The sequence below is a fragment of the Echiichthys vipera genome, assembly GCF_963691815.1.
Source record: "Echiichthys vipera genome assembly, chromosome: 16".
NCBI lineage: Eukaryota > Metazoa > Chordata > Actinopteri > Perciformes > Trachinidae > Echiichthys > Echiichthys vipera.
In genome coordinates, this window is record NC_139841.1 from 1,911,604 (window position 1) to 2,447,165 (window position 535,562).

The 535,562-nt window shown below is 42.3% G+C and overlaps 6 protein-coding genes across 11 annotated transcripts; 2 read left to right on the plus strand and 4 right to left on the minus strand.

Moving 5' to 3' along the window:
* Window positions 1–38,996: 38,996 nt before the first annotated feature.
* Window positions 38,997–39,644, minus strand: macir (macrophage immunometabolism regulator; the record flags this gene model as incomplete). Its single annotated transcript, XM_083929722.1, has 1 exon — window positions 38,997–39,644. The coding sequence occupies one exon, from the start codon at window positions 39,642–39,644 to the stop codon at window positions 38,997–38,999; it is 648 nt and encodes a 215-aa protein (XP_083785848.1).
* Window positions 39,645–71,385: 31,741 nt separating this feature from the next.
* pomk (protein O-mannose kinase) lies at window positions 71,386–78,826 on the minus strand. The gene is made up of 3 exons (XM_083929989.1): window positions 78,574–78,826; window positions 75,105–75,386; window positions 71,386–72,180 (listed from the first exon to the last, which is right to left on the minus strand). The coding sequence occupies exons 1-3, from the start codon at window positions 78,718–78,720 to the stop codon at window positions 71,410–71,412; spliced, it is 1,200 nt and encodes a 399-aa protein (XP_083786115.1). The 5' UTR covers window positions 78,721–78,826; the 3' UTR covers window positions 71,386–71,409.
* A 25,525-nt stretch (window positions 78,827–104,351) lies between these two features.
* pam (peptidylglycine alpha-amidating monooxygenase) lies at window positions 104,352–177,553 on the plus strand. Of its 4 annotated transcripts, none has more exons than XM_083929626.1 (26): window positions 104,352–104,438; window positions 106,837–106,974; window positions 117,418–117,535; window positions 119,975–120,032; window positions 121,093–121,180; window positions 121,985–122,076; window positions 123,188–123,271; window positions 126,361–126,409; window positions 126,664–126,731; window positions 128,604–128,684; window positions 128,772–128,848; window positions 130,209–130,312; window positions 132,073–132,266; window positions 135,491–135,550; window positions 145,761–146,036; window positions 157,972–158,101; window positions 159,304–159,420; window positions 160,066–160,138; window positions 161,995–162,205; window positions 163,076–163,276; window positions 163,839–163,957; window positions 166,350–166,446; window positions 166,661–166,711; window positions 170,917–171,165; window positions 173,088–173,147; window positions 174,834–177,553. In XM_083929626.1, the coding sequence occupies exons 2-26, from the start codon at window positions 106,883–106,885 to the stop codon at window positions 175,010–175,012; spliced, it is 2,928 nt and encodes a 975-aa protein (XP_083785752.1). In that variant the 5' UTR covers window positions 104,352–104,438; window positions 106,837–106,882; the 3' UTR covers window positions 175,013–177,553. The 4 variants fall into 4 exon arrangements, with proteins under 4 accessions (XP_083785752.1, XP_083785753.1, XP_083785754.1 ...); XM_083929627.1 differs by having other exon boundaries at window positions 163,842–163,957; XM_083929628.1 differs by lacking the exon at window positions 145,761–146,036.
* Window positions 177,554–190,644: 13,091 nt separating this feature from the next.
* LOC310958610 (ras-specific guanine nucleotide-releasing factor RalGPS1) lies at window positions 190,645–470,146 on the minus strand. Its single transcript, XM_083929621.1, has 20 exons — window positions 470,026–470,146; window positions 434,671–434,810; window positions 431,431–431,535; window positions 429,872–429,922; window positions 426,567–426,650; window positions 415,091–415,180; window positions 404,238–404,330; window positions 376,262–376,388; window positions 299,752–299,889; window positions 282,962–283,055; window positions 277,695–277,762; window positions 235,492–235,618; window positions 225,995–226,146; window positions 225,070–225,118; window positions 223,398–223,478; window positions 211,705–211,810; window positions 211,483–211,575; window positions 204,557–204,662; window positions 204,371–204,462; window positions 190,645–192,584 (listed from the first exon to the last, which is right to left on the minus strand). Exons 2-20 carry the CDS (start codon window positions 434,725–434,727, stop codon window positions 192,555–192,557), a joined length of 1,743 nt encoding a protein of 580 aa, XP_083785747.1. The 5' UTR covers window positions 434,728–434,810; window positions 470,026–470,146; the 3' UTR covers window positions 190,645–192,554.
* LOC310958611 (angiopoietin-related protein 2-like) lies at window positions 256,440–369,590 on the plus strand. Of its 3 annotated transcripts, none has more exons than XM_083929624.1 (5): window positions 256,440–256,471; window positions 352,760–353,677; window positions 361,448–361,641; window positions 364,151–364,421; window positions 369,051–369,590. In XM_083929624.1, the coding sequence occupies exons 2-5, from the start codon at window positions 352,792–352,794 to the stop codon at window positions 369,248–369,250; spliced, it is 1,551 nt and encodes a 516-aa protein (XP_083785750.1). In that variant the 5' UTR covers window positions 256,440–256,471; window positions 352,760–352,791; the 3' UTR covers window positions 369,251–369,590. The 3 variants fall into 3 exon arrangements, with proteins under 3 accessions (XP_083785750.1, XP_083785748.1, XP_083785749.1); XM_083929622.1 differs by lacking the exon at window positions 256,440–256,471 and adding an exon at window positions 333,578–333,961; XM_083929623.1 differs by lacking the exon at window positions 256,440–256,471 and adding an exon at window positions 333,578–333,819.
* Window positions 470,147–512,056: 41,910 nt separating the features above from the next.
* fbxw2 (F-box and WD repeat domain containing 2) lies at window positions 512,057–528,078 on the minus strand. Its single transcript, XM_083929725.1, has 8 exons — window positions 527,829–528,078; window positions 525,645–525,937; window positions 521,969–522,191; window positions 518,348–518,542; window positions 516,708–516,841; window positions 516,475–516,561; window positions 516,192–516,361; window positions 512,057–512,985 (listed from the first exon to the last, which is right to left on the minus strand). The coding sequence occupies exons 2-8, from the start codon at window positions 525,909–525,911 to the stop codon at window positions 512,697–512,699; spliced, it is 1,365 nt and encodes a 454-aa protein (XP_083785851.1). The 5' UTR covers window positions 525,912–525,937; window positions 527,829–528,078; the 3' UTR covers window positions 512,057–512,696.
* Between the last annotated feature and the right edge of the window lie 7,484 nt (window positions 528,079–535,562).

Here is a 535,562-nt window from a genome sequence, read left to right on the forward strand (position 1 = left end):
ATATTTCTGTTATCTTTGTATTAATTTCCCTATTTATTTACTCTCCTATTTATTTTTTAGATGTATTTAGTATTGGCAAGTCTGTGCTGTCCTCTGTTGGACAACTCTGAAAGTGAAACTAAAACTAGATGATTCAAGGAATCCATTGGTACCATCCATTTCATGCATGGAATGGGGCCAAAGTTAGCATAGGCTTAATTTTGGCCAGGGAAATACTTGTATGGCCATTTTCAAAGGAGTGCCTTCACCTCTGACCTCCAGGTATCTGAATGAAAATTCCATTGAGGTAATATGTGGCCGCTGGGAAAGTTATAAGGCACACCCTCTCACTCTTGCTTCTTTATCCAAGTCAGAATTAAGGACCAATCCAACCCGGGCCGCTGCGGTACTCATTTTAACAATGCGCGTACACAGATCATTTTCTGTGCTCCGTTAGAAAAAAATAGCACTACACCACTGGATAAATGTGTCTACTCTCCACTTCCCCTGCTTTTAAAAATGATCCATGTTGTTGTGGCGAGTACTACCTGTCACATTCGGTTTAGAGTTATATCCAATCAGCAACCAGGCTTTTTCAGGGGAGAAAAAAGACCCTGCTCTTCAGCAGGTCCAACAAAAAGCTCGGTCAAACAGCCTTTAGGGGTGACTCACATTCAAAATAGGGGCGTTTCGGTGAGGGGGGCCCACCTTATTAATAAGACATTCAACTGTAATGGAAACGCCAATTATGTGAATAGTAGAGCTGCGTTGATAAGCCGATTAATTGATTGAATTGAAACTATTGCAGTAATAAAAAAAATCATTTTAGAATTTTTTTAGCAGCTTTGAGTGATTCTTCCACTAATAACAATGTAAGCGGTTTGATCCCCTTCTCCTCCTGTTCATATGTTAAAGTGTCCTTGGTAGCTGCATCAATATGTTTGCATGTGTGAATGAGAGGCAAATTGTAAAGCATTTTGGATGAAAGCCCTATATCAATGTATAAACATTAAAGTACAGTACATTTTTGATATGACCACAATTGTCCTCATTTGTAGCACAGCCTTTGAATAAACAAGCCTCACACTGACATCACCAGTGGCTCATGGGCTTAAGCGTAATAAGCTGCTTTACGTTGAGAATAGAAACAATAAGTGGAGCAGTCTGAGACGCACATGCAGACAATGCATCTGTGGCGTGGAAAAGCAGCAGCTGCTCTGTCTCTCCGTCTGTTCTTCATACCTGACACTTTAAGGTTTGATAGCACCTATCGGGACACCAAAAGGTAAATCAGCTTTAGTTGGGTTTCTAAAGGCATTTGCAAAATATGATCCACTTCATTAATATGATAACATGTATTTGCAATATCATCAGTCATGTTAGTTTGGATGACAGTAGTTCAGCTTTGAGCAGAATGTGTTTGAAACAACAAAATTAGACATTTGGAATTTATAGCTTTAAGTATCTTTAATATTTTATTTTGAGTATTGCTGTAGAAAAATGTTGCATGTCAGATCATCATGTCTATAAATATCTTTGATAATGCATTGATATTTAAACATTTTGGGGAAATATGTGTTCTGTGTTTTCCTGAGAACATTCCATGTCAGTATATGGGAATGAGAGAAATAATATTAGGCCATCATTGACACAGTAATCATCATTTGTAGTGATAGTCTTATAGGTGTTGTTGTCATTGTTGTTGACCTAACTGGGGTGTACTCACTTCCATGTAAAATTGTGGACATTGTCTTCTCCCATATTAACTATAAAATCCCAGGAATCCCTGCCTTTCAGCAAGAGTAGAAAATATGTATCACAAAACAAGCTGGCAAATGTGTTGAAGCTGGCATTTCAAATATCAAGGCAAAGCTTATAAAAGGTAAAAAGAAAACAAAATGCACCTTTATTTGACTTGTCTTGCAGTTAATGTGAGGCTGTGGTGGATTTAAGAATGAGCAAGAGGGGGAGGAGGAGGAACAGCAAGAGGAGGAAGAGCTCCAGCAGCAGTAAACGTGAGTTGGAGCTTTGGGTGAAGTGAGGTTAAGCTTGTGCTTAGCTGAGTCACATTTTTTCCACACCTGCATGCAGTCTGCCAATATTTGGACTACTTAGTGCAGCAGAGGACTACTAAACATATGCAGTCTGCAGCAACCTGAGAAAATACCACCAACAGTTCAGCATTTTTCAAATTGACTGCACCCATTCAGAACCCAATAAGTCCCCAAAACAACACAAATATTGTAATAGTGGAGTTTTACTATAAATGCATGCATTAATCATTAATAAAACATAAAAACATGGGAAATCATCTACAGACCTTTTTCAACAAAAAAACCCAAAGTTTATTTATTTTTCATTAATGGTTAACTTATATCAATCAATAACATTATGTTTTAAAACACTGCATATTCATTAATAGATACAAATGTGCCTTGTGCTCACCTTGCTGAAAAAGGGTATGAGGCTCTACTGCAGTCTACTTAAGGTGGAACACTGACTGGCTGATGGACATCCTATCAAATAAGTCAGTTATAATAGACATTCTAGAAAAGTCATGCCTGTTGGATTGGTTGGGGGATCTCAACCGGTTAATGTAATACAATTAGAATAAGTATTCTCAAATAATTAATGTTGATTACATGTCACCTTATGACACTTATGCCTGCCACAGCCCAGCCAGAAATGTATCGGGCCCACCCTCACTTTTTTCAACACTAGTGGATGATGTTGGCCCAAGACCGCTTCCTTCTAAGCATGGCCACAGTCAGAACAGACCTGAATATATGAAAGGCAAAAATCTTATTTGGAGATGACTTACTCAAAGTGATGCTTGGAGCTCCAAAATACTTCTAGCAGTAGGATAACAATCTCTTCTTTTTTTTGATTGGCTAGCTGCTGGTTAGTTGCAGTTCGACTGAACTCCAGAGGAGACACGCTTGATTCCTGCCAGTTCCATAGTGAGAGCAGCCGACTGCACTGCAGCATATTATAAACTGTTTTTCTGCGTGAAAAAATACAATGTGTGATGGGAGTGCGTGAACAAAGACCGAAAAGAGTGACTGTCATGCTCAATGCGTGACACTCATCAATTGGTTTGCTTCACAGATCCATCTGAGAAGGGGTCATTACGAACCGATTAGGAAAGGGCAGGCATTTTAAAAACAAACCAGGCAGGTGATTGGAAAAACCATCTGTCAATCAAACTCTCATCGAAGTCAATGAGGAGAAGAAGGAAAACGTCTTCTCCATCGAGAAAACCCTTCAGTTCCGTTTTCTTTCAGAAAAACTCTCCAGTTCTGAAAAAAAACTGATGCTATTGCAACTAAGCTAACCTCTTTTGTAGTCAATCATACGGCCACCTTAAATCAAACTACAACTATTCTGTATTTCTCTGGAAGAACGTGCCGCTGTATACATTGTAGCAGCCAATAGCGGCTGTCATTGCGGATTTGCCAGGGCTGTCTGTTTTTCGGCGCAGCTAGAGGGTTCAACTGCGTATTCGTCAGTTTACCCATCTCTATATTCCACAGCACTCAAAGAAAGACTTCCAGTTCAAGACTGGCTAATGATAAATACTTATGTCAAATTAATTGATTAGACCAAAATAGTCCCTGTATCATTCATCACTAGACACACCCGGCAACAAACCTGGCAACCCGACTGCTGTAATAATTTTTTGTTGTTGCGACTACGATCTTAAGACACTAGATGGTGGTTTTCTGCTCAGTCTCCATATTTAACCTTTAATGGTGCAGTGTGATCTATAAAATCCAATCAAAAAATATTTTCATAATTTTACATTACATACAATTTTTTTAACATATTTAACATACAGTTTGTTGTTGTTTACTTTCAGAAAGTGTCTCACCATACATCTTTCAAAAGCAGAACAAAAGCAACAGTGTCAGCTACAAAGATGACATTGTTGAAAAGGGAGAGTCAGACTCTCTTCGAAAGGAAAATGTTCTGTCAGCATCTGATGATGAGGAAAAATACAACAATGCTCCACCAAAGGAGAAGAGATTTAAACAAGATTATCATGTGAATTCATTTCAAAACCAAAGGAGTATATATTCCAAAACATCAGAGGATAAAGAGAAAGGAGTGAGGATAGTGACATCAGTGTCTGTTAATGACATGGAAGATTCATCCCCAAAGATCATCTTCCAGCAGTCGCATGAACCTTTATCTGAAAATGGAACCCACTCATCGACACCAGTTACCAACATCATGAACATCAACTGCACTGGCTCAAATGTGAAACTTGAAATTCAAGAATTTTTTCATCTGAATACTTCTGGCATCAAAACCACGGTTCTTTTTGTGAATGAGGAGGGCTGCGCTGAGACAAATTTTAAGAGCAAGTGTGAGAAGACATGGATACCAAACAATGGTTCGTCTGAGCAGCCATCACAAAATGTGACTCATCACAATGTCAATCCAAAGACAAATTACAGATTGACATTTGGCAGCATGAGTGAACAAACAGAGGCTCATAGCGATTCAAAACCTGTCAACTTTATGTTGGAAAATCCATCATGCACACCACCACTATTAAATCCCGAATCTCAAGGAAAGAGGAAACACTTTCACAAAAGCATCACTAGCAGCGAGTTCTGGAACATCCCTCTGCCCCAAGAGTTTGCTGACTTAACATATAAGACTCTAGAGGATCTAACACATGACCTGGCTTCCTGTAGGATTGATTCTTGTAAGCCTGCTGATAAAAAGGCACCTAACATTGCCTATAATAAAGAATCTGTATGCCCATTTTCTTTAGAAGCAGAGGAAAGAGCAGATCTGGCCTCTTCGTTTGATCAATTATCAGAATCGGTCAACTATGAGCCCATGCTCATGAGAGCCTCGTTGTCTACCAACAGATCCAGCTTCACCAAAGATTTCATCAACAGTCAAAAGAGAAAATCCTGGATTAGAAACAACAGCATTGCCACTGTGGAACACAGAGAATGTTTGCTGCCAAAGAAAAGACGCCAAACATTTCCTGGGATGTCAGAGGGTCTAGGATTAATGCAAGAAGATCTTCTGTTGTCCTACACGGAATCATTTTCTTCTTTGATCTTGTGCTCACTTCCTCTCCAAACTGAGGGGCTGGGAAGTATTCACCAGAGCACTGCAGGTGGAAATAATAGTTCCTCACAAACTAAGGGGGGTTCTAAACCTGTGTCAAAAATCCAACACAGCCATTATGTAAAACAATTATTATTTAGTCCATTCTATATGACCAGCTCTGAGGATAATACTGATGAAGTGTTCTCTGTCAATGAACAGTGTAGAAGACAAAGCAGCATCACATGCCATCATACAGAGATCCGACAACAGGACGTAGACTTAAAACAAGGCATTTGTAAGGACATGGAAAGTCTGGACACTGAGGACTGTGAGTATAAAGTTGATCAAACTGAAGTAGCAGACAGTGGATTTGACCAAGAAATATGGGAAATGGAATTTCACAGCCCAGAGCCTCTTACAGACAAGCTCAGTCGAAGAGCCCTCACCATACAAGTCATCCCTCCATCCTGCAGCGGCTCAGAGGAACAAATTCTCAAGAGCCATGTGACAGCACTTCACAAGGATAAAGTGGAAAATGAAAGACAAAATGAATCAGTCTCAGTTGTACCCAGACATAGTATATCCTCAGTCATGACAATAACGGTTGGTGCACTTGAGCAAAGATTGATGCACTCAGGATCCTCACTGGGTGGTTGTATGGAGAAACATCTGGGAAATGCTTTGGATGACCCCTGCATGTCCCCTTTGCAGGATGTGAACATCCATTCATCAAATACCAATATGTTTACAGGTGAGAATGAACCTATATCATATTTTGAAAAAACAGGAAATGCTAGCCCTTCTCTGTCACCAATGATTGAACAGAAAAATGATCTGCAATTGGACACAGCAAGAAGGGGCACAGAGGATTCAAACAACCCTGCAGTCACTGTGTCATGTCATACCAAAGATTCTACACAAGCAGAAATCAATGCAAAACAGCAGCTCAATAAAACGGACAAGGCAGATAAACAGGTCATATTCATATGTAAGTTACAGTACAGTAATATTTGTGAGATGGTAATGGCTGATATTATATTATATTATTGATTTTTATACAAAACTCACCTATTGTGACTTCTTATCATCATTTCCAGCTCCCTTAAAGGCAAAAGAGCATCTGAAACCTGTGGTTCATAAAGACCCAGACAGCAGTGTTTCTGATCACTGGGCCAAGAGGAGAAAGCTCTTCAAGGAGAGCAAGCAGTGGAGTTCAGCTGGAGGAAGCTCCATTACCAGTGACATCACAGAGGAATCAGGTAACTTCAGGACTGAGATTGGAACATAGACTGTAAAAAATTATGGCTGTAGCTTCCGGGTCTGAAAGGTAAAGCCAATGTGGAAGTGCAAATGACCTGCATTATTTCTAATGTCTTGCTGTGCCTCTATGTCTCTCCATAATGTTGTTTTAATGGCTAACCAAGCTAGCCATCTAGCACTATTATCAGCTGGTAACCCTGGGGAAACTGGTGATCTTCAACAGCTGTGTCACTGCAGTACATGCAGATGAGCAGTGTGAGCACCAGGAGCTCCGATAAAAGTTTACCTCGTTAGCGTTTAGTGCAGCGCCATTGAAATAACAGCAAGTGCTCCGCCTCCTCCATTGTTCCTCCCCTTGTTCAAATATGGTAATTTTTTTCCAAGATGGTAATGACCAAATGCCAATCTCCTTGCGACAAAGGTAGTTGACAAAACATTGGATGACGTCACAGTGGCTATGTCTATAATGTTTTATAGTCTATGGCTTGAACATATCTCCTAGAGCAGAGAACAACAACTACACACACACAGGCACACACACACAGAGACACACACCTTGGACAGCGCCGCTGCACTCAATCCTTGTCTCTTCTCAGTCCTGACAATTGTGCCATTAAAATGTATAAAGCTGGCTGTTTGCAGGTCAGGTCAGGTTCAGGTGGCTGATTAATGCATATTTTCGCAGGTTGGCTCTCATAACAGTCAGGTGGGTGTGGGCATTACAAAACGGACCTGTGTATCAGTACAACACTTATACTTTACCACTTTAAATAATTGCAATCAGACACATAGAAAGGGCAAATTGCACTCATCTGCAAAACTTTATGAGCGCATTTGTGCTGTAATATCATTGGTGTAGTGTAGTTCAATGGGTCACCAATAAGCAGTGTAAAATGCATAACAATGCTACCAATCCTCTGGCTGAGGTAACGTTGAGTATGACTTCTGTGACAACAAATTTCTCGTAAATGTTTTGCGCTGAAAAAATTGGGATCCACTTAAGTTAAAGCAGTTACTTTCGTAAATCGAACACTGAGATGGTTCAGACAGGGGTCGCAAGTGATGCGCAATTCATGGTGCTGTCAGGGGCCACAATCCTTTGTGGATTTGCCCCCTTGATACTGCAGATGGAACTCACCTGTTACCTTCTGGTAGTCTTTTTCTTAGCTTCCAATGTCTCACTCATGTTGCTCTGTGATTATTGATAAATATGGTCAATTTCCCTTTTATTTGATTTGGGGATTTTATAGGATTGTTGTGAACATATTAGGCCCTGTTTACATGACGACACTCAAAATATGAAAGCAGCAAAATATTTTATCAGCTATGCCTTTCATTTAGATGGCAACAGCGTTTTGGGGGCTTAAAAATGCAAAAAAGTGAAACCACCCTCCAGAGTGGAAATCTTAAAAAGGCTCCACCGTTGTGTTTCCATGTAAAAACGCAAAAGTGGGCTCTGATGTGCTCATGCTGGCTCACGTCGTGTACGTGTTTACGTAACATTTATGTGCAAGGTACAGGTAAACAACAATAAACGTGGGACTGTTTCCATCAGTGGGATATTAAAGTGTCCTGGGTGGAGCCGAGGCGGTGGGAGGCTGCAGACCGTGCTGCAGATCCCTGTCACACTGTACGGCGTCCTGCTTCTCCGCTGTTAGGGAGAGAAGGAGAAGGACATTTCTACAGATGCACCAGCTCTGGGTGCTGTTGTGTGGCAGTGCTTCACAGCTCCACCTAGACACCAGTGGTCCGTTTCACAAAGCAGGTTTAGTGAAAACACTGAGTCTGTTAACACTGAAATGAGGGAAACTCTGAGTTTTCCGTTTCACAAAGGGAGGTAACTCAAACCAGAGAAAGAGGGGCAACCCTAGCCTGTTTCATAGAGAGAGGTAACTTAACCTCTCGTTCAGTTACCATGGTAACATCCTCTATGAACCTAACCTGGTTGGGACCAGGTTTTTCTCAGCAAACCTTGAGGTTCTCTCTGTCTCCGCCCTCTTTCAGCAACAGACAGTATTTGATTTCCTCATTCATTCAGTCAGCAGGCGAGTTTTGACCTTTTGATAATGATCCCGTGGATGAATGTGCAGCATTACTGCGCAGAGAATTAAATATTTGTCGGGAGATGATTATCAGGCCGCGCATAGATGTTCTTGCATTTTCAGACAATTCTCTTTTTGAGCGGTACGGTTTCACGTCACAGTCCATCATTTACATACAAAACCTCATCCGTCCTTACATTTCCATCATTACCATACGAAGTCATGCTCTCACATCCCAGCAGATATTGTGTGTTGCGCTGCGTTTTTTTTGCAAATGGGAGTTTTTCTTTTTACGTATAAAACAGCCACTTACGGTAATATTTACTTTACAATGTAAGACATGCTCAAAATGACGTACCCCCATGAGATTGTGCCGAGGTTTTACCTGTTTAAACAATGTTTTTATGTTTTAATCTTAAGCTACTAAGTGCGCTTGTCCCCTGCGGGAATAAACCTAAATGAAATGAATTAATAGGCTACCACTCAAGCCATCCCTGTGATATTATTGTGATTGCAAAGGACTACATTTAAACTTACACATTGACCCGAGCAGCAATGTTCTCCCACGCCGTCTCCCTCTCTTTTGCTGCAGCAGCGGTGTTACACTTTCCGTGAAAAACATGCTCAAACTCACCATATAAGCGCATTAATATTTCCAATTCCAGTGGTAGCATAGCAGTCCTCTTCCCCGTTGCCATTGTGACTCGTCGAATCAGGGCTCCATTGATGCTGTCTTTTTATACTTGTGTTGCACGCGCTTAACTCCAGGTCAAACTATTCCGAGTTGATCAAACTATCTCAAATCCGCTGTTCTGGAAACGAAAATTTAGAGTTTCCTATCTCAGATTAGATCAACTCAGAGTTCAGGGTTAGACTCAGAGTTTGTCGAACCTGCTTCGGGAAACGGACCCCAGACTTGCACAATACATCAAATTTCACAAACTTTTGTGTCACAGTATGTCCTGTAGCAAATCAACAATTGATCAGAATCATTATGTCATTATGCACATTATGTACTGCACTGCATTATGTATTGGTGTTCACACTCCTATGTTTTTTTCTAGTAACAGAGGAAGCTCCCTCGGTAGACATTACAGTTCAAGACAATGAAGACAGGGGCTTTTATACTGAGACCTTCCACTCTTCAGCATGGATTTACAAAGGAGATGATGTTGACTTAGGGGCCATTCCTCCCAGCCTCAACACCAGAACTCGAGCGGTCTCAAGTAAGCCGGAGATTATGATTTTACAATCTTTAAACTTCATTCAGTTTATGGTCACAATGAAAATAAATTTGATGTTAAATCACAGTTGGAAGTTCTTAAATGTAAAATGAACACCCGCTTTAAAACGTGGTTCAAACACCATGCAGTGGTAATACTGTACACTGAACTAAGCAAATGAATACATACGCATCTTCCCCTGATTAAATTTTCTCCTCCTTTTTAGTTCGTGAGAGGACTGTGAAGATTAGCAAAGGAACAGGAGAGTATCCGTGGGGCTTTCGAATACAGTTTTCTAAGCCCATTGTGGTTACAGAGGTCGACACAAGTAAGTTAATTCTTAGCTTGCTGACTCATCTTGGGGTTGTAGTCTCCAAACTGAGTTGTTGACATTCCGGTATTTACATTAGTTAAAGGTTGAATATGGAGAATGAGCAGAACACCGCCATCTAGTGTCTCAAGATCATAGTCGCAACAACAACAAATAACTCTAGCAGTCTTGTTGCCTGGTTGGTCAGACCCAGCCCAGTATCCTACAGGAGACCGGAGTCTGTTTGAGCCTGTTTGAACCCATCCCCTCTGGTAAATCACACCATGAAAACAAGTATTGCAGAGGAGTTTGACTAACAGTTACTGTTAGCATTAGCCGTTAGCGTTAGCCGTTCCAGCTAAGTAAAGATGAAAGTGATGTTAGCGATCAAGGAGAAACGTAGCCATTTGGGCGTGCGTTTTAATGGCGTTTCTTTCCTTTCTCTCAGTCAATTGAGTGAATGTTTGGCCTAAATTGACTCTGGTTTTTGCCTGTCTCCGGTCACTCAGCTGCTGGGACAAATAACGCCCCCTTCACTGAGGCTCCAAAGCAGCTGAAGGATTGGCAAACTCCATTTCACCCAGTGCTAGCCTATAGTAGCTACACCCATTGCACTCCATTGTTCACACTGTGTTGCATTGTTCTCAAGCATTCTCCATGGCAGTAAATACAACAATGCAGTAACTGTGACTTCCTGTAACATGGCTAACACATGTAAATTGACACACATGTTTTGAACTGTGGGAAACAGAGACACAGAGAGAACCTCACACAGAGGCCTCAGCTTGCCATTTGGTTTTTGACTTGGTCTTTGTGTTTTTCCTGTGAGTTGAATTTTTTATTTTTGTTGTTTCAGATGGGGCTGCTGAGGAAGCAGGGCTGATAGTAGGAGACACTGTCCTAGCTGTCAATGGAACTGATGTCACCAGCATTCCTCATTCTGAGGCTGCTGATTTGGCCAGGCAAGGTAAGCTGTATGTCTGATAATAGCTGCACACTTAATGTGCGTAAAAGTCTTTCAAAACACTCTTTTAATAATCTCCCGGTTCACTAACTACGTTGTTGGTGCTTTGTTTTCCGTGTAGGGACTCTTCTCATGCTACTGCAGAGGTTTGGTGTTATTTTGAGCAGTATTAGTGGTTAAAAAATATGTTTTAATGCCTTCACAATACTGCCCAGAGCTAATAAGTGTTAGCCACAGCCGGCTGTTAGCGATTCTCCGGGATATCTACATTAATAGTTCATTCACGAAAAAAAGTGTCTCGATGGCTTATTTGATGACTGAATTTGCCGAAAAAGTCCCTGGGAGGATTGTACGCTGGAATTTCACTTTATATTTAAAATACTATAGAGCTCTACTGACCGTACTTTCAGTAAGAGGCAGTTGGGTCTGATAAATAATTGGTATCAAATGAAACCAGACAACCTTTAGAATCCATCATTACCAACCATGTCATGCTTGCTTGTCAGGAAGTGGGCTAAATAATTTTGATTTGGGAAAAACTCCCTTGACCTCTGACTCTGAGTACAAATGTGTTAATTTGTTCTATTCTATGGAGTATTGTAATATTTCTGCATACTGGGGTTCATAAACAGTGTTGAATGTCATAAATTGGGTCTGACTGTAAAGCTGAGACTCTTGCAGATTCACTGAGTCCAGTTGTCTTCATGTGTGATGATGAGGTGAGAGCATTTTTTTGTCAAAAAAAAAAAAAAAATCTAAAAAAAGAGCTGTTGTGTCCTCTAGGATAATGACATCCTTGTGAAACTTTACAACCACAAACTAGAGGCCTGGAGCATTCAGGGGATGGATGGCTTTCTTATAAAGACTGACGATGAGCAGGTTTCTGAGCAGTTTACACAATACTAGTGCCCGCCATCCAAATGCCGAAAAATGCAATTCTTACAGAAATCTCCAAATGTCAAAATATTTAGATTCACAGCATAGATTTTCTATGGTGTTCCTTAAAGTCTGGGTGTCTCAATGTGAGATATTGGAGGGATTTTTTATCAATTCTCAAGTGGTAACAAATTGTTAAAATTTGCACCAAATCTGTGAAACAAATGTTATCAACTCAAAATGTGCTGTAATGACTTATGAGACATAAAAGACAACATATGCATCCATCATGATTTTCTGTGTCTTTGTACATTGTAAACATTCAACATTTGAATAGGCACCTAAACAAGACACAATGTTTATTGCACATTTAAGACTAAAAGGGCTTGACACAGTACTGAGTTGCATCTCAAATGAATCTTCAGATTCCAGTTTTTAGATACAGTACAACACTACTACCCCCTGAAGATTCCATGTCCTCTCTTAAAAATGGCATGAATGGGTCTATGGCATAGACTGCATAAAAAATGGACGTAGCCTCTCCGTCAAGGTCTGCCTCATTTCCTCTCTTTCCAAAAAAGGGTATTGATGTGACGTTGGGGAGAAGGAGATCCGTCCATCTGGCTGACGTATACTGGATTAGCCACATTAGCACAACCATTTTTCCTCAAATTAGAATTAGAAAAAAATGTTTGATTATAGAATCCAAATACTTAAATTGAGGTTAATTCAAATGTAATGGTGTTGGTATTGTAGGTCCAGATGTTCTAACATTGACCATTGGGTCAGACATTGCTCGTGGTCCTAACACACCAAGACCAGCATGTCGTGGTTATCTTCACAAGCGTACCCAGTCCGGTCTGATTAAAGGCTGGAGGAAGAGGTGGTTTGTACTCACACATGACTGCTGCCTTCAATACTACAGACACAAACGGGTGAGCACTCACTATCATTATTTATTAATGTTTCTGAAAACAACTGTACACACAGTATTTGAACAAGAAGCATCCTTTTGTCATTACTTCATGTCCACCCATGTTCATTACAGGATGAAGGCAAGAGGCAGGCTTTGTCAGCAGTAAAACTGGAAGGGGCTGAGGTGGGACAAGATAATTCCCTGGGTAAACCATTTGTGTTCAAGTGTCGCCCTCAGTCCGGTAACCGGGTGTACTTCTTCTGTGCCACTTCCAACCAGGAGATGAAAAGGTAGAGAATTCTCTAAACCACAGATAGTTTCAAGTTGTTCCCATAGACTGTATAAATGAATGGACGGAGCTACTCATAGATTTGCGAACTTCCGAAAAGAAACCGCCATCTTTAAACTTTGCAACCGTGGACAGGAAAGGGAAGAGCTTGAGGGATGAGGGTGCATTGATTGGATCCTGAATTGGACCTCACAAGGGGTCCATGTCCACTTCTATCAGCAACCTGACGTGTCTGAGCCGCTGCTGCTGCTAACAACATTAGCTTGGATAATCAGAGGTAAGCTGTACAGCTAACTCAACCTTCATTACTGTAGTAGTAAGTTACACTGTGTAAGCGGTCACTGTCATTACTTGACAGCAGATGACGTGAATAATGGAATGACAACGGCATTATATTACATTATAATATTACCTACGGTTTGATAGTAATGTGCTGTTTGTTCAAGACTCAGGATATGAGCAGATGGAGCTGAGCTAATTTAACTAGTTTACACCACAGAATACTGCATTATGTCAGTGTGTTAAGAATTAACGTTTGTACACTTTTTTTTACAAGTCCTTTCAACTGCATTATTAACATCGTTGACATTAAAAATATTTAACTAATAAGCCATTGATACATATCTTTTCTGTTTCAGGAATAAAAACAGCGTGACAGTCACCATGGCATGTAAACCCGCTCTATGTGAATAATAAGTTACTGTAAAACAGTATAGCAGACATTTTTTTATTATTAAGGCTTTACCTCTACAGCCTACAATATGATCCATTTCTCACCATTACAATGTTTTCTGTCCATCCAGCCAGTGTGTGGCAACTGGCTTATTGTAGCCACGGAGCAAGTTAGAAGTTGATCATTTTCACTGTTCACTTGAATGCAACCGGATGTGTTCTGCAACCCATGTATCGCTCCCTGCCGGCTACTGGCTAGAATACAGGCTTAAGGCACCCCCACGTTGGTTTCCTTTTTCCATTTATTTATACAGTCTATGGTTGTTCCTTGTATCTGTTCTCATGTGTATTTTCAATTTGCACAAAAACCTAAATAGAAATGTTGAAATGAAAAAAAAACATTGACACCTGTAATTATTGCAAGAAGGTTTTTATGCTTGACTAAAGATGGGATAAATGCTGGCATCCATAAATATTTCTTTGTTCTTTTTGTTAGATCATGTCAGATCATGTTTCAGCTAAACTTTGTGGTTTTAGGTGGCTGGGAGCTATGGAGAAAGCTATTCTTCCCATCACACAGGTAACTAAATCTGTCATAAATCAAAAGGGCCTTGGTATAGCAAATTTTCAAAATAAAAATACATGTTCACATACATATTAATCACAGAGGGGGATTAGAATGAATGTGTCAGGCTGTTGCTCTCACTGACTTATCACCTAGTATATTTAGCGCTCAGGCTAATCTCCTCAATTACCTCTCATGTTTCAGAACCACGTGTGGATCGATGTCACTAGACACAACTCTAATATGCCCCCACTGGCTGTGAAAAACCCAGAGTGTCTTGGATTGCTTCATAAAATGGACAAAAACAAGGACATTTGGGTGCAGCACTACTGCATTCTGAAGGATGGTTGCCTTTCCTTGTACAGCGGTATCCGCGCAACTCATGCACACGGTATGGATATATGCTGTCGTGCAACATGGTAGCAATTTTTTGTGGGTGTGTAGGATCTAAAAGAAGACAACATCTTCATCTCATGGCCTTTTTCGACACTTGCAGTAGCATGATAAGAGTCCCTACACAGAAAACGAAGGACATACAACGTAGTTAGTGAACCCAGAGTTTATTAAAAGAGTGTTTTAAAGGCTTACCTACTGGCCCCTGTACCAGCTCCTCTCATAGTAAAGTCCATTCAAGTGGATTACCAAAGTCAATCCCAAAGGAAGGAGCTCATTGATGATTGATGATTGTACCAGGGCCAGTGGGTAAGTCTTTAAAACACTATTTTAATAAACTCTGGGTTCACTAACTACGTTGTTGGTGCTTTGTTTTCTGCGTAGGGACTCTTCTCATGCTACCGCAGAGGTTTGTTGTTATTTTGAGCAGTATTAGTGGTTAAAAAAGATGTTTTAATGGCTTCACTTTACTGCCCTGAGCTAATCACTGTTTGCGACGTCCGGCTGTTAGCGACTATAAGCGACTAATTTATACATGAAAAACTTGTCTCGATGGCTTATTTGATGTATGTAAGCGTCGAAAAAGACCATGGGATGATTTTATGCCGGAATTACACTTTAAGGGCATTCATGTTCTAACATTATACGGTATAATGGCAATTCTAAGATGACAACCAGTCTCCCTCCCATCTTGACAGGGTGGCATGGGAGGATAGTACGCAGGAATCCCCATATATAATTGGCCTTAACAAAACAAACATAAAAATACTTTAAAACTATTTGTTTGTTTAATCATGCCCTAACACACTAAGCATTCTTAATGCAAACAGGATCAAGCCCAATTTATATGGAAGAAGAATAAAAACACAGCCTACCATGTGGTCCAGGGCGATCTGCAGTTACCCTCTTCTTCCCTGTCACTCCCTGTCTCTGTCCGAGGCCTGCCGCTCTCCATACGCAGAGTACGCAGAGTATGCAGAGTACGCAGAGTACGCAGAGTACTCAGAGCGTGTAGGGCCCCAAAAAATTAAGGTTAATAAAAAAGTGATCATAAATATTACATTTCAAAAATATATAAATTATTTATGAAGAGGAACACTTGATTTTTAATTCAGGCAAATCAGATGCTTTTACCTAATATATAAAAATAGCCCCCCCCCCCCCCCCCCCCAGCTTCTCTGAAATGGTACAGCCCTCAAAGTTTGTGTCTCTAGTCTTTTCTCATAGGTGTTTTCCTCTGTGTAGCTTTTTGCTTGGACTTGAACTAGCCATCGTTAGCCTGCTTTATTAATCTGTAAAGGTTGAGGCATAAATAGTAATGGAAGTAAGAGACAACATGAATCAGGTGCTGAAAAACAGAAGAAGAGAAAACAGAGAGAGGACACCGATGCATCCCTTGTTGGTAAGTCCATGTTTAATTGTTTTGCTAACGTAGCTCGTAGCTAATGTCAGCAAGCTAGGCTAGGTTACCTAGCAATTGGATTTGATGTAGCTCTAAGCCAAAAAATATAATCTAGATTTTTACAATGCACGTGGCACGTTACAAAGCTGACAGTTGTCAACATGTCAGATATTCGGCGCCTTATCTGAAGTCAACTAAATTCTAGTTAGCAGTCTGTGCACAGTGCACTGCTTCAGGCCAAAGCTTTCTGCATTTCAATTTTAATTTTATTTACAGTGCCAAATCATAACAAAAATGATCTCAAGACACTTTACATATAGAGTACATAAAGACCACACTCTGTGACTTATTTATGATAAGTGAGCAAAGTTTAGACGGGCAGATTAATTTACCAAGATGTAAGAATAATGAGAATTATTTCAGAACTTTTAATTAAGGCATATGCATGAAATATACCCATTACTTAAAATAGGCATGCATGCTGTTAGCAGAATGCTGGAAAGATAAACACACAGTTTAGTCGGTTGGACTATAATGCCACCATTGTTTTGTTTTTATGTGTATGATTAGAGAACATCTATATTTAAAGTATTTGTCCATGTTCCTCTAAATGAATATTATAGTTTCCTCTAATTATCCTACCATTGGGAAATACACAGGCTACTAGATAGATATGACATAAAGTGCTTTACAGATAAACAGAAAACTTAAGCTGATGCATATGATAATAATTTAAGTCACTTGTGTTTTGGTATTTTAATTTAGCTTTTGCATATCACAATATCTTTATTTCAAAACTATTCACAGGGTCAATGCTAAAATATGTTTAAGGAGCACCACCATATCAGGAAAAAGATTCAGATGTTGAGCAACCGTAAACAAGCAGCCAACAACCACAGCATCCTGAACAACTCCAGCAACCGTCCACAAGCAGCCAACAACCACAGCATCCTGAACAACTCCAGCAACCTTCCACAAGCAGCCAACAACCACAGCATCCTGAACAACTCCAGCAACCGTCCACAAGCAGCCAACAACCACGGCATCCTGAGCAACTCCAGCAACCGTCCACAAGCAGCCAACAACCACAGCATCCTGAACAACTCCAGCAACCGTCCACAAGCAGCCAACAACCACGGCATCCTGAGCAACTCCAGCAACCGTCCACAAGCAGCCAACAACCACAGCATCCTGAACAACTCCAGCGACCGTCCACAAGCAGCCAACAACGACATCATCCTGAACAACTCCAGCAACCGTCCACAAGCAGTCAACAACCACAGCATCCTGAACAACTTTAGCAACCGTCCACAAGCAGCCAACAACCACAGCATCCTGAACAACTCCAGCAACCATCCACAAGCAGCCAACAACTACAGCATCCTGAACAACTCCAGCAACCGTCCACAAGCAGCCAACAACCACAGCATCCTGAACAACTCCAGCGACCGTCCACAAGCAGCCAACAACGACATCATCCTGAACAACTCCAGCAACTGTCCACAAGCAGCCAACAACCACAGCATCCTGAGCAACTCCAGCAACCAACCACAAGCAGCCAATAACCACAGCATCCTGAACAACTTTAGCAACCGTCCACAAGCAGCCAACAACTACAGCATCCTAAACAACTCCAGCAACCGTCCACAATCAGCCAACAACCACAGCATCCTGAGCAACTCCAGCGACCGTCCACAAGCAGCCAACAACCACAGCATCCTGAGCAACTCCAGCAACCGTCCACAAGCAGCCAACAACCACAGCATCCTGAACAACTCCAGCAGCCGTCCAAAAGCAGCCAACAACCACAACATCCTGAACAACTCCACCAACCGTCCACAAGCAGCCAACAAACACAGCATCCTGAACAACCGCAGCAACCGTCCATCGTGTCTGAAGGCTCCAGTTCAGCACAATGCTGTGATGAACCATCCTCAAGTTCAGCTACACAGCAACATTCTATCATGACAAATTGTTTTATATATTACTTAAGTTATATATTTTCATTATGTTTAGTTCATGTACATTTTTTAAATATTTAATAAATAGCAAAGGTTTGAGTGGATTTGTATTTATGCTTAGGGCCCCCAAAAGCTTAGCGGCGGCCCTGCTCTGTCCCTCTTTCTGAATATGCAGCCTCCTCTTCATCCTCGCGTTCAATTCTTCTTTTTCCTCTTCTCCTTCATTCATTTTCTTCATCTATACTGGAGCTTGTGAGACAAGTGTCATACTGTACTATTCAAGAGAGGCCCATTACATAAAGAGACATGAAGTCTCTATACATCAGTTGGACCCCATGGGACCTTGTTTCAGAAAATATGTGTATGTTTGTGAACAAGGAGAGTCAAATTATATTTGGATCCTGTTTGAACTGTTTCATGAATCGCATGTTTTAAGATTTAAAAGATAATTTTGCAATTCAGGAAATTCATACTATGTTGTAGGTTTGTCGTAGCACCATTTAGTTTAGTGTAAAAAAAACACTCAGTGAACTACATCTTTTGTCTCTCTTACCTTCTTCAGTCTCTTCCACAGTTTTTTAACTGTAGTGGGTTTCACAGCCATTATTTTGTCACCAAGGATTTTCCAGAGATTCTCTATGGGGTTTAGATCTGGACTCTGACACTTCCTTCTCCAAATGTAACTGACTTCCTTAAACACTTTGGGTTAAGTCTTTCCCCAATGTTTATGTGAACCTCCTTCAACATAAAATACCTCCACTGCAACTGTCTCCCAATCAGCTGCAATTTTCATGAAGACAATGTCCCATGACACACTGTAAAACAGGTGAAGCAGTTCCTTGAAGCTAAGAATATTGAAAAATGAAATGGCCAGAGTCCAGATCTAAACCCCATGGAGAATCTCTGGAAAATCTTTGGCAACAAAGTAATGTCTAAGAAACCCACTCCAGCTACTGAACTGTGGAAGAGACTGAAGAAGAATGGACCGAGATCAAACCAGAGCAGTGTGAGAAACTAGTGGTGTCCTGCACATACACACACACACATACACCGTATTAGGGATGGGCATGATTACTCAACGATCGATTAATTGATTTTTAAGAATTTTGTCGATGACATTAATTTTTCATCAATAAAACTAATGCAGGTTCTGTTGCGTAGTGCGGGTCATGAGGAATTAAATGAATTTCACTATGTGGAAGCAATTAAACATTTTACAGGGGGGGGGCAATGTTTGAAAAAAAAAAAACACTGAGAGGATCTCGGCCCTGTTGAGTTTTCGTGTATTTCAAAAGTAATCATGAGTAGGAGGTCACGGCGAAGTGTGGCGTGGGATCATTTTGATTTAAACAATGACTTAGTTCACTGCAAACACTGCTAACTGAGTATAAGTACAACACGGCCACAACTCAAATGATGTACCACTTGAAAAACACGAGCTGTTAAAAGAATTTAGCACAACTGAAAAAGTCGCTCTAACAACAGACTGTTGGGCCGCGTAAACAGCGGAGAGCTACATCACCATCACCTGCCACTACATCAGCGATGACTGGCAAATGAACTCAGCAGTCCTGCTCACTGACAGCCTGCCAGGACGGCATACAGCTGACAACCTCGCTGAGAAAATTAATGAAGCTGTAGACTTGAAGACCGAGTTATTGCATGTGTTCATGACAACGCGGCCAATATTGTTGCTGCAGTCACACCAGAGTGAACTAGATTTCCGTTGCCTGCTTTGCACACACACTCCAGTTGGCCATAAACAATGGATTTGCACTGTATCTACATCGGGTAATATCAGCGGCCAGAAAACTTAACGTTAGCCACTTCAATCACAGCAACGCAGCAACCAATGCATTGCAAAAGAAACAGGAGCAAATGGACCTCGCAACCCACCGACTTATCCAGTCAAAACACGGTGGAACTCTGTGTGCGAGATGTTTGATCGGCTGGTGGAGCAGCGGTGGGCTGTTGCTGCTGTGCTCTCGGACCGAACCGTGACTAAGCTTCAAGATGCCAGGATCCTGGAGTTGAAGGATGAGTACTGCCAGATGATGGAGGACACACAGCCTGTGCTGTCAGCACTCAAATGTGCCACCATGGTTATATCTGCAGGGAAAGACATCTCCATCTCGAACACTTCCCGTTACCTTCGGCCTCATCAATATCCAACTCATGCGCAGTAAAGAAGACGGGCCCACCGAATTCAAGCAAAAGTGAGGTCCTGATGAGTTTGTGTCATCCGCCCCCATGATCTCGTCAATGCTGGACCCTCGTCACAAGCACCTGAACTTACTTACCTCAACACAGAAAATGGCTGCTAATGTAAAACTGATTTAGCTGGGAAAGGCAGTGGAGATCGGTAGGGGGGCAATCCAAGAGGCTGGGGGAGACAGGAAACCTGCATTGTCCGACACGGACGAGGGGAACGCAATCACTGGAGTCGCGGCCTCTCAGTCCCAAGTCTCTGCTATGACACAACTCCTTGGGGAGCACTATACCACTCAATGCGAGTCTGGCATCGAAGCAGAACTTCAGAACTTTCTGAGGGAGGACCCCCCAGGATTGCACCCCTACAAGCTGGTGGAAAGTAAATGGAATAATGCTCCCCTGGCTTGCCAAGTTAGCACGGAGGTATCTGTGCATCACAACAACGTCGGTCCCCTCAGAGCGAGTGTTTACGGCGGCTGGACTGACAGTCACCAGGCTGCGGTCACGTCTGACTCCAGAGCATGTTAACATGCTCATCTGCCAGGACGGCAATCAGCTGACAACCTCGCTGAGAAAATGAATGAAGCTGTAGAGCAATGGAGACTTGAAGACCGAGTTATTGCATGCGTTCATGACAACGCGGCCAAACAAAAATCAGCAAAAATCAGTAGACTGGTACTGAAGTTGTATGTGAGTTACTGGTTCTTTTTTTTCTGGAGCTTTGTTAATAAGCCTAATTCATTGTAACAATCACTTTCTCGACTGTGTGCCTTGGTTCATTTTTGAGTTACATTTGGCAAAACCTGTCCGAACTAAGTAGGCTATGATATATTTGTTTGTTTAAGTTATAACATGATTATTTGTTTATATTAATATTAGTATAATTATTTATATTATTATTATCATTATTATTAGTATTTTTATTATTATTATTATTATTATTTGGGGGGAAACGAGGGTCAGTTTTTTTTATGAGCACTGGCAGGCTGCGCTGCTTTAGAGCACAGTAGCGCATATCAAGTGTAACCATTGAATGCATCATGAACTTCCACATGAGTTGTTCATCTAATAATAAAGATCTAAATTTGGAAAAACACGCTGTGTTTTGTATTTTCATTGGATTTTGAATATAGCATAAAATATAGTTAATTTTAATGAAAATATATTAATGATTAATCCAAAATCAATTGTTAATTCTCACAACGATCGACTAAGACAATTTAATCAAATGCCCATCCCTACACCGTATACGTGTCTATTGCGTGACTTCGGGGTGAGTAATCTTTCTAATTACGTCCTTTCACAGTCTTGTACTTCAACAGTTGTATGAAAAACTGTGGCATTCTTGATTTGCAAAATTATCCTTTAAACTGACAAACATATGTATAATTCATGGCACAATTCAAACATGATTAAAAAAATAAAAAGCCTCTCCCTGTTGACTACTGTACGTATTTTTTCCAAAATAATACACATACAAGGTCCAGTGTCACTCTACTGCCTGAAATGCAATGTTTCTATTGCTCGTGTCCAGATAGATGTATCTCTGTTTGCACATGCAAGACAGTTTCAGCCAATCTCTACGAGCAACATCACACATGGTACCAACTACTTGGTAACATAATGGAGTGCTGCAGGGATGACGTATTTTTGAAGGTCTGATTCCCTTAACTAAAAGCAAATGGGATTTTCCATTGGAATTTGGATTACTGCAGAAAATAAAATATGTAGCAAACAAAAGTTAGGTGTTCCCTATAAACCAAAATACATGCCGTGTATTTACTTACATATTTTACGTTAAAATCTCTTCAGCCTGTGTAAACCACATACCTAATGTCAAAAAACTCTGAACAAAGAGTTCTATATTAATTATCACTGTGTCTTCATTTGTGTCTTCAGGTGGGATCTACCTTCAGGGCTACATGGTGCGAGAGCAGACCTATGGATCCAAGAAATCCACCATTGAGCTGAAACCTCCATCTGAAGAGTTCAAGACCTTCTACCTCTGTGCTGAAAACCCTAATGAGAATAAACGGTGAGGGGATGACCCTGATCATTGGGGAATTTTTCTACAGTAAAACCTTAGTTTTTAAGAACTTGTTAGACTTTGATATATGTGGTCATGTGTTTTGACTCATTGCCCCCATACAGCAGAGTATACACATCCAGAGAGGAAGAGAGAATTAGCATTATGGCTACACAGTTGCATACATGTTACAGTGAGGTATTAAGAGACTTGAGAATACTGTCAATCTCAGAGGTTTGACATTTCATATTGTTGAATAAAGATATCCATCTTCAGGCTTCAAGGGAAAGTAACCTTTTCCATCATGTAAATCTCCATTGTCACATCTATCAAGTTGTTGCCAGTTGTTGCCAGTAATATATATTTATGAAATATTGATCAATACCTTTTGCTTCTGGTGAGATGTAGAATAAATGTATGGATTTGAAATCTAGTGGTACGTGGGTGTTAAAAATGGCCTGCATTGTTATATATACACACACCAGTAAATAGTTTGGCATTCTCACAAAGGATGATAGTGATTTCATTTGAAAAAAAATATTTTTTAATATTGTTTTTACTTATTTTTTTATTTTTTTGAAATGATAGTGATTTAATAATAATAATAGATCTGTTTTATGTAGCACTTTTCTCAGTACTCAACAACACTTTACAGAAAATACACCTACAAAAATACACAATCAAAAAGAAAGCATGTTAAACAACACTAGAACAAAAGAGCAACACAATAGAATACAGAGGGTGGAAGATGGTGGATTTTAGTAGTAAGGTGCTCCTGAGAAGATAAGATTTAAGCTGACTCTTGAATGATGGGAGTGTTTCTGAGTTCCAGAGGGTAGGGGCGGTGAAGGTTCTGTCCCCCAGAATGCAATACTTGGTTTTGGTGATGGGGCTGAGAAGGTTGGCGTCAGCAGAGCAGAGGTGGAGAGTGGAGGAGATCAGTCAGATAAGAGGGTGCTAGGTTGCAGGAATTGCAACCACAATTCCTCCAGCACTGGGAGTTACCGCCGTCACAGTGAGCCTTCATATGTGGAGCTATAAGAAAAAATCAACTACATTTTTTGAGTAAATATCTTTCAATGCATGACATTTTGTGCATTTCCATTGAAGGACGCATTTATTTTGCTATTCTTTGTCTGTTATTGTCAGGTCTGCCTCATTCTACTACCTGCCCTTTTTATATCTTGTTGAGTAAGGTTTCAGATTGTGGAGACTCGTGTACTCTTGGGTGATCACAATCAAAGTTTCAAGTAGAAAAAATAGGTAGTTTTCTCCACTGTTAAACAAATTGCTGGGTCATTTCTGACCCTTAAGACAACACAAGGGTTGATTCAGAGATTCAAATTATCTGAGAATTATAGCTGCAGTCAACACTGTACCTGCTATAAGTTCGCTGGTTGTGAAAAGGTGTAACCCAGTGAGTGAGGGAACAACCAGTTGAAGATATTCAGAATAGATGTCATGATGATGGCATGTTGATGTGTCTGATGTTCTTTACAGGTGGATCACAGCGATCAAAGCTTCAATAAAGATGTGGCTGCCTTTACATCAGGCCCTTCAGGACTACATGAATCGTCCATCAGAAGAGACCAGAATGTGAGACACTAAATACTTCTGTGGACCACTGGATGAAGCTCCTGTCTGCACTTGTCTGCACTGTGCTGCCACTTTGTTATGGAGGATAATTCCACTCTGCTAAATATTAAGTATTAAGCCACAGTTAGTAGTGCCCTCAGTCCATACCAACTAAAACCAAAAAACAGTATTTTATATTTTAAACTTTGTTTCTCTTTGCTGTTTCTCTGCATTGTTCCCTCCCTTTGGTCATACCATTATTAATTTAAGCTCATGTATCTATGACCTAATGATCCTTAGAAAAACTAGTTTGCCATTGTGTCTTCTTTTCCATTTGTTTTCTTTAACAAATGATCCTTCAGGCTTTCTGCATCCCTATCTCTGTCTGCAGCACCTAGCATTTTACCTAAGCTGGCAGAAGGTTATGGACTGTTTGGGACATCTGGATTGTGCCATTAGGCTTTCCGGCCCAATGAACATCTTGAAGATGCTGATGACACCAGCCAATCCATTTATTGCCCTCTAACCAGGTCATGGTTGGTCTTTTTGCATGTCAACGCGCTTCATACATACTGTGTTGGTAATTTTTTTAAGTCATTGGAGAGGTTTCAGTTTGTGAGATGAAATACTGGCAAATCTATGATTTTATACTCATTCTGAATTACCGTGTTTTGTTTTTATTGCTACACTGCAAACTTTTAGAATATAAATGTGCTCTCATACTTTTGATACTGCTGTCACTCACTGCATACCAGGTAGTAATGCACCAATGTGTTAGCCAAATACATTCTGTAATCAAATCCTTTTGAGTCTTTTTCTGCTACTTACATGTAATTATTCATTGCCCAAAACTGCAACAGAGCTTGTGAAAGAAATTCTCTGGAGTCCTCAGTGTTTCTCAAATCATGTCTTTACTATATTCTGTATGCATCACAGGAGAGAATTTCCTCAAAATTAGTCTCAAATCATCTCTCCCTCTATCCAAGTTACTTCAACATTTATACAGTTACATCAAAGCCCCTTACAAACACAAAGACATCAAAGTAATAAAAATACATTACCCAATGTTTATGACCCCAGTGGATGTTATCAGTGTTTTACAACCACCAAATGTCACCATTTGCAACCCCCATGTGACTTCTTCACCACAATCCCCCAGCACTTATTCACAGCTTGACTGTTATGTTAATCAACCTACAGGAACCAAGGATTTAGACTAAAAAACACTTACAAAGAAAGAAAAAATCCTGGAAATAACCTGGTAACAACTAATTTGTTCTATGACTACACACTGCAAACATTATTATAGGTTAACTCCTAACTCTCCGAATATAATAAGGGGGGACTATAAAAACAATGAAAAACATTAAAACAAAAACAATTCTATTCACACCATTTCTTCATCTGAGCCAGTATATAGGTTTCTTTGTTTTTATTTGCCTCATTCGACGCCATGGACGCCATTTTCTTCTCTCTTCCATGTCCTTCTGGTGTCAGAGGTTACCAGCACTTAACATACCGTTGGAAAACAAGTCTTTACCACTGTCTCATTTCTTTTCTTCCTTAGCACCATCATCTGCAATGGCGTTGTCCTGTGAAAACTAAGTTGTTACACTCAGTGTGAACTCTTTTAACTGTAAACAGGTAAAAGTGTTGGAGACAAAAGGTTAAGGACGAGTGGTCTGGGAACAAAAGGTTTTCCTGTAGGAGTGAGAATGCCACAGTTGTTCCCAGAGTGTGAAAGTAATGGACAATATTAAAGCCTATTGTGACTCACTGACACTGTATCATCTGTTGCGCCTAGAAAGAAAACCACAGATTAATACAAATAACTCTGTTGCCTTATCAGACAAGTTATTTGGCAGTTTAGTTCAAAGGCAAACACAGAAAGAGCAGTTAGATGGATTCCTCTCAGAACCATCTATAAAGAAAAACAGAATCAAACAATGCATTCCATGGTTTTGATCCACCCCAAGAATGGTTCTCCATCTTCAGCTATAGGATCAAAAGCTCAAAAATTAAGACAGTACAGCGCTTCAGGCTAACATAAAACATTAGTGTGACAATGACTATCATGCAGAACGTGCACACTTCGAAAATACAATAGGGTCAGCTGTTAATTTGTTAGTATTTGTTAATCGACGTAAAACGGCTGACGTACAACTATCATGCAAAAATTAAAAAGATTAGTTCGTTGAAACAATCAGAGCCCGATCAGGTAGGTCAGTTTAAGTCGGTAGAGGTTGTTGCCTCAGCAGTCACAGTCTAAAAAGTCAGTCATTGGCCAAGTTTCTTTATACAGGGTTTGGGAGATCTCCACAAAAACATAAAATAATCCATAAGTGGCGATAGAATCTAATCTATTTAAAAAAAACAAAAAAAAATCATTCCAGTTTCTCTGGATGCAGTCAGGACCCACTTATTATCATTATTATTAATATTATCCTTATTATTATTGTTATATCTAATGCTTCAGTTTGCAAAAACAAGACGTATGTTTTTGAAAACTTCACCATCACTATGGCAGTTTTTAAACCAGGTTTTCCAGAAAACTGTACCATCAAATTCATGCATCAATATTGCATTTTCTAAAATCAATCACCAGAAACTCCAACCTGTGACATCTATGATGCCTCTTCAGGTAAATTGGGAGGTATATTTGAGACATTCCACAATGGCATGCTTGTTTTATAAGAAAGAATCAGTGTTGCTTTCAACAACTTGATTTTTTTCTTATGTGAGCTAATAAAGATTTTGTCTGATCATAGTAATCAAAACCTTAACTTTCTGTGTCTAATGATCAACTCTCACTGCAAAACCCTAACCTCCCCTATTGACACCAATACTTGTTCTTAATAAATGTTCCTATATGTATATGCATGTGTATGTATGTGTTGAACATTAACATTCTGTTCATTCTAACTTCTAACTCATCTAGTGTGGATGTTTTTATCGTTAATTTCTAATTTGTGATTTTGAAATGCTCTGACCTTCCTCCGTTGTCTGTATGGCCTGTTCATGGGGGAACCATGAAAACCCCAGGCAGAAACACGCAACCAGGACTTCTCTGGATCTTGTCCCAGTCTCCTTCTTTCTCTCCTTCTGATGTTGTCTTGATGAGGCCATCTTTGTCCAGGATTCTGTGCCCCATTCTGCTGGTATAGTGAACCAAATGGCTGGTCGAATGTTGGCCCATCAGAGTTCACACCACTCCAGCTGCCACCTCCTTGCAATCTTTTAGTTCCTCTGGCTGCCATGTCCTGAACACAAGCTCTTCATTGTTCAATTCAACTGAAACATCTGGTGGACATCCTCTTTATTTCCTTTTCTTCAGGCCAGTAGTCAAAAAAGAAGTTGCTGTTTCGAGAGACACATCAGACACTGACACATCAGATGCAGGTTCAGTCTCCCCTCCCCCTCATTGACTTTCTGGGCTGTTGGAACATGCATAGGGGCTTGTTGGAGGGGATGACGGCCTGGAGACAGCATGAGGAGGCCCTGTCTTTTATCCCTAATCTCTGCTCCTCATTTTTTCATTCACTTCTTCTCTTTCTGTCACACATTTCTTTAATTTCTTGTCTTCCTATAACTGTTTTTGCCTTCCTCCGTCCTTCTTTTTTCATTCTTTATCCCAACAATCCATCTTTCCCTACTTTCTGTCCCTTTCTCTCTCATCACTTTACCCTCTTCACTATATATGTACCTAAATATGTGCCTAATAAAAGACGGGGAAAAAATAAAAAACTCCCTTAGTCTAATGCCAAAATGGAACTTCTCAACCACATTTACCCATTTATCTGCTATGAATTTAGCAGGACCTGTAAAAATTTTAACTTTCCCATTTTGTTTCCCATTTTTCTATTGACCCACTGGGATGTGCTTTTACTTTCAATGGGCTTATTGTTCACTCAGACAGATTTCACACATGCTGATCTTTCCATACGAACATGGTTAGATCTTATCACACATACACTAACTTTGGATAACCTTTCAGCCAGTGGTTTGTACGACACCTTCGAATCTCTACACTCATGGAAATTATATTTGCATTTCAAAAATTTCTACTCCTTTAAATAATTGATTCAGAAATCATTCATTTTCTCCCTAAATGCTTATGTATTTTCCAAAACACCTCTCTCATTTGTTAGGTTGCACCAACCTCTCACAACACATTATATTCATATAAGTGCATATATATATACATATATACACTCAACAAAAATATAAACCCAACACTTTTGTTTTTGCTCCCATTTTTCATGAGATGGACTTAGAGATCTAAAATTCATACCAGATACACAATATTACCATTTCTCTCAAACATTGTTCACAAATCTGTCTAAATGTGTGATAGTGAGCACTTCTGCTTTGCTGAGATAATCCCTCCCACCTCACAGGTGTGCCACATCCAGATGCTGATCTGACATCATGATTAGTGCACAGGTGTGCCTTAGACTGTCCACAATAAAAGGCCACCCTGAAATGTACAGTACATTTTTTTGCTTTATTGGGGGTCTCGGGACTCAGAACCAGTCAGTATCTGGTGTGACCAACATTTGCCTCATGCAGTGCAACACATCTCCTTCGCATAGAGTTTATCAGATTGTCAATTGTGGCCTGTGGAATATTGGTCCACTCCTCTTCAATGGCTGTGCGAAGTTGCTGGATATTAGTGGGAACTGGTACACACTGTCGTATACGCCGGTCAAGAGCATCCCAAATATGCTCAATGGGTGACATGTCCGGTGAGTACGCTGGCCATGCAAGAACTGGGACATTTTCAGCTTCCAAGAATTGTGTACAGATCCTTGCAACATGGGGCTGTGCATTATCTTTCTGAAACATGAGGTGATGTTCATGGATGTATGGCACAACAATGGGCCTCAGGATCTCATCATGGTATCTCTGTGCATTCAGAATGCCATCAATAAAATGCACCTGTGTTCTTCGTCCATAACAGATGCCTGCCCATACCATAACCCCACCAGCACCATGGGCCACTCGATCCACAACATTGACATCAGCAAAGCGCTCACCCACACGACGCCACACAAGCTGTCTTGCCATCTGCCCTGAACAATGTAAACCGAGATTCATCCGTGAAGAGAACACCTCTCCAACGTGCCAGACGGCAACGAATGTGAGCATTTGCCCACTCAAGTCTGTTACGGCGACGAGCTGGAGTCAGGTCAAGACCCCGATGAGGACGACGGGCATGCAGTTGAGCTTCCCTGAGACGGTTTCTGACAGTTTGTGCAGAAATTGTTTGGTTATGCAAACCAATTGTTTCAACAGCTTTCTCAGTGGCTGGTTTCAGACGATCTTGGAGGTGAACCTGCTGGATGTGGAGGTCCTGGGCTGGTGTGGTTACACGTATTCTGGGGTGGTGAGGCCGGTTGGATGTATTGCCATATTCTCTGAAACGCCTTTGGAGACGGCTTATGGTGGAGAAATGAACATTCAATGCAAGAGCAACAGATCTGGTTGACATTCCTGCTGTCAGCATGCCAATTGCACGCTCCCTCAATGCTTGTGGCATCTGTGGCATTTTGCTGTGAGACAAAACTGCACATTTCAGGGTGGCCTTTTATTGTGGACAGTCTAAGGCACACCTCTGCACTAATCATGATGTCCGATCAGCATCTGGATGTGGCACACCTGTGAGGTGGGATGGATTATCTCAGCAAAGCAGAAGTGCTCACACATTTAGACAGATTTGTGAACAATGTTTGAGAGAAATGGTAATATTGTGTATCTGGAATGAATTTTAGATCTTTAAGTCCATCTCATGAAAAATGGGAGCAAAAACAAAAGTGTTGCGTTTACATTTTTGTTGAGTTTATAAATACATATAAATATGTATATATATATATATATATATATCCCATAAGAACCCGGACCCATTTCTCCTTAAAGGAAAAATATGGGGGATATAACACAGACCAAGTGGACCACAAAGAACACATTTCTGAAGTTTTTTTTCAAATACTACCCCTAATGTCAAAGATCTGTGATGTGACAAATATGTCACAGTGGGCGTTTATGGTAAATGTATTCCTTAATTGAAAATTAATCAACATGACAGTTTTTCTACTTAGTAACATGCATTTGCATTTTTATTTGCATTTCCACAACATGGAAACATTCTGTTTAACAACAAATCATTTTGAAGACTGTTTTTCGTCACAAAATGCGCATTCTGAATAGAACCGCATAACATATCTCATAAAGGCAATCACATAACATTGCCTCATTGAAGCACCTCTCAACAAGCTACTGTATCCGTAGAAACCTGAACAACAGACTTATGTACTTGGGAACACAAACATAGTGCAACAGACAAAAACATGCTGAAGGGAAACAAAAACTTTGTATTATCAGCACCATGTTTGAACCATTAGGCATCTTCTGCAGTTTAGCCTAATGGTAAGATTTGAAACAATTTCAATCAGTAACTCAAACATGTCAGGTGTTATGAACTTTCTGAAATACTCCAGGGGAGAAAGAGGATTGTCTGGAGCGATGACACTTGGTCCTTTGAATGTGCACTCAGGGACATCAAAAGATTTCTTTCTCCAAGAAAACTGTTTTTTTCCATCAACAGTTGTGTTTGGTTGTGGCACTTCATCTACATCACTTGATTCACTAGAGTCTGAATCGCCACACTCATCCCTCTCCATTTCTTTTTTTGTTGGGAGTGTAATCAGGGTCCTCATCCGAGCTATCGTCGTCACAGCCTTCAAATTCACTGTCATCTCCCATGATGATCTCAAGTGCATTCTCAACAGTGTAGTGCTTATTATCAGTCATACTACAAATCAATTAAACAATTAGCCTTCTACATTCAAATCGGACCAGCATAGGACAGTGAATTGTGTTTGTTTCATTTACTGATATGCAAAAATAGTTTTGTAATATATTTGATCAATAACATAATAATTTATCATTATTTTTTAATTATATATGTTCAACTGTACTTTGAATTGCACAAAATAACATATATTAATTCAAAATAATTTAAACAGTGTAGCTAAATTGAGCGGCTTATTAGCATTCTTGTTATTGTGACAAATATGTCACATCAAAATTTCCAAGAATATTTTAAGGATAACACCCGATGTGACGTATATGTCACAGCGATATTTTCGTAACTTGTTCTACATTAATTTGTTCATGAAATATGGTCAAACTAAGTTAAATGTAATACAGGACACCTTATTAACGCATAACAATTGTTCAATTGGTTTTAACTCACCTTTAGTTACAAAAAAAAAGATTTTTAAAATGAGCTAGGTCCTTCACTTGCATGCACATGTCAAAATGCAATTTTTGGGAAGTCACTTCCTGTCACAGTCACATGACTGTCACATTACCAGCACACCAGGACGTTGAGAATATGTCACTTAGGGACTTAATGAGTAAAAGTCAACAAAAAAGCTGTATAAGGAAGATTTTAGGACATTCAAAGTGTGTGTTACAAGGGTGTCACCATGGGTCACCATGGGATGTATATATATATATATATATATATATATATATATATATATATTTTTTTTTTTTTTTTTTTTTTTTTAATGAAACTAGTCTACAAAAATAAAATTACACAGAAAATATGAAGATGCTCACGACCTCCAAAACGGACTCATCGGACCTTGATATTCAACCCTACAGGAATCGTAGAATATCAGACAGCAGACCACATAGGTTCTCGAACTGTCTACCTAGGTTACCACACCTTCTTCAGAGCCTCAAAATCACACAGAATATGAAACCAGTCTTCAAATCATCTCTCCCTCTATCCAAGTCACTTCAACATTTATATAGTTACATCAAAGCACCTTACAAACACAAAGACATCAAAGTAATAAAAATACACTACCCAATGTTTATGACCCCAGTGGATGTTATCAGTGTTCTACGACCACCAAATGTCACCATTTGCAACCCCCATATACTGAAATATTTATTCATTCATTCAAAATATATTATTGTATTGTTAAATTTTAATATATAATAGCATATAATAATATAATAGGTTTATTGAATTTCTTGTTGAATTTTTGATTCTGAATTTGTGAACATTGCAAAACAATGGTGAAAATAAGTTTCTGAATTTTTTTGAGAGTTTGAGAGCACAGTTGCTCAGTCGCTAGAGCGAGGGCCCCATGCACAGAGGCTGAAAGTTCTTGCTGCAGTGGCCCGGGTTCAACTACAACCTGCGACGCTTTTAATAAAGGCAAAAGAGCCAATACATAATTTCAATGCATAAATATTCAGTGCTAGAAATTCAATGACTTTTTAATTTCAAAAAGCCAATGACACAGATATACTTCCATACTCCTCCTTCTCTTTTCAATGGAATCCAGTTGAAATCATATGACTAGGTATCGTTATACACGTTACATTGACTGAGTTAATTGGCTTGATGTCAATTTAGACTTCTCAGGGAATCTGATGTGGTTAGTTTGTATGAATTATTTATTTACTGAATTACCAGAAAACATGCTATATTGATATAATTTGTTAACGGGACATGAAATGATGTGGTCTTGCTGCTATTTTTTCAGATATGTTATCATGTAAAAATATCTCATTTGGTTTCTATTCAGCTCTTATCTAAAATTACTGTTGAATATGACTCTATCCTCATTTCTGTGGATTTTAATATTAATATTGATAATGCTACTGATTGTTTTGCCAACCAGTTAACCGACACATTATCAGCTTTTGGACTTACCCAACACATTACTGATCCGACACATAATCAAGGTCATACTTTTGACCTGGTTATCTCTAAAGGCATTGACTTAACCCCTAAGTGCATACTAGACGTTGGCTTTTTAGATCAATTTTGTATTTTTTTTTAATGTTGCTCTGCTGACCGAATATGTACCTGGTTTAAGGCTAGTCAAAAGACGGGGCATTTGCGCAGAGACATCTGACAGGTTTATTGCTAGATATACAAACTCTGTTAGGGGTAGTAGTTCACAGTCTGGTTTTAATTTGTCCTCTCTGTCCTTATGTGACAATTTGGTCAATAATTCAGTGCCACGAATTATGGTTGCACCTATGAAAACTAAATAATTTCTGGTAAAATAAAAGCTCCTTGGAGGAATATGGAAAGAGTGAGGGCACTAAAAAGAACCTGCCGCAAATATGAACGCAAATGGCGTAAGACCAAATTACAGGTTGATTATGGCATCTATAAGGTCCTGCTTAGTAAATATAACAAAGAAATTAAAATAGCTAGACAACATTATTTCTCTCAAATTATTACTGAAAACTTAAATAACTCCAAAGTGCTGTTCAGTACTATCGACAAACTGGTTAATCCGCTTAGATCAATTCTTGTTCAGTTCCACTCTTCAGTGAAATATAATGAATTTGCCACATACTTTAACGATAAAATTTCCAATATTAGAAATACAATCGTGGCTTCCCCTACTGATGGGTGTGACCAATTTCTCTGCACCCAGCACAGCATTACCAGCACTCTTTCCAGCTTCACGCTGATTCAGTCCATTGAGCTTCAAGATGTGGTGCAGCAGCTCAGTTCTGCAACATGCTCTACTGATCTGATGCCTACAAAATTGTTAAAAAATGTTTTTAGCTGTTTGATAGAGGTTGTCCTTGATATTGTTAACGCCTCCCTACATTCAGGAATCTCCCCCTCATGTCTCAAACATGCTATTGTAACACCTCTGTTAAAAAAGGGTAATCTTGATCCACTTGTATTCAAAAATTACAGAATAATATCAAACCTTCCATTTTGGGAGAATATTCTTGAAAAGGTTGTTCAGTGACAATTATGACAAAACTGGTTTTCAGGGCCTTAAAGTTAAAGTCTTAAGTCTAGTTTATATACCCTGCATCAATTATTTCAAATAATCTACATATTTCACCATTATAATATTAAGAAGAAGAATAGGAACAGAAAAGCTTTACATACTGCACAGCAATGATTAGCCCTTGTGGCCTTATAGCTTCAACTATTCAGGGCTGTAACCCCCCTCAGGAAGAAATCAACCACAAGCTCCCTTCTGATCTCCTCAGAAATCTGTTTGAAATAAGCTTTAATCATCTAACAGTCATTGGTTAACATCAAGCGTACATTTTCCGTTTGGCTTAAGGATTCAATATAACTGCATACAAGTGACCTTAAAAACATACAGTGAAATGGCTCATACACCTCTTGAGTTTTAAATCCAAGTTTCAAAATGTCTGAAAATATCATTCGAATGTTTTGTTTTTTTAATTATTCTCTGCCTTGCTTGACAGTAGAAGGTTGATTTTATTTATATTAGCAGCTGTTTAACATTTACATAGTATGTATTTGATATATAAATCCCCACAATAATCTGTTTATATGTAGAATTAGTTAGACCTGTTTGGTATCAAGAAATGTTGCAGACATATGTATATGACCACTAAAGTTTGCTGCTTAATCTTCACTCTCCATCAGTAGTACCATGACACCCATGCTGATTTACATCAACAGTAGCCTTTACAGCAAGTTTTTTACAGCTGCACCCATGACACTGTTAAGCAAATAGCAAATTGTACTTTATGCAATTATGTTAAAAAAAAAAAAACAGGACAAATAAGATAAACAGAAGAACATTTCCACCCAACATGAATACTAAGTCAAAATTCCAATTCCAGCACATGTTGTAGAACTGCACTTTGACTGTTCGTCCAAATAAAGCACAAATTTGAACCAAATTTCAAAAAAGAAATCAGCAGAAGAAAATGTGAAATAATTTCTGTTTGCATCCTTACGCAAATATGTGGGCACGTCAAGATAAAAAGCTGGTTGTACTGATTCTCCAGTCAGGTGCCATTAAACCAATGCAGTGGAAGTGCGGGGGGTAAACCTGACTCCCAGGTATTCAAAAAACTCCCATTTAGATCTGACATTGAGATGAATGTCCCACAGTACCAAACCCATTTCACTCATTCATTTTCTACAACTGAACGTTTTGAAAGATGTCATTATCAAGTAAAAAATCAGTACAGAAGAGTCATATGTTACACATTCATAAAATAAACTGAATTTTCTATAGCTTCAGTGTAATAGAAAACAAAGAAAACACAAATTATTTTCAAATCAGCACAAGAAACTGCAATACTGGTCTATAGGTTCTTTCCAAAAAACTGTATGTGTTCACACAAGCCATTGATAGCAACCAAAGGCCAAAGCATGGTTGCCAATATCTCAGAGTTGTTGCCATTGGTAACCTGGCAACTCTTGCTTTCGAGCCCTGGATTGGGAGAGGTTGCAAAGCAAATACAGTGAAATACTAGAACGGTACCAGGAGCATTATCCATCACTGGCGAAGCCATGGCCAAGAGAAAGCAGCAGCCACATAGTCAGGATGTAATCACAGTCAGGTCTGTCAGCCTACCTAACTGATAAGACTGACTGAATGCCTCTATATCTGCCTGTCCACACTGGAGTTTTCATACTAAAACATCTCTGTTTTAGGGGCTCAGAGTATTGATGATGGCAGGCATAAAGATTGGAAAATATATGCCTTTTTTAAACTAAGATAGTAGTGGGGATGTAACATAGGGAGCTGACAATGGAACTGAAAAGTCACTGGTTGTCCACCTGGGGGATGTTTGTTGTATGTCAGGAAAAATTAGTTTTTGATATATTTAAAAAAACAACAACGAAAAATTGCTTAAGCACACATATGAAGAAGGACTGACAGCTCTTGAAAATGTACATATGGCATTAGAGGATTGTATAAAGATGGACTTTAATAAACAGATCTTCACCTATCCCTAAACAGGTGAGTGAGTATCTTTTTTTTTTTTTTTTTTTTTTAACATCTGCCAATCTTCTGGTAAATAAGAAGTTTAAAGACACACTGATATTAACTGACAGCAATAAAACTAATTAGCAACATAATAAAAGTATTAGTTATGTTTTTGAGAGGATGCACCTTCCTAGTATTTGTTTGTGGTGCTAAAGCAAAGTTCCTCAAGTTCCAACGTTGAACAGCCAAAGGTAAAAAGGTAGCACACACACAGATCTTCCGGACAAAGTTCTCAATTTCCCTCATTTATTGTAGCCAAACAAACATGCTAACGTTTGGGCCAAGTGGCCGCCATCAGAGTCCCCCTCTCCTATCATTACTACGAGCACAGATTAAAAGAAACAACCGTGTACATACTTTTCAACCCAGCACACAAATCACACTTGGCTTCACATGAAAGGAAACTTCAGTTGTGGAAAAATGCACTCATTGCAATGATACCCTTAAAGGTTTAATATGGAGAATGAGCAGAACACCGCCATCTAGTGTCTCAAGATCGTAGTCGCAACAACAAAAAGTAATTCCAGCAGTCGGGTTGCCAGGTTGGTCAGACCCGGCCCAGTATCCTACAGGAGACCGGAGTCTGTTTGAGTCTGTTTGAACCCATCCCCTCTGGCAAATCACACCATAAAAACAAGGATTAGAGGAGCTTGACTGACAGTTAGCGTTAGCCGTTAGCATTAGCCATTCCAGCTAAGTAAAGACAAAAGTGATGTTAGCGATCAAGGAGAAACGTAGCCATTTGGGCGTGCGTTTTAATGCCGTTGAACTCCTTTATTTCAGTCTATGGAGTGAATGCTTGGCCTATATTGACTCTGGTTTTTGCCCGTCTCCGGTCACTCAGCTGCTGGGACAAATAACGCCCCCTTCACTGCAGGATTTGCAAACTCCATTTCACCCAGTGCCAGCCTACAGTAGCTGAACCCAACAACAGACAACCCTGGCAACCAGCAATGCCTAACGCTATTGGCTGCTACCATGGAAACAGAACGGGACAGAAAGTCATTGTCAAACCCGTCAAAAATTTAAAATATTCATTCAGAATAAATTCATTTTTATTTTTATGGAAAAGCAATGCTTTCATTCTGTACCCCTAAAAACACCCCATGGGTGTATTATTATTATTTATTTTTAAATATAGCTTTTAATAAAGATTCTACATATTCAACCTATAATGTGAAGCTATTCACCAGTCCACACACTGGAAGAAGTTTCCTATCAAACTATTCATAAACTGCAACACAACATCAGCCCCTGTGGGCAAGCATATGGTAGAGACAGTGATGAGCTGGAAGTGAGGGAGCAAGGTTGGCTGACAGCATTTTAGCAATCTGTAAACTCCGGCAGGCACATCGCGCAGGAACACAATGCAAGTGTGCCTTCTCCATAGTGGAAGCTCGGCCGGAAAGATCTACAGATATTGCTGATATCAAAGCAGTTGAGCAAAGTTTTTTTTTTAAATCCCAACAATTATATTTTGGCTGTACAGTTTGTGTCCTACGTTCATTGTGTGTGTGTGTGGGGGGGATCATTAATTTCTTTTGTGTGGTGTTGATATGAAGAGTGACCACATGGTCTGTTTATCTTTTCTCACTGTGCCCTTCTGAAATTCTGGTGTAAAATCCTCCTAGGCTCTATTTCAGCAAATACACTCATCAAATAAGCCTTCAAGACTTTTTTCTTTTAGAAAACAAAGCATCAACAATGTAGTTATTGAACCCAGAGTTTGTTAACAGAGTGTTTTAAAGACTTACCTACTGGCCCCTGTACCAGCTCCTCTCATAGTAAAGTCCATTCAAGTGGATTACCAAAGTCAATCCAAAAGCCCATTGGTGCTTCATTCCAACAAAACTTTGTGGTTTGCGGCAGTTTGGTGAAATCTAAGTTAATAATAGATGTATGGTGATGTATAGATGAGGGTGGGGGCGTGTGTTGCTGCAAGATGCTCCAGGCAGAGGTAGCATCAGACATAACATTAGTCTCGGTGTGGGGGCATTTTTTGGTGTGTCTGTGGGTACTGTGAGCCCATGGGCACCAAAGAAGAAAGTTTATGATGCCAACAGAGTGACATTTATCTCAGTGGCCTGGAATTATTGAATAATGCAACAAGCTGTGTGACTGTTATGGAGGATTCCCTATCCCTCATCAACCGCACCGTACTGGACACTCTTTTTCCATGTCCCCAGATTAAATTGGAAGAGGCGACTGATTACTAAATAAATCATCAATGGGTTACTTTCTTTTGGATTGACTTTGGTAATCCACTTGAATAGACTTTACTATGAGAGGAGCTGGTACAGGGGCCAGTAGGTAATTCTTTAAAACACTCTTTTAATAAACTCTGGGCTCACTAACTACGTTGTTGGTGCTTTGTTTTCTGTGTAAGGACTCTTCTCATGCTGCTGCAGAGGTTTGCTGTTATTTTGAGCAGTATTAGTGGTTAAAAAAAGACGTTTTAATGCCTCCACTATACTGCCCTGAGCTAATCACTGTTAGCCACGTCCGGCTGCTAGCGACTCTCCTGAATTTCACCGTTAATAGTTGTTGCATGAAAAAATTGTCTCAATGGTTTATTTGATGAGTGTATTTGCCGAAAAAGAAGAAGAATTTCACTTCAAGATGGTTCTGTATATAAAATAACAGATTATGACGGACAATAAGAAAGTCTAGCGCACCCTCTGGTCACCACAGACACCAAATACCACAACTCCAGTATACTGAGAAATACACAGCGATTTCCCTTGCTTTGATAGGCTTAACCAGCATTTTGTGAACTCATTTAGCAAGGGCTTATATGTAATGATGTACATTTTTATGCACACGTTCAGCAGTTCACCTGTCAACCCCTAATTACAAAAGACATGACTTCAATTTTCCTCCACGCTCTGATAATGGCCACTATGCTCAAATGTTAGCATGTTTGTGTGACATGGCCACAATGAAAGTATTATTTTGCTAACCTGACAGTTATAAGCAGTGCCACAATTCAAAAAAATAACAATTTTACTCTACTTAACACAACTCCTCACATATACTGTAAGCATTAAAACTATTACTGGACTGATAGCAATGGTGCATTCTGACACAGTAGGGATATGTGCTTCCATCAGCTGTAAACTGATATATCAGTGCATTTCTGACCAGTACAAACACACAGCACTGTCAATAAATAGGTTCACCAGTTATTGCTAAGATTATATAATTCACATTTTTTTAACCTCAACAACCTCATTACAATGTGAGGAGTGATTGAAGGATTTTCTTCACAACGTTATGTGTACCGTAGAAGGTAAAACCCAGTTAATAATATAACAAGATTATCAGACTGCCTTCTTAAAAAGCAGTTTGTAATCTGAGTAGAAAGAAACCAAGCTGGAAAAAGCACCTAAATCCCCAAAAGGCTGAAAGACGCTTACAAAGGGCCTTCCACTGTGCTTTCATGTCTTGTTTCTGGTAAACATGCGCTCCCCTCGCAGGGTAAGATGCTGCAGTTGGTACTGTAACACCTCAGTGTCTGATGACTCTTTGATGCTTATTTTGTCCAGATTAAGGTAGTCCAGAGACTTGGACTGGGCCCTCTTCCCTTTAAGCAGACAGAGGGGTAGTGGAGAATGCAGACCCTTCCCAGGCTCCCCATGTCCCAGGGACCTGAGGAAGGTGTCACTGGAGCTGGGCATACGCCTCCGTCTCCGCCCGTTGGCAGCAGGAATATCGTAGGGTTGGTAGTAGCGACCTTTGCCTTTGCAGATTCGTGAAGATCGGTGAATGCCCAAGTCCACAGACTTTGGGACAGTGCTCTGGATGGAGCTGGACACGGCTTCTGATACAGAACTCTTCTCTGGAGTGCCTTCTGACCACTTGTGGGCCAGCTTGAGCAGCTCCTCACCAGTGGTGAAGCCCACCAGATAGTTGGAGTCCATGTGGAGGATCTGGTATCCTGCAACAGTACCTCTGATGGGGGAACATGGGGTGCTGGCACAGCGAGGTCTCTCTGCTTCTGGTTTCAACGCGGCTTTGATTTCAGTTGCAGGAAGAATGGATACACTTGACACTCCATTGATATCCATTTCCATCCTTACAGACATATCCTGACTGATGAGAGAAGGAGAAAAGAAAACATCGAGTGAGTCACTCTTCTGTCTGTGACAAATACAGACAGACACATACATCTTAAAGGGATAGTTGAGCTTTTCTAAAGTGTGGTTGTATGAGGTTCTTCTCCGTAGTCAGTGTGTTACCTACAGAAGATGACTGTTAGCACGCCACCGGTTTGGAGAACTGATCCAGAAACTACTGAGGACAGGGACAGCAACTAAACATATTTAAGACACCTAAAATAATCCATTTCAGTTTAAGTTTATATCATACCCAGAATATTTCTACTGTTTTATCTTGCTGTCGGACAGACTTTCCTCAGAAGTTTCTCTCTGTCTCTCTTCAGTGTCCCTCTGCAGAAATTCTTCTCTGTAAACTCTGGCTTATAAAGGGACTCTCCACAGTGAACGGCATTTTGTCGTTGCTGTTATAATCCCCCTTTTTTATTTTCTTGTATTTGTTTATTCCATAAACAATGTTAAGTCTGACTCAAATTGCTGGTCTGGTGTAACACAGTTCACGGTTTAGTTGCACTTGTGCGTGGGAATACATTGAGAAAATATAGTTCCAAAGAAGAGGGCTGTCTGAAAGCAAGGTAAAGCTGTGAATATATTCTAAATATTCTGCCCTGAGCTAATCACTGTTAGCCACGTCCGGCTGTTAGCGACTCTTCTGGATTTCACCGTTAATAGTTGTTAATAGTTGTCTCAATGGTTTATTTGATGAGTGTATTTGCCGAAAAAGACCCTGCCATGATTTTACGGCAGAATTTCACTTCAAGGTGGTTCTGTATATTAAATAACAGATTATGATGGACAATAAGAAAGTCTAACGCACCCTCTGGTCACCACAGACACCAAACACCACAACTCCAGTATACTGAGAAATACACAGCGCTTTCCCTTGCTTTGATAGGCTTAACCAGCCTTTTGTAACACAGTACATTGTTTAGTTGCACTTGTGCGTGGTAATACATTGAGAAAATATAGTTCCAAAGAAGAGGGCTGTCTGACAACAAGGTAAAGCTGTTAATATATTCTAAATATAGAGTACACTTAAACTGATTAGATTTTTTAGGTGGCCTTTTTTAGGGTGACTGAAGTTTGTTTTGCTGCAGTTGCTGCCCCCGTCCACAGCAGCTTCTGCGTCAGTACTCCTGTCTGCTTCTCCAAACTGCTGGCATGCTTCACATGATAAGCGTTTTGCGCTGGGCTCACCGCGAGGTTTGGCGCAGAGACCCAGTAAATGGCTGAATCAACGTATTATAACAACCGTTCTCATAAACTGCCTATTCAGAAACCTGCTGTGACTGCGTATAAACCTCCATCATTACGTTTTCTTCCCAGATCGTGATACGACTTTTATGTAACGTTATATAGTTTGGGAAACTCGGACACCATGGTTTTTCTTCAATCTTTTTAGCCAGCTTGATGCTGCTCTCTGGTTGCCTAGGAAACATATACGTCACAAAGCTTCTTTCTCATTGGTTGCACTTTTGTAAGGTCAGCTGCAACAAGGTCAAAGTTCAACTGATTTGAACTTTAAGCGCAGCAACAGAGAGGCCAAATCTTCCATAGAAAATTTGTAGTTCTCCAAACCGGTGGCGTGCTAACAGTCATCTACCGTAGGTAACACACTGACTGTTGAGAAGAACCTCATCCAACCACACTTCAGAAAAGCTCAACTATCCCTTTAAAGAGATATTGAGCTAATTTAAATCCAGCTCTGTATCATGGCAGTCAGGGCAGTGTGTGCAGATGAATGGTGTTTAACTTCCCTCCATGGCTGCAGCACTCAAAGCTTGAAGCAATGGAGGTCTGCCAAAAGTCTGTAGAGATCAGCTGGATGATGCCATCACGATCTACTGAAATCCAAAATCATAGCTGGTTCCAAGTTGTGATGATTACTGCAGACCTCTGCTAAGCTCGACTGCACTTTCTGCCACATAGGGAAGCCAAACACCATTCATCTGCACACACTGCCATGATACAGAGCTGATTTCAAATGGCAAAGTATCCCTTTACTCCCCAACTCAAAGACACTTACTTTGGATTGATTGGTAATAAACTATATACAAATTATAATGGTCTTTTTATGAGTGTTTTGACTGTTGTGGAATTCACAACTCTACTGGTAATGGTAAAAAAAAATGCAGTTTACGGCACTGATGAACTTGGAATATCTCAGCATGTCAGTCGGTCTGTCAAATGGATTCACTAAACAAAAATATGCTCTTCAGACCCCACTTTAGTCAGCAGTTCATATATAGATAAAGCTGATTTAATAACCAATACTGGATTAACTCTTTTTTTAATCTCTGAAACATCCTCTGAGACAAAGTAATGTCTAAAAAACCCACTACAGTTAGTGAACTGTGGAAGAGACTGAAGAAGAATGGGCCAAGATCAAACCAGAGCAGTGTGAGAAACTAGTGATGTCCTGTGGGCGCAGATGTGCTGAAGTCATTCAAAGCTGTGGCCTCTACACTTCTTATTCATTTTTGAATCCTATAGAAGAAAACATTGTTGAAATCTTCTCTTCTGACACAGTGGTACTGTTCTCTGTTTTCTCACGAACAACACTTCCGTGTTGGATGGACAACTAGGGGTGTAAAATATTGGCTACAGTATGGATTTTGAATCTACTGTGTAACCAGTAGAGCAGCTCAGATGTAACCTGTAAAACAGATTCTTAAAACGAATAAAAAAAAATAAAAATTGTGGTTAGAGCAATTGATTGTACTCATCTGCGTCTGAGGGCACCATCCATGAATGATTACGCATTCATCAATCGCCAAAACTACCACTTGATAAATGTACAGGTGATTTGTGATGCCAAGCTGATGCTTTTAGACGTGGCGGTCAGGTGGCCAGGGGGAACACACGACAAATGTGACAAAGTTATTCCTGGCTGTAGTGGCTGATGTTGACTGCTGTCCTCTCTCTTATCTCAGCGCAACTGTCTCAGCATGTCAAATACCGCCGCGCTGGGAGACTTGCTCCACGCACTTCCTGTAAGCGGAGTGTTACGGCTGCGCGTTGCCGCTTTATATTCATCGCTCCTCTCCACGCCTGTTGTTGTTCTTGCAGTCATTTCAGTGTGGTTAAATCTGTGGTAAAAAAAAGGTTAAATCACCACCACAATGTCTCTTTCTACTTTGAAAAAACTCCCAAAAATCTTTAGTCAATCATGTCAGGAAAGATGTCTAAAATATAGGATCACTATGAAAAGAACAAGGATGACCCCAAGGTCACCAGACAACTTTGCAAGAAAGATTTTGCCCGTCACTCGTCCACGACGAACATGACCTTCAACCTTAAACATGTAAGTGAGCCTAGCCTACCTACCTGCCCATGGCGGCCCATTCCGACAGTGTCCTTGCTGTTTTTTTCTGATACATTCAGAATTAGAATCTGCAATAATTTGCCGGTGTCATAAACAGGCTGCATACTTGTAAAATAATGGTTATTAATTATGTTCGCTGAGGCTATACTTGGTGGCGATTAGTCGACTAATCACTCTAAATGACGACCACAGGTCGACCAAGACAATCCTTGGTCAAGGGCAGCCCTATTTTAGACCATACTGTACAACCCTACAGACAACAAAAACTGTTGAGAAACACAGCTACAACTAGATAAGTTGACCCAGATGTGAACTGCAACTACCAGTGAGTGATGGCACAGGGTGTAACAAAACCTCGAGAACAGACAACACAAATAGAAAGCCTGATGAAGAAACTGAAAAAGAAGACAGGGAGAAAAAGAAAAGAGTATTCAACCAGTTGAAGGTAATTAGAGAGTGGCTAGTACTGTGTCAATTGATTTACCGTATATAGATTAAACTAAGGTTGTCAATAGATTAAAATATTTCAATGCTCTATGTTTTATCAATTGTATGTATTTGAATTGTATTAGGCTGCAGTGTTTATTGTTATAGATGAATGATGTTGTTAATAAATGCTGCATTTAAACAGCATTTCTCTTGCTGGGCCTTTTTCAGTAGTTATCTCTTTAATTAATCTTCTACATCCCTGCACCACTTTTAATGATATGAATGAAAAGCTACCCTTTATATGGGTTATTTTTTTTCTTAAAATATATATACAAAATTGTGGCTAGTGAGAATGCTGAGTGGCTAGTGAAAACCACTAGCCACAGTGGCTGGTGAGCAAAAAAGTTAATGCCAAGCCCTGGTTGTCGGTGGAATTCTTTCCCATTCTTGAATGATGTACGACTTCAGTTGTTCAACAGTCCGGGGTCTGTTGCATTTCATAGCACCACACATTTTCAATGGGAGACAGGTCTGGACTGCAGCAGACCAGTCTAGTACCTGCACTCTTTTATTACCAAGCCATGCGGTTGAGACACGTGCAGAATGTGGCTTGGCATTGTCTTGCTGAAATAAGTAGGGACGTCCCTGAAAAAGACATTGCTTGGATGGCAGGACACAGCTTGCCTTCTCTCTCATGTGTCTCAGCTAGCTCTGAGGGTGCACTAGGAGAAGAGCTCTTTGATCCCCTCACAGACCATAACCTTCATCGGTGTGGATCTGGACACCGTTACCATGAAGGCCCGGCCCACGCTTCGAGGCATGGGCAATTTCCTCCATCTTTCCTTTTTCCAAGGGGGCAGGGTGCTGCCCTACAGCCAGTTCCTATGCCTGTAGGGCAAATTGATGGCTGCCTCGACTGTTATTCCCTTGGACTTGCTGTCACTACATCCACTGCAGAGGATAAACAGCTTCCACTTGGACGCCAAGTGGCACAGACACAGGAGGCTCAGGGTGTCACAGCAGTGCCTTTGTGCCCCATTGCCGTGGAGGGAAGAGTCGTACTCAACGAGAGGTGTGCTCATGGGCTCTGTTCCATTTCGTCACAAGCTCCTCACAACGGATGCCTGCCTCTCCAGACAATACAGGGGCAATGGTCTGCTCAGGACTGCACGGAGCATGTCAATGTGCTAGAGCTACGGGCTTTGCACCTAGCACTCTCTGCCATATCTGAGGGGCAAGCATTGTCCGATCGGACAACACTGCGGTGGTTTTTCATATAAACCATCAAGGGGGCACCATGTCCGCATGGTTACTGCAGGTGTCACAGGCTCTTCTAACATGGACAGCCCCTCGTCTGACCAGCCTACGAGCGGCATATTTACCGGCAGATCGGAATCAGGTCGTGGACTTCCTCTCCAGTCGCAGGCCTCCACCAGGAGAGTGGCGGCTTCATCCAGAGGTGGGGCACAACATTTGGGGTCTCTTCGGCAGAGGTGGACCTCTTTGCCTCGGTCGAGTCAGCCCTCTGCCCACTCTGGAATGGAGACAACCAGCCCTCTGGGGCAGGAGGCTCTGGCCCATGAATAGCCGGACAGTCTTCTCTATGCCTTTCCACCACTTCCCCTGATCTTCCAAACGCTTCTCAGGGTGCTTCGTCAGGGCCACAGGTTTCTCCTTGTGGCCCAATTCTGGCCTGCCAGGACCTGTTTTCCCCTGCTCATCAAAATTCCTTGCAGGACACCCTGGCGCCTTCCAGAGAGGACATGCCTCTTGACGCAGCTGGGAGGTCGGATTTGGCATCTGAACCCTTGCCACCTTCAGCTGTGGGTTTGGCCCCTGCTGAGCGATTGCATAGAGCCTGTCAGGAGAACTATTTGGGTGCCAGAGCACCCTCTACCCGTCTGCAGTATCAGAACAGGTGGAAACTATTTTCAGTTGAGAATGTTGATCCAGTGCACTTCTCTGTGCCTACGATTCTTAAGTTTTTGCAATCTCTCCCAGATGATGATCGGTCTCCTTCTACACTGAGGGTGTATGTGGCTGCTATTTCATCGCAGCATGCCAGAATCCACAATGACACAGTGGGAAGCCACAGGCTGGTGTCCCTCTTCTTGAAAGGGGCACTGAGATTACGCCCTCTTAGCGCCCCTAGAGCTCCTGCATGGGACCTGCCCCTGGTGTTGGACGCCTTATGCTTGCCACCTTTTGAACCGTTGGCATAGGCAGAGCTGAGGTCGTTGTCTGCCAAAACTGCCTTCCTACTGACCATCATTGGGCGTGGTTTCTCCACTCCTTCCAACTCATCCGTATCCGGGATTCCTTGTGACTCTGTTAGTATGAGTCATCCAGTGTTAAGCACTGCCTCTGGCGGTCAGTAAGGGTGAAATAGAACGAAAGTTATGAATTGAACTACGGTTCTATGAATTCTGAATGACAGCCAGAGATCCAGCTCACTCAGAATCTTGTGAACCGAGAGAAGATTCTGTAGGAAGTGATCTTGTGGATGACACCGGAAATTATACCCGAGCCGGGGGTCATCGGAGGTCATATGTGACTTTGTTGAGATTAATACTCGACCTGCGCACGCGCAACACAGAAGATATTCATTGTTAAGCACTGCCTCTGGAGGATTCATTGAACCCTAGTTACATTCGCAACGAAAAATCGAAGGGAGGATCGAAAAATGGACAATGTATGGTCAGGTTAAAACAACTTTCTCTTGTTTGGAGATCGGGCTGAATTTGGAGCCAAGCCACCATCCCCCTCCCCACTCTTGACACCCTCCCCTGGACACTCCACCCCCCCCCCCCTCCCTGGACACCTTAACCCCCCCCCCCCCCCCCCCACTCCAGACACCCTCCCTGGACACCTCACCCCCCTCTCCACCCCGGACATCCCTCCCATAACCCATCCTCCTCCCCTCTCCAGACACCCTCCCTGGACACCATCATCCCCCCTTCCCACCCCTGACACCTTCCCACGACACCTCACCCCCTGGACAGCCCCCCCCGGGACACCCCCTGGACACTTACCGGACACGTGAACTGTGAACTACTATGTTACTCCGGTCTGTTGCACTACTCCACTTACTTATTTATTCTGCTATTATGTTCACACCGGACTTATTCTGCTATTATGTTCTTACTGGTCTACTTGATTCTGTTAGTTATGTTAATTTATGGTATTAATGCACTACTCCACTTTATTCTGTCTATCAGGTCTTATATTGTATCCATCATAGCACTATGGTCACTTTATTTTTCAGTATTCATCTGGTTACACAGAGCTAGCATATACTTAGACTGCTGTTTTCCTGCCATGCACCACTATCACTTTATTATTTATTATCTGCACATAGCTTATAGTTATATATTATATTTATACTCTATTACTGCACTATAGTTCTGTTTACGTCTGCTCATTACACATATGTATCATGTCTGACCTCATCTGAACCCGATCACTGTCCACTTATATCTTTTCTGCACTACAGTTCTGTTTATACCTGTTTCAACAGTCTACTGCATGTTCACATCATATACACCCGTTCACATGTCTGCTTACATCTGATACACGCATGTCTTTCTACATCTCACGCCAACGATGTCCTCCGTATCTAACCTGTACTAACACACTAACATCCTGACACTTATTCTACCTGTACTAACGCACTAACATCCTGACACTTATTCTTCTCTTACACTTTATTCTTGTTGTTAGGTTAAAATGTTTTGTATAGTTGCGGTGTCGTTATTTGCTGCTCTGTGTGCCCTGAATTGCCCCCCGGGGACAAATAAAGTTTTTTGAATTGAATGGAATTGAGAACCACCCATATGGTGCAGTTAAAACACAAACGCTGAGTATCGTTTGGTCTCACATGTCTTATGATGGTGTTAACCACGTTTGAAGCCGATCGTGTTTAATCTCTAGGAGGAGTTTGTTAAAGTATAAATCATGTGACTTCTTGTCGCCAGCAGAAGGGGGCTATTACAGTGAGTTAAGATGTGGGTGTGTTAAGGACGGGACTCTTATGAATCATGAGGAGTTTGAAAGTGATTGAAGAATGTATTGGGAAGTTACAACAACTTCCTGTTTTCATGGCAAGAGGCGTAACTTTGGCCCCTTACATCATCCACACAGTAAAGTTAAAACGCTAACGAAGAGTATTGTTTGATCAGACATGTGTTTACGTGGTCCTGACTGGGGGCATAAGCCTGTGAATGTTCTCATTTGTCCAGGTCATCGTTATCGCCAAAGCAATTTTAGTTAAAAGCAACTGGACTTTTTAAGAAATAACCAAGTCCAGTTGCTTTTGACTAAAATTGCTTTGGGGATATGGTACTGACTGATTTTGAAGTCGATCGTGTTAAATCTAAAGTATTACGTGCAAAAGTGGAAAAATGTCGATGAAATTTAAAATGGCCGACTTTCTGTTGAGTTTAGGATATTGCTGCAAGAGGCTTTTTTGTACGTCTTGAAGAGTTCTATATGCCTACCGGTGTTCAAAAATTTACGCCAATCTGAGAGTTAGGGCTGAAATACGTATTTATTTGTGAAGTTTGGCGAGTTTTTAAATATGAGAAAGCCCCCAAAAAGGCGATTTATTCGGACAAAAAAGAAAATTCCTTCAGTTTCAATAGGGCCTTCACTGGCCCGACGTTCGTCGGTTAATTTATTACCTAATAATTAATAGTCAATGATAAATACATTTTTTTTTCTTTGCACACCACACTAAAGAAGCAATGTTCTGGTTATTGTGGACAAACCACAGACATCAATGACAACATTTGTCTTTGGAAAAACTTATAGGGGAGAGTGGTATTGGTTGGAACGGGGGGACAGTAGGGACTAGTGATGCACAGATTGCAGCTATGTGTGTGGGCACCGCGGTTAATCTATTGATCGGGTGGGCGGCTTCATAAAAAAATAACATTCTGATTAACAGCTGATGGGTTGCAGTTGAGTCGAATAATACATCAATAAGAAAATTATTAGTTACATTCTATAAATGTAGCAGACAGCAGAGCTACAGAGCTGCTATCCACAGCTGCAGCACACAGCTGCAATTTTTCTCAGGCAAATGGGTCAATGTCCCCATTAAGAGCAAAACTCCATCCTTGCTTGTGAACAACTGAGCCTTTCAGGGATGCTCCTTTTATACCCAATCATGACACTCACCTGGAATGTTCCAAACAGGTAACAGTAACAACTCGTCTCGCTTCTCATTGGTTTTATTTCTCTTGTGTTGCGTCTGTGCGTCAGTACTATGGGCCAGGCGGGAACTCGTGCAATGACCAACGTTCAGCACTGAACGTTGGTCATATATATATATATATACACACCTGGAAACTTTTGCACAGTACTGTGTACTGTATATATGACTTGATAACTTCCGAATCAAACTTAAAGCAGACTGACTTGATAACTTCCGAATCAAACTTAAAGCAGACTGACTTGATAACTTCAGAATCAAACTTAAAGCACACTGACTTGATAACTTCAGAATCAAACTTAAAGCGGACTGACTTGATAACTTCAGAATCAAACTTAAAGCACACTGACTTGATAACTTCAGAATCAAACTTAAAGCAGACTGACTTGATAACTTCAGAATCAAACTTAAAGCACACTGACTTGATAACTTCAGAAATAAACTAAAAGCAGACTGACTTGATAACTTTAAAATCAAACTTAAAGCAGACTGACTTGATAATTTTAAAATCAAACTTAAAGCAGACTGACTTGATAACTTCAGAATCAAACTTAAAGCAGACTGACTTGATAACTTCAGAATCAAACTTAAAGCAGACTGACTTGATAACTTCAGAATCAAACTTAAAGCACACTGACTTGATAACTTCAGAAATAAACATGAAGCAGACTGACATGATAACTTTAAAATCAAACTTAAAGCAGACTGACTTGATAACTTCAGAAATAAACTTAAAGCAGACTGACTTGATAACTTTAAAATCAAACTTAAAGCAGACTGACTTGATAATTTTAAAATCAAACTTAAAGCAGACTGACTTGATAACTTAAGAATCAAACTTAAAGCAGACTGACTTGATAACTTCAGAATCAAACTTAAAGCAGACTGACTTGATAACTTCAGAATCAAACTTAAAGCACACTGACTTGATAACTTCAGAATCAAACTTAAAGCAGACTAACTTGATAACTTCAGAATCAAACTTAAAGCAGACTGACTTGATAACTTTAAAATCAAACTTAAAGCAGACTGACTTGCCGGTGTCACGGTTCAACAAGTGACTATGTTAACTATAGACTTTGAGCTGAGTGCCTCTGTGGTTGCCATAGTGACAGATGATGAAAACAGGAATATGTTTTAAGAGAGATACTCTACATAAACTGTATAAAAAGGAGATACTCTGAGATATATTTTACTATAACAGGATGACAGGTTTGTGGCTGGTGGTGCACCGGGTTCATTTCTTGACTTTCATTTATTAGAGATTAATTAGACTATTAATTAGAGAAAGATATTATCAGGAAGAGCAACTCGCTCTCTTCCTGTTTACTGTAACAACAAACAACGCTCAAAAATCCGATGACACATCTACTCAAACAAAACTATAAAGACTGATTAGGAAGGTGACGTTATTTTTAACATTGTAATGAAAAACTAAACATAGAGGCATTCACGAGGACAGCTGCACATTCTCTTCCTGTTTTTAACATCTGCCGTCACTACGGCAACTGCAGACGCTTTCAGCTGAAAGTGGCCAGTTAACGCGTCACTGGTTAAACCCAAACACTGGTCAGGGGAGAAAACGTCCGTTGGAGCAGTGATGCTTCTAGTGTGCACAGTTTCAGGAGACCTGCACTCGATCAGTAGTTGAATACATTAGCATGGAGCAGATCCCTGTTTATTTTCACTACGTCAGACAACTTTTTAAAAGTGTTGTGATTGATGTTGTTTGTATTGTTCTAATCTTTATTTCTAAAATTCCTTCATTTTCTCCCGTAGTATGGAGTATTTTCCTGGGTTATCGGTATCAACTTTAAAATGTTTGTATCGTGACAACCCTTGAAGGCGGGTGTGTCGGTTACACACAGCACTTCCATACGGGAGACGCGTTTCAATGCTTCGCTTCCAATGTGAGATGATTGGATTTTAACTTTTAACTTTCTTCCTATCGTTCCTCAGTATTTTAACAAAAACCACGTACATTTAATAAAATATATTATGCATGTATAGTGGCGATTGTCCTAAGACTGCAAGGGAAGCTCAGCTTCCCCTAAAATGTCACCAAAAAGTGGTGAAATATCTACTGCTGTGTGTACATTTCATTGACTAAATACGCGCTAGAAAGCCTACATCTTTTGTTCAGAATCAGCTTCTTGTCACAGGTAACCAGAGCAACTTCCTTCTCATTCATCCACACAGCTCCACAGCGCTTTACACAGTCGAACGTTCAGCTTCTTCAATGGGGAAGCGTAGAGCGGGTTGTTCCACTGCAGCCAAACTAGACACTCATTGGATAAATGCTGGGTTTTGTCCCGCCCATCGGACGCTCAGCGTCTCTGGGGGTCTATGGGACAGTGGCCGGCTGGCCCAGACACTCAGCTTCTGCGTGATGATTGGATGAGCCGTCTGAGGCGGAATCCTTGTTTGATTGACAGCTAAATGAGCGAATCAGCAATCTTGAATAATAAATATCCAGCGGGGCATTTTCCATTTTTTTCATTCCATTGTTCTGAGCTGATCCGGAGACTTTACCGATCCACAGAGACTTTGTCTTTGTTAAAAACGGCTAGCGTTGTGTTTGGCGACTCTGTTCTGTCACTCTGCGGTTTCTTTTCCCAACGAGCAGTAGCAGCTGCGGAGCTTCTCCCCCCGTCACGATCACTCACACTGACAGGCAGTCACACTTCACAGTAGCCTGGCGCAGCAGCTCCAGCTGGGCCAAGGCCGTTTAAGCAGCCTAGCTCTGTTGCCATTCAGAGGACACTGGTCAAGTCCCTGGAAAAGACGCCTAGTTGGTACGACAAGGTCACAGATAATTTTCTTGAAAAGGAACGAAGGGTAGAATTTACATATAAATAAACAAACACATTTATGATATAGGCCGGAAAAATTAGCTTTCCCTCCCTGAAAGACCAGCAGCCACCACTGATGTATACATATATTTACTTCACATTCTTCTATGTAGCACATAATGTTGGTATGCCAGTGCAGCAACATAATTATAGCTGACTATCAGTACTTTATTTCAACGTGCTTTATTCATTCTGTCCAAATATACATCAACCTGGTCTATAGCACCTGCTTTTGATGTAGTCAGCTGTTATCAGCCTTATTATTATAGGGTAGGAGGTTCCTGCTACACCTCCCAGCAGCTTCAGAAGGCTGTTATCTATTCACGTTCAGTGCCAGGATTGAAGCCGCTTACAGCCATGTTGATGGCTGATCCAGCTTAACATTACAATAGATGATAAACAGCCTACTGAGGCAGGTAGAATAGGGCTATTATGGTCTCACTACCGCATTTACAGTATATATATATATATATATATATATATATATATATATATATATATAAACAATTGCAGTGGGTGTTATATATAGTGATATGTATACATATATACAGTATATATGCAATTTTCCAATTAAGTATTTCTATATTATGTTCTATTCCATTCAATCGTCTGACCACGGGTGAATCGACTGGCCTAAGTTTATCATTTTTAACTTTGGACTGGGTCAATGTGGCCTACCCAATGTCAAAATGTCAAAATCAATCAACCATTTGGTATTAAGGAGCTCACATCTAAAGTCAGTGGAGTTTGCTGTAAGTACAACATGGTGAGTAGCTCAATTAAACAGTGTCAGTAACTTCAAAATAATAATCAAAGACACAACAATACAGATTCAATGAAATAAAGACAGAGCGTTCATCTGATGAGCAACATTGTCACTGTAGGTCATACTAATTATATGTGGCACCTGTCAGTAACAGCATAATAATAATAAATGATTATCAAATATGATAAACGGCATCATGGCTGACAGTTGTAGTCAGTGGTCTATCTCACTACCTGTCTTTCTATCTTAGTGATGCCATTGTACTGTGGTAATACCTTTATTGTGAAGAGTACATCATAAACATAGCCAATCAGAAGCAAGGGGGTACTGAAAAGCCACCCACTAATGAAAAGGAAACATTGGCTGGTAAATTTGTTTGTCAGTGATACCTGTGAAGCACGAAATCGAGCTGAATTCTTATTTTGTTTTATCTCTGCCAAAACTGAAACAACCAAAATCGAGCTGAATTTCTGTTTTTGGTTTTTTTTTTGGCCAAATTGAAAGAACGACGACATTTCTGGTTTCTGCCTCTGTCAATTGTTCCTGGAATACCACTGTGTTTAACGGTGTGAAAGAGGCTTCAAAGGATAAGATGGCTGTTGCAACAAACGACAGGCCGGGTTCATCCTGTCCTGCTGCACGGGGAGCTCGGTAATATGGCACCGGGACGCCTTCAAACCACATTTTCATTCCTGGAACTCCCATGATTAAATGCGACGCACCGATCATTTAAAACGACACTTACTACACTGGACAACATCAAGCCTTGGGCGCGTTTGACTGCTGTTAATACGGATGGATGGATGGACGTCCTTAATTCCTCCTCGCTCTTTAATCGTAATCCACTATGTTTCATTGTCCTGAGCCATGACGCAGCGGACGGAATAAAAGCCAAATCAAATACAAACCTGTTTGACTGAGGAGGATGCGATGTTCAACCTTCTCTCTTCTCTGTGTGCGATCTCACTGTGTTCCGTCAACAGCGGCACAAGGAGCACTTCCGGTCTATGGGGGGGGGGGGCTGTCTTTGTGATAAAGGTGTAGGATGACGTTAAAGGGTGAATATGAAAATACTTTGTCAAAATAAACCACGGAGAAAAGGCTGATCCTGTTTGTTGATCTTTATTGAAGAAATCCATTTCCATAACACAAGTGAAGAATGATACAGGGACTATTTTGGTCGAATCAATTCATTTGACATCAGTATTTAACATTAGCCAGTCTTGAACTGGAAGTCTTTATTTGAGTGCTGTGGAATCCATTAGCTACCTCTCAACTCAAAAGGATTCTTGTTTCTGAAGCCTGATGGGCGGGAGCAGAGCAGCAGCTTCCACAACAGAGACAGCTGTCAGGCAGTGGTGTGGTGAGAATGAATATAGAGATGGGTAAACTGACAAATACGCATTTGAACCCCCCTTGTTTCCATTAGCTTACTGTAACTAACTTATGCTAAAATTAGTTTACTAGGGTTCACTCTCCATTACACCACTGACCATGTTTATATGGTAAGTGCGCTACTATATAATAATAATAATGATAATTCATTATTATTATCCTAACAACACCCTTAATATACACACACACCTTAATATATATATATATATATATATATATATATATATATATATATATATATATATATATATATATATATATATATATATATGTAACATAGTTAAAAAGGTTCATGTTAAATAAATCCCGCTAAATGGGACACTGCAATCTACAGTTCTAAACCTGCCATTACGACAAGCTTGAGTGAGATGGAGGAATTGGGGATAATCTGCAAATCTCAGAGTGAATATTAATCTCCCCTTGTCCTGGTTGTCAAGCCAAATGGTGACCTTCACATCTGCAATGACTTCAGGTGGTTGAACATGAGCACATCCATTGCCTCATCAGACTGGCGCCCTGTCTGCGCTTGGTGGCAATGTGTTTTTCTCCACATTAGACCTCACGTCAGGTTTCTACAACATCAAGCTGTTTGAGCATGACAAAAAATTCACAGCGTTCTCCTCCCCGTTTGGTGTCCATGAATATAACAGGATGCCTCAGGGCCTGACAAACAGCCCTGCTTCTTTAAGGCGCATGATGATGTCCATTTTGGGCAATGAGAACTTCACAAGCTTGTTATGTTACCTGGATGACTTGATGGTCTATGCTCCATCCGAACAGGTTGCACCTGAGCGTCTACAGATGGTTTTCTCACACCTTGCTGCGAACAACTTGAAGCTCTCACCTAAAAAGTGTCACTTCCTGCGCCGATCTGAAGTTTCTGGGACACATCATATGTGAAGATGTTGTTAAGACAGACCCCAGCAAAGTGCAGACAATGAATGATGTGCAGGAAGCTGACCTGATGGAGTCTGATGGAAAAACGCCAGGTGCTAAGAAAATCAGATCTTTCCATACCTAATATGGTCCTCTACTACCACCATTTAATAGGAGGATGTTCTTCTAAAGCTAAGCCACTGTTTAATCTTGTAACTGAGCCTGCCGCACCACACAAAAGAGGGAGAGCCCCTAAACCGAGACTCAAGAGAGGCCACTTTAGACTGTTTCCACCTGACTGGACTGACAAGTGCAAAGAAGCATTCAGAGCTTTGAAAAATGAGCTCGTGCACAGTGTGACATTAGCCCATCCAGATTTTGACGCACCGTTCATCCTCTCTGTTGACGCCTCCTTTGATGGATTAGGAGCCGTCCTCTCCCAGCTGCGGAAAGATTGCTAGACCGGTGGCATTTGCCAGCAAGACGCTCTCACACTCCCAACTTAATTATCCAGCACATCGGCTGGAATTTCTTGCTCTTAAGTGGGCAGTCTGTGACAAGTTTAGCCAGCCGTCACGGTTTGGACGGATAATAATCCATTGACATACATCTTGACTAAGCCCAAGCTAGATACATGTCAACAAAGATGGGTTTCAAAGATGGCTGCATACAGTTTCAGCCTGAACTATATCCCTGGCACAAAGAATGTGGTTGCTGACGCCCTAAGCAGAGAGCCGTTTGTCCAATCATGCATGAGCCACCGCCTTGTGATCGAGCCTTACACCTCTTTACTGAATAAAGTAAGTGGGATGGAGGATAAGACGGTACAAGATGCATTCAGGTGTACTGCTAACTGCCAGTTGGTTACTGATCAGTCCGAGGGGGAAGCTATTGTCGCCCTGCCTCCTTTCCAGGGGTCCCTCTCGTCACAGGATCTCTCGGCTGTGTTGGATGCACACGACTCCAGTGGTATCAGCCAGATGAGAGCCGAGGGTCAGGATATTCCCCAGCTTGCTCGTGTCAACCCGACTGCTTCACTGCTGAGAGGTGAACTGGTTAATCTGCAGGAGCAGGATGACGTCTTGGGCAGAGCTCTCTTTTACATCCAGTGTCACAGGAGGTCCACTAGACGTGAGCGTGCTGATGAGTCTCGTGGTGTAATGAAACTGTTGAGACACTGGCCCAAACTCTCCATTAAAGACGGCATGTTGTACATGCTCGGCGCTGTGTCGAGCGGCAGACAGCTACAGTTGCTCTCTCTCCTTTTCCTTTTTTTCCTGTACGACGTCGTGCTAACCTGAGCCAACTATGTTTGTGAACTTTCTTACATGTTTTTTGTCCGTTTGTCTCATTCTTGGGACTATTTTTGCAGACCGTGTCTCCGTCTGGATGCAACAATGTGGCGGCTCCATTGTTTACACCCGTGAACAGCTGTTGTCGCTAACACCAACGTCGCTGATGCGGGAGAGGCCTGAAATCCCCACAGAACTGAGGAGAAAGTACAGGGGATGTAAGGCTGGACGTAAACACTGGGAAAAGAAGAGGAGATATAAACCATCTCTCCCCTCCATCACCATGGGGAACGTGAGGACGCTGGCTAATAAGATGGACGAGCTGGCAGGCCTGGTGAGGACTCAGTGGATGTATCGTGTAAGCAGTGTGCTGTGTTTTACGGAGACGTGGCTCCACGAGGACATCCCAGACTCTAAGGTAACTGTGGACGGCTTCCAGACTGTTCGGGCGGACAGGAGTCACCGTGAGAGTGGCAAGAGTAAAAGTGGGGGACTTGCTATTCTTATTAACAACAAGTAGTGTCATCCTGGACACGTTACTGTAAAAGAGTGTGTGTGCAGCCCGGACATTGAGCTGCTTGCCTTGAGTCTGCGGCCATACTATCTGCCGAGGGAGTTTTCACACGTGATCGTCCTGGTTGTTTACATTCCTCCGACTGCAAACGGGGCGTGCGCGAGTGACGTCATCCACACCATCGTCGCGGGCCTTCAGACACGGCACCCAGACGCATTCATTGCAATATCTGGGGACATCAACCACATCACTCTGGCTGCAACACTGCCCACTTTCAAGCAGTTTGTGGACTGTCCCACCAGGGAAAACAAGACACTGGACCTGCTGTATGCTAATGTTAAGGACACTTACAGCTCCACTGCCCTTCCTCCTCTTGGAAGATCGGACCACAACCTCATCCACCTGCAGCCCCTGTAAAAGCCCCAAATCCAGCGGCTTCCTGTTACCACCAGGACTGTGAGGAGATGGTCACAGGAGACCGATGAAGCTTTACAGGGCTGCTTCGGACTTACAGACTGGGATTTGCTCTGTGATTCACACGGAGAGGACTTTGATGATCTCCCGGACTGCATAACAGGGTATATCAATTTCTGTGTGGACAGCATTGTTCCTACAGTGACTGTACACTGTTTCCCCAATAACAAGCCGTGGGTCACCAGAGACATCAAGGTCCTGCTGAATGAGAAGCAGAGGGCCTTCAGAGATGGGGACAGAGAGCAGATGAGGCAGGTCCAGAGGGAGCTGAAGGAGAGGATTCAACAGGGCAAAGACACTTACAGGAGGAAGCTGGAGCACAAACTCCAGCAGAACAATTTAAAGGACGTGTGGAGCGGCATGAGGAGCATGACTAGCTACAAACCATCTGGTAGCCAGACAGTTGGTGGTGGTACTGAACGTGCCAATGAGCTGAATCTGTTCTTCAACAGATTTGATGAAAGGGTTCTGGACCACCCCCCGACGGCTCCTCCACAACCATCCACCTCCAAACCTCCAGCCCTGATGACACCCCCCCTCCCTCAATTCCTTCCTGACTTTGCTCTACCTGTCCCCTCCCCCCCGCCATCACCTTTCTCCACCCCCACCAATGCACACAGCAGACAGACCTTCACTGCAGAGCAGGTGAGGAAGGAGCTGTGCAGACTCCGCCCAGGCAAGGCAGCAGGTCCCGACGGTGTCAGCCCGAGGGTCCTCAAAGCATGTGCGACCCAGCTGAGTGGAGTCCTGCAGTACATCTTCAACCTCAGCCTGAGTCTTGAGAAGGTCCCTGTGCTGTGGAAGACATCCTGCCTGGTACCAGTACCGAAGAAGGTGCGTCCCAGCACCTCTGAAGACTATAGACCGGTGGCGCTGACGTCGCAACTGATGAAGTCCCCGTAGAGGCTGGTCCTGTCACTTCTTCGGCCCCTGGTCAGCTCTTCACTGGACCCGCTACAGTTTGCCTACCATCCGAGACTAGGTGTGGAGGACGCTATCATCTTCCTGCTCCACCTTGCCTGCGCCCACCTGGACAGACCGGGAACCACAGTGAGAATCTTGTTCATGAACTTCTCCAGTGCCTTCAATACCATCCGGCCTGCTCTGCTGGGACGTATTCTGACGGCGATGCAGATGGATCCTCCCCTGGTTTCCTGGATTACGGATTACTTAACGGCAGCACTGGAGCTCCACAGGGAACTGTTCTTTCCCCCTTTCTGTCCACCTTGTACACCTCAGACTTTCAGCTCCTCTCTGAGTCCTGCCACCTGCAGAAGTTTGCTGACGATTCTGCAATTGTTGGCTATGTTAGTGAGGGGAAGGAGGAGGAGTACAGGGGCGTTGTGGACTCCTTCGTTGACTGGTGTGCAGCTAATCCCCTGATTCTAAACGCCACCAAGACTAAGGAGCTAGTGGTGGATTTCCACGGGAGTAAATCTGCCCCCACACCCATCTCCATCAACTGTGCAGACTGTGGATGTTGTCCAGGATTACAAATACCTTGGAGTATACCTGGATAACAAACTGGACTGGTCCAAGAACACTGAGGCTGTTTACAAGAAGGGCCAGAGTCGTCTCTATTTCCTGAGGAGGCTCCGGTCATTCAACATATGTAACACCATGCTGAGAATGTTCTACCAGTCGGTGGTAGCCAGTGCCATCTTCTTTGCTGTTGTGTGCTGGGGCAGCAGTCTGAGTGCAGCAGACGCCAAGAGAATCAGTAAGATCATCAGGAAGGCTGGCTCCGTCCTGGGGGTCAAACTGGACTCTTTGGTGGCGGTTTCTGAGAGGAGGATGCTGTCTAAACTGCACAGCATCCTGGACAACAACTCTCACCCTCTCCACCAGCTGCTGACCTCCAGGAGAAGCACCTTCAGCCACAGACTCATTCTCCCCCGGTGGCTGGCATCCAGAAGTCGCATACTACCATCCCATGGGGAATGGGGTTGTCGAGCGATACAACAGGACTCTTGGAAACATGATAAGAGCCCTCCCTCCCCATTCCAAAGCCAGATGGCCGCAAATGCTTCAGATGCTGACGTTCTGTTACAATTGCACTGAGCATGAGACAACAGGATTTGCACCTTTCTTTCCCATGTTTGGGAGGATTCCTCGTCTGCCCGTTGATGTTGTGTTCCAGCATGCCCTCCCCAACAGTGCTGTAGTCGAACACAATGAGTTTGTCTCCCGTCTAAGACATGATCTGTCTGAAGCTGCACACATTGCCCGGCAGAACAGTCGTACAGAACAGTCTCGCCAAACAAAGAACTACAACCGCAAAGCGAAAGGTTCTCCACTCAGCTTGGTGACAAAGTTTTGCTTGCAAATCGTGGTGAAAGGGGCATGAGGAAAATTGCTGACAAATGGGACTCAACACTATGTGTCGTCTGTGAAACCTGAAATCAAGACAAAGTGGCCCAGTGGTTCCTGATGACATGCTGGACAATGAGACAAAGACAATTAACTGGCTCCTGCGAATGGATGGGGCGAGTGATGGATATGCTGCAGGCAGCCATTGTGAATGCCCCTTCCTCGCACGCTGAAGTGCCTGTGGTCCCACATGCTGCTTGTGACGTTGTGGATACACCTGATCATTTAGTACTTCCAACGCAGTTGTCCCCCCTTGAGCCCCCGGCTGAAGATATTATGTCCCTGACTGCACCCTCCCAGTCCTCAGCAGCGGATGCTCAGCGAGTCCAACCCCCTGTATGTGCAACTGACACACAGCCAAGTGCACCCACACAGGACCAAGCAGTTTGCAAATAGCCACTTCTACTTTACACTAGGGCAGGTGGGCTCATAAAACCTCCAGCTAGACTGGTTTGTGAGATTAATGAACAGTGTTTACCAGTGTCAACAATTGACTCTCTGTTTTCTTTTGTGAGAAACATGTTTTCAGGATATATTGCTAAATGTTGTGAGTTTTTACACTGAGTATCTTGGAGTTATCTCTAATATAGGGCAATGTTTACAATATGAAAGGTGGACACATCTTTTGTCTCATCTCATCTCATCTTCAGCCACTTATCCGGGGTCGGGTCGTGGGGGTAGCAGACCCCAAACTTCCCTTTTCCGGGCCACATTAACCAGCTCTAACTGGGGGATCGGCCAACCCCTTTGCTGACTTATTCCCAAGTGGAAGGTTTCTGACCGACTTGAACAGAATTATGCTCTTAGTAATGCACGACTAGTTCTGAGAGGTGTATTGTGTGTTTTTCAATGATTGTGTCTCAATTTAGCAGGATTTAAGAGGGGTGTATGTAACATAGTTAAAAAGCTTAATGTTAAATAAATCCCGCTAAATGGGAGAACACTGCCATCTACAGTTCTAAACCTGCCCGTAGTAGCAAAGAATTATAGGTAATCCTCAAAGCAACGGAGGATTACATCGAGGTAACGTGTCTTAGAATGTCTGTGGACAAAAACAATGTTAACTTATTTCTCAAGTACTTAAAAGCTAAGCTCACTATATTTGGTGGGATATAAGTTATGTGTCATTAAGTTTGTCACGTTTTTATTAAGTCAACTGGCTGTTTTTATGTGTTTTATTGTTAGATTTTCCTCCAGTGTCGCTATCTAAAAATAACATGCACGGTCTTTCCAAACAGAGCATGCTCTGTTTGTCCACGACAGATGATTGAACGCCACCATTATCCTTTGTTATATACGCAGGTACGTTTGTGTTAAAGAGATTGCAGTTATGTTGTGGTTTAATTACGATGGTATGTAAGTATTATATTTTTATTTTTATTCATAATTTAATAGGCAGACCGTTCTTATTGTGTATATTGTATTTACATAAGTTTAAATCTATACGATCACTGTATACTGTATACTTTGATTCATTTTGTAAGCATGAAAAATGTAAAACAAATTGTAACGAATGGGTAATCCTCAAAGCAACGGAGGATAACATCGAGAGCATGCACTGTTTGTCCACGACAGATGATTGAACGGCACCATTATCCTTTGTTATATACGCAGAGCGAATAACCGGCTGTTACCCAAACCTGATCAGCTCTGAGGTTCATTTGGCCAGAAGACACCCCACAGAGAGGTCACATATATATATATATATATAGTCAAGGTTGTCTGTTGTTGGGTGCAGCTAGGATAAAAATAATGAATTATCATTATTATTATTATTATTATTATTATTATTATTATTAAAATTATTATTATATAGTAGCACACTTACCATATAAACATGGTCAGTGGTGTAATGGAGAGTGAACCCTAGTTAACTAATTTTAGCATAAGTTAGTTACAGTAAGCTAATGAAGGGAAACAAGGGGGTTCAAATGCGTATTTGTCCGTTTACCCATCTCTATATTCATTCTCACCACATCACTGCCTGACAGCTGTCTCTGTTGTGGAAGCTGCTGCTCTGCTCCCACCCATCAGGCTTCAGAAACAAGAATCCTTGAGTTGAGAGGTAGCTAATGGATTCCACAGCACTCAAATAAAGACTTCCAGTTCAAGACTGGCTAATGTTAAATACTGATGTCAAATGAATTGATTCGACCAAAATAGTCCCTGTATCATTCTTCACTTGTCTTGTGGAAATGGATTTCTTCAATAAAGATCAACAAACAGGATCAGCCTTTTTCTCTTGACCATGCATCAATTTAGCGTAATGGTGAAACAAATAGTCCGGCAAACAGGGCTTGTCATTAGGCCCATACCAAACTTTTTGTTTTACCACACTGCCAGCTTGCTTCCACGCCTGTTTCTCTTTTGGTGTGGCTCTGTTCTGCAGCTCTTGTAAGTCTGCCGAGGGTGTAACAGCGGGGCTGGAAGTGATAGCAGGCTGTGTTATGAGCAGTTTTTTAGCTGCGACCTTGGCTGCAGCATCAGCACGGAAAAGTGTTTTCCCCGCTTGCGATATAATGTGTCCCAGAAAGGTGCCCTGATTACACGTAAACTGCAACTTGGCTACGCTGACCTTGTGGCCGTTGTCGCGAGATGCGTCAGCAAGGCCAGCGTGTCCGCGACGCAGGCTTCCCCTGTAGGAAAGCAAATCATTAAATCATCCACATATTTAATTCAATTCAATTTTATTTATAGTGCCAAATCATAACAAAAGTTATCTCAGGACACTTTACAAACTAGGTAAAGACCACACTCTATGACTTATTTATGATAAAGATAGACCCAACAATTCCCCTGTACGGTGGCAACGAAAACCTTCACTATTACTATACTATAATATATACTGTGGTACATAACCTGCTGATAAAGACATGTTAACATATCTAATACAGGAGTGCTAACTATAGGTAACACTTCTTTAAGTAACCTAGTTGGAATAGAGTCTCGGAGACAAGTAGAGGGCTTTGATGCTGAAATAGTAAATGTTAATTTGATGAGGTCGACTGTAGAAAAGCAGTCCAAGAATATATCAAGTCGTACAGTTGGTTCCTGGGTTCCTGGGTTTGAAGAAAAATTGGTGCCAAGCGAGTTGATTTTGTCTGTAATAGTTATAATTTGTCATTAAAGAAGGTCATGAAGTCGTTACTACTGAGGGTTATAGGAATACATGACTCAATAGAGCTGTGGCTCTCTGTCAGCCTGGCTACAGTGCTGAAAAGAAATCTAGGATTGTTCTTATTCTCCTCTATTAAAGATGAGTAATAGGCTGCTCTGGCATCATGGAGGGCCTTCCTATATGTTTTTAGACTTTCATGCCAAGCTAAGCAAGATTCCTCCAATTAAGTAGAGCGCCATTTACTTTCTAATTTTCGCGATACATGTTTTAATTCACGGGTTTGTCAGTTATACCCCGGAGCTAACTTCCTCTGTTTCATTATCTTCTTTTTTAACGGAGCAACAGAGTCAAGTGTTGTTCGTAGTGAGCCTGCAACACTGTCAACAAGGTGATCAATTTCAGAGAAACTAACATTAGTGCAGGAATCTTGAATATTAGGATAAGGCATTAAATTAAATGCAGATGGAAATCGATTCCTTAAATTTAGTTATAGCACTATCAGATAAACATCTAGTGTAAAAACTTTTGCCCAGAGGTGAGTAGTCCTGTAATACGAATTCAAAAGTTATTAGATAATGGTCTTATAAAATAGTATTCTGTGGAAAGACTATTAAGTAATTGATTTCCACACCATAAGCCAAAACAAGGGTGTGATTAAAACAGTGAGTAGGTTTATGTACACTCTGACTAAAACCAATCGAATCTAATAGACAGATAAACGCAATACTAAGACTATTATTATCAACGTCCACGTGAATATCAAAATCTCTTACAATGATTACTTTATCAGATTTAAGGACTAAATTTGACAGAATTCAGATAGAAATTCAGAGTACCGACCAGGAGCACGGTACACTATAATAAGTATAATTGGCTGCACAGTTTTCCAGGTTGTGTGAAAGACAAAGAACAATACTTTCAAATTAATTATAATTTAGTTTAGGTTCAGGGTTTATTAATAGGCCTGAGTCATAAATAGCTGCAACGCCTCCTCCTTGACCACTGCCTCGAGGAATATGAGTATTAATATGCCAGCAAGGCGCTGTTTTGTGGCAGACTTAAGGACTGTAAATTGTCACGCAGAGCGGCGTTGAAGATGGTTGGAGATTCAGACAGCCCCTGACACAGTCGGGTAAACGTGTATGCTTTACTTTCAAATGGGAATACAGACCAATACTGGCTGTCGGGGTGTATGGGGACGCTGAAGAAAGCATTATCCAAATCTATAACAGAAAACCACTTACTTTCAGGTGGAACTTGTGAAAGAATTGTATGAGGATTTGGTACTGTAGGGGCACGTGCATGGATTGCCGCATTTACCGTCTGCAAGTCAAAATCAAATCAAATCAACCTTTATTTATATGCCGCTTTTCATACAGAAAAGCATCGCAAAGTGCCTTACAGAGATATACAGTAAAAGAGAAACATCAAATAAAATCAGGAGAAGAAAGTTAAAAGAACCCAACCCTCCCACAGTCATGCACAGAGACATACACAAATGTATATACGTTCATTCAAACATTCCCATAAACACACACAGCCACAGTGACACACAGACACACAGACACACACACTCACACCTACGCAAACACTAGCTGTCATTACAGAGAAATGACTGGGCAGCGAGACCTGAGGTACAGAGGAGTCTAGAGGAAGCTACCTTTGGGGGGCCAACCACACCGGGAGAGGTCCCAGTCCAAGGTCACAGGGAGCACCGCCACAGAGACCACCCCGCACCAAAGTGCAGAGCCCTCTAGCTGCCCTTGCCGGAACTGTCCACGGGACAGCGACCCCCGCGACCAGACCAGAGACAACTCCCAAACTGGCAGGCCCCCTGAGGAAACACTGAAGATTAAAAACTGTTGCCTAAAACAGTAAAGGGTTCAAATATGGAGGCTAAAAACACGAGGGACTAAAACATAAAAGCATAAAACATAAAAGCATAAAAGCATAGAGGCTAAAACATGAAATAGAAAATAAAAGCATAAGAGCATACGACATGAGGCCATAAAAATAAATAAAAGCATGAAGGCTAAAACACAGAGATTAAAACAGTAAAAACGGGATAAAAAGTGCTCTGATTAGCACTGCCTAAAAGAAATCAATTGACTAAAAGCCTGGTTAAAAAGATGGGTCTTAAGCCTCTTTTTAAAAACCTCAGCAGTCTCCGCGACCCTGAGGCTCTCCGGCAGGCTGTTCCACAGTCGGGGCCCATAATAACTGAAAGCCGCCTCCCCGTGCATTTTTGAACTTACCTGTGGAATGGTTAAAAGGCCGGTGCCGGAGGACCTCAGGGTCCGCATCGGCCGATAAGGTAAAAGCAAATCAGATAGGTAAGAGGGCCCAAGACCGTTAAGACACTTAAAAACTAGTAGAAGAACTTTAAAATCAATCCTGAAACGCACAGGGAGCCAATGCAGCGACTTTAAAACTGGTGTTATGTGCTCCCTCCCTCTGGTCCTTGTCAGCACTCGTGCAGCTGAGTTTTGTAATAATTGTAGATTCTAAATGCTCTTTTTGGGAAGGCCAGAGAGCAGGGCATTACAGTAGTCTATACGACAAGAGATAAAAGCATGCATCAGCACCTCCGTGCTGGCCTGAGAGAGAGACGGGCGGACTCTGGCTATGTTCTTAAGATGGTAAAAACCTATTTTTGTTATATTTTTGATGTGTGGAATAAAACTGAGCTCAGAGTCAAAAATCACACCCAGATTTTTTACAGATTGTGATAGTTTAAATTTCTGTAACTTTGGTAAAAGTTTCTCTTTCTGGCCCTCAGGACCAATGAGTAAAATCTCTGTTTTGTCCTGCCATCCATGTCTTGATATCTAAAATGCAGTTAAAAAGGACATCAATAGGTCCTGTGTCATCGGGAAACACGGCGATATACAGTTGCGTATCGTCAGCATAACTATGAAAGCTGATGCCGTGCCTCCTGATGACATCCCCAAGGGGAAGCATGTAAAGATTAAAAAGAGTTGGACCTAAAATTGACCCTTGGGGAACACCACACTTTTGTGGGTTTCTGAGGAACATGTATCCATACTTACAAAGAAGTGTCGATCTGTGAGGTAAGAAATGAACCACTTAAGAACAGTACCAGAGAGGCCGACCAGGCTCTTCAGTCTATCTAATAAAATGTGATGGTCTACTGTACCGAAGGCGGCGGTTAGATCCAGTAGTACCAAGACTGTGAGTTCATTGTTATCCAAGTTGCACCTGATGTCGTTTAAAATCTTTGAAAGGGCTGTCTCTGTACTGTGGTTCGCCCTGAAACCAGACTGACACTTCTCAAAAATGTTGTTTGCAATTAAAAAGTAATTTACTTGATTGAAAACAAGTTTTTCCAAAATTTTACTTAAAAACGGTAAGTTGGATACAGGCCGATAATTATTAAAGATGTTGGGATCTAAATTGCTCTTCTTCAGAAGGGGCTTTACCACCGCCTTTTTAAAGGAGGCGGGGAAGACCCCCATCTGAAGAGAGCAATTCACCATGTATAAAAGCTGATCCTCCAAGAATCCACAAATTGTTTTGAAAAACGGTGTGGGAATTGGATCTAATAGGCCGGTTGTGGACTTTACTTGGGATAGGACTCGACCAAGTGTCCCCACATCAACCAGGGCAAAACTCTCCAGTGTTTCCTCGGGTAAAATCAATGATCCAGGTGTGTCAACATTGGAAATCTGTTGGGGTAAAAGACTCGATCTGATGTCATTGATTTTATTTCTGAAGTGGTCTGCAAAGTCCTCACAAAGGGCGTCAGTTGGTATTTTGGAGGATCTATTAAAATTTTTGCTTGTTAAAAGGTCAATTGTGGAGAAGAGGAATTTGTGGTTGTTTTTATGTTCGTTGATTAGTTTATGGAAATGGGAGATTCTTGACTGTTTGATTGCGTTTGTCATGTTCTGTGTTTGTCAGTGCTCTCCTCTCTTCCATTCTAAGTGAGTTTGTCTCCCTCTGTCTGTGTTTCCCTGCATGTGTCTCTCCCTTGTCTGTTTGTAGGTCCGGGAGGCGTTTCCCCAAAGCTGCAGCCTGTTATGATGATTACACCACCACCTTAAAAGCCTGAAGCTGACAGGCATGCAGCACCGGACCGTCGTCGACCCTTCATTGGTAACACTATTCCCCCCGGACTGGCATCCCCTTTCTCGTTGTGGTTTTCATGCTCCCGAAGTAAGTTGATTAATCGTGTTTTGTTTTCTGTTTTTCTCCGTAGTTTCCCGTGTTCCCGTTATTAAACGTTTCTTTTGTAAATTTACCTTTTGTCCGTGTCTGCATTGGGTCCACCTTTCGTGCTATCCCCGTACCGTTCCTGACAGCGTTATTGTATGTTTTGAGATGTTCACGTAAAATTTCATAGTGAACTGTCAGTTTTGTTTTTCTCCATCTCCTCTCAGCACTCCTGCAGTCTCTCTTTAGTTTTTTAGTTTCTGCATTTCTCCAGGGGGTGTCGGCCTTGTCATATTTCTTTTTATTGAGAGTGGAGCCACCAAGTCCAGCGTTGATTTTATTTTATGGTAAAAAGTCCTGGACAAACCTCCACTCTTCTGGCGTACCTGGAGGCCCGATCTTTTCACCGGACATAGGCCCTCCACAGCCTCTTTCCGTAATGGATACTGTCGCTGGCAGGGCCTGTAGGAAGATTTTGGGGTGATTACAACAAGTTCAGCATATTTTATCAAGCCTACATCCTGCCGGAGTTGCGCCCACACTCGCGGTGGCACTCGTTTCAGTTCTGGTATGTCAGTGACATTATTGATCATTATCTTTCCGTGTGGTGCAGTGTGTGTATATATATATATATATATATATATATGTGTGTTGTTTATTTTTCGACAGTAACTTTCCCTTATTAGAAGAAGAAGAATTCCTTTATTATTATTCGATTTTATTCACTTTATTATTATTATTATTCATGTTACACACACCCGAAATGCACAAACAGGACCTATATACATGCAATTAATGGAGAGATGTTAGAGCGAGGGGGCTGCCAGTGACCAGCGCCCTGAGCAGTTGGGGGTTCGGTGCCTTGCTCAACAGCACACAAAACAAAGCCTTTACTCACAACTCGCTTTCAACTGCTGTCAACACACACACACTCACACACAGATGATGTAGCGGGGGAAAGAGAAAAAGAGACGCAGAAGGGAACAACACACACATAGACTTACAACAAACGCTCTAACATACTGTCCGGAGTCCTATCTTACATTGTTCATGAGCTAACCAAAAATGTTGCTGTAATTTAACTCGAACTGTGAGACAACGTTTTCACAAACCATTGCTACTAATCAGACTTAAACTGAAAAGACGGCAGCTGATCAAACTGCTGGCCGGCCCTTGCACATACTCTCACTGTACGTCAACAACAAGTGGACTCGAACCACTTGCAGAGGAGGGACTCGAACCCTCGTCTTCTAGGACCCTACTGTACGTCAACAACAGGTGGACTCGAACCACTTGCAGAGGAGGGACTCGAATCCTCGTCCTCTAGACGTCAACAACAACCAAAAGAAACTCACCGATTATGGAAGAGATCTTCCACCGAGTTCAGTAGGCACCAGCAGTGAGAGGACAAGCCGGCTGTTGTTAGGCCCCCACTTCTCAGCTGAATTTGTGGTGAGGTTGAGGAAGGAGCTTCACTCCACTGTGCACAGGTTTCACCGTCAGTCCTGTCCAGTCCGTGCCTCTCACTCCGGGTGCCCACCCAGGGATGCCAAATTGTTGTGGAAATGGATTTCTTCAATAAAGAGCAACAAACAGGATCAGCTTTTTCTTTGTGGTTTATTTTGACAAAGTATTTTTCTCTCGGACAAAAATATGTTCACCCCTACTTCCTCACAAAGCTCAGAGTCTAGCAGGAATGGCCCCGAGCCCACTGGTGCTCAGCCTTTTTGAGGAATAGATAGAAAGAGCTACACCTAGGTGACGTCTTTAGACCAAACAAAACATGCCTCAGACATTCCAATTCTGAACATTCTGAACTTCTCTCATCACAAGGGCTCTAACACAGGGTCCACATAGGCCATAAATACAGTCATGAGTCATCTGCAAGAGACATGATGTATAGAAGCACAAATATGCCATTATACCATCATGAGGCAGTTATTTTCGTTATCCATTAAGCACAAACAAGCTATGTACTAGTCATATGATAAGGTTAAACAGAGGAGACACTAAACTGCATCTGACCTGACAAAACTATGATTATGAATTACAAATATCCACAAATATTTTCCTATTTAATTTTCCCTTTTATTTGTTTATTTTTATTTATTTATTTATTGATTCATGTCTGTATCATTTCCTTTATACTATCTTTATGCATTTGTTCTGTAGACCAGCTCCTGACTGTAGCATGCAGTTATCCTCAGTGGTGTAGTGGTGTTGATAGGCTATCGTCTCCTATATATTTAAATTGCGTTTTGAGGTGGGTATACTGTGAACTGCCAGAAAAAGAGGTGATATATTCTCACTGGCTATACTATATATACCTGTGCATATGCTTCCCTGCGCCATTGGTTAGCCTGCTTGTGTGGGCACACAGCCAATAGGAGAAAAGCTAAGCTAAGCTTTAATATTAAATTAAATAGGAAAGTTAATAAATAAATAGGGGAGTTAGTATACAGGTAAATAAAGAAGCATATCAATTGATGCAAATTTGATCAATTAATTATTGCCTACTTTAATGTTTGGTATATTTAATGTAATATTAATTCATTTATGCAGTTATTTATTTATTTCTGTATTTATTTTTGCTTTGAGGTTCAGTCCTCAGCATATCACCACCATTATAGCCTACTCCTGCTTATGGAAGTCATCAGTAAAAGAAAAATTATTTGAAAATTTGGCATAAAGTGTGCATATAAGCAACAGTAGCACTGTGACTTTCCAGGTTCCTCCACCACCTCCCTGTGCACTGCAATCTTAATAAGGTCAACCTTTCTGAATGATTTGTAAATGCGACTACTATAATGTCATATCTGGTGTTGCAGCTAAACTACCATGCTTGGTAGCTTTGACAATATCCTCCATCAATAAACCTTGGCCTGGTTAGAGTAACGTTTACATCATTAGATAGTGCCCATTTACAGTTAATGAGTTGGGTCAGAATTGAATACTTCAATGAGTTGCATCCGTCTCCAGAGAACTCCTCACACATTGGACCGTAAAGACCTGACACTGTGATGCTGAAGTATTGCAGATATTGTAGCCTACAATTGCACTGTATACTGAGTTGCTTTCTGTTGGCTTTCAAAGTCCGCTAGCTGTTGTGGGACTCATACTAAGGCCCGCTCGTTGGTTTAAACTTGCTGCTTTTGTGAGGCCATTTGGATCCAATTGAACATACAGTAGATCGATTACATTATGTTACATATGCACCATTGGAATTAAAGCAATTATCCTCACTGGAATAGTTACCTTTAGGTAACCAAGGTACAAGCACAGACTGCTTCACACTTAAGTCTCCGGGCAGGCTGTTCATTATTACAGATGTCTGTAGTCTACAGTAGGCTTGATAGTAGAGGATGATTGCAGAGGGGGGCTATCATTATTAGGCCCAACCATACAGTACATTCAAAATGACTGAATGAGTGTTTTTTTTTTCATTTTTCTTGAACATAAGCTGACATAAACCATACGGGCTACCTTAAATCAAACTGCAACTATTCTGTATTGCTCAGAAACAAAAGAGCGCTATTCCCCTGCATCACTGATCATCTGACAATGGAAACCCAGTGTCAGGAGTGTCGTAAATCCCTCTGGGGCCTTTTTTTGGTAATGGAAACACGGCGAGTGAGAGGACTTTTGAGAGGGCGTGGCCTGAAACTTTCCCAGCGGCCACATTTTACCCCAATGGAAATGTGCCTAATGTCTAAGACCTCTTTTGTGCCCTCTTTTTGTTCAGAGCGAAAGTGAACTGGCCAATCAGTGTCATGTGAGGAGCTACATAATGGGGGGGGGGGGGGGGGGGGTTGTCGATGACAGGAGAAGCAACTGCTCGTTCATCAATACAATGGCAACTCCTAAAGAGGTTAGCTTAGATGCTTCAATAGCATCAGTTTGATCAGAACTGGAGAGATTTTCTTTATTGAGAAGAGAACACTGAAAGCTTTTCTTGATGGAAAATATGTTTTCTTCCTTCTCCTGATTGACTTCAGCGAGTTTGATAGACAGATGGTTCATCCAATCACCTGCCAGGTATGTTGTGAAAGCACCTGCCCTTTCCCAATCTGTTTCCAATGACACCTTCGTAGATGGTTCTGTGAAAAGATCATCTGAAAGTCAGGTTAGAGTCATGTTGCACTGGTAGGCAAAATGTCTACACAAAGATATCATTTCAACACATTTGAACTATGGGCTCTGCACTGCCAACAAGAAGCTTCCAGGACATCTTAATGGGAGCAGTAAAAGCTAAGGTCGGTAACTTTCTATAAAAATGTTGATTTGTGCCGTGGTCATACAGTTAATTAACTCAAAGTGGTGTTATTGTGAAATATAACGTAAGTTGCTCTAACTAGGGCAACCTTATGACCACAATGTAAATGTCAAGTAGCTGAGTCAATCAGTGATGGAGGTAGATAATTACCAGCGCTCTTCTTGAGGTAAAGGTTTGTGAAGGTTGGAGAAAAGGTTCACTTATAATGAAAGCTCCCGTTCAATCGCGTGAATACTGGAGGGATACGCCACCGCAGCAATGGCAGCTTGTTCACTTCCGGTACTTCGCCTGATTCCTCTATATTAGCCTAGTGTCACATGGTTTGCTTTGTACTTTAACTGCAAACTGTTGTGTGTGTATGAGTTGTGTTAGTATGACTAAGTATGTAGCTTGTAATGTGCTGGTGGTTGTCTAATTGCCATCCAGAACTACTTTTGCACTTAACATTTTTAAGTCGTAAAGATGTATAAAAACAGTTACGGTGAAAGTGTCCGATTAGAAATAAATAAATGTAGCCAAGTAACACTAAACTTAAAAAAAAAAGCCCAGCTCTACAGTTGGTTCCAAACGCAGTGGCATTTATTATACCACACAACATTGTACGACTGTAGCTTGAACTTGTATTATATGTTCATGGTTTTATTGTGAGTCAGACATAAAGGCATTCTACAGCATGTCTCTAAAGCCAGCATTGTCTTGCACCATGCTGCTGTATACTGATTTGTACACCTTCAAAACATCCAGTGCTGAAGGGCGCAGCTTGGGGTCTTCCTTCTTACACTCCTCATGGATCTGAAAAAGATGGAAGTGGACTACATCCCCTCCGGGTACCCTTCCCATCATGAACCATGTCACATCTGGGATCTTCCAGATGTCTGTCCTCTCATTATACCCAGGCATGAGATTGTCTGAGAACGGCATCCCTTGGTTTCTGAATGGCCACAGCTGCTCTGGGGCGACAAAGTCCCCTGTGAGCTCCTGGTGACCACATTTCACCAACAAGCCTCTGGATGGGTCCACCTCAGGCAGTGCATCAAGATCGTTCACCACCAGGTGAAAGTCAGTGGTCAGCAGGAACTGTGAGAGAGTTTTTTCCAGGCTGTTTGAATCACACATAACCCGCCGCCCAGCTGGGCTGTTATGGAGAAAATGGAGGATAAAGACATATTCTGTAGCCAGCCTCAGCCGGACCTGCCACGTGTTGTGTTGCTGGTGCTGCTCTTGTGCAAGAACACCATCCAAGTTCATCAGTGGGCCAAGCGGGTGGTGCTCTGTCACCAGGGTGTGGTCTTCAAGGCAAAATCCCACTAACTGCACCACCTGGGGGCCCTGCAGGGCCTGTAACATGGACAAACCATGGAGAAAATCATCTAGGTAATCCAGAGAGGATAGTTTGGACAGAGCCACCTTCAGACCCCTCCACTCTGCCAGATAGACCTGGGGAAGGGAAAGAAAAGTAGAGGCCGAGGTCAGTAAGTCAGGAGGTAAAACTTCACACAGGCAATCCTGATCACGACAATGAAATGCTTGGACTCCCTTCCCAAACTGTACAAACTTGCTGTAAATTGCTCATTTCAATTTGTAGAATGCCACCCGTATATTTGAATCCATTCATGACATTAGCATAATCAAAGCTCCCCAGTAGCTATACCAAGTGACCTGTGGGGACCTTCAGTAGAAAGTCGAAACAGAATTATTTCTTTAGGTGTCACACAATGTCAACCATAAAGTAGAATTATCACCTGTGTAACAATAATATGTAAACAGAGGCTGGAAAGTAAACTCCAACAACTTCAGTGTGTATTGTAAGTCTGAGCTCTTGTTTTCTGGATAACAACCCGTCGGCTTTCAGTCCAGTGGCACATTTTTCGGACTATTAGTTTTTTAGAGAGACCTGTCGGAGAGACAGCCTAAACCAGAACACTATTGTTTAGTTTTGTGGCATTCATTTATTTTACTGATTTACCTGAACACAGCTTAACAATAACATAACTTTACTTGTTTTATAGGTTGCTGGCAACTCTATTCCAGTATGGCTGTTTTAAGAAACAAGAGTCTGTTTATCTGCTGTGTAGGATTCATGGGTGACGTTTACACTGAGGTGGCATGTTATGTGCAAGTCTTGGGGAAGTACTGCGGGGCTTATTGATGCAGTAGTGGAAAGCCAAATGCTTCTGTTCTGCCATCTTGCGGCCCAGACTACACAATCCGTAGTGGAAAGACGGCTGATGATTCTTTATGATAGACTTAGACCCATGTGCAGAAGTGGTCATTTAGAACCACTGCTGCTTCAACAACTTAGACTTGGTTGGATGACCCTATGACATAATACTAGTTTGAAGCATACACCAGCCTTTATTATGTTCCTCTAAAATAGTGAATGTGCAAGTTCTCGTAAATCATATAGCACTTACAGGGTTTTTTCTGCAATCTAAATTTGGAGGCAGCCACCTCGCTGAAATAGTCTGCCACCGCACTGGAATCTTGAATGAAAATCCCTCTCGCCATTGGTTCTCCCTCATTAAAAATGTATTAAAAATATTTTTGCCCAAGTTTTAAATTCCATATGAATATTTTTGGGAAATTACTTTGACACACGTAGGCTATTACGTGTATTTTGGATTTTAATTTAATTATTTTGAGGCCTAATCAACAAAGGTTCACAGAGGTTACATTGTCAATGTCAGGCAGGCTCGTGGTCGCCAAGTAAAGAGGTTTCCGGCTCGTTTCATCAGCCCACATCCATGGCAGCAGCAGACTAGTTTATTACAGTCTAATGAAAGAACGAGGGGGAAATATGGCACAGAAACGCATTTCTGATTTCCTGCACGGCATTGTGATAATGAAACATTCTCACGTTCTGTGGCACCGGCTGGGTACTTGACTCCAGCTCCAAATGCTTGGGCCAAGCATCGCCAAGCAGCTTAGTGGTCTCACCAAAGACAGAGGGCCTAAGTGTCACAGTCCAAGATGTAGCATCAAGTTTGACAAAGCTCCAGCCACAAACAAGAGCCATGTTTTCAGAGACAAAAAAACTGATTATTCAGTTCATCGTCCCCTCATGAGAGACTTTATCTCCATGACCCCAGATCGACCTCGACATTTGTTCACCTGTTACCATGGTGCCCTGCCTGTAGCTAAAAGTAAGTGCATGGTGCCGCTGCGCAATTTCGTCCTGTATCTTTTTATGCAGTTTAACATCACACTATAGTATTTTTGCAAGGTGGTGGGGATTGAGATGGAGAGTGTTATTTAGTGCATGTGTTCTTTGCGTAATGGATGTGGGGAACTGTTGTCCCGTGTGACATAAACGTAGATGCTGCAGTGACTCAGATTCACGCCAGCTGAACAAATCTATTGCATTGTTATAGAGTTATTGTGCAGTTTAATTGATAAAAACAGATGATGTCTGTGTGTTACAGACCCTGGCTGTGTGCACTGAAGTGTATATGACAATAAAGTAGTGAATCTCAATCAATTTTTTTAATGTATTGTTTTGTATGTTAATGTATTTTTAATTGGCCTATAGGCTCATAGTTTGTTTTTTTTATCCACAAAAAACCCAAACAAACCATTTTTTCACAGCACCCCCTGTTCAAAATGACTTCCAGCGGTCCTGCCCGTATGTGACGATTGACTGAACAAAACGTGTACGTTTCATAAACGTGAGTCACAGATCTTATTTTCTGACATGGAAGAAAGGCATCCGATTGTGCAAACCAGCGCAATGCTAAACTTCCGGGTTTTGCCGTCAGCACTGCACACTCACTGCTCACAAATAATAAGGGTGGAAATAATAATAATAATGTAAACAGTGAGTGATAGTTTGTAGGGAACTGTTTTGGTTCTTGGGCTGTGGGTGACAGTTTTATGAATGTGAAAGGTCAGGTGGACCTGGTTTTGTGCAGATAACGTTAGTTCAGTATTCAGTGGCTGGGCAATTCATGCACGTGTTACTTGATGAGCGTGCACGTTTTGGCTCTCGTGCACACGCATGTACTGCAAAATTTTCGCTCCCCTGTCCCCTTAGCCCAAATTTTGGCCAGAAAGAACACTGACTGAATTTGTTTGTACGAAGTTCCTGCATGAGGCCAAATAACAGGTAAATGTTTTAAAAAAGTTATTTTCCCCACCCAACCTGAGCTGCTTCAAGTTTTGAAAAGAGTTGTGTGTGTTGGTTGTCTGGCTCATTTACTAGGGCTGGAGTTGGAAGCTCCACTTTGCTATCATTAGTCTCTGTTTGATAGCTTCCGTGGTGCAACAAGTTATTCAATCCAAAAATTTGCCTTTCTGGAAGAGAGTACAAAATAACTTGTGTATGGACATTGAATACAATCTGGATGCTGCACCGGACCATCTACCTTCTTAACGACTCCTTGGCCAATCAGCTTCAGCTTGCGTACTTCGGCATTAATCTGTGAGCACTGGAGCCAGGGAGTGCATTGTTTCATGGTTGCCATTTTAAAGTGTCGAGGCACACAGCCTACATGAGAAGACACCAGCTGCTCATCAGTCTGATACAAAGAGTCCAGATACAGGTAGATCAGGGCGTTACTGAGAAGCAAAGCAGCAAGGCACACCGCCACCACTGGAACACCATGGGAGATCGAACTGCTACTGCTCCGACCCATGGTGCCCTGCATCTGAAATGGACAACAAAGAGGGGAGAGAATAATATACACTGGAGATCAAAATAAGACAGCAAAGTATTAAAACTTGATTTATTCTAAAATACTGTTATTTTTTATTGTTCAGAATTTGATAGAATATCTGCTGTGGTTATACCACTGCTGTACTAGTATGTATTTTTAAATAACCAAGGCACACCTTTATTTTGTGTGTGTGTGTGTGGGGGGGGGGCAGTGAGCCAAATTACAGAACAGTAAGCAAGGTGTCAGAAGAGAAGGTTTCAACAATGTTTTCTTCGGGCTATAGGATTCAAAAATGAATAGGAAGTGCAGATCTCTCTCTAATTTAGATCTCTGTATCAGATCAACTGTATTTGGGTCTTTCGGGAAACATTATGTTCAGCGTAGGACTAGGAAAGACTGAGCCCAAAGTGTGTAAAGAAGTCAGTTAAAATTGGAGGAGGTAGTGTCAGATTCCAGATCTAAACCCCATAGAGAATCTCTGGAAAATCTAAGATGCCCACTACAGTTACTGAACTGTGAAAGAGACTGAAGAAGAATAGACCCAGATCAAACCAGAGCAGTTTTAGTATTAATAATTTGTTCTCTAATTTTGATCTCCAGTCTTAAGCGTTTCATTTCAAAGTAGAATGGGAGGCAGAGCCTTCAGCTACCAAGCTCCTCTCCTGTGGAACCAACTCCCAAGTGTTGTTCAGGAGGCAGACACTGTCCCCATATTTGAGAGTAAACTTAAAACTTTCCTCTTTGATAAAGTTTACAGCTAGGGCTTACGAGCCCTTAACTATGTTGTTATCGCCATTCAATTTCTCTTCGAGCCTGCATGTATGGCCTAAGCTGATTTTGTTCTGCTTAATGATGCTGCTATAGGCCTAGTCTGCCGGGGGATAATACTTTCCTGATACTCTGAGCTTCTCTCCTCTCTGTCTGTATCATTCATGTCTAATCAATGCATGTTACTAATTCAACTTCTTCCCCGGAGTTGTTTGTGCTTTGTCGTGTTGCAGGTCTCTGCGGATCGTGGTGGTGCTTGCTGCCGTGGTCCTGCATGGCGCTTCCTGCTACTATTATCACTATATTTTCAGAAAGTAAAAAAAAAGTCAGACAATTCCAAAATAACTTTCTATTGAAGTAAATCTGTGCCATCAGAGTTTGAAAAAAGCCTCTGAATTTCTAGAACTAAATATTTATGCATTGAAAATATGTATCTGAATGTTTGACTGAATTAAACTCTTTATTTTTCAATGCTCAAAAAGAAGAAATTCAAGGTTATAAAATTCCACTTTAAGAAATTCAAGGGGAAAAAAAGTATGATTGATGTAAAAAAAATTCAATAAAACAAATTAAGGTGCAAAATACATTGTATACAATTCAATGTTATAAGTTCAAAGTTAAGAAATTCAACAGGCCCAATTCAGCTGAAATTCCCTAATTATTCTCTTCCTTGGTCAACACTGAATTTTCAGCTCAATTTGGTCGGTTGAATCTTTTTAATGTTGAAATTTTTTTGTAATTTTTTTTTCCTCAATTACAAAAATAATTTTTTTATCTAAAGTTTTGTTAAATCTTTCAACGTATCCTCGTTCAGACTGAGCCTGACTATTAATATAGAACATATGAAGTCATTTTACTTTATGGTTTTATAATAAATTCAATTAGAATTACCTCACAGTATCAAAACGCGTCTTGGCAGATGGATAATTTCCTGATTTTGTAAATCAATTAAAATTCTTACTTAAAAGGTTTGCTAATACTTTTCATGAGGCATGAATTTGGGGAATTAAGAGCTGCCAGAAAACAAGTATCACCAAGTCAACAGTGACCAACTCCAACAATGGAGGACATATGATGTTGACCTGGAATAGAGAACTACACAAAGTTAGAGATAAGCCATGCAAATCAACATATTGTACTAGATGAAGACTTCGTACTAACACACAGAATTGTTGAAATACACAAAGTTGCGGTTCCACAAAGATGGAGGGTGTTTAGGGAATCGAAAATGTTGCAGTGACGCTCAACGATAAGGATCGTCTACAGCATGGGTGTCAAAGTCAAGGCCAGCGGGCCAGATCGTGCCCGCAAACGAATTATCTTGGCCCCCGGGATGATATTTGATTAGTATTATAACCGGCCCGCATGCCACAGCCGCCTGATGGTGTTTTTCACGCACCAAAACTACATTACCCACAATGCAACGGTAGCCCGCGAACTCACTGCACCGCCTCTGCCTCATTATTCATCAGCATTCAGGGCAGTGTCAACTTTCAGCAACCCCCCTCCCCAATAATGGCTAAACGGAAGGTGGACGATGAGAACTGGGTGTTTCAAGCTACGTGGGAGGCAGAGCACATGTTCACGGAGGTAAAAGGCAAAGCTGTGTGTCTTTATCTTGATATTAAGGAACACATTTTATTTTTGACGGACATTTTATTTTTTTCTGTTTGCCTGTTGAAAATGTTTTCCTTGAAATAACTAAAGTCATAAGAAAATCATGCTTTATTCATTTCATGTACAGGACATGTTTTTTCTCTTTGAAGGAAGTTTGTTTTTGTCTGTGAGCCTGTTGAAAAATGTTTTCATTTGAAATAACTGACAGAGCCATACAAAAATATTGGATTGTTCATTTAATTATTAAATAAAATACGGTACACTGTTAGGTCTTGGTTCAATAGGTTATATGCAGTCATTTTAATATGTTTAATAAACATTGAACCAGTCCGGCCCTCGTCTTGTAAAAAAATTGTTTTTTTGGCCCTATTTGACTTTGACATGCCTGGTCTACAGCAACTTCAAATGCAGAATTATGCTAAAAAAAAAAACCTGTCAAATTCCCCTCAGTTGTCACCTTTAATTTCATTTAAAAATATACAAGAATACAAGTAAACCTCAAAATGTTTAATAGATACAGTAAGAAGGCCTAATACGTTCTATAATAATAGTCAGGATCACTCTGAACATGAAAGATTTAACAAACCTTAAGGAAGAATTCTGCCAGTATGCACTTGATAATGGGAGGGGTTTTGAGGTGACACTTTTTTCTAAAAACACAGTAAAAAGGCTAATGATATTTGCCATAATAAATGTCAGGATAACCCACAACAAGAATATATTGGAAATGGTAGCAAACTGCACCCCGTACAACTGCGATCACGTCCATTTAGACCTCTTCGGGCACCCGTACCGTAACTGCACGAATAGAAGCGCACCAGATTCCAAGCGGCGGCTGTCTTGACGGGGGCTTTTCAATCGGCGGCTGTCGTGACCGCAGCTTGCGTCCAGCCAAAGTAGAACAATAACGTAAAGAAACGATAACTAAGCTATTCAACATAAATAAAGCGTTGTTTACTAACGTACCTGTCGCAACATGGGTTCACATTGTATGTGTAATTATTCAATAGAACGAGTAACGTTAACAATACACGATACTGTGTTTGGGTCTGATTCATGAACGAGTCCTAGCAGCAAACACTTCCTTCCTGCTTCTCTTCCTTTGGTCTTTAAGGCGGGTTACAATACTCATGAGGTGTAGATCACCACCTGCTGGACCGGATGATGGAGCATGAGATATTGTTCCTGGATTACTTCACATTATTGAATAAACTTAGAAATTATAGTATTAATAATAATGATGAAAAAACTAAACAAGCATGCAAAACTGAAGTGTGTGTGTGTGTGTGTGTGTGTGTGTGTGTGTGTGTGTGTGTGTGTGTGTGTGTGTGTGTGTGTGTGTGTGTGTGTGTGTGTGTGTGTGTGTGTGTGTGTGTGTGTGTGTGTGTGTGTGTGTGTGTGTGTGTGTGTGTGTGTGTGTGTGTGTGTGTGTGTGTGTGTGTGTGTGTGTGTGTGTGAGAGACATAGTATCTCAAAATTAGAGAAGTGTATTGCATTATCTTGAGAAATATCTATATTAACTGCCCTGATCCGAGCCGATCCCAGCGGACATCAGGCACACACAGACACAGGGGGAACATGCAAACTCCACACAGAAGGGCCTCAACCTAGGCTATTGCATGATTAACTTATTTTATTTCATTCAAAATAATGTATAAAATCTGCTACCATGCAAGATCAACACAATAATTAACAAAAACAGCATGGTCTGGCTGGAAGTCAGCTGGCCTGATCACCTCCTTGCCGATCAGCATCTCCAATCACTACTTGCAAGAATTCAAAGAAACACACAAGAGATGAGAAGCAGGAGGATTAACTACACAAACACAATCAAATACACACAACAAAAAACAATATACTGGAGGTCAAAATTAGAGAACAAGTTATTGATACTTGCTTTATTCTGAAATACTGGCATTCTTTATTGTTCATAATTTGATAGAATATCAGCAGGCTTCCCCAACACCTTTCCTAGGGGATGGAGTCTGTCCACTATTGGGGCGTTCTGCAGAGAAAGTTGCCGTTTAATGTCTTCTTTTAGGGTTTCTTCAAGAACAGAAAGTTGGTCTGACATTTTTTTCTAGGTTCTGCTCTTACTGTGTCTCTCCACTCTTCTAGGCTGAGTGTGACCATGGCTTGTCTTGGTTATAGCACAGAGATACATGAGGCACAGACAGACTCCATCTTCAACTCTGCTTCTAGTGCTCTCGCTTCACTACACACCTTATTGAAGGATGAAGAATAAATAATCATGTGTTAGCGTGTGTATTAGTAATGATTAATGAGAGTGTGATAATCAATGATTGAAGTATAGTAATCATGTGTTAGCGTGTGTATTAGTAATGATTAATGAGTGTGATAATAAGACGCAATAAGTAGAATCATTTAAGAATGTGATAGTGTGTGCCTCTGCTATTATTTGACCAGGCTCAAGCTTTTCTGCTCTGTCTGCACAAATACTTTTGGCAGTCAGTCAAGGTCACAAAGACAATGAACTAGCCATGTTGCAAATATGCACCTGGCAACTAGGTTGAGATTAGGGATATTGCTGTACGTGCTGTGCTACCTTCACAGATAAAGAAGAAGATTCCTGCTATACAGAGGATACTCCGACACGCAGGGCGGAAGATGGAGGCTGGAGCAGCTGCTACTTCTGAAATACACATATGCACGCACAAGCGGACACATAACCACGCCTTTGTAACAAGTTTATATGCTGGAGCAGATAGAATAGAGATCAGAACTTCTTGCCTCTGATCACGGGTACTGTGTTGTACACAGATGCTCTAGATAGAGAATAGAACATTTCTCCAGACGTCTGTATCATCCGATGTCCTCTTGCTTATAAACGCCTGCTGGCGCACTAAACTACCAATGACTCTGCTGACTCCAGGAAGCCTCATGTAGAATTTGAATTACGCAATATATACTCTGTGAGGTCCTTCTGATTTGACTAACGTATTGTGTGTAAAATTCCTACAAGGACCATGTGGGATAGTGTTCAGAGGCAGAGAATGAAAGCAGAGACAGATTGCTCCTTCTGTTGGTGACATTTAAATAACTGGGCCCATAGCTGAGCTACTGGGGTTACACATCCATAGTCTCCTGCAGAACGGCTGTACTTGTTAAAAAAAATTCTTGATTCAGAAGCTGTGTCTGTTTTTGCTTCAACCTCAAGTGCCCCATATAGAAAGTGGATTTTCTGTTCCTCCTTTAACCCTTGTGCCCTCACAGCAAATTTGAAATCGTAAATTTAACATTTTCCGAGTTAAAATGAACACTAACCCAGTGTTTATATGGGAACCACTGTAAAAGTGTTAAATAAACACTATGACAGTGTTATTTAAAAAAACTCTTATAGTGTTAATTACTCAAATTATAAACACTGACAGTGTTATTTAAAAAACTCTTATAGTGTTAATTACTCAAATTATAAAAACTATTACAGTGTTATTTAAAAAACTCTTATAGTGTTAATTATTCAAATTATAAAAACTATGACAGTGCTATTTAAAAAAACTCTTATAGTGTTAATTACTCAAATTATAAAAACTATGACAGTGTTATTTAAAAAAACTTTTAGCGTTAATTACTCAAATTATAAACACTATGAAAGTGTTAATAAACTAACTCTTATGGTGTAAATTATTAACATTTTAATAAATGAAAATTACACTGACTGGTGTCATTTAATAGCGATTATCACACACACACACACACACACACACAAGTCTAGCCCTCCCATCATACATTTACAGTAAATACTCCAAATATAGTTACTGTTATGAAAATTATTTTTATTTTGCCCTTAACATGCTTTTAGACAAACAAAGCACAAAAAGACCGCAGTGACCTTGTGCAACAATGTAAATCATACCAAAATCATGAGGATGCTCGTTACTGCTGCTTACCTTAGACAATGCAGCATTCTTGTACGACATAGAAAAATGAGTCCCTACCATATGACACTTGGACATCAAAGGGATTAAAGTCTTGTAATTCCTGAGGTCTAACAGTTGAAACATTACGCACTTGATCAACAACACGAAAAGCATGAAAATGTTCTACAAATGTTGTCTCAATTTCTGACACCAAAAAATAAACTTAATTTCTCAGAAAGATGCCAACAATCTTGCTGAACAGTGGCATTTCATGAACAAAATCTGTGCAAATGACAAGACCTGTGTGATATTCAGCACCATTATGGTTAACCCCCCTCACTTAATAAATCAATCTGAAAGTATTCTGAAATTTAATCACCATTTTCAACATCAGTCAGTATTTTTGTTTTGACAGGCCCAGACTCAATACCTTTGGCAGACAGCGACTTCCAGTGATAGGCTACAGCTATTTGGTGTTTTTTGGCAAGAGACTTTGTTATGTTTTTGAAGGTTTTAATGCTAGACTTAAAGAATTTGTGTAAATAAAGGACCAATTTTGTGTTTACACTCAGGATAATGGATCATGAAGTGATGCTTTGGGATTCAATTATTTTGAGGATACTACAAATCTTTTAATAACCGATGATGGTCTTCAATGAGATGTTTTAAAATACTGTCATTCCCTCTGTAATACATGGGGAAAATACAATGTTAATGATATGCAACAATATTATCAACAGATGCCAGTGTCCGTCACCTTCTGGGACATCACCAAAAATTAGTGGGAGGTTCCGAATGAGGCATAATGTTTGACTAGCATTAAGCCTGAAACTGTTGCCAGTGACAAACATGTTAATGTGCGCAGGACGATTCTTTTTATCCATAAGCCATAGTTGAATCCATATAGACGTTGAAGGTTTTATTTCATTGGAAATAAAATTACGATTCAAATATTCAAACTGCAACTTAACTTCATACATCATGCATTATGTCAAACAAAAATGTATCTGATGTCTGAAGTAGGCCAAGGTATTGAGCATGCTGTTATGTTTAATCCCAAAGCATGAATTTTCTCTTGGGTTTTCCATTAGATAACTATAATGGTCCTCATTTGTCAATTTGGTGCAAGTCACACATGTTTGAGCTGATGCTTTGTCAGTAAGACACATCCTGCAGTAGTAGTTTGCAGAAAAAGATTAAACAAAACCAAGAATTGAGTTCAGACCTAAATTGTCACCAGTTACTTGTGAAATGGTACCATAGAGAGGCTGTTGATGACATTTTCGTTCCCTTTTTCTCTAAGACTTTTACATTGTCTACAATGGATATTTTTTTGCATCTTGGGAATGAAACAAAGAAATGAGATGAATATTCATCAAACATGAATTCAGGCATGGTGGTAAATTGCGGACTGTAAAATATAAACATCCAAGCTTATGGATGCCATGTTTTGATCCGAGGGGATTTGATGTTTCAAATTCATCATAATAAACCTGTAATTGCACAGCATTTTTTGATTTTGTATTCCCCATCACAGAAATCTTGGTATAAATCACTTTGAGCAGCCGATTTATTAATTTCACGACAGACTTGCTCATTATTAAAAATAAAATCTAATATTTTTAAAAGGGGAACATAAATAAAAGTGTCATTTACTGGTACCTGCTCGTATTTTCCAGATACTTTGTCATTTTGTGTCCTCAATTCACTTCACCATCTTTAACACAGAGAAGATAATTAGATAAAATATTGTAAGACAAAGCTAAATCATATAAGAATAATATGAGATAATCCTTTATTAGCCCCACAGTGGGGACAGTTACAGGGTTACAGCAGCAAAAGAGGATAGTGCAAATAACAAAAGCATGAATAACAGATGCACAGCCAAATCTGTAGTGATTTCAGTGATAATAATAATTTTGAGTATGTGGGTGTTGATTTTGGTGTTGTTTTAACACTTGTAGTGATAAAAAAAAGCTCTGCCTGCGTTGTTATGTTGTTTGCACCTGGGCCTGAGTTACATTCACTGCTGGCGAAGTTGATCACAACATCCGGTTTGGACATGCGAACAGATTTCCCAGCAGGCCATGCTCTTTTGTAAATGTTGAGAATAAAAAAAAAGAAGTAATTGTGATTATGATTTTTTTTTAATTCACGGCCAAAGTATCATTACTGACACCAAATAAATAAACATTAAAGATAATGTAGAAAATATATGAGTTGGGTGGGATTACATGTAACCATGACTGTGATGTATGAGAAAGTGGATAAAAAACAGTCAGCTGTCAATTAGTTTGTGAAGAGCTTTACACAGGCCATCAAATGATGATGAATGATTACCAAAAAAAGTAACCTTGTCCTGTATAATTAGGAAAGAGGATGCCAAGTTAAGGTTCTCTGGGGATGTCAGTGGACTTGTGTGTTGTACCGGAAGCACAATGTTACCTATGTTAGAGTTAACTAACTAATTAACTCAGTAAAAGTGTTAAAATGAACACTGTGGGAGTTGAATTTTGCTGAGTGCAAAATACAATGATAGGCTATATACACAGTATAAAACAAATTAACAGTTAAATATAGCTAACAAGAACAGTAAAAAAGTGAAGTGACAAGCAAACACAAAAAGTGATAAATAGACAGACTGGTCAACCCTGTGTGTGTGTGTGTGTGTGTCTACTGAAGGTCATGTATTGGAAGGTCACTCATTCACTCACTCATCTTCAACTGTTTATCCGGTACCGGGTCACGGGGGCAGCGGCTCTAACTGTGGGATCCTGAGGCGTTCCCAGGCCAGTGTGGAGATATAATCTCTCCACCTAGTCCTGGGTCTTCCTCGAGGCCTTCGTCCAGCTCAACGTGCCTGGAACACCTCCCTAGGGAAGCGCCCAGGGGCATCCTTACCAGATGCCCGAAACCCCTCAACTGGCTCCTTTCCACGCAAAGGAGCAGCGGCTCTACTCCGAGTTCCTCACGTATGGCTGAACTTCTCACCCTATCTCTAAGGGAGACTCCAGCCACCCTCCTGAGAAAACCCATTTTGCCCGCTTGTACCCGCAACCTCGTTCTTTCGGTGGAGGAAGACCCAGCTTTCATGACCATAGGTGAGGGTAGGAACGAAGATTGACCGGTAGATCGAGAGCTTTGCCTTCCAGCTCAGCTCTCTTTTTGTCACAACGGTGCGGGAGAGTGACTGCAATACCGCTCCCGCTGCTCCGATTCTCCGACCAAACTCACGCTCCATCGTCCCCTCCCTCGTGAACAAGATCCTGAGGTACTTGAACTCCTTCACTTGGGGTAAGGACTCATTCCCGGAGTAAGCAATCCAACGGTTTCCTGCTGAGAGCCATGGCCTCAGATTTAGAGGTGCTGATCCTCATCCCAGCCGTTTCACACTCGACTGCGAATGATCCAGTGAGTGATGAAGGTCACTGACTGACAATGCCATCAAGACCACTTCTTCTGCAAAAAGCAGAGGTGAGATTCTCAGCCCACCGAACTGCAACCCACCATGACTACGCCTCGATATCCTGTCCATGAAAACTGGTGACAAAGCGCACCCCTGGTGGAGGCCAACCTTACTGCCGAGTATCCAGACACAGCTCTCGCTTTGAGTGTATAGAGATTGGCATGGCCCTCAGAAGTGACCCTTTCACCCTATACTCCCGCAGCATCTCCCTCAGTATCTCCCGGGGGACCCGGTCATATGCCTTCTCCAGATCCACAAAGCACATGTAGACCAGATGGGCATACTCCCAGGCCCCCTCCAGGATCCTTGCGAGAGAGAAGAGGTGGTCAGTTGTTCCACGTCCAGAACGGAATTCATGACGGCACACACTCTCTGATCCCCCTTTTGAACAAGGGAACCACCAGCCCGGTCTGCCACTCCCTTGGCACTGTCCCAGATTTCCACGCAATGTTGAAGAGACGTGTCAACTAGCCCCTCCAAACCCAATTAAGCATTTCTGGACGGATCTCATCAATCCCTGGGGCTTTGCCACTGTTGAGTTGTTTGACTACCTCAGTGACTTCCACCAGAGATATTGACGATGATCCCCCATCAGCCTCCACCTCTGCCTCTGCAGAAGAAGGTGTGTTAGTCGGATTAAGGAGTTCCTCAAAGTGCTCCTTCCACTGCCAGATTACCTCATCAGCTGAGGTCACCAGCATCCCGTCCTTACTGTAAACAGCTTGAACGGTTCCATTTCTCCCTCCTGAGGTGTTGAATGGTTTTCCAGAAGAACCTTGGTGCCTCCCGAAAGTCCTTCTCCATGACTTCTCCGAACTTCTCCCACACCCGCTGCTTTGCCTCTGACACGGTAGAGGCTGCAGCCCTTCCAGCCCCTCGCTTGAGCCCTTCCGGCCTGTCGGTACCTTGCAACCACCTCTGCAGCTTCAGCAATGAATGCTTTGAACATTCCCCATTCCGGTTCAATGCCCCCAACCTCCACTGGGATGCCGGAAAAGCTCCGCCGGAGGTGTGAATTGAAGATTTTTTGGACAGGGGCTTCCTCCAGATGTTCCCAGTCCACTCGCACTACCCGGGTGGGCTTTACCGGTCTGTCCAGAATATTTCCCCATTCTCTGACCCAACTCATCCCCAGATGGTGATCAGTTGACAGCTCTTCCCCTCTCTTCACTCAAGTGTCCAAAACATACGGCCTCAGATCAGATGAAACGATCACAAAATCGATCATCGACCTTTGGCTCTGGTACCTCATACACTTATGAGCATCCTTATGTTCGGACATGGTGTTTGTTATAGATAATCCATGACTAGCACAGAAATCTAATAACAGACACCGCTCGGATTTAGATCAGGGAGGGTTCCTCCCAATTATGCCTCTCCAGGTGTCTCCATCATTGCTTGCCCACGTGGGCATTGAAGTCTCCCAGCAGAACTATCATCCCCATGCAGGACTCCATTCAGGGTCTCTAAGATGGCCGAATACATATGCACAAACAACATTTAGAGTTTTCCCCCGTACCACCCGCAGGTGTAAGGAGGCAACCCTCTCATCCACCGGGGTGAACTCCAACACCGCGGTGCTCAGCCAGGGGTTTGTGAGTTTCCCCACACCTGCCCGGCTTCTCAAACCCTGGGCAACTCCACAGAAGAATAGGGTCCAGCCCCTATCCAGGCGTACGGTTCAAGAACTGAGACTGTGCGTGGAGGTAAGCCCCACCAGATCTAACTGGTAGCGCTCCACCTCCCGCACAAGCTCCAGCTCCTTCCCCCACAGAGAGGTGACATTTCATCTCCCCAGAGCCAGCCTCTCCCCGGTTCTTGTCTGTCAAGGCCCCTCACCTTCACTGCCACCCGTGAAGCAGCGCACCCGACCCCAGCAGTTCGTCCTGTGAGTGGTGGGCCCACAGGACGGAGAGGGTGGAGGTTCCACGTCACTTTTTCGGGCTGTGCCCGGCTGGGCTCTGTGGCAAACCCGGCCACCAGGCGCCTGACCGGGCTTCCTCTTGGCAGGGTCTCTCTTCCTCTCTCTTGTTTGTCCATGGAGTCTTTCTGAACCACTCTTAGTCCGGCCCCTCGCTTGAGACCACCCTGCCATGGGAGACCCTACCAGGAGCACCAGGCTCCAGACAACGCAGCCCTCAGGTTCACAGGGACAGACAAACCTCTCCACCACAATAAGGTGGTGGTTCCTGGAGAGGATGAAATAAATTATAAGTTTTGAAAACAAAACAAATATCCCACATTAGAGGTAGGAAATGTTTTACTTGTATTTTGCCTATGTGTGTGTGTGTGTGTGTGTGTGTGTGTGTGTGTGTGTGATGACGTGCTTCCGTAAATAATCCTCAAACAAACAACTTCTTTCCTGTGTAATTTACATTAGCCCATGTGTATCTATATGTGATCATGCTGCTACCTTTTGCTGATGACCAGTGCTGGGTTTTGTCTGTTATATAGCATGCATATCTGATGACAATCTTTCTGTCTGAATTTTTATGAAGTCCAATTACAACTTTAATTTGTCTGAAATGTTTTGGTCAAACTGGGCCCCTTTTATTCCACTCTTAAGACTGCCAGAAAGCACATCTTTATTTTGCTCCATCTGGGATGTCAGGATGCCGATCTCTGTGTCGGAAAAATTTCTTTTCTTACCAGTGTTTCTTCTCTCCATGTTTGACCTCAGTGGGCGAGGCCTCCGAACCAGGAATATTTAAGGGCGTAACATGTTAATGACGATCGAATTCAGCCGCCGCATTTATCAAGGCCCGCTCATTCGTACGCTGAGATTGGTCAGATATGAATGTTTCATAAATCACACGTGTGTCCTGTCGTACAACCAATTCTGCGCTCAGATCAGCGGACGTTTTCACGCAAGATTGATAAATGAGGGCCCAGGTGTTTAGATCTTTTCCAAACTTCACATGTTTGATAAGACACCCGCCCTTAACACGTATGTAGAACAATTTTGAATCATTATCATAGCGCCCCCTACTGGCAACATTTTATATATTTTTATGTTCTTCTCCTAGCCGGTTGAGCACATCCACCTCAAATCCTGTCAGCACATACTTAAGACCTTCATGATGCTTGATCATGTAGCTTTTTGGCTTTTCATCAAATTCTGTTGTCGTGGCAACCATCCTTCGTGAAACAGGAAGTGCATACAGTCCCACAGCCCTCCCCCCTCTCGGAAGATCTGACCACAACCTGGTTCTGCTGACCCCTAAGTATATTCCCCTTGTTCAGCGGCAGCCTGTCCACACTAGGAGCGTGAGGAGGTGGACTCAGGAGGCTGCTGACGCTCTACAGGACTGCTTTGAGTCGACAGACTGGGATGCACTTGTTGAGCCACATGGAGAGGATCTGGACAGCATGACCGACTGCATCACAGAATACATCAGGTTCTGTGAACACACCACCATGCCAACCCGGACTGGCTGGCTCTGTGATTGGCTGCAAACAGGACACTCTGGAGGCTGTGGTGGAGAGGAGGACACTGAAAAAACTATTATCCATCATGGATAATCCTCTCCACCCTCTTCAACTCACACTGGTCAGACAGCGGAGCACCTTCTCACAAAGACTGCTTCAGCTTCGCTGTCGTAGCAGCCGATTCAGGAAATCTTTCCTGCCACAATCCATCACTTTTTATAATAACTCTCTCACCTCTGCCTGACAGAAAACTCTGTTCTCTCTACTGTTATCGTTATTGTTATAGTATATTTTGCATATTTTGTTGTATATATTATTATTGTTTATTGTTTATAGCACACTGTGCACTGTGTATATACACTATGTATATATTGGATCTATTTATGTTATGTACAAAGTTTTTATTTGCTGACCCACTACTGCTGTTACAAAATAATTTCCCAGTCTGGGATCATTAAAGTAATTCTATTCTATTCTATTATAACTTCAACATACATTGTCCAATATGCCCCAAATTTCTTATGATTCATAACGACCAGCCACCTCCCCAACATGCACCGGGTGCGAGGGCCCATTCATCGCTGCTTGCAGCTTTAATTTCAATATAACATTGAAAATTTATGGAGTGCTTCCTTGTAATATTTCCCAAGGAAAGCATATGTAAGGTGAATAGAACTGGTCCAAGGACAGAACCCTGTGGAACTCCATGACTGACTTTAGTGTGCATGGAGGATTTCAGTCATTAACATATACAAACTATATGATAAATCCGACTTAAACCAGTTTATTGCAGTTCCTTGAATGCCAATTAGATGCTCCAGTCTCTGTAGCAGGATGCAATGGTCAATAGAGTCGAAGGCAGCACTAAGATCTAGTAAAACAAGTGCAGAGACAAGTCCTTTGTCATAAACTATTAGAAGGCCATTAGTCATTTTTACCAGTGCTGTCTCAGTGCTATGATTTGCTCTAAATCCTGACTGGAAGTCCTCAAAACACTTATTATTATGTAAAAAGTCACACAGCTGATTGGCGGCTAATTTCTTGAGGATCTTAGAGAGAAAAGGAAGGTAAGATATAAGTCTATAGTTGGCCTCTGGATCAAGACTGAGCTTTTTAAGAAGAGGTTTAATTACAGCTACTTTAAAAGACTTGGTCCATAACCTGCTGATAATGACATATTAATCATATCAAATACAGGAGTGCTAACTAAAGGTAACACTTCTTTAAGTAACCTAGTTGGAAGGCTTTGATGCTGAAATAGTAGAGGTTAATTTGTAAAGGTCAAAAGCAGTTACATCAGGTCGTACATTTGTTGCTAAGGTTCCTGGGTTTGAAGAGCTTGTTGCCAAGCGAGTTGATTTGGTCTCTAATAGTTATAATTTTATCATTTGAGAAGGTCATGAAGTCGTTACTACCGAGGGTTATAGGAATAGTGAGTAACGGTCGCTTTTTTTTATCTTGAAACGCTGTTAGCATGGTAGCGTATTTCAGGCAGCTTTGGCCTACTGACTTTGAACACAACATTTCCTCCTTTCCTCAAGTGTGGGTACAGATCTATAGTTATATTTTGGATAAAAATGTTGCTTCTGGTTTCCTTAATAACCCCAAGAAAGAAGGAAATGTTACTTTTTGATACATCTGCTTTTATTTCTTGCAAAGTTTCCTCTTCATAATAGTCTTTTTTTTTTTAATAAAACCCCTTGTTTTTTATGTTTTTTCAAAAAGAAATGGGACTTTACTTTAAGCTAATCACCAAATCAGCAAATGGAAAGGCTGTCAAATAAGACTTCTGTGATATGTTATTAAAACCATAGACTTTTGTAATATGCATAACCATGTTGTTACCCCTGGCACATGCTATCATGTGTACTATTTGTATCTATCAAGTGGATAGCAAACATAAAAGAAGCATCAATAAGAAACAATAAATCGTAGAAAAATATGAACACAGGGGAATATAAAATATAAGAATAACAGGAAACACTATGGACAATATTTTTAAATGTTTTAAATTTACACACAGGGGAAAGTATTAGGATTTTTTAATTGAGATTGAATTCACCTGAGCAAAGTATTTCACACTTACCCCTTTGAGACCAAGAGGTTTTGAGGACCGGTTCAGAGCCGTTGCCCAATCTTGAACCGGTTCTTCCTGTTTCCTGCAGCCAAAGAACTGTCTCTCGGCCAGAAAAAACCCAAATCCAGAGCAGCACCAACTCTTTGCCGGTCTGGAACCGGACCCCACTTCTTGCATGCTTTAAAAAAGTGTTGTGATTTTCAAATTTGTGAATTCCCAGGGAGTACTTCTCGGTAAGCATTCACAGACGCTGCAAGGAATTCTGGATAATCTCAGTCAGTTGACTGCCTGCGTAGCTCGGTTGGAGTCTAGACAGGTGGGACCTTTCCTTGAGGCTTCCGTGAATGCTGAGTCACCCGCTTCTACCGTGAGTACTCTCCTCCCTCATGAGCCCTATGTTCCGGCACCAGAGCGCTATTGTGGAACATTGGATGAATGCAGGATTTTTCTTTTCCAATGCTCTCTGGTGTTCGGTCAGCAACCCCGCACTTATGCTAACGATAGCACCAAAGTAGCCTATGTGTTGGGTCTGTTGTCTGGTAGGGCTCGAGTCTGGGGAGCTGCGTTTTGGAACAATCCCCTGACTCGGCAGGCTACGTTTCAACAGTTCTCCAGTGGGATTATGTCTGTGTTCAATCATCCCGTCTCTAACGGTGATTACAGCAATCGGTTGCTGGATTTACGTCAGGGTTCCGCTTGTGCGGCGGACTACTCCGTTGAGTTTCGCACGTTAGCGGCAGAATTGGGATGGGATGATTGGGCTCCTCAGAGCATTTTCTTTAAGGGACTGAATGAGGAGGTTAAAGATAGTTTAGTGGGTAGAGCTGAGACTGCTAACCTCCAGGAGCTCATTGGACTCGCTATTAAAATTGACAACCGTCTGCGTGAGAGACGCCGTGAGAGACGCCGTGAGAGACGCCGTGAGAGACGCCGCGAGAGACGCCGCGAGAGACGCCGCGAGAGACGGTCAGTGTTTCCCATGACTCCTGGTCCCCCTATTAGTTTCCCCGAGCAGATCCCTGGTGTACCCGTGAGTAGTCGGGTTCCTCTGTCCTTCGCTCCAGACCAGGAGAAACCCATGCAGCTAGGTCGTAGCCACTTGACTCCCGCTGAACAGGAGCGGCGCTTTCGAGACCGACTATGTATTTATTGTGGAGCTCCAAATCATCAGATAGCTAATTGTCGGAAGCGGTTAAACTGTCAGACTCACCAGTCACAGGCGGGGTCCTGGTGAGTCGTTCAGTGGTCCCAAATAGTCCCAGACGCATTAATCTGGATGTTGTTTTGTCTTGTGAGGGCAGGGAATTTTCCCTTCAGGCACTTATTGACTCAGGGGCTGACACAAATATAATAGATTTTGAGTTTGTTACCGCTAACGCCATCCCCGTGAACCAACTGGAGACTCCCTTAAATGTTAACAGTCTCAGTGGGAGTGAACTCGCTCAGATCTCCGCTGAGACCTTACCTTTAACTATGTCACTGGCTGGTAATCACTCTGAGTCAATAGCTTTTCACATTATGCCTTCCACCAATGCTCCAGTAGTTCTTGGTCTTCCCTGGCTTATCACTCACAACCCGGTCATTGACTGGTTAATAGGTAGGGTTGTGAGTTGGAGTAGAAGTTTTCATTCATCCTGTCTCCGCTCAGCTCCTCCTAGATGTCCTGGTGTTCCCAGTTCCTCTGTACCTGATCCACCTGACCTGTCTTCTGTGCCCCCCGTGTATCATGACCTCGCCGAGGTATTTAGCAAGACTAAGGCGCTATCCTTACCTCCTCACTGTCCTTACGATTGCCCCATTGAGTTGTTGCCCGGGTCTACGTTTCCCACTAGTCGTCTCTATAACCTGTGAGGCCCCGAACGAGAGTCAATGGAGACTTATATAAATTACTTGCTCAAGTCAGGGATCATTCACCCCTCATCTTCCCCACTGGGTGCTGGGTTTTTCTTTGTGGCCAAGAAAGATTAATCCCTGCGTCCCTGCATAGATTCCCGGGGACTTAATAATATCACAATCAAAAATAAGTACCCTCTCCCTTTGATCAATTCTGCATTCGAGCCGTTGCATGGCGCAACCGTCTTCTCTAAGCTCGATCTCCGCAACGCATATCATATCGTGAGGGTGAGGGAGGGGGACGAGTGAAAGAAAGCCTTCAACATGCCACTCGGACATTTTGAGTATCTGGTCATGCCTTTCGGATTAACTAATTCCCCAGCTGTGTTTCAGGCTCTAGTCAATGACTTGCTTCGGGATATGCTCAATCGCTCCGTTTTTGTTTATCTAGACGACATCCTGATTTTCTCTAAGGACTTGAATGAACATGTGGTGCACGTTCGTCAGGTTCTTCAGCGTCTTCAGGAGAATCGGTTATATAGTGGAGAGTGGACAGGTTACGGCTGACCCTGCCAAAGTCACTGCTGTGACTTAATGGCCGACACCCACCTCCAGGAAGCAACTTCAGAGATTTTGTGTTTCGCTAAATTCTACCGCCGATTTATTCGTAACTACAGCCAGGTAGTTACTCCAATGACCAGGTTGACATCCCCCTTTTACTCCGTTCGACTGGTCTCCTGCCGCCAACAGTGCCTCCACGTCGTAAGTTTAATAATCGTGTTTGTTTTCTGTTTTCTCCATAGTTTCCCGTGTTCCCGTTTCCGGTCCGTCTCCTTGATCTTCCGTCGCCTCCTCGTTCCTGTTGTTTTCCGTGATCGTCTTGTTTGTTATAGTATCTGTTTTCTCTGTAGTGTTTTGCGTTTGTTTGTTTATATTATTAAACGTTTAGTTTGTACTTTTACTTTGTGTCCGTGTCTGCATTGGGTCCACCATTTTTGTGTTATACCTGAACAGTTCATGACACATCTCCTCTTCAGTTTGCTTATTTGACAGAGAAACACAGTTTAAGTTAAGTATTTAAAAAAATGTTTATCCACAGTTATGCACAATAATTAAACACAGTTCCTTTCAGAAAATCAAAGAACTATTAACAACTCGGAGAGCAAACATACATGTCTGGTGTAACGGCAGTCTGTTACTTAGCTAACATAGCCTCCAACAAAGGCTAACATTAACATCTACATTAAGTGTAAATAAGAATCAAAACATGTTAGATAATTACAGTTCTTCTCAAACGAAATCTCCATCCGTTGTATTCAAGACGAGCAGCACAAATGTGTTGTAGTCCACCGTGTTTGTTGTTGTCCTTGAAGTGGGCGTTCGCATTTCTTGGGAAACCTCAGGCGTACACAGTGACATGATGACGTGTCTCTCTACCCTGTGGAAAACCAAACAGGTGAACCAGCACCAGCCCAGCACTAGAACCAAGTCTTGGTTGGTTGAAAAGGGGTAACTGTAAAGTAAACATTATAGTGCAGTTATTGTCAGTTTTGGTGTACGTGGATGAAAGAAGGAGCTGCGATGACGCGCCTTCACACACTTTGGGTGAAGCAGCCCGTCACTGGAATTGTGTCTGTCTCTGTCTTTGTGTCTGTCTTTGTCTCTCTCTGTCCATCTGTCCATCTTTTCTCTCTTTCTCTCTCCCTTTCTTCCTCCCCAACCGGTACAGACAGACGTCCATCCTCCACAGAGCTGGGTCTGTCTGACGTTCCTGTCTGTTATATCTATCTGTCTGTGTTTCCCTGCATGTGTCTCCCCTCTCTGTGTTTGTCTGTTGTAAGCTGGAGGCGTGGTTTTCCGGGCAGGCTGATCCAGGTGGAATTAATTGTGACTAATCACCTTCCTTCCAGTATATTAAGCCGGTCCTGAGACTCATTCGGCGCCAGATTGTTTCATCAGCAGAGCGGTAGCGAGTTGGCCAAGTGATACTTGGCTCCTCATGTATTTAGTTATTTCTACTATTCTCCATGAACCTGTGCGAAATTGTTCCTATGCTTCCTTGCTTCAGTCACCCATTATCTTGTCGACCTGTCCGCCTGCCTGCCTACCACCCGCTTGTGCTCTCCCTGTGGCCATCTCGCAATTTTTTGCAACCTGAAAGACGCCATTGACATCTGGAATTCAGAACATTCACTGACACTGGACACACGCTCAGGAGAGCACTACACCACTCATTAAGCTCTCACTCCTTTTTCCTTCGTGCACCGTGTACTTTTGTGTATAGTATCTCACTGATTAAACTCTTAAACCTGATTCTGTGTTTCGTGTCTGCATTTGGGTCCCAGTTCTGTGTTTTCCAGTTACTGTTCATGACAGGTACACTATAACAAGTATAATTGGCTGCACGGTTTTCCAGGTTGGATGTGTAAGACAAAGAATAAGACTTTCAAATGAATTATAATTTAGTTTAAGTTTGGGGTTGATTAATAGGTGGTCATAAATAGCTGCAACGCTTCCTCCTCGACCACACCCTCCAGGAATATGAGTATTAATATGGGTGGGAGGAGTGGATTCATTTAGACTAACATATTCTTAGTGGTCGTCAGTTATTAGACTTCTGTGCTAGTCACAGATTGTCTATAACTAACACCATGTTCGAACATAAGGATGCTCATAAGTGTACGTGGTACCAGAGCACCCTAGGCCAAAGGTCGATGATCGATTTTGTGATCGTATCATCTGATCTGAGGCCGTATGTTTTGGACACTAGAGTTTGATCTGGTGATGAGTTGGGTCAGAGGATGGGGGAAGATTCTGGACAGACCAGGTGAGCCCAAACAAGTAGTGCAGGTGAACTGGGATCGTCTGGAGGAGGCCCCTGTCCGAGAGATCTTCAACTCACACCTCCGGCGGAGCTTTTCTGGCATCTGGTTCTGGTTGGGGGCATTGAGCCGGAGTGGGCAATGTTCAAAGCTTCCATTGTTGAAGCTGCAGCGGTGAGCTGTTGCCTCAAGGTCTTAGGTGCCTCAAGGGGCGGTATCCCTCGAACACCGTGGTGGACATCAGTGGTCAGGGAAGCTGTCCGACTGAAAAAGGAGACTTTTCAGGGCGGCACCAAGGTGCTTCTTGAAAACCATTCGACATCTCCGGAGGGAGAAACGGGGAACCGTCCAAGCTTCGACTTAGACTTGTACTTATATAGCGCCTTTCTAGTCTTCTGACTACTCAAGGTGCTTCACAGTGTTTGTCACATTCACTTATTCACACAGACATTCACACAGATGGCAGTGGACCTCTACATACCATCTAATCTAACCATTCACACCACATTTACACACCCATGCGCAGCACGGGAGCAATTCGGGGTTCAGTGTCTTGCCCAAGGACACTTCGACATGTGGACCGGGGGAGGTGGGGATTAAACCGCCGATCTCTCGAATGGAAGACGACCCACTCTACCAATGAGCCACAGTCGCTCTGTTTACAGTAAGGACCGGATGCTGGTGACCTCAGCCGATGAGGTAATCGGGCGGTGGAAGGAGCAGTTTGAGGAACTCCTTAATCCGACTAACACGCCCTCTTTTGTAGAGGCAGGGCCGGAGGCTGATGGGGAATCAATATGTCAATATCTCTGGCGGAAGTTACTGAGGTAGTCAAACAACTCCACAGTGGCAACACCCCAGGGATTGATGAGATTCGTCCAGAAATGCTGAAAGCTTTGGGTTAGGATGGGCTTGGTTGACACGTCTCTTCAACATTGCGTCGAAGTCTAGGACAGTGCCAAGGGAGTGGCACACTGGGATGGTGGTTCCTCTGTTTAAAAAGGGGGACCAGAGTGTGTGTGCCAATTACAGGGGTAACACACTACTCAGTCTCCCTGGTAAAGTCTACTCCAAGGTGCTGGAAAGGAGGGTTCGTCCTATAGTCGAACCTCAGATTTAAAAAGAACAATGCAAATTCCGTCCTTGACGTGGAATAATGGACCAGCTCTTCAGTCTCGCAAGGATCCTGGAGGGGGCCTGGGAGTATGCCCATCCAGTCTACATGTGTTTTTTGGATCTGGAGAAGGCATATGACTGGGTCCCTCGGGAGATACTGTGAGAGGTGCTGCGGGAGTATGGGGTGAGGGGTTCACTTCTGTTGACCATTCAATCTCTGTACACCCAAAGCGAGAGTTGTGTCCGGATCCTCGGCAGTAAGTCAGATTCGTTCCCGATGGGGGTTGGCCTCCTCCAGGGGTGCGCTTTGTCACCAATCCTGTTCGTGATTTTCATGGACAGCTGAGTGTGAAACGGCTGGGATGAGGATCAGCACCTCTAAATCTGAGGTAATGGCTCTCAGCAGGAAACCGGTGAATTGCTTACTCCAGGTAGGGAATGAGTTACCCCAAGTGAAGGAGTTCAAGTGTCTCTGGATCATGTTCACGAGTGAGAGGACGATGGAGCGTGAGTTTGGCCGGAGATTCGGAGCAGCGGTGGCGGTGTTGCAGTCGCTCTACCACACCGTTGTGACGAAAAGAGAGCTGAGCGGGAGGCAAAGCTCTCGATCTACCAGTCAATCTTTGTTCCTACCCTCACCTATGGTCATGAAAGCTGGGTCATGACCGAAAGAACGAGGTCACGGATACAAGCGGCCGAAATGGGTTTTCTCAGGAGGGTGGCTGGAGTCTCCCTTAGAGATAGGGTGAGAAGTTCAGCCATCCGTGAGGAACTCGGAGTAGAGCCGCTGCTCCTTTGCGATGAAAGGAGCCAGTTGAGGTTGTTTGGGCATCCAGTTAGGATGCCCCCTGGGAGCCTCCCTAGGGACGTGTTCCAGGCACGTCGAGCTGGGAGGAGGCCTCGGAAAGATTGTATAGGATACTGAGCTGGAAATGGCTCCACAGGGAACGCAGAGAGGTGTGTAAGACTGCAACTCTGCTTTCTGTGCGTCTGTGGTAAGGGCAGCACAGAGAGGTGTATTAAACTGTGACTCTGCATCCTGATCCCAACACTGGGTTGTTGTCAGGAGGTGGTGGTGGTGCAGGACCGGACAGTCAGGTCAATGTTGACGGATAAAAGTCTTGACCCCTCCTGGTTAGAGTGCAGGCCGTCATGTTTAAAACGCCTGGGTCTGTTAAAAAAGCCGCAAAGTTGTCCACAAATAGAATACTTTTCCGAAGGCAGTATCCTTTAAGCAACAGGTGCAGGCGGCTGTACATGACGTCACCAAAACACGGCGGGGGAAAGTGGGCCGGGAATAATTGCTTCTCTGTGTCTAGCGGGCGGTTCACCATGGACCTGAAGGCCTGCAGGAAGAGCATGGAGGCCAAACTGTGCTGTGAATACATCTGGAGGGCGGTAGACTCATTTTCCCTGACGCAGGCTCCAGGGTGGCGGAAGGTCTGGCTCCTGAGTCGGCGAGAGCCACGACCAGCTGGATGGACAGATCACGGAGACGAGCTGAGGTCCAGCATAATTCCAGAAATGTTTTTGTTGCAGCAGACAGATCTTAAAGAATTTGTAAGGAATACAATAAAGTAAATAAAGTAATAACTATTCTATAGATTGGATTCAAATTTAAAAAATCATGAAATGGTAGCCTGAGTATAGTGGCAACCAGGATGCAGAATTAAAAGAATGTCTTTAAAGAATTAAAGAGGAAATAGTCCTAACGGAAGAAGTAGATAATGTATTGACTTTCACAGTATGCAAAAGCTATTGAAATTTGAGGTAAAGTTTAAGGGTGGGAATCTCTAGGCACCTCACCATTCGATTACAAATTCAGATGGCTGCGATGTGATTTAAAACGATTAGCAATGAATCATTTTTTGCATCACATATCATCCGTTGTTTGGCGAATGTGTGTCTCTAACACGTCTGTACCGATGCCCTCTGAAGTAACAATAATGCAATGCCAAGCCACAAGATAATGTTGCGCTGCTAGTGTTGTGACATTAGTCAACACTTCACCATAATAAAACCTAAATGTATGAACATCTGCCTCACTGTCACCTTCTGCATTTCCGCGTTCCACCTTTTGCATTCCCTAAACAATACTTTATAAATTAACATTAAGAAAATAGATTTTAGACATTTGTTGAACATTTCAGAATCTTACATGTCGTGATTCATCTAAGAATCAATTTCCCCCCCACTGCCAGTAAAGTTGTCAAGGCCCTTTCTATTTTTCCTCTTTCATAGTGAACAAGAACCGTTTTTCAATTAGACAGAAACAGACAGGATGTATAAATAATGAAAAGAAATCGCCATACATAATACCAAACAAATGTGCAATGTGGAAAGTAACTAACTACATTTAGTCAAGTACTGTACTTAAGTACAATTTACAGGTACTTGTACTTTACTTGAGTAATTCTGTTTTTATATACTTTATACTTCAACTCCACTACATTTCAGAGGAAATATTGTGCTGTTTACTCCACTACATTTATTTGTTAATTTACAGAATAAGATTATTAATACAAAATATTATCAACAAATGAAACAGCATATATTGATATACATTAAGCTACATGGCAGAATATAAAGTAATTGAAATTGTAACAGAGTATTTCTACAGGTAGTGGTATTAGTACTTTTACTACTTTCACTTAAAGATTGAATATGGAGAATGAGCAGAACTCCACCATCTAGTGCCTCAAGATCGTAGTCGCAACAACAAAAAATAATTCCAGCAGTCCAGCAGGGTTGCCAGGTTCGTTGCCAAGTGTGTCAAGCAATGTCAAGTGATGAATCATACAGGGTAACGACTAATTACGACTAAAGTTACCGTAAAGTTGGTTTACCAGAACGTGACAGAAAGTCATTGTCAAATCCATCAAAAATGTTTTAAAATATCAATTCAGACTAAATATATATATATTTTAATGGAAAATCAGTACTTTCATTCTGTACCCCTCAAACTGCCACATGGGTGGGTTTTTTTATTTTTTAATATAGCTATTAAATCTTTAAGTAATAGCTCAGAGTACTTCTTCAACTGCAAATGTATGAAACCTTAAATTACTGTATTGTATTTAGTTCAATGTTTTGTTAGACATTAAATGAAACACAATATATAAATTAAATAATAGCTTAATTCGTTCCTCTATATAAATATTTTGATATAATGTCTTTTATTTTGAGACACTAGCAGTGGCTTTGTAATGAAACCTAATAAAATGATTATCATTAAAATAGTACAATAAGAATTGTAAAGTGTTAACATGTAGCGTACGTAATTTTTATAGGGGAGAATTTATTATTATATATATTATTATATTATAATATATTTAGTATATTATTATATTATTATACGAGCAGCGGGACCTGGATACCTATAGATCACTGGGACTAGACACTTATTGTGGATAGCAAACTACTGCAATAATTAAATATTTTGCGACCTTAGTACTGCTCAACCTTGGCCTTCCCCCAGCAAAAGCCTGCAGTGAGACAGAGCCAAAGCTAATTAGCAGCAAGATATCACAAACTTCTCCACAAGATTGCAGTACTGGAAATCAGAATCCACAGGTTAGAAGTGAATGTGGAAGTGAGTGGACAATGTAGGAACGATACAACTTTATCATGGCCCCAAAACAGTGAACAAGAAAATGCTAACACACGGCTAGTTAGCACTATGAAGAAACAGGAGGACTTTTTGCAAGGTAATAAATCCACAAGTTATCGCTGGAACTCTCTTGGTCTTAAACCCAAGAGTAAATCCTCTCCCTGGGGAATAAGTGGGAGACTAATAAGCAGAGCCCAGAGCATTGAGATTTGTGATGCGACCGGCTGGCCTTCACTACCATCCCGTCATAGCGCCCCATCAACCCCTGCTCCTAGCAGGACAGGGCCCCGGACAGCAGCCAAGGGGAGGAATAACACCAAACCTCCTCAACAACAATGTGTACAACTGGAGAACTGATTTGCTCCACTGCTGCAGGATCCTGGATCCCCATCTGACGACCTGGATCATTTTTCATCTGCTCATAACGAGGTAAGAGCGAAAAGAAACTCAGAAAGGTCACAGAGAAAGCTAATGCCTAGGCCTGAAACTCTGATTGTGGGTGACTCTGCCTTGAAAGATATGAGAAACTTTGGCAGTAAGAACGCCAAAGTTCCTTGTTTTCCTAAGGACATGGTATCTAACATGAATGAAAAAATCTTGGACATCATAGAGGAGCACCAAACGGTGAAACTTATTATATTGCACATAGGGTCAAATGATGTTGTGAAACAGCAGTCTGAAGTACCGAAGCAAGACTTTATTGATCTGCTAAACACAGTCAGCTGTCTGACCATTGCAGTGTCCATCAGTGGGCCTTTGCCGCCCGTTGGCATGTGCCGTCCACTATTGACAATTTCAACTTTTCTTTGGGACCGCAGACACCTTTTTAAAGCAGATGGATTATACCTAAACAGGGATTTGAATAAAGCTTTTCATGTCAAACTTATTTTTATCTCCTACGTCACTCATCTGTTCCCTCTGCTAAGGACACAAAACAGGAGGAATCAAAACATGAGGACGCCAAAACAAAGCCTCAGCATGAAGAGAGCTTTGTCCGAAAAAGATATTTAAACAGTTTACTGAAGTGAAGGCAGACAGGCAAACAGTAAAAAAAACACAGTGGCAGGGGCTTGGTCAAGGCAGGCAGAAGTTCGGTACCAGGGAGACGACAACACAGGCAGCAGGAACCATATAACCAGGCGAGCAGTCAGAAACAGACAAACCAGGAAAGCAGAGACTGAAATCTTGGTCAGGGACAGAAGGCTGAGGGAATTACCAGGAGGCAGACGAAGCAGAGGCAGACGAAGCAGAGGCATCCGTGGCAGGCAAGGTCAGTACCGAGAAGTCAGGCAGGAAAACGCTGTAGAGTCTCTCAATGCAGAGAACAATCTGGCAGAGGGGAGAGTGTGGAGCTGGTGAATATATGAGGTGGGCGTGGCAGGTAGGCTGAGTGGAATGGAAATGTACTGGGAGCAGATGGCTGAAGTGTGACAGAACCCCCCATCCAGGGACGGTTCTGACATCCCAAACAACAAATACAGGAAACCAGGGGGAACTGGAAGGTGGGCTAGAATTCTTAGGAGTCCTCAGCCTGGGAGGAGACTGGCTCCTCGAACAGGTCAGGTGCAGTGGAAGGCCCAGCAGCAAGTGTTCAGCTGACGGGCCCTGCCAACGCTGCCAGCGGAAGGCTGCTCCGGATATCGCCGGTGGAAGGTATTGGATGAGACGCCAGTCCAAAATGTGTTGAGCAGGAACCCAGGATCATTCCTCTTGACCATAGCACTCCAAGTCGACGAGGTACTGGCAGCCTCTTCCACTTCAGAGCGGATGATGCGGTGCACTGTGTAGGCAAGTCCACCATCAATGAAGCGAGGGTGGGGTGGGGGTGAAGCAGCAGGCACCAACGGACTCGCTGACCGGCTTGAGCCTGGACACATGGAACGTCAGGTGCACCCGCATAGACCGAGGGAGCGTGGCTGCTGGGGCTTGAACTGGTAAGTGGGCTGCTGTGGCTTGGACGGGTAGGTGGGCTGCTAGGGCTTGAACGGGTAAGCGTAAGCGTAAGCTTGACGAGGAACACTTTGCGACCATGTGGCTCACTAGGACTTGCTCATTCACTAGCGAGCCATGTCCTTTAAACAGGAGTAATTAAACAGAAATAAAATGGCCAGCTTGACCACAGTACATATAAAGGTTCCCTTTACGACGGCACTCTCGCTCTTCAAGGGCAAGTTTGGTGCAGCCCAACTGCATGGGCTCAGGCTCTACACAATTGTCCGTATCAGGTGATGAGGAGCTGGGGGCAGATGAGGAACCTGGCCAGCGGGCTGAGTTGAAACGACAGGGGCCATTCTGTCTCCTGTCCCTTCTCTGTCCCTTCTCTGTGTTGTTCGGTTGTGTAAGGAGTTGTCCTGATTGAGCCGCTTTCTTACATTGGCCAGAGCCCCCATGGTTGGAATACAGGTGCGAAGGTCCAGCCGGATGGCCAGCTCAATCAGTTCCTCAAATGTGGAAGAAAGGATAGGAAACCAGTTCATCTTCAATGTAGTCTGCTAGACCGCACTGGAAAGTGTTGCGCAGAGCTGCAGTGTTCCAGTCGCTCTAATGGGCCCTGGTCTGTAAGTCGATGGAGTAGTCGGCCAGTAGATATTGATCAATTGATCACAAATCCAGAAGTTGGCAAATGTGGTCTGGTTTGAGATTTGTTCGGTTGTGTAAGGAGTTGTCCTGATTGAGCCGCTTTCTTACTGTGGCCAGAGCCCCCATGGTGGGAATAAAGGTGAACAAGGAAGTCACGTCGTAGTATACCATGGTTTCTTCTGGATCTATTTTTAAGTCTCTGATTTTGTTCACAAAGTCTATGGAGTTTTGGATGTGGTGTGGCCCACCAGTGGTGCCAGGATAATGGCTATGTGCTTGGCAATGTTGTAAGTGACAGAGTTTATGCTGCTGACAATGGGCCTGAGCGGGGCCCCTTCTTTATATATTTTTGGGAGTCCATATAAGCAGGGGGTTGAGATAGAGCCCTAAAGCCACATTAAAACAATTACAATGTCAGCCTCCTATCACCTAAAGAATATATCAAGGATTAAAGGAGTTATGTGTCAGCAGAACCTAGAAAAACTTGTCCATGCATTTATCTTCAGCAGGCTCGACTACTGAGTCTTTACAGGTCTCCCTAAGAAATCCATTAGACAGCTGTTGTTAATTCAGAACGCTGCTGCTCGAGTCCTCAGTAAGACAAAAAAAAAGTAGATCATATCACATCAGTCCTCAGATCTTTACACTTCCTGTCTGTCAAATAATTTATTTCAAAATACTTCTGTTGGTTTATAAAGCACTGAATGGTTTAGGACCAAAATACATTTCAGATTTTCTGCTCAGCTACAAACCATCCAGACCTCTCAGATCCTCTGGGACAGGTCTGCTCTGTGTCCCCAGAGTCAGGACTAAAGATGGGACAGGTCTGCTCTGTGTCCCCAGAGTCAGGACTCAACATGGGACAGGTCTGCTCTGTGTCCCCAGAATCAGAACTAAACATGGGACAGGTCTGCTCTGTGTCCCCAGAGTCAGGACTAAACATGGAGAGGCAGCGTTCAGTTTTTATGCTCCACAAATCTGGAACAAACTTCCAGAAAACTGCAGGTCTGCTGCAACGCTTAGTTTTTTTTAAAATCAAGACTGAAGACATTTCTGTTTGCTGCTGCTTTTCAGTAAACTGCACTGTAACTTCTGTAACTGTAACCATCTTTTATGTTTTAAAAATGATCTTTTATGCGTTTTAAATCTTTTATATGTTTTAAATTAACTTTATATGTTTTAAATGTATATGTTTTATGTGTTATTTCTCCCAATGCTTTTAATGTTTTATGAGAAGCGGTTTGTATTTCCTTGTTGTTGAATTGTGCTATTCAAATAAACTTGCCTTGCCTTCCTTTGGAGACCGATTTAATGGAATTCCATTGCTAGGAAACAGCCTTGGTCCTTGTTAACTTCCTCATTCACATTCACATTCACGCTCACTTCTTCTTGAGTTTCTTTTCGCTCTGCCACAGCTGTTTGGTATGTTTTCACCATAATCATTATCTTAAGATACCAGATCATTATTTTGAGAGTCTGTCATTATAATGACTTACAGGATCTTTTTTTTTTTTTTATCACATTGGTGGAAATGGGCTTCCATGATTTTGAGGTATTGAGTCACTATTTATGGATACTAAGTCATTATTTAAACATATTAATTCATTGTTTTGCAACATTATTATATAACAATACTAGGGCAAGTCATTATTATTCGGGACCTGCACCCATGATAGGTTATTATTTCGAGATGTAGCCTAATTACAAAAAGCGGAAATGGGCTTCCATGGATGAAGCTTTTATTCTGAAAAGGTGGTAGTGTGGTTGGTGCAGATTCTTACCAGCGAGAAACAGGTTATCCCTTCAACACAGGCGATAGAAAGACTTCGAGCAGCAGCGAACAGGTACCATTTTGATCTACACAGCATCTCTTTGAAATGTCCCGTCGAGCTTAGCTCAAGGTACACCCTAGACACCATTAATGAAAGCTCCGATTCTATGTTTAACCTGTCAAAACACAAAGCAACGCACTAGGTAATGATAGCTAACGTTAGCTCGTGTAACGTTACAATACATTTATTATCTACTAACGGAGCTAACCAAGTTACAGCGGATCTTCTCCTCACAGTTTTCTCGCTTAGACAGGGGGTCTGGTGTGTTTACACGGAACGTTAGCCCCAGTAGCATCGCGCTAGTTAAAGATGGCTATTTCCTTTTGACGCTTCCTGTTCAGATTAGGCGTGACAGCTGTGTATCCGTAATTATGACTTTGCGTCATGGAAAACAAAAACAAGCATTCATTTTGTACTTATTGATTCAATATATACGTTATGTGTTTGTGTCTTATTGTATTTCCAGCTAAAAGTAACATGTCTTTTTCTGAGCCAGTATTAGTGCTATTTTTGACCATTTGTTGATTCAAAAATGAAACCAACAGCCGTGTACCATAATGCTGGAATAATAAGACAATTATAGATAAGGTTTAAGTTGGCTGTAGACGTACATACACGTGAAAATGCGTTTTCTGGTGCAATACGTGCTAGGGTCTATGAGTGGGATGAGCCCTGTTTCCATAGTTTCCTCAGTAGAGTGTGATGTCAGCACAGCACTGCCCCTTCACACTGCTGCTCCTTCCTTCAATGTTAACAGCGATGAGTCACCAGGCAACATGAATAGCTCAGGGAGGTTTCCTTCGCCATGAAGCATCCTGTGGGTCTGGGCAGTACGCTTATATGATACTGTACATACTATGGCACCATGAGCATCTGTCAGCCATCAGAGACTGTGCTTACCATTTATACAGTGGTTGCTATCATCCCCAAAAGCCTGATATGACTGTCTCTATGACAGTATTTTATTTTTGCATTAAAGTTTGAACATGGGGATTGAGAAGAACACCGCCATCTTGTGTCTCAAGATTGTGGTCGCAACAACAACAAAAAAATTACAGCAGTCGGGTTGCCAGGTTTGTTGTCGAGTGTGTCAAGCAATTAGACAGGAGACCGGAGTCTGTTTGAGCCAGTTTGAACCCATAAAAATCACACCATAAAAACAAGTATTGCAGAGGAGTTTGACTGACAGTTAGCGTTAGCCATTAGCATTAGCCGTTCCAGCTAAGTAAAGATGAAAGTGATGTTAGCGATCAAGAGAAAAGTAGCCATTTGCGTGTGCATTTTAATGGCGTTTCTCTCCTTTCTCTCAGTCCATGGAGTGAATACTTGGCCTATATTGACTCTGGTTTTTGCCCGTCTCAGCTCACTGAGCTGCTGGGACAAATAACACCCCCTTCACTGAGGCTCTGAAGCAGCTGCAGGATTGGCAAACTGCATTTCACCCAGTGCCAGCCTACAGTAGCTGCACCTGAAAAACAAACAACCCTGGCAACCAGCAACGCCCAACGCTTTTGGCTGCTACCATGGAAACCGAACGGGACAGAAAGTCATTGTCAAACCTGTCAAAATGTTTAAAATATTAATTCAGACTAAATATATTATTTTAAGGAAAAGCAATACTTTAATTCAGTACCCCTCAAAACGCTCAGCTCAGTCTGTGTGTCACCTGCTGCCTCACTCGCTGCGCTGGGCTGAGAAATAAAGTCAATGAATCGGTTAAACACTGTTGATTTCTTCCCATAGAGTTGACATGAAAACTATTTTGTTTTGGTATATTTTGGGTGTCACACTTTTCAAATTTTGACCATTTGGTCGCAGTCTGGAGCCCTGATATGCGTAATTTATGGGGAAGATGGGTGGGTTGCAGCCCAGTATGGTATCATAATTATTGATAATGAATGTTAAGTAATATAAACACTAAAGTGGTAGATTTCCTCAATTTAGCAGTAAAAAAATAGGTTGTCTGTGCCGCCTCTGAGATGTGGTTATCCCCATTTCAGACCTGTTTCCCCCCAGTCTCCCAGTGTGTGTATGAAGCATTCATGGTGGGATGAAAACTGCACAAGAGAAAAAGAAAGCCCAACCACAAATTTAAGTCGTAATGTATAAGTAACCCACCCACTACAGTTACTGAACTGTGGAAAAAACTGATCAACAAGATCAAATGCATTGACAGCTGTGTTACTGGGTCCCATGTCTGTGCTTGGCTTGTTGTCACATCACCTTGGCATTCAGTTAAAACATGCTTTTTTCAGGCGGTTGTTCCAGACTTTTGACCATTCTAGCTACTGGGACAACCCAAGTGTAGATTGCATTCTGACATGGTCAAGGAGTGATCAGTGAGAAACATATGTGACAGGCACAGTCTTATGCAGTTAACCCACCCAGTCTTTTCCCTCTTTTCCCACAGGATAGTGCTGACGGTCTCTGTTTCACATTTCCAACCCACAGGCGTTATGGGAGTCCCTGTGTTCTGTGTAGTGGTGCTAGCATTCTTCTGTCATAGTCACAGCCTGGAATTACAAAACCCTCTCTACAGGTTCAAAAGGTAAGAAAGAAATCTCTTTTTTGTTTGGGATAGAATGGTTTGGAGGTGTTAAATGTATTTTTGCAAAGTTTAAGCTGTTAATCTGCTAAGAAATACAAATGTTCTTACATCTTATTCCATTCTCTTGTTTAAAGCCCAGTTCAAAGCAAAAGATTTGCAACAAGACGAGTTGAAACTTGCAACTACTTGCAACGTGCAGGTTTGCAACGTTCTTAAACCTGCCAGATCAGTGAGACGTCCTTTTAAAGCTCCAGCTGAACTTTTCATTTATTTTTCAAGTCTACCAATTTAACAGTGCTTCTCTTAGGACTGACTCGCACATTACTCAATTTTTATCTGGGAAAGAGTACTACGAAGTTATGAGCGCCGCAAACCCTAATCCCTAACCGTCAGTAAGAACCGCAACAACTCGAGCAGCTAGCATTTCAGCTAAGCTAGCTAGCATGGCCGCTGCTGCTCTGGAGCTGCCGGACACCGGGGACAGTAGCGCCGACTGCGGAGGCCACCCCGACCCAGTCACCAAGAACAACCTTGAGGCTTTATTCAGCAAACAACGTGATAGCTTCAAAGCAGACATGACTATCCTGATTCAACGATCAACTGAATCCCTGAAGCAGTCAGTCGATTCCGCCTATTGCACCCTGTGCGTCTCCAGGTCTCGTTCCGTAATGAGAACTTATACTTTGACTCTCCACAAAAAGCCCAGGATTTCTACAACGAGCACATTGCTCCCACCAGCCAATGATCTTATTGAGGACGCCAGCTATACCTAGTCCCAGTGCATGGTAAAGTTTGGATGTTTATAAATAATCAGATTCAGAACAGATGTGCCAGAATGACATTGTACATGAATTTACAGTATATCCAAGCTATTACTCATCTGAATAATGTGGTGTGGCACTGGCACATATGTATGTATGTCAGTCAGTTCTCTCTTTGCAATGTATATATTTCTCTTCTCCTTTCCCCTCCCTAAAGGTATTATTGCACTACCCCTTTTATTGTAAGTTAACATTTTTATTTTTATTTTATTACTAGTTTTGTAATTTTTCCTGTTTGATATGGACATGATGGAATTGCTGGGGGCTATTTAGGTTATTCCTTTGTAACTTGATTGCTTATATGGGTGTACTGCCACCCCCCAACTATATCCTTTTTTGCACCTATTGAACATTGTAGACACATATGCAGATACAGGAGTCCTACGTGTATCTGCTCGGCAAGTGTTTAGGTCACATATTTATGTCACACGGAAGAAACAGGGATTACGGAGTCCCACTGCTAGTTCTCGTTCTTAGAACAAACTTAGGGAGGTTTCGGTGTGTTTGTTTGTTCCCTGTTTTGATGGACTTTGTGTTGGGGAACTGGGGTGGTAGATCTTACAGATTTCCTTTTATTTCTATTTTTGGCTATGCGATTTTAACACTACGTCCCTCTGCAAAGCAGTGTTTCTTCCTACCATGTACTTACAAGTTTGATAATGGCTAACACTACAAAAAAGGGTTATCTTGTCTGAGATGTGTTTCTTGGAATGTTTAGGGATCAACGGACCAGTAAAAGGGGTAGAGTATTCTCCCACTTAAAGCATCTTAAGACAGAAATTGCTTTCTTACAGGAGACGCATTTGATCTCTAATGACCACCATAGGTTAAGGGCTTCATGGGTTGGCCAAAGCTTCCACTCTAACTTTAGCAGCAAAGCAAGGGGCACAGTGATTTTGATACATAAGAAAATACGGTTTTGCCCAACCAATGTTATAGCTGACCACCAAGGCCGGTTTGTTATAGTCTCAGGCTCCTTTGTTAATGTACCTGTTGTTCTTGTTAATCGCTATGCACCTAATTGGGACGATGAGGCATCTATTAGGAAAGTAATCTCACTTCTACCAGACTTAACTTCTCACCACTTAATTTTAGGGGGCAATTGTACGATAAACCTTTTGTTAGAAAAATCCTACCCACAACAGGATTCTCCTTCTAAAATGGCCAAAGCAATTTTATTGTTAATGGATCAAATAGGAGGTGTGGATCCATGACGCTTACTCTATCCTGCTAAAAAACAATTTTCATTTTACTCTCATGTCCATAAATCATTCTCGAGAATTGATTACTTTTACATTGACAATTATTTTCTCCCTGCTGTCATTAACAATATATTATATTCGACAATAGTGGTATCCGACCATGCTCTATTACTACTCTATCTTTCGTTTACACTTTTACAAAAGACACGTCCTCCGTGGAGGCCGAATTGCACATTGCTTAACGATGATGACTTTTGCCAAACGATCTCCAAAGCAATTGACGACTGTCTTATTACCAGCAAGTCTAATCTCATATCCTCATCTCTACTGTGGGAGACATTAAAGGTGGTAGTCCGAGGAGATATTATATCTTACTCTGCAAGACTAAATAAACTTAAAGAACAAAAACAGGAACAACTCATGGAAAGCATAACAGAATTGGACAGAAAACTGTCGATTTCTAAATTGGACAAGGTGAGACAAAACCTTCAAATGGACTATAACTTGCTGTCGACAATAGAAGCTGAAAAATTACTCTTACTCTTACTCTTTACGAGCATGGTGAGAAGGCAGGAGGCCATCTGTCACGCCAAATTGAACGGTAACCCCATCTGTCATAAATGAAACCTTTAAAACATTTTACTCTGAGCTATACCGACGAAACAAACCTGATGAGTTTCCTGGATAACCTAAATTTTCCACCCATATCCTCTACTCAGAAGAGCGGAATGGATAGACCCTTAGAATTTTGTGAAATAGCAGACTCAATCTGAGTAATGCAAAGTGGCATGGCCCTTGGCCCACACGGCTAACCTATAGAGTTTATCAAAAAAATTTGCTGATAAATGAATCCCTCTCCTTTTAGACATGTTCAATGACTCTCTGGACCGGGGAGCTCGGCCTCAAACTCTCACGAGGCATCAATAACCATATTATTAAAGCCGGGTAAAGAAGATGCAGGTTGTAGTTCTTACCGTCTCATCGCCCTTTTAAATGCTGATTACAAGATCTTAGCTAAGGCACTGGCCTTCCGACTTGAATCGATTATGCCAAGCGTCATTTCATCCGACCAAACTGGGTTTATGAAGAACTGACAGTCTTTCTCCAACATCTGCCACCTCCTCGACATTCTTTTTTCGCCAGCATCCGGAGAGGTGGTGGTCTCCCTGGATGCGGAGAAAGCTTTCCATAGGGTTGAATGGAGTTATTTATTGGAGGTCTTTAAAGAGGCTCTACATTGGGCCATCACGATTGAGATTAAGGGAATCCAAAAAGTCGCACTCAGAGTTACCTCAGCCACAGAACGTGAACACGTTTTTCTAGTCCAGGTTCACGAGAAGTGAGAGGAGGGAACGTAAACAGCCCTACACACAGCATCTGAGCTGAACAGACCAGCGTAGCAAAAAAAGAATGCTCTACTAGGGCTGTACGGTATGGTCTAAAATTTATATCACGGTAGAATTTGAAGCATAGATGGTAACGCTATTAAATCATGGTATATTTAAGTACAAGTTTGAGGTTTGAGTTACTAGTTACTTTACCAATTTAGATTTTTTTCTTCACACTGATATACGCTCGTTGCAGAGTAAACACACAGGCTTCACAGTGACATTTAGAAAAAAATACTTCTCTGTCCTTTTGCTGTTGAATTGCCAGTATTCTGTGCCAACCTTTCGTTTTTTTTAAAGCAAAAAGAAACATTGTGGTGATGATTTAACCGTGGATTTGACCAGACTGGAACAATTGCAAGAACAACAACAACAGGTGGGCAGTGATGCAGAAGCACACTACGAAGAGCATAGCAGGAGAGCGTGGAGCGTGTGGCTGCGCGCCTAAGGGAAGCGCTTGAGCAAGCGCTTGAGCAGGCCTCCCAGCGCGGCGGTATTTGACAATCTGAGGGCCTACTCACACTGTCCTTTTGGCCGCGGCCAAAACCGTTTTTTCAGCTAAAGCCTAGTACCTTTAAGCAGTGTGAGTGGACCCGCTCCGCGCTCATCTGCGGCCAGCGGACCGTCCACGGCCTGCTTGAAAGATGTGGGCTTTAGCGGAGCCGTTTTTCACATGTACGAGCACGAGCGTGCGCACGTGTACGAGCACGAGCACGAGCCCTGCGGCAGTAGCGTTATGTCCGCCTGTTCGGACATGTAAATAGAAGGACGGACCATGCGCGGACATTTAACAACAACAACAATGGCGGTGAAAGGTTCACGTTGGTGTGGTGCGGAGGTGGAGTGTTTACTGCAGATTTGGTCGGATGAAAATATTCAAAAACAGTCGACAAGACGCACAAAAACTCAGAGGTCTGTGGAAAGATTTGTAAACAAAGCCACACACACGCGATCAATGCTTGTGACGTGTTACGGCGTGATGGCGTATGGACAGCAAGAAGCATTGGCCGGCCCTGGCAGTGTGAGTACAAACGGGGCTGGGGCGCGGGGGGGAGAGGGAGGGGGGACAAGTACCCTAAAGTCCGGGTCTCGGTCCGGGAGGACAGTGTGAGTACACTCTGAGACAGTTTCACTGAGATGTGAGAGAGGACAGCAGTCAACACTGCAGCATGGTACAGACAATGCAAATAAATGTTTGACCACTGCCTCGAAGAATATGAGTATTAATATGACTGGGAGGAGTGGATTCATTTATAACATATTCTTCATGACCCAGCCAGGTTTCAGTCAGACAAAGTAAATCAATATGGTTATCTGATATCAGATCATTTACTAAAACAGCTTTAGATGACAGAGATCTGATATCAGATCATTTACTAAAACAGCTTTAGATGACAGAGATCTGATGTTTAAAATACTTTTTTTTCTGATTTTGTTGCACTATCGCAGATTTTGTGTTGATTTGTATCAAGTTTTTCGATATAGCTCCTCTTCTGTTCATTTTTGATCTGGTTAATTTAGATGATCACGGGGCAGACAGCGTTTGTATACTATACTGAGCTGGAAAATGCTCCACAGGGAGCGCAGAGAGGTGTATAAGACTGTGACTCTGCATCCTGATCCCAACACTGGGTTGGCATGGTTTTAGACCGCTAACAACGCAAGTCAAGTTGGCAGGGATCCAGAGAAAATTCCGACATAATTTTTGCATATGCACACACCGACTCCACATTCATTTTAGTGACCTCCGATTGACGTAATCAGGTGTCATTACCGCCGACGTGAATAACAATCTTAGCATATTTACGTTTATCCTTAGCCAGCAATGTCGCCCGCTCTGGCCCCTGGGACGCATTTTACTATGGTCCCTGGTGTGGCTAAATTCACGTTTCTCAGACTGGAGCTGCCAATAACCAGTGTTGTTTTCTCAGCAGGTGTGTCACTGAATGGAGAAAACTTGATTGAAACGTGAACGGGCGGATGGTTAACCATGGGCTACGGTTTAGAACTATGCTTTCCTCTCACAATCACCCAGGAGCACCCTGGCTGCTTTGGGATTGCTGGGGGAGGGCTGGCAGAAGCTAACGCTACACTATGTAGCTTCGCACCGGCTAGAGTTATAGGTGGCCGGCTAGCTACTGTAGCAAAAGACTGAGCTTCCATGGTGCGGAGCTGTGCCTCTAACTCACTGAGCCTCGCCTCCAGTGCTACAAATACACTACACTTATTAAATTTACTATTATCACTAAAGGAGGCAGAGGAGTAGCTAAAAATACGACACTTAGAGCAAGAGAGAGCAAGAGAGAGAGCGGGGGAAGCCATCACAAGCCGTGAAGCTAACTGCTAAGCTAAAGTGGCTAACAGCGTGTAGCGTTTAACATTATGGAATTAGAAGGAGAGCTGGGAGTGCTTCAGTTCAACTAGTGGATGTTTAAATGTTAAGCGGTAGTGAGCCGCTGTGATGAATTTTATAGCAAAAACAGCTGAATTTAGTGAGAGTAGCAAACAGTGAAACAGTGAGTGACCAACACACAAGCACCAGAAATTATGAATTAGAGATAGATATTATCAGGAAGAGTAACCCTCTCTCTTCCTGTTACCGTAACAACAAGCAACAAACAAAACGACACATTCACTTAAACAAAACTATAAAGACTGATCAGATAGGTAACGTTATGTTATAGGTAATGTTATGGTTAACATGAAAAACTAAACATAGAGGCATTCACGAGGACAGCTAACGTTACCCAGTCTCTTTCTGTTTATCCGTCACTACGGCAACCTCGTTATTGATCTTGTTTTATGAATGTACTAAAAGTAGATTTAGTACATTGACTAAATTAATTAAAAAATAAATAAAAAGCAGATTTAGTACACTGACTAAATTAATTTAAAAATAAATAAAAAAAAGTAGATTTAGTACATTGACCAAATTAATTTCAAATAAAAAGTAGATTAGACTTTTGATAATTTCACGTTTCAGGACCCCTAAAATCACTACAAAATTAATATTCATCTAGTTTGACGGATACACCACTGAAAAATGACGACATATGCGACCAGACAGACTGTAAAAGACCAGGGGGTGAAGGCTAGCACCGCAGATGAGGCAGGTGGTGACATTAGCATGGCAACTATTGCTAACCTCTGGGAAGAGCACCGTACAGCCCTATTTGCCGAGTTCAAAGCCCTCTCTGTCGATCTAAAAGCCCTCTCCATCGATCTTAAAGCCTCCTTTTCAACGCTTGAAGCAAAGCTTCACATCCAGTGTTCGAGCATGCTCAGAAAATAGGCTCCATCAAGACGATCATCTGCTAACACTGTAGGCCTCCTGTGCCACACTACAGAGAGCAACGCTAAGCTGCTGGCTAAAGTCAGCAACCTGGAGTCCAGCAGCCGGTGCAATAATCTCCGTGTGATTGGCCTAGCTGAAGCAGTGGACGTGCTGCTGCTGACGCCAACAGCCTTCTTCACGGAACTGCTCATGGAGGTTTTTGGCGAAGGCTTTCTGGAATCACTGCCAGAATGTGACAGGGCTCACCTCACGCTAGCCAAGAAGACGAAGTCAGGGCAGAGACCACGACCAGTGATTATCAGGCTGCACAGATACCAGGTGAAGGAGGAAACCATACACGAAGCTCACGCAAGGAGAAGCAAGCTGCAGTACAGAGGCTCTGGTTCAGAGGACTACGCACTGAAGGTCGTGGAACAGCGCCAGATGCACTGAGAGGTGATGTCAGAGCTTTACAACCTGGGCTTCAGACCCGAGTTGCAGTTCCCTGGGAGGCTGGTCATTGTGATGAAGGACGGAAGGAGGAAGGGGCTCGCTTCGGTCACCGAGGGTAAAGGTTTCATAACATCCACCAGAAGACCTGATAACTGCGAAAGGCTGTTGATTTCATCACAGACGAGCAGCTGTCATGTTATCTGGATGGCTGTGAGTTGATGTGGTGCTAACTGCTGTATAGCTGTGCTTGAGCCAGCCCCAGACTGGCCAGAGTTTATTTTTAGACTGCAGCACTTACAGCTAAAGTCCTGACGGACTGCTGATATTCTGTCTGTTAAAGACTTTTGAACAGAAATCGCTAAATGGACATTTTAACACATTGGACTTTTGACACACTGGACATTTTTACACACCGTGGACATTGACACACTGTTAACTCGAGATCCAGTGTTTTCTGATATTTTTTGAATTTCCGTACTATGTGAATTCAGATTATCTTTAATTGGCCTTAATGCCAGGTACTGGAAGCTGTCAGCATGCGGATTTCAGTTTGATATTATATATTTTCTTCACAGCTTTTTGGATGTTTATCACCCACCGCCATAGGGTTATCTGAAGTACTGTATTGAAGTACTCGTTCGGTCGAAGTGTTTTTACTGCATCCTGGCACTGGCTGATGTGCAGAGGCAACCTGCACTAGTATAGTGTATGCATTCTGGCCCAGGGTGGACGGCGGGGCCTTATATAGGCAGGCATTCTATTTATCTTGTTTGATGTGGAGAAATGCCTTCATGGCCTGCCTGCACTATCTTGTGCATCTTGGCTCCCTCTACTGGCTGATTTAGTTTATTTTACACGTCTTTCACTGTCTATCCAGAATTACTTTTTATTATTATTGTTATTGTCATGTGACTTAAGGGGTCAAAAACTGTTAGTTAAGGGACGAGACCTCGGAAGCTGGGAGCTGGAGTACTCAGAAGGAGTTTTCTTCTATGGGTGTAGCCCTCAGATTGGTCACAATGTTCTTGTCTCGTTTCCTTTATGTTGTTTTGTTGGGTTTTATGTGTGATTGGGTTCCATTTTATTTTGTTCTGTTTTAACCTTCCTCCCCTCTCTCTTCCTCCACTGCTACAGAATACTTTGAGTCATGCAGTGACTTTCTAACTCATTATTATTGTTTCTATGGCTAATGCTGTAAAGACAGGTACTGGAGTGCATCTAGTTTCCTGCAATACTAAGGGAATAAACAACGCGATCAAAATCGATAAGGTCCTGACACAGTTACAGCACCTTAAGGGGGATGTGATGTTTCTGCAGGAAACACATCTCAAATCAGCTGACACCCCTTCAAGAAAGCCTTCGACCGGGTGTAGTGGGGCTTTCTATTTTTAATTTTGGAGAAATTTGGCTTTTGATTCTTATTTTATTTCTTGGGTTAAGCTTCTGTATGTAACCCCCGCTGCATCTGTGAACACTAACAGTGTCTGTTCAGCATCGATGGTTACCGCCCCTTGAGGCACCTAAGACCTTGAGGCCACAGCTCACCGCTGAAGCTTCAGCAATGGAAGCTTTGAACATTGCCCACTCTGGTTCAATGCCCCCAACCTCCACAGGGATGCCAGAAAAGTGTGAGGTGTGAGTTGAAGATCTCTTGGACAGGGGCCTCCTCCAGACGTTTCCAGTTCACCCGCACTACTCGTTTGGGCTTACCTGGTCTGTCCAGAATCTTCCCCCGTCCTCTGACCTAACTCCTCACCAGATGGTGATCAGTTGACAGCTCTGCCCCTCTCTTCACTCGAGTGTCCAAAACATGCGGCCTCAGATCAGATGATACGATCACAAAATCGATCATCAACCTTTGGCCTAGGGTGCTCTGGTACCACGTACACTTATGAGCATCCTTATGTTCGAACACAGGGTTAGTTATAGACAATCCGTGACTAGCACAGAAGTGTTGTGCTAGTTGTTGGGCTAGCTGTTTTAGGGGGGTGAGAAGAAATGTGTCTCCTCACCCCCCCCCATTTTATACCCTTTGACCTGCCTTGATGTCGCTATTTATGTTTAAATGGCACCTCCTGTACTAATCCTGCAGTGTCTCCTTGCAGACTCACTTGTGTCGCGACCTCCTCTGACTGTCTTACGGTCTGTTTTGTGTGCGTCAGCGTCAGGTCCGCCGTCAACTGCAGCCTGCGGGAGAGCTCTTTAGCCATTATCCCGAGGACAATGCAACAATGCAAAAATACCCATTCGTGGATAATATTCCTTCTCAGAAAAAAGCAATCTTTAAATTTGTTAAACTTCGCCATAACGATGACAAAGTCATTGCGGTTCTCCTGACTCCTCCATGACTTGAAAAAGTTTTCTGCCTCGTGGCTATGGCATAAATCAGGCAGCTGCCCTGGACTTGTCCCTCATCCTTGTGAAGTTTTGCTGCAATTCTGTATCGCTTGAACCGTTGCTTCCACAATGTAAAGTTTTCCGTTGGTTTAAACTTGGCCATTTCTTTTCATCTTGCTGTCTGTCTTCTTAATTTATCTCTTGGTTGTTCGTTGAACTACTTCTGACACCATGTAAAATGATCGAGGGTCGGCTTGATCCATTTATATTTAATGGCAGCGCAAACATGTAAACAAACCAACTTAAGAAAAGCGTCTTCCGTAACCAAGGCAACAATACATTACTGCTCTGCATTACAAGGTCACAGTTGCTGTGGGAATATTAGTTCCATTATATACAGTATACTGTAAATGACAATTGTGATCTCAATATTGATCAAATGAATCATAATTATGAATTTTCTATAATGGAGAAGCCGTAGTGTGAGCTCATTATGCTGTCACTTCCTGGGACTGTCATCCACACTCATTCTGTGAGTGAAGAATGGCTTAGTAGGCATGGATTTCAAACTGACTGTATTTTTGTGTATATGAGTTATTGTGTAGTGTAGCTAGGCAGTACTGTTACTGTGTCCCAAATCACGCACTGCAGGCGAGCACTTATGACGATCGTATTTGTTCTTCTGTTTATTTTTCCAAAAACCTTTCCAACAACTCTTCTGAGTCAGTGCACCGCCAAAAATCCTTGTGATCCTCTTTTTACATTTATAAAGTGAATGTAGTTGTTGCTGCGCCGTTGCGCTGTTGTTCCGATTGAGGATGTTGAGTGTCCATCGAGCCTCACTCAGTGGATTGGCCGTTTTAGAGTGTGCGACTTTCGACGTGAACAAACTTCCACTCTCAAAAAAGACAGTTTTAGGGTGTCCTACGCAGGAAGTAAAGCACATTTTTCCTTTGTTCCTTGTTAAGGTCACAGGAGAAGGTCTGGGCAGATCCCAGTGACTGTGTGTCTACGACTAAGCAGGGCTTAACAGACTCTCACAACTTCTCTGTCGACATCCGGATGCCTGGTGTTGTCCCAACTGTGGTGAGTCTGCTTCTTTGAAACTTATTTAGGAGTCGGTTGACTTTATCATCATCACCATCATCATTAGAGCCGAAACAATAAATCAATGTGAAGTTGAAATTGTCTTGATCATTTATTAATCCTTCAAAGTATTTTGAAACAAAAATACCAAACAGACACTGGTCCCAGCCTCTCACATGTGACTGTTTGCTGGTTTTCTTCTATGAAAGTAAATAGATCGATAGATGGATAGATAGATAGATATACTTTATTGATCCCAAGCTGGGAAATTACAATTTAGCAGTAGCAGCATTAGACACAGTAACATAACACAGACGCATCAAAGCAGTGATATAAAATGCAATGTAAAAAGATACATAGGAAATGTATAAAAAATGTATAAATAAGTGGTCTAATTAGTGCAAAGTAAGTTGCAGTGAACAGATTATGGAGAGGAGAGTGTTGTACAGGAGAACGCTGGGGGGAGGGTTGAGATGTCTGCCTGTCTTTCCCCTTTATCCCTGTGATGTGCTTCATTCCTGCCCACACATCCCTCACACTGTTCTGTTGGAGTTTGACCTCCAGCTTTCTCCTGTAGTTGTCCTTGCACGTCCTCAGCATCTCTCTGAGTTCGTGCTGCACTCTCCTCTGCTCCTCTGTCTCCTGACCTGAAAGCCCTCTTCTTGTTCAGGAGTGCCTTCAGGTCACTGGTAATCCAGGGCTTGTTAGTGGAGAAGCAGTGAACGGTCCAGGCTGGCCTGGTGGTATCCTTGCAGAATCTAGTATAATCTGTAGCGCAGATGGTCATTTTGTCAATGTCCTCTCCATGTGGCTCACAGAGTACATCACAGTCTGTTGACTCGAAGCAGTCCTGCAGTGCCTCAGCGATCTCCTGTGTCCACCTCATCACTGTCCTGGTGTGCACAGACTGCCTTCTCACAAGAGGGACATATATATTAGGGTCATCATGACCAGGTTGTGGTCTGACCTGCCGAGGGGGGGGAGGGCTGTGGCATCATATGCGTCCATAGCATTAGCATATAATAAATCCAATGTTTTATTGTCTGTGGTGGGACAGTAAACATACTGATGGAAATTATTTAAGGTTTTGTTTAGTGAGGCATGATTAAAATCACCTGTGATAACCATGCACGCATCCGGATGTTCAGTCTGCAGTTTTGCTGTGGCAGAGCTGATAACTTCAAAGGCCACCGCTGCATCAGTTGACGGGGGGATGTAGACAGCGATAAAAATGGCGTATGTGAACTCCCTCGGCATATAATACGAACACATTCCCACGGCCAGCAGTTCAATGTCCGGGGTACAGAGAGGTTCCTTCACACAGGGATTGCGCCACTTCTCACTCACATAAAGTGCAAGCCGACCATCCTGCTTCTTCTTCCGACATTTGGAACAATCTCTGTCTCTACGTAGCAAACAGTAACCGGGAACCTCGACGCTGCAGTCTGATGATGATGATGAGTATGTGCGAGTGCAGCCAAGTTTCACTGAAGCAAAATAAGCTACACTCGCGGTACTCCCTCTGGGTCTTCACCAGCGCTGAAAGTTCGTCCATCTTATTGCCCAAAGACCTCACTTTTCCCATTCTAATTGCTGGGACCGCTGGCTTATGTCTTCTTCTTTTCTCCCTCTGTTTGTTTTCAGCCCTGCGTCTCCTCTTTAGCTCCTGTGGGACCACAGGTCTTCTCCGGGTAGCAGCACAGGCTTACACAGCACAAGCAGCTGTTCACGCGTGTAAACAATGCCCCCACTACTACCGGCAAGGTTCCCTGTTACAAAAAGTAAAAAAAGTAACAGAAGAACGCGGAGAACAGTAACAAAACTTAGTCCAGCTGTTGTCTCAACCTTTATGTACAGAATGTGATTAATTCGACAAAACAAACGAAAAGACTGAAACCAACAAATAACCAAGTTAAAAAAAAACACGACAGTAGACAAGCTGCTACAAGCTGCCGCCTGAGGCAGCGCCAAGTGAATATCTCTGGATTTGGGACTGTTGGTTGGACAAAACAAGATCTGAAGATGTCACCTAATGTGCTGGACATTACTCACTATTTATATATACTATATAGCTCTTTTTAGACCAAACAGTTAATTGATTAACTGAGAACAAATGCAGCAAATTTACATCTACATTTCAACCACAGGAAATAGGAAATATCCAAAGTGTCAAATATATAAAAACTGACAATGTGTCTAGCAGCATCAGACAATGTTTCATTCATAAATACGTTCTGTTGGGATGATATGTACTGATGGCCCAGGAACGATCCTGGCAGAGTTTGCATGACATGCATAAACTGTAAACATAATTGTATTTTTGTTAAAACATCAGTAGCTTTTTACTCTGAACATCAGTCTAAAATGAATGTATCAAAGTTATGGCTGATCTTTATTCTTCAGTAATGAATATGATCATTCTGTTCTTTTATGTTTCAGTCAGACACTTACCTCTGCACAGCATTTTCTGTGCCAACCAGTCGAGATGCATATATTGGTGAGTATGTCATCTTTGAAATATTTTTAGTTGACAGACAACATACAGTTTGTAGCCCTGCTGTCAAAGCCAACATTACTGGTAACTACGCAGAAGAGATGATATGGTTCGGCTGCACGCTGCTGTAATAGCAGTAATAGTGGAAGTAGTAGCAGTAATAGTAGAAGTAGTAGTAGTAGTAGCAGTAATAGTAGCAGTAGTAGTTACAGTAGTAGAAGCACTAGCAGTAGCACTAGTAGAAGCACTAGTAGTAGCACTGATATTAGAAATAATTGTAGCATTAATAGTAGAAATTATAGAGGTAGTAGTAGCAGTAAAAGCAGAAGTAGTAGTTGTAGTAATAAATTAGCTTGTTTGTCTTGATATATTAATTTATGATTCCTTTGTTGTATACAGATGTTTTTTAATCACATATGTTCAAACATATTGATTAAAGTTTGGGCTGGTCACACATTTAAAAATCAATGTGATGTAAATTCAAAATATGGATTTTTTTTATTAAGCATGTTTGATGATGCTGATGATGAGGATGTGGTGTCTAAACATTAGTCTGTTTGCACACTGAAGGCCTGTAAAATGTGTTTGGTCCCCTGTGGACTTTGCTTTCATTGATCTGAGAGACACTCAGCAGATCCAGAGCTTGTGTCTGAATTAGTTCAGCAAATCTAGTTGAGACAGAAATGGTCACAGAGAATTGAGTCTTCATACACAAACCACACATCTTCTGCCGCAGGCTAAAAACGCATCTCTTGCGACTGCACCTTGGCTAAGAAGATGATCAAGAGAATAAAGTTAAAAAATAACAAATAAATTAATAATTAAAATTAACAGCACTTATATGTAGCACTATATAGATTGGCATATTTTTCAAGCTACCGGACTTACTTAATAACTTGCTCTTCTGGTTTGTACCCTAATTGTTGAATGCACTTATTGTAAGTCGCTTTGGTCAAAAGTGTCAGCTAAATAAAATGTAATAATAATGTAGTGTAATGTTGGGTAACTAACTCAAGCATTTAATAACATGAAATATTTTAACCACAGTACTTTTCTTCCTCAGTGGACTTCATACCTCGTGCCAGTATGGACACAGTTCATCACATGATTCTGTTTGGCTGCCAGACTCCTGTGTCCACCAGCAGCTACTGGTAATATACACTTTTAGCACAGGCACAGAGGCTGTTTAATCACCATGAATAGTCAGCACTATTACTACATCCTGTTGTAGCAACTAGTAGGACTGTTCAGCAGTGCTAGGATGTAGCATTGTTTTTTTATTGTGTCAGTGGTGCACCTAACACCAGCAGGATGTATTACATCTAACTACATCAAAGCTGGTTAAAATAACTTCCGGTAAAACATGTTTGATTATAAGCTTTTTTAGTCAATTACAAGTAAAAATTCATTGGGTTAATAGAGTTCAACCCGCTGCTGTCCCTTTCTCTCAAACTAAAAATATAATAACGTGGTGAAAAGGAGCCCTTTCTTCTCTTTGTTAGTATAATCTGGACTGCTGGTCATCTATTTATGCCTCTACTTGTCCGTCCATGCATCCTCAAACATTCCAACAGTTAATTTATCTTCATTGTTCTCAGTCATTCTTGCAAATTTCTTTTTATCTTTCACTATGATGAGTCTGATGGTAGCGCTGAATATTCCTTTTAATAAAAAAAAGGTGCAGTGAACACGCCAAGCCCACTGGCTTCATTGACATCTTTGAAAAAACAGGAACTGGCCTATTTTTCTTAGAAAACCCACACCCACAACACACAGGTACAGCATCAAAACAGTTCAAGGTAAAGGCAGACGGCTAAACGACTCAAGAACTTAGACAAGAAACAAAAACAAACAAACACACACAGATTGGACCCTTAGGCTGACTGCTTCTGGCCAGCGGGCCATATTTATGACCCTGCTCTAAGTTGTATTCATTGTGTTGCTTCTATCTCAAGGGATTGTGGCAGTGTACAGGGCACGTGTGAGGATGAAGCATCCATTATGTATGCCTGGGCTCGGAATGCACCACCTACTAAATTACCCAAAGGTATGTCTCAATGATTACTACAAGTCACATTTTCTGTATTCACTGACCTCAAGTTGTATCTAGCCATGTGCTGAGATACTGAGTAGTACTGAGACATTTTACACTATAAATAAATAAACTTGTTAAGCCTTTTTATTATGTGGTGCTGACATTAATGAAAAGCATTTCTGACACTCTTTCACCTCTTCAACATTTGTTGCCACCAGTGTGTAAAAGCGCACATTTGTTTGAGCCGTCAGAGCCGGGTGTTTTACCCTGATCAGATATGGCTTCCGATATAGACTAATTAAATCAATCGGATATCGGATGAATGAGGCTGATCCAGCATCTGATCCAGTAATTTGTTTTTTATTAATATCATTACCTTATTTATTTTTGCTGCTAATGTACATTTTGTTATTTGTCAATATATAATAAGTGCGTTTATATCTGTGTTAATTTGTTACCTTTTTTTTAACAAGGCTAAATGTTTATGTCAAGCCATATGCCTTCACTCACATGGCAAGGTATACAGTTCAGTCATTCAACAGTAGGATCAGATCGGTATTGGGTATCGGCCGATACGCTCAGCCCAGGTTTCGGTATTGGATTGGATCAGAAAAAACTTGATCGGTGCAATTCTAGTGTTTTCATTTGCTATGTTTCTGGCACTTTCTGCTTTTGCTCTTCATAATCCACATCCCTCACAGCCTACAGTTTATATAGGGACTATTTCTTTACTAGAAAATATTTTTACTGAAAAAACATGAGGTGAAGACAGATCCTGTACTTGTACCGATGGGGACAGTGGGTCATCCTCTATTCGATAGATCGGTGGTTCGATTCCCCAGCTCCTCTGATCCACACGTCGAAGTGTCCTTGGGCAAGACACTGATGTCCACTGCCATCAGTGTGAATGGGTGACTGTGACAAGTGGTGTGAAAGCGCCTTGAGTAGTCAGAAGACTAGAAAGGCGCTATATAAGTACAAGTCCATTTACTATTTACCAAGTCCCTCCTGATTGGTCAAGTATGGTTTTTATGTACAGTTTTTCTACCTTATGTCCGTTGTTTACATCTCCACGTCTCTCATGTCTTTCTCTAACCTCTGTTCTTATCTGTTGTCTCATCAGATGTTGGGTTTAAAGTCGGAAGAAACTCAAGAATTACCCACTTTGTGCTGCAGATCCACTATGGAGATGTCGTTGCTTTCAGAGGTGAGTGCACACACAAATTTGATCATGCCTCCGCGTCAGTTATAGCTGTGGCCAGAGGCAGAATTCTGGTCCAGAATGAACTTTCCGTCTAGCGCCATCACATGGTCCACATTTGTAGGTTTGAGTAACATGTCTCATCATATATTGGTTGGATTCACATGAAGGTTTGTACTCACCTGGTGTGCCCGCTTCAGGATGAATTGTATTAACTTAGGTAATCCTCTGACTTTTTATCGAGCACCACCTTCAGGCCACATTTTTGGTTGCAAAAAAACACAAACTTAACGTTAACTATAATAATCGCTATAGTAATGTGAATACGAATAACAAGCTATGGCAGTTAATATGCCAGAGGGATATGAATAGTATAAACTATTGCAATTAAGAAAAATGAATAATAATGGTAAATATAATCTAATGATACGAGTAGTAATTATAACAGATGGCAATACTAGTAATATGATTGATAATGTCTTTATGGCTGTGAATATAACAATTTTTAAAACTAATGATAGAATATATGAGTAATAGTAATAATAGCAGCAGGAAGCGTCATGCAGGACCAAGGCAGCAGGCACCACCACGAGACCTGTGAGACGACAAAGCACAAACCACTCCGGGGAAGAAGTTGAATTAGTAACATGCATTGATGAGACATGAATGATACAGACAGAGAGGAGAGAAGCTCAGAGTATCAGCAACAGGATTATCCCCCGGCGGACAAGTCCTATTGCAGCATTATTAAGGGCTCATAAGCCCTCACTACAAGCTTTATCAAAAAGGAAAGTTTCAAGTTTACTTTTGAATATGGGGACATGTCTGCCTCCCGAAAAAACACTTGGGAGTTTGTTCCACAGGAGAGGAGCTTGGTAGCTGAAGGTTCTGCCTTCCATTCTACTTTTGGAGACTCTAGGAACGACAGGTAGCCCTGCATTCTCAGAGCGCAGCGATCTAGTCGGGTAATACAGTACTATGAGCTCTTTAAGATATGACGGAGCCTGACCAATAAGAGCTTTGTAGGCAAGGAGAAGGACTTTAAATTCTATTCTAGATTTTATAGGTAGCCAGTGCAAAGATGCTAATACAGGAGAAATATGTTCTCTTCCATTTTTATTTTAGTCGGTATACAAGCTTCAACATTTTGGACCAATTGGAGACTCTTAACTCTTAACATTCTCTTAGACTTATTGGACCAGCCTGATTATAAGGAGTTGCAATAGTCCAGCCTAAAAGTAACAAATGCATGGACTAGTTTTCTAGCTTTCTCAAAAATGACACCAAGATAACTTACTGCGGCGCTGGAGGACAACACAACACCATCCAGAGTAACAATATCTTTAGATATTGAGTGTCGGAGTCCTTCGGGGCCAAGTACAATAACTTCAGTTTTATCTGAGTTTAACATGAGGAAATTGCAGGTCATCCAGGTTTTTATTTCAATATAACATTGAAAATTTATGGAGTGCTTCCTTATAATATTACCTAAGGGAAGCATATATAAGGTGAATAGAATCGGTCCAAGGACAGAACCCTGTGGGACTCTGTGACTAACTTTAGCTCTATCTGATAAATAAGACTTAAACCAGCTTAATGCAGTTCCTTTAATGCTAATTAGAGGCTCCAGTCTCTGTAACAGGATGCGATGGTCAATATTGTCGAAGGCCGCACTAAGATCTAGTAAAACAAGTACAGAGACAAGTCCTTTGTCTGAAGCTATTAGAAGGTCACTAGTAATTTTTACCAGTGCTGTCTCAGTGCTATGATACGATCTAAATCCTGACTGGAAGTCCTCAAATAACTCATTATTATGTAAAAAGTCACACAGCTGATTGGCGACAAATTTCTTGAGGATCTTAGAGACAAAGAGGAGGTTAAATATAGGTCTATAGTTGTCTATATAGACTGGGCTTTTTAAGAAGAGGTTTAATTACAGCTACTTTAAAAGACTGTGGTACATAACCTGCTGATAAAGACATATTAATCATATCTAAAACAGGAATACTAACTAAAGGTAAAACTTCTTTAAGTAATCTAGTTCGAATAGAGTCTAGGAGACAAGTAGAAGGCTTTGATGCCGAAATAGTAGAGGTTAATTTGCTAAGGTCAACTGTAGAAAAGCAGTCCAAGTATACATCAGGTCGTACAATTGTTTCTAAGGTTCCTGAGTTTGAAGAAAAATTGGTGCCAAGCGAGTTGATTTTGTCTCTAACAGTTGTAATTTTTTCTCATTTGAGAAGGTCATGAAGTCGTTACTACTGAGGGTTATAGGAATACATTGCTCAATAGAGCTGTGGCTCTCTGTCAGCCTGGCTACAGGGCTGAAAAGAAATCTAGGATTGTTCTTATTCTCCTCTATTAAAGATGAGTAGTAGGCTGCTCTGGCAATACGGAGGGCCTTCTTATATGTTTTTTGACTTTCTTGCCAAACTAATTACTTCCTTAAATTTAGTTATAGCACTATCAGATAAACATCTAGTGTAGAAACTTTTGCCATGAGGTGAGTAGTCCTGTAATATAAATTCAAAAGTTATTAAATAATGGCCTTATAAAATGGAAAGACTGTTAATCACACCATAAGCCAAAACAAGGTCGAGGATGTGATTAAAACAGTGAGTAGGTTTATGTACACTCTGACTAAAACCAATCGAATCTAATAGAGAGATAAACGCAATACTAAGGCTATTGTTATCAACGTCCACGTGAATATTAAAATCTCCTACAATGATTACTTTATCAGATTTAAGGACCACATTTGACAGAAACTCTGAGAATTCAGGCAGAAATTCAGAGTACGGACCAGCATTGGTACACTATAACAAGTATAATTGGCTGCACAGTTTTCCAGGTTGATTGTGAAAGACTAAGACTGGTTCTGTGGCATAAACCATGTTACATACTCCTGGTGAATTATCTTGTAGTGGGTGACACCCTGTTGCGGGTCAGTCAGGGAGTGTGAAAACCACGACTTCAAGACTCCAGATTACAACACACTAAACTAAGCATCACTATTGACCTTTATGAATGTTTGAGTTTGAATTGAAATAGTTTATGAGTGAAAAAAATTGAATCTAATGTTTTTTGTCCTACAGACAACCATAGAGACTGTTCAGGACTTACCTTAAGAATGACATTTAAACCGTGAGTATTAACTTAAAAACATGAACCTTTTTGTTGATTGCTGATATAACAAGTAAAGGGAACTGTGAAAAGCAGTGCTTTTATGAAAAAAGAGTGTCCTTGTTCTTAGAGTGACTTTGTGTGTTTCCTTTTAGACCATCAGAAATAATGTAAATGTAGACTTGACTAGAAGGAATAGAAGGAACTGTCAGGGGGAAAGTGATGAAAATGTGTCCCCTACCCTCGAACTTTGAATTTTTGTGCCCTCCTTAAAGGCAGCCATTCATTGCTGGCATATACCTGCTCATGTCTGTGGATACAGCTATCCTTCCAGGAAAAAGAGGTATGTTTGCTGTATTTTCTCCTAGATGTAAATTTGTCAAGCTCAAACATATTTAATTAATCCCATAGGTTAGTTTGGAAGACATGGTCAAGCCATCATTTCTGCGTTGTTTGTTTTTTTCTCTGACAAGGCAAGAGGGAGAGCTGCTGTGTAATTTCTGGTTTTAATCAGCATTGCATTGCAGCTAAAATAAGCTAAATTACTTTTGAGTATTTTGCCAGGCTAGAAAGTAATCCAGAATGGAACTGCCTATCAGAAACAAGTACAGCTAAGGTGATAGAATATGATAATGATAATAATTATGGTGGTAAATATGATAAATGATATGAATATTGGTAATGACAGCTGTGAGACAATGAGAAACACGACTGTTAATGTTTTTATGGCTATGAATATAACAGATGATGATGAATCCATGATGGATTGATGAACAGCAGAGTAAACAGGTCTATGTAAAGTGTACAACAGCCTGATATATGGTAGGGTTGAGTTATGGAAAACAGTGTTTGCCTGTATCAATATTTTAGAATATTAAGCAAGATTCATTATGTCATATTAACATAATATGGTACATTATGATCTATAGTGAGGAGAATGAAACATAGTATAAGGAGCAATGGAGCAGTAATATAGTATAGTGAGCGTGCGTGCGTGTCGTGATCCGCGTATTCTGACAGATCGCAGCATATTGTAGGTCTGATTTAGCCCCCCAATGTGCCAGCCTGGACCCTACATATGTTGGCGGCCCGATTTCCATGTAATTAGAGTTTTGCGGCTTGCCGGCACATTAGGCGGAGGTGTCGATGATGTGAACTGCAAACCACAGGAACGAGACGGCAAGTCATCACCTGGTGGTCACATCAACCGCCAGGATTAGCCTGTGGCAGAGAAAGACAGAAAAGAGGAAAAAGTTCAACATGACCAGGAGCGCAACTTTGTGCTTCACGTCACGTCATATGTCAAGGCTACGTCTATCTCAGAAAGCCGGCTTTTGGGAAAAGAGGAATGTTATCCTTGGTTTTACATAGACGGGACATCAAATAGCCGTCAATGTGACGGCTTTTCTGTATAAAAACACCTACAGTCTGAGGTTCATACAGCTGTTGTAAGGTCTAATGGCAGCATCCTCTCCTCGCTAGTATGTGCTTTATTTAGGCAATGTTCTTGTCCAGCAGTTAGATTTAATTAAAATACCAATGCCTTATTGTACTTAGGGATAGGAAGCAAGTACCAGTTCCAGTTGAGAACCGGTAACATATTGGAATCGAAACTGGAATTGCATGCCTCTAAGCTTATCAGTTCCTTTTATCAATGCCACCATGTTTTTAACAGTTCATTGCTTAACAAGGATGTCAAACTCCTGCATCTATGCTGGTGTCGGAGTCATGGTTGAGAGGAAGAAATCGTCCTGAGAATGCCATTATGATAACATTAGCTCCCCTCAGGCAGGCTTATCAGATTTTTTCTTTGAAAAACCTGAATAAAAAAGAAAGCTGTGCAAACATTCTCTCATTTCATCTACACTGTGTTCACACATAAAATCCCATTGATTACCATTGGTAGTGGAAGATGTTTAATTAAAGCAGTTACATTTATTTTGTATTGGTACATTACCCAGCCCTAACAGCCCCTGTACGAATTGGTGTACAGCACTCCACTTTTAAATGTTGCTGCTATGTAGATGTCCACTGCCATCAGTGTGAATGTTTGTGTGAATGGGTAAATGTGACAAGTAGTGTGAAAGCGCCCTTGAGTAGTCAGAAGACTAGAAAGGCGTTTATAAGTTCAAATTAATTTACCATTTAACAAGAGGGGCTGACATGGGGTGGTACAATGATCGCAAATTAATATCACTCGATTTTTCTTTGTTAGTTACAAATGCAGACATCGCCTGTGATTACACTTCATATCCCATCTACCCGTTTGCCTTCAGGACCCACACACATCACCTCGGTGAGTCACATCAGAGAATTAAGCAGTCCGTTTCAGAGCACCATTTATCAGTAGCAGTGGTAACCTGGAGGTGTGTTATTGTCACAGGTAAAGTGGTCAGTGGCTACAGGATCCGAGACGGGAGGTGGAGCCTGATTGGGAGACAGTCCCCTCAGCTACCACAGGTATGTTCTCACATCAGAAGGCAAATAAAATGCCTTTTCCCAGTTCATTTTTGGATTATTTATTAGTCGAGCATATGGTATATTTAGAACTGTAGTTTCACTTTCACAGCACTGTGTTAGACTGTCGGACTTACGGCAAAGCCGTAACTAGCCGATCATTTTTAATTCAACTGAAACACTGCAGCCTGTGTCGGAGTCACACACGGAGTGTGTGTTTGGTGCTTCTGGTGTGTGTAGACTGGTCTGTGTGTGTGTGTGTTACAGTTGTTTTCCGGTGATTTAATGAAGAGAGAAACACAGTTTATGGCCGAGCTAATAACGCACAGAGCGACTCCTTTCAGATTCATGCTGTGGCTCACAGCTCACTTCATCTTCACACACCCCTCAGCCTGTAAAGTGCATGATTCATTACACTGCGAGATAAATCATAGAACAAATTATAAAATGATAGACATTTTTCTATTGTGATACGATACCAGTGGTGGTTGCTGGTCTTTCAAGGAGGGGAAGCAAATTTTTTCGGCCTACATCATAAATGTGTTTGTTTATTTATATGTAAATTCTAACCCTCGTTCCTTTTCAAGAAAATTATCTGTGACCGTGTCGTACCAACTAGGCGTCTTTTCCAGGACCTGGACCAGTGTCCTCAGCTGCCGCTGCTTGTTGGGGAAAGAAACCGCAGAGTGACAGAACAGAGTCGCCAAACACAATGCTAGTTGTTTTTAACAAAGACAAAGTTGCTGGGGATCTTAAAGTCTCCAGATCAGTTCAGAACAACGGAATGTAAAACTTGCAAAATGCGCCGCTGGATGTTTTTTTTTTCAAGATCGCTGATTCGCTCATTTAGCTGTCAATCAAAAAAAAGATTCCGTCTCAGACAGCTCATCCAATCATCATGCAAAAGCCGAGCTTCTGGGCCAGCCCACTGTCCCATAGACCCCCAGAGACGCTGAACGTCCGATGGGCGGGACAAAGCCCAGCACTTATCCAATGACCCTCTAGTTTGGCTGCAGTGGAACAACCCGCTCTACGCTTCCCCATTGAAGTCAGAAGAAGCTGAGCGTCCGACTGTGTAAAGAGCTGTTGTGCTGTGGGGGTGAATGAGAAGGAAGTTGCTCCGGTTACCTGTGATAAGGAGCTGATTCTGATCAAAAGATGAAGGCTTTCTAGCGCGTATTTAGTCAATGAAATGTTCACACTTCAGTACATATTTTACCACTTTTTTTTTTTTTTTTGTGATATTTTAGAGGAAGCTGTACTTCCCTTGCAGTCTTAGAGCAATCACCACTGTACGATACGTATCGTCATATTGCACAGCCCTAATCCTGACTGTTTGCTCTTGTATGTGTTTTCTCTCCAGGCTTTCTATCCTGCTAATGAGGAGCTGAATGTGAAGTATGGTGACACTATTGCAGCCAGATGTGTGTTTACTGGGGAGGGCAGAACCTCTAAAACGTATATCGGGTGAGTTCTCTTACTGTATATAACCCAATGCACCTAAAACATTATATACCACATTGTAGCTTGCTATAACTCAAAAGTACTTTTTTTAGTTTAGGTTTAGTTTCTTTAACCACTTGAATAATATATGAGCTGGGCTGTCTGATTGCTCATGCAGTGTTACAGCTTTGTAAATATTGTATTTACTGTGTGCACTTAAGGAGAAGAAAGCATTATAACCAGGCTTTCATACCAAAAGCAATGATGTGAGGTTGTTCCTTGAGTGCTAATGAGATGATGAAATAAGATCCAGTAAGGCCAGTATGAGCAATGTATTTATGAGTCTTAAGACTTATCACTATCACATTGCACAGAGGTTAATAATGCTATAGAGAAGACAATGTCTGCTTGCACATAATTGTTTGGCCACCACAGTTAATGCTGGATGACATTACTGTATCATTGCAGTGGTCTTATTGAGATGAATAAGGGTCATATGTAATACACACAGCCTTATGCTTAGAGATCTTCACAGCCTGAGCTGCTTTTTAAAGTGTAATTTCAGTGTAAAATCACCTCACGGTCTTTTTCGGCAAATATACTCATCAAATAAGCCATTGAGACAATTTCTTTGTGTATAAACTATTAACGGAGAAATCCCGGACAGTCGCTAACAGCCTAGTGCGACTAACACTAATTAGCTCTGGGAAACATGGTTATGGTATTAAGACGGCTTTTTAACCAATAATACTGCTCAAAATAACACCAACCCTCTGCAGTAGCATGATCAGAGTACCTAGAAAACAAAGCACCAATGGGCTCCTTCTTTTGGATTGACTTTGGTAATTGACTTGAATGGACTTTACTATGAGAGGAGCTGGTACAGGGGCCAGTAGGTAAGTTTTTCAAAACACTCTTTTAATAAACTCCGAGTTCACTAACTACGATGTTGGTGCTCATCAGTGTTAGCCTCATTCAGCTGTTAGCAACCCTACCAAATTTCTCCATTAATAGTTGTTACACAAAAAAAATCACGGGTACAAGCGGCCGAAATGGGTTTTCTCAGGAGGGTGGCTGGAGTCTCTCTTATAGATACGGTGAGATGTTCAGCCATCCTTGAGGAACTCGGAGTAGAGCCGCTGCTCCTTTGCGTTGAATGGAGCCAGTTGAGGTGGTTCAGGCATCTAGTAAGGATGCCCCCTGTGCGCTTCCCTGGGGAGGTGTTCCAGGCACGTTCAGCTGGGAGGAGACCTCGGGGAAGACCCAGGACTAGGTGGAGAGATTATATCTCCACACTGGCCTGGGAACGCCTCGGGATCCCTCGCGACCCGACCCCGGATAAGCGGTTCAAGATGAGATGAGCTTAGATGACACAAAAAAAATTGTCTTGATGGCTTGTGTATGAGTGAGTGAATTTCCCTTTTAAGACTGATACTGATAAAGACCGTTGGTGAAACAGTCTGATGAAGAGATATTGGCCAATATCCTGTTTACATCAACACATAACATTAGCAAACGTTTTGATGAGCATCCCTTTTAAAGGGATTGTTAAAGGATTGTGACCAAGGTATGTACTGAGCATGATAGTTAACAGTTAAAAGATAAACTTGTCAGTTCTCAGTTGTCAGTGACTATTGCTAGTTTATCAACAGGGCTCTAAAGATGAAACTGTTCAGCAGTTACAGTATGATTATATATTGGGCAAGTGTTAATAATACAGATATAGTACTGAAAAGCTGTATTCATCCCTAGATACTTATACATAGATTCTGTTTTGTCTGCAGCGGTACCTCTGATGATGAAATGTGCAACTTTTACATAATGTACTACATGGACAGCAAACAAGCCATCCCCTACATGAACTGCATGGAGTCTGGCTCCAAAGAGCTGTTTCAACATATTCCAGCTGAGGCAAATGTTCCCATCGCTGTCAGTCCAGGTCATATGCACTCTATGATGCATATGGGGCACTCAGCAGGTACAAAGGCATTCAATATTGTTTATGTTGCATACCCAGGGTTTTTTCTGGCCAGAATTTGGGCTGAGGCGGGTAGGGGAGCAAAAAATTTGCGCATACGCGTTCACGAGAGCTGAAACGTGCACGCTCGTCAAGAAACAGGTGCAGCCACTGAATACTGAACTAACGTTATGTGCACAAAACAACGTCCACCTGACCTTTGTCATTCATACAACTCTGTCACCCACAGCCCAAGAACTAAAACAGTTACTGTTCTGTTTACATTATTATTGTAGCTTCCCTCAGTGATCAGATGGTGAGTCTTTATCCAGTTTTTTGCAGCGTTATTTCTGACTGAACACAGGCTACCGTGAGCTGTAGCCAATGCTAAAACAGAACAACCTTAAAACCCTCTTTACACACTAGCTCCTAGCTCATTACCGTCCCACAACCGCTATTTCCACGGCCAATCCCCTTCTTCTCTCAACCAACTACAGGTTTACAGCAGCTCAAAACCAAAATGTAACTTCACTGACCTATGGGACATCTCAGTGATTCACTTGACCAGACACTCAAATTTTAACATTAAAATCAATAGTCACTACAGTCATTATTCTGGGGTCGTGGAGATAAACTCTCTCATGAGGGGACGGTGAACTGAATAATACGTTTTTCTGTCTCTGAACACACAGCTGTTGTTTGTGGCTGGAGCTTTAGGATACGGTAAGATAAGATATTCCTTTATTAGTCCCACAGATAAAGTAGATAGCACACATGGAAGAAGCATCAATAAGAAAGATTACATTGTAGAAAAAATATAGAAAAAATATGAACAATTTAAACACAGGGAATTATACAAATATAAGAATAACAGGAACAATATATACAGAAATTTTAAGTATTTTAAATTTAGAAATTTACACTAAGGCACAGAGGAAAAATAAGAGTATTGCACATTATGATTGAAATTGTCATTATTTATTATTATTGTTTTGGTGTGTGTCATCTACTTGGAGCAGTGCTGATTGTATAGTCTGACAGCTGCAGGAAGAAAAGACCTGCGATAACGCTCCGTCACACACTTTTGGTTAGCCCGTGCGTTGCGCTCCAGCCTATCTACCAGAAGTGCAGGCTGTATGGTGTTGAAAGCACTGGAGAAATCAAAAAACATGATTTTCACAGTGCTCCCAGGCTTGGAGGAAGATGATGGCGTCGTCTACCCCGAAGCAGGTCCATCGATGACCCCCCCCCCCCCCACCAGCCTGGGAGTTTGGTTTCTTGTGGCCAGAGATGGTTTAAAGGCCTCTCCAAACTCTGTTGATGTTGATCTGCTGCAGCTGATCCTCCGTCTTCCTCTTACCCTTTCTGATCTTCTGCCTTAGCTTCTTCTGCACAGCCCTCAGCTTAACCTTATTTCCTGACTTAAAGGCCCTCTTTTCCTCCTTCAGGAGAGCCTTGATATCAGGATTAATCCAGGGTTTGTTGTTAGAAAAGCACCATCCTGGTGGGTACGGTGTTTTCCAAACAGAAGTTGACGGACCATCTCTTCACTGTGCGGGCCACAAGTCCAGTATTTTACTCTCTCTGGTGCAGCATGTAACATACTGGGTGAAAGTTGGCAGAATGTAGGATGGAGAGCCATGATTAAAGTCCCCAGAGATAAGAAGGGGGGCCTGTGGGTGTTCTGTCTGCAGCCTGCTTGTGACAGAGTGGAGGACATCACAGGCTGCATCAGCGTTGGCAGAGGGGGGGATGCTATCACGATAACGTGCAAAAATTCTCGTGACAGTTCGATGTCCTTACAGCAGAGTTGCTCCTTAATAGTGATGTGCCCAGAGTTACACCATCTATCATTCACAAACACTGCCAGCCCTCCGTCTTTCCTCTTACCGCTCTCCCTCGTCCTGTCCGCCTGCAGCAGCTTGAAGCCATGTCCATGTGGGGTTGGTGTAGTCAGTCATGTCTCTGTGAACACCATGATCCTGGCCTCCCGGTATTCCCTCCGGGTCAACGCCGCTTACTCATCCATCTTATTGGGGAGAGATCTCACATTCCCCATGATGATGGACGGGGAGAGGTGTCTGTATCTCCCCCTCCTGGTGCGGCGCAAAGCCCCAGCACTGCTCCCCCTTCTCCTCTTCTTCAGTTCACCAGGAACATCGGGTCTCTCGTGTGGCAGCACCACTGTGTTGCGGAGTGTCAACAACTGATCTCTACTGTAAACAATAAGGCCATGACTGCAATTGCGGTGCCCGGACACGGATGTGAAAAATGCAGAAAACAGAAGAAATGCCAAAGTAAATACGACGATTTTGGTCTCCATGGTGCACTGGCACATTCAAAAACCCAAACACCTAAAAAGCAGAAAAAAAGAGCTCAAACGTGAGTGAGAGCTGCTGTAAGAGGCTGCCACTAGCGCGGCGCCATCTTAGAAAACCTGTCAAATATGATGCCCACTGCAGCTGCTTACCTTTGCCGTGGTTGCGGTACTAATGTTCTTCTTCACTGGTGGTGGTTTTCCCAAAAAATCAGAAATGCGTTTCTGTGCCATAATTCCCCCTCGTTCTGTTATTAGACTATGTAAATTAACTAGTCTGCTGCTGCCATAGATGTGTGCTGATGGAACAAGCAGGAAACCTCTTTACTTGGCGACCACGAGCCTGCGTGACGTCGACAATGGAACTTCCGCAAACCTGTGTTGATTAGGCCTCAAAATAATTAAATTAAAATCCAAAATACATGTAATAGCCTAAGTGTTTCAAAATAATTTCCCAAAATATTCATACGTAATTTATAAATTATGCAAAAATATTTTCAAGACATTTTTAATGAGGGAGAACCAATGGCGAGAGGGATTCTCAATCAAGATTCCAGTGTGGCGGCAGACAATTTCAGCGAGCTGGCCGCCTCCAAATTTATAATGCAGGAAAAACCCTAATACCGATAACCATAGATATAGATGTAAAAAATAGCAGATGTAGCCACCATGGCAGCACCAATTGGTTTATGGACTATGGTTTTTAAGCCAGGAGTTTGATTAAGCATTTTATTTTTTTTATTTTTCTGTTGCATAGAAAGTCAACGTATGCTAATGTAAGGTTCACACTCACTTTTCACACTTTTCTCCATGTATGCCTGCTTACAAATGTATGTAAACATAAATTGAAATGATCTAGATTTAGCTTGCATCATTCACATTTTTCAAAAAGTAACAGGCTGACTACGCTTTGTCCCCCCCAACAAAGATCATCAAGATAACAGACTGCAGATGGATACAAACAAAGCGGAGCAGGTTCTGGATCAGGGTGAGTTCAAGGACAATGAACTGCAGCACTGTGTTATTACAACTACACTAGGTTGCTTTTTAAACTGGTTTGCTCAGACTGAACTGAATTTTACCTCAAGGTGTCACACTCTACTTAGCAGCCTGTCCCGAATGGAACATAATGAGACGAAGGGAACCCATGAATGAGAGTGTAGCGACTCTAGTCCTTGTTGGTGGTACTGCACCTCTAACGCTGAAAGCTCCGAAGTGCGTCCAGTGGCAAGCTGCAATGCAGTGGAAAGCTGTGGCGGCCACTCAGCGAGATGGGCAAACGTTGGAGCATCCAGATAAAACCCGCAGCCAATCAGTAACAGAGTCCTACTGCCCAGCAGGCCACCTGTTTAACCCTCTGAGGTCGACGCGTGAAGCCGGCGCGTCATAGTGATTTTTCACTGTTTATATCAATATCTTAGCGATTATACAGCGTACAAACGTGATCTATATATTGCCGGAGACGGCAGACTCTCCTCTTCCGCATTATTTTTTACTGCAAGCTCATAGGTCACTCACATGGCCAATTAGAGGACAGGAAAGACCACTTGTGACTGGGATCATTTGCTTCACAGTGTGCGGTTGGTGGACCGTGGTGTCCGTTATCATTTTCTTTGAAACTAACCAATAGACACTCAGAAAATCCCTAAAGACCCACCCACTACCGTCAACAAGTTAGTCTGATCCTTTTACTGAATCCTGACACTGGCAGCAGATCAAAACAGTGGAAAACACAAGCGCCGTTCTGGAACTGATTTGGCCACGACAAGGATTACGGTGCTTCTGGGCCAGAGGGTTGATTCCTCCGACAGAGAGGAACAATAGAGATCCATTTGAAGATGGGTAAGTGTTTTTACTTCACAAAAATGATGCATAATTGTGACCAGATTGGCCAAAGTGGGATTCTGTGCACAATGCATAAATTGGTCTGTGTATCAATAGTCATGAACTTTGTTTGACAAAACTGACTGTCCATTAGTAAAGTATTACTCTGTAATAGTTATTTAGTTTTGTATTATTAATTAGCGAGCTTTGGTGTCAAACTTATCCAGTAAAGGGCCGCTCTGGCTGCAGGTTTTCATTCCAACCAAGCAAGAACACACCGGACTCGACTTATTCAATCACCTGAATTGTCTTCACAAAGTTGATTTGTTGGATCATTCTTGGTTGGAATGAAAACCTGCAGCCACAGCAGCCCTTTACTGGTGTAGTTTGACACCCCTGGTCTAGATGAATGGATATGTTTTGGCCACTAGTTCAGCACACTGTTCTGTGCAGATGAAACTGTTTTTCATAGAACTGCATTTCTTTATTTGTATGGGATTTTTATACTGAATGTAATAGTGAAATCCTTTTCTATCTGCCACCAGGAACACATCATCCCGTGTTCCTGGTCTGGTGCCTGCACCACCGCCATCACCACCAGCACATGGCACAGCTGAATATATGAAGCATAAAAAACATGCACATTATGGAATTATTGTAAATTGTGTATGTAATAAATATTTGGTTTTGGAAGAAAAACAGTTGTATTGCTATTTTTTGCACTCATCCTATGAAGCTAGATATGTAGAATGAAGTCCCATTTCATCTCATGGTGAAAATAGAGTGAGAGACAACACTTTTTCTCAAGCAATATTGACAAAATTCCATTTCAGACATTCATTTTACACGTCTCCACTAGTTTGTTCATATATTACACTACTTTTGTGAACCTAAGACTTTGGTAAACTAATTTCAAGCACCAAAACAGTTCGTCCACATGAGTAAAGGTATGTTTTCATAGAGATAAGAACATTTTGAAAAAGCGGAATTCAATTTTCATCATTTTGGCCAAATAATGTCTTCACACATTGCTCTAGGACAATTTGGGCCCCATTATACATAAAGCTGAGTTTGTTCCCATTCCCATGGAATCCCCATTGTATTATTCAGTCCAACAGTATATTGCCCTCTTGGTCCTAATTCAGAATAGAAGATTTCTGGGACACAGAATGAATTCCCTCCACTGAGTCCATTATTTTCTTGTATACCTCAAAGGACATTATAACTGTTACAAAACGGATGGAGGCATTGCTTAATTCACTTTTATACAAATAACTGAGGGAAACTGAGGGTTATGGAAGACTGTATCTGGTCATCCTAACTAGTTAGTTATCCATTTAGCAGACAAAAGGTAAAATCATATATCTGCTCTGACAGTCTGAAAAAACATGTCCTGTGTTCCCCTTTTCGGAAAAAAGAACAAACAAAAGAGGGAATGTATATACAGTGTTTTGATATGTTTTGATTTTCATGATGGTGCTCTCTAGTTTAGCATTAGATCAACAGAATACTGTTAGGTATTTATCTATATAGATGTAGACTTTATCCTGATACAGCCAATCAAATCTGGCATAAAGCAGAAAAATAAGTGTTGTGTCATAGACAGAGTATATAGTCACTGTCAGACACTGAACCAGACAGCAGCTGCTACACACCATAGAGCCACGGACTCAACAACAGTCTCCTCTAACTTACACACTCTTTGTCTTGTCCTGCACCAGATGTGAATGTCCACCTCTAATGTAATTTCTTCGAACCAAGCTGGCTACCATGTACGCCAGATACTGCTAATGCTGCGGCCAGATTTATCTTCTAAGTCGTTTCTTTTGGGGATGGTGGAGCAGTGTTCATCCAGCCCTTTAGATGTCCCTCCAACCAGAGCGTTCTCAGATGCAGACCCCAAGGGGAGTGGGAGAAGAACATTCCCAGAAGCAGCAGAAGTCTGTTGCCTGGTAGGAAGCATTTTAGAAACATTTTATCAATGTTATAATCATGACTCCTGAGCACACCAGACAATTTACACCCTCCTGAGAAAACCCATTTGGGCAGCTTGTACCCGCGACCTTGTTCTTTCGGTCATGACCCAGCTTTCATGACCATAGGTGAGGGTAGGAACGAAGATCGACCGGTAGATCGAGAGCTTTGCCTTCCGGCTCAGCTCTCTTTTTGTCACTACAGTGCGGTAGAGCGACTGCAACACCGCCCCCGCTGCTCCGATTCTCCCGGCAAACTCACGCTCCATTGTCCCCTCACTCGTGAACATGAACCCTCCAGGATCCTTGCGAGAGTGAAGAGCTGGTCCGTTGTTCCATGTCCAGGATGGAATCCAAACGGCTAAATCAACGTTTGTAATAAAACAAGCGTTAGTTCGTAAACTGCCTATTCACAAACCTTGTGTGACTGCTTATAAACCTCCAGTCATTATTTTTAGTTCCCAGATCGTGATACGACTTTAATGTAACGTTAAATAGTTCAGGAAACTCAGACACAATAAGTTTTTCCTCCATCTTTCTAAACGGCTTGATGGCGCTCTCTGGTTGCCTAGAAAAGGTAAATGTCACACTCAAAGCTTCTTTCTCATTGGTTGCACTTTTTAAAGGTCAGCAGCAACAAGGTCAAAGTTTAACTGATTTGAACGTTGAGAGAAGCAACAGAGAGGCAAATATGAGCGATGCGCACCGCTATCTTGGGCGCTACCGCCTCCTCCACAGGAAATTAATGGAACGTTAGAGGATGAGGATGCTCTAATGTTAGTGGTAAATTGCATTTCTCTTTTGTTCGTATAATTCATTTTGGCCTTGACTATAACACTTCTCTAGAGACGGCCTTCTTCTCAAATAGATCACCTGTGTAAAATATTTTTTTCTTTTTGTTGATAACTGATTTTAGCTCTTAAGTTACCCAAGGTTTATTATTTGGAAAGGTAATAATCTTTTTGGTTGGGATTACAGAGTCCAGAGGATGAAACTGTTTCAGAGAGTTCATCAACCTTGTCACAAGTGTCAAAAAATCAGTCCCAGTCGGTGCAGTCAAAACATGCTTGGAGAGCTGAGACGCTGTCATCTGACCAGGCTTTTACATCCTTCTCTCTACAGTTGCTGTGTCTGAAGGATGCTATGTACATTGGCATTAAGTATGTTTCTTTATGTTCTGTCTCTATCTGGACTATACATAAAGGACGATTAAAGCAGTCTTGCTTAATTGAACTTTATTGCCTGAGTGCAGTCATCATCTCATTAACTCCCCCCTTAGTAACGTTAGTCTGAACTTGCCCGCGAGCGCGGTGTAACCTGTAAATCAGTCCCCTGTACAGTACCTAAATAAACAATCCTATTGTTACGTCTTTCTTTTTCTTTTTTCCGGTAAGTCTCTTTCCCTGAACTTTGTATCATATGTGTTCTGCTCATTTACACAGATCTAACAACATAAACACCAATAAATCAATAGTTCCTGACATCAGTTTTCACAAGGTGCATCAAAACAACACATTTTCATTCCTTTTTTTTTTGTTCTTCACAGTCCATTCTCTAATCACTGAGTATAATCCGTCAGGTAGTGGGGTCTGACAACTTGTCGACCTGACCTGGTGTCCATGTCTGGGATCTCTGCTGGGCCATCTGGCTGTGTGGACGCCTGATCCACTTTTGGTATGGAATGCGTTTGTGTCGGCGTAAGTGTGGTGAAATTGCGCCTGAGATGGCGACCTGTCTCGTTGGTCTCCAGCCCTTGTGTGTTTCACAGGGCTGTGCTCTCACACTGTCCCCTCTTTTCAGTGTGTCCATGTCTTTTGCTTTGCGGTTGTAGTACTTGTCTCTGTCTGTTGCATTTCTGTCCCTGTTCGCTGTTTGTTACCTCTGGCGTCAACAGAGTGTCCTTTGTGGGAAGCAGGGTCCTGGTCCTCCTGCTTAGGAGTCTCTGTGCCGGACTTGTGTTAAGGCCCTGACTCGGTGTGATGCGATGATCCAGCATGCCAAGTACGAATCCTGTCTTGCTGCTGCAACCTTTAGCATCAGGCGCTTGGCCGTCTTTACCGCTGACTCCGACTTTCCATTACTCTGCAGGTATCCTGGCGACAATGTCCTTTGTTTAAAACCCCACTTCTGGCTGAAGTGCTAAAACTCTTGTGATGCAGGGGTGTGTCAGACCCGGGTCTGTTATCCGAGATAACAATGTCAGGAATCCCCTGTCGGGCAAAGTGGGTCTTGAGTTTTTTTATCACAGGGTTGATCTTAGTGTTGGGTAGATAATCAATCCAAAAGTTTGAATAATAATCTACTGTTATCACATAGTCTTTATTGTGAAAGGAGAAAAGGTCCATTCCTAGGAGTCTGGTGGCCATGTTATGTGGGTGTAGTGTCCCTTTGTTGTTTTGAGTCCTGACACATGTCACATTTGGAGATGAAGGTTTTGATCCCCTCGTTCATTCCAAGCCAGTATACACACTCCCTCGCTCGCCTCAGATATCCTTCTACTCCTTGGAACACTATGCCACCAGGGAAAATTAGTTCATCGTGGAAAATGTGATAGTGCCTGATGTCACTTGGTAGGTCCTTTTTTCTCTTGGGCCACCCTGACAGTATTCTGTTTGCCAGACTCTGTAATTTTGTTTTTTGTCATCTTCCCTGATGGCAGACAGCCTCTCTGCTGAAATGGGCAGGTAGCTGACCATGTCCACAGTCTCTATATCTGTCTAACCCTTTGTGCTCTCTTGTAAGTATGCTCTACTCAGTGGGCCTGCAAGTAGCATATCCTTGCCTGGAACGTAGGTCACACTAATATTGTACTGCTGCAGCCTGAGCAGCATTCTCTGCAGTCTCTTAGGTACACCAAGTAATGGCTTGCTGTGTATATTCTCTAGAGGCTTGGGGTCGCTTTGTACTGTGACCTCTCTACCATAAGTATACTGATGGAACTTTTCCATCCCAAACACTATATACCAAACACGCTAAGCATTCTTTCTCTATTTGGGCATAGCCCTTTTCAGTTGTTGTGAGTGCCCTACTACTAAATGCTACCGGGTTACCTTTCTGTGTCAGGGCCGCCCCCAGTACAGTGTCTTTTGCATCACACTGAAGTGTCAACTCTTCTAACTTGTTGTACTACTGTAGTACTGGTGCTTTAGCGATCTTGTCTTTCAGTCTTTGAAACCCCCCTTCATTGATGTCTGTCCATTCCCACATGTTTTTCCTTGCGTGTGAGCTCTCTGCACCTCGTTAGAAAGCATTACTTTCTCATCGTGGTCCTTTTCTGCCTCCACTTGTGTTGCTCCTTCCCCCGTGATTAACACATCATCTGCTATGATGCAGACTCCTGGGAGGCCCTTTAGGGCCTGCTTCAGCATATATACAGTCACATCAAAGCACCTTACAAACACAAGAACATCAAAGTAACAATAACAACAAACACACTACCCAATGTTCATGACTATTGTAGATGTTATCAATGTTTTACGACCACCAAATGTCACCATTTGCAACCTCCATGTGACTCCTCTCCGCAATCCCCCCAGCACTCATTCACAGCTCGACTGTTATGTTAATGAACATACAGAAACCAAGGATTTACATCATAGACTAAGAACACAAAGAGAGAAGGAAAAACATGGTGATTTCTCACAACACTGCTCCACCATCCCCACCATCCCCAAAAGAGACCACTTCGAAGATAAATCTGACCTCAGCATATTGCAGTATCTGGCGTACATAGTAGCCAGCTTGGTTCGAAGAAATTACAGTGTCCAAAGCCAAAGTTCCAGGGGGTTTTAGCCCTTCCATAGGTTTTTTTTTTCTTCCCAGGGGTCTGTAAGGCTAATGTTAGCCTGCTGCTAGCTAGTTTCAATTTCACTTTCTAGTTAATTCTGTCAATTTTCGATGAGCATTCCGCTGCCAGAATGTTTCTTTACGTTCTGTCTCTATCTGGACTATACATAAAGGACGATTAAAGCAGTCTTGCTTACTGGAACTTTATTGCCTGAGTGCAGTCATCATCTCATAAACTCTCCCCTTAGTAACGTTAGTCTGAACTGGCCTGCGAGCGTGGTGTAACCTGTAAATCAGTCTCGCTCTCCCATGCAACCGCAGGGCCTGAGGCATGTCGGGGCTGCGGCCTAAAGCGAGAAGGGAGAAAAAAACAGGAAGGAGGCAAAAAATGCTATGTTTCGTTCGGCCACTAGGCGGTGCTAAGCAGTCAATGTAAAATATGGCACTTCGTGTTTACACAAGGGGGCAACATGAGCCAAATATACAGAGGCATTGAGGTACTCATCCTTAGCCTGTATCTTAATTTTCCTGATGATACGAGTTCATTAAAGACATAAAAAAGTCAAACCTATTTTCTTGGTGAGGAATTGTGTCACCACACAGAGGCCATTACTCGTAGCTTTACAGCATTCATACAGTAGATGACCTGTAGCAAATTTGAAGTCGATCGGGCGAAATCTGTGGGAGGAGCTCGTTTTTATCAGAACAAATTAAAAACAAAATGGTCAACTTCCTGTTGGGTTGAGGTCATGATGGCTAGAGGCTATTTTGCATATGTGAGTACATATGTGTACCAATTTCCGTGTGCGTGGGACAAAGTTTCCCAAATTCCCTAAGGGGATTTTGAAAGTTTGAAGGGGGCGCTGTTTCGCCATTTTGCTTCAACCATGTGCGAGCAACCAAAAAAAAGTTGGACCACTTTTCCAGTTTGGGAAAGGGGCGAAATTGGGGAATAAACAGTGAGGAATAATAATAATAATAATAATGAACAGCACGATTTCAATAGGGCTATGCTGGTGTGAAGTCTGTGTGAGGTGACATTATACCGCACATTCTTCTTATAAAACAGAGGTGCCCGATGTCTTTCCTATGATGGGCCAAAAATAAATCTGGGTGGAAGGCCGTGGGCCAAAAATGTTTATCTTATGTGAAATTGTCCTAAAATATAATTTATTGTAATTTATAGAAAATTACCACTTCTAAATCTAAAATAATCATCTGAATGAATGAAAATACTACTCTTTAATCGGCTTATCAGTAATTTATTGACAGGGGGAAAGTATCCAGGAGTAAATCAAATTCAATTATGGTATTCTAACCCCTTAAAATTGATTTACAAATATACAAAAGGCTTCAAGACTGAATACATTCCAAACACTTATTAATATTATGCTTGATAATTAGTTACATTATATATGTTTTATGATCATTTCATAAGTATGAATCTCACCTGCTGAGAGATGTCTGCTGAGCAGGAGCAGCTTTTGCTTGAAGGCTCTGACGTGATCGAACAGCTGGCTGATGATTTGTTCCTTCCCTTGGAGCTTAAGATTCAGCTCATTCAGCATCTCTGTGACATCTACCAGGAGAGTCAGGTCTGAAGTCCATCCCTTATCTGTGGGCACTTGGACGTTAGCTTCCTCTCTCTCTTGAAACCTCCTGATCTCGTCACGCAGCTCAAAAAAACAGCAGATAACTTTTCCTCTGCTCAGCCATCTCCCCTCCTGGTGGTACAGCACATCACCGTATTGGGCATCCATCTCATCCAGCAGAGCTTTGAACTGGCGGTGAGAGAGCGCTTTGGAGCGTATATTGTTGACAATAGTGACATGACATCACATTCTTAAGCCCGATTATTTTGGCACACAGCTGTTCTTGATGTAAGATACAATGGTAAAACCTTTCCCTTGCACTCATGGACCTTCTCTGATACCAGCATAGCGAGGCCGGGTTTCTTCCCTACCATTACTGGGGCTCCATCAGTTGTAATGCCGACCAGATTCTCCCACTTCAGATTGTTCTTTTCCACAACTCTCTCTACTACCAAAAAGACATCCGACCCCTTTGTCGTGCCTGGAAGTGCCTCGAGGCTAGCCAGCTCCTGCGAGACTTCAAAATCTTCACTGATTCCACGCAAAAACACCAATAATTGAGCGGAATCTGATATATCGGTGCTTTCGTCGCAAGCAATGGAAAAAGCAGAAAACCCTCTTGCTTTGAGCACAATTTGCTCACGGACATCTTGCGCCATGTCCTCGATGCGGCGGGTAACGGTGTTCCGTGAAAGGCTGATTTGGTTGAAAGCGCGCACCTGATTGGGACACCTGCAGACAGCCTGCGCTGCTATAGTGATACACTGTTTAACAAAGTCTCCGCATGAAAAAGCTTGCTCACGCTTAGCAATCAACTCTGATATTTGGTAGCTTGACCGTGTTGCATGTGCTTGTGCCGATGACAGCTGCAAAAGCGTGCATTGCTGAGCTTTCAGTTTTGCTTTCAATTTTGCTAGCAGGTCAATTGCCTTTTCTATCACTCCCTGCCGCTGTACTTCGAAAAATTAGGGAATGTTTCATTTCATAGTGACGACGGGGATTATATTCCTTCAAAACGGCCACTTTCTGTTTGCAATTGAGACAAACTGCTGTCGAATTAATTAATAAATAGTCATCTTGCCAATTTTCTTTAAACTGTATGTGTGCCACTGCCTCGACCGCTCCATCTTGACCTCTTGACCTCTTGACCCTCTGACTCGTGAGTTGTCATGGCACATAAGTAGTTGTTTCCTGACAGGAACTCTACAGAGTGCCCCCAATTTCTGTGGTCAGATAGGGAACAGCAGCTGGCCATGAAAGACAGCCTTAGCAACGAAAATAAATCTGCTCGGCTGGAATGTTAACATTCTAGCTGGTTCAAACTAATGACGGGCCAAAACAAAGGGCCCTAAAATGGGCGGCCTCGCTATAAAAATACCAGTTTATGTGTGGAAAAAGGTGTATGCAAGGTAATGCCATGAACATGGAGCCCATTTTCACCTGGCACTATGTGTGATGACAATTTTTATTTATTTATTTATTCTTTATTGAAACACTTTCACCTTTCTACTTCCGTTACCATCTTAAATCCATACACACACACACACACACACACACACACACACACACACACACACACACACACACACACAATAATTTAAATAAGTTAAATATGACATTTAAAATACTGATATGTCGCCTTCTCTGAAGTCCTAGATGTCCCTATGGGTTCCCCTCTGGGTTGTAGGGACAGTAGCTTGTCAGCAATAAATTGCACATTGACATGTCCTTCCTGTCAGTTTTCTCACTGTTGTTTTCCTATTGTGCAGCTAAGTCTTCACTGTTCCAACACAGTCTTCACACATCTCTACACTTAGCCCAATTTTCTGCCAGGCAGTGTTTACCAAAACACTTTTACACTATAGGCTATTGAGTGGACAATAAATATGTATTGTATTTTATCTTTTCGTTATGATTGTCCCAGGTATTTCACCAGCCTTCTTTACAACAGCGCTCAAGTAGCCTTCAGTCACCTTGTCCTTTATTTCCCCTCTTTCCTGTCCTTCTCTGTCTGTCTGTGCAGGTGACCTCTATTCTCTCATGTCCAAGCTGCTAGGCCAGAGCAAGGACGTAGTTCACATTCATAAGTACAACCCCAGCGAGATGCAGAAAGCCCAGGCAGAACTGGTGGCTCAGATTGATAGCTTAATGCAAAAGAAAGACATGGGCTCTTCCAGTGCCACACTAGCCTTCCAAACCAGGGAAGATCCTGTTTTGGTGAGGGACAGAGTCCACAAATTCCATCAGCTTGAGGCCACGGCCAAGCCGTCAAGAAGCAAGCTGCTAGCTGAAGGACAAGGTGGGTCCTGGATGCTATTTTGTATTTGTTATTGATGCTGAAAACATCCCTCTTTTTTTCTTTGTGTGGTCCACATTCGCAGTACATGTTTGGATAAAATATAAGATTACTTAAACCAATGAAAAAAAGTAAACCTTATTGTTAAATCAGGGCTGTTTGAAAGCCTTTTACTTCCATGAGTAATATGTCATTTAGGAGCCTCTACCTATACCTCCTCACTAGAGAGAATGACGTTCTTTAGTTAAGTTTCGTTTTTGTCATTGCCTGCTGAGAGTAAGCGCTGGAAAGCAGTGCGCATCATCTTCTGCCTATAATTCCTGTGCCTTTTTTTCCACCGTGTTTCTCCTTTGAGTGATACTGCGGGTATTGAGTTCTTGACAGAAAGTAAGTGTTTGCTGCTTTGTTATACCTTTCTTGTGAGTTTAATAACGCCCCTGTATGTGCCAGTTCGATGTTTAATATTTGCTAGCGCAGCATGAAGCTAATTTGATGTAGCTCTTTCTCAGCTGCTTTGTAGTTGACAGATGGCTCTTCACGTGAGAGAGGAATGTCCATCACGTGTTTATGCTGACAGTAGGTAGTGTATTAAATGACCTGCGAGTGGAGCTGTGGCGCTCGTTTCTGCCTAATATAAACTGTGTAGCATACAGCCATGTTGTTATGAGTAAAGAGTATGTCATTTAGGTTACCATTTTCCATTAGATGGATAATTGGAAGTATTTGTTAATGCTGAGATGCATTGTTAAAGTTGATTGTGTACTATACTGTATAGTGAATTGTTTATAATTTGTATACAGCCTTTCAATATTTTTGTAATATTTATTTATGACTTATGGTGATTATTTTGTTCTAGACTGATGACAATACGGAGTACTGGAGAATTGGCAGTCTAAGGAGAAATTACATCTCCTCTTCATTCCTGTGTCCTGATCGAAACACCATTCTTGTTTGCTGTTAATCCCATACGAGTAAGCGCTACTTCGTCACCTCCAAAACATTGGTCTTTCGAGTCGGATAACAGAATTCAAGATGGAGTTGGATAGAGAAATAAATCCTACTGTGAGAGGACCATGCTGTTGCCAGGAGCTGCCAAGTCTCTCGGCATGAAGGGCCTCCCTGAAGATCTTCCACTACGCACAGTCCGTCAAGATATCCAGGTGCTGCATGGGCACACAGTGTCTTTCCGCATTTCGCCTGCTGCCGACCCCCAGACCAGCTATAACATCGACGGTTGATCGCCTTCAGGCAAAGTTTAGACACCTACGCGGCCTCCCGATACCTGCCCTAAAGAAAGCCAAACCTTTACTCCTCATCGGTTCTGATCAGCCCTATCTTATAACGCCAGTTGAGCCAGTAAGGCTTGGGCCCCCAGGAGGCCCCGCTGCATTCCGCACCCAGCTTTGGTGGACTCTCCAAGGTCCCATCAAGGGCATGGGGCGGCCAGCCCACTCCGTGCAGTGTCTGTTTACCTCATCCCCTCTACTGATGGACGAGTTATACCAGCATGTCCAAAGATTGTGGCAAGCAGATACTGTCCCCTCTCGACATGACAAAGAGGTAACCCGGTCAAAGCAGGACCAGCACGCTGTAGCACTGCTTGAAGCCAGGACTGTCCGTAAAGAGGTGGATGGGATCTTCAGGTATGCTACACCCCTGCTGCAGCATCAAGACATGCCCCTGCTACACGCGCCCAAGGAGTCAATCATGCCTATGCTGCGTAGTACGGAGAGGCTTCTCTGAAAGAGGGCCAAGCAAGCGGACGATTACCAGACTGAGATCCAGAAGCTTATAACCTCAGGTGGTGTGCAGGTGACTCAGAAGACCTTCCCTAACGAATGCTGGTACATTCCCCACCACCTCGTTAGCCACAATGGGAAGAATCGCCTTGTGTCCAACTGCTCCCATCAGTACCTCGGCTAGACTCTGAACCAGTACCTTCTACCTGGCCCTACCCTTGGTGCCTCCATGCTGGGAGTCTTGGTTAGGTTCCATGAACAGCAGTAAGTGGAGACATCAAGGGGATGTTCCATCAGGTACACCTGCTCCCTGATGATCGTTCCCTGTTACGGTTCCTGTGGCGTGACCTGAAGGTGGATGAGGCTCCAAGAATATTCGAGTGGCAAGTCCTGCCCTTCGGTACAACATGTATCCCAAGTTGCGCTGCGTACGCCCTGCAACGCCACGTTATGGATCACGGTGAGCAAGACGACAACCTAAGATTCTCAGTAGAGAAATGCTTCTATGTGGATAACTGCATGCAGAGTGTGCACACACCGGCTGAATCAAGATTGCTTGTTGATCAGCTCAGAGAACTCCTTCTGTCAGCTGGCTTCAAGCTGCGCCAGTGGGCATGCAACGATCCAAGTGTACTGAGTTACCTTCCCAATGAAGCCAGGTCAGAGAGCCTGGACCTATGGCCTGCCGCAGATAAGTCCAAACCCTTTGAGTCAACCCTTGGCCTCAGCTGGAACTTGGCGACCGACTCCATGAGCTACAAACACCGACCGGTCCCGTATGAGGTTCCAACCCTGAGGAACATCTACAGAGTTGTAGCAACTCAATACGATCCCTTGGGTTACCTGCTACCTTACTCCACCTGAGCAAAGCTCCTCATTCCGTAGCTTTGGGACAAGCAGCGTGGATGGGATGACCCCAATCTACAATCAGATCTCCTGCAAGCCTGGTCTGAATGGGAAGCTGAGCTGCAGTCCCTACCTCGCCTTACTTTCCCACGTGCCTACCTACCACTAGATGCCCAATGTGGGCATGCTACTCATGAAATGCACATTTTTGCGGACGCCTCCGAACTACCCTACGGAGCCGTAGATTACCTGAGGACCAAGGACGATGGAGGCCAGATATATCTTTCCTTCATCCTTGCCCGTTCACGAGTCGCCCCAAAGCGCCTACATTCCATCCCAAGGCTGGAGCTTTGAGCAGCGCTTATGGCAGCACAGCTGGTTCATGTCCTCCAGAAGGAACTGACCTTGACGTTGGATCGGATCATATTGTGGTCTGACTCCCCAACCGTGTTAACTTGGCTCCACTCCCAGTCTTACCACTGCAAGGTTTTTGTGGGAGCTAGGGTCGCAGAGATCCAGGAGTTGACAGAGAAGTGCACCTGGCGTTACGTAGACTCTGTGAATAATCCAGCGGATGATGTGACTAGAGGGAAGACCTTAGAAGCCCTTATAGTCCCTAATCGATGGTCCCAAGGACCTCCCTTCCTGCTCCAAAGCCCGGAGACCTGGCCAGTGAGACCCCACCGAGAATCATCAGGGGATGAAGCAGAGCTCCGGAAAGCCACCTTCTGTGGGGTAACAGTCACCTCACCTGCATCTACCAACCTGGAGGATAAAGGATAAAGGATAAACACCTGGCAGGAGCTCCTGGACGCTACTGCTGCAGGACTCCATGCGCAGACTCCCTCCAGTTCACCGCCCAGTGCTAATGAATATTACCAAGCAGAGATGTTGGTTCTTCGTCGTGCCCAACAACAGTCTTTTCCTGAAGACTACAGGCTCCTGGAAGCTGGGAAGTCTGTCTTATCAGGAAGTCGCCTACTCAATTTAGCACTCTATATAGAATGGGCGGTCTTCTCAGGCGATTGGACGGTAAAGATGACTCACCACTTCACCCTGTGGTTCTGGATGCCTCTCACCCAACTACCCGCTTGCTCATCCAGAAGTACGACGTTGACCTGCACCATCCTGGTCCTGAGCGGGTCTTTGCTGAGATGCGGAGGTCATACTGGATACTTCGCGGATGGGAGGCTATTCGTAGATACCAGCGTAGACGTGCCGACTGCCAGCGCTGGAGAGCCCGGCCTTCCATTCCTAAAATGGCCGATCTTCCCACTGCCCGACTCAGACTACACACACCAGCCTTTCACTCTACTGGTGTTGATTGTTTTAGACCCATGTTGGTGAAGGTGGGCAGACGGCATGAGAAACGCTGGGAGATTATCTCTAAGTGTTTAACTAACCGAGCTGTACACCTAGAGCTCCTGAACAGTATGGATACCGATGCTTACTTGATCGCCCTGAGGCGGTTTATTTCCAGAAGACGCACCCCTGCGGAGTTGTGGTCTGACCAAAGCACCAACTTTAAAGGAGGTGAAAGAGAACTAAAAGAGGCCTATGCAAGCATGGCACCGATCCTGCAAGATCGACTCACCCGGATTAAGTTCCAAATCAACCCTCCAGCATCCCCACACTTTGGCGGAGTTTGGGAGAGAGAAGTCCGCTCTGTCAAGGCTATACTTTATGCTGGTGTGGGGGCTCAACCTGTTCAAGAAGAAGTCCTACTCACCTTGCTCCTAGAGGTTGAGGCCATCCTCAATTCGAAACCCTTGGGTTATGTGTCTGCTGACATTGCGGACATTGACCCTGTGACACCCAACAGTCTGCTCATAGGGCGGCCTGATGGATCGCTTCCCCAAGTGGTCTACCCAGAGTCAGAAATCCTTAGCTGTAGACGTTGGAAGCACTCCCAGATTCTCCCTGACCAATTCTGGTCCAGATTCATCAGGGTATACCTCTCTAGCTTGCAGACCAGACAGAAATGGCACTCTTCGCCTCCTGAGCTTTTGGATAAGGCCGTTATCCTGCTGGTCGATCCACAGCTGCCGCGAGCCCTGTGGCCCATTGGACGTGTCATTAAGGTTCACCGCAGCAACAATGGGTGCATCAGATCAGCCGATGTGAACATTAAGGGACAGGTGTATACACGACCGGTAGCTCGGTTGGTGATGTTACCGGCGCTCCCGTCTGGGGAGGTCGATTCCCCGCTGGACTCCAGGCCCCCTGAACCTGACTGTTAAGCCTTTCTGTGGGTGCAAACGTGCCTTACACATTTGGGGGCAGCTGTTTGAAAGGCTTTTACTTCCATGAGTAAAATGTAATTTAGGAGCCTCTACCTATACCTCCTCACCAGAGAGAATGACGTTCTTTAGTTAAGTTTCGTTTTTGTCATTGCCTGCTGAGAGTAAGCGCTGGAAAGCAGTGTGCATCATCTTCTGCCCATAATTCCTGTGCCTTTTTTTCCACCATGTTTCTCCTGTGAGTGATACTGCGGGTATTGAGTTCTTGACAGAAAGTAAGTGTTTGCTGCTTTGTTATACCTTTCTTGTGAGTTTAATAACGCCCCTGTATGTGCCAGTTCGATTAATATTTGCTAGCGCAGCATAAAGCTAATTTGACGTAGCTCTTTCTCAGCTGCTGTGTAGTTGACTGATGGCTCTTTACCCGAGAGAGGAATGTCCTTCACGTGTTTATGTTGACATTAGGTAGTGTATTATATGACATGCGAGTGGAGCCGTCGCGCTCGTTTCTGCCTAATATAAACTGTGTAGCATACAGCCATGTTGTTATGAGTAAAGACTGTATGTAATTTAGGTTACCATTTTCCATTAGATAGATAATTGGAAGTATTTGTTAATGCTGAGATGCATTGTTTAAGTTGATTGTATACTATACTGTATAGTGAATTGTTTATAATTTGTATACAGCCTTTCAATATTTTTGTAATATTTATTCATGACTTATGGTGATTATTTTGTTCTAGACTGATGATAATATGGAGTATTGGAGAATTGGAAATAAATATGGCTGGAGCAGTCTAAGAAGAAATTACATCTCCTTCTCTTCATTCCTGTGTCCTGATCAACACACCATTCTTGTTTACTGTTAATCCCATACGAGTTAGCGCTACTTCGTTACCGCCAAAACAAGGGCTTTACTGTGAGAAAAGTTTCTCCATGTTTCTTTTTATCCCTGGCTGTTGCATTGTGTGTTTCCTCCTTACTTCTCTCTCCTCCATCCCTTCCTTTGCTGTTTTTTCTGATCCAGTCAGATACCTGGGCTGAGCGTGTCGGCCAATACCCAATACAATCTGATCCTAATGTTGAATGGATGCCGTGTTAGTGAAGGCATCAGGCTTGACATAAACATTTAGCCTTGTTATAAAAAGATAACAAATTAACACAGATATAAATGTACTTAATATTATTTATTAACAAGTAAGTGTTTATCAACACCCCTCGCAACTTTCGCGTTGCAGTTATTGCATGTTGCAGTCGGACTTGTTGGCGTGTAAAGTTTGAAATGTTTCCAAATGGCAGACTTCGCTTGGTCCCGCACTTGCTCCATGTTGCCCTATGTTTGCTCATCACTAGCTGCTGTGCGTGCTCTGCTTGATGACGTAACCAATGTTGCAAATAGAATTGAAGTGACTAGAACACTGTAACTGTATTGCTGTGTATGATATTAATAAAAAAGAAATGACTGGATTGGAATGCTGGACCGGCCTTAATCATCTGATATCCGATCCAGCTGATTAGTCAATATCAGAGCCGATATCTGATGCTGGTATCGGATCAGCGTATCTCTACTCCAGGGGTGGGGAATGTGACGGTGAGACAGCACCAGTGAAATATTGACAGTGGTGGAGGAAGTTTTCAATCACTGTTCAAATAAGCAGACAAAAATGTACTTTAGTAAAAGTTGAAGTACCACATTAACTCTTCTACTTGAGCATACTTAAGTATTAAAAGTAAAAGTACTCTCTAATACAACAGCCTATAATATTGAGGCAAGTGTGACCATTGTATATGTACAGTATACAGTATTTTGTAAGGGCAAAAATAATACAGATAGTGCCATTTTAAATGAGAATGCTGCAGATGATAATATTGATATCATGGCAAACAATCTCAGATCAGTTATTTGAAAGGTTATTGTTTGACAGCTCACATTTTGACTTAGGATTCTGTGCCTCAGAATTAGTTTTTTTCCAGGGGTAACCTGGAGGGTGAAATGCTATTAAGCAAAATAACACCAAAGACCAATTATACCTTTAGAATTTTTTAAAGGCAGTATCTTGTGTTTTCAAAGGACAAAAAGGCACCGGAATCTCCATGAATCATCAATAATCAATCACACGGTGAAGTAGTCACTTTTATTCAGTGGTGTAGAAGAACACAGCGCAGAAAATGATCTTTGCACGGGCTTGTGAAATGAGTGCTGCAGCGGTTGGATTCTGACTGCATGCTCCCTTGCTCTCCCATTTTCTCTCTCTTACACACACACACACACACACCGTACTGAACTATTTCTGAATAGAGATACGCTATATACGTCAACACACACTTTTACAGTGCCATGTCAAACTGCAACTATTCTGTAATTCTCACTTTGAGGAAGAATGGACCTCCGCTGTATCACTGATCATCTGACCATGGAAACCCATTCAGTGATACGTCACCTCTAGAGTCTCATAAATCCCTCTGGGGCCTTTTTTTAAATGGAAAAACGGCAAGTGAGAGGACATTTTAGAGGGCATGCCCTGAAACTTTCCCAGCGACCACATTTTACCCTAATGGAAACACGCCTATCGTGGCGCCTGTATCCAGAATATTTTGGCTTCACTTGTTTATGGTGGGACGAAGTGGAGACATGTCCACCTTTATATACAGTCAATGGTCATAGGTCTCTCTCCTTTCCCCATTTCCAGTCTGCTTCTATACTGTCATCCGTCTAATAGAGTGAAAAATTCCCCCAAATAGTCTTCAAATAAATATACAGTGCCTATAGAAACTCATGACACCCTTTTGAAATAGTCACTTTTTTTGTTTTACAGCCTCAAATGATAATACATAAAAAATATATTTTCCAGCCTGATTTACACATTTTGCCGTACAACATTCAAGTGATTTTTTTTTCCAAAATTACTGAAAATTTATAGAAAATGAAAAACTAGAATAGCAGTACGGTAAAGGTAATTAGTCCCCAGATATTATACTTTATGGAGGCAACGTTTGCTTTAATTACAGCCATCAGTCTGTTTGGATATGTCTCTACCAGCTTTGTGCACCTAGATTGGGGAATTTTTCTCCATTCTTCCTTTCAGAACCGTTTGAGTTCAGTCAGATGTTGTGGTGAGTGTCGATGGACTGCACTCTTCATGTCCATCCACAGATGGACTCAGGTTTCAGGTCCGGGCTCTGACTAGGCCACTCTAGGACATTTACCTTCATGTCTTTTAGCCACTGTGTTGTTTTTATGGAGGTGTGTTTGGGGTCGTTGTCATGCTGGAAGGTGAACCACCTGCACATTTTCAAGTGTCTAACAGAGGGCTGCCGGTTTTCCTCAAGAATTTGGGTTTAGTTGGCAGCATCCATTTTTCCTTCAATCCTGACTAATTCTCAGAGGCTTCTTTCTTTCCACCCATGTAGAACTTGTGAAATTGTTGTCACATGCACAGATCGACCAACCTCTGCCATTAGGACTTGTAACTTCTTCAAAATCACCATGGGCCTCTTGGTAGCTTCCCTCATCAATCTTTTCCTGGCTTGGTCATCCAGTTTGGAGGGGCGGCCCGATCTAGGCGAGGTCTGGGTGGTGCCATATACCTTCCACTTCCGGACAATACTCTGAATGGTAGAGTTAAAGCCTTTGAAATCTTTTTAGATCCTTCTCCTGATTTGTGCCCATCCACAACTTTATCCCAGAGCTCTTTTAAAAGCATCTTTCCAACCATGGTGAATTCTTTGTGTTACCATAAACTACTAGGAGTGGAAACCTCAAGGAACAGCTGATTTTATTCTGAAGTCAAATCAAAGGAACATCTCATCTCATCTCATCTCATCTTCATCCGCTTATCCGGGGTCGGGTCGCGGGGGCAGCAGCTTTAGCAGGGGACCCCAAACTTCCCTTTCCCGGGCCACATTAACCAGCTCTAACTGGGGGATCCCGAGGCGTTCCCAGGCCAGTGTGGAGATATAATCTCTCCACCTAGTCCTGGGTCTTCCCCGAGGCCTCCTCCCAGCTGGACGTGCCTGGAACACCTCCCTAGGGAGGCGCCCAGGGGGCATCCTTACTAGATGCCCGAAACCACCTCAACTGGCTCCTTTCAACGCTAAGGAGCAGCGGCTCTACTCGAGTTCCTCACGGATGGCTGAACTTCTCACCCTATCTCTAAGGGAGACTCTAGCCACCCTCCTGAGAAAACCCATTTCGGCCGCTTGTACTCGCGACCTCGTTCTTTCGGTCATGACCCAACTTTCACGACCATAGGTGAGGGTAGGAACGAAGATTGACCGGTAGATCGAGAGCTTTGCCTTCCGGCTCAGCTCTCTTTTCGTCACAACGGTGCGGTAGAGCGACTGCAACACCGCCCCCGCTGCTCCGATTCTCCGGCCAAACTCACGCTCCATCGTCCTCTCACTCGTGAACATGATCCCGAGGTACTTGAACTCCTTCACTTGGGGTAAGGACTCATTCCCTACCTGGAGTAAGCAATCCACCGGTTTCCTGCTAAGAGCCATGGCCTCAGATTTAGAGATGCTGATCCTCATCCCAGCCGTGTCACACTCGGCTGCGAACCGATCCAGTGAGTGCTGAAGGTCACTGACCGACGATGCCATCAGGACCACATCATCTGCGAAAAGCAGAGACGAGATCCTCAGCCCACCGAACCAACCCCTCCCCACCACGACTACGCCTTGAAATCCTGTCCATGAAAATCACGAACAGGATTGGTGACAAAGCGCACCCCTGGCGGAGGCCAACAGAAGTGACCCCCTCACCCCATACTCCAGCAGCACCTCCCACAGTATCTCCCTAGGAACCCGGTCATATGCCTTCTCCAGATCCACAAAACACATGTAGACTGGATGAGCATACTCCCAGGCCCCCTCCAGGATCCTTGCGAGAATGAAGAGCTGGTCCGTTGTTCCACGTCCAGGACGGAATCCACATTGTTCCTCTTCAATCTGAGGTTCGACTATAGGACGAACCCTCCTTTCCAGCACCTTGGAGTAGACTTTACCAGGGAGGCTGAGTAGTGTGATACCCCTGTAATTGGCACACACCCTCTGGTCCCCCTTTTTAAAAAGGAACCACCACCCCGGTCTGCCACTCCCTTGGCACTGTCCCAGACTTCCACGCAATGTTGAAGAGGCGTGTCAACCAAGACAGCCCCTCCCAACCCAAAGTTTTCAGCATTTCTGGATGAATCTCATCCCCTCACCTTCACTGCCACCCGTGCAGCAGCGCACCCGACCCAAGTGGTTCCTCCTGCGAGTGGTGGACCCACAGGATGGAGAGGAGGGAGGTGCCACGTCACTTTTTAGGGCTGTGCCCGGCCGGGCTCCGTGGCAAACTCGGCCACCAGGCGCTCGCCGGCGAGCCCTCCGTCTGGGCCTGGCTCCAGACGGGGGCCCCGGGCTTCCTCCGGGCAGGGTCTCTCTTCCTCTTTGTTGTTTGTCCATTGAGTCTTTGTGAACCATTCTTAGTCCGGCCCCTCGCCTGAGACCACTTTGCCATGGGAGACCCTACCAGGAGCATTAAGCTCCAGACAACACAGCCCTCAGGTTCACAGGGACACACAAACCTCTCCACCACGATAAGGTGATGGTTCCCGGAGAGGATCAAAGGAACAGCTGATTTTATTCTGAGGTAAGCAAAACCACCACAGTTGATGTCAGGTGGAGGCCAATTAACTTGGTGTGTGATCTGGAAGGTCACAAACTGGGCTTACACATTTGATGAGGTGATGAAGGAACTTGTGTTTGAGGATTAACTCTCTGTTAAGGCGGAAGTATATAAGAGCTGCTTGTTGTATGGTGGAACAGTTTGGGAAAGCCCTTCTCCCAGCACCTTTCAGATGTCAGAATTGGGAGGATGTCCACAGTTACTGTGATCGTAAATCAGACATTAAAGTGTAATTCCTGCGTAAAATCATCCCACGGTCTTATAAACACTTGCATACATCGAATAAGCCATCTAAATAGTTTTTTGTGTGTAAACTATAAACGGAGAAATCCAGTAGAGTCGCTAACAGCCGGACGTGGCTAACACAGATTAGCTCGGGGCAGTACGGTGAAGTTAGTAAAACCTTTTTTAACCACTAATACTGCTCAAAATAACACCAAACCTCTGCAGCAGCATGAGAAGAGTCCCTACACAGAAAATAAAGCACCAACAACGTAGTTAGTGAACCCAGAGTTTATCAAAAGAGTGTTTTGAAGACTTACCTACTGGCCCCGGTACCGGCTGCTCTCATAGTAAAGTCCATTCAAGTTGATTAGCAAATGCAATCCAGTCCTTGTGTGTTGGGTATCATACTGTCATATATCATACTGTCTGTGATCTGGCTGCCTGCTCTGATACCTGGCTCCCTGGAGCTCTGAGCACTTCTGATGCCTGTAAAAAAGGAGGTGGTGTTGGCGGGACGGAGCTCCCCTGGACTGCTGATGGACAATAACCTTATATTTTTATAAACCTTATGTCTTCATAAAACAATTATAATAATGTAGGATATTACTACAAACAGCATTCCTGTTCTTATTTCACAACATCTGCTGTTGCTTTTTGGAAGCTGGCGAACCTGAGTGGCTGTAAAATGGTGGATAAACACATTTAATATCCTATAACTTCAGAAGTAAAATTCCCCCGTTATGTTGAATGTGTATTGTTTCACCAGCAGTAACGCAACACAACTCCTATACAAGTGAAAGTGAACATAAACAGTAAAATGAAGCCGATTTGTGAAAGTACCCACACAGACGCAGGAGAGAAACTAAACTTCAGACCACAGAGATTCAGTTAGAACTTACAGAAGGGCTGAAGGCTGCTCTACTGTCACAGACATGAGTTGAGTTTAGTCGCTTCTCTCACCAGTTCATGTCATAGATGTCATAGATATGGATTCATGTTAAGTGTGTGTGTGTGTGTGTGTGTGTGTGTGTGTGTGTGTGTGTGTGTGTGTGTGTGTGTGTGTGTGTGTGTGTGTGTGTGTGTGTGTGTGTGTGTGTGTGTGTGTGTGTGTGTGTGTGTGTGTGTGTGTGTGTGTGTGTGTGTGTGTGTGTGTGTGTGTGTGTGTGTGTGTGTGTGTGTGTGTGTGTGTGTGTGTGTGTGTGTGTGTGTGTGTGTAGACCACCATTTGGAACAAGTCTCAGCGTGGCCTCAGAGTTCTCTCCAGCTGGGCCAGGTGTCAGGACTTGCCCTTGACTCAGATTCCAACTTGGTGATTTTCCACCGCGGTGACCACCACTGGGGGGCAGAGTAAGTTGCTCTCACATGATATTTCACATTTTCTGTTGATGCATTGCTTCTGTCAATCCTTGAAACTGGAAAAAAATCCATCAATGTATACAGGTATAAGTAATGTAATTAGTTTATCTGGAAATTCACCACCCCCCACCACCTCTCTCAGCTTTCCATCATCATACACTCATCACACATTTTGCCGAGGGGCTGAAATTACCTAAATAATAAGATCTCATTGTTGCACTGTCAGAGCAACTAGACAGATGAAAACGCCCCCCCCCCCCACGGGGATAGTTGAGCCAAGGTGCTGCGAATAAACATATTTAAGACGCCTAAAAGACTCCATTCCAGTTTAAGTTTATACTATACCCAAAGTATTTCTACCGTTTTATCTTGCAGTCAGACAGACTTTCTTTAGAAGTTTCTCTCTGTCTCTCTTCAGTGTCCCTCTGCAGAAATTCTTCTCTGTAAACTCTGTCTCATAAAGGGACTCTCCACAGTGAACAGCATTTTGTTGTTGCTGTTATAATCACCCTTTTTTATTTTCTTATATTTGTTTATTCCATAAACCGTGTACATCTGACTCAAATAGCTAGTCTGGTGTAACAGTACACAGTTTAGTTGAAGTTGTGCATGGGAATACATTGAGAAAATATAGTTCCAAAGAAGAGGGCTGTCTTACAGCAAGGTGAAGCTGTGAATATATTCTAAATATAGAGTACACTTAAACTGATTGGCTTTTTAGGTGGCTTTTTTGAAGGTGACTTAAGTATGTTTTGCTGCAGTTGCTGCCCCCGTCCACAGCAGCTTCTGTGTCAGTTCCCCTGTCTGCTTCTCCAAACTGCTGGCGTGCTAAAAGTCATCTACTGTAGGTAACACACTGACTATGGAGAAGAATCTTATACAACCAAACTTCAGAAAAGCTCAACTATCCCTTTCAGAACTTAGTTATTACTATATATTATACCTATATACATATATATACTATAGATAAATAAATATAAATATTCTTACAGTCCTGTTGGCCCTGTTTGCCTCATTCAGTTTATCTTAAGCCCCTACTGACAGCCAGCTAACAGTGAGCGGGTTGCACATGTGCTGACGTGGAGGACAGCTGGGGGATTTGAGGAAAAGCAAAACAAAAGGAGATCAAATGAATGTGAAATAACCACTCCACGCCCCCTCTCTGGACCTATAATAAGTTGTTTGTTTTTCAGCTCTTTTAACAGCCAGGCTAGATACCAGCAGAGGTCCCTGGGTCCTATTCAGCAGTCCACTATTTTGGTCGTGGACCCAGACAAAGGCAACATCCTGAAGGCTTCTGGCAGAGACATGTAAGTTCTAATGTTCTTTAGTTTCTGTATTATGAAGGTGAGTACACAGTATGAATAGAGACAGCCAGGTATTTATTATAGTGTTGGTTATCAGCCGGGTCAAAACTATCAGAGATGCACCACAATTTCAGTTTTGTTATTGATTTTTCATCAATTGCCAATTTCAATTTTTTTCCCTAAGAACTGTAATTGACAGCATACATACATATTTTTTAACTTTTCTGTAATGGTACCCAGGTTACACTAGGTTACAGGACCTTGTCTCAGTCTTTCAAAAATAAAAAAGTGCTCAGGTTACTGGTCAAATCCAATCCAGATGATGAAGTGAATCGCAGTTTATCCCACTTTATCTAACAAAAGAAAACAGGTGCTGAAACAGATCTTATAACAACACTTCTATACTGACAGGCTTTTATAGAGACAACTATTTTCTATCTAAAACAATGTACTTTTTGGCTGTTTATTTCTATAAAACTATTTATAAATTAATCTGTATCTATTTAAAAGAATGTAAGATTTTTGTTTAACATCCGTTCTCCTGCCACACCTACTGACTGTGCACTGCGTGATGGTCTGATTCCAGTCACCGTTGGATTGATCGGTGCATCTCTGCTCTTGTGATGATTCCTATTTGTGATATTGCAGGTTTTATTTGCCTCATGGAATAACTACTGACAAGGAGAATAACTACTGGGTGACAGATGTGGCTCTTCATCAGGTAAACTGCAGGTGGTAGTCTCGCCCAACTGAGTATGTTTAATAACCAGCTCTATAAAATCAGCCTTAGGCAGTTAGTCCTTTATGATTATTGATGAGTTTTATCTATAATAAAATATGTAGCTTCCTTAAAGTTACAGTCGGCAACATTTGTTTGATCATATTCAATGAAGCCGACACTCTGCTCCGATAGAACGACATAAACCATAGGAAAAAATGGTTTATGCATGTTACAATATCACAGGGAAACGCCTCAAGCTAGGCATACGCTAATTGACATTAGCAGTTGCTATCTATGAGTAAGTTAGCCAGCCTACCTCCATGTAGCGTGTGCTCCATGCTGTTTATCGATGAGAGAAGACACGGGCACATTCACAGGAATCTGGCGCACTGACGAGCACTCGATGGGAGGGAGTGGAGGAGCTCGGTTGTAGAGGGGGAGGGGCGTGAGAGTTGACATTTGAAATTTGACTGAGTCAACTCGATCTGCCAGGCGTGTCTACCGCAGCATTGAAAATATTAACTGATAAAAATAAGTAACCAATGAATTTCAAGAACAAAATATATTTACAGTTTAGCATATATAGTCATTTTCGGCAATTACACCAAAATCAGTCTTCCAAATGTGTCCGTTTTACATGAAAAATAATCCCAGGTACTCCCTGGTGTCTGCACCATAATATTACTGTGAAAACTGGTTAATGTGATAGTCTTCAATAATTCATAATGATGATCTGTCAATGGTGATTTAATCATAGAAACATTATTTATTTACACTTGTAAATTATTTGTAAACAATTGTTATACACCATTAAAGGAGACCTCCTATGCTTTTCCTTATATTCTGTCATATATTCAGCTCTGGAAAAAATTAAGAGACCACTGAAAATGTGTCTAAAACCAGCATCTTTACATGTAGGACAACCATTCCAATCCAGTGTGTGTTGCATTCCAACACAAGCACCCCTGATTCTACTTAATGAGGTACTGATTAGGTCATCACCTGAACCAAATACGAGAATTATACCAAAATAAATGAGGAAAAGTAAAAAAAACTTCTGTGGTCATCACTATCCTCTTGAAATAGGAGCAGCTGGATGGCAAAAACAGTGTTAGTAGTACCTCAAAAGTATTTGGAATCTAAACATTACCATTGACCATGCCAAAAGAAAAAATAAATGTTTTGAGTGATGAAATTAGGATTAGACCATATAGCACTGGAGCAAGGTCATCTTCTCTGACAAGTCCAATTTTCAGATTTCATCAAACAAAGCTGAGCTGCTTTAGTTTCTCCATGTGTGGCACAAAGTCACCCACAGCAATGTGAAGACCGGTGGAGAGCATGCCAGACACATGAAAGCTGTGATTAATAATAAATGTATTCCATCAAATGTTGATTTCTGAACTCTTCCTAAGTAAAAACATTTGTGTTGTTTATAAATGATTATGAGATAGCTTTCTTTGCATTATTTGAGATCTGAAAACACTATATTCTGCAAATAAATGCTCTAAATGACAATTTGGGAGAAATCTAAATGAGTCAGTAAATTATAGAATACAACAAAACTGTTCAATTTACTCAAACACATAACTATAAATAGTAACATCAGAGAAACTGATAATTTTGCAGTAGTCTCTCAATTTATTCCAGAGCTGTATGTATATATACTGTTACAATGTCTGAAGTTCATATAAAATGTGGCTAAAGCTTCAGATAATGAGGTAAACAGATTTAAAAGTAATCCCTGTGAGCAGAAACCTCAGATTTCCGATGGTTTTCTACTCTCGGCTCAACATGATGTCAGCCCGTGCCACATTTCTTTATATGGTCACAATCCCCTCCTGTACACTCCTCAGGTGTTAAAAGTGAGCAGTGACGGCAGAGACAGAATATTGCTGGCACTTGGAGAGGCTTTCATCCAAGGAAGTGACAACAACCACTTCTGCAAGCCAACTGATGTGGCTGTGGACACTGAGACTGGACACATCTTTGTGTCTGATGGCTACTGCAATGCCAGGATAATCAAGTTCTCTGCTGATGGCCAATACCTGTCTGAGTGGGGTGCAGGTAGGAATCTATCACACACACACACACACACACACACACACACACACACACACACACACACACACACACACACACACACACACACACACACACACACACACACACACACACACACACACACACACACTCTAAGCCCCCACCACAGCGACTACCTGGTTGAGCTAATCAGGAAGCTCCACAAACTGCAGTTCTCTAAGTGTCCACTAGGGGCATGTTTCATAACAGAGCAGTTACTCAGTGAGCCCCATGTTAAACAGGCTGTATTCACAGCATCATTAGACCTTTTTAAGGCCTGGGACAAAATAACATTCTAGTCTGTATGTTTAGGTGATATCTCCATCACAACACTGAGGGGGGGTGAATTTTTTTGTCCCAGGCTAGTTCCTATTTTATTGGAGTAAAGTTTATGAATGATTAGGGCCGTGGCCTCTTGAGTGACAGCCAGCTGCTGACCCTCACTTCTCCTCTGAGGTATACATCAGCCAGATGGACGTATCTCCCTCCCCCCAACATCACAAACATGTCCTTTTTTGGTGAGAGGAAATGAGGAGGAGGAGTCAAAGTCTGACAAGATGGCGACTCCCGTAGGCAAGGACGATTGGATCAAGTTGAGACAACGGACCCCGACGGAGACGCTACATCCACTTTGTCTATGACACACACATGTTAATCCAAGCCCAAATAACCTGAGGTAGCTAAAACACCATTGCAAGAGATACCATAAGTTCCAAAAGGGGTTCTTTGGTTGCAGTTTTCTTCACTTTATTAATAATGTGATCATTCACTAGGTTCACACATCACTGACACCAATGCACCAGTGGATACCATTTGCATGTGTTTAGCCATCCTAACTTATTTTTCTGACCAAAGGCTCTTCAGACCGCAGGCACGTAGCGTTCCGGATCCCCCACAGCCTGGTGTTTGTTCCTGAAAGACAGGAATTGTGCGTGGCTGACAGGGAGAACGGACGTATCCAGTGCTTCATAGCCCAGACTGGAGAGTTTGTCAAGGAAATAAAGAAAGAGGAATTTGGTGGGGAGGTGTTTGCCATCACCTTCAGCCCTGCTGGAAGTGAGTACTGACTGAGCTGCCTAGGGACATCCATCATGTCATAACCATGTTTTACTGATGCTTTTACAGTATAATGCCAAACTAGCTATACAATTGTTGTGTTTTATCGTCCCAATGGGAAAATCTTGCATTCATTTCCTTTTCAGGCTCTTTTCAGTCCTAAGGTAAAATGAAAGGATCACTCAATTAACTTTCATGGTGGTTTTCATGGTACTCTCTGTGTGTAAAGTTGTACAATATCTATAACACTGAAGATGTCACACTGACGTCAAAGCCTGTGTTACAAACTGGAGGTGTAACACAGGTGGAGAGGGTCTGAAAAAAGATGCTAATGAACTGTGAATGTATGTTTTTTTTCATTGTGTGTGTGTGTGTGTGTGTGTGTGTGTGTGTGTGTGTGTGTGTGTGTGTGTGTGTGTGTGTGTGTGTGTGTGTGTGTGTGTGTGTGTGTGTGTGTGTGTGTGTGTGTGTGTGTGTGTGTGTGTGTGTGTGTGTGTGTGTGTGTGTGTGTGTGTGTGTGTGTGTGTGTGTGTGTGTGTGTGTGTGTGTGTGTGTGTGCAAGAAGATGGCTTGATTTTTGCAGTAAATGGGGAATCTCCATACGACTCAGCTCCCCTCAGAGGTTTTGTAATAGATTATTCAACTATGGACATTTTGGATACCTTCAACCCAGAGAAAAAGGTAAAAAAAAACACACACACACAGGTGCGCTAAATTAAGTGAAGAAGAACGTTATTTTAAGTCTTATTTTGATGCAGAGATTTGTACGTCAGCAGGAATGTAGCACAACATGGAAGTGAAAGCAGAGCTCTGTTTATCTAAATGTGAAAGTGCAATAACAGTATTTTGTCCTAAAATCCATAAATAATCGTGATCTCAATATTGATCAAAACAATTGTGATTTTTTGGCGATGATCGATCAGTCCTAGGGAGAAGTTGGGCACACCATGGACAGGTCGCCAGGCTATAGCAGAACACACAGGAAATGTATCATACCCCCAAGCACTGCCATCTTTGATAGGTGTCCTTGCAATATCTAAGCAGTGTAAGAAGATAGTGCTGTCAGCACCGTAACACAAACACCTGAGCCCCGCAGCTTCTTTAACATCAGGCTACAAGTTATAATCAGAGTGACGCACCTGACGGACCAGAAGCCCCGTAGCTCCCGAGCCGAGTGAAAGCAGAAACTTACTCAACCAAAATAGATTTCATGTCGGGGGGGGGGGTTATACTTTACCTCCGTGAATACCGTGCAGCTAATACAAGTACAATATTGTTCAGAATTTGATAGAATATCCTCTGTGTCTATACCACTGCTGTACTAGAATGTTTTTTTAAATAACCAAGGCACTTTAACAAAACCTTTGTTTTGTTAAAAAAAACAGTGGTCAAAATTAGAGAACAGTAACCAATGTGTCAGAAGAGAAGATTTCCACAATGTTTTCTTCTATAGGATTCAAAAATGAACAGGAAGTGTCGTGGCCACAGCTTTGAATGACTTCAGCACATCTGCGCCCACAGGACATCACTAGATTTTCACACTGCTCTGGTTTGATCTTGATCCATTCTGACTCAGTCTCTTCCACAGTTCACTAACTGTAGTGGGTTTCTTAGACATTACTTTGTTACCAAGGATTTTCCAGAGATTCTCTATGGGGTTTAGATCTGGACTCCGGGCTGGCCATTTCATTGTTTCAATATTCATAGCTTCAAGGAACTGCTTCACCTGTTTTGCAGTGTGACAGGGGGCATTGTGTGCATGAAAATTGCAGCTTATTGGGAGACAATTGCAGTGTAGGCAGTGCATGTTTCTGAAGGAGGTTCACATAAACATTTGCATTCACCCTGCCATGTAGTTGTACAAGAGGCCCACCTCATGCTGCAGAAAACATCCCCAAACCATGACACTTCCTCCTCCCAATTGAACTGACTTCTTGAACTGAAGACCAGCTTCAGCTGCATATTGAATTGATTCCCCATTGAGAGTCTTCTCATAATCCGGTCCTCTCGTGCACTTGTTTTACGTGGACGGACGGCCTTTTTGAGGGACTTAAATGAATCTGTGTCCTTCATCTGGACAACCTGCTGTCTCAGGGTTTCAAACACCTTAGAGCAGCTCGCCATCTTACGAAGTAACCAGGAGAGCTGCAGATAAATAGGGCATGTCCAACAATGAAGTCAGTGTTCACCAGGTGCAGATTAACACCAATAACTGGGAGGGATCTGAAAGTGTTCTCTAATTTTGATGACTGTTTTTGTTGAAGTGCCTTGTTTATTAAAAAACATGCTAGTACAGCAGTGGTACAGTCCCAGTGGATATTCTATCAAATTATTATGGACAATAAAAAATAACAGTATTTTCGAATGAATCAAGAAATAATACTTAGATCTCTAATTTGATCTCCACTGTATAAGCAATGTTCGTTTGTCTAATAAAAATCCACAACACTATGAAAGTAGTTGGCGGGAAATGTTTTAATGTCCGGCTATTCAGCTGACAGCTGCTGCTTATGGAAAACTCTGTCTTCAATAGTCTGCTCCTCCCCAACCCCACTGAAACAGATGTTTTCTTTCTGGATGCACTGCTCCACTTTATTCCCTCGGTATCTGCTTTCCAGGATCTTGTTGGTAGGAGTCATGCAGGTATTACATATCATTTCTATCAGTCAGAAATAATGAAACAGAATGAGTTTTACAGATAATATAAAGGTTCTATGAGTTTTGGGTACAATCATCTTGAGAAGATTCTGCAGAGACGTTCACTGGGTGCTCTTTATTGGATCACTTGCATCATCCAGGTCACAAGTATCTTTGTTGTGGTCATCGAGATTTCATTGAACATTGTATAAAATTGTGTAAATATTTCTATACTGTATGATTAAGAGATTCCTAATGCAAACAGTAGTGGAATTTCAGCTAGCTTAGCTGAGGTTTGCAAGTTTACCTCCAGTCTGAACTTAATGCCTACCCACTGAACCAAACACACATACTGTACCCAGACCATGGAGATTTTGTGATGTGATGATTCATTTTTGTTTTCTAGATTTTCTCATTGAGCTTTCTTTCTTTGCAGGAGTTTAAAATGCCTCATGACATAGTAGAAACCGGTGATGGCAGCGTCTTTGTTGGGGATGCAGGCAGTGACTCTGTGTTCAAGTTCACCACTGAGAGTAAGCTCTGCTTCATTCATTCATTCACTCTTTGAGGATCTAAACTATGTAGTGTATATATATATATATATATATATATATATATATATATATATATATATAGTGGATGGCGTTGCACATGAACTCTCTCTGTAATTTATTTCAGCGGTGTTATGAACCTGTATCCACCACTGCATTTTAAATACCTAGATTTCTTTTCATCTTAATTTTCCAGAGTTACATCGTTCCGTCAAGAAAGCTGGAATCGAGGTTCAAGAACTTGAAGGTGAGTATTGTCTTGTTTTGTAGTTTGTAGTAATAACAGTACTTGTTGCTGCTGAGGATCCTGTCTGTTGCTGCTGATATTGCCTGTCAAAGAAAACACACACAGCCATTGTGTTTTGTGTGTTTAGCTAAATGCTAAAGAGGGAAATTGTTGATTTTCAACCCACCGACACAATCCAGTGGACTATTCCCAGTGGGTGAGCGGGGACCTCCGGGAGCTGGTGCCATTCGTCTGCATTTACTGTCCATGCTGCAGTGACACAGTGCTGGTTGAAAATCTGCAGTTTCCCTTAAGTCAGCAGTTAATGCTAACGTTGGCTTTGTTAGCAAGGTGCAAATGAATGCTGAACAAGACATTTAGGATACCAAAATGTTCCGATGAAGTAAAAAAACATACTGTGAGAAGGTCAAAGTCCTGAGAATTGAACACAAACACCCAAATACAAGTTCATGGCTATTTTGATCTACATAGAGGCGTGGATATGTCGCAGGCATCACAACCTGTCAATCACAAGGTAGCCACGTCCTAAAGAATCCCCTGCTTAATGGTCTATTTGACTCTAAATGGGACCATAATTTACCAAATGAACATCATGCTATTAAGACTTGAAACTAGAGATTGAGACCACAAACTCATTAGGAAAATGTTTACTGACGTAATAAATCAAGTGATGTGTAATGCAGTTTTACTCATTTACTTCTATACAATCAGACGTCTTTTTGGAGCCAGTGAGGTTGCCCCCTTTTGGACATAAGAGAGAATGCAGCTTTAAGGCACTCATGCATTAGCTTCACTTTTCAGACCTAGAATCTACATCCATCTTTATTACAGTCTATGGCATCAACAGCCAGAATAAGGCATTCAGTCCCAAATTAGCATACCCTGGCTTATATAACCTGGCCACTGTTTCTGTCTGTAATATGATGAGTCCTGTGAGTTCTATGGGCGTCCAATTTTGCTTATTTGTGCTGCACTTATGCAGACTTGGACCAGTGCAAACCATGTTCCAACATTTTGGTATTTTCCTGACGATCGCTTTACCCATCCCTCTGTTTTTTCTTTCCGTGCTCAGATGGGAGGAGAGGTGCAAATAGGTGGGAGGTTGTTCTGCATAGCTGGTGGTTGACAGGAAATGGGAGAGAGAGGGGGGGGGGGGGGGTGACATGCAGTAAAGGGCCGCAGGTTGGAATCGAACCTGGGCCGCTGCAGTGAGGACTTCCAGCCTCTGTATATGGGGAGTCTGCTCTAACCACTGAGTTACCAGGCACCCCAAATAGGTCCGAGGTTCATTCAAGTTAGGTAGTGCAAAGCTAGTTGTTGGTAGTTGTAGAATAGACATCTAGATAAGAATGAATGAGTCAGTGGACGGACAGAGAAAGATCAAGGTTACATCCAGGGCACACATTAGTCAAATCTACAGGGTCAGCATGTGTTGATTCTGAAATTATCTGACTTCCGGCAATGGCTAGAAGCAGTATTTAAAAGACATGGGTTGACAGCAGTCTATAAATGTGACACAGCAGCATTTATACTTTGAAGATGACATCCAGTGCTTATTTCTGTCACTCCAGTGTTATCATGGAAGTCAGATGTCAAAAGCTTTGATTTGATTTGAAGCATTCTTACATTTGATCCTAAAAATTTAAGGAACCCTATTATGATTCTGTTTGAGTGTAAATACACAGCACTTAACAAGACGCTGCCCTCATGACAAAACTCTATGGTGGACACACAATGCCACCAGTCGGACCTCTTAGTGCACTGTGGACAATTTAGTTCATCTAGATATAGCGTTCAGTTTAAGCGTCCCGTTTCCACCAGTTTTTTTACTCTTGGCACAAGGTGATGTCAGTCCGTGCCACATTTCCTGGTCATCTGTTCCAGGCACGCTACTGCAGTGTATATGTATACACTGCTACATGTAGCTACGTGCTTACACCAGAGAGGTGTAAACTTGGTTGCTGGTGTCAGTCCCCAGCTGACCATACAGTACAGAGATGGCGACAGCGGTGCAGACATGCAGAAACCTGGAAACACTGACTCAAAGCAGACTGGGCTTTTTCAGGAGGGGTCATGGAGGAGACAGTTGCTACAGCAGAGCGTCTCAGACAGAGGGTGAACATTAAAGCATGTTAACATGTTCTATTAGAAACATGTAGGAGATTAAGCCTACTTTTGTTATGGCTAGAATATAGTAGTCGCTGAATTAATTATGAATTAACACGACTCGTTTAAATTTAGGATTTATTTTACCTCGAAGTAAGGGCACCACACCATATTAAGACAGGATGTTTATTAAACTTTGGTGAAGGTTTAATACCTGTTAGTTATTTAAAGTAATTGATTGTTAAATTTTATCAGTCTCGTCTTGAACGCGTTAATTCGTACCACAGCCTTATCAGTGACTAACACTTTCTGCACAGAACGGAAGACTCTCACAACGACGTAAAGTTATAAACATTTATTTGACTACATAACAAGGAGAATACAGGACAGTGCAACATTGAATAGACAAGTGAAAAAAGGGTTAAATGTGGATATAAGAAGCTTGAGACTCTAGGGGGGCTTGTTTATAATATCACTGGCGGATACAAAAACTTGCTCTAATTAGCCGGCCAACAGAACTCGGATCAGAATCTAACTGTCCCCAACGTTTAACCAAGAGTTGCATTAAAAGGCCAACCTTACTTTGCCGTTGATATTACAGTTGCCCTGGCGTCTTACAGTACCGATGCAGATTCCGTGAGTCCGCGTCCCGGTGTTTGGCGGACCTCAGCTCGGTTTGTAGACTGGGTCAGCTGTGCGGTTGGCTCAGCGGGTCTCGTCGGGTCCCGTCGTGGCCTGGATTTGGTGCTTCAGGTGGCTTGCCTCTGGAGGTGATATGTGGGTTGACAAATGTTCTGACCGGTTCTGTGGGGCTGGAGTCGCGATTTCGATGCAATTTGCCGGCCGGACAAAAAGGCAAAGACAGCACGAGGGGTTTAACTATACTAATGACTAAGATTAAAAATAACGTGTCGTAGAAAACTTAAAAAGTCAAGCGATAAAAATAGATTAATAAACGAAAATACTTAAGTGCGAAAACAACGTCTCTTGCTAACTTTGGGTTAACAAAGTTAGACAAAAGAACAAAGGGAACGAAGAGGGGAGAAGAGATAAGTGCAGGAGGTGAAGTAACAGAGGGGGGTCAGAGGTGCAGAGATGCAGGAGAAAGTTGCAGAGAGAGGAGACAAGAGAGAGGACAAGAGAGAGTTTTGGACACCTCTGTTTGTTCCTTTATCTCACAGTTGAACGAAGAGGTGGGGTCTGGTTTAACCCATCCCTTTGGCTCTGAGCGAATCAACTGCTTTTATGCCGGAATTCTAATTCTGAGATTAAACTATCTTCGGTTGATTTTCCATTATTACGCTTTCTGATATCCAATTTAACCAAAATCTTTAGGCAGACAGTTTTAACAGATACAGATACTACACATCATCACACTCTCCTGGATATAGTGACAGGCCTATTATTTAAACACAAATTATTTCAGAAATTAGACAGAGACTTTGCACTTCTGAAACCACATAAACATAATCACAACAAGATACAAATAATGCATATATTGTTACACACTTGCAAGAATGTCTTTGAACAGCCAGTTGCAATGAAACATCAAACTTTAACTGTTTTTCCAAACATCTACACAAAGTTCAGTTGCTTAGATTTTATTAATGAAAGTCCATCTGCCTCCCAGAGACAGCTCCTCCAGATCGATGTGCGGTCAGATTTGACGTTGATTTAGGTTAAAAGGGTGTCCTGAGACCTGGAGTTCTGGGTTTTATTACCCCAGGAGGGTCCGAGGTTGTAAACCCCACCTTATCTCTTATCGAAACAAGCATACAAAAGTCTTATCTACCGTTGTCTTCCTGCGACGCTGAGCAGACAACCAGACACAAAAACTCCTTAAACAGCACTTCCTCATGGAGGTCCTACAAACACAAAACAGTATGAACCTGAAAATGATCAGAATAGGTCACCTTTAAGATGAGCTTTTTTTACACAGAGAGTAAAAAGAAATCATGTGGTCACTGTGATAAAACAAGCACACCCAATGAGTTTTTCTCCCAGTTTGGGCACACCTGTTGTGTGGTTGATTATGTGTGGTAAAAATAAGAAATCATGGAGTGGACACCTTGTCAATAACAACACTTGTTTTTTTGTAGAAATGGAGACGTTTGTTCAAACTAAGGTGAGGCCGGAGCACAACATGTCAAAGACAGTAGCCATCCAAGAGAAGCAAACTGTGGCTCAACAACCTCAGCCACAAGAAGAGACAGAAGAGAAGAAGAAGAAGAGCACAGTAAAGCCAAACAGAGAGCAGGGTATTCTCCCAGCCATTATCACCACACTACTGCTCATCCCTCTGCTGCTGGTCATCTCCATTGGAGTCTTCATCTGCTGGAGGAAAAACAGTATGTATGACAATAAGGCCACTTATTAGATAGACCTTGTTTACCCTATCTTAATGCAATACTCACATGCCCACATGTCCATTGAAAGGGATATTGGGTCTTCCTGCCCATACTGGACGCAAAAGACATTCCTACCATCTCATATCAGTGTTTTGTTCCTAACTTTGCTGCCATTACAGCACCACTGGGTGTGGTCTGTACCAATCTGATATTAAGATCGTATATCAGTTCCGATATTGACAAATTAGCTGGATCAGGTATCAGATTATTGGCCAGATCCAAGGACCGATCCATTAAATCGTTGTATGGAGGTATTTCACCTAGTTCAGTGAACTGAGATACAGAAATAAAAATACAAATGTACAAATTATAATGTGTTCTAAACACTGAAACAATAACCTGTGCTACAATTGTCGTGTTTTTCCACATGAACCAACAACAGTTTTAATTAATTTTCACCAGTGGAAATGTTATATATTTAACTCAAATATAGCGGCTTACTTTTACAGTCCTTCAGGCGCAGCTGAAAAATTAATAGCAAAGGTAAAGCCACAGCTTTGCCATAATATCAACAACTACGGCAGGTCTGAGTAGACAAACTGCACCGTCAAAACTTTGCCAACTCTCTTAAAGGGGCAGCACGCTGTTACTTAAGTGACTTTATTCTCATGTTCAGCGGTTACATTTAATTCAAATTTTTAGAAGTTTAAGCACAATTGTTTATTTAAAAAAAAAAAAAAGAATAAATGATGATTCAGTACATTTGTATCAACGTGTTAATATGTTACATTTTGTTTTACAAAGTTAGGGAAGTAATCATTAAGTCAAGCCTGATGCCTTTAGTCTCTTTCACATTTATTAATTCAACAGGTATCAGTATCAGGCATCGACTGATATGCAAAGCCCAGGCATCGGTATCGAGAAAATGTTGAATTGGTGCATACCTAGTCTGAATGTCAGTAGGCTTCAGTTCCAATCAAAGACATTTCGTTCAGCACCGCATGATTAAAAGCCCAAGATTTTAGCTTGCCATTTGCTCCAATTTGACTTTGAAACTGTCTTCCTTCAGTCTGATGAGAATGGTTGTAAAAGAGTGTGGTTTATTAAGAACACAACACCTCAGCTTCACTGCCAAAGTACAGCCAAATGCTGTAGTGTTCAGATTGACACACATTTTAAGAATTATTTTCTGAAAAATGCTCAAAACGGCACAATTCCATTTTATTTACAGTGCCAATTCATAACTAAAGTTATCTCAGGACACTTCATATATAAGGTAGGTAAATTCAATTAAATTAAATTTTATTTATAGTGCCAAATCATAACAGAAGTTATCTCAGGACACTTTACAAACTAGGTAAAGACCACACAGTAGTAAAGACTACACTCAATTACTTATTTTGATTTAGAGAGACCCAACATTTCCCCCATTGAGTAGCAACAGCTATCTTGTGCACACAGTGGCAACGAAAACCTTCCCTTTAACAGACAGCAACGTCAAACAGACCCAGCTCTATGGAAGACGGACATCTGTCTTAACTGGTTGGGGAGGAAGAAAAGAGAGAAAGAGACGGACAGATGGAAAGAGAGAGACAAAGACAGACAGATGGACAGACAAAGACAGACAGATGGACAGACAGAGACAAAGACAGACAGAGCGACAGACAGACAGAAACAAAGAGAAAAAGAGAGACACAGACAGAGACAAAGAGAGACACAGACAGATGGACAGACTAAGACAGACAGATGGACAGACAGAGACAAAGACAGACACACAGACAGATGGGCAGACAGAGACAAAGACAGACACAGACAGATAGACAGACAAAGACAGGCACACACTGCTCTGCTCTGTATCTGTCTTTTGTATTATTATTTGGTCAGCATTCACCTAAATACTGTTGAATATTGTTTGTTTGCAGACCGATGTGAGGTGAAAACTGAACCCAGCTCTGTGGGAGGGATCTTGGGAAAAATAAGAGGTAAATCACATGACATTGCAAACAAGACAATGTTGACAGTGTGCTGGATACTTGGTGTGCATCCAGATGCTTATATCATATAGCAAATATTAGCATCAGCAGTAGCTGTATTATTGAGATGTGTGGGTGTGGGTGGGTGGATGTCTGTATGTGAGAGATAGAGAATACAAATACAAAGATATGCGCACACACACCCGCACCTACACCTACACACGCACACACAACCACACACACACACACACACACACACTCACACACTCCCACTCTCACACTCTCACACTCTCATACACACACACACACACACACACACAAACACACACACTCACACTCACACTCACACACACACACACACACACACACACACAGACTGGCTGTTATGGTGATCAGGGAATCTTGAGGAAACGGAGGGTGGAAGGGCAGACAACACATTAGGTCGTTTTCACATACGAACTCCGAACATTGTCAGGAGAACCTGGAGTTTTTGTTTGCCGGCTTTGTGCAAATCACCCTTCTTCTTTCAGAGGTTTGTTTTCTTCCAGTGTAGGCTGCAGCATGATAGAAACATCAACAAGCTTCCTCGCTTTGCCATGAAGTCACAGCAGTAAGCTGTATTCACACGTGGGTATACAGCATGGGTAGTCAGGGGGGCAGTCGATTGACACTCCTGTCACTTACAGGTCCAAAGTCAAATGTGTAAGTCAGCAAAAAAGCCAACCAGCAATAGGAGCGCCACCTCACTCCCTGCAACTGGTAGACTAACTTTAGCATTTCTGGAGCTGGCGGATTAGCTAGATTGTTGCTGTCCGCTCTCATCTTGGCGAAGTAGCAGAGGCGTGAGATAAATGTTCGACTGGTTGACTAAAATGTTTTTATACAGTCTATGCTCGATAACCGCTTCTCAAAAATTGTTTTTACTCGACACTCGCTTCAAAGCCTCGACACAGGACACGTCACTAGTTTGGGGTACAGTTGTGTCTTTTGTTTTACAAATGAAATCTAGGGTCCATTCATTCCTAAATTTGATATGAAGGACGTTATCTCACTTATACCATGGACACGATGAAGACCATTGATTTATCTTTTTATGCATATTGCTATAAATGTGAAGCTTTTTCAAACAACAACTCTTCACTCACTTCCCTGGAAACATCTGAGGATTTGACTAATTCCTGCAACAATCATTGTTGATATAAGGTTCTTATACAATGGAAATGTAGCTCCAGTAAAAAGGATGAAAGAACCTTAGATAATTTCTGTCTGCTCAGCTCATTGAACCCTAGAAATTGAATTTCCCCGTGTGGGATAAAAATAAAGTAATTCTTCTTCTTCAATTCTTCTTCTTCTATGAGCCAGAAAGCTAACATTATGCTAGCAAGATTCAAAGTCAATAAAACTGCATACAGTTGACTAAAATGTTTTTATACAGTCTATGCTCGATACCCGCTTCTCAAAAATTGTTTTTACTCGACACTCGCTTCAAAGCCTCAATACAGGACACGTCACTAGTTTGGGGTACAGTTGTGTCTTTTGTTTTACAAATGAAATCTACCACAGACTCTTGGCCAGTTTGAATATTGTAGCCATAAGACCAATGACTCATTTGTGTTTGTGATAAGTGCAGATATGTTATTACATGTCATATCATGTTAGTAAGATGTTCCTCTTTGGTGTTCTCCCCGTTGCCAGGTAAAGCTGTGGGCAGTCTGAACCTGGGGAACTTCTTTGCATCCCATAAGGGTTACAGTCATCAGGGCTTCGACCAGCTGAGTACTGAAGGGAGCGACCGGGAGAGGAACGATGAGGACAGCAGCGACTCAGAGAATGAAGAGTACTCCGCTCTGCCGCCTCCTCACTCCTCCTCTTAGACGCTCTGGGGCCAGCCACCAAACATCTTCTTTTTTGGCTATCCAAGATGTACGTTATTCATCATGTGTGTAACTGCTGTGTTAGCTGCCAATCTTATTGTTTATATATTTAAAAAAATACTGTATATAAAAATAATTTAGAATTTATTTAATCTTCATTTAATTTACCCGTGGTCACTATGAAAGATCAATTTTCACAAATCAAACTATTATTAGCACAGTCCCTTCGACAAATGTTAGAAATATCTGGTGTCAGATTCAGCCTTAAAACAGGACCACATCTGCCAATGGACTGTAAGGACTACTTTTTATTCCTGCAGTTTGGAAACAGGTAAAACTAAACTGAACCATTGCTGGATTTTTATTTTAACTTGTTTTTCATGGTGTGAGATTTCAATACTGAAGTTTAACAGCACTGATACTGTAAAGTATACGGTATAGACCGTTTAGTTGAACTGAAAAAGTGCATCCTACCTTCCATAAATCTTTTCCATGTAGTAAAGCTGCACACAGAGCATAAGCACCATTTCACTTGTCATTTTGTGCCTTTTTCACATCTGTATTTTGCCTTTCTTCAGCACCTGCCAGTGTACCATGAGATGAAAACAACTGCTGCTATTAGGGCTTGTACTGTATTGATTTTTCTTCCATTTAAGTGAATGGAAAATGGATATTTACGTGTGCGTGTGATGCCAATCAAAGCCAAGTCTCAAGCACTGGAACTCCATCAAACTCGCTAACTTCAGAAAACATAAAGAAACATTTTTATATTTGCAGGTTTTAACTCCTTACTTACAAAAGGTATATACTTTTTTTTGCTCTCCATTGTTGCATGTATGCTGTACTCTCAAAACTTCCTTGAGGTGTGAAATCCAAGCACAGAACATGTCTGTGTAGAGTTAAAACAGTCCACACTGTATCACCTAAGTGTAGGGCTGCAACTAACATTTATTTTCATCGTTTAGTTATCAATTGGCAAATCTTGATTACTTGATCAATCATCCCCTCTATAAAATGTCAGAAAATATTTAAAACTGAGCTGACTCAGACTGTCTGAAGTAGTGGTGCTGGATACACGGCTGTGTTTTTATTCTTAGGTCCCTATTCTTTACCCTTCTGTGTATCTGTTTTTGTACGTCATGTACTTAAAGTTGTACTCCGTAAGGTTTTCATCTAGTTAACTGTCATTTAAGTTCCTTTCGATCACAGAGTGAGTTAAAACAATGGTGATTGATCACTTATGAAATAATTTGTTACTGATTATTCCAATATCTGTGTCTGTGGAGACATTCCCTCTCTAGATGGAAATAATCCCCCATGTTAGTCACTCTGCTGACAGACGTTGGTCTGTCGGCCCAGATCGTCACCAACGGTTATGCTGCATTCACTTGTAATCGGAAATCGTGAACTTCCAACTTCTGAGTCAGGCTTGTAGTAAGGGCAGAAGTGTAATAGGAACGTGTGTGTGTGTGTGGATTAAAAAGGGGAACATATAGGGGACGGACTGAAAGTAGAGAGGTGAATGTGTTTCAATAAAGTTTACAAAAGAGCAAAAAAAAAAAAATACAATTTTCAACACACATAGTGACTGTGAACGTGACAAGATGGAGGCTCTGAAAGTACAAGCTTACCTGCAGTTACATCTTACTGCCAAAGAGGCCGCTGGAAACAACATATCTCAATTCTTATGTACAACTTTACTGAACCTGAGGGAAATGAAACCAGAAATACAACTACAACAGCAGATATAAGAATCTGTAACCACGAAGATTAATTGATTTAAAAATGCTTGATTGCAGATTAATTCCCTTTAAATCAAAATTGAATTGACTAATCTCTCCATATATATATATATATATATATATATATATATATATTTTTTTTTTTTTTTTATTGTATGGAAAACCAATTGATACAACTTGTAGTGAACAGGCTTAAACATGCAGAGCAGCTTGTATGGTTCTGCATCTTTAGTTTAATGTGAACCATTGTGCACAGGTAGAACAGCTGTTGAAAATCCCATTACACTGTTACACACTGGATTCGCTTCTCAACAACTAGTCCATTGCTTGAGATTTGACTTTAAATTCAAAATTATTTATTGATCATGTTTGATTTGATCAATTACTAATTTATAGGAATGAATGGAAAACTGAGAATATAGGAAACCTGTTCACTCAAACCTACAGCACAAGTCCCATGTCATCAATCACAGTTATTCAGTGAAAGCTGAATCAAGAACATTGAGTAGCACTTATATTGCAACAATGAAGCTTTTCACAGCATACTCCTCATGAAAATACACAGATGACACACAAAGATGGTGGGATGAAGAATGTTGTCCAATCAGAATATTCAGTGTCTTTCTGTATTCTCAGATTTCAGTTAATTTGCTCAATCTTTGATTCCCTGCTCCCTGACTCTCATCTACTATGTTTCTATCCATATGCTCAGTTTGTCATACACTTTGAATGATTCCCTTCATGGCATGCCATATAAATTGCATTTTGTGGAACATATGTTGCTATCTGATATTTATTTTGACAGTGGATTTGCTGCAAGAGTACTATTTTTAGTAAATGTTATTTGTGTAATAAAGTATCTGCAAAGCATCACAGTTTCATGGATGTTGTGGGATCAGACCAGTTAGGCAGGTGGTTGAATGGCTAATGTCATCACTATTGAGTAGCTCTACATCTTTATTCTTCATACAATTATTTTTCACGTCATCAGCCAAATGGAACAACATGAACGTCTTTCAGGAGAGACCATTTAGGTGTTTTTCGGACTCGAGGGACCTTTTCATAGTTCTAAGAAAACCCCTTTGATTCTGTCCGCACATCAAGAACCAGGAACAATTGTAGTTCTTAGAACCTTTATTTTAGCTCCTACACAAAGACAAAAAAATAATGGATGTAGCCACCGTGATGTCACCCATGGTTTGTGGACTACCATTTTGAAGCCAGGGGTTTGTCATTTTGCATTCGCCATCTTGGTAATTTGGAGACATATTTGGACAAGAGGGAGCGCTAAGCCGCTGTTGATTTAAGGGGCACACATCATACGATGGACTTTTGCCAGCAGCTGAGCACAGAGTTCCTGTTGGCATTAATCTACGTGTGCTGCAGTCTGTGCTGGTTGAAAATCAGCAGTTGTTCTTACGGCCAGGCCAGATTGCACGTCAGCAGGGCGTGTGCATTGCCGAACCTGTGGCTTTTTTATGTCAGCACCCATGTTAACAGGTTAGAGCAGCCACACTGCCCACCTGAGCAGCTCGAGAAAGAGGTCTCGCCTTTTTTTGACTGCAACATGTGAGCGGTTTGCAGCAAAGAGAATGGTCTTTTGACAGTCATATCAACATAATAGCTCTTTCAATACAGTTTCGATGTGTATAAAATATGCCAAAGACATGGACAAAATGTAGATATGTTTCAGTTTTATTTCTGTGGACAGAATCTCAACCTTCTTTGTCTGAAACAAATTCAACATTTATATTTAATCAGCCTGCTTTCACGGTAAATCAGAGTTTGTGACCAGTTATTGACACTGGGTCAGAGAATCCTTCGCTCTGATTAGTTGTCGGTTGGATGCAGTGGATCTAGCCGATTCAAGATTCAAGAAGCTTTATTTATCCCGAGGGAAATTATTGTGCAACAGTTTCAATACAAAGGTGGGAAAGGATCAGAGTAACAATAAGCTAACAATCAAATCAAAATAAAGCTAACGTAAAATAAATCAAACAATTAACAAGTGTGACAGAGTGCAACAGACATTGTGGTTAAGCGTAGGTATATACAATATACAACAATACGCACTGTGCAGTTTAGCAGCAGATTGAAATAAAATAAGTACAAACTAAATAAGTGAGAAGGAGCGATAAGTGTTAACAGTGTTAAAAATGTAGCAGCATTTCCTACAGAACTAAGTTACAGTATGGCACAGTGAAGTGTAGCAGCCTTTCTTACTGAAGTAAGTTAGTCAGTTACAGTAAAGTACAGTGTAGCAGCATTTCCTACAGAACTAGGTTACAGGAAAGAACAGTAAAGTGTAGCAGCAGTAAGTTACAGTACCACAAAGATAAAGTGATGTAGTGGTGATATAAAGTGACAGTGTAAAGTGTAGCAGAATTTCTTACTGAAGTACGTGACAGAACAACTGAATAAAGTGGTGCAGTGATGATATCAAGTGACAAAGTGACATTTTCTCAGGATACAGTGTCTCCACTGTTCCTTACCTGACCGGGGGGAGATGAATTTTAAAGTTTGATGGCCACTGGAAGAAAAGACTTCCTCAGGCGTTCAGTATTACACCGGGGGAGAATGAGTCTGTGGCTGAAGGTGCTTCTGCTGGAGGTCAGCAGCTGGTGGAGAGGGTGAGAGTTGTTGTCCAGGATGCTGTGCAGTTTGGACAGCATCCGCATCTCAGACACCACCACCAAAGAGTCCAGTTTGACCCCCAGGACGGAGCCAGCCTTCCTGATCTTACTGATTCTCTTTGCGTCTGCTGCCCTCAGTCTGCTACCCCAGCACACAACAGCAAAGAAGATGGCACTGGCTACCCCACCGACTGGTAGAACATCCTCAGCATAATGTGGATGTGAAACTAAGAGCACAACAGAGAGAAGTAGAGATACAATGCTATTTCACATTTTCTGCCTCATTATGCTATCAGGATACAGTGACAGTTTCAGCAAATATGAACATTGTTTTTACAGAAAGTAACTAACTTCAGCTTTAAGCCCCCTTCCCAACCATCTGCCATGATATGGTTAGTACCAGTGGATTCCTTGGGTTGTAGTCATGGTAGTGTAGTTTCAGATGTAGTTCAAGCCTTAAAGCTGAGCCTCTACAGCAGGGGTGGAGAACCCATGCTCGTTGAGGGCCACTGTCCTGCATGTTTTACGTTTCTTTCTGCTCTAACACACCTGAGTCCGACAATTATTAAACCCCTGACAAGCTTCAGCTGCTTTATACCGAGCAGAGAATTAGAATCAGGTGTGTTAGAGCAGAGAGAAACCTAAAAGTGCAGGACAGTGGCCTTCCAGGAGCACCCCTGCTCTACAGCCTCATTGACAAAAAGTCAGTGGGACAGCCCGTAGGCAGGTTAATAAATATTATTTTGGAAAGACTAAGACTGATGAAAACTCAAGCTAGGGGTTTAACTGTTTCATTTCAAAATGAAAACAATCTCCGTCCACATAAGCAATTTAGAAATAATCTCCATTCATATTTACACACCTGAAAACGCATATAACATGACAGGTAGCAGACTGTCTAATGTTACTGTGTGGTTGTCTACAGCCACATGTTGAAAGTTCATGTTCAAGTTCAGAGGAAGAACAGGACATTTTACCCCAATATTGGACAGTTTTAACAGTAGTTCCTCTGATTGGATGGTCAATGGGCAACGCACTGATTGGCTACTCAGCTCAAGTGTAAAAACAGGGTCAAAATGCATCTAACTGTGGCTTACACAGACGGGAAATGTACGATGTCTGTGTCAGACTTTGTGAAACCTATGGTCTATGGTCTGTTTACAAGGACAGCAGTCCAGACTACAGAAGCAACACAAAGTCAATATATTTCTGTCCATACAATTTTATTCCCAACTCAATGTCTGAAGTTGAAAATAGAGCAACATACAGCAATGGCATGGCAAGCAATAACTTAACAAAAATAATCACAGACTGATCATTACAACCCAGTGCTCAATGTCTTCCCAGTTACAATACTAGAAATGTTTCACACAAAAATACATGCAATGTCCTACAGAACACATTGTGTTTTTCCTAAAAACAGAAACATATTCAGATCTGACGTATATAATATTAAAACAACTGAAAGAAAGGAGGATAGTTACACTTTAAATACTTGATGAAAACAAACTGGAATGTGATATGATGAAATCATGTACACACACACGCAGACACACACACACACACACACACACACACACACACACACACACACACACACACACACACACACACACACACACACACACATGTGTGGATCAAATGTATTTAGATGATCAGTAGTAGAACAACCTCTCCGGGAACCATCACCTTATTGTGGTGGAGAGGTTTGTTTGTCCCTGTGAACCTTAGGGCTGTGTTGTCTGGAGCCTAGTGCTCCTGGTAGGGTCTCCCATGGCAGAGTGGTCTCTGGGCCCAGACGGAGGGCTCACCGGCGAGCGCCTGGTGGCCGGGTTTGCCACTCACACCTCTGGCGGAGCTTTGCTGGCATCCCTGTGGAGGATGGGGGCATTGAACCGGCGTGGGCAATGTTCAAAGCTTCCATTGCTGAAGCTGCAGCGGTGAGCCGTGGCCTCAAGGTCTTAGGTGCCTCAAGTGGCGGTAACCCTTGAACACTGTGGTGGACACCAGTGGTCAGGGAAGCTGTCCGACTGAAGAAGGAGGCCTTCTGGGATATGTTATCCCAGAAGACTCCGGAGGCAGTTGCAAGGTACCGACAGGCCAGAAGGGCTGAAGCCTCTGCTGTGTCAGAGGCAAAGTAGCGGGGGTGGGAGGAGTTTGGAGAAGTCATGGAGAAGGACTTTCGGGTGGCAACAAGGTGCTTCTGGAAAACCATTCGACATCTCAGGAGGGGAACCGTCCAAGCTGTTTACAGTAAGGACGGGACGCTGGTGACCTCAGCTGATGAGGTAATCACTTTGAGGAACTCCTTAATCCGACTAACACACCCTCTTTTGTAGAGGCAGAGCTGGAGGCTGATGGGGAATCAGTTGTCAATATCTCAAACAACTCCACAGTGGCAAAGCCCCAGGGATTGATGAGATTCATCCAGAAATGCTGAAAGCTTTGGGTTTGGAGGTGCTGTCTTGGTTTGAAACGTCTCTTCAACATTGAGTGAAAGTCTGGGACAGTGCCAAGGGAGTGGCAGACCGGGGTGGTGGTTCCCCTATTTAAAAAGGGGGACCAGAGGGTGTGTGCCAATTACAGGGGTATCACACTACTCAGCCTCCCTGGTAAAGTCTACTCCAAGGTGCTGGAAAGGAGGGTTCTCTCTATAGTCGAACCTCAGATTGAAGAGGAACAATGCAGATTCCATCCTGGACATGGACAATATACCAACTCTCCACTCACGCAAGGAACCTGGAGGGGGCCTGGGAGTATGCCCATCCAGTCAACATGTGCTTTGTGGATCTGGAGAAGGCATATGACCGGGTCCCTCGGGAGATACTGTGAGAGGTGCTGCGGGAGTATGGGGTGAGGGGGTCACTTCTGTGGGCCATCCGATCTCTGTACACCCAAAGTGAGAGCTGTGTCTGGATCCTCGGCAGTAAGTCGGATTCGTTCCCGAAAATCCTTTTCGTGATTTTCATGGACAGGATATCATCGTGGTGGGGAGGGGTTGCAGTTCGGTGGGCTAAGGATCTCGTCTCTGCTTTTTGCAGATGATGTGGCCCTGATGGCATCGTCGGTCATTGATCTTCAGCACTCACTGGATCGATTCGCAGCCGAGTGTGAAACGGCTGGGATGAGAATCAGCACCTCTAAATCTGAGGCCATGGCTCTCGGCAGGAAACCGATGGATTGCTTACTCCAGGTAGGGAATGAGTCCTTACCCCAAGTGAAGGAGTTCAAGTACCTCGGGATCATGTTCACAAGTGAAGGGATGATGGAGCATGAGTTTGGCCGGAGAATCGGAGCAGCCGGGGCGGTGTTGCAGTTGCTCTACCGCAGCGCTGTGACGAGAGCTGAACCGGAAGGCAAAGTTCGATCTACCAGTCAATCTTCGTTCCTACCCTCACTTATGGTCATGAAAGCTGGGTCATGACCGAAAGAACGAGGTTGCGGATACAAGCGGCTGAAATGGGTTTTCTCAGGAGGGTGACTGCAGTCTCCCTTAGAGATAGGGTGAGAAGTTCAGCCATCCGTGAGGAACTCGGAGTAGAGCCGCTGCTCCTTTGCGTTGAAAGGAGCCAGTTGAGGTGGTTCGTGCATCTAGTAAGGATGCCCCCTGGGCGCCTCCCTAGGGAGGTGTTCCAGGCACGTCCAGCTGGGAGGAGGCCTCGGGGAAGACCCAGGACCATGTGGAGAGATTATATCTCCACACTGGCCTGGGAACGCCTCTGGATCCCCCAGTTAGAGCTGGTTAAGGTGGCCCGGGAAAGGGAAGTTTGGGGTCCCCTGCTAAAGCTTCTGCCCCCGCGACCGGATAAGCGGTTGAAGATGAGATGAGATGAGAAGTAGAACAAAAATACTGTGTTCATCGTGTAATCTTTTGTTTTGAAGTTAACATTTGTTTGAGAAATGTTGCTAACTAAAGCTCACTGGTACATGCTGACATGTTGGATGTTTGTAATTATTTGTGAAAAAGAATCATAGAAAAAATAGCCTTTTTAAATCTGCTAAATTTCACTTAAACTACTTGAGCAGAGCCTTTTTGATTAGTTACTCAAAGATCCATCAGCACGGGCTAAAAAAACATGACATTTACTAGAACTGGATAGAGATCAGCTTTTAAAAAAGTGGCGCCACATACTTGGCATTAAATTCACAAATCCAGTCAAAACATTACAAGTGACATGGCAGAAAACTTCTTCACTTTGACATTTTGGAGGATGTGTTTCTTTGCCTTCTGTCATACAGTACATAACAGCTGTTCATGAAGCCTTTGTGCATGCATGATGGCTACCACCTACATCCTGAATACCTTTAGTATAAGTTAACACACGTCAACAAGCAAGAGGCCATTAAACACGTGAACTACCATATGAATAAAGCCTCACTTTATTGTTAATGCTCACTCTCATCATGTTATTTTTGCTATGTGCAAAATCAGAAGTTCTCAAGTACATATTCTGGTGTTGGTTCCACCACAGGGTGTGGTAATATGAAAATAATAAATACTAATTAATTTAGATGATATAAATGTGTCAACTGTCTGAAATTTTGCTGTACCGTTTAATCTCTTTTGCCCTAGAAAATCTTCAGGAGCAAAGGCCTTTGTGGTCACTGTGTTACAATACAGCACGTCACTGAGTAGGATGGCTTTAGGACAATATTGGATTTTTACATGATTATTGGATGTCTTGGTATGAAATCTGCTACATTAACCATACACAGCCATTCCTGTGTGGTTATTCATCAATTCATTTTGAAGAAAATGTAATGTAAAATGTACTATGTATCATGATATCATTCGATTGTTGTGGTACACAAAGACATACACAATATTACCCAGCCCTACTCCATGTAAATGCACAAAAATGTTGGTATTTAAAAAAACAGGTAAATCACACACTTCTGAGGTCTTCCCCAAAGTCGGGTGTGATGTTGGGTGTTAAGCCTTAAAGTGTAATTTTGGCGTAAAATCATCCCATGGTCTTTTTTGGCAAAATTGAGAAAACTGTCTCGATGGCTTGCGGGACAGTTTTTTTTCATTTAAGAACTATTAATTGTGCTTTGTTTTCTGTGTAGGGACTCTTCTCATGCTACTGCAGTTTGGTGTTATTTTGAGAAGTATTAGTGGTTAAAAAAGATGTTTGAATGCCTTTTCCGTACTGCCCCGAGCTAATCACTGTTAGCGACTCTACTGAATTTCTCTGTTAATAGTTTATACATGAAAAAACTGTCTCGATGGTTTATTTGATGAATGTAAGGTTCAAAAAAGACCATGGGATGATTTTACACCGGCATTACACTTTTAGCTGGAGGAAATTGCTAGCCTTGCTTCAGTTTTGGTACTTTTACCAAAACAGTACTTTTTCCAATAGCTTACTTTAGAAATACAATAATCTTTTTAATTTTTCAAAGAGTTCTCAAATGTCAAATAAGATAAGGCATCTGCACATGCCCCTTGCTAAATAAAGTACTTTTCTGATCAGAGAACAAGGAAACATGTTTACAAATGTAAGCAGACATTCAATGGCAGCTTTTGGTGCTCAGCAGTCATCTAGACTAAGTGCTTCCAACACTGTTTAGAAAAAAAGTGTTGAGGTTTGATACCCATTCCTCCACACAGCATCCAGAAGTTCTGTCCTCATAGTGGGGTGCCAGGTTTGATACTGATAACTCTAAGACAGAGCTAGGCTAGCAGTTCTCCCTTGCATCCAGACTTTGCACAGTAGCTTGGCTAACACATCCTGGACATACAGCGCAGTAGGAAGGAAAGATTCTGGACAGTGACAATGCTCTGGTTCGTTTACATTATCTTGTACATTAAAGATAATGTAAATGAAGTGGGGGAATAAACACATTTCACCTGATGAAAATCCTATTTTTGCGCCCCCTCTCTTTTTTAGTTCCAGGTTGATTTTCTAACTACAATATAATCTCTTTTAAGAGTGTTGTCTTACTGTACAGCTAACAAAATGCAGATGTTTCATTTATTAGACAATTTATTAGATTATTAGTGAGATTCTTTTCCAACTTTGGCATATTAGAAAGTGATTGGCTTTCAAAGCTTTGATGTTTGAACTAAACTGCCTGGGATATGTTTGAATGTCAGTCATCTGCTCCTTCAGGAGAGGGATGTGAAAAAAGCTCTCTAGTGACAAACTTTGCTCAGATACAAGTGACTATAGTCAGTGTGAGACATTTTAGAGGACAGAAAGAAAAGAGGAACAGAAGAAGAAAAACACCTTTTTGAGTGGAGGGCGACATTAAGTTTACATCCCACCTCAGGCCTGTGTTAGTGAGGTGTTCCAGCACCTAGCTGAGCAGATTAGTATCATGGAGCACAACATCCAGACTCCCTGCTCATTGTTCTTGGTGAATTTAACTTTAAAGGGGCCTTCACATGGTAAGCTTTTTTTTACGCAGGGGCTCCGCAGATATCCAGTAAACAGCTAAATCAACGTAAGCATTAAAACAACCGTTCGTACACTGCCTATTTACAAACCTGGTGTGATGCTTATAAACCTCCAGTCATTACGTTTTCTTCCCAGATCATGATACGACTTTTATGTAACGTTAAATAATTCAGGAAACTCTGGGTTAATGGCGCTCTCTGGTTGCCTAGGAAACGTAAACGTCACAGGCAAAACTTCTTTCTAATTGGTTGCGCTTTTGAACTTTGAGCGCAGTGGCAGAGAGGCAAATCAGAGCGGTGCATGCCGCTACATTGGGCGCTACCGCCTCCTTCATAGGAAATGAATGGAACCATCGGCACAGAGCATTTTTACTGCGTATCATGTGTAGGGGCCTTAACACTGTATTCTCCATCTTCTCTTGACTAACAGGCAGGAACTAAAATCTGCTCAGCATGTGATCAGGACTGTAGATGGACCACAAGGCAGGTGGAGTTACAGAACTGCTAACCTCTAAACTCAGGCAACTTAGTCTGGCCAAGGTGGGGACAGATTCCTGTAAACCTTGTCACACACTGAAAACACTGGCAGACTACCTGAATGTGTTTCACTGTGGGTTTGATAAATACATACCTTAACACCCCTCATCTGCTCCGACTCAGACATCAAACAAACAATTGTACGGGGATCTGCATCAGGACCTGTGACAGACAGAAGATCAGGAAGGTCCAGACAGATGGTCTCCCTCCTGCCTGAAAGTCTGTGCTGACAAGTTATCTCTAATCTGCACGTCCCGTCCTGCTTCAAATACTTCATAATCATTCAAGTCCCAAAGAAACCACTATCACAGGATAAAGTGGCTACAGACTCTTTGACCTGACATCTGCAGTCATGAAACCCTTCTCATAAGTCCTCTGCTCCAAACTCCACCTTTCAGTAGACCATACACTTCCTGACAGATCGGAAGAGCTGGTCCTCTGGTGCAGTTAGAACAACCTGGAGCAGAATGCCCCTAGAACTGTGGAGATGACGGTGGAGTTTAAGAGGAGCCCCTCACCACCATACTGGACAACACTGCTGCTGTGGAAACCCTCAGGTTTCTGGGATCCACAATCTCCCATGACCTAAAGTGGATGTTTATCATCAAAACCATCAGGGAAACGACACAGCAGAGAATCAGTGGCGATGGCTCTTAGTCTGTAAATACAAACTAGAAAGCCTTTATCTTTTGTTCAAAATCAGCTACTTATCACAGGTAACCGGCCCAACTTCCTTCTCATTCATCCCCACAGCTCCACAGCGCTTTACACAGTCGAACGCTCAGCTTCTACTGACTTCAATGGGGAAGCGTAGAGCGGGTTGTTCCACTGCAGCCAAACTAGACGGTCATTGGATAAATGCTGGGCTTTGTTCCGCCCATTGGATGCTCAGCGTCTCTGGGGGTCTATAGTACAGTGGGCTGGCCCGGATGCTTGGCTTCTGCATGATGATTGGATGAGCTGTCTGAGGCGGAATCCTTTTTCGATTGACAGTTAAATGAGCGAATCAGCTCATGAAAGGTTGGCGGCCCCCACTGCAGAGTCTGTACTTCCAGTGCCAGTTTCAATAGGTTCAACCTGCCGATCCAGTTCTACTCTGCAGTAATGCAGTCTGCTCTCCCCATGTCAATCGCTGTCTGCTTTGTCAGTTTCTGTCTACAGGCCAGTAACAGTTAATCACAGTGTCAATAACTCCAACATTAATAATAAAACATCCTCTAAGCTATGAATATTTACAGTGTGATGTCCATGGTTATATATATATATATATATATATATATATATATATATATATATATATATATATATATATATATATATATGATGTTTACGTTAACACGTTTTTTTGCGGGACAAAAGGCCCCCCCACTTGCTTGAAATCACTCTTTTGCTCAAAAACATCCGAATGAGAACCAGGGGTTTCCTGTCCTTTCTTATTCTGCTAACGCTCTGAGCCATTCAGGAGATCTTCTCATATTGGCTAGGAGATACTCCAAGTTATCTAGAGACTTGAAGACGCTGTACTTTTTGTAATAAACATTTTTATATACTACAAGAACAGTGTCTGCAGACTTTTCTTACATCTTCATATCATCATCTGCACCAAGATGCCACAACAGTTTAAAATACACACTGTGCTTTAACATGTACAGTACATACTGTCCATAGCCACATGCATATTGTACATCACCACCCACTTAATTTATACAAAGTAATCTATTACATTCTCCATTCAATATATATTTGACTTTCATTTGCACTATTTGTAGCTGGGCTTTGCCTCTCAGGTTACATACAGGAGTTCCACATCTTATACTTTTTATTCTTCCTTTTAGTATGTACTGCAGATGCCCTTAGTACATACTTCTGCGTGCAGTATGCATACTGGTGGGATATACTTCTTCATAACATTGCACCTCGAACTTTGACCCTCTAGCTCTTGTATGCTGTGCAAAGGATTGTGGGTCAGAATAGTCAGAAAAGCGAGCTGGCTTACACAGTTTGAAATCTGACCATATGTAGTAAAACATCCTGGTATTTTTGCCATACTACAGGTAACAAACAATGTATTGGGGCATACAAAATTATTTTATGGCATACTAACTAGTATGGTACAGTAGTATGGGTATTGGAACACACGGCTTATTGGTGGAGGTCGTTGGGGTTTTATGCAGCCTGAAGCAACGCCTGCAGATAGTGATCATTTCGTCAGAATTTCCACGCGTTGTTTTTTGTTTTAAACATCCCACTTCTGAAATGAAACCTGCACCCTTTGATGCATCAACCTAAAATTAAAAGTGAAAGCCCGGAGTTTAACCTCATGGTCGCAGTTTCAGTACAACAAAAAAAAATCACTAATACCTTTTGTCTGCATATTCTGTATGTCTATACTGGACATGCACAGACAGAATTAATACAGAGTTTTACATCTGACTCTGGTCAACATTAAAAAAGCATATGCTATCACCTCAACATGTTCAACTGTTTCTTTAATTTTACTTATTAACTGAAGTGTTACCCTTCAAGCAGCACGTGAAATAAAAACTCTAATTTACTGTACAGCAGAGTGACATAAAAGCAAAAATGTTTCTTAAAATACATTGATCGATGCAGAACACCTTGTTCAGCAATAATACAAATAATACCATACATAAACAAAAACAGACTCAGTCGTTCACAGGCAGCATTAAAAGAGGAAATTTTATGCTCTATTAATGAGGAACGCCTAATATTCCCTAATGGAGGATAAAGGATAACTATAGCCATATTCGTACTGTTACAAGACAATGAAAAGGGCTCTGGTCTTTAGGGCCATCCAATGTGTTAATAAGTTATCACTAGGCAGCCACTGGAAAACCAATTGGTCAGTTAGCAAACCCTTGAAACTTGCTTCAGTTGTGAAATCCATTACAAATATACTTCAATGCCAACCTGCAATTAGCTAATGTTTACCAGTATATATATATATAAGTCTTAACCTGACTCTCGCCAGATGAATTTCGTTCCGCCTTGACTCCGCCTAGCTCCACTCAACCATCTGGGATCGTTCCGTAGGATCACTTCAAATGCTGAAACAGCAGCATGATTTGCAGAGTGATTAACTGTAATGTGAAGAATATGCCTTGTATTAAATGGGCTTAAACAGGCATTATTATTAAACAGCGCGGTCCTCCAACGGCAGGGGCACTCCAAGCTGACAGTTAGCAACGAGCACTGTGCTAGTCTTTGCAGTGTGTCCCACACAGTTGGCACTAGTTGGCCCTCGTCGGCAATTTTTTTCAGCCAATTCATCCATCATCTTCAACAGCAGCAATGACAAATCACCCTGATTGGCAGTTCAGTTATCTGGCAAACTAGCATCTTGAATCAGTCCTGTCACTCTTTCAGTTTCCCTTTTTGAATGATAAATACAGACTACCGCAGCCTGCTGGTGATGAGAGTTATTTGCTCTAACGCAGGCGCAGAACATATTTGCCAACAGGCTGCCAGCTGAAAATTCTCCAAATGTGTTCAAGTGCCAATTTTTGGGTGAGACACAAGCGACGTGAGGCAATGCAACAGTCTGCCTTCACCATCTCTTGTTCTTTGATGTCGGGTTATTGTGTCTCTGCATTAAAGATTAAGAAAACCTTTATGACTGCATTCATCTGCAGACGGACAATGACCAATACATGAAGGAAGTCTGAAAAACCACACAAAGAACATTAAATTAATGACATTCAACGTGATTACACTTGATCAGTGGATGCTTTACAGTTTTTCTATTTTTTTGCCACCATTGTGACTGATAATATAAACAAATGACAGTTACTATGATTTACAACAGGGACACATATGGCATCTATTAGTAAATATTTAACTTCATTTCAGATTTTCAGAGTTCTCCTCTTTCAGGATAAATCTTGTTTATCACAACTTGGATCTTTTTTTTCATAGCTTTGGCCTGGTAACATCAGGCAACTTGGAAAACACTTGATTCAGAGATGAGACTAAATGTGAGTTAATTGTCCCTCATTCCATAAGAAACCTGTGTGCACACAACTGTGGTACGTAAGATGGGTCAAAGCTGAAGAAGGTAGTGGGTCTGTAACAAACAGTTTGGGTAATAATTTTACCAAGTTTGTCTAATCTGGATGTTTTTATCATCTGACCCGTCACTATGGAACAAGATCCCGAGATATTTTAACTTCCTGTCTTCCCAGATGTCAGTAATTTAACCGATATAAAGATAGGAATGATGGCCAAGTCTAAGAAAATAAAGTCAAATCAATGCAACAGGCAACCTTCAGGCTGTAAAAGTAAACCAATGATGGCGTACTTAAAGCTGCATTGTCTCTAATGTCCAGCAGGGGAAGACTCCACTGGCTCCATGAAGAAGTCTGATTGTATAGAAGTCAATGAGAAAGTGAGCCTAAATTTCAATTCAACATTTTCCTAATGAGTTTGTGGTCTCCGTCTCTAGTTTTAAGTCTTCCTTAACACAGCATGATGTTCATTTAGTAAATTATGGTTCCATTTAGAGTCAAATAGAACATAAATCAGGGGATGCAGGGCTACCTTGTGATTGACAGGTTGGTTGTTTTCGGGTGTTGTCCGTGTTTTCGACTTATAACTTTCACACAAGTTTTCACATTTTGCCCACCAAAAATGTCGAAAAGTGTCTTTAAGGAGTTAGCGGTTCATTTTGTTGTGTTAGCTGGTAACTAAGCACTTAGCTTAGCACTCCTCCGCACTTTACTTCACAGCGTCACCACCACCACCCAAAAAAAACTACACCAAACTCGAGGCTTTAAAACCAATGTCATGGTGGCTAAGTCCACTTCTTTTCTCTTCTGTCTATGAATCCAAGTTGTAATAAAGCAGAATTATCCATGAAATTCAAACTAACATTTTGCTTTTGAAGCAGGTTAATTCACAGTACGAATGCTGATGGAGTCTTCCCTTATTTCAGTATCCTTCAGTTCGAGACCCAGAGTGTCTTCCCACCAACAGTCTCTCTGAGGAGCAGCTTCCTGCAGTAGGTGGTGAATTAAAGATAGTGATTGTACCATTTCACTTTGATGGCCAGCTGTCAAAAAATAAACTCTTTTACAAATAAATACAGTATTTACACACATGATTGTTGAAAGCTTGGTACTTCATTGTAAATTGCTTTAAATTCACTCCACCAGCTGTTTTTGCATACTGGCGTAGACAACAGCTGGCTGTTCTCTGCATTACTGATTGTAATTATCACCTTTTTCAGTACCATTTCCACGGTGTTTGACAAATTTTTAATTTGTTGTGTAGAAAATATGAATTGTTGCTATTTGTAAACCTTGTTATGTACATCAGCAAACACCTTTTACAGAAGGACTACCAGCTGAGGTAGTGAGGGGTGACCAAGTGAGCTGATCCTGCGGCTGCTTCTTCAATTCACCAACAGTTCAGGCTCTTCAAGCCAACTTCACAGCTCCATATTGTTTTTGCACAACTACGAATTCTCTTTTTTTGGAACAAAATCAGCCCAACTGTATGTCAGGGCTAAAGATGATGAAGACTCATCCTTTGTCCTTTTTTTCTGCAGTGCTGCTCTTTAATAGTAATAATAAGATCTTCAAACAGGGTCATGTTTTTCATGCTCTTGACTCAAGACCTTCACATGTAGATCCAAGTTCACCAGTTGGGATGTGCGTTGACGTTGTTGCCTACTCATACTCTGGTATGATGCTGAAATGCAGAAAAACATTGCTATAGCAGTTTCAAAAGTTTAACCACTTAAACAACAGGGTTGTCTGTTTCACCTTTCTATGTTAAAAGGACATATAACACTGGTCAAGATCAGCATCAGTCAACTAACACTGTTGTCCACAGATCGTTTCACCCAAAAAGAAACCCAACATGGGCCAAAAAACAATGTGCTTGCTCACTTGTTTTAGCAGCTTAACAAATGACAGTGAACAAGGAAGCTTAGAGAAAGTAACAGGTGACAGCCTCAGCAAAGTCTTCCATGTCTTCTCTGGATTTTTCCAGAGTTGATTACATTTAGTCCTGGTGAAGAAGAAAGCAGGTGTGCTGGCGTATGCATCCACATCCAGTGTTAAAGAGTTTCTTCTACAGTGTCAGATGCTTCTTGACTCTCCCATTGCAGTAGATACCATCAAATTCCACTGGTTTCCATTATTTAGTCTATACTTCCCAAAAAAATGGGTTTGGCACGTTAATGTTCAGCTGGGTAAGGTCTGCTCTCATTCAAATGACATGAGGTTTGCTGGTATCTGTTGAAATAATAGAAAAGATATTTAGCACACAAATAAGAAACAGGGAAAGCTGCTCACTCTGTCAAGACAGATTGATTTTGGCCACCTGGGGGCAGTTCAAAACACTAAAAATTCCCCACTGATACTGCCCAAAAAATGAAGGGAACACTTAATGGTCACAGTATAACACCAAATGAGTTAAACTTCAGGGATATCAATCCGTCCATGTAGGAATCACAAGTGACTGTAAGCCTGTGAATGTTCTCATTCGTCCAGGTCATCGTTATCCTCAAAGCAATTTCAGTCAAAAACAACTGGACTGGTTGTTTGTCTAGGAAGACGTTTCACCTCTCATCCAAGAGGCTTCATCAGTTCATGTACGCATCTGACCAGGCTGAGACTCAAACCAGACCACATTTGCCAACTTCTGGATTTGTGCCTGAATACCACATATTTCCAGTTTAATGGCATTTTTTACAGACAGAAACACGGCTGTGCCATGGGTTCACCAGCATCCCCTATTGTGGCAAATCTGTACATGGAGGAGGTAGAGGGCAAGGCTTTGAACTCCTTTAAAGGAGTAACCCCAAGCCATTGGTTCAGATATGTGGACGACACATGGGTTAAGATCAAATCCAAAGAGGTGCAAACTTTTACTGAACATATCAACTCAGTGGACAGAAACATCAAGTTCACCAGAGAGGAAGTTAAGGACAACAGCTTGCCCTTCTTGGACTGTGACGTCCATATGGAGAATGACAGGAGCCTCCACATAGGGGTATACAGAAAACCCACTCACACGGATCAATATCTACTTTTTGACTCTCACCACCCTTTGGAACACAAGCTTGGCGTTATCAGAACACTGCAGCATAGAGCTGATAACGTACCCACTAGCTCACAAGCTCAAGGGGAAGAACGCAAGCACCTGAGAGGCGCCCTCACAACTTGTGGCTACCCCAGCTGGACCTTTGTTAAAACGGCAGCTGCCTCCAGAAAGAAAACCAAAGTGGTTGAGAAAGAAAAAGATAACAGGAGAAACAACATAGTCATCCCATATGTGGCTGGGGTATCTGAGAAACTCAGGAGGATTTTCAACAAACACTGCATCCCTGTGTATTTCAAACCCGGTAACACACTCAGACAGAGACTAGTACATCCGAAGGACAGAACACCACACCACCACAAAAGCAACCTGGTTTATGCTGTCCAATGCAACGAGGAATGCAAAGATCTTTACATTGGAGAAACAAAACAACCACTGCATAAACGCATGGCCCAACACAGGAGAGCTAACTCCTCAGGCCTGGACTCGGCTGTCCACTTACACCTCAAGGAGAAAGCCCACTCCTTTGATGACAGCAATGTCCAAATCTTGGACAGAGAGGACAGATGGTTTGAAAGAGGAGTAAAAGAAGCCATCTATGTAAAAGTGGAGAAACCATCGCTAAACAGAGGAGGGGGTCTGAGACACCACTTATCTCCAATTTACAATGCCGCCCTTTCATCCCTTCCCAGGAGATTCAACAATCTAACCTCAAAGGACAACTGTTCACACATGGCCCGGGTGACCCCAACGACTGTCGTTCAGACTCAATAGAGCACTAACGAAGTCGAAACCAACTGCCCACCAACGACTGTCACACTAACAACGGGTGTGGGCACTTGGAGCACAAAGGGTGTCAGTGACATCATCGGCCTTGTGAGAGGTTAAATACCTGGATCTCCACACCAGTTAGTTGGACCAGTCCCAGCCTGGTCAAATGCGTACATGAACTGATGAAGCCTCTTGGATGAGAGGTGAAACGTCTTCCTAGACAAACAACCAGTCCAGTTGTTTTTGACTGAAATTGCTTTGAGGATACACAAGTGACTGTGAATTAGTTTCACTTGCTTTGGTGTAGATGAAAGAGACAACAGGTGCAATGGAGAGACAAAAGAAGACACCCCCCAAAAGGGAATGGTTTTAATGTGGTGGCCACAGACACATGCTCTCTCCTCATTCTTCCTGACTAAGGCCTAGTCCACAGGTACATGGGTATTTTTGAAACCGAACTTTTATGGAAAAAAAAAAATTTTGCCCAGCCTCAAGTGGCCACAGTATGTAGGCAGTCTCTGGATGATGAAGGCATTGATGCCATTGACTGGCCCACTCATTCCTCTGAGCTAAATCCAATTCAGAATCTATGGGATGTTTTGTATCTCCGCATCGTGGATCTGACTTTCCAGGAGCTTAGTGATCCAGGTCTGGGAGGAGATCCCCCAGGACACCATCTGACTCATCAGGAGCCCAGACGCTGTCAGGAGTACATACAGACAGGCAGGGGCCAAACACGCTACTGAGTCACATTATTCAATTCAATTCAATTTCATTTATAGTGTCAAATCATAACAAAAGTTATCTCAGGACACTTTACAGAGTAGGTAAAGACCACACTGACTTATTTATGATTTACATAGACCCAACAATTCCTCCGGAGAGTACGGTGTCAACGCAAACCTTCCCTATAACAGGCAGGAACGTCGGACAGATCCAGCTCTGTGGAGGACGGCCATCTGTCTTGACCGGTTGGGGAGGAAGAAAAGGAGAGAGAAAGATAAAAAAGACGCACGGATGGACAGAGAGAGACAATGACAGACACAAAGACAGAGACAGACAGACAGACTTCCAGAGATGGAAGCAACCAAAGCATAACAGTAACTACAATAATAACTATAGTAATGTGAATATGACTTATATGTTATGGCAGTTAATACAGCAGAAAAGTGGAAACAAGCACAGCTAAGGTGAAAAATGATAGTAATTATGGTGGCAAACATGATCAATGATGAGTAGTGGCAATAGCAGCTACGATACAGCGAGACATACCACTGATGGTGTTTTTTATAGCTACAAATGTTATAATTTATAAACTAATGATAGTTTATATGAGTAACAGTGATAATAGCAGCAGGAGGCATCATGTAGGACCACGGCAGCAGGCACCACCACGATCAGCAGAGACCTGCGAGACGACAAAGCACAAACAACTCCGGGGAAGAAGTTGAATTAATAACATGCATTGATGATACAAACAGAGAGGAGAGAAGCTCAGAGTATCAGGAAAAGTATTGTCCCCCGGCAGACTAGGCCTATTGCAGCATATTTAATCAGAACAAAATCATGCATCAAGAATAACAACATTGTTAAGGGATTGTAAGCCCTAGCTGTAAGCATTATCAAAAAGCAAAGTTTTAAGTTTACTCTTAAATATGGGGACAGGGTCTGCCTCTCGAATAACACTTTGGAGTTTGTTCCACAGGAGAGGAGCTTGGTAGCTGAAGACTCTGCCTCCCATTCTACTTTTGGGGACTCTAGGAACGACAAGTAGCCCTGCATTCTCAGAGCGCAGTGACCTAGTCGGGTAATACGGTACTATGAGCTCTTTAAGACAAGACAGAGCCTGACCAATAAGAGCTTTGTAGGTAAGAAGAAGGATTTTAAATTCTATTCTAGAGTTTACAGGTAGCCAGTGCAAAGAAGCTAAAACAGGAGAAATAAGTTCTCCTCGATTTGTTTTAGTTAGTACTCGAGTTGCAGCATTTTGGACCAACTGGAGACTTATTGGAGCAGCCTGATAATAAGGAGTTGCAGTAGTCCAGACTAGAAGTAACAAATGCATGGACTAGTTTTTCTGCATCTTTCTGAGACACAATGTTCCTAATTTTTGCAATATTACGAAGGTGAAAATATGCAGTCCTTGTCGTTAATTTTATGTGAGAATCAAAGGACATATCCTGATCAAAAATAACATCAGAAAATTGCACGTCATCCAGCTTTTTATTTCCTTAATGCACATTTGAAGTTCAGCTAACTGATCGCTTTCTTCTGGTTTGATCGACAAATACAATTGTGTATCATCAGCATAACAATGAAAATGTATGGAGTGCTTCCTTATAATATTTCCTAAGGGAAGCATATATAAGGTGAATAGAATCGGTCCAAGGACAGAACCCTGTGGTACTCTGTGACCAACTTTAGTGTGCATGGAGGATTTGTCATTAACATGTACAAACTGATATCTATCTGATAAATAAGACTTGAAACAGCTCAGTGCGGTTCCTTTAATGCCAATTAGATGCTCCAGTCTCTGTAGCAGGATGCGATGGTAAATAGTGTCGAAGGCCGCACTAAGATCTAGTAAAACAAGCACAGAGACAAGTCCTTTGTCTGAAGCTTTTAGAAGGTCATTAGTAATTTTTAACAGTGCTGTCTCAGTGCTATGATTCGCTCTAAATCCTGACTGGAAGTCCTCAAATATCTCGTTATTATGTAAAAAGTCACACAGCTGATAGGCAACTAATTTCTCAAGGATCTTAGAGAGAAAAAGAAGGTTAGATATAGGTCTATAGTTGACTAGTACCTCAGGATCAAGACTGGGCTTTTTTAAGAAGGGGTTTAATAACAGCTACTTTAAAAGACTGTTGTACATAACCTGCTGATAAAGACACGTTAATCATATCTAATACAGGAGTGCTAACTAAAGGTAACACTTCTTTAAGTAACCTAGTAGGAAGGCTTTGATGCTGAAATAGTAGAGGTTAATTTGTTAAGGTCAAAAGCCATTCAAGTATACATCAGGTTGTACAGTTGTTTCTAAGGTTCCTGGGTTTGAAGAAAAATTGGTGCCAAGCGAGTTTATTTTGTCTCTAATAGTTATAATTTTGTCATTAAAGAAGGTCATGAAGTTGTTACTACTGAGGGTTATAGGAATACATGGCTCAATAGAGCTGTGGCTCTCTGTCAGCCTGGCTACAGTGCTGAAAAGAAATCTAGGATTGTTCTTATTTTCCTCTATTAAAGATGAGTGATAGGCTGCTCTGGCATTACGGTGGGCCTTCCTATATGTTTTTAGACTTTCTTGCGAAACTAAGTGAGTTTCCTCCAATTTAGTAGAGCGCCATTTACTTTCTAATTTTCGCGATAATTGTTTTAATTCACGGGTTTGTGAGTTATACCACAGAGCTAACTTCCTTTGTTTCATTATCTTCTTTTTCAAAGGAGAAACAGAGTCGAGTGTTGTTCGTAGTGAGCCTGCAACATTTTCAGCAAGGGGATCAATTTCAGAGAAATATACGTTAGTGCAGGAATCTTGAATATTAGGATAAGGCATTAAATTAAATGCAGATGGAATCGCTTCCTTAAATTTAATTACAGCACTATCAGATAAACATCTAGTGTAGAAACTTTTACCCAGAGGTCAGTAGTCCTGTAATATGAATTCAAAAGTTATTAAATAATGGTCTGATAAAATAGGATTCTGTGGAAAGACTATTTAGTCATTCATTTCCACACCATAAGCCAAAACAAGGGTGTGATTAAAACAGTGAGTAGGTTTATGTACAATCTAACTAAAACCAATCGAATCTAATAGACAGATAAACGCAATACTAAGACTATTATTATCAACGTCCACATGGATATTAAAATCTCATACAATGATTACTTTATCAGATTGAAGGACTAAATTTGACAGAAACTCTGAGAATTCAGATACAAATTCAGAGTACAGACCAGGAGCACGCTACACTATAAGAAGTTTAATTGGCTGCACAGTTTTCCAGGTTGAATGTGAAAGACAAAGAACAAGACTTTCAAATGAATTATAATTTAGTTTAGGTTTAGGGTTTATTAATAGGCCTGAGTCATAAATAGCTGCAACACCTCCCCCTCGGCCACTGCCTCGAGGAATATGAGTATCAATATGACTGGGAGTAGTGGATTAGCTTCACTGCACTGGCTACCTGTAAAATCTAGAATAGAATTTAAAATCCTTCTCCTTACGTACCAAGCTCTTATTGGTCAGGCTCCGTCGTATCTTAAAGAGGTCATAGTACCGTATCACCCAACTAGATCTCTGCGCTCTGAGAATGCAGGGCTACTCGTCGTTCCTAGAGTCTCCAAAAGTGGAAATGGAGGCAGAGCCTTCAGCTACCAAGCTCCTCTCCTGTGGAACAAACTCCCAAATGTTATTCGGGAGGCAGACACTGTCCCCATATTTAAGAGTAAACTTAAAACTTTCCTTTTTGACAAAGCTTACAGCTAGGACTTAGGATAAGATTTTCTTCTGCTTAATTATGCTGCTATAGGCCTAGTCTACCGGGGGATAATACTTTTCCTGATACTCTGAGCTTCTCTCCTCTCTGTCTGTACCATTCATGTCTCATCAATGCATGTTAGTAATTCAGCTTCTTCCCCGTAGTTGTTTGTGCTTTGTCGTCTCGCAGGTCTCTGCTGATCGTGGTGGTGCCTGCTGCCGTTGGTCCTACATGACGCTTCCTGCTGCTATTATAACTGTTACTCATATATACTATCACTAGTTTTATAAACTATAAAATTTGTAGCCATAAAAACACCACCAGTGGTATGTCTCGCTGTATCGTAGCTGCTATTGCCACTACTCATCATTGATCATGTTTGCCACCATAATTATTATCATTGTCATATTCTTTCACCTTAGCTGTGCTTGTTTCTACTATTCTGTTGTATTAACTGTCTTAACATATACGTCATATTCACATTACTATAGATATTATTATAGTTACTGTTTGCTTGCTTCCATCTCTGGAAGTGTGTCTGTCTGTCTCTCCCTGTCCATCTGTGTGTCTTTTCTCTCTTTCTCTCTCCTTTTCTTCCTCCCCAACCGGTCAAGACAGTTGGCCGTCCTCCACAGAGCTGGGTCTGTCCGACGTTCCTGCCTGTTAAAGGGAAGGTTTTCGTTGCCATCGTACTCTACAGAGGAATTGTTGGGTCTATGTAAATCATAAATAAGTCATTGAGTGTGGTCTTTACCTACTCTGTAAAGTGTCCTGAGATAACTTTTGTTATGATTCGACACTATAAATATAATTGAATTGAATTGAATTGAATTGGATTCATTTAGGCTAACATATTCTTCAGGACACAGCCAGGTTTCAGTCAGACAGAGTAAATCAATATGGTTATCTGATATGAGATCATTTACTAATACAGCTTTAGATGACAGAGATCTGATGTTTAAAAGTCCACATTTTATTTCATGATTTTGTTGCATAATCACAGATTTTGTGTTGATTTGTATCAAGTTTTTCTGTATAGCTCCTCGATTATGAGTTTGATCAGCCTAAGATTCAAAAGTTTACTTTGAAAAAAAAAAACACATTCAGAGGTGGTTCAGGCTGCATGTGTTCACATTGTGAGAATGGGTGTGATGCATGTGTCCACATTAAAGGGATACTTCACCCATTTGCATTAAGCTTTGTATGGTTAGAAACCAAGTCATATTTTTTAATGGTCCTGCATCATTCCCCTGAGATGGGAGAGAGCTGTATCTATGAGTGCACTGCTAAAACTACAAGCACTAGTTCCTAATTTATTAAACTGGCCTATAGGGGGTGAAACCCACTCACACTTCAGATCTATCACAGATCTGTGGGTGGGACTTTACTTGGTGGGTGGGCGGGAACCTGCAGAAACTCTGTGCGCCCATGTGTGCGCTTTGTAGAAAGTAAACAAACATGGCGGAAGGTAATCAGTCTGATATGGAAGAAGGGGAGTTTGAAGACCTGATGCTCCAATCGGATGTTCTTGGCTTCCTATATGAGCTGCAATATAGCGAGGAGCAGCTGGAGCTGATGGAGGAACATCTTATGTGTTGTAAAGCATCCTAGTTTCGCCATGCATATGGACAGAGGCGTTCTCGACACATTTTTCAGAATAAGGTGAACTGGAAACATCAGCCAAGGCCAGCAGGCAAAAACGCACGTCTGATTGTAAAGGGAGTGTTTTGATTTTCTGGGTGATAGACTCACATTTTCTTTGAGTGTTACTTGGTTTGAAATACACAGGGATGCAGTGTTTGATGAAGATCCTCTTGAGTTTCTCTGATACCCCAGCCACATACAGGATGACTATGTTGTTTTGTTTTGTTTTTCTTTCTTAACCACTTTAGTTTTCTTTCTGGAAGCAGCTACTGTTTTCAAAAAGGTCCAGCTGGGGTAACCACAAGTTGTGAGGGTGCCTCTCAGGTGCTTGCGTTCTTCCCCTTGGGCCTGTGAGCTGGGGCCTGTTTCACAAAGCAGGTTTAGTGAGAACTCTGAGTCTGTTAACCCTGAAATGAGGGAAAGTCTGAGTTTTCTGTTTCACAAAGGGAGGTAACTCAAACCAGAGAGAGAGGGGTAACTCTAGCCTGTTTCACAAAGAGAGGTAACTTAACCTCTTGGTCAGTTACCATGGTAACATGCTCTCTGAAACTAACCTGGTCGGGACCAGGTTTTTCTCAGAAAACCTTGAGTTTCTCTCTGTCTCCGCCCTCTTTCAGCCACACACGGTGTTTGATTTCCTCATTCATTCAGTCAGCGGGTGAGTTTTGGCGTTTCTGTCGTCAGTTTTTTCAGAAAATCATTGCAAAAATCATTCAGTAGGCCTACATTAGAAGTTATATTAGGTGGTGACTATTTCACTACCATGGCATGTCCTTTTGATAATGATCCCGTGGATGAAGGTGCAGAATTACTGCACAGAGAATAAAATATTCATCGGGAGATGATTATCAAACTATTGATTATAGATGTTCGTTCATTTCCAGGCAATTTCTTTTTGAGCGGTACCGTTTCATATCACAGCAGATATTGAGTGTTGCGCTGCGTTTTTTAGCAAATGGGAGTTTTTTATACAACACATAAAAGAGCCACTTACGGTAATATTTACTTTACAATGTAAAACATGCGTCACCATGAGATTGTGCCGATGTTTTACCTGTTTGAACAATGTTTTTATTTTTCATCTTAAGCTGCTGCCAAGTGCGCTTCTCCCCCGCGGGGTTGCACTTAAATGAAATAAACTAATAGGCTCCCACTCAAGCAGTTTCCCCTGTGAAATTACTGTGATTGCAACAGGACTACATTTAAACTTATGCACTAACCCGAGCAGCAATGTTCTCCCGCACCGTCTCCCTCTCTTTTGCTGCTGCAGCGGTGTAAACCTGCTCAAACTCACCGTATGAGCGTATTAATATTTCCAATTCCATGATGCCATGATGACTCGTCGAATCAGGGCTCCATGGATGCTGTCTTTTTTTAGTTGTGGTGCACGCGCTTAACTCCAGGTCAAACTACTCTGAGTTCAATTCAATTCAATTCAATTTTATTTATAGTGTCAAATCATAACAAAAGTTATCTCAGGACACTTTACAGAGTAGGTAAAGACCACACTCAATGACTTATTTATGATTTACATAGACCCAACAATTCCTCTGTAGAGTACAGTGGCAACGAAAACCTTCCCTATAACAGGCAGGAACGTCAGACAGACCCAGCTCTGTGGAGGACGGCCATCTGTCTTGACCGGTTGGGGAGGAAGAAAAGGAGAGAGAAAGAGAGAAAAGACACACAGATGGACAGAGAGAGACAGACAGACACACTTCCAGAGATGCAAGCAAAGCCTAACAGTAACTATAATATTTATAGTAATGTGAATATAACGTATATGTTAAGGCAGTTAATACAACAGAATAGTAGAAACCAGCACAGCTAAGGTGACAGAATATGAGTTGATCAACCTAACGCAAATCTGCTGTTCTGGAACTGAAAACTCAGAGTTTCCTATCTCAGAGTAGATCAACTCAGAGTTCAGGGTTAGACTCAGAGTTTTTTGAACCTGCTTTGTGAAACGGACCCCTGGTGGGTATGTTATCAGCTCTGTGTTGCAGGATTCTGATAACTTCAAGCTTGTGTTGGTGGGAGTCAAACAGTAGATATTGATCCGTGTGAGTGGGTTTTCTGTATACCCCAATGTTATTCTCCATATGGACGTTACAGTCTAAGAAAGGCAAACTGTTGTCGTTGACTTCTTCTCTGGTGACCTTAATGTTTCTGTCCACTGAGTTTATATGTTCGGCAAAAGTTTGCACCTCTTTGGATTTGATTTTAACCTATGTGTCGTCCCCATATCTGAACCAATGGCTCTGTGTTATTCCTTTGGAGGAGTTCAAAGCCTTGTCCTCTACCTCCTCCATGTATAGATTTGCCACGCTAGGGGATAATGGTGAACCCATGGCATAGCCGTGTTATTGTCTCTGAGTAAGTCGCTAAATTGGTCACTAGTCGATTCTTTATAAATAAAGTTGCTGAGAAAATCTGAAAACGTGATACTTGCTTTCACATCAGAGTCTCAAAACACACCACAAAAGTCTCCAATTACCACAGAAACAATCGCTACATTTGTCTCTAGTAGCTTTTGAAAAAAAGTCGGAAAGAGGATTTGGAAAGTTTCCATATTTAGCGAGAAAGTCACTGGTGTTTGTAAACAGTGTCTCCCTGTCTCTTCTTATCCAGTGTTGGTGTATTTCTGTGGCAGAGTTACAGCGTCACATACAGGCCTGGCATGTGAACTACAGCGCTTTGAATCGGTTTCACAGGTTTTGTGTGGACGCAGATATTTCGTGAGCCGAGGCCGTGTGGACGGAAAACTTTTTAAGAACAACGGAGAATAGTAGAGTAAAAAGTATGAAGGTTTCATGTGCAGAGTGACTGAAAATTGCAAGATCTAAAAAAACATGCGATTATGTTTCCTTTTGGTTTAGATCAAATCTTCTGTGTGTAACTTTTTACATGTATTAATCGTTTTTTATTGCTAATGGGCAAGGTTGTAACATGACTTAAACAATGAGACCTTCCATGATGTCCTCGGTTGTCTATAACAGCTTATGGGCTGACTTCTATGTGAAGGACTTGAAAGGAATGTTCCAGGAAAATCCAAAAGATGTGATGTTTTTTGCGCTCCTGAGTCCCTCACCTCTCTTGAGCTCACCTACAGCCAGCAGTGTGCAACATTAGTTAACAAGCTCAGAAAGCTTAGAGGCCGCTAACGTCAACAAAGGACTGACACCCACGATAGCATAGCCCACAAATGCTGTGTTTCTGTTCTTGCAAAAGCAGATGGACCGATGATTGGCGGGTGTCCTGGCAGGCAGGAGTCGCCGGAGTAATGGTGATGGTAGAAAAAAATCCTAAGCCTGAACTTCTTTCCCTGGGAGGCCCCTAAGCCAAGATATATGCCAGGATCAACATAATTGACAAGCGGGATCCACAGGTATGCTTCCCTGGGAGAAAATGTTGATAAATCCCTTAAATATTAGATTCTGGTGAATTTTGTAGAAATAAATGGACAAGTGTTGGCAAGAAGGCAAGCTAAGGTTAGCCAGCTAGCTGTAACTTAGCTACGTTGCATTGATCTGGCGTTTATTGCTTCATAACGTAACTGTTATTTAATTACCCAGTATTCTCCAGTATAGTCATGTAACTGTTTATTTTGTTATTAAATTACATAACGCCGTTATATGTAACTAGTTACTCCACACTGCTGGCTTGCCTTCTGCAAATTACATCATCAGCTGACGCTATGAAGCAATAAACGCCAGATCAATGCAACGTAGCAAAGTTAAAGCTAGCTGGATAACCTTAGCTTGCTTGCTTGCTAACACTAGCTTTCCGTAATCTAAGCTAAGTTTTGGCCAGCCGGCTATGGGTGGCATCAACCTGCCGTCAGTTGCTTTGTGGCATTGGCTGATGACTGCTGTTCACTAACAGCCACCGGTGTCACTAATAACAAGCATTTTCTGAAAGTTACACAGAGAACCTTTAAATTCAGCTTTGTTGTCATTGCAGAGGGTAAGTACCCGCACACTGAAATAATGTTGAGCACCTAACCAAAGCTTCAAAGATGTACACTGAAGATTCTTGTCTGACTCCTGGCCCAAACAGATTAGAGTGTGTGCTGAACATACCTTAGGTCTACTGCACCTACAAGCCTCTTCCAGATTTTTGTGCCAGATGATGGCTGAAAACCTGGATCCTGTCTGGAACTTGTAAACATTGCCTGTGAAGTGAAACAAATGGCTTTGTGTGATTATCTGAATTTAAATGAGGAACAAAGAAAGCAGCAGGAGCTCCGTTGGTGGTGAGAAGCTGACCTTTGTCTGGATCATTGAGCTGGAAGATGTTGGGCCTGGCTGGGTCATCTGGCAGCACCACCATCCATCCAGTCACACACACCTTCTTACAGGGGCTGGACTTATACTTTGACACACACAGGATTACAGTGGCTCAGATTCACAGCAAAAATGTCAGAATGAATGGCTTTGTACTGGATCCTATGGACATAAAAGCCATAGCTACAGCATATATGATGTGCATCTCTCATTAGGACTATGGCTGCTATGGAGATACTATAAGGAGACAATAGCATTTGGGCAAACTTTGAGGGCCAGCTACAGAAAAACTGTATGGAGATCAGAAAATGTACATTTTTCCAACTTGGTCCACTGATGTTCTGTATCACATTTCTTAACAAAAAAAGACAAAAAAGGGAGTTTGCAAAACAACCCATTTAGACACAACTCAAAATGGCGTGAAAATCTGCCCTAAAGCATGTGCTTTGCTATCCATTTGAGAGGCGGCGTGGCCTGAAACTTTCAGAGCGTACAGATTTTACCCTAATGGAAACACACCTAATGATACCAACGGAGCTCGTCACTGGGAGCTCTGTGACCTCATCAGTCAGAGTTGCGGGTTACTCGCCCTCCAAAGGCTGAGACGAGCAGGAGTTTTCCAGGAAAGCAATAGGGTCCACCGTTCAGCCATAGGAGAGGAAAAGTCAGCGACCCGCCGACACTACTATTTGCAGTCATACCCAGCGTGGTAACCATCAATCGGTAAGTTTAATTGTTGGTACAGAAGGACACAAGTAACAGACAAGATTCAGGACTATTCTGTTTACTGACAACGTACTGTGGGAGAGTGTTCCCACTCCCCTCTCACTGTAGAATTATACATGGTTTCATGTCCTGTTTTCCCAATTAGCAGAGTGCTCTCGCTCATGGGGAGTGTACCTATGTTCCCTGGGTCCTATGTTCCATGGTCTGTTATTTTTACCAATAAGTGGTATAGGCCTATGTAGACCCAGTCCATTCCTTCAGCTCCTTGCCAGATTGTTTATTGTCTTACCTAGCTCTCCACCATTCTGTTGTTTCCTGATTCTGTTCCTACCTGTTGTTTGACCTAGTGTTTGACCAGCCCATTGGATTTTCGGACTTCCCCTTTTGCCTGCCGCTACTGGATTTGTTTGCTTCGCTGTCTGATTCCTTGGTTTGACCCCTGCTTCTCATTAAACTGTTTTTGCACTTGAACTGTTTTTACTTGTCGTGCTATTGAGTTCTGGCTTGCCATTTACTGCTGACAGTACAATCTGGCCAAAATCGAACCCAGCCGACAGTAGAAAAGCACCAGCCAACTTTGCAAATCATGAGGCTTTCTGAGTCTGCAGCCTCCCTGTCCTGAGCCTGCTCCAGCCCCAAACCCATTCCTGGAAACCCGTCTGGCCCTTGGGGGATCACAAAGCCACGGTAAGACCTCCAGGCCTTGTGTACAGAGGTCCAGTCTTTTAGGGCCATGTTGCGTCTGTATCTCTCCCATCTAATGCTTGCCCTGTCACCTTTCCGGCAGCAGGCTGCATTAAAGGGGTCTTCCACCAGCCTCAGTGATGCTTCATTGCACACTCCTGCTGTTGTCTAAAGATAACTTAAGTTCTTCAGTGTCTTGCTATTCCACACATAAGCATAAAAATTAGTATATATTATCTGCCGAGGGAGTTCAGTCACGTGATCACTGTCTTCGGTTACATCCCTCCCAGAGCCGACGCAGCCACTGCCTGTGACAAGATCGACTCAGCAGAAACAGCCCCCTGAGGCATTTATGATTATCTCTGGGGACTTTAATCATGCAACTTTGGATTCTACTTTGGCTATTTTTCACCAGGTTGTAGACTGTCCCACCAGAAACAACAGGACAATTCATCTCCTGTATGCTAATGTAAGGGATGCATACAGAGCGACTCCCCTCCCCCCACTGGGGTAGTCTGATCACAACCTGGTTCACCTACAGCCACAGTATACCCCCCTGGTCCAAAAACATCAGGAGGTGGTCCCCGGAGATAGAAAGTGCCCTGAGAAACTGTTACAACACCACAGTCTTGGATGTGCTGATCAACCCGCATGGCGAGGACATAGAGGGGATAACACATTGTCTGACGGAGTACCTGAACTTCGGTGCAGGCGTGGTGTCCCCTGTCAAGACTGTCCGCTGTCACCCTAATAACAACGCAGGAAGTTAAGGCTGTCCTCAGCAAGAAGAAGGCTGCCTTCAGGGACAGGAAGGCCATGAAGGCAGCACAGCAGGAGGTGAAATACTGTGAGAGACAAGCTACAGACATCTATAGGAGAAAGGTGGAGCAGAAGTGGAGGGAGAACAACATGAGGGAGGTCTGGGAAGATGTGATGACCATCACAGGTCACAACACAAAGACCAGAGCTACAGGGAGAGGGTGAACGAGCTGAATGACTTCTTCAACCGATTTAATCAGTACTTATCCCCCCCATCCCCACCCTCACTGCAGCCATCTCTCCTTCCTACCTCTACACCCCCCCCCCCCCCCCCGTCACCACAAGACCCCCCCCCCCCTCCTCAACACAATCTCCGCCTCACATCACCACAGACCAGGTCAGAGAACAGCTGAGGAAGGCAGCAGGCCCGGATAAATCGTGTCCAAGACTACTGAAGACCTAGGGGAACCAGTACAACGGATCTTTAACCTTAGCCTGCAGCTACGGAGAGTGCCTACCCTCTGGAAGACATCCTGCATTGTTCCAGTTCCCAAGAAGAACAGGCCCAACAAGCTGAATGACTTCCGATCAGTGGCACACCTGATGAAGACTTTGGCTCTTCCTCAGCCTCCTCAGACCCCAGGTACAACACGTTCAGTTTGCAGACCAGCCAGATGTTGATGTGGAGGATGCCATCCTTTACATGCTACACTCCATCTGGATAAGGGAAGCAGCAAGGCGAGGATTCTCTTCTTGGACTTCTCCAGTGCCCTTAATACCATCCAGCCCCCTAAACTTCAGGACAAACTGAAAAGGATGGGAGTGGACCCCTATCTGGTGGACTGGGTCAGAGACTACCTCACTGAAAGGTAACAGTATGTCAGGCTGAAGGACACCACGTCTGACACTGTGGTCGGCAGCACTGGAGCCTCTAAGGGCACAGTGCTGGCCCCTCTTCTCTTCACCCTGTACACCTCAGACTTCTGCTACAACTCGGAGCTGTGTCACATACAGAACAGCGCCGATGACACAGCCACAGTGGGATGTATCAGGGGTGACAGAGAGGAGAAGTATCAGAGTCTGGTGGGACTTTGCTCTCTGGTGCCACACTAACCACCTACAGCTCAACATGTCCAAGACGAAGGAGCTGGTCATTGATTTTGGGAGGTCCAGACCAAGACCAAGACCAGTCCTGCTAGACGGAGCTGAGGTGGAGGCTGTGGACAAATACCTCGGGCTGTGGCTGGACAATAAACTGGACTGGACAAAACACACCAGCCACCTGTACAGAGAGACACAAAGCAGGTTGTACTTCCTGAGGTGACTGCGTTCCTTCAACATCTGAAGCAAACTGCTGTGGATGTTTTACCAGTCTTTGGTCACCAGTGTCCTCTTCTACACTGTGGTGTGCTGGGGCGGGCAGCATATCCAAGAAGGACACCTCCAGATTGGATAAACTGATCAGATGGGCCGGCTCTGTGGTCGGCATGAAACTGGACTCGCTGGTGATGGTGGCAGAGAGGACACTAAACAAACTGCTGGACATTATGGACAATGCCAGCCAACCCCTGCACACCGTCATCAACAACCAGAGGAGTCTGTTCAGTGGAAGGCTGCGCCTGCCCAATTGTAGGACCAACAGGCTCAAAAACTCCTTTGTCCCTCAGGCCATCACACTGTACAACTCCTCATTCGAGGGGAGGAGGAAATAAAGAGGACAGAAGGGAAGAAGTGGGAGCCACTCACTGTGCAATTAATAATCTACTCTTACACACCTGGACACTTATCTTCTTTTCTTTGTGCAATAACTTTATCCACCACTTAAGTGCAATAATTTAATCTTACTGCTCATTTCTGTCATATACAGTCATACATATTTTATCTTATACATTTCCTCTACATTTAACTTATCTGATTAAATTTTCTGTGAATTTTATTTTACCTGTATTCTGACATCTACCTCAGATATGTTTAACCAAGAGTTTATTGTTTACTGTTTATTGTTTTTTTTATACTTTCTGTATGTATTTAGTTAAGAGTTTGTTGGTTATCCTATACTGTATTTTTTTTTATACCCCCCTTGTGTTTTTGTAAGCTTCTGGAAATTCTATTTCCTTGCAGGAGTCATTCCAAAGGGATCAATAAAGGGAAGTCTTATTATAGTCTAAGTCTAGCGCTGCTTAATTTTATGTTCCTGTTGTGCCTCACTACAGGCAGTTTCTTCTTTTTGCCTTCCAAGGCAGATCCAGGGTGCTCCCCAGTTGGACTCCCCACAAGTATTTGTTAGGTGTGTCGTTACAGCCCTCTCACGCCTGCAGTTGCAGGACATAAGAATTTGAATTGGCTAAGGAACCCACTACTGAACTGTGAAAGAGACTGAAGAAGAATGGACCAAGATCAAACCAGAGTAATGTGAGAAACGAGTGATGTCCTGTGGCAGCAGATGTGCTGAAGTCATTCAAAACAAGGGCCTCTACACTTACTATTTTTTTTATCTCTAATTTTGATCAGTTTTATTCACAAAATAAAGGTTTTTGTTGAAGTGCCTCAAGGACCTGCTTAACCTGTTTTGCAGTGTGAAAGGAGGCATTGTCTTGCATGAAAAATTGCAGCTGATTGGGAGAAAAATACAGTGAAGGTATTGCATGTTGCTGAAGGAGGTTAACATAAACATTTGCATTCACCCTGCTATGTAACTGTTCAAGAGGCCCAACACCTGCTGCAGAAAACATCCCCCAAACCATGACACTTCCTCCTCCAAATTTAACTGACTTCTTCACACACTTTGGGTTCAGTCTTTCCCCAGTCCTACGTCAAACATAATGTTTCCCATCAGACACAAATATATTGAACGTACTCTACAGTTCTCCTCTGTCCACACAACATGCTCCTCAGAAAAGGCAAGTCTAGCCTTTTTATTATTTCTGCTGATGAGAAATTGACAAATTGTCTTAAGCGACGAGACATTGATGTTTACAATACATTAACTTAATTATAACATAATATAATAACATCATTTTAACAGCCTTCCTTGAAAGTCAAGTTAATTTTCTTCAATTGTATTTTGTGAGTCACTTAAGGATCCCTTTACTATAGAACAGTTCAATACCTTGTCATTTTAGTAAACAAACTAAACGTCATGTTATTTATCTTATTTGCGTGACAGCATGTAAATTCTCTCTCTACATGGTTGCATTTTTACAATTCTCCAGAGATTCACTTGTTCAAAGATCGTTTGTAAAATTGTTAGAGAAGAGGCTCCACTCCTAATGGGGGAAAAACAAAAGGGTTCACTCCTACAAAAAACAACTAAAACAGAAAACAGAAATTCTTTATTTTGTTGTGCTTGAAACCGAAAAGTGATTTTTGATTTAACTTCGGACTGTTTCTGTTGGGGAACATTATTTGGACCTTTTGGACAATTATTTAAAATACATTTTCTGATGCTGAGTGTAGCTCAAACACTGAGTTTGCATTGTGGCTCTGCTAATCTCACCACCTGCCTCGTCTGCCGCGCTACCCTTCGCCCCCTGTTCTTTTACAGTCTGTCTGGTCGCATACAACGCCATATTTTGGTGGTGTATCCGTCAAATGTTTCTAACTTTCGGGGTCCTGAACGTGAAATTATCAAAAGTTGCGGGAGCAAGACTTGTCTCGTGTCTACTCCATCTCAGCCAAACCGGAAGTCGAAGATGAATACATTTAATCCAGATATTCCAGACATATGACTGTGAAATGTCAAACTCATAAAGGCACCCTCTTCCATTGCATCTGGGAATGTGAGAACATGCAATCATTTTGGAAGGAAGTAATACATATAATTAGCCAAATAATTTCCAAACCCATTCCTTTCTCTAAATCCCTAAATTCTGTATTTTAGGCCTCTATCCTTAAAATCACATGAAATAAAATTGATTAATCTCTGCCTTGTCCATTCAAAGCGTCTCATTGCCATGTATTGGAAAAAATATATCATGTCCCCCTATTAATCATTGGCTTAAGGTATTATCATCATGTCTGGCTTTAGAGAAGCTTACTTATAGTATTAAACATAGATTTTGAAGTCTATAACATCTGGGGCCTTTTTTTTTACATTTTCTTAAAAGCGCAGATCGGCAGTGTGCCCTTGACCCTTGGATCTTATTGCTCTATACTAACTATGACATTGTCTGTGCTGTTGCTCTGATGTCTGTTTTGTTGTTTTTGTTGTTGTAATGGCATTGTACTGTATGTCTTATTTAATGGCTCTCTCTATCCTTATTTTTTCTTATTTTCCATTTGCTTATTTAGTTTTCCTGTTTTTTGGGTTATTTTGTTTTGTTTTTTTGGACCTTGATGGATGAGATCCTTGGTGGGCGGGGTATTTTAAGTTTGTGTTGTGTGTTCATGTCTGTATAACTTAATCAAAATGTCAATAAACATATGTTTAAAAAAGAATGCAACACAGACCTAACTTAACATCTTAAATGACGCATGAATCTAAATACAACAGAAAACTTATCTAGAGAATCTGTTCATAAAATAGCTCCTCCCCACGAGTCTCCTAAAGAGAAATGGATGCATGTTAAAAAAAGGTATGGATGTTTATGTTTATAAAGATTGAAGCAGAATATTTAGTTAGATAAAACATTATAACACCTATCAGTTGTCAATTAATGTCGACTTTTGTGAAAACACTGCACAGCAGATTTTAATACTATCAGCCTTGCCTTACGGGGTTTGAAAATCATTAAACTCACATGTTTCCTCTCAGAGGCCCTCAGCGCTTTCGCCCCAAAAAATGTCAGTGTTGATCCAGACAGAGTGATCCAAAATCTGGTCCACGATGACAACTGCAACACAGCAAATAAATGGGTACACTGAAAACTTTTCACTCTCATCAGCTTTCCAATTTTCTGTCATGTTCAACCATATCTGAGAAAAAATAGAGTTGCTTAAACCTCAGTCAACGATCACTGTACCTTGGGCTTCCGTCCCTCCTTTAGCAAGGTTTTCCTTCGCAGGGGTCCTTCAATAGTCACACTGCCAGCCTCACTGCATCCATAGCAGGAGTTGGCAGCAGAGGAGCTAAGGGTGTTTGAAAGTGTCAAAGAGATGCAGGAAGGGATCCAAACACAGGACATAATGAGCAACTTAAACAGTTTTCGGCCCAGTATTCAGTTCAAATGCTAAAAGTTTGATGCTCTGTGAGGACAGTGATGGTTATGCAGCATGCAGGTTTTAGTTTCAATGAAACTGATGTCACTGATTGGTATAGAACATGAACTGGTCCTTTAATTCAATTCAATTTTATAGTGCCAAATCATAACAAAAGTTATCTATGCAATATTAGCAGAGTGGAGTGAATACAAAAAACAGTGACTATAAAGTGTGATCACACAACAGTGTATGACAATGACTTCAAAAAGTCTTCTCATTGGTTTGGTTCCCAAAGTTAGTTTTTCTTATAGTGAGATAAAAAAAGTCAACATTAAGGCACACCTCGTCTGCAATGATTGCCACTGAATTAAAGTCTGATCTGAAAGTCACCTGCTGTCAGCTTAAACCATGCTCACATTAGAGCAGGAACACAGCCTTTGTCCCCTTAATTGCTCTGTGATGATGCATGTGGAGAACTGTTTGGAGCTGTGTTGCACAGAGAGATCAAGTGGACCCTTTGTCGACCTTTGTCAACATTACGCCTCAAGGCTGTGAATTCATAATCTATGCAATTAAAAATCATTATAGTATTAGGACCAAACAAAAAGGTATTTTCTAGTTGAAATTCCAATTCAATTCAATTAAATTTTATTTATAGTGCCAAATCATAACAAAAGTTATCTCAAGACACTTTACATATAGAGTAGGTCAAGACCACACTCTATGACTTATTCATGATATACATTGACCCCGGCCTACGGATTCAACTAGGGATGTGAACGATTAGACAACTAGTCATTTAAATGTTGCTACCCTCACCACCAGAAATAATACTTGGTTAAACTTATGATTATTCATTAATGTACAGTACACATCTCTAAAATCTAGAACAGAATTTAAAATCCTTCTCCTAACCTACAAAGCTCTTATTGGTCAGGCTCCGTCGTATCTTAAAGAGTACCGTATTACCCGACTAGATCTCTGCGCTCTGAGAATGCAGGGCTACTTGTCGTTCCTAGAGACTCCAAAAGTAGAGTGGATGGCAGAGCCTTCTGCTACGAAGCTCCTCTCCTGTGGAACCAACTCCCAAGTGATGTTCGGGAGGTAGACACTGTCCCCATATTTAGGAGTAGGGCTTACGAGCCCTTAGCTATGTTGTTATTGCCATTCAATTTCTCTTAGAGCCTGCTGATTTTTTTCTGCTTAATGATGTTGCTTTAGGCCTAGTCTGCCGGGGGGATAATACTGTTCCTGATACTCTTAGCTTCTATCCTCTCTACCTGTATCATTCATTTCTCATGCATGTTACTAATTCAACTTCTTCCCCGGAATTGTTTGTGCTTTGTCATCTCGCATGTCTCTGCTGATTGTGGTGGTGCCTGCTGCCGTGGTCCTGCATGACACTTCCTGCTGCTATTATTACTATTACTCATATACAGTATACTATCATTAGTTTTTATGAATTATAAAATTTGTAGCCATAAAAACATATTCAGTAATATATCCCACTGTATCACAGCTGTTATTACTACTAGTCTTCATTGATCATATTTACAACCATAATTATTATTATTATCATTGTTAGCTGTGCTTGTTTCTACTATTCAACTATATTAACTGCCATAACATATAAGTCATTAGACTAAGACTTCTCTTTATTGATCTTTTGGGATGACTCCCGCAAGGAAATTTAATTTCCAGAAGCTTACAAAAGACACAAGGGAGGTACAAAAAAAAAAAAAAATACAGTTTAAGATAACCAATAAGCCCTTAGCTAAATAAATACAGAAAGTACAAAAAACAATAAACAGTAAGCAATAAACTCTTAGTCATTTATATATGAGGAAGATGTAAGAATACAGGTCAAATAAAATTCACAGAAAATTAAATCAGATAAGTTAAATGTAGAGGAAATGTATAAGATAAAATATGTATGACTGTATGACAGAAATGAGCAGCAAGATTAAATGATTGCACTTAAGTGGTGGATAAAGTTATTGCACAACAAATAATAAGAAGATAATGTCCAGGTATGTAAGAGTAGATCATTAATTGCCCAGTGAGTGGCTCCCACTTCTTCCCTTCTGTCCACTTTATTTCCTCCTCCCCTCGAGTGAGGAGTTGTAGAGTGTGATGGCCTGAGGGACAAAGGAGTTTTTGAGCCTGTTGGTCCTGCACTTGGGCAGGAGCAGCCTTCCACTGAACAGGCTCTTCTGGTTTCTGATGATGGTGTGCAAAGGGTGGCTGGCACCATCCATAATGTCCAGCAGTTTGTCCAGTGTCCTCTCTGCCACCGTCACCAGCGAGTCTAGTTTCATGCCGACCACAGAGCTGCCCCGCCTGATCAGTTTATCCAGTCTGGAGGTGTCCTTCTTGGATATGCTTCCCCCCATCACACCACAGTGTAGAAGAGGACACTGGTGACCACAAACTGTAGTACAACCTGCTTTGTGTCTTTCTGTACAGCTGACTTGTGTGTGTGTGTCCAGTCCAGTTTATTGTCCAGCCCGAGGTATTTGTATGAGTTCCCCTTCTCCACCTCAGCTCCCTCTAGCAGGACGGGTCATGGTCTGGACGTCACAAACTTTATGAGCAGCTCATGCTTCTTGGAGGTGTTGAGCTGTAGGTGGTTAGTGTGGCACCAGAGAGCAAAGTCCCCCACCAGACTCTGATACTCCTCCTCTCTGTCACCCCTGATACATCCCAGGATGTATCCCTCAGCTTCTGCTCCACCTTTCTCCTGTAGGTGTCCTTAGCTTCCCTCACACAGTGTTTCCCCTCCTGCTGTGCTGCCTTCATGGCCTCCCTGTCCCTGCTCCTGAAGGCAGCCTTTTTCTTGTTGAGGAATTGTTGGGTCTAAGTTAATCATAAATAAGTCATAGAGTGTGGTCTATACCTACTCTGAAAAGTGTCCTGGGATAACTTTTGTTATGATGGCACTGTAAATAAAATTGAATTGAATTATTAACAAAGGACAACAATAAGACATTGCAGCTTTTAATCTGTCTAATCCAAAGAAGAAGCTGTTGCTGTGGAGAGCCGCTGCTGCACCGCTCTGATCTGAATATATCAGCCACTCCTTACCATGGGTGTATTAAGAGAACGGCATACAGCGGAGCCCCGCTCATTTCTATGAAAGCTGCTCAGTGGCGCATGAACCCCAAAATATTAAATTTCCGTATCTAAAAATACCTGGATGATCGGCACTACTTCCTGTTGGGTACATAGAGCAGATGCATGAGAGACTTCTCCCTGTCAAGCCGGCTACTTCTGATTAAGCACTATGCTAACTTGAATGGGGATTTAATGATTTAATCATGCAGCTCTTTTAGATGTTGTTGTTGATGTTATTGGACTCAATGAATACAATTATGACATTAACACAAGTCATTCCGCAGGGGTTGTGATGCTCAAAAACAGATTTACAGACATCTCTTTCCCCATGTTAGTCAATGGGAAAATGTCTTTTTGGGCCCAATGGCATCACATGACATACCCGAATTCCACTGTTTGACAACTATGTCAAATTGACTTCAAAGTCAGGTACATTTCCTGGGGTCCTGACTCACGCCTATTCCACAACGTTCCCTTGGGCCCCGCCTGCCACAACCTCTTCTTTCAGACTGGGTTCAGTTGTTAGTCTGGTTCTCTCCTGATGCAACACACTAAAACTAACTTAGTTGCTAGCTGGCTAACACATATAATGCCACAGACTATAGCTAGTGATCTAGTGTGCTATAAATCAATGAAGTAGGCTTAAGCCAGCTAGCTGGTTAATATAACTGCTTTGGTCAAACTACTTTATCTGTTTGGATACATTTTTTTTCTTCAAAATCTTTTAATTGAATTCTGCAAGAATATAGAATAAAGTATGACAGTTGTACAGTGCGTCTGCTTTAGGGTAAAAAAAACACAGACAAAAACAGAAAAGGCCAAACATGAATCCCACTATCCCATTCACCATCCCACATCAGACACGGTCACAATAACCAACCAAGTAACCAAATGACATGTAAAATAAGTAGATAGGTAAAGTAAAAAAACAAAAAATTAAAAAAAAAACAAAATTAAAACAAACAGCAAAAAGAAATCATGGAATTCAAGAAAGAGAAAGACAACAAAAGTAAATAAATAAATAAAGAAGTGTGTGTGTGTGTGTGTGTGTGTGTGTGTGGGGGGGGGGGGTAGGAAATGTCCTCAGCATAGTCAGGAATAACAGTAAGACTATTACTGATAAGAGCCACCAGTGGGTCCCAAGTTTTGTGGAATGCTATCATAGATCCCCTATGTGAAAACCCTGACTTCTCTAACCGTAGACATTGTAAAATTTCACGTATCCAACTGTCATGAGTCAGTGGAGAAAAATTTTTCCATTTAAGGAGAGGGGATTTGGTTCCAAATTAGTTTTAAGGTTTGAAATATATTAGACGAAAATTCAAAAAGCTTCGGGCACGTCAAGAACATGTGTGCGCGATCAGCTGGGGACTGCTTACAGCGGTTACAAGCGACACTGTGACTAGGGTGTATCTTAGCCAATTTAGCGTTGGTGAAATGGGCTCTATGAAGCACCTTCCAATGTAATAGGCAGTGCCTGGCACAAATCGAGGATGAGTGGACCAGTTTTAAAATGTCCCTCTACTGGAACTCAGTAATGTCTACTCCCAAATCCTTTACCCATGCATTTTTAGGTGGTACAGTGGGGACTGGGCTCAGAAGAACAATCTCATTATAAATGACAGATATCAGTCCTTTGTGTTGTACTTTGAGAGACAGGAATAGGTCCATCTCAGCTTCAGGGGGGCGGTTCGGAAAATGTAGGAATTGCTTTTGAAGGTACCGAAAAAAGTGGCTATTAGGCTGGCTGTATTTGTCCGACATACAGTAAATGCAAAGGACGCAAAAAGACCCTTGTCATACAGGTCATTAACCGTTTTGAGGCCTTTATCTGACCAGATGCGGAATGTAGGGTCGGTGCAGGAAGGGAAAAACGCATAGTTATTCAAAACTGGGGCAAGGATCGAAGTCCTTTGCAAGCCGTACTGCTTCCTGAATTGGATCCAAATTTTAATTGTATTGCGACAACCGGATTGTGAGACCTTATGGGTGGCTATGGGGAGCTGTGAGCAAATTGTAGAATGCAGAGAGCAGGAGGAAGATGTTATCTCAGTATGAGGCCAGGGTGGGCAGACATCTGTGACTCCACCACGGCCAATATAAAAGTTTATTTATGTTGCAGGCCCAGAAGTAGTGGGGGAAATTAGGAATTGCTAGTCCCCCTTCAGGTTTAGGGGGTTGAAGAATATTCTGCCAAGGAACTCAATGAGATTAAAACGGCCTGCAAGGGACAGGGGGAGACCTGCCCATCTAGACAAGTCTAATGCTGGAAATTCTTTTGAAAACGGTCACTGGAGGAGCTGTTGATAAACACCCCCAAATACTTGAACCCCTTATCAGCTGTTTTAAAGGGGAATATGGATTGCAGGCATAATCTCGCCAAGTTGTTGACAAAAAATACCTCACTCTTCTGAATATTCAATTTAGACCCGGATAGGTTCCCAAACTGGGGGTAGGGAGGATATGGAGTTTCAAATAAATAAGAGAAGGTCATTGGCATAAAAGGAGAGTTTGTGGACTAGTGATGCCTTCAAAATCATTCTGGTTTCTAAACCAGATGGCTAATGACTCGATGGCTATGTTGAACAACAAGGGTGAGAGCGGACAGCCCTGCCACGTTTGAGAGGGAAATATGCTGAGTGGACACTTTTAGTGTTTAAAGATGCAGAGCGGGTTAAATACAGAAGCTTACCCCAAGAAATTAAATTAGAATCAAAGCCAAATTTCTCCAAAATTAAGTTCCATCCAGTTTTAACTGTTCCTCTGCAATTTCCTCCAGCCTTTCCCATTCAGCCCTTCTCATTTGAGAAAGATAGGATATCACTTGTCCCCTAATAGTAGCTTTAAGCGCTTCCCACAGAGTGCATCTTTGAACTTACTATCCGACAGTAAGTGTGAACTGAACCTCCATGGTAAACGTGGAATTGTATCCCGTGGAAAACTAATGTCAACTGTGGTAGGAGCATGGTCAGAAGTGACTATTGGGTGATATTCACATGCATTCATGCAGTCAAGGAGATTGTTCTTGAGTAAAAAGAAATCTATTCGAGAAATTGTGTGTACATGGGGAAAAAAAAGGAGAAAGCTTTCCCATGGGGATTTCTAAACCTCCAGGGATTAGAAATTACCAACTGTGATGTGTATCATTTTAATGTGTGCTGATTTGGATATTGTAATCTGTATGGGAGAAGATCTGTCGAGAGTCACATCCTGCTCCAGGTTGAAGTCCCCACCCATGATAATGCGGTGACTGTTAGCATTTGGGATATTTGCAAATAGCCTTGTAAGAAACTGTTCATCGTCCCAGGTGGGTGCATAATCCCGAAACCAAGACCACTCGTGTGTTCTGGAGTTGCCCAAGACTATGACATAGGGCCATACTGTCACTTAGTTCTGTAGGACATGCTGCTACATTTTTAACATTTTTAACACTTATAACTTATCGCTCCTTCTCACTTATCTAGTTTGTACTTATTTTATTTCAATCTGCTGCTAAACTGCACGCTGCGTATTGTTGTATATTGTATATACCTACGCTTAACCACGACGTCTGTTGCACTCTGTCACACTTGGTTCATTGCTTGATTTATCTGACGTAAGCTTTATTTTGATTTGATTTATGTTTATGCTTATTGTTACTCTGATCCTTTTCCGCCTTTGTATCGAAACTGTTGCACAATAATTTCCCTCGGGATAAATAAAGCTTCTTGAATCTTGAATCTTGAATCTTGAATCATTATCTAGGATTACATCTATCGGGTCAAACAAGAACCTTTTAAGAATGATGATAGCCGCCCCTCTAAATCTATCAGTTATCTGGAATGGAATAAGTGACTCATCCACGTCCACTCAATACGTGGGGTGTCAGCTTATTTGAGATATGTTTCCTGCAGGAACGTCACATCCCCTTTAAGGGCTGTAACTGTGTCAGGACCTTACCAACCTTACAGTTTTTGAGCACGTTGTTCAGTCCCTTAGTATTCCAGGAAATCAGATGCACTCTAGTACCTGTCTTTACAGCATTAGCCATAGGAACAATAATAAGTGAGAATGACACTGCATTCGCCCAGGCAAGGCAGCAGGTCCGGACGGTGTCAGCCCGAGGGTCCTCAAAACATGTGCGATCCAGCTGTGTGGAGTCCTGCAGTACATCTATAACCTCAGCCTGAGTCTCGAGAAGGTCCCTGTGCTGTGGAAGACATCCTGCCTGGTACCAGTACCAAAGAAGTTGCGTCCCAGCACCTCCGAAGACTACAGACCGGTGGCGCTGACGTCACACCTGATGAAGCCCCTTGAGAGGCTGGTCCTTTCACTTCTTCGGCCCCTGGTCAGCTCATCACTGGACCCTCTACAGTTTGCCTACCAGCCGAGACTAGGTGTGGAGGACGCTATTATCTTTCTGCTCAACCGTGCCTGCGCCCACCTGGACAGAGCGGGGACTACAGTGAGAATCTTGTACATGGACTTCTCCAGTGCGTTCAACACCATCCGGCCTGCTCTGCTGGGACGGAAGCTGACGGCGATGCAGGTGGACCCTCCCCTGGTTTCCTGGATTACGGATTACTTGACTGGTCGACCACAGTATGTCAGACTGCAGGACGGAGTGTCTGACACTGTGGTCAGCAGCACTGGAGCTCCACAGTGAACTGTTCTTTCCCCATTTCTGTTCACCCTGTACACCTCAGACTTTCAGTTCCTCTCTGAGTCCTGCCACCTGCAGAAGTTTGCTGACGATTCTGCAATTGTTGGCTGTGTCAGTGAGGGGAAGGAGGAGGAGTACAGGGGCGTTGTGGACTCCTTTGTCGACTGGTGTGCAGCTAATCACCTGATTCTAAACGCCACCAAGACTAAGGAGCTAGTGGTGGATTTCCGCAGGAGTAAATCTGCCCCCACACCCATCTCCATCAACGGCGTGACTGTGGATGTTGTCCAGGATTACAAATATCTTGGAGTATACCTGGACAACAAACTGTACTGGTCCAAGAACACTGAGGCTGTTTACAAGAAGGGCCAGAGTCGTCTCTATTTCCTGAGGAGGCTCCGGTCATTCAATGTTTGTAACACCATGCTGAGGATGTTCTATCAGTCAGTGGTAGCCAGTGCCATCTTCTTTGCTGTTGTGTGCTGGGGCAGCAGACTGAGGGCAGCAGACGCAAAGAGGATCAGTAAGATCATCAGGAAGGCTGGCTCCGTCCTGGGGGTCACACTGGACTCTTTGGTGGCGGTGTCTGAGAGGCGGATGCTGTCTAAACTGCACAGCATCATGGACAACAACTCTCACCCTCTCCACCAGCTGCTGACCTCCAGTAGAAGCACATTCAGCCACAGACTCATTCTCCCCCTGTGTAATACTGAACGCCGGAGGAAGTCTTTTCTTCTGGCGGCCATCAAACTTCATAATTCATCTCCCCATGGTCAGGTAAGGAACAGTGGAGACACTGTATCCTGAAAATGTCACTTGTCACTTTATACCATCACTGCACCACTTTATTCAGTTGTACTTTATTCAGTTGTACTGTCACTTACTTCAGTAAGTAATGCTGCTATACGACACTGTCAATTTATACCACCACTACATCACTTATTTGTAGTACTGTAACTTACTGCTGCTACACTCTACACTGTCTCTTTATATCACCACTACATCACTTATTTGTGGTACTGTAACTTACTGCTGCTACACTTTACACTGTCTCTTTACAGTATATCACCACTACATCACTTATTTATTTATTAATGGTACTGTAACTATCTGCTGATACACTTACTGTGCTTTAGGACATGCTGCTACATTTCACTGTGGTTTACTGTAACTTACTTCAGTATGTAATGCTGCTACACTCCACTGTTCCATACTGTCACTTAGTTCTGTAGGAAATGCTGCTACAGAACTAAGTGACATTTTTAACACTTATAACTTATCGCTCCTTCTCACTTATTAGTTTGTACTTATTTCATTTCAATCTGCTGCTAAACTGCACAGCGCGTATTGTTGTATATTGTATATACCTACGCTTAACCACGATGTCTTTTGCACTCTGTCACACTTAGTTCATTGCTTGATTTATCTGATGTTAGCTTTGTTTTGATTTGATTCTTGTTTATGCTTATTGTTACTCTGACCCTTTTCCACCTTTGTATTGAAACTGTTGCAAAATAATTTCCCTCGGGATAAATAAAGCTTCTTGAATCTTGAATGACCCTAAAGTATTCTGAAGTAGTGGAGGAAGAGAGTGGAGAGGAAGGGTAAAGCAGAACAAACAAACAAAACCATAATAAAAAAAGGGGGGCCCAGACACACATAAAACAGAGCAAAACAACATAAAAGGAAATTGAAATGAAAACAATTGTGACCAATCTGAGGGCTACTCCCATAGAAAAAAACCTTCCTGAGCTCTCCAGCTCATAGCTAACAGTTAAACTGAGCTTCTTGGGTCTCCTCCTTTAACTCACAGTGTTTGACCACTTGAGTCACATGAGGATAATAGTAAAAAAAAAGTTAAAAAATTACTAATAATATTAGTATACAGAACAGACAATAAATTAATTTAGCCAACAGAGGGCGCCAAGATGCCATAGGGCAGGCAGGCCATGAGGGTATTTCTCTACACCAGATAAGATGAATAGAATGCCTGCCTGTATGGAGCCCCTCTGTCCACCCTAGGTAAGAATGCATATGTTGTATCGATACAGGTCACCTCTGTATATCAGTCTATGACAAGTATCACGCTTCAGTAAAGCTCTTAGACCAAACAATGAACAAGAATACTTCAGATAACCATATGGCGGTGGGTGATAAACATCCAAAACGAAATAAAATAAAAATATATAATAACAAACTGAAATCCACATGTGAATGAGCTTCCAGTGCTTAGCACGGAGGCCGATTAAAGATAATTTAAATTCACATGACAGTGTGAGCAGACACAGAAAGAAAAATGAAAAAAAAACCTGAATTCAAAAAATATCCGAAAACACAGTGTGTTAAACTGTCCGTTTAGCGATTTCTGTTCAAACTCTTTAATAGACAGAATATCAGCAGCCAGTCTTGACTGTAACTACCAACGGTGCAGTCTAATAATAAACTCCAGCCAGTCCAGGGATGTTAAAGCACAGCTACATAGTCAGCAACACACAAGCTCACAGTTATCCAGACAACACGACAGTGGTTCGTCTGCGGGGAAATCAACAACCCTCCGCGGTTTTCAGGTCTCCTCCGTGTGGGTGGCTGTTATGAAGGCTTTCGCCTTGGTGAACGAAGAGAGCCTTTTCCTCCCTCCGCCCTCCATCGTGATGACCAGCCTGGCAGGGAACCGCAGCGCGGGTCTGAAGCCCAGTTTGTAAAGCTCTGTCATCACCTCTCTGTATTGTTGATGCTTCGCCACCACCTCCGGTGTGTAGTCCTCATAGATGCTTATGGGGCAGCCTCTGTATTGCAGCTTGCCTCTCCTGGCGCCAGCCTTGCGTATGATTTTCTCTTTCACCTGGTAACTGTGCAGCCTGATAATGACTGCCCGTGGTTTCTGCGCTGGCTTTGGCTTCTCGGATAGCCCTTTAAGGCATAGCACTGTCACTTTCCGGCGGGGATTCCGGCAAGCCCTCGCCGAATACCTCCATGAGCAGCTCCACAAAGAAGGCTGTTTGCCGCGGATTCTCCACTGCTTCAGGTAGTCCGACCACTCTGATGTTCTGGCGACGGCTACCGAACTCCAGTTCGCTGACTTTAGCCAGCTGCTTAACGTTGCTCTCTGTTAGCTTGGCACAGGAGTCCTCCAGCGTTAGCATACGCTCATCTTGTAGATTTGCATTTACCTTGAGGGAGCCTATTTTCTGAGCGTGGTTTGAAACTGTGGCGTGGATGTGGTCCAGCTTTGCTTCGAGCATTGAAATGGAGGCTTTGAGGTCGACGGAGAGGGCTTTGAACTCGCCGGAGAGGGCTGCACGGTGCTCTGCCCAGAGGTGAGCATTAGCCGCAATGCTAAACTCGCCGGTTAGTAATGGCCGCCATATTAATCTCACCACCTGCCTTCTCTGCTGGGCTAGCCTTCGCCCCCTGGTCTTTTACAGTCTGTCTTGTCGAATGTGACAGTATATTTCGGTGGTGTATTCGTCAAACAAGACAAATATTACTATTGTTGTGACTTTTGGGGTCTTGATACGTGAAATTATCAAAAATTAAAGGACTCCCTGTTTAGATTTTTAAATAACTCAGCCAAAGTGATATAGCAAGTGTGTGTAGAGCCCACAGCCAAATTTAATTTGAAAGTTAAGTTAAAATTACACCTATTTCCACCAGCATGCAGTGAAGGTATGAGATATTTTAGACTTCCATCACCTAATAAATATGAGTTCATCCTTATTTAAAGTGATATTGACCTCGTACTCTCCCACTTCACTGTACCTGTAAACATAGCTGCGGCTCCGGGGGGAGTTGCGAAGCGGGACCCTCCAGTTGGGGCCCAGTGTTGCGTACATGCGGCCCCTGTTTGTCAAACATTTTCACAGTCAGTCTTGGGCCCATGGGATTTACCTTTTGTGTGTTCAGTGGATCCATAGACTGTATACATGAAGTGGAACTTTAATGAAGTGAAAACACACTATGGGGGGTTCTACCTGTCAATCACAAGGTAGCCATGCCTTAAAGCACACCCCGCTTTATGGACTACCATCATTTAAAAAATGAAAGAAGAAAGAAAGAACGCAGGTTTAAGGCCAGCTACGTCCATCTCTGTTATACAGTCTATGTGTGAATCTCACGCCACCAGAAATAAAAGGGTAAACTAAAGCCAATTCAAACTATTCACAGTACTGAGGCCCTGTTTACACGACAACGCTCGCGGGTGAAAACAAAAAAATATTTTATCAAATGTGCCTTTCATTTAGACGGTGCAAGAGTTTTTGGGGCTTAGAAACGTAAAAAAGTGAAACCACCCTCCAGAGTGGAAATCTTAATAACGCTCCACCCTTGTGTTTCTGTGTAAACAGGTAACAACACAAAAGGGGGCTCTGATCTGCTCATGCTGGCTTACGCCATACAGTGTACGGCGTCCCGCTTCTCCGCTGTTAGGGAGAGAAGGAGAAGGAAGTTTCTACGCATACACCAGATGTGGGTGGTGTTTTGTGACAGTGCTTCACAGCACCACCTAGCGACCTGATGTGCCAACTACATCGAATTTCACACAATTTTGCGCCACCTTATGCACAGAGATTTCCACCCAAAGACGCTTGTCAAAACGTTTGCGTTTCCTTTCTAGATCGTCTTCATCTAAACAGGGCCTTGGATACAAACATGATCATATGGTGGTTTTTAATCTGCCACCAGATATAAATAAAAAAAGATTCTATGTTCTTGCTGGGACAAACTTAAATGATTAACTTGACATAGGATTTTAGCAACATTTAAATGCATTGATATTATATGCATAATGAATATGCAGCAGGTACAGATACAAACTGGTGACAGAAGTATATATCGCAGATTAAGTCAAAGCTTAAAAGATCAACATGGTGATATTTTATGTTTCTTCTTGTCAACAGATGTGTAGAGCCAATCTCACATACACTGTCCTGCTGCCAACAATACTCACTAGAGCACCAAATGTGGATAATACACTGCTGAAAATATTACCCAACAAATGCAGTATTTCGTCCTTTGATAAAAAACTACAGTGAGCAGCTTCTTTAGGGGATTACTGATGTATTGTCAGGTTTTTGAATATTTACATTTTAAGATGTATGGACCAATGGGATTGAAGTTGAGAGTCACATACAGAGTAGAGGCAAAAACCTGTTTGATGTTAATTCTTTTCATTAATTATTCAATATAATATAAAATATATCTATAAAATATAGAATATTTCATCCGCATTCAACAGAACCTGACTGTAGGCTCATGAACACTTAGAGGTGGTGACATTGTTTAAATTGGAGTGTGGAAGCAATACTTTCTGTCCTGAGTGTCTTATTTAAATAGTTGAATAAATCACATTAATGCTAGGCATACCTTATTTGTCAATTCAAAGTGATGAAAACCTTTACAGATTAAATGGTTGTATGTGATGATTGGCTCTCACCTCTCCATTCCAGGTGACAGCTCCTCCTCAAAAGAGCTTTCACTGCTTCCTATAAGAAAAACACAGGACAGGTTTATTTTTGGTCTCAAGTTTATGAAAAAAAACTCTAAATTTAGTTAATTTAGAATAAGCAGTGAGTGTGGAAGAAATTGTTTTTATTGTAATATTAGTGCATCGCAAAAAAGCAAGCAAAAACCCATTCAAGAAGTTGGGGGAGCTTCACAGGGACTGAGGCTAGAGTCAGTGCATCAAGATCCACCACCCACACACGTGTCCAGGGAGTGGGCTACACGTGTGGTATTCCCAGTGTCAAAAAAAATAATCTGGAAAAAATCTCCCACTCTAGTAGCGTGTTCTGTTAGCCTATCTCCCGGGCAGTGGTGCTCATGTGGCTAATTCAGTATGCATCAGCCAGATGGACTTATCTCTCTTCCCCCAACGTCACATCAATGCCCTTTTTTGGAAAGAGGAAATGAGGAGGAGTCAAAGTCTGACAAGATGGCGACTCCCATGGGCGAATATGATTGGATCAAGTTTAGAGAACGGACCTCGACGGAAAGGATTCCTTTTCTTTTTATGTCGCTATGGTACCGACCAGATCTCATGAAATATTTTGAGATACTGGATTTTTGAATTCTGAGATGCACCTGATCTCTTTAACTCCAAAGATCAGAAGGGAAAGTATGGTTGAGTATCTGTGAACTCCTTAAAAGGCAAGATCCAATGACAGGTTACTGTCATAAAGAGAAGCATGCACTTCAATCAGAATATACAAATACAACATGATAGTAAAATTATAATAAAACAATTTGATATTACCTTTTCTTTTTCTTGTTAATGGAGATATGGCATTATTGTATTGGCCATGAAGTGAATGTTGCTCAATGTTCTAGAAAAATAACTATATCATACAGTATATACATACCTAATGACAGGCCATTGGACACAGACGTACTGTGTGGATCATTTCTGACTGGACTCTGAGACTCTAAGAAGCTGTCGTCCAGCAGGTGTCGTGCTTTCTCTATGGGGAACGTGGCACTCCTGCTCTCTGACATGCCATACTGACACATCATACTGTGGACAGAGATAACCATTTCACAACAAGGAATACATGATGCTGCTTTCCAACCTGAGTCTTGTTTCTTTTCTAATCACAAACTCCTGAACTCCTGGGTGAAGTCCTGTTTGTTCGATTCATCCATCCACTACAACCTCCTCCCTACGTATATTTAGTCACTCTTTTTACCTTGTCATCTCACAGTGCTACGGTTTAGCAGGTAAAAGCCAGGCCTTTTTAAAAGTCTAAAAGGGCCACAGGATAAAATCATTTAATCCCCATCTAAGTTAGCCAGAGTGCTGAACAGGAAGTAGTCGGCTGAAGTTCCTAGTGCACCTGCTCTATATACCCTTGCATTATCGCCAAGGCTGCGTTCCCCTCTGGGGGAAAGAAATGCATTGTCACATATGAAGAGACCCATTGTATGACATATGAGACTATAAGTACTTTTTATTCCGTTTTAACTGCATGTATTGGCACTGATTGTATTAGTGTATGGTAGTGAGTGAATAGAATGTAAGCATTTATTTATTATTTACATATTTTTATATTGCAGCTTGATCCTAGAGTGCACCTGAATTTCGTTGTATGTTTTTGTACAATGAAAAAAATGTATCTATCTATCTATCTATCTATCTATCTATCTATCTATCTATCTATCTATCTATCTATCTATCTATCTATCTATCTATTTACTGTATCTATGAGTATTCACTGTCAGTGTGGTAAAAAACAAAAGGATGCTGGTGACAGTTACTTAATACTCAGGACAGCTAGCTTGGATGGGTTAAGACCAAGGGGACATGAAAGTAATCAACCTTTTTTATTATTAATATTTGTCAAAATTATGAATCAAACACATCAAGCTGCACTGACATCTATAGGATCTTCTGTGTTCTATCTCCCAGAAGGGGGTGTGGCTTTGGCAATGACACCATACCAGTCTGCTCTATGGGCCCAACAGTGCGGAAGCAGTGCTGATCATTTGGGTGTTTTAGATGTGACAGTGGCTTCATGCCCCTCTGAGCAACTGTCACAAGAATGAATAGAGGCTGTATCCAGTTGTCTTTCTACATCAAAGGGTGCATCTCATAAGGCGTATTTCCATTAGGGTAAAATGTGTCTGCTCGGAAAGTTTCAGGCCACGCTCTCTCAAAAGTCCCCTCACTCGTGTTTCCATTACAAAAAAAGGCCCCAGAGGAATTTACGAGACTCTGGAGGAGATGTATCACTCTGAATGGGTTATGATCGCCAGTGATAAGCTGATCAGTTGATCAGTGATACAGCGAGCGCCGCTCTTTCTCCCAGTGAGAAATACAGAATAGTTGCAGTTTGATTTAGGTGGATACGATTCACAATGTCAACTTATGTACACTCATCATCATCAGTCACTCAGGCTGTCACCCCTCTTTCAGTATGGTGTGTGTGTGTGTGTGTGCGGCGTGTGTGTGTGTGTGCGTGTGTGTGTGTGTTTGTGTGTGTCTGTGTATGTGTTTGTGTGTAAATAGGAGAGAGAGAGAGCGAGCATGCAGTAAAGGACCACAGGTAAGAATCCAACCCGGCCGCTGAAGCACTCGCTGTGTTGTCGTGGCATCTATATTACCACACGTCACATCCCGCTGAGAGCTACATCCAATCAATAACCCAGGCACTCTCTCGGGGGAGAAAAACAGCCATACTCTGAAGCAGGTTAAAAAAACTTGAGTGACTCACATGCAAAATAGGGGCGTTTTGGCGAGAATGACCCGCCTCATTCTGGGTACTCGAGCCTAATGGAAACGCATCTATTCAAACACAAAATGATACCTTCAGTGTAGGTATCAGGCGCTGAGGGACGCTGACCAAGCTGCTGTATTTGACGAGTTGTGGGTTAGGACAGGTTCATAAAAAAGGATTCTAATCAGTATTGCTTAGCTGTGTTTTGTTGCTTTGTGTTGCCTGCATGGTGTCATATACCGAATAGTGGATATTGTTGCTGTATTATTGTACCAACACTTTGTTGCTTACTGTTGCACTATGATAATCAATCACTATTTTTTAGGCACTGAGCTGTACTCTCATTGTGCTTGTAAGCTGTTTGTTTATAGAAATAAAATACAGAGATGAAATTTTTACTTTTACTGCTACAGTGTGGTTCAGTGTAATCCTGGCAGTGCATACTTTTTTTCAAAGTTTTTTTATTAAATTTTGCAGTACACAAGAAAAAAGCATTACAGACCGACAGTTTGTCTACTTTAACGTGAAACAGAGACAAAAACACACACAAAAAAAAACAACACGAATCCAGCCATCCCTCCCAACAACCCATGTCAGACACAATCACAATAACCAACCAAGCAACCATACATCGTAGAACGTAAACTAGATAGGTAAAATAAAAAATCTAAGACTTAAAGCAAAAATAAAACAAGGAAACCAAAAAAAAAAAAAACAAGAAAAAGGACAGGGGTGGGGGGTGTCTCTCCATACAGGCACTAAGAAGTGTCTTCAGTATCATCAGGAGTAACAGTAAGACTATTACTAATAAGAGCCAGCAGTGGGTCCCAACTTTTATGGAATGCCGTCAAAGATCCCCTGTGTGAAAACGTTAATTTCTCTAACCGTAGACAATGTAAAATATCTCGTATCCACCTACTATGAGTTGGTGGAGAAACATGTTTCCATTTAGGAAGAATGGTATGTCTGGTGAGCAGGGTGGTAAAGGCCACGACAGGTTGTATAGTAATGGGCAGATTTTTTGACAAAGGAAGCTCAAAAAGAGCAGTCAGGGGATTTGGTTCCAAATTTGCGTTAAGAGCCTTTTTTGAGGGTTTGGAATATATGAGACCAAAATTCAGCAAGCTTCGGGCTTGTCCAGAACATGTATGCGTGGTCAGCTGGGGATAACAAACATCAGTGTGACTAGGGTATATCTTAGCCAGTTTAGGGTTTTGTGAAATGGGCTCTATGAAGCAAGTTCCATTGTAATAGGCCGTGCCTGGCACAAATCGAGGATGAGTGGACCAGTTTTAGAATGTCCCTCCACTGGGCCTCAGTAATGTCTACCCCCAAATCCTTTTCCCATGCACTTTTAGATGGTACAGTGGGGACTGGGCTCAGAAGAGCAATCTTATATCTTGTGTTTGTATCTTAAAACGCCTTTGTCATACAGGTCATTAAGCGTTTTGAGGCCCTTATCTGACCACATGCAGAATGTAGGGTCCATCTCGACTAATCTGACTGGCATTTATCTAATAGTGGCTGGAATTTATTTTGGAAAAGGTCCCCGAAGGAGCTGGTGATAAACACCCCCAAATATTTCCCCTTGACAAATTGTTGACAAAAAAGAACTCATTTCTGAATATTTAACTTATACCCCGATAGTTGCCCAAGCTGATCCAGGATTTATAAAAATGGGAGGAGGTAGGATGTGGGGTTTGAGGATTTGTGGACTAGACCAAAACGAGTCATGCCAAACTCATTCTGGTTTCTAAGCCAGATGGCTAATCGCTCGACGGCTATGTTGAAAAACAAGGGTGGGAGCGGACCCACGTTTGAGAAGGAAATATGCTGAAGGACACCGTTCAGAAGCTTAACAGAAGAAATAAAATTAGAATCAACGCTAAATTTCTCCAAATAGACAAATAGAAAGCCCCACTCTACCCGGTTGAAGTCTTTCTCTGCATCCAGCGCCATTCCGACCTTGGGAGCATCCTATCCCAGCGAGAATATGACTGGCTCCAGTGAGAATATGATGTCTAGCAGCCTTTCGGGCTGACCAGGATTGCATCGAGAGCGGTAAGCTGAAAGGAAGGGGGCTTGCCATTCTAGTAAACAGCAGATGGTGTAATCCCGGTCATATCACCATTACAGAATAGCTCTGGAGCCCGGATGTTGAACTGCTGTCCGTTGGACTCCGTCCATACAATCTGCCTTGAGAGATCCCGCATGTCATCACTGTGGTCTGTACATCCCTCCCTCTGCAAATCCGACATCAGCCTGCAGCATCATACACAACACCATCTCCAGACTCCAGACTCAACACCCCAGTGCCCTCATCATCACGTCAGGAGACTTTAACCACGTCACTTTGGATAGAGTTCTGACGACCTTTCAACAGTACGTGAGCTGTCCTACCAGAGAGGTGAGGACTCTGGGCCTGATGTATGCTAACATTAAGGATGCATAGATCTCCTCTTCCCTCCCCCCTCTGGGCAGGTCAGGTCATAACCTGGTTCACCTCAAACCCTGCTATGTGCCTCTGGTGAAAAGGAAGCCTACGACCACAAGGACTGTGAGGAGGTGGTCTGGGGATGCTTATTAGACACTGCAGGGCTGCTTTGAAGTGACTGACTGGCCTGCACTTTGTGAGCAGCACTGGGAGGACATCAATGGGCTCACTGAGTGCATCACAGACTACATACATTTTGGCGTGGCCTGCAATGTCCTCGCTCGGACTGTAACCTGCTATGCCAACAACAAACCATGGATCACCAAGGACATCCTGAAGGAAAAGAAGAGAGCATTCAGAGATGGCAACCGTGAAGAGGTGAGGAGAGTGCAGGGGGTACTGAAACTAAAGATAAGGGAGGCTAAAGTCAATTATAGAAGAAAGCTGGAGAACAAACCCCAGCGAAACAACATGAGGGATGTGTGGAGTGGCATGAGCACCATCACCGGATTCCAGAAGACTGGTAGCACAGGGTTGGAGGACCCTGTGGACCAGGCCAATGAACTGAACCCATTTTTCAATAGGTTTGATACTGCGGCCCATCCCCCACATGACTCTGCTGCTGCCTGCCCCTCAACTAATGCCACTTTACCTCCCCCTACTCCTCCTCCTTACAGACCCCTTGTCTGCCCCTCACCACCTCACTTCACACCTACCTATTCCACCCCTCCCCCCTGCTCTACATCATGTCCTCCACAACCTGATGACCTCAGACCTCCCCCAACGGACACCTCTACAGTGTCCTTCATGCCTGACCTGGTGAGAAGACAGCTGACGAGACTACACTCTGGCAAAGCTGCAGCCCCCGAAGGTGTGTTTCCCAGGGTGCTTAAAGAACGTGTCTTCAGCCGGAGCTTGCACCTCCAGAGAGTCCCTGTGCTGTGGAAGACGTCCTGCCTTGTGCTTGTGCCAAAGATGCCGCATCCCAGTGGCCCTCAGGAATACAGACCGGTGGCCCTGACTTCCGACATCATGAAGAGCATGGAGAGACTCATCCTGGAGCAGCTAAGGCCTATGTTCAGGCCCTTCACTGATCCTCTACAGTTTGCCTACCAGCACAGCCTGGGAGTTGAAGACTGCATCACCTACCTGCTGAACAGAGTCTACAGTCATCTGGACAAGCCTGCAAGTACTGTGAGAGACATGTTCTTTGACTTCTCCAGTGCATTCAACACCATCCGGCCGGCTCTACTGGGTGAGAAGATGTCTGTGATGCAGGTGGAGACCCCATTGTGTCCTGGATTGTGGATTACCTGATGGGCAGACCACAGTGTGTGCGCCTACAGAACTGTGTGTCAGACATGGCGGTCAGCAACACTGGAGCCCCACAGGGCCGGTGATGTCATTGGGAAGGAGCTGGACTACCTGATGACCGTAGCGAGAGGAGTATGTTGTCCAGGCTCCGGTCTATCCTGGACAATGTCTCCCACCCTCTCCACGACACTGGCCCAGCAGAGGAGCATCTTCAGCAGAAGACTCCTCGCACCCAGATGCGCCACAGAGCGTCACCTCCTCTCTGTAATTCAGACTCAACCACAGACACTCTTTGATCTTGCATATATTTCATTACTGTTTTTGTTTTTTATTTCTGTACATTTCTAATATATGTTTAGTCTGTATAATATTTGTTGTTTGTATGTCTGGAGTTTTGTAAAAAAAAGAATTTCCCCCTGGGATAATTAAAGTATTTCTGATTCTGATTCTGATCCTGATGAGGTAGGATCCCTGTCTTTCTTCAGGAGCAATGAAATAGACTCCTCACACAGGGTCACTGGCAGTCTGCCTTCAGTAAAGGAGTCACTGAACACTCACAAGGATAGGAGCTAATAACATCAAGTATGCCTTATAAAACTCGACTGTAAAACCATCGGGACCAGGAGTTTTCCTGTTTTGCATAGACATGTTCGCTAAATGCACCTCCAACAGTGAAATGAGTCTAACAAGTTCCATGCACAAAAAAGCTTTGTTTGGATTGTTGCAGCTGTCTCTCCATTTCGCCTGGGGGTGGAGAGGTGGAGTAGGTTCCATCGAGTTTTACCAGTTCCTCTGCAATTTCCACCAGCCTCGCATGTTCAGCCCTTCTCATTTGAGAAATATAGGATATCACTTGTCCTGGAATAGTAGCTTTAAGCGCTTCCCACAGAGTGCCGCTGCTTAAATCAGGGGTGTTAATAAACTCTATGTTAGAGCGGATTTGAGTCACAACAAAATCTTTAAACTTGCTATCCGACAGTAAGTGTGAACTGAACCTCAATGGTGAACCTGGAGCATGGTCAGCAGTGACTATTGGGTGGTATTCATATGCATGCACACAGTCGAGGAGGTTGTGATGGAGTAAAAAGAAATTAATTTGGGAGAATGTGTGGAAAAAAAGAGAAAGCTTTACCATGGGATTTCTAAACCTCCAAGGATCGGAAATTCCCAACTGATTCCATATGTTTTTACTGTGTGCTTATTTGGATAGTGTAACCCGTGTAGGAGAAGATCGGTCAAGATACACATCCTGCACCAGGTTGAAGACTCCACCCATGATAATTCAGTGACTGTCAGCGTTTGCAAATTTTTGCAAATATCCTTGTGAAAAACTGTTTATCGTCCCAGGGGGGCGCATAGACCAAAGCTAAGACCACCGGTGTGTTCTGAAGTGTGCCTGAAACTATGACATAACGGCCGTCAGTATCTAGGATTACGTTTGTCGGCTCAAACAGGAACCTTTTATGAATGATGATAGCTGCCCCTCTAACTCTATATGTAAATTTGGAATGGAATAAGTGGCTCATCTACACTTCCTGCAGAAACATCACATCCCCCTTAAGGTGCTGTAACTGTGTCAGGACCTTACCGATTTTGATCGTGTTGTCCATTTCCTTAGTATTCCAGGAAATGAGACGCACTCCAGTACCTGTCGTTACAGCATTAGCCATAAGAATAATAATAATAGGTTAAAATGACACTGCATGACCTTAAAGTAATCTGTAGTAGTCAAGGAAGAGAGAGGGGGGGAGGGAGGGTAAAACAGAACAAACAAAAACAAAACAAAGAAAAAGTCCAAACAAACATAAAACAGAACAAAACAACATAAACAAGACAATGACATTGTGACCTATCTGAGGGCTACTCGTATATAAAAAACACCTTCTGAGCTCTCCAGCTTGCAACTAACAGCTAAACTTAGCTTCCAGGATCTCCTCCCTTAATTAACAGGGTTTGACCCCTTAAGTCACCACAAGAAAGAAAAAATAAATAAATAATAATAATATATATATTTCAGATTAGACTGATAAAAAAAGGTGAAGTAAATTCAATTCAATTAAATACCGCAGAGGGCGCCAAGATGCCGTAGGGCAGGCAGGCCATGAGGGTATTTTTCTACATCAGACAAGATGAATAGAATGCTGTATGAAGCCCCACCGTCCACCCTGCGAATGCACAAGCTGTATCGATACAGGTCACCTCTGTACATCAGTCTATGATTGTATCAGGCTTCAGTAAAGCCCTTTGACCAAACAGAGAACAAGAATACGTCAGATAACCCTGTGGCGGCGGGTGATAAAAAGAAAAGAAAAAAGAGCTGTGAAGAAAGTATATAGTAACGAGCTGAAATCCACATGCAGACAAGCTTCCAATGCTTAGCATGGAGTCGAATTAAAAATAATCTGAATTCACATAATAGTGTACAAAAAGAAAGATCAAATAAGGGGAATTCAAAAAATATCAGAAAACACCTGATCTAGAGTCTACATGTCCATGATTTGTTTTCTGTTCAAAACTCTTTAACAGACAGAATATCAGCAGTATGTCAGGACTTTAACTATTGGTGCTGCAGCCTAAAAATAAACTCTGGCCAGTCCGGGGCTTGCTAAAGCAAAGCTATACAGTTAGCACCACATCAACTCACGGTTATCCAGACAATGTGACAGTGGCCCGTCTGCGATGAAATCAACACCCTTCCGCGGTCATTAGGTATCTTCTGTGCGGGTGGAATTTATGAAGGTTTTTGCCTAACAAAGCAAGCCTCTACCTCCCTCCGTCCTTCATCGTGATGACAAGTCTGGCGGGGAACAGCAGCGCAGGTCTGAAGCCCAGGTTATAAAGCTCCGACATCACCTCTCTGTATTTTTGGCGCTCCGTAACCACCTCCAGTGCTTAACCCTCAGATATGGCGATGGGGGAGCCTCTGTACTGCAGCTTAACTCTCCTAGCACGGGCTTCGCATATGATTTTCTCCTTCACCTGGTATCTGTGCAGCCTGATAATGACATGCTGCTCTCTCTGCCCTGGCTTCAGCTTCTCAGATAATGTGCGGTGAGCCCTGTCACATTCCGGCGGAGATTCCAGGAACCCTTTGCCGAAAACCTCCATGAGCAGCTCCACGAAGAAGGCTGTCGGCTGCGGGCCCTTAACTGATTTAGGTACGCAAATCACACAGAGATTATGGCACCGGCTGCGGGATTCCAGGTTGCTGACTTTAGCCAGTAGCTTAGCGCTGCTCTCTGTTAGCGTGGCACAGGAGGCCTCCAGCGTTAGCAGACGCTCATCTTGTAGATTCGCATTTACCTCGGGGGAGCCTATCTTCTGAGCGTGGTCCTGCTTTGCTTCAAGCGTTGAAGGCTTTGAGATCAACAGAGAGGGCTTTGAACTCTGCGGATAGGGCTGTACGGTGCTCTGCCCAGAGGTGAGCATTAGCCGCAATGCTAAACTCGCCGCCTGCATCGTCTGCGGTGCTAGCCTTCACCCCTTGGTCTTTTGAAGTATGTCTGGTTGCATACATCAGCATATTTTGGTGGTGTATCTGTCTAACAAGATGAAATATAACTATTGTAGTGACTTTAGGGGTCCTGAAACATGAAATTATCGAAAGTTGCGGGCGTGAGACTGGACGCGTGTCTACTCCATCTGCGTGTCTACGCCAAACCGGAAGTCCCCCTGGCAGTGCATACTTGTAAAATTTAGAAATGTTGGACGATATCATTACCATCAGTGACTAAATATTTACAAGTATGAAATACATTAATACAATTTCAATACAGTAACATCAGTGTTTGTTCCACATCTTATTTTTAGACATGGTTTTAGAATGATATTATTGATAGTTATTTGTTGCATAAATCATATTCTCTATATATGTTTGGGAAAGGCCTGTCATACTTACTTGTTTCCCAGACTGTGGCTCTTCCTGTGGTGAGAGGGAGGAGGGGTGGGGATATGAACCCCCACAGAGGCGTCAGGGCAGGTAGGCCGTCGGTTATACCTCAGAGAGGCAGATACCTCAGACAGACCTGAAAGACAGAAAACAGGCTGTCGGTTATACCTCAGAGAGGCAGATACCTCAGACAGACCTGAATGACAGAAAACAGGCCATCACTGCTTGTATGTGTAATTACATGATTACATGATTGATCATGGTGTTGATTGAAGAAACCCTCAGAATCATCTCTAGATTTTGACAAGGTGGCAGGTAAAGGTTTCTCTTTATTGTCAAGTGTGTAATTTTAAAGGCAGAGTGTATTCACACACACAAACATATGTTAGAACCAGGTGTTAATAGTGAAGAATGACCAAGACATTTTTGAAGAATGACCCAGACATTTTTAGGCAAACCAAAATGTAACAGTTAACTTTCATGCAGTGAAAACTATGAAAAGTATGAAGAAAAAAGAAATTACAGAATTGGGGAAGGCGGTAATATTTAGAGAAAAACAATGGCAAATATACAAGAAAAGAGAAGCAGATTTAAAAGAAAAAAAAGTGGCAAATTTACAGCAGATACAGTATGTAGATACTGTATGTAGATATATGGTCTGATGAAATCATATTGTGAGGAGACTGGGTGTTCCAACCTCGTTGGGCTGTTATCTATACCAGTGGTCCACATGACTACTTAATATTTATAATCACGACCAATGGCATCATTTAGCCTACATGAACATTAATAAGCCATATGTGGAGCCAACTGAGGGCGCACTCACACTGTCCATTTGTACCGTGCCTAAGCACGCTTCACGGCTGAAGTCTAGTTCGTTTTTCCAGTGTGAGTACAACTGTACCACGTGCCCAGGCACGGCACGCTTGTGAGAGGAGGGCTTTTGTAGAGCACGGAGTAAAGCAGAGTAGCAGACAGAGACGTCATGCAGCAGCGTGGGGATACTGAAGTAATGTAGTTCCTTGAAAACAAAACAATATTTTTCCGACTTATTTTCTAGCAAATCCGGTATTTTTTTCATATAGAAAATATTACCCCCCTCCCCCAGGTCTGTATTTATTATTTTTTTCATACTTGGCCCTAGTACGACGTCATAGACAACAACCAAAAACATGTTCACAGTTATTTTCATGTAGTCACACACTGCCATGGATACACATTGATATGCCTCTATCCTGATTAAAACTAAAACATGTTTGACACAGAGCCCCTCTTCAAGACATGGCCACAAAATAATGGGATAATACAGGATCTGCATTAGTTGATATTGTCTGTTAGAGGTACAATATCAAAAGGAGGAGGTCTGAGACACCACTTATCTCCAATTTACAATGCTGCCCTTTGATCCCTTCCCAGGAGATTCAACAATCTAACCTCAAAGGACAACTGTTCACAAATGGCCTCCAGTGACTCCAACGACTATCACTAAGACCCAATAGAGCACTGTTACTCCAACAATGGTCGTTGGCACTTGGAGCACAAAGGGTTCCAGTGACATCATCGGCCTTGTGAAAGGTTGCAATAATCAAATTAAATGGTAAATGGACTTATATAGCGCCTTTCTAGTCTTCTGATTACCCCAAGACAAACTGAACGGCAGTGAACCTGGGGCCTCTGGGGAATACAGTAGATTAAAATAAGTCTGTGTATATCAGCTCTTCTTTAAAAATGCTTTCCATCAGATCCACTAGATAGAGCTAGTGAGGAACAGATTAAAACTACATGATTTATATCAGGAACCAAAGCCTTCATCAACTAGTGACTCTGTCTACATGTTCTTTGGTGTGATAGGTCTGCCCCCACAATCATAGACGGATTATCATGACTACAGGCCCTGGACACAAACTCACCAAGGCCCCCTGCCAACACATGCAAACAGTGCGCATGCACGCAAAGGCGCTGTGACGCCAGCAAATGTAATAATGTCAGCAAACGTAATAAACCACAGACACCCACTAATAATACTGACCATGCATGCAAAATGCAGCTGCTGACCCTCCGCTCCGCTGTCACACAACGGAGCGGTTGTGTTGTTGCCACAACAACAATATTGCTAAAGCACGAAGAAAAGAAAAACAGTACCATTATACTTGCTGTGTGTTTGTTTTTGTGAAACAATAATAATAATAACTTTGAATATTATCACAATTAAGTTATCAGTCTGTGATGTAAATAACAAAATACAAACAATAAAGGCTTCTAAACATTTTCTAAAAGTGTCTCTATTTTAATTGAGAATCGTTTTTATATAAATTACACAAAAGGTAAAGAAAATATGAGATGTTTTACATATTTCGGCCAAAAGCGGTCACTTCACTTCGGTTTCATTGTTACATTTTTCATGCGGTTTGCTGCTTTCATTGTCTCTCTTGTCTCTAAATTTGTTAGCTGTGCCTCTTTGTGAATTTACTTGTAAGTCAATTATTATATAGCTGTATTATATCGCCTGGTTGGCACCATGGGCATAAAAAACGGAGTGAAATAGCGAGTGGGCACCTTTAGTGGGCCGAAGGCAACACCAGAAACTGTGATGTGCTATAACAACACCAAGTACGACGAGGACAACCCGGACAAGATGCGAAAGGGGTAGGCAACTCTGTCAAAGGCGGTACGGAAGACGGCCGGCCAGTGGCTGTCTTTTATAACATCCTCCTCGACCTGGCTGGGATAAATGCCCACATCTTATTCAAGGAGCACCAGCAGCAGGAGAGCCCGGGGAAAGCGGTTGGCACAAAATGGGCAGCACAGAAGCAACCACCACAGCAGCAGCAGCAGACACGGACATGGAGGCAGTACCGGTCTAAAGAGCTGCAAACAAAACCGAACCTCAGACACTTGAAATGCCTCAAGCCCGTGGGTCATTGAATCATCACAAATTACTGATTTAATCTTATAATTTCTAAAACTTTCAAATGATTTTATTATCATAGTACATTTTCAAAACAACATTAATGCCAATATATGTATTTTTTTTAATTTTACCGAAAAAAACAACAACCAAAAAACCTCTGAATGCCCAGGGCCCCTATTGGCTCTGGGGACCTGGGCACACGCCCACTTTGCCCATGCGGTTATCCGTCTATGCCCACAATACTATTACAATCCAGCCGACACCTCTGCTTTGTGGCAAAACTGTGTTGGACTGCTGAATTGATGCAGTGGTATCATGTGCAATAAGTGCCGGTGGAACCTCTGAGTCACTTCTCTGTTGTGCTTACTGGAAACCCACTTGGGCCATTCAACTGGCTAGACGTGACCAGTGACCAAGGGGGGCAGTCTGTGTTCATTATGCTCAGCTTGGAATACTTCTGACTTGTATAAAGTTATTTTGTGGTTCTACAAGAGCACTCATGCAGAGAAGGAGGTGCTACATTAGGAAAAGAGAACATACAGACAGCTATAAGGGATTGTGCCCATTTGAGATTTTGGTGAGGAAGCATATATAAGCATATATCCCAGTGGGATTTCATAGTACAAATTAGAATCTTTCCTACAAACAAGAGGAAAAAGTTTTCTCATCTGCAATTTTACATAATGTGGTATGGTTAAAATGACAGGGATCCATGTAACATGGCAGGATAATGTGATCCATGTGGGAGAGAGGCTGTCTTAATGTGCCTAAATTACTCCAGTATTAGCTCGTAAAGACACATGCTGGTTTTGGCCGCTGCAGCTTGCTTTCTGGAGAGCTGCACACTCAGCAGAATAGAAACCTATTCTGAATACTCTGTTATTCTCCTTTTCCAAACACAAATTCAAAAAAACCCATTGGGTAACAATTTGATGTACTATGCGTTACTTATGCATCATATTCTGCTTTGAAAAACATATCGCAAGTAAAAGCTGTAAACACAATCAAATACTTAACACTGAAATTCAGAGAGACATTTACTGTGATTTCTAACCATGAGACCAAAAGATAAAAAAAAACATTCTGTGGTGAAAGTGTAAAATTTTAACTCTTTAGAAAACGTTTTGCTAAAGATAATCTTATTAAAGAATAAGACCCCATCAGAATATCTATCCCAGTCCAGTTTTAGCTTCAACAGTGGCTCCAGTTCACATCTAACAAAATACCTGGAATCAAGTTCCAAGGCTAACTAATCTTTTGTTATCCCTCACAAAGAGTGATACTACCTGACAAGAAGTCTCCAAAAGTAGAATGGGAGGCAGAGCCTTCAGCTACCAAGCTCTTCTCCTGTGGAACCAACTCCTAAGGGTTGTTCAGGAGGCAGACGCCGTCCCTTTATTTAAAAGTAAACTTAAAACTTTCCTCTTTGATAAAGCTTATAATTAGGGCTTACTAGCCCTTAATGATGCTGCTATAGGCCTAGTCTGCCGGGGGATGATCCTCTTCCTGATACTCTGAGCTTCTGTCCTCTCTACCTGTATCATCCATGATCATTCAATGCATGTTACCAATTCAACTTAAGTTATAAGCATCCCCGGAGTTATTTGGGCTTTGTCGCCTCGCAGGTCTCTGCTGATTGTGTTGGTGCCTGCCATTATATCTTCTATACATATCATTAGACTATATTAATTGCTGTAACTTATTAGTCATATAGATTATAGATATTTTTACAGCTAATGTTGATTATGTGGTTGCTTGCATCCCTCGTTCTGTTCTGTCTGTCTTTGTGTCTGTCTTTGTCTCTCTCTGTCCATCTGACTGTCTCTTCTCTCTTTCTCTCATCTTTTCTTCCTCCCAAACCGGTCAAGACATGTCTGTCCTCCATAGAGCTGGGTCTGTCCAACGTTCCTGCCTGTTAAAGACAAGGTTTTCGTCGTCACTGTGTGCACAAGATTGATTGGTTGAATTAAATGTAACTGAATTTAATGTAATGTAATTGAATTGAAAGAATAGTGTGCAAAACATTCAGGTAGTTGGCAGGCTTTTCTTTGTAAGTGACTGACCAGCAGCAGAATGCATTGTCTGTAGCTAATGTTAATTCTGTCAATAACTTGCCTGGTTAAAGCTGAAGTTGGTGAGTTTCTATGAAAACTATGTTTATTTTCATATTTGCTGAAACTGTCACTACGTATATCCTGACAGCACAATGAGATAGAAGATCTGTGAAAAGTCCTGTATCTCTTACTCCATCCTCTGTTCTAGTCTACTCCTAGGCAGTGCTGATCAAATATGAATCAAAATCATGTTACTGTATGTTAAAGAAATGTATAAAATATTATCAGAAATGTTCTTTTCATGCATATAATACTAAGTGTTCTTGTAGAGTGTTTGTTGCAAAGTATGTGCCTGCATGTCTAACCAATTATATTTGACCCATCTGGGGAAAGTTTGATAACGTGTTCCCTCCCTAGAAGAGAACTGTGGGAGCAAAAGCAGCTGTGACCTTGTAGAAACTCTTGTGTGGAAAATAGTATCTGTACGTAACTGGTTAGTTATTATTCATGAGTGACTTATGATTATTCATGCAAACTTCAAATAAAAGGACACGGGGAAGAATGGAGAGTCGGAGAGAATTTGCAGAGGGACAAGCCAGGCAGTGCTTGTTGACCTCCTCTCTCCCCGTGTCAGATACGTTAAAGGTGTCTCTTGTTTCTGATCTGATGAAGCCTCCAATGTGTTGTCCTGTCTGACAACTGAAAGAATTGACATGCGTTGTTTTTGTCAAGGCAACTGAAATATTTTGACATGTGTTGTTTTTGTCAAGGCAACTGAAATATTTTGACATGTGTTGTTTTTGTCAAGGCAACTGAAATATTTTGACATTTTTGGTCCTTCGAGCCGGATCTCAACACTGCAGAAAAAAGGGTGACTGACGGGTAGTCTGCAAAGACTGTGCACAGCAAAGTCTGGTGGAAAAACCTGCCGCTGGACAAAGACCACTTTTCAACGTGGCCAGACGGACCCCCTCATCCATCCTTTTGACGCAGCAGACGAGATCCGAGCCAGTGGAGGGGAGACATTCATCACGAAAAGGTCAGAGATTTAAAGAGAGTAGGGAGCATTACGGCTCCACAGAAAGACGTCTTTAAAAGTGTGTCTGATTGCAGATCTGCAAAGAGTGTATGTGTGTGCGTGAATAATTGTTGTATGAAAAGGAATTTGGTCTGTTCGTCAGTATTTGGGCCCGGTGTAAACAGAAAGCCTATTTGCTTGCTGTAATAGATTAAATTGCATTAAGGACATTAGGTGAAGGGACTAGGGATCTAAAACGCAGATTTATTCCTGGGATAGAACCCCCAGACTGTGGCCGCAAGGAACAATAAGTTCTTTGTAGAAGCTTGACACAGTGGGAATTATCTGTGGTCCTTGAGAAATTTCCCTGAGTCCTGGATCACTCAGTAATGTGATGCAATTGAATAAAACATTTCATGTTGTAGTAAGATGCAAGTAAAATAAAAAGTAAAAGACAGATACTTGTAAGTGTAGAGAAAGCTAAAGCAAAAGAGGTGCTGGTTTATATGATGGAGGATGAAGAGACAGGGCCAGTGACAGGAAGACAGGAGAGACATAAGGATGAGAAAAGTGAAGAAAAAGGAGCTGCTGCTAAGCCAAAGGTCGTAGTGCAGGGATTATGTAAAGTACATTCTTTCAGGACAGGAAGAGTTGATTTACTACCAAAAAGGGGTAGAGGAGGTTTCAGATAGAGCGAAACAGACAGGGACAGGGGAAGTGCTATTAAACTAACTGCTAAACTGCTCTTTATGCATAGTATAAAACAAGAGGTCGTTTTGTATGTGAACGGTAAACTTATTACCTTTTTATGTGACATAGGTGCCTGCAGGACTACCTGCAGATAACTAATAGATAAATAAATAGATAAATAGATAGAAATACCATTAAAGCAGTGCACAGACGCACAGTACGGAGGACAGAAGCTGCCAAACAAATAATAAATAAATGAATAAGTTGCTTTTTAGTTTAAGAAAACATTTAATTTGACTTCACTTTGTCCGTTTGTGGCTGTAGATTTCTCCTTAGTTCATCAAAAGTTAACTTTAGATAAAACATAAAATTATAAAAAATAAGCTTAATTTTATGGGGACATATATTATAAATAATACAAAATAGTACTTACAAATATTTTGACATTTTTATATACTTAATATACAAACATATCCCTCGATTAAATTTAAGATCAATCTAGACAACAGCCTTGGTCCTCGTTAACTTCCTGTCAGCTGATGTTATTCACATTCACTGCAACAGGAATCAAACTGGGTCTAAAGGTATTCTGGATGTATAATGTTTGGGGATTTGGTTTTAATTCAAAATGCTATTTAGGTAATCATCAAATACATGCAGAAAACCTGACATACAAATTTTGATTCTGGTCGTTTTCTGGATGTTTAAATTCACTTAATACTAACAGTGTTAGTAAAATTTGAGGGCAACAGGGGGGTTAACGCCAGTAAAGAATGGGGGAAGTTTCATGGTGATCTCAGCCTGGTTTCTACATTTGATTCATAAAAACATGCAGAAAACAAAACTAACAGTATTTTCTGATTTATGGTTAAAAGAGATTTCTGTAAATATATCTCTGTATTATAAATATGTAAAAAATTAAACAAGAACGTTGAACCTGGTTTTATCAAATGTTCAGGTTTCTGTTCTGGAAATGTAAAAAAATAATACTTCATATTTCATGCCTTAATGCCTTCTTTTAAACATAAAGTTTCAAAGAACTTGTAATACAATAAATATTTTAATAATATAATACATTGTACCCTTTTCATCCCTTTATAAAGACTCGACCTCTTTCTGTACAGTAGACATAACAAATGATGCATTTTATTTAATGCAGGGTTGACGCACACCACATGTTTCTTTGACTAAATCCTCAAAGCAAACATGGAAAGATTTGGATAATGAAGCAAGACGAGTAAAAGCAGCTCACAGCTGGACAAATGCAATCGATCCTAAAGTTCAATACAATAAGGATACGCAATATTATCGTCAAAAACTACAGTGGGTGGTCACAACCACTCCAAACGTCCAGTTGGACGAGTCAAACACATGAGAAGCAAATCTGTTATCCCTTACAACAGAAGAAGAACAAAGTCTGGCTTCATTACCCAAAGAATTATGGTCTGAAGGTCCATCTGATGTAGGACTAATGAACGGCGTCCCACCAGTGGTAATTAAAGGAAAAACAGAATATAGGCCGAAAGTTAAACAATATCCCTTAAAACCTGATGCAGAAGAAGGCATTGAGCCTGTAATTGAAGATCTAAAGAAAGCAGGAATTATAATTCCGTGCCCAGATTCACCCTGTAATACACCTATTTTTCCTGTCCGAAAAGCCGCGCCATCAATTTCTTGGCGCATGATAAAGGACTTAAGAGCAATTAATGCTGCAGTACAACAAAGGGCACCAAATGTCCCCAATCCACACACATTGCTTAATTCTATGGATCCTAATGCAAAGTATTTCTCGGTCATAGACTTAAGCAATGCGTTCTGGTCGATTCCAATACATAAAGATAGCCAACATTGGTTCGCATTTACGTTTAAAAATAAACGATATACATTCACAAGACTAGCACAAGGCTATTGTGAAAGTCCCACAATTTTTGCTGAAGCAACTGCCAATTGTCTAGCAGACTTCAACCCCCCTAGAGGGAGCCAAATCCTCTCATATGTAGATGATATCATAATAAACTCCACAACAAAAGAGGAAGAAAGGTTATCTTTACTCAAATTTCTTGCTAAAACTGGCAACAAAGTAAGTAAAAGTAAATTACAATTGTGGAAAGAAGAAGTAAAATACCTAGGTCACACGTTGACCCAAAATGGCAAAACAGTAAATCAAGAAAGAAAAACAGCCATTTTGTCTGCACCAAGACCAATAACAAAAAGACACATGATGTCCTTCTTAGGACTTTGCAACTACTGCCGAGCGTGGGTAATGGATTACGCAGAAGTAACAAGACCTCTGCTTGATCTCATTTACTCTACACCTATGGCACTAACAGATAAAATAAGTTGGACAGAAACGGCAGAAAAAGCATTTTGTAACATAAAACAAATGCTGGCAGGTACGACGGTACTTGCCTTACCAAACTATGATAAACACTTTATCCAAACTGTAGGCTGTAAAAATGTATTTATGACGTCAGTGTTATTACAAATACATGGGCAAAAACACAAACCCTTAGCCTACTATTCAACACAACTGGACCCAGTGGCTAGAGCATCCCCGCCCTGTGTTCAGGCTGTGATCGCAGCACCAATGGCTGTACAGGCCTCTGCGGAAGTAGTATTATTTCATCTTATAACACTACAAGTGCCACATGCAGTAGCAGCCCTGTTATTACAAACAAAAATGACCTTTTTATCACCTGCCAGACATCTGTCATGCATGACTACACTTTTGTCGCAACCACATCTTAATATAGAAAGAAGCACAACATTAAATCCAGCCACGCTGATACCATTATCAACAGATGGCACTAAACATGATTTTCTGCATGAAACACAGTTAGTGTACAAACAACGTCCTGATTTATTAGACACACCTTTGACACATGGCCATATAGTATTTGTTGATGGTTCTGCACGTAAGAATGCACAAGGACAAAATTGTGTAGGCTACGCTGTAACAACTATAGATAAATGCCTAAAAACAGGAAAATTACCATCTAATTTATCGGCACAGGCCGCTGAAATAGTAGCATTAACTGAAGCATGTAAATTATTTCAAAATAAGGATGTAACAATTCACACAGATAGCCAATTTGCATATGGCGCAGTACATCTATTCTGCCAACAGTGGAAACTTAGAGGTTTTAAAACGTCAACAGGGAAACCAATAACACATGACAAGTTACTACAAGAACTTTTAAAAGCTATGAAGTTACCTAAATCTATTGCAGTGTGCAAGTGTGATGCCCACACAAGAAGAAAAGATATGGTTTCAATCGGCAATGCAATGGCAGACAAAGAAGCTAAATTAGCCGCACATCCTGTCTTGCATGTTTCAACTTCTCAAAATACACCAGTGACGTGTGACATATTACGACAAAGACAACAACAAGCACCACAAATGGAGAAATCAATGTGGCAGAAAAAAGGAGCTACAAAAATAAATGATATTTATATTGGACCCGATGGTAAACCCTGGTTACCTCGATCGCTGTTCAAATGGGCTTCAATAATGAGCCATGGGCGTTGCCATGCCTCAAACGGGGGGATGACAGACTTAGTGAACAGCTACTATACTACTTATGGGTTTAATACATAATAAAAAAAAAATTTGTAATCAATGTTAACATGCATTAAACATAACTCTCAATGACAACAACGTCCAAAACGAGGTGCATTTCCAAAACCAGAATATCCTTTTGAAGAAATACATATGGATTTCATAAAACTAAACAAAAGCAAAGGTGTAGAATACTGTTTAGTTCTAATAGATGCCTTTTCCAAATGGGTAGAAATGTTTCCATGTGCTAACCCTGATGCAATCACAGTAGCAAAAGCTATATGTAAAAGAATTGTCCCAACCTTTGGGATACCAAAAAGAATACGATCAGATAATGGCTCATGGGCTCACAGCCCATAGTGCTTATCACCCGGCCTCAGCTGGACTTGTTTAGAGGTTCAATGGCACAATCAAAAATAAGCTAACCAAATGCATGAACGAAACTGGAAGACCATGGCCTGAATGTGTTGATTTAGTACAACTAAGTTTACACATTATGCCTACAGGCGGATGTAAATTGACTCCTTTTGAAACACTGTATGGTAGACCATATTATTTACCTGACTTACATTTAAAAATAAAAGACGAGCCTGACTCTGAGAAAACATTGGCAGACTATATGAGACAAACACTGAGCCATAGAAAATGTAAAGAAACCAATAATCTGCCTGATTTTCCTATATGCCCCCAGGAGGACAAAACTGTGACGCCTGGTGACCACGTGTTCGTGAAAGTGATAAAGCGGAAGTGCTGTCCAGTCCAAGGTGGGAGGGGCCATTCCAAGTTATTCTCTCCACACCCACTGCTGTGAAGATCGCTGAGAGGTCCAGCTGGATACATCTCTCACATTGCAAAGTGAGGACACTTAGTGATCTCGTTCCCACCGCTGAGTAGGGGAAGTCTGACTACAAAGGGGTTTGGAAACGCCTAGGTCCATTCGTCTCAACGTCAGTGAAGAAATCAACGATCCTCTCAGGTTAGTGGAACGAGAGCATAAGTGTGAAACCATGTCAAAATACCAGAAAAGATGGCTGGCCTCCTGGACTGCAGGTGCAACGATGGACGCACTAATGATCTTTGCTGCCTTCGTCCCGTGGATGTGGACAACACTTCAAGACCCGAAGGATGAAGAAATGGTTCCAGTGGTAAAAACTGTGATTGATGACTGTGATGATTCATTTCTTCTCCGTAACATAACTGGTATGACGAGGTCTGTAAATCTCAGATTACGTAGGAAATGTTATCAAGACAGCGAGCAGGGTCATGGTAAGACTTTGATATACTGTAATGATTACATCATTCTCACAGCAGAAGGTACTTGGTCACTTCAGGTTCTCAATAAATCATTGACGACATGCAAACACTTGTTCCGTAATCATAACATATGGACACCTATTGTTGAGCCATGCACACTCCGCATACGACATCCTAGAGGTGATTATTATCGTAACCTTATTGGCAGGGAAGGGCATGGCTTACTGGAGTGGCCTGGTGTGAGATTCTGCTGAAGTTTCTGACACCCATAACTGTGATTCTCCTCCTATGCTGTGTATTCATCACGTGCATCGTGCCTTGTCTCCAATCCCTGATGTCCAAGATGATAAGCAGAACCACGGCCGAGGCTCTGTTATATCAGCAGGAGAGCCTGGCCCTAATAACTGCACATGCACATAACGATGGATCCACCACAGTAGACACACACTTATACTGTGATGGCTGTGAGGAGTGTGCACTGGCTGACATAAAATACATTGTCTAAACTGATTACCTCTGAGTGTAAAGAAATGTTGTTTTCGAACCTGACGACTGTACTGAAAGCTCTGCCAAGAGAATGGTATGTGTCTGATATGAGAAAGAATAATAACAATTCTGATAAACAGGAGGGAAATGTTAAAGAAATGTATAAAATATTATCAGAAATGTTCTTTTCATGCATATAATACTAAGTGTTCTTGTAGAGTGTTTGTTGCAAAGTATGTGCCTGCATGTCTAACCAATTATATTTGACCCATCTGGGGAAAGTTTGATAACGTGTTCCCTCCCTAGAAGAGAACTGTGGGAGCAAAAGCAGCTGTGACCTTGTAGAAACTCTTGTGTGGAAAATAGTATCTGTACGTAACTGGTTAGTTATTATTCATGAGTGACTTATGATTATTCATGCAAACTTCAAATAAAAGGACACGGGGAAGAATGGAGAGTCGGAGAGAATTTGCAGAGGGACAAGCCAGGCAGTGCTTGTTGACCTCCTCTCTCCCCGTGTCAGATACGTTAAAGGTGTCTCTTGTTTCTGATCTGATGAAGCCTCCAATGTGTTGTCCTGTCTGACAACTGAAAGAATTGACATGCGTTGTTTTTGTCAAGGCAACTGAAATATTTTGACATGTGTTGTTTTTGTCAAGGCAACTGAAATATTTTGACACTGTATTTCCTATTTCTCATGGTTTCAGAAACATATTTGAGCTCTGATTAGCTGTTGTCGGTCAGGCGCAGTGGAATCTAGCAGTTGCTATTAGGAGCAGACAAAACAGAAGATGGAGGTGGAGACACATGACTTTTTCCACGGACAGTCTGTCTCATTGTGCTAGTTAGGATATAATGAAAGTTATAGATATTTGTTTTACTGTCTTCAGATTTAATGTGTTTGCTTGAAGCTGGTGGCTGTATTCAACCAAAAATGATTTTTTTCTCTATATTTACTTTCTTTTGCTAGCAGCATGCCATAAGGATGTGGGCAGCTGTGACATCACCATGTCTATAAAAGACAACAGCTGCCTTTAGCCCCTTTCACGCAGCCTGTTCAATGCAGGTCTGTTGGGCCTTTATTACAGCCCGTCATCTATGTGATAAGTACAAAGACGAAATGGGGCGACAGATTTGTTGTACCTCTGAGCCAGAGGTAGTCACAGTCACAACAGCGCCAAGCTGATGTGTATGTGAATGTGAAAGCCGGCAGGGTGGAATGACACACAGTTGTGATGCACGAGTTGACCCGGGCAAGTCAGGACAAGAGACACAGCAGCGTTCAGAGCAGCCAAGTTATTAACTTACAAAAACATTGTGTATGTCCACTGTCTCTTCCCCTGTCTCTTTTTCTTTCTCTCACTCCCTCTCTCAAACACGCAAGTGCTGTGGCACTGCAGTCCGTCTCTGGCCTATAATGGATAACTTTATCCATTATAAAGTAGCTTGTCGGTCGGGTTTGCTTCGAGCAATTGATTAATGAGGCAGATCGGCTCACACACAATAGAAGCCAACACATCTTTTGCCTCCAAAAGGCCCTTGAGGCAAATTTGTGATATTGGGCTGTAGAAATAAAGTGACTTAAAGTTGTACGGCATAAGATTTGAAATACCATCATTCTAGCGGCCTCTGTGGCAGTAAGATGTAACTGCAGGTGAGCCTCTTCTTTCAGAGGCTCCATCTTGTCACGTTCACGGTCACTACGTGTGTTGACTATATATTTTTATTTTTATTTTTTTGCTCTTTTGTAAACTTCATTGAAACACATTCACCTTTCTACTTCCAGGCCGTCTCTTATATGTTCCCCTCATAAATCCATACACACACACATGTTCCTATTTCACTTCTGCCCTCACTACAAGCCTGACTCAAGTTCCCAATTTCCAATTACAAGTGAACACAGCATAACGGTTGGTGGCTGTCAGCAGTGTCACTAACATGGTGGTTTATTTCCATCTAGAGAGGGAATGTCTCCACAGACAAAGATATTGGAATACTCAGCAAAAGAGGCAACAAGTGCTTTCATTAGTGGGTCACATGATCAATCACCATTGTTTTAACTCACTCTGTGATAGATAGGAACTTAAAAGATAATTAAATAGATGAAAACCTTATGAAGTACAACTTTAACTTGACGTGAGTTAGATTGTGGTTTGTGTTCTGATATAAGGAGCATTACCATTGGAATGAGTTAATATTCTCTGGATGCTCACAGCTAAAGTCACATGCATGTACAACACCAGCATCAGAGGGTTTGCCCTGTTTACACATGACCTGTAAACCCTGTGAACGCATCTTGTCACATGGAATTTCTCTTGTTTTTTTCTTTGCACGTATTCTGCTCCACTATGTCATCTTACACTCACTTGTACATGGAGAGAGTGAGTCAACTGAATTCTTCTGTTCGGCAGTGTTTGAAGAGCAAGACACTATTCTGAATAAGCCAACAAGCCAATGGACACAGCCAGAACAGCCTTATTCTGCCATGTTATGTAACTCCAGCATGAGGAGGAAAACTCTTGGTACCTACAGATGAGACGATCATGTATTCAAGTACTGTACTTCAGTACTATTCTGAGGCTCTCGGACAGTGTTTCCTTTGTTTGCCAATGTTATACTTTTTCTCTGCTACATTTCAGAGGCAAATATTACTCCCCATAAGTTTATAAAAAAGACGATGCCTAGGGGGTACTTCCAGTGTGCCCTGGAGGTAGGATGTGTCTCAGAGAAAGCAATTAACCTATTTTCTGCACAGTTCCGCCTACGTTTTACTGCTTATGATTCATTGGAAAACTTTAAGACTTAGGTTGCGAAGCGCATCCCCAAAGTAATTTCAGTCAAAAGCAACTGGACTTGGTTATTTGTCTAGTAGGACGTTTCACCTCTCATCCAAGAAGCTTCATCAGTTCATGTACGCACCGAAACATTACGCAGATCTCAGGGGGCAGGGAGCAGGGGGGGGTATGTTGCTGGAAGACACAATGGCCTGTGTTTGGATCTTTCCCAGCTGCAAAAAAAAAATGAAAGCTTACAACCCAGAAACTTTTCATAGGCTGCCATTGTGGTACGATGACCGTGCCCTGATAAACCAGTGGCTTATTGTTTTGAATCTGGACACCGACACGCCGATTGATATGCTGAGGCAGAGTGATTACCTGTGTCGGCAGCAAACTACAACGTTTACGTATTTTGCTGGAATAAGTCATCAATGGGCTCCTTCCTTTTGGATTGCATTTGGTAATCGACTTGAATGGAGCAGCTACAGGGGCCAGTAGGTAAGTCTTTCGACACACTTTTAATACACTCCATGTTCACATACTACATTGTTGGTGCTTTGGTTAATGTGTCAGGACTCTTCTCATGCTACTGCAAAGGTTTGGTGTTATTTGGAGCAGTATTAGTGGTTAAAAAAGACGTTTTTAATACGCTCAACTCGCCGCCCTGAGCTTTTCCGTGTTAGCCGTGGCAGGCTGTTATCGACTCTCTGGAAAATCTACGTTAATAGTTGTTACATGAAAGAAATTGTCTTGATGGCTTATTTGATGGCCCAATTTGCCTATATAGACCCTGGGATGATTTTACACCGGAATATAATTTTGAGTGAACGTTTTTCTCATTTTCATTCATGAAACACTCTGATCATAATTGTTTGTTACACGATAGGCTGGTATGTCACAATGAAAAAAAGTCTTCATTCGAAAAAAAAATTGTGATGATAAATGATAAAAAACTGATTTAAATCTCAATCAGAATTTTAAAATAGTCATCTAGTCTTGTTTTAGTAAGCTACGCAGAATTTCTAAGATGTGGTCCTTTCTGTCTCCTAAGAACCTTGAAATTGCTTCATTACACAGGCTACCTGTGTGTTTTAGCATTCATTTTAAGATTTTTACTATCACTCTTTGTCCATACGAACATGGGTATTTTTGAAAGCGCGTGTTTCTCTGCACAGTTTGGCCTTTCATCCACACGTAACCACAGTTGCGGGCTCCTGAAACCAGAGTTTTCTGTAACCAGAGTCCTGGGTGAACTTTTTTTTAAAAGTCCGGTTTCAGCAGTCATGTGTGGACAGGAAAACCGAGGAAAACCACAATTTCTTGTCTACATTGTTTGACGTTACGCTTTGCGACGGTAAACAGTCAGTTGTATCCATGGAGACTTGTGGAGCATTCTAGATGTGACCAGCTGACGGAGCGGATAATGCGGTTTCATGTGGACAGAGATATTCATTATCACACCGGTGGTATGGACGGGATTTTGGAACATGTGCTTCCTTCCTAAATGATTCACTGTGTATTGTAGTGACTGCAGTGACTCTTGGCACAGAGAAATGCTTTTGTAATCAACATGCACTGAAATTGAGACCTTTCCTTCCTTTACTGCACCATCTCCTCCATCACCTAATGACTCACTCTACAAAGTGGTAAAGGGTTACTATGGTTACCATTACAAACAAATCCCACCATGTGGCTGGCTAGGCTGTGAGAATATGGAAAAAGATCAATGTGTTTATTCCATGAGGACACTGCTGTGGAATGCCTAACATGCTGTTGCTGTTTGACTGCAATAACAGCATTGTTAATTTCCTCTACATGATTTTAAGCTCAAGTACAGAATTAACTGGCCTAACCGCTTATGAATCCTACTAGTTCATTTATCCATAACAAAAGTTGTAAATAAAGCCAATTATTTGTTAAAATGTATTCTGAAGCCACAGCATGTCAAACTTCTAAAACAAAAATATTTTTCATTTTCATTTCCCATCAATCATTTTAACTACCAGGTATATTAGAAATTAAATAGTCTACTGTATAATATGTGCACAATTGTTTGGGAAATGACCAGGAGTAACACTGTAAGTTTGGGCAAAGTGGCACGTAATTGTAAGGGAGTTACGCTCTAAGACACAGTCTAGTTATACTGTAAAATGCAGGGAAATTAGTGGGGAAAGTCAGTGAGAGTGACACAGTACTTGTGTCAAATAAGGGGCAACCTCACCGAAAGTGAGTAGTAGGTATGACTATATACAAACTGAGGAGGTATACATGAAAACTGATTCTCGGTGCTCCTTTCGACTTGGTCGACCCCAACATATTACTAGACCGGCTGGAGAACTGAGTTGGACTGGTTTGAATCCTACCTAAAGAACAGGGACTACTTTCAGTAATTACACATCGGTCAAATATGAAAGATAAAGTTCCATTCTAGGGCCACCTTGGGCCTCTTCTCACATCTACATGCTTCCACTGGCTCAGATCATTGAAAATAACAAAATAAGTTACCATAAGTTTGCAGACAACACAAAATCGTACATAACCATATCACCAGGGGACTATGCTACCATACAAACACTGAGTAAGTGCTTGAAAAAATTAACAATTGGATGAGCCGTTTCACACTCGGCTGCGAACCGATCCAGTGAGTGCTGAAGGTCACTGACCGACGCTGCCATCAGGACCACATCATCTGCAAAAAGCAGAGACGAGATCCTCAGCCCACCGAACTGCAGCCCCTCCTCACCACGACTACGCCTCGATATCCTGTCCATGAAAATCATGAACAGGATTGGTGACAAAGCGCACCCCTGGCGGAGGTTTTCCAGAAGCACCTTGGTGCCGCCCGAAAGTCCTTCTCCATGGCTTCTCCGAACTCCTCCCACACCCGCTGCTTTGCCTCTGACACAGCAGAGGCTGCAGCCCTTCCGGCCTGTCGGTACCTTGCAACTGCCTCCTGAGTCTTCTGGGATAGCATATCCCGGAAGGCCTCCTTCTTCAGTCGGACAGCTTCCCTGACCACCGGTGTCCACTACGGTGTTCCAGGGTTACCGCCCCTTGAGGCACCTAAGACCTTGAGGCCACAGCTCACCGCTGCAGCTTCAGCAATGGAAGCTTTGAACATTGCCCACTCCGGTTCAATGCCCCCAACCTCCACAGGGATGCCGGAAAAGCTCCGCCGGAGGTGTGAGTTATAGATCTCTCGGACAGGGGCCTCCTCCAGACGTACCCAGTTCACCCGCACTACTTGTTTGGGTTTACCTGGTCTGTCCAGAATCTTCCCCCATCCTCTGATACAACTCATCACCAGATGGTGATCAGTTGACAGCTCTGCCCCTCTCTTCACCCGAGTGTCCAAAACATACGGCCTCAGATCAGATGATACGATCACAAAATCGATCATCGACCTTTGGCCTAGGGTGCTCTGGTACCATGTACACTTATGAGCATCCTTTTGTTCGAACATGGTGTTAGTTATAGACAATCCGTGACTAGCATAGAAGTCTAATAACTGACGACCACTCGGATTTAGATCAGGGAGGCCGTTCCTCCCAATCAAGCCTCTCCATGTGTCTCTATCATTGCCCACATGGGCGTTGAAGTCTCCCAGCAGAACTATGGAGTCCCCTACCGGAGACCCATGCAGGACTCCATTCAGGGTCTCCAAGAAGGCCGAATACTCTGAACTGCTTTTCGGTGCATATGCACAAACAACAGTCAGAGTTTTCTCCCCTACCACCCACAGCCGTAAGGAGGCGACCCTCTCGTCCACCGGGGTGAACTCCAACACCGCGCCTCACACCCTGGGCAACTCCAGATAAGAATAGTGTCCAACCCCTATCCAGGAGTACGGTTCCAGAACCGAGACCGTGTGTGGAGGTAAGCCCCACCAGATCTAACTGGTAGCGCTCCACCTCCCGCACAAGCTCCGGCTCCTTCCCCGACAGAGAGGTGACATTCCATGTCCCAAGATCCAGCTTCTGCTGCCCGTGTCTGGTCTGTCGAGGCCCCTGACCTTCACTGCCACCCGTGCAGCAGCGCACCCGACCCAAGTGGTTCCTCCTGGGAGAGGAGGGAGGTGCTACGTCACTTTTTCGGGCTGTACTATTTAATTAAATTAGAAGACAAAAGACAAAACTGAGGTAGTTGTTTTGGGGGCCAAAGAGGAACGATTAAAAATCAACACTCGCTTCAATCAGCAATGTAAAAACCTCAAAGCCAGAAATATTGGTGTAGTCACGGACTGAATCTGAATCTGGCAGATCGAGTTGACTCGAATGTTTGAATGAATGTTTTGAATGTTTACAATTCTTAGGCCCCTCCCCCTTTACCACCAAGCTCCTCCATTCCCTCCCATCGGAATAGGACTTTAATTATTAAGACAAATATCAAGGGTTATATGATTTGGACAACAACAGAAATCGCAGCGATTGTAACAGTGTAAATCAGACAGCTACCGCTGATTTAGAACGCTGTTGGTCGTGTCCTCAGAACGAGAAAGTGGACCACATCTATCCAGTTCTGTGGTCTTTACGCTGGCTTCTTGTCTGTCAAAGAATTGATTTCAAAATACTACTGTTTGTTCTGAACTTCTGTGACTTTATGAGCCATTCAGACCTCTCTTGTGGTTTGGTTCAGCTAAGGCAAGGCAAGGCATCTTTATTTATATAGCACATTTCATACCAAGGCAACTCAATGTGTTTTACATAAAGACAATACATTTTTTAAAAACAGCATAAAAACAAAAAGCACAGTTAATCGCAGGAGCAAAGAAGAATAAAAGGCAAAATAATAGAAAATAGATACTGTTTAAAGTGATTAAAAAGAGCTCAGCTATAAGCACTTGAAAAGAGAAATGGTTTTAACCTGGATTTAAAAGTGCTCACACTTAGGGCTGATTTCAGATCTGCTGGTAGTTTGTTCCAGTTGTGTGCAGCATAACAGCTAAATGCTGCTTCACCATGTCTAGTTTGAACACTGTGCTTCATTATCTGACCTGAGTCAGTAGATCTCAGAGCTCTACTGGGTTTTTACTCTACTAACATGTCATTCATGTATTCTGGACCAAAACCATTCAGTGATGTGTAAACCAGTAGCAGAACTTTAAAATCTATTCTGTAGCTGACTGGGAGCCAATGTAAAAAACAGTGACATAATGACTCTATTGGACTGCAGTCATCTGCAGACAGTGAGAGATATATCTGTCATCTGCATAACTATGATGGTTGAGATTAGAATTCTGCAGAATTTGACCCAAAGTCAGCATATATACGTTGAACAGAAGGAGTCGGAGGACTGACCCCTGAGGAACTCCACATGTCATAGCCACTCGTTCAGGTTGATAACTACCAATGGTCACAAAATAACTCCGCTCCTCCAAGTAGGACCTGAACCATTTCAGGACTGTCCCGCTGAGTCCTGCCCAGGTTTCCAACCGGTTCAGCAGTATATTGTGATCCACAGTGTCAAAGGCATCACTGAGATCCAAAAGGACCAGAACTGACACCTTGCCTGAGTCAGTGGTCAACCTTACAGTGTTCCCCATACAAAGACTAATGTGTGGCGCTGCGCCACACAATCAACACTGAGCACCACAGATTGATTCTGGGTTTTTTGTTATTTTTCAAACCTTTTGAAATATTTTTCCGTTTATTCATGTCCGCATAGCACTCTTCCTCCCTGTCATTTATGTACACACACACAGAGAGAGGCGCACCTCAATGCAGCCTGCGTGCTGACGGTCTGCAGTGTGTGTGTGCACACATTTTCGCTCAAACTTCTGGTTGGTGCTGAAATCTGAGCTAGGGATGTAACGATGCATCTTGAGACAGTTAAAATCAATTAAAATGTGTGATGATTCAACTAGGTTGAGATGAAAAATGAATAGCATCGCGCTATCTACTTTTGACTTTGTTGACATCGGTGCAAAGATGGCTGCGAACGCAGCAGGTCGCTTCTGTCTTTTTAATTGGAGGTTCTAACTCAGTTTTGTCTTTTGGAAGTGAAAGAAGTTGTGTATCTTTATCCATTGATTTCCTGTCCTACGCGCTGTCAGTGACACAGTCTGGCAGCGGTGCGGAGCAAGTTTTTAGGTAGATCATTTCAACAATAGCTCAGTACTCTATGGAGGCTCGTCTGTGTGTGTGCATGTGAAGAGAGATAGAGGATGAACTCAGAGCAGACAGCTGGAGCTGCTGATGGTTGGAGCAGAGGAGATTTTAGCAGTTAAGTTGTTACGTTTAGGTAAGTTTTTCATATTTCCTGACGTTGGTTTGTTTCTGTAAATAGCGCCTCTGCTAACAGAATGGTATTCATCATGTGTACGGGAGAACACAGGTCAAGCCTTAGTTGCTATGTTGTTTAATTCAATTATTGCTTTTGTTATTTATGGTATGATGATTCAGAGGAGGTGGGGGGGGGCTTGGTGACTTTTTGTCGAGGATTCTTTACTCCGAAGTGGTGGAGGGGGGGGGGGGTGTAATGTTAATGGAGGAACACCTGGCGTGGTGTTAGTTGGATTCCAATATTGACAAGGCTCTTCATCCTCTTTGGGAAATCCAGAAATGGGGAGTCAAGACTAAACGGAGAGAGTTGGGGGCTGGGCTCTTGGGGGATGAAAGTTGGGAGTCGCCTGTTGGGGCTTGGGGGATAATCCACTTGTTGGGGTGAAGATGGTGAGGTTGCAGGTTAATTTCTGAGTCTGCTGTCCTCCATGGTCAATCCTTATCTCAGCGCCCTCACCAGATCACCCTCTTATCTTTTGTTTTGGAGTTTCTTGTCTGTTGTTGAATAAAAAATGTTGGAACTTAGCAGCTGTACACCACACTTGTTAAGGCTAAAAATCCATCTGCCTTAAAGAGGTGCCTGCATTCACAAAAGATGTTGCAATTTTCAATAAAGTTCATCGGTTGAGCAGTACACGTGTCTTTGAGCCATCTGTTTAGCATCATCAGCCTGCTGAATCTCTCATCTCCTCGCCGAATTGTTGGTAGAGGTCCACTGAAAAACCCTTCATTATTTAAAACAGTGAACTTTGTTTATCAGATCAATGACACATTCCTGTGTGATTGCAGTGCAGGCCACTCACTGTCATGATCTCTCCGGGTGCTGGGTTCTGCCCGATAACCGTTTTCCCATATTTGAGGGAGGCTATTTGTAGTGCTTTGGCTTTGCACCAAGAGAGTTCCAGGGACTGTGTGATTTACTGCCATTTACACCTGGCTCCTGCCGAGTCTTGGTGGTGCTAGTTAGCTTTCTGTTAGCCTGTTCCTTTTCAGTGTTTTGCGTTAACAGGAGAGTGGTTTCATTCCCATATTGTTCATTTATCTCCACGTTCACTTCGAGCCGAAGCATTGTTGTTTCCAGTACTGCTGTAGGAACTCTAGGTTAACTGGATCAAAGGTGTGACTATCAAATGAAATATTTATAAAGAAAATTAATAACTTTAATTTATTAAAATCCGCACATGGAGAACCAATTAATTGTAGGGCCTTGACTCACGTTCAGATTGAGTTTGTGTAGATACTTCCTTCTCCTTCTCTCCCTAACAGTGGAGAAGCAGGACGCCGTACTGTGTGACAGGGATCTGCAGCATGGTCTGCAGCCTCCCACCGCCTCGGCTCCACCCAGGACACTTGAATGTCCCACTGATGGAAACAGTCCCACAAGTTTGTTGTTGTTTACCTGTACTCTGCACATGGATGTTACGTAAACATGACGTGAGCCAGCGTAAGCAGATCAGAGCCAGCATTTGAGTTTTTACATGGAAACACAACGGTAGAGCGTTATTAACATTTCCTCTCTGGAGGGTGGTTTCACTTTTTTTCGTTTTTAAGCCGGCTGGCGGCTGTGGCTTGGTGGAAGAGTTGGTTGTCCTCTGTTCGAGAGATTGGTGGTTCGATCCCCATCTCCCCCTGGTCCACATGTCGAAGTGTCCTTGGGCAAGACACTGAACCCCGAATTGCTCCCCGTGCTGCGCATGGGTGTGTAAATGTGGTGTGAATGGTTAGATCAGATTAGATGGTATGTAGATGTCCACTGCCATCAGTGTGAATGTCTGTGTGAATGGGTGAATGTGACAGACACTGTGAAGCGCCTTGAGTAGTCAGATGACTAGAAAGGCGCTATATAAGTACAAGTCCATTTACCATTTACCAAGCCCTAAAAACTTCATCAGCGTCTAAACAAAAGGCACATCTGATTAAATATTTTGTCGTTTTCACCCGCAAGCATTGTCATGTGAACAGGCCAAGATGCCTTGTAACTCTTTCCTTGTTGACCTGTTGAAGGATTTCGACACTTTTGATCACCTCACACTCAGATATTGTCATGGACTCAAACACTTTGAGGTAGTTTAGCAATTACCTTTCAACCAGACAGGAATGTACAACAGTGAAAGTGCAGTAGGCCATATTATATCTTTCTTCCAGAGACTAAGGGGTCAACTTTAGGTCTTGTATTATTCACTGTTTATATTAATAACATTGGCATGTCTAACAATATATGTAATTTACTTATATTACACTATTTTATACAAAAAGCAGGGCTGAGTACGGGGGGCTGAGGATCTCGTCTCTGCTTTTTCCGGTCAACGATTAATAATCTACAATTCTCTTTGAATATCCTATTATGTGGACTCAACAACCTTAAACTTGTTTCAAAAGCAGATGAAACAAAATTTGAAGTTCTCTAGAGCCAAGGAAATTGACATTAATCACTCTCAGGGAATGTCTAAATGCAGTTCAAGACTGACTGTCAAATAGTTTACAAATCTCAATCAGAATTTTAAAAGTCGTTAAGTCTTGTTTAATAATGTCTGTAGCCCGAGATCCTCCAGAGTCCCTGTTAGAGATTCCAAGATCTAAACAAAAATCCAAGGATGAGCGGGCCTTGTGACCCCGATGCTCTGGAATGAGTTGCAAGAGACAACTTCGTCCTCCTTTATATCTCTTCTTAGAACATACATTTAAAAAAAACATGCTTTTACTCAAATAACTATCCTACTGTTTATGTATTGTTTAATTGATATTATTTGTATTATGCTTTTATTTTATTGTCATTTTTTGAGATTCTATTTTTACTATAAGATTTTCCTTTTAGCATTTGAATATCAGATATTCAATGCAATCTATTCAAGCTGTCAGAACTTTAATTCAAGTGATCCTTTCTCCTTTTGTTGTTGTTGCTTTAATGAGTGAAACATTGAGAGTTTATACCTGGTTGCGACTGCTGTGCATTTCGTCCTGAGTAAGAATCAGAGCCTGAGATAGAGTCACAGCATGCTACCAGCCCTGTGTAATTTATGTAACCACGTTTTCAGCCTCAGATCACTTTAAGTGAGTTTCAAGCAGTTTATTTTTTCCCTAGCACATAGCTGAAACCCTGGCTACCCTGAACTCATCAGCAGGTTAAGTTTCAGTGAGTGCAAGAAAGAAATAGACTTGCTACCCAGTGACAGGTGTGATGCACATACCACATCCAAAGGCCCATTTTTTAAGATGCTTGCTTTTGAAGAGGTGGAATAGGCTCCATCAAGATTTAACAGTTCTTCTGCAATTTCCACCAGTCTAGCACGTTCAGCCCTTCTCATTTGAGAAATATGTGTATGAGTGCCGCTGTTGACATCAGTGGTGTCATTTAAATCTAGGTAAGAGCGTATCTGAGCTGCAACAAAATCTTCAAACTTACTATCCGACAATAAGTGTGAGCTGAACCTCCATGGTGAACGTGGAATTGTATCTTATGGAAAACTAATGTCAACTGTGGTAGGAGTGTGGTAAGAAGTGACTATCGGGTGATATTCACATGCATTTACGCAGTCAAGGAGATTATTATCGAGTAAAAAGAAATCAATTCGGGAGTATGTGTGGTGTGCATGGGAAAAAAAGGAGAAAGCTTTCCCATGGGGGTTTCTAAACCTCCAAGGATCTGAAATTCTGTGATGTATATTTTTTTACTGTGTGTGCTGATTTGGATAGTGTAATTTGTGTAGGAGAAGTTCTGTCGAGGGTCACATCCTGCACCGAACTGAAGTCCCCACCCATGATAATGCGGTGACTATCAGCGTTTGGGATTTTTGCAAATAGCCTTGTGAAAAACTGTTTATTGTCCCAGGTGGGCGCATAGACCAAAGCTAAGACCACAGGTGTGTTCTGAAGTGTGCCTGAAACTATGACATAATGACCGTCAGTATCTAGCATATTTCTGTTCCAAACTCTTTAAAAGGCATGAATATCAGCAGTGCGTTAGGACTTTAACTATAAGTGCTGAGATCCAAAAATATACTCCGGCCAGTCCGGTGCTGGTTAAAACACAGCTTACACTGCTAACTAGCATGCATTGCATCAACTCACGGTTATCCAGTTAGCGTGATAGTGGCTATAACAATAACAATAGCCTCCCACGGTTATTAGGTCTCCGGGTGGATGTTATGAAACCTTTAGCCTCTGTACTGTAGCTTGCCTCTCCTGGCTTCTAGTATGATTTTCTCCTTCACCTGGTACTTGTGCAGCCTGATAATGAAGTGCCATTCTCTACCCTGGCTTCAGGTTCTCGGATAGCGTGCAGTGAGCACTGTCACATTCTGGCAGTGATTCCAGGAATCGTTCGACGAAAACCTCCATGAGCAGCTCCGTGAAGAAGGCTGTTGGCCCCAGCCTCTCCACTGATTTAGGTAGAACTCGGTCGATGGGGCTGTACGGTGCTCCTTCCAGAGGTTAGCAATAGCCACCATGCTAATCTTGCCACCTGTCTCGTCTGCGGAGCTAGCCTTCGCCCCCTGGTCTTTTACAGTCTGTCTGGTCGCATACGTCGACATCTTTTCGGTGGTGTATCCGTCAAACAAGCAAATATTTCTATTTGTTGTGACTTTTGGGGTACTGAAACCGTCTGCTCCATCTCAGCCAAACCAGAAGTCCTGCTTTTGATTTTCAACATGCAAACCAGCCTTGCAATTTAGAGCAATGTAGCCCTAGAAAAGGAGGTAAAGAGTGCAAAATGGCTCTCTCCTCTGTGAAGTCCAGATAGCTAGTAAGAAAGCCCTGTGCTACTTAGAAGACCTGCACTCAGAGTCTGATCCCTTCTCACAGAGAAATTGTTAGGCCTTAGATCAGATCATCTTGCCTCACCACCACCATTGTGCTTCAGCCAATATGATTCTGGTTTCTCCAAGTCACACTCTTCCCTGTGTGCCACTGACTATTCTCTGTAAACCCTAGAGATAGTTGTGTGTGAAAATCCCAGTAGATCAGCAGTTTCTGAAATACTCAGACCAGCCTGTCTGGCACCAACAACCATACCATGTTCAAAGTCACTTCAATCACCTTTCGTCCCCATTCTGATGCTCGGTTTGAACTGCAGCTGATCGTCTTGACCATGTCTACATGCCTAAATGCTGTCATGGGATTGGCTGATTAGAAATTTGCATTAACGGGCAGTTGGACAGGTGCACCTAATAAAGTGGACGGTGAGTGTAAATATTAGTATTAAGCCCAGTTCAGACCAAAGATTCGCAACGCAACTGTTTTCGAACGTTGCAGGTGAGAGTGGCAGTGGTGTGAACTGGCCCGTCTCCTTGCGAATCTAGCCGGCTGATGCAATCGCTAGCAATTTAACCTGTCTCTCAGAGAGAGAGAGAGAGAGAGAGAGAGAGACGGGGGGAGAGACAGGGGGAGAGTCGAGCGAGCAATACAATGAATAATGAGGAGTGCAGTAATCCAGAACAAAGCAGTGAATCAGGGAAATAAAACGTTATTTTCTCTGTCATCTCTATAGAAATGCAGCTGTAGCAAGTATCTCACTATCTCTGTCCTCATTTATATATTATAGTGCTACAAATTATATCCAGCTATGAAAAAAAGCCTGAAAAGTCTGAGGTCAGAAAGGAAGTACAGGTGTTGCTATGGTTATGATAAACTGTCTCGTCTCGTCACATTGATCTGAACGGGCAGGTTTTAGAACGTTGCAGACCTGCACGTTGCAAGTAGTTGCAAGTTTCAACTCGTTGCAAAGCTTTGGTCTGAACTGTGCTACAGTATTATTGAAGATGCGACTCCTGCTGCTCTTGGGGGAATTGTTGGGTCTCTGTAAATCATGAATAAGTCATAGAGTGTGGTCTTGACCTCCTTTATATGTAAAGTGTCTTGAGATCACTTTTGTTATGTCTTGGCACTGTAAGTAAAATTGAATTTATTTGAATTCTCTAGTCAAAGCTGACGTTTAGCCATATTTTCTGAAACCGTCACTATAGGCCGGACAGTACAATGAGACAGACGATCAGAGATCTGTGATCTGCAATTCTTTCTTTTTCCATACCTTTCTGCTTCCACAACAACGGAACCACCGGCTAACAAAGGCTTTCCCTTCAATCTGGTAATGTAACCAACTGGGGCTGTTACATTAACAACCACACAAGCAGAGCTGGGCTGTTTAATGTATATGTATTGATTTGGTTCTTTACATCCAGATTGGTATTGTTGTGATTTCGGTCAGTCAAGTTATTGGGTAGCCAGTGCTCGGTTGACGTTAGAGTTGCTGCACAAAGAAGAGTTTTCGGGCTTCTGGGTTTACTTCCGTGATATGCAATGGAGTGTTTCTCATACTGGACCGGCCCAAAAGTTCCTGTTCAGCTGAAAGCCTTTTCATTGGGATGACACAGGTTTTTAAATTGCTTTTGGGGCGTGAGGAAAGTTTTACAAATATAAAAAGTTTATAGATTCAAAATCAAAATCATTATCAATTCATAATAGAAAGAGATATAATATATATATATATATATATACATATATATATAAATATATATAGCACATCTGGTGAGTATGACATTTTCTTGTTTAAATTTAAATTGGTACAAGAGTATTTACCTGATTTGTTATTTGATAAGTAGTGTTCTAAATCAGGGGAGGAGCGCGCTGTGCTATCTGCTACAGTGACCTTTGGGGACTCCATTGTAGAAGCCACCAGAGCAAGAAAGAGGTCTTATGTCCTAGGTATGAAGCTAACATCTAAGCTAACATATGTATTATTCGTATGTGTTTGTGTGGGGGAGTGTGTGTGTGAAGAAACGTTTGACCATTTCATTGTGTTACAATATCTCACCTAACAGAATATCATCCCTAAAATCATAATGAAAGGAAGCATGGTAGTGCGCATGTATGATTTAGTTTACAGACAGAGGTGGATTGATTAGTTTAGTTTCCTGCCCATGAGACTTGCAAAAACTCCTGCAGCGGTAGGTTTTGAAGACATAAAAAAAGGCCATTTCCCTCACCTGTTCAACACCACAGAAAACTCAGACTACATAGGACCCTATCCAGAGCCTCATTACTATGGATATGACAACATGTCCTTACATGACAGAGCAGAGTTTATGCTGTGGTACAACACAATGCGTCATGGGGTGTTTGATTTCTGGAGGAAACTATATTCATATGGCATCAACGATGTTGTTGTTTTACGCAAAGCCTGTATTGTTTATCGTGAAGCCTTTTTGGAGTGTGCCAAGCTTGATCCTTTTGAATATACCACACTGGCTTCATGCTGCATGGCAGTGTTTAAGACACAATTTCTCCCCCGTGTCACGCTGGCATTGACATATGACAGGGCTTATATCAGGCAACAGAGGGCATTTTCCAATGCATCCACCCAGTGGCTGGAATTTGAGGACTTTAAAAATAAAACAGAAATTAGACACACTTTGAATCATGGCGAGGAGCAGTTTGGACCATACTATGTTGACGGTTTTTGTCAACAAAACAATAGGCGAATTGCTTATGAGTTTGCAGGCTGTTTTTGGCATGGCTGCTCCAGATGTTTTAATCACGGCCATAAAAACCCCTCAAACCACATTACATTTGGAGTTCTTCACCGACAGTTTAAGGAAAAATTACAATCTCGTAGACTAACACATAAACTAGAAGTTAAGGTTATGTGGGAATGTGAGTTGGAGAGAGCCAAACAAGGTGACCCAATTCTGCAGGACTTTTTGAAAACTTATGATGCACCTGAAAGACTCAACCCCTGTTTAGCGGTCGAACCAATGCGTACAAACTCTATTACAAAGCAGCTCAGGGTGAAAAGATGCATTATTATGACTTCACATCACTGAACCCAACTGTTCAGGCCTGCAAATGCTACCCCATAGGTCACCCCAAAGTGATCTTCCGCATTTTTTAAACCGCTGAAAAATGATTTTGGGTTAATAAAGTGCATTGTACAGCCTCCCAGAGGCTTGTACCACCCTGTGCTGCATTATCACTGCAACAGTAAGCGGGTGTTTCCTCTGTATCGCCCGAAAGTGAAAACCAGGTAAGCGAATGTAACCATTCTGCTGCTGAGGGAGCTCTCTCAGGTGTCTAGGTGAGTGCTGAGCTACTAAAAGCTGTAGAAAAGGGTTATAATGTAGACAGGATAGATGAGGTATGGCATTTCGAGCACAACAGTGACTGTCTGTTTAAAGACTGCATGAAAACCTTCCAACAGCGGAAGCAGGAGGCGTTATCCCAGCAGGTTATCCCAGCTATGCAAAAGACGAGGAGTCAAAAGCAAAATACATCCAAGATTATCACAACAGAGAGGGGTTTCATTTGAATCCAGACAGGATTGGTGTTAACAAAGCTGTGCATAGCATTAATATGCTTCTTTTGAACTCTCTCTAGGGGTGCTTCTTTATGAGTGAAAATCAGGTCACAACTAGTGACAGATCATGATCTTTTTACCCGCTACATGTTTAGTGATCTGTATGATGTCAGAAATGTTCTATTCCTATCTGATCATGTCGCACTTGTCCATTGGTGGTTCAGAGAAGCACAGACAGGTAGAACAAAAGACATAAACATCGTTCTAGGAGCTATGACTACAGCATACGCACGTCTGATGCTTTATGATTTATTGGATAAGATAGGTGAGAGATGTCTCTATTCTGATACGGACAGTGTCCTTTTTGTGTCAAACGAAGGTGACTGGATGCCGGAAACAGGGCCCTTTTTAGGGGATTTGACCGACGAACTCAACGGTGATAGCGATGGGGGTGATTGTATTGTGGAGTTTGTATCTGGCGTGCCGAAATGTTATGCATACCATTCTTTACACAAAAAGAGTGTAACACTGACTGCACACAATGCTTCCATTGTGACATGTGATGCCCTCGTGAAGCAGGCTGCAGCATCCTTTCAGTCTTATTGTGTCAGGTCCTTCAAACTGTGGAAAGACGCTAATGCTAATAAAATAATATAAAAAAATATTGATAACATAGTGTATATATATATTCATGTTGGCAGCCAATGTATGATCATATCTTAAAATCTAGAAATGTACATTTTTTTGAAGGCCTGCCTGTATCTTTATGTGATGATTTATTGTTGCCTGTAAATAAAAACAATTTGTTGATCATTGATGATTTAATGAATGATGCTTGTAATAATGTTGAAGTTCAGAATGTTTTTAGTATGTATGTACATCACAGGAATTTAAGCTTTTTGTATCTTGTACATAATTTGTTTTTTCACGGTAGTAGTAGCCGTACTATCAGTTTAAATGCCAGTTATCTTGTTATTTTCAAGAATCCCAGAGACAAGTCTCAAATTATGGTTATGGCACGACAGATGTTTCCTGGGAAAACTACATTTTTTATGGAATGTTATGAAGATTCTGTGAGTAAGCCTTTTGGTTATCTCTTTATTGATTATAAAGCAACGACACGTGATCATCTCCGTCTCAGAAAGGATCTGCTTTCAGATCAACCTGTTGTGTACATTCCTAAATTTAAATAAAAACATGTTTGAACATATCTGAGGAAATCTGTCCTGAAACTTTTGCATGATGCATCGCCTTGTCAGAGAAAGAACATTATTAAAAGTGCTTCCTCAGACTTTATTCTAACATTATGTGAGATTGCATACAATGTTTTAAAAGGCAAGATCCCTCTTACCAAAACACAATACCAAAAGTTGAAAAAGAAGAAGGTGGGGATTGTTTGAAAGAAAAGAAAAGCGAAGAGCAGACGATGATGAGAGTCCCTTTCTATCTCCTAGACCTATGTTATCAAACTGGATGCATTTTTGCACCACCATCTCAGGTGGTGTTAAATAAAAAACTAAAGATTACGTAACAGAGTGTTCAGAACCCCTTTATTTATTTATATTTTCATGCACAATACAGTTGGCAAAAACAAAACAAAACTCATCTTGAAAATAAATCTCCAGATTGTACACATTGTGCACACCCGAAGTCACTCTTTGCACATGAAACAGAGGGTTATATCTTTTTCACAAATTTGCATACTATAACATAATTTTTCTGTAGATTATTACTATATTTCTTCATTAGAGCATCATAAGAAAAACACCTTTATCCATATGATAGAGAAAAAAATACAATGCTGACCACACACTGTGGAGCATACATCTTGCACTTGTTTTACAGAATGCTGTATAGACACACTATTTCTATTAAGAAAGTAAAAAATTGATTCAGGGAAGTGTGCGTATGTAGGCGCATTACCAAAGCTGTCAAAGAATGAACCCACTCCATGTTCATTGATGTAAAGGGCCAACCAATGTTGACCACTCATGTAAGAGGGGTCAGTATTTATCACCAGCCCATAGGGTCTATTCATAATAATTTTTTAGGTAACTGATCGCTGGCAAATACTCCTACAAAGACACTTTGATTTACCAGCTTGCCAAGAACCTCAGTCAACTCTACTCTGTTTATATTGTGACGATCTCAGTAAAAATCAATGAGAACTTGTCGCCTTGAAGATATCTCGATTATAGAATCATGTGTGGAATAAATTATGGCTTTATTGTTCTCTGCAGAGGGTTTCTAAAATGCGCCTCTAGACGAACACTGCCATTTTTTATAAGGTACATATGCCCTCTACAACCCTCGTCAGGGGTCAAGTTAAAGCAAAACATGGAATAACCTTTACAAAATTCATCCCTGGTTATCGCTACAGCAGCCAGTGGCTGCATATAACTGGTGATAATATCTTACGGCATCACCCCTTGCAAAATTGGGCTGAAAGGGTTTTGAGGGATATTTCTGCCCATCAACGTATAAACATAAAAATTCTATATCATAATGATTAAATGCAAAATGATTACTTGTATAAGATCCGCTAAAGGATTCATTATCTACAAATGCTATAACAATACTTTTCGGTATCTGCCCCAAAAATATATTTTCCTGATTACAGACCCGGATACCATAAATGCATCCACCGTATTTCGCATTAGACAAAATTCAACATTTAACAGCCTGTCCTTAAAAAACAGATCAGAGTGTATAGGAGAAATTAATTCCACCACACAACCTCCGTCTTGATAAGTCCTTCATTATCCCCGCCAGCTGTCACATCCTCCATATGACCTGCAGTGTCCATACAAAACAATCTAGATCCAAACTGTGTTTGTAGAGCATCCTTTCCATAATTTAAAAGACATTCTATAATCCCTCGATAAGGATATGTGTTTTACGACTGTGTAATAAGTCTGTCCCCCAGCGATATATCCACTTGGGATACAGAGTACATCCAGAGTCGTTAATAAAGCCAACTTCATCTCCTTGTGCCAGATTTCCCTAGTTAACCATGGTGATCTTAGCACGGATGTACATAAAAGTATTGTTTAGGTCAAGATATTCTTCTGAACTTGCAGGGATGTAAGAATCTAATGGAGCAGTGTCTGTAATGGCTGCTAGAGGAGGTACTTCCACATATACACATTTCTCAATACTTGTTTGTGTTAACGGAAGGAGAAACATTCTTTTTTACATTACGATTTTACACATTCTTCTGACATTTCGTGTACTAAAGCCATTTTAGAATATATTTCCAGCTCTTGCCTTGTGATGTTTTGCCCCCTTACGTATTCACACGGGTGTACTTTTTTTCTTTTGAAAGCAACCCTCTTCTTTAGTATCAATGCGTGTTTTACAGAGCCTATGATAGTGTGGTCCGTCATATCTTCTTGTGATCATTTGGTTGTTGGATCCTTCAAAATGTACGATTCGGTACATAACTGTCTCCCACTGTCTGATATTCAACAATGTCAGAGTATACAAAGATATTGTACATGCCTACGTTTACATCGGCTGGATATGGTGCAATATACACCAGTGAAATATGTTCATCGTCTATTGCGTTGTCTTCTGGGGTTTCAAAGACCTCCCCAGGTATAAAGCCCAACATTTGTGCAAGTTTTCCTCGAAACATCAATTCCAGATCTCTTAGGGGTATTACAGACACTCTGTATGTAATCGTATTGTATCTCAGCTTGATATAGGGCATATTATTATTGGACAAGCAGTTGTTTATCTCAGTTATTAGCTGTGGCATAGTATTGTAGAATCTGCTCATTACTGTATTACAGGCCCTCTTGATTGTTTTTCTATCGAATGCAACAAATTCTGTTTGTCCATGTTTTTGGATATTGAATTTCTATTAACCCCACTTCTTAACTCCCTTTAAACTGTAAAGGTTTTGGCAGTTTTGTTCTAAAGTTTGCTATTGTCAGGGTAGAATGCTTCAGAGGAGTTGCTAGGCAGTGTGAGATAAAACCCCTCATCGTCCATGTTGGACCCCTAAGGCAACTTGAATGACCTGTTTTTCTGAAATCCAGGTATTAAACTTATCCGGCCACCCCACCCACTTCACTAGCACCATGGATTGCCTCTGTCGTCTCTTTTTAGATAGTATTTTTTCTATTTTATACGTCTTGTTTTTATCCACAATAACTTTTTGTAGCTCTTGTTCGTAAAAGGTTCCATGCAATATTTCCCCGTCATAGTCCTTTAACCTGTAGACAGATACCCTGAGCTGACGGGCATGCAGCGCCGGACCGTTGTATTCCTTCATTGGTAAAACTATTTCCCCTGGATTGGCTTTCCCTTTCTCGTTGTGATTATCACACTCCCCGTCGTTAAGTATTTTCTAATCGTGTTTGTTTCTGTTTCTTCGTAGTTTTTCTGTGTTCCTGTTTCCTCGTCCGTCTCCCTGATTTCCGTCGTCTCCTCGTTCCTGTATTTCCCTCGACCGTCTCATCATTTGTATTACCTGTTTACCCTGTAGTGTTTGCGTTTAGTTTGTAGTTCATTAAATATTTGTTTGTACTTTTTCTTCGTGTCCATGTCTGCATTGGGTCCACCCGATTTTGTGTGTTATCTCTGTACCGTTCATGACACAGTCCTTCATCTCTGTTTTTTATAAGCTATTAAAAACAATGTATTTGTTGTCTTTTGTCACCTCAGAGGGTCTCATTTTAATACTACGGTGATAAGTCATGTTGTAAGAGCTGACTAGGCCTTGTAGAATGTCCACATAGCGTTTTGAGTTATTGGCTGACAAATAACTCCACATTTTAGATTTCAGAGTTCTATTGAAACGTTCAAAATCGGAGGCCTTAGTTTCATTTGAATTGGTAAAGTGTATAATTTCATTATTTTTGATTAGTGACTCAAATTCTTTGTTTAAGAACTCCTTTCCTTTGTCTATCTGTAATTTATGAGGTATTCTACCTTCTTCTAGAATATCTTTAAAAGCTACCAAAACACATCTACCACTTTTGCTTTTCAAACATCTAACCAAGGCATATTTTGAAAACAGGTCTATACATGTTAATGAATATCTCACCCCATCGTTTTCTGAAGAATATTCTGACATGTCCACTAGATCTGCCTGAAACTGCTCATTAATTTTATGTACCAAAACTCTATTTCTCCTAAAATGTATGGGGGCTGTTTTGTGAAGAGTATATGCATCCTGTTTTAACAGCCAGTTTTCTACATCAGAGTCTGCACAGCGAGCTCCAAGATATTTGTGTAGAGCGTTTTGAAGTTTCTGTTTACGCCCGTATCCTCCTGTACTTTCCGGATCATAATATCTTTTTTTTCATAACGTCCTCCATGACTGATGTTGATAAATGAACACTCATTGTTTGTGATAAAGGGTTTTTATTACCAAACCATATTTGCACCATCATACTTTATACACATCAGAATCTTGTCTTTAAAAACAGACAAATATCATTTACATGTTGTCTTCTGTTTAATAAAAAAAAAAAAAACGCACACAGTTCAAAACTCAAGACATAAAAACAAAATACATGGCCCTTATGGTCTTTGTCATCATTTGGAGAAAGCAATTTACAATATTGACGAATGCAACCTTTATATCACTGCATTTACCGACAATCCTCCGTACCATGGTCCCTTGCCTCAAACAATACATCTGTTTTTTGAAGCTAGTCCAATACAGATTTCTGTCGATGATATATAATGTATTATCAACAGCGTTACTCCACAAAGATCTCATATTGTACATGGTGCATTTCTTTCTGCAATTTAGCATGTTAGATACACTCGCCATTTTGCTGAGGTGTTTTCCACACACCAAATCTTCAGAGAGTCCTGAGCTTCAGTGTTCAGTCTACTGTACTCTCTAGTTAGCAGTCTTTAGCTTGGAAATGAGATATGGTTCTGTCAGCCACTTCAACAAGGCAGTTGCAGCCACGTCTCGTATGCTGGTCAGAGAAGATAAAGCGATGCCTAGACAATCCAACACATATGTCTGTGCCTTTGTATAATTATCATTTAAAACCTCCTGCTTAATCTCTCTCAGATGTCCTTTTTCTCCGGGAACCATCACCATATCGTGGTGGAGAGGTTTGTGTGTCACTGTGAACCTGATGGCTGTGTTGTCTGGAGCCTAGTGCTCCTGGTAGGGTCTCCCATGGCAAAGTGGTCTCAGGCGAGGGGCCGGACTAAGAATGGTTCACAAAGACTCAATGGACAAACAAGAAAGAGTAAGAGAGACCCTGCCCGGAGGGAGCCCGGGGCCCCCGTCTGGAGCCAGGCTCAGACGGAGGGCTCGCCGGCGAGCGCCTGGTGGGCGGGTTTGCCACGGAGCACGGCCGGGCACAGCCCGAAAAAGTGACGTCAAACCTCCCTCTTCTCCATCCTGTCGGCCCACCACTCGCAGGAGGAACCACTTGGGTTGGGTGCATTGGTGGCAGTGAAGGTGAGGGGCCTCGACGGACCAGACACGGCAGCAGAAGGTGGCTCTTGGGACGTGGAATGTCACCTCTCTGTCGGGGAAGGAGCCGGAGCTTGTGCGGGAGGTGGAGCGCTACCAGTTAGATCTGGTGGGGCTTACCTCCACAGTCTCGGTTCTGGAACCGTACTCCTGGATAGGGGTTGGACCCTATTCTTCTCTAGAGTTGCCCCGGGTGTGAGGTGCCGGGCGGGTGTGGGGATACTTACAAACCCCCGGCTGAGCGCCACAGTGTTGGAGTTCACCCCGGTGGATGAGAGGGTCGCCTCCTTATGCCTGCGGGTGATAGGGGGGAAAACTCTGACTGTTGTTTGTGCATATGCACCGAAAAGCAGTTCAGAGTATCCGGCCTTCTTGGAGACCCTGAATGGAGTCCTGCATGGGGCTCCGGTAGGGGACTCCATAGTTCTGCTGGGATACTTCAACGCCCACGTGGGCAATGATAGAGACACCTGGAGAGGCGTGATTGGGAGGAACAGCCTCCCTGACCTAAATCTGAGTGGTCGTCAGTTATAAGACTTCTGTGCTCGTCATGGATTATCTATAACTAACACCATGTTCGAACATAAGGATGCTCATAAGTGTACGTGGTACCAGAGCACCCTAGGCCAAAGGTCTATGCACCCTAGGCCAAAGGTCGATGATCGATTTTGTGATCATATCATCTGATCTGAGGCCGTATGTTTTGGACACTCGGGTGAAGAGAGGGGCAGAGCTGTCAACTGATCACCATCTGGTGATGAGTTGGATCAGAGGATAGGGGAAGTTTCTGGACAGACCAGGTAAACCCAAACGAGTAGTGCGAGTGAACTGCGAACGTCTGGAGGAGGCCCCTGTCCGAGAGATCTTCAACTCACACTTCCGGCGGAGCTTTTCTGGCATCCCTGTGGAGGTTGGGGGCATTGAACCGGAGTGGGCAATGTTCAAAGCTTCCACTGCTGAAGCTGCAGCGGTGAGCTGTGGCCTCAAGGTCTTAGGTGCCTCAAGGGGCGGTAACCCTCGAACACCGTGGTGGACACCGGTGGTCAGGGAAGCTGTCCGACTGAAGAAGGAGGTTGGGGGCATTTAACCGGAGTGGGCAATGTTCAAAGCTTCCATTGCTGAAGCTGCAGCGGTGAGCTTTGGCCTCAAGGGGCGGTAACCCTCGAACACTGTGGTGGACACCGGTGGTCAGGGAAGCTGTCCGACTGAAGAAGGAGGCCTTCCGGGATATGCTATCCCAGAAGACTCAGGAGGCAGTTGCAATGTACCGACAGGCCAGAAGGGCTAAGCAGCGGTTGTGGGAGGAGTTCGGAGAAGCCATGGAGAAGGACTTTCGGGCGGCACCAAGGTGCTTCTGGAAAACCATTCGACATCTCAGGAGGGGGAAACGGGGAACCGTCCAAGCTGTTTACAGTAAAGACGGGACGCTGGTAACCTCAGCCGATGAGGTAATCGGGCGGTGGAAGGAGCACTTTGAGTAACTCCTTAATCGGACTAACACGCCCTCTTTTGTAGAGGCAGAGCTGGAGGCTGATGGGGAATCATTGTCAATATCCCTGGCGGAAGTCACTGAGGTAGTCAAACAACTCCACAGTGGCAATGCCCCAGGGGTTGATTAGATTCGTCCAGAAATGCTGAAAGCTTTGGGTTTGGAGGGGCTGTTTTGGTTGACACGCCTCTTCAACATTGCGTGGAAGTCTGGGACAGTGCCAAGGGAGTGGCAGACCGGGGTGGTGGTTCCTCTTTTTAAAAAGGGGGACCAGAGGGTGTGTGCCAATTACAGGGGTATCACACTACTCAGCCTCCCTGGTAAAGTCTACTCCAAGGTGCTGGAAAGGAGGGTTCGTCCTATAGTCGAACCTCAGATTGAAGAGGAGCAATGCAAATTCTGTTCTGGACGTGGAACAACGGACCAGCTCTTCATTCTCGCAAGGATCCTGGAGGGGGCCTGGTAGTATGCTCATCCAGTCTACATGTGTTTTGTGGATCTGGAGAAGGCATATGACCGGGTTCCTCAGGAGATACTGTGGGAGGTGCTGCGGGAGTATGGGGTGAGGGGGTCACTTCTGTGGGCCATCCAATCTCTGTACACCCAAAGCGAGAGCTGTGTCCGGATCCTCGTCGGATTCGTTCCCGGTGGGGGTTGGCCTCCGCCAGGGGTGTGCTTTGTCACCAATCCTGTTCGTGATTTTCATGGACAGGATATCGAGACGTAGTCGTGGTGGGGAGGGGTTGCAGTTCGGTGGGCTGAGGATCTCGTCTCTGCTTTTCGCAGATGTAGTGTAAAGGAAGAATGTCGAGGCATGAATGCGGTGTTCTGTACACATCATATGTATAAATAAAATACACAGTCTTTTTCAGCCCTTTGTTGAAGAACTCTGTGTAGATAATGGGCTACTGTTACCTCAATAACATCGTGAGCTGTGGGGGTGTGTGACGTAATACACGCAGATATGTCCATCGGCTCATCATCCTGGTCGTCCTGTGTACCCCTGTAGGGGTCGCCTGTTGGTTTTTCTCCAGAAGTAAGAAATGTCAAATTTCTTTCCCCCAAATCAAGTCTTTCACCCAGGAGTTGTCACTGCAGGACTCCTGGCCATTTTTCAGAGGTGTATCACACCATGCATAATTGGTCACAACTTTACAAACATAGGCTACAAATTATATCAAATTTAAAAAAAAAAAGAAAAAAAAGAAAGAAAACTTACATTCAGTCCTTTCTTCTACAAACAGCTGTTCTTGACCTTCTCGGGTACACCAGAGGTGTCAAAAGTATTTTGCTAAGCTTTTCATAGCTCTTGTAGACCTTGTTCCATCCGAATAAGGTGTCGATACGTGCAAAAACATCAAGGGCCCTCCTCCAATCGCTCCACTGGATTAAAAATCCAGTAGTAAACCATGTTTCCCATTCTTTGGCTGCAAGCGGGAAATGTTTGTCTTCATCAGGCGAACCCCTCCTTGTCTTTTGAATTACGCTGTTGTCCATGCAGTGTCTGAAAAAAATGCATGCTTCGGGGTCATAGACCTCAAGATCACTCTCCACGCGGTAAGTCTCTCCGGCCACTGATCCATCCCACTGTTCAGCGTACACACTATTTGAGCTACATAGCTCACGGCATATTTAGTTTCTAAAATGATACCAGTTTCAGCAAAGAAATGGATGTGAGGTGTTGTACCATGTACAAACATTTCATCGGCCTCTCTTGAATACAGGTATACTGCTCCCTGTTCAAAAAAATAACCAGCCGCCCTAAAGTCTGCAACATCCCAGTCATACATCGGAGACCATGCTTTATGATCCAAAAATTCTGCCAGGTTTTTAGGAACTCCCCCTTCCTTTTATGTGCCATAAGAATCTCAGCATTAACAAGGTTTATACGCATTTTGGCGTCAAGAAACCGCTATAATTAACTGTGTCACCCATGTCCTTGGCAGTATTTTCACAAGGGATTGTAGAATAGAAGAAAAAATTGCTCGAATGTAATGCAGCCTTTTTCTCGCTGTCGTTCTTTCGTTAAATGATCGCTTCAACCAACCCTCGCTACATAGTCGCTCAGGGGAAACACCACTCCCTCAAGGCGTTTACAAATACACCCACACTTTGATGTATCCTTTTTTGAGACCCCCACAGGACAACGCTGGGAAGTGACACCTTGAGCGGATCTCGGAAAGGCTGCCTCAAAGAGTTTCAATGAGACACCTCTACAGACATATCAAGACACATCACCTTAAGACAATACGTCTGCAACCTCCAATCCCTCTGTTTCCCACGACTGTAACAAGTAACAAAATAAAAACTTGTAATGATAAGAAAAAAATCTTCTCATATAAATAAAACTATTCTAAAAACACTACAACACACACACACACACACACACACACACACACACACACACACACACACACACACACACACACACCTCTAATGAGAAAGAATTAACAAGAAAACACAGCCTCTAAGAGAAAATACTATCTTGACTATATCTCTTCTCGTTTAAACACCACTAATTTAAACTAAATCACAAGAGACAGAACTAAAAAATACTATTTTGATTAAATCTCTACTCATATAAACACCAATATTTTAACCAGATTTTACATTTACATTAACACCACTTTATAAAGTACTCTTGCCTACTTTTTTTTAACAATAGACTTACATTCTCATCTATATACAATCATACTATTTTTTTTTTTTTGGTAACTCTACTCATCTCTATTTTAACTAAAAACACTACATCAGCATCTTTCCTATTATACATGAAAACATGGTCTTACTATTTAAAAAACAAAACAACTATCATTTAAACCCGACTCTTACCCTTTCACATTATTTACAACATAAGGATTCAATAAAACCCTCACATTAAAACATGTCAGGACACATCAACTAAGGTAAAAAGACCTATACTTAAAAAAAAAAAAAAAACGGGAGGCTTACCACGCATGCGCTGTCACACAATACATCAACATCAAACTACAATCACACAGACGCTGAAATAATACGCCACTTAACAGCGACACACACACATATACAGACGCGTAAATAATAAGTCAGATAATCGCGACCCCTAAAACCGGACACCGACCCCTAAAACCAATCCAGTCAACACAGGCACACGCAGGATCACACACAGACAGACGCTCAGAAAATACATTAACAAAAGGACTCCCCACAAAAACCACCAAAGTTAAAACATAAACTATTTATATCTATACAGCATACTATAACACACATCGCTCACATATTTTAGATGCGTGGCTGCTTAAACGGCCTTGGCCCAGCTGGAGCTGCTGCGCCAGGCTACTGTGAAGTGTGATTGCCTGTGAGTGTGAGTGATGGGGGGAGAAGCTCCGTAGCTGCCGCTTCTCGTTGGGGAAAGAAACCGCAGAGTGACAAAACAGAGTTGCCAAACACAACGCTAGTCGTTTTTAACAAAGACAAAGTTGCTGGGGATCGGTCAAGTCTCCGGATAAGTTCTGAACAACGGAATGAAAAACTTGGACTCAGACAGCTCATCCAATCATCATGCAGAAGCCGTGCGTCCAGGCCAGCCCACTGTCCCATAGACCCCCAGAGACGCTGAGCGCATTTATCCAATGAGCGTCTAGTTTGGCTGCAGTGGAACAACCCGCTCTACGCTTCCCCATTGAAGTCAGGAGAAGCTGAGCGCCCGACTGTAAAGGGCTGTGGAGCTGTGGGGATGAATGAGAAGGAAGTAGCGCTGGATACCTGTGATAAGGAGCTGATTCTGAACAAAAGATGAAGGCTTTCTAGCGCATATTCAGTTGACCTTCCCTTGCAGTCTTAGAGCAATAGCCACTGATATAGATATATATATATATACGTATATGTAGTCATATATACATATCATCCAGCATTCAGAAGTATGAGGTCACAAAGAAGTGGAACTCACATGGCATAACAAGCCCCACGTGGAAGTGAACTACAGCAATCACTTCGCCCCGACCGATCAAAAAGGCTCCATGAGTCGTGTATGGAAGTACTTAAGTAGCTAAACAACATCTCCCATCCCCTCCAAAACAAATGCTTAAGAAAAAGAGCTGCCACCAAGTGGCACAGGAGATCATTTCTACCCATAGCACTTTTTAACTTCTCCACTCATGGTGGGGATATTAATGGACTGGGAGGCTGATGGGGTCTTCTTACACAAATCAAATTATGCTCAATTTCTACTGTTTTTGTAGTATTATACATTCTAACTGATGTTTAAACATCAGGCAAATTGTGAATATGGCAGAAGACTAGAAAATCACTTTATAAATGCAAGTCCATTTACCATTTTAAAGCCATAAATGATTTGGCAGCTCCTTCCCTCTCTGACTGCATATCTGAATGTGTTCCAGACTGTCCCCTCAGGCCTCCTAGTGCTGGCTGCTCAATGACAAACAAAACATTTAGTGAAGCAGCTTTCTGTTGTTCTGCACCGACGCTTTGGAACAAACTCCCACCACAAAATAAGACGTCCACTTCTGTTGATGGTTTTAGGAAACAAAACAAAACATATTTTATAGAAGTGCTTTTATTTCATTCACTCATAATACTTGTTATTATTTAATATTTCTCATTGTTTTATGGCTTTTTGTGTTTTCTGTTTTTAATACCAGTGACTTTTTCTTTTTAGAAAGCACTTTGAGCTGCATTTAATTAAATGTGCTATATACTGTAAATAAAGTGTATTCTTTATACTGCTGCTGTAACATGTGACCCATTCTGGGTGCCTGGAAACATTTTGTTGTTCTGACAACAAAATAAATAGCACAGGAATACTAATTGCATAGTCCCCATAAAATGTAATTTAATCTAATGATAGTAATAAAAACCTAAATAAGGCATTCAAATAAATACCTGATATTGATTAAAGGTCAAACCACTCTGAATCTATTGCATCAGTGTAGCTCTTCCACGTGTCTTACCTGCCAGGTCTTCTTTAGAAGAAGCAATGCGAGGGGAACTGTTGCCAGGTTCAATCTTCAGAGACAGCCTGCAACATAAAATGCTTCCATCAGACAACAGCACACTGCTGCTTATCCATTAGCCCATAGTCACTTTTGTCCAGATTGAATACTTATGTACATCACTGGTGAAGAATATTAGATTTAAAACGGAGCTGCAGTGTCAGTATAATTTAAGTGTAACAGAGGAGATTTTTCCTGAGTAGTGCTGACTGGTCCTGCTCCACTGGTTTATAGAGGATACTTTGGCATCTGACTTGTGCGGACTTAGTCAAGTATCCCAAACTTAATTTCATGTCAACCAGGCAGAGAATTTGAACCAGGCTCCTAGCTGTTTGTCCTACGAGTGTTACTAAATTAAGTTCAGACAAGAAACGTATGAATTGGATTTCAAATATGTGGTAAATTTATCCAAATAAATAATAATCTGAAAATGTTTCTCGTTCTTGGAGTTTTGAGTCTCTTTGGTGATTTACCGCTGGCTTTGATGTCTCCCCAATGTTTTGAAATATGGTATAATTTTGGAAAGATAAACTTTAGTCTCAGAGATGAAATATATTATCTAGTTAAGGTTAATTAAGGTTAATCTTTTATTGAACAGTTTAACATCATACAGCAGCACTGCATCTGTAGGTTCTGGGGTCCTTATTTGTATCACCACATTCCAATAAAGATCAACTATAGTATATATAAATGAAATTATCAGGGGAGTTGTTCAACAAGGGGGTTCATCCATGAACCCCTCCACCTTACTTTTATTTTCTGGTCTCACAATTGCTCTGTTTGATGGAGTATAATCCCAGATGCTCCCAGTGGTACTGAAGGGCTCCCCCTGTCTGAATATTATGTTGCTTGCCCTAGACTGTGCCACCTGCCTGCCTGTGTCATTTCTTATTGGATTGTACTTGTTTGATTATTACTGACATAAAACTACTAAAAAAAAAAAAAAAGTATCAGAAATGAAAATTATCAGGGGAAGTGTAGGAGAATACTATCTGCAGAGTTTGGACAAGTCTCTTAGTTTTTTCACATTTAGTCCTTTTTAAACGAACCGTACTCAGACTAAGTGGACCAAGGACTGGACCAACAGAAAAGGGACTCACATTGTCACTTCATCTAAAAAAAGGACTCAGTTCCATCTCTGGTCCACTTCACCTCTGATGGGGCCCCAGTCCTTTTTCTGTTCATACATAGTTCCTCTGGAGCTTTACTGCTTTGGATTATAGGTAGTTTTCACTTGGAATAAGAAGGGGATATGCATCTTCTATTATTTTGGACTAGTATTATTACTTAAGATAAAGATGGCCTTAAAGCTTAAAAGACAACAATTGGTCTGGTAAATAATAATTTCATTATTTACACATTTCACAGCTTTTGTCTGAACATTTCATTCTTCTGGTAATGATTGACCTGTAAATTCATATTCAATACAATAAACTATTATCTACTGTTAAATGTTAAAATACACAACCGTAGGCCTATATAAAGTAATCCAATGAGCTCTACCTTTTACCAGCTGCTACATTAAAGCAGTGAGCACATTTATGCATCAATATTATAATCCAATACTGTTCTGAAATGGGTCAGTCTGCATAATGACTACTTCTTACTTTGGGTAGCCTACTTAGTATATGTTCATACTAATACTGTTGTACTTTTACATGAATGCAAGGCTTTTAACTGTAACAGAGTGTTTTAACACAGTGGTATTGTTACTTTTACTGAAGATAAAGATCTGAAGCCTGCTTCTTCCACCACAGGTTACTATTGTTATTGATTTATTTTCCACCTTTCCACTTTTTGTGGGTTAAGTCACTCAGTGATATCTGTGCTACAGTAGACCAAATGAGCTGCTGTGACAACACTTATTGATTCACAGTGTAAAGAAAATGACCATTTAGACCACAGTATGTAGCTATTTGGCACTCTATTCATGTAATGGATACGGTTTCATCACTGCTTATCATCGTGCATGGGACAACCCTTAATCCAACAGAATGACTGGTAGATGATTTCTTGTCGTCAGTGATATTTTTCTTCTATGTAGGATGTGAACATTGTAAGAAACCCTGAGTGTGTAGTTTCTTCCTTGGACCAAACTACTCCTCATCCACTGGGCTTGTTGGTGTTACGAGCGGACAGTTCTGTCTATTTATTTTTTCAAGCACTTGTCTACGGAAAGCCTGTAGGGCAAAATGGCGAAGGGCGAAGTTAACCTGGAGCGCTTTGTGTTCACAATGCAAGGATTAAAGGTTGAATATCTAGAATCTTTATTAAAAGCTATATTTAGAAAAATAAAAAATAAACCCACGGCCCAAGGGTACAGAATGAAGATATTGCTTTCCCTTAAAAATATATATTTAGTCTGAATTAATATTTAAAACATTTTTGACGGGTTTGACAATGACTTTTTGTGCCGTTCTGTTTCCATTGTAGCAGCCAATAGCGTTGGGTGTTGCTGGTAGCCAGGGTGGTCTGTTGTTAGGCTACAGAAACAAGGAATCATTTTGAGTTGAGAGCTAGCTCATGGATTCCTCACCCCTCAAAGAAAGACTTCCAGTTCAAGACCGGTTAACGTTACATACTGTTGTCAAATTAATTGATTAGTCTATATTAGTTGTTACCCTGTATGATTACTCACTGACATGGAGCAGGCTGATTGCTTGACACACTCTGCAACAAATCTGGCAACCTGAGTGCTGGAAATATTTTTTGTTGTTGCGACTACGATCTTGAGACAAGAGATGGTGGTGTTCTGCTCATTCTCCATATTTAACCTTTAAGTGAACCTCAACAAGGACTTGTGGCTTACCGTATTCAGACCATCCTTCAGAGGGATCTGAGTTCTACTCACATATGCGCAAATAATGCTGAGTCATAGATCTGAGTTTGTCTAGAGGGCTGAAATGGACTAAGTGTGAAAAAAAAAAATTGCTCCTTGGAAAATAGGACTTTATCACTCATCATCACATATGGAAAGTATTTATTAAACAGTGTGCGTGGAAGTAACCGTGGGTAAAATAGTTAATAATTAGTTAAATTGGGTTTGGTTATGTCTATGCATTCCTATTTGAAGAGCTGACACCATGCAAACTTCAAACACAATCTGTCATGTGAGTGTCTACATTACATCATACAATCAGCCTTGTTTCATCTGTGCGTCTGTTTTCTCTCGTTATTAGTAATGCTCTGTCTCATCATAGCTGCATGATACACATATCTGTTTAATTTACAGACTAACCTGATTAATGTAAGAACATTTATAAATCCCAAATCTCAAAATAAAGTTAAGGTTTTGGAGCAACATACGCTGCCATCCAACGTCTTTTTCAGGGACGTCCCTGCCAAGCCACATTCTGCACGTGTTCCAACAGTGACTTGGTAATAAAAGAGTGCAGGTACTAGACTGGTCTGCTGCAGTCCAGACCTGTCTCACATTGAAAATGTCTGGTGCTATGAAATACGACAGAGACCCCGGACTGTTGAACAAATTAAGTCCCACATCAATCAAGAATGGGAAAGAATTCCACCTACAAAGCTTCAACAATTAGTGTCCTCAGTTCCCAAACTCTTATTGAGTGTTGTTAAAAGGAAAGGTGATTTAATACAGTGGTAAACCTGCCCCTTTCCCTGCTATTTTGGAAAGTGTTGCAGGCATCAAAAAATCAAAATGAGTGAATATTTGCAAAAAAAAACTAAAAAGTTCAGAATATAGGTTTAAAAGGATTTGCAAATCATTGTATTCTGTTTTTATTTACGTTTTACACAATGTCCTAACTTCATTGGAATTGGGCTGTAACTCTCTGTATGTTGGAATGGACCACTTCTCACTTTGACGCCTACAGCTTGTACAAAATGCAACTGCTCAGCTTCTCACTAGTAAAAGAAAGCGCAACCAACTTACACCACTTGTGGCCTCACTCCACTGGCTACCTGTCCACTTCAGGATTGATTTTAAACTTTTGTTATTTGTTTTAAAGCTTTGAATGGGCTGGCATCTCTGTATTTAGCTGAACTTTTACATAGTCACACTCCAGCTAGAGCAGTGAGATCTCTGGAAGTGTGTCACTGTCTGTCTTTGTGTCTGTCTCTCTCCTTTTCTTCCTCCCCAACCGGTGCAGACAGATGTCCGTCCTCCACAGAGCTGGGTCTGTCTGACGTTGCTGCCTGTTATAGGGAAGGTTTTCGTTGCCACCGTACCCAAGGGGCAATTGTTTGGTCTATGTAAATCATAAATATGTCATTGAGTGTAGTCTATACCTACTCTGTAAAGTCTCCTGAGATAACTTTTTTTATGAATTAGCACTGTAATAAAATTGAACTGAATTATCAATTCGATCTTGAATAAAAAAATAACATTATAATCAATGCTAATTTGATTTTTGGAATTAAATTATGAATCACCTCTGCATTAGTTAATAACACATATCACATGCCATTCATTTCAGGTTTACTTTGCCGTGGCCACCCCACTCTGGCCAGCCCAGTCAAAACCTGGAAACACCACTGTTCATGAGGAGTCCGCATATTTTTATTATTTTCTGTCTCAGCCTCTCTTTTATGGCTCATGGTTCCTGGTTGATTTTCAGGCCTAATGGTTTTTGTTTCAGCTAAGTATTAGTAATATTTTAAGTGAGGAGCATGGGTATTGTGCTATTATGCTGTCATCCAGCCTGTCAGAAATTACATTTATTATCCAAATGATAATATCTTAATTGTATCTGTCCTGATGTATTATTAAAGTATACTTTATGTCCAACCTGCAGTCTGAAAAAAGTGGTAGTAAGAAAGAGACCATGTATAACCAGAGCCCCTAAATGCAGTCCCTAACCAAAACCTCAAGGGTTAAATCCAAAGTGTCACGAGTCGTGGCAGACAGCCAGGCCTATTTCTGAGTAGAGGATCTGAGACGCTGCCTGAGAAAGTCATCAGTGTCTGCTGGAAGAATTAACTCTGGAGAAAGATGAACCCTGCTGCCTTTTGTTTTCCATCCTGTTTCCAGTGCATTGACCCATGTCAATGTCACGCCCACTTCCATGTTTCCATGTGCTTAAGAAAAGCTTGGCATGACCGAGTGGATAGGAGTTTTCAGTGAATGTCTTGTTAATCTGGCCATTAGAGGGCCAGTAAAACCTTTGAGGAGTGTCCATAGGGTGAAAGTCTACATAAGCTTTCATGAGTGTATATTTCTGTGTTCTAGTGCCAGTGACATGTGACATGAAACTTACTTGAAGTTGTCATCCTCAACAAACTTCTGGAGTTCCTCTATGTAGCGTACTGACAACAGATACTTCTGGACATGTTGCAGGGTCACCAAGTAATCTGAAGAATAAAAGGTTGGGAGAAGTCATCATTATTACATTTCCCCAGTGTATTTCAATCAAACTGTCTTAATCTAATTATTACTCTGTATTTGTGTGAATGCAGGTAAAAAAAAGTCAAAATTGGTGAATGTAGCAAGTTCTCCTAAATCACTTGAACATGACACTTGTAAGAGAAGTTTTTGCATCAGGCCCAGTTACTCAGCAATGATAGCTCTGATGTCCACTAAAATCAAATATAAGTCTCACACTTCACTGGTAGTGAATACAAATGTCAGATAGTAGAGAAGAAAGAGTTAAACACCCAAATCTATCAGGATGCTAACGGAATTGTGTCACCAGTCAGACAGTTTTTGTCTAAATTCTATCAATCTTTCTGTTGAACCAACAAACATAAATGATGATGTAGTGTTTAGAGTTAATTTATTGGTGTTAAACTAAAGTTTGACTTCTTATCCTTGTAACCATATATTGTTTTAAGGGCCTAATTTATCTTTGTGTTTAGAGTGGTCAAAAGGACGCTAACACGGGTGAATTAGCCGTGTGTTCCACCCTATTCTAATTGGAATGATTATTATTATTATGATTATTATTATTATTATTATTATTAATATTATCATTATTATCATCATTAGGGCCCGAGCACCGACTAAGTCTGAGGACCCTATTGTAATTGGATTGATTATTATTTAATAACAAATCCTCTTCTTAAATCATATTTTTAAGGGGCTTAACATGTAGAACTTTTTTAAAACTTTGCACACTGATCAGAAGTGGTGAAAAATGTGATATTTTATGGATCTCAGTCTTGGGCGTAGCATGTTAGCTCGATAGCGCCCCCTTGAATATTGCCAAGGTCGAGCCCCTCAATGCGCTTTCACCTACATGTATGGAAATTGGTAGGCATGTGTAGAATGCAGAGCATACACGTTTTCATCAATCAGCCTGGCCGTGGCGGGACCTCAAATTTCGCCCCCGCGCCATGAACCAGGAAGTGGTCTTTAACACTTTAAAATCATGACCATACATTGTCATAGTGCCCCCTACTGGCGACAGGAAGCTACATTTTATATATTTTGATGTCTTTTTCCTAGCCGGTTGAACACATCCACCTCAAATCCTGATAGCACATACTTAAGACCTTCATGATGCGTGATCATGTAGCTTTTGGATTTTCATCAAATTCTGTTGTCGTGGCGACCATCCTTCGCCATAAACAGGAAGTTGCTCTAACATTAGCCAAAAACAACTGGACTGGTTGTTTGTCAAGGAAGACGTTTCACCTCTCATCCAAGACGTTTCACCTCTCATCCTCTCATCAGTTCATGTACGCATCTGATCAGGCTGGGACTGGTCCAACTAACTGGTGTGGAGATCCAGGTATTTAACCTCTCACAAGGCCGATGATGTCACTGAAACCCTTTGTGCGCAAAAAGCCCACGCCCGTCGTTAGAGTGACAGTCGTTGGTGGGCAGTTGGTTTCGACTTCGTTAGTGCTCTATTGAGTCTGAACGACAGTCGTTGGGGTCACACGGGGCCATGTGTGAACAGTTGTCCTTTGAGGTTAGATAGTTGAATCTCCTGGGAAGGGATGAAAGGGCAGCATTGTAAATTGGAGATAAGTGGTGTCTCAGGCCTCCTCCTCTGTTTAGCGATGGTTTTTCCACTTTTACATAGATGGCTTCTTTTACTCCTCTTTCAAACCATCTGTCCTCTCTGTCCAAGATTTGGACATTGCTGTCATCAAAGGAGTGGGCTTTCTCCTTGAGGTGTAGGTGGACAGCGGAGTCCAGGCCTGAGGAGTTAGCTCTCCTGTGTTGGGCCATGCGTTTATGCAGTGGTTGTTTTGTTTCTCCAATGTAAAGATCTTTGCATTCCTCGTTGCATTGGACAGCATAAACCAGGTTGCTTTTGTGGTGGTGTGGTGTTCTGTCCTTCGGATGTACTAGTCTCTGTCTGAGTGTGTTACCAGGTTTGAAATCCTGAGTTTCTCAGATACCCCAGCCACATATGGGATGACTATGTTGTTTCTCCTGTTATCTTTTTCTTTCTCAACCAATTTGGTTTTCTTTCTGGAGGCAGCTGCCGTTTTAACAAAGGTCCAGCTGGGATAGCCACAAGTTGTGAGGGCGCCTCTCAGGTGCTTGCGTTCTTCCCCTTGAGCCTGTGAGCTAGTGGGTACGTTATCAGCTCTATGCTGCAGTGTTCTGATAACGCCAAGCTTGTGTTCCAAAGGGTGGTGAGAGTCGAAAAGTAGATATTGATCCGTGTGAGTGGGTTTTCTGTATACCCCTATGTGGAGGCTCCTGTCATTCTCCATATGGACGTCACAGTCCAAGAAGGGCAAGCTGTTGTCCTTAACTTCCTCTCTGGTGAACTTTATGTTTCTGTCCACTGAGTTGATATGTTCAGTAAAAGTTTGCACCTCTTCGGATTTGATCTTAACCCATGTGTCGTCCACATATCTGAACCAATGGCTTGGGGTTACTCCTTTGGAGGAGTTCAACGCCTTGTCCTCTACCTCCTCCATGTACAGATTTGCCACAATAGGGGATACTGGTGAACCCATGGCACAGCCGTGTTTCTGTCTGTAAAAAATGCCATTGAACTGGAAATATGTGGTATTCAGGCACAAATCCAGAAGTTGGCAAATGTGGTCTGGTTTGAGATTTGTTTGGTTTTGTAAGGAATTGTCCTGTGTGAGCCGCTCTCTTACAGTGGCCAAAGCCTCCATGGTTGGAATACAGGTGAACAAGGAAGTCACATCGTAGGACACCATGGTTTCATCTGGATCCATTTCTAGGTCTCAGACTTTGTTCACAAAGTCTATGGAGTTTTGGACGTGGCGTGGGGTGTTTCCCACCAGTGGTGCCAGAATATTGGCAACATGCTTGGCAATGTTATAAGTGACAGAGTTTATGCTGCTGACAATGGGCCTGAGCGGGGCCCCTTCTTTATGGATTTTTGGGAGTCCATATAAGCAGGGGGTTGAGTCCTGGGGGTAAAGCCTGTAATACTGTGGTTTGCTAATGACTCCTTCCTTTTGTAGTTGCGGTAGACATTCTATCACCTTCTTTTTGTAACCGCTGGTAGGGTCTCGTTTCAGAGTTTCATAAGTGTTAGAGTCACTGAGTAATGCAGAGATCTTTGCCTGATAATCAGTTGTATTGAGAACAACTGTGCATCTACCCTTGTCTGCTGGAAGGATAGTGATGCTGTGGTCTTTGCTCAGTGCCGTTACTGCTTTTCTCTCCTCAATGGTGAGGTTGGATGGGGGGACCTTAGCTTGGGACAACGCTGCTGACACTTTCAACCTTAGCTGTTCAGCCTCAGTTCCATTGAGGTTGTTTTTCTTTATAGCCGAGGCCGTAGCCGTAATCAACTCCACAACGGGTACCTCTTTTGGTGTCATGGCTTCCAGCAGACAAGGGTAGATGCACAGTTGTTCTCAATACAACTGATTATCAGGCAAAGATCTCTGCATTACTCAGTGACTCTAACACTTATGAAACTCTGAAACGAGACCCTATCAGCGGTTACAAAAAGAAGGTGATAGAATGTCTACAGCAACTACAAAAGGAAGGAGTCATTAGCAAACCACAGTATTACAGGCTTTACCCCCAGGACTCAACCCCCTGCTTATATGGACTCCCAAAAATCCATAAAGAAGGGGCCCCGCTCAGGCCCATTGTCAGCAGCATAAACTCTGTCACTTATAACATTGCCAAGCATGTTGCCAATATTCTGGCACCACTGGTGGGAAACACCCCACGCCACGTCCAAAACTCCATAGACTTTGTGAACAAAGTCTGAGACCTAGAAATGGATCCAGATGAAACCATGGTGTCCTACGATGTGACTTCCTTGTTCACCTGTATTCCAACCATGGAGGCTTTGGCCACTGTAAGAGAGCGGCTCACACAGGACAATTCCTTACAAAACCAAACAAATCTCAAACCAGACCACATTTGCCAACCTTTTGGATTTGTGCTTGAATACCACATATTTCCAGTTCAATGGCATTTTTTACAGACAGAAACACGGCTGTGCCATGGGTTCACCAGTATCCCCTATTGTGGCAAATCTGTACATGGAGGAGGTAGAGGACAAGGCGTTGAAATCCTTCAAAGGAGTAAACCCAAGCCATTGGTTCAGATATGTGGACGACACATGGGTTAAGATCATATCCGAAGAGGTGCAAACTTTTACTGAACATATCAACTCAGTGGACAGAAACATCAAGTTCACCAGAGAGGAAGTTAAGGACAACAGCTTGCCCTTCTTGGGCTGTGACGTCCATATGGAGAATGACAGGAGCCTCCACATAGGGGTATACAGAAATCCACTCACACGGATCAATATCTACTTTTCGACTCTCACCACCCTTTGGAACACAAGCTTGCCGTTATCAGAACACTGCAGCATAGAGCTGATAACGTACCCACTAGCTCACAGGCTCAAGGGGAAGAACGCAAGCACCTGAGAGGCGCCCTCACAACTTGTGGCTATCCCAGCTGGACCTTTGTTAAAACGGCAGCTGCCTCCAGAAAGAAAACCAAATTGGTTGAGAAAGAAAAAGATAACAGGAGAAACAACATAGTCATCCCATATGTGGCTGGGGTATCTGAGAAACTCAGGAGGATCTTCAACAAACACTGCATCCCTGTGTATTTCAAACCTGGTAACACACTCAGACAGAGACTAGTACATCCGAAGGACAGAACACCACACCACCACAAAAGCAACCTGGTTTATGCTGTCCAATGCAACGAGGAATGCAAAGATCTTTACATTGGAGAAACAAAACAACCACTGCATAAACGCATGGCCCAACACAGGAGAGCTAACTCCTCAGGCCTTGACTCCGCTGTCCACCTACACCTCAAGGAGAAAGCCGACTCCTTTGATGACAGCAATGTCCAAATCTTGGACAGAGAGGACAGATGGTTTGAAAGAGGAGTAAAAGAAGCCATCTATGTAAAAGTGGAAAAACCATCGCTAAACAGAGGAGGAGGCCTGAGACACCACTTATCTCCAATTTACAATGCTGCCCTTTCATCCCTTCCCAGGAGATTCAACAATCTAACCTCAAAGGACAACTGTTCACACATGGCCTCGGTGACCCCAACGACTGTCGTTCAGACTCAATCGAGCACTAACGAAGTCGAAACCAACTGCCCACCAACGACTGTCACTCTAACGACGGGCGTGGGCTTTTTGCGCACAAAGGGTTTCAGTGACATCATCGGCCTTGTGAGAGGTTAAATACCTGGATCTCCACACCAGTTAGTTGGACCAGTCCCAGCCTTGTCAGATGCGTACATGAACTGATGAAGCCTCTTGGATGAGAGGTGAAACGTCTTCCTAGACAAACAACCAGTCCAGTTGTTTTTGACTGAAATTGCTTTGAGGATAACTATGACCTGGACGAATGAGAACATTCACAAGCCTTCTAACATTAGCATTAATTGTCCAAACTGCACCACATTTCCCAGAGATGTTTGTAGTCGAGGCCTGAGGACAACTACATGCCAATATCGTCTAACAGACACAGCGCACCTACAGGCAACAGGAAATCAGACTTATATGAAAAAATGTATCAGATTTACATGAAAGTCTAGGGATTAAACTTCTTAGTCGCCACAACGGATTTCCTTTAATTAGACTCAGCACTTAAAGTTTCAAGTGGGTCGTTATTATATTTGAAATACATTTATTTCTATGAAAAATATTATTGCATTTTTTCCTGAAGCATAGCAAGAATATCACTGAATATATATCCACTATAATAAACGCTACATTATAAGTATTATTAGTAATAATCAATCAAACCAACTTTATTAATAAAAGGCTTCTTAACACTGCAGCTCAGCAAGTGTCGGCTCTTTCATGTCACGGCGCTACAATGAAGAGGCTGTTTGTTTTGTTTCCATCATTGACACAATCTTTTCTGCTGATTTGGTCATCGTTTAACGACAGTAGGTCAATCATGTGCATAACTTGCTCAGTTTAGAGACCAACAGTGGAACAAGTGTCTAAAAGTTTGGATCTTTATGGCTTTGAAAATTGAGCATGAACTTGCTGCAGTGCAACAGACTACTGTTACCGACTGAGGAACGGGTGAGCAATAATGTATTTTTTGGTTTTCTATTTTGGAGCTATCAAGTTAACGTGAGGATTGATTTTTTTTTAGAAACAATTAGATTTGGTGTTGTGTTTATAAAACGACTCGCGCTGTGCCACAGTCGTTATATGACTCCATCTGACTGGGGAGACAGGCACGTCGTTAGACCTGGGCATTCAGGGCTATAATCCGGACCTTTGTGCTGTCTAATAAAAAAAAAAAAAACATGATGATGAAAATAGCCCAGTACAGTAGGCTTGTATGTGGTTGCATTACCAGCAGCCACAGATGCAACATTGTAGCAGTGAAAACTGCAACATTCTGACGTGCCCACGCTGACAAGTGATGGTCTAAAAAACAATTTTGTTCGGTTCCTGACCTTCGACCGACCCTGTCAATTTATGTGTGACCCAAATAGTTTTATGAGCTTGGGGAAGAAATAATAAAAAAAAAAATGTAAATACACAAATAAGAAGTTGAGACGAACTATAATTCCGTTTTTATCGAGCACGTCTTCATCCTGTACAGGGATGAGCGCATTCTCTCTATTTTAATGAAAACAACGGCTTCAACGGATCCAACATGGGATCTGCGCACAGACGACTGGATATACGGGATCGTTGTCAATGTCATACGGTCGTGGGAGAAAGATGGACATATGCAATACATCTCCATTGTTTGACCATGCAACAGCCTGACAAACAAAACCGTAAGTCGAGCAGGGCACTTGTTAATTTGTGTCTGCAGCAGGCAAAGACGACACTGCGGCCACGTCAGCCGCCGATTGAAAAAAACATGTCAAGCCGGCCGCCACTTAGTATCTGTTGCACGTCTATTACTGCACTTACGGTCGGTGCCCGACTTGGCCAAAGTGGAGGGGAAAGCAGATTTTTATACCCTGTGCAAATTTCCTGATTTTAAAGAATGAATTAAAATTATTCCATAGGAGACTGATATTTGCCAATATTTTCAATGGATTCTTGTTAACAGTGACTCTGACTATCATTGTGGAAAATATCAAGACATTATACTGCATGGTTTTATAATAAATTAGATTCAAAACCCCTCCCAGTGTTAAAGTGCATATTGGCGAATGGATAATTGCCTGATTTTAAAGAATTAATTAAAATTATTCCATAGGAGGTTTGCTAATATTTTCAATGGATTCTTGTTAACAGTGACTATGACTATCATTGTGGAAAATATCAAGACATTTTACTGCATTGTTTTATAATAAATTAGATTCAAAACCTCTCCCAGTGTTAAAGTGCATATTGGCGAATGGATAATTTCCTGATTTTAAAGAATTAATTAAAATTATTCCATAGGAGGTTTGCTAATATTTTCAAAGGATTCTCTGTTCGGCTCTATGTGCCCTGCGATAAACTGGCGTCCTGTCCGGGGTGTACCCCGCCTCACACCCGATGTCAGCTGGGATAGGCTCCAGCCCCCCGCGACCCCGACAGGGACAAGCGGTTGAAGATGAATGAATGAATGAATTCTTGTTTACAGTGACTTTGACTATCCGTCTAGAAAATATCAAGACATTTTACTGTATGGTTTCATAATAAATTAGATTCAAAGCCCCTCCCAGTGTTAAAGTGCATACTGGCGAATGGATAATTTCCTGATTTTAGAGAATTAATTAAATTTATTTCATAGGAGGTTTGCTAATATTTTCAATGGATTCTTGTTCACAGGGACCCTGACTATCACTATGGAAAATATCAAAACATTTTACTGTATGGTTTCATAATAAATTAGATTCAAAATCCCTCGCAGTGTCAAATTTCATATTGGCTGGATGCTTTCCTCCTGATTAAGACAGAGGTTTGCTCATTTGGTTTCTTTATTGAAAACCCCAAGAAAGTCTTTAGTAGTCAAAAAATAAAATCCAACTTTCAAATCCAATTTACATATATATTTTTTTTCTAAACAATGTCATAGGCCAACTAGTATCAAATCAAAACAAAAAGAATTGCAATTTTTTACAGTAACTTTCAAATTGTCGACTTTAAATGCAAAACTGAAGCCTTTAAATGTTTTTCTTTTCTTTCGGTTTAAACATAGGTACATTTCCAATAGTAAAAACTCTCAAGATAGACAAAAATGTTATAAATAATGTTTGAAAATAGGTAAGTTGTAAGATCTGACAACTGTCAAAGTGTCGACGTGTAATTCACTTTTGAGCACTTTGTGCTCCACCAACGTGGTCTCCCTGAATAAAATGTTTCACCTCAAGTGCTATTTGTTTGCTCACATTTGGAACACTGCCAGATGTCATCATTCCCGGTAGCAGTTCATGTGGGATGATACCACTCTTAGCACAGTGAACACTGAACCATCAGCTCTTTGTAATGACCTGTTCTGCAAACACAGTGTACTGGTACTGTAGTTTTTGTGATATTTGACTCAGCTTGTCTGTCTTCGACATTCATTCCAAATGTGATGATGTTTCTTGTTAAAGACTTGTACAGTTGTGCCCTCATCCTACTTTATTGAATATGCACTGTTCTAGTTGATGCATATGCAAAGGCTATTGCAAACACTCAATTCAATTCAATTCAATTCAATTTTATTTATAGTGTCGAATCATAACAAAAGTTATCTCAGGACACTTTACAGAGTAGGTAAAGACCACACTCAATGACTTATTTATGATTTACATAGACCCAACAATTCCTCTGTAGAGTACGGTGGCAACGAAAACCTTCCCTATAACAGGCAGGAACATCAGACAGACCCAGCTCTGTAGAGGACGGCCATCTGTCTTGACCGGTTGGGGAGGAAGAAAAGGAGAGAGAAACAGAGAAAAGACACACAGATGGACAGAGAGAGACAGACACACTTCCAGAGATGCAAGCAAAGCCTAACAGTAACTATAATAATATTTATAGTAATGTGAATATAACGTATATGTTAAGACAGTTAATACAACAAAAAAGTAGAAACAAGCACAGCTAAGGTGACAGAATATGAAAATGATAATCATTATGGTGGCAAACATGATCAATGATGAGTAGTGGCAATAGCAGCACTCCACAGTTACTGAAATTTGTTTGCTGCTGCACTGCTGGTTGCAAAACTTCGAAACTGTCAGCCTGTGGCCTTAGCAGCCAGGACAGTGCCTGCAATGTTCTTGGGTCCAGAGGGCTACGTTGGCTGTCATAAACGGCGAGTTGATTGTCACTGCAAAACACATTGCTGACTGTTATCCAGTGGCTCTGTCTGATGTTTAACATCTGAACAAATTTCTTTTCAGGAGTCCGCACAATCCCTCCTCGTTCAATTGCGCTAAACGGTAAAACAGATTGAAATCCTTCAAGGTGGTCATGATCCTCGGCCATGAGGTAGCTGGCTTGATCAATGGCATCACTGGTCAACCAGTAGTCACGGTGAAGGATTTTTTGCAGTGTATTTATCTTTACTGGTCGGGAAAGCCTTCTTGAAATATTTTTTCCTGTAGCACTGGAGTTTTTCCAAATAGGCCCTTCAACATTGGATTTTCTCCTTTTTATATGCTGCACTGCTGCTTTCTGTGAATACAGACAACACAATTACTTATACTGCAGGTTATTTCTACATAACCACAAAATGATACTGTTCTTTAATTTGTGTGATATTTTAGTGTATTAAGTGTCGGTTTCATGGGATGTGAGAAAAATAAATAAATGTCACCTGAGGGTTGACCATGGCTGTCGTTGCCTTTTTTGCATCTTCGAGTTTGTCTCCTTGTCTACTGGTGGACCACTCAGTATTAGCTTGCAGGCCCTTTCCATTTCTTTTGTTGTTTTTTCATCATTATTTACAAGATTAATTTTGAAGGGTGGCCATGTTTCCTTTATGCAAATGTACTGTTTGATGGTTGTGGCTATTATGTCTGCACATAGTGGCAGAGGAAAATTGAAAATTCCAGAGCTAATAGCCGGAATGGCGACAGAAAATAGAGTGTGTTCTTCTGCCTTCTCCAGTACACTCCAGATTACCTTTTCCAGCATCGGCTTTGCAACATAAACCATTTGTGGTGTTGGGTGACTCCTTAGGCATGACCCCACTGCATGAATGATTTTGGAGCATGACAGGTTTCCTGAGTCGGTAACAACAGCTTCTCCCGTTGGTCATTTTCAAATGAAGATGAACATTCATCCTCTTGTTCCAAAGGTGGAGACAGATGAATTTCTTCAACATCACTGTCATCCTTTGTAGTTAAAAAGGCACAGAAAGTAATTTGAATTTATAGCCTAACAACTTATATATAATGCAATCAGACACAAGAGCATTCAAGTCACTGTAAATTAACATTAAATTGATATGGCACAGTGTCAGTACATCAGTAATAGTCAAATTTTCTGAAGTAGTAGGAACTGAAAACATAATTTCATGTTATAAACAGCAATATATCCACTTATTGTTCTGCTAATATCTTACAATGACAGCACTGGATCTTACATCTGTAACTAAACATTTCAGTATCACATTGGTATACAACCTAAGATAAATATCAATAATCAAATAGTGTCTGACTCACTGTACAGTGGCCACTCGAACAATAATTTGTATTGCTTCAAATTGTATATGAAAAAAGTAATGGCATGCGTAACAATAACAAAATGTTTTCACTGTAAAATTTTTACCAAAGAATTTACCAAGGAGGCGATTTGTTCTCAGCATCTGTCCCTTTTAAGTTGCTCTTTATCCCTGAGGTGTCCTATAAAAACGTCACAATAGTTTTATATTCATTTCTCTATCCTATTATCATTTGTAGCATATATTAAAATTTTCAAAATAACATGTATATATACTGATAATTTAAACTAAATACCTTCCAAAGATGTGCAGCAGCGTTATAACGTTTTTGGTGATTCACTGATGTATTGGGCACTTCCAGGCTTTTGCAGACAACTCCCCAAAGGCAATCAGCATTGTAATAACTGCTAACCTTTATATTGGTCCCAGGTTGTGACAATTCTTCAATACTTTTCAGTATTTGTTCCAGGCTTTTGGAAGTTCTCCTTGTCTTGAAAATTATATATATACATTTCAATAGGATCACAATAACAACTTGTATTATATCACACACATTATTGTGTAATTGAACAGTCATTACAAGAGTGAAGACCCTTATTTTTCCAAAGTTGTTAGTTAAGTGAAATACTTGCCTTTCCAAATGTGGCAAAGGCGCAGAATCTGGAAAAAAAATACATATATAGTTATATATGATTCAAGCCCTTCTTAGAGTGAATAGACATTTAAAGTAAAATATTTCTGTCAAATATAATAATTGGATTAAAAAACGTTTTGTTTTTTTAAACATTATCTTGAATTGCTCTATTTATTTGATAATAATTAGTTGAACTAACTCAATTACATTATATTGAATAGCTTTATTTATTTTATAATAAGTCGTTGGACTAACTCTTTCTGTTATTCAGATTATATTGCTCTGTATTTTAGAGCAGAAATGTAATTGTAAAGTTATGAAACCAATACCCCAATGTATGTTTCATGTTAGAAATAGATGTAATGGATAACGTAGCCTAATTTGTTTCACTGACACTGTATACACTCATACCGGTGTTACAACACAATAATAGAGAGCCCCCCCCCCCCCCCGATACATAAACACACAAACACACACACACTCTCTAATACAAGACTTTAGGGTAATTAGCATCTTACCTGTCCCTTGGATTACTCATTCTTTCGTTGAAGTTGGGCACATATTTCTTTGTCTTCAGCAAATTAACAAACTTTACTTTAAGTCCGACGCTGCAATTACCACCAGACCGTTGTAGAAATAAAGTGATTGACATAATGTTCAACCTCATACATATTTAAATTAGACTGGAGACGCAAAACCAGCACAATAATAAACAAAGAAGTGAGTCAACACCAAATCTACAATTTCTCCTCAGGGCAACAAGGGCCCTGTTTCAGAAGAAGATATTTTGCTCATGGAAAATACCCCGATTTTCACTGTGCTTATTTGTTAAGTTATAAAATGATAAAAATGTAACATTCTAGAGGATATATTACAAAGAATGTTCTGAAACGCTGGATGTGGGTGGAGATGCCACTGTCACTGTTACTCATATATACTATCACTAGTTTAATAAACTATAAAATTTGTAGCTGTATTGTAGCTGCTATTGCCACTACTCATCATTGATCATGTTTGCCACCATAATTATTATCATTTTCATATTCTGTCACTTTAGCTGTGCTTGTTTCTACTATTCTGTTGTATTAACTGCCTTAACATATACGTCATATTCACATTACTATAAATATTATAGTTACTGTTAGGCTTTGCTTGCATCTCTGGAAGTGTGTCTGTCTGTCTCTCCCTGTCCATCTGTGTGTCTTTTCTCTCTTTCTCTCTCCTTTTCTTCCTCCCCAACCGGTCAAGACAGATGGCCGTCCTCCACAGAGCTGGGTCTGTCTGACGTTCCTGCCTGTTATAGGGAAGGTTTTCGTTGCCACTGTACTCTACAGAGGAATTGTTGGGTCTATGTAAATCATAAATAAGTCATTGAGTGTGGTCTTTACCTACTCTGTAAAGTGTCCTGAGATAACTTTTGTTATGATTTGACACTATAAATAAAATTGAATTGGATTGAATAGATGCTGCAGTTATGGTTGCTCTTTCACATAGAGAAAATCTAAAACAGTCATAGTAATTTGTTGATGTAAAACAATCATTCTGAAGATTTTCTAATGTCTTCATGTTTCTTTTGATATGAAAATAACAGAGGAACCTTAAAATCAAATATCAATCAATCATCTGTCCGTAGACACCCCAATGTCAAGTCTGGCATTTCAGAAGTTATCCAAATGTGTGTTCGTAGCTGGTAATGGCACACCTGCTCTTTAAGCCACAGTCACAGTTTGCTGTATAAAAAAAATGTAGGGCAAGAGATAGAAGCTGTTATAGAACAAGTGTAATTCTCAGAAAGGGCTGCACCCACTGTTCCAGTCCTGAAAACATATTAAAAGGCATGCATTTTGGGAATAAAGAGCAACAGTAACTAACTCCAAAAATGGAGGACAGGATGTTGACCTGAGGAGAGAAATACACTAAGTTAGAGATAAAATTAAGATATTATACCTGATGAAGACTGTGTGTCACAGTAAACATAAAGAATTGTTAAAATACACAAAGCAACAAACCATACAAACTAACAGAATACAGCCAAGTGAGATCTGATGAAGCGATCAATGCACTAAAAAAGGCACAAAAAAAAACCTGGCCCAAAACAGCGACATTATATACCATAAAAGACACATTGATAGTGCTTATGAAACATTTATTACTCTGTTTAAGTAACTTTATGATAAAATCTGTCCAATCGAAGAATAAAACAGAAAACCAATACATACTAAATGTCCATGGATTGCAAAGGAATTACAAAATGCCTTCAAAATTTAAAAAAGGCACTATACAGAGATTTTACGAGAGAACTAATGATTCAGAAAATAAATAAAAAAGTACAAAAATAAGATAACTTATATTATAAGAGGAAGCAAGAAATATTATTATAAGAAATGATTAGATCATAACAAAAAACTATAAAAAAATAATATGAAGTATACTTAATGGTATTATAAGAAATGACCCAGGGAAAACAAACTAACCGAAATATTTTATTGATAAGAAAATTATAATATGAAGGATTTAGCTAACAGCTTTAATAAGTTTTTGTAAATGTTGGATCAGACCTGGGCAAACAAATCCTTGATCCAGGGGCCTCTGGAGAAACTCCTGAGAATGTATTGGGGACAAATCCCTATCATTATTATAATACTATAATTATAAACACAGTGAGAGTGAGTTCTAGTAATCTTTCAGTTTACTGTGTGAGTGTGTTTAGGGAATTGAAAATGTTGCAGTGAAGCTCAAAGACAATGATAGCCGACAACAACAAAATTAAGGAATAATTTTAATTAAGTCTTGAAAATCAGGAAATTATCTATATGCCTTTTGACAGTGTGAGGGATTTTGGATTGAATTTATTGTAAAACCATACAGTAAAATGTCTTGATATTTTCTAGAATGATGTCACTGTGAAAAGGAATCCATTGAAAATATTAGCAAACCTCCTCTGGAATAATTTTAATTAATTTGTGAATATCAGGAAAGTATCCATTCGCCAGTATGCACTTTGACACTGGGAGGGGTTTTGAATCTAATTTATTATGAAACCATAGAGTAAAATGTTTTGATATTTTACATAATGATAGTCAGGATCACTGAGAACAGGAATCCATTAAAATATTAGCAAACCTCTTATGGGATCATTTAAATTAATTCTTGAATATCAGGAAAGTATCCATTCGCCAATATGAACTTTAACACTGGGAGGGGTTTTGATTCTTATTTTTTATGAAACCATACAGTAAAATGTCTTGATATTTTCCATAATGATAGTCAGGATCACTGTTAACAGGAATCCATGATAAATATTAGCAAAGATCTTATGGAATAATTTTAATACATCCGCTGTTGTAACTAAACAGGCCAGATAAGGAGGAAATGACTCACTACAGTGTGTGTGACTGTTTGTGGGGCTGAGATCCCACTACAGCCACAGAAGCGAAAACTTTTTTGTTGTTGCTTTGTTTTGTTTACAAAAAGCAACGATGGAGCAGTGCAGACGTACTGTCCATATTATCTCCAGGTGTATCTCCATGTCCATATTTATGACTATGTAACAACATAGCAATGGTTGTTTGCATAGCAGCTATCAGCACCTTTCTACAGCTATGCAACATCAACAGTGAATGCCAGTTTTGCTTATCCCTGTACTTCTCAGCAGGGGGGGTGCTTAAGTTCTCTCTAGGAGCCAAAACGCATGCTAAAGTGTCCTCAGCCAAAAAGTGTGCTAAAGTGTCCTCTAGAAGCCGGCGGCAAGCTTGCCGCAGCTAGGCGCGGTGCGGTTGCACTCACACTGGTCAAAGGAACTAGGCTTTACCTGTAAAACCAGTTTGGGCACGGTACGGATGGACAGTGTGAGTGCGACCTTAGAGCCAAAACGTGTGCTAAAGTGTCCTCATGGAGCCAAAACGTGTGCTAAAGTGTCCTCTAGGAGCCAAAACACGTGCTAAGGTGCCTGCCCTGTAGGAGCCAATACGTGTGTTAAAGTGCCCTCCTGGAGCCAAATCACATGCTAAAGTGTCTTCTTGGGGCGCAATCACACTGTCCATCCGTACGGGCCCCGTGTTTTAGGCTACTTGTCAAAATGTGTGCTAAAGTGTCCTCATGGAGCCAAAACGTCTGTTAAAGTGCTCTCTAGGAACCAAAACGCGTGCTGAAGTGTGATGCAGCGCATACGTGTTTCCATCAATTAGCCTGGCCGTGGCGGGGCCTCAAATTTCGTCCCAACGCCATAAACCAGGAAGTGGTCTTTAACATGACCAGACATTGTCCAATCTGTCCCAAACGTCTCAGGCACGATTGGACTCTCGGCCTAAACACATCTATGTGACAATACTACGTATCGTCATAGCACCCCCTGCTGGTAACAGGAAATCACATCTTTTATACTTTGATGTCTTAGGTCTGACTGGTTCATCACATCCTCCTCAAAAGTGGAGATGTGAGCCATGAACACGTATGTAGGACAATTTTGAATCGTAGTCATAGCGCCCCCTACTGGCGACAGGAAGTTACATTTAATATATTTTGATGTTCATCACATTTCCCAGACATGATTAGAGTCGAGGCCTGAGGACAACTACATTCCAATATTGACAAACAGACACAGCGCCACCTACTGGCAACATGAAATCTTATATGACAAAATGATTTAGATTTGCATGAAATTCTCAATATCTAAAGCACACTGTCGCGAGTGCTGGCGATCAGCCACCTCCTCGACATGCACCGGGTGCGAGGGCCCGTTCATTGCTGCTTGCAGCTTTAATTTATCTTTCTGTTTATAGTGGTCAAAAGGACGTTAACACCGGTGAATTAGCTGTGTGCTTCTCTCTGCTCTAGTCGTAAACCCCGATCTCCTCGCTGTAAACACTGGGAGCTTTTTCTTCGTCCACATTAACATCAATGCTGTCAAAACCTCCAGGACACTACTTCAGTACTTCACAATAGGCTCCAAAATAGACCGTAAAGTCTTCTTCATTTCCATTTTTAATGTAAACCACCACCTCAGGCTGAACATGGCCCAAACTGTTTTCTCTCATCAAGGTAACTTTAGTATACTAATTTGACATGTAAATGTTCATGTACAAATTTAAACTTCACTTATAGATTCTTAGAAGCGTGTAAATTAATTCTACTTGCACTACGAAAAGACTGGAAACTGCGACAGACCAGATCCGTCTGGATATGGATAATATGGGTAATAATGGTGATACAGTTATTTTATGTTTCTCTGTTCAGCATAGAGGGAGTATAACAGACAGACGTGTTGGTTTTACGTTTCTCCCATGCAGTAAAAACAATAGTGAAAAGAACAGAGCAAAAACTAAGGTGGCCCTAAAGTGCAAATCAAAACATCAAATAGAAAAACACAAAAGGAAATCATAAAACACAACAACATATATTGTGGTATCTTACCATAGTTACATGACATCTGCAGGTCTGAAATGACCCTCAGAAGGTTGTTCATCTGATTGGTTCGTTGCTCTGTCTCTATGATGCTGTCAGATGCAGGGTAGGCTGAGTCTATGTAGATCATGTCCAACAGGTAGATCCCTGGAGGAGACAAAACAAGACTGTGAATCACTTAGTGAATCCCAGCCCTCACACTAGCTTTGCTTTGACAACATGTTACTTATGGAATGACGTCCTGTTGACAAGAATAAGGATTCAAATCAAAACATAGCATATAAATAAACCTATTCATTTAAATGAAGGGATATACGGCGTCGAGAACTGCTTTGGCCTTCATGCAAGCTTTTATGATAGAGAACATTCATGACCAAGGATAGTGTGATATGTTCTATCTGCCTTTTGGACTTTGAGATAACTTCAATTCAATTTTATTTACAGTGCCAAATCATAACAGAATTCATCTCAAGACGCTTTATATATAGAGTAGGTGAAGACCACACTCTATGACTTATTTATAATTTACATAGACCCAACTTGTGTGCAGTACCGACATTTTGTGGCTTGAAAGGAACTCAAGGTCACAAATAAATATTAAACTTGATGGTGGAGTTACAGGGACCAGAATACCCATGCTAGGTTTTTTGTTTTGAAGATACAGTATGTTTCTCTGGACACAAGGCCATCCTTACATACTGGGGCTTCTTTGATAACAGGATTTTACTTATAAATACAGATGTGTATTTCTCTGGTTTTGGATACTAGCTTAGATATTTCTGGGGTTTGGATATGCCAGAGAACGTCTTTCCGGAGCCATGCGCATGTTAAAAAAATCATTTTTAAAAGTGACAATTTCTCATTCAAGCTGAAGCTGATTTCTGGCATCTATTTCCAAGGACTATAGGAAAAACCAGAGCATTAAATGTATCAAACCATCTGTTGAGTCACCAGCTTTCCTACAATTTTTCTTAATTATTCTGCACTAACTGTTACTAAATAAAAGACTTCAAACTGAAGTTTGAGTCTCAACCCAGGATGCTACTTGATACATAGTAGACAGACAGACAGACATATGTTGCAAGCGACCAGATAGACAAGTAGTTAGGGTACAGACCACATGGGTGCAAGTGCCCTGAGCAGTGAGTCCTCAGTTCAGTTCCCTGCTGTTTAAACCAGGGATATGTCCAATTGTTTGGCAAGCAAACGGGTACAGATCCTCAGACAGCTGAGACAGGTCTTACAAACAACCACAATATGAGAGTTGAAATTTTAGCAATACCAACATTTACAAACTGGTTGTATAATAACTGTTGTTTCAGCTAAAATCACAACATCTGGCTGCTTTCCAAATTAAATTAATATTCAGTATTATACAGCTCCAGATCTATACTCATGTTGAGGTGCAAAACCTTCAGAGCATTTTTGTGACCATTGTTGGACAACATCTTTTCCACTGAAAAGCATACTATGTTAGTTCTATGAGGGTTAGCTAGGGCAGTGTGGACCAACACATTAGATGGCAAGAGACAGCATTTTGAGATAATAGGCTTTCAGATAAAATGGAATTTTCTAGAGGTCTCTAGAACAATAACAAAACACAGGGCAATGCAGTCATTGCAGTCAATGCAGTCAGTTGAGTCAATGCAGTCAGTGCAGGCAGTGCAGTCAATGCAGTCAGTGCAGTCAATGCAGTCAGTCTGTTACTACACGAGCCCTTGAGTTCGCTTTGTTAAAATTTCTTGATTTTTATTCTCTTTTTGTATGTTCTGTTTCTTCACCCTAACTCTTTGAAGTTCTGCCCTCTACAATGAGGTTATTTTCACTAGTTTTCTTCTTTTAGTTTTTTTTTGTGCTGTTTTTATCCAGCAGGACACGCTGCCTTTGTTTACTCCGGAGAACAGCTGATTGTGCTAATGCAAACCGGTGTGTGTGTGTGTGCCGGTGAAGAGAGAGTTGGGGATGAACTCAGAGCAGACTCAGAGCAGACAGCTAGTTTCTGGAAGTAAATGTAGAGTATAGCGTTTCATATTTCCTGTTGCTGGTTTGTTTCTGTAAATGCAGCACCTGAGCAAATAGAATGCCGTAATCAGTTTGCGGCACTCCTTTTTAACAACAATGTAGATGATGCGGTATTTGAAGGGGAGCCAGTGAAGTTCCTGCAGGACAGGTGTGATACGACTGATGGAGGTGGTTCTGGTTATGATCTGGACAGCAGAGTTTTGAACTAGTTGTAGTTTATGAACGGATTGCACGTGCACAGATAATTTTCTGCGCTCCGATAGAAAACACATAGCACTACTCCACTGGAGTAAAATTGTCAACTCTCTACTTCCCCGGCTTTTAAAAATATTGCGTGTTGTTGTGGCTTCGAGTACTACCTGTCATATCCCGCTTAGAGTTATATCCAATCAGCAACCAAGCTTTTTTCAGGGGGGAAAAAACAAAAGCCCGGTCAAACAGCCTTTAGGGGCGTTTTGTTGAGGCAGGCCCTGTTACAGTCAAATACCCTTAAACCGGTTATTGGACTGTAATGGAAACGCCACTATTGATACCATTGACTGGCCCTCTCGTTCCCCTTAGCTAAATCCAATTCAGCACCTATGGGACATGATGTATCGCGCATCTGGCGCTGCCAAGTACCACCACAGACTGTCCAGGAGCTCACTGATGCCCTGATCCAGGTCTGGGAGGGGATCCCCCAGGACACCATCCGCCGACACATCAGGAATGGTGTTACATAATTTTGTCTTCAACAAATATTCAATGTACATCTGTAAAGAGTTTAAATTTAAATATGTTGTTCATCAAGATGCTATGTGTGATTAAGTGTTCCTTTAATTTGTTTTGAGCAGTTAAAAAGTCAATTTCTGCTAGACAACCACAATCCATGAATAAGTCATAGAGTTTGTTATAATTTGGCACAATAAATTAACTTGAATTTAACTGAACTGAACCCTGACACATGCATCAACAGGTGACTGTGACCAAATAACGCAGGCTGTGTCCTTGATTAGAATGACAGATTTCTCTGATTTGAACATTGGTTGAAACATTATGGATAATATAAGTATACAACTCAAAATATATATATAATGAAGCATAGGTCTAATTGTTTTTAGACATTTATTGCTTAAATTCTGGAGGCATCATTTGGCCAAGTGGACTAATATGCTTACCACACAACTATAACATCCCTGGTTTGAATTAAAGGATCCTCTGTCACACCAGCAGTGGAAAACCCTGACTGTCACTATTTGGTGGGGTTTAATGTTTGACTGGCTGGTTAATTACAACTCTCTTCAACTTTTAACAGTGTTTTGTGAAATTATAATTAGTGAGCACCTAATGAGATTTTCCCCACATTTTATATCTATACACACAATACTGGTAGCCTTATTTACAAGCAACAAATCTTCCCTCCGATGCTGACGACAGAATCAAATTTTCCCTTCACCTTTCAATGTTCCCTCAAAAAGAAAGAATAGACCATAAATTCCTGATATTGACTCTGTTATACTTAAATTAAATGATATAGTCCTAGCATATGCCAAACACTCTTACACCAATTAAGTTGTGTTGTACTTTTACAAGAGTGAAAAGAGGGCTTGAAATAGTTTTGAAGGAGCTTTTCAGCATACGTTTTTATTCAAACTGCATTAAAATAAAGAAATTCTATAGTCCAACTGCCATCATTGTACTGCCTTTTATAACATGTTTCATGCTTCCAGACTTGCTAACAATGTGGACAGGGTCGCACAGACTGTGTTGCAATGGTTGGCAAGCTACAGGACCCCCGACCCCTGCCTACTGAGCCTTTAATGTAGGCTATCAATAAAGGCAAACTGCAAAATACATTTGCCAGTACATTCACATTTATCATTTTAAATTGCTCTGTGAACGTGTGGAAATAAACCCTCTGATCTTGGGTGGTGAGCACCTGACAGACAGCAGCAGGTGCACACGAGTCCAGTGCTGCCCGCAGTCACACAGCTAGTTACTGAGTGATTTCTGATACGGGAAAGTATTATTTAAAGTATTGTTGTCATAACATAAATATCTTTTCCATAACGAGCATTTATAATATGTAGGTGTCATTCATCCATGATAAGATAAAATGTGGTAACAAATGGGCAGAATAGACTTAGACTTAAAGACTGAAACTTCTCTTTATTGATCTTTTGGGATGACTCCTGCAAGGAAATTGAATTTCCAGCAGCTTACAAAAACACGAGGAAGGTATAATAAAAATACAGTATAGGATAACCAAGAAACTCTTAGCTAAACAAATACATAGAGTATAAAAAAACAATAGACAGTAAACAATAAACTCTTAGTCAAATATATATGAGGTAGATGTCAGAATAGGTAAAATAAAATCCACAGAAAATTAAATCAGATAAGTTAAATGTACGGAAAATGTATAATATTAAATATGTATGACTGTATATGACAGAAATGAGCAGCAAGATTAAATTATTGAACTTAAGTGGTGGATAAAGTTATTGCATAAAGAAAAGAATATAAGTGTGCAGGTATGTAAGAGTAGATTATTAATTGCAAAGTGAGTGGCTCCCACTTCTTCCCTTCTGTCCTCTTTATTTCCTCCTCCCCCCGAGTTAGGAGTTGTAGAGGAGAGAGAATAATGGTAAATGATGTAAAGTTTTTGAATGTTTAGAGACATGAATGTTAATAAGACTCTGTTAATTCCTTTTACCCGTGAGGTGGATGTAATTTACGTCAGGATGAGCGTTAGTTGTTCTGTTGATTACATCATGTTATGAGCAGAAATTCACGGCTAGTTATTAATGAATATCCAAAACATAAAAATGATATTCGACACAGCTGTGCACGTCAGACACATTGAGTCACATTTTGACCAAGTGTTTGTGTCGTGCTTCTGTTGTGTGTAGACTGGTCTGTGTGTGTTACAGATGTTTTCAGGTGATTTAATGAAGAGAGAAACAGTCTTAAGCCGAGCTACTCCTTTCAGATTCAGGCTTAAGCTCACTTCATCTTCACACTAGAGCTGAGGGAACGTAGAGCTCAGGGAACATAGAGCTGAGGGAACATAGAGTTGAGGGAACGTAGAGCTGAGGGAAAGTAGAGCTGAGGGAACATAGAGCTGAGGGAACGTAGAGCTGAGGGGACATAGAGCTATGGGAACGTAGAGCTGAGGGGACATAGAGCTGAGGGAACATAGAGGCGAGGGAACATAGAGCTGAGGGGACATAGAGCTGAGGGAAAATAGAGCTGAGAGAACGTAGCGCTGAGGGGACATAGAGCTGAGGGAACATAGAGGCGAGGGAACGTAGAGCTGAGGGGACATAGAGCTGAGGGAAAATAGAGCTGAGAGAACGTAGCGCTGAGGGGACATAGAGCTGAAGGAACATAGAATTGAGGGAACAGAGCTGAGGGGACATAGAGCTGAGGGAACACATGGAACATAGGGCTGAGAAAACATACAGCTGAGGGAACAAAGAGCTTTGGGAACATAGGGCTTAGGGTTCATAGAGCTAAGGGGACATAGAGCTGAGGGAACACAGGGCTGAGGGAACATAGAACTAAGAGAACACAGAGCAGAGAGAACACAGGGTTAAGGGAACATAGGGCTGAGGGAACATAAGGCTGAAGGAACATCAATCTGTAGGACCTCCAGAGGAAGTGCTGTTTAAGGAATTCTTTGTGTCTGGTTGTCTGCTCAGCGTCACAGTGAGGGAGCCGTAGATAAGACATTTGTATGCTTGTTTCGATAGGAGATAAGGTGTGGTTTACAACCTCGGGCCCTCCTAGGGTAATAAAAAGGACCAGAACTCCCAAAAGAAGGACCCCTTTTGACATAAATCAACGTCAAATCTGACCGCAATTCGAACTGGAGGAGCTGTCTCTGGGAGACAGATGGACTTTCATTAGTAAAATATAAGCAACAGAACTTTGTGTAGAAGTTTGGAAAACAGTTAAGTTCGATGTTTCATTGCAACTGGCTGTTCAAAGACATTCTTGCAAGTGTGTAACAGTATATGCATTATTTGTATCTTGTTGTGATTATGTTTATGTGGTTTCAGAAGTGCAAAGTCTCTATCTAATTCCTGAAATATTTTGTGTTTTAATAATATGCCCGTCACTCAGTATCTGCATCTGTTAAAACTGTCTGCTTAAAGATTTTTAGTTAAATTGAATATCAAGAAGATTAATAACAGAAAATCAACCAGAGATAGTTTAATCTTCACTGTTAGAATTCTGGCATGAAAAGCAGTTGATTCGCTCAGAGCCAAAGGGTTAAGTATAGTAAACCCCCCCCTTTTCTTTCAACTGTCAGATAAAGGAACAGACAGAGGTGGCTCTCACTCTCTCTGCAACTTCCCTCTGCACCTCTTCGCACCTCTGACCCCCTTTTGTTACTTCACCTCCTGCACTTACCTCTTCTCCCCTCTTCGTTCCCTTTGTTCTTTTGTCTAACTTTGTTAACCCAAAGTTACTAAGAGACATTGTTTTCTTACTTAAGTATTTTCATTTATTTATCTATTTTTACTGCGCACCTTTATAAGTTTCTACGACACGTTTTTATTTTTCCTAAGTATAGTAAAACCTCTCGTGCCGTCTTTTCCTTTTTGTCCGGTCGACAAATTGCATCAAACCTTAGTTCAGAACCGGTCAGAACATTTTTGTCAACCCAAAACAACCTCCAGAAGCCAGCCACCTGAAGAGCCGGGACGGGAGTAGACGAGCCTGTCGATCCAACCGCGCAGCTGACCCAGTCTACAGAACCAGAACTAATGTCCGCCAAACACCGGGAAGCGGACCTATGAACCTGAATCGGTACTGTAAGACGCCAGGGCGACTGTAATATCAACGGCAAAGTAAGGTTGGCCTTTTAATGCAACTCTTGGTTAAAGGTTGGTGACAGTTAAATTCTGATCCGAGTTCTGTTGACAGACTAATTAGACCAAAGTCCGCCAGTAATATTATAAACCAGCCCCTTAGGCCTGAATCCCTCTGGTCTTAAGCTTCTTATATCCACATTTAACCTTTTTTTCACTTGTCTATTCAGTGTTGCACTATCCTGTATTCACCTTGTTAGGTAGTCAAATAAATGTTTATAACCTTACGTCGTTGTGAAAGTCGTCCGTTCTGTGCAGAAAGTGTTGGTCATCGATAAAGGCTGTGGTACGAATTAACGCGTTCAAGACGAGACTGAAAATTTAAATAATCAATTACTTTAAATAACTAACAGGTATTAAACCTTCACCAAAGTTTAATAAACATCCTGTCTTATTTCGGTGTGGTGCCCTACTCCGAGGTAAAATCAATCCTAAATTTTAACGAGTTGAGCTAATTCATAATTAATTCAGCGACTACTATATTCTAGCCATAATAAAAGTAGGCTTAATCTCCTACAAATCAGAGGGAACATAGGGCTGAGGGAGCAAGGGGCTGAGGGAACAATGTTAAGAGCTCAAATAAATATGACTTGAATGTTTTCTGTATAAAAAGCTAGAAAAAAGAAGAAGATTGGGTAGAAAAAAGGAGCATCCCTGAAAGGCTCAGTCGTTCACAAGCAAGGATGGAGCGAGGTTCACCACTTTGTGAACAACTGTTTGAGCAAATAGTCCAACAGTTTAAGAACAACAATTCTTAACGTACAATTGCAAGGAATTTAGGGATTTAATCATCTACAGTCCATAATATCACCAAAAGATTCAGAGAATCTGGAGAAATCTCTGCACTTAAACAGCAAGGCTGAGAACCAACATCGAATAACTGTGACCTTTAATCCTTCAGGCGGCACTGCATTAAAAACCAACATCATTCTGTAAATGATATGACCACCTGAACTCAGGAACACTTCAGAAAACCATTGTCAGTTAACACAGTTCATCACTACCTCTACAAGTGCAAGTTAAAACTACCATGCAAAGAGAAAGCCACATACCAACAACACCCAGAAACACACTCTTGGTCCAAGCTCATCTGAGATGGATTGACCCAAAATGCAAAAGTGTTCTGTGGTCTGGAGTCCACATTTACAATTGTTTTTGTAAATCATGGACGTCGTGTCCTCCTGGTCAAAGAGATAAATGATCCTACCACCCAGAATGTTATCAGTGCTAAGTTCAAAAGCCAGCATCTGTTTTGGTACGGGGGTGTTAGTGCCCATGGCATCATGGGTAACTGTGTTGGCCCCATTAATGCTGAAAGGTACATACAGGTTTTGGAGCAACATATGCTTCCATCCAAACAACGTCTTTTTCATTTTAATAAGGCCAAGGGATTTCTGATCAGACTGGCATTAGGGGTTTCATCATGAACAATGTCTTTTTCTTGATGATGAGACATAAAGCACTTTCCTACAGTGGTAGCACAAGTGGGCACTACATGCTGGCCTCTCCAGGCTTATGGAAACTATGAAAAACAGACCACCATGGCTCCCTATAACATTTAAAAAACTTTTACCGTGCATAAGGCTACTATAACCTGAGGTTAGTTTAATTGAACATTTAACAGGAGCAAAGAGATGTAGGAATCTTAACTGTATGGGATTCAGATCGCAGAGCCTCTCCATTTAAATACCCATTACCTCAGTTCTTCTTGCTGCATGTCTCATTCAGTGGTTACCATCCACTAAGGCACAATAATAAAAAAAACATCCACAGTTCCATCATTACGATGAGTTCTGGTCTACAAAAGTACCAGCAGCACATGGCTTATTGTCAGTTGTGGTTGGTTGTCAAGCTAATTGTTCATTACACCACAATGTAAAAGACATAAATGACAGTTGTAAATATCACCGTGTTTATCATGTCTCTGAAGTTGGACTACAGGGCTGGACTAATATGCATTACTCAATATGCATTTTTACCTAATGTTTTGGCCATGTGTGGTTGGGCCTTTTGTTAAATACTAGATTAAGACGTTCATCATTTCACTTGATATTGTGCTTATGATCTGTATTCCTAAATATGTCAGTGTTTTATCAAAAGCCCAAATACTGAAGCTGGTAGCATGCTTCCCCAGGCTGCTCAGGAGGGAATATAGGCAGATGTTGTTTGGACACGTTCCCGTGCTTTTCTTTTATATGCAGGTAAATAGATGTGGGGTATTATACATACATTCTCCAGGGATAGTATACACAAGCCACTACATCTGTGAAACAAATGTACATCTTGAGCCTTGAGGAGACCTCTAGAAGTCTGAGCAATAGGGTTGGGTATCGTTTGGGTATTTCTCTCGATACTGGTGCTAAAACGATATTTTAGACCAGTGACAGTGCCGGTGCCTAACCGGCGCCGATATCGCTACTTTAAAAATAAAAAAGTGACGGTCAATGAAATTAAATAACTTTTTTATTGAAGCGAATTTAGAGTTGAAATTGATAAATCTTACGCTTTTACTGGTTTTAGTTTCTTCTTCTGATACTTATAATTTTGGTTAATAGCTTATTTTTATTATTATTGATTTAAGATACGGCAGCCGCCATCCCTTGTCATATGACTATGAAGGATTGGACACACACACTCACACACACAGACACACAGACACACAGACACACACACACACACACACACACACACACACACACACACACACACACACACACACACACACACACACACACACACACACACACACACACACACACACACACACACACACACACACACACACACACACACACACACACACACTAAAATTTACCGGAAGCTAGTGTAACAATCTCAGCACAGGTGTTATATGGTCATACTAATGTGTTTGGAGTTAAAACTCTAAAAATCATCTAGATATAGAAGCAGTCCAGATTCAACTCTGACCTGTGGCCCTTTTCTCAGTGGGTAGAGCAAACCCCAATATACAGAGGCTAAAAGTCCTCGCCACAGTGGCCCAGGTTCCAGTCGGACCCGCGTCACGTTTGTGCATGTCACTCACTCTCTCTCCAATTTCCTGTCAACCTCCAGCTGTAATATCTGAATTAAGACATTAGAGGCAAAAAAATATATATAATATATATAATACAGCATTCAATTGAGATGCTGTTTTTTTAGATAATCCTGCGAGCAACATATTAAAGTAGTCTAGCTGACTGGAATGAAATCCTTAACAAACGTTTTTCAGTGTCCTTCTGGGATAATGACCTCCTTACATTTGTGATATTTCTTAAATAATCTGGTTTTAACTATGCCGTTAATGTGGCTCTGGAAAGTGAGGTAAGCATCCAGGATGACGCCAAGATTCCTGAGCTTTGTGACGCTTTCCAGAGCAAATTGTGGATCATGGATCAGCTCACTGCTTTCAAACCATATGGACTCAAGACAAGCTGTTATAGTTATAGACACACCAAGCAGGTTACCTTGTTGTAGTGAAGATGCAAATCCCTGCTGGGCTCAGCTGACATGCCGAGTAAAACCGATTCAAGTCAAGCCAGCACGTGTTTGGGAAAAAGCCCAATAGGCATGCATTAATGGAGGTGTCAGAGCGAATGGGCTGCCACATAGTCTGTGCTCCGAGCAGATGGGTGTTCAGTGCCTCGCTCAAGGGTACTTCAACAATGCCCAGTAGGTGAACTGCTACCTCTCCAGCTACCAGTCCACACTCTGTACATTGGTAGATCCAGAACTTGAACCGGCCACCCTCCACCCTCCAAGCCAAGTCCCCAAAGACTGAGCTACTGCTGCCCTGTTTACCTAATAGTCATTATTTTGTAAGAAATAAGTTAGGCAAAGTTCTTTTTACCAATGTACCCAAGAGGACAGACATCTTCTGAACAGTTAGTCAATTGCTTGGTCAATCTTGTCGGATCTAATTCTCATTGTTTGGATAATTGCTGGTGTTACTTTCAAAAGTCCATAAAAGCATTTTATCCCAGCTCAAAATGTTAGACACTCTTCTGAAAACGCCCAGCAGAGACCTCCACAGACTTTTTATTCATCCCTTTGGGATGACTCCCGCAAGGAAATTGAATTTCCAGCAGCTTAAAAAAAAACAAGGGAGGTATAAAAAAAATACAGTATAAGATATCGAATACACTCTTAGCTTAATAAATACAGAAAGTATATAAAAACAAAACAATTAACAGTAAACAATAAACTCTTAGTTAAATATATATGAAGTAGAAGTAGCAATACAGGAAAAGATTACGAAAAATGTCATCGGCGTACTTCTGTATTTGACACAGCTCCGAGTTGTAGCAGAAGTCCAAGCTGTACAGGGTGAAGAGAAGAGGGGCCAGCACTGTGCCTTGTGAGGCTCCAGTGCTGCTGACGACAGTGTCAGATGTGGTTTCCTTCAGCCTGACGTAATATGGCCTGTCAGTGAGGTAGTCTCTGACCCCATTCACCCGATAGGGGTCCACTTCCATCCTGTTCAGTTTGTCCAGAAGTATAGGGGGCTAGATGGTATTGAAGGCACTGGAGCAGTCCAAGAAGAGAATCATCGCTGTGCCGCTTCCCTTATCCAGATGGGAGTGGGCTCAATACAGCATGTAGAGGATGGAATCCTCCACACCAACATCTGGCTGGGACGCAAACTGCAGGTGGTCCTGGGTGTGTTGTACCTGGGGTCTGAGGAGAGACACTCCAACGTCTTCATCAGGTGCAAAATGAGTGCCACCAGTCGGAAGTCATTCAGCTTGCTGGGCCTGTTCTTCTCGGGAACCGGAGCGATGCAGGATGTCTTCCAGAGGGTAGGCACTCTCTCTAGCTGCAGGCTAAGGTTGAAGATCCGTTGCAATGGTTCCCACAGTTCTGCAGCTCAGGTCTTCAGTAGTCTGGGAGACACTTTATCCAGGCCTGCTGCTTTCCTGGGTCGGAACTTCCTCAGCTGTCCTCTGATCTGGTCTGTGGTGATGTGAGGCAGGGATTGTGTTGAGGTGGAGGAGGAGGAGGGGGGTGTTGTGGTGTCGGGGTGTAGAGGGAAGAAGGAGAGATGGCTGCGGTGGGGGTGGAGGGGGACAAGGGCTGGTTAAACCTGTTGAAGAAGCCATTCAGCTCGTTCGCCTTCTCCGTTATCCCCCTGCAGCTCTGGTCTTTGTGTTGTGACCTGTGAAGGTCCTCGCACCTTCCCAGACCTCCCTCATGTTGTTCTCCCTCAGCTTCTGCTCCACCTTTCTCCTGTAGCTGTCCTTAGCTTCCTCACCTCCTGCTGTGCTGCCTTCATGGCCTCCCTGTCCCTGCTCCTGAACGCAGCCTTCTTCTTGTTGAGGACAGCCTTAACCTTCCGCGTTACCCATAGCTTGTTATTAGGGCAACAGCGGACAATCTTGACAGGGGAGACCACGTCTGCGCAGAAGTTTAGGTTCTCAGTCAGAAAATGTGTCATCCTCTCTATGTCCTCACCGTGCAGGGTTGATCAGCACATACCAGACTGTGGTGTTGTAACTGTCTCTCAGGGCACTTTCCATCTCAGGGGACCACCTCTTGATGGTGCGAGTTGTCACCGGCTGTTTTTGGACTGGGGGGGGGGGGGGGTATACAGTGGCTGTAGGTGAACCAGGTTGTGATCAGACTTCCCCACTTGGGGGAGGGGAGTCGCTCTGTATGCATCCCTTACATTAGCATACAGGAGATAAAATCCTGCTGGGACAGTCTACAACCCGGTGAAAAACAGCCAAAGTAGAGTCTAAAGTTGCATGACTAAAGTCCCCAGAGATGATCATAAATGCCTAAGGGTGCTGTGTCTGCAGCCTTGCAGTGACTGAGTGGATCTTGTCACAGGCAATGGCTGCGTCTTCTCTCAAGGGATGTAAACACAGACTGTGATCATGTGACTGAACTCCCTCTGCAGATAATATGGCCATAGGCTAACAGTTAGCAGCTCGAGGTCCCGGCAACATGAGACTTTACTGAGATATGTCCTGGGTTACACCAAGGGTTGTTCACATACATGATGAGTCCCCGACCTTTGCTTTTTCTGCTCGCTTTTGTGTCTCTGTCGGCTCTCATGGCAGTGAATCCCGGAACGTTAGCATAAAGTACGAGGCGGTTTAGCCATGTTGCCGTAAAGATGAAAAAGCTGCTTGCACGGTAGATCCGCTGGTTGTTCAGTGCGGACAGCACGTCAATCTTGTTCGGCAGCGGGTTCACATTCCTCATGATTCCTCCGATTCTATGCCAGCTCTGTCTTAGCTTCGCCGCAGCCTTGCAGTCCCTGGGTCTCCTCTTCAGCTCCACCGGGACGGGATGTCGTATCTGATGTATGCTAACATTATGGATGCATACATCTCCTCTTCTCTCCCCCCACTGGGCAGGTCAGATCCAGCCCTGCTATGTGCCTCTGGTGACCACAAGGACTGTGAGGAGGTGGTCTGAGGAGGTTTATAAGACACTGCAGGGCTGCTTTGAAGTGACTGACTGACCTGCACTTTGTGAGCCACATGGGGAGGACATTGATGGGCTCACTGAGTGCATTACAGACTGCTTAAATTTTTGTGTGGACTGCAATGTCCAAGCTCGGACTGTAACCTGCTACACCAACAATAAACCTTGGATCACCAAGGACATTAAGGCCATCCTGAATGAAAACAAGAGAGCCGTCAGAAATGGCAACCTTGATGAGGTGAGGAGAGTGCAAGGGGTACTCAAACTTAAAATCAGGGAGGCTAAGGCAATGATGAGGGATGTGTAGACTGGCATGAGAACCATCACCGGGTTCCTGAAGATTGGTAGCACATGGTTGGAGGACCATGTGGACCAGGCCAATGAACTGAATCCATTTTTCAATAGGTTTGATACTGCGGCCCATCCCTCACAATACTCTGCTGCTAGCTGCCCTTCAACTACTGCCACTTTCCGTCCCCCTACTCCTCCTCCTTACAGACCCCTTGACTGCCCCTCACCACCTCATTTCACACCTACCTATTCCACCCCTTCCCCCTGCTATACATCATGTCCTCCACAACCTGATGACCTCAGCCCTCCGCCAACGGTCACCTCTACAGTCTCCTTTACGCCTGACTGGTGAGAAGACAGCTGACAAGACTCCACTCTGGCAAAGCTGCAGGTCCGATGGTGTTTTTTTCAGGGTGCTTAAAGCCTGTGTCCCCCAGCTGTGTGGAGTACTGCGTCATGTCTTCAGCCTTAGCCTGCACGTCCATAGAGTCCCTGTGCTGTGGAAGACGTCCTGCCTCGTGCCTGTGCCGAAGACGCCACATCCCAGTGGACCTCAGGACTACAGACCGGTGGCCCTGACATCACACATCATGAAGACCATTGAGAGATTGTTCTGAAGCAGCTAAGGCCTATGGTCAGGCCCTTCACTGATCCACTACAGTTTGTTTACCAGCCTCGCCTGGGAGTTGAGGACTGCATCACCTATCTGCTGAACAGAGTCTACAGTCATCTGGAAAAGCCTGCGAGCACTGTGAGAGTCATGTCCTATGACTTCTCCAGTGAATTCAACACCATTCGTCTGGCTCTACTGGGTGAGAAGATGGCTGCGATTGCAGGTGGAGGCCCCCATCGTGTCCTGTGTCTTCTTGCTGGAAACACATCTACCAGGTATAGTGCACTGTGGACGTTTAAATTAATCTAGAGATAATGTGCGACTGATCGATTGGTTGAAGAGAAGGTAGATTTTTGGTACAACTTAAAGAGTTGGGACAAACTCTGGTTGTCAAATCATAAATAAATACAGAATGCAATCATTTGCAAATATGTAATTGTATTTGCCCCATATGTTATTATATATTGAAAACAGCACAAAGACAACATATAAATATTGAAAAAGAAACATTTAATTAATTTAATATTTTACCAGAACATTTTTTTAATTTGATGCCAGCAACACATTTGAAAACAGTTGGGACAGGGTCATGTTTACCACTCTGTTGCATCGACTCATCTTTTAATAACACTCTGTAAGTGCTTGGGAACTGAGGAGACCAACTGCTGTCATTTTCAAAGTGGAATGTTTTCCCATTTTTGCTTTATGTAGGATTTCAGCTACTGTGACAAGTCTGTACTGCTGGCAGTTTTTCACCTCAGTTCAGCTCTGTCCATCGTAAATGAGCTCGGCCTCAGAGAAGGCGGTGGCGTTTCTGGATCTGGTTAATGTACGGTTTCTTCTTTACATGGTAGAGTTTCAGCTGTCAGTTGTGGATTCAGTGACAAACCTTTTAATGCAGTGCTGTCTGGAGACTGAAGATCACAAATATTTAATATTGGTTTTCAATCTTGTCCCTTGTGTGCAGAGATTTCTACAGATTATCTAAATCTTTAAATGACCAGTTCATTGATCGTAGGAAGCAAGTATTCCTATAAAAAAGTGTTGGCCCAATGAGTCCAAACATGCCCAAATGTAGCCTGTTTTTGAAAGTGGAACACACAAAGAGGTGTACATGTAGTCCCTCACACACACTCTGTGACAGACATGAACACACAGTGAGACACACATAGACACAAACACATTTAAAGTTATAATCCATAAGAAATTAGATGTTTCTAGCGGTCTCTGTGAAAGTAAGATGTAACTGCAGGTGGCTTATTTACATCTAGGGAGTGAATGTCTCCACAGACACAGATATTGGAATACCTAGCAAAAAAGCAACAAGTGTTTTCATTAGTGGGTCACATGATCAACCAAACAATCACCGTTGTTTTAACTCACTCTGTGATCGAGAGGAACTTTAGACAACTTTCATCATAGAAAAAGACAAACACACATTGACCAAACACAGTGAGTCATATAGACACAGAGAAAAAGGACTATACACATTAACACTACATGTAGTTCATAAACATACAGACTTGAACGCAGTAGTTGATGCCGTTATGAATCAGGGTCATTTAGTTTTGTTGTAAACCGGGAGCACAAACACAGGCTAACTTGTAGCGTAGCCTAAAAAAAGAAATGTGCAGAACATAATATTTAACCTTTTAATATAGGCTAACCTACATCTGCAGCTTGCTAGTGTTGCTTTCGTCAATGAAAATGATGACGAAATATCTTCGTCAACGGACCTCTATCACGTGACGAAAACTAGACGAGACGAAACGAAAATGCTGGGCATGTGACGATGACTAAAACGAAATATACAATGCAATTTCGTTGACGAAAAAAAACGAGACGAAATGTCTCTTCATTTTTGTTGACGAAAACGAGACGAAATAACGTTGTTTCGTCTCGTTTAGTCACGTTATTATTATTATTTAGAAGTTTCACTCCCAGTCTGGCGTCTGGGCGACGTCACTTCCTTAATCCCCACACGCGCATTATTTGGATTCTGAAGCTGCCGCTGCTGTGGGTCAGAGTTACCGTCAGAGTTAACTAAACTAAAGAAACATGAGAACAAAGTGTGACTCCAGCCGGGGGTCGTGTTTGAGAGGAAAAGAAGAAACACTTTCATTACATAGACGTGGAAAGCAAAACGGAATGTGTTGTGGAAAAAGAAAGAGCGAAATGCAGCCAAAACACCACGGGAAAAAAAACACCACAGATCTTAAGAGACACTTCAGGGCATCCCATAATGAACTTTAGGTAAGTCAAGACGTAACGTAATGATACTTTCTGTTTTAGAAAGCTCATGCGACATGAGGCTACGGTTAATGTGTCGGGTTTTAACGCTAGCTTTAGCGTTAGCCACTGGAGGTGTGTGTGTGCACGCCCTCTGCTATAAACTAAAGATATCTGCATGGGTTTGGCTAAAAGAAAATGTTGGTTTCCTCAATACTACTAGGTACTTTTATTATATTGATTAAATATAATTGCATAACTAAAAAGAGACTAATATACAATTTTCTTTGACTAAAACTAGACTAAAATGCTCAGACTTTTAGTCGACTAAATCTAGACTAAAACTCTCACACTTTTAGTCGACTAAAACTAGACTAAAACTCTCAGCTTTTAGTCGACTAAAACTAGACTAAAACTCTCAGACTTTTAGTCGACTAAAACTAGACTAAAACTCTCAGACTTTTAGTCGACTAAAACTAGACTAAAACTCTCAGACTTTTAGTCGACTAAATATTAAAAACTGCAAGGTAAAAACTTCATTTTAAGCACCAAAATAAACTACAGCACATATCAGTGTTGACATGGTAGTGGGACCAATGTGGAATTCTTTAAGGATATAATAACAATATCTTTGGCATCTTTGATCCAAACAAAATGGAGTTTGCACACCCTTGTGTCATGTGGAAGCCATGTGATAATCTTAGGTCAGTCTGAACCTGATCTATAGCGATATTTGAGGAACACATACGCAGACAGACAGACAGACAGACAGAGCTTTAATAGATAAATATTATTTACGATGAAATCCACAAATTCTTTGCAATTATTTTCCAGCTCAGTCTTTCACAGAGTGGTGAAGTCCTCCACATCTTTACTTTAGAAAGACTCAGCCTCTCTGAATGCTCTTTTTTATTCCCAATCGTGTTACTAACCTGTTTCCACTTTACCTCATTCATTGTGAAATGTTCCACCAGATGCTTAATTTGAGCTTTTTTACCACCTCTTGTTGCCACTGTCTCAACTTTAATGAAACATGCTGCAGGCATCAAATTAAAAAAGAGCATATTATTTTCCAAAAACAATATCAATTTCTCAGTTTCAACATTTGATATGTGGTCTTTGTGTTATTTTCAATTGAATACATGGGGTTTTAGTGTTTTGCAAATCATCCCATTCTGTATCTATTTACATATTACACAGTATCCCAACTTTTATGGAAACAGGGTTGATTTGGAAGATTTTCTTTGGTTGACTAATCCCTAGTTCCCAAAGCAGTCTTGATAAAAACAGCTCTGTTCTTCACCATCCATGCTTTGTCGTTTGACCCATAAACAACGGGTGAAACAGAAAGGAACAGACAGGTGCAAGAGGCAATTTGCACATGTAGTGATATCCAGACCCAGGACCAGATCGTTTTTCTGGAAATGTTTATTGGATATGTCAACAGTATGTGAGTTAGGATGTGGAAAATGGGGGCAGACAGCATTTTTATAGGGCTTTGGAAAAAACCAGAGGGCACAGGTCGACATGTGGGGACTGTGCTTTTCATAAAAGTTACAGGACTTCAATAAAGTGAGAAGCACACCCGCACCGCACCTGTGAAGAGCGGAAGAGCCAAACCAGGTTCACATTAATGTCATTAGTACATCTGACTGGATCTAACCACTGATGTGAACGTAACATTTGGGGAAATCTGAATAATTTTATTATTTTGAACACACAACTTCAAAGAACTGCCACTTGAGATAAATGTGTCTCAGCAGCTTCAGCAACCTTCACAAAACCTTCTGTAAAACTAGTTCATACTGTATATAAAGATCATTTTCCATGTAACATTCTCTAATTTTTCTTGAGAATATTACCACAGTTGTTTCAAAGGTAAATGTCAGTGACACAAATGTTTTCACTCCTTCTCTTTAGAGGCATATGGTATCGTCACTCTTACACTAATATGGGATGCAGAATTAAAACACAATATGTAAAATTCCATAACTCTTCACAGACTGGATTCATTGAGGCGTGTGTGTGTGTGTGTGTGTGTGTGTGTGTGTGTGTGTGTGTGTGTGCGCGTGTGTGTGCAGCCTATATTGTTAATGGTAAAATAATCAAAACAACTATAATGGCAGACAAACGGACATCTAATTAATTATATAACTGTTTTCAAAGAGATGAGTCATGAATTAGTCATCTTTAATTGTAGGTTCTGTTACTAAAATATGACACTGTTTTATGCCCTGTGACCATTAGTACCACTTATATAGGCATTCTATCTTTCCATTCACATGAGATTGTTAAGCAACAGACAGAGTTGGTAAAAAAAAACAAAAAAAAAACATCACCATTAAGAGAGAAAATGTGGAGTGCAGAGTGTGGTCCTGATAATGTTTCAGATACGTGAAAATAAATTATAAATTAAATCAGAGCCAAGGAGTCTCTGACGCAGTGTCAATAACTGCTCCGAACTCAGACTGTGAAACTAGCCAGCTCTTATCAAATATATCAATATCCTGTTAATGTGTTGGCTATTTCTCACATAAAGTATTTTCCGAAACATATTTTAGTCACTGTCAAGCTGGAAAATGAGAACATTTGTTACCAAGTCGAGCCAAAACTAAGCCCGCCCACCAGGCAAATCACTGTGAAATCAATGAAGAGATAGAACAAACAGCAGTGCAGTGAGGAACATCTTCAGTAGCATAAAGGAGATGCGCCCCACAGGGGGTCAGGTATTAGAGATGTCAGAGGTCAGGACAAGACTTCCTCAGCTGCTATTTCCCAAATCAGTTGGCTGCAGTGCCTGGGATACACCATCTATTGCAGTTCTGCTCAGTGTGAGGTCTGACTGCCTGTTCATAGAGACTAAACAATGCTATAACTGTGCCTGTGCTCCAGTTGAAAAGACTTTTGCCCTTTCCAGTTCAACAGGGTCCACACAAGAGCAGTATTACAGCAGAGAGCTAAAACCCAGCAGTGACCATCAGTGTGTCTCTTGGCTTCGGACGCTTCTGAGGCTATATCCACACAACTCCCTTTTCATTTCAGAAGTCATACCTTTTGCTGTGTTTATGCCTGCTATCCAAACTACTCCGGTGTGTCTGAGTCCCTAAATTGGAGATGTTTGGAAACGCTGCAGAGCTCATTTATTTGAAAACTTTCTCTTTGCCATGATTTCTTCCGGTGATGGATAATACTCTTGGTACTACTCTAATATGTCACTGTAACATTTAAAATATTTTGAACTAATATTGAGAAAAAACAGTCTAAAATAAGAGTATCTTAGATGACTTGTCATTAAAAGCCTATGACTAAATTCAAAATGGCTGTCAAAATTAAAACTGGGTGATACGGGTCACTCATCACTGCTTGTTTGTCAAATTACATAAGTACTGTAGTACAGAAGTACTGTATGTACTGAGGTCCAAAGAGTCCTTCCACATTTTTCCCCCACATGCATGCTTCACGTCCGCTGCTTAGGCGTGTTTATATGGACACAGGTTATTTCTGATAAAGAGTTAAAACGCTAGCCTTGTGAGACCATTCTTATCTTGCAAGCTCCACTGTATTTTACTCGCAGATCAGTCCGGTAACAAGCGATGGAGAAAATTTGGAGAAGAGAGCCAAGTGACCCACCAAATCAGTATTGGTTTCAAGGATACGGTCATATTCATCATCTAATGCTGCCGGTTTGTGATTTCAAAAAAAGTAATGATCAAAGACGTTACCCAGTTTGAGGACACTCAAAAATCCGATTATATTCGGGTTAAGGGGATACTCCGGTTTCTTAAACACCATTTTAACACTATACCCCGGGTAAAATCGGAATTTTTCCATACCCCGGTTAACAGACCTAGAGAACTCCTTCATTCCCCCGGATTTTTCGTGCATGTAAACAGCTTAACTGGAGTATTATCAGGTTTCGCGTCTACCCATGCTCCAGGGGTTTTAACTCTACCTCCCCACTCCACTGCAGTAACTTTTGCATGGAAATAGAATAAACCAGAAGGCAACGGTGCCAAAAACAACGTGGCAACTACCATCACTACCGAGAAGACCCGCTTCTGTCGTAATTCTGTACCCAAGCTCGTGATTTTGACAAAGGTGGACAAGAAAAAAAGCCGTTATCCGACCAGCTGTATGTTCATGGAGCGCCACCTACTGTACCGGAGGAAGAGTTACTCCGTCATTTTAGCATCAACCCCCTTTCATGTATACGAGGGCAACTTCAATAATCTGATTATTCCCTTAACCGGGGAAAGAACATTTTCGGGTAACTGCTGTGCATGTAGACTGTCATCTAGCTAGAACGCAGTTTACGCAAAACAAAGACCATTTGAGAAAAAAGTAATCTAACTACATGTGGAAAGTTATGATTTCATCTTTAAACTTTTAAAGAACAGAAGTTGAAGTGGAGGTGGAACAGGGAAAACAGCAGGGAGAGCTTTCATCATTAATAATTATACACAAATTTACAAGATGTGTGCAGACTGCATTAGCGCCAACATGTAAAACTGTAAAAGGCTTCACTGATGAGGACATGGTAAGATGAAAACCAGACATGGAAATATTGGGCAGCACCTCAGGCAGTGTTTGGCAGTATTTCAAAGCTCAGCATTTTAGCCGTGCCTGTAATGATGAAAGTAAGAGGACTAGTCTGAGTCTGAAGTCTCACTGGCTCACTAGCCATATAGCAAGTTGCTGAAAGGGCAAAATAACTGTCTTCCCATATAGAAGACAACGTATTGCTTGAAAATCCAGGGACTACAAATCTTTTCCTGAAAAACAACATTTGCCTGATGCATTTTTCTCTATGCTACACCCCAATCCCATTGAGAAACTCCGGCTGTGCATGATATCAGCTCTGCTGGCAGCTCCAGCCTAAATATTACATCTGCATAACACAACACGCAATGCTTCACAAATATTTGTCAATGATGTCATTCTAATAGACATGAGTGCATGGTGTAATGTGTTTCAGCTGTGTTCGGTCTGCAGAGCCTTACAGCTTTACTTTACTTTGTCCAACTCATTATACCATTCAGAGAGCCATTCTGCCTGTCACACGTGCTTCACAGTGGATGAAGCTCATTTTAACATAGCAACGAAACATATTAATTGTCTCTTGACCTGATAATCTGAAAGATCTTTAATGAATTTATTTGCTGTTGCACAGCAATCACACTTAAGTTGTTTTGCATACTTATTGATATCTTTCAGTGGCTCTTTTTGCTCATCTGTTTATGCTACAAATACTGCATCGCTCACATAACTGCTTCCTAATTAGTAATGAGCCATTTGTGAACACATGATTTAATTAAAAACACTTTTGGTATACATGTATAACTCCTCCTACAATTTCCATGCTACCAAGACAATTGATAGGGGTGAGAATCGAGAACTGGTTCCATTTGAGAACCAGTAACAAATTGGAATTGGAATCGTATGCTTCTGAGCATATTAATTCCTTGTAACAATGGTGGCATGTTCAGTTCATTTCAAAACAATGACATCAAAGTCATGGGTGTACACTGTCCAAAGTGTGCCCTTTTAATAACAGTAGCTCCACACAGGCAGACTTTGCAGATTTTTTTTTTTCAATTAGAAAGAATCTGCACAAATTAAGTCACAATGTAACTTAGCAACAGTATACAAAGGGTTTGAGCCATACTGTGCAGGATCGAAACTGTAGGCAGGTTTCTCATTTTTCCAAAGATGTTTTTGGGCAATGAAATGACAGTGTATATTGTTTACATTTTAAAAAGTAGTGATGAAAGAGTAAAGAATTCAAGAGTGATGAGTCTTTGAGGTAGTAAATGATGTAGTGTTAGCTGCCTGAGCACATTATAATCCAGCCCGGTACGTTGTAGCTACTGACCGAAAGCTAATGCTAACATATACAAAATACCTCAACACAACACATTAATAATTGATTCATGTTAATGTGCATATAATCAAAGCCAAGCAGCAGCTAGCTCTGTCAGCCTGTGCAATTAGAGCATTAGCCAATGTTAGCTCATCACGAGCGCTGCCTAAAGGACACATTTTGAAGATATCTGATAGCTCCAGCTTTAATTGTTGCATGTGATTTACCAGCAATTTGTCGTTATTCCCATTATTTTAAAGCTACAGAGCAGCTGTTTGAATGGAATTAATATAATAATACAAACATTCAGTAGCTTCCTCTACCATCTGATCCAACTCACCACCAGGAGGTGATCAGTTGACAGCTATGCTTCTCTCTTCACCTGAGATAAAGCAACAAAACCAATCATCGATCTTTGGCCTAGGTTATTCTGGTAAAAGTACACTTATGAACCACCCTATGTTCAAATATGGTCTTTGTTACAACCAGTCCATGACTAGCACTGAAGTCTAATAACAAAGTACCACTCTAAATATCCTACTTCGAAACTAACTTCACCCCTATCTGCTGCTGCAGTTTCATTGCTGTCTAATATATTGTTTGGCTGAAATAACTTCACACAAAGCCGAAACCACAGAATCGATAGAATCGCCAAATGCAACGTCTGTGTGTAAAGATCAGCTGCATGAACTATCAACGTTAGCTTGCTACTAATGTTTTGTGCGATGTTAAAATTTAGATTGCTGAATAACATGTTTTTGAAAAGTCTTTTCTTGTCGGTGCTGCCACCATCTGCTGGCTAACACCAGTATTATGTTGAAAAAAAATTACACTGGTTATGTTGCGGGTCATTTTGACCCGTACTGTGTACTCAAAACAGTATAAAAACAGGTTAAACCAATAACAACTTTATTTTAAAATATGTAAACATTTATAAAGGAGACATAACAATACATTTTATAATTTCAACACTATATTTAAGAACTATTTTGTTCAAGTCTTTCCCTCTGCATTTTTTTTCATTTAACTTGCCCTTTTTTCTCACATTTTCAATGTAACTGTGTGCTTTCTGCAGATGTAATTCTTGCATTTCACACAAGAGGTATTTGATTTACTATCATCTCGGGAGGGACAGACCTGGCATCTTTTTCGTTTCCTTACACCCATATCCACTGGACCCATTGCAGATTGGTTGGATGACCTGACCTTGACCTTTTCAATGACAGCTGCAGCTGCCTGGGATCGAGCTGGCCTGGCTCAACTCTGCATCTCGGGATTGACAAGTGCTTTGCCGAGTTCTTCCAGGAAAATCCAAAGTCGGTACAATTTGCCGGCATTCCATTGCTGGTTAATTTTAGTCCACAGGACAAAAGCATTCTAAGCGGACACATCGACAATGTTGTAGAAAATCACCAAGGGCCAACGGGCAGTCTTGCGCTGGCAGCTGTATGTTGCTGTGACTTTGTCCAGATTGTCAAGTCCTCCTTTGGTGGAGTTGTGGTCCAGGATCATTTGTGGCTTCATGTCTTCTATTGTGCTCAGAGATGCATCTGTGTGCATTTTGCTCATTACAAGAACTTTCTTGTTTCTCTTTGGGCAGTATGAAACAACGGCTACTTTCTCAGTGAAAACAAATATTGACGAATGCGAGGGTCTGCCCTGCATCTTCAGAATTTTACTGGGAAGTTCGGGCTTATTTCTTCTGATTGTTCCGAACATAGTCAGCTTTCTCTTCTAAAGTTCATCTCCAAGGCGGTAGGATGTAAAGAAGTTGTCAAATGTGATGTTATGACCTTGCAACTGTTCACTCATCTCCAGCACCACACGCATCCCCTGATTCTTCTCAGATGCGCCTCCAGGTAGCTTTCCAGTATCCATGCATAGCTGGATATTGCATCATAGGCTACCCACATTTTGATGCCATACTTGGCAGGCTTGTTTGGCATGTACTGTCTGAAAGAACAGCGCCCCCTGACTGGTACAAGGCGCTCATCTACAGTAGCATCGGGAACAGGACTGGACAACAAAGGTATAATTTTAACCCATTTATCCCATACATCTCTAAATATATAATGTGAAATGTCTCCAGAGACTTTGTTGCTCTAAAGATTGGCCTTCCATAATCTTCACCCCATTGACTTGCAGTTGCTTCTCCCTTTTACCTGTACACTCCAGCTAATACCAGAATTCCAATGTAAGCATGTAAGTCAGTCTGATCCAATGGCTTCCATTTCTCTTGAAATACATGCCTCCCCTCCACGTTGGTAATTTCCAGTATAATTTTCTCTATTGGTTGGGATATGAAGAGCTGAAATGCTGATTGAATATATCAACTTGAGTGACAGCAAATCTTGTAGGACCGAGAGTCATTTTGATGACATTGGAAGATGACAGTCTACCTCGGCTTTGATGTAGTGATGTTGACCATTTTATATTACCATCTTTAGATGCCCATGTCCCTTCTGTGGATGATGATTGCTGCATTCCTTGGCTTTCATCCGATGGAGACCCAACGGCAGTCTCGTCCTCTGAATCCTCCTCATCGTCGGAAAATTGACAATCTGGATTATCAATTACATTGTCCTCGGTCTCTGAAATCTCTTCCTCTGCCTCACTATCCAGGTTCAAAATCTGTGATAAAGCTTCTTCAGCTATAAACCTTTAGGAGCTCTTTTTTGGTGGGTTTGTCAAATAGATGGCATGGGAAAAGTGGGCAAGGGCAAGGGAGAGAAAGTCCCTCCATGACACACACCTGGGTCTCTGGCAGTTAAATACAATGAACTGGGCAGTGTTAATAAAGTAGATCAAAGAGGCATGTTTATTTTGGATCCGTACAGCTACTTACCCACATAAAAGTGTCCAGGTCAAAATGACCCGCAATATCATCTTTGTATAAAAACGATGCACATACATTTCACTACACATCAAAGTATTTAGATTTTACACACCAGTTCATGACCCTAGATGAGGAAAAGTCACAAAATTTCATGAAGAAAAAGAAAGCATAACCTGTACTTTGGTCAACACAAAAACCAAAATGGGTCAAATTGACCCATAACATAATACAAGAGTTACCTTACCACTGAGAGAAATAAACTTTAATTATTAATGTCAGCTAAAGGCAAGTTTTTCTCTCCTTCCAAGCACTAGGAAGTGTCCTCAGCATCATCAGGTAAACACTAAGACTATTACTAATAACAGCCAGCAGAGGGTTCCAAGTTTTGTGGAATGCTGTCAAAGATCCCCTCTGGGAAAACCTTAACTTCTCTTACCTTAGACATTGTAAAATGTCAGGTATCCAACTACTATGAGTCGGTGGAGAAAAATGTTTTCATTTAAGAAGAATGATACGCCTGGCGAGCAGGGTGGTGAAGGCCACGACACGCTGTGTAGTAATTGGCAGATTTTTAGATGGAGGGAGCCCAAAAAGAGCAGTCAGGGGATTGGGTTCCAAATTTGTGTTAAGAGCCTGTTTGAAGGTTTGAAATATATCAGACCTAGCGGTTACAAGCATCACTGTGACTAGGGTATATCTTTGCCAATTTAGCGTTGGTAAAATGGGCTCTATGAAGCAACTTCCACTGTAATAGGCTGTGCCTGGCACAACTCGAGGATGAATGGACCAGTTTTAAAATGTTCCTCCAATGGACCTCAGTAATGTCTACCCCAAATCCTTTCCCCCTGCATTTCTAGATGATATGATTGGGACTTGGCTCAGAAGAGCAATCTTATTATAAATCGTCATTTGTGTTGTATGTTGAGAAACAGGAACTGGTCCATCTCAGCTTCAGGGGGGCGGTTCAGAAAATGTGGAAATTGCTTTTGGATAGAATGTCCCATTTGAAGGTACCAAAAGAAGTGGCTATTAGGCAGGTTGTATTTGTCCGATATGTCCGATGCAAAGGACGCAAAAAAACACCTTCGTCATACAGGTCGTTGAGCAATCTAAAGTCCTTATCTGACCATATGCGGAATACAGGGTTGGTGCAGGAAGCGAGAAATGCACAGTTGTTCAAAACTGGGTGAAGGGTCGAAGCCCTTTGCAAGCCGTACTGCTTCCTGAACTAGATTCAAATTGTAATGGTATTGCTGACAACCAGATTAGGTGAGACCTTCTGGGCAGTTATGGGGAGCTGTGAGCAAATCGTAGAATGCAAAGAGCAGGAAGAAGATGTTATCTCAGTATGAGCCCAGGGCGGGCAGAAGTCTGCAACTTCACAGTGGAGACAATATAAAAGTTTATTAATGTTGCAATTCCAGAAGTAGTGGAGAAAATTAGGGAGTGCTAGTCACCCTTCAGGTTTCTGGAGCTGAAGTATATGTTTTTTGATACGGGCTGGTTTATTCTGCCGGCGTTGAGTTGTTGGTCTAGATCAGTAAAAAATGATTTGTCAAGACAAATTGGGAGGTGTTGAAAAAGATATAGAAATTTTGGTAAAATTACCATTTTAATAAGATTAACCCTGTCAGGATTACGGTCCTGTCAGTCTCTTCCCTCTTACTTTTGTGTGAATTTGTCTCCCTCTGTCTGTTTCTCCCTGCATGTGTCTTTCCCTGTGTGTTTGTCTGTTGGAGCTGGTAGGCGTAGTGCCGCCCAGCTGTGGCTCATCTGCTCATCAGTGCAACACATGTAGAGCCGGATGTTCATCTTCACCCGGACCCTGTACCTGTTCTCCCGTTCTCTGGTTTTTGTTTGCTTCTTGTTTTTGTTTATTAAATATCTGTTTGAATCTTACTTCGTGTCCTTGTCTGCATTTGGGTCCTGCTCCTCAGAGTTATTCCGTGCACCGTTTATGACAAACCTAGCCTGCAAGGGACAGGGAGAGGCCAGCCAATCTAGACAAGTCTGATTTGCATCTATCTAATAGCGGCTGGAAGTTATTTTGAAAAAGATCCCTGAAGGAGCTGGTGATAAACAGCCCCAAATATTTGAACCCCTCGTCAGCTGTTTTAAAGGGAAAAATGGATTGTAGGAGTGATCTCGCCAAGAAGTTGACAAAAAATAACCCACTTTTCTGAATATTCAACTTATACCCCGATCAAACTGATCCCGGATTGATGAAACTGGATGGAGGGAGGATGTGGGGTTTAAAATAAATAAGAGAAGGTCATCAGGATATAAGGAGAGTTTGTGGACTAGGCCAAAACAAGTGATGCCTTCACACTCATTCTGGTTTCTAAGCCAGATGGCTAATGGCTCGATGGCTATGTTGAACAACAAGGGTATGAGTGGACAGCCCCTATGAGTGGACAGCCCTGCCAGGTACTAGGTACTAGGAAATATGCTGAACGGACACTGTGCATCAGTGTTTACAGATGCAGAGGGGGTTACATACAGAAGCTTAACCCAAGAAACAGAATTAGAATCAAAGCCAAATTTCTCCAAAATGAAAATAGAAAGCCCCACTCTACCCGGTCGAAGGCTTTCTCTGCGTCTAGCGCTACTACGACCTCAGGGGTGTCCGATAAAGGTGAGAATATGATGTTGAGCAGCCTTCTGTTGTTGAAGAATGGTTGTCTCCCTAATATGAAGCATGCCTGGTCCAGTGAAATTATCGATGACATCACACTTTGGAGGCGGAGGGTGAGGACCTTAGGAAGGATCTTACAATCTATGTTTAAAAGTGAGACCGGTCTGTAGCTGCCACATGAGGTAGGATCCCTGTCCTTCTTCAGGAATACTGAAATAGATGCCTCATACAGGTTCGCCAGTAAAGGAGTCATTGAACATTTTCACAAGGATGGGAAACCATCGGGACCAGGAGATTTCCTGTTCTGCATAGACTTGATCACTTCATGCACCTCCAACAGAGAGATGGGTCTACCGAGTTCCCTAGAGATATTCACATCAATCTGAGGGTACGTTAAACGGTCTAAGGGATTAGGGGTCGCTGCAGTAATTGGGCTGCATTCAAAAGTATATACTGTGCTGTGAAAATCAAAGAAAGACTTATTGAGCATCACTGGATCAGAAGTGTGGCTACCGTCTGGTAGTTGAATTTAAGAGGTTAGTCTGGAAGCACTAGCTGCGCTGGCCTGCTTTGCCAGGAGTCTTCCTGCCTTATCTCCTTGCTGGAAAAAGCTTTGTTTGGATTGTCACAGCTGTCTCTCCACTACGCGTGTCATTAAGAGGCCGTGTTCCGAATGTAGTATTAGCCGTGTCTTATATGAGGAGGATGGAGAGGTGGAGTATGTTCCATTTTAACAGTTCCTCTGCAATTTCCACAAGCCTAGCCCGTTCAGTCCTTCTCATTTGAGAAACATAGGATATCACTTGTCCAGGAATAGTGGCTCTGAGCACTTCCCACAGTATGCCGCTGCTAACATCAGGGGTGTCAATAAACTCTATGTAAGAGCGTATTTGAGTTGTAACAAAATCTTTAAACTTAGTGTCCGACAGTATGTGTGAGCTGAACCTCCATGGTGAACATGGAATTGTATCCAACAGGAAACTAATTTCAACTGTGGTAGGAGCATGGTCAGAAGTGACTATTGGCTGATATTCACATGCATTCAAACAGTCGAGGAGATTGTTATCGAGTAAAAAGAAATCAATTTGAGAGAATGTGTGGTGTACATGGGAAAAAAGGAGATAGCTTTCTCATGGGGATTTCTAAACCTTCAAGGATTAGAAATTCCCAACTGTGATGCAAATGTTTTTAATGTGTGTGCTAATTTGGATAGTGTAACCTGTGTAGGAGAAGATCTGTCAAGAGTCACTTCCTGCACCAAATTGAAGTCCCCACCCATGATAATGCGCTGACTATCAGCGTTTGGGATTTTTGCAAATAGCCTTGTAAAAAACTGTTCATCGTCCCAGGTGGGCGCATAAATCGAAACTAATCTCGCCGTATGCCTTCTCTGTCGTGCTAGCCTTCGCCCCCTGGTCTTTTACAGTCTGTCTGGTTGCATACAACGCCATTTTTCGGTTGTGTATCCATCAAACGAGACAAATATTAGTATTTGTACTGACTTTCAGGGTCTTGAAACGTGAAATTATTATTACGTTTCTGGAGCAAGACTTGACCCATTTCTACTCCATCTCAGCCAAATCGGAAGTCTCTACGCTGGATTTTAATTAAAAAAAATACAACTGAAAACAAAAAACATGTAATTGATGGAGACAGGCCTACGCCAGCCTTGACAGCCTTGACAGTCTACAGCAGCAAAAGGGACACAAGTTGTATTAAATATTTTAGACAAGCAAATAAACCGCAAAAGACATGAACATGACTTGGCATTATTTATTAAAACAATTGACTATGTGTATTCAACAACAGATTAGGTAATCTGACCTTTTTAACTCACTGCCTAGCCACTTACTGACCTCAACGCACGTCACTGCCCAATGCCCATCCCTACAAGTGGTGAGCCCACATAGTGCCGGTTCATTGTTGTTCTTGCAGTCAGTTTCATTTTGATTGTCATTTTGATTGTTAATCATTTCATTGTAATGTTAGCAGTTTTTTTTCTTACATCTCTCATCACAAATTAGTCCAGGTTTCAGAAGGGATCGCTGGTTTCCCTTTCCTGGGGCGAATTGCTACAGCTCCTTTTTTGCTTATTCATATAGGGCTTTTAAATTTTGCATTTAGTGTGGCCCCTCCACTGGGACCCTACCAGGGGCTATTTCCCCCGACAACACAGCTTCCAGGGTCACAGTGACATGACACAACATTGCAGTGATGATTCTAAGAGGGGGCAACAGAGAGTTAAAGGTTGAATATGGAGAATAAGCAGAACATCGCCATCTAGTGTCTCGAGATCGTATTCGCAACAACAAATAAAATCACTCCAGCAGTCAGGTTGCCAGATTCGTTGCAGAGTGAGTCAAGCGATCAGCCTGCTCCATGTCAGTGATGAATCATACAAGGTAACCATTAATTCGGACTAATCCATTAATTTGACAACAGTATTTAACGTTAGCCAGTCTTCAACTGGAAGACTTTCTTTGAGTGGTGTGTAATCAATTAGCTAACTAGCTCTCAACTCAAAATGATTCCTTGTTTCTGTAGCCTAACAACAGACAACCCTGGCAACCAGCAACGCCCAGCGCTATTTGCTAGTCCAACGTAAACAGAACGTGACAGAAAGTCATTGTCAAACCCGTCAATTTAAATTTTTTTTTTTTAATTCAGACTAAATATATATTTTTTATGTAAAAGCAATACTTTCATTCTGTAACTCTCAAAACGCCCCGTGGGTGCATTGTTTTTTTTTTTTTAAATATAGTTTTTAATAAAGATTCTACATATTTAAACCCCTCAGAACCCCGACTTCTCAATTCAACATGGCAGCGCACAGCATCAGCTTAAAGCTGTAGGATTACACTGTTTACTCGCACGCCTGTCTTATTTGTGTCTTATTAAATTAGTCGTACAAATAGTGCCGTCCATCTTCTATCTGAGGACATGTTGCTACGGTGTTTTTACATAAAAATTACAGCACAATGCATCGTTTAACTGTTATGGCTAAATGGCTGGAGTCCCCCGACCCCGTAATGATTTTTCCGACTTGTTGCCAGAACGTGGTCAACACAGGTGTGATGTCATTCCCAGTTCAGGCCTCTGACTTCTGTGGTAAATGGAATGCAGCAATAGCCCACTGCTTTCTCCTTATTAAATGCAGCCTAGCAGTTTTAGCTGTGGGTCATTATGAGGCCCATCAGAGCAGACTGCGTGCATAAATAGAGAAAACAGAGACTTGAGAGTGGTCACAGGCTGGGGCATGTCCTCCTTTATGAGCACAGAAAGGAAAAGACACGTGATTGCATGACACACAAGAGCCATTACAAGAAGTCCCAAGAATGTATCTTTACTAAAGAAAAGAGGAATTGTGGCTCTGGTTTTATGCACTGCTACATCTGGATGGGCTCTGAGGCATGTTTCAACTTAGCATGGAGGCGCTTAAATGAAAATCATAATACTTCCTTTAAGGACTTGAATCAGCAATAATATTTCTTTTCTCAAATGTGATGTTGACTTTTGAGTCATAATGAGAAATGTGTGAATGATACTCTCCAGTCGAAAGACTTAAGCCTAACACTGTACTAGCTTCCTGTTGGTGTCTACAATTCTCCAGCCTCTATACTATTTCAAAAGGACCTGCCACTTTCTGATTAGAATACAGCTCATTTAAATGGACTGGTAAATGGACTTGTACTTATATAGTGCCTTTCTAGTCATCTGACTACTCAAGGCGCTTCACAGTGTCTGTCACATTCACCCATTCACACTGATGGCAATGGACATCTACATACCATCTAATCTGATCTAACCATTCACACCACATTTACACACCCATGTGCAGCACGGGGAGCAATTCGGGGTTCAGTGTCTTGCCCAAGGACACTTCGACATGTGGACCGGGGGGAGATGGGGATCGAACCACCAATCTCTCAAACAGAGGACGACCCACTCTGCCACCAAGCCACAGCCGCCCAATTTAAAGCTACAAACATGATGTTAAACCATCTGAAAATGTCAATGGCTCAATTTTTGGAACTAAAATCAAAGTACAAATCAACATAAGAGTCACTTCCCAAAGAGTCAAGTTTCTCCAAATGTCTAAAAAGATAACCATCTTCCTCAACCACCTGAACTCTGAGACTCTTTTGGTAATCCATGGACAAAAGCCTATCATACATCACATGCAATTAAAATAAATAAGTCACTGAATATTTATCCGAAGTGTTTGTCAGAGGTTATGTAACCAGTAATTACTATGACAACATAACAAACCTTATCCAAACTCCACCTCTGCTTTTGGCAAATGGTCTGAATGCCTGGTTTCACAGATAAACATCGGAGCTTACGGAGCCAAGTGAGAGCTATCTTAAAGATAGGAAATCATGGACCGAAAATACCCAAGCCAAGGTGGGGTACTATATTCTGCAGCACAGAGCTCCTCACTCACTCACAGTCAAAAATCATGTTCAACCCACCTTCAGCCAGACGGAATCGGCCGAAAGCCTCCCTGAAATCAACTTTTGCCACTTTGGTCGGTTACACACTGTAAACCCAGATTCTATATAATGTTAGGTGTTGTTGCCCACTGATATCTAAACCATAGACCGTATAAAAAATTGACGTAGCCTCTACGTCAAGGTCCGTTCTCTCAACCTGATCCAATCGTCCTCGCCTATGGGAGTATAGCATAACAGAGCTAACATGTTGTGTTCCTAAACCATCTGTTTGTACAGTCGATCAAAGAGCAAACCATCTCGTCACTAATGGTAACACCACTACACAAATGACCGCAGTCCAGGGCGAGATGACGGAGTAAGCATGCTAATGATGCTAATCCTGACAACTAACCTCTGAGCAGAAGTGAGGGCCAGAGGCTAGCTGTCAAGAGGCCACACCCCTAATCATTCATAAACTTTAACCTCCAATAAAATAAAAACTAGCCTGGTACAAAAAAATTCACCCCCCTCAGTGTTGTCATGGAGATATGACCTAAACCTGTTTAACATGGTGGTCAATGAGAAACTGCTCTATTGTGCAAACTACTCCCAGTGAGCACTCAGAGAACTGCAGTTTTTGGCACTTCCTTATTGGATCAACCAGGAAGTCGCTGTTGTGGTGGTGAGGGGTTGATCCAAACACACAACTCTTCGGTCATTTCAATATCACTCTGCTATCTAGTACGAATACCCCACGGACTTGATGGGTGGTTTTAGCGGACTTCAGGATGAGTCCTAGGGAACACATTAGGGATTAGACAGCACTAGTTTTATACAGTCCTTTAGTCTAGCTCAGTGCACCCACTGAAAATTGCCAGGGAAAACTACACACAAGTGAGGGTATCTCGGATCCACATGGCCTCAGTGGACCCACATTTGTTTGTTTAAGAAAATGGCAAACCAACATGGATAATTTGCACCGCACCCGGTGTGCATAGTTGGCAAATGGAAAATTTGTATGCAAATTTACAACCTTTTCCACAAAAGCATCCAAAATCCGTTTACATTATACACATGATAATGTACGATTATAAACGACTAACGACTGCTTCAGCTTTGTTTTCCTTGTTGTAAGCTGTATGTCTATTTCTCGCAAAAAGCCAGTTAAGTTCCTTGTGTGTGTGTTCACACTTGGTCATTAAAGCTGATTTAGATGATGTTATAAAAATGACATAACACATTTTTAATATAATTAACATAAACTATCATATTATTCTATATGTCCCTACACTTAAGGCCACCTCAAATCTCTGCTGTTAAAATCCATCAGTTTATTGTACGTACTGACCCAGAGGGAAAACACACAGGAGGAAAACAGGAGGACATAAGGTAAACACATCTCTTTCCCGTAGCTTCCTTCAGTGAGTACAGGTCAAGATCCACATGCTCCAGAGCTGTGACCTTACTTACACATGCAGCTGGTTTGTAAGGGGGGGGGGAACTGGGAGTTTCCGTTTAATTCCTCCATGATCTCCCTGTTGTCAAGGGGAGGGAAGAGGGGCGTTGCCATGCCTCTCTGCTTGATTACTTCAAGAAAAGTGTCTCACTCGTAATGGCAGCCACAGGGAGGTTAAGTCTCTGGGAGGAAGAGAAACAGATTCTAACTGAGGAACAGGCGTGAGCTGTCAGTTGATGACTCATCACTGGACAAAGGTGGAAAAATCTTCAGCTACAGATTAATTAAGTTACAACCGGAAAGCTTTGGCAGTTTTTTTGCTGCTGCTTGATTGGACACTTTGCGACTACAGAGACATCATCGCAGCTGAGCATTGTCCTAATGATCTTTACAGAGAATTTATTCTGACAGCAGGTAAAGGAAATGATATGAAGATTTTCCACTGACAAATTAACGGACAATTACAGAGGAAATGAGGAATGACTGTGATTAGTGAGGACTTGGATACAAACTTGCAGGAACGCAAGTTTGTATAAGGAAACAGAAACAAGTGGCGGTGAGTGGGGCAATTATCTGACCTGACATTTTCATTCCATATGCAACACAGTGAATATTGTGCTCTGTGCACCAGCAACCACAAACTGTTTGAACCTTAATACATTATCCTTCCCTTTGCTCCTCTTTAAATACACAGTATTTTCATTTGTCAAGTGAAGTGATGTTAAAACGGTACCATGCAGATTAGCTTGGTGTAAGCCACTTGTCATGGTTGCACATAGGAGTGTACCATGCCATGTATTGTTCATGACAATTCTAGGATAAAATTTGATCCTGGTACAAATATGAATAACGCGATATTATATGTCATACCTGTTTGCCACGGCCTTGAACTGCGCGGCACATAGAAACAGACATGGAGACGGCTGGAGTTATTACTTACAAAAGGAGCCACGTTGACGGTGTAGAAATATTTTGGTATTAAAAGAGCAGATGTGGCTCAATCCACAGTCCTATGTAAGTTCTATGTTCCTATGTTCTACCGGTCTATGACGACCAAAGGTGAAAATATGTTGAATTTATTCAGTCACCCGAAGAATAAACACATCACATCACAATATTACTCCATATGTTGAAGGCAAATTCATGCTGGCCTATTGATACAGTATGTTCTTGAAATTATTATTATTATTTCAAAAAAAAGAAAAATCGTCAATAATATAATTATTGTGAAAATTGCTATAAAAATAATTTTGGGCCATATCGCCCACCCCTAGTTGCACATAAATAATACAAATGATAATACATTAAATATATAACACAGTCTAGTCACATTTAAACATTTTAATGTGAAATCTTTTATCTATAATAGCAAGTGTCTATAAGGATGTTAAAATTCACTTAATCAATGCTGACAGTTTAGTAAATATTCTGTATAAAACAAACCCAAGATGATGCAAATATTCTAGATGTCTTGTGGATCACAGACCTTATATGATTATATATGATTTTTGAGTGATACTCATAATAAAGGGACAGAATCGTCATAGTAGTTCCCCCTAATCAAGTTGTAACTAAAAAGTACTTCCCCAAGGACAAAAAACAGCCTGGTCAATACATGGGTCATCAAAACTTGATATTCGTTCATAAGTTACAGTGTGTTTTCTCCATCTACTGTCTGCTTTGTATCTTTGGTTTCTTATTATACATGTTATCCCTTCCGTAATATGCATTTTGTTGATCAGTTCCCTCCATGTCTGTCTCTGTGGACTGTATGTTTGACACCAGTTATAGTCCGGTATTTGTCTTGTTCTTCTACTATATGTAATGGGCTCATATGAAGAAGATAGTACTTGACTTTTTTTTGGAAATTTACTTTCAGTATCATCTCTGCTTCACTATGTATTGATTCCCACAATCATAATACTGGGAAGAGCCATAATATATTGGAAAAATTGGCATTGTATTTCCAACAGTTCCTTCAGCACTTTGAATTAATCTTGTCATTGTATTTTGCTTATGGAATCGGTGTTATAAAGTAATGTTCTATTTTCCAAAACCAACAAATATAAAAAACAAGTTGTTTTGTGAGTGCTAATATTAAGTTATCTCCATTCCTATTCTAATATGTCAATTTCTAATTCTTCCCTCCGTTTTTCTTTTGCCCTTATTTTAAACAGCAGATAAAGTAACAGTTTGCGAGCACGAGGCCTATGGCGGTTTTGACATCATTTTATGGGCGCCTGTTTGGATATAGAAAAAAAGAAGGACAGACCATGCGCAGACATTTAAAACAATGGCAGCGAAAGGTTCACGTTGGTGTGATGCATAGGTGGAGTGTTTACTGCAGATTTGGTCAGATGAAAATATTCAAAAACAGTTGGACAAGACGCACAAAAACTCTGAGGTCTATGGAAAGATTTGTAAACAAAGCGACGCATCACAATGACGTCATTCACTGCATGTGACGTGTTACAGCGTGATGACGTATAGGCAGGCAAGAAGCATTCGCACGAGGCCCAGGTAGTGTGAGTACAAACGGGCCTGGCCCGCGGGGGAGACAGGGAGGGGGGGGCAAGTACTCTAAAGCACGGGGCACGGTACGGATGGACAGTGTGAGTGCGCCCTAAGAGTAAGTGAGGAAGGACCTAACATGGCTAATGCAGTCACCATTTAGGAGAGATTAAATGATAGTGAGCTTTTAAAAAGGTATCTGTCATGAACGGTGCAGGGAAATAACACTGGGAGACTGGACCTAAATGCAGACACGGACACGGGGTAAAAATACAAACAAATATTTAATGAACACGACAGACAAACGTGAATAACTACAGGGTGAACAGGAATACTGAGGACTAGACGGTTGAGGGAAACAGGAACAAGGAAATGACAGACGGTCAGGGAACAGGACGAGGAAACAGGACCGTTGGAAGCTAGGGAGAAAACAAAGACAACAATGATTAACACAAAACCAACAACACGGAGCGCAAAACCAACGAATGAGAAAACGGGAGCCAAATCGACAAAGAGTTTACCAAGGGAAGGAAAACAACGGTCCGGCGCTGCATGCCTGTCAGCTCACGGTTCTTATAGTCCTTCAGGTGATTAGCGTAACAGGCTGCAGCTGGGCAAGGACACGCCTACCCATACCTGGACAGACAAAACACAAAGGGGAGACACATGCAGGGAAAAACAGACGGAGGAAGACAAACTCACACAAAAGGGAGAGAGGAGGAAACTGACAGAACCAACTATTGACAGTATCCCCCCTCAACGAGCGCCTCCAGGCACTCCAACGGGCTTCCTGGGTGAGCCCAGTAGAAATCCCGGATCAGGGAAGGATCCAGGATCAGGGATCGAGACACCCAGCTCCATTCCTCAGGACCATATCCCTCCCAATCGACATGATACTGGAATCCGCGCCCTTTGCGTCGCACGTCCAAAATGGAACTGACCGTGAATGCCAGATAGCCGTCAACGGTACGGGGGGGGGGGGGGGGGGGGGTCCTGGTTAGCTCTCTCCGCCTGCCCGTTAGACTGAGGATGGAAGCCCGAGGATAAGCTGACCTTGGCTCCCAAGGCCTGGCAGAGGGCTCTCCAGACACGGGAGGGGAACTGGGGACCCCGGTCCGACACGCTGTCAGCAGGTATCCCGTAGAGGCGAAAGACATGGTCCACGAGAATTGATGCCGTCTCCATGGCAGAAGGCAGCTTAGGCAGGGGAACAAAGTGAAACATCTTTGAGAAACGGTCAACAATTGTAACAATAGTGTCGTTTCCTTGGGAGACGGGAAGTCCAGTAACAAAATCCAAGGCGATGTGCGACCAAGGCCGACCGGGAACCAAGAGAGGGCGGAGAAGACCTGCTGGAGGGCAATGGGAAGCCTTACCCTGGGCGCAGAAGGTGCAGGCCAGAACAAACTCCCGGGTATCCGTACCCATGGTCTTCCACTAGAAGTGACGACGAAGGAGTGATAGGGTCCTGGTGATTCCGGGATGACAGGAGAGATGAGAAGAGTGCCCCCACTGGAGCACCTGGGTGCGAACACAGGCAGGAACAAACAGATGCCCCGGTGGAAAACCACCGGAGTCTGGGTCAGTTCGTTGAGCCTGTCTGACAGTCGACTCGATCTCCCAGGTTAATGCCGCCATAACACAAGATGCGGGAACGATGTGACCGGTCTCTTCCTCCTCGGCAGTTCCAAATTGACGAGAGAGAGCATCTGGCTTAATGTTCTTGCTGCCAGGAATGTAGGTTGATGTGAAGTTAAAGCGGCCAAAAAAACAAGGCCCACCAGGCTTGACGGGAATTAAGTCTCTTTGCAGTCTGGATATAAGCCAAGTTCTTGTCGTCAGTCCAGACCACAAACGGTATTTCTGCCCCCTCTAACCAGTGTCGCCACTCCTCTAATGCTAACTTAACTGCTAGCAGTTCACGGTTACCAACATCGTAGTTCCTCTGAGCAGGGGACAGCTTCTTGGAAAAGAATGTGCATGGGTTAACCTTGTTGTCCGAAACTGCCCGCTGGGAAAGAACCGCCCCCACTCCCAGATCCGAGGCATCCACCTCCACAATGAACTGAAGAGCGGAATCTGGCTGAACCAACACAGGAGCGGACGAGAACCGTTTCTTTAGAGTCAGACAAGCGTCGTTGGCGGCTGAAGACCAGACAAAGGGAGTTGTGGGGGACATCAACCTAGTCATAGGCGACACTACCTGACTGTAGTTTCGGATGAAGCGATGGTAAAAGTTGGCAAAACCCAAAAGTTGCTTCCTGGAGGTAGGCGTCGGCCACTCCGTCACTGCCGTGACCTTAGCAGGATCGGCCATAATCTGTCCACTCTCCACGATATATTCCAGAAAAATCACAGAGGAGATATGGACCTCGCACTTCTCTGCTTTAATGAACAGACGATTCTCCTGAAGACGCTGTAGGACCTGACGGACGTGAACCACAGGTTCGGTCAAGTCTTTAGAAAAAAATCAGGATGTCATCCAGGTATATGAAGACCAAACGATTCAGCATATCACGAAGCACGTCGTTAACTAATGCCTGAAAGACGGCTGGCGCATTAGTTAAACCGAATGGCATGACGAGGTACTCGAAGTGTCCGAGTGGAGTGTTGGGCACAGAAGGTATGAGCATGATGTCATCCATAGCAACAAGGTCGACCCCGCCCTCTGGTCTTCGCTCAGGAGTCCCCCCGACTCCTTAGTAAAAGTTGGTCTCAGAGGCTTTGGGAATAGGTTTGAAGAAATGACTCTGAACCAAGAACTTTTAGTGCTCATTAGGAGAACTCTTACTGCTAAGATTAAATGTTTAGTGAATAAGGAGTAAAGCCCTGATCACTTATCACTCATCACTTATTGTTAAGCTTTGTTCCATCATCTGCAGGCACGTTCAGAGCCTGTTAAAGCTGTATTACCCAGTTTACATCATCTACAGCTGCTTTTATCTGAATCAAACAGTCATAATGGGCAATTAATAACTTTATATCCATGGTTACAGGTGTCTCTTAAAAATACTGTATCCACATGCTGTACATATTTTCAAAACTAATGACATCATTTAATTGTCAAATTATTATTTACTCAGATGAACATTTGTTTTAATTATGAAAAAGAAGTTTATATAACAATAATTATTATGATATCCTATTTCACACACAGTGTATAGTTCAATTGAACACACACACCTGCAAAAAGCTTTCAGACACTGTCTTCATTTCAGAAAACACAGAACCGATCATGGCCGTATCTGCATGACGACAGCCAAGCTTAATACTAACTGAATCTTCAATCCTCTGTAGGTCAATTTGTATGTCAATAACGATATACTGTACAGTATATCACAATATAGCATGTTTTCTGGTTATTCAATGAATCAATTCTTAATGAAATAACCACAAGGTAAAGGCTGTCATGAATTTAGTACCTAACAAATGGAAAATACTGCTACTAATACTACTAGAGTTTTACATTTTTTTAGAACTTCAGTACTGATTTTCTGAAAAGTCTGAGTTAGAATTTGCTTCTTATTATCAATTTAGTTGACTTAATTGTGTTTCACGATATCCTGATATACGATTTCATCACAATACCATTCCACTGAAAGACGATAAATGATCAAATGGAATTATCACCTGGCCCTACTTACATCCATGTTTACTAGCTAATAGGTTTCTTCTTCCCTGCCTTTGCCAGTTCTTTGCAGTGTTTCCTGCTGCATTAGTGCCTTCAACTGTAGATCAGTGGAGTAATGTCAAACTATGGGCATCACCCTGGCAAGTTTGTGCATGGGTCCTTGTGTGTGCGTGTGCGTGTGCGTGTGTTTGTGTGTGTAAAACTGGAATCTTAATGTGAAAGAAATGTTCCATAGTGCTACTTAAGGTCAAAAACCACAGTAGAGCTTTAATATTCCTTGAGGGATCCTTTTTGTTTGTTCCTGTAAAGCTGTTGGGATATTGAGTATACTGTACAAGGAAGACACATGTCATCATGGGCTGAATGGCTCCTTTTTCAGAGAAGAAATGTCAATTTTCTTCAAAATAAGATTATGTAAAGACTCAAACTGTGCCACATTACAGTCGGGAGAACACTGATGTTATGACTGGTTAAAGTGCAACACACCACAAAGCCTGAATAAACCGTTTCAGTAAGACCCATTTAGCAGCATGTTGAGGCAGAAGGGTATTGGTCAGAGACTAATGAAAGAACAGCTCTCCTGCTGCAATCCATTCAGCTTCAGCTACACCCAGGAACTGAAAATGGACTGCAATAATCGGACCAGTTACTTCTTTAGTTGTTCATTAGTCAGCCAACACAAAACCAAATCTGCTCAATAAGAGCCGGGTGTCTCTTTCCTCTCCCCCCTCCTGCGGTTTAAAGAGCTTAACAGGCCTGTCATGCCTTTGTGTCCGGATGCTAACGTGCGTTGGTTGCACAGACAAGCTGCAAGCACCGGTAACTGTTCCTGCTGGCTGTGCAGAATCAGTGAGTGCCAGAAACAGACATAGTGACAAAGATAGAAAGAAAGACGTGGGAGACGAGGAGGGATAAAGCATCCGTGACAAATTCATTTATCACTTTTGTTTGCTGTTAAATGATTGTGGCGTCTACCATAGAGAGCTGTTTGTTCTCCGTCTATGTGCTTGTATATGCGTCGTCTGACACCTTTTATAAGTTTGCCTGATAGATGGTGATCTGTGTCTGGACTGGTTTTATGGGGTCCATGTCGCATTTCCCAGTGACCAGAGATCTAGCAGATGCCCTGACACACAGACTTCACAATCATCTTTACAGAGAGCTGAAGTTTTTGTCTGGGTGTGTGTGTGTGTGTGTGTGTGTGTGTGTGTGTGTGTGTGTGTGTGTGTGTGTGTGTGTGTGTGTGTGTGTGTGTGTGTGTGTGTGTGGACAAATGCACCAGGCATGTGCAAAGATAGACCCCAGGTGGCGCTGCTGTCCTTTTGGCCTTTGAGTAGATAAGTGCTCTTTTTGCAACAGTTTTTTTCCATTTCTTTTTCAAATTTTCTATTTTAGTTTATTGTATTTTAGTTTTAAATTTGTCCCATGACATCAATTCTCAATTGTAATGCCCAACAACTAAATGTGAGTTCTAATTCTGCAACACAAACCTCAGTAGGTGTACAGGAGGGGGAGCAGGGTACTGGAGCACACTGGGCAAGGGAGAGGATTTCATGGAGAGGCTAGGCGTACTGCTTTGGCAAGCCAATTTAACATTTAATAGCTAGACTGAATATGTATTGCAGATAATACATCCAGTCTAGCTATAGAATGTTGACGATTTAAAGATATCTTAAACTACATTTTGACTAGGATAAATAAAATTAAAATATCTTGAAATATAATTTTTAAAAGCATGAATGTTATGTGGACAACTTTAAGTATCATTCTGACTAGAATATAATTTGGACTAGAAGAAATGCTATAATGGATATCTAAAATGTAATTACAGATAGAAGTGTGATTGGATTAAATATTAAAACGGCCTGCCATGCCCTGCAGACGGTCAGTGATTGCTTTTCTGGCTTGAACGCATAATAAGAAGAACAAAAAAATGCAGAGATATCATTTAGTTGAATTTCTTCCAGCCTGGTAGAAACATTACTGCGATGGAGATGTTAACATGAAAATGTGCATTGAAGAAAAACACTTCGATAAATGATAAAGAAGGAACAACGTTAAATATCGTATTTAAATAATTCAACAATTGCTATATATATCTTGCTATCTATTTATCTTGACTCATTTACAAACCCCAATTCCAATGAAGTTGGGCCGTTGTTTAAAACGAAAATAAAAAAAGGAATACAATTATTTGCAAATCGTTTTCAATCTCCTAGATATTCAATTGAATACACTACAAAAACAAGATATTTAATGTTCAAACTGACTGAAACTTTATTGTTGAATTTTTGATGCCTGCAACACTTTCCAAAAAAGCTGGGACAGGGGCAGGTTTATTTCTGTTTTAAATCACCTTTCCTTTTAACAACACTCAATAAGAGTTTGGGAACTGAGGACACTAATTGTTAAAGCTTTGTAGGTGGAATTCTTTCCCATTCTTGATTGATGTACGACTTCATTTGTTCAACAGTCCGGGGTCACTGTCATATTTCATAGCACCACACATTTTCAATGTGAGACAGGTCTGGACTGCAGCAGACCAGTCTAGTACCTGCACTCTTTTATTACCAAGTCACTGTTGGAACACTTGCAGAATCTGGCTTGGCATTGTCTTGCTGAAATAAGCAGGCACGTCCCTGAAAAACATTCTGTTTGGATGGCAGCTCCAAATCCTGTATCTTTCAGCATTAATGGGGCCTTTACAGCAGTGTGCCAACTGTGTTAACTGACAATGGTTTTCTGAAGTGTTCCGGAGCCCAGGTGGTTATATCCTTTACAGAATGATGTTGGTTTTTAATGCAGTACCGTCTGAAGGATCAAAGGTCACAGTCATTCAATATTGCTTTTTAGCCTTGCTGCTTACGTGCAGAGATTTCTCCAGATTCTCTGAATCTTTTGATGATATTACGGACTGTAGATGATGAAATCACTAAATTCCTTGCAGTTGTACGTTGAGAAACATTGTTCTTAAACTGTTGGACTATTTGCTCACACAGTTGTTCTCAAAGTGGTGAACCCCGCCCCATCGTTGCTTGTGAGCGACTTTAAGACTTTGAGCGAGCCTTTTACACCCAATCATGACACTCACCTTTTTCCAATGAACCTGTTCACCGGTGGAATGTTCTAAACAGGTGTTTTTGAGCATTCTTCAACTTCCCCATTCTTTTGTTGACCCTGTCCCAGCTTTTTTGGAACGTGTTTTAGGCAACAAATTCAAAATGAGTGAATATTTTCAAAAAGAAAACAATAAAGTTAATCAGTTTGTACATTAAATATCTTGTCTTTGTAGTGAATTTAATTGAATATATATGGACTTGTAAATAGTAAATGGACTTGTTCTTATATAGCGCCTTTCTAGTCTTCTGACTACTCAAGGCGCTTTCACACTACTTGTCACATTCACCCATTCACACAGATGCCGGTGGACACCTACATACCATCTAATCTAACCATTCAAACCACATTTACACACCCATGCGCAGCACGGGGAGCAATTCGGGGGTCAGTGTCTTGCCCGAGGACACTTCGACATGTGGACCTGGGGATCGGACCGCCAATCTCTCAAAATGGAGGACGACCCACTCTCCCACTGAGCCACAGCCGCCCGAACATAGGTTGAAAAAGATTTGCAAATCATTGTATTCTGTTTTTATTCACATTTTACACAACATCCCAACTTTATGTGAATTGGGTTATGTAAAATAGATCGATTTGTGATTTTCTCTTTATTATGACAGAATTATTAGAACATAATCAGCATCAATAAATATATAGTTTGTCTAATTAAGACAGCCAATTGATAAATTAGTACATTTTAATTATATTCCTAATTAACAATTGGTGTCTGCAGCATTTTGAATCATTATGAAACATTGTGTGTTCTACAGTACAGTAAGGCCTGCATACTTAGACCTGTCTTGACCTCTTCCCTTCTCAGTCCAGTGTTCAGAGGACAGGTGCCTCATCGATCAATGCCATCCGTAGGGTAGTATTTGCCTATCTGTAGAAATCCTCAAACATTATTGATCAGTGGTCACATAGAATTATTAGTATATGTAGTGAAAGGTGGGAGGTGCTGCGGGAGTATGGGGCGAGGGGGTCACTTCTGTGGGCCATCCAATCTCTTTTCACCCAAAGCGAGAGCTGTGTCCGGATCCTTGGCAGCAAGTCGGATTTGTTCCCGAGGTGGGTTGGCCTCCGGTGGGGGTTGGCCTCCGCCAGGGGTGCGCTTTGTCACCAATCCTGTTTGTGATTTTCATGGACAGGATATCGAGGCGTAGTCGTGGTGGAGAGGGGTTGGAGTTTGGTGGGCTGAGGATCTCGTCTCTGCTTTTTTGCAGATGATGTGGTCCTGATAGCATCGTCGGTCAGTGACCTTCAGCACTCACTGGATCAGTTCGCAGCCAAGTGGGAAACGGCTGGGATGAGGATCTGCCCTTCTAAATCTGTGGCCATGGCTCTCAGCAGGAAACCGGTGGATTGCTTACTCCAGGTAGGGAATGAGTCCTTACCCCAAGTGAAGGAGTTCAAGTACCTCGGGATCATGTTCACGAGTGAGGGGACGATGGAGCGTGAGTTTGGCCGGAGAATCGGAGAAGCGGGGGCGGTGTTGCAGTCGCTCTACAGCACTGTTGTGAAGAAAAGAGAGCTGAGCCGGAAGGCAAAGCTCTCGACCAGTCAATCTTCGTTCCTACCCTCACCTATGGTCATGAAAGCTGGGTCATGACCTAAAGAACAAGGTCGCGGGTACAAGCGGCCGAAATGGGTTTTCTCAGGAGGGTGGCTGGAGTCTCCCTTAGAGATAGGGTGAGAAGTTCAGCCATCCGTGAGGAACTCGGAGTAGAGCCACTGCCAGGAGCCAGTTAAGGGGGTTCGGGCATCTAGTAAGGATGCCCCCTGGGCGCCTTCCTAGGGAGGTGTTCTAGGCACGTCCAGCTGGGAGGAGGCCAGGACTAGGTGGAGAGATTATATCTCCACACTGGCCTGAGAACGCCGCGGGATCCCTCAGTTAGAGCTGGTTAATGTGGCCAGGAAAAGGGAAGTTTGGGGTCCCCTGCGAAAGCTGCTGCCCCGACGACCCGACCCCGGATAAGCGGTTGAAGATGAGATGAGATGAATTGAATGTATCAACATTTTGTGTATTTTACCAGCTGTGCATGGTAACTTTGATAAAATGACTGATAATCGCTAATGTCCATTAAGTCCCCTGTTCATTGTTTACTATGAATGATAAGAAAACATAAGAACATATCTTTTTAAAAATATTTAACAGTACCTGACAGTTTAAAATAGTTTACATGTTTGAAAGTATAGAAGTATCTATACTTTCAAGCGCCATTTCTTGAAACCATAGACTGAAGCTTGGAACACAGGTCTTGTGTGACAACACAATATACCCTCTTAATATTAACGTTAACTAGTTGTATCATTGTTATTATTAGTAGTAGTAGTATCATTATTATTATATCCAATAATAATAGAAGTAGTATCGTTATTATTTTTATTATTATAATTAAAAATGGGAGGGGCAAATGACCACATGTCCCAAAGCTGAACAATGAGTGAGGGATTTGCTGTCAAATCACAGGTGACTTTACTTATGAGCTGTCTGTGGTTTCATCCAATGGTTGGTTGTGTCATTCAGGCAGGCCAGACCAGTGTGACATTGAAATGCTAATTAGAGCATTCGCACCTAGCGGGGGTTTTCGCACCTAGCAGGGGTTTGTGAGGTTATCTGGAATAATCATGAGTTCACCGGCCAGACAACCTGGGTTTTCATGCAGTGTGAGATGCGCGAGTGGCCACACTCCAAAGATGACACCGACATCACTTCGCCTGCTGGCACAGCCAAAACTAAAGAATCCCTGAATGCAATGTCTGTGTTAAGCTCAGCTGCATAAGCGATCAACGTTAGCTTGTTACTAATGTTAGCTTTGTGAGAAATTTATTTCTAGATTGGCGTTCATTAAATTCCATATTTTTGAAGAGTGTTTTTTTTGCCGGTGCTGCCTCCATCTGCTGGCTAACGGCGTTAAGATGTAAAAAATAATAATTATTAATGTCAGCTTAAGGCAAGTTTACGTTACAGGTTTATTGTTGACAACATAACGTTAATGTTTCTGCCTTATTAGCTTTAACCATTACACTGTGTTAGAGAAGCTGGAGGATTTTGTATTTATTTAACAGAAAGAGCGGCTGATATTAAACATCTCTTTTTTGAGACAGACAGCAGCACGACTGACAACGCTTCTGACAAACACAATTAGCAGCCAATACAAAATACGTTACTATAATGCAATACAAATATATCTTATAAGTAAAAAAAAAAGCAAATAGACATTAAAATTGAGCAGTATTATGAATATATCATGCAGAATATCTACAGCCAGATGTGTCCAGGTTATTAACAAATGTCTTAAAATCCTCCAATAAAGAGCAGGACCTGAAGTTTCAGGTCTGTCTGTGATTAGTTCAGTAAAGGGAGCAGCAGACTTTCTTTATTTATACTAGATTATAAACTGTCATTAGTTGGGACTTTTGTAATTATACAATACGGTTGCACTTCAACTCTATTTTATTATTTATTAAAACCATAAGAGACTTCATTAGAACTTGCTGCTTCCCTCAGAGACTTGAGACTTAACTTGGACTTGCAAAAAGTGACTTGTTACCATCTCTGCTGTGCAGTCAGAGCCATATATTGTGTAATTGATTCTTTCAGTTTTTATTAATTCAATCCGAAGCAATGGAACACTTACAAGATGTCACCAAAACCACACTGTCCCTATCAAATCTTTCAGAAATTGACGAAAGTGTATTGTATCGAATCGTATTGTAGAGCGAATATTGTGATATATATATCGTATCGTGAGCTGAAAATCGTGTATCGTATAGTGAGATTAGTGTATAGTTACAGCCCTACTGCATGCTGTTATTGGCTGGGGGTTAAACCCCCTCGTGGGCCAAGCCACACCCAGAAACATCCCTGTACACCTCTAAACAACAAGCCAACTCATCATCCGTCTAGTGGGTCAAAAATGCTGATTGAGAGGGATTACTTTTGGATTAGCTAATACATTGTTTTCTAGGATAAAATTATTATACAGTACATTTAAACATCTGCATGATTGTACGGGTATTGGATTCAACAAAAATGTAACTAATTAAAATATGCGCTACTGTATGTAACTTGATTTAAAAAAAAAAATTTCGAATGAGCCCCTGCTCCCAAAATACATGTGTTCAGCCCTGACATGCACACATTTGCCAGTGAATTGTGGTAAATATGTGTGCTTGAGTACCCTTTAACTTTCGTCATTTATGAGTATTACCGTATTTTCACGACTATAAGGCGCATATAAACGTCTTTTTTTTTCCTCAAAATGTGCGGCGCGCCCTATAGTGCGGTGCGCCCTATGTGTGTTACTGCGGACGTTGTTGAGACCACCGTGAGAACGTTCAAGGGGGATAGTGGGCGTGGATTGTGTATAAAAGAACAGGCATGTGCTTTACGCAGAACATTGTTGTGATAACAACCCTGAGAATGGCAAAGAGACACGCCTATGAAGCACAGTTTAAACTGAAGGCTATCAGCTACGCAGAGGAACATGGAAATCGAGCAGCCGCGAGAGAATTCAAGATTAATGAATCGATGGTTCGCAAGTGGAGGAAGATGGAAAACGAACTCCGACAGGTGAAGAAGACGCTGCTGAGTTTCCGCGGACATAAGGCGAGGTGGCCCGAGTTGGAGGAAAGACTCGAGCGGTGGATCATTGAGCAAAGAACGAGTGGGGCGAGCGTTTCGACGGTCACTGTTCGACTAAAAGCAGTAACGCTAGCTGAAGAAATTAAAATTGAACATTTTCAAGGAGGTCCGTCGTGGTGCTTTCGTTTTATGAAACAGTGCCATTTTTCCATCCGGACCAGGACTACAGTAGCGCAGCAGCGTCCGGCGGATTATAATGAAAAGCTGGCGAGCTTCCACTCCTTCTGCAGCAAACACATCGCCGACAAAAGCATCCAGCCAAGCCACATCACCAACATGGACGAGGTGCCGCTCACTTTCGACATCCCGGTGAGTCACACGGTGGAGAAAAATGGGACAAGAACGGTAGCGATACGCACAACGGGGTATGAAAAAGCTTTGTTTACTGTTGTGCTTGGCTGCCACGCAAATGGACAGAAACTGCCACCTATGGTGATTTTTAAGAGGAAGACTTTGCCTAAAGAGGCTTTTCCAGCTGGAGTCGTTATTAAGGCAAATGAAAAGGGCTGGATGGATGAGGAGATGATGAAAGAGTGGCTGAGGGAGGTGTATGTAAGGAGACCAGGTGTTTTTTTCCGCGCATCACCATCGCTGTTAATCTTTGACTCCATGCGTGCCCATCTCACAGCCGATGTGAAAAACAAGGTGAAACAAATGAACACTGTACTTGCTGTTATTCCGGGAGGTCTGACAAAGGAACTTCAACTGCTCGACATCGGTGTGAACCGGCCGTTTAAAGTAAGGCTGCGAGCGGCGTGGGAGCGATGGATGACCGACGGAGACCACAGTTTCACGAAAAGTGGGAGGCAGCGCCGAGCAAGTTACGCCACAGTTTGCGGATGGATTGTAGATGCTTGGGCTAACGTGTCTGCTGGCACTGTTGTTCGAACTTTCGCAAAAGCCGGCATCATTTCCGAGGAGCCGCGCGGCAGAGAAAGTGACTCTGACAGCGAAGAAGGGGAAACTTGCATGTCTGATTTAGCGCAGCTGTTTAATTCAGAAACAGAGGATGATGACTTTGATGGCTTTGATTAAATACTTTGTAATAAATACATGTAATAAATACATGAAATACATACTCAGTTTTGCTCCCGCTCTATTTTTAAATACGCAGTAGAGGTATTTAAACGTAGTAGAGAATATGTACCGGTATATAAAACCCGCGCCCTATAATCCGGTGCGCCGTATGTGTGTGTTAAATACAGTAATGGCACACATAACTGAGACTGCGCCTTTTAGTACGGTGCGCCGTATGGTCGTGAAAATACGGTACTGAACTGCTAAGCAGGAAAAAAGAGAGATTAAAAAAATAGGAGGTCAAGTAGTCGGGAAGTCCTGTGTGATTATGTCTTTCTGTTCAGGTCCTCTGGGGCCATAGGGATGGATTACTTTGTCATATTCCACAGAAAACAGGAAATTAACAATTCATCTTCATCAGATACAATCCTGCACTGCTCTTCAAACCACTGTACTCTCTTTTCAAAACAACAAGAAATCATTCACCTATGTATGCGAATGGATGTATATTTTACTGTATGTGTGTATTTTGGACATCCTGGCAGCCTAGGCCACCTTAAGTCCCTCAGAATGGATATCATAATTCCTAGCCATCTGCCTTCTGTAGCAGCGGGGTCAGTTTATCCGGAGTAACTGCTCAGAACATACTTTAGTGTGAAATAACACAACAGCATCAGTTTGATAGGACTTTCACGTTGCAGTTCTTGAATAATGATACATGTTTCCCTTAAAAAATGTTTTATTACAATTCAATCAGCAAAATACTGATCATCAAATAATCGTATGCTTTTTTGCGCTCATCAGTATAATTAAACAAATGCAGAGAACAGAACAGGGCTGCGTCATTTCAAGACATTGGGTTAGATTTGAATAAGGTGAAACATTTTTTAGTCTGCAGTGGTAAATCAGGGGAACATGTACTGGTATGCAAGCTAAAACAACATTAAAGGTTAGATATGGAGAATGAGCAGAACACTACCAACTAGTGTCTCAAGATCGTAGTCAAAACAACAAAAAATAATTCCAGAAGTCAGGTTGCCAGGTTTGTTGCCGAGTGTGTCGTCAGCCTGCTCCATGTCAGTGATGAATTATTCAGGGTAACGACTCATTTGGACTAATCAATTAATTTGACAACAGTATTTAACACTAGCCAGATTACAGCTGAAAGTCTTTCTTTGAGTGGTGTTTAATGGATTAACTAGACCCGAGTCTGTTTGAGCCAGTTTGAACCCATCCCCTCCAGCAAATCACACAACAAGTATTGTAGAGGAGCTTGACTGACAGTTACCATTAGCCGTTAGCCTTAGCCGTTCCAGCTAAGTAAAGATGAAAGTGATGTTAGCGATCAAGGAAAAGCGTAGCCATTTGGGCGTGTGTTTTAATGGTGTTTCTCTCCTTTCTCTCAGTCCATGGAGTGAATGCTTGGCCTATATTGACTCTGGTTTTTGCCCATCTCCGGTCACTCAGCTGCTGGGACAAATAACGCTCCCTTCATTGAGGCTCTGAAGCAGTTGCAGGATTGGCAAACTTAATTTCACCCAGTGCCAGCCTACAGTAGCTGCACCCAACAACAGACAACCCTGGCAACCAGCAATGCCCAACGCTATTGGCTGCTACAATGGAAACAGAACTGGACAGAAAGTCATTGTCAAACCCGTCAAAATATTTAAAATATTAATTCAGACTAAATATATTATTTAATAAAATAAAGCTTTTAATTCAACATATTCAACCTTTAAAACATTACCACCACATTTACAACACTGCATCTCAACACAGGACAAAAAAACTGAAAATGACATCAGCTCAGTCTCTTCGATGTCACAGAGAAGCTTGGGATAGTTCAAAGTAGTCAACACTTCCTGCTGTTATGTCTTTTAGGAGTAGGAGCCTCATATCGTGTTCATCCACCATTTCCACAACTTTGGTCTTTAAATGTCACAAAAGTTGAATTCGTGAAAACAATTACAACTAACAAGGTTCATTGCACGTACAGGTTATTTTTCCATTAATCCGTTAACTATGGGGCTTTTAGAGTAGCAAAACTAGTTGCAAAGGTGCGTGTTATTGGTGTTATATTTAAAAATCTGATTACGCAAACAGATTTTGATATAGCTTTCCACACATGGAAAATGTTTTGCTACAATAATGGCCCCATAGCTTATTGTTTCTGCAATTAATGTCAAACTTCCCAGAGGAAAGGAAAGGTGACATGTTCAAAAGTCTTGTTGTCTCCGACCAACAGTCCAAATATATTCTGTTTATTGTGATAACAAAGAAAAGCAACAAATACTCACATTAGAATGGTTGACATTTCTTCACAGTTTATGTTTGTAGGTCTGAAACAATAATTAATTATCCAAATAGTTACTGATTTCTTTATAACAGAACCACTGTCTGCCTTGCTGTCCATTTCATAGTATATCATATAAAAATCCTAATCCAGGGAGATCATCCCAGACTCAGTGGCAGAGACAAGGCCAATCTCCACCCAATGGTCAGGGGCAAGTCAATATCTGCGAAGAGCAGGGAAATGACAGTGTATCAAGTATGACTTGATACCCATCTACAAAATATTTTTTTGTGTTGTTTTTTATGTTGCCGGTACCTATAAGTCAGTAACACAGACAGTGGGCCATACTGGCTGTAATGTCCGAACCTAGGTTCATGTTTTTGTTACATTGTATACATTTGATCTGGTTAGTTTTGGTTTCACATTGCAAATATGCAATTAAACTAAATAATTATACATGACATACTGACATAAGTGATCTGTGTCTTCCTATATTTTATTTGGTAGCCTTCTGTTTGAATGAATGAATGAACATATACTGTACATTTTGTTGCCGCTTTAAAAACATTATAATGACATTACTACTAGCTGCACCTTTGTACAATGCTGCTACAGTTCTATCTTCAGGGGGATTTGCTCTCCTGTCCTATCCTCTGTCTCAAAAAATTATTTTAAAGTTGTTTTCAACTGACTCTTTATAAAGCTGTCTGACCAAATGTCAATATAACATTTGGTCTCCTCTCCCATGTGCTCTCACAGCTTTTGCATTGTTTGATGTTCCCAGTCTTGACAACAGCCTGCCAGAACTTCTGTAATTTATCCAAACATCCACGGCAAATGTTTTCCCACTAAAACAAACCAAACCATGGCTCAATTTGATCTGGACTGACACCAAACTATGAGGCGCAAAACTATTCATTCCAGAAATATTAACCAAATAGATTTTTACGGCTCAAACTCATGGTCCACTTGTTGAGGCAATAATTTGACTTAGTCAACAAGAGAAACCATCAGCTGGACATTTACAGACCCTATTGAATTATGGGAAGATGGATTGCAGTGAGCTGGCAGAACATGTCATGATGTACGATAACACTGATTCAGGGGAGATTCCTCTTTGTGTTTTGTGTCACTGAAATTCCAATGCTGATAAAACAAACAAGTCTTGGTGAATATATGACATCAAGTCCTAGTTTGATAAAAACCATTTCAAAATGCAATGTAACAAGTCATAATTTACTAATCCTAAAATATGAATGTGCTACAATGCTTCAGTGCCAGATTATCAAATTAGGACTTATATTAAACAAGACCTGTTTGATTCATGATGTGTAATATTATGTGAGAAATGATTGCTGAAAGTTGAGTCTTTTCTTTGTTATTCCTCAAAATCCAAATGGCAGCTGGCTTCACTGCAGTTAACTGAGCACTGAGATCCTGTTGGGCATGGGAACAGCATCTCCAGTGCTAAAATGTGTGCTTCTTAGTAAAGCAGTTGTGCAACTTCCTAAAGTGCGTGTGACTTAAAGGTTCTCTGAGTAAGTTACAGAACACTATTGTTTTTACATCTGTGGCCATCAGTGAACTGCAGTTGTTGCTTTGTTACGTTAGCTGGAGAGTCGCAGTCAGCAACATTTGTTTGATCATATCCACTGAAGCCGACACTGCTCCAATAGCACAACATAAACCATAGGAAAAAACATGCGTCTCTACATGCACGTAGAGCCTGTTTGTTTTGCAAAAATCCACCGGGCCCGTATCATCCTGTCCACTCAGCGCAGCGTAGTTCATGCCACTGGATGAATTAGCCAATGTTGCGAACCCCTGACGTATAGGATTGTGTTGTATTATTAACTTAAGCTGCTGCCTTATGTTCAACACACAGCTCCCCTCTCTCAGCGGAGAAGCTCTATTCTGCGTTCGTCTTTGCCTGTCAGGCACAGTAGCCTTCAGTGTTGATAGGCTTTTACCTGTGTGTGTAACCAATCAGATGGTGCTGTGGGTGGGACATTAAGAAAGACTACATAGTGGTGACTACAGACAGAGAGGCAGATCCAGAATAAGGTAGTGTTGAATTGTTAAATTGTGTGAAAGAACAGACATTTACTGATAATCTCTTCCCCCTCTGTTCCAGAAATCATCTTGGGTCTGGTGCAGCACTGAGCTATGATTCTCCCTGTGGTGGTTTTGCTGTTTCTCCTGTTGCTCTCTGGACCCAAGTCTTCTCTCCAGGGAGACACTCAGGAAATGGACCACAGTGATGAGATCCTGGAGACAGAGTTTATCTCTGCGCCAAAACGGCAAAAACGTGCTGTCGTTGACCACAGTGCTACAGACAAATGTTCTTACACCTTTATTGTCCCTCAGCAGAAAATCAACAGGGCCATCTGTGTTAACTCCAAGGAGCCTGAGGCCCTGCTGGATAACAGGGTCAATAAGCAGGAGCTGGAGCTGCTCAACAGTGAGCTGCAGAAGCAGCGTCGGCAGATTGAAGCGCTGCAGCAGTTGGTAGATGTAGATGCAGGGGTGGTTAATGAAGTCAAGCTACTACGCAAAGAGAGCCGCAACATGAACTCCAGAGTTACACAGCTCTACATGCAGCTGCTACATGAGATCATTCGGAAACGAGATAATGCTCTTGAGGTGTCACAGCTGGAGACCCGTGTGCTCAACCACACAAACGAGATGGGGAGGCTAGCCTTAGGCTACCGTGACCTGGAACATAAGTACCAGCATCTGATAGCCTTCGCAAATAACCAGAGTGCTCTCCTGCTGCAGCTGGAGGAGCACTGTAAGCGGGGAGGATACTCGCATGGTGTAGAGCAGGACAGGAGCAGACCCGCCCGCCCACAGCCTCCTGTGAACCCTCAGCCTCCTCTACAGATTGCATTGTCTCCTGGAGGCTACAGACCCTTCCATCCACCTACCTACACCCGCCACATCAACAACCCTATGACTAATGAGATACAAAATGATCAGAACTCTAAAGCATTACCACCACCACTGCCAACAATGCCAAGTGCTACATACGGCTTTACAAGCGAGCCCTCAGGTAAGTAATGTAGATGACCACACGGACACTTTCACGTCTTCCTCTGAGGTCTATTATTGCAGGGGACACAGACTATCCATTAATGACGCTAATGTGGACTTTTTTTCCCGACAAATCACTGACCCTCTTTAATCATTAATGGTTGAATATGTAGAATCTTTATTAAAAGCTATATTTAAAAAAAATAATAAAATAAAATAAGGTGTTTTGAGGGGTACAGAATGAAAGTATTACTTTTAAAATATTAAGTCTGAATTAATATTTTAAAAAAAATTTGACTTTTTTTTGATGACTACATTTCTCCTTGATCGCTAAGATCACTTTCATCTTTACTTAGCTAGGACGGCTAACGCTAACTGCAATATTGGATGGGATGGGTTCAAACAGGCTCAAACAGACTCTGGTCTTCTGTAGACTACTGGGCTAAGTCAGTCTCCAGACCTGGCAACCCATCCATCCATCCATCCATCCATCCATCTTCAACTGCTTGTCCCTGTTGGGGTCGCGGGGGGGCTGGAGCCAATCCCAGCTGACATCGGGCTCGATCTTGAGACACTAGACGGCGGGGTTCTGCTCATTCTCTATATTCCAACTTTAAGTGTTAATCGTTATCCAGTCCCAGTTCACCCACCCAGGAGGCTTGGACTCCGCGTTCTGTGGACAGCTGCGGACTTGTACTGGTCGTAGACACATAAATTCCCTTTCCTGAAACAAGTCTGCAGCTATCATTGGAGTGTATGCCCGAGCCTGTCTCCACCACATCCACCTGCTAGGTTGCAGCTGCCTTCCTTTACTGCTAAGTTTGTGGCTCCCACGAATGACTGCTGGACAGGAGAGCCATGGAGCAACTGAGCAACACATTGAATGACAGAAAGACTCACAGCCGACACACAGCTCAAACACAGTTTACTAGTATTTATATTTTAATTTTTTTAACTGTTTAACTAAGTACTTATTGGTCAAAAATCGTATTGTTGTTTAATAACTAAACAGCTACTTATGAACACCCCACACATCGTCCAATACCCCCTACTCGCTTTGATTAATTATTAATATCATGGAGTTGTATCGATAGTGTCAAATCATAACAAAAGTTCTCTAAGAACACATTCCATATAGAATAGGCCTAGAACAAGTACCAAACCTCTGGGTCTGAGAAAGGTAGCCAACACTGAAGCACCGAAAACTGTAGTTCATCGAGTTGTCATTGGAGTCTAGCTCCAAAACAGAGCACATCCCCATAGAGCCCCATGTTAAAATGCCCAACTTTACAACAGAAATAAACATGTTTACAGCATGCTACAAAAAAATACCTGCAGACTTCCATCATTGTCCTACCAAAATATGTGCACTTTTTGCAACAGTCGTGTGGGAAATACAAAATGATTATCATCTCACTATGGATGTGTCTGTGATCTAAGTTCAAGTGAATTAATTTGCTTCAAATTGTTCTTTAGACATGTACTGTATGAAGTGCAGTGTTTCCCACAGAATTAGGGCGCACTCACACTGTCCATCCGTACCGTGCCCGTGCTTTAGGGTAGTTGTCCCCCCTCCCTCTCCCCCCGCGGCCCAGGCCCGTTTGTACTTAGGGCGCACTCACACTGTCCTTCCGCACCGGGCCAAAACCGTTTTTTCGGCTAAAGCCTAGAGTGTTTGACCAGTGTGAGTGCACCCGCTCCGCGCATAACTGCGGCCAGCGAGCCGTCCACGGCCCGCCTGAGAAAGGTGGGCTTTTGTAGAGCGCGTTTGCATATGTACGAGCACGAGCACGCCCACGTGTACGAGCACGAGCCCTACGGCGGTTCTGACGTCATTTATGTGCGCCTGTTCGGACATAGTAAATAGAAGGACGGACCATGCGCAGGCATTTACAACAACAATGGCGGCAAAAGGTTCACGTTGGTGTGATGCGGAGGTGGAGTGTTTACTGCAGATTTGGTCGGATGAAAATATTCAAAACAGTCAACAAGACGCACAAAAACTCCGAGGTCTATGGAAAGATTTGTAAACAAAGAGACGCATCGTGATGACGTCAATCAATGCATGTGACGTGTTACGGCGTGATGACGTATGGACAGCAAGAAGCATTTGCGCGAGGCCCAGGCAGTGTGAGTACAAATGGGCCTGGGGCGCGGGGGAGAGGGAGGGGGGACAAGTACCCTAAAGCCCGGGGCGCGGTGCGGAAGGACAGTGTGAGTGCGCCCTTACACTACCTGGGCCTAGGCATGAATGCTTCTTGCCTGCCTATACGTCATCACGCCGTAACACGCATTGATTGACGTCATCGCAATGCGTCCCTTTGTTTACAAAAGCAGGCGTTTTTTTGGCCACATAATGGAAAGCAGCGCAGTAAACATGGTACGTTTTTGGCTTTGTGTTTTTTTCTCATTGTGATGCGGCACGACCCCGCTTAGTCGACTTTGCAAGGTGACAACTTGAGTTGAACCGAACGGCAGAAAATAAATTTTCAATGTCCGAACAGGCGCACAGGCCAGGCCTCGTGCTCGTACATGTGCAAACGTGCTTTACAAAAGCATACCTCTCCCAAACGGGCTGTGGCTGGTTGCACTCACACTGGTCAAACGAACTAGACTTTAGCTGTGAAATGTGCTTGGGCACGGTACGGATGGACAGTGTGAGATCCAGTTCGTGGTGGTAACTGACCAACCAGGAGAGATACATTTAGTTCCAATTAAGGCTCCGTTTACACTGCAGGTCTTAATGCACAATTCTGATTTATTGCTCAAATCTGATTTTTTTTGTTTGTCCGTTCACATTACGTTTTTAAATGTGACCTGTCTCCAGATTGCTGTGAGAACAGCTCACACTCCTGAAGTGACCGGCATGCGCAGTTGATCATTGATGATCACATGGCAATGGCAACCGGTATTGTAGGACTTTACATATGCTAAGACCCTTGAAGTCTAGCTTGCACCGAAGTGTCACCCCAAATACTAATGAGCTCTAAAACTTCCCTCTCCCTCCACTGGCCGCCTGCTTCACTGCTGTCCTCCATGTTTGTTTTGATTCTGTTCCTAACTCCCGCCTGTGGCAGACTTTTTTCCAGTCAACTTTATTTGTCATTCATTTAACAGTGCAGCGTGGGTCAGAATGACCATTCAAAAAAATCTGAAACGTATCTGATTCAGTAGCACATTTAAAAAGTGGCCTGATTCTGATTGGAAAATGTCAGATTCAATGGGACCTGTGCTGTTCACACTGTCAAAAGCAAATCAGATATTGGTCACATATGAGGGAAAAAAAAAATCATATTTAGGTCACTTGGAACTGCAGTGTGAATGTAGGCTAAGACAGCGTAAATCACAGCACTGGGGTAAGACTCCTGATCCTCGGCTGCCCAGCCTAAGGTTAGACTCAGCCTGCTGTGACCCTTGTGGCGCTGCGGTTTGCGCTGCCTGAATGTGAGTTGATACAGCCACTCTTTCTCCAGCCCTCAGCTTTCCTTGTTAGCCTAGCTATTTAGCTTTTGCCAGCTTGGAACTTTTGCGCCTCCACCCCCCTCAGTTCCACTGCTTTGCCCATTTTTGGATTAAGTTGGAGCGGAGTCATGATGCTGCCAAGATGGCGACGGCTAGAGCCAGCGGGAGCCGTCCACTTTGAGCTTAATTTTGGCTCTTCAGAAACCTATGGTTGATGTCACAGAGACTACATCCACTATTTATAAAGTCTGTGGTCTAAGCCACAATCTATGACTTACAAAGATGCAACAATTCACCCATTGGCAACAGTGGCAAGGAAGTACTTCCTTTGAACAGGCAGAAACCTCAAAATAGACTAGAGATGCACTGATCCAGCTTTTTCTGATCCAATCAAATTACGATGCCTGGGCTGAGCATATCGGTCAATACCTATCTGATACTACTGTTAAATGAATGAACCGTATACCTTGCCATGTGAGTGAAGGCATCAGGCTTGACATAAACATTTAGCCTTGTTCAATTCAATTCAATTTTATTTACAGTACCAAATCATAACTTAAGTTATCTCAGGACACTTTACATAGTAGGTATAGACCACACTCTATGACTTATTTAGGATTTACATAGACCTCACAATTCCCCCAATGAATACGGTGGCAACGAAAACCTTCCCTATAACAGGCAGGAATGCTGGACAGACCCAGCTCTATGGAGGACGGACATCTGTCTTGACCGGTTGGGGAGGAAGAAAAGGAGAGAGAAAACGAGCAAACACAGACAGATGGACAGAGAGAGACAAAGACTTTTTTTCAGAGACAGTATATTTTCGTCCTTTTCAGACAGGGTTCGGGGTTTCTTGCCCGAGAAATTTCTGAAATTGCGCAGATGAACATGCAATTGTGACGTAGTTTGAGAAGGAAAGACCTATGTTCATGTGTGACTCCCGTCGGGGCAGGTCTACTGAGTAGGTCAATGTGTTTGTTCAGATGTAATGTAATGTACTGTATTTTTTTTTAACAAATAACAAATCAGAATCAGAAATACTTAAAAAATCCCAGGGGGAAACAACATACGGTATTTAACAACAATATCTACATATATTTGGAAAAACAGAAATATCAAACAATAGCATATAAATATCAAATTTACAATAGTAAAGTGTACATTAGCAACAAAAAGAAAAAAGTAACTGTATTGCTATGTATGATATTAATAAGTTAACACAGTTGCACAGTGTCTGCACAGTGTCTGCACAGCCTCTGAGCAAAATCTGTAATCACTAAAAGCAAACTAACATGTCACACTAAACAGATGGATCTCTGCTTAAGACAACGTGTTTGTGTTTGGTCCGCCTTCAAGAGGTGTTTCTGTATAAAGCACAGAGAGGAAATGGTGACCTTTGTGCAAGAAAATTCTGAGAAGAAAGATTAACGCATGGTTGGAATGGTCTGAACTCTTGAGACCCTTTTTTTATTTATGCATATGATCCAAAATATCATGATATAATTGGTTATTGTGCTTTGAATATGTAATGGTACTATAACTTCAATTAATACAATTACAAATGATAAATCAATCTCGGAGTCCTTCTAAAATACAGCTAAAAAAAGAAACTATGGCATAATTTGATATTTGTATCCCATTTTAAGGCAGAATTTTATGATACACTTTTTATAATCTTGTCATTGGTATGTACCAAGGCCAGCACAACCCAAAGTGTTTTTAGTACTGTAACATTTGGGACTCAGCTTCAGGGACTGAAGCTCTAAATACCTTGATAAACTCTCAAGTAATAATTTCATTAAATTAAACGAAGATGAAACAGATATTCTTACAAAAGCTACGAATTCACAGAGGAAAGATAAGTTAACATTAAGTGTAAAATACCACACAAATTTTTGCATCCACTGTTCTATTCGATTTGGAACAAACTCCAGCCACAATTGCTCGTACCTCGAATTTCCCTTAGTAGTTGAAAGTGTGTGCCAGAGACTACAGAGAGTAGTGCACCAGACTTCAAATGTAAAAAAAGAATAATTTTGGACTGAAATAAAGGAACTTTTGCATGAAATGGAGGAACTTCTGCACGAAGTGAACGTCAAAACAGCTGTAACCTTTTATTGATAGTAGAAGATATTAATAAATGATTTCGATACATGGCGCATGTTGAAATCGTCATGAAAGACCCTTCACTTTCTAATCTTCATTGCACAAACCGCATCCTTGACAGCTTACTTCCACCTGCAGCTGAGATGGTCAAGCATTTAGGTCCTCGGGCTCCACCTTCTGCCTATCTGTCAGTACTTGACTCTTTGTATGAAACTGTTGAAGATGGCGACAAACTCTTTGCAAGGTTCATGAATACACTGCAAAATTATGGAGAAAAGCCATCTTTTTTCCTGCACCAACTGCATGTTTGCCTGAGCATGGCCATGAGGTGTGGTGGTGTGTCTGCCCATGAATTTGACATTCAGCTCCTAAAGCAGTTCTGCCGTGGTTGTTGGGACAACACCCTGATAACCAACCTCCAGCTACAGCAGAGAAAGGTAAGTCCTCCCAATTTTGCAGAGCTCTTGCTGAGGAACATTGAGGACAAGCAGGCCACTAAAGTCAGCCAAACCTACTCCTTGTGGCACTAAGCTGCGTGTCTCGTCTCATTTGCAATCTGTACGTTCCTGAGACTGAATATGAGTTGTTGAAGAAGCAAATAGCTGACATTAGTTCTCAGCTTAGCAGTATGAAAACCGAGAACTTCCAAGTGAGAAAGAAAGGAAGAAAAAGACAAGTTCAGCGAAAACGGAGTCTACTGAAGGCAAACGAGCCGTCAGTGAGTGATTGCTGAAAAAAAAAGCAGCAGAAAGTGATCTAATAATATGGTGGATGTGGTTTTTAGCGGTTAAAGCCATTGGCTTTCAACTACCGTTAGCTCGCCGGCTAACATTTGTGGCCGTTACTGCGATTTGCTCTTAACTACCGTTAGCTGTGTGCTAACGTTTGAAGCCTTTACTGCTCTTGGCTCTTGACTACCGTTAGCCCGTCTGCAAACGCTCAATAGTTGCTCCCAGCTCTCGTCTGTGTGTCGATGTGTGGACAACTGCTTTTAGCAACAAGGTAAAGACATAATCCACAAACAATATGTTACCTTGTAATGTTACCAAAAGTACATTTGTTTTATTAGTTTACTTTTTGTTTAGAACCCCTGTGGCTATACCGGGTACAAGAGCTGTTTTGTGCCTGTACCTCGCCAAACACAGAGATCGGTGAGCATGATTATTGGTTTTCTTGAATTATTTAGTTTTATTTTACACTTAAATTAATTCATGATTATATTATATTGAATATAACTGTTAAAAGGGTTATTTACAAGAAACAGTTAACCAATATGCGCAGTATTGCATTTTGTTCTGTTGCCATGGTAACATTGAATGAAAAACTGCATTAATAAATGCCTGTGGATATTTCTCTGACCCTGTCTATTGACAGGTCAGTTTTGTTTTGTTTTCTTTGTTCTTTCGGCTTTTGTTTGTTTATTGAGACCTTCCAGTGACGAGAAGTGGAGCGATGGCAAGCAACCCACTTAATCTAAAGTGAAGTGAACCCCAGATATCCCGTGGTCACTGGACAGGTCCTGCTACACTCTCTGGTGTGGTAGGCCCAGCATCTAAACCCCCTCACACTCAGCCCTGTCACACATTCATACATTTTCTCCATCCTTGGAACAATGGACTTTTTTTTTCTTTTCCCTGGACCTTGCACTTCTTGGATACATATTGCTGTTGTGAAGGATAATCCTCCTTAAGTGAATGGTGTTTGTGATGTCTTTTAATTGATATTTTATTTTTTGCCTTTGGTTTATTGAAAACCGTTACATTGGATCAGAAAAAACTAAAATGTTTAAATTGAATCATAGAATTCAGGATATTAGGGTGCACCCAAATTAGAAAATTTTGCTAAATTAGATACACATGGGCTATTACTGTATGTAATATCTATTTAATTGTTTTGGTTTGTCAGAGAATTTTGTTTGTCTTGTTTTAACTCATTTATTTATCCATTTGTTTGTTATCTGTGTATCTGTTAATTCTATACTATTCAATGTATTTGTTCTAACTAAAGCTGGCATTACTTTTACATTTAAACCTATGCCTCCTGAGTCTCATTCTCACATCCCACGGTGCTCCAGTAGTTGAACCTATCTGATACACTAATCCACAAGTCCTAGTATTGTGAAATTTTACAATAACAATTTTTTTTACAATTTTGACAGCCTTTGTAGATTAATATGCAGTATACAACTTTCTTAGTCAGCATTGCGTCTCTCCTGCAGGTCCTTTCAAAGACTGTCTACAGGCTCTGGAGAGCGAATACACCACCAGTGGCATGTACCTCCTGAAACCAGACAACGGCAACAGACTCATACAGGTTTGGTGTGACCAGAGACACGACCCTGGTGGCTGGACTGTTATTCAGAGACGTCAGGATGGCTCTGTGAACTTCTTTAGAAACTGGGAGACGTACAAGGTAATAATAAGGATCTCAGCTTAGAATCATAAGGTTCTATATGCCTTCTGGACAGTTCTGAGAAATGGAGATACAAATATGTCAGCATTTGTCCTGAGCCAATAGGAATTTTCTCTCTCGATTTGGTTATTCTTTTAAAAAAACAATAAAAGGTCCATTTTAGGGGTGGACAAAACGGCCAAAATGTCATATAAAAGAGAAAATATACAGTGATGATCAAAATTAGAGAATAAAGTATAAATACTTGATTTATTCTGAATTACTGTTATTTTTTATTGTTCATAATTTGATAGAGTATCCTGTCTATATACCACTGCTGTACTAGCATGTTTTTTTAAATAACTAAGGCACTTCAACAAAAACCTTTATTTTGTGAAAAAAACAGTGATCAAAATCAAAAAACAGTAACTGTTGTGACAGAAGAGAAGATTTCAACAATGTTTTCTTCTAGAGGATTCAAAAATGAACAGGAAGTGTAGAGGCCACAGCTTTGAATGACTTCAGCACATCTGCGCCCACAGGACATAATTAGTTTCTGACACTGCTCTGGTTTGATGTTGGTCCAATCTGACTCAGTCTCTTCCACAGTTCAGTAACTGTAATGGGTTTCTTAGACATTACTTTGTTGCCAAGGATTTTCCAGAGATTTTCTATGGGGTTTGGATCTGGACTCTGAATCTTCCTCCTCCAAATTTAACTGACTTCTTTACACACTTTAGGTTCAGTAAATAAAATAAAATTGAACTTTAGCAATGTCATGTCATGGTTTGGGGAATGCAGCAGGAGTTGGGCCTCTTGTACAGCTACATGGCAGGGTAAATGCAAATGTTGATGTGGAACTCCTTAATCAACATGCAATTGTCTCTCAATCAGCTGAAGTTTTTATGCAAGACAATGCCCCCTGTCACACCGCAAAACAGGTGAAGCAGTTCTTTGAAGCTAAGGATATTGAAACATTGAAATGGCCAGCCCAGAGTACAGATCTAAACCCCACAGAGAATCTATGGAAAATCCTTGGCAACAAAGTAATGACGGTAGTGATTTAAAAAAACGTGCTAGTACAGCAGTGGTAAAGCCACAGCACATATCATATCAATTTTGAACAATAAAACATATAACATTTATATGAGAATAAATCAAGAATGAATCATTTGATCTCCAATATAAAACAAAGCAATTAGGCCAAAGAACCTTTCTGAAAATGATTTAATCAGTTTGTGCAATTCTGCCAACTTGTGTCAATGGACATTTATCAAAAGCTACCTAAAGCTACCAGTTGCCTCTGCTGGCTGTGGTGTGGCTGATTCACTCTTCGCAGACTGTTTAGGATGTTGTTACTTTAGGTGGTTGACCTGATGTGCTCACCTTGCGGGACTGTGTGGCAGGTTTGGGCAGAAAGGCAGATCCTGTCACGTGACGGCACTGCCTCTTTGTTAAAAACATTAGGAGTCCGCTGGTGCACGGGACATATACCTTTTTTTAGCCGTATATTTTACAGCTTGTTCCACAAATTCTGTGCATAAGTGGGGACAGGGGGCGTTGATACGACACAATAGTTGGACGCTGGTGTGCTGTAAGGACATGGTAGTTTCGTTTTCATTTTCAGCCATGACTTCCCTCTGCTCTTTGAATCAAAAGTTATAGGGATGAGAAATCCTTGTCACTGCCTGAAGTTCACTATGATTGGTTGATCGGCATGGCTTTAGGGCGGTGCATGAGGCGGACTAGCCAATAGTGGGATTGGCTGAGGAAAAATAACCCTGATGTGTCTGTGCAGAGCATAGAAGAGTGTATAGAATGTTCCCTACAGACAATACTACCATCTCTCTGCTTTGGTAGATCGTCACCATTCTCTAATCCTTCACAATCTAATATCATATTGGTATATTGCTTATGATCCAAGGACCTCATAACCATGCTCTGTTCCCCACTTACTACCGTTGGAGCTCCACATTATGTAAATACTGGTGTATAGCGTGAAATACTTAGTTGCCAAGATTAACATCACATGGCCTAAAGTGAGGACATCTCAATATGGGTTCTCTTCTCAGTACTTTAATCTCAAGACCAAAGCACAGGGGAGTACTTCCAAGTTGTCCCGCAGCCCAAACATTCCCAAACCCAACCTCAATGAGTCAACAAGGCACTTGAAGCCAATTACATGCTCACATTTGGCAGGGACGAGGTCTCCCTCCTGACTGAACCCATGTGTGATGTAATTGAAACCTGTGATTCAAACACACTGAGCTCTGATGGAGAGGATCTTAAACACGTCCTGCCATTATGCCACTGCTCTTGGCCTTTCACTCTGACATTATACCAGTCTTTCACAGATGCTTGGAAAACATGGGTGGTTTGTTGCTGGAAGGCTATGGCTGTATCCAAGGGGAGGAAAAACAACTTCTTTCTTGTAAATTGTAAAACAAGAAAATCAGCATTCCTATTAAAGCATGTGTTAGGAACAGTAGCAAAGGATTAATCTTGACTAATTGTCTTTCTGCTTTCACAGCAAGGGTTTGGAAACATTGATGGTGAATACTGGTTGGGCCTAGAGAACATCTACTGGCTGACCAACCAGGGCACCTACAAGCTGCTGGTGACTCTGGAAGACTGGACAGGACGCAAAACCTTTGCAGAGTACGCCAGCTTCCGTGTCGAGTCTGAGGCCGACTTCTACAGGCTGCGAGTGGGCCATTACCACGGCAATGCTGGAGACTCTCTTACCTGGCACAACAGCAAGCAGTTTACCACACTGGACAGAGACCATGACGTCTACACAGGTGAGTGGAATGCAGTGCAAGAAAAGGCCATCTCATCTTATTCAATACATCGCAGGTTCTCCACATTAATTATGGCTACTTACTGTATGTGCCACTCCTTATTACATGAGGGCAAGTAAAAGATAACAGGGTTGTATTCAGGGTTGAGTTATTATCCACAATGACGAGATGGTACCAGGGTTTTACCCGCCACTATACAGCTTATGTGCAGCGCCTAAGAGTTTTTGCCTGACGCCTAAGCATATGAACGTAAAAACAATGAGGAAAGCATCTGGATGAGCCGTCACACAGAAAGAGCATCTGCTCATTGTCTTCTACAAACTTGTTGCATTATGGTTCACACAAACAATGACAGTGTTACAAACACATACACACACACACACAACATGTATGATGCACACACCGCTGCAGAGGTTTAAATTATTCCCTATGAGAACAGCAGTGAGCGAAGTCCACTGACAGTGGCAATAGCTAAATGGAGACAGAAATGGAGGTGTCTGTGGCGGTGAGTGTGGAGTTAGCAGTAACATTACAGCTGTTACTGTAGCAGTGCAAGTTTATTTGTTGGTGAAGAAATGCTATAAAACCTCAGCACGAAGACAAACTCTTGCTTGCTAACATTACCTGCTGGAGCTGGACAACTTCAGAAGTCAGTTCAACACAGGCTCACTGACTTAAGGTGGGCTTTTAAGGTGGACCAGCTATTACCATTTTCTTGTCAAACCACTCCTCCAAATTTAGCTTTTTCATATAACTGCGCAATTATGTCACCCATATGCAATATGAGTGTATGACATCATTTGCACTTCAGCCCTATAAAAGCCCAGGGAAAACCCTGAATACAACACTGCCCAGTAATAGACTGGTGTAATGTTCTTGGAGAGGCTCTTGCCCCATACCATGCTGCACAGGAAAAGTGGGTAGTCTTGGATGGCAGTATAAAGAGATGTTGGTTTAACAGATCTGAGTCATTGCTTCTTTTGCTCGACAGTGTTAGGACCCAGAAATAATATTTTGAAAGGGTGTTTCGTCCGACTTAATGACCGGATTTGCTGGCTTAAGTTGACATCAATGCAGATACATTATATTAGAAATATTGTATTAGCAAATGTAATGAAAACTGACATGACATCTCTCATCAGAGCCGGGTTGAGTCAGCAAAACTAGGGTGGGCTGGTATAAATAATAGTGAGCAAGCAGGCATCAAATTCAAAATGAGTGTTTATCAGTTCATCAGTTTATCAGTTTGAACATTAAATATCTTGTTTTTGTAATATATTCAATATAAATTGAAAAGGATTTGCAAATAATTATATTTTGTTTTTATTTTTGTATTACATAACGTCCCAGCTTCATCTGAATTGGGGTTGTATAAACATGCTAGTTTCTAATATACTGATGTGTGTTCAGTAGGTTGACTTCCCACCAGGCTTAAAAAAAGGAAGTTGTTCACTTAAATGTATTTTTAAGATGCGTTTCAATCTAACAAACGGTTAAACAAGTAGCAAACTCGTTTTAGGAGTCCTCCTCCTTTAACTCCTAATAACAGCCTAAGTGTGTAGGTGTGCAAAATTTTAGCAAGTGAGTGGTCTACAGAGAGTGTGTATTTGATGGTGAGTAGGAAGTCAGCAGTAACGGTGCAGGTGTGATTGCAGCAGTGCAGTGTGTGAATAGAGTTTATGCGTCAGTGAATAAATGCTAAAACTCCTCAAGACCCAAAACAAGTTCCACCTGGTAACTAAAGTGAAGGGAGTCAGCCTCGAAGCTAGGAACAATTTCAGCACACGCTCACTTAAGGTGAACTCACCTTAAAAAGGTGGACACCTTCAAAGTGGACCTGCTTTTCTTACTTTAGGGATATGCTGCTCCTTCAAATTTTGCTAAGCACCACCTAAGTCTTAAGGCTCAATTAAGTTGGACTGACCTTTATGGTAGACCAGCATCATTTTAGTGAAAGCAGCTCTGATTTTACTTTATCTAGGAAAGTATGAAGGTATGAATAAATATTCTCAAGCCAAGGTGCAAGCATCCATTTATACATTCATTGATGCAGACAGTGAACACACATGATCAATTGTTACCCTTACCCCGTAACCAGCAGGAGACCATATGGTTAGAGAATGTCATTCAGAAAGTTTACATGCACACGCAGAGGTGGGGAGCAAGGTCTGGGCAATAGAGGAGGGTCGAGGCGGGAAGGGCTTATGGAGAGGAGAAGATTTAAGCCGTGTCTCCCCTCTGTTTTTATGACACAAGGACTGTGAGGAGGTGGTCTGAGGAGGCTTGAGACACTGCAGGGCTGCTTTGAAGTGACTGACTGGCCTGCACTTTGTGAGCCACACAGGGAGTACATCGATGGGCTCAATGAGCGCATCACAGGATACATCAGTTTTGTGAGGACTGCAATGTCCCAGGCTGGACGGTAAACTGTTACGCTAATAATAAACCCTGGAACCTCAAGGACATTAAGCCCATCCTGAATGAAAAGAAGAGAGCATTCAGAGATGGCAACAGTGATGAGTTGAGGAGAGTGCAAGGGGTATAAAGACAATTATAGGAGAAAGCTAGAGAATAAACTCCAGCGTAACAACATAAGCAACGTGATGAGTGGCATGAGAACCATCACCGGGCTCCAGAAGACTGGTAGCACAGGGTTGGAGGACCGTGTGGACCAGGCCAACGAACTGAACCTATTTCTCAATAGATTTGATACAGCGGCCATCCCCCACAGGACTCTGCAGATGGCTGCCCTTCAGCGACTGCCACTTTATCTTCCCCTACTCCTCCTCCTTACAGACCCCCTCCCCTCCTCTCACCACCTCACTTTACACCTACCTATTCGACCCCTCTCCCCTGATCTACATCATGTCCTCCACAACCTGACGACCTCAGGTTTCTCCCAACAGACACCTCTACGGTGTCCATCACGCCACCTGGTGGGAGAACAGTTGACAAGAGCCCACCCTGGCAAAGCCGCAGGCCCAATGGCGTATTTCCAAGTGTGCTTAAAGCCTGTGCCCCCCAGCTGTGTGGAGTACTGGGTCAAATCTTCAGCCTGAGCCTGCACCTCCAGAGGGTCCCTATGCTGTGGAAGACGTCCTGCCTCGTGCCTGTACCAAAGACGCCGCAACCCAGTGGCCCTCAGGACTACAGACCGGTGGCCCTGACGTCCCACATCATGAAGACCATGGAGAGACTCGTCCTGGAGCAGCTAAGGCCAATGGTCATGCCCTTCACTGATCTACTTCAGTTTGTTTACCAGCCCCGTCTGGGAGTTGAGGACTGCATCACCTACTTGCTGAACAGAGTCTACAGTCATCTGGACAAGCCTGCGAGCACTGTGAGAGCCATGTTCTTTGACTTGACTCCAGTGCATTCAACACCATCCGTCTGGCTCTACTGGATGAGAAGATGGCTGCGATGCAGGTGGAGGCCCCCATCGTGTCCTGGATTTCGGATTACCTGATGGGCAGACCACAATATTTACACCTACAGAACTGCGCATGCCACCTTCAGAAGTTTTCTGATGACTCAGCAATAGTTGGCTGCATTGGAAAGGGGGATGAAAGTGAATAAAGGACCGTATGACTTGGAGTGAGCGGAACATCTGCAGCTCAACCTGACTAAGACAAAGGAGCTCATAGTGGATCTGGGGAGGGTGAAAACACCTGTGACCACTCTCTCCATCCAGGGGGTTGCTGTGGACACTACAGAGAAGTACAAGTATCTGGGGGTGTACTTTAATAATAAATTGAACTGGTCTAGAAACGCAGAGGCTGTCTAAAAAAAGGGCCAAAATCGACTCTTCTTCCTGAGAAAGCTGAGGTCCTTTATCTGCCGGACGATGCTGAGGATGTTTTATGAAGACTCCTTGCACCCAGATGTACCACAGAGCGCCACAGGAAATCTATCCTGCCTGTGGTCATTAAACTATACAATGCAACCCTTGGAGAGTCTGTCACCCCCTCTCTGTAATAGGTGCTCAATTATAAACAATCTGTTCTTTGCACATTGTAACGGTACATTGCACGTTATTACAGTACTTTTGATCTGTATATATTACCATTGTAATTTTTTAAAATATATATATATATACAGTTTATATACCATTTTATATTTCTTTTTTTTTCTAAATATGTTATCTGTATAATATTAAACATGTTGTTTATATAGCTGGAGTATGAAAGAAAAACTATTTCCCCCTGGGATTATTAAAGTATTTCTGATTCTGATTCTGATTGTTAAAATCACAGCAACTTGGAAAGCAGGAAGAAAATGGACGACCTTTTGACAGAATTACGACAGAAATGGGTTTTATAGCTACTGATGTTACTTGTCATGGTGGGGCCCCCTCAAAAACCACTACAGTGCGGGGGGGGGGGGGGTGTTCTACAATTAACCTGATTATACATCGTTGCTTAATGCTGCTTACATGCACAAATAGTCCGAGTACTGAAGCAGTTCTCTAGATCTGTAAACTGGAACTGGGTATGAAAACTCTGATTATACCCAGGGTAAGGTGTTTACACACCGTTTGAGAAACCGGAGTATTGCCTTAACCCAAATATGATCAGGTTTTTAAACTGCATGTAAACACACTGAGTATGATTTGACTCCTTGTATTGCCAGGTAACTGTGCCCACTACCAGAAGGGAGGATGGTGGTATAATGCCTGTGCTCACTCCAACCTGAATGGCGTGTGGTACCGTGGTGGGCATTACCGCAGCCGCTACCAGGACGGGGTCTACTGGGCTGAGTTCAGAGGAGGAGCTTATTCTCTGAAGAAAGTGACCATGATGATGCGACCCAGTGCCAACACCTTCCATTAACACTCTAGTCATTCAAAACTCAACATATTTTAATCAGCAAACATCAAAGAATTTCCATTTTTATATAAAAAAAGCAGGAATCCTTGATCTTGGTCTTTTTTTGTTGGTTGCTTTATATTCACAGTGTTGCTTCAAAATGCAAAGGCTGAAGCAGTGTTACAGAATCTGTGCAGAATTTCTTTTTAATTGTATTCATCCTGCAGATAGAGGCTGTTTATCTTGTTTAAGCTCATACAACAAAATTGCACACAAATCAACAAAAGCACACACAAACATACATCATGTGATTGTAATATCTGTGTGTCCTGCTCTATGTGGGCTTTGAGTGATTTTGTTGATATGCACACCAGAAACTTTAATAAATAAAATACTTCCAAAATGATTTCTTTTTCAACACTGTGTTATTTATAAATCCATGTAAAATAGATACAAAAAGTTTAAGGACAGCTGATAAATAAACTGAAATAATAATAAGAAGAATATGATTAAGTCGAAGAAGAAGAAGAAGAAGATGATTAAGTCGAAGAAGTGTGAGACGCATGAGCGACACTACGCATGAGCGACACTACGCATGAGCTGTGCGGCGGGAGACAAATTCAAAAAGAACAAACCTTAATAAGTGTTTCCCTGTGGATTGAGTGTTTTGACACTTACACTGTACTGTATACAGAACCTCTACCTGCTTTAGAGGCCGTTTGAATCATCTGCATCAGTGATCTTACACAGCCTGGAGTGTTTAGTGTGAAGCTAGTAGCTACTAGCGTGATTTGTGTGTAGCTAGTAGCTACTAGCGTGATTTGACACGGACAAGCAGACACACACACTAACTATTATGCCTACCACGCCATGTGAGGGCTACACAGTCCTTCAAAAAGCAAATAAAAAGATTGCTGACCTGAAAGAAGACATCCGTCGCCTCTCCAATGAACTGAAAAAGAAGGACTCACTCCTGTCCGGTTTCATGGAAGTAGCTTCACAGCAGTCCAAACAAATCAGTTTCATGGAAGTAGCATCTCAGCAGTCCAAACACATCACTTCCCTCAACGCAACTATCCAGGACACCACCATCAAATGGGACCCCGTCGCCAACCTTCAACATTCTTCCTGCTCAACTCCTAACCATCAGGAGTCATGGGCTGAGGTGGTGGTCCGTGGTGGGACCAGTCAGGCGGTCCCGTCTGCATCGCCACCGCACCTGGACCTCTCCAACCGCTACACGGTACTGTCCGATGACGCCACGGCTCACCCAGGTCACCCTGCTGTTGCTCCGACATCGGCCGACACTGTCACCTCACCGTGGGAAATTAGTGTCCAGACGGGCAGATGTTAAGGGACGCCGTACTCAGACGGTCTGGACGTCTTCCTCGCACTGAGCCGACAGAGGATCCTCCATCTGGGTTCAAGGCCCCAGGACCCCCGTCACATCACACACCTGCCGAGACTGACCACCTCCAGCCGCCACCTCCCCTCTTCTCCCCGACCACACTGATAACCAGGGACTCCATCGTCAGGAATATTCGCTTCTTCAATGCTGTCACTCGCTGTTTTCCTGGAGCAACCGTGCCAGATATCCTGGACAAGCTCCCGGGGCTGCTGCTCTCACTCCCTTCCACTATCAGTCGGGTGATAGTTCATGTTGGGACCAACGACTTAGCCCGGGAGCAGTCAGAGCTGACCAAAAAGGATTTTAATGGTCTTTTATCCTTTTTAAGTACCTGTGGTAAGTCTGTTTTTATTTCTGGCCCAATCCCCACAGTAGTCCGTGGAGCAGGGCATTTTAGCAGATTGCTCAGTCTCCACAGCTGGCCCCAATCAGCATGCACAGCCCTCAACATTGGTTTTATCGCCAATTTTTAACCTGTTTTGGGGCCGTTCAGAGTTCTTCAGGAGCGATGGCCTCCACCCCAGCACGCTGGGTAGCCGCATGCTTTCGGCTAATTTACAGTACGCTGTACAATCTGCACAAACGACCCACTGACTCACTACTGATACACGTGCACACGGACCCTCTGCTCCACACTCACCTTCACCCTCCCACACTACACACGCCTCCTCTGCCCCTCACTCTACTAACGATGTAATTTTAGATAATAACCTAGACAGCATTCTCCTTACAGAGACATGGCTTGGCACTGATGCACCTGCACCTGTGCTAATGTATAACAGAATACTAATAACCGGTGATTTTAATTTACACATAGATAATTCCTCAGATCCTATGTCGAGAGAATTTTTAAACCTTCTCCATTACCTTGATTTCAATCAAGTAAATTACTTTTTAATTGCAAACAACATTTTTGAGAAGTGCCGGTCTGGTTTCAGGGCGAACCACAGTACAGAGACAGCCCTTTTAAAGATTTAAAACGACATCAGGTGCAAATTGGATAACAATGAACTCACAGTCTTGGTACTACTGGATCTAACCGCCGCCTTCGATACAGTAGACCATCACATTTTATTAGATAGACGGAAGAACCTGGTCGGCTTCTCTGGTACTGTTCTTAACTGGTTCATTTCTTACCTCACAGATCGACACTTCTTTGTAAGTATGGATACATGTTCCTCAGAAACCCACAAAATAAAGTGTGGTGTTCCCCAAGGGTCAATTTTAGGTCCAACTCTTTTTAATCTTTACATGCTTCCCCTTGGGGACGTCATCAGGAGGCACGGCATCAGCTTTCATAGTCATGCTGACGATACGCAACTGTATATCGCTGTGTCTCCCGATGACACAGGACCTATTGATGTCCTTTTTAACTAATTTTAGAAATCAAGACACGGATGGCAGGAAATTTCCTACAGCTCAACCAGGACAAAACAGAGATTTTACTCATTGGTCCTGAGGACCAGAAAGAGAAACTTTTACCAAAGTTACAGAAATGTAATCACAATCTGTAAAAAATCTGGGTGTGATTTTTGACTCTGAGCTCAGTTTTATTCCACACATCAAAAATATAACAAAAATAGGTTTTTACCATCTTAAGAACATAGCCAGAGTCTGCCCGTTTCTCTCTCAGGCCAGCACGGAGGTGCTGATGCATGCTTTTATCTCTTGTCGTATAGACTACTGTAATGCCCTGCTCTCTGGCCTTCCCAAAAAGAGCATTTCGAATCTACAATTATTACAAAACTCAGCTGCACGAGTGCTGACAAGGACCAGAGGGCGGGAGCACATAACACCAGTTTTAAAGTCGCTGCATTGGCTCCCCGTGCGTTTCAGGATTGATTTTAAAGTTCTTCTACTAGTTTTTAAGTGTCTTAACGGTCTTGGGCCCTCTTACCTATCTGATTTGCTTTTACCTTATCGGCCGACGCAGACCCTAAGGTCCTCTGGCACCGGCCTTTTAACCATACCACAGGTAAGTTCAAAAAAGCACGGGGAGGCGGCTTTCAGTTATTATGGGCCCCCACTGTGGAACAGTCAGGGTCGCAGAGTCTGTTGAGGTTTTTAAAAAGAGGCTTAAGACCCATCTTTTTAATCAGGCTTTTAGTTAATTGATTTATTTTAGGCAGTGCTAATCAGAGCACTTTTTATCCTTTTTTACTGTTTTAATCTCTGTGTTTTATCTTCTGATGTTTCTCTTTTTCTGTACATCTCTGTGAGGCACTTTGCGATACTTTTCTGTATGAAAAGCGCCATATCAATAAAGGTTGATTTGAAGATGAAGAAGAAGAAGAAGAAGAAGAAGAAGAAGAAGAAAAAGAAAAAGACTTTCAGAAAAGTGTTCCTTTTGTAGCCCTTAATTTCATCTTATTTGGTCACCAGGTCTGGACTGCAGCAGGCCATTCTTGTACCTTTACTCTTTTACCACTCTGTTGGAACATGTGCAGGATGTGGCTTGGCATTGTCTTGCTGAAATAAGCAGGGACATCCATGAAAAAGACGTTGCTTGGATGGAAGCCTATGTTGCTCCAAAACCTGTATGTACCTTTCAGCATTAATGGTGCCTTCACAGATGCCCTGGGCACTAACACCCCCCATACCATCACAGATGCTGGCTTTTGAACTTTGCTCTGTTAACAATCTGATTGGTAATTTTCTTCTTTGATGATATTATGGACTGTTGATGATGAAATCCCTAAATTCCTTGCAAATGTACATTGAGAAAACATTGTTCTTGAACTGTTGGACTATTTGCTCAAACAGTTGTTCACAAAGTGATGAACCTTGCCCCATCCTTGCCTGTGAACGACTGAGCCTTTCAGGGATGCTCCTTTTATACCCAATCATGACACTCACCTGTTTCCAATGAACCTGTTCACCTGTGGAATGTTCCAAACAGGTGTTTTTGAGCTTTCCTCAACTTTTCCAATCTTGTTGACTCTGTCCCAGCTTTTTTGGAACGTGTTGCAGGCATCGAATTTAAAATGACTGAATATTTGAAAAAAAACAATAAAGTTTATCAGTTTGAACATTAAATATCTTATCTTTGTAGTGAATTCAATTGAATATAGGTTGAAAAGGATCATTGTATTTTGTTTTTATTTACGTTTTACTGAACGTCCCGACTTCATGTGAATTGGGGTTTGTATATTCCGATTCTTGAAATTCGTTCCAAGAGCTCTAGTTTTCTCAGAAGAAAACCACTGCTTCTCCAATTTTTCCAAACCCCCAAAAGTGGAGACGGACACACCCTAAATGCACTTTAGATCAAGCGCCGTAGAGAACATCTACTGGCGGACCAGGGCACCTACAAGCTGCTGTAAAACTGGACCGGACCAAAGTGGGCTGCGAGTGGGCCGATACCACGGCAATGCTGAAGACTCTCTTACCTGGCAAAACAGCAAGCAGTTGACCTCAATGGACAGAGACCATGTCGTCTACACATGTGAGTGGAAGGCAGTTCAAGAAAAGGCCATCCCATCTGATTCAATACATCGCATGATCGTTCGCACAAACCGCGGCACTGACAGCGTTACACACATATGTATGATGCACACACCGCTGCAGAGGTTCAATTCATTCCCTATGAGAACAGCTTCTCCAATTTCCCAAAGCCCCCAAAAGTGGAGAGAACAACATGACTTCATGATACGTCTAAATTCCTTCATCCTCACGACAATCACATGGATTAGTTTTGGTAAGGTTGGGCTTAGAGTACATATATCGTATACTTGATAAATACTTCATTATATGTTATATATTATTTTAAGGCTGAACCAATTCCTCGAGTAACTCGATTATTAAAAATCATTGAGACAAAAAGGCTTCGAATCGATGCTGCGTTTGATCCAAACTATATACAGTACAGAGTACCCTGTTTTGCACAGAGTATTAGACAGGTGGCAGTAATGAGCAAAAAATTTCCAAATGCCGCAAACAAGAAGGAAAACAAAGAAGAAAAAGAAGCACAGAGGACAACGCACTTAGGCAGACACAATGTTAAGAAGCCGGCAAGGAAAGCATAATAGAGAAGATGAGAGTAAGCAACGAAGAGGAAAGAGGAGAAACTGTCAGAAAACTATAGAAACAATCAAAAGTTTGGGACCACTTCAAGCTTACACTAAAGGAAAACTCTGTGCAGTGTGTACATTGAATTAGTGTATTATAATACCACAACGTTGATGCTTCAGCATTTTAACAGCAAACACTCAGGTTAAGTTGTAAAGTTGGCATAAAGCAGTGGCGGGCTACTGGTCCTTCAAGGAGGAGAAGATAATTTTTCCGGCCTACATCATAAATGTGTTTGTTTATTTATAAGTAAATTCTACCCTTCGTTCCTTTTTAAGAAAATGATCTGGGACCTTGTCGCACCAACTAGGGGTCTTTTCCAGGGACTTGACCAGTGACCTCTCAATGGCAGCAGAGCTAGGCTGCTTAAACGGGCTTGGCCCAGCTGGAGCTACTGCGCCAGGCTACTGTGAAGTCTGACCGTCTGTGAGTGTGAGTGTGAGTGACGGGGGAAGAAGCTCCGCAGCTGCCGCTGCTCGTTGGGGAAAGAAACCGCAGAGTGACAGAACAGAGTCGCCAAACACCACGCTAGTCGTTTTTAACAAAGACAAAGTCTCTGTGGATCGGTAAAGTCTCCAGATTAGTTCAGAATAACATCCGCTGGATGTTTATTCTTCAAGATCGCTGATTCGCTCATTTAGCTATCAATCATCATGCAGAAGCCAAGCGTCTGGGCCAGCCAAGAAGTTGCGCCGGTTACCTGTGATAAGTAGCTGATTCTGAACAAAAGATGAAGGCTTTCTAGTGCGTATTTAGTCAATAAAATGTACACACAGCAGTCTTTTTTTTTGTGACACTTTATGGGAAGCTGAGCTTCCCTTGCAGTCTTAGAGCAATCACCACTGGCATAAACATCCAGCGATGTGATTGTTAGTTTAGATGTATGCCTGAAAAAATACAAACGCTAATTATGGCTACATGAAATGGCTAGTCAGCCATGTAAATCAATGTTGTGGCAAGTGTGTTTACTTCCTATGCTGAAGGTTGCCCTACACCCACATATCCTATTCACTGCAATCAAATTTAATTAAATATACACACATAACTTACAGTGATGCATAAAACAAAATGCCACAAAGCCTTTCAAGAGGACAGGGTTATGTTATGCCTAGGGTACTTATAGTTCTAAATGTAAAGTCGCACAACCTTAAATAATTGTTTATGTATTATCCACTATTAATAGGTTATGTCTTTTACCTGGTTTCATGTTTTTAAAATTGAATTGAAATGTATTTAATTACTGCCTTCTGTTTGTATGCATCCACTCCAAGCTTATACCAAAATTCAACCCCACTTTAAACTGAAATCTCAAGAACGCGACAGTGCTTTGGAGAAATCCAACTAGAATGTGTGTAGAAACATTGAAACGTATAAACTTTACTTTGGTATGGTATACTACATGATGGTTTTGTGGTGAATTGTATATGTGTATGCAGGGCTTAAAACTACCCACTGGAACTGGACTAGTCGTTGTTTTGATGTAGTCCTGGAGACTGGGGCCTTTAAAAGGACTTAAAGCAGGGCATGTTGACATATTGAGGCATAGATGGAGGACTTACCTAGGTAAGGAATACAGGGCACCATCTTCAGGGAGCGGATGTATTCTCTCATGCAGTTGTAGTTCTCTTCCTTGGATGTCAGATAGTTTAGCTTCTCAAATGTGGCCTTGTCTTTCCGACTGACCAGCTAAAACAGAGAAGAAAAATGACTTGTTTTGAAAATTTTAAAACTGAAAATTTGATTCAGAGCCTATTCCCTGAGCGGGAACTATGGAAAACACACTCAAGTGTGTCTGTCTTCCGAACCCTTAACTACAATGTTGAAAGTCAGAATCAGAATCAGCTTTAATGGCCAAGTATGCACACATACATGAAATTTGACCTCGGTAGGTGTTCACGCTCTCAGACAGGTAGATATATGTAGACACTTAGTACACATAATATTTAAATAATAATAATAATAATAATAATAATAAATTGGGACAAATATACAAATATATAATCCTGATGGCAAAAATAGGCAGGTACGGATATATACAATACATATATGTAATATATGTAATATGAAGTAGGATCTTCTATACAATTATACATATATAAAAGAAGCTGTTTTTGTTTTTTTTCAGTCATTTTCCCAGCCCGCTTTTTGGTTCTTGCTAAACACAAGTCCAGGAGGGAGGGCAGGGGGACACCAATGATTTTCTTAGCTGACCTGATTTTTTTGTGGCCGTACCAAACCAGACCGTGATGGATGTGCATAGGATGGACTCAATGACCGCAATGTAGAAAATGTTATTTATTAGAAGAAGTTAAATTTATTTCAGATTCCGTCCTGGACGTGGAACAAAGGACCAGCTCTTCACTCTCGCAGGGATCCTGCAGGGGGCCTGGGAGTATGCCCATCCAGTCTACATGTGCTTTGTGGATCTGGAGAAAGCATATGACCAGGTCCCCAGGGAGATACTGTGGAAGTTGCTGTGGGAGTATGGGGTGAGGGGGTCACTTCTGTGGGCCATCCCATCTCTGTACACCCAAAGCGAGAGCTGTGTCCGGATCCTCGGCAGTAAGTCGGATTCGTTCCCGGTGGGGGTTGGCCTCCGCCAGGGGTGCGCTTTGTCACCAATCCTGTTTGTGATTTTCATGGACAGGATATCGAGGCGTAGTCGTGGTGGGGAGGGGCTGCAGTTCGGTGGGCTTAGGATCTCGTCTCTGCTTTTTGCAGATGATGTGGTCCTGATGGCATCGTCGGTCAGTGACCTTCAGCACTCACTGGATCGGTTCGCAGCCGAGTGTGAAGCGGCTGGGATGAGGATCAGCATCTCTAAATCTGAGGCCATGGCTCTCAGCAGGAAACCAGTGGATTGCTTACTCCAGGTAGGGAATGAGTCCTTACCCCAAGTGAAGGAGTTCAAGTACCTCGGGATCTTGTTCATGAGTGAGGGGACGATGGAGCGTGAGTTTGGCTGGAGAATCTGAGCAGCGGGGGCTGTATTGCAGTCGCTCTACCGCACCGTTGTGACGAAAAGAGAGCTGAGCTGGAAGGCAAAGCTCTTGACCTACCTGTCAATTTTTTGTTTCTACCCTCACCTATGGTCATAAAAGCTGGGTCATGACCGAAACAACGAGATCGCCGGTACAAGCGGCCGAAATGATATTTCTCAGGAGGGTGGCTGGAGTCTCCCATAGAGATAGGGTGATAAGTTCAGCCATCCGTGAGGAACTCGGAGTAGAGCCGCTGCTCCATTGCGCTGAAAGGAGCCAGTTTAGGTGGTTAGGGCATCTAGTAAGGATGCCCCCTGGGCGCCTCCATAGGGAGGTGTTCCAGGAAAGTCCAGCTGGGAGGAGGCCTCGGAGAACCAGGACTAGGTGGAGAGATTATATCTCCACACTGGCCTGGGAACGCCTCGGGGTCCCCCAGTTAGAGCTGGTTAATGTGGCCCGGGAAAGGGAAGTTTGGGGTCCCCTGCTAGAGCTGCTTCCCCCGTGACCCGACACCGAATAAGCGGTTGAAGATGAGAGAGAGGAATATACTCAACCATAATTTCTCATGAAACATGTCTCAGTGCTTCTTATCTCTTTACATCAGCTGCCAACTGCAGCAGCCAGCAAATTAGGCTCTTTCTACGGGCAGGGAGTTAAACCAAGTCTGCCATGCAACTAATATGGCAAAATCTGGATATTTTGCTTGCCAATATATGACCCAGTGTGAGTGTCTGAGTGTTATTGGTCTCCATCAGCTGTACGAAAAAAATTAAGCTTATTCAAGAAACAAACAAAAAATGTTTTGGGCATGTGACACCGGCTTTTAATTCTCTCTCCCACAATCTGAAGCTAATGAAACAAATACCATGGTAAATAACATCAATGCCACTGCAAAATGAACTAGAATTACTGCCTTCTGTTTGTATGTCGCCACCAACCTGTCAAGTTTTTGTTTACAACCAGACTGTCCCGACTTACATAATAGACACTGGAGATCAAAATTAGAGAACAAATTATAACTACTTGTTTCATTCTCAAATACTGTTATTTATTTTTTTTATTGTTCATAATTTGATAGAATAACGGCTGTGTCTATACCACTGCTGTACTAGCATGTTGTTTTTGCTTACTTTGAATAACTTCAGCACATAGCACATCTGCGCCCACAGGACATCACTAGTTTTTCTCACACTGCTCTGGTTTGATCTTGGTCCATTCTTCTTCACTCTCTTCCACAGTTCAGTAACTGTAGTGGGTTTCTTAGACATTACTTTGTTGCCAAGGATTTTCCAGAGATTCTCTATGGGGCTTCTGTTTTTACACAAAATAAAGGTTTTTGTTGAAGTGCCTTGTTTAACTTAAGTATTTAATTGACTAATATTTTATTTTAGTAGAGCAGTGGTATAGCCACAGTGGATATTCTATCACATTCTGAACAATACAAAAACGAATAAATCAAGTATTAATCATTTGTTCTCTAATTTTGATCTCCAGTGGAATTCTACAAATAGTATAATACCAATATTATTAGTGTAGCCTCACCTTTATCTGCAGCTGTGCGCTATTCCAGGTTGACTCAGAATTTGAACGTCAACATAACGAACAAATTTGAAGTTTAAAAATATTCCACACAGCTCTTAACAGCGTGCTCACACTGTCCTTTTGGCCTCGGCCAAAACGGTTTTTCAGCTAAAGCCTAGTACCTTTAAGTAGTGTGAGCGCACCCGCTCCGCGCTCAACTGGGGCCAGCTGGGCCGCCACGGCCCGCTTGAAATAGGTGGGCTTTAGCGGAGCCGTTTGCACATGTACGAGCACGAGCGTGCGCACGAGCACGAGCCCTACGGCAGTAGCGTTATGTCCGCCTGTTCGGACATGTAAATAGAAGGACAGACCATGCGCGGACATTTAACAACAACAACAATGGTGGTGAAAGGTTCACGTTGTGTTTACTGCAGATTTGGTCGGATGAAAATATTCAAAAACAGTCGACAAGACGCACAAAAACTCCGAGGTCTGTGGAAAGATTTGTAAACAAAGCCACACACACGCGATCAATGCGTGTGACGTGTTACGGCGTGATGGCGTATGGACAGCAAGAAGCACTGGCCGAGGCCCAGGTAGTGTGAGTACAAACGGGGCTGGGGCGCGGGGGGGAGAGGGAGGGGGGACAAGTACCCTAAAGTCCGGGTCGCCCTTAGGGCGTGATCACACTGTCCTCCCAGACCACTTCCTGTGAAATGCTGTCAAAACTAGCATATCAAATACGTGTTTTATGAGGTCACAGTGACTTTACCTTTGACCTACAAAATCTATTCTATTCATCCTGGAGTCCATGAGGACTCATCAGTAGGGATGCATAAAAATATCTAGGTAGTTACAGTTTATACACTGAAGCAGAACTGTTTATAAAAACATATTGGAGTCTGGGGCCCCATTCAGAACAGTTTCCTGAATCCATCCTGAGGGATGAGATCACAAGTGGACAGCTCTAAGTAAAGATGTGATTGCACCCAGGATGCATTGAGGACCCACTGAGATCGGATCACTCAGGTCACATTTAGTGGTGGTTTGAATCATATGCATCCACACTCTTTCAACAGTGTGAACACACATGTACCTGAGGACAACTTACTCAGCTGTGAGCAGAACTATGTCCTCATCCATTTGCTTTGTCCACGACATCTGGATCATAGCTCTGTGTAGCTTGTCTTTGTAGTTTTAATGGTTATTATTTTGAAAGTATTTATCATTAAAAAGAAAGAAGAGCGGGGACTTCTGGTTTGGCTGAGATGGAGTAGGCATGGGTTGATTCTTGCTCCCGCAATTTTTGATACTTTCATGTTTTAGGACCCCGAAAGTCTCTACAATAGTAATATTGTCTCATTTGACAGATAACCGTGAGTTTCTGTGTTGCTGACTGTATAGCTGTGCTTTAACAGCCCCGGACTGACCAGAGTTTATTTTTAGAACGCAACATTAGTAGTTACAGTCCTGACCGCCTGCTGATATTCTGTCTGTCAGAGTTTTTAACAGAAATCACTAAATGGACGCACTGTGGACATGTTGACCCGAGATCCGGTGTGTCTTCATCCAGCGCCACTAGGACCTCGAGAGTGTCCGACCCCGGTGAGAATATGATGTTGAGCAGCTTTCTGGTATTTAAGAATGGACATCTACCTAATCTGAAGCCTGTCTGGTCTAGCGAAATTATCAATGAAGTCACACTTTGAAGGCTGAAGGTGAGGCAAGGATCTTACAATCTACGTTTAAGTGAGACTGGTCTGTTGCTGCCACATGAAGTAGGATCCCTGTCTTTGTTCAGGAGCAATGAAATAGATGCCTCATACAAGTTCGCTGGCAGTCTGCCTTCAGTAAAGTAGTCATTTGAACATTCTCTCAAGGATGGGGGCTAATAGTGTGAGTAATAAAGTGAGCTTTAAAGAACTCAACTGTAAAACCATCGGGACCAGGAGATTGACCTGGGGGGTGGGGGGTCATTAAACTCTATGTGAAAGTGTATTTGAGTTGCAACATCTTTAAACTTACTGTCCGACAGTAAGTGTGAGCTGAACCTCCATGGTGAACGAGGAATTGTATCCCGTGGAAAACTAATGTCAACTGTGGTAGGAGCATGGTCAGAAGTGACTATTGGGTGGTATTCACTTGCATTCCCACAGTTGAGGAGATTGTTTTTCGAGTAAGAAGAAATCAATTCGGTAGAATGTGTGGTGCACATGGGGAAAAAAGAGAAAGCTTTCCCATGGGGATTTCTAAACCTCCAGGGATCCAACATTCCCAACTGTGGTGCAAATGTTTTTACTATGTGTGATGATTTGCATAGTGTAACCTGTGTAGAAGAAGATCTGTCAAGAGTCACATCCTGCACCAGGTTGAAGTCCCCACCTATGATAATACGGTGACTGTCAGCATTTGGGATTTTGGCAAATAGCCTTGTAAAAACTGTTTATTGTCCAATGTGAATGCATAAATTGAAAAGACCACCGGTGTGTTCTGGAGCATGCCCGAAACTATGACATAACGGCCGTCAGTATCTAGGATTACATTTGTGAGCTCTAACAGGACCCTTTTCTAAATGATGATCGCTGCCCCTCTAACGCTATCTGTAAATTTGGAATGAAATAAGTGGCTCATCCACACCCTCTTAATACGTGGAGTGTCAGCTGATTTGAGATGTGTTTCCTGCTGAAACATCACATCCCCATTAAGGTGCTGTAACTGTGTCAGGACCTTAACTATTTTGATTGTGTAGTTCATTCCCTTAGTATTCCAGGAAATCAGACGCACTCCAGTACCTGTCTTTACAGCATTAGCCATAGGAAGAGTTATAATAAGTTAGAATGACACTGCATGACCTGAAGTATTCTGAGTTATTGTAAGTATTAGTAGTGCAGGAAGAGAGTAAGGAGGAAGGTAAAACAGAACAAAAAAAAAGAAAAAAGAAACTCAAACACACATAAAACCCAACAAAACAACATAAAAGAAACAAGAAAGTAACATTGTGACCAATCTAAGGGCTACTCCCATAGAAATTAACTCCTATTCAACTTATTTTATTCATAAGTTGAATATTCAGAAGAGTGACTTATTTTTTGTCAACAACTTGGCGAGACATCTCCTTCAATCCATATTCCCCTTTAAAACAGCTAACAAGGGGTTCAAGTATTTGGGGGTGTTTATCACCAGTTCTTTCAGTGACCTTTTTCAAAAGAACTTCCTGCCACTATTAGATAAATGCAAGTCGGACTTGTCCAGATGGGGGGGCCTCCCCCTGTCCCTTGCAGGCCAGTTTAATCTTATTAAGATGGTAATATTACCAAAGTTTCTGTATATTTTTCAAAGTCTCCCAATTTTCTTAACAAGTCATTCTTCACTAATCTAGACCAACAACTTAACGCCTTTTTTTGGCAGAATACACCAGCCCGTATCAAAAAACATATTCTTCAACTACCTAATCCTGAAGGGGGACTAGCACTCCCTAATTTCCACCACTAATTCTGGGCCTGCAGCATTAATAAACTTTTATATTAGCTCTGTGGTGAAGTTACAGATGTCTGCCTGCCTTGGGCTCACACTGAGATATCTTCTTCCTGCTCTTTGCTCACAGCTCCCCATAAATGCCCACAAGGTCTCATCTAATCTGCTTGTCGCCAATACCATAAAAATCTGGATCTAGTTCAGGAAGCAGTGCGGCTTGCAAAGGGCTTCAATCCATGCCCCAGTTGTTAATAACTATGCGTTTCTCCCTTCCTGCACGACCCTACATTCCACGTATGGTCAGATAAGGGTACATGACATTTTACAATGTCTAAGGTTAGAGAAGTTAAGGTTTTCACAGAGGGGCTCTTTGACAGCATTCCAACAAACCTGGGACCCACTGCTAGCTCTAGTAATAGTCTTACTGTTATTCCTGATGATGCTGAGGACACTTCCTAGTGATGAGTCCCTTTAAAATAACCATTATAAACATTCTCAGGAATAACCAATCACCTTCCAGATCACACACCAAGTAAATTGGCCTCCACCTGACAGGGAAGCTACCAAGAGGCCCATGGCGACCTTGAAGGAGTTACAAGTCTTAATGGCAGAGGTTGGTGCCATATGGCAAAAGGTTATATGGTCAGATGAGACCCAAATTGAATTTTTTAGGCTGAACTCTAAGCTCTATATTTGTCAGAAACCAAAAACAGCACACCACCTAAGACACACCATCCCTACAGTGAAGCATGGTGGTGGAAGCATTATGTAGTGGGCTTCCAAGTACACCCAACTTCTTGAGGAAAACCTGCAGCCCTCTGTTAGACACTTGAAAATGGGCAGGTGGTTCACCTTCCAGCATGAACGACCCAAAACACGATGCCAGAAAAACAACACAGTGGCTAAAGGACAGGAAGGTGAATGTCCTAGAGAGGCTTAGTCAGAGCCCTGACCTAAATCCTATAGAAAATCTGCGGATGGACTTGAAGAGTCAGTCCATCACACCCACCACAGAATTTGACTGAATTCCAACAGTTCTGAAAGGGAGAAGGAGGAAATATTCCCCAATCTAGAGACATATCCAAAAAGGCTGATGGCTGTAATTAAAGCAAAAGGTTCCTCCGCAAAGTATTACATCTGGTGACTCATCACTTTTACAACCCTGCTATTCTAGATAATAGTTTTTTATTAATTTTCTGAAATTTTGAAAAAAAAATTCCACTTGAATGTTGTAAGGCAAAATGTGTAAATCATGCTGGAAAAAAACATATTTTTTATGTATCATCAATTCAGGCTACAGTATAGGCACTGTATACACATTTATTTCCTGTAAATGCTTCAAAATAAAAGTCCCTAGTTATTTTGTTATTTAAAAGCTTTTATTATGAAGCTCATGAAGTTCCTGCCTTTGACTCCTGTACAGCTAAAAGTGAACTTGAAACAGTGGAATAAAGCAGAGAGCTGAACATAGACAGCATAAAATAGTCTTTCTCTCTACTCTCATGCAGCCATCCCTGCAGGTAGACATCCTTACCTTTGCGTTCATAAAATCTACCTAAAATTCCTACCATTTTACACACAAACCGCCGTTTGTGAGAGAGAGAAGTTACCACCATCGGTACATGGACTAACTGTAGGAAGTGATTTTTAATGAGACAGCTCACATTTCTGTAATTCAATTCAATTTTTTAGTATTTATTTATTTTATTTATAGTGCCAAATTATCACACAAGTTATCTCAAGACACTACATATAGAGAAGGTAAATACCACACTATGACTTATTCATGGTTTACAGAGACCCAACAAGGTGTGGATGGTCTGCTGGGGGAGCAGCATCTCTGTGGCTGACAGGAAGAGGCTAGACAGACTGATCAGGAAGGCCAGCTCTGTCCTAGGAAACCCCCTCGACTCAGTGTAGGAGGTGTGAGAGAGGAGGATGAGGACAAAGCTATTTTTATACAATTTACTGTTTCTTATTGATGCTTCTTTTATGTTTGCTATCCACTTGCTGCTGTAATAAGGAAATGTCCTCTTTGTGGGACTAATTAAGGAATATCTTATCTTAAGTCCTCCATGACCAAACCGCGATGGTAACAGCAAAAGTGTTGATGAAAACATTCCTTTTAACAGTCAGGAAGGTCAAAACAGACCCGGCTCTATGGAGGATGGCCGTCAAGGCATAATGACTTGTGTGAGAGCAACAACTTAGTTAGTTATCATTATCCCTATGATTATAAGTTGACTATATGCACAGTACATTATTGTCATGTAATGGGAAAAATATTGCATTTTTCACCAAATAAATTTATTCTTAAGAGCTAAGACAGCTGTACCACTGAGTGAGACACCACCACAGCTTTGTTACAACTACAGCTCCGCTGTTATAGCTGGTTCCATTCTGGATCTTGTTCCTGGTTGGCAAAATACCAAGAGCAAAGCTCTGAGGCTACAACTGGCTCATACAAACATTCATTCATCTTCAACCGCTTGTCCCTATCAGGGTCGCGGTAAAGCTGGAGCCAATCCCAGCTGACATCGGGCGTGAGGCGTTGTACACCCTGGACATGACGCCAGTCTATTGCAGGGCACATAGAGACAAACAGAGACAGACAACCATTCACAAACACATTCACACCTATCGGGAATTTAGAGTCATCAATTAACCCAACACATACATGTCTTTAGACTGTGGGAGGAAGCCGGAGAACCTGGAGAGAACCCACGCAGACACAGGAAGAACCAGTGCTAACCACCCCACTACCGTGTCGCCCTCATACAAACATTTTTTTTTATTACTAGAGCAATGTTACAACATTTGTTGTGGCTCCTTCTTTATGAGCTGCTGCTGTCCATCAGGGCAAAGGGCAGATTATATGAGCTCTAGATAATCAACATAAATGCCAAAATGTTTGGAAAATTGGATGGACACTTTAGCAAGCGTTAATGTGGCACAGAGTATATTATTGTTCAGAATTCATGGCAGTACAGTGCAGGCACACACGTATATACCACATATCCCTTTTTTTTAAAGAATAATTCCTCACTGAAATTAGCTTCTGAAGATCTCAGTATTCTCTTGAATCAGTAAACTACTTTTCAGCGAAAAAAGGGGGTGGCCTGACAGTAGCGCACGTAACATCTGATGTTAATGCCACTTCAGGCCATTTACTGCAATAGTTCACCAATGTGATGGCGGTGTAGGACCTCCAGAGGAAGTGCTGTTTAAGGACTTCTGTGTGTCTGGTTGGTCTGCTCAGTGTCCCAGTAAGGGAGCCGTAGATAAAGACATTTTTATACTGGTTTCGATAGGAGATAACAACCTCAAACCCTCCTAGGGTAATAAAAAACCCAGAACTCCAGAATGAAGGACCCCTTTTAACCTATATCAACGTCAAATCTGACCGCAATTCGAACTGGAGGAGCTGTGCTTTGTTGGGAGACAGATGGACTTTCAGTAATAAAATCTACAGAACAGAACTTTGTGTAGAAGTTTGGAAAACAGTTAAAGTTCGATGTTTCATCGCAACTGGCTGTTCAAAGACATTCTTTTCAAGTGTGTAACAGTATATGCATTATTTGTATCTTGTTGTGGTTATGTTTTTGTGGTTTCAGAAGTGCAAAGTCTCTGTCTAATTCCTGAAATAATTTGTGTTTTAATAATAGGCCCGTCAATATATCTAGGAGAATGTGATGATATGTAGTATCTGTATCTGTTAAAACTGTCTGCCTAAAGATTTTGGTTAAATTGGATATCAGAAAGCTTAATAATGGAAAATCAACCAAAGATAGTTTAATCTTAGAATTAGAATTCCGGCGTAAAAAAGCAGTTGATTCGCTCAGAGTCAAAGGGATCGGTTAAACCGAGACACCCCCCTTTTCTGAGTAGAAAAGGAAGAGACTGCTGTCTCTGCTCTCTCTTCACCCCAGCTCTCTTGACCTCTCTCTCTTCACACTCGTCGCTCTATGCACCTCCTCTCCTGCATCTCTACCTTTTCGCACCTCTGACCACCCCTCCTGCTGTTCGTTCCTTTGTTAACCCAAAGTTAACAAGAGACGTACTTTATATTTTGTTTCTTACTAAAGTTTTTTCGTTTGTTAATCTATTTTTATCGCGTGACCTTTTTAAGTTTTCTACGACACATTTTTTTTATCTTTTATAAGTATAGTTAAACCCCTCGTGCTGTCTTTGCCTTTTTGTCCGGCCGGCAAATTGCATCGAACTCGCGACTCCAGCCCCACAGAACCGATCAGAACCCTTCTGTCAACCCACAAACCACCTCCAGAGGCAAGCCACCTAAAGAGCCACGACGGGACCCGACGAGACCCGCCGATCCAACCGCACAGCTGACCCAGTCTACAAACCGAGCGGAGGTCCGCCAAACACCAGACGCGGACCCACGGAACCTGCATCGATACTGTAAGAAGCCAGGGCGACTGTTAATCAACAGCAAAGTAAGGTTGGCCTTTTAATGCAACTCTTGGTTAAACGTTGGTGACAGTTAAATTCTGATACGAGTTCTGTTGGCAGGCTGATTAGAGCTAGCTTTTGTCCGCCAGTGATATTAAAAACCAGCCCCTTAGGTCTAAATCACTCTGGTCTTAAGCTTCTTATATCAACATTTAACCTTTTTTTCACTTGTCTATTCAGTGTTGCACTATCCTGTATTCTCCTTGTTAGGTACACTACCGTTCAAAAGTTTGGGGTCACCCAGAAAATTTTGTGTTTTCCATGAAAAGTCACACTTATTTACCACCATGAGTTGTAAAATGAATAGAAAATATAGTCAAGACATTTACAAGGTTAGAAATAATGATTTTTATTTGAAATAAAAAATGTTTTCCTTCAAACTTTGCTTTCGTCAAAGAATCCTCCATTTGCAGCAATTGCAGCATTGCAGACCTTGGGCATTCTAGCTGTTCATTTGTTGAGGTAATCAGGAGAAATTTCACCCCATGCTTCTAGAAGCCCCTCCCACAAGTTGGATAAGCTGGATGGGCACTTCTTGCGTACCATACGGTCAAGCTGCTCCCACAACAGCTCAATGGGGTTTAGATATGGTGAATGCGCTGGCCACTCCATTGCAGATAGAATACCAGCTGCCTGCTTCTTCTCTAAATAGTTCTTGCACAACTTGGAGGTATGCTTTGGGCCATTGTCCTGTTGTAGGATGAAATTGGCTCCAATCAAGCGCTGTCCACAGGGTATGGCATGGCGTTGCAAAATGGAGTGATAGCCTTCCTTATTGAGAATCCCTTTAACACTGAACCAATCTCCCACCTTACCAGCACCAAAGCAACCCCAGACCATCACGTTACCCCCACAATGCTTGATAGATGGCGTCAGGCACTCTTCCAGCATCTTTTCAGTTGTTCTGCGTCTCACAAATGTTCTTCCGTGTGATCCAAACACCTCAAACTTCGATTCGTCCGTCCATAACACTTTTTTTCCAATCTTCCTCTGTCCAATGTCTGTGTTCTTTTGCCCATATTAATCTTCTTCTTGTATTGGCCAGTCTCAGATATGGCTTTTTCTTTGCCACTCTGCCCTGAAGGCCAGCATCACGGAGTCGCCTCTTCACTGTAGATGTTGACACTGCCGTTTTGCGGGTACTATTTAATGAAGCTGCCAGTTGAGGACCTGTGAGGCGTCTATTTCTCAAACTAGAGACTCTAATGTACTTTTCTTCTTGCTGAGTTGTGCAGCGGGGCCTCCCACTTCTCTTTCTACTCTGGTTAGAGCCTGTTTGTGCTGTTCTCTGAAGGGAGTAGTACACACCGTTGTAGGAAATCTTCAGATTCTTGGCAATTTCTCGCATGGAATAGCCTTCATTTCTAAGAACAAGAATAGATTGTCGAGTTTCACATGAAAGTTCTCTTTTTCTGGCCATTTTGAGCGTATAATCGTCCCCACAAATGTGATGCTCCAGATACTCAACTAGCCCAAAGGAAGGTCAGTTTTATAGCTTCTCTAACCAGCTAAACTGTTTTCAGCTGTGCTAACATAATTGCACAAGGGTTTTCTAATCGTCCATTAGCCTTCTGACCCAATGAGCAAACCGTTGTACCATTAGAACACTGGAGGTATAGTTGCTGGAAATGGGCGTCTATACACCTAGACATTTGCATCCAGAATAGTCATTTACCACATTAGCAATGTATAAATTAGTTTAAACTTAGATTAGTTTAAAGCACTGTTTAAAAAAACAGTGCTTTTCTTTCAAAAATAAGGAAATTTCTAAGTGATCCCAAACTTTTGAACGGTAGTGTAGTTAAATAAATGTTTATAACCTTACGTCGTTGTGAGAGTCTTCCGTTCCGTGCAGAAAGTGTCCGTGCAGCCTGATAAAGGCTGTGGTACGAATTAACGCGTTCAAGACGAGACTGATCAAATTTAAACCATCAATTACGTTAAATAACTAACAGGATGTTTATTAAACTTTGGGGAAGGTTTAATACCTGTCTTATTTTTGTGTGGTGCCCTACTCCGAGGTAAAATCAGTCCTAAATTTTAACGAGTCGAGTTAATTCATAATTAATTCATCGACTACTATACTTTAGCCATAATAAAAGTAGGCTCACTCTCCTACAGCAGTCAGGTGGAGCGGGCCCAGAATGGAATGGGCCCACGATATCCATGGCAAGTTTTTCCCAGGCTGCATTGGGAAGGGGCACCGGTTGCAGTGGGGCAGCTCTGGTTATGGAAGTTTTGTCATGATGGAAGCAGGTGGTGCATAACTTAATGGCAGCTTCAACATCAGAGTCCATACCAGGCCACCAATAAAGATCCCCAAGTCTTTGTTTTGTCCTCACCATGCCTTGGTGAGTGTTGTGGGCAAGCTGTATGAGGCTTAAGAGTCTGTGGAATCACAACTCGTTAAGTACATCTAACCAAAACCTCATTAAGTTCAGCCAGCTCAGTCTGTGCACGGTAGAAAGGCAGATAGGCAGGATCAACGCCTTTAGCCATAACCTGCCGCAGTACTGGGCAATCTTGGTAGGTAGTATGTAGCTGCTCTGTAGTAACAGCTGCAAGGTCCACAGACACCATTGCTATGATGTCCTCATCCTGCTCTTGTGGGTCAGAAGACGGCAAGGGCATGCGAGACGAACAGTCTGCTATGACGTTATCACGACCTGGTTTGTATTCCACAGTGTAGTTAAACACATGAGGCGAGCAGACCATCTGGATCCTCACACCTGCTCTTCGGAAGCCTTTGGTGGACAGCAGTGCAGTAAGTGGGGTATGGTCTGTGCTCAGGGGGAAGTGTCTTCGCCAAAGGTAAGGGCGCCAATGCTCAGCTGACCACACACAAGGGCTTGTAGCAATAAGATCTTTGAGGTGAGAAAAAGCCTCCTGAGCAGCATCAGTACATTTAAATTCTGCATTTTTCCTCAGCAGAGCACAAAGAGGTTCCACCACAGAGGCGTAGCAGGGAATGAACTTTGAATACCACCCTGTGAGGCCTAGGAAGGACTGTAGGGCTGTGGTATCACGAGGGGGAGGAGCCTCTGTTATAGCAGTGACATGATCACTGACATGCAGTACAGCTTTGAGTCATGTCTCAAATAGCTTAATCCGAGTTTTTATGGATGCCGCACCATCTCTAGGTTTTGGGGGGATTTTCAGGGACAGTGGTTTGCGATTACATCTTGACAGCACATGTGCTCCTTCCCATGGATCTACCGTATACTCCTCCACCTGCTCAACATACAGTGCATGCTATGCATGGATGTTTGCATTTAAATCCTCAGCACATTCGCAGCCTAATCTCAAGCATCGGCTAATATCAAACTGCAGGCGCCCTATCTCACTTGGTTTTGCGCTGGATGCTCCTGCTTCAGAGAAGGTGTTTGCTCTCTACACCTATACATGCCTGATTCAGCTTCTTTTTATTTTAACATTATATACATACTCATGACCAGTCCTGGCATATTCCGCATCCTGCTTTAGTGCTTAATAATAGGGCTGCCCCCTCAGGATTATATGAGAGGCAAGACAAGTTTATTTTTTTAGCACAATCAAACAACAGGTAATTCAAAGTGCCTTACATAAAACATTTAAAGCATTAGGAAAAATGACACATGAACTTATAACGGATATATAATCAGAGCATTCCTTTAAAATAGTGCTACCACTTTGGCGGCGATCAGGACATTTTCCTCATCCTCACTTCAACGACGGGCTGGTGTTCCTTTTCTGCCTTCACCCTCTACACTTGCCAGGTTTTAGTACCATCCTCTCTTCCAATTTGCTGAAACCCTAATATCTGAGTGAATTTTGCATATAACTTGTGGTTTCTTTCTGACCTCATGACCTATGCTATTGATCAGCACTTTTCATTCATATGCTTTAACCTTTTTGCAATTTATCAGCACTTTTCATCTACATGCCTAACAGTTGGTATTTTATCAGCTCCTTTATTTTACATGAATTTCACGACTGCTTTTTAGATCACTCTTAAGTCATATGCATAGGCTTTGCATTTTTGAGCACCTTTAAGTCATATGCAATAAACGGCTTTGCATTTAGGAATACTGTCCCCCTCATCCTATCTCACATCTCTCTTGCTGTCACCTTCTTCCTGAGACATTAACAGTCAGTTAATTGGGGCCGGGTCACCACCTCTCTCTAACCATCAGGGATCTCCTTGTTGTCCTTAGCCAATCAGGCTGTAGCTGTCAAAAGTTTAAAGGGTATCCTGCTCTACCCTGGGCTTCACCACCCCTTTAACATGAAGTCTAGATGGAGTCAAATCGCCAAAGACTCTCATTCAATCACTGTGGCAGTGGGGTGTGGTTAAGGTGTCGACTGCTGGAGGAGAGGGAGGAGTGGCTCGGCCGGTGATCAGACAGCTGGACAGAATCAGGTAATCAGTCAGCTATATAAGCACGTTTGTAACCTGGTTCTGTCTCTTGCAGTAGGCTGGGTCCTATGAGAGGACCAGAGCGGCGACGACGGAGTGAGCGGCAGCAGACGCCTGACAACAGCCGTCAGACGGACGGCTGCTCGTCCCTGTAGTCTTCTGTTACGTTGAGTCACGTTTGGGGGGGGAGAAGCCTGGAATAAACGGTTAACCGCTGACAACGCTGTCTCTCCCTCATTTACCGTCTCTCCTGTGAGCAGGGAGGCTCACATCTGGCGCCTGAACAGGGACCATGTCGGAAGCCCAAAGTCCGCTGGCGCTGGCCCTCCAGCACCTCGCCGCGATGCAGGAGAGCACTACCACTCTCCAGCAGCAGCAGTCCCGTGCCCTGGCCGACATCGCGGAGGGAAGATCGTGCTCTCCTGCAGGGGCTGCTGCAGCGCCCGGCCACCCAGCCCGACCCGGAGCCCAGTCGCGGCCGGCCTCCGCCTGTTGCCCTTCAACGGATGACAGCAGAGGATGATCCGGAGGCGTTTCTGGACATCTTCGAGGGCACGGCGGAGGCGTGCGGGTGGTCGGAGGAGGAGAGGGCGGTCCGGCTTCTTCCCCTGCTTACCGGCGTGGCGCAGCTGGCCGCCCACAGCCTGCCGGCGGCCTCTCGCCACGACTTTACCCACCTGAAGAGAGCCATCCTGGACCGGCTGGGCAGTACGCCAGAGGGACACCGGCGGCGGTTCAGGGGGCTCTCTTTTGAGGAAGCCGGCCGCCCCTTCGCCTTCGCGCAGCGGCTCCTCGACGCAGCGAGGCGCTGGACGTCGTAGACGGGTGGCGCTGGAGCAGTTTATCGGCGGCTTACCCTCGTCCACCGCCAACTGGGTCCAGTGCCACCATCCCCCCACCGAGGCAGCGATCGCCCTCGCAGAGGACCATCTCTCCCTTCCCCGGCGGAGCATGAGGGAGGAGGCCAGGCCAGCGGCGATCCCTGCGGGCCGCCCCACCCCGGCCCCGAGGAGGAGATTCCCGGCGGCCGCTGCACCGCACCCTGCCCCGCACGCACACACACACCCGGAGCCCGTGCCGCTCTGGTCCACTAGTAACACACTGCCTTCTGTTCCGCAGGGCCCAGCCTCAGTGTCTGATCGACCGGCACCCCGGGGGGCTCCTCAGACGCCAGGGCAGGGGTGCCGGCCATCTCCGGGCGGAGTGCCCCCTCATGGAGGTGGGGCAAGTTGTGCGGGTTGCGGGACCGCCAGCTCCCTCCCCCGGTCCGGAAGGGACGTACCGTATACCGGTATGTATACAGGGGGGTACACACCAAGCTCTGCTAGACTCTGGTTGTGAACAGACCATGATCCACCAGCGCTTGGTTCGACCGGTGGCTTTGCTAGAGGCATCGTGGGTGAAGGTGAGATGTGTGCATGGGGATATTCACGATTATCCGGTGGTGGCTCTAGAAATTCTTTTTAAAGGGAAAAAGCATAGAGTTAGGGCTGGAGTTAGTACTCGCCTCACGCACCCTCTAATCTTGGGTGCGAATTGGCCGGGGTTTGCTAGCCTAGCGGGGGAAACTATGAGGGTGCGGTCACGTATGTCAAGGAAATGCGAGTGGTGTGCCGTGCTTAGTGGTGAGACGGGGGTGCCTCATCCCGACGCCGTCGGGGGGGTGGGGGGTGGGGGGGCGTGGGGCCGGCGGGGCCAGCACGGCTGGCTCCGGGGCCCCTGCAGATAGCCCCCATGGAAGATTTTCCACTCGAGCAGTCTCGGGATGAGACCCTCCGTCATGCCTTTAACCAAGTGATGAAAATTGATGGTTGCCAGGTCCACCCTAACACAGCACTCACTCACCCATATTTTGTTGTCATTAGGGACAGGTTATAAAGAGTCGTGACGCTCGGACAGGCGAAGAACTCACCCAGTTGTTGGTGCCCAAAAGCCGTGGGGAAACAATTTTCCAGGCGGCTCATCATAACCCCGTGGCGGGCCACCTAGGCTATGACAAAACACTGAACCGGATCATGGCCCGATTTTATTGGCCGGGCATTCGCGCAGATGTAAGTCGGTGGTGTGCATCCTGCCGCGAATGTCAGTTAGTCAATCCGCCGGCCACCCCAAAAGCGCCGTTGCGCCCACTACCACTAATGGAGGTCCCATTTGATAGAATTGCCATGGACCTCATCGGGCCATTAGACCGGAGTGCATGGGGATATCGCTTTGTGCTAGTCCTAGTGGACTATGCAACCCGATATCCCGAGGCGGTGCCTCTGCGCAATATCTCTGCAAAGAGTGTTGCACAGGCACTGTTTCAAGTTATCTCCCGAGTTGGGATCCCGAAAGAGATCCTGACTGATCAGGGCACATCCTTTATGTCACGTACACTACGCGAACTATACAAATTACTGGGCATCCGTTCAATCCGGACTAGTGTGTACCATCCCCAGACCGACGGCCTGGTGGAGCGGTTTAACAAAACACTAAAGAACATGATTTGTAAGTTCGTGCACGAGGATAGCCGTAATTGGGATAAATGGTTGGACCTTCTGTTGTTTGCAGTGCGGGAGGTTCCCCAGGCCTCCACGGGATTTTCTCCCTTCGAACTCCTGTTCGGCAGGAAACCGCGGGGTGTCTTGGACCTGGTCAAGGAAAACTGGGAGGCGGGTCCAAGCACTAGCAAGAACGAGGTGCAGCACGTCCTGGACCTGCGAGCAAAACTCCACTCACTGGGTCAGTTATCACGGGAGAATTTGCTCCAGGCCCAGGAACGTCAGCAGCGTCAGGGGCAAAACTTAGACAGTTTTCACCGGGAGATAAAGTGCTTGTATTGCTACCATCATCTAGCTCCAAATTGCTCGCCAAGTGGCAAGGGCCCTTTGTGGTCACACGGCGAGTGGGGGATGTTGACTATGAGGTTGTACGTTCAGACAGGGGCGGAGCCACACAGGTTTACCACCTCAACCTCCTTAAAGCCTGGAGGGAGGTGACCGCTGTTTCTCTGGCTACTACGGTGATCGAGAGAGATGAGTTGGGGCCGGAGGTGGCAAAATCGAACTATTCAGCACCGGTCCCCTTTGATGACCATCTCTCACCGAGCCAGATAGCAGATGTGGCCTCGTTGCAGCAGCGTTTTGCAGATGTGTTCCCGCCCCTGCCAGGACGCATAGGCCTCATACACCACCACATAGAAACACCCCCAGGTGTGACCGTGCGTTCACGACCCTATCGGCTGCCAGAACACAAGAGGAAAATGGTTCTGGCGGAGCTTCAGGCCATGTTGGAGATGGGGGTAATAGAAGAGTCCAACAGTGACTGGTGTTGCCCCATTGTGCTGGTTCGCAAGTCTGATGGGTCAATACGGTTCTGTGTGGACTATCGCAGGGTCAATGAGGTGTCCAAATTCGATGCCTATCCAATGCCCCGGGTCGACGAACTCCTGGATCGGCTGGGCACGGCTCGCTTTTTCACGACACTGGATCTGACCAAGGGCTACTGGCAGATTCCCCTTTCGCTGGAGTCCAGGGAAAAGACGGCCTTCTCCACTCCGTACGGTTTGTACCAGTTTGTCACACTTCCGTTCGGGCTGTTCGGGGCCCCAGCTACTTTCCAGCGCCTCATGGACCGGGTACTGCGGCCTCACTCTGCATATGCTGCGGCCTACTTGGATGATGTAATCATTCATAGTGAGTCCTGGGAGCAGCATATGCAGCAGGTGGGGGCGGTGCTCAAGTCTCTGAGGAAGGCGGGGCTCACGGCCAACCCGAAGAAGTGTGCGGTTGGACGGAGGGAGGTACGGTATTTGGGGTACCACTTAGGGGGCGGGCAGGTGCGGCCACAGGTGCAAAAGACCGCAGCAGTTGCGGCCTGCCCAACACCCAAGACAAAAAAGGAGGTTAGGTCTGGGGCTGGCCGGTTACTATAGGAGGTTCATTCCGGCCTTTTCAGAGCTGACCAGCCCCCTTACCGACCTGACCCGAAAGGGTGCCTCAGATCCGGTCCAGTGGACGGAGCCGTGTCAGCTGGCGTTTGAGAGGGTGAAGCGAGCCCTCTGTGGGAAGCCACTCTTGTACACTCCTAACTTTTCTCTCCCTTTCATCCTGCAGACCGATGCCTTGAACAGTGGGCTGGGGGCCGTTTTGTCCCAGGAGGTGGAGGGGATCGACCGCCCCGTACTGTACATTAGCCAAAAGCTGGCTCAGCGGGAGGTGAACTACATTACGGTGGAAAAGGAGTGCCTCGCCATACAGTGGGCGGTCGGGGCCCTCCGCTACTACCTCCTGGGGCGCTCATTCACCCTCTGGTCGGACCATGCCCCGCTCCAATGGCTCCACCGCATGAAAGATGCCAACGCACGGATCACTCGCTGGTATCTGGCATTACAGCCTTTCCGGTTCAAGGTGATCCATAGGCCGGGTAACCGCATGGTCGTGGCTGACTTTCTCTCCCGCTCCTCGGGGGGGGGGGGGGGGGGGGGCTTGCGGCCGGTGGGATCCCGGCCTAAGTCGGGCGGTGGGGGTATGTGGCAGTGGGGTGTGGTTAAGGTGTCGACTGCTGGAGGAGAGGGAGGAGTGGCTCGGCCGGTGATCAGACAGCTGGACAGAATCAGGTAATCAGTCAGCTATATAAGCACGTTTGTAACCTGGTTCTGTCTCTTGCAGTAGGCTGGGTCCTATGAGAGGACCAGAGCGGCGACGACGGAGTGAGAGGCAGCAGACGCTTGACCACAGCCGTCAGAGGGACGGCTGCTCGTCCCTGTAGTCTTGTGTTACGTTGAGTCACGTTTGGGGGGGGAGAAGCCTGGAATAAACGGTTAACCACTGACAACGCTGTCTCTCCCTCATTTACCGTCTGTCCTGTGAGCAGGGAGGCTCACAATCACATTATTTGACATGCATCATTCTTACTTTCACATCTAAAACGGAATCATTAAGTCTTACTGATTGAAATGCATTTACTCAGCTGTTTTTTCTTTTTACAATGTATTTACAGATGCAACCGTATATCTACGTGTATTTGCTGAGTAGTCTTTCAATTGTACAAATATAGAAAGTTAAAGTTTCTTCTAGTCAGACAAGTTAGTTGTATGGTAAGGATGTCCTCTTACCTTTTCTTAGCTGACAGTTTTGGCTGTACTCCAGCTTTCCTCAGTGCTGCTGTTTTCTTCCGGGTATTAGGTGTTTTATGAAAACAGCTGATCGGGCTGGAAAACTTCAAAATAAAGTTCCCGGATACATACAACTAACTTGTCTGACTAGAAGAAACTTTAACTTTCAAAATGGATAAAGAAGACATTAGGAATATAATCAATCTATTACAAATATAATATTGATAATTACAGATAACCACAATTTAATTTATTTCTAAAAGAAAAAAGTCCAGGCACTCAGGTGGGTTTGAAAAAGTTACAAACCTTTATTTACTTTATTTTAGTGGGTACAATTTAAAAAACACCAACGTGTGTCGGCCTGCTCCTCCCTCAGGTGCAGGAGCACCGGTGGTTTGGGGGACACCAGCAGCGCTCCTGTGATCCTGTCGTTTCATTTATTTCTAATTTGAGGATAAATGCATGAGATCATCAATGGTAGGCTAACGTTATATAAACATTTGGTTTGCACTGCGTTCTTCAGTTGGCTGATTTGGCCTGTCTTGAACAGCCTGATTAAAACTGGATATCGTTTTTAAAGATGCCATTTTTCACGTGCTGAGTCATTGTTCAGTCATGCACATGTCACACAGAATTAATTCACTAATCAGCTCAGAATAAAACATCTTCATGTCCTTTTTTAAGCTTAAAACACTGTGACTGTGCAGAAAGCACAATGTGTAATCTCAGTTTAAATAGCGAAATTGTGAAATAACAAAAGTTTTATTTTGTCTTTTGATTTTCTTTCTTTTCCTATTTAGTACTGTAGGTCCGTGGTTGAACCTGTCTATCCGCCCTGAGGACCTGAAGCCATAGAACCGGAGAAACTCAGCCGTTGATGTTTTATTGAGATCTGCTGTCAAAGTGATACTCCATCTATCCATTATTCTCTATCTCTAATTCACTGAAGAGGGCAACTTTGATTATTTTTAACCAGCTGACGCGAGTCAGCCAGTATACTTTAGTCCGTGGTTGAGCGGCTGCTCCGGTTGCTGGCTCTGTTCACAGGCAGGCGCACGCACGCACGCACGCAAAGTAACGCTACTGTAGCTCTGTTAGCAAATTACAACAGAACGCTGTAGCATTGCTCCACTTGAAATATCCAACCGTGAAGAATTCCAGGTTCTACTGAGACATAACATAAAGCAGTATCATTGAGCCCTGCTGCTGTATTAATCACTAATTCACTAAAGAGGGAAACTTTGATGATTTTAAACAGTATAATTAAGTTGGCGGGTGAGCGGCGTGCTCCGGTTGTCGGCTCCGTTCACCTTCAGACACACAGACCCTGTAACTCTAGTGCTAACCACTTTAGCTCGGTGAGCAGTGACACTGAACGCTGTATTTCCAAATGTCAAAATGTTCCAGTGAAATGTGATGAAGTGAAAACAAAGTGGCCCTCATTTATCAAACGAACGTACGGCAGACCATTTCCTGGCAAACGTCGGCATTTATCAATTTGGACGTGAGCAGGAGCTACGATCAAATCTCACGTCTGGTCTGAGATCGTGTACGCAAAGTTGAGCCTGTGTATTTGTGGTGCAGCACATCAAAATCTGGCTGAAAATAATGAACAAACCTCAGCTGTCATTAAGCATAAGCAGTCACATATTAAGAACAGATCAAAACGGATTCTTAAAACGAATAAAAAAAATAAAAATTGTGGTTGGAGCAATACATTGTACTCATGTGCGTCTGAAGGCACCATCCATGAATGATTACGCATTCATCAATCGCAAAAACTACCACTCGATAAATGTACAGGTGATTTGTGATGCCAAGCTATCGCTTTTAAACGTGGTGGCCAGGTGGCCACACACGATTCTTTTATATTTCAAAACAGCTCGGCTCCAGCCCCCCGCGACCCCGACATTGAATGAATAAATGAATGAATGTGTTGGCGCGTGGCTGCAGCAAGATGCACTGCAGAGCCAAACTCATCTCCTAAATTGCATTAAATCAAACAAGGTATCAGATCAGATAATTAACATCTTGGTATGGTTCTAGGTGACAAAGGTATTCTCTTACGGAATACCGAATAACCCCGCTGGCAAACCCCGCTACAGAGCAAGATCGCAGGTGTTGTGCCTTATTCAGCACCCCTGCAGTGAAATGCACCCCCTTGCATTATAGGTGGATTCTGGATCAGCAGGCTGTTGTTTCCACCTAAAGGAGTAGTTTATATACAGCTAACCCACAACGGTCAGAACATTGGTTACTTACAGTCTTTAAACTATTTTAAGAGTTTAAAATCACAAACTTGGATAATAGCGAACACAAAACAACACCTTTTTGTATGTTCTGTGGAAATATACTGCAGCCATAATTACAAAATGAATGAAATGGATATTTTGAGCAAGTTGAATGTATTTGACTCAGCGTTTCCTAAATATAATCCCAGCTTTTCTTGCAATTCATTATTTAAAGGTGTGTGCTTTTAATTGGGTTACACCTGTCCAACAGCACAGACGCACTCGGGTCACAGTGGAGCGCGGCTTTGGTTTGACTGCCTCTGTTATTCTTTTCTATACAGCGTTTTTATGGGCCCCTTTTATTCCACTCTTAAGACTGACAAAAAGCACATCTTTATTTTGCTCCATCTCGGATGTCAGGATACCGATCTGTGTGTCGGAAAAGTTTATTTTCTAACCTGCGTTCCTTCTCTCCGTGTTTGACCTCAGTGGGCGAGACCTCCGAACCAGGAATATTTAGGGGCGTAACATGTTAAAGACGATCGAATTCAGCCGCAGCATTTATCAAGGCCCGCTCATTCGTACGCTAAGATTGGTCAGATACGAATGTTTCATAAATCACACGTGGGTCATTTCCTACGACCAATTCTGCGCTCAGATCTGCGGCCGTTTTCATGCAAGATTGATAAATGAGGCCCAGTGAGAGGGTCAAAGTCCAGTGACTTTAACACAGACAACACCTAAAAACAAGTCACGGCTTTTTTAACGTCTTGTGCCGTGGATACACATACAACTATGTTTACACATATCCTGACTGACAGGTGGCCGTGTAGCCCCGCCCTGCTGCTTTATGATCTATTTTACTCTGATTGGGATCATAAGTTACTAAATGAACAGCATTCTGTATTGAAGAAGACTAGAGATTAAGACCATGAACTGTGTGACAGAAGGATTACAGCACACACACTCAGACCCGGAAGCACGTCTGTCCACTTATTTTATTATACCTCTCTGGTCATAACACATAATATGTCCACTATGAAATTAAGACTCTGTAATGTGTAAGTATACTGTAAAAGTCCGGCAGATAATTTAAAAGAGTGCTGTCATTCATTCCCAAAAGTTTTCATCTGTTTCTCTCTGTCTGACTGTATAACTCATCTGAGCTGATCACATATGCCACCTGGGGGATGTGCCAACCCCCTTAATCACGCCACGGCATTCATGTAGAGCTCAGGTCAAATGAAAGGAGGAACATCTGTATTATGTTAAAAGATTAATTAGTAAAAAGGAGCTATACCCAACAAGCATACCATTAATTATGTAATGTTAATGTGGAGTAACTGCCTCCTGAGCAGAGAATGAAGTCACTCTCCCTTTATGTGTGTTGTAATCCCAGTTTCTGTCCGGCCCTGCGTACATGTTAGTAAATATGAGTCCCTCCCTTTGTAGTCGGTATTTGACGACCTGGGAAGGAGAGTGTGTGACAATAGGCGTGTTTCCATTGGGATCAATTGTGGCCGCTCGGAAAGTTTCAGGCCACGTCCTCTCAAATGGCGAGAGAGGGATTTCTGAGACTCCGGAGGTGAAGTATCACTCTGAATGGGTTTAAATCACCGGTGATCAGCTGATCAGTGATACAGTGGTGCGCCGTTCTTTCTCAAAGTGAGATACACAGAATAGTTGTAAAAAAAAAAGTAGTAGTTAAAAAAAAATTCACCAGGCACACGCTGCATTTTTCATTTCAACATGGCTGACTGGGAGTTCAATGTGATCATTTATCATATTAATTGCCATAACCAGCTCATACTAACTCAAAGTTTTCAAAAAATCTGATGTGAAATATTTGCAATTTTGCACTGAAGTTCCTAATAAAATGTAACATATTAAAAGGAGTATAAAAAACAAGCTTTAAAATGTGGTTATTTAAAATTGACTATTCATGAATTACCAGAGAACATGCTATATCGTGATATAGATTATCGAGCTATAAAATGGTCTACAAAGACCTAAGAAATGTCCGAACATTTGTCTGCCTCTTTGTTTTTTTTTATTTTGTTTGACACCTGTAAAGTATGTTGAATGGCTTCCGGCACTTTGGAGAAATGTTCTCTTTACGGATGTATCCCGGTTTTCACTGAAACGGGCAGATGGCAGACCGCTGGTATGATGTCATGTGGTTGAGCGGTTTGCTGATGGGAATAGAGTGGCTCGTGGTGGCAGCTACGATATTGTATGGGCGAGCATATGTTAGGGACAACGAACACAGGTGCATTTTTACTGAAGGCATTTTGGTTGGTGTCAGCAGTTTTGTGAATAGGTCTGAAGCCTCTTGAGCCAAGGCTTGGTTTGTAAGCGTATTGCATCATGTCCTGTGCTTGTGTGTGTTGGTCACTTGTTGTTTCACTGTTCGCTGCTCTCACTAAATTCAGCTGTTTTTCCTATAATGTCACCACAGCGGCTCACTACCGCTTAACATTTAGACATCTACTAGTTTAACTCAAGCACTCCCAGCTCTCCTTCTTTCAGCCACTTTCTCGCTAATTCCATAGTATTAAATGTTACATGCTATTAGCTACTTTAGCTTAGCAGTTAGCTTCAAGGCTAGTGGTGGCTTCCCCCGCTCTCTCTCCTGCTCTCTCTTGCTTGTCGTATGTTTAGCTTACTCCTCTGCCTCCTTTAGTGATAATGTAACCCAGATGTAAGTACAGTTACTTGCTGTAATCTCTTCATGTCTGTATTGGGTGCACTGCCCGTTAAGCACAGCATTACGGCAGTTTTATGACAGCCACCTGGTTTCCGTCCTTAGCAGGATTTACTGTAGCTGCAGCCAAACACGTTGCCTCCATGCTCCTCCGATATAGACTCTTATTACTGTGGTGTTTCCATTGTTAGCTTAAGAGAGAGAGAGTGATGGTCGACTTCAGAGGGAGAGAGAGACTGCCGAGGTGTCCCTGTGGCCGCAGAGGAGAACGTCTTTGTCACCCCCTTGACCAGTCCCCCCTTGCACATATTTCACATACATACGTCAACATAAATAAAAAAGAGCGCTCTCTATTTTTTTTTTATTCGCTGGCCAGCCATTTGTTTTTTTATTTTTGAAAGGACAATGAAAGGACAATTGAAAGACTATTAAAAATCTGATCTGTGCTTCCTTTTTTTCTTTTATTTGTTTATGGGGTAAACACTCCTTAAACTGGAGGAAAATTAACTCTCTCATAACTGTTAATTTTAATACCACTGTCTTTTGAAATATTACCACTCAGTGGGTATTTTGAGTATTTTGAAGGAAATATGAGTAAACTTTCTGTAAAAGAGGTATATTTCAGTCCCAGAAATATTTGAATAATTCCTGGGTTTGTAGTAAACTGCTATCAGGACTCCGAGTGATTCTACTGTTTGGTTACAATAACGGTAAATGTAATAATTGTAATTTAGTTGTAGCGCTGGAGGCGAGGCTCAGTGAGTTAGAGGCATGGCTCCACAACATGGAAGCTCAGTCTAGCTGGCCACCTATAACTATAGCCGTTGCGGAGCCACATAATGTAGCGTTAGCTACTGCTAGCCCTTCCCTGGCAATCCCTGAGCAGCCCGGGTCCTCCTGTGTGACTGTGTGAGGAAAACATAGTTCTAAATCGAAGGCCATGGTGACCATCCCCTGTCACGTTTCAAACAAATTTTCTTCACTCAGTGACACACCTGCTGAAGAAACAACACTGGTTATTGGGAGCTCCATTCTGAGAACCGTGAACTTAGCGACACCAGGGACCATAGTAAAATGAGTCCCAGGGGCCAGAGCTGGCGACATTGAGTCCTATTTGAAACTGCCGGCTAAGGATAAACGTAAATATGGTAAGATTGCTATTCACGTCGGCGGTAATGACACCAGATTACGTCAATCGGAGGTCACTAAAATTAATGTGGAGTCGGTGTGTGCATATGCAAAAACTATGTCGGAATTATCTCTGGTCCCCTGCCCAACTTGACTTGCGATGACATGATAGCCGCATGTCACCATTCGGCCTCTGGCTGTCTGGATGGTGCCCAGTAAATAATGTGGGCTTTGTAGATAATTGGCAGTCTTTATGGGGAAAACCTGGTCTTATTAGGAGAGATGGTATTCATTCTACTTTCGAGGGTGCCACTCTCATATCTAAGAACCTGGACGCAGTTGTTAGCGGTCTAAAACCATGACAACCCAGTGTTGGGATCAGGAAGCAGAGTCGCAGTTTAATACACCTCTCTGCGCTGCCCTTATCACAGATGCCCAGGAAGCCGAGTGGCAGTCTTACACACCTCTCTGCGCTCCCTGTGGAGCATTTTCCAGCTCAGTATAGTATACAAACGCTGTCTGCCCCACGATCATCTAAATCAACCAGATCAAAAATTAACAGAAGAGGAGCTATACAGAAAAACTTGATACAAATCAACACCAAATCTGCAAATCAAATGTGGACTTTTAAACATCAGATCTCTGCCATTTAAAGCTGTATTTGTAAATTATTTGATATCAGATAACCATATTAATTTATTCTGTCTGACTGAAACCTGGCTGTATAGTATTTGTAAATCAAATTCTGGTGAGAGCCATGTTGAGGAAATTCACACATGTCACAAAGAATACACTGGCACTTGCTAGTGGCAGTCCCAGTTGGATTCACTGATCGCAACTGATCAACTAAGTAGTTCTGAATCAGACCTTCAGAATTTTGATCAGGCAAGGTTGAAAACTACATATTTAGGTGTGTCCACACAGTTAATTATAATAATTGCCAACCCTGCAGACCTCTCTCGTCACTAAATCTGTAATAATATTGTTATATAAAAGCATCCTTGGTCTTTGCTGATACAGTATGTTGCTTTGTTCTGATTTTTAAAATCATATCCATTGAGGTCAGGTTTTCGTGGTCTTAAATCCAACACTGTTAAACTGAATTCATGTTGAAAATTTAAAAACAGGACCAAACAGTTTGCACTTGAAGGGCCTGGAGGAGAAATGGCTTACACGGGCTCAAAGATCACACACAGCTGTCTGTGGTGTAAAACTAATCATTCAAACACCCGGCCTGGGGGAAAAAGCTACCGGCCAGCCACACAATCATACAATCGTTTAGAGAAGACAGCCAAGCACCATATGCTCTCTGTTTCTTCAAACCTCCAGCCAAGTTATCTGATCAGTCCAGCAGAATATTATGACCCAACACTGAGGTCAAGGACAGCAAAGACTAAGAATGTTTTAAAGTCCTTGATGATCTTTTTTTTTAGTGCAGACATTCAAAAAGTGACGATAAATAAAACGACCGACTCACACTAATTTGAAAAAGAAAGTGCTGCCACTTCAGGCAGTGTATGGAGCTGATGTCTTACCGCCCAGGTTTTACTGAGTCTGAAGATGGGAGCGCTCTGCAGAGCAGACACCACGGACACCAACGAGTGAAGGTTATTCAACTCCAACAGTTTCTGGGAACAAAAAAAAAAGTTTAATTAACACGCATAGAAACGCATAAGTTTGACAAATACGTTCACAGTATTTAAACATAGTGGCAGAATTACAGACATAGGAAGAAAACGATAAGTAATGTTTTATTTTATTTTACTTCATTACTGTTGTGACTTGTAATAATGATCATAACCTTAATAATCTATGGGAATCGAGAACCAGTGAAAATCGGAACTGGAAATGCATGCCTCTAAGTTTATCAATTCCTTTTATCGATGCCGCTATGTTTTTCTGACAGTTCATTGCAAAACAATGATGTCAAACACATACGCTCCTGCAGACTAGGGCTGTCACAAGAACTGATAACTTCCGATACCTTTCGATTCTAAAATAAAAAAACACTGACGATGCCTATTTTTTTTTTAAAGATTTTTTCAATGCCATTTTTTCAAGCCTTTCATTATATAGGAAATGGGGTGAGAAAGGGGTAGACTTGCAGCAAAGGAGCTTGGAGTCGAACCCTCTTTACATGGCGCGACATGGGGCGACTGGGACGATGCCTATTTCTTTGAGGCACCATAAGTTTCGGTGCTGTGACTCTTCCGAAACTAATGAGGGCAGTATAGCGAGTGTTCTAGTCATACTTGAATTCAGAAGTAGCAGGTCATGAAGAAGTGGAACTAACAGGCATAACAAACTCCATGTGGATGGCAAATCACTTCGCCTCGAATTGTTGATAAAAAAGGCAGCATTAGTGTATGGAAGTACTTTCTTAGTAGCGTGGCGTTATCATCAATCCGCAGAAGCCACTATGCAAACGATGCTACTGTGGTCTTCAGACCAAGGGAGGCAACACTTCCATTTTAGCGTTTACCGTAAAAAAAGCAACGTTCAAAACACGACTGATACATTTCCTCAAATAAAACTATAAGGACGTATCAGAGAGGTAACGTTATGTTTAATATTGTGATGAAAAACTAAACAAGCAGGCGTTCATGAGGACAGCTACGGTACAGCTGCTAATTCAATTTACATTTTGACGAGTTAACTATCTATCTATCTAGCTATCTGTCATACTGAAATACACGTTAGATGATATTTGGGAGTAGGTGTGTGTGTGTGTGTTGTTGCCAATGTGTGAATTTTTGGCACCGTGACATCTCTAACGCAGACTTGGCACAAGAAGGAGTCATGGTGGAAAGGAAGAAACGTTCCATAACTGCCAGGCAGGTGTGGGGGATTTTAAACATAATGTTGATTTTTGTCACAATATAATTGAAGATTTGTTATTACATAAGAACGTTACATAAATAAAAATGATTTAGCATGCTTTCACATTATTATCAACTTCAATTCAATTCAATTCAATTTTATTTATAGTGCCAAATCATAACAAAAGTTAACTCGGGACACTTTACAGAGAAGGGTAGGTAGGACAGAATTCCAGAGATGTAAGCAACCACAAAAGTAACAGTGACTATAGTGATAGCTAAAGCAATGTGAATATGACTTAGAAGTTATGGCAGTTAATACATCAGAATAGTGTGACAGAACATGGCAATGATAATAATTATGGTGGCAAACATGAAGTATCAGCAACAGGATTATCCCCCGGCAGACTAGGCCTATAGCAGCATCATTAAGCATGCCACAATCAGCTTAAAAATAACAACATACCTAGGACTTTTAAGCCCTAGCTGTGAGCTTTATCAAAGAGGAGAGTTTTAAGTTTACTCTTAAATATGGGGACAATGTCTGCTTTTCGAATAACACTTGGGAGCTAGTTCCACAGGGGAGGAGCTTGGTAGTTGAAGGCTCTGCCTTCCATTCTACTTTTGGAGACTCTAGGAACGACAAGTAGCCCTGCATTCTCCGAGCGCAGCGACCTAGTTGGATAATACGGTACTATGAGCTCTTTAAAATAAAGTCACAAAGCTGATTAGCGACTAATTTCTCGAGGAAAGGAAGATTAGATATAGGTCTATAGTTGGCTAGTACCTCTGGATCAAGACTGGGCTTTTTAAGAAGAGGTTTAATTACAGCTACTTTAAAAGACTGTGGTACATAACCTGCTGATAAAGACATATTTTTCATATCTAGTACAGGAGAGCTAACTGTAGGTGCAACCGGCGCCCAAAGATGATTGTTCATTTTCTGGATTAACTCGAACTGTCAGTTTGATTAAACGTAGAACCCACAGCCTGCTGGAACAAAGACCTCAAAATGCCTTCACCCCCACAACAGGTCACACCCAGGTGTGAATCCTCCAAGGCACCCAAACTGTTCATTGGCTGAATTGACCCCCAGGTGATGACATCATCCGGGCCTATATAAAGTGAAGCACACAACTTGCACTCGCTCTTTCTACTGACTCTTTCTACTGGATCTTGCTCCCGGATCTTCCTCCCGCTCTCTCTCCCTGATCACTCAACTCCAGGAGACCAGCTTCCAGCTGTCCCCTCGGCCCTGGACCTGGCCTATGGCGTGGGATCACCACAAAGGTTAACCAACCGGTTATCCTCAACTGAGCACAGCACAGAGCGATCCAAATCCTCTTTTGCCTAAGAGCCACAAATAAGACAAGAACCTCTTCACCACGGAGCTTCCTTTCTTCACCCAACCACTGGCATCAAGCAATGCGCAACATCTCCTATCTCATGGACTGGTAACTAATCACCAACTGGGCATTACTACATGTTATAGGACTTTATGAACGGCTAGATACCATTGTAACTTTGTCATAAGAACTGAGAGATCAGGCTTCCGGCCTTTGTGTAACAAAGAGAATGTTCACACCTTCTTCGAGCCCCCACCTCTTCTCTTTGTCTCTCTCTCTCTCACACACACACACACACGCACACACACACACATACACACAAACATACGTTTGCTGTTAGCTTTAGTTAGTTTATTGTTTTGTTTGTTGCATTTATTAATTTGTTAATAAATGTTTGTGTTTACCATATGTCTGATTATTTGATATTACACAAAGATGAATGAGCCAGCTTCTACTAAGAAAAGAACTTCTTAAATCCTTCAACTAATCAAACTATTATATTTATCGGTGTTAACCCTTAATTAGTAGCTTAATATATTTTATGAGACTTTAATATTAGTTATCACTCCGTCTATGACGGTGGTGCCCCGAGGAACTCTGGTTTGACTAGAGTCATTTTTATTATTATCTTTGATAATTATTGGTGATAACTAATATTTCCTTGATTAACGATAAGTTTATTGAGAATACTCAATCTCATAATCTGAACGTGAGTCAAGGCACTATATTTGATTGGTTCTCCGTGTGACGTTTTTAATAAATTGAAGTTATTAATTTTTAGTAATTTTTCTTTATTAATTTTCCTTATCAAATATTTCATTTGATAGTCACTATTGATCCAATTAAACCCAAAGTACCTACATTGGTGACCCGTGTGAGGCTTAGTTATGTTGGCTTGGCAATAATTCATAATTGTGTGATATTAATATTCGTCATATTTTTGGACATTTTACAATTTTTGGATTTTTCATCCAAAATTTTCCAAAGTCGTTCCATTTAACCCCACTTGTCTTCCACAGGAGTAGACATCCAGCTGTACTTACAAACAAGTACAAAGTGGTGTTATTTGATTAATTCCAAATTTAGCTAAAGTGATTTGAGAATATTGATAACCTCTGTAAGCCTGATAGTTACCCTTAAGATTTTGCTATTGCTGCTAGCTATTGAAGTTTGGTTTAGCATTGGAATATCACATATTCAATGCAATCCAATGAGTCTTGTCAGAAATTGTTGCTAAATTAAGTGCTCCTTCCCCTTAACTCATAGCGTGCCCCCGGCCCTATGAACCCGAGAGCGTGAACTGTTGGAACTGCCTTGCATTTCAACCTGAGTGGAGATAGATAGAGCCACAGTGTGCTACCAGCCCCTGTGAAATAAAGTTACATGCCCAGCTGTTTCTTCCACGTGTCTCAGCTTGAGTAGTACTTTATAGATATTATTCCCTGACTGACTGCCCTGCATCTCAGTTAGTGTAAATTCTGGTCCCAGAACCACATGGTGCTGTAGTTGCCCCTCCCCGCGCAGGAAGCAAGCTACCCACAAAGTGTAGATCAGAGGAACTGTTGTTTTAGGCTAGTGTACTACCCAATTTACATCACAAGGTGTCTGCCAAGCAACACCAGAGCCAAAACAATTGCATTGTTGTACTAGACAACAAGTTTTAATCTCACCTTCCATTTTAAACAATGGAGAACCCATGTGTAGAGAATTTCATTTCTTCCCTAGCACAGAGCCTTAAACCTGGCTACCCTGAGTTCATTAACACATTGAACTTAAGTGAGTGCAGTAAAGAAATAGACTCACTTCTCAGCGACACATCTAAAGGGTCAGTGTTGAAATGTTTGCTCCTGAACTTCCACCGGCAAATTAACATTGTCTGTCAGAGCAAAACAGCATTAGAAAAGGAGATAGAATCCCTTAAAGCTCAAAATGCTAATCTCATTAGTGAAGTTCAGATAGCAAATCACAAAGTCCTGCGTTATTTAGAAGATTTGCACTCAGCAGAGTCACAGCTCTTCTCCCACAAAAAGGAATTGTTAGGGCTTAGATGTGAAGCTCTTGCCCCACCAAAGTCGTTCAGCCTTGCTGATTCTGGCTTTTCAAATTCAAATTCCTCCCTCAATGAGAGATTAACGCCCTCTCCAGAGCCGACCAGGGAAGTTCAGTCCTGCTCTACCTCCTCACTGCATCACTTTGAGAGTGATGACAGAGCTAGCATAGTCTTGCCTTCACAAACGGTGAGTTCACAATGTCCCCGCCTTGAAGAGCTTGAGCTTCTAGCTAAAGATATGGACGTGTTTGATCCAGACAACTGCGATCATAACATTGAGGACCATTTTAGGGAATTAGATCAAAATCTAATTGACCTGCCCAATGCAACACAGAGAGAGAAAGTTAAACTTGTGTGGAAAACCAGCTCAAAAGCTGTCCGCAAAGTTATACAGTCTCAACCTGCCAGAGTCAGAAATGACTACAATGAGCTCCGTCATGCACTGACAGAAGAATTTGCTTCTACTGCAGACGAAATCGCTTCTTTGGTTGCAGCTAGTCAAATAAAACATTCCCGTCAAGAGAGTCCCAGAGACTATTACAGACGTTTGAGACACGTATACTTCCAAGGAAGGAATGCACCAGGCTTAGAAGAGAACCCAACCTTTAAGTCCCTGTACTTGCAGAACCTTCATCCTTGTATACGTACACACGTTATTCTTGAGAAAAAAAAAAATAACCTCTCTCTTAACGAGGTTAGGAAAATAGCACAGGTGGCTTGGGAAACTGTTGTCAATTGCAAAGCAAGGGAAACAACATCTGCTTCCAGCAGCTCAAACACCGTGAGGTCACACAGACCTTCTGTCTCAGAACCCCATCCTCAGAACAGATCGAAAGGGGGGGACAAAACACGGCATAGGGACGCAGAGCGTAAACGCTATGTCCGCCAGCTGCCACGGGATAGTCATGCCCAGAGCAGGAGCTGTAGAAGGCCATACTCTGAGATCCTGGCCCAGCATAATGACCTGCCAAACCACTGCTCAGATGATGGCCACAGCATCTCTGACCGCAGTTCAGAACCCGACAGTGACAGCGCCTCTGAGTGTCTTTCTGTACACGGCTACAGGCAGCGTTACAGCCCTGAGCCACGAGTTAAGAAGAACTTCAAACAACAGAGCTCCAGAGTCCGCTCCTCTCGGTTTTGTAGGTAACAGTCCTTCTGCACTGATAGTAAGATTAATGCAATCTCAGCAGCCTTACTTTTCTTACAGTTAAATTGGTAAACTTTGATTTGTTAGCAGCCGCAGCAAACTCAATAAGACCCAATTTGTAATTGGACTTAACACCTTGTACAAACTTTGCAAATACTTTTGGATCAACTCCTTGTATTTTGTAATAAGCTCACTGGTAAACACTAGTTTAGGACACATCTTGGATTGACACACCAATCATACAACTGTCCTCATGCAACTGACAGCTGCATCTCATCTGTATCTCACCCCAAGTCATTTACATAACTAACACTTCTGTTCTCACTAACCTGAAGAGTAGCTGAGAAACAATGTTTATTATGTATTTCGTATAGTGCCATTGTCATGTTTAGATTTAGTTTTGTAGCTTTTGTTCTTGCCTAGTCGAGATATTAGTAGTGTTTAGCCAATTCCCAGTTGGTGAAATAACTGCCCAAAACGTTGCAAACACTAAATGAACTGACAAATGAACTCTGTACATCTATGGACTGTGAAAGATGCCCTTAAAACCGCACATCGGGTGCAGTCTCAAGGACATCGGGGGGATATGTAGGTGCAACCGGCGCCCAAAGATGATTGTTCATTTTCTGGATTAACTCGAACTGTCAGTTTGATTAAACGTAGAACCCACAGCCTGCTGGAACAAAGACCTCAAAATGCCTTCACCCCCACAACAGGTCACACCCAGGTGTGAATCCTCCAAGGCACCCAAACTGTTCATTGGCTGAATTGACCCCCAGGTGATGACATCATCCGGGCCTATATAAAGTGAAGCACACAACTTGCACTCGCTCTTTCTACTGACTCTTTCTACTGGATCTTGCTCCCGGATCTTCCTCCCGCTCTCTCTCCCTGATCACTCAACTCCAGGAGACCAGCTTCCAGCTGTCCCCTCGGCCCTGGACCTGGCCTATGGCGTGGGATCACCACAAAGGTTAACCAACCGGTTATCCTCAACTGAGCACAGCACAGAGCGATCTGAATCCTCTTTTGCCTAAGAGCCACAAATAAGACAAGAACCTCTTCACCACGGAGCTTCCTTTCTTCACCCAACCACTGGCATCAAGCAATGCGCAACATCTCCTATCTCATGGACTGGTAACTAATCACCAACTGGGCATTACTACATGTTATAGGACTTTATGAACGGCTAGATACCATTGTAACTTTGTCATAAGAACTGAGAGATCAGGCTTCCGGCCTTTGTGTAACAAAGAGAATGTTCACACCTTCTTCGAGCCCCCACCTCTTCTCTTTGTCTCTCTCTCTCTCACACACACACACACACGCACACACACACACATACACACAAACATACGTTTGCTGTTAGCTTTAGTTAGTTTATTGTGTTTTGTTTGTTGCATTTATTAATTTGTTAATAAATGTTTGTGTTTACCATATGTCTGATTATTTGATATTACACAAAGATGAATGAGCCAGCTTCTACTAAGAAAAGAACTTCTTAAATCCTTCAACTAATTAAACTATTATATTTATCGGTGTTAACCCTTAATTAGTAGCTTAATATATTTTATGAGACTTTAATATTAGTTATCACTCCGTCTATGACGGTGGTGCCCCGAGGAACTCTGGTTTGACTAGAGTCATTTTTATTATTATCTTTGATAATTATTGGTGATAACTAATATTTCCTTGATTAACGATAAGTTTATTGAGAATACTCAATCTCATAATCTGAACGTGAGTCAAGGCACTATATTTGATTGGTTCTCCGTGTGACGTTTTTAATAAATTGAAGTTATTAATTTTTAGTAATTTTTCTTTATTAATTTTCCTTATCAAATATTTCATTTGATAGTCACTATTGATCCAATTAAACCCAAAGTACCTACATAACTAAAGGTAACACTTCTTTAAGTAACCTAGTTGGAATAGAGTCTAGGGCACAAGTAGAGGGCTTTGATGCCAAAATAGTAGAGGTTAATTTGTTAAGGTCAACTGTAGAAAAGCAGTCCAAGAATATATCAGGTCGTACAGTTGTATCTAAGGTTCCTGGCTTTGAAGAAAAATTGGTACCAAGCGAGTTGATTTTGTCTCTAATAGTTATAATTTTATCATTAAAGAAGGTCATGAAGTCGTTACTACTGAGGGTTATAGGAATACATGGCTCAATAGAGCTGTGGCTCTCTGTCAGCCTGGCTACAGTGCTGAAAAGAAATCTAGGATTGTTCTTATTCTCCTCTATTAAAGATGCTCTGGCATTACGGATGGCCTTCCTATTTATTTTTTGACTTTCTAAGCTAACTTCCTCTGTTTCATTATCTTCTTTTTTAAAGGAGAAACAGAGTCGAGTGTTGTTCGTAGTGAGCCTGCACTGTCAACAAGGTGATCGATTTTAGAGAAACTATAAATGCAAAGTTTTCCAGGTTGAATGTGAAAGACAAGAGAGAGAGACTTTCAAATGAATTATAATTTAGTTTAGGTTTAGGGTTGATTAATAGGCCTGAGTCATAAATCAATATGTTTATCTGATGTCAAATCATTTACTAAAACAGCTTTTGATGGCAGAGATCGGATATTTAAAAGTCCACAATTTATTTTCTGATTCTGTTGCATTATCGCAGATTTTGTGTTGATTTGAATTAAGTTTTTCTGTACAGCCCCTCCTCTAATTTTTGATTTAATTAATTTAGATGGCCGTGAGGCACACAGCGTTTGTATAGGATACTGAGCTGGAAAGTGCTCCACAGGGAGCGCGGAGAGGTGTGTAAGACTGCAACTCTGCTTCCTGATCCCAACACTGGGTTGTTGTCAGGAGGTGGTGGTACAGGACTGGACAGTCAGGTCAATGTTGGCGGATAAAAGTCTTGACCCCTCCTGGTTATGGTGCAGGCCGTTGTGTTAAAAAAGCCTGGGTCTGTTAAAAAAAAAGCCGTAAAGTTGTCCGCAAATGGAATACTTTCCCCTAGGCAGTATCCTTTAAGCCACATGTGCAGCTGGCGGAGACGGCGTCACCAAAACTCAGCGGCGAAGCGGGCCGGAAATAATCGGTCACTTCCCCTTGTCTAGCGGGGCAGTTCACCATGGACCTGAAGTCCTGCTTGAGAACCTCGGACTGGCGGTTCCTTAAATCGTTGGTACCGCCGTTTTTCCCTCTCCTTGAGGTCAGCCTTCAGGACTGAGACGCTCTCCCTCAGTTTTGAGAGGGTGGGAAGACAGGACTCGCACACAGCCATAATGGTGCAGCCTGTGCTGGGGATCCGTCACCCCAGGACACAGAACCACCACAGGGAGGTGAGTTTGATTACGGCCCTGGAGTTGAATGTTCAGGGAGACCTTCTTCAGTCCTGGGCAGGCAGCCCACTTCACCAGTTGCTTTTACATCCCACTGAGTTAAAGAAGTCCTTTAAAAATTGGCACCTTGCTAGTGCAATTCAGCTTCACGACTTCTGTGTTTTACTTCTCTGGTGTAATCAGAGGCAATCAGAGGCCCGATGGTTAAAGGCTTCGGTCCATGGTTTGAAGAAATAGATACAATAAAAGCTGGGCACGAGTGATTCCAAATATAAAAACGCTAAACTATGTTAAAAACAATATTTTCTGGAGCCGAAGTGGCGGGAAATCCAGTGAAATCTAGCAACACTGCGCATGAGTAGATGACGTAGAACAATGACATAGAACTATGACGTCCCACATTGGGGGCATTAGCACAGATGGCATAGTTAAAGGATGTTGCAGATAAACTCCAGGTTAAAACTAGGTGCTGTCAGATAAGACAGATGAGAAAGGGTCAGCCCACCGGGAAGTGAAGTTACAGTAGGGAGTGTTCTTTCTACAGGAGCTGGTGGATCATTGGAGGAACCGTGTGACTAGGGGGCAGAGGATTCAACTCGTGAACAAATGAGAGCCAGTCTGTGAGTGATGGAAATAGGAACCAGGAACTGCCTCAGCAAGATTCTAAACCAATCACAACAATTCAACGACTTTATTGCTCTATATATTTTTTGTGAAGGAGGGGCTCTGTGCGCTTTCTGGCTCAGTGGCTGCACCAACAGCCTGGATAAAGCCACTTCTGACCCCAGAGAGTGTCCCTGTCCAAGCTGAAGATTCTTTACTGTTGTTTTTATAATAAACTATTTTAACTCTAAGAAGTAGAGCCTTTCCTTGAGAAGAACACAACAAATATTCTCTCACTTAATCTACACATCCTCTACTTTGCTTTCCCTGTAAAGGAAATTTGTTAATTCTGCTATTAGAGTTTTGTACACTGTTGAAAATACAGTGGATAAATGTACATCTAAGATGGCTGTGTGATGTAATTGTCAATGTTCCATATCTGTACAATGTGTGTGTGTGTGTGTGTGTGTGTGTGTGTGTGCGTGTGTGTATTAAAGTGAAGGGTGTCAGCCCTGAAGCTAGGAACAACTTCTTATTTTAATATGTAGTGGAAACACAGCATTATGGCATTACGGAGGCTTTTAATTTATTATTAACAACAAGAATTTGACTTGAATAAATAATAGTATATGTCATTATTGCCCTAAAATGATCGTAGTTCTGGTTGGGGGGTTAAAAACACAAAATCACAAACATGAGACAAAAGCCTTTTGTGTGACTGGTGGAACAGGCCAGCAACGGGGGAATCATAGGGTATGAAGGTATGAAAAAGTAGATACCGCTCAAGCCAAGAAATATACCCATATATTGTCAGGGGAGCACTACAAACAGGTGGGCTTTATAGTGTGTTAACATTGTACAGTCATCAGTGAATAAACATTATTGGTTTTATTGCAACTACTGGTAGCCTTCTGACTGTCTTTTAAAGTAATCTCTTAGATCAGGAAATACAGTGACATCATTATCACAGAGTCTGACGGCAGAACAGGTTCCCATGGTCATTCAAAATAGGTTACATTTGGAGCAGAAATCATGTCTGTAAACTGTGATGAATGTTAAGAACAGTTATCCTTGTGCCAATCACCTTCATTCTCTCTTCTAAATAAGCCTCATTTGTTAAACTCACCTTTGCTATTTTGACAAAATGGCTCAGTATTTCCGCTCGGATTTTCAGCGTCTGGGCAGTTAAGATTTCTCTCACCAGCCAAAAGCTCACCTGAAACATAACACACATTAAAATACACACACACAAGTCTGGGTCACAACTCCAACTGTAACTCTATCAATACAATTGCACTTCAATAAAAGCAGAGCTGCAAAGGTTGACATATTCTGACTTTTAGTCCCTGTGGCTCACGCTGGATTCTATCAATATAATACTGATGACATACTCTGCTGCTACTGTGTTAACTGGCTGAGAAGACCAGTTAGCAGAGAGTTTGATGTGTAAAATTAGCAGAGTGCGGGGGTGCTAACGAGCAGGCGATGGAGTAGGCAGCATAGGCAACATGCTCTGCTGAATTTTGTGTTAAAAAGTTATTTTAAGGTACCTTATACCGATAAACTACGACACATTGCTTGAGTTAAGTCTTTTCAGTATATGTTGTTTTTATTATGACGCCGTAGCATAAATGGCCTACAAACTGCGAAAATTCAAGGTTCACCAAAGGAGCCAACGTAACTGGGCCCAAAGCCCCAAGCTCAAGTGAGTCACCGCCCAGGGGTAACACACCTGAGCCTGAAGACCAAATGGATTTCACGACCTGAAAGCGGAGATTCTCACAGCGTTGAAAATGGACATAGAGGACTTCCGGCGGGGCACAACTCCGCTCGGTACTTGAGGCTCTCACAAGTATCACGAAGGAAATACGAGACCTCAAGAGGGAAATGAAGGAGGACCTCTCAAAATTCAAAGATGAATTTAAAGAAGAGGTGAGAAAAGAATTTGCCAGCTTCACAGAGGAAACAAACCTCAAAATAGCAGCAAAAATCGCAGAAATACAACAGCAGCGAAAAGATATCACTGAGGCACAGGAACAGATTTCAGAGTTGGGAGAGTGGAACGTAGATGCGAAAGAAGCCATTGCTATCCTATTAAAACAGCAAACGAAATTACAAGAGAAGTTGACCGAAGTGGAGGGACAAGGAAGACGCTGCAATCTGAGGATTTATAACGTGGCTGAACAGGACAACGAATCTTTGCCAGGGCTAGTGGACGGGCTGCTTTGGATACCGGAGGGAACTGAACTCCGGTATCCCTAGCAGAGTCCAGGAACCACAAAAGCCTCGGGAAGAAACCTCGGGAAGAAACCACCACCAACACCGAGGTCCATAGTGGTCAACTTTTTGAAATACGAGACTAAAGAAAATAATCCGCCCAAAGCCTGGATAGAGAAAATACATGTCAATGGGAGACGACCACCACACGGAGGTGATGAAGAAACGCAAATCCTACTCTAAGATTAAAAAGGCTCTAAAGAAGCAGAAAGATCCGCTTCCAAACACCTCTGAGCAAGATAAGGATCCACTGGTCGGAGGGACCCAGGATTTATAACAACCCTGAAGAGGCAGTGCGGGACATGAAAGAAAAAAGGAGGAGGGATTGCACTGTACGTGAGTGAGAGGTGGTGTAATCACGGACACGTTCACGTGAAGAAACGTCTCTGTACCCCGGACATTGAACTGTTGACTGTGGGGATGAGGCCTTATTATTTGCCCCGTGAATTCACGTCTGGCATCATTATCGGTGTGTACGTTCCTCCTTCAGCTGATGCAGCGCTGGCCTGTGACGTCATCCACTCCGCTGTTGCCCAGATACAGACGCTGCATCCTAGCGCATTCATTGTCATCACTGGGGATTTTGATCACATCTCACTGGATAAAACCCTTCCAATAGACAGGCAGACAGTCATCAGGCAGCCTGGAGAGGGCAGACGAGCTGAACAGATTCTTCAATAGATTCAGCTCACAGCCTTCTGTCGTCTCCATGACACCTCCAGACCCCCACACACCCTCACTGCCCCAAATGCTTCCTCCCCTCCCCCCTCAATCCCCTGCTGTGAGCTCTCCTGTGCAGCACCTCTCCTCCTCCTCCACCTCCACCTCCTCCTCTGCCTCCTCCTCCTCCTCCACCTTCACCTCCTCCTCCACCTCCTCGTCCTCCACTGAAGACACCAGCAGCCTCCCCCGCATGACTGTGACTACAGGCCAGGTTAGGAGACAGCTGTTATTACCACTACTCATCATTGACCATATTTACAACCATAATTATTATCATTGTCATATTCTATCACCTTAGCTGTTTCTACTATTCTACTAATATAGTAGAATAGTAGAAACAGCTAAGGTGATAGAATATGACATATAAGTCATATTCACATTACTATAGATATTATTATAGTTACTGTTACTTTTGTGGTTGCTTGCATCTCAGGAAGTGTCTGTCTTTGTTTCTCTCTGTCCATCTGTCTGTCTGTGTGTCCGTCTTTGTCTCTCTCTGTCCGTTTTTGTCTCTCTCTGTCCATCCGTCTGTCTTTTCTCTGTTTTACTCTCCTTTTCTTCACCGTGGTCTTGTGAGAAATAACCAAAGATTGACCTACCTTATTTATCTATGATTGTAAATCCTTGATTAGCATAACAGTCAAGCTGAGAATGAGTGCTGGGGGGATTGTAGATGGGAGTCACAGGGGTTTGCAAATGGTGACAAAAGGGGGGTCGTAAACACTGATAACTTCCACGGGGGTCATAAACATGGGGTAGTGTGTTTTGTTTATTCTAATGTCATTGTGTTTGTAAGATGCTTTGATGTGACTTGTATATCTGCTGAAGAAATTTGGAGACAGGCAGAGATTATTGAGACCCGGCTGTTGGTCTGACCTCTCTCCTGTCTGCAGCAGTATTTAGTAAAGATATGATTTGAGAAACACTGAGGACTCCAGAGAATTTCTTTCACATTTGGCGACGAGGATGGGATGGACGCTCTGCTGATCAGGCCTGAGTCCTGACTGAAGGTTAAACCGGTGAGGAAAAATTCCGCTCCACCAAAGGAGGACAGGATTCCGCCTGATGTCAGGAACGGGTGCTGGACAGCAGACGCTCCATCCATTTAAAACGTGAGTACAGTGTTTTTTAAATCATATCTTGTGTGTAATTTTGAAGACAAGCTTCATTTACTTGTGGGGTTTTTGAAGCTCAAAAGAAGATGTGTGTAAACCTAGGCGACAGTTCGAGAACCTGTGTGTGGTCTGCTGTCAAGATATTCTGTAATTCCTGTGAGTTTGAATATAAGGTCCGACGAGTCTATTTGTAGAGGTCGGACCGTCCTCATATGTCCTTTGTGGTTTTGAAGACTAGTTTCATTTTCTGTGTGATTTTGAGGCTCTGAGAAGGCGAGGTAACCTAGGTGACAGTTCGAGACAATGTGGTCTGCTGTCTGATATTCTATAAATCCTATAGGGTTGAATATCAAGGTCCAATGAGTCCCGTTTGGAGATTGGACCGTCTTCATATTTTCTGTGTAATTTTATGTTGTATACTAGTTTAATAAAAAATATATATGCACTTAAAGCTATATAAGTGATGTCTTGAATAGACATAAATGAATATAATGTGTTGTGAGAGGTTGGTGCAACCTAACAAATGAGAGAAGTGTTGGAAAATACACAAGCATTTAGGGAGAAAAATGAATGATTTCTGAATCAATTATTTGAAGGAGTAGAAATTTTTGAAATGCAAATATAATTTGCATGAGTGTAGGGATTCCCAACTACAATAAAATGGGCGTATGAATGGGGTAAGAAAAAATAAACTTTGGGGTAACTCATTTCAGTGTCTAAATATCCGGTTTGGATATTAAAGGGTGCGTTGCTCTGAACGAATGTGTCGTATAAACCACCTGGCTGAAAGATTATCCAAAGTTAGTGTATGTGTGATAAGATCTAACCATGTTCGTATGGAAAGATCAGCATGTGTGAAATCTGTCTGAGTGAACAATAAGCCCATTGAAAGTAAAAGCACATCCCAGTGGGTCAACAGAAAAATGGGAAACAAAATGGGAAAGTTACAATTTTTACAGATCCTGCTAAATTTATAGCAGATAAAAGGGTTAATGTGGTTGAGAGCTTCCATTCTGGCATTACTAGACTAAGAGGTTTTTTTGTTTTTTCGTCTTTTATTAGGCACATATTTAGGTACATATATAGTGAAGAGGGTAAAGTGATGAGAGAGAAAGGGACAGCGAGTAGGGAAAGATAGGTGGAAAGAAAACTCAGTTATAGAAAGACAAGAAATTAAAGAAATAGGTATGTGTGACAGAAACAGAAGTGAATGAATGATGAGGACCAGTTATTAGGGATAAAAGACAGGGCCTCCTCATGCTGTCTCCAGGCCATGCAGCCCTCCATCAAGCCCATATGCATATTCCCAGAAGGACTCTGACAATGAGGGGGAGGGGAGACTGAACCTGCATCTGATGTGTCAGTTGTCACAAAACCAGTGACGGAGGAAAACAGACTGAAACAAAGAAAAAGATAACTTTGCTTCTCCAGAAAGTTCTCTCTCCAAACAGCAACTTCTTTTTGACTACTGGCCTGAAGAAAAGGAGACGGATGTCCACCGCACCGGATGTTCAGTTGAATTGAACACTGAAGAGCTTGTGTTCAGGACATGGCAGCCAGAGGAACTAAAGATTGCAAGGAGGGGGAGCAGGTGTGAACTCCGATGGGCCAACAATCGACCGGCCATTTGGTTCACTATACCAGCAGAATGGGGCACAGAATCCTGGACAAAGATGGCCTCATCAAGACAACATCAGAAGGAGAGAAAGAAGGAGACTGGGACTATGGCTCAATGCTGAAGATCCAGAGAAGTCCTGGTTGCGTGTTTCTGCTTGGGGTTTTTTCATGGTTCCCCCATGAACAGGCCATACAGACAGCGGAGGAAGGTCAGAGCATTTGAAAATCACAAATAAGAAATTAAAGATAAAAACATCCACACTAGATGACACCGTTAGTTGAACTTAGAATGAACAGGATGTTAATGTTCAACACATACATACACTTGCATATACATATAGGAACATTTATTAAGAATAAGTATTGGTGTCAATAGGGAAAATTAGGGTTTTGCAGTGAGAGTTGATCATTAGACACAGAAAGTTAAGGTTTTAATTGCTATGCCCAGACAAAATATTTTTTAGCTCACATAAGAAAAAAATCAAGTTATTGAAAGCAACACTGATTATTTCTTATAAAACAAACATGCCATTGTGGAATATCTCAAATATACCTCCCATTTTACCTGAAGAGGCATCATAGATGTCACAGGTTTGAGTTTCTGGTGATTGATTTTAGAAAATGCAATATTGATGCATCACTGTAAATCCTGACTCATTATTCTGGGGTTTTTTGCTTTCACTCTCAATGGTATTTCAATTTTTGAATTTAATGGTATAGTTTTCTGGGAAAACCTGGTTTAAAAAACTGTCATAGTGATGGTGAAGTTTTCAGAAACATTCGTCTTGTTTTTGCAAATTGAAGCATTAGATATAACAATAATAATAAGGATAATATTATTAATAATGATAATAAGTGGGTCCTGACTGCATCAATAGGAACTGGATGTGTTTTTAAAAAATAAATAAATAAATAGATTAAATTCTATTGCCACTTATGGATTATTTTATGTTTCTGTGGAGATCTCCCAAAACCCTGTATAAAGAAACTTGGCCAATGACTGACTTTTTAGACTGTGACTGCTGAGGCAAACAGCCTCTACCGACTTAAAATGACCTACCTGATCGAGCTACTGCTGAGGCAAACAGCCTCTACCGACTTAAAATGACCTACCTGATCGAGCTACTGCTGAGGCAAACAGCCTCTACCGACTTAAAATGACCTACCCGATCGAGTTTTGATTGTTTCTTTTTAATTTTTGCATGATAGTTGTATGTCAGTAGTTTTATGTCTATTAACAAACACTAACATCTGACCCTATTGTATTTTCAAAGTGTGCACGTTATGCATGATACTCATTGTCACACTAATGTTTAATGTCAGCCTGAAGCGCTGTACTGTCTTAATTTTTGAGCTTTTTGATCCTACAGCTGAAGATGGAGAACCATTCTTGAATGGAAATGTTTAACAGTGGATCAAAACCATGGAAAGCATTGTTTGATACATAGTGTCTAACGATAATTCTGTTTTTCTTTATAGATGGTTCTGCGAGGAATCCGTCTAACTGCTCTTTCTGTGTTTGCCTTTGAACTAAACTGCCAAATAACTCGTCTGCTAAAGCGAAGAGTTATTTGTATTAATCTGTAGTTTTCTTTCTAGGAGCAACAGATGATACAGTGTCAGAGTCACAATATGCTTTAATATTGTCCATAACTTGCAGACTCTGGGAAAAACTGTGGCATTCTCACTCCTACAGGAAACCCTTGTCCTTAACCTTTTGTCTCTAACACTTTTACCTGTTTACAGTTAAAAGAGTTCATGCTGACTATAACAACTCAGTTTTCACAGGGCAACGCCATTGCAGATGATGGTGCTAAAGAAATTAATTGAGACAGTGGTAAAGACTGTTTCCGACGGTGTGTTAAGTGCTGGTAACCTCTGACACCAGAAGAACATGGAAGAGAGAAGAAAATGGCATCCATGGCATCGAATGAGGCAAAATAAAGCAAAGAAACCTATATAGTGGCTCAGATGAAGAAACGGTGTGAATAGAATTGTGTTTGTTATAATGTTTTTCGTTGTTTTTATTTTTCCTTGACATATTCGGAGAGTTAAGAGTGAACCTCTACTAATGTTTGTAGTGTGTAGTCAAAGAAAGAGTTAGTTGATGATATTGTGTTATTTCTAAAAAATTATTTGACACTTTGTGTCAAAAGGGGGGAATGTGAGAAATAACCAAAGATTGACCTACCTTATTTATCTATGATTGTAAATCCTTGATTAGCATAACAGTCAAGCTGAGAATGAGTGCTGGGGGGATTGTAGATAGGAATCACAGGGGTTTTGCAAATGGTGACAAAAGGGGGGTCGTAAACACTGATAACTTCCACGGGGGTCATAAACATGGGGTAGTGTGTTTTGTTTATTCTAATGTCATTGTGTTTGTAAGATGCTTTGATGTGACTTGTATATCTGCTGAAGAAATTTGGAGACAGGCAGAGATTATTGAGACCCGGCTGTTGGTCTGACCTCTCTCCTGTCTGCAGCAGTATTTAGTAAAGATATGATTTGAGAAACACTGATGACTCCAGAGAATTTCTTTCACAGTCTTTACCTACTCCATATGTAAAGTGTCCTGAGATAACTTTTGTTACGAAGTGGCACTGTAAATAAAATTGAATTTAATTTAATCTTAAAGCCATTGGCTGAACAATTTAAATCTATTCTGGACACACCTTTGTGCACTTATACACAGATCCCCTAAATTCATCAAGGTTTAGATGGACAGTTTTAATCTTTTTCTCCTTTATGGTTCCTTAATCTGACCTTTTATTTTGAGGTGATTTATAAATTATCATTTGTTAGTCATATGACCTTATGTAAACATGGTCATACTCTTATTTCAACTTGTGGCATTCCGGTCCCCATTGTTCAGTTTAACAATGTCAGTTCATCTAATAATTGGCCTGCCAGGGAACCTATTCAAGGTCTACAGTATTACTCACTGGAAAGGCAGTCCTTATATGCCTTCTGCTCTGCTCTCATGAGAGCTCCCCCTGATGGTCTGAGAAGAGAGGAACTGCTCACAGTATTCAATTGCACTTGTACTTCATTCAATTGCCTGTTACAAAGTTAGAAAAGTATAAATCAAAGCCCTGGTTTGACTCCATAACTTGTGCAATTAGGCAGGAATGCATGAGAGCAGAGTGTAAATGGAAAAAAAGAAACTCCAAGTGCTTCTGAGGTACTATCCGGCTGAATACCGACAGTGTGTCGAAGCAGACTGGGGCTGCAGCGATCAAATCTTGTGTAATCGAGAATTCTACCGATTATTCCATAAATTAATCATGCAATTTTTTTTTTAATTTTGCATAAAAATGTATTATAATTTGCATTATTTTGCAAAAAATATATTATGTCTGGGGTAGGCCTATTTGGAGTGCTAACCTTACACAGGGGTGGGTGTGTGTGTGTGTGTGTGTGTGTGTGTGTGTGTGTGTGTGTGTGTGTGTTTGTGTTTGAGTGGTGTGTACGCATGAGAGAGAGAGAGAGAGAGAGAGAGCGAGAGCGAGAGTGAGAGAGAGATGAGATGTGTGTGTGTTGAAGGCAATACACTCGCAATTTACCATGAATAAGTTTACTATTTAAACAATTCAGAGTGGTGCATGAAATTCTACCTGACGCACAGATTTAAAGAAAAATAGATTTATTTAGAAAATTAATGGAGATAGATATTATCATCTTCCTGTTTACCGCAACAACAAGCAATGTACAATAAACCACTGACGCATTTCCCTCAAACAAAACTATAAACACTGATCAGGTAGGTTACGCTATGTTTAACACTGTCATGAAAAACTAAAAATAGAAGCCTTCATGAGGACAGCTACAGATTCTCTTCCTGTTTTTAACATTTGCAGTCACTATGGCAACTGCCTTCCTTAAACTGGAACAGCTGCGCTCAGTGAAGTGGCGTTAACAACGGGCTGCTTTCAGCTCAGACGCTGAATCATCGATGTCGTGCTGTTGTGGTAGAACAGTTCTAGTTAACAGTGGACACATTGCACCTTTTTGGCTTCATTTTTGAGTGTGAATCCAAACTTATTCTCTGCCTTTTTCAGGCTGTAGTGGAGTGCATCCGAAAAACAGTCCATGTGGAACACTGAGCCCTGCAATGAACAGGCAGCATAACGCGTGGGATTGGAATTAAACGAATCATCGCGGCAGAGATTTTTCCTGGAGGATTTTTTGTAATCGAATTACTTGAGTTACTCGAGTAATTGTTTCAGCCGTAAAGCAAACAGAACCAAATACTGTATTTTTCTCTCATATCACCTATCACACGCGATTCATTTAGATTTCAAAACAGTTCGGCTACAGCCCCCCGCGACCCCGACAGGGACAAGCGGTTGAAGATGTATGAATGAAAAGGAAAGCGCACTGCAGAGCCGAAGTCATCTCCTCGGTTAGTGGCTACCCTAGGTGACAAAGGTTATCCTCTGACGGGATACCTAATAACTCCGCTGGTAAACCCCGCTACAGAGCAGGAGCGATGGTTCAGCAGTGCGCATAAACGCACCACAGTGGAGCGCTGCTTCGGGTTGACTGCCTCCGTTATTCTTTTCCATACAGCGTTTTAATGGGCCCCTTTTATTCCACTCTTAAGACTGCCAAAAAGCACATCTTTATTTCGCTCCATCTCAGATGTCAGGATGCCGATCTGTGTGTCGGAAAAGTTTCTTTTCCAACCAGTGTTTCTTCTCTCCGTGTTTGACCTCAGTGGGCGAGGCCTCCGAAACAGGAATATTTAAGGGCGTAACGTGTTAATGACGATCTGATTCAGCCGCCGCATTTATCAAGGCCCGCTCATTCATACGCTGAGATTGGTCAGATACGAATGTTTCATAAATCACACGTGGGTCCTTTCCTACGACCAATTCTGCACTCAGATCTGCGCCCGTTTTCACGCAATATTGATAAATGAGGGCCAATGTGTGCAGATCCGGCCCATGAGGGAATATTTACTGGCCCTTTGAGTAGAAGCCTATGTGACAAAGTTATTCCTGGCTGATGTTTACTGATGTTGTCCTCTCTCTCATCTCAGCGCAACTGTCTCAGTGTGTCAAATACCGCCGCACTGGGAGGCTTGCTCAAGCGTTTCCTTTAGGCGCGCGGCCGCAACTCCCGCTTGGTTCTTCTAAGTGTGCTTCTCCATCACTGCTCACCTGTTGTTCTTCTTCTTCTTGCAATTGTTCCAGTCTGGTTAAATCCACGGTTATATCATCACCACAATGTTTCTTTTTACTTTGAAAAAAACGAACGGTTGACACAGAATACTGGCAATTTAACAGCAAAAGAACAGAGAAGTCTTTTTTTTAACTGCCACTGTAAAGCCTGTGTGTTTACTCTGCAACGAGCTTATATCAGTGTGAAGAAAACAAACCTATCTAGTAACTATCAGATAAATGTCGTGTAATAAAAGTACAATATTACCAACTGAATTGTAGTGGAGTAGAACTATAAAGTAGCATGAAGAGAAATACTCAAGTAAAAAACAAGAGCCTCAAACTTGTACTTTAACATAAATATACCGTGATTTAATACAGTTACCGTCTGTGCTTAAAATTATACCGTGATATAAATTTCAGACCATAACATACAGCCCTACTTCAGCTAACCAGAATGAAACTGAGGTCCAAATATTTAGCACAGCAGACAACTCCACAACTACAATCAATTTTCTCAATCCTCTGTCATTGAACATAAAGTCCCACACAAAATTGCTTAGTGTTATTTTTTATTTTGGTTAAAAGTGTAATAAACAAATCAACTCAGTGGCCAGCAGTACAGCAGCGGTATAGCCACAGCAAATATTCTATCAAATTGTGAACAATGAAAAATATTATTTATAATTTGTTCTCTAATTGTGATGTCCAGTGTAGATGTTCCCCCTGCACTGATAACTTGAAAACCTGCCTAAAGACCCATCTCTTTTCTTTAGCCTCTTAATTGCCACCTTGTAGACCGCACCCTGGTTCTAATTTGTTTGAGTTTTATTTTGTTATTTGTACAGTGGATTCCATCAAGATATTCTATATATTCATTTATTTACTTGGACAATGTCTGTCATTTTTAAATGTGCATTATAAATAAACTCGACCTGACTAAGTTTGCCAGCTATTTCTATCCGTGTCTTTCTGCTGTTTGCTGCTGAGCAGGTAATGTACAGTCAGTTTATCGCAGCTTTTTCACTGAAAACTGCTGCCTCCTGCTGCAGGAAACCATTTGATCTATAGTTAACATGAATCTATTGATTAATGCAGCTTTAATGATGAACAAACTTAAAGGAAGAAAAAAATATTATCAACTAAAGTTTTGAAGGTTAAAAGCACTTTATAGCTGGTAAAAATGTTTACTGGAATCCAGGCTGATTGGGCATTAAACTGAGGTCTGTAATAAACATTCTCACTTGCAGGGGTGAGCTAACAATACATGATAGACACCAGTGTTCTGTGTTGAACCATGGCTGTTTTACAACACACTTGGTGGCTGAAAGCAAAACAGACTTTTTAGATTAACATTGTGCAAAATTACAGCTGCCTTTATATATCTGTTGGAGTTCTAAACAGCTATGGGTGAAAAGGATTTGAATTCTACAATAAAAATGTTTTTTTTTTTTAAAGCTCAACATCAACATCTATCAAATGAGCTTTTCTAGATTATGGTTAATTCACTGATTAAGGGAAAGAAATGGACTGTATGGCTGCCAGCTTTTTCTACAAAGTAGAAGAGGGATGCTCACCGGAACAGCTTTAAGACATTTAAGAGCTAAATACTTTTTACTAAAAATACTTACTGAATAATTATGATTTCACATAAAAAAGCATAGAAGTGATTAAGCGATGACATATTTGCTTTAGCAAGACGTACCTGGTTGAACCTGCGTGTGAATGCAACCACATTGGGGGCCAAACTGTGTTTCTCTTTCCCATTCCATCCACAGGTGGCCAGCTCCTGCCAATTAGAAAATCATATTTACAAACAGATTTAAGGAATATGTAACAATAACCAATACCCCCATGAGTGTGGCGCCTGAGACTACATATTCATAGGGCATGCAGCTTTTGAGTCTGATCATAATGATGAACGATAACAATGCCACATTGTTGGACTTAAGCTGACAATCCCCAAACCACTTACATATATACACACACACACATACACACACATATATAAATATATATATATATATATATAATTATTGAGAGAGAGAGCGAAAGAGAGAGATACATAATATACCTATATGTATATCTATGTTTATATAGATATAGATAAATATACTTTTATATGTATATAAACACACATATATACACTTTAGCAGCTGATAACTCAATTACACATATATATGTGTATATATATATATATATATATATATATATATATATGTGTATATATATATATATGTATATATAGACATACTATATATATGTATATATATATATACATATATATATACATACATACATACATATGTATATATACATACATACGTGTATATATATATATATATATATATATATATATACATACATACATACGTATATGTATATACACATACATACGTGTATATATATATATATATATATATATATATATATATATATATACACACATACATACATACATACATACATACATATATATACATATATACACACACACACACACACACACACAGTATATATAGTTTTGTTTTCTGTGTAGGGACTCTTCTCCTGCTACTGCAGAGGTTTGGTGTTATTTTGAGGAGTATTAGTGGTTAAAAAAAGCCGTGGTAAAGCCTTCGCTGTACTGCCCCGTGCTAATCAGTGTTAGCCACTCTCCAGGATTTCTCTGTTAATAGTTCATACACGAAAAAAACTGTATCAATGGCCTATTTGATGTATAAAAGTGCGAAAAAGAAAAACAAGTCGTTTTCAAAATATTTTGTTGTCGGTGAGACAGGTACACTTGCAGACGACAAATGTTTTATTCATTCTACAGCAGTCACACTGACAAGGCTGCCTGCAGACTTTTTTTCTTAATTGGCCTTGTGAGTGTAGGAATCTCAAAATGGCATTAATCAGCCCGATTATGGAGATCAAGTTGAATGGGTTATCTTTCTTATGGGTTTATCTTGTATAAATGTGTAATTATCAGTCCTTAACATATCTGCCTGGCTCTCTTCCCTGCGCACAGTCTCTGCATGAGCCTGTGGGAGGAAATCCTTCAGGGCAGAGCAGTGACTGGAAATTCATTAATAGAGGGTACGCAGGGATTCCAGTGGAGAGTTCAACCACTGGGTTCAGCTGAGTGGCAATAGCTGTGGAGGCCATCATGGCAGCATTAAAAGTATTTGAAACAGAAAGAGGACTGGAATACTTCTGTGAGGAGGGGGAGATCTCTGAGGGGTTCTCTGCAAAACACTTAGTGACCTGGTCAGAATATTTTACACACACAACAGACTTACTGATAAATTATATGCACTACCAGAACCCCTCAAATAGTGCACCACAGCTTGAACCATGGTTTCCCTAAAAGTTGAGAATGTGGTGCTCAAAGTAAAAATGATGCTCAGGAGACCAAGCCCTTGATAATACAGATCTTTCTTACCTCAGGATTCCAACCATGGAGGCCTTGGCCACGGTAAGAGAGCGGCTCACACAGGACATTTCCTTACAAAACCGAACAAATCTCAAACCAGACCACATTTGCCAACTTCTGGATTTGTGCCTGAATACCACATATTTCCAGTTTAATGGCATTTTTTACAGACAGAAACACAGCTGTGCCATGGGTTCACCAGTATCCCCTATTGTGGCAAATCTGTACATGGAGGAGGTAGAGGGCAAGGCGTTGAACTCCTTTAAAGGAGTAACCCCAAGCCATTGGTTCAGATATGTGGACGACACATGGGTTAAGATCAAATCCAAAGAGGTGCAAACTTTTACTGAACATATCAACTCAGTGGACAGAAACATCAAGTTCACCAGAGAGGAAGTTAAAGACAACAGCTTGCCCTTCTTGGACTGTGACGTCCATATGGAGAATGACAGGAGCCTCCACATAGGGGTATACAGAAAACCCACTCACACGGATCAATATCTACTTTTCGACTCTCACCACCCTTTGGAACACAAGCTTGGCGTTATCAGAACACTGCAGCACAGAGCTGATAACGTACCCACTAGCTCACAGGCTCAAGGGGAAGAACGCAAGCACCTGAGAGGCGCCCTCACAACTTGTGGCTACCCCAGCTGGACCTTTGTTAAAACGGCAGCTGCCTCCAGAAAGAAAACCAAAGTGGTTGAGAAAGAAAAAGATAACAGGAGAAACAACATAGTCATCCCATATGTGGCTGGGGTATCGGAGAAACTCAGGAGGATTTTCAACAAACACTGCATCCCTGTGTATTTCAAACCCGGTAACACACTCAGACAGAGACTAGTACATCCGAAGGACAGAACACCACACCACCACAAAAGCAACCTGGTTTATGCTGTCCAATGCAACGAGGAATGCAAAGATCTTTACATTGGAGAAACAAAACAACCACTGCATAAACGCATGGCCCAACACAGGAGAGCTAACTCCTCAGGCCTGGACTCGGCTGTCCACTTACACCTCAAGGAGAAAGCACACTCCTTTGATGACAGCAATGTCCAAATCTTGGACAGAGAGGACAGATGGTTTGAAAGAGGAGTAAAAGAAGCCATCTATGTAAAAGTGGAGAAACCATCGCTAAACAGAGGAGGGGGTCTGAGACACCACTTATCTCCAATTTACAATGCCGCCCTTTCATCCCTTCCCAGGAGATTCAACAATCTAACCTCAAAGGACAACTGTTCACACATGGCCCGGGTGACCCCAACGACTGTCGTTCAGACTCAATAGAGCACTAACGACGTCGAAACCAACTGCCCACCACCGACTGTCACTCTAACGACGGGCGTGGGCACTTGGAGCACAAAGGGTTGCAGTGACATCATCGGCCTTGTGAGAGGTTAAATACCTGGATCTCCACACCAGTTAGTTGGACCAGTCCCAGCCTGGTCAGATGCGTACATGAACTGATGAAGCCTCTTGGATGAGAGGTGAAACGTCTTCCTAGACAAACAACCAGTCCAGTTGTTTTTGACTGAAATTGCTTTGAGGATAACGATGACCTGGACGAATGAGAACATTCACAGGCTTACCTCAGGATGTATAGCCTTGAAGACTGGTGCATCCATCAGGGTGATTTGGCTCTGTTATAACAAGAAACACATCCATATCATCTTTCAATATGATGGAGATCAAGAAATCGTGTATGAATGTATAGTACATACGACAGCTGAATGACATTATGAAGTTATGATGATGGGAGAATACATACGGAGGTCCTAAGTAGACATGCTGGGCTGGGGATAACTGCTAAAGATTATTTGTGAAGATAAATGATAGACTGTTCAATTTACATAGTGTTTCAGTTCACTCCGCTGCCCTCCAGCACTCCAGTACTTTCAGCTATGTGCTGGATGTCTTCTCTTCGTGCAGCCATGTCCCACCCTAATCTGCTTCTGATTGGCTAAGCATGTTCATAAGGTTGAAAGCAAGAGCTTCCATTGAAGCGGTATCTCTAACAATGAAAACCATACCCCTCATCTATTATGACGGTGCCGGGATACTATTTATGCCATGTGACGGAAATTTATAATTATGACTTTGTGTAACTCAAAACACAGGAAAAGTCGCCCTTGTGTTCTGACATCTTGCTGTAAACGTCATGCCAGCTGGGCTGTCTGTATTTAAACTCTACAGAACCTGACCTTCAGGGCACTCTTCCTGAGGGGAGCCGTTTGTGCAGGCGTCTCAAAGACGGCCGTCCTTGCAAGTAAATGATGGAAAATAAACTCACATGGAGAAAGCTGACCTTTTTGTATTTTCATTTTTCTTTGTTTGATCCTTATTGACTGATCATCTCACGACAGCCACAACACAGAAACGCTTTGAATCCTTAGAGGAATTGAAAACATGTAGAAGTGTACAAATCCGATGGACCGAGGCATTTGGAACCGGTTCTTGATTTCCAACCCTACCTGTGCATTTTGCCGATGCACAGGCTGAGAGGTTCACTTAAGGGAGGTTTCATTTAAATGTTATCGCTACTGTGGTGGAAAATCAATCTTAGACTTAGTGCAGAGAATAGACCACATCTGTTTCTGGACCAAAGTCACTCTCGTTGATGCGATGATATGAGCTACATCAATCTGATTTTCTAGATAAATGTCTTTCCATTTGTTGCGCTCTTATTTCACTTCGCAAAGCCTTTTTACTATTTCTGCTGCTGCACACTCAACAAATGTATTTCACATCTTCTAAAGTAGTGTTTCTTTAACTGTTGGTTTAGGTTAGACAAACTTCCCTTTAAAATAGTATACTCTTGTTGGACTTACTTACAGCGAAGCCAGCTGCCCGCTGCTTGAAACAAGGTGGAAGAGGCCCAAAAAGAAAGCTAAAAGAGGCGTAAAGCTCAGTTTAACATTGACTATTACTCTATGTGTTTATAAGAAGGTAATACATTCCTACAATTTTTGATTGACAGTAAGTTCAAATCTTTTTGAGGAAACTTGATCAGAGAGCTAATATCCACCTCTTCATAACATGTAAACGTTAAAGAGTAAGTAGTCTGACACCAGCCAATGCTTGGGTCTTCCAGGTAGAATCTGAACGGTCTTGTATGCTGCACAAAAAGTGACATTTGAAGCATACTCACAGCAAACTCCTCAGGCGTCACCTTCAGCACATCAAAGACGACTGCATCGTAGCTCTTGGTGTATTCCACGCAAGGTTCATCCAGAGAGTCAGAGCTGCTGCTGGCCTGGGAGACACACAATAATCACAGTTGCTACCTGTGTAACAGGCTGTTAGGAACCACAAAGACAACATTTGTCAGTAAACTGTGTACCATCTAAATAAAGTTGGCAAAATGGAGTCAGGCACAAGTCAGTGTCATTTAATAATTTATTCATTATACACTTAATGTATTGGAGTAGCAATACGTCATTTTACCCTGCTATTGCCAGGCCTCAACGATGGTAACGTCAGTGATGGTAGTTTGGTTTGTCTGTGTGTAACTTTCAACATGAATTAAGCAGGGGTTTTTTATTGCTAAAGTTAGCTTAGAAATGGAATATGCTAACGTCAACAAACAACGGACACCCACCACAAAGTACACAAATGCTGTGTTTTTGTTTTGTATTTTGAAGTGGCGGCCTTGAGATGGAACTAAGGTTGGCGACTGTCCTGTGAAATGGTCTGTGAGAGCTGTGTGGAGTAAATCCCAGCCCATTTTTTTCAGTATTTCAAGTACAGCTCCTGTAAAACTGACAACACCCAAAAACAGGTTTGAGGCTGTTTCAATGTCCACAGTACCGTGGATACACATTGCTTAACCCCTATCCAGGATGGCGTTTAGCAACGTCCTAAAGCATCCCCTGCTTTATCATCTATTTTATTTTCAATGGGACCACATTTTACTAAATAAACATAGGTCGTATTGAAAAAAAACAACTAGTGACTGTGACCATATACTCTTTAGGAAAATGTTAAAGGCAATACAAACCCAAATTCCAATTAAGTTGGGCCGTTGTCTTTTCAACCTACAGATACAAGATATTTAATGTTCAAACTGATCAACTTTATTGTCTTTTTGCAAATATTCACTCATTTGCCTGCAACACATTCCAAAAAAGCTGGAACAGGGTCAACAAAAGAATGGGAAAGTTGAGGAATGCTTAAAAACCCCTGTTTGGAACATTCAACAAGTGAACAGGTTCATTGGAAACAGCGGAGTTTCATGATTGGGTATAAAAGGAGCATCCCTGAAAGGCTCAGTTTTTCACAAGCAAGGATGGAGCAAGGTTCACCACTTTGTGAACAACTGTTCGAGTAAAATAGTTCAACAGTTTAAGAACAATGTTTCTAAACACACAACTGCAAAGAATTTAGGGATTCCATCATCTACAGTCCATAATATCATCAAAAGATTAAGAGAATCTGGAGAAACTCACTGCACGTAAGCATCAAGGCTGAAAAGCAACATTGAATGACTGTGACCTTTGATCCTTCAGATGGCACTGCATTAAAAACCAACATCATTCTGTAAAGGATATGACCAGGGCTCAGGAACACTTTAGAAAACCATTGTCAGTTAACACAGTTCGCTCATCTGTGAAGGCCCCATTAATGTTGAAAGGTGCATATAGGTTTTGGAGCAACATATGCTGCCATCCAAACAGCATGTTTTTCAGGGACATCCCTGCTCAATTCAGCAAGACAATGCCAAGCCACATTCTGCACGTTTTACAACAGTGTGCTTAGCAGTAAAAAGGTGCGTTTCCATTACAGTCAAATACCCAGATTAAGGCGGGTCTCCCTCGCAAAAAAAGACCCTAATTTGAATGTGAGCCGCCCCTAAAGGCCGTTTGTTTGCCATGTCATAGAGCAGGGCCTTAATCCCCTGAAAAAAGCCTGGTTGCTGATTGGATAGGACTTATGGTTAGGGCTGTGACTTTTGCCCCAAAATCATTTTTGAAGTTTGTTTGTTTATTAATATTAATATTCAAATATATTATTATATCTTCAGGAAGACCTATATTGGTATCAAAATTAAGTTGTTTATGTTCTTCTGTCCATCAGAGGACAGTCAATGTCAATAGGCAGGCAATGATGTTTTCAGAAGAAAAACACAGTCGCGACTGTTTTTAATTAGAAGTCTAGGCCTCTTTAATGTCACTCATTGAGCGTGACAGTTACTCTTTTCAGTCTTTGGTCACCCACTCCCACCGCACATTGTATTTATCACGCGGAAAAACAATGTATAATATGCTACAGCTCCCACAATGTCTCTGGCCGCGCTCTCTTTGCTCTCACTCATGCCAGCCAATCAAAACAAAGAACGGGGTTACACAACATCCAATCAGAAAATAGCACTATTGTATCTTGGAAAAATGATGCCCAGATGGACAATAATAGCCTTGCTAATGAGATTGCGATTCCCAACTTCACCAGGCGTCAAAAAGCGTTTACAAGCAAACATATTTACAAAAGAATAATGTCCATGAGAGGTTAGAAAATAAAGGGCTCCCTAATATTCGTTTGAATAGCATTATTTTCTTTAATTGAATATGAAAGTTCGGCGTCAAAGCCCTACTTGTGGTAGTAGCCTACTTGATGCCACAACAACATGGCAAAGTAGAGTAGAGTACACACGCACACACGCACACACAAACAACATCTTACTGTGCACTTAAAATACTCTTCGTGCGTGCGTGCGTGCGTGCGTGTGTGCGTGCGTGTTGGCCTCTGTGAAGTCGCGCTCGCTCTTTGTTTAACACATTAGGAGTCTGCTGGTGCACAGGACATTTAACAGTTTTTTCAGGCACATATCTTACAGCTTGTTCCACACATTCTGTGAATAAGTGTGGACAGAGAGCGACAGTCTGACACTTGCCTGTTAGGACACACTGTAAGTTCTCCATTCTGTTATCATTTTCAGCCATGACTTCCCGCTACTCTCTGAATCAAAACTCGGCGAGTTGATCGGCGTGTATTAGGGCGGTGCATGAGGCGGACTAGCCAATAGTGGAATTTGGCTGAGGAAAAAAAACAGATGTGTCTGTGCAGAGCATCTTAGAGCAGTGGATGGAATGTGCCCTACAGACGATACTACCATCTCTCTGCTTTGCTAGATCTTCAACACGTTCTGATCCTTCATGATCTAATATCATCATATTGCCCATCCCTATCCACACTTATCTAATGTAGTTTACATTTATCAAGAATAGTTATTCTTGTTTTATAGAAACTAATTGTGTTAAACAGCACTATTACAATGCATGTGAGAGGAACCTTTTCTATTTTATTTTACAGTCCATCAGGACTGACACACTGAGGCTGAGGCCTAACATAACTGCACACTATAGCAATGGACACTACGGAAGCTTGTTCTTACCTCTGAGGTGATAGAATGGATGCTGGTGCCATCTGAAAGCCCGTTCCTGCGATACATGCTCAGGGAGGAACTGGTAGGATGCACAGGTCAGGGCGACAGAGGCCTTTAGCTGGGGGGCGCACATAACCTCTCATCCATGCCTGGAGACAGAGAACACAGAATTTAACCCTCTTGTTTTTTCATTAGATTTTCCCTTAATTAGCTTAAAAAGCATGACTAATACCTTTTGAGACATTGAGATATATACCTTCCGGTTGAATGGAACTGCAATGAAATCAAACTAGGGACACCAAGTTCTTTTTTATGTTATTTTTTGCCAAACAGGTCCACCGTTTGAGACAGTAACTGTCAAATTCAGTCTTGCATTTGTCTTGAAAAAGATTTAAATGTATTATTACTACTCTAGTAGTAATGATTGTGAACATTGACACATTAATATATAATTATAATACATAATAATAACATGTTAATAGATGGTGTTTCTATAAACACATACCGGTATTACAGTTTTTCTCGATTGCTAAGACACATTTCTTGAACGCTTCTCTCCTTTTCTCTAAAATGTAAACACAAACCCCAATTTTCAAGCTACATTCACAAAACCTCAGACTCTTCTTGCAAAACCAAACTTTCACCTCAAAACAGTTCAATCTGTTCCCAAAACTGAACTTTGTTGTCAAATCATGCCCCAAGTCAATCAAAATTAAAAACACTACTGAGCAGCCACTAAACACTACATAGAAAAATAGAAAACACAATGCTCAGGACATGAAGCTGAATGCATGTTGCAAAACAAAAAAACTTGCATTTAGCACTTTACACATAGACAAAAAACAGAAATCTTGTGCATTAACATGTAGCACTTGTACAGTACAAAAAACAAAGATCTTTTGCATTTACAGTACACGTAGCATTTGTACAAAACAAACAGAAACCGTATGCATTTGCCACTTGTGTACAGTTCGGCATTGTCCTCACGGACCATATCAAGAATTAGGGTCTCTTGGTGTGGGGAGAACATACCTGTCCTCACACCCTTATGTGTCTGTCTTTCAATTCTACAAAATGAGAACATGCAGTTACAAAAGATATACATGGAATACTACAGACAGTTAGACTAACCCTCCATTACAATACTACAGACAGTTAGACTAACCCTCCATTACAATACTACAGTACATTGGCACAGTGATGTACTGAAACATATATTTACTTACAGTATACTGTGGTACAGTATATACTGTAATATGTCATACAGTAATTTGCTCTCAACATTTACATACTTTACTATAATGTCAAAAAAGATAATTACCTATTCTCTTCTCTAAATTTTCAGATTATGGTGGACACAGTGAATCTAGCGATGTTTGGTTGTACACTTTGTCCGGCCTCCCTCATCCTCATGCCATGGACAAGAACATGGTCAATCAAAGTAGCTCTGATTTCGTCAGATATTACTGTTCTTTGTCTTCGCTGACCACCTTGACCACCTTGACCTCCTCGACCTCCTCTCACACAAACTCTTCCTCTTAGATTTCTATCCATTGAAGTGCCTCACAAATCAGTGCTCTCTGAACTGGCTTTATATATTCCCTCACATCATTAGCCACAAGTGTTATCAATTTTGAGTTGTTGTGTTCAAGTAGTGACAACCGTGCTTTAATTGTGTTTTACTTTTGCCACCTGTGCTTACCATTATGCAGCACATGTGCATCACAATGAAAATGTGTTGGTAAGTTGTGTCTAAACAGGTGAAAAGTGCTCATGGTTTTGCCAAAAGGTGGATTTATTCAATCAGTGTGTTCAAGCAACAGAGAAATTGGTTCAGACAACAGGGTTTAGTGTTTTAGCAATTGAAAAAAACTGTAACAAAAATACTGAACCAAAGTTGACTATAGGTCATGGGGTTAGAAAAGTCAAGTGAAACCTAGTCAAATGTCACAATGTTGCTTGCAGTAATAGTGTAGTGGTATTTGCAGTACATTTGGTGCACATATATATATATATATTTACATATATTCTCATGCGTCCAGGTCATCATTATCCCTAAGAAATTTAAGTCAAAAGAAACTAGACTTGGTTATTTGTCTAGGAAACACTGTTGTATGTATGTGCTGAATTGTGTGCTGTATTTTCCTAGACAACAAACCAAGCCAAGTTGCTTTTGACTTAAATTTCTTTGGGGATGCAATCACTACACTTCAAAAAAAGCTAGAAGAATGGTTCACAAAGGTGAATATCAAGACCAAACAAATTTATGTTTTAAAAAGTAAATATAATTAATCGATATTTAGAAATAATGTTCAAAGCAAAAAATAATTTATTACCTGGTAATTTCCAATGATAATTCTTCAATAGAGAAGGGGTACACATAATATGATAGATAGATATATAGAGTGTGGAGTTGAGGCAATGTACAAGTCTGATTCGTTCAAAAAGATGTATAAAGAAGGAATTTTCATAGTTCAGAGAGGAAGAAGGAAGCCATACTCACAGATCATAAAGATGGAATGTCTAAACTGTATATTATGGAATAGACTTAAAAAGATTTCGATATGTGATATATGAAATTTGAAAATGGAGGAGGGGCAGTATAAAATATAGGTTATTCTAATTACTACTCCTTTTCGGACATGTTAAATTGTTTCAATATTTTGTTGGTTAGTTTGTGTTTTGTTACTGGAAAAAAAAAAAAAAAAAAAGTTATTCTGTCTTGGGTTTTTTTGTTTGTTTTTTTCCTTTTCTATACATTATTTCTATTTATGTTGTTATTCCTTTCACGTGTTTGAAATACAAAACTAGACAAAACTAATAGAGTGATTTGTTACTGTTACTGATGAATTTATATTTATTTTTTATAAATTAATGTTCACACCACGTCTGATGTTCTGCAGTGTTTCGCTGTTCCGTTTTCAGATTTGAATTAAGTGAAATCATGATCAGTAAGGTACATTGCATGTTTACCAGGCCTGAAGTAACAAGTTGTAATAATCTTCTGCGGTTGAAGGTTTTTGCAATTCCGTATCCAAATAAAGATGTCATTAAATCAATTCATGCAACAGTTCATCTCCTGGGCCTGCATAAAAGAGCAGTTTACATGCTGACTGTGTCAAATATTTTGTGGTCATACTATAGAATGATTTTTTCTGCTTATGTATAGTGAACAATACAGAAGGAACTTTTTTTTAAATCACATACTGAATCTCTGTCGCAATAATCATTACTAATTATTTCTTTATATTATACAGCCCTGTCAACTGGTAATAAGTTATTCACTGTGTTCCATTGGAAAAACAGTTTTCAGCGCTAACATGCCCTCTAATGTAGAACTGAAATGCTTCATGTGTGGAGGACCACTACTTCTAATGCACAGTGGTGTGAAAGAGTATGTGAACCCCGTCACCTTTACCAAACTTTTTTGAATTATAGACGCAATTTAAAATCGATAAAATCCATTTTATACCATATCAATCTACATACACGATACATCGTAATGACGAAGCAAACACAAAGCAGGCATTCATTCTCGGGGGGTGCCAAAGGCGGCCGCTTGTAACGGCAGCTCCTGTCGTGTTTTTTTTAACTTTGTTATTTATTGGTTCAGTCTTTGTTTGTTTTGTTGAATTAATCACAATCTGTACATAAACGTTGAGACAACGGCTGGCCTAATTTTGTTACTGTTCTCCGCGTTCTTCTGTTACTTTTTGTAACAGAAAACCTTGCCGGGAGTAGTGGGGGCATTGTTTACACGCGTGAACAGCTGGTTGCACTGTGTAAGCCTGTGCTTCTGCCTGGAGACAGACCTGTGGCCCCACAGGAGTTACGGAGGAGACGCCGGGGCTGCAGGGCTGAAAACAAACGGAGGGAGAAAAGAAGAAGACATGAGCCAGGGGTCCCAGCGATTAGAATAGGAAACGTGAGGTCTTTGGGGAATAAGATGGACGGACTTTAAGCGCTGGTGAAGACCCAGAGGGAGTACCGCGAGTGTAGCTTATTTTGCTTTAGTGAAACTTGGCTGCACTCGCACATCCCCAACTGCAGCATCAAGGTTCCCGGTTACTGTTTGGTACGTGGAGACAGAGATTGTTCCAAAAGTCGGAGGAAGAAGGATGGTGGGCTTGCACTTTATGTGAGTGAGAGGTGGCGCCTGGATACGGCTAACCAGTATAACCAGTTTTTCAACAGGTTTAGGTTTTAACACCCCATCCCCCAACCCCCCCCACACACTCACACTGTCCCAAACGCCTCAACCCTCCCCCAGTGTTATCCTGTACAACACCCCTCCACCCCCCGTGCCCCCTCTCTTCCACCTCCACTGATGACATCTGCACCAGCCCCCGCCCAACGGTGACTAAAGGCCAGGTAAAGAGTATGGATGGGCATTTGATTCAATTATCTTAGTCGATCGTCGGGAGAATTAACAATTGATTTTCGATTAATCATTAATATTTTTTAATTAAAATTAACTACATTCAAAATGCAATGAAAATACAAAACACAGCGTGTTTTCCACATTTAGATCTTTATTATTAGATGAGCAATTCATGTGGAAGTTCCTGAAGCATTTAACGGTTACACTTGATATGCGCTACTGTGCTCTAAAGCAGTGAAGCCTGCCGGTGCTAATAAACAAAACGGACCCTCGTTTTTTCCCCAAAATAATAATAACAATATAAATAATAATACTAATATTAATATTAATACAAACAAACAATCATGTTATGACTTAACCAAAAATATATCACAGCCTCCTTAGTTTGGACAGATTTTGACAAACGTAACTCAAAAATGACCAAAGGATCACAGTCGAGAAAGAGGGTGATTGTTACAATAAATTAGGCTTATTAACAAAGCTCCAGAAAAAAAGAACCAGTAACTCACATACAACTTCAGTACCAGTCTACTGATTTTTGTTGAGAAAGATGAGCATGTTAACATCCGGAGTCAGACGTGACCGGAGTCAGACGTGACCGCAGCCTGGTGACCGTCAGTCCAGCCGCCGAAAACACCCGCTCTGAGGGGACCGACGTTGCTGTGATGCACAGATACCTCCGTGCTAATTTGGCAAGCCGAGGGAACCTTATTCCATTCACTTTCCACAAGCTTGTAGGGGTGCAATCCAGGGGTGGGGGGGCCTCCGTCAGAAAGTTCTGAAGTTCTGCTTCGATGCCAGACTCGCTTTGAGTGGTATAGTGCTCCCCAAGGAGTTGTGTCATAGCAGAGACCTAGGACTGAGAGGCCGCTACTCCAGTGTTTGCGCTCCCCTCATCTGTGTCGGACAACGCAAGCTTCCCGTCTCCCCCAGCCTCTGAAATAGCCGGTCCGAGAGCACAGCAGCAACCGCCCACCGCTGCTCCACCAGCCGATCAAACATCTCGCACACGGAGTTCCAACGTGTTTTACACGACTGGATAAGCCGGTGGGTTGCAAGGCCCATTTGCTCCTGTTTCTTTTGCAATGCATTGGTTGCTGCGGTGCTGTGATCGAAGTGGCTAACTAGTTTACTAGCCGCTGATATTACCCAATGCAGATACAGTGCAAATCCGTCGTTTATGGCCAACTGGAGTGTGTGTGCAAAGCACGCAACGGAGATCCAGTTCACTCTGGTGGGACTGTTAGCAGCAACAATATTGGCCGCGTTGTCATGAACGCATGCAATAACTCGGTCTTCAAGTCCCCATTGCTCTACAGCTTCATTCATTTTCTCCGCGAGGGTGTCAGCTGTATGCCGTCCTGGCAGGCTGTCAGTGAGCAGGACCGCTGAGTTCATTTGCCAGTCATCACTGATGTAGTGGCAGGTGATGGTGATGTAGCTCTCCGCTGTTAACGCGGTCCAACAGTCTGTTGTCAGAGCGACTTTTTCAGTTGTGCTCAATTCTTTTAACAGCTCCTGCTTCCATTCTTCGTAGTGAGTCTCTATCAGTCGGGTGATGGTACGTCGAGACGGAATGTGATACGCTGGTTCCAGTAAGTTTATCAGTTTTGTAAAACCTTCGCCCTCAACAATACTTAAGGGCAGCATATCCATCTCAATGAACTTGCAGATCCCTTGGGTAATTTTCTCTGCTCGTTGTGCATTGCAGCTCCTCCATGTCCGTGCTAACATCGAGTTGATGCTAGGTTGAGACTGAGCGTGGGATCCACCGCTACTAACCAGGGTCTGATGCGTGTTGTTCAAGTGGTACATCATTTGAGTCGTGGCCGTGTTGTACTTATACACAGCTTCGCAGTGTTTGCAGTGAACTAAGTCATTTTTTAAATCAAAATGATCCCACGCCACACTTCACTGTGACCTTGTCCTCTTCATGATTACTTTTGAAGTAGACAGAAACTCAGGAGGGCCGAGATCCTCCCAGTGGCTTTTTTTCAAACATTGCCCTTGTGTGGTTAGGGTGATGTTTAATTACTTCCAAATAATGAAATTAATTTCCTTCCTCATGACCCAAACTACGCAACAGAACCTGCATTAGTTTTATCGATGAAAAATTAATGTCATCGACGAAATCCTTAATAATAAATTAATCGATCGTCGAGTAATCATGCCCATCCCTAGTAAAGAGGCAGCTGGAAAGACTACATCAGCGAAAGGCTACAGGACCTGATGGCATCTCACTCAGGATCCTAAAGACCTGCGCCAGTCAGCTGTGGCCTGTACTTGGATATCTGTACAATCTGAGCCTCAGTCAGGAGAAAGTCCGATACAGGATACTGAGCTCCACTGGGAACTGTGCTTTCTCCCTTCCTCTTCACCTTACAACCACTGACTTTCAGTACAACACTGAGTCATGTCACCTGCAGAAGTTTTCTGATGACTCAGCTGTTGTCGGGTGTGTAAGGGGAGGGGATGAAGGAGAGTACAGGACACTGGTAGACAACTTTGTACAGTGGTCTGAACAGAATCACCTGAGGCTGAACATCAACAAGACCAGAGAGATGGTGATCGACTTCGGCAGGAAGGAAAGGATGCCTTCACAGCCACTACGGATCAGGGGGGAAGTGGTGGAGGAGGTGGAGGACTACAAATACTTGGGAGTGGTGATCGACAACAGACTGGACTGGAAATCTAATACGGAGGCTGTGTACAAGAAGGGGATGAGCTAGGGGTGGAACGTTTTTAAAAAAAATATCTGTCCCGTTCGGTACGCTTGTCACGGTACGGTACACGTGTGTATCGTTTGGTTTATGAGATGCAACGTAGCGTAAGCCTTCATTACCGCTGTCCTTTCTTGTATCACACCGCTACGTCTCAGCGCTACGTCTCAGCACGTCAAATCCCAGCGCGCTGGGAGACTTGCTCCATGCGCTCCCTGTGGGTGCGCAGCCACAACGCTAAGCACGCTCCCGCTGCGCTCTTCTCCGTGGGTTTCTGAATCCTCTTGGCAACAGCTCGCTAAGCTCTGCTCTGATGTGGTTCTCAATCTTTCTGTCTGGTTAAATCCGTGGTTTAATCACCACATCAATGTCTCTTTCTACTCTAGAAAGTTTGTCACAGAAAATTGTCAGTTCACCAGAGAATGGACAGAGAAGTTTTTGTTCCTGTCACTGTGAAGCCTGTGTTTACTCTGCAGCCATATCTGAGTGTAAAGAGGATAAGTTGAGAAGGCGTGTAGGAGCCATTTTTAACCTTTTTGTTTCAATTATGAATTAATTCTAATAATAAGTGCTCTATGTCCTATATTCTGGAGAATCTGTGCCCTCTACAGGTCAAAAGGGCATTAAATAGGAAGGTGACCTGGTGGAGGTGTGGCTGACTGGGACCACACAGCTTTTGGACCTTGCTGTTTGCCTGCTGCTTGCTACCCGCTGGATTGACTTTGTGCTCAGAGATTTAACAAATATTCAGTCTGCCTTATACCCTACTTACCAGTTAAACTATGTTTTTGTTACAATAAAATACCATCTATTTTTCAACTATACTCCCTGGATACCTTTTTTGATTTTCTACAAACACAAGCGTCAAAAGATTCCCCCAGTCAACATCATTGTGACAAAGAAACAAACTAAGGACAAATAGTCACTACATTAGTCAAAAAGCTCGCTTTTGGATCTTGAAAACCCTGTGGATTACTTGGATTGGAGTTCCGAAGCTACGCAAGGAACAGGCCGCAAAGGAACAAAGGAAAACCGACGCCGCATGCGAAAGACGCCGAAGAGGTGGTAGGCCGATGCTACTTTAAGTTGTTAAATCAGAAGAAGTTAAGGACTAAGGAACCCAATATTGGAGGATTTCGTTAGATATAAATCTCATTTGAATTTTGGACTGTTTTTGAATCAAGTTTGGAAGAAGATAAAGTTACTAAACAGAACATTTGAGAAGCGTTGCTTGTTAATGCACGCACCTTTTTGTATTTAAAGTGATAATGAAAAGTCTAGTTTTTGAAGACGTGAAATAATATTTTTGGAAAGGATACTTAGTTTTGGTGAATATTTTTACGTTGGATTTTTTGGACACGATGGATAATCAAACAGAAAAGAATGAAGAAACATGTTTGCAAACTGATGTAGAGGCAAACCCTCCCGAAATGGAAAACGTTCACGAAACTGAGAGCGATTTGCGTAATGCACGAAAGATAAAGCTTGGACTGCTTACACGCAAAATGAACTTTATAAAAGACATGATGCTGAAAGAAGAAACACATGTTAATGAAGTAATGGAACAAATGGATAAGTACGAAGAGTTGGTGAATGATTTTGAAGATAGACATAAGGAGTATCAGAACGTATTAAGTCAGAAGGACCGCGAATTGGATAGTGAAGTGTGGTATAAACCTAAGAGAAAAACTAATAGGATATTCATTGAGGACGTGGAAGAATGGCTTTATGCACACGGAAAGAAAGGAGAAGAAAGTGAAATAGGCCCAGATGACAGTGTTTCTGCAACTCTCGGCAAGAAAGCAGAAGATGCGAGTACAAAGATCTCCGTAGCCTCGTCTGCGTTAGGACGTGCGGCAGCAGAAAAGGCTGCGCTAGAAGTTCAATTGACTGGTCTTAAAGAAAAACATTGCATAGAGAGTGAGGAGGCCAAATTAACTAAAAGACAGGATATTTTGAGGAAGCAAAAGGAAATGTTAGCCCTCACAACTGAATTGGATGCTGCTATTGCCAAACTCAATATATTAAGTAAAAGTGACAGCAATGTTGCAGTGGGAGATGGAATGAATGAGCATTTAGATAAATCACTCAAATTACAAAAGACAGGAACTAGGAAAGGAGAGTGAACCAAAGTTAGAAAATGTTCATACAAAAATTCAAGATGCAAGTGTCAGATTTAAAACTGATGCCCTCCCACCTCAACCAATGCAACTTCATGCCCCAAAAGAGCCCTACTTTCTTCCATCAGTGCGACAGTCCATCTGGCCAGATCAGTCTCTGTACATGTACCCTGCCCAACCAATGCAGCTGCGTCCATCTCATTCACAGACGTATGAGCCCTCAAAACCCCATGTGACCTCTCACCAAACACGGCCCTCTCAAACCGCTAAGCAAACTCATCATGGCCCAGCACAGCCTCGCTCAAGACAACAGCCGGCAGGTGACACACCTGTTGCTCCTCTTGGACCTCCCACTGGGATCCTACAGGATACTGCTCAGCTCTACAACATTCTACAGAGGCGAAATTACATCACAGTTTCATTGATAAAGCAACAGGACAAATCATTCATGCCACGAAAGGAGATGAAGGTATTTAATAATGATCCAATTGAGTACAGATCTTTTATCACTTCATTTGAGCATATTATTGAGAGCAAAATTGAGCATGCAAAGGATAAACTGTACTATCTAGAGCAATATACGTCCGGTCAGTCTAGAGAGCTGGTTAGAACTTGTCTCTTCTTAGATCCAAATAGAGGCTTTGCAAAGGCCAAAGAATTGCTCCAAGAGCACTTTGGAAAGGAGTATCAGATATCCAGTGCATATATTAACAAGGCATTGTCATGGAACCCCATTAGAGCTGAAGATTCCCAAACTCTGAGTCATATGCTCTGTATCTCAGAGGTTGTTTGAATGCCATAAATGAGATTGCATACATGGATGAATTAAATCTGTCCTCCAATCTGAAACTATTGGTCAGCAAATTGCCTTACAGATTAAGGGAGAGATGGCGAGTTGAGGTGTGCCAATTTCAAGAAACAACCAAGCGCAGAGTCACATTCAGAACCTTAGTTGAATTTATCGAAAGGCAAGTCAAAATCTTGACTGATCCTGTCTTTGGTGATAAACAAGATCCTTCACCAAGAGCACGCATCGTAAAGCCCACACAATCAACACCTGTGAATCCCAAATTCACTGACAAAAGCTTCACAACCAATGCTACAACTGTTGATCAGGTCAGTCCTACTCTCAAACAGAGGAATAGTGCTTTAACAGTCCAGCATAAGCCATTCTGTCTGTTTTGCACAGGAGAACATCTACTGGGAAGCTGTTCATGGTTTAAAAGGAAACGTCTCACTGACAAAATCTCATTTTTGAAAGAGAGAGGAATTTGCCTTGCATGTCTTGTAACAGGCCATATGAGCAAGGAGTGCACTCAGCATCACTCATGCACTATTTGCAAGAGACCACATCCTACAGTACTGCACATAGGAAAAGTGGGGCAGAACACAGGAGCAGAAACAACTAGAGGAGTGGCCAATGAAGAACCAAGAAAGGTGAACACAGGACAGGTCTCTCTGAAAGAATGCAGTCATACTGGGGCCGGTGAAGAACAGTGTCTAATGTCCATTGTGCCTGTGAAGGTAAACTTAAACAAAGGTAACACAGTAATACAAACATATGCATTTCTTGACCCTGGCAGTTCTGCCACATTTTCTACAGATAAATTAATGCACCAACTAAATGTACAAGGGAAAAGAACCAACATCTTGGTACGCACAATGGGCCAGGAGAGAACTGTGTCAACCAATGTCATCACTGGACTTGAAGTAAGTGGACTTCACACCAATGTGTTCAGAACTCTGCCAGAGACATACACACAAGCAAAGATTCCTGTGTCAAAGAGTAACCAATACCCAACTATACCCAACCAGAGAACTCTGTCAAAGTGGCCTTATCTTAGAGCTATCCAAATTTCCACCATCGATGCAGACATTGATTTGCTGATTGGCACAAATGCACCCAAAGCCATAGAGCCCTGGCAAATTGTGAACGGCCCATATGCTATGAGAACATTGCTTGGATGGGTAGTGAATGGCCCGTTAGGAACAGGTTCTAGCAATGTCATGCCCTCCCATACAGTCAACAGAATATCGGTGCATAACCTGCATGAGATGCTGATTGCCCAGTATAACACTGATTTCAGTGAAAGGTTGTCTGAGGAAGTGAAGGAAATACCCGTTGAGGATAGGCGTTTTCTGAAAATAGCAGATGAATCGGCCACAATTGTGAATGGACATTACAGTCTTAAGCTACCTTTCAGAAAAGATAATACTGTGCTTCCCAATAACCATTGCATTGCAGAGCAACGTCTGCAGAGCCTGAAAAAGAAATTCAATAGGAATCCGTCATTCAAAGGAGAGTATGTCACATTCATGACTGGCGTGATCAGTAATGGATATGCAGAAAAGGTGCCAGAGGGGCAGCTGACAAGAAAAGACAGAAAGATGTGGTACCTACCTCACCATGGGGTTTATCACCCAAAGAAAGGGAAATTAAGAGTGGTTTTTGATTGTGCAGCATCTTTCTGTGGAAAAGCATTGAATGCAGAATTACTTAAAGGACCTGACTTAACCAATAGCCTTATAGATGTGCTCAACAGATTCCGCCAGGAGCCAATAGCACTGATGGCAGACATCACCGCCATGTTCCATCAAGTGAAGGTCCCAGACAGTGATGCTGACTTCCTGAGGTTTCTGTGGTGCCCAGAGGGAGATGTGTCCCAACCCCCTGTGGAACACAGGATGACTGTCCATCTGTTTGGGGCTACATCCTCCCCAAGCTGTGCGAGTTATGCTCTTAGGAGAACAGCAGAGGACAACAGAGAGCACTTCAAGCCCGAGGTAATCGATACAGTTCTGCATAACTTTTATGTAGATGATCTGTTGAGATCAGTGCCAACTGTACAGGAGGCAGCGCAACTCATTGCTGACGTCAAATCTGTCTGCCAAAGAGGAGGCTTTCACCTTTCAAAGTGGGCCACAAACAACAGAGAAGTGTTGTCTCTCATTCCTGTGGAGGATAGAGCCAAAGAAATCATGGATCTCAATCTTGACAAAGACAAACTTCCAACTGAAAGGGCTTTAGGTCTGCAATGGTGCATTGAGAGTGACAACTTCACCTTTAATGTTAAGCCAAAATCACAGCCACTCACAAGAAGAGGAATATTGTCAATGGTCTATTCTATTTACGACCCTCTTGGCTTCCTAACCCCTTTCACATTAACAGCTAAATTCTTATTACAGAAGCTCTGCAAGATGAACCAAGGCTGGGATGAAAAGGCACCCCTCAGCATACGTGAACAATGGTCAAAATGGACAGCTGGTTTGACTCAAATTGCAAACTTCAAAGTGGAACAATGCTTCAAGAGTAATGAATTTGGACCAATATTGCATGCACAGTTGCATCACCTTACTGATGCAAGTGACCAAGGCTATGGAACTGTAAGCTATGTGAGGCTGGTCAATGGCAACAACAATGTCCATGTCACTTTCGTCATGGGAAAAAGGGCGTGTAGCTCCTCTTAAAGGAGTAACAATCCCAAGGCTTGAACTCACTGCCGCTGTCCTAGCTGTGAGGATGGACAAGCTTCTGAGATCAAGCTTGCAGCTGCAATTAGACCATTCCATGTTCTGGACAGACAGCCAGTCTGTACTAAAGTACATATTAAATGAACATTCCAGATTCATGACGTTTGTGGCCAATCAAGTTGCAGCAATAAGAGATGCCACAAATTTCTCTCAGTGGAAGTACATTGATTCCAAATCCAACCCTGCAGATGATGCAACAAGAGGTCAAAGTGCAGACAAATTCGTCCACAACAAGCGATGGCTGCATGGTCCAGGCATTCTATGGAAAGAGGTACAGGAACAACAAAAGCAGTTCACCAACTTCAAAGAAAAGTGCACTACCCCCGGATGACCCTGAAGTGAAAAGAACACACACAGTGAATGCAACCGGTGCAAAGGAAGAAAACGCAACACAAAAGCTGATGACTCATTTTTCTGACTGGACAAAACTCCGCCTTGCAGTTGCATGGTACCTGAAACTCAAGGAAACTTTAAAAACACTGGTGCAAAAAAGAAAACTGAGTGAGAGTAAAGTAGTCACAAGAAGCAAGACGAAAGACTTACCTGATCCCACACTGGGTGGACAGCAAATAGGTATTGAGGATTTAAAAAAAGCTGAAATTGCCATTATTCAATTCACTCAAATAGAGCTCTTTCCAGATGAAATAAAGATAATCACCTCAAAGACTCCTGAGTTGAAGAAGAAAAGTGCCCTGTACAAACTTGACCCACATGTAAAGGATGACCTGGTAAGAGTAGCAGGCAGGTTAAACAAAACAACCATAGGGGAAGAGAGAAAATGTCCTGTCATAATACCAAAGAACTCACATGTAGCCACACTTATCTTAAGGCATGTGCACAAGACAACAGGACACGGGGGGAGAAATCATATGTTATCTGAACTCCGTAAAAAATACTGGATAATAAATGCTAATTCAGCTGCCAGAAAGATTCTGACCAAATGTGTTGTGTGCAGAAGATACAGGGCCAGAGTTGGAGAACAAAAGATGTCCGATCTACCACAGGAAAGACTTCAACCTGACACGCCCCCTTTTTCTAACACTGGGGTGGACTGCTTTGGTCCTTTCCAAATTAAGCGTGGAAGAGCACTGGTTAAGAGGTATGGCGTGCTACTCACTTGCATGACCAGCAGAGCTGTTCATATTGAAGTGGCCAGCTCCTTGGACACAAGCTCATGTATCTATGCTTTAAGGCGCTTCATTTGTAGGAGGGGACAAGTGAAGCACTTACAGTCAGACAATGGAACCAACTTTGTCGGTGCAAAAAAAGGAACTGCAAAAGGCCTTTGCTGCAGTAGATCAGGACAAAATACAGAAAACACTGAGAGAAAAAGGTATAAAGTGGACGTTTAACCCACCAGGCGCATCCCATCATGGAGGCATATGGGAAAGGCTGATAAGATCCACCAGACAAGTCCTCTGTTCTGTTCTTAAACAGCAAACCCTAGATGACGAGGGGCTCCTGACTGTCTTGTGTGAAGTAGAGGCAATTTTAAACAGTCGCCCTATAACAACAGTCACCACCGACCCCCAAGACTTGCACCCAATCACACCGCACGATCTCCTGCTACTCAAGTCCAAACCAACTCTTCCACCGGGTGTATTGACAAGAACGACCAGTACACCAGACGCCGCTGGTGGCAAGTTCAATACTTAGCAAACCTCTTTTGGAGACGCTGGACACTGGAATACCTGCCGCTGCTCCAGGAGCGTCAAAAGTGGAACACCAAAAGAAGGAACTTCCAATGTGGTGATGTCGTGTTGGTGGTCGATCCAGCTTCCCCAAGAGGTTCTTGGATTCTGGGCAGAATAATCAAGGTTTTCCCTGACCAAAGAGGACTTGTGCGCTCAGTGAGGCTCAAGACCCAGAACAACATCTTAGAGAGGCCAATCATGAAGTTATGCCTGATGTTGGAAGCAGACGAAGATAACATCTGAAGAATCTGGTCTAGTATTCTATGTTTTCTATATTAATTTTCATATTTAATACAAAAGCAAAATACTTAATTTAAGGCTCCTATTTTGATTGAATCTATAATTGTTTTGTTTCCAAATACAATTAGGGGCCGGTTGTGTAGGAGCCATTTTTAACCTTTTTGTTTCAATTATGAATTAATTCTAATAATAAGTGCTCTTTGTCCTATATTCTGGAGAATCTGTGCCCTCTACAGGTCAAAAGGGCATTAAATAGGAAGGTGACCTGGTGGAGGTGTGGCTGACTGGGACCACACAGCTTTTGGACCTTGCTGTTTGCCTGCTGCTTGCTACCCGCTGGATTGACTTTGTGCTCAGAGATTTAACAAATATCCAGTCTGCCTTATACCCTACTTACCAGTTAAACTATGTTTTTGTTACAATAAAATATCATCTATTTTTCAACTATACTCCCTGGATACCTTTTTTGATTTTCTACAAACACAAGCGTCAAAAGATTCCCCCAGTCAACATCATTGTGACAAAGAAACAAACTAAGGACAAATAGTCACTACAAGGCATTTTAATAAAAATCATGCTACTCTGCATTTATGTTATGTTAATTTTTGTCAGTCCAGTTTTTGATGAATAAACTAATGCTTCATATGTACTTATGTAGCATGTAAATAAAATACTCAAGTAAAGGACAAGAGCCTCAAACAACGTCCATAAAGACAATATACTGTATGTACTCCTATGTCACTGCATTGTTTTACAATATCCATTAACGTGATGCTTATATTTTTTCAGCTCCTCAAATTACTTGAATAGCCCTGATGTAGCCAATTTAAGTTAGTTCAGTGATTGCTGTTTGTGCGCATTTTAGTGAAAGAAAACCATTTTCTTTAATTCTTTTTAAAGATTTGATAATGTATAAGTGTTTATATTCTTACCTAGAAGGCAAACAATTGTTTACCTTTTTGCCAAATAAATATATAAATGCGTAAATGCAGCAATTTCTCTCCTACTGTTTCAAAATCTCACTTCACTTTCATTTAAGATAGTTACAGTAATCCCTAAACAAGCTACCTCATTATTTCAGCTTTTGCATGATTGCATGAAATGTCCTTAAGAATATCAGATTACAAAATAATGTAATTATTAGGCTACAAATCTGATACATGGTATTTTTAGAATCTAAAAGAAATAGAAAAAACAACCAAACCGAACCGAAAACCGTGACCCCAAAACCGTGATATGAACCGAACATTGGATTTTGTTTATCGTTCCACCCCTAGGATGAGCAGACTCTATTTCCTGAGGAAGCTGAGATCCTTCAACGTGTGCAGCAAGATGTTGGAGATCTTCTACCAGTCAGTTGTTGCCATTTTCTTTGCTGCTGTGTGTTGGGGCAGCAGTATCAGAGCCAGTGACACCAACAGACTTGATAAAATCATCAAGAAGGCTGGCTCTGTACTTGGTCTCAGGCTGGAGTCTTTTGAGTCCGTGGTGGAGAGGAGATCGCTGAACAAACTGTTACCCATCATAGACAATGATCAGCACCCTCTCATTCGCACAGTGGTCAGACAGCGGAGCATCTTCTCACATAGACTGCTCCAGCTCCGCTGTCCAAGGGACAGATACAGAAAATCTTTCTTGCCACATTCCAACACACTGTAAAATAACAGTTCCACTGATCAGAACAATACCTTCGGAAGCACCTATGTTTTTCTCATAACTTGTTCACTGCACGTTAGATTATTAGATGTTTACATTTGCACTATTAGTCCACTAATTTATACTTTTCATTTTTAGGTATCTTTTATATTTTTATTCTTATATTACTGCTTTGATGTGTATGTGTGTAATGCTGCTGTTACACTGCAACTTCCCAGTTTGTGATTAAGTATTTCTATTCTATTCTATTCAAAAACAGATTTTTATAAACTCTTTACTCAGTACCTGTTGTAGCACCTTTGGAAGTAATTCCAGCCTGGATTCCTCTTGTGAATGAAGAAACAGTTTTTACACACACATCAACATCACCACAAACTGTATTTTTGATTTTTCAGGGACCCTTAGAGATACTGAAACCTCTCGGCATTTGAATGGATCTGTATGAGAATTGAGGACAGGATTAGATTCACATGTAAATGACACTGGTATAGTATGGAGTAGGTGGTTGGATAAACAGCAGTAAGTCATCAAGGTGTCAAGGCCAGATGTGCAGCAGAGGTGGCTGGGTCACTTTAAAGGCTGAATCTCTGGACTGACTTTCCTCTTCAACTCTTTGTAAAGAACACCCAAATTATTGAGGAAAACCTGCAGCCCTCTGTTAGACACTTCAAAATGGGCAGGTGGTTCACCTTCCAGCATGACAACTACCCAAAACACATCTCCATAAAAACAACACAGTGGCTAAAGGACAGGAAGGTGAATGTCCTAGAGTGGCCCAGTCAGAGCCCTGACCTGAATCCTACAGAACATCTGTGGATGGACTTGAAGAGTGCAGTCCATCAGCGCTCACCAATTTGATTGAACTCCAACAGTTCTGCAGGAAGAATGGGGAAATATTCTCCAATCTATGTGCACAAAGCTGGAAGAGACAAATCCAAACAGACTGATGGCTGTGATTAAAGCAAAGGGTGCCTCCACAAAGTATTACATCTGTGGACTCATCACTTTTTTTATTTTATATTAATTTCCAGAAATTTAGAAAAACAAAATTCACTTGATTGTTGTAAGGCAAAATGTGTAAATCAAGCTGGAAAAATATATTTCCATATCTATTTATTTTATCATTTCAAGCTGTAAAACAAAAAAAGTGACTATTTCAAAAGGGTATCATGACTTTCTATAGGCACTGTAGAATACAGAATACAGACTCGTGCAAAAGCCTTGAGACTGTTGACAATGACCCCACTCAGCAGCAGAAACACAGAAAGAAAGGACAGGACTCCTCCTGAGCTGCTGTGAATGTTCAAACCTTTTGTGTTGCACATTTGCACTGCTGCCGCTGTGAATAGTGCCGCTCTCATTCAGTCTTTACATCAAACATCAAAATGATGATAAACTATTTGCTGTGCCTGAATTTCAACCAGATTATACTTTTCTTTTTTTCTCACTTGGAGGAAAACGTGCAGGAGCGCCGTTCCAGCAGGACTACACCCTTGGTTCTCATGCACAGTCTCTGTACAAACTCACTTTGCTGTGTCACCACAGGGGTCTCCAGGGGTCCCTCTGATGAGGTGACAGATTGTTACATGGCAATCTATTACAGTGTTTATTTCATCTGCCGTTTTGAGGTTGCATAGAGGCCCTACTTTCACGGAGGCATTGTTGTGTCTATGAGTCGCGTTCTAGCGGCTCTAATCGAGGCACCCATGCCTGGTTCTGAGGATTTTTATATTGTAATATAGATTATTTCATATCTCAAAAACTAAGCATGTTTTTAAGTAATTCAATAAATACATAGTCTATATGAAATAACCACATGCTAAAGCCGGCTTTTGTATACTGCTGTGTGAGTTAAATACTTAAATCAGAAATACTGAGTATCTTATTAAAGACATAAGTGCAAAAATATAAACCCAGTATTGGTTTAGTATGTACTTGTTATTCTCTATCTGGATGATGAAATTGTGCATCAGGATATCTTGATATGTGATTTCATCATGAGACGAACGATTCCATCGAAAGAGGATGTTATCATATCATATTTAATTTTGCCCAGCCTTAGAAGACGCCTGAACCCCCGTCATTCGACTCAGCAGCTGGGAAACTACAGGGAATGTACTACAGTGCATTCACCACCACTTGATAATTTACTGCTAAAACTCTCTTTTTTGCTTGTTTTTCGCTACCTTGTCCGCTTTCACCACATTCACTGTTATTTACACACTCCAGACACACAGACGATCATGCTGTTGATTAGTACTGAAGATTAAAAGCTTAAAAAATAGAACTAGGACAACCCCAGTGTTTCCCTCACTGTTATATTATATGGTGAGGGAAACACTGACTGAGCCCTACCTGTCTTGCCATTGCAAAAGAGGTTATATATATGCTTTAGGTCATTTGCTCAGTTTTTAACTAGGCTTGATCTGTTATTTTGATTTGGAAAAGGAGGAGGGGAAGGCAGGATAGTTCCTGAGCATCACAACAGGGAGTTAGCTGAAGGGCTGTACAGTATGGTCTAGGGGTGGAATGGTTTATTTAAAATATCTGTCCCGTTCGGTACGCATGTCCCGGTTCGGCACACGTGTGTACTTGGTTTATGCGGTGCAACGTAGCGCAAGTCTTCATGGCCGCTGTCCTTTCATCTCAGCGCTACGTCTCAGCGGGTTAATTCCCAGCGCGCTGGGGGACTTGCTCCATGCGAGTCCTGTAGGTGCGCGGCCACAACACTACGCACGCTCCCGCTACGCACGCTCTTGCTACGCTCTTCTTCGTGGGTTTTTTTAATCCTCTTGGCAGCAGCTCGCTGCGCTCCGCTCTGTTTGTTCGTTTCTGTCTGGTTAAATCCGTGGGTAAATCACCACATCAATGTCTCTTTCTACTCTGATAAAAAGAAAAGTTGTCACAGACAACAGCCAGTTCACCAGAGAACGGACAGAGAAGTTTTTGTTTCTGTCTCTGTGAACCCTGTGTTTACTCTGCAACCATATTGGTTTAAAGAAGAGAAGTTGAGAAGGCATTTTCAGAAAAATCATGCTACTCTGCATTTATGTTACGTTCATTTGTGTCAGTCCATTTTTTGATGAATAAACTAATGTTTCATAAGAACTTGTAAGCCTGGTAAAGTAACTAGTAACTGAAGTAAACAGATAAATGTAGTGGAGTAAAAAGTAGAATATTTCCTCTGATTTGTAGAGGAGCAGAAGAATAAAGTAGCATGTAAATAAAATACTCAAGTAAAGGAGAAGAGCCTCAAACTTTACTTTAGTCCAATAATTGAGTGTAAACCTCTGGTTCACAGGTTTGTTCATTTAACAATGATTGTTTTTTGACAAGCTTGTTACAATATACTGTATGTACTCCTATGTCGCCGCATTGTTTTACAATATCCATGATGATGCTCCCGGACCCTCATTTTCTGATCATTTTCGTCAACCGGCCCCAATTCCAAATGAATTGAATAACCCTGATGTAGCCTATTTCAGTCAGTTCAGTGATTTCTGTTTGTGCGTATTTAAGTGAAAGAAAACCTATTTTCTTTATTTTTTCTAAGATTTGATCATCTAAAAGTGATTATATTCTTACCTAGAAGGCAAACAATTGTTGCCTTTTTGCCAAATAAATATATAAACGCGTAAATGCAGCAAAGTGATTCCTACTGTTTCAAAATCTCACTTCACTTTCATTTAAGATTGTTACAGTAATCTCCAAACAAGCTGCCTTATTATTTCGGTTTTTGCATGATTGCATGACATGTCCCTTAGAATATCTGTATAAAAAATTATCTAATTATTAGGCTACAGATCTGATACATGGTATTTTTTAGGGATGCACCGATATGAAAATTTTGGCCGATACCGATATCCGATATGAATTTTTCTGCTATGGCCGATAACCGATATTTACCGATATCGATGTGTTTTTTTTTATGTTTCTGAGATGATAAAATTTTGTACATTTTGTAAATCATGCAAACTGAATTTTTGAATGTCTTCCTTTATTTTCAGAATGTATTTTACTTCCAAATAACAAGGTTACAGGCTACCATAAAACCTAAGTAACCAACTTTTACCACTTATCAAACATGCCAGTATTCATGGCAACGCGTTTTCAGCTCTGTGCACTAGACAGGCTAAATCAAAAATATCAAAAACATGTCCTGACTGTGAGTGCACATTTTTTCAACTTGCACTGAAATTTTCAAGTAAATGTCCAAACATTGAAACAATGTTTCTACCAAGCAAACATAAAGAAAACAAGTCAATTACAAGACCATCTCATCTCTCATCTCATCTCATCTTCATCCGCTTATCCGGGGTCGGGTCGCGGGGGCAGCAGCTTTAGCAGGGGACCCCAAACTTCCCTTTCCTGGGCCACATTAACCAGCTCTAACTGGGGGATCCCGAGGCGTTCCCAGGCCAGTGTGGAGATATAATCTCTCCACCTAGTCCTGGGTCTTCCCCGAGGCCTCCTCCCAGCTGGCCGTGCCTGGAACACCTCCCTAGGGAGGCGCCCAGGGGGCATCCTTACCAGATGCCCGAACCACCTCAACTGGCTCCTTTCAACGCTAAGGAGCAGCGGCTCTACTCCGAGTTCCCCACGGATGGCTGAACTTCTCACCCTATCTCTAAGGGAGACTCCAGCCACCCTCCTGAGAAAACCCATTTCGGCCGCTTGTACTCGCGACCTCGTTCTTTCGGTCATGACCCAGCTTTCATGACCATAGGTGAGGGTAGGAACGAAGATTGACTGGTAGATCGAGAGCTTTGCCTTCCGGCTCAGCTCTCTTTTCGTCACAACGGTGCGGTAGAGCGACTGCAACACCGCCCCCGCTGCTCCGATTCTCCGGCCAAACTCACGCTCCATCGTCCCCTCACTCGTGAACATGATCCCGAGGTACTTGAAGTCCTTAACTTGGAGTAAGGACTCATTCCCTACCTGGAGTAAGCAATCCACCGGTTTCCTGCTAAGAGCCATGGCCTCAGATTTAGAGATGCTGATCCTCATCCCAGCCGCTTCACACTCGGCTGCGAACCGATCCAGTGAGTGCTGAAGGTCACTGACCGACGATGCCATCAGGACCACATCATCTGCGAAAAGCAGAGACGAGATCCTCAGCCCACCGAACTGCAACCCCTCCCCACCACGACTACGCCTTGAAATCTGTCCATGAAAATCACGAACAGGATTGGTGACAAAGCGCACCCCTGGCGGAGGCAATCCCCCACCGGAAATTAATCCGACTTACTCCAGAGGATCCGGACACAGCTCTCACTTTGGGTGTACAGAGATTGGATAGCCCACAGAAGTGACCCCCTCACCCCATACTCCCGCAGCACCTCCCACAGTATCTCCCTAGGAACCCGGTCATATGCCTTCTCCAGATCCACAAAACACATGTAGACTGGATGAGCATACTCCCAGGCCCCCTCCAGGATCCTTGCGAGAATGAAGAGCTGGTCCGTTGTTCCACGTCCAGGACGGAATCCACATTGTTCCTCTTCAATCTGAGGTTCGACTATAGGACGAACCCTCCTTTCCAGCACCTTGGAGTAGACTTTACCAGGGAGGCTGAGTAGTGTGATACCCCTGTAATTGGCACACACCCTCTGGTCCCCCTTTTTAAAAAGAGGAACCACCAGCCCGGTCTGCCACTCCCTTGGCACTGTCCCAGACTTCCACGCAATGTTGAAGAGGCGTGTCAACCAAGACAGCCCCTCCCAACCCAAAGTTTTCAGCATTTCTGGACGAATCTCATCAACCCCTGGGGCTTTGCCACTGTGGAGTTGTTTGACTACCTCAGTGACTTCCGCCAGGGATATTGACAATGATTCCCCATCAGCCTCCAGCTCTGCCTCTACAAAAGAGGGCGTGTTAGTCGGATTAAGGAGTTCCTCAAAGTGCTCCTTCCACCGCCCGATCACCTCATCGGCTGAGGTCACCAGCGTCCCGTCTTTACTGTAAACAGCTTGGACGGTTCCCCGTTTACCCCTCCTGAGATGTCGAATGGTTTTCCAGAAGCACCTTGTTGCCGCCCGAAAGTCCTTCTCCATGGCTTCTCCGAACTCCTACCACACCCGCTGCTTTGCCTCTGACACAGCAGAGGCTGCAGCCCTACTGGCCTGTCGGTACCTTGCAACTGCCTCCGGAGTCTTCTGGGATAGCATATCCCGGAAGGCCTCCTTCTTCAGTCGGACAGCTTCCCTGACCACCGGTGTCCACCACGGTGTTCGAGGGTTACCGCCCCTTGAGGCACCTAAGACCTTGAGGCCACAGCTCACCGCTGCAGCTTCAGCAATGGAAGCTTTGAACATTGCCCACTCCGGTTCAATGCCCCCAACCTCCACAGGGATGCCAGAAAAGCTCCGCCGGAGGTGTGAGTTGAAGATCTCTCGGACAGGGGCCTCCTCCAGACGTTCCCAGTTCACCCGCACTACTCGTTTGGGTTTACCTGGTCTGTCCAGAATCTTCCCCCATCCTCTGATCCAACTCATCACCAGATGGTGATCAGTTGACAGCTCTGCCCCTCTCTTCACCCGAGTGTCGAAAACATGCGGCCTCAGATCAAATGATACGATCACAAAATCGATCATCGACCTTTGGCCTAGGGTGCTCTGGTACCACGTACACTTATGAGCATCCTTATGTTCGAACATGGTGTTAGTTATAGATAATCCGTGACTAGCACAGAAGTCTAATAACTGACGACCACTCAGATTTAGATCAGGGAGGCCGTTCCTCCCAATCACGCCTCTCCAGGTGTCTCCATCATTGCCCACGTGGGCGTTGAAGTCTCCCAGCAGAACTATTGAGTCCCCTACTGGAGCCCCATGCAGGACTCCATTCAGGGTCTCCAAGAAGGCCGAATACTCTGAACTGCTGTTTGGTGCATATGCACAAACAACAGTCAGAGTTTTCCCCCCTACCACCCGCAGGCGTAAGGAGGCGACCCTCTCGTCCACCGGGGTGAACTCCAACACCGCGGCGCTCAGCCGGGGGTTTGCGAGTATCCCCACACCCGCCCGGCGCCTCACACCCTGGGCAACTCCAGAGAAGAATAGTGTCCAACCCCTATCCAGGAGAACGGTTCCAGAACCGAGTTGTGTGTGGAGGTAAGCCCCACCAGATCTAACTGGTAGCGCTCCACCTCCCGCACAAGCTCCGGCTCCTTCCCCGACAGAGAGGTGACATTCCACGTCCCAAGAGCCAGCTTCTGTTGCCCGTGTCTGGTCCGTCGAGGCCCCTCACCTTCACTGCCACCCGTGCAGCAGCGCACCCGACCCAAGTGGTTCCTCCTGCGAGTGGTGGGCCCACAGGATGGAGAGGAGGGAGGTGCCACGTCACTTTTTCGGGCTGTGCCCGGCCGGGCTTCCTCCGGGCAGGGTCTCTCTTCCTCTTCGTTGTTTGTCCATTGAGTCTTTGTGAACCATTCTTAGTCCGGCCCCTCGCCTGAGACCACTTTGCCATGGGAGACCCTACCAGGAGCATTAAGCTCCAGACAACACAGCCCTCAGGTTCACAGGGACACACAAACCTCTCCACCACGATAAGGTGATGGTTCCCGGAGAGGAACCCATAGACCCATCTATAAAAATGTTCATCAAAATATGAGAACTGTGACATAACTGTCTTTGTACATTTTCCAACTTAAAGCAGCCACAATGTACTCAAAGTAAATGTCCCAAACACTGAAACTGTTTCCACCTAACACTGTACAGTAAGTTATAGTCCAGGCCTACTACATCAGCAAAGGCAGGTTTTTTTTGACAAAGAGAAGCATTTCTGCTTTCTCACACTGGATTCTGTTTCTCTTTTCATCAACAATATGTGATGCAGCAGAGAAGAGACGTTCGCTGTCCACACTTGTACATGGAGCCGAAAAGGAACTTGCATGCTGCTTTGGCCAGGGCAGGAAAGCGAGACATGTTGCTTTTCCAATACTGCAGTGGGCTCTCATTTCTGGGGATGAGGGGCTCACTCAGATAGCCATGCACCTACAGGAATGTAGACAAGTGTATAACTATGCATGTCTGATAAATTACCAGCAGTACTCTATACATTACGACATTGTCCTCCTCCCCTTAAGAGCTTTGATGAACTTTGCTCTGAGGAGATGACCAGTGCTTAAGGTCAACCTCAAGGGGGCAGAGAAGCATTACTAAATATTTTTTATAACAATTAGCATTTTCATTTAAGTAAATCTATTATTTTAGTAACTCTATAGAATTCACAGCACATTAATTAAAAAAAAAATCCCTACACAAAGGACTTCGTTATTTTTTTATAAAAGACTGGGTCTGATAATATTATACCTGCACACTTGTCAGGCCTGCCTGCTGTTCCATGGTCAAGTTTTCCTCCAGAATTTTGTCATGCATGTCAAGCAGCGACTTTCCACCCTCGTCACTTGTTCTTATCTTCTTCTCTTGCGGTTCCTCTGTGTCCGGTGTCTCCATAGCGCTGTCGCTGTGCGTCATTTTGTCCACTTGCTTCTGGAGCATATTTACCGCCGCTTGCTTGGTGACTTTGTCAAAATAACGGTCTTTGTACCGGGGGTCAAGGATCGTTGCCAAGTAGTAAAGCGGCTCAGAGAAAGCGCTTCCAAATCGCGCGTTCACAGCTTCCAGTAGAGTGTACTTTGCTGTGCGGACCCCACTGTCTGTGTCAGCTGCCTTGCTCAGCAATCGTTTCAGTGCCACAACAGACGGAATCACGTCCGCAGTAGTAGCCAGATGTGAGCTGATATCCCTCGTTAATTGTTCAAATGGAGTGAGAAGCGTGGTCATGTTTTCAACGAGGCCCCACTGATATGCACTTAAACACGCAGGCAGCTCATGATCTGCTCCATACACACCAAGAGCGCGCTTCTGATCAAGTAGACTTTTCATCATATAAAAAGTACTGTTCCATCTGGTCGCCACATCTTGTTGTAGAATCATGGGTTTCATACCTAGCTCTTGCTGTATGTCTCTCAGCCGAGAAGTAGCGAGTTGAGAATGGCGAAAATGTCCGACTATTTTCCTCCCGATCGCCACACAGTCAGAGATGCTCCGCTGGCTTAACACTCCATCATGCACTGCTAGCTGCAGCGTGTGAGCCATGCAGCCCAGGCTTTTAACGCCACACTCCTCCATTGCCTTCTGCATATTCCGCGCATTGTCGCGGAGAACAACATGCATATTGTCTTTTTTAATTTTCCACTTAGCAAACATGCAGTCAAATGCGCTAGCGATGGCGACTCCCGTGTGCGATCCTGCAAACTCTTGCGCATGTAAAACAGCTCTCTTCATTTCAAAGTTGTCATTAATCCACTGAGCAGTAAGGCTCAACATACTCATCTGACTTACGTCCGAGCTCCATATATCCGTAGTGAAGCTAATGTCAGTTACATTGTCCAACAATTTGTGGATATGCGTGGCCACGACTTCATACAAAGCAGGGAGGGAGACGTCGGAAAAGTAGCGCAGACTTGGTAGGGTGTAGCGGGGTTCAATATGCTCCATCAACCGCCGAAATCCTCGGTCCTCCACGATGGAAAATGGTTGGTCGTCAAGAGCAATCATTTCCATTACCTTGTCGGTTATTGTCCTGGCTTTTGCACTGTCCTTGGCAAATTTCTTGGTCTGGTCGAGTACCTGCTGTATTGGACTACCAGCTGCAGCTGCTTTCGTTTTTGCCTGCTGGCTAATGTTAGCAGCATTTTTTTCCCGCAGTTGTTTGTGTAGCTCTGGGTGGCGGTTTTTCAAATGGCATATTAAATTTGTGGTGTTGAATGACTTGACGCGGCATCCTCCTCGCATTACCTCGACTTTGCAGGTGTTGCATACTGCTTTTCCAGTGTCTTCGTTTGACACAGTGAAAAACGCCCACACCGCTGACATTTTTTCTCCTCTTCCGTTTAACATCCCACAATCCTGTGCCGCCTTTGCGTCACCCAGATAAATACACATGGCCATGGCCAAATCCCCCTCCCCCTCCCCTCCTTCTCCCGCTCCTTCACCCGACACAGCAACTAGCCGGATATACATCGGTTGTGCATATCGGCCCAATTTTACTCATCGGACCGATGCCGATGACGAACATCGGCCGATACCGATATTTATGCCGATATATCGTGCATCCCTAGTATTTTTAGAATCTAAAAGAAATAAAAAAAACAACCTAACCGAAAAAACGTGACCCGAAAACCGTGATATGAACCGAACAGTGGATTTTGTGAACCGTTCCACCCCTAGTATGGTCTAAAATTTATATCACAGTATAATTTGAAGCATAGGCGGTAACGGTATTATATCATGGTGTATTTATTTATTTTTCACTTTATATATAAATGCTTTGGAAATACTGTACAATTTGGGGCTCTTGTTTTTAACTTGAGTATTTTCTCTTTATGCTACTTTAACAGCTCCTCGCAAATCACAATAGCAATTCATACAACACCAATTTCTCACAACGCACCACCAATTCACACAACACAACAGCAATTCACACAACACACCACCAATTCACACAACAGACCAAGCATTTATAATGCTTGATATAACGTTCAGCAACGTTGGAGGGGAAAAGTAAGCTACTGTGTTACAGAGAAGAGAGATAGAAACTTAAATACGTATTGTCGTCACTGTGCAGTGTGTTCATTATGGCCAAGACTTTGCAGTGGATGAGGCAAAGGGAGAATATTTAATAAATGTGGAGCCACCACGGATGAAGCTACACCTGAGCCGACAGGCGCACCGCAATATGGTATGTTGTTTAGGCTACATTGTTTACAAGATCGACAAGGTGAACAAGAACCTGATGCGAACAGGCCTATCAATTAATTTATTAATCTATTATCTATATCAGTGTGGAGCATTTGAAGGCACCATGCCTCATCACGACGAGGTAATTAGTACATTAATTGAAACATAACATTTTATTTGAATTTGGTTTTATTGCTTTAAGGGGCCTCCACATGATCAGCTTTTTGCGCTGGGCTCGATGTGGGGTTGGGCGCAGACATCCAGTAAACGGCTAAATCAATGTTAGCATTAAAACAATCGTAAACTGGCTATTCACAAACCTGGTGTCACAATTATAAACCTCCAAGCATCATGTTTCCTTCCCAGATCGTGATACGACTTGAATGTAATGTTAAATAGATCGGGAAACTCGGACACACTATGATTTTCCTCAATCTTTCTAACCGGCTTGATGTCGCTCTCTGGTTGCCTAGGAAACACAGACGCCACACTCAAAGCTTCTTTCTCATTGGTTGCGCTTTTGAAAGGTCGCTACATATCATGTGTAGGGGCCTTTAGAAGTGTTTTTATTGTGTATACTAATGACAGTAGTAAAGAGTAGTCCACTACAGTGGGAATAACTTCCTCCATACCAATGGTAACTATGTAGGCCTGGCTCTGTAGATTGGAACTGTCCTCAGAGTGGCAGCCGCAGTGCGGTGTAGGGTGTTGCCCACCAGTGGTACCAGGATATTGGACCACATCCACATCCAAAACTCCATAGACTTTGTGACTTTGTCCTACGACGTGACTTCCTTGTTCATCTGTATTCCAACCATGGAGGCTCTGGCCACAGTAAGAGAGCAGCTCACACAGGACAACTCCTTACACAACAGAACAAATCTCAAACCAGACCACATTTGTCAACTTCTGGATTTGTGCCTGAACACCACATATTTCCAGTTTAATGGCACTTTTTACAGACATGGCTGTGCCATGGGTTCACCAGTATACAGGACAAGGCTTTGAAATCCTTCAAAGGAATAACACAGAGCCATTGGTTCAGATATGTGGGCGACACATGGGTTAAAATCAAATCCAAAGAGGTGCAAACTTTTACCGAACAAATAAACTCAGTGAACAGAAACATCAAGTTCACCAGAGAAGAAGTCAAGGAAAACAGTTGCCTTTCTTAGACTGTGACGTCCATATGGAGAATGACAGGACCCTACACATTGGGGTATACAGAAAACCAACTCACACAGATCATTATCTACTGTTCAACTCCCACCACCCCCTGGAACACAAGCTTGGAGTTATCAGAACACTGCAACACAGAGATGATAACGTACCCACCAGCTCACAGGCCCAAGGGGGAGAACGCAAGCACCTGAGAGGCGCCCTCACAACTTGTGGCTACCCCAGCTGGACCTTTGTGAAAAGGCAGTGGTTAAAAAAGAAAGAAAACAAGAGAAACAACAAAGTCATCCCGTATGTGGTTGGGGTATTAGAGAAACTCAGGAGGATCTTCAACAAACACTGCATCCCTGTGCATTTCAAACCCAGTAACACACTCAGACAGAGACTTGTACATCCCAAGAACAGAACACCAAGAACAGAACACCATACACCAACAAAAGCAATCTGGTTTATGCTGTCCAATGCAAAGAGGAATGCAAAGATCTCTACATTGGAGAAACAAAACAACCACTGCATAAACGCATGGCCCAGCACAGGAGAGCTTACTCCTCAGGCCTGGACTCTGCTGTCCACTTACATCTCAAGGAGAACACCCACTCCATTGATGACAACAATGTCCACATCCTGGACAGAGAGGACAGATGCAAAAGTAGAGAAACCATCGCTAAACAGAGGAGGAGGTCTGAGACACCACTCATCTCCAATTTACAATGCTGCCCTTTCATCCCTTCAGGAGATTCAACAATCGAACCTCAAAGAACAACTGTTCTGTCACTCTAACCATGCTCATTGGCACTTGGAGCACAAAGGGTTCCAGTGACATCATCGGCCTTGTGAGAGGTTAAATACTTGGATCTCCACACCAGTTAGTTGGACCAGTCCCAGCCTGGTCAGATGCGTACATGAACTGATGAAACCTCTTGGATGAGAGGTGAAACGTGTTCCTAGACAAATGACCAAGTCCAGTTGCTTTTGACTGAAATTGCTTTGGGGATAACGATGACCTGGACAAATGAGAACATTCACAGGCTTCATAAGCTACTTATTGACTACCCAATTTAATCATATGATGAAAATCATGAAAAAATAAAATCAATAAAAAATGAATTAATTTCGATTTAACCCAGCGGCACCCTAGCGCCCCCTATGGGCCAGCCACCACTGTGATCAACAATCCAATATCATTGATGCAAAGTGATAATATCAATGCATATCATCTAAGATTGACGTTTATTTTGAAATTCTAGTTTTTTTAATAATAGTTTGATTTTCATTTAAATGTCTGGAAGAGCTCAGTAACAAAATTGTCAAATTAAATAGAAGTTGTTTTGTGAGTCGATATAAATGCCACCGATTGTGTTAAATGGGCAGATGATACTCTCGCATATTGATTCAGGCTCCAGAATCCAATCCAAACAAAATCACACTGTGACAAAAATTTCATCGTTTTCAAAAGAATACTATAAAAAAAAAAAAAACATACAGCCACACTTGACAGTTGTCTCTTAGGGTGCACTCACACTGTTCGTCCGTACCCAGCCCCGGGCTTTAGGGTACTTGGGCCCCCCCCCTCCCCGCCGGCCAGTCCCGTTTGTACTCACACTACCTGGGCCTCGCGCAAATGCTGCATTGATCGACGTCATCGCGATGCGTCGCTTTCTTTACAAATCTTTCCATAGACCTCAGAGTTTTTGTGCGTCTTGTCCGACTGTTTTTGAATATTTTCATCCGACCAAATCTGCAGTAAACACTCCACCTCCACATCATGTCCGCGCATGGTCCGTCTTTTTTTTTTTTTTTTATGTCCGAACAGGGGACAAACAAGGAAGAGGAAGAGAGACCCTGCCCGGAGGAAGCCCGGGGCCCCCATCTGGAGCCAGGCTTAGACGGAGGGCTCGCCGGCGAGGGCCTGGTGGCCGGGTTTGCCACGGTGCCCGGCCGGGCACAGCCCGAAAAAGTGACGTGGCACCTCCCTCCTCTCCATCCTGTGGGCCCACCACTCGCAGGAGGAACCACTTGGGTCGGGTGCTGCACGGTCGGCAGTGAAGGTGAGGGGCCTCGACGGACCAGACACGGGCAGCAGAAGCTGGCTCTTGGGACGTGGAATGTCACCTCTCTGTCGGGGAAGGAGCCGGAGCTTGTGCGGGAGGTGGAGCGCTACCAGTTAGATCTGGTGGGGCTTACCTCCACACACAGTCTCGGTTCTGGAATCATACTCCTGGATAGGGGTTGGACCCTATTCTTCTCTGGAGTTGCCCAGGGTGTGAGGCGCCGGGCGGGTGTGGGGATACTCACAAACCCCCGGCTGAGCGCCGCGGTGTTGGAGTTCACCCCGGTGGACCAGAGGGTCGCCTCCTTACGCCTGCGGGTGCTAGGGGGGAAAACTCTGACTGTTGTTTGTGCATATGCACAGATCAGCAGTTCAGAGTATTGGGCCTTCTGGGAGACCCTGAATGGAGTCCTGCATGGGGCTCCGGTAGGGGACTCCATAGTTCTGCTGGGAGACTTCAACGCCCACGTGGGCAATGATGGAGACACCTGGAGAGGCGTGATTGGGAGGAACAGCCTCCCTGATCTAAATCCGTGTGGTCATCAGTTATTAAACTTCTGTGCTAGTCACGGATTATCTATAACTAACACCATGTTCGAACATAAGGATGCTCATAAGTGTACGTGGTACCAGAGCACCCTAGGCCAAAGATCGATGATCGATTTTGTGATCATATCATCTGATCTGAGGCTGTATGTTTTGGCACTCGAGTGAAGAGAGGGGCAGAGCTGTCAACTGATCACCATCTGGTGATGAGTTGGATCAGAGGATGGGGGAAGTTTCTGGACAGACCAGGTAAACCCAAACGAGTAGTGCGGGTGAACTGGGAACGTCTGGAGGAGGCCCCTGTCCGAGAGATCTTCAACTCACACCTCCGGCAGAGCTTTTCTGGCATCCCTGTGGAGGTTGGGGGCATTTAACCGGAGTGGGCAATGTTCAAAGCCTCCATTGCTGAAGCTGCAGCGGTGAGCTGTGGCCTCAAGGTCTTAGGTGCCTCAAGGGGCGGTAACCCTTGAACACCGTGGAGGACACCGGTGGTCAGGGCTGTCTGACTGAAGAAGGAGGCCTTCCAGGATATGTTATCCCAGAAGACTCCGGAGGCAGTTTCAAGGTACCGACAGGCCAGAAGGGCTGCAGCCTCCACTGTGTCAGAGGCAAAGCAGCGGGTGTGGGAGGAGTTCGCAGAAGTCATGGAGAAGGACTTTCGGGCGGCACCAAGGTGCTTCTGGAAGACCATTCGACATCTCAGGAGGGGGAAACGGGGAACCATCCAAGCTGTTTACAGTAAGGACGGGACGCTGATGACCTCAGCCGATGAGGTAATCGGGCGGTGGAAGGAGCACTTTGAGGAACTCCTTAATCTGACTAACACGCCCTCTTTTGTAGAGGCAGAGCTGGAGGCTGATGGGAAATCATTGTCAATATCCCTAGCGGAGGTCACTGAGGTAGTCAAACAGGGGTTGATGAGATTCGTCCAGAAATGCTGAAAGCTTTGGGTTTGGAGGGGCTGTCTTGGTTGACACGTCTCTTCAACATTGCGTGGAAGTCTGGGACAGTGCCAAGGGAGTGGCAGACCGGGGTGGTGGTTCCTCTTTTTAAAAAGGGGGACCAGAGGGTGTGTGCCAATTACAGGGGTGTCACACTACTCAGCCTCCCTGGTAAAGTCTACTCCAAGGTGCTGGAAAGGAGGATTCGTCCTATAGTCGAACATCAGATGGAAGAGGAACAATGTGGATTCCGTCCTGGACTTGGAACAACGGACCAGCTCTTCACTCTCGCAAGGATCCTGGAGGGGGCCTGGGAGTATGCCCATCCAGTCTACATGTGTTTTGTGGATCTGGAGAAGGCATATGACCGGGTCCCTCGGGAGATACTTTGGGAGGTGCTGCGGGAGTATGGGGTGAGGGGGTCACTTCTGTGGGCCATCCAATCTCTCTACACCCAAAGCGAGAGCTGTGTCCGGATCCTCAGCAGTAAGTAGGATTTGTTCCCGGTGGGGGTTGGCCTCCGCCAGGGGTGCGCTTTGTCACCAATCCTGTTCGTGATTTTCATGGACAGGATATAAAGGCGTAGTCGTGGTGGGGAGGGGTTGCAGTTCGGTGGGCTTAGGATCTCGTCTCTGCTTTTTGCAGATGATGTGGTCCTGATGGCATCGTCGGTCAGTGACCTTCAGCACTCACTGGATCGGTTCGCAGCCGAGTGTGAAGCGGCTGGGATGAGGATCAGCACCTCTAAATCTGAGGCCATGGCTCTCAGGAGGAAAACGGTGGATTGCTTACTCCATGTAGTGAATGAGTCCTTACCCCAAGTGAAGGAGTTCAAATACCTCAGGATCATGTTCACGAGTGAGGGGACGATGGAGCGGGAGTTTGGTCGGAGAATCGGAGCAGGGGAGGCGGTGTTGCAGTCGCTCTACCACACTTTTTTGACGAAAAGAGAGCTGAGCCGGAAGGCAAAGCTCTCGATCTACCGGTCAATCTTCGTTCCTACCCTCACCTATGGTCATGAAAGCTGGGTCATGACCGAAAGAACGAGATCGCGTGTACAAGCGGCCGAAATGGGTTTTCTCAGGAGGGTGGCTGGAGTCTCCCTTAGAGATAGGGTGAGAAGTTCAGCCATCCGTGAGGAACTCTGAGTAGAGCCGCTGCTCCTTTGCGTTGAAAGAAGCCAGTTGAGGTGGTTCGGGCATCTAGTAAGGACGCCCCCTGGGCGCCTCCCTAGGGAGGTGTTCCAGGCACGTCCAGCTGGGAGGAGACCTCAGGGAAGACCCAGGACTAGGTGGAGAGATTATATCTCCACACTGGCCTGGGAACGCCTCGGGATCCCCCAGTAAGAGCTGGTTAATGTGGCCCGGGAAAGGGAAGTTTGGGGTCCCCTGCTAAAGCTGCTGCCCCCGCGACCCGACCCCGGATAAGCGGATGAAGATGAGATGAGATGAACAGACGCACATAAAATGACGTCAGCGCCGCCATAGGCCTCATGCTCGTACACTTGCGCATGCTCGTGCTCGTACATTGGCAGACGTGCTTTACAAAAGCCCACCTCTCCCAAACGGTCTGTGGCCGGCAAGCTGGCTAGGCACTAGGCACTCACACTGGTCAAACGAACCAGGCTTTACCCATGAAACCTGTTTGGGCACGGTACGGATGGACAGTGTGAGTGTGCCCTTCTTCCTGTATGTGACACATGGGTGCAGATCCGGGGGGGGACATGTCCCCACCAATTTTTGAAAAACATGAATTGTCTCCCCCAATAAAAATAAATATAAACAAATATATTTCTGACTTCAGATTCATCCCTGCTCTCCTTCACTACAACACAAATAAACAGGGAGTTTCTTACACAGACGCTGATGATCAGCAGGCTTTAAAAAAGGGCTTCATATTTTCATATTCATCCATATCAATAAATCATGCATAAAGTAGTCCCATACACTGGGAGAAAGGGAAGATGGAGAGAAGAACTGGGGCTGAGGAGACTTTGGTTGAAGACCCTTAAAGACCCTTAATATGATGATTTACTAATATAACAGTTCAGTAAAATGGTGATTTACTAATATAACAGTTAAAATGATGATTTACTAATATAACAGTTAAAATAATGATTTACTAATAAAACAGTTCAGTAAAATGATGATTCACTAACAGTTCAGTAAAATGATGATTTACTAAGATAACAGTTAAATAAAATGATGATTTACTAATACAACAGTTCAGTAAATGATGATTTACTAATATAACAGTTCAGTAAAATTATGATTTATTAATACAACAGTTCAGTAAAATGATGATTTATTAATATAACAGTTCCGTAAAATTATGATTTATTAATATAACAGTTCAGTAAATGATGATTTACTAATATAACAGTTCAGTAAAATGATGATTTACTAATATAACAGTTAAGTAAAAAGTGATACTCAGTTGGCTGTTAGGACAAATAAACCACACACACACACACACACACACACACACACACACACACACACACACACACACACACACACACACACACACACACACACACACACACACACACACACACACACACACACACACACACACACACACACACACACACACACACACACACACACACACACACACACACACACACACACACACACACCAGGGGTGGGAGGGCTACATTCTGCATGAAAATAGATATAAACTAATATATTTCTGACTTCACATTCATCTCTGCTCTCCTTCACTACAACACAAATGAGTAGGGAGTTTCTCACACAGACGCTGATGATCAGCAGGCTTTAAAAAAGGGCTTTATATTTTCATATTCATCCATATCAATAAAACATGCATAAAGTAGTCCCATATACTGGGAGAAAAGGAAGATGGAGAGAAGAACTGGGCTGATGAGACTTTAGATGATGACCCTTAAAGACCCTTAATATGATGATTTACTAATTAACAGTTAAATAAAATGATGATTTACTAATATAACAGTTCAGTAAATTGATGATTTACTAATATAACAGTTCAATAAAATGATGATTTACTAATAGAACAGTTAAGTAAAAAGCTATCCTCTGTTGGCTGTTAAGGACAAATAAACAAGAAAGGTAAGAACAGTAAATGATTCAATGTTCAGTTTCTTTTTGAATGATATGGTGAGACTCTATGAAGTTGTGATTTATGGTGGCATGGTATGAGTAGCATTACCCACACACACACAAACACAAAGACAGACATTGGATCTGCACCTCTGTTGACATTACAGGGGTGGGAGGGCTACATTCTGCTTAAGGCCCAATAAATGCTGGAGCCGGCCCTGCACCATACACAAACATGTTGTGACAGCCGAGATTCGAGTCAAGTGCCGCAAACAGACACGCATATGATCTACGCTCCTGACACCCAACACAACAGCCATGTCCATCATGTATCTGTCCACATAGTGTCCTGTCGTGTCGTTTATAGCCCATCAGATTCCCCCAGCCAGGCCTACTGGTGCTGTGTGCATCATCGGCGCTGCACAGCCTCATCTCCCCGCACACAGTTACAGCATGCTAACGCCTCTGCGGTGCCTACCTTTCCACCAGGCACAGTCCCTCGCTGCTGCTGCTGCTGCTGCTGCTGCTTTATCAATACAGACGACAATATGAGGCCACATTAAAACGAGGACAGCTACGGTGGTTGATTAACCCCAAAGCGGTGTTTTCCCAGCACTGTCCAGGGAGGTTACTCTTCCTTTGAGTCGAACATGAAGCCAAGGTCATAACGTTTGGTCCGCAGGGTCCACAAACCGCGTGGGATACATTTGACGAAATCATACAGACATGACTGTCACGTGCCAAATTATCTCTAGAGGGGAAAAAAGTGAAAATGAAGAAAAATCGCCAGCAGGAAGTGACAGGTAGGCGCACATATCTTGACAGCCAGGTGTAATGCCTAATCAGCCACTGCGCTCCACGGAGAGCTCCCGCCTCTAATAACAGCGGGCCAATCAGAGCGCGGCTCTAAGCTCGAGTCCTTCAGACGCAGGTGCATCTACGATGCCTTCATGAGCATCCTGTAGACTCGTAAATCACGGTGCTCCGCGGTACGTTCCTAAAATTTCTACAAGCAAGAAGGCTTGACTGGGTCACAAACATCCTTTATAACGGTAAGTCCATTTGAGAGAGTCTGGTCTCCAAAAATGGTTTCCATACAGCTAAACTGCATTCTCCAGATTATGAATATTTAAAATGTTTTGACGCTTTCACAAAAGCACAGACATTTTAATTTAATTTAATTTAATAAACTTAATTTCGAACACTGAAAAAATAATACAATTATATAGTATATATGCATAAATATATTGTTATATATAATTCCCCACTCGCCCCATACTGGGCGGGAGGTCTTTCTCCTCAAAGCTCAGGTCCTCTACCAGGCTTGGGAACGTGAGGGTTCTGCGCAGTATCTTAGCTGCTCCTAGGACTGCACTCATCTGGATAAAGATCTCAGATGTTGTTCCTGGAATCACTGTTCCAGTTTGGGGGTTACAGCCCCGAGTTCTCCGATTCCACTGGAACCACTGTTGCATTCATATAGATATACTGGAGCTCAAAATAAGAGAACAAAGTTTTAATACTTGATTTAGTCTCAAATTCTGTTATTTTTATTGTTCAGAATTTGATAGAATATCAGCTGTGGCCATGTCACTGCTGCACTAGCATGCTTTTTTGAATAACCAAGGCATTTCAACAAAAACCTTTATTTTCACATTCCAATAAAGCTGGGACAGGGTCAACAAAAGACTGGGAAAGTTGAGGAATGCTCTAAAAATACATGTTTTGTCAGGATCCCTGTCCTGTCAGGCCCTTTCCTCTTTCTTTTGTGTGAGTTTGTCTCCCTCTGGCTGTTTTCTCCTGCTTGTGTCTTTCCCTTTTTGTTTGTATATCATTGCTGGTGGGCAAGGTCCCGCCCAGCTGTGGCTCATCAGCTTGTCAGCGCTGGAGGAAAAAAAAGCCGGATGTGGCTCACATTTGGCGCCAGACCGTTGTAGCATTTACGTGGTATCATATCTTCCTTGGTTGGCTACCACTACTTATGATCGTGTTCTCATTCCATGTTGCGCTGTTCCTTGTTAATTGTTTCTGTGTTTCTTTTGTCTGTTTTTCAACCACCCGTTCGTGTTTTGTCTCCTGATCCCCGCGTTGGTTTTTCCTCGTTTTCACCCAGACCCTGTACCTGTTGTCCCTGTTCCCGGGATCCCATTAAATATTTGTTTAAATCTTTCTTGGTGTCCGTGTCTGCATTTGGGTCCCGCTCCTCAGAGTTATTCCCCGCACCGTTCATGACATGTTTGGAACATATTACACAGTGGGACCGCGCTAAACCGGGGCTAGGGGGTGCTATAGCCCTGTCAAAAATCTGTGTAGCCCCAGTTAAGCCCCTCAAGCAATTCTTTTATATTTAAATATATATATATAAGTTAAAAAACATTTAAAAAAGTTCACAAGTAGCCATTCTGTTCCAATCCAATCCCCACTTGCGTTTTTGTGCTGCGCCTGTACCCCATTGATTGGTTTACCCCGTACAGTCTTTGGCGTATCCAGGGGCGTAGCCATCATTTTGGAAGTGAACAAAGAACAAAGTGCATTCAATTGCACCTCTCCTTAGCAACTAAAGAACCACAAAAACACAAACAGCACCAGGAAACCGACTTTAGCTCTTAAAAAATTCCATAGTATCAAAGTCCAAATCTGAACTCTAAAGCTGCCAAACCGGTTTAGTTGACATAGAATGACCCTGGAGCATCTACAGTACAGGGTAAGTAGCCACATACTGTAATTAAGCGCCAAATGAAAACACAGAACACCAAAAGTTCTGTAAAACAACATTCCTGTTTAAAATCATCAGCACCAAAATAAAAAGGTTGTGAAAAGGTATAAATTGATTACATACTGATGTTTTATATTAGATATGCAACAAAGCGACTGGTTGGAGTGTCATAGCTATTCTTATTTAAAGGTGTTGTCACGCCCGGTGAGATCTGTCCTGTCTTTGGGTTTTTGTCTTGTGAATTTCCTGTTTTATTTTGAAAGATAACTCTCCTCTCGTTCCAGGTCACTTGCCCTGCCTCTTGTGTCACCGGTCTCACGTCATCCCCTGATCCTTGATTGTTTCCACCTGTGGTTCCCCTCCCTTCATGTGTATAAAGTCCGTGTCTTTTCCCCTGTCCCATTGCCAGACTATCTCGTACTTTATGCCGAATGTTTCCAGCCCGTTTTCACAGCCTTGTTCGTGTCATAGAGATCTTAGTATCCTCGCTCAGGTGTTTGTATTCCCTGTTTTTTGTCAAAGTAAGTTTATCAATTTTTTAATGCTCTTTTGGTCACCTTGTTTTCCCTCCTGGACAGAGCGACTTTTTTTTGTATTTTTGATAATTATTGTGGTGTTCAGATATGGCTGTTTGTCCTGTTTATCGCGCCTCCTTCTACAAGTTTCCACGAGTTGCTGCATGAGTTTATCCCAGTAAGGAAAACGAATTTGATTGGTCATTATAGTCGTTATCAGGATATTCAATGTTTGGGGCGAGACCGACCTCGGTGTGTGTTTGTGTGTCTCAGACATTTGATTGACGGATGATGAATCCAATATCAGTGGCTGATGAATCGTGAGCCGCCTGATGCATAATTTGTGTGCCTGCATTATCCAATGCGAAAAAAAACGACCCCACTTTCATTCCGGATTTACTGGAAAATTGAATTTTGAGTTTGGGCTTCATCGTATGATAGATGAGTTATTACAGTAATTTTATGACCTAGAGTGGAAACAAATTCATTTTTATTTTCTGTACAGCTTTAAGAATAGTAGTGGTGGCCTCTGGTCCACTGTCGCCTCTCTCAACCTGCTCTTTCTATTGTTGAAATAAAAATTAAAAGTGGAAAGCAACATTTTGAAATAGAATTATGAATACAGTAGTATTAGAATTTAACCAAAAAATCCCTTTTATGCTATCAATATTTTCTCTCAGCCATTGGTACCAGAGACATTATAAAGTATTAAGTTAACAAGTAGTTGTCATCTTTGTAGAGGAGTGTAGTATTGGGGGAGCGGTGGTATCGGACCATAACCCATTATACTTAAAAATTGGCCTCCATAATAAAAAACGGCAAACAGCATGGAGGCTGAATACGAGCCTACTGAATAATGAACAGAGAAAGGAAAGGATCAGAAAGGAAATCAACACATATATTGAGGAAAACGATAATGGTGAAGTAGACCCAACAGTACTTTGGGACGCCATGAAGGTGGTTATTAGGGGAAAATTGATAAGAGAAACAGCACTATTAAAAAAGAATAGAATAGAAACATACAAGAAATACACAAAAAATGTAAGAGTACTAGAGAGATACTTTCAGAGTACAAAAGATCAAAATATATACAGAGAAATTAAGGCTTTAAAGACAAAAATAAATGATATTTTAACAGACGAAGTAGAGAATTAAAAATAGGTTTCTGAAACAGAACTGTTATGAAATAGGACCAAGAGCTACTAAATTATTGGCAACGCGCATAAAAAAGCAACAAACAATTAAAAGGCATTCCTTAAAATAAGAGACCCCCACACACAAGAGCTGTTTTGCACGCCAGAAGATATAGAGAAGGTCTTCCAGGAGTATTATAGTAAATTGTATACCCAACCTATATCAGCAGGAGAGGATGAGATGGAGGAATTTCTGAATTGTTTAGACTTGCCTTCAATTGGCGCCTCACAAAATGAAATATTAACAGATGAAATTACAATGGAGGAGGTGACAGATGCAATTAAAAAGTTGAAAAATAAAAAGAGCCCGGGAAGTGACGGTTATCCTGCCGAATGGTACAAGGTACTCAGGGAAGAACTGGCCCCGTTACTTTTGGCGTCATTTAATTGGACACTAAGACACAATAAAATACCTCCCTCATGGGATGAAGCGATACTTTCTATACTCCCAAAACCTGGGAAGGATAAAGAACAATGTGGAAATTATAGACCAATCTCACTATGAGATATACACATCAATTATGTCAAACAGAATCAATACATTTGTAGCAGACATCATAGAAGAAGATCAAACGGGATTCATAAGAAATAGACAAGCACAGGATAACATTAGGAGAACTATACATATTGTCGAGCAAGCCCAAAAGAAAAAACTGAATATGTTGTTATTAAGTGTGAACGCCGAAAAGGCTTTCGATTCTGTAAACTGGAAATTCTTATACAAAGTAATAGAAATATTCGGATTTAATAGCGAATCAGTGCAATGTACAAAAGCACTCTACCATCAACCCAGTGCCAGAATCAAAATCTATAGCAGCCTGACGGATAGGATAAATCTACAAAGATCAACTAGAAAAGGTTGCTGCTTATCGCCGTCTCTATTTGCTCTCTTTATCGAACCACTAGCTCAAGCAGTCCGACAGAATGAAGGAATTAAAGGTGTAACTATAAAGGGTATGGAGCACAAGATAGGGCTCTTTGGTGATGGCATCATGGCCTACGTCAGTCAGCCGGATGACTCTCTCCCTACACTAATGAAATTATTCGAAACATACGGACATATCTCAGGTTATAAGATTAATATATCAAAAACCCAGGTTTTAACATTACACTATACCCCATCAAGGCTGATACAAGAATCTTATAATTTTAAATGGAAGCAGAAAACAATCAAATACTTGGGGGTTTGCATTACTAACAGTCTAACCAAATTATATAAGGCAAATTACAACAATATCAATCAGGATATTCAAAGGGACATAGAAAGATGGTCTACTTTACCATTAGATTTCAGCTCAGGACTTGAGGCGGTCAGGATCAATATACTGCCTAGGCTTTTATACCTGTTCCAAGCTTTACCTATAGAGGTCTCCATAACTCAATTTGTAAATTGGGATATAGTTTTATCAAGACTTATTTGGGGAGGAAAAAGCCCCGGAATAAGGTACGAAACTCTCCAGCTACCAAGAGCTAGCGGAGATATAGGTCTCCCAAGACTAAAGGAATATTACTATGCAGCCCAATTTAGATCAATAGTGGGCTGGTGTAGGCTGGACTACGTGGCTAAGTGGAAAGACATGGAAAAGGAATTTCAGAGCATCATTGGGGATAAGGAAACCTAAAAAAAAAAAAATACAGGAAAGAATAGACCCAATTACCTCATTCACATTGGATCTAAGGTTCAAAGTGGTCCAAAGATACAAGATAAATGATACAAACCAACTAAAATGGCTGGCATTTGATAGTAGTTTCAAACCAAACGAATATGACGGGGTATTCAAAACATGGTTAACTAAGGGAATCACAGCATGGTGCACCCTAGAGGAGAAGGGGGAGCTGGAGAGTTTTCAAAATATGAAGGATAAATACGATCTGGGGAAGCATGATTTTCATAGGTATCTACAGCTAAGGGACTATTACAAGAAGAGATCCCTCCATGGAAGTGTGGGGTGTAACTCAATTGGAACTCAACATAGACATTACAGAACAACAATGGCAACAATGGCAAACAAACCAAACAACCACCAGCTCACAGCCATGGAGGGAATTCTCGTGGAAAACCCTGATACGATTCTTTATTACGCCTAAAATTAAAAATAAATATTCAAAAACGAATTACTTGTGTTGGAGAGAATGTGGCGAGGTAAAAGCAGGCCATGCCCATATTTTTTGGAAGTGTAATAAAATTGTAAGGTTTTGGGGAATGGTACACAGTGTCATGCAGAAGATACTGGGATATCATATCCCCATGACCTGTGAGACTCTGTACATGTTTGACCTGGATGAAGGACATATACATATTGGAGATAGATATTTGGTAAAGATATTATTGATTGCGTGTAAGAAAGCTATAACTAGAAATTGGTGTAAGGTAGATCCACCTAACCAGGATCAGTGGATGGCAATTGTGGAAGAAATATACACAATGGAGAAGTGGAGAAGATGACATTTCGTATGCGACTACAAGAGGTGCAAGGAGAGCAAAAATGGGAGATATGGACTATATACCAGAACTCAAACAGCGATAGACACAAGGACGTGGGAAACGAAGACTGAAATATTCAAGAGAGTGACTCCCTCTACTGTTTTTATTTTAATTTTATTTTTTATTGGGGGGGTTTGCAATGTCTGTTAAATGAAACTACATTAAAAACTGAAGTGAAAAAAAGGGTGGGTTTTTGAAGAGGGGGTTCACTCTTGCCTCTTTAAGAGCGTCAGGGAAGCAGCCAGTTGATGCAGATGTATTAATAAGATAGGTGAGAAACGAAAGGTCAGGTGCAAAAGATTGGAGAAGGTGAGAGGGGATTGGGTCAAGGGGGCAGAGGTTATAAGAGTAAGAAGTTGATCAGGAGATGGGGGGGTGAAAGAAGATAGAGAAGGTGAAGAAGATGAGATTGGTGAAAGGGTGACATCAGGAGATTGGTGGAGTATAAGGTATTATGAAGTAGTTGACAAAGTGGCTTGGTAGGGTGGATGGAAGAGGAGGACTGGGGCGTCAAGGAGGTTAGAGAAGATGGAGAAGAGTTTTCTGGGGTTTGAGGAGGATTGAATTTTAGTCTGAGAGAAAGACCGTTTTGCAGAGATGGAGGCAGTGAAGGAGGTGAGAAGGGATTGATAGGTAAGCAGGTCATCAGGGTGTTTTGATTTCCGCCATTTCCTTTCTGCTGACTGTGTAGTGGCAGAGTATCTGTGGCAGAGTTAGGATGCATGAGTGAGAAAGAGTTAGATGAAGGGAGGGCTGAAAGAGTAGATGAGGCCAAAGAGGAATAGATGAGGCCAAAGAGGAAGGAGAGAGGGATTGGATGTTGCGACGGACAGATACGGTATCTGTTGATGAGAACGGGTTGTCAGATTGGGAGAGTAGAAGAGAGTAGGACATCAAGTGGAGTTACAGTGAAGTTAGAGGTAGAGCAGTTTCTGGTAAATATGAGATCAAGGAGATTACCAGCTTTGTTAGTACGTGGAGAAGGAGTGAGCGAAAGAGAAAAAGAGGAAAGTAACAGAAGTGGACCCTCTAAGTGATGGAGATGCAAAAATAGTTTGAGAGAACAGAAATAATAATACAAAAGTCAACCAGGGAAACTTCATTGAACTTTTACAGATTATAGTCAAATTTGACAAAACAGTTGCACAGAAAATATCAGATGATATTCAGAATGAAATCCCGGACATCATGGCAAATATGATTAGGGATCAGATAAGTAGTGAAATACAAGATGCTGAAATATTTGCTTTGATGGTATAAGAGTAAGGACTTGAGTAAAACGGAATGAGTGTTTGTCGTGGTGCCCTAAAATAATAAAGCTGTGGAAGAATTTCTCCATTTCATGCCAGCTGAGGGTTTAGATGCAAAGTCCCTATTCGCTACAATCAAAGACACTCTCAGTAAATGTAACATTGATCACAATGCCTGTATTGCTCAGTGTTATGACAACGCTGCAGTAACGTCTGAGGTTCACAACGGGGTCCAAGAGAAGTTCAGAGAAGAGGTCCCTCAGGCAATCTTCATTCATTGCCATGCGCGCCGCCTCAGTCTTGTTTTGGTGGACTGTGTCAGAAACATAAAGCCAGTGTGGGATTTTTTTTTGTTATTGTGCAGCACATGAACTAGTTTTTCTCAGGCTCATTTGTCCATGCCCATTTCATTGAGAAGCAACAGTCCCCTGATCTTTTGCTGGAGACTGCCACCAACCTCTCGCACTCGTTCATCACGTCCCTAAAAGAAACATGGCTCCATATGTCCATATGGCTCTCTCTCTTGGAGAGCCATATGGACCAAGGCAGAAGCCAAATGCACCAAACTCGGTGTCGCAAAAACCACCGCAGAGAAAATCCCAACGGCCTCACCATCTGTAGGACTAAGTAGTTAAAGCTCCAATTCAAACAGAACATCCATCAATGTCCTCTCCGGATGAACTCTGAACATCCTCACTGTACCCTGTCATTGACTGACTAGTGAATGAAATGACACAACGGTAAAAATAACAAGGTGAAACAGTCAGCAGCACACTTGAATTTCGGTCCATGCTTAACCTTACAAAGACTCCTTTGAGGACATCTATAAACTTTTGCGCATATCTGTTACACTGCCTCTAACCTCTGCTTCATGTGAGCGCAGTTTTTCGCGTAAATACCTACCTGAGAAACAGAATGGCAAACCCTCGACTCAGCAACCTTGCCTGCCTGTCCATACACGCAGAAAGAACCCTGAATATCCAGAAGATTCTAGACTAATTTGCACAACAAAAGACACATCGTCCTTCTATGAAACGTTGCAATCATAAACTGGTTGTGATATATTTAATGTGATGATGTGAAATTTAATCTGTTACACTGTAACAAATGCACAGCATAACATGGCATGTATTTTGGTTTGGTGTGGTGGTCAGCACTGTTGCCTCACAACAAGAGGGTTCCTGGTTCGAATCCCGACTGGAGCCCTTCTGTGTGGAGTTTGCATGTTCTCCCCGTGTCTGCGTGGGTTTTCTCCAGGTTCTCTGGTTTCCTCCCACAGTCCAAAGACGTGCACGTGTTAGGTTAATTGATGACTCTAAAAATTCCCCGTAGGTGTGAATGATTGTCTGTCTCTGTTCGTTTCTATGTGCCCTGTGATAGACTGCCGTCCTGTCCAGGGTGTACCCCGCCCGATATCAGCTGAGATAGGCTCCAGCCCCCCCGCTACCCCCACAGGGACAAGCAGTTGAAGATGAATGAATGAATGAAAGTTTCCTTTACGCTCTTTAAATAAACAATTATTAACAAGATTATTAAAGTGTTTCTGATTCTGATTCTGATTAAGTGTGTGCACAGTTAACAGGCACAGGGTGTATATAATTAATTCCTCTTTTACCTTATGATGCTGTGATCCGAATCATTTGACACAAGCTGATTGCACTTCTCGGTGCGACTGAACTTTGTAGCCTATGTTATTCATTTAACTATTAATTCAAATTCTTAAGTTGTGATCCGAGACAATATTGCCAATGTATAGTTGTCTGTTTTCATTAAGTATGGATATGGAATAAATACACTTGTCGCATTTTGGATGTATTGTCTGGTTATTGGTAGGCGCATGGTCGCTGTCCGGTGCTGAATCTCTCACCTTTGCACATGAAACATGTTTGCCATTGCCTTGCGGTCGCTTTTTTTGGCTTAGTTATTTTGTTGAATATTCTTCAGCCAAAATTTAGTTAAAACTTCTTTTATATCAAACATGCTCGTGCTGTGCGTCATAGCTGCTTTTATTGAAACGAACGAGAACCTCTTTATAAAGTAGCTAAAGCCTTGAAAATCTATTATTAGCACCAGGAGAGAAAAAATCCTGGCAGCGTGCCTGATTCTACACGTGAATTGGAAACAGGTGAGTGTCATGATTGGTAATAAAAGGAGCATCCCTAAAAAACTCAGGCTATGTTTACATGTGGCCAGCTATTTTCACAATTGGACATTTCGCTGACTCCGTCATGCATACCTCATTTTGTTTACACTAACCTGTGTATATATGCTGTCAAGAGCATGCCAAACCTGTAGGTGGCTAGAGAAGCTCTAGACAAGCTCAAGCCCACGTTAGCCAATGATCCACGATCACCACAGCCACATGAAAATGTAAATATAGCTCACACCTCGACGCAGGTGCAAGTTCTGGCTCATACTACTACGGTTGCCAGAAACACCTTTTCTTCTCTGTTTACATGCAAACGTGTAACCAGAGTTCCAGTTAGTAGAAAGAATCATTTTCAGAGGCGAATTCTCCGTTTGTATGTAAATGAAGGGCACAAACACAGATACACACTTTTTTATATCATCACACATACACTTATACAAACATATGCGCATACATACACATATGCTCTGTGGCTAAAATAGTCATAAATAACAGTGCAATACTATGTTAAATGCACATAGACATTTTAAACAAAAACTAGGCCGGATTAGATATCCCTGTGGATCTGAAGGCCAACGAGAAAGAATGTGTTTTTAAAGCACACTTTAACCTCTCGATGGATCCCGCATGTCTAACATATAATGGCAAGCTGTTCCAGAGTTTGGGAGCAGCCACAGAGAAGGCTTCAATTTTTATCTAGGTATATCCAGCAACAGCAATCTCTGGCTGGATTACAGACTTGTATGAGTTCAGTCAGATATAGAGGAGCCAGACCAGTCAAAATCTTAAAAACAATTGATAACACTTTAAAATTAACCCTAAAGCGGTGGGAAGCCAGTGGCGGGAGGTCAGAACAGGGGTGATGTGTTGACGTTTTTCGTCGCAGTTAAAAGGCGAGCAGCCGCATTCTGCACCAGCTGCAGGCGTTGGAGCGAGTCCTGGTCAAAACTGCCAGGGCAATAATCGAGCCTGCATGATATAAAGGCATGGATGGCTCTTTCCAAGTCATTAAAACATTAATTAGGCTTGACTTTTGATAAAATTCAAATTTGGTGGGAAAAAAAAATTTAACCACTGTATTGATTTGTTTCCTAAAACCAAGGTTGCAATCAAAAATTGCACCAAGGCTAAGGGAGTGGTTTTAAGGAGATCCTGGCCATCAAAAGAACATAGGCAGCCTTCTGGAAGGCCAAATACAGTGACCTCGATTTTATTTTCATCAAGGCTAAGTTGACTCAGGCTTATCCAGCTCTTGACGTCGGCAAGACAAGCTAAAGATTTCAGAGGATCCTTAGAGGAAAATTAAAGAGGGAGGTAGATCTGCACATCATCCGCATAGCAATTGTAAGGATATGTTGTGCTTACGGAAGATAGATCCCTGAGGCAGCATGTACAATGAAAATAAAAGGGGGCCTAGAATTGAACCCTGTGGCACTCCACATGTAAGGGGGGCCACAACAGAGAAACTGCCCAACTGCACCGAAAACCTCCTATCAGTCAAGTACGACCTAACCACTAAGAGGGCTGATCCTTTAATACCCACATGTTGCTCCAAATGTGACAGCTGCAGTTAAATCCAGTGTCATTAGCACTGCTGAACATCATGAGTCTAGGGTTACACGGATGTCATTAAAAACTTTAAGCAGGGTAGTTTGACAACTATGACTTGGTCTAAAACGTTATTCTCCTCAAATATGATAACAGCTGGTTAGCCATTATCTTCTCCAGCACTTTAGATAAAAATGTAAGTTTGGAGATCGGGTTTTTTAATGAGTGGCTGTCCTGTAGCATGCTTTAGAGATGATGGGAAGCACCCTGAGGGGAAACAAGTGTGGACTAGCCTTAGAATGAAAGAGCAAGTAGAATTAAAAACTTATAGAGGCGGGAGGGTCAGTATACAGTCAGAAGGGCAATTTGTGGGGCGAAGCCCTTTTAACAACATCTGACAGCTTCTCTAGTGCTATCGGCTCAAACTGGTTAAAAGCAGCATAGCCCAGGTGGAGCTCAGAGGGGGGCTCAATAGGTGAGACTGATCGCAAAGCAGGGATTTTGTCAATGAAGAAGTGTGAGCCTCCCTGCTCACAGGACAGACGGTAAATGAGGGAGAGACAGCGTTGTCGGCGGTTAACCGTTTTATTCCAGGCTCCCCCCCCCCAAACGTGACTCAACATAAAACAAGACTACACGGACGAGCAGCCGTCCCTCTGACGGCTGTGGTCAGGCGTCTGCTGCCTCTCACTCGGTCGTCGCCGCTCTGGTCCTCTCATAGGACCCAGCCTACTGCAAGAGACAGAACCAGGTTACAAACGTGCTTATATAGGTGACTGATTACCTGATTCTGTCCAGCTGTCTGATCACCGGCCGAGCCACTCCTCCCTCTCCTCCAGCAGTCGACACCTAACCACACCCCACTGCCACAAGAAGTTAACAAAATTATTACAGAAAGCAAATTTAGGTGTTATTGGGTCAATATTACAAGGGTTACCAATGGAATCCAGAACATTAAAAATAACTTTAGGCCTATTAATGTTGTTAGACACAAGATTTGAGAAATACATAGTTTTTGTAGCTTTTACTGTTTATTGATACTCTTGTAGACAGTCTTGTAATATACCATATGACACCTGTAATTTGTCCTCCTTCCATTTTCTCTCAGCACGTCTGCAGGAACGCCTTAAAAAACGGATAGACTCATTAATCCAGGGTTTGGGGAGAGTTTTTGAACTTCAGGTTGGAAAATGAGCAATAGAATCAAGTATGGCAGTGCATTTTGAGTTAAACAGAGCTACAAGTTCCTCAGGACAGAGGAGGGTGTATTCATTTAAATATGAATTAGCAAACTCCTCAAATGTGGTGCAGAACTATAACCCTGAACTGATGAATTGGAGGACGAGTAGGAGCAAATGAGAAGGGAATTTTGGCAAAGAACAAAACAGGAAATGATCTGAGATACAGGCACCATTACAGATTTCATTCATACTGACAGACAGGCCATGAGTCAACACCAAATCATGTGTGTATCCTTTTGCATGTGTTAGACCAAAGACCCACTGTGTAAGTTCAAAGGAGTTAATAAGAGAAACTCCTTCACCATTGGTTTGTTGCTACAACAAATGAATATTCAGATCTCCTAAGATCAGACTCTTATCATATATTTAGATGGGAAATTTTCAAAGTCCTCAATATAGTTCTTGTTATATTTAGGAGGACATGGTGATTGGTGGTTCCTGGCTGATGACCCTGCAGCTGACCCATGGGCACCGGAGGAAGTGCGACCGGCAGCAATGCCTAGCAGGTGATTCCATCTCCCTGTATCTCTACAGGAGGGTGATAGATTAATGCAAGTAACACAGGAGTAGACAGGGAGTTTAACTCAATGAGCTGCAGCTCAAAACCCGATTGAATGATGCATGGAATCCGTTGGCAGTGAAAACTGGATTTATACACACACGCCATCCCAGCCCCCTTACTACTTGTGCGTGGGGAACTAAAAAAGTTAGTCGGGAGGGAGAAAATCAGAAAAACACACAGACTCACCATCTTTCACCCAGGTCTCTGTTATGAACATCATGTGTAGTTCACGGGAGGAGAAAAAAATCCTTTAGCAGGAAGGTCTTATTTGTTAGGGTTCTGGCATTAATTAAGACCATGTTTAGATCGGCTCCAGCCCCCCACGACCCCGACAGGGACAAGCGGTTGAAGATGAATGAATGAATTAATGTTTAGAGTGACGTAGGAGTGCAGGTCAGGGCTAATGCTACCAGTTGTCCTGGACACTCTTTGTAAAGAGTGAACGTTCTGGTAAATGACACCTTTAGAGGTGTTGATAGACTTGGGTGGTATTGTTACTGATTTTAAATTTGTAATAAATCTGGAAGGTAACCCTGCTGAAAAAACGGCTTAGACCAGCTTAAGCTGGTTGATGGTTTTAGCTGGTTTAGTTGGTTTACCAAGCTGGTGTATCAGTAACTGGCCAAACTGGTTAGATGGCCAGCCACTTAAACTGACCAGGGTGGACTGGGCAAGTATGGCTCATCATAGTGCCTCTTTCCTGTGAAGCAGCAAAGGCAGGTTGACAAAATGAAATAATGATTTAAGAGGATGATTTTTTTAGAGGATTTTGTGACGACCCTCCCTCCTCCCTCTCCGTCTCAGCAGAGTCGTCAGCAGCATTGGCATCACCTGGGCTGTGAGAGTCTGGGTGCTTTTAACTCTCTCCTGGAGCTCAGTCAAACCTGGCTCTACTCCGAGAGACACCTTGGACCTCATTTATCAATCCTGCATGAAAACGGGTGCAGATGTGAGCGCAGAACTGGTCGTAGGAAAGGACCCACGTGTGATTTATGAAACATTCGTATCTGACCAATCTCAGCGTACAAATGAGCGGGCCTTGATAAATGCGGCGGCTGAATACGATCATCTTTTACATGTTACGCCCCTAAATATTCCTGGTTCGGAGGCCTCGCCCACTGAGGTCAAACACGGAGACAAGGAACGCTGGGAGAAAATAAACTTTTCCGACAAACAGATCGGCATCCTGACATCAGAGATGGAGCAAAATAAAGATGTGCTTTTTGTCGATCTTAAGAGTGGAATAAAAGGGGCCCATAAAAACGCTGTATGCTTTGAGGCAGTCAAACCGAAGCAGCGCTCCACTGTGACCCGAGTGCGCCTGTGCGCACTGTTGGACAGGTGTAACCCAATGAAAAGCACACACCTTTGAACATATGAATTGCAAGAAAAGCTGGGATTATATTTAGCGTTTGGGTTTCTGTACATCCTTCTTACAATATTACACACACACTTCTCCACTCATGCATTCACCTACACCACTGACTAGACACGCCATGATTAGTTTAGGTTACTTTTTCTTCAATAAATAATTAGTTAAATGTCTCACGTGTGCATCTCCTTGCTTTGTCATGGCCGTGCGGCATGGTTTGTGACAATTGGGGGCTCGTCCGGTTCTACTTTGCTTTTTTGGAGGCCGTTGATTGGTGGCCCTCTGAAGTAGGGTTTTGTTTGTTTTTTGCGTTTGGGAGATGCATTTTTTGAGATATCTGATTTAGTTGTTTGGTTTAGCTTGATTGTTGTTTCAGTTTGGGGAGGTTCTTTGTACTGCAGCCTCAGGTATTGGCCTGAGTGGGCAGGTGTGGGCTGTTAGCTGTGATTGTATGGTCTTCTAGTGTAATAGATCTTTGCTTTTGTGGAGTTTCCCTGGTTAGGTTGAATAATGTGGTCCATTTTGGCAATTTGTTTTAATTTGTTATTTTTGTGTGGTTTGCGGTTGGAGCAGTCGTCTCGGGGAAACATCCACAACCAGAAGTTGAGTAACCAGCGTGCTGGGGGCTTAACTCGGTTGTTGGTTTGGGTGTTTAAATAACCCACCGCTAAGCTGCATGAAGACTAGGCATAGTGAATTAGATTACTTTTTGGATAGGCAGTTTAGTTGGAGGGGGACTTTACATTAGTCTCAGGGACATTTGTAATGTCTTTTTGTTACATTGGATGACCTTTGAATCACTGTTTGGTTGTTTTCTTCTGCCAGTGGCATTGTTTTGTCTTTTGGGCCTGGTATTTGTAGCTCACTATGACAGGTATAGAGGATTTTGTTGCTTCGCCGTGTGAGGAGTTTTTGGATGGTTGTACTAAAGACCAGCTGTTGAAAGTTGCTGAGAGTTATGACATTGATTTGAGTGGCCTAAGTGATAAACGTAAAGGTAATGTTAAGTCTCTGGTGAAGATGCAGTTGATTGGTAAAGGGGTGCTGGTGGTTAAACAGGGAGAGTCTAAGAGCCACAGGCAGCACAGTCTTTTACGGTTCCATCAGGTAATTTAACATTTGAGCAGCAAAAATTGCTGTTACAGCTAGCTCATGAAAAGGACAAACAAAGGGTGGAGATGGAAAGGCAAAAGCTGGAGTTTGAGAAGCAAGTTGCAATTGAACGCTTGCGGCATGAGACAGAGCAGGCGAAGATAGACTTGCAGGCTACTATGCTGGAGTTAGTCAAAGAGGGTAAACTGTCCGGAGAGGTTTGCAAGGGGGGGATGGTTCATCTTCACCATCAAAGTCCCCTGACGTGGGGAGTAGTCTACGTCTCATGCCTAAATTCAATGACAAAAATCTGGATGTGTTTTTTTCTTTGTTTGAGCGGCTGGCAGAGGCAAGAGGCTGGTCAGATTCTGACCAAACATTGCTGCTGCAGTGTGTGTTGACAGGGAATGTTATGGTGAACAACAGAGGTTGAACCCAAATGCACGACTCGACTCAGGAGATTCAGTTAAAGGTGATATTTATTGTGACCCCGTGAAAGTACCATGGTGCAGGAAGAAATAATGGCGCGCAAGGAGGGGTCCCGGAGTCCCAGGACGAGTGCTGATGGTGCTGGGTGAAAACGTGGTGGTCTCCCCGGTAATGGCGGAGCCGCGTTTTAACACTCTGTGTCGTGCTGGTCGGAAACTTCCCCAAGATGGAGGTCGGGTGGCTGCAGTGACCGGCAGTGGCAGGAGGAGACGAACAGGCATGGTAGCAAGCGGGCAGACGAACTGGCAGGCAAGCAGGATTAACTGGACAGAGGAATCAACAGGTTAGAAATGCTACACAAGCGAAACACTCGGATAACTAGAGGCCGGTGTCAAACTAGGTACCGCTCAGGCTGAGAGTATGAACTGGCAACGAGTGGCTGGAGATCCGGAGGTTATATGGAGAGGTTGATTAATGGGATGAGATGCACCTGGCTCCACCTGCTGGAGAGAGAAGACCACGCCCGTGCACAACACTGACTGGGCAGGGGAGAGGCGAGGATCAAAACATATACAGAGCAGACACAAAGGAATGGAGGACTGCCAGGATGTAGATCATGACAGGGAAAGCACAGGAGGTGTATGCGTCTTTGGGCTGTGACCTCACATATAAGTCAGTCACGGCAGCTGTACTGAAGGCGTATGAGTTGGTCCCAGAGGCGTATCGCCAGCGTTTTAGGATATGGGAGAAGAGGGCTAATCAGTCACATATGGGTTTTTTTAAGGGAGCTAACTAATCATTTCAATCGTTGGTGTGTAGCCTCAAGTTTTGATAACTTTGAGGGATTGTGCAATTTGGTCATCCTTGAGCAATTTAAAGACACTCTGCCCAGTCGAATTGCCACATATCGTAATGAGCGCAAGGTTACAACTGCTGCTGAGGCTGCAGGGCTGGCTGATGAGTATGTGATTGTTCATAGGAGCAGGCCAATGCTAAAAGCTAAAAAGCAGCATGCTGGAGGCGGGCATGTAAAACCAGCTGCTCTGGCTGCGAGTGTTTCAGGCCCTGTGGATGTGGGGGCGTGGCAACGTAACTGGGGGGAATCTGGCCTGACTGGTGTCATTGACGAGTCCTATCTGCCTTTCATTTCAGATAGGTTTGTATCACTGGTTGGTAGTGACACTCAAGTGCCTGTTGAGATTTTATGGGACACGGGTTCTTTTGATTCATATGTTTTGGAATCTGTTTTGTGTTTTTCTGAGAAGACTGATACTGGTGACAAGATCCTTATGCGGGGAATGAGCTTGGATGTAGTGCCTGTCCCAGTGCATAAGATGAACTTGGACAGTGAATTGGGGAAGTGTGAGGTTCAGATGGGTGTGAGACCAGCATTGCCTATAGAGGGGGTTGATATAATTCTGGGCATCGATCTGGCAGGCAGTCGGGTTTGGGCTAAGTGTTCACCACCCCCAGCAGTCTCTCTTTCTCCTTCGGGGGAAAAACGGCCTGAAAGTGTAGGGCACCTTCCAGTAGTCTCCCTCTCTCCTTTGAGGCCAGAACATCCTGATGAAAGTGCACTTTGCTTTCCGCAAAGTGTGCTGAGTCCAAGGGGACAGATGGGAAGAGTGATACTGTTTGGCCATTTTTGCCTGATTTTCCTTTGTCTGTATCCCACAGTGAACTGCAGAGTGAACAGAGAGCTGGTCGATCGTTGGATGAGCTGTTTGGGTCTGTGCTGACACCCTGTGAGCTGAAAAGTGTTGCCAGCGGGTACTTTCTCCAGGATGGGATCTTAGTGAGAAAGTGGATGCCCCATGGGGAGGATTTTGTTGGGGATCCCATCTTTCAAGTTGTTGTTCCATTCAAACTTCGTGGTTTGGTGTTAAAGTTGGCCCATGATGGGTCAGGACATCTGGGTGTCCATAAAACCTATGACAGGACATGTCAGCTAACTAGAAAGCCAAATCAGGTCATTAAACCAGCTCCACTGCAGCCTTATTCCAGCTATCAGTCAGCCATTCGAGTACTTGCTCATTGATTGTGTGGGGCTGTTGCCCAAGGCCAGGTCTGGTTGTAAGGGCCTACTCACACTGTCCTTCTGGCTGGGGCCAAAACCGTTTTTTCAGCTAAAGTCTAGTACCTTTAAGCAGTGTGAGTGCACCCGCTCCGCGCACAACTGCGGCCAGCGGCCTGTCCACGGCCCGCTTGAAAGAGGTGGGCTTTAGCTGGGCCGTTTGCACATGTACGAGCATGAGCGTGCGCACGTGTGCGAGCACGAGCCCTACAGCAGTAGCGTTATGTCCGCCTGTTCGGACATGTAAATAGACCATGCACGGACATTTAACAACAACAACAATGGCGGTGAAAGGTTCACGTTGGTGTGATGCGAAGGTGGAGTGTTTACTGCAGATTTGGTCGGATGAAAATATTCAAAAACAGTCGACAAGACGCACAAAAACTCCGAGGTCTGTGGAAAGATTTGTAAACAAAGCCACACACACGCGATCAATGCGTGTGACGTGTTACGGCGTGATGGCGTATGGACAGCAAGAAGCATTGGCCGGCCCTGGCAGTGTGAGTACAAACGGGGCTGGGGCGCGGGGGGGAGAGGGAGGGGGGACAAGTACCCTAAAGTCCGGGTCGCGGTCCGGGAGGACAGTGTGAGTACGCTCTAAGTATTTGCTGTCAGTTATGTGTCAGAGCACTAGGTACCCAGCAGCTTATCCTTTACGTACCATTACAGTAAGAGCTGTGGTTAGGGCCCTGACACAGTTTGTTTCTGTTTTTGGCATCCCTAGAATGATCCAAAGTGACCAGGGATCTTTTTCCTCACATCTGTTGGGCCAAGTGTTAAAACTCCCGGGAATTGGGCACAACCAGTCTTCAGCTTATCACGCTCAGAGCCAAGGTGCTCTGGAGCGTTTTCATCGAACACTTAAATCACTTTTGCGGGGGTATTGTACTGAGCTTGATGGTGACTGGGAAGATGGGCTTCCCTGGTTGCTTTTAGCTGCATGGGAGGTAGTGCAAGAAAGCACAGGGTTTAGCCCAAATGATTTGGTGTTTGGGTATACTGTACAGGGTCCACTGTCTGTGTTTAAGGATGGATGGAAGGGGTCAGATCCACCCACTAACTTGAGTATGTCAATGGGTTTAGGCATAGGCTATACACCGCTGGGGAGCTGGCAAAGCAAATGTTGGCTACATCCCAGGCTAAAATCGGCTCTGTGTCCATTGGTGAGTTCACCCTTCCAGGCCAAGTTTATGGGACCTTATACAGTGGTAAAACGTGTTTCAGACCTGAACTATTTAATTTTCACCCCTGGTCGGAGGAAGTCAGTTAAACTGTTTCATGTGACCTTGCTTAAGCCCTACTATGATCACTCTCCCAGTGCATCCGTTGCTGACCAGAAGGTGTCAGTGGCAGTGAGTCCTGCTTTGGTAGTCGGTACATTGGGAGTGGTTTTAGGTGAGTGTCTTGATGGTGTTCTTGAGACTGGTGAGGGGGTGCTGTCAGGCCGGTTGAAAAATTCAGAGACCTTGAAGAATCTTAAAGGGTTGGTTGGCTATTTGCCAGAAGAACACGCCCGGGCGAGCCCCCACTTGTCACAAACCGGGCCGCATGGCCATGACAAAGCAAGGTGCACACGTGAGACAATTAACTTATTATTTATTGAAGAAAAAGTAACTTAAAAAGTTGTTTATTACTGACGAGTTTTGTTTTGTTCCTCCTATGCGGAGTGATTTTTTGTTTGTGGTTTTTGTTCTGTGCCACGTTCCTGTCGTCAAGCAAATAAATTTAGTGTTGATCCGCGAACCTCCGCATCTGAGTCCTCTTACCTCTTTCTGACAGAATAATCTGGCCAGTATGGGCTCGGCAGAGGCAGGTCACTTATCGGAGGCGCTGCGCAATCAGGAGGCCCACCTCGTCCAGCAAGAGGAATTCCAGACGGCGATGGCCACCGAAATTGGCCGTCTCTCCTTGCAGCTACAGGACCTGCTGGGGCAACTCACTCGACCTGTGACCACAGCCCCAACTCAGGCCGTGAACGCCACACCAGCTCCCACCTGGCCAGCCGAAGGCGCTAGTTGTAGTCTGGCTTCCCCGGAACCTGCAAGATATTTTTAACAGACTGTTCTCTCCACTTGAATGGTGCCCCATGCATTCCCCACGGACCTGTCTGGCAGAGCAAAAGCCTGGGCGGCAGTGAATGGAGCCAGGGCTTTGCCGTCTGTAACTTTCCAGGCTGCGCTCATCAAGACGTTTGACCCCGTTACCACGCACAGAGAAAAGGCACAGGATCTGAGCGTTTTGAAGCAAGGCAGCGGGTCTGTATGCGACTATGCCATCCGTTTCCGCACTCTGGCGGTGGAAAGCGGGTGGAACGCCACAGCTCTATGCGATGTGTTTTTGAAAGGACTCGCAGCCCCAATTCAAGACCTCCTTCTACCTCTGGACCTACCCACCAATGTGGACGCACTCATTGCGCTCGCCATTCCAGACAGAGAACCGGTGCGTCCAGCTCAGACAACAGCGGGGCGGAGGAACAGCTGGAGGGGAGGTGTTTCTACTGTTGGGAGATCGGCCACCTTGTCGTCTCGTGTCCACACTCCCCGCATTCGGACCAACGTCCAAATTTTGCATCACACCTTGATCAATCTGAAAGCCCTCATCGACTCTGGAGCTGATGAGAATTTGATGAGTTGGGGTTTAGCTAAATATTTTTGCATTTATATTATTGTTCCGCGAACCTCCGCATCTGAGTCCTCTTTCCTGCCTGGGCCTGACAATATACTGATACTATAGTATATACTATACTTACTTGATTAACGATAAGTTTATTGAGAATACTCAATCTCATAATCTGAACGTGAGTCAAGGCCCTACATTTAATTGGTTCTCCTTGTGAAGTTTTTAATAAATTAAAGTTTGTAATTTTTAATAATTTTTCTTTATCAATTTTCTTTTTCAAATATTTCATTTGATAGCCACACTTTTGATCCAATTAAACCTAAAGTACCTACAATTTTGAGTCATTTTTATGATATCTGTTTCCACCTTCTCAAATCATAATATTATCTGTCTTATTTAGTCCTCTGACAGTAAACTGAAAATCTTAACATTTGATGATGTCATCCTGAGGTTTGGACATTTTATAATTTTATGTACTTATCGCTTAAGCGAGAAAATCATTTACAGATTAGTGATAACAATAATTTGCTCTGGCTCTACTCCAGATGATTAAGAGACGGCCAGACTGTTAAAATCAAGTTTAATATAACTGTAAAATTATAAATTTTTCTCAAAATACAGAAACAATGCTGACGTTTTACGGTGACGTAGTACGTAATTTCCGGTGCTTGTGTGTTGGTCACTCGTTGTTGTTTCACTGTTTGCTGCTCTCACTAAATTCAGCTGTTTTTGCTACAATATTCACCACAGCGGCTAACTACCGCTTAACATTTAAACATCCACTAGTTCCACTCAAGCACTCACTGCTCTCCTTCTTTCAGCCGCTTTCTTGCTAATTCTATAGTGTTAAACGTTACACGCGGCCACTTTAGCTTAGCAGCAGCTTCACGGCTGGTGATGGCTTCCCCCGCTCTCTCTCCTGCTCTCTCTTGCTCAGAGTGTTGTATGTTTAGCTACTCCTCTGCTTCCTTTAGTGATAATGGTAAATGTAATAAGTGTAGTGTATTTGTAGCGTTGGAGGCGAGGGTCAGTGAGTTAGAGGCACGGCTCCGCACCATGGAAGCTCAGTCTTACGCTACGGTAGCTAGCCGGCCGCCTATAACTTTAGCCGGTGCGAAGCCACATAGTGTAGCGTTAGCTTCTGCTAGCCCTGCCCCGGCAATCCCTGAGTGGCCAGGGTCCTCCTGGGTGACTGTCAGAGGAAAGCATAGCTCTAAATCAAAGCCCATGGTTAACCATCCGCCCGTTCACGTTTCAAACAAGTTTTCTCCACTCAGTGACACACCTGCTGAGGAAACAACACTGGTTATTGGCAGCTCCATCCTGAGAAACGTGAACTTAGTGACACCAGGGACCGTAGTAAAATCCGTCCCAGGGGCCAGAGCGGGCAACATTTAGTCCTATTTGAAATGGCTGGCTAAGGATAAACGTAAATATGGTAATATTGTTAGTCACGTCGGCGGTGATGACACCCGATTACATCAATCGGAGGTCACTAAAATGAATCTGGAGTCGGTGTGTGTTATGCAAAAACTATGTCGAACTCCGTAATTTTCTCAGGTCCCCTGCCCAACTTGACTTGCGATGACATGTATAGCCGCATGTCATCATTCCGTCACTGGCTGTCTGGATGGTTCCCAATAAATAAATGATGTGGGCTTCGTAGATAATTCGTAGATAATTGGCAATTGCCCCACGATCATTTAAATTAACCAGATCAAAAATGAACAGAAGAGGAGCTATACAGAAAAACTTGATACAAATCAACACAAAATCTGCGATTATGCAACAATATAAAAATAAAATAAAATGTGGACTTTTAAACATCAGATCTCTGTCATCTAAAGCTGTATTGGTAAATGATCTGAAATCAGATAATCATATTGATTTACTCTGTCTGACTGAAACCTGGCTATGTTAGCCTAAATGAATCCACTCCTCCCAGTCATATTAATACTCATATTCCTCGAGGCAGTGGTTGAGGAGGAGGCGTTGCAGCTATTTATGACTCAGGCCTATTAATTAACCCTAAACCTAAACTAAATTATAATTCATTTGAATGTCTTCTTCTTAGTCTTTCACATTCAACCTGGAAAACTGTGCAGCCAATTATACACTCAACAAAAATATAAACGCAACACTTTTGTTTTTGCTCCCATTTTTCATTAGATGGACTTAAAGATCTAAAATTCATTCCAGATACACAATATTACCATTTCTCTCAAACGTTGTTCACAAATCTGTCTAAATGTGTGATAGTGAGCACTTCTGCTTTGCTGAGATAATCCATTCCACCTCACAGGTTTGTCACATCCAGATGCTGATCTGACATCATGATTAGTGCACAGGTGTACCTTAGACTGTCCACAATAAAAGGCCATCCTGAAATGTACTGTACATTTTTTTGCTTTATTGGAGGTCTGGGGACTCAGAACCAGTCGGTATCTGGTGTGACAACCATTTGCCTCATGCAGTGCAACACATCTCATTCGCATAGAGTTTATCAGATTGTCAATTGTGGCCTGTGGAATATTGGTCCACTCCTCTTCAATAGCTGTGCGAAGTTGCTTGATATTAGTGGGAACTGGTACACGCTGTCGTATACGCCGGTCAAGAGCATCCCGAACATGCTCAATGGGTGACATGTCCGGCGAGTATGCTGGCCATGCAAGAACTGGGACATTTTCAGCTTCCAAGAATTGTGTACAGATCCTTGCAACATGGGGCCGTGCATTATCTTGCTGAAACATGAGGTGATGTTCATGGATGTATGGCACAACAATGGGCCTCAGGATCTCATCACGGTATCTCTGTGCATTCAGAATGCCATCAATAAAATGCACCTGTGTTCTTCGTCCATAACAGATGCCTGCCCATACCATAACCCCACCACCACCATGGGCCACTCGATCCACAACAGTGACATCAGCAAAGCGCTCACCCACACGACGCCCCACACGCTGTCTGCTATCTGCCCTGAATAATGTAAACCGAGATTCATCGTGAAGAGAACACCTCTCCAACGTGCCAGACGCCATCGAATGTGAGCATTTGCCCACTCAAGTCTGTTACGGCGACGAGCTGGATTGAGGTCAAGACCCCGATGAGGACGACGAGCATGCAGTTGAGCTTCCCTGAGACGGTTTCTGACAGTTTGTGCTGAAATTGTTTGGTTATGCAAACCAATTGTTTCAGCAGCTGTCTCAGTGGCTGGTCTCAGACGATCTTGGAGGTGAACCTGCTGGATGTGGAGGTCCTGGGCTGGTGTGGTTACACGTGGTCTGCGGTTGTGAGGCCGGTTGGATGTACTGCCATATTCTCTGAAACGCCTTTGGAGACGGCTTATGGTGGAGAAATGAACATTCAATGCACGAGCAACAGATCTGGTTGACATTCCTGCTGTCAGCATGCCAATTGCACGCTCCCTCAATGCTTGTGGCATCTGTGGCATTTTGCTGTGCGACAAAACTGCACATGTCAGGGTGGCCTTTTATTGTGGAGAGTCTAAGGCACACCTGTGCACTAATCATGATGTCAGATCAGCATCTGGATGTGGCACACCTGTGAGGTGGGATGGATTATCTCAGCAAAGCAGAAGTGCTCACTATCACACATTTAGACAGATTTGTGAACAATGTTTGAGAGAAATGGTAATATTGTGTATCTGGAATGAATTTTAGATCTTAAAGTCCATCTCATGAAAAATGGGAGCAAAGTGTTGCGTTTCTATTTTTGTTGAGTGTACTTGTTATAGTGCACCGTGCTCCTGGTCTGTACTCTGAATTTCTATCTGAATTCTCAGAGTTTCTGTCAAATTTAGTCCTTAAATCTGATAAAGTAATCATTGTAGGAGATTTGAATATTCACGTTGACGTTGATAATAATAGCCTTTGTATTGCGTTTATCCCTCTATTAGATTCGATTGGTTTTAGTCAGAGTGTACATAAACCTACTCACTGTTTTAATCACACCTTCGACCTTGTTTTGGCTTATGGTGTGGAAATCAATGACTTAATAGTCTTTCCACAGAATCCTATTTTATCAGACAGGCAAGAAAGTCTAAAAACATATAGGAAGGCCCTCCGTAATGCCAGAGCAGCCTATTACTTATCTTTAATAGAGGAGAATAAGAACACTCCTAGATTTCTTTTCAGCACTGTAGCCAGGCTGACAGAGAGCCACAGCTCTATTGAGCCATGTATTCATATAACCCTCAGTAGTAACAACTTCATGACCTTCTTTAATGACAAAAAACTATTAGAGACCAAATCAACTCGCTTGGCACCAATTTTTCTTCAAACCCAGGAACCTTAGAAACTGTACGACCTGATATACTCTTGGACTGCTTTTCTACAGTTGACCTTAACAAATTAACCTCTACTATTTACGCATCAAAGCCCTCTACTTGTCTCCTAGACTCTATTCAAACTAGGTTACTTAAAGAAGTGTTACCTTTAGTTAGCACTCCTGTATTAGATATGATTAATATGTCTTTTTCAGCAGGTTATGTACCACAGTCTTTTAAAGTAGCTGTAATTAAACCTCTTCTTAAAAAGCCCAGTCTTGATCCTGAGGTACTAGCCAACTATAGACCTATATCTAATCTTCCTTTTCTCTCTAAGATCCTCGAGAAATTAGTCGCCAATCAGCTTTGTGACTTTTTACATAATAATGAGTTATTTGAGGACTTCCAGTCAGGATTTAGAGCGAATCATAGCACTGAGACAGCACTGGTAAAAATGACTAACGACCTTCTAATAGCTTCGGACAAAGGACTTGTCTCTGTACTTGTTTTACTAGATCTTAGTGCTGCCTTCGACACTATTGACCATCGCATCCTGCTACAGAGACTGGAGCATCTAATTGGCATTAAAGGAACTACACTGAGCTGGTTCAAGTCTTATTTATCGGATAGATCTCAGTTTGTACATGTTAACGACAAATCCTCCATGCACACTAAAGTCAGTCATGGAGTCCCACAGGGTTCTGTCCTTGGACCGTTTCTATTCACCTTATATATGCTTCCCTTAGGAAATATTATAAGGAAGCACTCCGTACATTTTCATTGTTATGCTGATGATACACAATTGTATTTGTCAGGCAAACTAGAAGAAACCGATCAGTTAGCTAAACTTCAAATGTGCATTAAGGAAATAAAAAGCTGGATGACCTGCAATTTTCTGATGTTAAACTCAGAAAAAACTGAAGTTATCGTACTTGGCCCTGAAGGGCTCCGAAACTCAATAGCTAAAGATATTGTTACTCTGGATGATGTTGTGTTGTCCTCCAGCACCACAGTAAGGAATATGGGTGTTATTTTTGACCAGGATATATTTTTTATTTTTTTATTCTCCCATAAAATTAACAACAGACACTGGCCCTCAATTATCAAACTAACGTACGGCAGAAAAACGTGCGCACGACCATTTCAACGCAAACTTTTATTTATTTGGATGTGAGCGGGAGCTACGATCAAATCTCACGTCAGGTCTGAGATCGTGTACGCAAATTTTATCCTGTGTGTTTGCGGTGCAGCACAGCAAAATCTGGCTGAAAATGATTAACAAACCTCAGCTGTCATTAAGCATAAGCAGTCACATATTTAGAACAGATCAAAATGGATTCTTAAAACGAATAAAACATTTTTTTTTTTTTTAAAAGCCCACATTTTTACTGATACCACTTTTAAAGAAGTTAAACAATATGATGGGCTAAATAGCCTTAGATGTCAACTAATTATTACACATTAAAATTTAAAATGATCATAAATACCAGCAGAAATGTGTGTTTGCAAATTAACTCATGGCAAAATTGTGTAATTGTTTTTTTGTTTTTTTCCGATGGGTGTGACACAACTGAAACAAAAATTGAAAGCACCTGTTGAGATAATCATCGTTCCACTGTGGTTGGCCAGATGTTTACTCATTCCCCTATTTAAACGGATGCTTTGACAATTATCAAATATTAACGATGGCAGGCCTGCTTGCTTTGGAGGAAAAATACGCGCGTGTCAGACGTCAGCGTGTTTTCAGAGACCGCAGGGATCTCTTCATGGAGAGTAATGCTTAGCTGATAAGTTGCTTTCGGCTCCCAAGGCATGTGCTTATTGATTTATGCAACAATTAAGATGCTCGTTTGAGGAGGGAAACCAGGCGGTCAAATGCCTTACCTGTTCCAGTTCAGGTACTCGTCACACTGGGATTTTTGGCCACCGGGACCTTTCAGCGGGAGATCTGGGGTCTCCCAGCCAACCATCAGCAGGACGATGCCACCAGTGTTGCAATAAAATCCCTCTCCCAGTAGAAGTACATTCGGTTCCCATACAATAATGCCCAGCAATCTGTGATTAAAAGGCAATTTTATGAGATTGCTGGGTTTCCAAATGTGGTTGGAGCAATTGATTGTACTCATGTGCGTCTGAAGGCACCATCCACGAATGATTACACATTCATCAATCGCAAAAACTACCACTCGATAAATATACAGGTGATTTATGATGCCAAGCTATTGCTTTTAAACGTGGTGGCCAGGTGGCCAGGGGACACACACGATTATTTTATATTTCAAATTAGCTGTTGGCAGGCGGCTGCAGGAAGGCGCACTGCAGAGCCAAAGTCATCTCTTCGGTAAGTTGCTACCCTTGATAAATTGCATTAAATCTAACCAGGTATCAGATGATAAACATTTTGGTATGATTCTTCTAGGTGACAATGGTTATCCTCTAACGAAATACCTAATAACCCCGCTGGCAAACCCCGCTACAGAGCAGGAGCGCAGGTTTAACAGTGCGCACACATGCACATGGGTCACAGTGGAGCGCTGCTTCGGGTTGTTTAAGGGCAGGTGGCTCTGTCTCGGACCAGCAGGGGGAACGCTGCTGTACACCCCGGAGAAAGTCAGTGATATCATTTTGGCCTTGTTCAGTTTTGCACAACATTGCACTGGTGAATGGAGTGCCTTTTGATGTGCCTGCACAGCCAGATGAGCCAATGCCTGTGGAGCCGTGGCCAGCACAGCCTCCACTTAGGGCTTTACGGAGAAGACAGGACCTCATTTACCGCTTTTAAAACGTAGAGTATAGCCTACATTGAACTCTTGCAAATGCTCTGCAGTATTTAATCAGTAATGTAAAGTATTGTTGGTGAAATTGGCTAAAGGCATACTAAACACAGAAAATGAACATTTAGTAATTTCAACATTTTATCACGGCTTTTTTAGAGTTTCATCTATTTCTTTTAGTGTATCATTTATTGCCTCAAGTGCGCCGACAACTGAGGTCAATAACCTGCATATCTCCACTTGTCTCTCCAGGACCTCTGCCGTGATGAGGTTTGGTCTTGGCGCAGCACGGGGGCAGAGGGCATGCGCTCACTCTCAGCAGCAGTGGGACCGCTCTGGGGAGGAGACCTGGCAGACATCATGCTGGTGCCTGGCTCTGAAACACAAGGACAATAAAAATGTCACCCATGTAACATGTGTAAGCCTAATTATTTGTAAGAAATGGTGTACAGTCGGAGTTTGATTTTTCCAATGAACGCAAAAGGGGGTTGTTAGTTATCATTCTGCTCTGGGTCTGATGCAAGTGCGTCTGTGTCACCTCCACCACTTATGCCAGAGATCGACTCGGACCCAATCAATGAGGCAATTTTTTCCTCTGTCCCTGTCAGGGTCAGGCTGGAGTCTGGTTGGCCTCCTCCAGTCTGCTTGATGATGCGCTTAAGCGCAGCAACACGTTTTTTGGTGGCCAGCTTTAAATCCAACCATTTTTTCTTGACCTAAATGTAAAGAATTGTCTTGATCGATTAGCAGGCATAAGCTTTTAGGCTGCGGATGAAAACATTATCTTAAGTCATTAGGCATAGGTTAAGTTATTGAGAATTGTATTCAAACCTCAGCCGGAGTCCATTCCTCTACGGCAACGCTGTTGACTGCCTCCGTCATTCCTTTCCATTGTGGAAGAAAACATGATTGAGAAAGTGGATAACAGGGCTAGGTCACCGTGTACTGGGGACATAGGCCTGATAGGCACACATTCTGTTTAGAAAACAATAGAACTGTATTTGGGCATTATGACGTCTGGACACAAAGTAGATGCCACTGATTGTAAATGTATGGGTGTGTATTGGAACGACCTGATGGGGCGTGTAAACGTTGTCAGCACACGGACATCAGTGTAAGAGGGGAAGTTCTGTTAAGAGGAATTTAGGAATTCAGGAATGTAGGATTTTGGATCTTGGAACTCTGTGATGAGTGTGTGAAACCTTGATTCAAGTTGAACAGGCTGAGTCAGCTGGGAGGTCTCTGGCTGTCTTGTTTGTTCCTGCATGCAGGAAAGCTGCTGTAATTTGAAAAGAATTTGAAACATTGGACTGTGTCAGCAGCTGTAATACAAAAAGAAAAAGAATACTGGCCAGAAAAAAAGTGTGAAATTGTGCGTGTGTGGATGACCAGTCATTGTGATAGTGATTTATAGGGGGAGTGGATGAGTGTTTCAATAAAAAATCGGACTGAACTTTGGCTTAAGAGGATATTTCGAAAGAGTTTGGAAATATTATATGGAGGGTCATGCGCTTTAGAGTCTGTCTATATAGGTCACACGCACATGCTGACCCGCTACCGCCACAGGCTGATCACCGTGGTACTACAGAGTCAGCTAAATAATTTATATATACGTGAAAGGAAATTCACTAGAAACTGAGAAGGATCTGTTTGAGCACTGAAAAAAGATATGAAACCCACACACACACAGCAAACAGGAAAAAAAGTGTCTCAAAGGTCTATTGACAGGCTCACAAATAAAGTAATTCAGTCGGTAAGGAACACACTGCTTATGAAAACTCCCATAGAAATATATATAAACTCATAAACACTACATGTATGATATGTAAAGCACCAGTTAATAAGGGAAAGTGAAGAGCGAAAATAAATAAATAAATGATTTATAAAATCTCTATATATAGATCTGTAAATATATATGAGGAGCTCTTTTCCAAAACGCTATAAATCCATTTTAATCGTTTTCAGGAAAATTACATTTTTTACCTAGACCCACACATTTGGTTAATATTCAATTTATCTTGTCAAAATGGTTTATGGCTCAGTCTGAACATGTTGAACGGACGGACAAAAAAAAAAACTCTCCCGCTTCAGAGCGCCGCCATGTTGGATCGCATCGAACGCTCACTGAATTCTGATTGGTCGAGAGGAATTATCGCATTTAGGCTAAAAATAGGTTTGGTGCTTGTCGCGGAATGGAAAGGAACTGCATCTTGAGGACCATTTTAAACAGGGAAATATAGCGATTTGGCATGAAACATTGATGAAGCAGTGAAACGTTTCTGTATACAGCAAAGTGGCATTACACACATTTTTTTTTAATTTGGCTTTTATCTCGTTTTTGAAAAGAGCTCTTCATATGTAGATCCATAAACTGGATTCCAGAGAAGCTTTGACGGAACGGGTTTATCATTCACTGACGCTCTTTCAACAAGGATGTTTGTGTGTGTCTGAGATCTGTTTTGACTGAGCATGGAGTATTGAAATACGGCATGTGCTTTGAGAAACTGCTATCTGCATGTTGAGCAGCTAGCTTTCATGGTTCCAAGTAGAAAAGTTAATGTGACTCAGCTGTGATCAGAGGAAAAACAGCAAAATAAAATTGTGTAAATACATACTGTGAATTAAACAAATTAGGTTTTGCGGGTGTTGTCATTTTTAGGTTGTGGCGCAGTTGAAATTCAGATACAAAGGCCAATCGCCATTTTGAAGCAGTGGGGCAGAAGGAAATCGGAAATAGGTGTGGTTGTGCTATCAATCACCATTTTGAAGTTGGGTTGCAGTTGAAATTTAGGAGTTAGGTGTGGCTTGGAGGCTCGCCATTTTAAAACCTGATCAACATTTTTAATCAAACGTTTGTGCAGTTTAAATTCTTGGTAAGCTAGTAATTTTTGTCAGGAGTGGCTTGGAAGACTGCCAGACAGGAGGGGAGTGCAACAGATTGCACCAGCTGAGAGGACCTAGCAGTTAGCTATAGGCCCAAATAGCATAGCTACCTGAAAGGTAAAATTGATTACAGCTATTACCATAGCCTAGCTTAGCATAACTAGCATAGCTTAGGCTAAGCTAACTAGCATTGAAGAAAAAAATAGCATATTAAATAGAACTTAGGGTATAACCATAGATACGATTAGCATAACTAGCATAGCTAAGGCTAAGCTAATTAGCATTGAGCTAAAAACCAAACACATTAAATTAGACTTTGGGTATAACATAGATTAGCTTAGCATAACTAGCATAGCTAAGGCTAAGCTAATTAGCATTGAGCTAAAAAACTTGCACATTAAATTAGACTTTGGGTGTAACCATAGATGAGCTCAGCATAACTTGCATAGATAAGGCTAAGTGAATTAGCATTGAGTTTAAAAAATAACCAATATAGCTAAGGCTGAACTAGCTAGCATTAAAGCTAAAGAATTAAGGGTTCAATTGAATTCAAATATCCCTAAAGACGAGTTTAGCATGACCAAGGTAAGCTGAACCTAAACTTACCACCAGTAAAACATAGAAATAGCATTTACCTCTGCAAAAGTGTTATCAAAGATTAGCATTGCCATATTAACACAGCAACACAACAATGACTGCACAACCAATTGAGATAATGGGGGCCAAATACCCAGAATACATTAAGGATATTCCAAGATTATCAAAGAAATTGGCAAACATACGTTAACCAGACAGATATGAGGCAGGCCAGTATCCAATTTTAATAAAGGGCACTCTGTGCCGTGGCAAACAGTCGACCTTGCAGGTCTTGTCTCAAGACTCTCTGACATTCACGAAGGAGCCAGCAAATGGAGTATTTGAAGAGGAAACTGTGGGAAAAATCCTGGCCCTCTGTGACATAAAAGCGATATGGGCAAGATGTTTTGGGGTGGCAGCAATGGAGAACCTTTTCAAACACAGCCGCAATGGGTGGATGTTAGAACCCAGAGCAGATGGAACCGAGTTCAACGCATATCGTACCATGCTGTGGACGGAGCTCCGAAGTGTATACCTCACGAGAGTTGATCCAAAGGCTCTTAAGGGGGAGTTGCTCTCAGAGACTGAGAACCCAGCCACGTACATCACAAGGCAGATGAAAAGGTGGAAGCAGGAAACTGAGGAGGAGATTGAGAGCAGCCTAGTGCTGATGACATTGTTCAGGAACGCCATTGTGGAGGCCATGCCAGCCCCAGTCCTGAGTAAGCTGGAAGAGGTGGTAGGGCTAACATCAATGTCACACAAACAGTTTCGGGACAATGTGGTACACGCGATAGAAAAACATCGTAAAGACATAAAAAGGGAAGGGGAAAACTGAGAATAACTAAGAGCTAATTCAAATTACAGCTCCAGTGAAAATAACCACAGAAAACTAATAATAACTAATACAAACTGCGTTTGTGCAGAAAGTTGCAAAAGGTATCCTACAACAGTTGAGAATCAAACAACGTTTAGCCAAGGAATGGTTGAGTGAGTAAATGGAACCCTGAAGGCTAAGCTAAACAAAATCTGTGCCACCACTAAGCTGAACTGAGCAGATGCTTTGCCACTAACACTAATGAGCTATCGCATGCAAAAGCATAGAATAACGCATTTAACACCACATGAAATGCTAACAGGTTGCAGCACCGCAGCTAAGAGGTCCTTTTAAAGGACCACCGCTTTAGCAATTGCGAAATGAGCTGAAAGCATTTATGAAATATCTAACTATGATCCATAAAACTAGCTACACACAGGAAAGAGCACAAGAGGAGAACCTGGAGCAGAAGGGGGAGTGGCCAGTGAAACCAGGAGACTTGGTGTTCCGGAGAAAATGGCATCAACCGCGTTGGGAAGGACCATACCAGGTGGTCAGGGCCACACCGGAATGTAGGATTTTGGATCTTGGAACTCTGTGATGAGTGTGTCAAACCTTGATTCAATAAATTCTCCTTGATTGCTGTGAGACCTCTCTGCTGACTCCTTCTTGTAGACCTTTCTATTTTTATAATACATTGTTCTAAGATAGCATACAGAGTTTTTATGGGGCCCTTTTATTTCACTCTTAAGACTGCCAAAAAGCACATCTTTATTTTGCTCCATCTCGGATGTCAGGATGCCGATCTCTGTGTCGGAAAAGTTTCTTTTGCACTGGCTACCTGTAAAATCTAGAATAGAATTTAAAATCCTTCTCCTTACCTACAAAGCTCTTATTGGTCAGGCTCCGTCGTATCTTAAAGAGATCATAGTACCGTATTACCCGACTAGATCACTGCGCTCTGAGAATGCAGGGCTACTTGTCGTTCCTAGAGTCTCCAAAAGTAGAATGGGGGGCAGAGCCTTCAGCTACCAAGCTCCTCTCCTGTGGAACAAACTCCCAAGTGTTATTCGGGAGGCAGACACTGTCCCCATATTTAAGAGTAAACTTAAAACTTTCCTTTTTGATAAAGCTTACAGCTAGGGCTTACGATCCCTTAACAATGTTGTTATTATTTAAATGATTTTGTTCTGCTTAATGATGCTGCTATAGGCCTAGTCTGCCGGGGGACGATACTTTTCCTGATACTCTGAGCTTCTCTTCTCTCTGTCTGTATCATTCATGTCTCATCAATGCGTGTTACTAATTCAACTTCTTCCCTGGAGTTGTTTGTGCTTTGTCGTCTCGCAGGTCTCTGCTGATCGTGGTGGTGCCTGCTGTCGTGGTCCTTTAACATATAAGTCATTTTCACATTACTATCGATATTATTATAGTTACTGTTACGCTTTGGTGGCTTGCATCTCTAGAAGTGTGTCTGTCTGTCTCTCTCTGTCCATCTGTGCATCTTTTCTATCTTTCTCTCTCCTTTTCTTCCTCCCCAACAGGTCAAGACAGATGGCCGTCCTCCACAGAGCTGGGACTGTCCGACGTTCCTGCCTGTTATAAGGAAGGTTTTCGTTGCCACCGTACTCTACGGGGGAATTGTTGGGTCTATGTAAATCATAAATAAGTCATAGAGTGTGGTCTTTACCTACTCTGTAAAGTGTCCTGAGATAACTTTTGTTATGGTTTGACACTATAAATAAAATTGAATTGAATTGAATGTAGTGAATAGTTAATCGAACTTGTTAATATCTGTTAAAATTCACAGTGTGAGTTAAAACAATGGTGATTAATCATATGACTCACTTAGTCCGGTTGCTGTGGAAGACCTCTTGCTTGGTCCCAGTCCCCAAGAAGTCAAGGCAATCTGACCCAGCAGACTACAGACCAGTTGCCCTGACATCTCATGTGATGAAGGCCCTAGAGAGACTGGTTTTAGCCCAGCTGAGGCCACAGGTGAGGACGTTTCTGGACCCTGATGATGCTGTCATCTACCTGCTGCAAAGAGCCTATATACATCTGGATGGTGGGGGAGGCACTGTGAGGATCACCTTCTCTGATCTCTAGTGCTTTCAACACCATTCAGCCTCTGTTCATGGGTAAGAAACTGTGGGTGGCAGGTGTTGACGACTCGATGATCTCCTGGATTACTGACTACTTTACGGGCATGGCCACAGTTCATCCGTCTGGGCAGTGTCCTGTCTGACGTGGTGGTCAGTGATACAGAAGCTCCACAGGGAACTGTGCTTTCTCCCTTCCACTTCACCTTATACACCACTGACTTTCAGTACAACACTGAGTCATGTCACCTGCAGAAGTTTTATGACGACTGTTGTCGGGTGTGTAAGGGGAGGGGATGAGGGTGAGTACAGGACACTGGTAGACAACTTTGTAGAGTGGTCTGACAGAATCACCTGAGGCTGAACGTCAACAAGACCAGAGAGATTGTGATTGACTTCGGCAGGAAGAAGAGGATGCCTTCACAGCCGCTATGGATCAGGGAGGAGGTGGTGTACATTTCAGATCTTCTGCTCAGCTACAAACCATAGACCATGGGTGTCAAAGTCAAGGCCCGCGGGCCAGATTCGGCCCGCCAATGAATCATCTTGGCCCCTGGGATGATATTTGATTAGTATTAGATCCGGCCCGCACGCCACAGCCGCCTGCTGGTGTTTTTCACGCAAAAACTACATTACCCACAATGCAACGGTAGCCCGCGAACTCACTGTAGCGCCGCAAGTGGGCCGCCCCGTCTTCAATATTCATCAGCATTCAGGGCAGTGTCAACTTTCAGCAAGAGATAATGGCTAAACCGAAGGAGGACGATGAGAACAGGGTGTTTTAAGCTAGGTGGGAGGCAGAGCACATGTTCACGGAGGTAAAAGGCAAAGCTGTGTGTCTTTATCTTGATATTAAGGAACACATTTTATTTTTGAAGGACATTTTCTTTTTTGCTGTTTGCCTGTTGAAAATGTTTTCCTTGAAATAACTAAAGTCATAAGAAAATCATGCTTTATTCATTTCATGTACAGGACATGTTTTTTCTCTTTGAAGGAAGTTTGTTTTTGTCTGTGAGCCTGTTGAAAAATGTTTTCACCTGAAATTACTGCTGGAGCCATACAAAAATATTGGATTATTTATTTAATCATTAAATAAAATATGGTACACTGTGTTAGGTCTTGGTTCAATAGGTTATATGCAATCATTTTAATATGTTTTAATAAACATTGAACCAGTCCGGCCCTCGGCTTATAGCAAATTTGTTTTTTTGGCCCTCTGATGCATTTGACTTTGACATCCCTGATCTAGACCTATCAGATCCTCCGGGACAGGTCTGCTCTGTGTCCCCAGAGTCAGGACTCAACATGGGACAGGTCTGCTCTGTCTCCCCAGAGGTCTGCTCTGTTTCCCCACAGTCCTGACTCTGTGTCCTGACTCTGAGTCAGGACTAAATATAGGACAGGTCTGTTCTGTGTCCCCAGACTCAGAACTCAACATCGGACAGGTCTGCTCTGTGTCCCCAGAGTCAGGACTCAACATGGGACAGGTCTTCTCTGTGTCCCCAGATTCAGGACTAAACATGGGACAGGTCTGCTCTGTGTCCCCAGAGTCAGGACTAAACATGGAGAGGCAGCGTTCAGTTTTTATGTTCCACAAATCTGGAACAAACTTCCAGAAAACTGCAGGTCTACTGCAACTCTCAGTTCTTTTAATTCAAGACTGAATATTTTTCTATTTGCTGCTGCTTTTCAGTAAACTGCCCTGTAACTTCTGTAACTGTAACCATATTTTATGTTTTAAAAATTACCTTTTATGCATTTTAAACCTCTTACACATAAAAAATGTATATGTTTTATGTGTTATTTCTCCCAATGCTTTTAATGTTTTATGTGAAGCACTTTGAAGTGCCTTGTTGTTGAATTGTGCTATACAAATAAACTTGCCTTGCCTTGCCTCGAAACAACATAGCTAAATTCTTAGTGATTACAGCTTTAAATATTCTGTTAGCCGGTAGCATGCTTGTATAAAGTATATAGTATCCCTAATGTGGACAATTACTCCCATGTTTTAATCTATCTCATATGAGTTTGGTAAATCACACACGAACACTTTCTCAGAATATTCTATTACAAGACACTTCTGGTATAATCTCTGTGTTGTAATCAGCTGCATTTGCAATCTGTCACCTCGTCTGACGCAGGTAATGTGTGGCACAGACACTCCTCGCGAGAAGGCAGATGAAAGTGTGTAAAATGGGATTAAGAGCAAGGCAAATTCACGTTCTCCATCTGCATCATAAGAGAGAATCTGATGCAACTCTCCCCTAGATTCATCAGCCGGTCTGACACACCAGTTATTGCGTCTCTTTGCTCGACTGTAAGCAGGGATGGTAAAAACAAAAAATTGGTTAACCATTCTCTTGTGTGAGAGGATTTCATTTCGAGGGTGTATGCCTGCTGCCCCAAAAGCCTTCTGCTCTGCCTGTATGAGATGTTTGACTTGTCCAACATCCAGAACAGTGGTAATCTGGCATCTTTTCTAATTGAGTACTTTGAATACTCAGTCATTTGACTACAGAAACCAGAAACACGGTCACTCACTCTGTGTTTGGATGTGAAATATGGAATGGATCTGTGAAATTATTATTATTTTACTATAAATTATTTTTGTTACAAAACTCCAGATATACAATCAACAAATATTATACAGACTGAACATATATTAGAAAAAACTCAAATTTACAGAAATTAATATTAAGAGTAGTGAAAAATATACAAGATCAAAGATTGTCTGTGGTTGAGTCTAAATTACAGAGAGGAGGTGACAGACTCTCCAAGGGATGCATCGTATAGTTTAATGACCACAGGCAGGAAATATTTCCTGTGGCGCTGTCAAGAGTTGGTTCTGTCAGTACCCTCCTCTCTCCCTTTTGTTTGAGTTTGTCACCCTCTGGCTGTTTTCCCTGCATGTGTCTCCCCTTGGTGTTTTGTTTGTCCAGGTCCGGTAGGCGTGTCTTACCCAGCTGCAGCCTGTTACTCTGATCACCTGTGTACTATAAAGACCCTGAGCTGACAGGCATGCAGCGCCGGACCGTTGTTATCCTTACCTTGGAAAACTGTTTGTCGGATTGGCTCCCGTTTCTCGTTTTTTCTTTTTCTTTGCTTTGGCCCTTTTTGTAGACAGCGTCTGTCCAACAGGTAATCCACAGTCCAGGACACAGTAGAGCCGGACGGGTGGTGTTGAATCAGAATCAGAATCAGAATACTTTATTGATCCCCGGGGGGAAATTCTTTCGTTCCAATGCTCCGTGCACAGTAGAAACAAGCCATAAAGATGAATAAAGTAGAAATAAAATAAAGTAAAGACTCAAATAAAATACAATTAAAATAAATCTAAGTAGCTAATAAATAGCCAATAAAATACAGTACAAATAAATAATAAAAAATCAAGTAAACAATCTGAAGTGGGTGTGAAAATACAATCTGAGATATATACACTGTACAATTAGGTTGTTATGGCAAATGAAATGAAATGAGAACAGATATTTATATTTTGTTTTGTTTTGTTTTGAAGTAGTCAAGAGTCCGATAATTAAAGAGATGAGTTGTACAGTTTAATGGCCACAGGTAAGAATGACCTCCTGTGGCGCTCAGTGGTGCATTTAGGAGCAATCAGTCTCTGGCTGAAGGTGCTCCTCAGTTCAGCCAGAGTGTTGTGGAGAGGGTGAGAGCAATGCTGCAGTATCGCCCGCACCTTCGACAGCATCCTCCTGTCTGACACTGCAGCCAAGGTGTCCAGCTCCACCCCCAAAATGTCACTGGCCTTTCTGATCAGTTTATTGAGTCTGTTGGCATCTGCAACCTTCAGTCTGCTGCCCCAGCACACTACAGCAAACATAAAAGCACTAGCCACCACAGACTCATAAAACATCCTCAGCATGGTCCGACAGATGTTGAAGGAGCGGAGCCTCCTCAGAAAATAGAGGCGGCTCTGTCCCTTCTTGTAAAGGACTTCGGTGTTCTTAGTCCAGTCCAGTTTATTGTCAATGAACACCCCCAGATATTTGTAGTGTTCTACAATGTCCACGTTATGCCCCCGGATGGAAACTGGGGTCACTGGTGTCTTTGTCCTCCTCAGATCCACCACCAGCTCTTTGGTTTTTGCTGTGTTGAGCTGCAGGTGGTTCAGCTCACACCATGTGACAAAGTTGTCAACCACAGCCCTGTATTCAGCCTCCTCACCCTTACTGATACATCCCACTACAGCAGAGTCATCAGAAAACTTCTGAAGATGGCAAGACTCTGTCTGGTAGCTGAAGTCCGTGGTGTAAAGGGTGAAGAGGAAAGGAGAGAGAACAGTCCCTTGTGGTGCGCCAGTGCTGCTAACCACTGTATCTGACACACAGTGACGCAGGCGCACGTACTGTGGTCGACCAGTGAGGTAGTCCACAATCCAGGAAACAAGGGGGGGATCCACCAGCATCGCCGTCATCTTGTCACCCAGTAGAGCAGGCCTGATGGTGTTGAATGCGCTGGAGAAGTCAAAGAAAGTGACCCTCACAGTGCTCCTCGGCTTGTCCAGGTGGGTGTAGGCACGGTTTAGCAGGTAGATGATGGCATCCTCAACTCCAATCCGGGGCTGATAGGCGAACTGCAGGGGGTCCAGGTGTGGCCTGACCATAGGCCTGAGCTGCTCCAGGACGAGTCTCTCCAGGGTCTTCATGATATGAGACGTCAGTGCCACCGGTCGGTAGTCTGAGAGACCGCTGGGCTGCGGCGTCTTTGGCACTGGAACGAGGCAGGACGTCTTCCATATCACAGGGACCCTCTGGAGGCTCAGGCTCATCTCGAAGACGCGGTGTAGAACTCCACATAGCTGTTCGCCGCAGGCTCTGAGAACCCGTGGACTGACACCATCAGGGCCTGCAGCCTTACCGGCGTGGAGTTTGCTCAGTTGTCTCCGTACCTGAAGCGGTGTAAACTGTGCAGGTTGAGCAGGGGGAGGTTTGAAGTCCAGAGTGAGAGGAGGGCAGGTAGCAGGGGAGCCAGGAGAGGTGTGAAGAGAGGGGGATGGGTGTGAGGGTCTCATGGCGTTGAGGCGCACTAGAGAAGTCAAAGAACATGACTCTCACAGTGCTTGCAGGCTTGTCCAGATGACTGTAGACTCTGATCAGCAGGTAGGTGATGCACACCTCGACTCCCAGGCAGGGCTGGTAGGCGAACTGTAGCGGATCAGTGAAGGGCCTGACCATAGGCCTTAGCTGCTCCAAGATGAGTCTCTCCATGGTCTTCGTGGGACATCAGGGCCACCAGTCTGTAGTCCTGAGGGCTACTGGAATGTGGCGTCTTTGACATAGGCACGAGGCAGGACGTCTTCCACAGCACAGCGATCCTCTGGAGGTGCAGGCTCAGGCTGGAGACTTGACTCAGTACTCCACACAGCTTGGGGGTACAGGCTTCAAGCACCCTGGGAAATACACCATTGGGGCCTCCAGCTTTGCCAGAGTGGAGTCTCTTCAGCTGTCCTCTCACCAGGTCAGGTGTGAAGGACACTGTAGAGATGACCGTTAGGGGAGGGCTGAGGTCATCAGGTTGTGGAGGACATGATGTAGAGCAGGGGGGAGGGGTGGAATAGGTAGATGTGAAGTGAGGTGATGAGGCAGATATAGGGTCTGTAAGGAGAAGGAGTAGGGGGAGGTAAAGTGGCAGTAGTTGAGGGGCTGGCAGCAGCAGTCATGTGGGGGATGGGATGCAGAATCAAACCTATTGAAAAATGGCTTCAGTTCATTGGCCTAACTGACTTCCTCTTGCAAAACGAGATATATTGCCGAAACAAGAAGTAAAAGGTGCTTTGTGGATCTGGGAGGTCGAGTGATAAGGTGTGGTAGTTTGATACTTTGGAGTCTCTCATTTAATACTCTTAATGTACTTGGGTCACCAATGTAATATGGCTCACCTGTGCTCTCAAGTAGAAGAGCTGCATGCTGACTTGCCACACCCAACAAGACAGCATTCATATAATCAGGTACATAGCCCCACACAATATCAAAGCATGACCAATGAAGATGGCCCTTTAATTCCCCTAACATTTTTCTGTAGGATGAGAGCTTCCTTCATGTCATTCAACATGCTCTCTGTAAATAGACAATTCAAATACACTATCACAGACACAGATTACCCTGACAGAGGGTAATCTGTGTCTGAACTCTTGATCCAAACCACAACCCAGCCAACATCACGTCTGAATCTTGTTTGGTGGCAGCTCACTGAGATGAAGGTGAAAGGGCCAGATGGAAAATTTGGACGACTTGTAAAGAGGTGAACCATCTGAATTGAATGTGTATGAAACTGCTGCTGGCATGTTTGAAAACAGCATTGATGTTAACTCACTTTTTAAAATGGTGTCAAGACCAAATACACAGACACAGCTAGGGCGAATTTGCTACTTTTATTTATTTGAAGGACTGCAATATTGAAGCTGATTGTAGGTTGATGCAGGTGATCAAAGAACTATGACAGTGCAATCAAGGATTTTGTGAAATAACACTGTGGTTCTCAAATGCAACAGCAGTTAAAAGAAAAAATACATCAACAAAAACCTTCATGTCCCATTTCACATTTGTCCTGGCACATTTCAATTGATTATTGTATATACAAATCATATTACTGTATTTGTGAGGATATCATGTGGTGAAATGGTCAGACAACATTTCAGAATATAATATATTGGTGGTGTTTTAGATTTGAAAAACCTAACCCAAGAACAGTCTGTACATGCAGTGTACAGTTATCCATGTGAGAAACAGATTATAGTCTGTATGATAGAAAAGCTAATAAATGAATACATTTTAATCTGTGGTGATCTGCAAAGGAAGACATCAATAAAAACTGTGGGTAAAGTCATGTTAAAGTTCCAATTTTTAAGAAAACAGAACTGACATGTTGAAACTGATGCGTGCATCTTGTTATGACAATCAGTCATTTAAATCTTCTTTAAAGATCTAAAATAGTAATTTTGCACAGAACCAACTTCTTGCCAAGTCACTTCCTCAGATGTGCAATGCATTGAGGCCTTTAGAAAAATAAACCTGATGTTATACAGTCTAAAAGCAATTCACTGAGCAAGTCATGTCAGGTAGATAATTATAAAATAACAGACATCTTAGACTGTTAGAGCACAGTAAATGTGAAAACATATAACATAAAAGTAAGATTTACAATGCAGTTATCCCTTCCTGCAATGTGCCAGAGTTATCAGGGAATTCTAGTTTGTTACATCAAATAAACTGAAAAGGCACATCACATTTCTCAAGCTGACATTTAAACCCGACATCCCTTAGAAAAGCATACTCAGCGAACCACATGAAACCTCACAATGTTTTACATGGTACATAACAATGTACCAAACACACCATTCGGTATACAGCCTCCTTGGGATGATCTATAAAACCTTAAGGAATATGTCTCCTGATGTTCTCCATTATTTACAGCAGCTGTGTTTAAGGCAACCCTGCTTTTCTTCAAGGAAACCAGTGTTTGGGCAAATCGGCTCATTGACCAGCCTGGCATTGGCCATGTTCTGGCTTTTGTAGGTTTGGGCAATTCATTCATTTTGATTTATACACTTTCAATTACAAGATAATAGAGAGAGAAACAGATTATTTTGCAACATCCTGGTTCACAATGATGCTTTTGTTTTGTCTAGTTTTATGAATCCAGTTATTGACTGGGAAATGTTGACTTCATTTAGATTTATCATTTTATGTTTAATGTAATATCTGTTTAAAAGTTCATATTGTAGAAGTGCACTAATAGGCACTTCTACAATATGAACTTTTAAACAGATATTTGATCATATTTACTTTGATCTAATTTATTTGTATTTCTTATTTTTATATTATTTGTTAGAAAAAAGACTTATATATTATTCATTTCTCATATTTGACATTTTTTTTGTTTTTACCTGACCTTTATTTAGTTTTTTAAAGAGTTGAATAAGTGCATGATGTTTCCGAATCAGGTTAAACAATTGTGATCTCAATATAGACCAAAATAACTTTGATTATGATGAGCAGCCCTAAGCTACAGCACATTTGACTTGTCTTGTCTCATCCTGACAGGAAAGGGTCAGCCCCATAAATCATAGATAAAATGTCACTGCACAATGCTAAACTGATCAATGAGTGAATCTGCCAAAAAAAACATTTACACGTCCACATAATTACAAGAGAATTTCTATTGTTCTGGAACCTTTGTCACCATTTTTTCTTGTCACTGATTCATCTTGGTGTTGATTTTCCAACGAGCTTTCCAGGTTTTCTACAAATAATCAGAAGCAATCTAGCACTGATGGAAGGCAACGGTTCGTGTGCCTTCCATCTCATCTGTGAATGTCCAAGTTTGTGTAAGCTGAGGAAGAAACATAAAAACAAAATGCTTTGGTCCATGCATGATCATGATCTATGTTAGCTGTTCATTTATTCCAGAGCACACATGGCGGCTCATACCCGTGTAGTCTTGTTTGCTTCTATCCATTCTCCTTCCACAGTACTAAGTGAATGCTATGGTCGGGCATGCTGGTGGCAAACACCAGTCCAGAGTCATTGTCCCCGTCCAGGCCGTTGAGCCATGAAGTCACTCCTGCAAGGAAGCTTGATCCTCTTTTGGATTTTCTGTAGGCTGGTAGAGGCCAGCGGCCTGAGATAGCCTCTGTCCTCAGGTCCATCACATACAGGAAGTGGTTGTCGAAAAAGAGCGCAAACACTTCGCCAAAGCTGAGCAGGGACAGGTTAGCTGGGTCCTGTGTTTTTATCACCCTAGGAACATAAAAACATGCTGGATTAAGAATGCTGGGAGAAATATGATCATATTTTCTTAGAATAACAGTTATATTTTCCAAATCCATGATTCCACCAAACTTTGATTAAAAGATGAGGAAATCTTGCCTTACAACAGCATTCAGATTATATTTCATGCACAACTTTCTGCTCTTTTTGCAACCTCTATGGCTACGTTCACAATACAAGTAAACGTGACACTGAGCCATGGCCAGTGGAAGTGCCATATGCCTTTTAATGTTTTTTGTTGTTGTTCCAACACGCATGCGTGACATTACTGGTTGAGTGAAAGGTGTTTCAGTGCAGAGATCTGTTCACACCATAGACACACTGTTAAATATGGGTCACTTCAAACTGAAATGTGAACAGACGAGGCAGAAAGGTCGGATCTGGGGCAAAAAGTAAAAGAGCATTAAGCCCTGTAATGTCATCCACATGATCAATACTTTCCTTAAGAAGCTGTTGTAAACAATGTGATACATATTATCTGCTCCCTGGTGGCTAACACATGCACTGCAGGCGGTAGAGGTGCTTTGAATATGAAATCAAAAATGGCCACCCTCATTCAATCATAAGAATAAGAACAATCCAAAAGTAGAATGGGAAGCTACCAAGCTCCTCTCCTGTGGAACTGACTCCCAAGTGTTGTTCAGGAGGCAGACACTGTCCCCATATTTAAGAGTAAACTCAAAACTTTCCTCTTTGATAAAGCTTATAGTTAGGGATTATGGGCCCTTAATGATGCTGCTATAGGCCTAGTCTGTCAGGGGATAATACTGTTCCTGATACTCTGAGCTTCTCTCCTCTCCATCTGTAACATTCATGTCCCACTCTGATTGAGGTGGTGTCTGCTGCCCTGGTCCTGCTTGGGCTGAAAATAAGTCCCACTCCAGACATGGATCTGTGTTGAAAACTATACCCTGAGAGTCATGCACGATATTACATTCCTGTATCACTGACTTTCTGACTGAATTTCTTTTGTCTTGTATGTTTCCCCTGAGACAGATCATTTATAGTTTTAAACAATTTCTTGCAGTTGTACATTGAGAAACATTGTTCTTAAACTGTTGGACTATTTGCTCACACAGTTGTTCACAAAGTGGTGAACCTCGCCCTATGCTTGCTTGTGAACGACTGAGCCTTTCAGGGATGCTCCTTTTATACCCAATCATGACACTCATTTTGAATCACTACAGCTGTCTAAAGCTTAACTATGACCTGAGCAGAAGGTCAAATCCGCATATAGTAACACTAGGCTGAAACTAAACTAATCTGTTGACACATTTAAAAAACAGCTCAAAAAGGTTTAGACACTTTGTAAACTGTGTCTATAGTTATAATGTTTCAGTATTTCTTATGCTTTTATTTATCATTGTTAGATACTTTGTAAAATCTGCTCCAGAAAGGTGCTATATGAATAACCTAGCGCACAAGAATGAGCTGTTTGAATTCCACAAGTTAAAAGTGCAAAGTGTAGTTCCTGGTCACATAATCAAGGGGGTAGCATCTTTACTGTCTTACATTTAGACAGTAAACTTGCAATGTCCTATAAAAAAATAAAAGAGACTGTTGAGATGGAAGGGTCCTTGGAGAGTCTAGGCGATGAAGCTAGCTGGAAGCCGGGCTAGGATAGGAGTGGCCTACCAGTGGATTACCAACCACTGCAAGGATAGCTGTGTTATGGTGATAAGAGGAAAACATTAGCTGTGGAGCAAGCAGGCTGCATCATCTACCTGCCAACACTGCTGAATCGATAATCTCTGATAGGATGAAGTTAGATTATCCAGGGATGGACCGGTCCAGTCTCTTCAAAGCAGAATCTCAGTTCAGTTGTTTTCAACTAGTTTATAGCTGCGTTCGATTAGTATTTCAACACACCCTCCTTCGCTTCCCCTCAGCCTTTGGTATTACGCAAGGAAAATTAGGCGGAGGAGGAGCGGGGGATGAAATTGAACGCACCTGCCCTTGTTCACTTCAGCCGAAACTATCATGGATCCACCCCCAGGTGTAGGTTTAGAGCTGTACTGCTTCTTACTATTAATAAGAAATACCTTTAGACTAATTTTACTGAGATGAAGGTGTTTTCTACAGATGATTGACGTCTGCATCGTCTGCACTTTGTAAACAGCTGCATCATCTGTGATTAAGAAACTTCTGTTTGTGATCTGTATCATGATTATCATCATTATTGCTATGATATATTACAAAATAACATTTGCTCCCTCTGTTTACAGATAATGTTGAGAAGAAACCAACAAGTCAAGTATAGATATATAAACAAAGTAGACAAAATATTTACTGCAAAAGGTCATTTTTTAAAATATGAAGCATCAATGAGATTTTTTTCAGAAACTATCTGTTAAACAGGTGAACAGCTCGTAAATGTAAGAATACAGACTGAAACTAAAAAGCATGCCAGATAGTGAAGTTCTTTTTTTTTGATGATATAGTTTATTTAAGCATATTGTTCGTCTTTAGTGATCAACCAGAGTTTTACGTCCATTATTGCCACCTACCATGGATGAATTCTCTTCCACCAAATGCATAACTGCAGTGCATTGTGGGTGATATCCAACTGCTCCTGTTTTTAACTTGAATTCTGTGTTTTAATTATTTTATGTCACTTTACTTTTCTGATATTTCAGATTTGCCTATGCATTTTTCAACTGTTTTGTGTTTTGACTTGTCCAAAAATGTTGTGTTTTTATCTCGGCTATATTGCAAATGAGGTTGCTCCTCAATGTATTCCTGAGTTTAAATAAAGGTTATAAATAAATGGAAGTGAACGAGGGCATGTTCAACCCCTGTTGGAACGCAGCATATGTTTGAGGTGTAAAGCTGCTAACTGTTGTACTGCTAACAGGGTAGCTGCTTCTGTGAGCAGTCCTGTCATGTTGGCAGACTGGACCCTACAGTGACTCACCAATTCCTCTCAAGGCACAACTTGTATTATAAGATAGGACCAGCGGGGGCCAGCTGGTTAGCATGCAAATTTCTCTAGATATCTCTGCAACACATCACATAGACCTCTTTGAGGTACAAGATTGATTACACTGTTGATAATGTTGATTAATATTTTTTTATTGTTTTAAACTAAAAATCTGACCATATTTTTAAGTAATGCACACCAGCTACATCGCAGGCTTCCTAACTTCATAATCAAAGAGAGTGATGTATACTAATACCTGAGAATCTCAAAACTGGCAAAGTCCCACTGATAAAGTCCGAGGTCAGAGCTGCAGACGATGTAGCGTCCGTCAAACTGCAGACGAGGCTGAAGGCTGATGCTGCGGTCCTCTGACACTGACAGCGTCTTCAAACACTTACAGTTGATTTCTCTTCCTAAAGGCCAGACCTGCAAAGGGAACACGCTCTTCAGGGAAAGCAGCTCAAACAGGAGAACACCAAAATGAGGAGAAAAGCTTTAATTGGTTTTGTTTATTTACTCGGCTGTGACAGGGCCATTACCTTGATTTCATACTTATCAGCACTCAGGAGGATATGATCGCCAGGGCTGTGCACCATAGATTCTACTTCACTTTTCTGTAGTAGGACCTGGGAGATAACAACACAACATACTAAACACATTTATAACAAGCAACAGGAAGCATGACATTACTGAAAATTCATCTGAATTAAATGTGTCAATGTATTCATGAATAAGATCAAACTCATTTATAAAATAGGTTGGATGAGCTGACCTTGGTGACCCACTCTGTGTGCCCAGTCAGAGTGTTGAGACAGGCTCCAGCAGACAGAGCCCAGACCTTCACAGTGAAGTCTGCGGAGCCGCTGACCAGCACATCCAGCTCATCATTGTAGTCCACACTGAACACTGCAAAACACATACAGTTTACACACTCAAATGGCTATTTCAAGCCATATCAGTTGCATTTATCAAAATGCACTATAATTTCAAATAAATTTGTGTTTTTCAAATGTTGGGAAATGGCTGCTTATAAATACAAAAATGGTCACACATTTGGAAGTTGCATCATAAGCCCAGTGCAACAAAACAGAAAGTTGCAGGTGAAAGTTGCAGGTGAAAGTTGCAGCGGTATGAACTGACCCGTCTCGTCTGGACTCAACTGGCTGATGTTGTCGTGCCTGTGACTCAACTTGTCAAATCGTCAGCAGCTGGTTTTAGAACGTAACACACAAGTCTGAGCAAAGTCCGCTGGTCAAGTCACTTACAGACTGTCAGCTGGTTGAAAAGGCCATTATGAGAGAGAGAGAGAGAGAGAGAGAGAGAGAGAGAGAGAGAGAGAGAGAGAGAGAGAGAGAGAGAGAGAGAGAGAGAGAGAGAGAGAGAGAGAGAGAGAGAGAGAGAGAGAGAGAGAGAGAGAGAGAGAGAGAGAGAGAGAGAGAGAGAGAGAGAGAGAGAGAGAGAGAGAGAGAGAGAGAGAGAGAGAGAGAGAGAGAGAGAGAGAGAGAGAGAGAGAGAGAGTGAGTCGAGCGAGCAATACAATGAATAAGGAGTGGAGCGCAGTAATCCAGAACAACAAAGAAGTGAATCAGGGAAATAAACGGTATTTTCTCTGTTTCATCTCTTTATAAATGCAGCTGTAGCAAGTATCTCACTGTCTCTGTCCTCATTTATATTTTATAATGCTACAAATTATATCCAGCGACGAAAAAAAGCCTCAAAAGTCAGAGGTTAGAACAGAAGTATATCATCTCACTGGTGTGAACTGGGAGGTTTCAGCACGTTGCAGACCTGAACGTTTGAAATAGTCGCAAGTTTCAACTCGTCTTGTTGCAAATCTTTGGTCTGATCTGGGCTTTACACAAACAAACTCTGCTTTTCAAGTTAACAAATGATACAGGTAAACTGACAGCAGCTGTAATGTAGAAAAGAAGAGTGAGTAGAGTTTATGGTCCAGCTGCTGGAATCTGTTCTATGGGACTAGTTGCTGTTATCCCTAAACTTGCAATCTCTGATGACTCCTTTTCCTTTGGGATCAGGATGCCCCCTGCTCTCCACCATCATGTTGCTATCTCCTGTTTCTCCAGGTTCCAGATTAACACCAATAACTGGGAGGTATCTGAAAGTGTTCTCTAATTTTGCTCACTGTTTTTCTTTTCACAAAATGAAGGTGCCTTGATTAATTAAAAAAAATATGCTAGTACATCAGTGGTATAGCCACAGCTGATAACAAAAAAATGAATAAACAGTATTTCAGAATACATTAAGTATTTATTATTTGTTCTCCAATTTTCATCCCTAGTGTACATTTGAAAACTGTACAGTAGAATAAAATGTACTACAGAAAGTTTGGCTTGATTTTTGCACATTACTGTAATAGCCCAGAACAGATATTTGATGAACATTTAAACCAACCTGCTCCTGTGTGGCCACGGAACTGCTGGATTTTAGCTCCTGTGCTCCATTCCCAGCATGCAATAGTGTTGTCAAAGGACCCAGTCACCAGCTTCTGTTCATCAAATTTCACTGTGGCGCAGGTGTGTGTCTGAATTCCATAAATGCACTGCCCAGTGCGGACGTCCCATAATTTGGCAGAGAGGTCATCAGATCCTGAAGAACAAGAGGACATCTGTGTTACTGCTACAATCTCTCACAGACCAACAGTGCCATGGGTCAAAGCTACGTCACTGCTCTATCTTAAAGTGTACCCATGCCTCAGTTCAGGCATGTTTCTGGGTAGGGGTGTTTCACATGTCTATTGATAGATAAAAGCCATGGATTCCATCAACTGTTATTCTGTAACTGTGTCCAAATTCCACACTTTACCCTAATTCTTTTTGGCTTTATGTCTCAAATGTGTTCATACCATCTTTATGCATACTTGTGTGTGTTCTGTTATCAAGTATTCTACCCATTATTCCAATGATTACCGAGAAATCGGATCAAAAAATAATTTTGCAATAACAAAAAATTATAATTTTGTATTATTTCTAACCATTGCTAACAAATACTATATTATATCTGAGGTAGGCTTATTCGGTTCCCTCACCGGGAACCATCACCTTATCATGGTGGTGAGGTTTGTGTGTCCCTGTGAACTCTGACTGTTGTTTGTGCATATGCACCGAACAGCAGTTCAGAGTATTCGGCCTTCTTGGAGACATTGAATAGAGTCCTGCATGGGGCTCAAGTAGGGGACTCCATAGTTCTGCTGGGAGACTTCAACGCCCACGTGGGCAATGATGGAGACACCTGGAGAAGCGTGATTGGGAGGAACGGCCTCCCTGATCTAAATCAGAGCGGTCGTCTGTTATTAGACTTCTGTGCTAGTCACGGATTGTCTATAACTAACAACATGTTCGAACATAAGGATGCTCATAAGTGTATGTGGTACCAGAGCACCCTAGGCCAAGGGTCGATGATCATTTTTGTGATGGTATCATCTGATGTTTGTTTTGGACACTCGAGTGAAGAGATGATCACCATCTGGTGATGAGTTGGATCAGAGGATTGGGGAAGATTCTGGACAGACCAGGTAAGCCCAAACGAGTAGTGCGGGTGAACTGGGAACGTCTGGAGGAGTCCCCTTTCCGAGAGATCTTCAACTCACACCTCCGGCGGAGCACCCCTGTGGAAGTTGGGGGCATTGAACCGGAGTGGGCAATGTTCAAAGAGATTCGTCCAGAAATGCTGAAAGCTTTGGGTTTTGAGGGGTTGTCTTGGTTGACATGTTTCTTCAACATTGCTTGGAAGTCTGGGACCGTGCCAGGGGAGTGGCAGACCGAGGGGGTGGTTGCCCTTTAGAAAGGGGGACCAGAGGGTGTGTGCCAATTACAGGGGTATCCCACTACTCAGCCTCCCTGGTAAAATCTACTCCAAGGTGCTGGAAAGGAGGGTTCGTCCTATAGTCGAACCTTAGATTGAAGAGGAACAATGCAAATTCTGTTCTGGACGTGGAACAACGGACCAGCTCTTTACTCTCGCAAGGATCCTGGAGGGGGCCTGGGAGTATGCCAATCCAGTCTACATGTGCTTTGTGGATCTGGAGAAGGCATATGACCGGGTCCCCGGGAGATACTGTGGGAAGTGCTGCAGGAGTATGGGGTGAGGGGGTCACTTCTGTGGGCCATCCAATCTCTGTACACCCAAAGCGAGAGCTGTGTCCGGATCCTCTGCAGTAAGTCGGAATCGTTCCTGGTGGGGGTTGGCCTCCGACAGGGGTGCGCTTTGTCATCAATCCTGTTTGTGATTTTCATGGACAGGGTATCTGGGCGTAGTCGTGGTGGGGAAGGGTTGCAGTTCAGTGGGCTGAGGATTTCATCTCTGCTTTTTGCAGATGATGTGGTCCTGATGGCATCGTCGGTCAGTGACCTTCAGCACTCACGGGATCAGTTCGCAGCAGAGTATGAAACGGCTGGTATGAGGATCAGCACCTCTAAATCTGAGGCCATGGCTCTCAGCAGGAAACCATTGAATTGTTTACTCCAGGTAGGGAAGTCCTTAACCCAAGTGAAGGAGTTCAAGTACCTTGGGATCTTGTTCATGAGTGAGGGGACAATGGAGCGTGAGTTTGGCTGGAGAATCGGAGCAGCGGGGGACGAAAAGAGAGCTGAACCGGAAGGCAAAGCTCTCGATCTACTGGTCAATCTTCGTTCCTACCCTCACCTATCATCATGAAAGCTGGGTCATGGCCGAGGTCGCAGGTACAAGCGGCCGAAATGGGGTTTCTCAGGAGGCTTGCTGGGGTCTCCCTTAGAGATAGGGTGAGAAGTTCAGCCAACTTATTCTCTGCCTTTTCTGGGCTGTAGTGGTGTGCATCCGAAAATCCGTGGAACAATGGGTCTCAAAATGTGCGAGAAAAACAAATCTTAAACGATTTTTTGTAATCGAGTAACTTGAGTTACTCAAGTAATTGTTTCAGCCCTATTGTAGAGCTAATAACGAACCCACCTGTGAATAGTCCCTCTTCTCTGTGTGAATTAAAACATGACCATGCACAAGAGGAAGAATGGTGGTTTGCCCTGCAGAGAAGACAGTTGGCTGAATTCCTGAATAGAATCAATCTGGAGTTCATGAATGGTTGATATTATTAACACCTGCACAAATGGGTGCAAAGTTGAGGTATTCAACCTAGCTCTGACAAGTTAGTTTAGCCATGTTGATTAACGTGGTCAAAAATATTGGAAAATATTGAACTTTTCAGCTGAATCGCATGACGCTATGGCGCGTCAGCCAATCAGCATTGAGATTGCAGTAAGCGTCACAACATTCAGGGGATCACCACAGCTGCCATTGTTGCAGTTCTTGACTTCATCAAGAAAACAGAACTGTTCCTATGGATATAATTTAATGGCTATAACTCTGACCTGTGGATGGCAGCAACGTGCCTTTAGGCAACTAGTCTGCTGAAAAGCTGAAGAAGAAAAAGAAAAGTGAAGAGTGAAGTGTATCCCATGAGCATATTCCTGTCTGATCTACAGGAGAGCCGCAGAGGCAGGTCAGCACCCTCTACAGATACGGATGTGAAATCATTGACGGCCTGATCTCACTGCAACACAACGGCTGTTTTGAGAACAACACACTTCATCTGAGAGCTAATTTCTCTTCTTTTAAGCATTCAGACCCCTGGTTAGCACTATCATCACTTCCCATTTAGCACAACAGCAGAGTAGAGCTGCAGGCAGCTAGCCGCTGGCTGCTACCTAGCTGCCTTGAAGCTCCAAACGTGCTATTCGCATGATGGTCCCAATATGATCCAAATATGATCAAGCAGCGCGTTTCCCTCCAAAGTCCCACCATCTTCCCTGCCTGACCTCTGACGCTCCCCCAACAGATGAGGAGCATTTTAAGATTAAAAAAGTGTAAACATTCCAGAAAGGTAAGAATTGCGTTAAGTAAGCAATCAACCACTCTTGATAATGATCAGGTTTCTCTGGAGCTGTGACAGAGAGGCATTGATTCAACAGCTGTATAAAACTTGAGGCTGATCTAACCCAGTCTTTCCCACGTCGAAAATGAACCAGAGCCAACGTATACCTGTGCAGAGGAGGCCGTCCTTATAGTAGAGGGCGTATACTCGAGCACTGTGGCCAATGAGGGACGATGTCTCAAAGGCCTCCTGATCCTGCAGCTGCACCATACGCAGTTTAGCCTTCAGGTAGACTGCCTTCCAGTGTGGTGCATCCTGGATGGACTCATCGATCCTCCAGCCCAGCTCTCGACACACACCCTGCCACACCTCTGTACAGGAGTTGATCACCTACAGGGAGACAAATGCATATTGTAGTGTTTGAACACTTTAATGAATGTGAAGGTACTTTCATTACTAGAAAGGGTGAGCTGATAGTATTTGTTAGTGTCTTTACATTGTTTTGGAAATGTGGCGTTTAGATTTGCCTTCAATATACCAATAATATTACCATATCAGGTAACTCTTGTTCATTTAATGTATGACCATCCATCTTCAACTGCAGGGAGCCAGTGTCGCAGGGCACATAGAGACAAACAGAGACAGACAACCATTGACACTCACATTCACACCTACGGGCAATTTAGAGTCAACAATTAAGAATTAACAGGTGCATGTCTTTGGACTGTGGGAGGAAGCTGGAGAACCCAGAGAAAACCCACACAGACACGGGGAGAACATGCACACTCCACATAGAAGGGCCCCAGCCAGGATTTGAACCAGGAACCCTCTTGCTAGGCGACAGTGCTAACCACCACACCACTGTTCCACCCTAATGTATGATCAGTAGTTCTTAATTACTATGGTTATGTATGTCAGAGGAAATACAATAACTGGCTCAAAAAACTTCTGCAACTAGGACTTTTGATACCACTGCCAATACAAGAGTTTCTTAAATACCAACTATTTGCTTATTGTGAGAGATAGAAGCCTGTTTTTCTATAGAAGACTTTAATCAATTAACAAAAGACAAAGTCTCAAATGTTGTCAAAACAAAATCAACTGTACAAGACCTTTGCCTAAATAAAAGAGTAAAATTCGCAAAATTTGATCAAACAATAAGTAGTTTTTTTATTGTTTTATTTATTTATTTTGTAGGATCCTCATTAGCTGATATCATGACATTAGCTATTCGTTCTCGGGTTCCCAATGCAATTAAGAAGAATATAGTACATACTCATGCATCACTGTTACAGGTCACTGTAAGAGCTCATCATATACACAAACAGCAAACGGTCTAATCTCAACTACACTGTTGGGTACAACGAATACATCAAACATCAAATTACATTACATTACCAGAACCATTCAACCCACAACTAATTCCTACAACAAATTATTCAGCGTTATACATTTCTTATTCATTGAAATATACAATTTATTGAAATAGTCTATACTACCTTTAAAAAAAAAAATCCAAAAAATGTGATTTGAATTAATATTTTTAACGTTTGTAAAGTTTGTTCTCGATTTAGGTGTCAATTAAAAATCATCTCTTGATTGTCTGGTTGAATATCTTCTGATGAAAAACTATCTGACCTGAGAAATATTGTATTTTTTTATTGTTAGTTAAATTTCTCATGAAAGTTAGAAGACTTAATTTTAGTCTGTTTTTAACCAGAAGCATGCCTTTGTTAAGACATTTGCATGCAGTGAACAATTGAGAGCACTCTTCGCTGCTTTGTTCTTTGCAATTTTAAGTTTTTTTTAATATCTTGCGTGCAGATGACCAACAAAATCATGCAATAATCGGCCAATAATCCAGATGGGACAACACTTAAGCCTTATTGACTTGATTCAGAGTATCTGATTCGACATACTTAGAACATTTTCTTGTCAGGGCAATACTTTTACCTTCACCTACATAATGTGATCAATATATTCTGACCATGAAAGTTTATCATTCAAGACTATTCCAAGCAACTTGATCTTGTTAACAAGTTAATTTTGTGTTCCATCAACAGTCAGCTGTAGTTGATGATCATTTGCTAATGCATGTCTGGAACCACGGCTGTAAACTAACTTTTGGGCTCACCTGCCAACGGTCAAGTAAGCTTTTTACTGGCCAAATAAAAAATTGCCTCTGTTTGTTGCATTTACATCTGTTTCAATACTTTCCATTGATATAACAGTAATACATAGCAATACATGCGTAGAAAAGAGGACAAAGTATTATAAAAGTACATTTTAATATTATTAATTGAATTTCAAAATTCAAAATCTGTCAAAAATTGGAAACATTAACATTGCAAAACTTGAGACAAAGGAAACACTAATTAATGACTCATCAGAACTACAGATGGGACCGATCCAATCCAGTCTGCATCTCTAATCACAACTGCTCATCATTGTCTTCAGCAGACACCCTCTTTGCGCCACCATCCATATACAGATGTTCCTCCTTTCATTTGACTTAGCTCTGCGTAAATGCTGTAGCGTCATTATATAAGTGTTAGTTTCACTGGCTACAGTAGCTGCAGTGTACTCCAGGTGGCACATGTGAGCAGCCCAGATGATTACAGACAATGAAAACATTTTGGGAATGTGAAATAGTATTGTTTCTAACAGTTGGGTACAGCGGTAGTTTTCTAGCATCGGTTCACCGTGCAACACTAGTCTAAAGCACCGTATTTGCCAGGACATTTGGAAAGAGGCAACACTGGAGACATTAACTTTACCAGAACATGCACTGATGTTCACAAGTATGACCAACAAGTTATAAATTATCTATTTTAAGAAAAGCAGTACTGTTAATATAATAATAGCATCATGCTGCTCTGAAGCAGCATCACCACAACCCGCTGTTTTACACAATGTGGACAAATAACAGAGCCAATATTATCCCGAATGCAACTATTCAAAACAGTGTACCTTTGGAAGTGCAGGCCAGATGAACAAACATTGTTCTTTTTGTAAGAGGCGCCTGTTTGTGCATGTGTATATTTCAAGCCTGGCTGTGTAATGTGTGAAATAACAGTGAAAAATGTCCTCCTACCTAACTTTAAAAGGTCAAATAAAATATGGGATCAAACCTATAGTACAATAGCACCCCCACCCCCTGGACAGCGGTCAGAGTCAGACCATAATTTGGTCTTCCTTATCCCTGTTTACCACTACAAATGGAGATCTGTTAAACCAATGACTAAAGCAATAAAACTATGGGTAGACTTAGGAAGTGTTTGGACAATGAAGACAGGGAAATGTATAAAGGCAGCCATGTATTTGACAGAAACTAACTCTCCCCTCAGTGTCATCAAAACTAACTGGGAATCCACACTGGAAGTGAGATGTGAGCAAGATGAGAGCAGTGTGTAAGCTTTTGCTGTCCAATCCATGTCGTATCCTGTTGGATAAACTAGAGATATCAAAAAACACACAATAATGGTCAGACACACCCAGGTTGACAACAGAGGACACACCTGTGGACAGGCCACATGACCAGGTCCAGGGTGTGTCCTCTGTTGTGAGTGGGCTGTGTGATGTGCTGCTTAAAATCCAGGTCAGCTAAAAGATTTAAAAATTCACTCGCATTAGGATCTGAACTATTATATGTGTGTATATTAAAATCGACAGTTATTAAAACCCTGTTGTATGTGGAGTGTAAAATCGATAGAAGTTCAGAAAACTCGGTGATAAAAGAGGGGTGGTGCTTGGGTGGTCTATAAATAGTCACACATTTAATCGGAGGACTGCAAAAAAAACAAAACATTAGCAGATGTCAGGATCAGGAAGCATGCTATTAACCTTATTCCACTGTTTGCAGACCAGGCAGCAGGTGAGCAGGGTCTCTGGATCCAGCCAGTGCAGCAAGTAGAAGGCAAGTTCCAGGGGAAGGAGGCGCAGGAAGTCACGCTTGAGCAGCGTCTCCAGTCCATTAGACAGATGACGTAGCTGGACAGCACCACTTAAAGAAATGAGGTGGTCCAGAGACTGGTTGCGCTGCTGGTCATTTAGAGTAAGGAAAGTGGTGGAGACTGACTCCAGCCACCCCTCAAAGGCTGCCTTCTCCATGGGCACATGAGAGCAACCTGCAACACCTACAAGAATAAAGCAGGGTCTGGTATCAGGGCATTATTCCTACTCAAGATGACTACGATGAGTATATACAGCAGCAACAGGGTGGTAACATGACTTTGGACGCTTTAGGAATTTTAGTTTGTAAATCTGTTGTTTAACTGACAATTTCATATAATTTTGTTTAATATAGAGCTAATATTTAACCATGAAACAAGGAATCCCTGTTCGTCTGTCTGTCTGTCACACATCTTGAGAAATATTAATCCAATCTACTTCACACTTTGCAGGTGTATTGCAGGGGCCCAAACATGTGCAGTTTTAAATTTGGTGCAATTATTTAAAGTGACACAGTCAATATAAATAAACAAGTGTCGCCCTGTGCAACAGCGGGGGTGAGGGCTCTGCAGAGTCATGCATGCAACCGGTGGTTATGGCAAACATGCAACTAATATACGCCTGCTTGGAAATTAATATCGCCGCTGAATATTTCACTGCTGTATATGACTGCGATTAGGTTGCCTTTTTTCAGGGGCAGATTTAGGGATTTGGGGGCCCCAGGAATCTTCCATCTTGCTTTAATTTTTCGCCCTTTAGCTAAGTGGGAATGTTGCTATTGGCAGTGGTAGAAAAAGTGAAGCAAAACTATTAATTATAAGTAGTAAGTAGTATTATATAGTTGTGTTGCTTATTTTGTAAATGCTTTGGGGCCTTTTGAAAGTTATTTCAGGGTACAATGATAACCATAATAATACTGGGGTGACTGTGGCTCAGAGGTATAGCGGGTCGTCCTCCATGAGTGGTTCGATCACGGCTCCTCTGCACCGCAGTGTCCTTGGGCACTAAACACCAAATTGCACGTGCTGTGCATGTGGTTTGAATGATTAGATTGGGTTACATGATGGGCAGGTAGCCTCTGCCATCAGTGTATGAATGTGTGTAAAGCACCTTGAGTGATCAGATGACTCGAAATTAGCTGTCTATGTACAAGTCCATTTAACATGATAATACATTTTTTTAATCTACATTTACAGAGTTCTAAGGTAGCCTACCTTTCAAAAAGTTAATTGTGCACAGAAAATACAATACAAACAGGGGTGTTAACAAGTGGTCAAATACAGAAAGATAAAACAGAACGACACTGAAAAGCTGAAAAAGTAATATACATATGCACATAACGTTATACTTGCATAATTAAATTTTTTTAAATCTAAACATCATAATACATCTACATATGTTTGCGGGCCAATTCCACAGGCCAAGCAGTCGACCCGTTCTGAACAGTAATGTTTGAACGGGAACTGCAATAGTAAATGTTATCCATTATTAGTGGATTGTCAATCATAGAAAAAAGTATAAATGACAACTTCGAAATGCATTAATCATAAATCTATTTAGATCATCTATTAGGCCTAAGTCAAACTGCCAAACAAATTCTGGTAAAAGATTAGAAAAGGTTTTCTCCGTTCCCCCTGTTCCAGTTTAATATGTTAAACAAAACAAAAACAAACATTCGTGATGTGTGACATTATTAAAATCATGTAACATTATGCCTTTATGACAATGAATTGATCACACTGATCAATGAATCGTTTAGTGTAGCCAAAAATACTATTTGTTGGATAATAACGCAAATAAAATGACATGAATAATAACATACAGCTGTAATAAACGGCTGTCAATCATGTCCGGTTATATTACCTTTAGGAGCAATAATCTGCTTGTGCATTCAGTCTAATTTAGCCACCTGGCTAGTTAGCAACTTTTGTGGAAAATGTTAGCTAACACTACCACAATTTAATAGAAAATTAGCTACGACTGTAACAACTAAACAAACAATTAATATGTCTAGTATCTGCTACTGCTGGTATATAAAGTCACATTTAAATCTGTAAAGTCAAAATGTCCACCAACCAGAGTTGCAGGGAGTTTCTTTCCTGGCTGAACAGTAAGTTAGTTCACATAGCGAAGTTAGCTGTCGGAAGCTAACCTGTCAGCAAGCAAGTTGAACGGATTGCCCAAGAAACCTAGCTTCGTAGCTAACGTTAGCTAACCATGATGAGAGTGCTTGATACTATGCATTGTGAATTACATAGTGTTTCTAATAGAGTAACGCTAGTTTTCTATTCATTTTACGTAGTAGTATAAAAGGATAGCAGGTTGTTCTGACAGCATGACAACCAAAAGATAATGGCAACGCCATGTCCTGGGCTGCTTCTGCCCTCAGCACTGTTTTACAGGAGGCACAGTAGGATCATTTAAAGGGGAACACCACCTTAATTAAGAATTCCAGTAATATATTATACGTTATTTCCATCACCTAGTTTTTACATAAGCTACCTTCTCTCAAAGCCAGAAACCAGATTAGTAAGTTTCCCTTTAACTCTCCCCCAAAACAACAAAAAATAGGTTATGCAATGTATCATTAGTCTACAACATTCCTTATATATACTGTATATCTGCTACACAAATACATTCATTTTATTTCTGCTTTGTAGATGCCTTGAGATGTTTCACTTCATAGCGCCTAAATTGCCTGTCAGACAAAGCTGAGGGTTAATACTGAAGTCACAGGTATACTAGCTTCCGGTGTCACGGAAGCTAGTATGTGGAACGTGAAATATGTCGGTGGTTCCGTTATGTCTGTGCAGTGCATACTGTATGTAAAGTACTTTACGTTATATATATATATAAGTTGTTATATATATATATATATATATATATAAGTTGTTATATATATATATATATATATATATATATATATATATATAAGTAATGATAAGACTTAGACTTGGACTTAGACTTCTCTTTATTGATCCTTTGGGATGAACTCCCGCAAGGAAATTGAATTTCCAGAAGCTTACAAAAACACAAGGGAGATATAAAAAAAAAAAAAGAATTACAGTATAGGATAACCAATAAACTCTTAGCTAAATAAATACAGAAAGTATAAAAAACAATAAACAGTAAACAATTGGTTAAATATATATGAGGTAGATGTAAGAATACAGGTCAAATAAAATTCATGGAAAATGAAATCAGATACGGTAAATGTAGAGATAAAAATAAACTATATAGGTCTATATGACAGAAATGAGCAGTAAGATTAAATCATTGCACTTAATTGATTAAGTAATTGATTAATATGATGAATAACAAATTATGGGTTAAATTATGACCCTCATGTTAGGATGTTTTTGGCTAGATGGGATGAATGCGATATACTGTATTCAAATGTGTTGCCCTTTTTATTATTATTTAAGGTTTCAGTCATATATATAACAATCTTTCATTTAAATATTTAACAATATACTGTATAACAGTAGTGAATATAGTGTTGATGTGTGATGTACTTTAAGTTTGGCAAGTGAGGCAACGCTTTTAACTTCTGTGTTTGTTTGTTTTTTAAAGATTATTGTTTGGGCCTTTTTACCTTTATTAGTAAGTACAGCTGAAGATCAATAGGAAATGGGGAGAGAGAGATGGGATGACATGCAGCAAAGGGCCACAGTTGGGAGTCTGGACTTTTAGCCTCTGTATGTGGGGCTCCCACTCTATTGCTGACCCCAACTTCTGTTTTTAGTTTCAGTGCCCAGATGTTAGCATGCTATTGTACAATATTAGCCAGATTAGATCAAATGTGGGCATAAAGGCCTGATTGATGTCACCATTGATGTCATTTTATTTTAGGCCTGCTGGTCATAGAGATTATGTAGTCTATGGATATCTTCTTGACAGTCTGAGTGAATAAATACAGCTTTGCTTCTGGTTTTAAAACTGCCAATGTGCTCAGTTAATTTCTTCTTGTTTCTATTTAGTAAAGTATATGCCAACTTTTCAGCTAGATAAAAACAATCCAGGAGTATGAACTACTATAACATATTTTGCTAAGAAATGTATACTTCTGTTGAAAAATTAATTTTGCTTGAAGTTTAAAATGTCCTTGTGCCAAATATCATATTGTTCTTTCCTTTAGAGCGATTAACTCTAGAAAAAACGCAACCAGTGTTACATTTTTCAAGACCTTTGGTACTGTATCTTTCCAGAAGTGATCAATAATGGATGCAAGCTTTTATGGATGCATAGCATTAATTAAGACCATATTATGTTATGTCACTTGCTAGTATTTCTGTCAGTGTTTTTCTTTCTCTCATACACGCTCTGTGAGTGTATCTGTGTGCATCCAGGTATGGGAATGTGTGTACTGAAGTCAAAAGCAAATATTCTTTCTGTACTGAAGGTACTGTACAGTATATTGTTGGTATATTGTACATATATATATATATATAATAATATAATAATACACACGGGGCATTTTGAGGGGTACAGAATGAAAGCATTGCTTTTCCATAAAAAATATATTTAGTCTGATTATTTTAAGACTGGTTTGACAATGACTTTCTGTCCCGTTCTGTTTCCATTGTAACAGCCAATAGTGTTGGGCGTTGCTGGTTGCCAGGGTTGTCTGTTGTTGGGTGCAGCTACTGTAGGCTGGCACTGGGTGAAATGGAGTTTGACAATCCTGCAGCTGCTTCGGAGCCTCAGTGAAGGGGGCGTTATTTGTCCCAGCAGCTGAGTGAGCGAAGACGGACAATAAACAGAGTCAGTATAGGCCAAGCATTCACTCCATGGACTGAGAGAAAGGAGAGAAACACCATTAAAACGCACGCCCACATGGCTACGCTTCTCCTTGATCGTTAACATCACTTTCCTCTTTACTTAGCTGGAACAGCTAATGCTAACGGCTAACGCTAACTGTTGATCAAACTCCTCTAATCCTTGTTTTTATGGTGAGATTTGCCAGAGGGGATGGGTTCAAACAGGCTCACACAGACTCTGGTCTCCTGTAGGCTACTGGACAGATCTGACCGACCTGCCAACCCGACTGCTGGAATTATTTCTTATTGTTGCAACTACGATCTTAAGACACTATATGGCGGTGTTCTGCTCATTTTCCATATTCAACCTTAAAGTCTAGACCCTTTCAACGGAATTCCATTGCTAGGCAACGGCCTTACTCCTGGATAACATCAGTTGATGTCATTCCCATGAACTGCAACAGGAAATAAACTAGAGCACATTTAGTTTACATATTTGAAAAGGTCTATACTTTTTTGTTTATTTGCATTTGTTTTGTTTTGTGTTTTTTGTTAACTTGGGATGCCTTTGGAGGGAAATGATGGTGGATATGATGGTACTCAAAAACTGTAAAAACAAAGTGACAGTTAAATTACCCTCCAATAAGACTTTCTGAGTATGCTTGAGTAGTAGAGTCATCAGTCACAGTTTAAATGGGGAGTTTAAAATGTGTGATTCATTATTGAGCTATGATTAGATTAAGGTGCTGCTGTCAGTCTCTCCACTGAAGGAGGAAACTTTCAGAGTCAGTCATAAATCATGATTGTGCTGTTCTGCATGTGTCCTGATCATCATGTGTGTAACCCTGACACTTGTCATTCTTGTTACTCACTCCTTGTGTGGTTTACGACTACCTCATCTGTATCTTTTACTGATAAGGAAGGAACCACTCAAGGACAGAACAGATCTGCTGCATTAGTCTATTCCCCTCTGTTTTTAGTATCACTGCTTGCATTACTTTTTGTCCTAACGGAACATCCGATGAAATGACTCAGTCAGTGTTTACTGGCTGGAGTCCCGGCATTTTTTATCACTTTACTGGAAGTTGTTCAGTGATTAAGCAGTGTTGGGCTGTGTGCTGTCTGTCATTGTGTCATGTAGTAGGGCCGGGCCGGGCTAATAATTCAGGCTAGAATGGACGACACGCTCTACCTCTGAGCTACAGCCACACAATGTATTGCAATTCAATTTAACAGCTCTATCATAAATTCTGCCTTTATAAATGCATATATATACACATTATAATTGTTGGATTCTCCCACTGGAGTTAGTACACTCAGGTTGTGTCCACATGATCAAAATCAACCTTTTTTCCCCCGTCATTCTTAAAAAGTTTTGCATCCACACAGCCTTGGCTCAAGAAATATCTGCATCCACATGAAACCAGTGAAACCGACTCCAAACGCTGTAGTACACATGCCAGGCCTGGATGTGGCGCTGTAACTGCCACAGAAATACACCAACAACGGAGAAGAAGAGATGGGGAGACGCTGTGGAGAATACAAACACCGGAGAGTTTCTCTCCAAATCTGGAGACTTCCTAAATCCTCCTCCATCCTAGAGAGAAATGTGTCACTGTTTCTGGTGTTAGTGGAGACTTTTGTGGTGTTTTGGACTCTGATGCACCAATCACTCTGCAGTTAGTGTCCTCAACGAGCAGAGGGTGCTGCTGTGAGCCCCTCCCCCGTCCCAAAGCACTCACAGACGGGCACTTTCTCACTAGATTTAGCTCCTTATTCAGAGCATCAGGGAAAAGGGAGATATCTGTGGTTGGCCAAGAGTCAAATTCAGTAACAGTCTATGGGTCCATCTTTTTCCTGTTGTTGTCATGTGACGCCGTGGGGTTAGAGGTCGGAGGTGGGGCAATGGCAGCATCATTTAACAAAGTATGAGGTGTCACCGTCCAGACGACAAAACCACGGGGGCATTTTCAAATCTTCTCACACTGGCACCCGGTTTCAAAAGATCCCGTTTTCAAGCTCTTATAACGCCGGCTATGTGTGGATGGTCGACTAAACCAGACTAAAGTTGTGCGGTTACAGGAAAACACGTGTCCATGCGTCTTTGGCTCCACTATCAGACTTTTAGATGTGGACAAGCAACCTTAGAACTGCTAGAACTGCATTATTGACAGTAGGGTCATTTAGCAACAAATACAAGTCTGTGTGAAATCACAATGCAACTTCATCCAGCAACACACTGAATTGGCCCATCAAATATGAGCAAGCACTCATACCTGGCAGATAACTTTAACATGGGCACCATCATTCTACTGTGTACTTTCCAGGCCCATATTACTATAAACTGCTGTGCAGTGTTTTGGTGTGTGATACACCTTCAAAGACACAGATCTACAGTTTTACAAAGTATTACATCTTCTCACTGATACCCAAAGTAGTACACCAACATGGACCCTTGTGGTTTTTAACCTCATGACATTTTCAGGCTGAATGCCTGTCTACAGTTTAAGTCTCAACACTGCATGAGTGTACCCAAATGCCCAATATCCCAATCATGTGCCAGTTACTGTAGGTGACGCAAAGTTCATGGGTGCAAATCTGTCTGTTAGGCTGTGGTGTGTCAGGCACAGCTGGTGTTTAGGGAGAGGTGGGAGGCAGAGGGAGTAAAGGGGGGTTACAAGTCTCTAACAGGCAATGTGATGGATGTCTAACTGCTAAGCCCCATGCTACAAAGGAGCCACTAAAGCTGCTGAAGACACTAATGAGCCAGAGGCTAAAACCTGGCCTGGATTCACTGGATTGCACAGGTTAACACAACGCCAAAGGCTGTTTGGTTCACACAAGGACATTTGTTGGATTTAGGCCAACATGCCTTCAGTTAAGGAGCATGTGTGAACATCATGACAATCTGAGTTTGGACGTTTACACTTATATTATAATTGAAATATTTTGTATTGAGAATAAGAGTCTGTAAAGTAAGTAGTAACTAACATTACCAAATAAATGTAGAGGAGTTAAAAGTAATTGTTTTTTATTTTTTTATTTTCGTTGTTTTTCGCTTTCTTGAATTACTTTATTTAATGTCGCTATTAGTTTTATTTAAAAAACTTTTTTTTTTTTTTTTTTACTTTACCTGTCTAATGTTACATGTTATTTGGTTACTTGGTTGGTTATTGTGACCATGTCTGAGGGGGCTTGAAGATTCACGTTGGGGTTTTTCTGTTTTTGTCTGGTTTTTTTTTTCACCTTAAAGCAGACGCACTGTACAACTGTTATACTTTTTCTTGTGTACTTTTTTTGACAAAATATTTGTTTTTTTATACCTTTAAGTCAGCCACTGGTATCTATTTGACTGTATGGTATGAAAGTAATTTGCAGAGATTGAATTGATTTAGACAATCCATCATCATCACTGAACTGAACTGAGAGATGTCCAATGGAAAACCAGGCATGTCATTTTGGATACATTTTTTGTTTTTCATAGAGACAGACAGACAGGGGTAGAGAGTCATTTTATTTAATTTACCTATTATATCAAATATTTTATTATGTTATGTAATAATGTATTGTGATTTCCTTGTATTTTTGTTATTTTTATTCATTGTATTTTATTATATCTCGTAAGTAGGAGATGCACTTTGAGGCTAAATTAGGCTGTTTTGAGTGCCAGAAATTGCCTTGCTGAATGAAGTGCTTGGCGCACGACACAAAGGGAATTTAAAGTTCAGCAAAATTGAGCATAAACAACACATTTTACCTTATTAGTGAACTACAAATGTCTGTAAAATATAATGGGTCTGTGCATAGGTGCTGCCTTGGGTTAAACAGTGTATACAGTATATAAGGTCTGATGGAATCATATTGTGAAGAGACTGCCTTGGGCTGCTCTCTCTACCACATGGCTACTTAATCTTCATGATTATGTCGATGGTGTGGCTGTTATCATGGTGTCTGCATGTAGCGTAAACTAAAGGTGATTAAGCTAGCTATGCACCTGGATGCAAGAAATGCCATATGTAAAATAAATGTAACAACAAGTAGCAAGTTAAGTTAACACCTGGACATTATTTGTCCATCACAGCTGATGCGTCTGGACATGGCTGTTACGCAGGAGGTCTGTGTGTTTGAACTGGAGCAGACTTCTGTTGTTTTCAGGTGATTTAAGAAGATAAACAGCAGTATCTCATACGTAGGAGGAGTTTGACTGATTATAACACATTATGACTTCCTATCCAACTGTTAAGCCCAACGTAAAACCCTTTCAAAATACGATTTCTGGGTCCAAGCACTCAGTTGAAAGAAAACAGACACAATGAACAATAGGGTTCACCTCTTTCGTCAGTTAGACATCTTTTTCATTGATGAGAAAGAGGTCAAATAACAATTATGCTGTTTTAAAAAAAAAAAAACTCAGATCTGTTCAAACAACGGGGAACATAGCACTGCAGCATTGGAGAAATACGAGGCTTGGAATGGCTTGGACCCGGAAATCATATTTTGAAAGGGCTTTAGGTCAAGACTTAACAACCAGATATTCACTTACTAACATATATAACATATACCCCTGCCAACATATGTACATTGACAAAAACATTCTGACAATATTCAGATTTCATAAAAAGTAAAACACGTTTTTTAAATACTACTTTTACCATTAGTAAACATAATGTTTTTGGAACATTGTACAGAACCATCAGTCTTTTGGGGTTTTCATTTACAAGTGTCGTCATAACCATTATTGGGAAGCATAATTCTCTATGATACTATAGATGCGGTATTACCAAAATTCCTTTTTTCTGGATGGGATCAGTAAACACTTAACAATTTAAGTCATGACCCCATCCCACCCTTTTCCACTCTAATCAAAGTATGAACAACTTAAATGGGATAAAACCGGAAAGCTGCACCTTTAATGTCATTTTTGGTTATCCCCTCTTACCTTTTTTACAGTTCAACAGTGTACATGTGATTAGACATTCTTTTTTATTGATTTTTGTCTTTATGCCTTCCCTTTTCAACAGGAGCTCAGAGAATGAGCATCGGCATTAGC

Coding starts and splice junctions, on each gene's coding strand:
- pam (XM_083929626.1), top strand. CDS start 106,883: ATGGGAGTCCCTGTGTTCTGTGTAGTGGTGCTAGCATTCTTCTGTCAT. Junction 163,277..163,838: donor CACCTTCAGCCCTGCTGGAA/GTGAGTACTGAC, acceptor TGTGTGTGCAAG/AAGATGGCTTGATTTTTGCA. Junction 166,712..170,916: donor CGAGGTTCAAGAACTTGAAG/GTGAGTATTGTC, acceptor GTTTTTTTGTAG/AAATGGAGACGTTTGTTCAA.
- pomk (XM_083929989.1), bottom strand. CDS start 78,720: ATGTTGAATAGCTTAGTTATCGTTTCTTTACGTTATTGTTCTACTTTG. Junction 75,387..78,573: donor CTTCTATTCGTGCAGTTACG/GTACGGGTGCCC, acceptor TGTCCATTTCAG/ATGCAGGGCACCATGGGTCG. Junction 72,181..75,104: donor GCCAAGGAGTCGTTAAGAAG/GTAGATGGTCCG, acceptor TCCCTTCCCCAG/GTCTATCTGGCAGAGTGGAG.
- fbxw2 (XM_083929725.1), bottom strand. CDS start 525,911: ATGGAGAAGGCAGCCTTTGAGGGGTGGCTGGAGTCAGTCTCCACCACT. Junction 518,543..521,968: donor GGACGGCCTCCTCTGCACAG/GTATACGTTGGC, acceptor CTTGTTCTTCAG/GATCTGATGACCTCTCTGCC. Junction 512,986..516,191: donor GCCAGTTTTGAGATTCTCAG/GTATTAGTATAC, acceptor TTATGTTCCTAG/GGTGATAAAAACACAGGACC.
- LOC310958611 (XM_083929624.1), top strand. CDS start 352,792: ATGATTCTCCCTGTGGTGGTTTTGCTGTTTCTCCTGTTGCTCTCTGGA. Junction 361,642..364,150: donor GAAACTGGGAGACGTACAAG/GTAATAATAAGG, acceptor CTGCTTTCACAG/CAAGGGTTTGGAAACATTGA. Junction 364,422..369,050: donor AGACCATGACGTCTACACAG/GTGAGTGGAATG, acceptor TTGTATTGCCAG/GTAACTGTGCCCACTACCAG.
- LOC310958610 (XM_083929621.1), bottom strand. CDS start 434,727: ATGTATCGCAGGAACGGGCTTTCAGATGGCACCAGCATCCATTCTATC. Junction 226,147..235,491: donor AGCCACAGTCTGGGAAACAA/GTAAGTATGACA, acceptor CTCTGTCCACAG/TATGATGTGTCAGTATGGCA. Junction 225,119..225,994: donor GTCCAATGGCCTGTCATTAG/GTATGTATATAC, acceptor TTTTTCTTATAG/GAAGCAGTGAAAGCTCTTTT.